This window comes from Cuculus canorus, chromosome 1 (assembly GCF_017976375.1).
Source record: "Cuculus canorus isolate bCucCan1 chromosome 1, bCucCan1.pri, whole genome shotgun sequence".
Taxonomy (NCBI): domain Eukaryota; kingdom Metazoa; phylum Chordata; class Aves; order Cuculiformes; family Cuculidae; genus Cuculus; species Cuculus canorus.
In genome coordinates, this window is record NC_071401.1 from 51,252,236 (window position 1) to 51,828,951 (window position 576,716).

General features: G+C 40.9%; 5 protein-coding genes across 11 annotated transcripts; 2 read left to right on the top strand and 3 right to left on the bottom strand.

Moving 5' to 3' along the window:
* The first annotated feature begins 1,131 nt into the window (after window positions 1-1,131).
* SLC15A1 (solute carrier family 15 member 1) lies at window positions 1,132-28,040 on the top strand. The gene is made up of 23 exons (XM_054078837.1): window positions 1,132-1,185; window positions 4,832-4,860; window positions 8,018-8,102; window positions 8,190-8,331; window positions 11,394-11,513; window positions 11,690-11,789; window positions 12,030-12,120; window positions 13,250-13,333; window positions 14,388-14,470; window positions 15,652-15,738; window positions 16,928-17,017; window positions 18,340-18,384; window positions 18,494-18,526; window positions 18,628-18,716; window positions 19,923-20,004; window positions 21,809-21,934; window positions 22,611-22,760; window positions 23,178-23,227; window positions 23,836-23,943; window positions 24,086-24,182; window positions 24,593-24,739; window positions 25,568-25,675; window positions 26,959-28,040. The coding sequence occupies exons 1-23, from the start codon at window positions 1,182-1,184 to the stop codon at window positions 27,145-27,147; spliced, it is 2,139 nt and encodes a 712-aa protein (XP_053934812.1). The 5' UTR covers window positions 1,132-1,181; the 3' UTR covers window positions 27,148-28,040.
* Window positions 28,041-45,075: 17,035 nt separating this feature from the next.
* On the top strand, window positions 45,076-106,957 carry STK24 (serine/threonine kinase 24). Of its 3 annotated transcripts, XM_054056109.1 has the most exons (13): window positions 48,356-48,468; window positions 58,010-58,177; window positions 58,891-59,121; window positions 71,077-71,214; window positions 82,471-82,527; window positions 85,984-86,092; window positions 86,197-86,354; window positions 90,918-91,103; window positions 92,410-92,555; window positions 94,646-94,769; window positions 96,117-96,185; window positions 97,643-97,779; window positions 100,924-106,957. In XM_054056109.1, the coding sequence occupies exons 5-13, from the start codon at window positions 82,492-82,494 to the stop codon at window positions 100,958-100,960; spliced, it is 1,002 nt and encodes a 333-aa protein (XP_053912084.1). In that variant the 5' UTR covers window positions 48,356-48,468; window positions 58,010-58,177; window positions 58,891-59,121; window positions 71,077-71,214; window positions 82,471-82,491; the 3' UTR covers window positions 100,961-106,957. The 3 variants fall into 3 exon arrangements, with proteins under 3 accessions (XP_053912083.1, XP_053912082.1, XP_053912084.1); XM_054056108.1 differs by lacking the exons at window positions 48,356-48,468; window positions 58,010-58,177; window positions 71,077-71,214 and adding an exon at window positions 45,076-45,314; XM_054056107.1 differs by lacking the exons at window positions 58,010-58,177; window positions 71,077-71,214 and having other exon boundaries at window positions 46,097-48,468.
* Window positions 106,958-106,986: 29 nt separating this feature from the next.
* FARP1 (FERM, ARH/RhoGEF and pleckstrin domain protein 1) lies at window positions 106,987-330,663 on the bottom strand. 5 transcript variants are annotated; one of them, XM_054056106.1, is made up of 27 exons: window positions 330,339-330,663; window positions 289,270-289,465; window positions 180,110-180,214; window positions 175,568-175,610; window positions 174,388-174,466; window positions 171,841-171,938; window positions 167,700-167,814; window positions 166,390-166,537; window positions 163,161-163,256; window positions 162,480-162,643; window positions 160,858-160,926; window positions 160,048-160,123; window positions 157,637-157,877; window positions 143,295-143,485; window positions 141,327-141,416; window positions 139,003-139,136; window positions 127,625-127,706; window positions 124,713-124,950; window positions 122,457-122,587; window positions 118,453-118,521; window positions 116,423-116,512; window positions 115,257-115,339; window positions 114,784-114,896; window positions 112,627-112,763; window positions 111,572-111,679; window positions 110,343-110,494; window positions 106,987-109,300 (listed from the first exon to the last, which is right to left on the bottom strand). In XM_054056106.1, exons 2-27 carry the CDS (start codon window positions 289,438-289,440, stop codon window positions 109,219-109,221), a joined length of 3,105 nt encoding a protein of 1,034 aa, XP_053912081.1. In that variant the 5' UTR covers window positions 289,441-289,465; window positions 330,339-330,663; the 3' UTR covers window positions 106,987-109,218. The 5 variants fall into 5 exon arrangements, with proteins under 5 accessions (XP_053912081.1, XP_053912080.1, XP_053912079.1 ...); XM_054056105.1 differs by lacking the exon at window positions 112,627-112,763 and adding an exon at window positions 114,147-114,310 and having other exon boundaries at window positions 106,988-109,300; window positions 143,295-143,482; window positions 160,060-160,123; window positions 330,339-330,661; XM_054056104.1 differs by lacking the exon at window positions 112,627-112,763 and adding an exon at window positions 114,147-114,310 and having other exon boundaries at window positions 106,988-109,300; window positions 160,060-160,123; window positions 330,339-330,661.
* An 18,161-nt stretch (window positions 330,664-348,824) lies between these two features.
* IPO5 (importin 5) lies at window positions 348,825-393,419 on the bottom strand. The gene is made up of 26 exons (XM_054084559.1): window positions 393,235-393,419; window positions 388,002-388,082; window positions 381,830-382,022; window positions 381,216-381,318; window positions 380,877-380,973; window positions 379,665-379,769; window positions 376,250-376,372; window positions 376,035-376,155; window positions 372,909-372,996; window positions 369,438-369,544; window positions 366,991-367,115; window positions 366,811-366,900; window positions 366,543-366,716; window positions 366,101-366,319; window positions 364,853-364,936; window positions 363,915-364,047; window positions 363,700-363,821; window positions 363,100-363,196; window positions 362,474-362,646; window positions 361,893-362,004; window positions 361,228-361,283; window positions 356,845-356,967; window positions 356,026-356,245; window positions 352,345-352,573; window positions 350,482-350,623; window positions 348,825-348,967 (listed from the first exon to the last, which is right to left on the bottom strand). Exons 1-26 carry the CDS (start codon window positions 393,325-393,327, stop codon window positions 348,881-348,883), a joined length of 3,297 nt encoding a protein of 1,098 aa, XP_053940534.1. The 5' UTR covers window positions 393,328-393,419; the 3' UTR covers window positions 348,825-348,880.
* A 138,917-nt stretch (window positions 393,420-532,336) lies between these two features.
* LOC104057293 (ras-related protein Rap-2a) lies at window positions 532,337-567,280 on the bottom strand. Its single transcript, XM_009558634.2, has 2 exons — window positions 566,918-567,280; window positions 532,337-536,350 (listed from the first exon to the last, which is right to left on the bottom strand). The coding sequence occupies exons 1-2, from the start codon at window positions 567,229-567,231 to the stop codon at window positions 536,113-536,115; spliced, it is 552 nt and encodes a 183-aa protein (XP_009556929.1). The 5' UTR covers window positions 567,232-567,280; the 3' UTR covers window positions 532,337-536,112.
* Between the last annotated feature and the right edge of the window lie 9,436 nt (window positions 567,281-576,716).

The window sequence follows — 576,716 nt, forward strand, 5'->3', positions numbered from 1 at the left end:
TTCCTGTTGGCCTCACACTGCTGTTATTCTCACACTAAACTTCTTATCCGCTCATTCCACAGGTATAGTTGAGTAAGGTGCAAGAACGAAACACGCATCATGCTCTGTTGATCAGTTTTCCTTGTAGTTTGGTGACACTTGTGGCATGTGGGACGATTGCCTGCTGCAAACAGTCCAAAGTGATGAGCAAAGTAGGCTATGGAAACATAGACTTCACAGAATGGGTTGGGTTGGGAGGGACCTTTAGAAATCATCTAGTCCAAACTCCTCTGACTTTGGAGGGGACCTTTAGAAATCACAGAATGGGTTGTGTTGGAAGGGACCTTCAGAAATCATAGAATCATAGATTCGGTTGGGAGGGACCTTTAGAAATCATCTAGTCCAAACTCCTCTGACTTTGGAAGGGACCTTTAGAAATCACAGAATGGGTTGGGTTGGAAGAGACCTTTAGAAATCATCTAGTCCAAACTCCCCTGCCGTGGGCAGGGACATCTTTCACTAGATGAAGTTGCTCAAAGCTTCATCCAACCTGGCCCTGAATGATGGGGCATCCACAACTTCTCTGAGCAACTTCTCGGAAGCACCGGTTCACGGGAGCTGCAGGTCAGTCATCACTAGAAGCCAAGTTTGCCAGCCGGCAAACTTATGTTTCCTCTTGCATTTGGCATCAGCAGTGGGTAAAAGCTTTGTCTCCATGGGTGGGAAGGAGGGAAGGAGGCAGAAAACTGCCCCTCCGTACGGCACGTAGGCTGCTTACTCGCTCGGTGAGTTTTCCATCTCGCTGTTGACATCAAAGGGACAACATGTGGCATTAGCGTTGTGCAATGCTCAGCTGAGCTTATAGCATCGGCTTCGTGCTTTTCCATAGGCACAGCAAGAAAAGGAGCCGGGCAGGAGGTTCCCCTCCTCGTTCGGAAGCCGGCGGGGTCAGAGAGCTGCGGGCAGGGCTGGGACCAGCGCAGAACGCTCCCCGGAGCTTTGAGCCAACCCAGCACGGGCTGAACCCGGCGGGTCAAGGGCAGGTGAGCCCCACAGCAGCTCCCCGGGCGATAAGATCCCCACCACCCGCGTCCCGGCCCCGTCCCCGCCCCCGCCCCGCCGCCCTTAAAGCACAGCCGCCCTCGGCATCCTCCTTCTCTCCCTCCCTCCCTCCCTCCCCGAGCAGGGACCGAGCCGGTGACATGGGTAGGTGCTTGGGAGCGGGATGGGGGACACCCCGGGGGCAGGTCCCCGCCGGGCCCGGGGCGGTGGTGGGACCGCTGGAGGGATGCAGGCACCGGGATGCGCCCCGGGGGATGCTCCAGTCGCATCCCGCAGCCCCGAGTGTCTGTGCTGGGCTGTGAGCAGCTCGCCCAGGGCTCCCGGGACCCGGGGATGGCTCTGCTGCTCGGTGGAGGTCTGAGGGCATCACTTCTTCACCAGCTCCCTCCCTCTGGGGCAACCACCCCGCTGGCAACGCTTGTAGGAACCTGCCTTAAACCCTAGTGAGAGCCAAGCAATGTTGCCTCAGCCTCTGCGAGTTCTTTGAGCTGGACCCCTAACTGGTAAGGTCTATCCTAAACTTTTAAGGCACGCAGAGTCTAAAATCCTAGTGCAAGCTAAATGTGGTGTTTCTTACAGCTGTTAAGTAATGCTTTTTCACAGGAGTGTTTACTTAGGGTTGACCTAATCGCTGTTTTTTAAACACAAGGAAACACAGCTGGAGGATTAGGATAAGGGCAGAGCCCATTTAGCTAGTTAATCCTGAAGATTCATTCCTGTCTGAACTGGAACATGGAGTAGCAAAGGCACAAATGATGCTTTTCCATGGTGTGGCTCTCCATTGCCCTTTGCTGCACCCTTAGTCCCACAGTGTCCGAGCATCCCGGTGTGCCTCTCCTCACAAGCAGCTCCTCAGCTGGGGAAGCCTTGAGCTGTTTAGGAGAGGAGCCTAAGGTTCCCAAAATGTGAGAGAGTACTACTGCAGCTTTGACCAGCAACTCTGCACTCTGGAGACAGAGGACAACGCTGATGAGCAGGCAGAGGTTGGCAGTGCTGCTGCCTAGAGGGACACCAGAGTCCTAATGGCTTGGAGGGCCAGCTGGAAAAATGGTGATAACTCTGGAGAGAGAGAGAAACACAATGCACCTGTGTCTGCTCACATAACATCAGGTTTGCTGTGTCATAGGTTTGCTTTGGTGCCTTCTGTGTCAGGATCTTTCTGGAAGAATGAAGCATGGAGCAGGGACTCCTGGAGTCACTTGTCCCGACGGCAATGGCATCCTTGTGTAGGTGATGCAAGGCTGCTCCAGGGAGCAGAGGCAACAGGCATGGCTGTGCCACGAGTCAGAAAAAAAGGATATCAGAAAAAAATTCTTTACAGAAAGAGTCATTGGGCACTGGAACAGGCTGCCCAGGGAGATGGTCGAGTCGCCTTCCCTGGAGGTGTTTAAGGAACAGGTGGATGAAGTGCTTAGGGGCATGGTTTAGGGAGTGTTAGGAATGGTTGGACTCGATGATCCAGTGGGTCCTTTCCAACCTGGTGATTCTGTGATTCTGAGTCCAGTGGCAAGAGAGCAGGCACACTCTGGAGCCAGGAAAATCCTAGGTGAACAAGTGGTTGTGTGCAGGTTTAGCCTGGCTGCAGACGTGGCTTATTTCAACCAGGTAAAAGTTGCTGCGATGGCCGATGGAGCAAGGCAACCTGCTCCCATCTTGTCCACGGACCATGAGCTGCCAGAGCTGCAACATCCCACAGTATCTCTCTAACTGCTGGTGGGAGGTGCTGGGGAAGGGGTCAGAGCCATAGACTGCCCCCAACCTTGCCTGCAAGCGCTGGAAGGAGAAGAGCGACTCACTGATAAATACCTATTTAGATTCTGTGCCGAAGCTGAGAGCTGGGTGTCTTCTGTTCTTACAGTGTTTAAAAATCTCTTAATAATTTAAGTGTGTAACTTACACACTTAATACAAAGTGTGTAACTGCTTAGAGGTGTATTTTGAAAAATGCCAAGCTCTTCAGTGTTTTGTGAAGAAAATGAGCAGTTCTGCTTGTTCTTCTTTGTGGGGAGATAACGAGAGGATTGTTCAAAAGAGGAACAAGATTGTCAAAAGAGGAACGTACTGCTAGAAAAACTCAGCTTTACCACTGAAATTGATGCAAAGCTCTAGGTTCTCTGTGTTTTTGGAAGTCTAGCCCTGAAGCAGCCTGACAGTGGAGTTCCTCGGATGGTTTAGGTGCCTATGTTGAAATGTTGGCTTTAATGCCATTCGGGGGGGTTACTGATTGCTGCTATAAAAGAAGAGTAGAAGGCTAAGTACAAAATGGTTGAGAAATATTTGTGTCTCTTAATCACTGAAGTTAGTCAATGTTGTCTGGGAAAAAACGCCTCTGCAATATCCTCTGGGTAGGATTTCTTGCAGAGGTGATGCCTTTACCCTCTGGAAAGGAAAAAAACCCAACCAACTGCAAGTTCCTTGATATGTTTTTCCCAAGGCTTAGCTAACAGGCAGGAGTGAACTGCTCAAACTGATGTGATGAAAAACTGGCAGTATGATGCACCAGTGCTGGAAAGGCCAAGAAGTGGAAATAATCAAGAAGTTGTTATGAAGGTAGTCTTATCAGTAATCCCTTGGTATCCTTCAGGATATCTGCTCACGTGACTTGTGTAAGTGACATTACCAATAACTTTAATGGCTTGGGTATCTACCTGTGCCCTGAAGTTGGTGAGTTGGCACTTGCTGGATATTACTTGTCTTCTGGGAAAATATATTCTTGAATTACCTGCTTAGTACTATTGTCTCTGTAATGAAAGTAGTTATTCATGGCAGTGGAGGAAAGAATCAGATTGATTTGTTTTAATAATTCTTGAAGGTGACTTTAATTAGGATTGTGTCAAACACCGTAGTGTTGCTGTCAGCTGTTTTCATCTGTTGTGAACTATAGACTAAATAATGATCTTAGCAAACATTTTTCTTACAGGGATCTATTATGGGCACACTTCATTTGCAAGCAGAGATTTCAAAGTTCACATCTTGTACTTGGTTTTATCTTAATGATAATGAATGTGCCCATGTGGTTTTATAGGGAATGCTGACATTCATCACGTGGGCACAGGGCCTTTGTCTGAACTGGTACAAGCTCACTGACCCCTGAGCCAAGTAAGCCCTGCAGGACACTGCTTGGAGGGCTGCTGGGTTAGTGAACCTGCTGTGTGCAGCTGGAAGTGACTTCAGGGATGCAAGCAGCTGTCTGCTGACCTCAGTGGGACCCCTCCTGGGTCTTCCTGGGTTCATGTCCAGGTTATGGGAATGCCTGATAACGTGGATCATGCCGTTGGGCTATGTATTCAGCCCTCTGTAAGTTTGAGCTGTGGATAGTTTATCCCTTTCACGAACCTGGCTCCCAGCCCAGGCAGAACATCTTTACTCTATTCCTTTCTCTTGCCCTTAAGGTTACATCCTCAAGAGTGAATTAAAACAACATTAATCTTCTGTGACTGGTAGGGTGCGTACCACCACCTTGAATGATATGTGGTGAGCAGTCAAAGTGATGCTTTGTCTCATCAGTACTTTTTCACTTTTCCCTGGGAGAGTACGTGAGTCCATACATAGCCTGAAAAACAAAAGGCTAACGAGTGAAGATTTTGGTAATAACTATCTTGCACCATAAAAAGTTCCCCTTTAAGAAAATGAAGACATATTCATCCTGAACGCACGTGCAGTTTCCTGAAAAATACTGTGTTTGTGTTTCATTATGTGTTTTAACCTGAGCTTTTTCCATGTCTTTCAGTGGTTTTAAAGAAATGTTGCTTAGTACTTTCCATTAACTTGCATTTTTTTCCCCTCCACAGCTGCGAAAACTGAGAGTCAGGGCAAGTCGGTGAGTATTGTTTTCTCTTATAAGGAGTTGTTGTGGTGACTCTTTGGGTTACATCACTTGGGTAACTTTCGCAGGGCACAAAAAAAAAAAATCATCCTATAAACACACTTTAAAACATACTTTTCAAATGAGTATCAAATGAGTTAACAGCCAACACATGCAAAAAAGCCTGGTAGCTCAAGAAATTCCAGCTAAGCATGGGTATGCTCACCACCCCAATAAAACACCTGAAGAGCCTTTGCTGACTGGGCAGACGTCTGGAAAAAGGGTCCCTGGAGCCCATCCTTCATGTGGCTGAGCAGTCATCGTCCATCGACTCTCCCTTAGGACTCTTTTCAGCGTTAACGTTCTTCCTCTTGAATCTTTGGACTGTTAATGACACCTGTCTCAGCAACCCTATCTCTGTCTTTGCTTTCCTTATCTTGCAAGGTTTTACCCTGCAGACTTTCCTCACAGCTTTCTCACAGCTTAGTAGCTTCCTCAGCAGCCAAAGTCAAAGTTGTGCAGTGGGGTGGTGTCAGACCTGTGCTGGGCAATCCCAGGGCAGGGGAATGTTACAGAGAGCATTATAAAACATAACCTTCAGGTTACCTTTTCAGCGGCGGATCCAGTGCTTTCTGGCCAATACGGATCACAACAGAAGATGTTTCAGTAAATGTGTGTATACACATGGATAGTGTACCATAGGTTTAAGAGGACAGAATAGAGCAAAACAAGAACAACGCAGGTCATGTATTACCAAGGTGTAACTGCATAGTCTCTTCTTGCTTTTATAATCTTGGCAACATAGAAGGTCTGTTACCTTGTGAAAGACCCTGCGGCTTTCTCCTGTATGCCCTTGTTCATGCTCAGCCCTGGATGTGGCATGCAAATCCCTGCCAGCTCAGGGGCAGCTGATAACCCAGACCCCTTAGTGGCTTCTGTACCAGCGCATGAATGCAGGACATCTCCACCAGGCATGTAACTGCTAGTGGCTTAAACCAAACCCCCAGCCTTGATGGAAACTCATTACCTCCCCAGTTTGGCACAAAACACCACTTCTACACTAAGGTGTTGGGCACTGTGATGGTGTAGCACTGGGGAAGTTTAAAACCCAAAGAAAGAGAAAAATGGTTTTAGTGTGATTTTTGTGGATTTCTGGTGGGGATGGGTCCCCGCAGCCCCTGGGCCAGGAATTCCTTGTCTCTTTTTTTCCTGCAGACAGTACAGACACAGGGAAGTACATCTCTTGGTTCAGATGGGGACACCATCCCCTCTCTAGCTGAGTTATACCCAACGCCACTGGTAGAAACCAGTCATGCAGAGTAGGTTACTGTTTAGAGCCTCGACCCAACAACAGCCAAAATTAAACCCTTTTGGGTATACCTAAAAGTATACCTTTGGCTGAGCCAAACATTCACAGCGTGGTTCCACATCCACCTCCTCAGGAGCACAAATGGTTGCGAGGCTTAATGATGGTGCACAGTCAGGGCTGGGTGGCTTTCTTCTGTACGAGCTTCAGTCCACCAAAAGTTGTGTCCAAGTTGGGGCAAGACACCTAGAGCTCCTACTATCTTCAGCTGAGGGAAGTAGGCAACTTCGAGTGAACTTTATCTAATTTTGGGATACATGTGATTTGCCTTCCTTTGGCGATACCTCTTTCTGCCCATGGAGGATATGATAAATTGAGTGACAGGTTTCTATTTAGGCCTCTAATTTTGGTTGCTCTAAAGCTAGATGAGACCTGCCAGGCGCTCCCCTCAGCTGAAGTCGGACTCTTTCAGTGAAGCTTGCTTATCAAACCATGGTAACAGGCACACTATGTACTTGGTTCAGTTGATAAAGAAAATCGATGCTATTCAGGCTGCTTGGACATTCCCATGCCCGAGTCATACTAAGTCAGCAATACTCTTGCCACTCTCTCTTATTTTGATTTCTCTTGCACTATTCACAAAAAGCTTATTGTGGCACACAAGTCTCACACAAGTGTCGTGTTATTCATAAAGGCTCTGGCTAAACTTTTGGCTGGAGACACGGTCTCTCTGATTCACTCATGTCAGGAAGGATTTTCGTACATAGAGTTTCTTTCCTTTTGATCTACAGAGTTAACTTTTCTCCGATTTCACGTGAAATATGGGTATACATAGGTTTAGGAATCACACCTATATATATGGGTTTGATTCCTAAACCATCACAACATGAAGACAAATATTCATATTTTTTCCTTCTCAGTGCTTAAGCTTCATAACTGTTTTGCCTTTGGGATGCTCTGAGGTCTATTAAAAATCTCATTTTTGCAACTTGTAGAATTAAACCCATAAAAACAATAAAATGGAGGGCTATGTTCAAATTGCATTTCTAGCAGCTTTAATAGAAATGAGATCATTATTCATTCAATAAGAAAAGTAGGTGATCAGAAGTCAAACTTCCAGTTTTACTGATCGTGCCTGACTTGTACCTGATGTGTGCTTTTCCTCTTTGTTGCAATGGCAAGAGCCACATCACAGACTATGTGCTGATGACCATGGAGATGCCTATCATTGCAAGTGAAGGCACAGTAAATCCAGCAGTTAATGCCATGTCATTTTAGGTTAGGAGTAAAGTCAGTTCTATCAGGGAGTCCGAAGAAATGAAAGATTCTTTATCAAGCAGAGTATTTGTAAGGGTAATGTCCCTCTTCTGAGAGATTTTTTTGAACAAAATGTTTAGATGTTTATGTACCTCACCTGGAGGTAATTAGCAATAACCCTGGGCTACTTACTTTGGTGTGCTGTGGGAGTTGGTGTGGTGGTTTTTGTTAGGTTTGGGGCTTGATTTTTTTGTCATAAAGAGTGGCTTTTCGCATATTCGTGGATGCCAAATAAGATTGCTCTAAGGGCTGGATGCTGAAGACTTCAAATGTAGATGGCATAATTCTTGCAGGGCAAATATAGTGTTATCAACTATTTTCTGCGAAGGGCAGGTGAGAAGTCTGTAGATCTCTGGGGACTAAGGATTTACTTTGGTCCAGGTAAACCAGTGTCTTTCCACAGAAGCCAATACAGCCTCCTAACCCCGGTACCTAACCACTCCTGCTAAGTTTGTATTGAGCTTGCTCAAGTTGTAGGTCACAGTGGGCAACGTTAATCTGTGTTGCATAGCTCTGTCTGGGCTCACGTTGTCTGTGTCTTGCTTCCAGCCCAGCTGCTTTGGCTACCCTTTGAGCATCTTCTTCATCGTCATCAATGAGTTCTGTGAGCGGTTCTCTTACTATGGCATGCGAGGTACGTCCTGTGAGTTCTCATGCCTACCAGTCTTTACCCAGCCCTGACTTCGGTTTGTAATCAGTTGTTTTCTTCTTCTTCCTACAGCGGTGCTCGTTCTGTATTTCAAGTATTTCCTGCACTGGGATGACAACTTGTCTACAGCCATCTACCACACATTTGTTGCTCTGTGCTACCTGACACCAATCCTTGGAGCGCTCATAGCGGACTCTTGGCTGGGGAAGTTTAAGTGAGTGCTTCCTCATAAACCAACCAAAAATCATTGAAGCTCACCCGAGATCAGTGTTACTTGAAATATTTCCTAAAGCAGCATCTCAGAACAACAGCTTCAGAACTGGGGTTGGCTATGCCAGGGTTGTTTTCTTCCCCAGAGCGTGAAGTTTTAATTGATTTAGCTCAAACCTGAAACTGCACTGCAAGTTAACAAATATTATTACAGTTCTGCCAATCACTTAAAGAGCGTAACTTGCTTTCCAAGCATGCTGACTGTTTTTTTCATCTCATTTGTAAGCTAAAGTAAGGAAAGTTTTCATCAAGCTCTGTAAGTACCTGAAGGGGACCTAGGAGAAAGGTGGGGAGGGACTTTTTATAAAGGCAGGTAGTGATAGGACCAGGGGCAATGGATATAAACTGAAGAGGGGCAGATTTAGACTAGACATTAGGAAGAATTTCTTCACTAGGAGAGTGGTGAGGACTGGCACAGGTTGCCCAGGGAAGCAGTCGATGTCCTGTCCCTGGAGGTGTTCAAGGCCAGATTGGATGGGGCCTTGGGCACCCTGATCTAGTGGGATGTCCCTGCCCATCGCAGGGCAGTTGAAACTGGATGATCTTTAAGGTCCCTTCCAACCCAAACCATTCTATGATTCTATGAATATAAATAGATACTGAAGTTTATAATTACATTGGATGGAATCTTTGTTTCAGGTGGTCAATGAAATCAGGGAAATATTGTGTTTCTTGTTATAAACTGAGGATTAGAATACATTCTAAAACCTTCTGTGGTTCAGAATTGATTTGACAGTTCAGTGGGAGGTTTTACCGAGTTGCAAGTCTTTCTCTACATTTTTTTTTTAACCTGTGAGCTAGATGCTCAGAGAAGTAGAACTGAATGAAGTGCTTTGAAATGTAACCAAGTTATTTCCAACAGCTTGGTCTTGCTCTCCTTTGCTGAGGTTGTGCTTCTAATAGTGTTTACCTTGCCAGAAAAAAGCACAATAAAGATTTTATGAAGGGATATGAGTCAGGGATGTTTGCTGACTTGTCAAAGGTCTCGCAGAGATTAGAGATGAAGTTGGCTGTGCAGCTGATTGGCTGTAGGCTGCAATCTTCTTCCGCTGTGTCGACAGCATCTGTGAGACCAGGGCCACAACCCCTGCCAAGCGTGCTCTGTGGATTTAGCCTAATCGGTATAAACGATTGCACATAGCTTGATATCTGGCAGACTGAATATATGTGCACTCCTTCAGTTCATGTGATTTTTAAAATGTTTGTAAATCTACATTGGCTTTTACCTACATTTTCTACATTGGTTTACCAGGTGAAGCTTTGCAGAACTTGCATCCCTTCTCCTCTGGTAGCAGTGTCAGTGCTGCAAGCCACCAGACCCTTAAAAGGAGCTCAGTAGGATGGCTCAGGGCTTAGAATTGAAACTTTAAGCTCGACAAGAAAAAAACATGCTATTGGAAAAAATAAATAATTTGCTGGGGTTTAAAATACAGATGCCCTAAAATGCAGGAAGGTGCCATGAGGAAGATTTAAACAATAATTCTTCCAAAAAATGATGATGAGGAAGAGGAGGTTACCCAAACACTGTTAAAGACTCATATAGGAGAGACTCAAACCTTATGCAGTCTGTGTACTTCATGCAACGTGTGCCGAGGAGCAGCTGGGACCCACTCACATTGTTAGATGTAAAATTCTTGGGGGAAACAGTACAGAAATCACGGTATTTTTTTTTAAATTGGTACCATCTATACCGCACCACCTATGTAAGTGTTGTCTTTGCAACATGCTTATGAGCCTCACAAATAAAAGATAGAAGTTTTTTCCCTGGTCAGCTCAGGTTTAACTTCCGTGGGAAACTTTCTTCCAAGTTGTTAAGCAACTAAAGTAACTATATGGAAGAGCTATTTAAAAAAAAAAAGTTCTATTTTATCTAATAAAACCAGATTCACTGTTGCCCCACTTTGCCTAGTTTTTTTCCCTACTACAGGAAAGAGCGCTTTTAAGTCAGAAAAGCCTTGTTCTACGGTTCAAGAAGAACTTCATCAATGATATGAGTGAAGTTTCCTCTGCTGCTCTTGTATCAGGGTTCTCCAAGCTTGCTATGAGGATCTCTTGCCTTCCTCAAACAGACTTAGGTCGTCCCAGGTCCCTGGTCCTCACTCTCCACTGGGTTTGGGGCTGCTTCCTCTTCAACCTAGAGTTTTAAGTAATTTCACATCATTGCCTCTTATTTCTCCTGCTTTTCTGCCAAACCAGAGACCTTGGTTGCGGCTATTGAATGGAGGCCCAACCAAGGAAGTGGGTCAACCTGAGTTAAACTATAATCATGTCGTTCCAACAAAGTTAAAATGGAATATGTTCCTCCCAACAAGAAAGAGGAAAGGCATGGCTGGGGGCGGGTGGGGGGAAGGGTAGTGATTCTGCAGTATTACCTTCCCAGGCACCTCAGGGCAGAGGAAAGTCAGGCTGAAAGGCTGTGTTCTGTACTCCTCATTGCTGCTCTCACTCCACTCTGAGTTTAAAGATGTTTGTAAACTTGCAGCTGAGAGAGTGGGGTAATAGCGTTGTTTGCGACAGTGTTTCTGAAGGAGTCTGCATGTTTAAAATAGACTTTTTTTATTATCTCCTCGTAGCTAAAATATAAAAGAACATAGAGAATGGTTAAACAATATCGTGATCAGCCTAAATTGCCTATTCAGTGTCGTAGTCTAGTTGAACTTCACTATATGTTAGTGTATATGATAATGGCATTCCCGAGCTGGTTACTCAAAAGGCAACAACTGAAGATATTTGAATATCTCTTGTGGTCTGGCAATATCTGCAGAATCCATTTGTCATCTTGCCTTTCTCAATTAAACAAAGCTAGCTAAAAAAATAATAATGATAACAGAAACACTGTGACAGAGTTGTGTGAACAAATTTTTACCGTAGCTTGTGATAAGCTGTGTCCATAACTTGTCACGTCTGTTAATTATGCTTCTTTACTAAGCACCTTTTAAATGAGCAGAAGTCTGGACTGCTGGTGTGTCAATGTATCTAAACATTTATCTCCTGCCTTTATAACAGGACCATTGTCTCCTTGTCCGTTGTCTATACCATTGGGCAGGCAGTCATGTCTGTGAGCTCCATAAATGACCTAACGGATCACAACCGGGATGGCTCTCCTGATAATGTATCGGTGCACATGTGAGTGGCCTTTTACATGTGTTTTTTTTTCCAGGTTAATGAAGGGTGGGAATACTTACACCCTAAATTTATGCTATCTGAATTTCAACTGTCTCACACTCAGTCTCTTACATACATTTGAAGTCAGAAAGCAATGTGATATTTTTTTTTTTCCTCTTTTTTCTACTTTGTCCCAGTGCTCTCTCCATGATTGGCTTGATCCTCATTGCACTTGGTACTGGTGGGATCAAACCTTGTGTGTCAGCATTTGGTGGAGATCAGTTTGAAGATCATCAGGTAGCAATGTCTTTCAGATTTTAGGTCATACGAATATTCTAACTAATATTTGACTACTGCAGTGCTCTAATTATGTACATATTTAGATGTGTGCCTTACTGTAGCGTTTCCTGAGTATCTGAAGAAAGAGCTGGGTAATTATTTGACTTGAACTGTGCAAACAAAGCTGATGGTTCTATCTAGGCTGATCAACGTGGTTTCGGCTAAACCTTTCTAAACACCTTTCTGTTTTTACTGTAGGAAAAGCAAAGAACTCGATTCTTCTCCATCTTTTATTTGTCTATTAACGCTGGAAGTCTCCTGTCTACTATAATTACACCAATTCTCAGAGGTAAGGCCACACATTTCTTTATAAAATATTTAAATATCAATGAAGAATGAGTGTTGGATTGCAGTCCAGTCAGATTAAATTAAGTTTGGCTCCCTCTGCTCTCTGACACCTTGTGGAGTTATCTGGCAATTGCTTTTCAGGTTTTCTTGTATGTCATCAAACCTTTTGCAGGTGAGGTACTGTCAAAACCAAACCAATATGAGATCTGAATTGCCTTCAGATCTAGTACTTATGATCCTAAACAAACATGCTGAAGCCATCAGCTTTTACGCCTAACAGGTTTTATTTCCATTGAGATACAAAGATGGTGTCTCTTCCAACTCCTTTAAAACCATCACTCAAGAAAGAGTTGTACTCTTTTTGTGGGAAGGGAAGGGGAGAGAAAGAGTTGCCCACTTCTGCAGTGAAGACTGTTTTGAAGGGTGTCCATGCAAAGGATAGAAGTATCTATGCATATGCGAATGCCTTTATCCATGAGATGAAGTAAATAGTGGTTTTATTTGTTGAAGGAGAAAGTTATTTTTTTTCTGCTTATAATGAATAGTGTGATCCTAAACAAAAAGTAAACAGTTCACTGATTCATATGCATGTGGATTTTCATGGCACATTTACACAGATGGTGCTGTAGGGGTCTGCTTGGCAGGAGTTTAAAGAAGGCTGTTTTTCTCAAACAGAAGAAAACTGCATGTGAGTTCTGGAATAACCCTAAGGAATTGGGCTGAAATTCTGGCCTTTGGATTTCTTGACTGGAACAGACTGTGTAGAAGCATTTTAAATGTTTGCTCAATGCAAATTAAGCAAAGGAAATCTAGGGATAGGCTCTTTATCAGGGAGTGCTGTGATAGGACAACAGGTAATTGCTTTAAGCTGAAAGAGGGGAATTCTAGATCAGATACTAGGAAGAATTTTTTTACTATGAGGATTGTGAGGCACTGGCACAGGTTGCCCAGGGAAGTTGTCGATGTCCCATCCCTGGAGGTGTTCAAGGCCACGTTGGATGCAGCTTTGAGCAACCTGATCCAGTGGAAGATGTCCCTGCCTATGACAACATTCAACAAGGAATGCAAAGAACAGAAACCCTATGTAAAATATTGGCAGTGCTGACTGGGACTTTTACTTTGTACTTCAGGTCAAGAGTGTGGCATCCACAGCAAACAGCGATGTTACCCGCTGGCTTTTGGAGTTCCTGCTGCCCTCATGGCTGTTGCTTTGGGTAAGTGGAACAGTTCCCATCTTGCTGCTTCAATTATAGTTCTCATTATATGGTAACGATCTCAGAATAAAGAGAAAGTGGTAGAAATCTCCAGATATCAACCTCTACCGATACCTGATTGTTTCTGTAATTATGACTTAAACTTTTTTCTTGGGCAGCAGGTGGGTGGAATTAACCTGAAGCACTTGGTTTTATAGAAGAGACTGGTTTACCAGTAGAGACTGGTGGTGCTGGGGAGACACACAAATATACCATGGAATTCTGTACATTATGTAATTTACTGTCTGTATTTCTTGAACTACTGAAGTGTATAAGTAAGGTCTTTTGAAGGTAGTGTGAGAACTCTGAGAAAATACACTTTGGAGACTATATGTAGTCCAGGATAGCAAACAGTATGAGGACGAAGACAAGTAGCTGCAGGATATCAGTACGTACAATATACTTGTATATTGGTCCTGGTTCTTCATGGTCCTGATTGGAATCCCACATAGGGTGAGCCTCCAGCTACTGGTGACCCCATCTTACCTGTGCACTCAACTCAGAGCAGATGGAAGCTGCAGTGGTTTGCTGTGTCCTGCCCCACACGTGGCAGGGCGAGGCTTGGGAACGTGCCTGGGTGTGGGAGCTGAGGAAACCTCAGCAAGTCCTGTAGTTCAGGCAGAGCCTCACATGTCCCTGCATGACATAAGTTGCAGCATATTGGATTCCTGAAAAGGAGCCCATAAAGCTTTCTTAATATTAACTTAATATTAATATTAGGCTACAGCAAGGCCAGAGCCAAGGTCCTAAGTGGTCCGTGTTTTGACCATCCCTCAATTAAGCTAACATCCCACTGAAGACTTAGCCTAAAAGTCTCCAGTTTTAGTCCTTTGCCTTAAACAATAGCATTCTGCTGATACTAATTTGATTTCTTTTACTGTATGTTAATGTGCTAATAGGTACATTCATTGCTCCCTTGGGGGCTTTTTCCCACGCTGACTGTTAGGGTTTTCATACCGAATTACTTGCTAAGACTTCAATTAATCCTGAGTTGTCTTCTGTTCGTATGTTGTAGTTGTGTTTGTAATTGGAAGCAGGATGTACAAGAAAGTTCAGCCTCAAGGCAATATAATGGTTCAAGTTTCCAAATGCATTGGGGTAAGTACTTTTTGTATTCCCTAACAGCAATTTTTACAACTGTTACTGGATCAGAAATCTGTCATAAAGTGAGAACCTCTGAAGTTCTTACTTTTTTCCTTGCAGAAGGTTTCTTACTGACACCTTCAGATTTATAGATTGCCTTTTTATTTATCTATCTTGGTTTATATCTGAATTCATACACAAAGTGAAAAAAAAAGGAAGATGTTAATGATGTGTGAAAGCTTATCCCATATTCTGGCAATCATTCCTTCCTTGTTTGTGCACGTTTCTCTTCCTACAGGGCTGCATACAAATGTGCATTGACCTGAGTCCAGCGCAGATCTACTAGTATATTTTATCAGTCTTTTACCAGCAAAAAATTATTGCTTATTAAAAGAAAGTTATTTGCAATGAAGAGGTATTTTGATCCCCACTGTAACAGGGAGGCCATGGGGCTTGCATGTTAGTGCAAGCCTACAAGGAAGGGAGCTAAAGCTACATGAGTAGCAGTGCATGTCACACCTTTGCTGTGCCTCAACTTTGATATTCTTTTTTTTTTTTTTTACTTTTTTTCATTTATGGGCTCCCTAATTCTCCATACAGATCTACCAATTTATTATAGCCCAGACCATTGCTTGTCTTGTAAGCACAAGACCAAATCCAAATCTCTATAGGTGACTTTGGCTATCACTTAAGAGTGCTGCCTCTAGGGCCCAGCTGAGCTTTACATGTTATCCCTTTTTACAGAAAAAGTCTTTACAGAAAGTCTTATGAGTTCTTCAGGACTATATTGGTGTATATTAGGTGTCGAGGTACAAGGAATATCTATGACATGAAATTACATGAATACATTTCACGTGAATAGTGAAATGTACTCCTACATCCATTCAGCTCTGAAAATCTGTGCTTATGATATTCTTCTACTTATTGCTGTACGTGAGTTAGTCTGAGGTAGGCAGACCTTCTTGTTCTTAACAGCAACCCACACTAAGACAGACTACTCTGAGCTCTTTGATTCATGTCATACCAGGTGCCCTCTCCACTGGATATGTAGTGTGAGGCATCATTCCTTTAGACGCCTAGAGCCCTTAACAGGAGTAAGTCACCTGTAGCACTCACTAAAGCAGGAGTGTCATCTTTAATGACAAAATAGCTGATAGCAATGTAATGCCGTTAAACAAAACTCTGTTTCTCCTCAGTTTGCCATCAAAAACCGGTTTCGGCATCGCAGCAAAGAGTTCCCCAAGAGAGAGCACTGGCTGGACTGGGCGAGTGAGAAGTATGATGTAAGTACCGCTTGAGCACCCCTGTGCTGTGATGTCTCCTGACCCTCAGCTTCTCTCTTGTCTGCTCTGATCCATTGCCTAAAGCACCAGGTAAATAGTATTTGGCCTCTCCATTATTTAGAACCTAATGGTCTGGGCAGACCTCGGTGCTCCCTTGGGATTGCAGGTTACCACGTCAGTTCCCATGGGAGAAAGCAGAACTGTCTATGAGTCGACACTCTGTGTTGTCGTTGGTTGCCCAGGGATATTCAAGGGAGTTGAAGAAAAGATTATTTCCCTTGTTGAATGAATACAAACACGTATGAATTTTAGAATTAGTAAAATAACAAGTATTATCCCTGTCAACTTCTTGTTTCTCTAAGTACACCAGCTCCAGAACCAACTTTGAACAAAATTATGCTCATTTAATGATTGCAGAGGGGAAAAAATAGGTATGGCATTGACTATACGGATAATGCCCAGTGACGAAGCACCTGTCTCAAGATCAAACTGCAGAATTATTTTTTACTGTGAGAGTGGTGAGGCACTGGAACAGGTTGCCCAGAGAAGTCATGGATGCTCCGTGTTCTATACCAGGTTGGATGGGTCTTTGAGCACCTGATCTAGTGGAAGCTGTCCATGCCCATGGCAGCAGAGTTGGACCTTTAAGGTCCCTTCCAACCCAAAGCATTCTATGATTCTATGAATTTCAGCTTAAGTGGAAATATATTGCATCCTCCTGGCCTGTTTAGCATAACTCTGGAGGTCTTGTGTCCCACAGTCCCCATCCACGTCCTTTGACTCTTATCCACCCTGCCCTGTTGTCAGCAGTAGCAGCAACCTCAGCCATCCCCCCTTTATTTTTTCATCTGTGAAACGTGTTCCTCAGTCACCTGCTGCTCAAATGCCTCGTTCCAAGAATAATACAGCAGTGTTAAGTGCTGAATCTCCTGCTGCCATCAATATTCATGCCAAGAGGCGCAGACTTCTCTGATATCAACATCACCTTTAACCAGCCGCCCTTCCCACACCCACAAGGCAGACCTTGTGCTTTTGAAGAGAAATCAGTGAAGTACACTTAACATACAAAGTTCAGGACACGGGTAAACATGACATGATGTGTCTTTACCTGTTGCTGGGCTGCAAACAGCAGTCTGCAACTGTCTCTTATTTTGACTAATTCCTCTTGTGTAATTCTTGTTTGCTGCAGAAACGACTGATTGCTCAAACTAAGATGGTGATGAAGGTGCTTTTCCTTTACATCCCTCTTCCCATGTTCTGGGCACTTTTTGACCAGCAGGTAAAGTAGAAATTAGCTTAGTAATTGTGGCTGAACCATGTCACTTTCTGTACTCTGGGATCATCAAATATAAAAGATGCCTATATGAAGGTGGAAACTAATTCTTTGTGATTTTTTTCTAACTGCTTCTAATGCAAAGGGGTAGTTATTGAGTCGTGATAGTACAGGATGTTCTGCAGCCAAAGCAAACACAGTTTATCTGGACATGACTAGGACTGATTCAGTGACTGAGGCCTCTCCAAATCTTGTACCAGTGAAGAACTGGAGCACAAACCAGTCATTTAAAGCTTTTTTTATTTCTAACTCTTCTTCCGCTCTCAGTAGGGAGATACAATGTAGAGTCGTAGAGTCCTAACGTAAATGCTCTGGAGAACTGGGGATGAAGTGAGCTGGGTGACAGCTTGCTTAATCACTCAAACTTGATATAAATACCACATGCTTTCAAGCAGAAGTATAAGCCTGCAATTCCCGTTCAGTTGGTGGACTGAGCATACAGGACCCATGAAAGCAGGCTTTCAGAGTTGGGTGTTGAAGTATGAGTTAAGGAGGGAAGCTGAGAGAACCAAGAGCTGAAAGCTTTATCCACAGGAGAGTGTAGGAAATCTGGTCCAGATTTCCTGGATTGTGCTGTTTTAGTCTAGTGCCAGCGAGCTGTAACTATCAGCGTGACCTGTTACAAACAGGCAATTCTTTGTTGTATAATTCAGAACTCGGTACTTATTGCATGAATAACGACTATCACATCTCACAGTGGCACATCGTGGGTGGTTTAGTACATCTTGGATGATTAAAGGCTCTTGCCACAGACACAGCAGTGCATGTTCCTGTCTAAACCTGGGTTTGGGCTGAAAGTCAGCCCTTCTTGACTCAGCTCTAGGCAGGTTTTCCAGGGCTCAGGCTGGGTCCAGCCCTGGCCTGGCCACCTATTATGGGCTGTGTGATGGAAGGATGGAGGATGGGCACATTAGGGTTGCTGGGCGCTCAGGCCCAGGCAGGCGGCACTAAGGGACTCAGGTGGCTCCTGTGCACTGCACGCAGCAATGCTCTGTGCAGGATGTCCCTGCCATCTCTCCGGCTAATCTCTGCATCTAAATTATTTTTCCACTCTATTTCACTAAACCGGTAAATAAAGTGCAATGGGCTATGAGGATCACTTTGTTCAAAAGTTTACATTGCAAAGTAAACACTCCTGTAGCAAGCTGGCTTTATTTTTTTTTATCCTATTGCATGTCTTCCTCAACACTTCACATATGAAAGCAATTCAAGAGGGACTTTGGAAGATTGATTTAATTTCGCGTTTTTCTTTCTCTTCTTTTGTTAAGGGGTCAAGATGGACACTGCAAGCCACAACAATGGATGGGAATTTTGTAGGTTACTTTTTATTACCTTTTTATTTTTCCTTTATTATCATTTACTTTTCAGATCAGTTTTATTTGTTGTCATAATGTTAAAACCAATTTCTCTTTTCTTCACTAGGGAGCTATTCAGATTCAGCCAGACCAAATGCAGGTACAGTAAACTTCTGTCTGCCAACTCTAAGTACTTCATTTAAAAAAAAGGACTTTGAAAAGTACTTAATTTTCTTCCCTTCTTATGTTCATCTTCAACAGACTGTGAATCCAATCCTGATTATTATAATGGTCCCAGTTGTAGATGGCGTGATTTATCCTTTAATCAAGAAATGCAAGATTAATTTTACGTAAGTTGATGTACTTACTTGACTTCCAAAGAGGCTCACTTTAATGGCTTCTTTAAACTGCTCTTCCAGCCCTAAAGTAACAAGAGCAGTCATTCAGCTAAGCAGAAACTAGTAGATTATTTTAAATGGACTTAATGTCTTTTAAAAACAAAACAGAAAAACATAGGACTCTGGAAGTGGTATGTATGGGCACCACAGACTAGAGGAAGAGATTCTAACAGGAAACTAACAATATTTCTCAATTAAGGGCAAAATCTTTCGACTGAGGAGAGCTGTTCTTTACTGTTTTCCACTTTACTTGTGTCTACTCTCTCTCCTTCCAAAGCATAAGTAGAAATACAATGTACGTCCTTAGCACATGTCGTGTTTTGAGCTTAAAACTATCCAAGACGTGTTCCCTTTTCAGTCCAGGTGATGAGTCTGGCTCACTGGATACATCTAGATGTAGATTCAGAGGGCATCACACATTATTTCTGATGTTGGTAATGAAGTGTTGAGCACTTGCAAGTTGGAGGGGCAGAAGAGAATATAGTCCTTAAGCCAGTTCTTATAGGGCTAAGATGAAACACTGTTTTCCCATGTAGTTATGAGAAATCTGAGGGGGTGTGCTGTGCTGGAAACAGCGTCATTCAACTGTGGATGCACTACAACTGACAAATGATAGCATAAATATAATATCTATGTTAAATTTACCCTTACGTCTTACCTAAATGTTAGTAGCTGTCTCCCAGTTCAACGTATCTCCCTGACTACATTTGTTCAATATTATTTCAATTTAAACATAGCAATATAGTCACAAGTTGTTATGCTTTTTTTTTTTCAGAAGGCATAACTTCTTGCATTTTTGTTGTTTTAAAGCTAACAACTGTACTGGATTGGTTTGGGGTTTTTTTCTTGTATATCAAACTTTTCCAGCTCAAATACAGAAACCTAATCATTTATGTTCAGTCATTGTTTGAGCCCAGCAGAATCAGAGTATCAGGTTATTAAGATGCTGTAGGAAAGATATATTTCCTGCTATTGTAACTATGATTTAAGGCACCCTGTCTAGCAGAACATTTTCTGTAACATCAGCCCTTCAGATGGTGATAATGTGCTGGTTGTGGCCATTTTAGTTTCCCACCATGGAAAGAAAACAAGAAACAGCAGAAGCTTTAAATTAATATTTGTCTTAAGACTCACATATGCATTTTGTTGCTGTACTAGGCCCCTGAGGAAAATCACCGTTGGCATGTTCCTCGCATCTTTGGCTTTTGTTGCTGCTGCCCTTGTGCAAGTGCAAATAGACGTAAGTTCAGCCATGTGCAAGTCTTTACTATTAATATTTAGTTCTTAATACAGAACAAAGTGTACTTAAGAGGAAAATGAGCCAAGACTCTTAAATTTGAAACCAAGTGTATGAGCACAGAAGTAGAGAGAGGGAAAATATTAAAGTATATTACAGTAGTGTGATTAGCATAGTGTAATTAACTAGCTGTGAACACCATCCTGGAAAACATGTCACCTGTCATTAACACAAATCACACATTAAAGGCAACTTCACGCCATTGAACAGACTAGAATCTGAAAACAAGAGATTTGTTTGGCCTGCCAGGGAGCTGCATTGTATCTCTAATCTCTTTTGATATTTAGACTGGAGGTGAAGCGTGACAATCTGGCAAGCATCATCACAGTATGAGCCAAGATGATACCTGTTCAAGGCAGGATTCATATCACATACTTTCTAGATCCGTCAGGTCAGCATTAGATGTAGGTCTCCCCTGTAACTGGGGAGCTGGCAACACCTCTGGAGGAGATCCATTGCATCCCAAGATCTGAATAGCAATCCAGAGGTACCTATCTGTCTTCACGCACTATCAAGGTGGAGTGCTCAACTCTTAGATGCCTTTAGCTAGGAATGAGAAATTACCTTCTTAATATCTGGCTCTGGCAGCAAAACAAGCTTTATGTTCAACACTTCTTCTTGAAGTTTAAAGTCTTCAGCTGATACAGACACATCCAGGCTGTTTCCCCAAATGCCCTGTTCAGAAGGCCAGAGCTGTGCACAGACAAACCTACTGGCACTGGGCAGATGCTTCATCAAAGCTGGTAACTTCCTAAACTGTTGAACAAAAATTCCATGCAGAAAGGCAAAGACAGATAGACCTGATTTTGTTCATGATATGCCTAGAGGTATCAAAGCTGATAAAAGTATGGCAAGAGAGATAAGGTTGAAGCAGAACTCAAATAAAACCAATTCTTGCATCTCTTGATGCCCTGCAAGAGCAGAACCTATTTACTCTTCGATCTAAACAAGTCTTAAGAGGAGTGGCTGAGGGAACTGGGATTGTTTATCCTGGAGAAGAGGAGGCTGAGGGGAGACCTTATTGCTCTCTACAGCCACCTGAAAGGAGGCTGTAGAGAGAAGTGTGCTGGCCTCTTCTCCCAAGTGACAGGGGACAGGACAAGGGGGAATGGCCTCAAGCTGCACCAGGGGAGCTCCAGTCTGGATATCAGGAAAAAATTTTTCACAGAAAGGGTCGTTTGGCACTGGCAGAAGCTGCCCAGGGAGGGGGTTGAGTCCCCAACCCTGGAGGTATTTAAAAGATGGATAGATGAAATGCTCAGGGACAGGGTTTAGTGGCAGATAGGAATGGTTGGACCCCATCCAAGAGGTCTTTTCCAACCAAGTGATTCTATGATTTTATGCTGGGGAGAGGAGTCTTCAGAAGTTCAGTTACTCTTGGCTATCACACCAGGCAGTCCCTACACGTGTTTCTGTCCTGTTCAGCAGTGGCACTGCTCGGGGGTGAATGAGTCAGAACATGGTACAAAGCAACTTGGGAACAGAGGCTGACACAGGGTGTGGGAAATCCCCAATCCCTGAACTGCAGCATAGCCATGGCAGAGGCAGAGTGCTGCAGGATGTGGTCAAAGAACCACCACATCTAGTAGTTATGAAACTCATTAATAAATTTGTGGCCCTCTGACAATCGCAGATAATGAAGGAAATGCTGGTCTTCATCATGAGATAATTAAGATCACAGTAATTATAGTACTTTTTCCATGTGATTTAGGATAGAGCACTGATTTAACTTTTCTCTGCCCTACAGAAAACTATTCCACATTTCCCTACAGCTGGGCAATCCCAAATCAAAATAATAAATCTAGGTGCTGATGCTGCAACGGTTAACTTTGAACCTCAGATTAAGACTGTGAATGTAACATCTAAGGAGTGGGTAAGCAAGGGGTGATGGGAAATAGCAACAAAAAAAAAAAGTCTATTAAGTAAATTGAAGTGGTTCTTAACTAATGGTTAAAAATTAATTTATTATTATAAAATACTTTTTATAATTATATAAAACAAAAGAGTTATCTTAGTACTACATTAGCATGTTTATTAATGTTTTAAGTATTTTATGCTGATTAAATGTACAAGTATTTAGAGTATTTAAAACATGATTTGGTAATAGTCACTCCGGTTATGCTGAATCCATAAAGACGCAGCTTGTATTTGCATCTCTTAGGAGGTGTTGCTATTCAGAAAATAGCATCTTAACTTATGCTAGTGCTGTCTCTGTAGCTAAACAGAATTTTACTTGGTGGTTAGCGCGATTTTTCTGGAGTAACAAATATAGAGGCAAACATAACAGCTATTCCATAATGCTTGTGGGAAGTTCATGTTACTTTGAGGCTTGTGTAATGAAATAAATTAATAAAAAATAATAATCTAATTAAATTAACTCTTGATGTAGAAAACTGGACAGAAATGAAAGTTGGGAGATGCTCATTATCTGTGGTGCTTCAGAATAACCACCCTGTAACTTCTGACCCCCTAAATCCTAACAGTACCTCAAAGCTGTAGACAAATATGCAGTTGCATGGAAATTCATAGCAATTCATTTCTCTTTGTAGACAGACTACATTACATTCGAGAATTCCCAGTTGCAATCATTAAACGTAATCTCCGGAAATAATACTAAAACCCTACTTATCACGTTTCCAGGAGGAAACCGTCACACTCTTGAAATTAAAAATACCACGACGGGCATTTTTGCTGAATTGGTAAGTCTGCTTAATTCCCAAGACATGGGTTAATATCTTAGCAGGTATCTATGTGGAGTGTGTGAAACTGAGAGCACAAGCTCTGGGTAGCTTTTCCTTTGTCTTGTTTTTTGTTTCTCCCCCGTCGGCTGAATCAGTAAGACTGATGAGCTGTAGAGAGCAAGGCAGGATGTTTTAAAAACAAAAGTGCAAAATTACCAACTTAGTACTTAACTTCACAGTTACCCTCCCACCAAGCCTAGGATGTCTGCTCATGCAGCATTTTCTAGTAGACATGTTATCATAGTAGGATCCTAAAAGGAAAGGTCTGGAGTCTTGCTCTGAAGCCTCTGTTAATTCTCACTGCTATGTAATAGTACACATTAAAGCTTTTCACTGATGGCAACGAAGTATCTTGAAAATGGTGTCTTCCACCAGATATTGGACAATGTCACATCAAAACCAGAAGAAGGAAATAATCTCATCAGGTAGAGTTTGTTCTGCTCCTATATTTTGGCAATACTGTGACTTCAATCTCCCTCTCAGGTGGACTCTTCCTACTTAATACAGCTTTCTATACTATAAGGAATCTCCTCTTGCTGGACACTTGACTTGATGTTTAGGCGGTGTAGGATCTTTTGGGCATGATTTACCTAAGCTATCTTGCATGTCTACGTTGGGTACAATTTATCTAAAATTGGGAGTGCATGTTTTGCTTCATGGTTTAGACTTTCTTGTAGACAACTAACACAGATTGCATGTCTAGAACCCCTTTTTAATCTTGGGTAAGAAGTATCTTCCTGCTTCTCTGATTTTCTTCTGCATCTTCCACTTGCAGTTGTATTAGTAACTGGCTGTAGTAAAAGCCTGCTTTTGACATTCTCCTATGTAGGCAGTGAGCTGATGTGGGTCTAGGTTGCTTTTTGTATTAGCCACATTTTAAGAGACTTAAAATGCTTTCAAAAAATGTTAGCAGACAAAAATGAAAGGGGAAGACTTGATCCTTGTTGTACTGCCAGTATATCATTAAAAGTAAACCCTGCATTCTTTGACTTGCACACATTGTTTATTATTTCATCATTCTTGCATTTTAAAGGTTCATAAACAATTTGCCCTATACTGTCAACGTCACTATGGGTGACACTTCTTTTGGAGAACTGACATCTCTTTCTAGCAGTGATTACAATATCTTTCAAGGAGGAAGGTAAGCACTTTTCTTTACCTAACTCTAACCCCTTCAAGAAAAACATACTTGTCCTTGGGAAAAGGACATAGAACACTTTCATTTTATATAATATGCACAATTGTCTATACCTGTGGTCTGAAGTGCATTTTTTCTTTTTCAGAAAATATAATGTTGAAGTTATTAGAAATTCAGTGCCTTGTTCATTTACTTCAAATGCATTAGGATTTGGCAGTGCCTATACAATTGTAATTAATGAGGTGAGTTGCCAATGCTGTTGGATGAACAAGACATATTTACTTATCATGTCTATATTTTCTTTAATTAAAACCAACAAAACCTTGTAGAATTATCCCTCATGCCCTTAGGTGTACATAGGATAAAATTCTTGTATGGTAAATGGAACATAAAACCATTGCTATCTACAAAAACTATATTATTATGATAATAATATAATGCAAGAATTCATGTTCATCACTAAAGGCCTTAAATCTTTAGCCCTAAGATGCGAAGTCTGCTGTAAAATAATCACTAATTTATAACTATGTCTGCAGTGCTTCATTACAGTATTTCTTACTTACCTAGAACTTTGTGTGTACATGATTACACGGATGATATAGAACCTTATAGACTCTTTATCACTGTTCTTAATGTGCTATTTATTTTCCAGTGTTCTGAACAGACTTCTGATGTAACATATTCTGAAGATATCCCACCCAACACAGTCCATATGGCTTGGCAGATCCCTCAGTATTTTATTCTGACTTGTGGAGAGGTAGTTTTCTCTGTCACTGGGCTGGAGTTTTCGTACTCACAGGTAAGTTTTGCCTTTTGGAGCTGTCATTGTATTAAAAGTCCTGACTGCAGTCCTTACTCTGGGACAAATGAAGATTTATGATATATTGGTTTTAAGTGGTGGTTCCTTATTGCTGCTATGTTTGAACAATGTTGTCCTTCAGAGTTCCCTAGTAGGACTATAGGCTGGCACAATTTGGCCTCGTTTCACTAGCATTCAGTGTTTTCCATGAAGATGAAATTATGCTGAATTATATCATTTGAAGATTGGACCACCAGTACTTAAATCTCTTTCTCACATGTGACTTTCTGCTGAAAATAAGTGGAACTGTACTGCTGCTGTAAAACCAAACTGGAAAGCCCTCAAATATAAAATTGACAAGTATGGACACCTTATCTCCACACCAATTTCCTCCATACAGTCTTTAGCAGCAGTACGCTCTTAATTCCTTCGTCTTCTGGCTACCGTTTGTATTATTAACTGTGTGCATTTCTTCCCTTAATTCTGAATCTGTGAACTGGGAAGATTGTAAGATGTGGCTTGCTAGACTATGACGCACTCGATTTCGTCATTTAATATATACCACATGCCACTGAGTCAGATGCAAAGTGTTCCTGTTAGTTAATAAGTGTGTAGAAAGTAGAAGTTTATAGTCAGTGCTCCTCTTGCTCCTTAAAGCCTTCCCTAGGACTGCTCAGTTCTCTAGCAATTTTTAATTAAGAAACCAACCAACAAACCAAGAAATCCTCTTCCCCTACAGAGAACCAATGTCTATTATAATGTAAAGAACAAAGCAAACATCAGAAAATAAAGCGTTTGACTAAAACTTAAGTGCATTTACTTCTACAGGCCCCATCTAATATGAAGTCTGTGCTGCAGGCAGGGTGGCTGCTAACGGTGGCTGTCGGTAACATAATTGTCCTCATTGTAGCTGGAGCATCGAAACTCAGTGAGCAGGTAAGCCCACAAGGAATTGATGTGCTTTCATATTACACTGTGAGAAAGCAGCTGTAATCCCCAACCACAATTTTTGAACATCTGCATTATGGTGAATTTGCATTTATGATTAGAATGTAGGAGGTTGGTGTTAACTCCAAGAGTGTACAAGCCAGTTGTAGAACTAGTTCTTGACTGAATACTAGAAGCACGTAAGTGACAGAGTTATGAATCTTCGTAAACTATCTGGATTGAAACTAGTGTTGAAGGCTGTGAGAACAGGGTGGTAAATTTTCTTCTGGAGCCACTTTTAAAGTTTCTCTTGGTCTTTTGCCCCAACACTTCCTCAATGTGTGTACACGTGTACATTACACAAATTAAACTTTAAACAACTCTAACAAATATTTCTTCAACAAAGGTTTCTTCCTCTTATCTGTTGCTTACCATTCCTGACTCACTCTGCAAGGCTCTTCTCTCACAAGCAGCAGTTTCCAGCATCTCTACGATAAATTGCTTCTCGTGGTGTAGAAATGCTGTGAACTTCTGGCCTGAACTTACAGACTAATGGAATTAAAACTTACCAAAATTGTGTTCACTGCTGCTGATCCTTTACCTGCATTCCTCAGCCTTGTCATATTCCTTCTTCTGGCTCCATTGGTTTCAAGCTCCACTCCTTGGGGCATGAAAGCTGTGGTTTGCTGGGTGAAGAGCACTTGGACAAGACTTTCTTGGACTTCTTGTGGTACTCCCTGATGAATCAAAAGGGATATCTGAGAGAGGGGAGAGTCTATCTTCGAAACAGGTCTGACAGTCCTGGTTTCAGCTAAACTAATGAGAAAGAGCATGAACCAGAGCTGTTGAGGTTTTTCGGGTGGAGATAGCACTTTGAAACCAAAGTTCCTTATCTTGCTCTTTGCCCACATCTGTGGTAAGCAGAAACTTCACTGCTGGCTGAAGTGGAAGTGGGATCACCTGGTTAAAAATGAGTCTACCTGACCAAAAGGAGGGCAAAGTTTTATTTTCAGGCTTTTGGTCTATTCTCCTATCTCTAGTAAGGGGATACTGTAGAACCTTACAACATTCATAGAACTTTAGTCTCTTCATTGAAGACAGAATTGCTAGAAGGGCGTCAATTCTGAGTTGCTTTAGTATGTATTATCTACATCTAATACTTACTTCTTGTTATATGTGCTCCATTTCACATTCTGAATTAACTTCACTTCTTGCAAAGAGTAAAAAGGCGTAATTCTAATAAGGAATGATTATTGATGGATTAATTATTCTTTTTTCTTTTCTTTTTACAGTGGGCAGAGTATGTGCTGTTTGCTGCCTTACTGTTGGTAGTTTGCATCATTTTTGCTGTCATGGCTTATTTTTATACCTATGTTGATCCCAATGAGATTGAAGCCCAACTTGATGAAGAAGAAAAGAAACAAGTCAAAAAGGATGAAAACCTCTGTGACAAGCCAGTTGAAGCTGACTCTCGGATGTAAAAGGTGCAGTCAAGGAGTGTTGATAAATTATGGTATCTTGTTAACTACCACTGCAATAAGAGGAATCGGGGTTTCAGTAACACTTCTGGATAATCTCACAGGAGAGGTTAAGAAAAACTGTTTTAACTTAAAATACAGCCTCTCCTAGGAAGCAAGAGGAAAAGATCAGTCTCTCCTGTACTGAACGTGGTATCTTCAATAAACTTCAGCAGAATTTGCACTCTTAACGTACCTCAAGCTTAAATACCATATCATTTAAATATTGAAAGCACACTTGGCACTACTAGACCCTGTGAAAAGATGTATTTTTATACTACATTTCAATTTTATGTCATGAAAGAAAGAAAAATCGCCAAGAAATAGTAATCGAAGCAACATTGTCTGTGTGACCCCTCCAGCCTCACTGTTACTTGAAAGCAGCAGGTCACATGTGCCTTATTCTTTTGTACTTCCCTACAGGTAATGGAAGCAAAGCTTGGGCATAGCTCAGATTAAAAAGCTGTCTGTGCTCCACATCGCAGTAACTTGGACATGCACTGTAATATAACACCTCATGTGCCTGTAAACTACCCATTTAACCCCTGTTATGTTTATAATTAAATATATTCATGAGATGTCCACTCAGGTAAACAGAAAATAGCAAATGACATTTGGAATAAGTAAATACAGTAAAACATGCACAGTAAAAAATAAAAATAAAAAAATAAATAAATAAGTAAAATAACGGAATTAGTGTAAGAGTATGACTGCAGTTGCATGTTAATAAAACCATCATTTAGAGTATGGAAGAATATATTTGCTGCTTAACAGGATTCCGTAGCCCTCTGTATGATGTTACAGAGTGACAGTGGTCTCTGTATCACTTTGGGAATTCCTGTATTTAGATCCGTGTCCCATACTTTCTCCAGGAGCTGGCTTGGACTCCTTGTTCCCTCCAACAGCTTGACTAAACTCATAGGTGCTTTGATACCTGGCTACACATCCTCTTATCTTATTTTTCAGCTAGTCCAGCTTGGTATTTGCAAGTGATCGCATTCAACCAACATACGCTTTGCTGGTACTACATATGCGTGGAACCCTCTGACTTCTGGTTCCATTTCCAGTTGTTAGACCTCTATGTACGCATGTGCACAGAGAATAGAGTCCCTCACCCACTAAAACAGTTGGAGTTTGGTAAGGCAAGTCCAAAGTGCTCTTCACCTGCATCCCAGTTAGTCCTCTACCCCATAGGCAGAACTGTTGTCCATCTGTAAAGTTGTCCAGGGAGAGGCTTTACCATGGATTCAAGATGCTAGGTGTCCCTCCACAGGGCTTAGGGTCTCCTGGGACAGTCCCAAGAAGAGCTGGCTCCCTGACACTCTGAGGAGCTAGGGGGATTTTTTGCACCAGCTTTGCTTGTGGTAGTCTAGCCAGCTTTTCCTTTGCTATGGTTTTAGTTACAAATGTAACTCAATTCAACAGACTCTATGTTGTTATTAAATTTATGTTATTAGATTTTATCACCTTACTATGCTCATTCTTAATTTGAGTCAAAGCTCTGCATAGATATCTAATGCTCACAGGTGGATAACAAGTCCCAGTCCATGTCCTGGGGAGTCTAACAGCTGATCTGACTGCATGTAGGGGAGAGGAAGAGGAGCAAACATAGGACCTGTACTTTTCAGAGAGCAGCTATGTGCTTACTTGAATTGGTTCGAACCACAGCTGCATTCTGGCACCTACCCTACCAGTTGGAAGTTCTCAGCAGCATCCTGGTGCAATCAGTCTACAGGACAGTGAAGGGGGGCAGTCAGAGAGAAAATCGGACATGGCATGGGAATTGGTTTGTCACATTTTTCGAGAGGAGGGTCTGGGTGTGTGCAGAGCTGGAAGAAGGACTCTTGCAGCAGGGCCTGAGTGAGGTTGAGTGAAAAGTGGGGTGTAGGCAGCACACCTTCATAAGTGAAGCCGATGCTGCAGCAAGCATAGTTCTTCCATGTGTAGCCTTCATAACTGCTTTCTTGTGTAGCACTTCTGCTTTTGAAAAGGGTCATTTCCAGTGGAATGCAGAGCACAAAACCTTCTGGCAATGGTACAGCTCATAGAAACTACATTTTTATTTCTTTTGTACTGACATACAAAACACTGATCTGATGATCTTATAACTGCCACTGACCGCATCCTAAAGGAATCCTAATTATTGCAGAAGCTAATCAGATAGGCTTGTATTTCCAGTAGATGTACTGGAAAGAAAAAGACAGCTTTCCCTGCAATGCCAAAACAGCCATAAGATCTTCTGAAACCACCAAAAAACTGCTTTCTGCAGTGAACGTGGCTCTGCCTCAATAAGAGCATTGCTGTATTTTGGGGGTGAGGGGCTACACAGCTAAATAAAAAATAAATAAAAATGATGCAAGTGCTAGGCATGAAATAGAACAAGGTATTTTCACAGCACTTGCTCTCTAACTGCTGTTGCAACCTCTCATTTGAACCCCTTCTGCTGCTAGTGGTGAATAAAATCCTCATGAGATTAAGATGAAATTTCAACTGTCTGGTTAAGTGACATTGTGTTTGCCCTCCTCCTATGAGATTCAGCTGACTGCAATGTATATCCCCTGTCAGAGCTCCTTTCCATCACAGTCCATATAGAGTTTTTTTACTCCAGATTGAACATGTAGTCATTACAGCTGGGAAAAAATACTTTATTCAAGCGTGATAAGAGTGACAACAACAAAAAAATATCATTACTCCTGGAGCCATGCCATGCTTTAGTAATACAAATTGGAAATATCTTCTACTTAGGTGGGAGTCCTATTTCCTGAAGGTGTTATCTTACAAAAAATGTTTCAAGTAAAGGTTAATTCAATCGGTGCAGCTCCTCTAGGCTGGTCCTTTACATCAGCAGAGTGCCTGAGATCCTTTCTGTAACCACCTAACTGAATTAATGCTGTTGAATGCATTTTTACTGAAACCTGATCACATATATGGGATGGTAGGAGAGCAACATTGGTCCATGAGTTTAGTAAACTTAAAGCCGTGGATGTCACATCCTAGCAAGGCCTGGCTGAGCGCTGAACCTGGGGGAGGGGGCATGGGGATGAGGGAGGCTACACTTGAGAAACTGAACATGGAAATCATGCGGTGAGAGAGAGGACCTCCAGGTTCTCTACATTTGCACTCTGTGGAGTTCTCCTTCTCTACAGGGAGCAGGATTACGAGGCTAACACTCCTGCTATTCTCTGCAGCAACAGGGCAAGGAGTTATGGTTGCAGACCATTACCTCCCCATGTTTGAAACCTGATTTTGGTCATTCACCATCACATTCTTGATTGAGCTATGGAAACCCAAGCTGGGGTTTGGATATTTTTTCGTTTGGTTTTTGGCTCTTTATTTCATGCATTCATTGCAAGTGTTACTCATCATTTCTCCACCAGGTTCAGAGTAGATAGCTGCCCTGGTGCCCAGTGACTCTACACACAGCTGATGAGCTTGTTCCCTCTTCCTAACTCGCTGCCACCCTGGCTGTGGGCAGCAGACCCAAGGCGCTGCTCTGTGCCACCTATTTCCATCTGAGGGAGCCTGGCAGAACCAGGAGGACTCAGAGAAGCCCTGAGCCACCCCCAACCTGCTGTGAAGCAGCTTGCAGAACAGGAGGGAATTATTTGCTTCACCTAGATTCGGCTTTTTGCAATAAAGCACCAATCTGTGACTACAAATTCTAGATAGAATTAATAGGGTTAAGCTATGCTGCTGTCTTCTACCTTTATTTATCTTTTTTTTTTCTCGTCAACTCCAGACTCCTTGCTCAGGCAAAGCTTCTCTAAGCGTGAGCCCTATGTCCCCAACAAATCCCCTTCCACAGAAGGAGCAACGGGTCGATTCCCACCACCAGGTGGCAGAGAAACACACAGCAGAGAGGGATCAAAGCGGGGGAGCTCTGAGAAAACCCCCTCGCATCCTCGCCTTCATGACTTTTCACTCGCAGTTATCACAAGCCTTGGTTTATCCTGTCAAAATACCTCGTGCATAGCTCCGTATCGCTTTTGAAGACCTTCGGGCTACTATGTGTTTAGGAAAATAAAAATATCTGGGTGGATTTAAGCAAGGTTCAACAAAGCTAAGTGTCAGATCCTGCACTTGGGACACAGCAACCCCGTGCAGCGCTACAGGCTTGGGGACGAGTGGCTGGAAAGCTGCCTGGAGGAGAAGGACCTAAGGGTGTTGGTTGACAGCTGACTAAATATGAGCCAGCAGTGTGTCCAGGTGGCCCAGAAGGCCGATGGCATCTTGGCTTGTATCAGAAACAGCATGGCCAGCAGGACCAGGGAAGTCATTCTGCCCCTGTACTCAGCACTGGTGAGGCCACAGCTGGAATACTGTGTTCAGTTTTGTGCCTCTCACTGCAAGAAAGACACTGAGGTCCTGGAGTGTGTCCAGAGAAGAGCAACGAAGCTGGTGAAGGGTCTGGAGGATAAGCCTTATGAGGAGCGGCTGAGGGAACCGGGGTTGTTCAGCCTGGAGAAGAGGAGGCTGATGGGAGACCTTATTGCTCTCTACAACTACCTGAAAGGAGATTGTAGTCAGGTGGGTGTTGGTCTCTTCTCCCAAGTAACAAGTGACAAGATGAGAGGAAACAGCCTCAAATTGTGCTAGGGGAGGTTTAGACTGGATATCAGGGAAAATTTCTTCACCAAAAGGGTTGTCTAGCATTGGCACAGGCTTCCCAGGGATGTGGTTGAGTCACCATCATTGGAATTATTCAAAAGATGCGTAGATGTGGTGCTTAGGGCCATGGTTTAGTGTGGACTTGGCACTGCTAGGTTAAAGGTTGGACTTGGTGCTCTTAAAGATCTTTTCCAACCTAAATGATTTTATGATTAAGAGATAGCCCCTGGCAGCACTGCTGGAAGGCATCTCTCTGTAAAACTTTTAAAAACTTGTTAAAACTGCCAAAATTCCATGTGGTATTATATAAAGAGACTTTGATATTGAAGAATAATGAAGAACAAAAATACAGCTGACTGTTCGGCAACACCCAACACTCTTACTCTAAAAGATGATAAAATCACAGGGTGCAGCTTCGTCTTGCATTTAATCCAATTTAACTGCAGGACTTAAACCCCGGGCATGAAACCCCGCCTTAAGAAGAAAAGCCACAAGCAAGCTTGAGGGAATTTTTGTAACTGATCAAAATGTGAGTCACACAAAGCAAGATTTGCTTCCCTGAGTACAGCAGAGCGATCCCTAGAGAAAATAACACCATGTTAAACACAAGGATGTATAGACACTCCAGCAGAAGATTATTTTGAAGTGGATACAGAATTTGGACTGAATCTACACTTGGTCCTGACAGACTAAGGGTGAACTGATTGCATATTCCTGCCTTCTGGGTGATTTAATCAGTTGTACAAACACTTAGACCAGCCCCTGTCCTTAAAAAGAAAGCCACATTTGGTAGGGAACCCAACCCTCTGAGATGGAAGCTGGCAAGATCATGCCAGTTAGATACAGTCTAACTAAGGGACCTTGCTGGAAGAGTATCTCATTCCTGAATGATAACCAGATTTAGGCCTCTCTTAAACACTGCTCTCATCACACTGAAGTCTTCTCAAGCATATGTATCACAGAATCACAGAATCACAAGGTTGGAAAGGACCCATTGGATCATCGAGTCCAACCATTCCTAACACTCCCTAAACCATGTCCCTAAGTACTTCATCCACCCGTTCCTTAAACACCTCCAGGGAAGGCGACTCGACCACCTCCCTGGGCAGCCTGTTCCAGTACCCAATGACTCTTACTGTGAAGAATTTTTTTCTGATATCCAACCTGAACCTCCCCTGACGGAGCTTCAGGCCATTCCCTCTAGTCCTGTCCCCTGTCACTTGGGAGAAGAGGCCAGCTCCCTCCTCTCCACAACCTCCTTTCAGGTAGTTGTAGAGAGTAATAAGGTCTCCCCTCAGCCTCCTCTTCTCAAGGCTAAACAACCCCAGCTCTCTCAGCCGCTCCTCATAAGACTTGTTCTCCAGCCCCCTCACCAGCCCTGTTGCTCCTCTCTGGACACGCTCCAGAGCCTCAACATCCTTCTTATGGTGAGGGGCCCAGAACTGAACACAGTACTCGAGATGCGGTCTCACCAGTGCTGAGTACAGAGGGAGAATAACCTCCCTGGACCTGCTGGTGACCCCATTTCTGATACAAGCCAAGATGCCGTTGGCCTTCTTGGCCACCTGGGCACACTGCTGGCTCATGTTCAGTCGGCTGTCAACCAGCACCCCCATGTAGAAACAGATCTTTTTTTTAGCCATCCTGTGAACTTCAGGGTCAAACTCGCACATGCTCAGGAAAGAGCTTTGAGTAAAGGGTTGTTAGAATCCTTGGCAGGGCAAAAAGGAGACCCCTTAGCCTGTGGAGCTATGGATGCTGTTGCTGCAAAGGCTAGGAAGATTGTGAATAGAGTCTGCGTGGACCCTCAGACAACCAGCCTTGAGAAGGACTTCCAAGCAGAAAGGATTTGCAGCGATTTGTAACTTGGATGAGAGAGCTTTGAAAGGCAGGGCTGCTAGGAGAAGAGATTTGGAGTACCCTGTCATCACGTGTTACTATAGTTTGGGAAGGGTTGATGTGGGAGTGTTTGGGATGTCAGGTGCCAAACCTTTAGGATAGGAGGAGGAGGAGTTAGGAGAATCACTAAATGACAACTCCCAAGGCACTTCTAACCAGATCTTCAAGTTGTGGCCAAGGACCTGTGTGCAAGGATTGCTGCACACTGATCCTTCTCTCCAGAGCACCTTCTCCCTGCCCTGTCCTCCACGGCATCAGCCCTATGGAAAGCAGAGGAAACTTCAGCTCATGTTTACTTCAGGGAAGAAGTGTGGTTCCCAGCTCAGCTTAAGTGAAAATGAAATTATACCAGTACTGAAGAAGGAGGTGGTCACTGGGAAGGGCAGTCTTTCAGCAGTTAAACCCCTTAATAATGCTGCACCCTTATCCTCACGCGCATTTCTTGGAAGCCTGGAATTTCATTTTAAAGGTGAAGTGAAATGCTTTAATAATAATTTCTACAGAGGATGGTTAAAACCATAAATCATAGAATCATAGAATCATGGAATAATTTGGGTTGGAAGGGACCTTAAAGATCATCTAGTTCCAGCCTCCCTGCCATGGGCAGGGACACCTCCCACTAGATCAGGCTGCCCAAGGTCCCATCCAATCTGGCCTTGAACACCTCCAGGGAGGGGGCATCCATAGCTTCCCTGGGCAACCTGTGCCAGTGCCTCATCACTCTCATCATGAAAAAATGCCTCTTTATGTCTGGTCAAAATCATTAAATATGAACACTTTACATATAGAAACATCATAAAAATGTATACTTTGAAAGTGATTCTTTCTTTATTTAACAGACAGAGCATGAATGCATGATTTTGTGTTTCTACCAGAAAAATGATATAAAAACACATAGTAGGGCTCAGAGCTTTAATAAGGACCAGGTTAGAATTTTTTATTCGACTTCGATAAATACAAATAAATGCTAGCATAGAGCTGCATTACAATGTAAGCCAAGCTTGCTCTCTGAGAAAACTGCTCACAGACATAAGTCAGTGGCTATAGTGTCAATCTCTATACAACTGAGAAACGCAGATAAGGAAGATGTGCTACAGGCTGAGGAGCCTGTCTACTACCTAGAAACAGCAGAAATCAAAAATCCAGTGAAGTGAGAATTTTTCTGTTGATATCAGCATGCTTTGACTGAGTCTCTCAGTGCACATAAAGCTACAGAAGCTTTCAATATCTGATGTGGGTGGGTGGTATGTTGGCACTGGAAAGCCTCTCAAAAGGAAGAGAAGGAGAGAACATGATTAGCACTGAGGGAGTTTGGGAGGAATGTGTCTTTAGGGCAGGATATATATTCTAGTTGCAGGAAGCAAAATGAGCAAAACTGAGAGCAGATCAGCGTAAGACAATCACAGCATTAAGATAAGAAACTAGAACCTGATCCAGGAAGAACAGACCATCTAGGTAAGTTCTACACTGAGTGTAGCAGAAATTTTCAGTTAGCCCAAGTAAGTCTGTATACAAAGCGTCTAACACAGTTGTCTCTGTATTCCTGTATTCAGAAGATAGAGTCAGTACAGATAATTCTTGGGAGCAGATCCAGGGTATAATCTATTTCTCACTTAAACCTCTTCAGAAAACAAGTGTAGATTTATGTCCTCCTGCAGTTCTCTCTGAGCATTTATACAAGCAGTTATGATGCTGAGACAGATACCTCCACCATCAAGAGACAGCGAGTTGGGAAGTCTGTTGGGAAGCAGCTTTACTACACCAATGAAGTGTTAATATGAGCCTATAGCCCATAATTCCCTCTCTAACTTGACGAATACTGGTGCTGATATGGAGCAGTAAAATCTGCTCTTCCTTGCAAGAAAAGCATCAGGTATCCACTATCTTAGCTGGAAGAAATGATATGCCCATCCAAAATTCCCAGGAAACATGCTCTCATGAAAAAAAAATGGGAGGAAAACCAAGCCGGCAACTGTAGATGCCAAAGGAGTGTGAAGCTTTGGGATCTCGCCAAAGGTCTGGTGCAAGTGGGAGGTCGTAGCAGATTTCTGTGAATGAAAGGAGGTCTGCAGGAGGAGGTGAAAGATGGCTGGAACGTGTCAGACCACAGTTCGCTTTACAGGAACTTACTGGGTAACTACATTTAGAAGGCTGTGGGATGGGAACGGTGGGAAGGGATATGCACAGGATTTGCATTTTTGTGGGGGCATGGTTATTACAGGCTGTAACTGGCCCCCACACATACTTAATAGGGATGATGGTAGGTTCAAACGTTAGAAAAGAGCTTACAATGTATAATTTATTTTCCTAATAGAAACTCTCCCTAAATAACAAACTCTCAGTTTTGAGGCTATCTGTGATTTCTGGTTTTTTTTTTTTTTTCACTCTTGGGTGTTAAGTTTTGGGGCTGGAAAAGCTGCAGTTTCTAAGTACTGAGGGTCTCTGATTACCTAGCAAAGAGATTTAGTGGCAACAAAATCATCCCTCCACTGTTTGCTTCTGTACCTTCTCTGCAAAGACTGACCACTGTGGATATGCAGCTCTGGGCTTAAATCACTGGCAGTAGCAGTCATTGCTGCAAGCTGAGAAGGTGGATTTTGTGGTCTGAAAGAGCTAAAGCCACCATCCCACTCTGTACAGGACATTCTAGATGGAGTTTCACCTTCTGCCTCATCTGAGCTAACTACAGGCTACCAGTGAATGGGATGTGCTGGCCTCCCTCCCACAAACACAGTGTTCCTGCTATGTGACACCCAGAGGCTGCTGCTATAGGAGACTAATCCGGCAGGAAGTTGATGCGTTTCCCATGGGATCAGTGAACTGATCCAAATCACCATGCAGGCATGTGATTGCTAATGCAAGGATGGGAGCCAGGGCTGGGAGAAAGGAAGAGCAGGATCAGCATTTTGGCAGCAGACTGTAGTTAAATTGGATTAAGCGTAACATGAAGCAGTACCCTAAAAAAAAATCACATTGCATTGATTTTCATTTCTTACCAATATCCTGGACTGTCAACTGAAACTTGCAGGAATTTGTGTTCTACAGATGAATACAATAAACTTCTGTCAACAAAAACTTCTACGGATAGCTTCTGGTATACTGAGATTAATGAAGGGCAAAAATGACAGAATTCTTGAATGAAAATAGTGAAATAATGCAGCTGATTGTAAGACTGCTACATATCTGTTGTCGATGAGATATAGTGCAACTTTTTCTGCCAGGACAACTGTAGCCTGCAAGCAAACATTTTAGAGCTGTGATGACATGGACTGTCTGGGGACATGGTTACAGGTTAGAGTGTCTCATCATTATTACAGGGTCATCCTTAATGGATCCATTTAGTCCGGTGATTTTGCTAGTCTGCTGTTATATAGATATTAATCTGAGGTAAAAACTGATGTCTCCATTATAAAATGTGAAATATGAGAAGACAGAGAAGCTATGTTTTCTTCTGTTTGCATATGTTTGTTTTGTGTGACAAGGGGATAAGAGAAAGGTTTACAAAAAGCAAGATTTAATGAAATTATGATCTTCAGGGGCAGAGGCACAGTGCAGTATAATCACTCTCATGTTCCTTAATGAGCTCTAGGTCCCCATCTAATTTTAATTGCCTGCCTGGAATACTAAAATACTTTCAGGCACTTATATTCTGCTCATTATTAATAAAGGGCATACAACACTCGAAACATTTCTTCCATTTCCTGCCTCATCCTGGCTCATCCATTATGACTCTCAGTACCGTGAGAAAGTGAATTTTCTCCTATTAATATGAAACTCAAAAACCTGCACTTCTCTATGAATTATATGAAACACACAGGAAGCAATATACATGTATATATAACAACATGCTTTATGCAGACAAAGAAAATACTGGATTTTAATTTGGTGAACATAATTTAATAGCCTTTTTTCTTCCCCTTCAGCATTCACAAGAACTAAAGCAGAATATCACTGTTTGAACTTCAAACTCTGCTTCTGTAATAGGCAAAATCATTTTCTGACAAGATGGCTTGTTGAACCAGAACTTAAACACACAGCTGAATCTAGCTGTAGAAGGCAATCTGTGTGCTTTTGAAGCTACATAGGCTTCGCTTCCTGGCATAAATACGTGCTGCAGGGTTACCTACAGCATGGTGAGAGGAAGAAAGGCTGCATCAAGAACTTTGTAGAACTTTCCACCAAAAACTGAAAAACTGAATTGTTCAAATTTTGGTGGAAAAACAGAAAACCCCAATATTTTGCAGAGGCATGACCCCCACATAGTTTGAAAGCGCACTAGAAGCTAATCCTGTAGAGCAAACACAGTTAAAGGTAGGAAAAATGTCACTCCTGGATAACACAAGGATATCTTTTGTTCTTAACAGGGAAACGTGAACTTCTCCTTCAGCAGAGTAGAATAAGGTCAGAATATGGGTGTTGTAAATATCCTCCTTGAGGCCCTACAGCAAAGAAGCTTCCTGGGCAAACTCTGTAAATATGAAATAACTAAATCAGTGAATGAAAACCCACAAGTATAATTATAGTTCATTTCTGCACACTGAGTCATCCTGACTATGGGTTTTCATTTCAGAACAATGCCTAGTCCTTTCTGCTTTCTTTTCTGAGAGATCTGCTCAAATGGAGACTTATTCTTCCACAGATGAGCCACGGAACTGGACAATGAGGGGAAATAATTTTATTTTTTAAAAAAATTATATTTAGTGCTAAAAAGTGTTTCCAAATAACTGCTAGAGGGTGCAAATTCCTGTTTCTCAAGGCAGTTTTGATTCAGGATCTCATAAACAGTCTCAAGACACAGAAAGTTAGGCAGACCATTTTAAATCTTAATTGTAAAATTCTTGATGGAGAGTGTAGGGACAAAGCTGAACAGCCAATGAGCCATTTATGGAGTGCAAGTAGAAAGATGTGGACAATAGCCTGGGGGATAAGCATCTTATACCTCGTGCAGCTGTAGGGGAGAGATAAGGAGGAGCCTGATCCAGGTACTCTATTACTTAGCTGGTCTCCTAGCTGGTCAAGGCTGCTCAGTTATTGCTGGCTGACCTCCAGATGCTGTTCTGGCAAAAGGTGACTCCCTGGGCCTGTGGAGTTCAGCTGTCTACTTTTGCACAGCTCACCAGTAGACCAAAAGAGCAGATTCTGATAGTTTATTTCTTCTCATTCAGAGAAATTCTGTTCCTGATGTCTATATAAAACTATATTAAAAGGGATGAAACCCATCTGGCCACTTGATTATTTCACTTTTCAAACACTGTATATGAAGCTTAAAGCCTGACTCTCTGTCTTTGATTTTCATTACCCCTTAGTGGGCTCCCTAGAATGTTGTGTTATTTTTTTTATCTTTTAGTACTCTAACCTATCAAAGCTTAATACTCTTTTTAATATTTCTTAGCAAAGGCTACAGATTGACATTGGGAAACTAGGAACAAGCTATTTCTAACATGCTGCTCTTGTACGAACAATTCTTCCATTAAGCTGCCAATTTTTTTACTACATCTCATTGCAGTGAGCTCCATTATTCATTTGTATTATTACCTGACTTCCTCTATTTTAAAATTTCTGTCTGATAGCTCTTGTTATGAGAAAAAGTGTAGAGTCACTCCCTGGTCATCATCTCCAGGCCATTCATGAGGTTACAGAACTCTGCTACCCCAATGAGAAGTCTTTTTCCTAAACTGAGGAGTCATAATATATTTTATTTCCCCACCTAGAGAAAGTTTTCTGAATCTTTGATTATGGTTTTCTTCCTTTCCTGGTATCTTTTGCTACATTACAGTATCATTTGGATACAGACAGTCGATAGGAACAGCATTGATTTATAGTGAGGCACAACAATGTTGTCTCCCTTGTTCTTTATTTTTTTCCCAATATCTCCTAACATGAGAGTTCGGGCTGATTTGAGCTCAGTGGCAGCCAAGATTTCCTTCTTGACTGGTAGGAGCTAAAATATGTGAAGTTGAGCTCTTTTCCCATATAGTTTCTTCATGTACAGTTTTCAGTGCTGAACTCCCATCTGCTGGTATGTCACTCAGCAGTCACTCACTCTGAGATTCTTTTGCAACCCCTTGCACTTCATTTTAGTTTCTACCTCACGATACTTGGCAATGTGAGACTATTTTGTCATTTATCTTTAGTGCCTTTTCAGGTCATTCATGGATGTGTTGAGCAAGATTGGTCCCAGACAGATTCCTGTAAGAATCCGTTGATAACAACATCCACTGTGAAATGCTCTTATTTTCTCTTTTCTCTTTATCATCAGTTACAGACCCATATGAGGACCTCCCTTTTTATCCCAAGAACACATACACTCTTTAAAGTCCATATGTGAAGAACCTTGTTAAAGGTGCTTTGCACTATAAGACACAATCAAGTGTCATACATTTAAAATGTAAGTATTCAAAATGAAACTTTACTGGCAAACCACTGAGAATTTAATTTTGAGTACATAGTCCATCAGGCTATTAGCAGGTTAATTTGAAAAAAGAGTAAGACTGGAAACCTAAGCTACACAATTAAGAGAAGAAATCACACAAATTTATACAGACAAATTATATCACACAAATTATAATTTATACAAATTTATTAATTAGTTTACTAAGAAACTGATCAGTCAAGACCCTGTAGGAACAGGAAACAAGAAAGACAAAAGAGAGTGGATAAGATGACATGGAAGCAAGGAAAAAAATCTAACAACAAGCTAAGCACTGACCAGTAAGGCACTGTGGATCAGTTAATTGTTCTCAGTCGTTCTCTTGGGCCAAGGATGGCAGGATACCCCTGCTGCCACACAAGACAGACAAACTGGGTTCTATCTATGTGGTAGCTTCCATAACACCGTAGCCATAACTTACTGCAAGCAATATTGCCATGCATTCAACCTCCTAGCTCTTCTCTCCTCGCTCTTCTCTCTTACTCAGGTAAATTTGTTCGTGCTACTTATTCACCACCATTATATTTTTCATGTGCTATCTTTTGTAGACAAATGTCCCACCTGTTACAATCCAGGGTGCTTTTTCTGTAGGGTATTTATTTCAAGAGACGGTTGTTTATTTATCTATGTTGTCTTCCAGATTCTAAAAGAGCTAAGTTTCTGGTGCAACTTTCTTCTTAGAAAACATCAATGGTCTTACATCAGTCCTTTGAGAAAAAGTCTTGGTCAGTAAGGAAAATATTTTTTCTTCATAGGTAGTTTACACAGAAGTTCACAGTCACTGCCATTATGATGATATTATTATCTTCTTTCTTTCATAACTCTTTTCTTATACAACCAACAAAAATCTCTGAATAGTCAAAGCATAATTTTAAATTGAAAGTAAATCAGGTGTTGAGAAGTCTACAGATAAAATAAATTGATTGTATCTTTGCGTGTTGCAAATACTTGGTTTCAAACAGATACAACAGGGAACCATCTTAATGAGGAGAACTGTTTATTTTTGAAGTCTGTGTCATTGTACTAGGGTGGCAGGCTATCATAACATGTAATAATTCTGTTTTTAATAAAGATTTCTGCAACAGTGGCCTTTCGTTGTAGTATAATACACAAAACGTTTTGTTTTCAGAAAATGTTGAGAAAAGGATTGTTCCAAGGCTTCTGTTACTTAGTCTGGGGGGGGTAGAGCTGAAATATTAGCATTCACAAAACTAACAGCTAGCAGAAACATGTTAATTATTTTAAGATTACATTCAAAATTATTTTGGTTAAAATTTCTCCAAGTCCAGGGGAGAAATTGGAAGACACAGTGTACAATACGGAAAATAACAGAAATTAGACTTTCTAATACACTTTCTGACTTCAAAAGAACTTAACCAAGACTGGTACCTGGTTTATAACATAGTGTTTATATTTTGAATCTGCTTCTTTGTTTCCCTGCATTTAATAAGTAAATCTGCTTATAGAACTTATTCCACTGGCTCAATCAATCACTTTTCAGGGACAGCCTCTTGTTGAACATGTAATACAGAACCCTGAAGCCATAAGACGAAATAAACCCATGATCTTTACTCAGTGAAGGCACATAGCAAGAAAAAGACCTAACACCGGCCTTAAGCTAGGAGCTTACATGGGGAAAGTTATCTCAGAGCAGGCAGCACATGGTAACTTTTTTGTTCTTATGAGCCTTGAGCTCATAAGAATCTACAAACTGAATGTAGAAAGCGAATTAGCAAGATAAAACTTAAACAACTTTAGCAAATTAAGTATACTGTTCTTATGAAACTTATTTATGTCCCAAAGAGTATACTAGTAGACAGAAAATAATAGCTTTATACCTTTCATAATGTAAAAGATAAAACTTAGTTTTACATCTTTTTTATTTTCCCTCTGCACCGAACGTACCACTGCAGAAAAGGTAAAGCGGCTGACGTCATAATGACTACGTAGAAAAGAAAAAAAGAAAGCTGCACCTGCAATGGTAAACCTGGTATTTTCTCAATAAGGATTTTTAATACTATTTGAGCTAGTGAAAACTCAATGGCATCCATGGAATGAAGGAAAAGGTTTACTTGTAATGCATACACTTTCTCCATAGCAAGCTAAAAAAGACTCTCTGCAATCAGTGGAGCAAACAGAGGGCTGCTAAAGCTCTATTTTTTTTGTTTTGTTTTTAAAAGAATATTGCAAAAATGCTTTATAAAACAATCTAAATAGCAAGTCTTGATACCAATTCTGTAATTTGACTTTTCACTGAGGTAAAACTCCAATGAAAGCTTTCACATTTCTTAGAAAATTACATACCAGTAAACAGTAGAAACACTTCCCTATTTCCTGAAGCTAAAAAACTAATAATTTAAACTCCATTCCAGCATTAAGGAAATGAGCAACTAATGGAACAATTCCAATATGCAATTTCTATCCATCATCCTTTCCATGTTTCACTGTACTCGAGAGCTGGTATATTTAGTCTAATTTCTTACGGAAATCATCAGTTTGTGTGTATGTGTGTGTAAGGCTCTTAGCTAATTTTGAGTTTGACTGAGGGGTAGAAATCTTAGGGGCGGTTATGTTTCTACAAGTTATGTTATGTTTCTACAAGTTTCAAGAAGACAAGATCACCAAAATAGAATCATTAAGGTTTGAAAAGACCTCTAAGATCATAAAGTCAAACTGTCAGCCCAACAACATCATGCCTACTAAACCACGTCCAGAAGTGCATGTCTACATGTTTTCTGAACGTCACACTTGGATGGTCACTCCACCACTTTCCTGGGCAGCCTGTTCTAATGCTTCACCACTCTTTCAGTAAAGAATTTTTTCCTAAAATCCAGTCTAAACCTCCCCTGGCACAGTATCATAACTGCAGGAAAATATATCATATCTACAGGAAAAACTACAGTGGGGGTTTATATCTAACTATGTATCAATAAAAGCATTTTATATTTTGAAGTGTTTCCTGCAGTTATGAGATTTGTACAAACTTTCTAGTAAATTACCTACTGAAAAGTAATGTGTGCTGCAATGGATTCTCATTCCTTTCTTTAATTCAGTTGAAAAGACAGTTAACCACTGTGATGTGGATTCCAGACCCACTAGCAGCCAGGCTTGCATTCTAATACTCATGAAACTGCCTAGCTTTTTTTGTGGGGAAAAAAGGGAAGAATTTTATGGTATTCCATAACATATTGGAAAATTGATAGAGTTGTGGAATCATTTAAATAGGCCAAATAAAGGGAACATAACATTTGTCAAGTTACTATGAGGGTGGTGATGCACTGGAACAGGTTGCCTGGAGTAGTCATCGATGCCCCATCCCTGGTGGTGTTCAAGGCCTGGTTGGATGAGGCTTTGGGCAGCCTGATCTAGTGGGAAGTATCCCTGCCCATGGCAGGGGTTTGGAACTGAGTGAACTTTAAGGTCCCTTCAGACCCAAACCATTCCATTATTCTAAGTTCTTAAAGGTTTTGCTTCGATCTCGTTTTTTTCTTGTGTGTGGGAGACCTGACCCCTGACCATTTAGGAAGCATTGTAAGAACACAGCTGTTGTTTTCGTTCGCTTATTTGCAACTTCTGACAGGAAGTCAACTGCTTCCTGAAACCATGTATGTCAAGTGGGTGATAGCGTGGCTGTGAGCTTTCCTAATGCGTCCAAGTGTAGGGGAGGGGTGGAAAGGACATCCTAGAAAACATCAAGGGTTTCCACCGTCTCCATCTATTGCCTCGCCCCACTTTCCTTATTTTAAGCGAGTAGACTCCAAATGACTTCGCTTGACCTGTTCTGCCTCACGGTCAGCTGGGAAGCCACTCACAGCTGCAGAAGAGAGGAGAACCATAGAACGATTTGAGTTGGAAGGGACCTTAAACATCATCCAGTTCCAACCTCTCTGCCATGGGCAGGGACACCTCCCACCAGACCAGGCTGCTCAAAGCTTCATCCAACCCAGCCTTGAACATCTCCACAGATGGGGCAGCCACAAATCAACAAAACTAATTTAAACAAGACAAATCCAAAGGAATTGTCTTTAAACAAAAGCGCAGCCATATCCCCATAGAAAGTAGCACACCTGATCGCCTACTTTTCTCAGGTAGGTTTAGACTGCATAAACCGGCACCACTACCAAAAGTGATTGTCCCATCTAGTCCTTTTGTTCAAGTATCTAATCATAGAATCATAGAATGGTTTGGGTTGGAAGGGACCTCACCCAGTTCCAACCCCCACTAACATCCCACTAGATCAGGCTGCCCAAGGCCTCATCCAACCTGGCCTTGAACACCTCCAGGGATGGGGCAGCCACAGCTTCCCTGGGCAACCTGTGCCAGTGCCTCATTACTCTCAAGGTGAAGAAATTTTTCCTGATGTCTAGTCTAAATCTGCCCCTCTCCAGTTTATAGCATTCCCCTTCATCCTATCACCACAAGCCTTTGTGAACAGCCCCTCCCCAGCTTTCTTGTAGCCCCTTCAGGTACTGGAAGGTCGCTATAAGGTCTCCTCTGAGCCTTCTCTTCTCCAGGCTGAACAACCCCAACTCTCTCAGCCTGTCCTCGTATGGGATGTTATCCAGCCCCTTTGATCATCTTTGTAGCCCATCTCTGGACCCATTCCAACATTTCCATATCCTTCTTACGTTGAGAACTGGCCACAATACTCCAGAGGAGGTCTTTCCCGGCGACCTCTTCCCCCCCCGTCCCCGTCCCTCCTTCCCGGGGCTCGCAGGGGGCTCAGCCACGGATGCTCGGGCGGCGCTCGGGGATGCTGCGGGGACAGACTCCGGCTTCCCGGATCCTCTCTCCCCTTTCCCGGTTGGCAGCGGGATGGAGAAGGGGAAGGGAAGGGATGGGCACGGCGTGCAGGTACCCGGGGAGGCGGGGCGGCTCCTTCTCCTCCTCCCGTGGCTGTCACCGTGTCGCGGACGGGGGAGGAGGAAGAGGAGGAAGAGGAGGAGGAGGAAGAGGAGGAGGAGGGATGGGGAGGTCGCCGCTGTTACATCCGTGAGCTTGGTTCAGCCCCTTTCCCACCGCCGGTGCGCCGGAAGGGCGAGAAGAAGGAGGAGGAGGATTCTGTGTGTGCGAGAGCGTGGAGATGAGCTAAGCCCGGTCCCTTTGGAGCTACCTAAGGAGACTCATCTCCCTGCCAACCCCCGTCCCCGCCATGGCTCATTCCCCCGTGCAGACAGGTCTGCCCGGGATGCAGGTGAGGACCAGCTGCCCCCCCGAGGGGCCGCCCCGACACCACGGGGATGGGCGCAGAGCGGTGAGCCCTCGCCCTGCCAGCTGGGCTGGGGGGGGTGCGGGTGCGTAAGGGGGATCCCTGGGGTGGAGGGAGAGGGGTAGAACGCCTCCTGGCTCCGGCTCGGCACCGGGGGGCTGGGCTGGGGGGGAGGAGCGGAGCGTAACCCCTGGAAACGAAACGTGCTGCCAGCGCTTCGCGTAATGCCCAGCGAGGTTCCTCCGTCTCGTGAATCCCTTCCTCTCCCCTTTCCTCCCCCCTTCCCTTCTTTCCTTCTCCCACTCCACCTCTTTCCTTCTCCCCTTTCCTCCCCTCCCCTCCTTTCCTCCCCCCTCTTCCTCCCCTCTCCCCTTTCCTTTCCTCCCCCTTGCTCCCCTCTCCTCCCTCTTCCTCCCCTCTCCCCCCTCTTCACCTTCTCCCCTCCCTCTTCCCCCTCTTTCCCCTCTCCCACTGCTCTCTCCCCCTTCTCCTTCCTTCCTTCCTTCCTTCCTTCCTTCCTTCCTTCCTTCCTTCCTTCCTTCCTTCCTTCCTTCCTCCCTCCCTCCCTCCCTCCCTCCCTCCCTCCCTCCCATGCTCCCTCCCTTGCTCCCTCCCTTCTATCCTCCTTCCCTCCCGCCCCAGTGCCCACTGTTTGGCAGAGCAGAGGGGTCTGTGGGTTGTCTCCCTCTCCCCCTCCGCCCATCACCTCAGTGTTTTAGTTCATGAAATGAAGCTTGTATTGCTGTACGATATTCGGTCTTGTTATTTTGACACCATTAGGGAGCTGTGCACAAAAACAGGGCCTGAAAACGTTGACCTTCAGCGCATGCTGCAGTGCCCATCTCTGAGGTGCTGGTGGGAGCGCTGTCTGGAGATTGTGTTTGGCTTTAGGAGTTGTTTAGTTGCTGCTGTGACGTGATGGTATTTGCTGTTTGTGTTGTAACTATATTTTGGAAGTAATTGGTGTGGTTTTCTAGTCACTGAGTTGGCTTTCCCTCCTGTTTTTCTTAGTCTGAATGCAAAATACTGCTGGAAGAACATTAAGGTTGTTGGTATTTGTGTGGTGCTGTTGTAATTTTTCCCACTTCTTATTAGAAACTTTCCTGTCCCAGCCTCTAAAAGAAAAAATTATGAATGGCACATAGTTTTTCTGAATATTGAGGGTTTTGTGCTTCATTTGGTTTAAGTGTTGATTTACTGGCTTTGTTTTTCCGTGCGTCAAGATTCTAAGTCAGTCGTGAATTTTTTCTCTTCGCGTAACCTGAGGATTTTCATTTAAAGTGAATTGTATGCTCAGGCATAGCACTGGATGCCAAATAGAGTACATAGGCCCTCACTTTGAACTGATTAATTTATTGCTCTGTAGGTACTGCTTGTTGAGTGTTCCAAGTTCACCTTCCAAATATGAGCAGTTTGCTGGTTGCCAGAGACAGAGAAGTAAGGGTTTCTGGCTTTGGCTAGGACTGGGTTCATGTTGCATTCTTTTATCATTTTGAAACATGTCAGAACCAAGATGACTATCTACTTACTTTGAAACAGAATCTGTAATATTTTAGAATCAAGAAGTCAGATTTGTTGCTGCTCAGAAGTGAGAGAATGAAGATTATTCCAGCAATGTGCATGTGCTGCTTGTGTGGCTCACTGCATGATTGATCTAAGGACCTGCACTTTTTGTAGACTTGATTTATTTAGTTTGTAATACTGTTAACTGTACTAAATGGGTAGTTATTCAGGGGTTTTGTTAGTCTGCATAATTTGGGAGTTTCCTTCAAATCCCTTTTTATTCAGGACAGTGTTATTTTATTGCATTATGAGAGTTTATCAAGTGTGAACTTTAACAGCATGAAAACCAAACAATAAAGTAAAGACCTGCTGATAGGTCGAGGCCTAACGTCTGTCAGCAGTGCGAATACTACTTGCTGGTTTTCTGCACTCAGTTCAAGAAACCTATATTCATTTCCATTCTGTCAGAGTATACAGCAATCTTATAGTGTTTTTTGATACACAATTGCCTTTAATTTTACTTACAGATAAATATTCAAAGAATAAGGTACATAAAATGTGTGGCATCTACTTAAATAAGGCAAAGTTTATGGCTTGGGTTTTTTTATTATGTAGAAGAGAGAGGAACAGAGCTTAGTTCTTTGGGTTATAATTAAGTCGCCTAAATCACGGGACTGTCTTTTCTTTTTCAGTAGTGCGATCCGTCCTCCCCACCTACCAGCTTCTGCCACAAACGGTGTAAGCAGTATCAGTGACAAGTTATGCAGCTTTCTCCTGCGTTCTTCGCTGCACTTATACAAGAGAGCAGTCAGTATTCTAGTGTGAACATCAGTAACTTCTTGACCTCCAAAAAAATGACACGCAGGGACAAACTCTTCATTAATGCTGTTCAGCATGAGCAGGGTAGTGTGTAAATAGAGTAGAGGAATGAAGGATTAACGTATTCCTCTCTGAACAATATATCTGATCGATGGTTGAAGAGTGATGCATAGAAAGTGAGTGGGTGGAGAGTGAGCCAAAGGAATGAAAAACTGAGGAGGAAATGTAGGATGGTGCTGGAAGGTTGTCAAAACCCGAGATTTGCTGTCTGCTGCAAAGTGGGCATGTTGTAACCAGAATAAAAACAGAGTTGGGTTTTGACCTAAATTTCTATGCATGCAAATAAGTTTGGACTCAAAGTTTATGCTGTCCTTGCTTTAAGGGCTTTATGTAGATATGAATTTGAGTGTATGTGTGGCGAGAAGGTGCATTGTCATTAAATTAAGAGTATGTTCTCTTCCTTCGTTGTGCTTTGTAGAAGTGGCCTGGGGAAAATGCTTGTTTGTAATGCATGAGATTACTGCAAGGCTGGCTTGGAATAAGTGTGTATGACCTTGATTTTCAGGCTGGCCTGCATTTCAAGGCTGTGGTAAGCTTCTATAGCTTCTTTATGGAAGCTGTATTTTAAATAATAAAGTACTGTGTTCATAAATTTATGGTAAGGGTGCTTGGTGAGCTGTATGTATTTTGAAGCGTGTTAGGAATGTTTCCGCTCAGGAAATGTAGGCTGGCGGAGAAAATCTTAAAGGATGAAGCTTCAGAACACCGTACTGCAGTACTTCAAGCTGCTGGGTGTGTGGCAGCAGCCAGTTTTAAGGTACTCTTTAACCATAAAATGCTAAAATGAATAGTGATCAAAAGTCTTTCTCTTCTCTTTCCCCACTTAGAAAGTTTTGGGATTAAGCTGCATCGGATTTGCTTGTATTTGTCTTTGTTTCTGAAGCTGGAGTAACAGAAAAGCAGGTTTTCTTTTACCCTAGCCTTTCTGTGTAATTATATCTGTGTGAAATAACTGTGTAGAACAGATTTTAACTGACTTTAAAATAAACCTTATATTACGTTAATAACAATAAGAATACTTTAAATGCTTTCTGAGGAAAGATAAATGGTTCTGTCAGCTTCAGATCCCACAGAAGTGAGAAAAGCCCATAGGTGGTTTGCCTTTTTGGAGTTATCTGGGTTCAGGCAGTACAGTGCCATTTAGAATGGATTTAGGCATGACTTCTAGTTGTAAATCTAGGTGCTTCCATAGAGAGGTAATGAAAAGTTTGAGGTGAATAGGAGTTTCAAATAAACTTCTGTGCATAATGAACACTGATACTGACAGAGTGACTGATAAGAAATAATTCTGTAACCTCTCTTTCGTGTTTCATTTTCCTAAAGGGGGGAAATATAACCACAAAACCAAACCACACCTTCCCCTAAATACTCTAAAGTCCTGAGCCTTTTTTTTCTCCCCATAAAAATAATTTTGAGAAGTTTTACTTTTATTTTTAGGTGTGTCCATATGTCAGCTTCAGAAAATTCCTGAGGTGCTTTTAAAATTCCATCATCTTTAAGCCAAAGCCTCTTCTGTGTGATAAAAAACTTTATCTTCCTTGCTTTCATTTTTTTTGTAACAATAATAGTGTTTATGCAGTAAGTTATTTTTATTCATTCTTCATTGTTATTTTTAGTACAAGAGCTACAGGTTCTTCATCCAACATGTAAATAAGCACTGACATTCACACTGTCTTGCTTCAAGAAATGTTAAAATTTTAACTAAATTTAAGTGGCATCTTGACAAATGAGCAGAAAAGAAAGGTCAAGTATAAGGGTACCATTTCTGCCTTAGAAACTGTCTGAAGTGTCAGGGTTTTTTTTGGCAATGCTGCTATTTGCTTGTCTGTTTTTGCACTGTTCACAAGATGTTCACTTTTGAATGCTGTAGTGAAGAAGTGTTCTGACCTAGAGGATCCTTTATTCTGATCCAACATGGCGCTTCTTTTATTCTTATAATAGGGAAGACAGTAATAGTTATCGCGTCTAATTTGTTCTCCTTTTACAACAAACTGTTGTAACTACTCCTGAGCTCTAGTTTTGGTAATTGCAAAATATTGGGTTGCTAAATCAAAGGCACTGGAAAGGCCACATGGCCTCTGCTGTCTTCTATTTGCAGCTGCTGTATAAGAGATTAATTTTCCCCAATTGGAGTGTTTTTGTGCTCACTGTTAAGTTATAGTTTGATAAATACTTTGCAGTAACTTACAGCACTTAAATATTTGACAGGTACTTGGAGCATTACTGTCATGGCTAATCTGGTTTAGAATATCCTGGGGATACATGTCATGATTTTGTGGCGCATTACAAGCTCAATCCTTGAGTATGAGGACAGAAGAGTTTTAGTTCATGAAAACAAAGTTGACATCTTCTCACTCTGTAGGTCAAAGGCTGTGTCAAGGCTGTGTAACAGATGTTTGGAGCTGGTTTAGAGAAGTCAGCTCTTATAAGCCATGGAACTATTAACACTGGGATGTCATGTGTAGGAACTTACAATATGTGGTTACTAAGCTGTTTTTTTTCCTCAAACACCTCCAAAATCTTGCTATTAAGCATGTGTGGAGGAGTTGGAGTTGGTTTCCTTTGGACTTGTTACTATGAGTGATTTCTTGGTCTTGTGCTTTACCTAATTTCCTAGGAAGTCATTATTGTAGGAGGAAGCTTCAATTTGGATAAATCAGACTGTGCAGTTAAAATGACTAAGTTCTGCTCTTTTAGTCTTTAAGCTTCTTTGTTCTTTTCTTTCTATGGCCTTTGCTGGTCCTTTTCTGTTAGGTGCAAAATAACTGGTAGTTAACTGTCATCTATAGACTGCTCTGCCTTTGGGGGGTAGTTCGAGGTACTTGGTCCGTTCCTTTTTGGGTTGACCTTATCACTTCGTGAACAGCCAAGGCATTTATTAGGACAGCTTTTTGAAATAAGGATCAGCAATAGTGAATCTTCTATTTTTTTGCAACTCTCTGTGTTACATTATTTCAGCCTTTCTGTGTTTTCGAAGCTAGGCTTTTTAGACTTGCTTTTCTAGAATTCTGTAAGGTAGGGTGTTTATACAGTGGTGAAGGAGGTCAGGCAAGGTATTCTTAATTCCTGAAGGCTGAGCTTACAAAGTCTACTTTTGCTTTGGATATTTGCTGTGGTAGTGATCACTTCTAAGATGGTTGATTGTCCTTGGCAGTTACTGAGTGACGAATGTCAGTGTTCACCTTTCTATCTAAACTATTGTTTCACTATTCGTGTCAACAGCCTCTAAACAGGAAAAATGTTATTTTTGTGAGTGGCCTTCCAGAACAGGTGAATGAACACTGCTTATGGCAACTCTATCTTTTAGGTCTCCTTATTGGCCACGCAGGCCAGTCATACCTCATGGCAAGTTTCGTGTGCCAGTTTCATCTTTGAGCGAAGTCCCATTTTAGCTAACTGCCATCTTTGTTCTCCAGGCATACAAAAGACTGCTGATGTAGCGCATACATTTAAATATTGGGGCTTGTGTTATGAGTGGTGTACAGGGCTTTGATGTCAGCTTTTACATAGTGGCATCTTTAGTGCTTCTGAGATAGAAAATAGATGTGTGTATCTTGGCTATATTTTTAATTTAAAATAAAGAAATGATGTGCAGCAGTGATGTTTCTTTTCAGCAGGAATTAATGTATTTGTACAGTAAATTTAGCTGTAAAAATTGTTGGTGTGCTAGAAATGGTGTATAGAATACAGAATAGCTGAGATTGGGAAGGATCTCTGGAATGCATCCAATGCACCTTCCTGCTCAAAGCAGAATCAGCTAGAGCAGGTTGCTCAGGTCTACATCCAGCCTGGTTTTGGATCCACAACCTGCCAAGGCAACCTATTGCACTGTTGGAGTACTCTTACTTTAAGAAAGGTTGTTTTACTCCTTTGTGTATTTTTTGGGTTTGTTTTGTTTTCTTTCCTCTTCTGAAGTTTATGTGGAGTTTCCCGTATCTCAGTTGATGCCCACTGCATCTTGTTCTTTCACTGGGCACCACTAAGAAGAGCCTGTCTCTGTCTTCTTTACTCTGTTCCATTAGGTATTAACATGTGATAAGATTTCCAACCCCCTAGTGCTTTCTTCTCCAAGCTAAACTTTCCCCTCATGTGCCTGATGATCCAGTCCTTAACCATCTTTATAGCCCTGCACAGCTCTTTCACTCCAGCATGATCACAGCTTGTACTGGGGAGCCCAAAACTGGATGCAGCACTGCAGATGTGTTCTCACCAGTGCTGAGTAGTGGAGTAGGATCTCCTCCCTTGACTTCCTGGCAATGCTTTCCTTTTCCTAATGCAGCCCTGTTGCTGTTCTTTGCCACAGTGGCATGTAGCATCCAGGAGACCATAAGTTAGCAAACAGCTTCTCTTTAAAGCCACTTTCCAGACAGTCAGTCCACAGCCTGTGCTGGTATATGGTACTACTCCTCCACAGGTGTAGGACTTTGCATTTGTCTTCGTTGATTTTCATGAAGTTTCTGTTAACCCATTTCTCCACACTGCCAAGGTCCTACCACATGGCAGCATAAAGAGATAGTGTATCAACACCTCCTGCTATTTCTTATGTCATCGGCAAACTCGTTGAGGGTGTACATTGCTCCGTTGTCCAGTTTATGAGTGAAGATGCTAAACAGTGTTGGCCCCAGTATTGACCCCTAGGTAGTGAACAGCCTCCAGCTGGACTTCATGCTGCTGATTACCTAGCCTCATCCCCTGTACCCTTGGACAATGCCTCTATATTCTTCCTGGGTCAGTTGACCCTGCCTCTGTGTCGTGTATGCTTCCTCTCTATGTCTGAGTTTAGTCAGGAGTTTCTTGTTCACCTATGCAATCTTCCTGCCACCTTTTCTTGCATTCCTGCATGTCAGATGGTTTATTCTTGATCTTGGAAGTGGAAATCCTTGAACATCAACCAGCTCTCCATGGTCGCACTTGTCTCTATGACTCTTTTGCCTGGAATTCTTCCAATCAGATCCCTGATCTGTCCACTCTTCCTTGAGCCCTTCACCAGTAGGATTGATGAGAAAATGACCTGCCCTTCTGTGCTCTTGACTGTTACCCCCAAGGCCATGTAGTCACGCTTGATATGCTCCAGGTCTCTCTAGGCCATTTGAGTGGTGCATGATGTGGAAGAGTATGTCCTAAAATGTCCTAGATTGCAGTCCCTGAAAGCATCAAGCTGTTCTAGACAGCGGGTCAGGCCAGCAGGTTGGAACCTCCATCCCTCACAGGGAGGGAGTCTCTCACTACTACCTCTTGCAGCTTACCCCTGGTGTTGTCATAAAACCAATGGTTTGTACACTCTGTCCCTATGTTCAATGGATTTACCTGTGTAAGTAGTAGAAACGTTTAGAATCATAGAATCATTAGGTTGGAAAAGACCTTTGAGATGATCAACTCCAAACACAGCTGTCCAAGAGCAAGAAGTTGATACACTTTCTTGTAGAGAGTAAAATTTCTATTCCTTAACAAGGCAGGTTGCACGCCTAACCTGAGATATTCAAACTTCTTAGTTCTTTCTGATGAATACATATAAAGTAGTTGGTGTTTTTGTTATGATCTTCTAAAACTGGAACACCAGATAATCATCACATGCATTAATAATGAACAAACTATAATAGTGGTCTCAGAAATTATGTCATGCCTCTTTTTTTCTCCCCCTATTTTTATTTTTTTTTTATCACGTGAAAGAAATCTCAGTGTCTTGTTTAAAATGTGAAAGTGTGCTGGCGTGCAGTTATGGAGCAGAGGAAGAAAACGTGATGACAGTTCCTGAAATGGCAGTGCTCTTAAAGTCTTCCCCTCTGACTTCAAGAATTCTTAATTTTGTTCTATAACTTGCATTGACTGTGCTAAAAAATGTAATTTGCGTTTGAAGCTCTGGCTTGCATGCAAATAATTTGAGAACATATCAGCTGAATGGGGTCAAATCATAGGCCCATCTAGTCATATTTTGTCTTTGATAGTGGTTATTGGAAGATGTCTACAAAAAAAGTGCAAGAAAACAGTAACTTCTCATACTTCTATGGCACACTTCCACAGCTTCTGCTAAATTTTACTGCTTAAGTGTTTCAAGAACCAGAAGTGATTTTCTTGATGGATTTTTTTCCCCCCATTATTTCTCCAGTCCTTAATGATTTTGTTGGGTATACTGTCTGCAACATCATATTACAGTGTGTATCAAGGTTTATCTGCATGCATGTGAACAAGGTTCAAAAGACGTTCTTTTTATCACCAACGATGGTAGCAGACAGCAGTAATCACCAGCAAGCACAAGACAGCTCACCATGTGGTATTTTATTTTTACCAGAAATATCTAAACCTCTTCAGATGATGGTATTTTAGGCTCAGCCTTCATAGAGAATGAGAATTGGGCTGACTAATTGGGAACTGATTTAGTGAAATGGAAAGTATATAAAAGGAGGTGTTGCCAGATGATTGTTTATTTCAAAAGAGCAGGCATACAGAAATTTGAGATCTTCAAATAAAATCAGTTACCCAAACAAACTTGAGAACTTACATATGGAGATGGCTTGTAGTTCTTTTAAGTTAAAGAGAAAAATAGTTTTTGAACCCTTTTCTACAATAACTGTATGAATAACCCTCCATAAAAGGAGGTTAGAAAAAAGGACTGGAACGAGATGCAGAAAAAGACTCTGTTAAAGCTGTATCTTGGGTTGGAATGGCTATGGATAAAGTTTAATCTAAGTAGTTTGAATTTCAGTAACATTTTATGTTGAGCTATAGTGCCAGTCAGTGCAGATGAGAATGATTCGTAAAAATAAATACATTTTAAGATGTGTATAGTCCTGGCTATGAGGAGAGCGCTGGAGAGGTGACGTCAGAGTGGATGATACTGCTGGTTTCTCCGGGATTGTTCTTGACATGAGAAGTGACCTTAGTGTAATGCAAGTCAGCGTGTGCTGATAAAATTTGCTGATGGTACAAAATTGAAAAGCACCTGTTATACTTGAGAGGCCATTACTGAAGAACTACATGACCTTAAGGATTTGAATTACTGAACAAAATGGCATGAAGTGTGAGGTGCCATAGGTATGATTTATAACAAAGCGCCTTTGCAATAGGCTGGGAGTTCATTTGGTGGAAATGCACAGGATTGGGAAGAGCCGAGTGGGTTTAGTCAATCACAGCTGAGTTTGAGCCGTGAGGCCAAAATGGACAAATAGGCTCTGAGAATATATTGGACTATCTTTATTCTCTAGAAGTGGGCAACAGTGATACAAGCACTGAGAAGAGTTAATTTTAAGTGTTCTATGTTTTTCTGGCTGATTAAGGTCAAAAGTAATGAATCCAATGTGGAAGAAGTACAGAGAGGTTACTCAGATTATTGGGTGAGTGGTGGCTCTGCTTGTGGTGAAAAGCAAGCAAGTTGGTTCTGCATGCAAGCTGAAGACTGATGGTTGTGATTGGCATTCAGAAATGTGAGAAACTATTCAAAACAAAACCCAAACTAATTTAAGTGGTTATAGAAATCAGGAATTCTGTAATCATTAGATCTAAATGTTCTAGAATTCATTTCTGTTTTGCCACAATACATATTCTGCGAGACATGGCGACGGGAACATTTGGGTTGTAGAGATCTAGCTCCTTATCAAAGAAGGTGATTAGCTTTATCCTTTTGCAGCAGATATTTTTCTGTTCTGTGGTTTCTGGCAATATTTGGTGTGCTTAGTTACATGAAGGCTCTTTCATCAGTTCCTTTTATTTTAATATTAGCAGGACAGTGATGTATGCTGAGTGAAAACTTGCCAAGAGTAGAATCAGCAAAACTGTTGTCACAGACTTGGTGGAAGATGTTTTCTATAGTCGGTCATACAGAAAAGATATTTATAAAGCTATTTGTTTACTTTGGCTCTGCTGGAACTATTTACAAAAACAAGCAAACAATTGGGTGAGAATCCTTTCCAGATGTGATCTTGGAAAAATTAATGGGAGTTGGCTAGTAATTGCAATTGAAGTTGTTCATTATGTGTCTGGAGGCCTGATCTTTCCATTTATTGAAATAAACCAGGACATTAAAGAGAGACCAACGGGTAGTTTTCCAACAACACAGGTTGTAACTAGGTTAAGGCTCTTACTTCAAACACCTGGTCTCCTGAGAAGAAAATTCAGATCTTTTCACAAAGCAAGAAAGCCTTTTTTTTGTTGTTATTTTTTTTTAAGCTACTACCTCCTCCTCCTCCTCCTGTTGCTCAGAACGAAGTTCGAAAACGGTAACTTTTAAATTTTAAGACTAAGAAATGAATAGGCAGGAGTTCTGATTTGGGAAGGAAAAGGCGTTTTTAGATATAAATGTATAACTAAGAATTTCACAAGGAATTTGGAAAAAGAACTATTATTATATTAATACCAGGTGTTATTGAAAATTGATTTTTCAAAACAACTACATAATTTTGATTATAAAAAAAATCAACCAGGAGCAGTTCTTCCCCGCTTCTTGGAACTTCTAGGAACAGCTGTTGTTCCTACTTTGCTGTGATTATTAACACAAAATGACTGGGAAAATGTTCTTCAGCAGTTGTTTATAAAACTCTCAGCCTGGAACTAGAATCCCAAGTGCTTGACACTATAAAAATGAAGCTGTGAGAGTTTTGCAAGTCTCTGGGAATTGTGGTGCCATGTAGTTACAGGCTTTAATATACAATTGTAATAGATGTGTAAGAGGTTGAGGGGGAAACAAGAGAGTGGGGGGTGAAAACGTATGGCCAGCGGTACCCTTGGAATTTTACCCTGCATGAACAACTGCGGTAGTGTGTGTCTTTGAGTAGTGCTGTCTTTTCAGTCTCTGGAGGTGAAACGCAGAATTTTTTTAGGCAGCTGTGACTGGGATTGGTTTGTGGCTTACCCAGATGCTTTTGTAATGATGTAATGCTTAAATTCCTGTGGCCAGTGAATGGAACTAGAAGGCTTATGGGGATGGATTAGGCGTGCACAGCTCTCTGCAGCGTGTCATCTCAAATTCTAACGCAGTATGTCTGAAAGGATAGATTGATAATTGTCTTGCACAAGGGAAAATATCTGATGCAAGTGTTAAGATTATTTTTATTCCTGAAGAATTCTCAGGGAAGACTGTTTTAAGTATTGACAAAAGAACATTCTGTGGGGCATGAGAACTGCTACAGTACAATTTGATGCCTTGATGTTTTGTGATCTCTTACAAATGATGTCCCTAGAAGTGTTGGTAGGGCCTTCTGTGTAGCTAAAAGATAACTGCACTTGCAGGAGAACATGAAGGGCCCTGTTCTGATTTCTAAGTGGGAGATAAATTAGCATATTATGTAGGTAGTGTTTAATGGTATGTGATAGTGTGTAACTCTCGTTACACTGAAGGTAGAGGAGGAACAAGTTTCTTTTGCTGGAAGGAGCTTGGATCTCTTGCTCTATTCCTTTTAATGGCAAAAAGGTATAAAATCCCATGTCCTTTCGTTTGTTTCTTGAAACTGACTGGATAGAAAAATGGATCAAAAAGATGTAAAAGGGAGGGAGCTTCTTGGGGCTGATGAAGCCTTGCAGTATACTTAGAGTATTTTTTCTCTGGACTCATCTCACCAGTGATCTATTCCTGGAACGATTATCTGAAAACTGTGATGTCTTGTAGCTTCCTTTAAAGTATCAGAAGTAGTAGTGTACTTTCAATTTATGCCACATAATGATAGAATCCCGACTGCTCTGCAAACACACTGCCTGAAGGATTGAGTGGGTTTATCTCTGGGCTCACAGTCAGAGCTACCTAGTCCTCAAAGCACGTAATTCACCTCTGAAATTCAGATACCTCTGGACAAACTGCCATATCCTAGACTACCTTCCTGTTGGGGCTGCATGGGTTAATTATAGAACATTTGAGTTGTGAGAGCAGAAATAAACAGACATATAGGTGGGAGGTGCTGTATGAGCTAAATTTAATTGTTAAAGAGAAAATGTTTGCTCAGTGCTTGTCAATGGTAACTTAGAAACTTTCATTCCTCTCCTTATGCTTCTACAAAGCTCAGCTAAGTATAAACTGTGTGGTTTTATGCTTATTTAGGCATTACTGATTTTTTTCTTGTATGAACCTTTTTTTGTATGAACACTGACTATTCACTTATGAGTTAGCATAAACCTCAACCGTTTAAGAACAATAACAGGTCTTTTGAGTTGTTTGTTTTATTTCTTCAGGGGAAGATAATAACTGACTAATAAACAACAAATAATAAATAGTAAATAATAAATAATCCTATCCTATTTTTCTTCCTTTCATGACTGTTCCCTCTGCCTATGACTTTTGCAGTTTAATTGTAATTTGTCTATGTTTTTGTTAGCTATAATGGCTCCTTGCTGTTAAAATAAGAAGGTACACAATGGAACTTACCATCTGTGCATGGAAAGTGAGAATTCTAAGAGCAGCAGTAGCTAGCTGAGTACTTGACAGTGGAGAAAAAACAAATATGGCAGAGTGGTCCACCTAAGTCTTACAGTCCCATGTTTAGGTGAGCACTCATAGTTTTCATGCGACTGTTCAAATAAAGATAGCTGGGGAGAGGATGTTTTTTAAGAGTGAATGAGTTTACTCAACTGAGAGAAGAAGAAAAAGAAAAAGAAATCCTGAAATCTGGAAAACTTTGGGGTCAGGGATAAGGAGGAAGCATGGCAGGTGTTCCTTAGTAGCAGAAAATTGAAGAGGATTGCTTGCCACATCAAACAAAAGAACACAGTAGTCTGGGCACTGAAGATTGGGAACAAAATCCTTAAGAGAATGAGATATGTGAAAAATTCCAGAGAGTAGGACCCTGGGTTCTGGGAAGGAACTGATTTCAAGAAAAAAAGGTAGACAGAAGGTTCACTTTCATTGGTATTGGTATTTGATCTATTTTGGTTTTAATTGAAACCAAATCTTTGTAAGGATCTTTCATTCTCCGTGCCTGGGTGCAGTTTATTGGGAAAGGAAAACTGAGGTAGCAGCATTATCAAATGCCAGATATCATAAAACCCTGCTACAGGGGCAGTGTTAAATTTGTGCTTTATGTACAGAGAAGCATAGATGTTGAGGTGTGTGCGTATAAGGGGTGTAGGAGGAACTTGTTAATTATGGAGATAGAAAAAGAACAGCTGCATAAACAATCAAAATGTGTTTCTATTTAAAAATACCACATATTGTTTTAATGTTACAAATAGCGAGTAATTTTTCTCTTATCTTTAACAGACTCTGAGGGCAGATCCAGAAGAACTGTTCACAAAACTGGAGAAAATTGGTAAGGGCTCTTTTGGTGAAGTTTTTAAAGGAATTGACAATCGGACTCAGAAAGTGGTTGCTATAAAAATTATCGACCTAGAAGAAGCAGAAGATGAAATAGAAGACATCCAACAAGAAATCACAGTGCTGAGTCAGTGTGACAGTCCATATGTAACTAAATATTATGGATCCTATTTAAAGGTAAGAGGCCCAGAGATGATGGTGATTTAATTTTATAAGTAATTATATCCAGGTTATCCAGTTGTGCCTGTTTTCGTTGAAAAGGTTTCAATTAGACCTCAATTGAAGAAAAATATGTTCTTGTCTTTTCAATTCTAGAAGAACGAGTTACTGTGTTTTGTGAAGTGACGGTACTTAATAGAAAAAAATGTACGTGTCTCTTGCTGTTTCTGTACAAGAGTAGATTAATTTAAATAGGATAAATTTGTTAAGCTCTAAATTATGTGTTTAGATTCCCTTGCTATTAGGAGAATGTAGGTCTGTTTAAATTTAGAAAATATAACCTAAGTCTACATTTGAATTGTCAAAACGTAAAAACCTACATAGTATCAGCTGTTTTGTGAAGCTTCAAAGTTTTTGTCAAGGTTTGATTAGTGGCAAAGCTTAGGTTGCTTTTCAAAGGAGAACAAATCCAGCCTTGATCTTAATGATTTTAAAATTAAAATCTAAAAGTTGATCTATTTGCACATTAGGTGTAAGTGAAGCTAATGGAAGAGGTTTCCATTAACTGCCTTCTGAATCTGTTTCCCTTCCTTCCCCCTGCCATATTAATTAAAGTTAGGGTTCAGTTTTAAGTATGCCAGGTAGAGATGGTTGTAGGGTTTTTTTTTAAATTGGATGGATTTAGTGATTTATTGCCTTTAGAAGGCAGTGAAGATATCTGGAAGCTTTTGGTACTACTTTATTTCTTTGGTCAGACTTTGTCTCCATCTGGATAGCTCTTTCTTTTCTGAAAGCGAGATGGCAATCTAGATAAGAAATTGTTCTTTTGACAGGGGTTTGAAGTTACAAATAGGTAAAAAAGACTTTAAATTTCAGTCTGCTTATGCTTTTGTGGAAATGTTCAGTTTGTCAGCAAAGACATGAAGGTTCTGAAAGGGGAACCCCGTTTTATCTCTGGATATCTGAGCTTACCAGTTAGTTTCCAAGAAAAAAAGGACTATTTCTGAATCCATGAGATGCATTACTGAAAGGATAGACAGTTTTTCCTTTCTTCCTTTGGACTGGGAACCAGTTTGCTTGGGTATCTATCTTATCACTGAACGGTTTCAGGCCTAATAACCTGTCACTGGTGCTGGACTTACAACTTATGTATAGTTTAGATCTCAAAAGCATCGGGAGGCACGTAATTAAGCACAGTAAGTTGGATAAATTTTTTCATTATTGCTTTCATTACTGCTTTTGAAATTTCTCAGTCTAGTTTGGTAGTTAAGCAGAGTATGGCAAAAAGGCAAAAGTATTTCTCTCCTGGACTCTTTCTCTGTTTCAATTTGTTTATTTTGGTGGAGAAGCAGTAAGAGCTTATAGGATAAGTGAAACAACACAAGAAAAATAGTTAGATGGGAATGCCACTTAATAGTTATTAAAATGTATAATGGCAGTGTGGCTGAAAGGGAGAATCTGATGTCCAAATTTGACGTGAGTAAATGTCAACAGTTTGTGAAGGTAGTTTGTCAACGACTGGTTTTCGTAGTGGAAGGAGAGATGAGACTTAATGGGTTTGGCTGGATGTGTCATCAGTGATATTTGCTTACTCTTGTGAGGAGGACCTTCTGAAAATAAACTGTACTCTGCATCACTTCTGTCTGGTGCAGCGGCTTGTGAATTTACCAGCTTGTATCAGTTTTCTAAGATACTACACTAACAATATGCGTTATTATATACTCTTACTTTTGGAGGAGAGTATAGCTCTTTCTGCACCTAGTGGAATGGACAGCTAGTCGTATTTGTTCATTACTTCAGTTCTTTGTGAATGTGGTGTTTTGCAAGACAGTTGGTACTACAGAAATTCTCATCTTCAAGACAGAAAAACTAATTTCTTTATGCTGTTAAAAATGAATATGTGGTAGCTTTTATGTGATGCTGAATTGACAGAATCTTTGCAAAGGAAACATTTTGCAGTTCCACTTGCTTTCTAAAGTAAGTGTCAAGTCTTGTTATTGAATAGTAATAATGTGTCATCACATACACAGATACACGTACACACACGTACACACTTAAAAAGGTTCACGTTTAAATATTGGTTAATATTCTTAGCTAAGAATCTAGGTTTACTTGCTGCAGATCTTTGTTGTGTTTGCAAGCCAGGACTGTCATATATAGTTCTAAGGGTCTGACTGTCTTTTAACTCTGTTTCTGACAACATGATAATCCATCATTGAGAATGTTCAACACATTTATTTTCCACATCTTGAGTGATTAGGAAACATTGCTTCTTCAACAATTTAACAGTTTGGCTCTAATTATGAAAAGAAATATATTAGTGTTTTCTCACACAATGAACAACTTTGAAGCAAGCAAGTGGGAAATGATAGGATCTTAGATTATATTGCCAGCCACTACAGGCGTTATTCTCTAAAGCCTGTGCAATGTGGTGTGTGACCATGTATCTGTTGGGTCCTGGATAGAAAGAGTTACTGTTTATAAAGAACTCTTAAATTGATTTTCTGTAGATTACTTTTGGCAGACAAACAGCAATTCTAATAACAATTTCAGTCTCTCATGTTTTTTCCTTCTTGTTGTAGATCAGTCTTTGTTTCCATAGGTTTCTTGCATATCCTTTTATGAGATGAAGATATGTCTTATTATGTAATAACTTTATTCCTAAATAATCCCTGTCCGTCGTTAAGTAGGACTAAATATGTTTTATGAGAAATTTTTGGTATTTATTTTTTCATAACAAGTTTCAAGATACCGAAACAGTAAAACTTCTACCCCATTTGGAACACAGCAGACCTGATGATTAATGTCCCCTTCTAGGACAAGTTTATGTAATTACAGTATACCTGTTCTGACACCCATTAAAATATTTGACAGATTTTAAGACGCATTCTGTACTTTCAGCACAGGTGGTTGATGGGCATTGCCATGAAGCCTTTTATATTTTTAAAGATTTTCCAGGTAGTCAGAATATTTTGGGGTTGTTACTCTTTTTTTAAAAAAGAAAAATCTGAATCATCTGTCTCTGAGAAATCCTTGTATTGTTCTTTATTCTCTGTTATTCCACAGCTGCTTCATTTGAGCCACATAATTATACATAGCGGTGTGTTAAGGGACCTGTTGCTTGAAGTTTTAGAGGGCTTATATGATACAACTCTACTTGCCTGAGTCCTCTTACTGTCTTCAGATGATGTTTGTGAGAATAGCTTGTCAAGCTTTTGGCGTCTGCTGCATGATCTACATGGAAAGTACAACTTGAAATGAGTATTAGCATTTAATGAGTTAATGGCAGTTACTTTTCCCTAGAAATTTGCATTTAATATATATATGTTAATTTTAGCTACTTTTTAGGGTAGGGAGCTACACTCAAATGTCTTGTTAAATTCACAGAATCACAGAATCACAGAATCACAAGGTTGGAAAGGACCCATTGGATCATCGAGTCCAATTATCTTACTCTAAATTTTTTTTGTATCCCAACTTCATCTTTTCAGACATGTATTTGCGTTTCAGCAATATATGGCATAGTCTCTGGATATGAAAGAAAAATTACTCATCTGAGGTATTACAGCTTCAACACAGTGAGTGTTAAAACCCCCCACCTTATTGCTTGCATAGACCAAGTCTTCTGTTCCTTCTAGGCTTTGTGCTTTGTTGTTGGAGGTTGGTGTATAACTGCTGTGGTCAGAGCTCATTCCAGCAGAGCAGGGAGCGTTAGTGAAGTGGGTACCAGTTTAAAATGTCATTCTGAATATAAATCAATTTGAAGAACATCTGTTTGTCAGAAACCCTAAGATCTTTATAGAAAACAGAAATGCACATACTGCTTTCAGAAACCACGTTTTAAAATATGATGTGTCTTCATGTTCCCATTCTATTTGGATAAAAAGCTTTTGTCTACTGTAGGAGCTAGTAAGTAACTATAGAATATTGTTATCAAAGCATATTGAAGGGGCATGTTTTATATGGATGCATGTATTTCGAGAGGTTCCCATTCCTTATCTGCCATAGGGTGTTAAAAACCTCTATCAACATTCCTTAACGAACCAGGCTTAGCAAAACAGATGGTGATTCTATTGTCTCCCTGCTCTGGGGAACATACCTATCCTTGCTGTCTACCAAATGAACAGTTCATCTGCTCCATCTATTATCTGATTAAATGCTTCATGGATAGAAGAATATTAATTCTTTTTAGATCCCTGTGAAATTCATACAGGAAACTTCTCTGGGTCTGTTTACTTCTTCACATTTTAGGTAACAGCATCCACTGCCTCCTTTGAACTGGAGCAGGGCTTCCTTGTGTTTCTTGTTAGACTTCTTTTTTAATTTTTCTTATAAAATTGCCTAAAGCAGTTTGTCTCTTCTGAGTTTTGCCACACTGTAACTCTTTAGAAGTGTTGCTATGCTATTTATTCTGAAAGATTTTCTGTCTAGGAGTTTGTCATCTCTGCATTTTGCATCTTACTCTGCTTTACATGTTTTTCAAGAGCTTAGATTTGGTTCCAAAGTTGTTTCTTGTGTCTTTTTTAGGCTAGTTTGTTTGGAATCTGTTTTATTTCCAAGATTCAGATGCCTCTCTGATAATGCTTCTTCAGTTCTGTGAATAGTTTTAATTACTGCTTTATTATAACTTAGTAACATTTTCATATTTCTTTGATCTGGGATTATTATTTAGGAATATATAAGAGGAAATTAATTTGTCTTTAAATGGTGGAAGAATAAATTTTTCTTGGCTTTTTTTGCATATATGCATATACATATCACTTTCAAAGCTAAGGTTAATATATGTCTATGGACAAAAGCTGAGGTCGATGTTATATATCTATGTATGCATTAAGAAGTCTTTAAATTCCCTTTCTTAGACTTCTATACATGTGAATATAATTGTAGAGCACGTTCCTAAGGAGTTTCAACGTCCAATATAACTTCGTGCATGTGGTATTCAACTGATATTGAGCTAGTTTTGTTGTACATATTTAAAAAAAATATTGCTGTGTCTAAGCTCATGTTTCTTCATCCTTCAAATGTATCTTTCTAGCACACTTTGTAGCTTTTGCAATACCATCTTTTGAACTGGTTTTGCTTTTTTGACCCAATGGAAATCATACTTCTGCTTAATTTTCTCCCTCCTTTTACGCAGACAGCTTCCCATTCTGTAGAAGGATTTTAGAAATTCTTTTTTTTAAAAAAAAGTTTATAAGAAGAGCTGATCGTGGTAAGTTTCATAAGGGATAGCTGCTGATAATTTTAATTTTAGTCTTTATACCTGTGTGGGTTTTTATTTCATGTCTAGGATGTAGTACACTTACAGGCGTAAGTCAAGCTGGTGTTTATCTAGACTGCAAGAAAACAGAAAATAGCTTCTGGTTAAATTTTATGAATGGCAGATTATACTGTCATGAAAAAATGTGTGCTGCTTCTGTGAAGTTTGATTAAGTGAGCTCTGTAGAATGAGTTCAGGCAACTGAAGTCTAGAAATAAAAATTTATTTTTGAAAAGCAGTGATTCTGAAAGTTGTGTAGCTTATTTTAGGTAATCAGATGAACATGAGGTTGGTAAGCAGTGCTGTGGCTGAGTCAAAATAAATCTTGTATTGACTAGGGCTTTGCCGTACATTGGTGGCATCAGCGAGGCCAATCTCGGAATAACATGGCCACTTTACAGTGTAATGCATTCACTAAGGAGCTTCAGGAACAGTTTGAGGTTTGGAAAACCTGTTTTCCAGAGAAAGACTGAAGTTGAGTCTTGGTTTTGTTTATCCAAGAGAAGGTTTGGAAGTGACTTGATGTGTATATATAAAAGCTTTTCCATGTTTAAGTGCTGATAGTTCAGTATTTTCTAATCTGTTATGCCAAAATATGACAAGATGTAATTGTTTAGTGGCCAGACTAAGCAAATTTCATCTGGTAATGACAAACGCTGTTTTTTTAAAGGGAAGATAGGTAGCTTAAATATTGGAAAAGTTTATATGAGGTAGATTCTGTACCACATGCAGTTATTTTTTTAATCAATATTTGCTGAATTTAAAGAAGCCTAAAGCTTGCACGCCTTAGGAAGCTCAAGGACATTAATGTGGATATGTTGATTATTCTTGCCACAGCATCTAGGTAATGTACCATTGAATGTGAGTGTTTATATCTGGCTTTAATAAGTTTGAAGTTGATGTCCTTTTGCTTTACAGCTATAACTGGTTTATTTAACATTTATGAGTATCTTGGAACTGATGTTACCTTAAATGTATGCTGCGGGTCTGCCTGAAGTTAAAGAACTTGGTGTGTTTTTTCTTCATTTGATGTATTAGATGTCCTGTGGCAGGTTGCATCCTGCTTGTCAGGGTGGGAAAGCAGAGCAGATATTTCCTGCCTAATGTTAGTACTTTAGAACCTACTGCAACAGGGACTGCCACCTCAGCACAGGGAGAAGTGGCACATGTCACTAGTGTTTCGATTGTTCCATCCTTTGCGTTGTGTGCCCAGCCCCAGAGCAGCAGCTGATGCCCTTTTAGGCTCAACTTTTGCAAAACACAGTCACTGAAGTTTGAATAGGGGTTAGGAACACATAACTGAAAAAAAAAAAAAAGGTATCTCACTTTGCCTGCTACAATTCCAGCCATGTTGTCATGACTGCATTTTGTAAGGGGTTGAGGCAATGGAGGGCCTTCTCTGTCCTGTTGACCAAAGCCAAATTCTGTGCGGTAGTCCCTGTTCTAGTCGATGCAACTGGTAACCCCCTCTACTCTCACAAGGCAGCACCAGCCTCCAGATGTGCTGACAGGTGTTGCCTTCCTTTGTCCCAATGAATGTGAAACTTGCATCTGGCTGGACAGCCCTGAGAGGGGTAGCAAGAGTTTCTGTCATGGTTCTGCTGGGCTTTCGCATCTGGTTGGTCTGCTGATTTAAAGAACAAGTTGAAACCTTCCGTTGATGCAGCCCCTAACAGCCATAAATAAGACAGAGGCAAAAGCAAGTGGAAGAACTCATGAATCTGTCGCTTGCACAAGTGGTTTTGCTATGAGGCTGTTTCATATATAAAATAGTTTGGGCTCTTCTTGTTTCAGAGATGGTTGCCTTGCAGCTTGGAACCTTTGTTGTCCGTAGTCTTTACTACTTTTGTCTTCCTCTGTAGCTATTTGCTGTGCTTTTCAGTGAGAAAGAAGTCCGTTGTTTACATTGTCTTTATTCAAAGATAGTTTTGAATGTAAGTTTAGAAACTTTTTATTCCTCTACTTTCCTCTAGCAGTCCAAGGGATTATTATCACTTTCTGGAATCTGCATTGTATTGTCCTATTTTTTGAATCTGGGGAAAACCCTAGCTGGTAAACAATGATTACTTCAAGGATTTTCCTATTTATCAGTATAATCAGTTCCACACTATTGCTTTTTTTTGGCTAAATAATTCTTACTGTAGAAGTGTATCAAGATTGGGAAACATCATTAGTTTATCTCAAAAAAACCTGAGAGTTCATAATGACTATATTTTGTGTTACTTAATGTTTAGGTACTTAACTGTGTCATTTTATTCTGATCTTGTTTCAAATAAAAAAATAGAAAGTTCAGTGTAAAATATCATTTCTTGGAAGTAATATGTTTGTGTTGTGCTGGTTGTGATGGCCTTAAAAGCTGCCTCTGTACTGCTTAGGTTGCTGGCTTCTGTATGATATGAAACACTCTGTGTATGATTCCACTTCTCGGTGAATGCATTTAGGCAGATCTAACAGGGAGCTGCTGCTGAAATAGGTAGCAACAATATCTTGTTCCCCGTCCTGCTTTCATGTTCCTGCCGTTTTACTTGTATTGAATCTGTTGACTGCAGAATGACTTGGTTTACCTTCGCCTGCCCCGTCCAAAAATAACTTGGCTTTTGAAAAGAGCAAACCCCAGACCTTTACAGATTAGCCAGTTCAGATCTGTGGCTTTAAAATTGCAAGGTCAGGTGCAAAAAATATAAATAATGGTGGAGTTGGATAGTCCCGAAACTGGGAGGTCTGGGCAGAAAGAACAGTTTTTGGTAATGGCTTGCTTCTAGCTTAGCTATAATATGAAGCCTTGTATTTGGTTTGGCTGTACAGATCAGGATGACATATCAGTGCTTTCTAACAGTATGTGTAATTGTTTATGTCAAATGTCCTTCTGTATCTTGTGTATTAACTGCTACACTTTCTGCTACTGGCCTGTGAGCTATCTGAACAGGGAGTATTAGTGCGGCATCCAGGTGCCAGCTTTTTTCCACTCCTGCCGAAAAGAGAAGTCCAGCTCTGCCTTGCAACTGGCTGCCTCCTCCGCCTAGCAGCAGGGGCTATTTAAACTTTCAGTGGAGTGATTTGGCTCATTGAGCAAGCGGGGGACTAACTGCATTATTTTTCTCTTCATCTTTTGTGAAGGATGGGGGAAGTTGTATACTGTTGATTCAGCTTAGTCTAAAGATTTATGGGAGCGCATAGCAAAGTCATCATTTATGAAACTACTTTTATCAGTCAACAGTAATACTGAAAAAAGTGTGTGTGTATGTATTTGTGCCCAGGTTTAGCTGGAGTAGTTCCATGGGCTGGTTCCCCATCTTGTTGCCCCAGTAGGCTTTTTTGCACAAGGCTTTGCAGGTAGAATTTGACTAATGGCACTGTCAGGTGGCTGCCAGTCTATTGGTCTGATGTTCTCGTGGACCTTTGAAATATTTGCCATTTTGATTAAAAATGTCTTTCTTTACATACCTCTGTCAGTCTTGTGCTCTTACATAGTTACTATGCTTGTGTCCTATTTTTCATGTGAACATTAGGTATTTTGCATTGCTCAGTTAACTTTCTTTCACTTCAGGATACTTCAGATAACTTTCTTTTACTTCATCAACTTGGGTCAAATGAGTTTTCCTAGGTCTTTTTATGGTCTCTATGGAGATAGTTGTAAAGAATATGACTTTTCTGCTTTTATACTCATGAAGGAATATTATGGCATGTTACAGATCATGTTAATAAGCATATTAAAATGGTTGAATACAGAGTGTTCAGAAATTGTTATTGGAAAAAAGTTAGAGTAAAAAATATTGAACTTCAAAAGGAAAGTTCCACAGTGAATAGATTTATGTACTGTATTAGTGCATCACGTTTCTTGTGTTCAGGAGCTAGTGTTTTCAACCAAATTCTTAAAGTTCTTTCTGTCTACGTTTTTCATTATACTACTAAATGTGTAATCTGTTGCATAACAGTTGGGATAAAAATAATCATTTGGAGCTACTGAGGCTTTCTCTCCTTTCTTCAGCAGTTTCTTGAAACAGCAATTTGTAAGAAGGAAACAAAAACATAGAAAGGCAGAATGGAAGTGATATAAATGGAAGGTGTTTTTAGCAGTAATCAGAGGTCAGGGGAAGAGTCGTAAGGAGAAAAATTGGAAAATAATAAGGAGTTTGCAGAAAAAAATGGTGGTTTTGCACAGATTGGAGTGGTGAACCTGGACTGATACGTAGATACAGTAGGTGTTCTGAAGAAGGGTTGGCCTCTCTATATTCTGTAAAGGAAGCAATGAAATTCAGTAGCAATATGAATGTAAAAGGTGAAAAGAAAAGAACAGTAAAATGATCTTGGAAGTTGTATACACACAAGTGGTCAAAAAAGAATTAAACTGATGGAGGATTGATGTCTGTACAAAGAAGTACCCTTAATTTTGAACTTAATTTTACTGAATGGGTAAACATGAAGAGATGCCAGCATTAGAGCAGTTGTTTTCTGGACAGTGGAGGTGAAGGGGTTCTTGTGCTTCATATTTTCTATTGGAAGTTAGTTTCTGGTCTAGAGAAGAGGCTAATTCATAACCCTCTTGGGTTTTATTAATGTGAACTACTCCAGTGAAATATGTTTAAGAATACAGGTGCAAGTACAGTGACATTTTGTTGAAAAAAAATTATTAATCTCAGTATTTCTTGGATGCAAGGTTTGTTAGTTCTGCTTTTGTTGTAATTAATTTATCTGGGTGAATGAATTCTGTAAACTAATGCTGATTTACTTTTGCTTTCAATTTCCCATTTTGGGACTTCGTATAGTTTATTAATAACCATTGGATGTATCAGTAAAATTCAGTTCCATATGGTGCTTTCATTATGGGTTACATTTTTGTGTTTCTTGCCTTCTTTATAAGAGGTGAATAGACAGATGTTGTGATTGTTGTAAAACCACATAAGTCACTCTTTAATCTTCATGGGCCTCTTTAAATGGAATTCCTGGGAAAAAATCTGCAACAGATTGCAGTTAGCATGTTTTTTTTGCCCCATAAGGTAACGACTCAATAGGCATGATTATGAACTCTTTATTTGCTTGGTGGACAGGGAAGCAGGGAATGACTATTGTCAGCCCCACTAAGTAATAAAAAAGTACATAGAATCATAGAATAGTTTGGGTTGGAAGGGACCTTAAAGATCATCCAGTTCCAACACCCCTGCCATGGGCAGGGTCACCTCCCACTAGATCAGGCTGCCCAAGGCCCCATCCAACCTGACCTTGAACACCTCCAGAGATGGGGCATCCACAACTTCCCTGAGAAACCAGTGCCAGTGCCTCGCCACTCTCATCATGAAGAAATTCTTCCTTATGTCTAGCCTAAATCTGCCTCTCTCCAGTTTATACTTATTCCCCCTCGCCCTATCACTACAAGCCTTTGTGAACAGTCGCTCCCCAGCTTTCCTGTAGCCCCTTCAGGTACTGGAAGGTTGTTATAAGGTGTCCTCGGACCTTCTCTTCTTCAGTCTGAACAACCCCAACTGTCTCGTATGGGAGGTGCTCCAACTCTGTGATCATCTTTGTAGCCCTTCTCTGGACCCGTTCCAACAGCTCCATATCCTTATGTTGAAGATTCCAGAACTGGCCACAATACCCCAGATGAGGTCTCAAAAGGATAGTGATTATAAGGGATGGGATTTTTCACTGTCCTGCCACTGTTTTTTGAAGCAAGAAAAAGGAAAATGACTATAGGCAGATGGGAAGAAGAGTATGGACTTAGGTACACTTAGTGTTCTAAATAAGTGGTTGCACACTCCTTTAGGAAGTGCGATGTGTACAGTTCTTCAGTTGTTGTGTAAGTTTCTTCTGCTTACTAGCTAGGAACTGGTTTTGCAGGCTATACAAGAAGTATTTGTCCATTTGCTTCTACTGTAATATACTTTGGTAGAAGAGTTCTAAACCAAGATTGCCCATTAATTTGAAGCTCTGGGAAATCATAGGCTCAATATGACATGCCTAGGCTTGTGAGAGCTGGACTATAAAGATTCATTTCTATGTGGAAGGGCATGTGCCCAGGAAATATGCCAAAGGGGTTGTGAATTTGAACACTGTTAGAGATGATTCACACTAAAGAAAACACGGAGCTTGTGGCTCTAGCATGTTGGCATGCAAACAGATGAGTCTGCTAAATGTTCTGCAGTAGGAATCTTTTTATCAGTATTGTGACAGAACTTCCATTGTTTTTTTTTCCAAGCAAGAGGCTCTGTGAGCTCTGTTACAACTAGCTTATGGCAAAAATAATGCATTTGAGGATTAATTGTACACTGCAGTGGCAGTTGCAAGAGCTAATTGTTCAAGAATGACTGCTGCACTAGATTGTAGAATACATTGATGAGTATGTGCGGCTAGAAATGAAAATGTGATTTTTTCTCTTGTGCTGTGAAGAAGAGAAGAATTTCATAGTGTTGGAAGATTATTCCAAAGGCAAATAGCTTTTTTTAATACATGTATACACGTGTATAATACTGTACACTGAGGTGGTTCTGCTTAGTCTGAAAAATCATGTTGCCTGTGTTTTTCATGGAGTTAATAGTGCCCAAACTGGAATGAATTATTCTTCACTTTCCTTAGCCTCTGTTCTGCATTGGCTACCCAGCAGATGCGTTTTTATTTTCATTTTTCTTTGTGGTTGAACATGTTAGATGGCTGACAAACCTTGATTAAAGGACATAAATGCGCCACATGCAAAACCACAATGATTTCTTTGATTGCAGGGACCTTTTGGCCAGCTTGCAGTAAGGACTTGTGTTTAGAAGAGAACCTTTGGGCTCATCTGTATCTCCCTCCCCTCAAAGGGATGGCAGCCCGAGGACAGCTAGCATTCATCCTGACGCCAAGAGACTTCAAAGGAGGTAAGCGCCTCAGAAATGCTCCCCAGACAAAGTACTTCTCATCAGTTCTGCACTGCAGCGTGGTGATATTCTTTAGTAGAGCATTACCATGTCCCAAAGGTTTCTGTTCATGGCTCCTTCATGAGGCCTGTAAGGCCTTATCAGCTGATTGCAGCCTCTTAATATTAATGGAGATGCTCATTGCTGTCAGTAATCTTTGTCCAGTTGCTTAAGAATGTGCCCCGGTGTAAGGGAAAAAGACATTTTATACTTCCTGGGTTTGTACTCAGATGTACGCTGCCATCCTTCACTTAATTTGTTTTTTGTATTTTTGGATGAGGTTCAGACTTGACTTTTTCTCAATTCATGGTCCTTAAGGATAGAGTTAGGAAAAACAACCCCAAACCCTAAACTCTGCTTGCTCTGCAAGGTTTTAAAAATCTGAATGATTCCGTAATATCCAGATGATTTCCACCTAATTCTTTGTGTGTTTAAATTTCTTAGTGGGCACTATCCCAGAAAAATTCTATATGATTGCATTTCATTCTCCTGGAGGGAAATACGTCCTTAGAAATTTTTTTCTTAGAGATGCCTCTCAGATGCAGCACAGCTGTTTGTATTCCAAATGCCTGGGGAATTAATATTTAGTAGAAAGAGCAATTTAAAGTAAACTGAAGTTTACCTTGACATCAGGAACTTAAATGCAAAAAACAAATCCCTTTTTTTTTTCCTATAAAAGCAGAATTTTCAGGGGTTATTTTGACCTGTTTCCCACCCACCTTCAGGTCAGTTGTACAAATACTCAGCTATAAATCTTGCTTTTTGTGTTCTTATTCCAGTAAAAGCTATATGGAACCTACTAAGAATATGACTGGAATCATAAGGAAAAATTCCTTGGGTTTTTTGCTTGGCTGTTTTTATTTGTTCTCTTGCTTGTTTTAAATGGCAATATTTGGGAGTGTAGTGGACTGTTAGTAAATGAGTTATGTTTGCTAAAGAGAGGGGTTTTTTTTCTTAAGAATGTGGATTTGGAGAGCATAGTTGGCCCACAGGCCATTTAGTAGGATATGTTTGGTACGAAGTCCTGTATGACTGCAGCTACCATGTTTAACAACTTACTTTGACTTCTTTAAACCCAAGTAAGAGCTTTCTGACTGTAGAGTGCTTTTAGTAACTGCTGTCTATCTAGCCTTCTTATTGGGCTCTACCAAAGAAATACAAAGGCTCTGTAGATTATAACTTAAGTATGTTGAGGTAGTAAAGAAGTGGATCATCCTATGAATAATATTCCACCTAATTCTACACTTAATGTAGCTTTGGAGGAGATTCAGCTATGGATATTGTCAACATCTTGCAGATCCTCCAGACTTAGAATGTTTACAGGTCTTGGTTATGATGATATATCAAATTAGCTTAGGTTTTGCTTGACTGTGTTCAAACGTTTGGTGGTTGTTGTTTTTATGGGTTTGAGGCTTTTTGTTTGGTTGGTTTTGTGTGTGTTTTTTCCAAATGCTGAGGTTTGATTTATGATACTTAACTTCCTTAGTCTAATTGGAAAATTTTCTTTTGTAATAGTCTACATTTCATATGTTGTATATTGTTTTGCTTTAGGAATTTAGAATTTTTTCCCTTCCTATTTAGCCTTTCCACAGTATGTTATTTCTATACCTCTTCTTCTAGTAAAACAGATATTCAGATTCAAAGAAGGGAAATTTCAGAAAACTGCAAATCTCTTTCTGGGCATTGTTCTAACAGTTCTTTTTCTGTGTCTGCAAGGTACTACTGAACATGCCAAAATGAGCGGCAGCACACTGCAGCTTGAGTAGATCTTACTAAGTTCATTCTGTTCCTATAAGACAAGTTAAATCAAAAATATAGTTTATTTTTATTAATGGGTGCCCTCCCCTGTGAGCAGATGAGAAGGAAACACCTTTTATTTACTTCATTTAAGTGGCCTTCTAGAGGCAATGATAGTGGAGGTGGTTTTGTTTGGTTTGGTTTTGTTGGGTATATTTTGTCGCATGCCTAGTTCTCTAGGAATTCAGCAAGAAAGTAGAAACTGGGATGAGAACTGCGAGAGGTTTTTCTAGGCTAAAATGAAGTATCTGTTCATAGACACATTCTGAAAAAAGAGAGACCTAGCTAGAGGTGGGAAGTGTTATATCGTATTTGGAGGCTCTGGAATTTGTAAAATACTTAAATAATTCCATTCAAAGATAATTTGAGTTACTGCTTCATCAGTTTTTCCTGGAGGGAACTGATATTCAAAGGAATATTCTTTCTCTTTGGAGCCTCTCAAATTGATAGTAAAATTCAGTCATTCATTTAAGAAGCAAAATAAATGTTACCCATCCTCTTTAATAGTATACCACATGCTCTACTTTGCCATGGCTAGATTTTTGCTCATACTTTCTTGATGAATGGATTGTCTTAATCTGTATTTCGTAACATGTGTTTTTGTTCCTCTTACGCTCCAAAACCCCAAAGCAGGATATTAATTTGCAAGGTTAAAGATGGCTAATTCCCTGCAGCTGTTGTTGATTCAGTTGTTTTTCACCTTCCTAAGAATGCTGAACAGTACTTGAAGACTGCTTGAAAACATGGACTGTTAGTTATGACAGGATGAAGCACTGGGAAGGGGTAGGGAAAGGATGATTTATCCAGAGAGTATTCTTGATGGCTAAGGCAAACCTGGGTGTTTTTTGCCTTGTTCTCTCATAGAATAATTTCTCTTGTTCTTCAAAGCCAACAGTTGTCTTTCCATGCTATCGGACTTTCAGGTGCTGTGAAAGAAGTGTCTTTAGGAAATACTACAGTTTGGTTTTATGTAATGAAATCTGTAATGACATAATAGCTTCCCCCTTCATACAGAGATATGCCGATCTATACAGCGTTGTGCCATAGTACTAGGTGGAAAAAGATGGAAGCATTAGCAACAGTTTTCATCATTAGCAGATGAATATATTGTCAAGAGAAGTTTGAGTGAAGGATTAACTGCATGATGGAACTCCTGGGAAGTGTTGGAATGATGGTGGCATTCTTTGTTACTTGTTATGAGGCAGAGAGCTTTTTATTCATCAAATATGGAAGAAAAAAGAGTACTTACTGAGATTGCCTTTAAGAACAAACTATGCTGTCTTAAAAAGGTGATGGGAATTGGCACTGAAAGGGTTTTTTTTCTGACTGTCTTCTGTGAAGAGAGTTTCAAAAGCTTGTAAAATCATTATAGCCTTTCTTGGTAGCTGTTAAACAGTCATAGGAACCTAGTTATGGAGTGGTGGAATGTTTTTCTTCTATTTGTAATGGAAAGGGTGGTTACTTACTACTTACGCTAGTATAATTGGATACTCATCATGTTCAAATTTTGGAGAAACTGCAGTGTAAATAGCTTTCTTTTGCAATCAGTGATTCTATCCTTTGTCGCATCTGTTCCATGTGTCAATAGATTTATTATATGACATTGAGCAATCTAGCTGGCATTTGGATAGGCTGCTTGAACTTCAAGGATGCATTGCTTACCCTCTCTGCATTGTGTACTGGAAAGAGTGGAACAAAAGCAGATAGTGATATGCTATTCATTCTGCATTGACAGCACTGGATCTAGTTCTGATTAGGTTTAAATTGAGCCAATAATAAATATAGGTAATATTTATAACTAGTCAAGAAATTCTAAGAATTGAGGCCATCAGGTAGAGCTGTATGTATTCCTTGCCAAAACCATGCAGTAGCTGAATAACAGCTGTAGCTGCCTTGTACTGTTAAACAACTCGGCTTTGGCAAATGGTATCTGTTACCTGTGCAATACTAATCTGTGGGTCTTGAAATTGAAGCGTCAACTAACAACTGTAAAGCTTGCATATCCTGAATTTCAAGGCAATACATCAAGTCACAGATGCCTTCTCTCTAAAGTTTAAAATAATAATTTTCTTGTGTATGTAGTTTTATTATGAAATAAGCTCCAGGGAAAGGACATTTAAAATATTTTGGAAGTCTTTGATACTTTTTGATATGTGTTTTCAGATTTGAGATAATTGGCAACATGTATATTGTTGTGGGAAAAGTTTGAGCTTGTCTAACAGGAGGAGGAAACATAAATATGAAAATGCCAGCCCTGTCACTCCCTCAATGCATCATTTATGGCATCATAGAAAACTTTTTTTTTTCTGCTTGATCTGTATCTTATCTCGGTGTATAAGCTCACAGGTGTCCATGTGAGTTAATAAATAATGAGAACTCAAATGCCAGAATGTGCCTATTCTTCAACCACTGTATCAAGACAGTGACTATTGTGTGACTTGGTGTTTAAAGAAAGTGGTGAATGAATAAACTGATGGCTGAAGATGAACTTGTTGATTGCGAGGAAAGACAAACACTTTAAAGAATTCAGATATATGAGTGATCATATTCCGTAAGGTGTATTTCTCATTTCTGCCTCTTTTTGGGAAGGACGTCAGTGTGATAAATGTTCTCAGATTCATTTTAAACACATGGTCTTCTGCTTCTGTCTTTGGATTGCACAGCTTCTTTTAGGGCTGAACCTTCTTTGCTGAGGGGTGTGGTGAGAGAGCATCTTGGGCATTATCTTATTCTGCCACCTGGTGGCTTTGTAGAGCAGCATGGGCTTTGATACACAGTTAAAAACAGGTGTGAAGAAATCCAGAAAAAGATTCTTCTTTCCTTCCAAAACAGGGCATCAGTGGGCAAGGTTGCTTAAAACAGATAGAGAAGACAAGTTCCATGATCTCTGCTTTTAAGCTGTCAGACTACCCTGGGTGTTCGCATATAAGAAGTTAACAGAAGACGAATCTCTGTGAGGGGTGAATCATAGAATCACCAGGTTGGAAAGGACCCACTGGATCGAGTCCAACCATTCCTAACACTCCCTTAAATCATGTCCCTAAGCACTTCATCCACCCGTTCATTAAACACCTCCAGGGAAGGCGACTCGACCACCTCCCTGGGCAGCCTCTGCCAGTGCCTAATGACTCTTTCTGTGAAGAATTTTTTTCTGATGTCCAGCCTGAACCTCCCCTGCCGGAGTTTCAGGCCATTCCCCCTTGTCCTGTCCTCTGTCACTTGGGAGAAGAGGCCAGCTCCCTCCTCTCCACAACCTCCTTTCAGGTAGTTGTAGAGAGTAATAAGGTCTCCCCTCAGCCTCCTCTTCTCCAGGCTAAACAACCCCAGCTCTCTCAGCCGCTCCTCGTAAGACTTGTTCTCCAGCCCCCTCACCAGCTTTGTTGCTCTTCTCTGGACACGCTCCAGAGCCTCAACATCCTTCTTGTGGTGAGAGGCCCAGAACTGAACACAGTACTCAAGGTGCGGCCTCACCAGTGTCAAGTACAGAGGGAGAATAACCTCCCTGGACCTGCTGGTCACACAGTTTCTGATACAAGCCAAGATGCCATTGGCCTTCTTGGCCACCTGGGCACATTGCTGGCTCATGTTCAGTCGGCTGTCAAACATTACCCCCAGGTCCTTATCCTCCGTGCAGCTCTCCAGCCACTCTTCCCCTAGTCTGTAGCACTGCATAGGGTTGTTGTGCCCCAAGTGCAGGACTCGGCATTTGGCCTTGTTAAACCTCATACCACTGCTCTCAGCTCAGCGGTCCAGCCTGTTCAGATCCCTTTGCAGAGCCTCCCTACTCTCCAGCAGATCCACACTTCCACCCAGCTTAGTGTCATCTGCAAACTTGCTGAGGGTGCACTCAATGCCTTCATCCAGGTCATTGATAAAGACTTGAACAGGGCTGGACCCAGTACCGAGCCCTGGGGAACCCCACTTGTAACTGGCCTCCAACTGGAGTTAACTCCATTGACCACCACTCTCTGGGCCCGGCCATCCAACCAGTTTTCAACCCAGGAGAGTGTGCGGCTGTCCAGGCCAGAGGCTGACAGTTTCTGAAGCAGAATGCTGTGAGAAACTGTGTCAAAGGCTTTACTGAAGTCCAAGAAGACTACATCCACAGCCTTTCCCTCATCCAGTAGTTGAGTCACTTTGTCATAGAAGGCGATCAAGTTAGTTTGGCAAGACCTGCCTTTTGTGAACCCATGTTGACTGGGCCTGATCACCCGGTTCTCTTGCGTGTGCTTCATGATAGCACTCAAGATCACCTGTTCCATGATTTTCCCTGGCACTGAGGTCAGACTGACAGGCCTGTAGTTCCCCGGATCCTCCCTGCAACCCTTCTTGTAGATGGGAGGGGTGGTAACAACCTGTAGCAGGAATGCAACTTAGGTTATCCTGTTGCGTACACTGTATATCTCAAGTTTCTTTTAATCTGGTTTCTTATGCAGGAGAATCAGTATGAACGTGAAGACTGAATTTATACCTGTATTGAAAGATAGATCTCTTTTTTTCTGACCCAGTTACTTTGGCATATATACCAGTTAAACTGAAATATCACATATTGCATTGTGCAATGTGTATCTATTTTGTAACCAGTTTGTCCTTTCCAAATATTAATTGAGGCTCTCTCCAAGGTATTCTGTTTCTGTTTTTCAATACTGTAGCTTTTTCTACTAACCTAGTGATGGTAAAACTTCTATTATATAGATCAACTTATGCTAGGTCTGATTTTGATTAGCTAATCTGTTTTTATTTCAATCAAGTATGTAATTTCTCGCTTGAGATTGATGTAAAATAAAGTGCTTGTCAGAATAGGTTCTGAATGGAATTTGGAGAAGGCTTGTCTCCAGAACTAAACAAGTCTTTTATACTGTTACCCTCTATTCTGCTGCTAATTGCCAGAAAATTAAGGTGGGAAATACCTTTTATCACGGTAAATTTTGTGTGGGAAATTCTCTTTCTTGCAATAGATGGGTTGATTTTATTTCACTTAGAAACAAATGTGCTCACTGTCGTACTACTGTTTTCATGTAGTTTAGTTGACTTCCTTGATTTAAGACTTTCAGTTAAATTCTATATTACCTACAGGTTACTTGGCGCTTTTACTTGCGAGTCGTCTAGTCCTTCTCTTTTGGGCTTTGTGTTACATTATCCTGTGCAACCTCTCCTTTCCTCAAGACAGGTGATTTAGAAACATTTTCATTAATCAAGCCAATGCTGTGGCTTGATTGTTTTAGATCAATCTCTCGTCTCACAGTGCTAAGAAATGTATTAGTATGTTCTTCTTGTAAAAAAAAAAAAGTATATGTATATACGCACAAAGCATCTCTAAAGATAGGCCTCTCCATGTTTGTTCGAATGTTTTATTAACTTCATAAGGTCTTAGAAAGAAACATTTTCATCGTGATTACTTATTCCTGTATATGTCATCTGCACTCCTGATTTTGGTTAAAATGTGCTTCTGAGACTCTAGAGGAGCTTTTTGGTGGATGGCTGTTTTTTGATGTATAGTCCTTGATTGTTACATATTTGAAGTTCTTTACTTCCTGTAACTATACTTGCTTTACAAATACTTTCATGGTATAACAGTGACTTAATGAAGAACACTTTATTAGAGGTAAAGCTGCTGTCATAAAGTTTTTCTGTGGTTCCAGACTTAAAATCAGAAGTCAGTCTTCAAGAAGAGCAAGTTAGTTTGGAAAGGATTTACAGAAACTCTGCCTTTCTGTAACAGATTCTGTTAGATTCCAAAGCTGTTCCTTTCCTCGGTATCATTGCATCAGTGTAAAACCTCTTGTTCCTACTGTGAAAAAGGAAATGTTCCAAGTGCCCTCATTAATGTGCTCATCTATGTTTGTAGAGAAATAATAATCCTAAATTTGGGTTGATGACTCACCATGACTTCACTGTATTTGGAAGAAATTTCAATGCTGTGTTGTGACTGATGCTTAAAAGCAGAAAACTGGTCTTATTTCAGATCTTAAAATGGAGCACTTCATGTTGCTAGTCTCAGTATATAAGTGATTATGTGGAATATTTAATTACTAATCTAAGCCATGGAATAAAATTTAGTGCTTTTGGTGTTATGTTTGAGAGGAAGAAGAATATATACAGAAGAATGTGAGAAGTGCAAGCAAAAAAAAAAAAGAATTTGGGCAGCTTTAAAAAGGAGGGTGACTGTAGGTGTTGGGTAATGTGAAGTATGCCAGAAATACTTGGAAAGGAAGGAAAGAAGGAGGCATGCTGCTCTGTTAATTGACAGTAGTGCTCTGCTATATATAGGTTACTGGATCTAAGGTAGAATATGTATCAAGCAACTCAGTGAAACCTAAAGCATTTCTTTGTCTTTTCTTGTTAAGTAATCTTAAATAAGAAAATAAGCTAAAAAAACTTTCAGCAAGAATTAGTTTAAGGTGGTAGTAAGATTCACTATCACAGTAATTAGATATATTCAGGTACTTCATATGAATGATGAAAACTTAAAAAAAACCCCAAACATCCATGAAGTCAAGTACTATTTTTATGGCAAGGGGGAAGGGGAAACCATAGGGAATTAAGAATGACATTGAATCTAGGGCTACCGATCTTAAAATGCCATAATTGTAATAGATTGCTACTGCTTAGCTTCACACTGGGATACAGATACAGTTATGTGTGTGTTCCCTAACTGCATTTCCATACTTTACTTGTTTTAAAATGTAGCATTACTGAGTTTACTCAGTCCATGCCTTTTATATTGCAGATATAGACATGTGGCCCCAAGCGGCTGATAGTGAAAGTTTCAGGAGAAAAGAATGAGGAAACTAGGAAAAGAATTGAAAAGGAGAAATGATAATCTGAAAAGGCTATGATTTGTTTAATTTGTAGTTGTGTAATTGTGTTATGTGGCTTTGTAATGAGGTAATTAAAATTATATTCTTAATAGATTTTTTTTTTTTAGATATTTTATACTACCTCTAATTTCGAATTTTCACCTGGTGAATTTAGGAGCTAGTTTTATGGAGTGTTTCTCTTCTGGGAAATTGTATTTTGTTTCAAATTGTTACCTCCTTAGATCTGTAAGGTAATTGAGATGATACAAAAGGGAAGATGCGTCTTTTATTGACTTCTTGGTGTTAGAGTGTTGTGTGTGTCTGTGTCCCATTTTTGAGAGGATCAAGGGGTTCATTTGTCCTACCTTGTTCTTTCCCACGCAGGCATCTCTATTGAAATAAATCTTAGTGATAAAGTTGACGTGTATGTGTTTTAAACTACTATTAAAATTAAATGTAAATTTTTCAGGCACATAAAATTTGAATATTCAGGGAGTTTCATGCAGTTTTTTAAAAGGCACATTATCAGGATGAAGTAAAATATGTATGTAAAATTTTAATTGCATTTAAGAAGATTTATGAAGATATAATTACTTACTCTAAGACACCTCTCAGTAGCGTACTTGTTCTGGAGATGTTAGGACCTGAAGCCTTGAAGGGACAGGAAAAACTGAGAAATTCTTAGCAGCAAAAGAAGTATTTCAGTTCTAAGGGACTCTCAAGATCAGTTACAATTCTTGGAATATCTGTGGTGTCTGCAGAAAATAAACATTATCAAAATTCTGTATCTAGGTACTAAGATTATATTTCAAAGTTACTTTTTCTCCCTAAAATATGTGTTCCAGCTCTTTTAAAATATTTTAACAGGATTGTGTTTCTCAAATAATAGTAGTTGATTCCTGAAGAAGGGTATCTAAATTTAGCTGGATCTGTGTTTTAAAGATGATGCATGATGAAGGAACTGTAATCCAGGGTCTTACCTAAAAATAGTACAGTTTGTGGAACTGATGGAGGTAGGTGAGAAGAGCTGTGTGCATTTACCTACAGAAGGTACACTCTGAGACCAGAAAGGGGACAGATGCGGGTGGAGCTACAGCTATAATAATGACTGAAAGGCTTAAGCGATTACAAAGGACTAAAATTTTATAATCTCTTGGGGGATTTAGAGAGAATTTTGTTCTGCAATACATTTATCACTCTTCTAAAAATGTTAATCCGTCTTTATAGATGAGTATCCAGAGTCTTACCTCCTCTGGCTGTGAGCTGTTATTTTTACATCAAGTTTGATTTTGCAGTATGAAGAATATAAATGGTTTTGCTATTTATTGCTCTGAGAGGACTCTATGTTTCTATGCTAGAAGTCCTGTGAATATTTAGTGCATAGTGTTTAAAACTAACAAACCATAGTGTAACTGATAATCGTAAAAGCTAAAACAAAATCCACCATATGCTCCTTACAGCAATTTCCTTTGAATATCTATCGGGTAGATTTGTGGCCTTGCTTTAGAGCATGCTTCAAGGCTGGTGGTACAAGGTAGAGGTGGGCTGACTGCCTCTCTTGGTGCATTTGGGAATAAGATGCTGCAAATAGCAGAAATAAATGTTTGAGTCCAGTCTCTTTCTTAGCATACTGTATTGCATACCTTCTTTTAAACATTCCTATAATATGTATTAAGCTTTCCCTTGAGAATACAATAGCTTGATTTTTTTTTTGTTAGCTGCTTTAACTAGCTAAACTAGCAAATTGCTTTATTACTAGTTTACTTAATCTTTCTTGAACACAGTTGTCCAAAATTCTCTACTGTATAACAGATGCATAAGCATTAATGGAGAAAACTTACTGCTATTCTTCCTAAGGAAAGGAAATATATTTTATGTAATGTAGTTATTATTTGGTATTTTCAGTCTCCATAATCAAGGCTTTAAAATGTAAGTTTATTCTCCTCCATTTTCATTGAATGGCCCCATCTGTCTCTTCCCTGTCTTAGAAGAATACTTCTGCAAACTGTACTAAGGAATGTGATAAGAACATCTAGGTGGGTGGCTTTTGGGAGTTGATATACTGGTGAACTCAGTGGCTCAGAGTAACTCTCCAGTTCTAGTTGGCATAAAGGCAAGAGGTTTTCTTCTGCTACTTGACTCTTTGGTAGGGATTAAAGAGAACTTTCTTCTTTCCTGGATACTGTCTATATTCTAGTAGTACAAGTATAGATACAAAAAAGAGGTACCATGAAATGAGCTTGAGTGTGATTTAAAGGATAAGCGACATTTATTTGGCAGTAATGAACTTCTAACATCTGTGCTCTTACCCACTGGTAAACGTGAAGTAGCTTTCCTCTTGTTAATTTAGAGGAACAGAATTAAACTTTTGTGAACACACGCAATTGTGTAAATACCTTGTGACCAACTAAATAATTCCTTATCAGATGAGGCTAAAAATAATACATGTCAAAGAATAATCCAGAGATATTTTGGAGGTACAGCTAGACTTTAGTGATGTTTCAAAACTGTAGATACTTTCTTCAGTAAAAAGAATGGAACAAGTCCAATCAACTTAATTACTTGTTTATTTTTTTTAAAAAAAAACCTTAATACCTTTTTTGTTGGTTTTGTTTTGCAGGATACGAAATTATGGATAATAATGGAATATCTGGGTGGAGGCTCTGCCCTTGATCTAGTAAGTAAATTACATAGGATTTTTGTTATTTTACCTCATATAATTATTTTCCTATCTTATAATTCTGGAAACTGGAATATGTCATTTGGCTGTGATAGTGTTTGCTTCTAGTCAAGGGGAAAAAATTGTCAATGCCAGGAAAATGTTATTTTCCATGAGGCAAGACTGATTATTTGTATAGATGGAAGGGAGCTAAGCAACATAATATTGGAAGCAGGACATAAACATCTTAGAATGCTAATCTTCAGTCAGCCAGAGAGCACTAATGGCTAAAACCATTCTTTTTCTGTCTCTTAATTCTGCCACCACAAGTTCTCCTAGTGTATACATTTTAACATATCTTTCCCTCCTCCCTCCCCCAAACAAGCAAAAGTTTCTGTGTTTGAAGTCTCACTGACGTCTAGAGACAGAAACACAATTTACACTAGTGTTAGAAAATATATTTCAAAAAAAAAAAAGAGGAGCTGTGGGCTCTGATGACTGTAGAGAGGTCTTAGAGAGATCTGGTTAAACCAGAGAGCTGGTCAATCACCAACTGTATGAAATTTAACAAGAACAAGTGCTGGATTCTCCACCTGGGTCAGGGTAGTTTTGGTTATATGTACAAACTGGGGGATAATAGTCTGGAGAGCAGAACTGTGGAAAGAAATCTGGGAGTTTGGGTTGATGGCAGGTTGAGTATGAGTAAACAGTGTGCCCTGGAAGCCAAAAGGGCCATCTGTGTCCATCAAACACAACATAGCTAGCAGGTAGAGGGAGGCGATTGTTCCACTCTATGCTGGACTGATGTGGCGCTACCTTGAGTACTGTGTACAGTTCTTGGTGCCTGAATACAAGGACAACTATTAGAGTGTGTCCAGAGGAGGGCAACCAAGATGGTGAAAGGTCTCTAGGGCAAGACTGGTGATGAGCCACTGAGGTTACTTGGCATGTTCAGCCTGTAGAAGAGAAGGGTGAGAGTGACCTCATCGCAGGCTACAACTTAACTCATCTAGGGTATTAGAGCAGGGTTGGTGATCTCCTCTTTCTGGTGCCCAGGGATAGGATGTGAGGAAATGGAATGAAGCTATGTCTGGGGAAGTTCAGATTGGACATTAGGAAAAGGTTCTTCATAGAGCGGAATGGTCAGTCAATGGAACAGACTCCTTCTGGAAGTGGTCACAGCACCTGATTCTGTCTGATTCTATGGTGTATTTTCTATTTCTGGATTCCATGCAGAAAAATGAAATAGAACCTTGTAAATTTGTGAACTGTATCTCTTCTGTTTCTCTTCCAGCAAAGATTTTTATTTATTTTTTTTTTAATTCTGCAAGGAGATCTGCTTAATAAAGTATGATTTTTAGGGATAGAGTTCAGGATATTTGAAAGACTAGATTAACCACACTAGATACAGTAATAAAAAATTACCCACTTTTGAATTGTAATTCAAAAGATTCAGTGCGGATTGTTTTCCGTGGTGGGATACTGGCCATTCACTTTACAATGAAAAAAAAATAAAATCAAATACCCTCTTATATTTATTGAGGGCTTTAAAAATACTATATAGAAATAAAAATGGATGATTTAAGTATGTGAAGATAGTCGTATCAATTGAGACCAAATGTCTCTGTAGCATAGTTTGCTATTCTCATCTGGGGCGACTAATAAATGCTTGAGGAAAGAGCAAAAGCTAAAAGCCGTCTGTACAAGGATTCTGCTGGTGACATCCAGAAAACGGGAGGCAGTAATAAATGCAGGCTTCCTGCAGTTATGCTGCCGTATTTTAATTGCAATTACCTTTTAGAATCCATTTATACCTTCAGTTTTCATATCCTGTTAGAAGGAATCCTATGGTTGTGTAGAAATGAAAAAAGATATGCTGAGAAAGTTTTATTTATTGTTGTGGTAGCTTTTTCCTGACAGAAGAGCAATTAAAAACTGGGTTTGTTTTTGTGAATTATTTATTACTTTTATAGCTTGCTGGAGCACAAAAAAAGAACAAAAAGGAAACAGAAGATATGATATTTTCTTGTTGTCTTGTTAATGACTTGTGTGATGACTACATGTTTGTTCCCTAAGTTTGTTGCCTAGAAATAGTACAAAGTCTTTGGTCACATCCTGAAACGTTGTTGAAGAAATCGTGGCTCAGAACTGAAATCATCCTATAAGTGTATATTAAACGTCTTGCTTCATTCATTTTCGGTATATGTTCTGCTGCATGTTTTCCTAGTTCTAACATGAACATTATAGTCCTCAGCTGGAATCTTAGTAGGATTACTGGCCCACTTTGTCACGTTTCTGTACTTGAGGCAAGAGTGAACGGGAATCTTGAATTCCATGTTTGAAGTGTATACATGTCATGTTAGTCTGGTGTTTTCTGTAATTAAATATACACTGACTGTCTTGAAAATGTCACCTCATAAGAGAAAGTACATTTAATGCAATTACATATATGTTGTTGCTCAACTTTGAGTATAACTGAGGTTTGTGGCTGAGGTACAAGTACTGATATTCTCAGCCTTAGTCTGTTTTCATTAACTTCCTCCTTACTAAGGTTCAGCCAACATCTGAAAAGAGAAGCTTTTCCTTATTAGATGTGCTAAATCATGTTGCCAAGTCCTGAACCGGCACTCTCAGCCTCGACAGAGCAAAGCCTTTGAGAAAGTGTTAGTGGATTTTAGGGAGTGACAAAACCGTGTATATTATCAAAGCTAAAGGAAAGCAAAACGATTGTAGGTAGAGCTACAAACGTAAAACAAATGTCATCTGCATTAAATGAAATCCTACCTCCATTCTTACCTATTGGCTGAGGATTTCTGATGTGATATTTTAATTCTTATCTGAGAAGAATTTTTGTCTGAAATGCTTGGTTTCTCACTGAGTGAAGCTTCGGAGAGCTAACTTCTTAATTCTGTTTCAGTAGCTACTGTTGTGGAGTAAACCAGAATACTGGAGTATTTCTATTATTAATTGTTGTCCACAAAGTTTCAGTGTCTCTCCTGAAATGCCGTTATTGATTAAGAAGCCTCTCTGGGCAGTGACCTTTTCCTCTGTCTCTTTAAGAATTAGTGGCATACTCATGTATTAGGTGTAGAGAGGTCTGAGATCTTCTACCACTGCTGTTTCTTTTCTTAAGAATTAAATTACTCGTAAGCTTTATTTCTGACAATTTGCAGATATATACCTTCAGTTTTATATGAAAAAGGTTACCTTTTTTTTTTTTAATATGCAGTTCTCTGTCAGCCTAGCAGTTTGTGTTGCGCTTTAGAGAGCTTCACAAAGTCTCGTGCAGTATATAGCAATAGGATATGTGATTGATATAATACCTTACACACCTTACTTGTGGCAGAAGGAGTTATATATAGTCCTTTTGTAGTCAGTGTTTCCTGTTCTCTCTATTTCTCCTTATATAGATATATATATGTATGCGTACACAGAAACAGGCAAATATATAAAACTACTTCTTGTGTCTCCTAGTTAGAACCTGGCTCACTTGATGAAACCCAGATTGCTACAATATTAAGGGAGATACTCAAAGGACTTGATTACTTGCATTCAGAAAAGAAAATCCACAGAGATATTAAAGGTAAATTGGTTTTATTTGTATTGTAATAATATTAGAAAAGCTCATGCAATATAAATGAACACCCAAACGTCTTAATTTCCGCTATTTCCTCTTCCTTATTCCAGCTGCTAATGTATTGCTGTCTGAACAAGGAGAAGTAAAACTAGCAGATTTTGGAGTAGCAGGGCAACTAACAGATACACAGATAAAGAGGAATACCTTTGTAGGAACACCATTTTGGATGGCACCTGAAGTAATAAAGCAATCAGCATATGATTCAAAGGTAAGGTATTTCAAGACATTAGCTAAAGTCCCTTCCTTTTTTAACTTGGTCTTCAGAATGTAGCTAATAACTTTGGCTGTGTCTAGAGAGGTGTAGGTTTAGATGATACCTAGCAGCTAGAAGCTGTCAGCAAGGAAAGGAGCTTTCCTAATCTGTTTCATGTGGGGCTTTGACTAAGCAGAGTGGTACAGCACTGTACTGAAGTCACAACACAAGCACGATATATCAATTGCAATATACAGTTGGATCACCATAGAAATACGATTCCAGTTACTGGTTTCCATATATTCACCAGCACGGCACTGAGTGTCCAGAGTTGCTGGGAAGGAATATGCGCATTGAAGCCAGCTGAAGCCCATTGCTCTTCTCTGTGTTCATTTTGTTGGTTAGCTGGTTTTCATGCTTCAGTTAGGCTGAGCTACATATGCACTTCCTTGAGCCCCTCGCTTCCCTTTCCTTCATGCTGGTCTGGTAGGCTCAGTGAGACGTGGCTCTATTGATTACATTGGGGAAAGCTATCTGCACAACCCAGTGACACACTGTTGCAGCTGTGTATCTGAAACAAAGGTCATCCGCAAGTCCCACTTGTGTTGCAATAAGATCAGCTTTCTTTATGATAATTAGCAATCATTCCTTAGGTTGTGGATGGTGGGTTTTGTTTTGTTTGTTTAAGGTAGTTGAGTTTTGGCTTCTGGGAAATATTTTCACTTGGACAAATCATAGAATCATAGAGTCACTAGGTTGTAAAAAACCTTTGAGATCATCAACTCCAACCATACCTGTCCACTACTAAATCATATTCCTAAGCACTTCATCTACCTGTCTTTTAAATAACTCCTAGAACGGTGACTCAACCACCTCCCTGGGCAGCCTGTGCCAGTGCTTGATAACCCTTTTGGTGAAGAAGTTTTTCCTGATGTCCAATCTGAACCTCCCTTGGTGCAGCTTGAGGCCATTCCTTCTTGTCCTATCACCTGTCACTTGGGAGAAGAGACCAACAGCCACCTCTCTACAGCCTCCTTTCAGGCAGTTGTAGAAGTGATGAGGTCTCTCCTCAGCCTCCTCTTCTTCAGACTAAACAACCCCAGTTCCCTCAGCCACTCCTCATAAGACATGTGCTCCAGACCCTTCGCCAGCTTTGTTGCTCTCCTCTCGACATGCTCCAGGATCTCAATGTCTTGTAGTGAGGGGCCCAAAAGTGAACACAGGATTCAAGGTGCGGCCCCACCAGTGCTGGCCATGCTGTTTCTGATACAAGCCAAGATGCTATCAGCCTTCTTGGCCACCTAGGCATGCTGCTGGCTCTTACTCAGCTGGCTGTCAATCAACACCCCCAAGTCCTTCTGTGCCAGGCAGCCTCTAGCCGCTCGTCCCCAAGTCTGTACCACTGCATGGGGTGATTGTGTCCCAAATGCAGGACTCTACACTTGGCCTCATTAAACCACATCCCTTGGTTCCAGCTCATCGATCAAGCCTGTTCAGATCTCTCTGTAGAGCCTCCCTACCCTCAAGCAGGTAGACGCTTCCTCACAGTTTAGTGTTATCTGTGAACTTACTGAGAGTACATTCAATCACTTCATCCAGGTCATTGATAAACACATTGAACAGAACTGGACCCAGCACTGAGCCCTGGGGAACACTTGTGACTGGCTTCCGGTTGGATTTAACTCCATTTGCCACCACTCTTTGGGCCCGGCCATCCAGCCAGTTTTTAACCCAGCAGAGGGTGCACCTATCCAGGCTAGTGGAAGCCAGTTTCTCAAGCAGAATACCATGAGAAATGGTTTCAAAGGCTTTACTGAAGTGCAAGAACACTACATCCACATCCAGAAAGCATGACTCAGGCCTAAGGTTTTGAATTCTGCAATAGTTCTTCTCCGTATTTCGATTCCTTTTTTCATGTGAAAGTCAGCATCTTTTCTTATCTGCTTCAGTTTTCCCATATCTAGTTCTCTGTTCTTTATCCTATATAACTTGCAATAGATAAATAAATATTTAATTTAATTTTTTTTTCCTCTTGCACATTGTCTGTTTTCTTTGACTTAAAAGGGCTTCAAATTCAGACTGAAAGTTACTCATTAGAATGGGAGACGAAAGGCAGTAAATAGTAATTACCAGTGATTCGCTGACTCTCAGCTGAACTTGGAGGAATAATTTTTGTTCAAGAACTGAAACTTGAAAAATCATAACTTGGTAAAACTTAGTGGTGCTATTGTGTCATCACTTGTTAAGGTCATGCTTCTCCTGCCCCATTTGGAGGACTGATTTGTGCTTGTCCTGGAATTTCATTGTCACACATAAGCGCATCCTAGAAATGCCTAGTTGGATACATGTGCAGTTGGTACTCACATCCCTGTTTTGACATCCTTCCTTATCAGTGGAAGGAGAAGTTACAATTCCAGAAGAATTTGGGGGTTTCATTCTTGGTACTTCCAACAGGAATGGGCTTCCAAAACCCGTCTTGGACTTTGTAGCATTCAGGGTGCAGCTGTGGTTTGTTGGACCCATCTGTTTATTTTTTGTGGAGGCAGGTCACTGGCAGCAGCAAGTTGTAAATATACAAGAAAAAAATGAATGATTTATATATATCTGTATGCAGATATCTATGCACATGTACACATATAAATATCATTTCTGTACTTATCTATACACATACTCCATCTGTGACTGAAGGTTTGGCAAAAAATCTGCCTGTTTATATGGCTTTGACACATTCCTCTTGAGAAACTGAAATTCAGAATAAATTTGAAATAATAATGCTCGGTTATTAACATGAAAACTTGTCTTTACAGGTTACACTTTTCTTTCATAAACAAGAAAAGCTTTCCTGCTAGAGGGAAGTTACTCATAGTTATATTCAGCGTTGAGATCTTAGCTGTTAGTGCTGTTGTTAAGAGAAATGGAACTTGGAGCTCATACACTTATGTAATCGTCTGCTCAGTGTGAGATGGCAGTTCTGTGACATGGGTTAACAAAACATCATTTCATAAATATGACGGTCTGCTAATTGGCTCAGATTTTTTTTTTCCCATGCTTAACTTGCAAAATTAAGTAACTAAGCTGTTGACAATTGAATACTGTCTGAAAAACGAAGAAGGAGCTTGTCTCTAGACATGCAGTGTAGCTATGATAGTGGGATGCATGGATGCATTGAGACCAGGCTATAGTCCTGTATCAATTAGTCAAAGGTAGCCTAGCACGTTAACTGAGCAGAAACAGATGGATTAGAAGGACACTGAGCAAGAAGAACAGTGATAAATAAAATCTCTACTCTATCCAATACCTGGAAATAGATCTGTTTACAGCATAGCAAAGTTCCAAATGCTCTGTTTGGGAGTAAAACCAGACAGCTCTCTTCAGATCTTTCCCGTTTTTGTGAGAATAAGTCTTGTTCAGCTTTCACTTCAAAAGAAACAGAAAAAACAAAACATAAATATTTTTCATTGATATCTTGTCCTTTGGAACAGACTTTTCTGTGACCTTTTTTCCCTTTCACCTTTCTGAGGGGTTTATTCGTCCATTCTTTTGAATTTTAAGTATGTAATTTAAACAGAACATAGACAATTACGATGCATTACTTCACATTACTTCAGGCAGATTTGGCAATAGGATTTGAATCCAGGAAGACAGTGTTCCCTAGAAAGAGTAGCATATTTCAATGATAAAAACCCATGAAACAAATATATTTAAATAATCTTCCTCAAAAAAGCAATATGGATCTTGTAGCATTCCATAACAATGTGAATCCAGCCCATCAACGAAATTAAATTGTAGCGGATCCAGCACTGATCTCTGCTGCATTACTTGATTTGTCCCTCTAAATTGGCAGTGAACCTTTGGGTGAGCATTCTGCATGGGCGGGGCTTAGAGAAGCTTGATTTAGATTAGGACTTCTTGGCCTACAAGACGCGGCTCACAGGAAGAGGTCTACAAAGGAGATCAGATAGAAGAGTGCTGTCAATATTTTGGAAGCTGCTTGGATCAAATACTTAACTGGTTGAAGTGTAGGGTTGAGAAAGTTGAATAATACTGTTCTAGACTGCATTTCTCTAATCTGTGAATGAGAATGATATGTAAGACAGTGTTAAACCCCAGGAAAATTATATTCTAATGTATTAAATTTCTGATGTTTTTACTAGCTGATGCTCGTTGAGGAAGAATCTTGTGCATGCTACATTTTCCTGTATGCCAATATTTGAGTCTTGCCCCATATTTACATAGTGGGCTTGAATATGGTGGATGAAATACTAGTTTGTAATTACTCTAGCATTACTGTTTAAAAATGTTTGTGTTTCAAGATCACTTATAACTGCTGATATAATAGTGTTGATTTGAAAACTTTTAAAGTTCTAGTAAGTAGAACTGCTTTATGCTCTACAGTAAGAACAACCAAAGAATTCTCTGTACTTTATTTTATGTGCTCTAACCATGTAAACCAGACAATATTAACAAGAAGAATTTACATACAAAATGATTTAGAATAAGGGTTTAAAATCTACCTTTGCAAGCAACATTGTTCTTTCTCTTTCTCCAACATAATCTTACAAGCATTATTTCTTGCAGGCAGATATCTGGTCATTAGGCATAACAGCCATAGAACTTGCAAAAGGAGAGCCACCTCATTCGGAACTACATCCAATGAAGGTTTTGTTTCTCATTCCTAAGAACAATCCACCAACGCTGGAAGGAAACTTCAGTAAATCCCTCAAAGAATTTGTTGAGGCCTGCTTAAACAAGGACCCAAGCTTTGTGAGTTTCATCTGTTTGTCAATATATAGCAGAGAACTTGACTGGTTTACATAAATAATAGGTTGGTTCAAAAATAAGTGCTTATTTTGGATTACCCTTTTATTTAACTGTGCTCATGTAACACACTACTTTAAAGCACAAAATTTGCTCTACTTATTTATGCTAATGATTTTATTTCCACTGTTTATTCGTTTTTATATTACACTATCAAATTAAAGATGGGGGAAAAATGCAACTTTGAGCAATTTTGGTTTATGAGTTCAAAAGGGGAGGTAAAACAACAGAAACTACTAGCAGTGTCAACCAAGCATGTGACCAGGGGACTGTCAACAAATACACAGCTCAACATCGGTCCTAAAAATTCCGTAATGTAAGTGAGAGCCTTGAAGATGAGGAGGGTCACAGATGTCCTTCTGTGATAGACAACATAATTGTTTGACATTTGCACCAAATCAGAAAATCAAAGAAGCTCAGCAAATAGTTGCTGTGTGAGCTGAATGAAAATTAAAAACATTGCTCTGTACTTCTTTTGTGCAACAGAAATGATCCATTTCTTGATCACGTTGTGACATGTGACAAAAAATAAAATCTATTCAATAACTGAAGGCATTCTGCCCAGTGGCTAGACCGAAGTGGAGCACCAAAACACTTCCCCAAACCAAAGCTGCGTCAAAAGAAGGTCACAGTCACTGTTTGATGTCAGCAAGTGGAATCGTCCACTACAACTTCTTCAGTCCTGGCAAAGTCATCACTGCAGAGGAGTAGTGACAGGAAATCGACAAAATGCAGCAAGAACTGAAACATCAACTTAATCATAGAATCACCTAGCTTACTCAGCAGACCTCTCGCCCACTGATTACCAGATTTTCAAGCATCTTGGCAGCTTCCGACAAGAGAAGGGTTTCCACAACCAAGCAGCAGCTCAAAATGCCTTCAAAGCATTCATCAGTGCCAGGACTCCAAAATTCTATGCTACTGGAATAAATAGGCTTGTGTCTTGTTGGCAAAAATTCATGACTTCCAATGATTAATATGATTAATATGTTTTATGCTAAGCTGAGCTATACTGTTTTAAAGTTGATAGTTAAAAATGACAATTATTTTTACAACAACCTAGTACATGAATAAATGTAGTTCAACTTTTTTATTATGGGTTACCATAATCACCAGCATCTTTTTTTTTTTTTAGATACCACATATATTTAAAATCTCATTTATATAGAGACTGAAGTCTAGATTTCTTAATCTTTTTGTAGTAAGTCACTTAACACTCTCAAATGCTGTAAAAAATCTTTTTTCTTTTAAGAGGCCTACTGCAAAAGAGCTCCTAAAACACAAATTTATTTTACGAAACTCAAGGAAAACTTCCTACCTGACTGACCTTATTGATAGACACAAGAGATGGAAGTCTGAACAAAGTCATGATGACTCCAGTTCTGATGACTCAGATACGTAAGCTCGAGTTTGTATGATATCCTTTGTAAATATAAGAGCAGAGTAGTTCTTTTTAGCATGTGTATTCTTGTGTTCTGTTATTTACCGCTTTTCACCTTAGCAGCCTTGGTAAACTAAGGAAATCCTTATTTCGGTGTTGCAAGGGATTTCATGCAGCTAACAGTCACGGAGAAGAATTCTGGCCCATTCTATGCTACCTGCTTCTTTACGTAGAGTCTGAGGTCTTCCCTAGGCATCAGGCCAACTCTTGTCGTAAGAGCAGAAGGTAGGCCTTGCCCTACATGGCCAGGTAGCCATCTGCACATGCACTGCCCTCTGTGTACACATGGCCACCTACGGAGAGGAGTTGTCACCTTGGTGGCAGCTTGTTCCTTGTTTTGGCTACCTGAGTAAACAGGCAGAAACATATCCTTGCATATAAGAGAGGGTTTGTGGACAGTGCTTTCATGATAATTTGGGTTTGGGTTACAAACCACATTTTCTAGGTTGGTTTTTTTTTTTTATGAAAGGTGTGGGTTTTTTTTCTCTACCCTTCCAGGATGGTTAGGCCACGATGGTCATGAAACACCAAATTATTTATTGGTGAAGGAGAGGTTTTGTAAATATTTCCAGATTTCTTTCATTTCCAATTTTGATAATTATGACTCAGTTAAAAAATTAACTTTGTTAGTCTAAAAGTAATAGAAAATAGTGATTGTCATCCGATTACACACTTTTGTGGCGCTCCATTTGATTTACAATTTATTCATAAATTGATTAAATTCCTCATAATAAATAAAACACAACTATTCTCTGCAATTCCAGTCTGTATGCTAATGGCAAGTGTTGGGCTGGTCCTGTGTTGTTAATGGCTTCTTGCCTTCCAGTGATCACAGTTCCAGCCCAAAACCAGGTCTGATATGGAAGGTATGTTACTAGTCCTAAACCGGGTCTCAGATCAGTTAGTAACTGAGCTTTGAGGTTGCAGCTCGTTGGTCCTATGGAATATCAGACCAGCTTTGATAGCTTGGCATAGGAGAGTAGTGGAACTAGAATGGTTGTTGAGTGCTTATTTATGAGACAATTTAATGCTGCGTCTAAGCCTGCTTTTTCCTTGTGTGCTTCCACAGCAGCCCTTGTATTAGATGTGAGTTGATTTGGCATGCTGGAATATTAACTTTCCAAATCCATAATTTTTTTTTTCTGTTGGATTAGCTTGCTAGAGTTAATGTATACGAAGAAGGTAGACCTGCCTCTTTCAGTGACAGCCAGAAGTTCTATGTGACTCAAGCAGAAATCTTGGAGAATTTTCTTGTGCTGTTCATGTGCTTTCTGACTTGGTAGGCTGTGCTAAATACTTTTTATCCAGTGACCTCTAGATGCCCTTTCAGTTGGTAGATTTCTTGCAGATCATTCTTAATTCACAGATCAGAAAGAATGATACTTATGTTAGCGAGAGGAGAAATGTAATGCAGTGCCTAATTAGTCAGCATAAATGTTTTTGTTCTTTTAACTTAGCGGGAATTATAGAGGAAAAATTACTATGTCATCCACAAAAAATGAGGCAGAAGATTGATTTATGATGGTGTAGTTTGTTAAAGCCATGCTGTATCTGTACTTTTTTAGGCAATTTTTTGAAGTGGGCAATTTACCTTGCTAACTGGCTGAGGGTGAAATGTCTCCCTCAAAGGTATTCTAAGCTAGTATCTTAGCTGTTTTTCTAGGCAAAAGAGAGAATTAAATTTTTTAATTTCCCTTTTTCTGTAATGATTTGAGGTAGTCTGCTGTGGCTAGTTTTCAGATAGCAATAAAACACCTCATGTTACTTATTTCTGTAACTTGGGAAAATGTTTACAGTCTTTAACGCCTCTCTTTCTTTTCAAGTTAATTTAACAGTTACTGATTTATCTTGGTGTATTTTTTCCATTTCCCCAGAAGATAAATTACATTACTTTTCCTACTTGTCTTTATACTTACTGGCTTGTACAACAGAATCCCGGTTCTGGTCTTGATTGTAGTTTTTATGTTTATCATGTATATTTAATGAACACGAACAAGAAGGTGTAGGTATAAAACATGCTTCTTCTTTTTTTTTCCTTCCCTTGAAGTGAACCAGATGGCCAGGCTTCAGGTGGGAGCGATTCGGGAGAGTGGATCTTTACAATAAGAGAAAAAGACCCCAAGAATCTAGAGAATGGAGCAGCCCAGCCTTTGGAATTGGAAAGAAATAAGGTGTTCAAAATATTGACTCTGTTATACAAGGAGATAATTCTTGCTTTAATAACTTAATGGGGTGATTTTTTATTTTGTACCTTTAAAAGCATTTAAGTTGTGAAACTTCCAGAACTTTTGCTAAAATGTATATTCTGCATTTGCCGTTCACAAAATGTTTTGAGTAAGTCTTGAAGTTTGGGTGTTCTGTAAGTGTGTCCTTTTTCAATAGTGTGTGAAATATGTACCAAAATATTTTTGTAGTTGGTGAAATATTACCACTGGAGGAAGACCGGGCAATATTTTATTTTTAAAATCTTCTTTCTGCAAAGTGAACTTGAAAGTGCAAACCTAGTAAGGCATTCTGGTCTCTTAGGAAAAAAAGACTGCTGTGTAGAAAAGGATAGAATGTGCACCTCTGCTGTGAGGACAGTCTAAGAGAGTTAGAGTTGTTCAGCCTGGAGAAGAGAAGGCTCCTGGGAGACCTTAGAGTGACCTTCCAGTACCTGAAAGGGAATCTACAGGAAAGTGGTGGTGGTGGGAGATTTTTAGAAGGACACGTACTAATGGGATGAGGGGAAATGACTTGAAATTCAAAGGGAGAAGGGTTAGACTAGACATAAGGAAGAATCTCTTCACAGTGAAGCACTGGAATGGGTTGCCCAGGGAAGTTGTGTTTGCCCCATCCCTGGAGGTGTTCAAGGCCAGGTTGGATGAGGCTTTGAGCAGCCTGATCTAGTGGGAGGTGTCCCTGCCCATGGCAGGGGGGTTGGAACTGGATGATCTTTAAGGTCCCTTCCAACCCAAACCATTGTATGATTAAAAAACCACCAACACTATGATTAAAAAACCAGCAACCCGACCACCAAAACAAACAAAAAAAAGAAAACAAAAAAAACCCTACCCCCAAAGAAACTCCAGTTTAAGGGATGCTTAGGAGCTGCCCCATAGCATTTTCAGCAGCCTGTGTGGCTGAGGCAAGTGGTTGCTGCTCTGGCTCTGGGAATTCTGCGTGTGTGCTCTTACCAGAACTGGAGAAACATAGGAAAAATATTGCGGCGTATGGGAGGAACCTAGTAAATATCAGCATGTCTATGATTTAGTACATGCCAGTAGGATTGTGGTGTTTTTCTGAGCTTGCATATCTTTGAGGTGCTGCAGCCTCAAATTTTAATTCAGCTTCCGTTTTCTTGCAGTGCTTTGGAGTAGTCCGTTGTAGAACACTGAGGTATTTGTATATACACATATGCTGAATTTTCCTAAGGTGTAGCATGTTGGAACTGTTTTTTCTTTAATTAGAAACAGAATATGAAGGTGCTTTTTCTTTTTCCAGAAATAAAATAGATCATAATTTTGTTTTCTTTAAAGGAAAAGGATATGCCAAAGAGGCCTCTATCCCAGTGCCTGGCTACAGTTATATCCCCTTTATTTGCAGAGGTAAGTTACTGCTTTAAAACTTCACAATTCCAGGATTTATGTCTCTGAAAGCCAGAAAAAATATGATGAGTGATCCTAGGTTTTCCACAAGCCATTCTGAATTTAATGTGTTACAGTTGTAGCTTTGCCTTTGTTTTCATGCATGCCTGCTTTAAAGATCTTTATTTTGCTTCTAACAATACTTCATATGCATGGTAGCAACATCAATCACGCTAGCCTAAAGCAATGAACATGAACAACAGAAAGGTATCTAGATGTTGGAATTGCAGCATTCCAGTTTTTGACACTCTATGTCTTTATCTGTCATTTTATCTGTTACAAATTGTAAATTCTTCAGGGTTCCAAGGTAGAGCTGTGGACCAGATCAGCAAGAACTTAACTTTTGAATTTTAGTGTTGAAAACTATTTTGTTCCCATTTTGAGTTTTATAATTTTTATATATATTTTTTCCCCAAATATTTAAAAACGTCTTTAAAAAAAAGGCAGGGAAGCCAGATATTTATGAAGATGTGATTATTTTTTTTAAAAAACAAAAAATGCCCTTTCACCCTAGCTGTGGTATGAAATTTTTGATTTAAATAATGATTCTAGTCATTGTTACAGAAATAAAGCTAGAGAAATTCTTCTGAAAAAGATGTTATCTTAATTTTGTTCTGAGTGAAGTCCTGCTGCAGAGGATTACTACTGAATTTTGCATGCTGCTTGTTAAGAATATTAACTGCAGTAAAGCAATTAGTTTTATTTAAAGGGGATGGCCTCTGTGTTGGTTATTCAGACTCCAGTATTACGTCAGCCTGTCATTCTCCTATGTAAAGTGGAGAAACACTTTAAACAGGGGTTTTTTTTGGCATTTTCCATTGAAGTTCTTTATCTGTTTGCCTGCCTCTGAGAATTTTCTTTCAAGTCCCTACCATTCCATCTCCCAATCATTTTTCTGGTTGTTGTGCATCTCCTTTAGGTCTTCCTTCTCCTTTTCCGATATGGAGCATGATGTAGGTCCTGCATCCACTGTCTTCCATGCTCCATCTTCCATTTTTATCCATTCTTTACTTTTCATTTTCTCCACCACCATGGTCTTTGTTACCTGTGTTCTAGATACCTCTGCTGTGGGTTCTTCTTCCCATGGTTTTGCTAACCAGTTGCTGTGCTATTCCGTGCCTTTTTTGCTTCCTATTTTCATTTTCAAGGTCATTCTTTTAATTAGCGCTTGGTAATCCCTGTTGGTATATAATTCCTGTAGCACTGTTGCAGCAACACAAATATTTATCGCTGCAGTCCTTATTAATGCTGTGTAGTTTCTTCTCTATCGCATGTAGAAGCTACGGAAGACTTTTTCCTCACACACTTGTTTGCTGTATCTTTTCATGCTATGGGAGGAAGACTCTTTGTATGGTATCTGCTGATATTTGATATTTATGAGTGTCTTATTAATACATCTCTTCCTGATCTTCTTTCAGTTGAAAGAGAAGAGTGAAGTGTGTGGTGGTAACACAGATTCCATAGAAGAACTGAGAAAGGCAATTTATTTAGCTGAAGAGGCTTGTCCAGGCATTGCAGATAACATGGTGTCACACCTTGTGCAGAGACTTCGGAGGTAATGAAACTGTTTCACTAAGGATTATGGAAAGTTTCAGAACTGATTCTACAAATACCCAACTCATATTAAATTGAAAGAATTAATTTCTCTGTATAATAGAAGAAAAAGCATTTGTGATTACAGTTCGCACAATTATCTTTGCTTAAGTAGAAAAAACCCTAATTGTATTGGCAGTTCTATTTTCTACCTTCAGGTGATAGCCCATACGTACGTTCATCCTGTTGCTCTGCATATTGTGCGTCAAATGGGACCGGACAGCCTTTTCCTTTTGCAGTTCGTAAAGGGGCTGTTCACACTTTGTTAGTATCTGGGTATATGTTGCAGAGAGTGCCCAGAGAAGTTGTAGCTGCCCCATCCCTGGAAGTTTTCAAGGCCAGGTTGGATGGGGCCTTGAGCAGCCTGATCTAGTGGGAGGTGTCCATACCCATGGCAGGGGGGTTGGAACTGGGTGAGCTTTGAGGTCCCTTCCAACCCAGACTATTCTATGATTTTATGCCCTGTGTCACTCTTCATTTACTCACTTTGATGAACAGACTTTTTAGTTAGATTGTGTTTCTTTAATACATAGTAAGCAGTTCATTGTCCATTCATTAAACATAGTCTGTCTGGCTTTTGGTGGTACCTCCAAAGCCAACTATTACTTCAAAATACTCAATTTCATAAGAGATTTTCTAACGGCCCAGGTTAGGAATATATTGTTAACAAACATGCAATTTTCTGGGTTTTTTTTAAATACTACACAAGAAAAGATTGGGAGTATAAATTTCAGAATTACTGCTTGAAGAGGCTTTAAATGCAACCTTGAATCTAGGAGCCCACAGCCATTGTGGTTGGATTACTTGGTACTAGAAAAAACTTATGGCACTTACTAATCATGGACTGATACCCTGGAAAAGATCACCTTGAGCAGGTGCCTACTGTCTCTAACCACAGCTTGGGAAAGCTTAGGAATACACACCTCTGGAATTAAACCAGAGGATTGCGAGGTGGACACTTTGTCATTCAGTAAAAAGCAGAAGCAAGAAATCTGCAAGCAGTAGTGTTTCTTGCTTTCTGGGCTGTTCAGCGTGAAGTGCAGTCAGCATGTCTAGTGCTAAAAGGTCACTCCTGGATGCCAGATGTCCTGATTCTCCTTTTAGTTGATCCTGGCAGGCTTAGAAGAGTTTCTGGAGCTTTGTTTCCATTAGGAGTTCTGAAACCGACCCCAGTCTTTCATCAGCCCGGTATTTCAGTGTCAAATTTCTATCAGCCTGGTACAGGGCCTTTCTGGAACCAGGAACCTCAAAGTCTTTTGATGCTGCAGTTGAAGCTGAAAATGACCCTGTGGAGACAGACTTTCCACTGAGCACTTCTTTTGTGGATGCTGGAGATGATCTTACTTGTTCTTATCCTGACAGCAACAGTCATATTTTTGTCCTAGGAGATCTGTTTTGGAACCCTTAATATTCCTTTTTAGCTTTCTGTTTTTGTTCTGTTCTACTTCCTTGGACTATTGCTGGTTTTCTTGATCGTAATGTCTTATTTGAACACTGGAGGCAGGCATTTAATTTTCTTTGAAGGAGAGAAAGAAGAAACTAGAGAATGTTTATTGATGAGTCACATCTGGGAGAACTTTCTCTTACTCCAGGGACTAACATTCCTTCTAGAAAGTGAGTGAAAAAAATAACTGGCAGAATCCATCCCCACCTCCCAGAAAAGGAGTTTGAACCATTCTATAGCTTAGTAGCTATCCCTCATGGATACAGCTATTTTTCGGAGCTAGTCAACTTCTGAAAAGGTAAGTTTCTTGTTTGAATTCTACAAGATGTATGCTCCATTACATAATGAAACCACCTATTGTATGCACTTGCAATGTCCTCTCAATTTGATAGCTACCTACTGAAGATGGCTCTTCAATAACATGTTTCTGATGAAACCTTTCATAAGGTTTTATTCGCCTTTTCATAGGTTAAAACTGGATTTCCCAGGTTTGTCTGAATGGATTAGTTGAGACTCTCAGAAGAGCTGCCCAATAACTTGAGTGAATCCATTTACTTTCCACCTCCAGCTTTGATCTCTGATGTTTTATGAAGTTTATTGAAAGATTAACATGGTTAAAATTGTGCTTCTTTCTTCAGAAGATTTAAGAATCTGCTTAGACCAAGAAATGTAGATGTCCTGCCCTGGAATATTTTTGAAAGATTATGTGAATTTCCCAATTAGGAAAGTTGGAATCACAAAATATTGCCCCTAGTATACAGAATTCTTACATAGAATCATAAAATCATAGAATCATAGAATAGTTTGGGTTGGAAGGGACCTTAAAGATCATCTAGTTCCAACCTCCCTGTGATGGGCAGGGACACTTCCCACTAGATAAGGCTGCCCAAGGTCCCATCCAGCCTGGCCTTGCTTGAACACCTCCAGGGATGGGGCAGCCACAACTTCCCTGAGAAACCTGTGCCGGTGCCTCACCACCCTCATGGTGAAGAAATTCCTCCTTATGTCTATTCCAAATCTGCCCCTCTCCAGTTTATACCCATTCTCCCTTGTCCTATCCTCACAAGCCTTTGTGAACAGTCCCTCTCCAGCTTTCCTGTAGTTCCCCTTAAGGTACTGGAAGGTCGCTATAAGATCTCCTCTGAGCCTTTTCTCCAGGCTGAACAACTCCAACTCTCTCAGCCTGTCCTCATATGGGAGGAGCTCCAGCCCATTGGTTATACTTGTAGCCCTCCTCTGGACCCATTCCAACAGCTCCATATCCTTCTTACGTTGAGGATTCCAGAACTGGCCACAATACTCCAGGTGGGATCTAACAAGAGAGGAACAGAGGGGCAGAATCACCTCCCTTGACCTGCTGGCCACGCTTCTTTTGATACAGCCCAGGATATGGTTGGCCATCATTGTATACTTCTCAGGAACACATTTGAGTGTAGGTTGTTTCTATTCATTAGAAAAGCAGTGGTGCTCTAAGAGGGTGTATTTTACAAGTTGTTCAGCTGTTTGGCTTTTGTCTCTAAAATATGGCAGTAGTGTTGGGTGTCATTCTGCAAGGGAAAAGGCTGGAATTTTGTTCCATTTTATGCTATTATCCTTAGTTGCTGCTTGTTGTAGAATGCCTTTCTGAAATTCACAATGGTAACTATTTCTTTTCCTCTTCAGATACTCACTAGCTGGAGGAAGTTCTTCATCCTACTGATGTCCTGGTTTTGACTTTTCTAAGACAACAGGGGTCCCACGGTATCTGCATTGAAGCGATGCACCCTAATGTTGTCCTGCCCTTCAGTAACTGGAATGTCCTTTGGCAGGAGGACATTTCTAAATGTGCAAGAGTGAAAATGAAGTCTGTTGGATGGAGGCGGTCTTTTTCAGCTCTTTAAAGCTATAATTTTTTTAAAATGATAATGCACATATTCCAGGGAGGTGTTTTTTTTGTAAAATCTGAAATGTATATTTAGGTTTGTGATAGAGAAATTGAAGATATTGAGAAACCTCAGGTATCTTGCTTTAAGAATTCCACTGGGAGATGGAGTATGTTTGTTGGAATTGTGTACAGATATGTATATAATGTCTTTTTTTAACTAAAAGCCTTTCAGCGTGCATAAGGAATCACTGTGTACAAACTGGTAAAGTGCTTCTGTAGATAACGCTAGTGGGTAAATATTTGACAGGCCATAACTGAGTATTGCCTTGCCTTTATTACATGTAAATTTTGAATTATGTGATAAGTGAATCTTGGTTTGATTTTTGTATGTGAAGGATTTGCCATTGAAAGAGTTAATCCTGTACTATGGAAACTTCTATTCGTACCTCAGCAAAGACACAGTTTTATTCTATTTCTCCAGTATTTCTTCCTTTTTATCTATATTCTTAGCGTGACTTTCTAATTACGGTACTACTTCTGGTTGTTTTAAATTTAATACACCTTATCTTTCAAAGCTTTAAATTTAAATTATTGGTTTTCCTAAAGAATGAGCTCTTTCATGTTTTCAGTTTTAAATTGTGCCAATGCAAATTCTGAAGCATATGTATTGTTCAATTTTAGTAAAAGATATTTGTGAAGCTTGTAGTGAGATTCAGGTGCAACCTTTTTTTTTTCACCTAAGCTTGTTTGAATGCTCACACAAATAAATCTTTATAACCTACATTTATTCTGAAATATCTCATTAAGGTGTTGGCTCTGAGACAGTGGCAAGAATTACTTCATCGTGCCTGGTTTTATCATTAAAATTAATGTCTTGCAGCATAGAATCTATTATCCATAGATTCACTATTTGGTCTTGCTGCCTAAATCTGTGCATCTCTTTACTGAAGTGATAGATGTCAGACAGAAAGACTGCAAAACTGAGCCCGTGTTGTATACCGTGTCTTATCACTTGTCTCCCCAGAAAAAAAGTTAATTGTTGAAAATTCTAAATCCTGATATTTCCAGTGTTTCTGTGAGCGCTCCTAGATACCTGGCTTAGGGTTTTATAGTTCTTAGAAACTGTAACGTTAGTTACCCACGCCAATGAGGTGGCATTTGTTTTCATAGTGTTACTCTGAGGTTTTACCTTGGTTTCTTTCACCAAGGGGATATTCAGGTGCTTCTTACTCTGGTTGCTAAGAGAGCATTTTTGCCTTGTTTTAATGCAGAAATCAATTTGATGCTTTAGATGACAGTGAGGTAACAGACCTGTTTATTTTTTTTTTACTCTATATATGAGTTTTGAAACAGGAAGGATTAAAATTTTAAAAGTTGAGGCATATCTGCCTGGCTTGATACAGAGAGAACCAGGTTCTCTGACCATTCTGGAAGCTGGTCAGGTTTCCTTGCAGGTCTTCACATCACCATGGTAGCCCTTATTCTATGCATATTAATAGCCTTAAATATTAATTATTAATTTAGCAGTTAGAGGATGCTGTCAGGCTAACAGAGCTATGTAACTTCTGACCAGGCTGAAACACTAGTTGAAAGAAATGGGTGTAAATCCACTCCTTTTAGCCATATTCTTAGGTAACAACACATTTGGCAGCATAAGCAGGTAATGATTTTTCTTCATGGCAGTTGAATTTAAGGTAAATTGAACAATGCATAAGTTTGAACAATGGTTTATAACTCCTCTTTGATGAATATCTTCAAATACGTTGGTTTGTGTGTTCTTAAACGTGAAGGATTGGCTTACCTTTGAGGAAACGAACTCAGCTTTGCTGTTGTGAAATGTGCATCTGAATACAGCGCAGTGGGAAATCTCCCTGTTGACATCTCAGTATTAAAACACTCAGCCATTCAATAAATAAGTGCTGTTACAGCATATGGAAAGAAACAGGTGTGTTTGCATTTGAAACATTCACAGATCAATGGAAGCTTTCCCTCAGTCATCTGTCTTTACTGCAAGGACTTGAAATTAAAGCACACTTCCTTGGAGATGCACAGAACTTGGAGGGTTAGAGGGGGAGTTAAATTTATGGTGCTGGCTGGAATCTCAAGAATTTCACAATCAGGAAACGAAATGAAGTTCTAAGGTACGCAGGTTTTGAACAATCATTTAAAAAATTACTTGCTTTATTTTTTTTTTTTTTGAGTTGCATTTTTAGTTGTGTTCCAGAACTGTATATTGAGGAAATACTTCTCTGAGTAGGTTGTGGCAGAATTTGCTTGGTTAATGTGTCCCTTGGCTTAGGAGCTTAAAATGAGTAAGAGTTAGAATAAGGCCAGTTGGCCAAAAGGCTGGGACATTTAGAAAAAGACAAGACCTCATTTATGGTAGAGATGTGTATTTTTATATGTAATATATAGATTATTTAAACAGAGACTATCTTAAACTGAGATTCACTGAAAAAAACCCATGTGCTGTATCTTGAATGTACAATTACAATCATTTGCTGTTGAAAAGTATTGTTGCTTTACAAATCAGATCTTTATTGGCAAACGGAAGAAGAAGAGCTTTGTTTGAAAGAAGCGTGGCCTCAGTTTCGGAAAGAAAAAGACTTGTATTGATATTTTTGAGAGGCGGTTTCGTGCTAAAAACATGTCCATGTTATAATGTTGCACTGATGATTTTTCTGTGCAGGTAGAATCTTCTTCACTCAGTCTTGAATATACAAAGCGAGATGCTATCCCTATTTATGCAAACATTGAAATTAGTGGAACTGCTTATTTGTCAGGGATTTTGAGATTAGGCAGTAAATAAACTCACTGTTTTAACAAGATAAAATCAGTCATTTGAACTGACAGCTTGCTTTTTATAAGTATCAAGATGTGTAATCTATTTTTTTAACTTAATTTTCCTTGCAGTTGCACTTTGTAGTTGATCCCCAGTTTACGAAAGGATGAGGGCAGGATGGCTGTCGTACAGAACGCTTTTGGTGTAATAACAAAGCAGCTCTTTCTGGGAAGTGTCAAAGGTGGTGCCTTTGCAGCTCCAGCCATTTCATATGTGTCCTTGTGAGTATGGACAGACCAAATAATTCCGACAGAAGGATTGAATTGCGTACAGGAGGGGTGGCTGGATGGGGAAGGTGGGCACTGTTACCGCACTGCAGAGTAGCTGACACCTTGTGAGTCTATGTCCTGCGTCATCCACCGTAACTCCTTCATCCCCCCTGCTTTTACTGTACTGGTGAAACGTCTTGTTCAGCTCTTCCCGCTTTCTGTGGCGTTCCGTAGTATTTTTTTAAACAACACGGTACCGGTTTGTAATAGTTTTACATTAGCCTTACTTTTAAGGAAGCGTATTTTTGCCTTCAAGAACGTCACCATCAGAAGATGATCAGAAGTGCTGATGAGCACGGGTGTAACGCAAGGACAGTACAAATTATTTTTGTAAGTTGCTGGGGAGGAGCTTAAAGTATAGCACAAATCTGCAATCTTGCTCTTTTAAACTGTTTTGCAGATGTGCTGGTAATTGCACTGAGTGTATGCAGTAGACAAATAGTATGTAACGGTTTTCTGCCTTCTTTTAAAGCATGATTACAGAGGACAATTCAATTGTATCTCTTGTTTTCTGTAACATCGCTGCCTGTTTGCAATTGTGTATTTCAATTTTACTTTTGTCACTCTACACCAACATAATAAAACTCCTTGTAAACTACATGACCTAGAAATAAAGAAGGAAAAGTTTAATGCAACTTTGCCATCTGAGTGGTCAGTAAGATGAAGTTTGGGGTTCTCCTTGTAGAAGGGGGTGATCTGGAAGAGGTTTCTCGCTCGGTTACCGCAGACCTGTCAGGAATAGTAAGCAGAAAGTTTATTGATTGGTGTTTAGTTTATCTCAGAATTGGTACATGAGAGAGCTTTTCTTGAAACTCGACACTATCCGAGCAAGAATGTTGAGAATAGTTTATTTTCTCTTGGGGAACTTGTATCTCACAGGTGGCTCAACCATGTGGGAAGTTTAGTTCTTCTCTTGATTGAGACTTTTCTGTCTACAGATCCAAGTGATTGCTAGTGCACTGTTTTGGTTAAATATGTGCGGTTCTGTATTAATAAGACAATGTGCCAATTCCCAGATGGCAGTGATTTCAGGCTGCTTTATAGTCCAGTGAATCTGATGAAGTGCTCACAAGTGGCATTAGCTTAACCCCAACCATCGCAGCCATGATTACCCCCACGGCTGAGTGACAAACTGTGTGACAGCCCAGCTTCTGTAATTGTATTTCATTACTAGTTTCTCCTGGTAAAAAACATCCGTGTGCCACATTGCCAGTTTTTTCCCCTGGGGGTTGGGAATCTGTGTGCTCTGGCAACTGGACAGCTGCTTATCCATAATTATGTTTTCTTTTGAGGGATAAGAGCATGTGATTAGTTATGTGTTAAAAGGAAAAATGGACAAAATGGGGCTTTTCAGGTCCTGCTTGTTTCTCTGTGTTGTTTTTCGCCAGTGGAATGGTGGGATATTGCCCCTGGTTTTTCTCTCTATAACAAGTTTTCCTTGATAGACCTCTTTTCACCGGTCCGAGACCTTTATCGAGATTTCTCCAATCACAGCATGTTTTTGCTCTATCTGCTAACTTGTCTTCCAGGCTGTCATTTTTGGCTGCTTTCAGCTGAATTTACAAAGACATCGAGGTCTCAACAGCTTTTAATTAAAATTTTGTGAAAACTCGTAGGCGTATCAGTAACTGCTCTCATCTTCATGAAAGCTAAGTCAGGCAGCAGAGAAATGATGGAGATGCTTAGTCTCGTGGAAAAAACCACTCACAGGAGGCCGGGCTTTGCTGATCCCATTGCATGTGGTGCAACTTCCAATGGGAATAAAGTTCCTGGTTTGCTTTGATTTGTTCATTATTTGAAGCCACCAACTGGTTATTCATGGTGAATAATAACAACGGTGAGAGTAAATTGCTCGGAGAGACCAGTTTGAGGTTTTCCCACTGCTGAAACACGAGAAGGATGTATTTAGCACTGAGTCCTCACCTGGCCCGTCATGGCCCCATGCGTCTCCACACCTCAGCTGGTTGGAGGCACAGCAGCATGCTGAGAATCGGGGCTAAAAGTAAATGGTATGTATTAGAGCTTTCTAGCAAACTATGAGTTTTTTTCACACATGGGCTTCAGCTGATATGACCATCAAGGCAATCGCTTTTATTCTTACCATTATTTCAGTTTTGGGTTAACGTTAGGAATGAAGAATTAGGAAAATGCTGACAAAGGACAGCAGTTCAACTGGCTTAAAAATTAAAAATCACACTGGTAAAGAAGTGGAGAAAAAAAAAATCTTATTTTAAACATCTTTTTGGTAGAAATATATAATACAAAAAGGTGAAAAAGCTCAACAATGAATCACGTGGATACTCTGACAATGCATCCACAGCGCAACCAGGTCTCAGCTGTCACAATAAACAGAGCTGTATCTTGATCTTTGCCTTAGAGGTTACGGAAAAATGATTTTCCAGACTTACATTATAAGAAACTTATCTAGAAAAGGTGTTATCTGATTTCAGGAATGAAAATAAAAGCCTTTCTTTGCAGAGCTCAGAATAAAGTACTGCAGCAGAGAGCAGTAATAAAGATTGCATCCCACAAGCCCCAGCGGACTAAAATAAAACTCAATTTTAGACGATTTAAGGGTATGGCCCTCAGTATTCAGTTTCCATTTAAAATCACAAAGTCTTTTCGCTATTATTGATAACAAAAATAAAGGACAGACATAGGAACCTGGCCTTTAAGGCTTTGCAGATGTTATCTAGTCAGAATAAGATCTGCAGCCTTCTATTGTACATCACGCACTGTTGCTTCTTCACCTTTGTTTTTCCAGGCCTGTGGGCTGCTGCTGAGTTGTTAAACTACGCCATGTTAGTCCCTTTTTCACCTCTATGATAATCATCATTCACGTTCCTGGTGAGGCTTGAAGCACTGGAGTTCCTGCACTGGTTCACCGAGGTGGCTAAATTCATGCACTTTGGCCCAACGGGAAGGGTCAGAGGCTTGGAATCCACAAGCCGGGGGGGACGGGGAGGACCTGCAACTGGGAAAAAGTTCTTTGGATTTTCCTACAAACTTTCTGCTTTTGCCCTTCATCAGGTCAGAAAATGACAGAGGCAATGCTGTAGGGTAGATGTGATTATTATATCCCTACTGTTACGCAGGGGATGTAGCTAATCATAAAATAGTTTGGGTTGGAAGGAAACTTAAAGATCATCCAGTTCCAACCCCTCTGCCATGGGCAGGGACATGTCCCACTAGATCAGGCTGCCCAAGGCCCCATCCAACCTGGCCTTGAACACCTCCAGGGATGGGGCAAAGGAAAAGACAAGGTACCTGTCCGGGAGTTTGAACGTTTCCACACAGCAGATAGAAGTGTACTGAAATACTTGTTTCTCTTTGTCAGAGTGGCTCAGGGTGGAACTGGTGCTTGGCACAAAGGGTTAGGAGCCCATCCTCTTCTTGGATGGAGATCAATATATATCTTTGTTGGGGCCGGGGCAGGGGATAGAAAGAAAGCTTTACTGTCTTGAAACAGGAATATATATGGTAGTATTGTGAGGTATTTTATTCCCTTTTGTTGTGAGCAAAGCTGTAAGCAATTTATACATCGCACGTAAGTAAGCCATTAACAAAGTGAATAGCTAGACGAAGAACAAGCAGGGGTGGAATTGTCTCAGCTTCATGTCCCGTATCTATATTCAGGCCCCCTCTGCCTAACACTCAAAAGGCCTGTGATGGTGACAGATGTGTTTCCAGCACAGTGAACTTCGGTTAATGGGAGCCTTACACCATCCTCATGATGAAGTGTTTCTTTAAACGTAAGGAAAATTATCTAAGCATTACAGGCTTAGTGCTGCCGGCCTTCTGAGGGGGCCGAGTTTATCCAAAGTATGGAGTTAGCTAAGGTTAAAGCCAGGCATATGGAACGGGTAATTTCACTGCTAGTTGTGTCTGGTGCTCTCCATATACTGAGCACCAGGGGCGGGGAAGAGGGAGAGACTGAAATTCCAACAACAAACTAAAAGTCGCGCTAGGATGTGCAGTGAGCAGGATGAAAACGTGAGGCTTCAGCAGCAGCCCCAGCTTACAGCAACTTAGTTACCGAAACGCTCTACAAATCGGTCACGAATAGCTGCGGTTCTCCTAGCGTACAGGTTTTCTTTCACGTTTGTAAAACAAACAGCAGAACGTCACCACAGCCTTTAATTTCTTCTTGTACATAACCATTCACAGTACATCAACAGCCCAAATAATATTGCACTGGATTATGTTAAAAATTTTTCATCTTGCAAGTAGTATTCACTTTTCAAAGCCAACAAATGAACAATTTGGTCAACTTGCACCAAGAAAAATGGTTAGATAAGAATCCTATACTTTATTTATACCACATGGATTTGTAACCCCAAAGGGAAATGAGAACAAACTGTAAACTGCTTCCTTGTTAAAGATAGAAAATTAGTAACTCCTTGCTGATTAAATGTAGAAAGACGGGGAAAAAAATGAAATCTGAAAGTTATCTCATTTCTGTTAGACTGCTTCCTGTATATATAATTATATTCTATACTGTGAGAGTCCATCTACATTTAAAAATCCAGCAGTCTACAGGTTAACATGGTAAAAAAAAATAATATACTTTTATGAAAAGAGAAGAAATAGCGTTTGCCTCACAGGAGAAAGTTTTCAGATTGTGACTTTTTTTGTTTTAGGTGCAATCTTTGAGGCAACAAAATGTCTTTTGGCATTTGGCACTCTAATAAGGACAATAGTTTAATACTGGCACAAGCTAAAAACAGCACAGAATGACAAAATACAAGACATGAAACGAACGGCAGCCACTGGGATGATGGTAAGCTCTAGTTTGACCATACGGCGAACTTAAACAGTTTTGCTGAGGAATTGTGAAAGTTTCTGCAAAACCATACTTATTCCATTTCTTTTCTTTTACCAAATTCTAAGTTTTACTAAACTTGGAGGGAGAAAAGAGTTTCAAATGTCCTCTAGAAAATCAGCAGCTGCTGGACAATCAACAGAGCGGCTTCTTCAAGCCGTCAATAGGCGTGAGGCTCTTTATGACTCAGAGCCCGAGTGCGTGAGGCAGAGCTGGTTGCACTTCGGATCACTTCCATCCATCTGTGAGGAGGCACAAACAAAAGAACAGTCAATTCCTAAGGAAAGATTTCTTCAAAGATGCAGTCTACGCTATTAGTGGGGGACAGTTTTATTTTCAGTGCCTATGGGAGCATCTTGCTGCTTTACTCCTAAGTCTATCCAACATCAAGAGGCTGCCAAACACATACATGAAAGGAGCCTTAGGAGGGATAAACAGGGCAGATGGGATCCAAAATTAATGAGCTTAGTAGCAGTTTTAGTTGTTCCGCAGACACCAAATTTCTGTTTTTCCTGGATAGTCCAAGTGATGAGCAGCTCAGACCAACCATTTTCAATTCTAGAGTGAAAAAATATAACTTGGGCGCAGTTGCTACTTCTTTTTCCTAGAATTGAGAAAGGACTTTTGTGTTTCTTCCTCTTCTACTCATTAACTTAAACACCTTTCCCACAATTTGCCTTATTTGTAGTTTTAGATTGACACGGCTAAAACTGAATAATAGATTTTTTGATTTGTTAATGCTTCAAATAGAAGAGCTAAATTAGTTCCCACTATGAACCACCTCAAACCACAATTTAGGAGGAGTAGTGCCTGTTTCCTGGCTCTCCATGAATCTGAAATTCAGTGGGTGGTGTAAAAATTACATGCCGAAGCGGCAGAAATACATTGTAAGAACAGCCCCTTCTGTGATTTTATTGCAGGTGTGGATTTTCCATCCAGTTGTACCAGAGAGAGGGAAATTATTTTGCATAGCTACTGTAAAGTCCTGTGAGCTGCTTACATGCACCTGAAGTTGGAGACAGAGAGCTACTCATGCAGCCGGCCTGATCTATTTTGACTGTATAATTCCTGCACATAACACAGGATTTGTAGTGATTACTATTATGGCTATCACATTAAAAAGAAACAACATTTGTTTCCAGCATTATCAGGTTTAAATTTTTTTTTTAAATGTCGAAGTGTTCATTTTCTGGTTGTGCTGAACAGCTTCAGTATTACTGAATCAATTTACTAAACTGTCCATCTTTGTTTTACAAAATTCCCTCTCATCAAAGACCACCTTACCTTTCAAATGTGTATTCGCTTTCAGCCCTGAAGTAGTACATGTGGGATTTGAAATGTAGCTTGAATACATAATCTTTGTGAATGTTTTCAGATTCGGAAGGGATGGTAAGTGAATATCCCAACAAAGGAAGGCTGGCTAAGGGATGATTGTCCTGGAAAGAAATGATGGAAAACATTCTGAGAACAAATGCCCTTAAGTAAAAAGAGCCCGTAAGTAAAATGGAAGACAGAGACACACTCATTTAAAGGACACCATTGCTCTTCCATAGGTGTGTGGAAAAAAATACCAGCTTTATACAATTGCAAGAATGTAATTGTCTTGTAGTTTCTTTTTGCCCATCTTTACAGACACTTCTCATAAGGATCTTCTTCAGGCAGATCCTGCCAGTATTTCCTCATAAGAAAGTTGACTGAAATCTTGGACTTTCACTATTTTCAAGTTGATAAACATAAAGCTGCATCATTTGGCATCTGCAGAGGACAATGCATGTTGACCCCAGGCTTGCAAATGCCTACTGCTTTAGGAATGGAATGGCCACCATGCAGCGCTCATTGCTGAAGTCCTTTTAGTTCATGCACGGCATGTACAAACGAATCATTTCTTTATCCTGATTACATGTAGAATATCCTAAAATTCATTCGTTTTAAGTGCAAAAACTCCAGCGTTAAAGCTTTCTATAGTAATGGAAGTACCATGTAGCAACTGGAATTGTTTTGTGCTTACAGCCTGCTTGAATGCAGAGATTCAAAGTTCCAACAGATTCCAGACAGAAACCATCTAGTTTTGCAGTGGGAGGTTTGTTCAGATGGACTGGCTGCTGTTAACTCTTTTTTTGACTTGTGTCAGTGATGATCAATGAAGTTTCTAAGTTAGTATTAATTTTTAAATCGTAATAATCTCAGATTTTAATAATTTGTAGAAGGGAAAACTCGTTTAAACTTGCACTACAACTTCTGAGCAGTAGTGATACGTGTCATATAATACTTCTAGGAATGACATGTACTGTGACCATTGAAAGTTTCAAGGAACAAGCACACGTTCTTCAATCGACAAGCGAGCAGATTATGGACATTCCAAGTCCAGCCGTGTTAAATGTTGCATAGCCCTGACCAGTGCACCTGCTTCTCTCGCCTACAGCATCCCTGACTGATGTCCAATTTTCTCTCTGCTATCACTTTTAAAAGCCAAAATATCTTTTCCGGTCACACACAGTCATGCAATTGGTTACCTGGTGCGATTTATAGAAGAACATACAGAAGTTGGTGAACACCACCCAAAGCTTCTGCCACCCGTTGCTGTTTTTGAATTTTCTTAGCAGATTTCCAGACAGTTGATTCTGAAACAGATCCAAAAGAGCAAAATAAAACAGTGAAAGGTACCTGCAGTTTAATTATCGTGAAAAAAAATTATCTGCTTTTATCTAGTGGTATGTGACATTGTTGTATGTGAAAATGTTTTGGGTGAATTGATGTACTTTTCTTCTGCATTTTTCTACTACCAAGTAGTACAGAATGTAACACAATTTTTTGTTTGTAGCTGAAACTACAACAGCTTCTAAATCCAGAAACTTCATGCTACTACACTTATTGTTTGTTTTTTTTCTTTCAACTGAGGTGCCTTTGAGTAACATATGTAAAACATCAGTGTTGTAACCCTGGTCTGTCTTTGTTCTTTTCAAATGATACTTAAATAGAATAATGGAAACAGAAAGTCTGACATGAATTTATGAGGAAAGGAAAGTTATGATGTACTTTAGAACTGAAGACAGGGATTGGAGTCTCAGTACCCAATGAGTTCCCATGGTAACTTTTAAAGAATTTCAAAAGCAAGGCCTGTTAACTTTATTCTTAGCTGGATTTTGGATATTTTGACAAAAAGGAGGGGAATGCTGTAACCACACACAAGCATTTAATGCCCGGCTAAAGAAACTGCTCTTCACAGAGTGAAGATGTGAAGTCCAGCATCACTGTGCCTTGCAAATGAAGGGGAATTCTCAGTGAACGACTTATTACTTCCCATTCCTTGTTGACTGTAAGGGGTCTCACCTGGGTCAAAACAGCTGTTTATATCATTCTCATTATATAACGCAGAAGGGAATAATTTAATCTGTAGAGCTTAACAGTCAATGTCTGGTGGTCCTGATGTATCTACTACAAATGAAATACTGAAAACATTCTGTTGGATCTACATTTAATCCTTTGCTTTAAATTATCCCATTCTCTGATATCTGGACTGCTGCCTCCTTGCCCTAAGTTACAGGTGTACTCCTTAATTTTCTGTTACCTCATTACTCTGGAGGATATCATAAAAGGACAGGCTTTGCATTCGGTACCAGCAGACATATGAAATGGAAACGGGCCGCTGATCACTGATCAGTCCAGCAGGTAGGGAAGTACAGTCACTGACAGAGAGAGGATCTTCTACCACGAGAGAGACAGAAAGGAGGGAGAGACACAAAGAAAATAAACGATAATGCTGAAGTGAAAGCCACCAACAGAATGACGTGAGCATGAGCGTAACCTGCCACGCATGGAACGGCAGTGGAGCTGAAGATGTTTTCACAGAACAACGTATGTCTCCGGGATGCGTTTGGTCTTCACTGCTTTGTTTGCATTCGAGGCACGGGGAGGAATAAAAATAAGGAGCATTGAGCACTATCTCAGATCTAAAGATTTGCCTAACTAAATGTTTCAATTGCCAGAATTAGTCACTGATATAAGTTCTATATCTATTTATAATAAACCCTCTGCTTTAGGGAAAAATATGAGACCTTGTTCTATGCTGAACTATTCCTCCCTTATATAAGGCTATAAAAAGCAGAAAATCCACCTGCATGGGATCAAAATGTGGCTCTACAGTCAGCACTTTCTAGTACAGAATAATTTTCATTGTTATATTCCAGCAAGCAACTCGCCTTCTGTTTAAAACCAGAAGCAGTTACACAAACTCTGAATACAGTCTGTCCTCGCAGTTCTGTGTTCTGCATCATTGTGTCTTCTCTAAAGCAATGGTTGCCTGACGTCTGAGGGCTGTTCTGTGAGCACAAGTCCATTTAGCTTTAAGATTCCTTTTACCATGTTCATTGAGCACAAATTTCCATTTGATGAGGACTGTGATTAAGTACTCAGAGCTCCGCGGAGCCTCTCTTGGGTGAAGGAAGAACACCTAAGCAGGCTTACCACCTCACCCTAAAACCTACAATGAGCTAGGAGTCTTTCATTTTAATCTTTGAAAAGTCAATGTCTGCACCTCACCTACTGAGTACAGAATTAATAAACGTGTATCAAATTGGCTCAGCTGTGATTGGGGACAAAAAAGGGTTTTTATTTTGAGGTGGAAAATGCAAATAAAGAAAAAGCAGATGAGACTGAGCAATGAGACAAGGTTCCAGAAAAGATGGCTAGGTAAAGAAAGTAAGTTAGTAATACACATAATTAAAACTCTGGCTGCAGCAGCTAAAGACAATATCCTTTCAGCTCGAGCAATGACTTAATGCCTCTGTAACCGAAAGCATTAAGACAGTTTGACCTGCTTTAGATTTTAAAGAGCATCAGCATTTTTTGGACAGTTACTTATATGAAAATTGCTGCTCTAAGTGATTTTAAAAAGATGCACTAAGGGAGTAGATACGTGTGTCTTGTCTGATGGTTTATGGCATCATTTGGAGCTACTTAAATAGGTGTGCCTGAAACTTCCCCAGGAGGAGACAATGGAATAGTGCACTTATTAAGGAGGAGCAAAAAGGAAATTGTCATTCGAGAGCGAGGTTGGAGCTGCAGTTGAGATTGTTCTGAGGCAGATACCTCCACAGCAATACTAAAGTCGATCATTGAAACACTGGTATTTCTGTGCCAGCAGACGTGCACCGTAGTGTTGCCACGGTGTGGTGACTGACGTTCGAGTGAGGTGCGGGATGCACTGAGGTCGTCCTCAGATTCCTGGTCTACAGTAGTTTCATCAGGAGACTCTATGAAATGCAGGGAAAAAGCATCTTTCTTCCTCTATGCAATAACATATATAATTGGAAAAATTAAACAAATCAATCCTGTCCACAGTATTGTGAACTAATTTTAAAACACACTTTGAGAAAGAATTTTGTGCAGATGTTAATTAGATTTAATTTTTTTAAGTGTTTCTCCAAGTGTTAGAATCAAATACTAACTACTGTGCTATGTTGGTGCTTTTAATACCTTCCAAGGGCAGGCACTGCCCAAATCTTGTTAAATAGTTCCTGGAATCATTATGCTTAAGTCACTTCTCTATTGAAGTGAAACTTTCTGCTAACATCAACAAGAACATTAAAACAGCACATATATCAAAATACATACATAAAAAAGTCAACCTCAAATGTATCAGTTTGATCTGTGGTCAGCATTGTGGAAGCAATCAACAATCATACCGACTAAAGTGAATAAAACCTACTCTCTGGCATTTACTTACTGTTGTCAGGTGGGCTGCTAGCCAGTAATTCTGGGGCTGGGCCAGTGCTTTTCTCTGCCAAGTCTATGGCCATCTGAACGTCCTCAGTCCATTTGTCCATTTCAGCACGGGTACTAACAGGGGAAATCCAAGGTTTATTCACTTTCATACAGGCTGAGAATAAATTCTAAGAAATAGTCACAAGCTGAGCTTACCTTTAATTTAAATAAATAAATTCAGACACAAGATGCTAGGGTTTTTTTTTTTTTTCCTAGTAACTTAGTTTTGGTTCTGACTTGCACAACTGCCACTCTATGTCGTCCCATTTCCCTCTTTGTTTTGTTAACACGCGGCTTTCACAAAAGAATATACCTTTGAAATTGTTTTAGGAGCATATCCAAAGAAAATGACTCCTCTGCTTTTCTATCTGTCCCACTGTGAAAGCTGCAGAGAAATGCAGTTTACATGTGTATGCTGTGTCTCCACTGATTTACCTTGCAGCAACAACGATGGATTGGTGTTGACCTCGTAGTGTTAGACAATGAGGAACCCCCCATTCTTCTTCGCTTTCTTCAATCTGAGAGATAAAAGCCCAAATGCAGTCAGATTGCAGGCAGTACATATTTCCTAGGGTGAAACAGTGAACTGAACAAGCTCTTACCAGTGGGGAAAAGAAAACTAAGAGAAATGTTCACAAACAGCATTTCAAGCTAGATATTGGGAAAAGAAATGGTGGCTTGCAAGTTGGAAAACCAATAAGCAAAATCTGTAATAGCCTCTTAAACTAAAAGCATGGCTTTGTCTGCTTTGTGTAAAAAAAAAGGGAGGGAAAACAGTCGTATTTTATTAGGAGATCGTGTCTTCATACCAAAGGATATGTTTGGCTGAGAGTGCTCTGGACACTGCAATATAACGAAGTTCTGTTGTAAACAAGTCCACACCAAATGGAACTGACAATTGAGAAGACTCCTAGATAAAACTTGGAGCCTCAGAGGTATTTAGAGGAATTCAGTTACTGTGGTACTGATTATCTAACTCAATTCTCAGGAAAACAGTAATGAATAAATATAAACTAATGAGCAGTTCTAATACAAATAATGGGGGGAATGAAAGTGTTTTGAAACTAGCAAAAATATTTGTGAAATCACACAAGAAGAGGTAATTAGGTGCTATTGGCTCAAATTGGCTGTTTTCCAGAAGAACCGCAACAAGAACTCTAAATGACATATTGCTGCCAGTTTCCCACTACTTTAAGATGACCAGAAAACATGAGGAAACATTTTTTTGTAGCAATTAGATTGTCACTACTGTTTATCTGCCTTGCACAATGTGTCTACAAGCAATTGGTGATGAATTGCTTTCAAGAATCATGGTTAAATTTATGGATTAAAAAAAATAAAGAACTCATTTCACAAGAGGTTTGCATTATGAGGCAAAATGCCTTCCTCCCCAACTTTTTGCTATATAATCAACTTTGTGTGCAAGGCTGCACGAACATATGCTGAACCCAACGCAGCCTCATCAGGCACTGCAGAATGTAACCACAGATTCCCTGAATCAGAGAACAGCCCTCTGCTGCTGCAGAAATTAATCAAGCAATTAAGATGGAACCACTAATGGCCATTGAAGCATGAATCCCATAAGTTCTCACAATACTTACTGTCATGCCATACAGTGGAAGATGCCCATGGACTTTAAACTGATTTGATGCTGTCAGGCCTCTACTTGTATACAATAAAATATCGTTGAACTAAAAAGCAAGAATAAGCATTATTAGAATGATGTTGGGATGGCTATATGTGGAAAAATAAAGAGAATGGTAAATAGGGGAAAGCTATCCTCTACTGGCTGACTTATTTATATGGCAGTCCTAATGCACGAATCCATAATGGCTTCCAAAATATTCCCATACCTAGTATTAGCACCTGTTATTTTCCCTTCTTTCCCAGCTAGTTTCAGAGATATTCCCACAATTTTCCATTGGATATCTTCTGAGGCCTCCTAATATTTCCTTTGTGGTCAGAGCTAACAAGCCACGACATCAGTGAAACCAAGTAGTGTGCTTCACACTGCCACATTTGAAGCTATGGAACGTGTTTCACCAATATCTTCTTCCGATTAGCGTGGAGAGATAAGCAAGTGTGGCCCAGAGAGGTGTGTCTGACTTAACTCTTACAGTGTAAATGGCTATCTATTATTCCACATAGTCAGAAGGAGGCTGTAAGACCTGGTTTAGATTAGAAACACCAAGGTGAAGTGACCAAATACCTCAGTTTGCGGAGCTTTCTGCATGTAACAGCAATTGTCAAAAGCAGGTCAAATGCCCACTTGCATTTTGCTGCCATAACATCAAAGGTGTATTTTCACTGTGCCATCTGGGTCAAAGCATGTTTTTCTCAAACCAGACAGTTGCATCAGGAAGATTCATACTCTGGCACGAAACAGAGCTCTCCCAACGACATCTACAACCCGACAGCAGTAGTTCATGAAGCTACATGGATCAGCCACTAGAGGGGGATTTAATTTTGCCAATGATTACGCATGTATTCAGTGTCCCAGAACCCTGACTCCGGATTTTATCTCCAATAGAATTCTGGTGCTTGAGACAGACCAAAGACTTCTGTGACAACACCAGCAACTGATAAAACTGACTTGAGAGTCTTGTCTCAATTTTTAAAATGTTTTATACAAGTATAATGTCAAGGCATCAGCTGCTAAGAATTGTGATATGCAAGAAAATACATACCATATTCTTTAGGCTTCCTCTTTAGTGCCTTTAAAGGCAGAGGATAATCCCACCCAGCTAGATATTAGCAGTTATATCTTTGGTTTGTTTGAAAGATTGTCAAACATCTTGTAAAACCTATCATACAATGCTTTTCTATACACCCACTGTCTTCACCTGTTGCATACAAGAAGCCAAGGAAGTATTTTCCTGTCATACCGCACAGACTCTTTACTGTTTTGCCCTGTAACGCTGGACTAAAAAAATCTATGCACCCTGCTGGGTATCCCAGTGCCCCAACACCAAAGGCTTAGCAGCAGAGGGATGAGGGACTTGGGAGCAAGTCAGCTGGCCAGGAAGAACAGAGAGGAGGAACCATTTGGTCAGCTCTTGTGGATCAGAGATCCATCTGGATCACTGTAACCTGAAAATGCTGCAAGTAATGGCAGGAGGAGAGAACCTAATGCAAAGGCCACAACATGTATCTCCAGGTAAAGGCAGGTCCATCAACATGCTGGGCGCTTCTGGGCTGAAGCTGGATATTTTGTGGAGAAACTTGATTCTGTAATGTGTCTTGAGAGCATTACATAGATCATCATTCGTATCACCAGGAGTGTATCTTCTTTTCTGGTTATGACCTCTAACCCTGGTGCCCCTTTTCATTTTATAATGACTCTGCTTTTATTTGACACAATGTTGCTAGAAGGTGTTATTTTATTGTGATTTTCAGTGTCATATGAAAAAAAAATAAAAGAGGTTTTATCTTTGTAGGAAGCAGTTACATAGAGAATATTGGATTTGGACAGAAACATAAGTTCTAAACAACCAGCTATATAGGCAATGTATTATGTTAACTTAAATAAGACTGTTAAAAAGTAGTTACTGTAATTCATGTCTAATAGTTCATCTAATAATTACTTATAGTTTCATTTCATTACATAAAGACAAACTGTATTCTTGCTTACCAGGAAGAACATCCGTTGCTGTAAACCTTTTCCAGACAACTTACTAAGACTGCCCAGTCTAATGAACTCCTGTGAGAAACAAATGCAGAACAAATATGTACCTTTTGCATGAGGATGACTTTTTATTATGCAAAAATAAATATGAGTGCTTGAACATAGGACGGACCTGACTATAAGTCACCAGGACTTTTTACTTTCTTTATTAAATATGTTCAAAATACTATTAATATTTATAGAACAATAAACTAACTCTCTTTAGGATAAACTCTTTCATAGCCTTTCATTCATTTTAAGAAAACTCCGCTAAGCAAAATTTTCTCTACCTAACACTGATTCCTTCAGACAACTCCCTCCTTCATTGGCTTTTGAATGTGTATTTTTCATGTTACAAATGATGTAAAAACGGATGATGAATTGGCCTGTCCGTTATTGGCTTGCTACTGGTAAGCTTCTCTTGTGCGTATGGCATACATAGCTCTTCACAGAGCATCCCAGCCACCATCAGCAACAGAAAAGCAGGGACATTTGTCTGGCAGTGTGAGTTATCCTACTTACCATCCATGTCGTATAATACAGTACATTAATTTTAGATCGAACCGTTCAAGAATGTTTAGGAATGGAATTATAGGAAAGGTGGCACAGCTGAAACTTTCAAAATGCTGGATTTTCTGGGCTTGCTATGAACTGTACTGTAACTGGCAGACAAAGACCTGGGTGTGTTGGTCGACAGCTGACTGAATATGAGCCAGCAGTGTGGTCAGGTGGCCAAGAAGGCCAATAGCATCTTGGCTTGTATCAAAAACGGTGTGGTCAGCAGGACCAGGGAAGTGATTCTTCCCCTGTACTCAGCATTGGTGAGGCTGCACCTTGAGTACTGTGTTCAGTTTTGGGTCCTGGGACATGTTCAGAGAAGGGGAACGAAGCTGGAGAGCAAGTCTTACGAGGAGTGGCTGAGGGAACTGGGGCTGTTTAGCCTCGAGAAGAGGAGGATGAGAGGAGACGTTATTGCTCTTTACAACTATCTAAAAGGAGGTTGTAGAGAGGTGGATGTTGGTCTCTTCTCCCAAGTGACAGGTGACAGGACAAGAGGGAATGGCCTCCAGCTGCATCAGCGGAAGTTTAGATTGGACATTAGGAAAAATTTCTTCACAGAAAGGGTTACCAAGCACTATCAGAGGCTGCCCAGGGAGGTGGTTGAGTCACCATCCCTGGAGGTGTTTAAAAGGCAGGTAGATGAGGTGCTTGGGGACATGATGTAGTAGTGGGTAGGTACGGTGGAGTTGATGATCTCTAAGGTCTTTTCAAACCTAATGATTCTATGAACTCACCTTTCTACTTAACTGAAACCCATGAAAATACAATTTTTCAGTCACTTGCTCTAGCTTCTGTCAAGAGGTCTATATCTATTTCAGTCTTTCGAAGGTCATTCTACTCATAATTGTGCATATAAGGGGCATATAAAGCACCTGAATCACCGGCAGCTTAACCATAAACTGGCTGTCGAAGATTAATCTCTTCAGAAAGAGGCTATGGTTGCCTTAAGGTTGCTGTGAGGTGTCCAGTACCTCTACCTGCATTGCATAGGGACTAAGGGGTGGAAAAAGTGGCTAGAGGTGGTTATCCCTGTATCACCGTAAGCTCATGTCAGCAGAGGTGCCACTGGAAACTGTTGTCAGCTATCAAAGAATATTAATCATAATTACTATTTATACAGTAGCCCATAACGATCACTAGCAGTCTTAGCACGACCACGGCAAGCACCGTGCAAACACACAAATCAAGAGGTGCAGGTCATTGCAATCTGCAAGCGCAACGGACCATGGGAGGCTTTGATGTCCAATATAGGAACATGTTCAGCAGCAGCATACACCCCAGACTGGGATAACATGAACAGGATGGTTACCTATAGCTGCCTTTAAGACGGCTGAATCACCAGCCTGTCACGAGCCTTCTCCTCTGAGACATGGAGTTCAGCCACCTTCAGGCAAACTGAGAGAGAGGGGGGATAGGGACCTCAGCTGGAGCCAGAAGTGCGTCAAAAGAGCTGGAAAGCCGAACACCCTGGGCATGTGCCAGAGCATAGTGGTGAAAGCTTCTTGCCTTGGCAGGCAAACAAGCTCTGCCTCCCATCTGGCTTTTTCTTGAACTTCCTAGGAGAGGAAGACTGCTCTGTTTTTAAATAGAATAGGGAAGCAGAAGCAACAGATGACAGCATTTAATTCCATGCGATAGAGAGATGCACAGGCTGTGAAATGTCCTGAGGGGCTTGCCATGCAAGTGAATGTGGATCACTAGAAGGATGCACAAGCTGTAGCGGCAGCTTGGGATCCAGGGAAGAGGCAAAGTGAGGGACTGAAGAACAGCCACAAATCTAGAAACACCTGGGCTGGGTGCTGCCTTCCCCATGGCACATCAACTTCAAACTACTTTTTCTAAATGTTTAAATCTTTAAATGAACTAGACTCTAGAAAGCTCAACAAGTTGCCTCTCTGTCATGACCCTGCTGCAGCACTGGACATAGACATGGCAAGGCAAGCAGATCCCAGGCTGTGGCTCTCGCTGAGCAGCAGTCCAGCCACCCTACAAGAGCACATCAGGGATGGACAGGTGGGCTACAGGGAAAGTTCAAGTGCTGCCCTATGAAAAGGATATAAAGATACTGCAGAGTGTCCAGTGGAGGGCCACAAAGTTGGCGAAGGCTTTAGAGGGGAAGCCATATGAGGAGCAGCTAAAGTCACTTGGTCTGTTCAGCCTGAAGGAGACTGAACATTGAACCTCATTGCAGTCTACAGCTTCCTCACAAGGGGAGGAGAATGAGCAGGCACTGACCTCTTCACTCTGGTTACCAATGACAAGAACTAAGGGAATGGCAGGAAGATGTGCCAGGGGAGATTTAGGTTGGATATTAGGAAAAGGTTCTTCACCTAAAGAGTGGTGGAGTACTGGAACAGCTCCCCAGGGAAGCAGTAGTGGTGCCAAGCCTGACAATATTCAAGAAGCATTCAGGCAATGCCCTCAGACATATGGTGTAAATGTTGGGGTTTCCTATTGTTGGGGTTGTCCTATGCAGAGACAAGAGTTGGATTGGATGGTCCTTGTGGGTCCCTTCCAACCCAGAACATTCTATGATTTGGGGTTCAATGCAAACCTCATCTTTTTTTTCCAAGCTGTTTCCCAGAAACGCATAACAGGTGAGAACAGTTTAGCATTTTCCTTGGCATTGCAGTTGCTGCAAATACTGTTTTGGGGTATTGCACACAAAAGCCAGGGAAATGGTGGGGATGAAATTGCTTGAACAACAGACAACTCTCAAGTTTGCACGCAGAGACAAATGAACACAGAGAAGTAAAAGAGGCTACAAATACTACACTGAGGTTCATTTATTCTGAAATAAGCCTCCGCTTTTTGAAAAAGCATGACAAGTAAGAAAGAGATGTTGGTATTTTGTAACATAATTAAAAGTATTTACTTAAGGCAAGACTGTCTCAAAAATTATTGCCTAACATTACATGTACACTCTAGAGACTGCTTGTCCCCAGGGCCAAGAGTTTCAAAGCTAGACAATGAGGAAGGACTGAAGGTTCTCCAGCACAAATATCTTTCCTTTAATCTGCTTTGCTCTAGCATCAAGGGTTGAATTAAAAAAAATTAGGGCAGCAAGAAATGAGGAAATGCACAACTGCTTAAGCTCTGAATGCTGTGCTAAATATAATATTTTTACCACCCCTGTAATAGATGTTTGGAATTGCCTACAACAGTCCAAATCCATACTAAGATAAACCTAATAAAATCAGTGAAAAGGTAATAAAGACAATTGCCTCTTCTGATTTTAAAGGCTGCTATTTTCTATGCTATTATTATGTTTACATTTGATAGGTTTTGGTGAGAGAAAAATGTTCATATGAGGAAAAGCAATTTCACAGCGGCTTCTAATAAACAGGTGTCTAAAGCACACCTAACGCTTTGAAATTGTATCAGAAATAGATCACAAATCTGCTACTTACCCTTCCCGGGATCACCAGATTGTCTATGCCTATCAAGTCTTTCTTGAGTTCATGCAGCTTCTGGAAATTCTCCATCTTTATCATATTGCCATGGAGCTGAGCCACCATTTCAGAAATCTCAGCCAAAGCAGCTAGATGGATAAAACCATAAAATGCTTATTACAAATTTACAGGAACATTCAAAAAAGATAGATGGCTTTTGTCTGCACTACTTAGCTCATGAACATCACCCTTCTTGGGTTACCCCTCTCCTTCACACTGTAAAGCTACTCAGGCAGACCTAAAAAAACACACAAACTCTGGACATCATCTTATGGAACGGAGGGGAGAGAGTGGAGTGTTGTAACAAAGAGACAACCAGAAGTTTGCTCTATTTTAGTCAGAGGAATTTTGTAGGAATAACTGAGTCAATTGAGAGCACAAATTAATAGGTTGTCCTAAAGGATTTAATTTCTTACATCCCCAATTAATCTAGAGATCGTCTCTAGGCTTGAAAAAAAAAAAAGCATTCTCCCCCCCTGCCTGCAGCACACTGGGTCTATATTGAAAACGCTAGGAAATGGGAGTGTCATTTATTGTATCAATTCAGATGCTAAACACAGTAATATTGGGGTTTGTCCTCAGTCCCAGCAATGAGAGCAACTAAAAAGGATTCACGTTGCCAAGCAGCATCACAGCCTTATCTCATTCTCTCCAAAGACAATAAGTGACCTAACACCTGGGAGTGATTCTTCCTAAGGAACGCCTCCATTGTTGAAGGGGACATTCGCTGCATGAAGAAGGATCAGGTAGGATACCGGAGGAAGCAGACACTACAAAGTCCCACTCTTGTGGCAGCAGAAGCCAAATCAAGTCAGGTTGTTGCCAAGCTGCTTCCCGTATCTTGTTTTTTTGCTCTGCCAACAAGGTAGTAACTCAACTCAGGGAACTGAAGAGAAAATCAATCCACCCTTTGATGTCTTCTCGGGGACCAGTACACAGACTAGCTCCCTGTGTCATCATGTATGTGACGGCCAACCAACCCTGATACACCTGAACATATGGGCAGTCTCTGAGTGGGCTGAACACACTAATTGACTGACTTCAGTACTAGAAGATCAGTTACAACCACTTGTGTTAAGAAAACATATAGCCAAGGGAACAGTAACAGTGGTTCTTCCTTCTTATATCATTGCATAGTGGACAGTTCATCCACCGGTTAGCAGGAAACTGTGCTCTCCTCTGGATTCACATCCACATCTCCCTTTTTTATGCTTTCTTTACACTCTGACCTTTAATAAAAATCTGCAGACCCCTTAGTGAAAGACTGATCCCAGAATGATGTTGTCCTCGAGTCACGCTGTCCTTCTCACGCTCTCTTATTTTCATCCCTGAATCCTGTGTTTGCATCCATTTCAGAAGTGGAGCAGGAATCAAACCCTGATGGCTGCTGCACACTCTGGCGAGGTGGGAATGGACACGTCATACCCATCATCTAGCCTTGGCTAGAAGAAACAAAGCCACTACCCTCTGTCTTTTTTTCAGATCATTCAGGCAGTAGCTACATTTAGGCAAATATCTGTGTCATGCAGCACTTCAGTGCCACAGATCTCTGTGGCGTTTCGTATTGCTACAGGTCAAATTACCTCCCCATTTTGTGCCTTGTCTGCTGTGGACGTCATTGCATGGCACGTAAGGGAATTTAGCCAGCTAACTCAGCTAACATCTTATGGCTGAGAGCAGTCATGCAGTCACTGCTCCCTGCCCAAGTGCTTCTGTGCTCTATAGATGGTAACAGAACAAACTGTGTGTCTGGAAAAGTAACAAGTAAAGTTAAATAATACTTGAAAACGTAATTAACAGCAGCCACTTTTGGTCAGACCAAGGGTTCACTTGGACCAATATTCTGTGTTCCTAGCAGATCTCTAGGGAAAGCTAGGAACAAGACAAACACACACGGCATGTTCCCCGCGCTCTCTCCCTACTTCTCAACTGTTTTAATTTCAATCGACTTCCTAAACTTCATGTCATTTCTATGTGTTAAAGAACCCCCCCGCAGATTTCTCTTCTGAGTACTTGTCCAAACTGTGGCATGTGTATACAAGAGCCACCTTAATCCTGCCATTTCTGGTCTTCTGAGTGCTGTATTTTGCAAATCAATCCTCTTTCAATGCAGGTTTAAAAAAAAGATTTATTTGTTTTGTCCAGTCATGCATCTCTAATGAATTTGGATGCCATTCCCCAGCTCCAGAAATTGGTGTCTTTTCTCTCACTTACCTCTTGAATCCCTGAAGTCCATGTGACTTGGTGGGTAGTGTTTGCAAAGCCTCTCCATTATCTGTTTGTAATGCATAAGTCTGTGTAAAGGTCTGAGAAGGAAGGTATTGAGAGGCAAGTAGCAGACTTTCTGTAGCTCAAAATCCCTGCAAAAGTTCTCCAGCTTGCGAGAGTTCTTGATCCCATTCTCCAACTCCATTAAAATCTCATTGTGCTTCCACAGGTGAATTGTCAGTTGCTTTACATGCACAAAGAAAAGAGCATATGGTAGAGCTATTAGCAGTCATTCTGAGACATGAGTCAGCCCAAACCTATTCCAATAAAAAAATACATCTAACACAGCAGTTGGGATTTTGCAAACCAAATCACTGCACAACACAATGGTCCTGATATTCACTTGAAAAGGAGAAATGTCATTGCTCGTTTGAAGTACAAAGCCCCTCCCCTTCTGCATTTCCTGTAAAACAAGAGTACATGAGTAAACAAAGCTAAGTCTCATGTCAGTGAGAAATCCAAAGGCAAGGAGATGACACAAACACAGCTTCTGCAAGTGTAGGGAGAGGGTTAGACAATACAAATGCAGAGCTAGGAAAGAAAATGGGATTTTTCTAGGAGAACGAAGGAATTTGGTTGTCCTAGTTCCCTTAGGTGCTTTTGGGGAACTGAGATGCAGGCAAACACACTTCTAGCTTCTGCTTCCCTATTATTAATGAGAAGTTGCATCTCCTGGGAATGCACACAAACACAAAACAGAGGAGTCACTTCACAGAAATCAGTATGTTAAGAGTTCTTCATCTTTGGATTAACTCCTCCTTAGTGCAGTCTCCTGGCAACAGGGGAGTTGTGCACCAGCAAGTGAATAAAGTTTGCATGACATATGTAACCTCATTAAGGTTTTGTTACCACAGTCATTCACAAGTCCCATTTAAAACAATTAATCAGTACTTTTTTTAATAATTAACACATGGGCTTCATTTGTGTTTTGCAAAAGGTAAACTGGTTCTTCAGGATGTGCACAGCTTCTCTGAGCCGCAAAAAAGTCTCCCAATACCTGGTAGAACATCAGTCAGCAACAAAAAGAAATGGAATGCGTATGTTGAATGGACTTGAAAAGACAGTTTGGCTTATTCTAAAGTTCATGCTTTTTGACTTATTTCCAATCAGCTCCCCTTTCCCGTAATTTGTGACATCCTCACCAGAAACATAATTTCCCCACAGCCAAGCTGCTTCCTCCATACACTGCATATTCATTTTACAAGGCTGTAACTCAAGCAAAGACACAGCAGACCCTCTGGACTACTAGAGAGGCTGCCCATTAATTACTTGCTTTTAACTTCTTTCCTATGTTAATTAAACAAGGAGTGTCAGCTTTTGGGTCTTTCAATAGATCCCATGATAATAACGTGGAGTTTTAAATAACTTCATAATATGCTGTCCAGTTCTTTAAGTCAATTCGGGTTTTACCTCTTTCCTCCACAAATCTGTGCTTATCAGGAGTGCTGGTTCTCAAAGCAAAGGGAACAAAATCCTCTAACGGGAAAAGAATGGCAAAGGTGAAAGCACAGTGACAGGTTTAAGTTACAGTCAGGATTCTACACTGCCATTAAACTCGTGCCACAGAAGGATCTGCAGGCAGTGAAGAACAGACAGTTTAATGTTGCAAGGTACCAAGAGCAGAAGCAGAGTCTGTCAGAAGCTGAGATTCAAAAAACTGTTTGTGAAAAGGTGTGTACTGATGACAGCAGGGATGGAAGTAGAAAAATGCCCCCTGTGATTCTTTCAATGCCTCCAAACTGTGTCTTGAGGGGAAAAAGCAGTTCCTGCTAAGTACACTGCAGAAAGAGAAAGGCCGCCTTACTGGCGATAGAGCTGCCTGTGTTGGGGACTGTAAATCAAGATTTCTACGTTCCCTTTTCCTAATTTGCTGTATAATCACTTGCACATCACTTAACCTCTCTTCATCTCTTCTGTCCTTCTGAAAGATAACCCTAGTACTAACTAACATCTCAGGAGAGCTGTAAAGATTAAACTGTCCTTTCCTCCAGTCAAGGACTCAAGGCTGCTCCATCTACTACCTTCGAAATGCCAAAGTGGCAAACACTAAAGAAAGATTTATTGGAGAGTTTTGAAAGCACTCCGAGAGCCACATGCTGAAGGTGCAGTGCCATGTTTTGCCCCACACTGACCTGGATGCACAACTGCATTAATAAAGTCAGCTGTGTGTTATCCATCTATACTGTAAAAGCTTGTAGGGTTTTCACAGGCTCCCGTGCCCTCCTTCCAAGCTGCCTGTTCAGTAACACGGAGCATAAAAAATGCTACTCTGGCCAAACGAAGAACAGATGCAAAGTCTGCTGAACTTTACACCTAGATTTACACTTCATACACGTACTTTTGCTTCTAGCTTTAGAGAGATCAAAGGCAATTATTTGTATTTATTCAAAACCCTTTCATCTAACTTGGCACTGTAGTGCACAAATATGTGTTTCCTAAATCACATCAATATACAGGTTACATTCACTACTCCTGCAATACCTTAACACTTACATTTGCACGCACAATTAAGTGTATTCTGTGTCTGAATAGTGTATTCAACCACACAAATTCTTACGTTTTGCCCTCTTATTTGAAAGGAAAAAGAGCTGGATATGAAATGTTCATGAACTTCCGTGTTTGTTGTTCTATATTCAGACAGGAGATTGAGAAAAGGGGCAGGACAATTCAAAATCAGCTAGCAATTCTGAAATATCAGTGCTCACCAAACACTTGATACTTCATCAAAGGAAATTTTTACAGTATAAGCTTTGATTACAATTGGCAAAAACCAGCACAAGAGGCAACATCATAAGAAAATTAAAAGCTCAATAATTCTATTCCATGTCAAAGCTTAATAGTTATAGGATCATTCCTACCTTCATACTCTGAATGTTCTTTAGCATAACATCTCCAATTCTTTGGTAATCTCCTTTAATATGAGCATTAGAGCGGCCTTCCCTGTCAACGACAGAAATATCACACACTTCGGTCATGCAATAAAACCACACAATCACTTTTAATCACAGAAAAGAACTCAATAGCTCATTTCTTTTAAATTCCTGACCCCCATGCTCCCTCACTCAGGAGCGTTCGAGGAATCTTCCTAATGAACATGTAATTCCCAGGTATGGTACACCCTTCACCCAGCCTGGCTTGCACTGCTAACAATAGGGAGGGCAAGCACTTAACACAAGGGTTAGACCTTTAAAAAAAATTGCTGGCCTTTTTAAACACACCAAAGAATGCTGGAAATGGCTTGAGAAAAAGACAGACACCAAAATTCCATCACAATAAGTAGCTTAGAACAGAAGAATAATTCTGCTCAGGAACAAGGATTGCACCCTGACACAGGACCCACAGGTGTTCCTCCTTTGAAAAGCTTTCTACTTATGCAAGGGACAGTGGGGCAAAAAAGAAATTAATCCATTCAGCATCTGGGTTTGACTCAGAAGTGTAACAAATTGGCAGGGAACTTTCTCTCAGCATGTCACTTTTGGTATTAAAAATGCAAACTGCTCCCTCCCACCCATTCAGCTGCACTTCGGTGGGTGCTCCATTTGGAAGAACCCCCGCTCCTGATGAAAAAGATATTCCTGCTTCTAAACCCACGTGTGAGACAGACAGGGACACCATGCTCTGACTGGATCCAAACCCATCTTTTTGAAAACACAGGAGGAAAAATAATTAATATAAGAACCTAACTGTTACAGAGCTGTTCCAATCAAGTTTGGTTTTCAAAAGAAAATTGCTAAAGGGGTGTAGGGCAAAGCCCTGTCCTCCTCCCGTTTCCAACTTCTAATACTGCATCCAAGTTTCCCACAGCATGTTTTTTTTATATACTGTCCTCATTTTTTTAAATTCAGTTTAATTCCCACATCTAACAATTGCGAGACAGACAGAGTCCTGTTGTTAGCAACAGCAGTTTAGCCAAAGAAATGCATTACCTTGGAAGAGGACAGAAATATAACCACGCTGTAAATGAACCCAGTGATAATGGGCCCTTGGTTTTGTGTTGCTGCTAAACGGATATGTTGTTTTTCACCCCCTCGCAGTGGTTCAGACTTTTAAGACAACCAGATGGTAAATCTCTGCATTCCTTATTACTGGCAATTTAGCCAGAGAGGTCCCACACTTACCAAATCATAGAGGATGCAACTGTTGGTAGGAATAGAAGGAATATACTTTCAGTGGTAAGACATGTAGAATTTTTTTTTTTAAGTCCATATTATTACATCAATAGATGCATATTCAGCTGTATTCTTTGTTTTGTAAAGTTAAATACAGTTATGTTCACACTGGATAATCTCTCTGCATGCCTTTCTAATTGGGAAAGGTGGAGGGCACAGCTTACGAATACTACACAGGAACATTTCCTATTTTATCCTTCAGTAAAGAGACTCAGCTGATAAACCAGGGATTGTTCCATGTTCATTTGAACAATATCCCATTTCATTGGCTATCTTTAATTATTTCCTGTTGTGTTAACTCTCCCAGGTACTCACATGCCTATTTAAGCAAGAAAAATACAGTTCTCAAAAAGATTTGCTGTTTTTTTCTGAACTTAAAGGTTACACTGGAGTAGGAAGTTGGGTTGTGTCACTGGTAACTTTAATCAGCATTGCCAATTTTGCAAAAGCACATTACGGACTGGATGACCTTCATGGTCCCTTCCAATCCAAACCATTCCATGATTCTATGATTCTATAGATACTGCCAGAGTCAAAACATGACCAAGAAATGGTCTATAGTGCAAGAACAGCAGAGGTTTGCATGGACATTACAGGACTACAGTTTCCACGTTTACCTGAAGATAAAAGTCCAATATCCAATTTCTCCCTTCAGGAAGCCTCTGTCTGTCAAGTCATCTCCCATTTATGTTCTTCCCTGCCTTCCCCCTCCCCCATGTCTTATCCATCCAGCAGGTCTCCCCTCTGAGATTTCTTCTGAGAAGTTGTAAATAAAACTTTCCAGCCATTAAAGCCCTGCTCAAAGTGGTGCATATCAAAGTGCCCCGACTTAAAACCACAACCATTTGAAGTCCAAGGCAGTAGCACTGCACTAGCAGGAAGCAACAGAAAGCCGCCCTCCACCTGCGCAGCCAGCATGCAGCATCCCATCTGAAATGGTTCCCACTGTGCCTCTGCGCACAATCCCAGAAATGCTGAAGCCAGATGAATTTGTGCTGCTGCCAGTAACAACGTGGTGTTCGGTAATTATCTCTAGAAGAATTCTTGCTTTATGTGTTATTCTTTCACTCTCTGGCATTGCCTGGATCCTGTTTAATGTCTCGACACTTGAGTTAATCTAATGGACTTCAGCAGTTTGGTACTCTTCTGATTTACTGCCAAGATAAACATTAAGCAGATTATTCCAGACTGCTATATCTAAATAGAAGTTGCTTTTCTGACCTCAGGGCTACATAAAGGTTGGCTGGAATACTTGTTGCACATTTCTTGCCTACTAGCTAGCTACTCGAAGGCCGACCTCAAGCCAGAGGGACTGCTTCCAGTAACTTTGTGAACTTCAGCTAATATTTAGTGCTGTTGTTCATTGAACAGTCAGGTCCTTATTTCCTAAAAGTTGACCCCTGGCCCCTACTCAGCACTGCCAGCACTGACTGCTTGCACAGCATCTCATCACATCAGTCACGTGAAAGCATCAGGACCACTCCCCTTGATTTGCTTTGGCCACAGACTGGTCCAAGGCTTTTTTTTTAAACAGCCTGAGAGCTTTCAAATCCTACCCTGCGTCTTGGCAGAGTGACAAGGAGGGAGAGAAGGGTGTTGCCCCAAAATCCAGCTTCTTGCTGAACAGTGTAGAGTTGAATCATACCAGAGCCCTCTGCCCAGGCCAACAGAGGTAACCTGTGCTGCAGGCAGATAGATGTACACTGCTGGAAGGAACAGAACCCTAAAAAAATCCAGAAATGTGATGGCTGAGTATTGCTCCTTGTTCCAACCGTTCTTCTTGCTTTGGTTATTTGTTTCTATGCAAATGCTGCATTTTGCAACAGAGAGAATTTTCCCACTGGGGATGGTGCATACGCATGTAGGCTGTGATGTAGAGCAAAGGGGCAGGGAAAGGTAAAGCCAGTCATGGGAGAACATGACGGCTTCACATCTGCCTCCATCCTCCGATCCAGCCAGCTCTCTGACTGGACTCCACAAAGTAACCCCTATGCTACACTCTGCTCTTCCCCAGGGCTTCAATGTGCAAATCCTAAGTAAACAAGAAGAAAAGAAACCCTAAGAAAACAGCATCCAAATACACGGAATATGAAAATAAGAACGAAACAGCCAACCCGTCAGATGGTGTCTTACTGCTTCAACAGTCCAAAGCAGAGCAGCAGTGAAGAGAGCTCTCCCTGTGGTGTATGTTTTGATTAACAACACTCAGCTTGCTGGGGGGGAGGAAGAAGCTGCTCATTCGTTGTGCATCGATGGCTAAATTGTTCTTCTTACTCCTTATTTTCACGGGTCACTGTTTGAACACAGTATCTATCTGCCAGTGACAGGGGTCTGAGCCGAGGGACTAAGTTCTTACAAATTTCCATCAGGAGGTGATTTATGACCCTCAGCTCCAAAGACTATGTAGGAGCTGTTTTCCCCACACATAATGTGCCCCCACTCCACTGACATTGTGTGGGGAGGTCTAAAGCCACTGAAAATCATGCAGAACCCAGTTTTCACCAAATAGGCCCTTCCTTTTTACAGGAATGCAAGAGTACAATTGCAAGCAAGGAGAAGGAGACCAATTTTTATACCTGATAAGAAACTCGGGCATTACTTTATAAGTATTACTAAAATGGCCATGAGTTTGACTTACAGTGGCTGCACAAGCAGCTATGCTAGATTTTCAAATTACATAAGCTTCTCAGCATACGTCACTGAAAAATGAATGGAGAAAAAAATAGCAAGATGGCCTACTCTAACCTCAATCATCTAGGAATGCTAGAAGGAACAGAAATTCAACGGCGATGGTGGGAAGGCAAGGAAGGGCAAAGGGAGGTGGTTGAGTCACCATTCCTGGAGATATTTAAAAGGTGGGTAGATTAAATGTGCAAGGATGTGGTTTAGTAGCAGACAAGCATGGTTGGACTCGATGATCTCCAAGGTCTTTTCCAACCAAGTAACACTATGATTCTATGATTGATTCTGTGATTGAAGGAGAGATATCTCAACATATTTTATTTTTTCCCAGGTGAACACAAAAAAACTTTGATTGCAGCCCTTCAACTGCAGAACAAAACCCCTCACAATTGCTGTAAATTACATTTACAGTGTGTGCCCTTCCATTACTTACTCAGGACCAGCATCTTCCTCCTCCTGGATACTATAGCTTATCTTTGAGCACTTACACACTTCTGACTGTTTAATGAGTCTTACTAACTAAAGTTCTAAAACTATGAAATAACTCGAACATTCTCCATCATAACTGCCTTGTGAACAGGAGGAACATTTTGTAACTGGAAAAGAAGAGTCAAAAAAAGCAAAGCATTCTCTTCCCTGCTCACACCGTGCTATTACACAGTGTCTCTTATTTCCCTGCCTTTTCCAGATGATGCTGCAGCTGTCCTTTCAATAGTAAGTGGTGCATGAAACACTGCTCAGAGTCTAAGAAATGTACTGAAGCCACTAGAGCTTCCTAGAGTCCCACCAAGCCTTCGGAGAGTGTGCACACGTACGCATCATTAATGCTTGTAAACGGTAAGAAATCAAAGCAAGTTACACCATCACAGGGAAATATACTGAAAACACAACAACATTTCATACCTTGCTGTGGTACCTGCTTCATACCTTGTCAGAGGCGATCGTGGCTGTATCCTGCCAGGGAGAGCTGCAGAGATGAATGCGATGTAGCTCTGGGTGTGACTAATAGATTGTAGATAAACTATTTCTCTCCCATCATTTCAAATTCATTTGGATGTAGCATGGCTGTAATCCCCAGAAGCACCCAAAACAGACATCAGCCATGCAAGCTGCCCTCTCGAGAGTGAGTGCAATGCACTGGCAACGAGCTCCTCTTAATGTCTTTGTCTCAGGAATCTGCACTGCGTGACTCTGAGATTTATACTACAAATACATACTTCATATCCATACACAGGACAAAGACACTTTTGAAACTGTTCTCTTCATCTCTCTTCACCAGGCACGCAGAACCTGCTGAACAGTCAGCACTTGTGCATTTAAGGCATATAAGGACTGCTGTCTTGTTTATATAAACTGTTCATCAGGCTGTTCTTTGCAAGTACTACTTCCCAAACAAAAAATGGTTAATAAATCAACATTTATCTCATCTTCTTACACCTCCTCAAGTGCTTTTTATTACAGGTTTTCAAACTGGCTTCCCTGAATCCTGATTGAGCCTCTTCCTTTCATATGCTAAGATCTAAGAGCTTTTTTTTTTTTCCAAATTACCACCAGCCACACATTTCTCAGACACAACTGGTAACACTGAGTAGCAGCTTTCCTCGGAATTGCTTGTGAGCTGGGAGTCAAATTACTGCCTTCCCTGGCAGAAGGTAAGGCTGCCTGCATTTCTGGAAATTACTAGTACTTTTTCTTCCTAGCACACGGATAATGCCCAAAATGCAGATTCACACTACCTGATAAGCCTTCCTAGAGCAGAAAAGGCTATCTTGGCATGTGCTAGCATTGCTCTCTGCAGTGCTTAGCAGTCAACCGAGGGGGAAATTTATGATCTTCCATTTGCCACCTTTCCTCAGAATTTACAGAAACGTTTGGAAACTTGTAATAAAGACATTTAAAGGGGTGTGGGAAGATGAGCTCAATTTTTTTGGCTGGAAAATGATGTTTGTGGCCCAAACGAATAGCCTGTGAAACAGCTTAGATAAATGAAGGACAAATACCTAACTGGCTTCTCAGTTTCAACTGGCCAGATGTTAACAAAGCATGTCATGCTCTGCCTCCACTGCCCACATCTCCTCCTCCTTGACATAAAATCTCTCAGGCCCTGGGAAATGGGAGCCAGCTTTAAGTCACTGAGATACGTATCCTACATTTCCTCCCAGCAAAAAGCATTGGAAACTCCTGGCCTTGCACCTAAAGCCTTGCTGAGGCTGGAAGAGCCCTGGTAGGCAGAAGCTGGGTGCTCAGGTGCTCCATGCACCTCTCCTGGCCCTGATAGCACTGTTCCCTCTCCCATCTCTTGCAGCTTCCTGCTCTTCTTTTCTCCTCCTCCCTCACTGTGGGAGGGGGCAGAGCTCCATGCCTGCCTGGTGCCAAAGGTCATCCTTCCTCTCCTCAAACCACAGAGCCTCTAGTGGGATATTTTCACTTGGTTCCAGGAACATGGTCAGTCTCGTGAACAAAGGGCTCAGCACAGTTGGGGCAACTGATAGGGTTCATGGGCTACTTCACTGACCCAGCAACAGCACAGGCAGGGCAGAGACACTCACCAGACCATGGTATGACTGATCTTAGGATGCTGGGCAACAAAACCACCAGGAATCTGTTCAGTTTCATGGCCAGCAACAAACTCTGGCCTTGAAAAACTCAGCAACTTCCTATTTTCTGCAGTTGGCTATCTGTGTCAGCATCAATTCATGTCTTGTTAAAAACTTTCTCACTGTGCACTAGACACGAGATCTGCTGCTCTGAGGAAATGCAGTACTAAAGTGAAAAAGGGGTGGATTGTGTAAAGAAACAAATCAGACCTGCCAGAATCTATAACTGAATCAAAAGAACACCAGCCCCTAAGATGTTCAGTAGGAAACCGTCTGCCTTTGACAGCAGATTCAAATGGTTCAGGAGCCTTCCAGCAAGCCAGCGATGCTTTTAATAATGTACATAACCTGAACTTCTTTGAGTCAAATACTTGAAGTCTATAGATGTTTTAACAAATTAAAAGCCCAGAACCATCTAACAATCATTAGGTGCAATCCTCCCCTGGCCTTGCTCTCCTCATTTGTAGGGCATCAGCTTCAATGTGATCCAGGTCCTAAGAGACCAGGGAATGGCTTCCTGTAAGAGCTTTCAACACACAGCACAAAGGTTTGAAACAAATCTTAGGCAAGCACACTAATGATGTCTAGGCAGAGCGAGCAGGCTGAACTGCATATTAAGCTGATACAACCCAGCATCCTGCTCACTGGGGGATCACAGATGAGTGCTTGTGGAAAGCCCTTCCTCTCAGACAAGCTCCCGCAACACACACCTCGTAGCTAGGGGCTTCCAGTAGTTTGAAAAAGTCCTCAATCCCTTCATTGAAAGGCCCACCCTCTGACAAATGCAGAGCATGCTCATGTCTCAGGACAAGGTCCCATCTTCCTCCATTCTCCACCTGCCTGGAAATTTAAAAAGAGCTGACATAGAAGACTCAGATTTAAATGCGTTGGCTTGAATCCTGCCTCCACCTGCCTGCGGCAGTGCCACCACCTCAGCCAGGCCTGTGAGGAGCTACATAGCTGATGCAGAGGCTCTGGCAGTGGTGGTGAATAGAGACCCGCTGGTTAAAAACCACCTGGGGTTGAAGACAGAGGTACAATCATGATGGTACAGGCATTGAGTTAAGTGACCTTGAGCACACTGCTGGAAATACCCTACCACGTTGCCACCAGCTCCTTCTACACGTTGAGGGGCTGTTTATTTTTGTCACTCAGTGCTTAATTAAACAGTAGTCTCTATAGGATAGTTTATTGCGTGCAGCTTATTTCAGCATCTGTCACGTAATATAAAAACACCAACACCTCCAAAATAACACCTGCTAGCAAATCCGTCTCCCTTACTAAGGCACGTGTTCAAATCTTCCAGAACTTGAAAAGCAAGTAGTATCTACAATGGTGGCATTACTTAGGTAAATCCATGCTGTCGGTTGCAAACTGGACACAGAGCAGGGGCAAGAAGGTGACTGCATTTCTGCCAAATGAATCAGAGCAGCTGACAGACAATTCCCAATGGCTTTACGCTAACTGGAAGGACACGCAATAGCTGAGCTGGCAAAGTCAGAAGGAGATGCCCAGCTGGGACACAGTTACCTCAGCAGAATATTTTTTAACAAATTTGGATTGCAGAGTAACTTTGTAGCAGGTCAGCACTTCATATCATAAGGTAGTTGCAGTTTAAATATTATATCAGGAGCCTTAAGCTGATGTTTACAGTTCTGTGAAACCACAGCATTGCATACTGGCTTTGACTGGGACAGTTAATTCTCTTCATTATAGTTTGTATGGGGTTGTGTTTTGTATTTGTGCTGAAAACAGTGCTAAGTCAGGGATGTACTATCAGTAATCTAGAGGAAGAGATTGAGTGCTCCCTCGGTAAATTTGCTGACGCTAAGTTTGGCAGGAGTGTTGAACTGCTAGAGGAAAGGCAGGCTCAACAGAGGGACCTGGACAGGCTGGATTGATGGGCTGAGGTCAGTTATATGGGGCTCAACAAGGCCAAGTGCCAGGTCCTGCACTGGGATCACAACAATCCCATGCAGCTCTACGGGCTTGGGAAGAGTTGCTGGAAAGCTGCCTGGTGGAAAAGGACCTGGCAGTGCTGGTCAACAGCTGGCTGAGTATGAGACAACCATGTGCCCAAGTGGCCAAGAAGGCCAATGGCATCTTGGCTTGTATCAAGAATGGTGTGGCCAGCAGGACCGGTGAAGTGATTGTGGCCCTGTACTTGGCACTGGTGAGGCTGCACCTCAAATACCCTGTTCAGTTTTGGGCCCCTCAGTGCAAGAAGTACATTGAGATGCTGGAGTGTGTCCAGACAAGGGTGAGGAAGCTGGTGAAGGGTTTGGAGCACAAGTCTTACAAGGAGTGACTGAAGGAACTGGGGCTGTTTAATGCGGAGAAAAGGAGGCTGAGGGGAGACCTTGTCATCCTCTAAAACTACCTGAAAGGAGGCTGTGTTGAGGCCGGTGTTGGTCTCTTCTCCCAAGTAACAAGTTACAAGATGAGAGAAAATGGCCTCAAGCTGCATCAGAGGAGGTTTAGGTTAGATGTTATGAAATATTATTACAATGAGAGGGTTGTCAAGCAGTGGAATAGGCTGTCCAGGGAAGTGCTGGAGTCACCATCCCTGGAGGTATTTAGAAGATGTATGGATGTGGCACTTAGAGACTCGGTTTAGTGGCAGACTTGGCAGTATTTGGTTTATGGGTGGACTTGATGATCTTAAAGGTCTTTTCCAACCCAATCAAGTTGGTGATTCTATGTTTTAGTCACTGCTGAGCAGTGCTTACACAGAGTCAAGGCCTTTTCTCCCTCTCATACCACTCCACCAGTGAGCAGGCTGGAGGTGCACAAGAAGTTGGGGGCATGCGGCTAGGACAGCTGACTCCAGCTGACCAAAGGGTATTCCACAGCATATGATATCATGGTCAACAATAAAAGGCTGGGAGAAGAAAAGGGAAGGGGTGAGGCATTTGGAGTGATGGCGTTTGTCTTGTCAAGTAACTGTTAACTGTGACGGAGCCTTGCTTTCCTGGAGATGGTTAAACACCTGCCTGCCGATGGGAAGCAGTGAATGAATTTCTTGTTTGGTTTTGCTTGTGTGCATTAGTTTTGCTTTACCTATTGAACTGTTTTTATCTTAACCCACAAGTTTTCTCACTTTTACCCTTGCAATTCTCTCCCCTACCCCACCGAGAAGGGGTGAGCAAGTGGTTGTGTTGCTGGCTTGTGTCCCAGGGAGACACAACAAAAAGCTACTAAACAAAAGGTTTACTCAGCTCTAAGAAAAGGAACTTGGACAAACAAAATAAAATCATGGAAAGTCTAAAAGCCTAAACATTTTTTTTTTCTTTTAACATACATTCCCCCACTTACTACAATGCCGTCTTTCAACAGCAGGCTGTTAGTGCAGCATCAAACAAGTTTTGAAAAACATCACACCCAAACACGAATCTGGCATCCACCTGTAATGCCCCCAGCAACAAGGAGGATTCAGGGGGAATCTCTTTCAACATGTGCCCTAGGAATCAGCAACCATCAAACTCACTAGATAAGATTGGTTTCCTAAGAGAACAGAACTTGTCCCTTTATTAACCGTATAAATTTTCCTTTGGTCACCACGTAACCTTAACCTCAGCTATTTAGGGATTAACCACAACTACCAATAAACCTATACAACGGTTGGAGAAACAATCACTATTTTATAACATTAGCAAGAGCCTTCTTGAGGTACCTGCAACAAATGTTCCTTACTGGAAAGTAACTAACACCAGTAAGAATCCTGAATGGATTAAAATCATGGGCAGAGTTGCTGTGTCGCACATGCTTTAGGAGTAACCTTACTGCAAGCTTCAACCAGAGTCCCGGGTGAGGACATCAGCTCTGTGAGGCAGTGTCACATTCCCCTCTTTCCAGAAAATTCCTGCTAATTCTGGAACAGTGCAGGGTGGGTTTGGATAGCACTAGTCCGCAATGTGTTGTGCTCTCAACCAATGACCTTGCTCATCACATCAGAATAGTCAAAGTTACACGCTCTAAGATTGCATTTTGCTTTTGTTTTGATTAATTAGTTTGATTAATTAATTAGCACTCACCAGGCCTGATCTGCTTTCACACAATTTCTCATTGTCACTTTTCTAACTCAGAAAGAGAAGTTGGACTCCCAGCACCAAAAATAAACTACCAAAAAATGCCTACACAGAGCAAGACAATCTAGTCAGGTCTAATGGCAGCAAGGAGAAGGCTTCTAGAAGTGTGCTGCCTCTGCTCAGATATCAGTGGTCAAATGAGGTGCATTAAGAGTCTTGCCAGAGAACAATTAGTCACTTCATAGCTATTTCACTAAAATGCCATGTTTTACAGCCACTATTATGCTAAGGATAGATAATTTTTTCATCTGGTGTCCTCTTCTAACACTCTGTCTCTGTGTAAAGTGCACTCTAGACCCTGAGAGTGTCAAAGCCGTAGTACTGCAGAATAGGAAGCTGCTGTCTGAAACCCCCATAGCCTACACCTATTTGATGGAAACAGAACTTGGTCCTTCGCCGCGCTCTCTGCAAGCCTTGCTTGCAACACGTTTTTCAGAAAAGCCACCATAGAGGAACACTGACATTTGGCAAGAGAAAGCTTCATCCAGAATTATCATCTCATTTGCATACCTGACTGAGGTACCCTAACAACTGAGTTTGTCAAGTAAACACAAACAAAGAATGATTCAACATACCCAGTCTGTTAATAACCAACATCTGTGACTTTCACAAATGAATCACTATAGTGATCACAGAGAGTTAGGGAATGCAAAAATGCTAAACAGCATGAAATAACAAAGCTAAATAAAAAACATCTTACCACAGAGCAAGTCTCTGCTCAATTTCCTTTAGAAAACCCGTGTGAAATTTGTGCAAAGGTTCGAAGTTGGAGAAAATAAGATTTTTCAGTGTTTCAGGCATGCAATCTTCTTTACTCACTGCACTCTGAAACCACTACAAAGAAAAAAGAAGCAAAATTATCAGTAGGGTGGAATGCAGCAGGCATGATTGTTTGCTGTCTTTATACACCTAACCCAGTAAGGACCTTATTTAGCTGGCACTAGGAATACAACCCAGGCTACTCCTGACACTCCTACAGGCTGAAGTGGTGCTCTTATCAGTGGTCAGGACCCGCATAGTTAAAAAAAAAACAACTCCCTTTTCCTTTGCCATCAATGATCGAATCTTCAAAATTCTTTTCAACCCAAACTGATTGGTCAATACAAACTGATTTGCAAATGCTGCAACAGAAAGAGTATTGCAACATTCGCAACACTTGCAACCATTCCAGTAAAAATAAAAATATGCTCTGCATTTCCTTTTGCTGAGTTCTGTCTCGAATCCCTTTGACAGCGAGCTGGTACAGTGAGCACTCAAACCCACTTTGTTGTGTGTGGACACAGAACATTATGCACTTTGCAAAGTGAACAAGTAGAAGGTAATTTGCACTTCCAAGGCAGGATGCTAACAGCAGAAAATAGGAGAGTCAGCATCAAGCACTGTTAAGACTGCAATAGGCTTCTGCTCGGTTTTGCTCCCCCTTCTGCTTATTTCACTCTAGTAGACACAAGAGTGATGTAAAGCCATAGGACTTGGGGGCTCACCAAAGTGCCACAGACTATTATATTCCTTGTGCTAACACTACTACCCCTCCTCACTCACTGGGGGGGTTCCAGCTATGCCTAAAATGCTGTTGGGACCATAGAAGGCTGTTACAGAAGTCTTCATTGACACTGCATCAGTTGGAGCTGACCCAGACCTGGGATAAAGAAAGAACTCTCCCAAGCCTCCCTCTTCCCAGCTTTATCTCTGCAGTGAGCAAAGCTAAGGCTGAAGAACTGCACACCTACCAAATCTCAAAATCCATGCAGAACACTAGTTTCTTCCGTCTTTTCCAATGATACTGGCTTCTTGTTTACTTCCAGTGGCCTCCTGGGCCAGACACCTGTGAGGCACAGCTGGTGGGCCTGATAAGTAAGTAGCTCAGAGCCAGTTGTATGCCTTCAGGTGACATAGTAAATTCAAATTTGCCTAACACAAGAATAAAGCCCAGGGTGGGAACTGGGATTTAGCTCTGAAGAGCTAAAACTTTCTGTTTCTGCAGTCACTGGGTGAAACAGAAGATGAAGACAGCATACCTGCTGTTGAGACTCCAGTGATGAGCACCACCCCATGGAACCTGACCTCTCCCCTCATCGGCCTGGCTTCCCTAGAAAGCCATGGTAAGTAGGCAGTGGAGCCACAGCTATCTTGCTGCTTGTAACAACCATGCTGCTCCAGCCTACATTGGTTATGTCTAAGCTGGCATCAGATCAGCTGTGTCTGTCATGTGGGCTCCTGGGACAGATGAGAAGCTGGGGAGAAGTCTCTTCCTGTTTCCCAGCTGGTATCAGCAGACTCTCCCCTGCAGCATGTCCTCATTACCACAACACTCAATGCAGAAGGTGGCAATGCACCTCACAGAGTTTCACACAATGAGTGATTGAAGAGCTGGGAGGTCTGGAGCTGACAGCCCTGCTGAAATACCATGAGAGGTTTTGGATCCAGTGGCCTTCTATAGACAACTGTTATTTAAGGCCAAACCTTGTGCACATTACTCTTGGAAGTTAAACAAGACTATTGGTGTGTGTGTATTTGCCTTGGTGATTTTAATAATCACACTCCTCTGATCAAATCAATGACTCATTTAACAGACAGTTTCACTTACTGAAAAATCAGAATCATTCAAACAGGTACTCCATAATATTTCATATTCAATGGAGGGCATTTGATCCAGGAGAAAATGTTTGTATGTCTCCCTAGGGAGCTACTTCAGTTAGAAGAGAAGTCACTGAAAACCCACAGGCATTTTTAGTAATTACAACCACAAAGTATGAGAGCAAGAAAAAATAACTGAACTGTGTCCCAAGTTCCTCAACCTGATACAGTTTCATAGTGCATGTTACTAACCACAGTGCAAACCTCTACTTTCCGCTTTTTCTGTTATTTCCTCCCCAGAGCTGTACTCTTGTGTACTGTGGAGAATACCTACAGTGCAGAATATAAAAGTAGCATGGAACAGCTAAGATGTTAAATGGAGCAGATGAAATACTAGTGCTGACTAGAGCTTCACATGCTTCATGAGTAATGCTCAAGTAAACATACCGATGTGATGACTTCAAGGTCCTTCAGGTATGTTCGTTCTGTGGTCGCTACTTCTTTAGCAATGAAGTAAGCTTTCTCAGTCGGGAATCTCTGAAAATTGCAAACACATTAGGTTTTCATCTGCTTTTATGGAGCTGCTTTCTGTAGGAAAAAACTGCGGACAACAATCACCAAGACAGTTACAAACCAATGACCCTTGCTTGTGGTTTCTGTGACTCATGCTTGAGTGTTTCTAAGCCCTGAAGCCCTGTAAACAATCCTTCCTTGCAAACACAAGAGAATAAGCACTTTCTACAGATTCTTGAGAGACCTTTTTTCCGCTAAGGTGTTTTCTGTGGCTTTGGTGTGCTGATGTTCCTTTCATCTCATTCCACATATCTAGAGCAGGACGTATTCTGAAGTTCGCAAAGAAATCCTTTGCAGGCTAGATAATCATTTGAATCAAATTTGGCAAATGTCAGACTTGACAAAATGACAAAAAAAATAGTGCCCGATTATTATGTTTCATTATCAGGGTAAGAATCCACACTAAAATTTCTCTAAAAAAACAACAAAAAAGAAATCCTTAAGAGTTCCCCAGTGCAGCTGGACAACCTAACAGTAGCAGATGGGAAAAATTTTAGGGTAAGCAACAAATTTCAAATTTTGGGAAAAAGGTCCCAAATCCTCCTGTGTTATCCAGGAGCCAAAAGTGGTTTTGATCTCCTAATTCTGCAGAGCGGAAGGATTCGAATTGATCTTGCCCTGTGTTGCTCAGGAAACAAAAAGGAAGAGCAAAACATCCATAGATCTTTTGCTTCTACGTATCCTCCCTGAACACCAAAGAAGCAGAGAACGCACTAGAAAAGGGTGCAAGGGAAGACTGTATGGACATTTGCTAGTCAGTATACAACTCCAGAGGAACCATCATACCCTGGTATAACTTACAGCTGTCCCTGGCTGCTGTAACCTGGACTGACACAGAGAATCATGAGTCTTTTAACTGATTCTTAGTTTCTCAAATTTCTCTCACATATCTTGCGAAGTATGCACTGTGGTAAAAGAGATCTTCCTTACACATGCTCTCACTTTCCAGTAAAGCCACCTGAGTTCCTGCCTTCTACCCCTGGAGATGCTCCAAGCTCAGGAGAAAAAGCAGGCAACAGAGGGACAAAATCAACACCCTCTCACCCTGCAGCACAGGAGGTAGGAGTCAGCAGACACTGAGAACACTCTGGCTGTGACAGTCTCACTTCTGTCTTCAAAAAGCAGTTTTGGATGCTCCCTTATGGCTGTGCTGCAATGATGGGGCTGAGCCAACACTCACAGATGAATGCTGAAGGCTGTGGCTCAAAGACAGCACTTTCTACTCCCCAAACCAAATGGTCCCAGTGGTGCTCCCAGGGGAGACAGACTGGAGAGCTAGGCACAGGCTCCTGCACAGGCTCAATGCTGTTCCTTTTCCTTTTGTCACCTGGAAATTTTCCCTCCAATGATACATCAGAGTTGACTGTTTTGTTACAACAAACTACCAAACTCCACTCCTTAAGAACAAGCTAGATTTCGAGGAGATCCCGTCGAAACCAGCTCTTAAAGGTTGCAACAAACAGGACTGGCCCAGATTTATCTAACATTAACCTTAGGGACACAGAGCTACCCATCTTCTCTCTGCTACTTAAAGAGGAGCTGGGGTCCCTAACCTCTGCACGTCTGTTGAGGAGTATGAATGCAGGGCACTGAGCCCTCAGCCACAGCAGTTCTATGTTTCTGGCCAGATCCGCTCCAAATTGTTGAGTTTGGCCTCAAGAGCACAGGGATGCTCTTGGACACACTATGACTGAGGACAGCAGATACCAAGTAAACCGACTCAAGTTATTTGTGTGGATCTATGATAAGGAATCTACAGGGGATCTAGATATTAGACACTTTAACAAACAGCAGTAGAGACAAGACAAACAAAAAAGCCAAGGCCAACTGCTTCCACCTTACCTTTTTCTTGACCTCTTCCTCATCATCAGTCCTGATGCATGATGGGTCATTCAGCAAAGGGCTGATCAAGGGAGATGACTGCTTGGCATCAGGGCTCAAGTTGGGAGACAAAGACATATTTGCCACTGATGGTCCTCCTTGGGAATTGATGGAAAGCTCTGAAAGGTGAGGGCTGCCAGTCAGAGAACCTGCTAAAAGAAATGGTAAAAGAGAAATCAGTTAGGACAAGCTTCCCCTAGAAAGTACAAAAAAAAAAAAGAGTATCTTAAGTTGCAGCATGTGAAATTACCCTACAAGACACAGCCTTTGGGTCCTCAAACTAGTCTAAATGGACCTGCATCCACTTGCATTAACCAAGGGACTGGAGCATCCTTTTAGCTGATGAAACTGGCTCAAATTAGTGTCTCTGTAGGGAAGGGATCCAGGCATACATGACTGAGCTGCAATATTTACTGCTAAACATCAAATTAATACCAAATTTTTCACCACTGCAATCTACTCTACGAAAGAGAATAAATACAACAATAAGGGAGTCACCCTAGGAGTGCCATTCTTTCTAGAAAAGTAGAAATTCAAAGACTGAAATCAGTACTTCATAGGGAGCTACAGGACAGCAGTTAGGACAAATTTATCTAGTGGAAGTCTAGAGAAAAAGAAACAATGACTTTCTACAGCAGTGTTGCTGCTAAGATCAGTTGGATCTAACATGAAAGGAGAAAACTACCAGTCCCCCAATTTCTACACACAACACAAGTATGTATATTATACCTTGTAGGTCTTCGCATGCTCCTCTGATTGTTTGGGATGGAAATGCTAGCATTACATTTACATAAGAAAAGCAACACTTTTAGCGCACAAAGCATGACAACTTCAGGTAATCACAGATATAAAGTCCCATTTAATTTTGGATTAAAAATATTAAAGAATTAGACAATTAATGACACTTCCATGGATTCATATTCACTACATCAAATATTACTGAAATTAGAATTTTGTCTTCTGGGAGGCAGCCAGAGTACTGACTGCACAAAGGAATTGCCAAAAAATGCCCAGTGTTCTCGCAGTTATCCCCTCCTCCAAACCTCTGAAAATCTAAACCTGTTTTAGAAGATGGATCTGTTATGTGGAAGAACATTTACAGTCTGTACTGTTTTGGCATCATACATTCAAAACCAACCAAAAGAATGTGACAAGCTCCCTATTACCAGAGCTAATAGGCTGTCTAGGATCACATGTAAGACACATACATCACTGTATATAATTAAAGTCAAATACAATTTACTATCATCTCTTTATGTCCTCCCTAGATCATGATAGGTAAGTGTTCCTACTGCTACAACACAGCTGAGATACTCCAGTAAACAAAGGCACCAATAAAGATAATTAGGCTAGTAGTAAAACCTATTTATTTCCTGTAAGAATTCAAGATTTATTGCTAGAACATGAATATTTCCCAATTCCAAACCAGTTCAGGTTTATATGTCATTCCTTTGAAAAGAGAAGGAAAAAAAGAATACATTGATCAGTTTATGTGATCATGACAGTTATATAACCTATTATAAATCAAAGTTAAAGCAGTATTTGTCTGAAATAAAGGTCTGTATTATTGCAGCTAGCAAGAAAGGATTTATCAACAGTTTCACACTAAATCAATGTTCAGTGAAATTGGAGAAAATGCCACAGCTTGTTCCACAAATGTCAATTTTATTGACACTAGCACACAACTGTATACAGTGTTTTCAAAAGAAATGGAATTCATCATTAGGAAATATTGAAACAGATTAATAGCAAGGTTGTAAGGTTAAAAGTACTTAACTCTACATTACAAAAGACATAAGAAAAGTGATATCACCTCAAACATGGAAACAAAGAAATTCTGGCACTATGCCTGTCATACGACAGCAAAGAAATGATTTGCACCTCTGTGAGAAGTTCACAGGCATTACAGTCTAGAAGTTAAATAGCACCTATCTGTAATAGATAGATATAGATATATTGACATATCTACCTACCTATTTATAATCTTAGATCTAACTTCTGATGTACTGGAATTTTTACCAGTACAACTCAAGTATTTAGAACTATAAAATACCAAATGCACAATGAATTAAAAAGACTTCCTAATCTACCCTTGGAAGACACAACTTGGGAAAAGTATTATGGAAAGTATCACCACAAAATGTGCCTGGTGGCTCACAGCATTGAGTATACACTGCATTGATTAAAGACTTGCACATCAACACATCACTGACATTCTCAAAGTTGTTTTGCAGCAAGCTGAAATGCTACATCCTCCTTTTTGGTATCAATGTGGACATAAGCAGTGACAAAATCCAACCACCACCACGACCTACAAGCAAAAGCTCAGTTAGACCCCATCCACCAATATGCTGAACAAGTGAAAAATAAAGCGAGGTCTAAGAAAGTGGCTATATTACAAAAGGGACTCAAAACGTTGTTATATTTGTACATTCTGGAGCCTAATTACAACCAATACAGCCATAAAGATCAACACATTGGATGTTGCTCTGGTAAAAGCAGGAAACAAACTCATTCTGTTGTGAGAAAGTCAGTAAATCATGAAGAAATGAAAATGAAAGTTTGTTTCTCCCCCATAGCCAATCAATCAGGACATGTGTCATGCTGATGGGTCACTGCAGTGTTGCAACTTTTTCTTTTTCATGGAGGAATAAATAACCTGCATTAACCAAATGGTCTTTTCTCATTGTTTCATCTGACCTCCTGCCATAGACAAGTAGGTTCAGACAGGCTCTACTCGTGAACTACATACTGCAGAATATAAACAGAAGCAGAAGAGAGAAGAACAACCTTATTTACACCTTTTACCCTGAAGGCTTCATTGACTGACAGGCAATTATTAACACGTCAGTTGCCAGATATCAAATGGTCCTGCACAGCACTTCAGAGGCCTAAATCTTTGCGACTGATAACATGGAATTGTCTTTACTTGTACTTCAAGTGATTTATTTAGATTCAGACTTGGGCCATCTTTCAAATATAATGGAGCCAACTATATACATACAAACAAGAGGATGTCTATCTAAGGATTGCTTGAGCATATATTAAAATTATATCCTTGGTTGAGAGGGCAGGAACTAAGTATGTGCTTCAATTCTTTTCCGAGTCTAGTGTTTAGGAAGAGAAACAAACACAAGTTGATGGCAGTGGCAAATAATGAGAATGCACTTTATCACTGTATGCCAGATTAGCCCAATGATGCCAAAATACCTGGAGTGGTTCTTGGCTCCACTGATCTAGTTTACTCTCTAGATATTGAGGAAAGTGCTGCAGTAGGGACGGTAATGGAAAAGGTAAACCTTGATTGAAAGCTAACGTGAAAAAAAAAATCTAAAAACCAAAAATGGTGTTTTACACAACCACAGGACATGAAACTATGGGTTATCATCCTAGCTTCACACATATCTCAAATCACTCCTCATCAACATACATGTTCCATGTGCTAAATTAAATGAAGCCAGTGGTTAAAATCAAATACGTAATAGCTATAATTCTGTCAAAACACCCATCATAGTTGCCTGCTGTAATTTGGTGGCAGGTATTCTTGGGAATGCTGGCAAGCTGTGGGTGACCAGCCAGAGAGGGATAGACTGGGCTTTTTGCTTGGCTGGCCAGCCATGATCCATCCCACCAGCAGTACCTGCTTTACTCTAGGCTCCTGTCGTGCACAGATGTTAACCCATAGAGACTGGTGCTGAGGTCGGTGCCTATGGAGACTTGGGCTGGCTGAGCTATACTGCTTTAAAACATGTCCACTACCAGGGATAAAACAGTTCAAATTATCACTTTTCTGCTGATGAAGAAACTCCTTCCCAGAGGTCAATTCAAATGATAGAGAGCTGAACTGCCTGCTGCCTCTTTCTTTGTTGACTACATAGACAGCAGAAGATGACCTAAAATCCCTAGAGACTTCAACCTAACACAGGGGGGCTCCCTTCTCTGTGAGGAAGACAAACGGGACTCAACATATTCTCCACTACTCCTTTTCTACTGAAACTGTTCAGTAACAAACTCACACCATTTAGTGTTCTGCATCTGCTTCAAAAGAAAAAATTCCCATCGCTGTACTCTGTGTTTTAACAGTAAGGAAGAGTACAGTAATGTCAAGATGCTTCTGGGCATGTTCCTCCTCTGTGGAGTACCAAGAAGTGACGATTCAATTATGGAAACTGAGAGGAAACATCAACTATTACTGAGGGCGACTGAAATTCTGCTGGAAAATTTCATGTACAGCTACAGCTCTCACTCTAACTCAGTTGTTAAGGGCTATATTGTTCTCAAGGTTTATAGGTTTATTATTGGAAATTAAAATGTCTTAGGAGCCAGAAAAAACACATCTTTTTCAATATTTGGAACATTATAGGGCTTATTCTCTCTTAGGCCTCCTCCACAGATGGCTCTGCCACCAGGGGAACCTTGTGACATCCAGAACCCAGTTACTCTGCTTTGAGGGCAGATGTATTTGAGATGATATTTTTCTAAACTCTAGGCTGGTAGATGAAACCTAAGCTGCTGCCCCTTTGCTCTTTGCATTACTGAGCGTACCACCTAAGAAGGCTCTTTAATAAGAAAGTATCTGACAGAGCTGTTGCTGCTGTGACCACACAGATAAGTCTAGCATAATTTTCCATAGTCACAGTGGTTGCACACCTCTAACCACTACCTAAAAGCTCTGGTCAGACAAAAACTCAATACAAAAAGACATGGGGACAGACAGCACCAGATGAAGTGGCAGAAGTTTTCTTATTCGCTTCACTGATGATTGAAGTACCTTAGATTGGAGAAAAGTTTAATAAGGCTCTCCATCCCTTCCCTCCCCAGCTGTGAACCAGGCACACTCATGCTTCCGAACTAAAAGAGATGGGATGGAAATTCTGTTCTGCTCCCCCTCAGCACAAGAACAAGCCCCCACTGCCTTCCATGAAAGCTCCAGGGGGACCAGTTCATCAGATTGCACTCCTTTTCCTCACTAAACAAAACAAGCTGGAGTGCTGGAAATGGTTTGTTAGATTTAAAGATCCTGAAAAGCAGTTATACATTAATCATAAATCTATGTACAAACATCCCTGAATGCAGTACCAAAGAATTTGAGGAGAAACAGGAATAAAAAGCAACCCAGGAAGAGATCTGATGTCACACACAACCAATAACTCTTCCTGGCTTGAAGAGGAATGTGACAGGGAGAAAGGTTCGTTTTGACTTCACAGCTTCAAAATGTGTGCCTAGGGCAGGAGTGCCAGGGAGTGGCAGGTATTTGGGACAATGGTGCACTTTCTCAATGAACCAATTTCCTCATATTTAGGAAAAAGCATCAGTCAGCAAATGGACAGAACAATTAAACCAGTGACAGTTTTACAGCAAAATACCAATTAGAATGAGTAAAAGCCTTCAGTACAGTTAAAACTAAAAATAATAATAAAAAAAATTAATTCCATGCATACACAGTTAAATGGCTTGACATGCTTATAGTCTCATCAAGCTTAGTGTTGGTTTAGTAGTCGGCAACCTCTCCAGTTTGTAAAGGTCCATGCTCTATCGGTATACTGCAGTATTAGACAGCGGTGAGTGTGAAATCAGACAGTAACTGCTGTTGGCGTACATCAGGGTATACTCGCATCTTAAGAACAAAGAGTGAACATTACAGCCTGGGAAGAATACAAGGTCACTGGGCATCACTCCTTTGTCTAGCCTTGATCTTTCCAGACAGAAATAGAGCAATGTATAGAAGGATTCCCTGCTGTACTCAGGGTTAGGCTTGGTTTGCTTTTGTTTGTTTGCCTTTAAGCCAACATGAGACAATACTACAATGGAATTGAAAATGTTCAGCCCCCACATAAGCTTATGCCACAGATACTGTCCATTTCAACAAGACATCTCCCCAGGACTGCAGTGATCCTGTTTATGAGCTATGGCAGGCAGACTTGATCCTCGTTAGGTGCAGCCTTCATTAGGAAATGAAGGGTAATTCAATTGTGCTCAATGGAGCCCAAATGCCCCAGAAAACAGACCTTCTTCCCCCCTCCCCTCACTTTTCCACACGGCGTGGTTCCTCAACTTGAGACTTACAACCTGGTGCAGAGTTTCTCCAATTCTGAACTGAGGAGTGCTCTATGAGACAGGATCACTGTAATAAGAGGAATTAGGTACTCCCAATACAAATAGGTATTTCTGCAGTAAAAGGACATTGAGACAGTGCTCTGAACAATGCAAGGAACAGAAGATACACCATGCTTTGAGGATAGACAGAACATTGAAAAGGCTTTTTCTCCTAGAGAGGTACATGCTGACAAAACAGTGCATACAATGAAACAAAAAATGTTTCTCTTTAAACAGTATTAAACAAATGACAAAAATGAGAATGAAGTCCCCAGCATTTTCAATTTAAAAATTAATTTTGACTATTGAGATTTATTAAAAAAAATCTATGCATGTGCACACACAGAAATCAGAAAAGGGCTGGATAGGTGAAACACTGCCAAGCTTATGAACTTTTGTTAGTGGGTCCAGGTGAGGTTTTTAGCAGAAAAGGGGAAAAATAAGGATTCAGCTAATCAGAGATTTTTAACTGCCTCGTGGAAAAGCAACAGGCACGAGCTGTAATATTCACTGGACTAAACAGAGAGAACTACCTCTGATCTTGCTATAAACCATCAAAGGCAAAAACCTGTTTTCTTCTCAAAACAAAATTCACAGTATTTTAAAGAAAGCATCTAATCTAATTTTTAACAAGCATGAAAACTCTTAAATCAGAAAATATATATTTTCCTTCAATCTTCCATGTCCAGTCAGTGACAGCTGTCTCATTACTGGCTTTAGAATTAATTTCTATCAGTATGATCTGTGGACTTTTATGGTTCTCAGGGCCAAAACTCTACATAAAAAAAAAAATCATCAATAACAATGACACCTTAAAACTCTAATAATATTAGAGCAAACTAAGTATTTACCATCGTGTCATATTAATTCATGATCCTAAGGTCTTTACCCCCTTTACTGTAATACACCACCATTATTTACACTCATACTGGTGAAAAACATGCCTGTGAGTGTACAGTTCAGCCAGGCACACAGGCTTTCCAGATCTCATGACATTTACAAGAAAGTGCTCACTGCTTTTAATAACAAACAACATAAACCAAGCTTACTCTACACACTCTTTATAGATCACGGAATTAGAACAGAAGATAAAATATTCTAAAGAACTGCTCCATGTCACCCAAACTAGGCTTTTTATTCATACGATGCCTCTGATTTTTAAGTAGAAGTTCTGTATTTTAAAGTATCAATGGCACCACACAGCCTAACCGTAGGGAGAAACGCAGAAGATGCCTTTGTTCAGGATCCACCTGTTGCACAAGAATTAATTTCCCTTATAAATAAGTAAACATTAAGTTTAAGGAAATAAGTAAAGATGTGTGCCCTTGTCTAGGTATATTTCAGTAACTATAGAAATTACTGATACAAAAAAAGAAAAGATTTGGTTAATTTTAATTTCCTAGAGTTTATATTTCCTTCCTTGCCAGAACCTGACAGCATGGGCAAAAATCTTTCCTTACGTAGCATCACTGAAACCAGAGCCTCCTGCTACCCACATTTGAGAAAAGTTACACATCTGTCTAATCTTTGGGACCTCCTGATGTCCGCTGTGCATCAGCCTCTTAAAATCATAAACCCCTAAATTACCATCAAGCAGGAGACATCAATAAGCAGTTGGCAAAAGGGCTGTTCTCCTACCACTCATGTCTGACAGCAGCTAACAAAAGGAAGGGTATATACTAAAAATTGTTCCTGAAGATTCAATTTTCCTCCTGTCTTTACGGTCTTTCTTATTTGGTGTGGAGAAAAGGATTGAGCCCCTAAACAAAAAGAAGAGAGATGTACTAAATTGCACAGAAGCTGCCTTAAACTACACCATTCAGAGTGAAAAGAGTTCTTGGAAGACTAAAAGAAACTTTGGCTTCCTTCACTTTTACGTGCCTTCTGAACACAGAAACTCTTTCCTTTATACCTTCACACCCACTGTCCTTTCCAGTAACAATCACGCTGCTGAATGAGGTGGATCCTTGTGCACACAGGTAAGTGACACCCAGCTCCTTCACATGTGTGAAAGTTGGGAAAAACTTGGATCGTTCATTTGTTTTTCATCATTAGAAGTTAAATTGCAGCAATTAAAATTTCATTCTAAGGACAACTCCGACAGCAGTCTAATGCCTCATTACGACAAACGAGACTAGTTAAACAAAATGTGGTATTTGACACGATTTATAGGTCAGACACCCTTTCTTCTGTTGAAGAACTCTTCTAGAAATAGCCACAATTCATGCTAATTGCACACCAATCATACTGATGAGATATGAATCACTGATCTATTCAAAATCAGGTCTACTTCATCAGTTCAACTGATCAACAAAATTCTTATTCTCCAAGTAACCTAAGAAAATACTGGGGCTTTATACTCTCAGGAAAAGAGCAGAAAGCACACCATGCCAAAGGGGCCTGTAAATAAATACGTCTGGATATTTTTAGTGTGCATATGGTATTTCCTATTCTCTTTTTCTTCCCAACCCTAAAGCCCTGCCTGAAGAAATCTCTAGTTGACTATGGAGACTCTGCATGGGTGCATGTTTATTGTGCGACAGACGGCAGAATTCAAAATATCTCCACTTGTTAGTGAAGAAAAGGAGGAGCTATAAACAGGTTTAAATCTGTCTAACTCATTTTCCATTTGACTTTCTCCAGTCATCACCAAGTAATTGCATGTAAAGACAGAGAGACCAGAGAGGAACTTCTGGCATGAATACTACTACTTCATAATGAATACAGCCACTTCAACTAATAAAAGCTGCTCCACAAACATCTGTGCAAACAGAAACCAGCCCTACATATATTCAAGGGAAAAAAAACAGGTCCTAAAGCATTCCGGTCTAGTAATACCAGTGCCATTTAGCAAACTAGTTCACAAACCAATGTTTTTTCACCCTTTGTTAGGTTCTAATGATAACATTCAGCATGGCCAATGCTGCTCTGTCGAGAAAAGTCTGTCAAACTTTGCAAGCCCTTTAGCCTTGAAGCAAACTGGTAGATTGATTTGATTTTTTGCATTATTAACATGCAACTCTTATTATGCTCACCTGTCTACCTTGTAACTGATCTCAGCTCCATATAGCTCACATGATGTATATTCAAGTACAACAAATCTAAAATCTTTCAGTTACATATTGACTTTTTTCAGCTACAGAAATTTCTCTTCCAGTTTGTCTTTTAGAAAATTTGTCTTTAGCGTTCAATAAAATGGTTAATGGGGTGGGTACCATTTATGCAGGCCTTTGAGATATGAGTGATTTGAAACAATGGAAGCACTAACAATGGAAGCACTAAGTGCAAACCACCTTCAGAGAACATCCCTCTTGGTCATGCACAAGGAATATCTTAGCTAGGGGACACAGACTTAAACCAAACCAATGCAGTCTAGGCCATTCAGACATCCGTTAGCCAAAGCTCCACACCTGCAACATCCTACACAGGTCCTACCTCCTACTTCAACTTGCCACTGTCCATGTCTCCTTCATCCAGGCAAATTTATTCCCAAATTTTATATCCCAGCTCACTGAGGAAAACCAAATTCTAGGAAATGCTGATATGAAAAAAACCCCACAAAACTCCAAGAAATCCCAACAGGACATAGTACATTTGAGCTGCTGGTGAAAATGTAGAATTTCATTCACTGTAGCATATGATTGAACATGATTGAGTCCATGGAACAGCAAAGAAAGAATCAGAGTTCCTTTTATTTATAGACTAAGTTGCTAACCACATCTGCACATTATTTTGGGACAAACCTCTAAACTGCTTTTGCAACTACACTCCACATTTATCCAACTACGTGGACAGAATTGGTTCAGCACAGTGATAAGCCATCTGGACAGTCCAGTAAGAGGCTTCTCTCCGTGTCCTCTGGAAGGACAGAAGATCGGTGCCTCAAGACTACTCATTCAGAGTAGATGTAGCTACTTGATCTTGCTGGGATTCAGCTCCCTCATTTATAGCAACTGCCAAAGGACATGTGGGCACTTCAAGATATGGGATTTAAGAGTAAATTCCTGTAAATAAAAATTTTAGAATGGTGAATGTGAAGTACCATCAGTCATACCCCAAAAACTATGGGAGTTAGTGGCAGAATAAAAGCTTTTTGTTGGCCTATAGCTACGTCTGTTAGACTTGAGACACAGGTATGCCAAGACCACTGCTGTTGACCAGGGTATGCAGATTAATGAATGCTTACAATGACTAACTTGAACCGACAGGCTCCTCTTACTCTGTATACTTTGTGAACTAGAACAAGAATTTCCCTATCTCATTTCATCCGCAGCCTTACCCAAAGGTTTCTGTTCTTTCCTCTGAGGCCTTTCTGTATTTGTCCCACAGAAACAAACTCCCAAATGAATTCTGAGGAACCTGATACTATGTGAAATCATCAATTTAAAACTGCTCTCTCACTTGCCATTCTTGGCAAGCACCCAGATAAGAACCACAAGTCTTGTGGAGGAATTTGTTCCACAGACTGTTTTTAATTAAATGCTTGTCTACTGATATTAAACTGAACTTCAGTGGCACAAGAATGTTGCAAAAATGATTAATCCTCAATGAAACTCTTCCTATGTAATATACAAAGTTTATTTCTTCAAACTGAAAGAATGACATGTCTTAAAATGACAGTCTCTTAAATATTTGAAGTTGAAAAAATGCCAAATGATAGAAAACAGTCGGAGAGAAATCCTCGTATTTCATTTTTGAGAATAATATTCAAAAGGAAAAAAAAAGCTATTGAGATACTTCACAAGGAACTAAGCTAACTCCAGCTACCAGCAGGTCTGTTCCTGCAAAATTATAAATCCATTATCATTGTAGGCATGTGAGAGAAGAAATCAGGCCTGAAAACGGCATTTGAAAGGATGCAAAATAGTAAACACCACTTATAACATTTTATATTCACTTAAATCCAAACAATGTGAAATCTATCCACTTTTCTTAAGTAGCAGACATAACTGCAAATCCTCTTGTTGAAAATCCATTACTTGAACTCTAATTATACTGTCTAACAAAGCAAATAATTCATCTGTTCAGATTGCTATTACTTTACTGTATAGTATAACTACTGGTATTTTTGCTGGCTGCATAGGCAGCAAACAATGAAAAGGAGACTCATGCACCCACTCCTCATGCTCACACTATCTGCTAATACAGGCTTCAACCAGCTATATTTCATCTTAAATATTGTTAAGTTCAAGGCAATTATTTTATAGCTATTCTAAATCCAAAACACAAACCGCCTTTTCAGAATAATATACAAGCAAGCTTTTCCCTAACTATCAACCTTGCTGTTTCTAGATTCATGCTTTAAACTACAGGAACAAACGAGAGCATTCCTTGCCACCAAAATATCACTGCCTAAACAGATGATTTAAATCATTCCTGGTAAAAAATGAGGTCTCTAATCTTTAAGAAAACAAACACACTAAAGAAGATGAGCAGGTTAAAACTTATATTTACACAAAGATATATTTTACTGCAAAAAAAGTAAAGTATATAACAAGACATGCCTAAATACTATAGGTATCTTCTTAAATATCCTTTGCTCAGATTAAGCTCTTAAAATGTGCATAGACCAAGGCATTAGAAAAATTTAAAAGACTTCTTAATTAATTATTCTTCTAAAAACAATCTTGAAAATTTTCTATTGTCTAGATTTACAAAGTCTCGTAACTTGTTCATTAGTACTTATGTGGGTAAATTCATCATTGCTGTATGCATCTACTGCATGATGCAGGTCACTGTAAATGACCTGCAGTTCAGTCAATGCTCTTGTTCATCACTTAAAATCCTCAAATTTAGTTCCCTTCCCCCACAAAATATATAAAAGTTAAAATTAAGGCCAGTGTCAGAAAGCACATCTTGTCTCCCAGCTCTAGTAACTGCAAGACACTTTCCATACAGGAGACCTTTCATGTGGATTTTCTTAATTAACTTGGAGAAACTAGAATCACATTTTATTATTATACAGCCTTAATTTTCAATACTTTTAGCCTGTGAAAAGGAAGTTTAAAAAGAATTAGTCTCTATCCTTCTGCACATGTGCCAAAATCTCGCTATTCTACGTATGGTACAGAAGACAATCAGCCTGGACCCATCATTCTCTGTGTCAGAGGATAAAAAATTTATGAGGTGGCACTCTTAAAAAAAAAAGCCTACAACAGCCTAATTGGATCCTGTACAGATGAAGATTTTTCACGATCAAAGCAAAAAATAAAATCAAAGAGCCACCATCTCCACCCCCTCCCAAAAAATCACCCACAACAGAACTTTGATGTCTCTGTGAATAATTCCACTGAAAGAATGAGGAAAAAAAAATCTCTTGCAATTAATCTTTACACCACACTGATAAAGGATAGAAAAGATTGCTTTGCAAGTAATACACAAACCACTCTTCATTAGAGCTGTTTCAATCTAAGTTCTTTTTGCTTGAATTCCATCTTTCATCTTGTTCTCTTTCTTGCCCAAGGAAAAGTTTGGAGTTTCAAAATCTCCATCACCAAAATCAGCCTGTTGAACCCACCGAAGCAGAACATAGTACTGGCATTACTCCTATATACATACCTAATTAGTAACCTCAGTTCATCAATTCAGATTACAAAATGGGTTATGAAGATGAGTAGACCAAACACATTCTTGCTATGAAAAGATTTTCCAGCATATTTCAAGATTTCAGCAAGTCTTGGTCTTGAATGTCAAGCTGCCTGCATTTGGCCATAAGTTTAAATTTTTCCCTAACTCTGTTGAGGCACTCATAAGTTTCTCTCCTTCTACAGGAGAGAAGAAAATTGTCATAGACATATAAAATACCAAAGCGTACCTACTTAATTTCAATTTTTCCTTCTTTTGTCAAAAGAACTACTTAAGTGTTAAAGAAGCTACAATATATACCTAAAATATGACTTCACACAAAGAACAGGTAGGTATAAAGTCTTACAAAGGTACCTAAATCAGTAATAATTTTCCTCTCCTCCTGCCTTTCAGAGGAGATGCATTGCTGTTAAGCTTCACTGAGATTTATCCTTATTATTGTACTTCTAGCATCCTTTCCCTCTGGCTGGTCAGTACAACAATAACATTTGCAACAGCGCACATCCTTAAGCGATTACCAGCCACTCTTCACAAGTCCCAGAAGATGCAAGCACTCTAACACGCAATCACAGTATCCGCTAGTCTAATATGTCCTGGTCCCTAGCAGCTGAAGACCTGCACACCATCTTCATCACTGAGGCCAACAGACACATCCTCCTCTACCTCCTCATCAAGCTGAAGGCTTCCAAAGGAGTACTTATTTCTAGGCATGGGAGAGGAACTCAACACAATGGGATTTCCAAACACCAGAGGGTGACTGAAGGGGTTAATGACTTCTGAGTCTGAATCGCTAGATTCTGTCCCACTGCTGGTGGAGCCCTCCATCATCTGGACTGCAGACATGTGATCCATCATGCCCCTGGCATGCAATGACTGCATGACTGGGCTCTGTTTCAGCTGTGCCCCAGCTGGCATACCATTGGCCATCGTTTTGCTTTCTGGAGAAGACATCTTAGCCGCCCCACCTCCTTTACAATACCTCTCTGATCTGTACTCCTGCCCAGGGGTTGACGATATCTGGCTCAGGATAAGTGGATCTGTAACTGATTTATTGCAGAGATTTGGGACTTTTTGTGCATGAGGCTGTTGAGAACCTGGAGAATATCTGCCATACCCATGGCAGCTACTGGCATGGCTATCCTCCTCCCCAGCCCTCACCCTGTAGTCATGCCCATTTTCTGACACATAACCCTGAGAGCCAGTTCTACTCAGACTCATGTTAGGGCTTGACCCTTTGCTACTGGGAGGCAACGGAGTGGCCAGTGGACTACGGCTTCCTGGCCCTCTAAATATTTCATCAACTAGTGAGCTGTGCCGTGGCATCCTGGGACTTCCCCCAGTGTAGAAGGAGAGATTAGCTGAGTTATCATCAAGGTACTCTTCAGAGAGATACTGGGAAGACTTCATAGAGGCTGAGGAATCCCTGTATCTAGTTCTATTGCGATTTTCATCTCTATAGTGAATATAGGCACCACTGGTCAAATCACCCTCATAATTGTCATTTGTTTGGGAATATGACCGGGTTATTTGTCCTCTGAGGAGATCATACTCGCTATCTACATCACTGCAGTCAATGAAAGGAATGGAGGTGCTGCTGCCATGAGCAGCCCTGGAAGCTGGACCTGTGCTTGGTTGCTGTGACTGAGGTCTGTTCTGCTGCATCCTGTCCTTAGCAGCCTCCTCTTCTTCCTCCACTGTTGACACCACTGCTCCATCCACCTTTCTGCCTTCCTTTGGGCTCTTCTTCAGGGACGGGCTCTTGTGCTGTCCTACGTCTTCTGTTGAAACCTTCAATTCCTTTCCTTGTCGGCAGCTCTGCACTGCTGCAGCATCGTTGTCGTCTCCATAGGCAAAGCTAGAGCTCTGGAAAGATAAAGGAGGCAAGGCAAGGGGGAGACAAAGGGGAAGGGAGGGGTAAGAAGGGAGAGGTTTGGGAGGGAAGGAGCCAGAGGGAAAAGGCTATGTGTAATTACATGGTAGAATTTTGCACTGCATCTTGTAGCAACATAAGAATCTTTGAAAGCGGAAGAGGTAACCTAAGCTTCAAAATTAATTAGAATTAAAAAAAAAAGGAGTCTCTGATCTTAAAAACAGAAAATATATATTGAAACTAAGCAAGGGAAGAGAAAGCAGACAGAATGCAGAGTTAGGTAAAAGGGGGTATTTGAGGTGTTTCAGTGCCCTAAAGCATCCATCCACACTAAGAACATCAACCTGTTTGCACTACTCTGAGAAGCTGGAGGGACAAAAAAGACAAACACGTAAGACAAACTTCACACAACCTGCTTATTCTAAAAAATCCGTGTGTTGGCCTTTGAACACCCCACATTCAATCCCTGGACCATACCTGCCACTAATTCCTGGGCTGCATCTTCTAGACATAGAAATACAGAGCATCTGCCCAGTAGCCATGCTCCATTCTACCTGAGCTTGTCTTAGCAATATTAAAATGCTAAAAGATACTTGGTATTTGGGCTGCATTTATAGCAGAATTCTCTGAAGTTCTTAGACTCGCAGGAATGAGAGAGCCTGTGGATATTAAAAGGAAGCGATGTAAGGAAGGTGAAGGTGCATGTAGCATCCTTAAATGCATTAACCTAGTAGCTTGCTCCTGCCATTTAAGCTCTACCTAATGTAAGGCTAGATGATTACAGGTTCACCTCCACAAACAGAGATGAGTACAGAGAAATCCTGGCATGTGGGACAACCCTAATAACCTAGTCAGGGAAATGGAACTCCCTGACCTGGCTCCTCTAGAGGCTGTCCCTGTGAAGCCATCAGCCCATGGCCTGGGTGTGTCTGGATGGCAGCAACTGGAGAGACCAGAGCATGTGCATATTTATTGGGTGGGCAGGTCAATGTGCAGTTGCTAGCAAACATTACACTGGACTAGTTGGACGAGTAGGACAAGAGAGTTGGCAGCCAAGTGCTGGAGCAGCCATAAGTCAGACCACACACTAGAAAGACCATGGGGGCCAATTACTGGTAGTGTCATAAATCTGGACCAGCTATTGGAGAGACACCTTTGATCCACAAGCGTCTGAGCATGAGTTAACTGGGAATCAGGGTACACAGCTGTCAGATACTAGAGGAACCCATAATATGTGCATGTGCTAGATCTGAGTACAGACAACTGGAGTGTGGCTGTGAGCCCTGGGGGCTTTTATGTCCAGGTACCAGCCACTGGGAGAGCTGAGTATCTAGGGGCCACCTACTGGATAGACTGAGTATCTAAGAACGAGCCATCCATATTGTATATTTGTATAATAACTTTCCACTAATGAACTTCCACTCCAATCAGCCAAGAAGTAGAACAGAGCGAGGCCACCGGCACTGCTTGTGCTTGTGGGAGTGCTGTTTTCTGTTTGTGTTTACCTGTGTGGCTGGCTGTGTGTATATGTGTATATATATCTTATATGTGCATTTATGCAGGTGCCTATTGTGAATACATACTCAGCTTTAGTACTAGCTGGACCCGGGAACGTGCAGCTGCTGCAACCGTGCGGCTACTTGGCTACTGGATTTACAAACTCCTAACACATAACAGCTATTAACATAAGACAAATATATTAGGTATCTATCAGAGAGAGTAGCTTAGAAGTCCAGAGCTGTAATTGTTCTGAGGGAATAACTCTTCTCCTAACTGCTTAATACAACAAAACGCTTTGTCATGAGCAACCAAGACTCACCAGTGAAGGAAAAGAATTAAATTTTTCCCAGATGCAATAACCAGCTACAACCTAGGACCCCAAAAGTAACACTGTGGATTGCAGTTTTTCAGACGGTCATTAGTACAGGTCAGATAAGCTCATTGTTTATATTTGTGTGGTTGTCTAGAAGCAACTCTGTTCCACAGTGAAAAAGAACCTAATCTACTTCTAGAATCTAAAACTTAGATCACCCAGGGGTCCCAGTTAAATGCAAAGGGAAGAGAAAACCACGATCCTGGAGTTTCAAAACAGCAACCAGTGGAGAGTAATGCAATGAGAAATGTTTAAAAGGCATGGTCCAGGGTTTCATCAACATCACTGACTTGTTTTGGCACCTCTGTATGCTGTTCTGAAGTCTGTGCAGTCAAACTCCTGATGGAATGAATCTTGCTGTGTTTCCTGGAGATAAAAGGAAAATCACAGTAAGAAGCCATTTCAGGTTTTTCTACAAATAGGAATCAAGAGATATGCCTCCTTTGAAACAAAGACTTTGAATAGCAGCTTTCATAAAAATTTGCTCCGAAACAGATTAACATCCCTCCTTTCTGTAAAATTTAAAATAAGCTGTGTTGCAAACATACCATTGTAAGAAAACGGAGAGATACTGAAGCAAAAAAAGTCTGTCATCAGAACAGGAGTTGTAAACAAAGAACTGTTGTCATGGTCCTTGTGGCATTTTGGCCATTACTTTCAGCTTCTCAGGAGCAAGATGAGTTCAGACAGAACGGACCCTCACAAGTCGGAAGCCTTTCCCAAGACCACTCCCTTGAGTTTGGCTATAGGTATTGTTGTTACTTTCAGTTTTATTCTGAGGTGAATATGTCTTTTCACATACATTAACCACATCCCACTGAAAAGGGCATGGATCAGTATGGCAGAAAGTTACCTGTGATGGTAGGACACTCACTGATGAAAAAAAGATTGAAGACTATTGATTTTAAGTAAACCACTATGTTTACTTCTACCAAATCATTCAGAACCAAGGGGATATTAAACAAGTGACACACTGTGAAACCAGCAAAGAAGGAATTTTTCACTTGGACTGGCACAAGGATCTTAGAATATAACTAACGGAAAATCAGTACTTTTCTTGGATTAAAACATTTTGGGATAGCTCATTTATTTCCTCTCACCTTTCAAACTGCACTTTTTTGTGCCCTCCTTCTTTAACGTAGTCAAGAACTTGCTTCTGAGTCCGACCACTGGAAGAAACCCACAGTTAAAATATCAATCTGAGATACTGAATTTACTGCATTTAATACAATATACCACCTGGTCATCAGAAACACCTATGTGTCCTGCATATGAAGTCACAGCAACTAAGAAAGAATTTGTCACTATCAGCAGAAACTTGTAAGCGACTGTAAGTGAACCTGGTCAGATACATGCAGATTTTTATCATTTTGCCTCTCACTCACCTCTATTTTTTTGCTGCAGAGCTACCTTTTGATGACATTTCAGAACTGCTTAAATTCAGTTGTGTGCCCTTTATAGGGGACCGAGAAGTAACCAGAATAGAAAGTTAAGTAAGGGTTAAGTTTTCATCTCATGAGCAAAGAACACTCCTGATACCCTCTGAGAGTCAAATACCAGCCTTGCCAGTATCAGTAATCCCTGGAACCAAGATGAAAACCACTGAGATGCATTTCTTGACTCAGGTGCTAATATGAGACACATCAACTAAACATACATAGATTTTCTGCAAAGACTTAGGCTGAAGATCAGTCTCTCTCTTTATGCTACAGGTCATGAAAAAGTACTGAGAAAGCCCAGCACTTCCTGTTGTGCAATGACATAAACTCCAAAGGGAGTTTGAGAGCAGTAAAGGAAACCCACACCTCAAGAATGTTCAATAGTGATTCAAATCCTTCCTATTCATTACTGGCTTTAAACTAACTGAATTACCAGAAAGCATGGACAAACCTATTGAATGTATGCAGCACAGCTCACAGTGAACGGATGATGTAGCCGAAACCTGCTCTCCAAACCAAGAGGTAAGTTGAATGCACGCACAGTCTTCCATTTACTTAGGCAGAAACTTCACAATTATAGCTTGCTTACCCTAACACCAGTCTTTCCATCTTTATTAATTTACTTTGCAGGCAAGAAACAAAGTCAACAAAGTGGGAAGGGAGAACAGTCATATCTACTCTGTCCTTGTGCAAGGCAACTAGAGTGTACAGTTTATCTCAGCAAAGAGAGTTTCTGGCTGTCTAGCTTATATCAGCTTTGCAAACCAAATAAACCATATGAATAAAAGGATTGCTCCCCCGGCATACGCAACATGACCTCTACAATGAGGCTTCTGCCAGTGTAAGAAAAAAAACCCAAAAAAAACCCCAAACCAACTATTAAAAACCTCTCTAAAAGACATGAAATGAAAATACAAATCTCTACTCTCACACACAGGAAAGATCCCATCCTAGAAACAGAGGATCCAAACAGTGCCCAAAAGTTGCCAGCTAGTGTTGCTTAGGACACAAGTGCATTTTCTTATGTGAAACCAGCCGGAAGCTATATACTTTATATCTCACCTCCAGAAAGCTACTTTGCAACAGGTGCTACAAAATAAATGCAGGCTTTTTCCTAGTGTTCTTTGCACTATTCTGGAAGAGAAGATGCAGTGGACAATATAAAGGAGCAGATTACAATCCAAAAAATGGATCTGAAAATAATAGGTTTAATCCTAGATCATTATGCATATTATTTTGAAATGGGGAAGCAAAAAAGGCAGAAAGAAGAATGCAGGTCTTACCTGAACCTAAACGATGAACCTCTAGAAAAAAGAACGGGCTTAGGTTTTGGTTTAGGTTCCTCAAAAAGCCTGAAAAAGGCATGATGCTCCACACAGATCTTCCAGAAAGACTTGCAAAAATCTCGACTGGCCATAAGAAACTCCAGGGTGTCCTGGAATGAACTCTGAAAATTGAGATAGCATTTACAATGTAAGCAAACACACATAACAGAGAGGCATGGACAAAGCAGGAGGTATGCTACAAAAAAAGGAGCTTTTTCCCAACTCATTGGCTTTCAGGCTTATCAAGCCCTATCCTTTCCACTGTGAGACATCATCAATCTGCCAAGCAGTATCACAGCTGCTGCTCAAACTTCCTTTCATTGACAAATATGACTGAGAGAAAGCAGTAGTCTTAACATTAATCAGAAAAGGTGGCTTACATGCTATAACTTAAGAATTGACAACATAGTACCAGAGTCATAGCCTAAAGACAAATCCATGCCCTTGTTTTCATCTCCTTTGCAGGGACTGCTAAACTGAGATGCCAGGTTGATGTGCGCAGTACCAGCAGTGGAATTAAGCAATTAATTAAAAAAAGAAAAATTTTTCTTGATGTGATAAAAACATGTGTTTGATTAGTGACTAGAAATTTACCAGATAACCTTTTGTCAACTTCATTGATTCCTGATAAAGACTTACATTCACATCAGGCCGTAGTTTGATAAGAAAACGTTTCCTCTTGAAGCTCAGCTTTCGAACCTTAGCCCAGTTGAAGGCATTGATCTTGGTGTGACCCTACAGAGAACAAAGCCAGGAGAGTTTAAGCATTCCATATCTGAACAGAGAAATCTAAACCACAAAAGAAAGCCTTATGCAAATTAATCATCCATTCACCTCACTCAAAATTATGATATTCCTTATCATTAGTCCTCTGATAATGCAAACCATAAGCATGTTGCACTGTGACTGAAGGCAAGTTATGGTTAAACTCTTGCTATGACCAGGTATACACTAGGGATGTGAAAATATTTGACACAGTATCACTGCACAAAACAGGGTGGCCCAGCTTTTGCCCAGATTATGTTATCTTGTTCCACTACTCAGCCTCAGGTTTTCAGTGGACTGTCACCTTTCAGAGGTGCTCCTTCCCTTTCTACAAGCTACAGAGGACTCAAGGAATCTGGACACCCAAAATGGCCACCTCATAGAATCATAAAGTGGTTTGGGTTGGAAGGGACCTTAAAGATCATCTAATTCCAATCCCCCTGCCACGGGCAGGGACACCTTCCACTAGATCAGGTTTCTCAAAGCCTCACGGCCTTGAACAGCTCCAGTGATGGGGCCTCCACTACCTCTCTGGGCAACCGGTTCCAGTGACTCACCACCCTTACAGTACAAAATTTCTTCCTAATACCTAATCTAAATCTACCCTCTTGCAGCCTCTTTTTCAAATGTTACCCCTAGTCCTATCTCTGCACCCCTTGATAAAGGGCCCCTCCTCAGTTTTCCTGTAGGCCCCCTTTAAGTAGTGGAAGGCTGCTATAAAGTCTACCCAGAGCCTTCTTTTCTCTAGGCTAAACAAGCCCAACTCTCTCAGCTTGTCATGGCTCACTTTGATGGAGTAGATTTCTTCACTCTTTGTCTGGGTACAGGGCAAAATAAACACCTCTTTAAATATCTCTTAACTAAGGGGAAAAAAAAAACAGTAACCGAAAGTTCTGTATTAGAAGTGCAAAATACTCTGAGCATTTTGACCTTTCATACTCTCAGTATTTTTGACCTCAGAGGGAGCAAGAGAAGTGAAAGGAATCTAAATAAAATATTTCTCTGAAGAGTCACAAAATGCTTTTCCTCCAAAAAAGCAACTAAAAACCAGAAGCAAACAGGAAGTCTGAGAGAAATGATCTACAAAGTACTGTAATCCCCAGCGACTGCATCACTAGCCCCCTACTCCAAGGCAGTCTTAACCTCTGTTAGCAGGTGTTGGAGGTATCATTTTAAAATATTCGTTACAGTGGTTTGTTCAGCAAAGACCTCGACACAAACATGCCTACTGTACAGACCAGAAACTTCAGTGAGCTACTACAGAATTGCTAAATGCAGAAACCCACGACGATTTGGGCACCATTACCAGACAGACGTAGGAGTAATGACAGTGTGATGATTTTTGCTAAGTCAACCTGCTGTCTAAGAATCACACAATTACCCTCTCTTGGAATATTCCATAGCATTGACACTGATTTCTGAATAAATAGACAGACCTATTTTAAAAACTGCCAAGTACTGCTTCTGCTATTTGGAGTGAAACTTTTCTTCTCAAGGTCATTCTAATGAGGTCCTCATATTTTAATTTCTCTCAGTTACATCCAAAATAAAAAGAACTTAAGACTCTTGCCCTATGAAATGCCTGAAGGAAGCCCTAAGTCTACAGTCAGATGCCAATTGCTGGGCAGACTCAACAGCTCAGAACATGACTTCCTTTTCCGCATTCAGTCTCGGAGCTTGGTCCAGCAAAATTTCCAAGTCTTTCTGAAAATTAAAAAAAACCCACACCTGATCTGAAAGTCCCAAACACACTGGGACAAGAAGAGATGATTGAGTTTTAGAGCTTTAGAAATCAGGCCTTGGGCCTTTGACCAGCAGCTACATCTTCACAGAAGGATCTCGGCTTTCTGCTCGGACACAGTAAGGTCCATGCTGGTTTTTGTGGACTCATACTTCAAGCTACAAAACAGTCTTAACTTACAAGGATTTGCAATTCATTAATTCAGCTGATGGAAATACTGTGGGGGAGAATGTGAAGGGCGTGAACATACAGTTATTTGAGTTATGTGCATTTCTAACTGGTCCATTCTCACCCTTCAAGCTACGCTTCCATTTTGGGGTTTTACTAGTAACCCATTTAGTCGAGCAGCAATGTGGCGTTTTTGTTCGTTCAAAGCTTTTTTGGGTGTTCTGGGTTTTTTTTTGTTTTGTTTCATTTTTTGCTCTTTTTTTAATTTAGACCTCAGAGCATTTGGGTGAGACATATTTCTAAGTTTCTTTGTTGCTGTTGTTTTTCTCTATAGAAGGACTCAGAGTACTTTATAATGTTGGAAACACTAGTATTTTAACTGAAGCTGAACAGTTAAAATTAATGGTCTTTTTTTGACAACTATAAAAATTGAAAATTTAAAGAACAGGTCATTTACTGTTTTTAACAGACAGTGAGGTAAGAAGTGTTTTGGATGCTAGCAGACATAAGTCAATCTGAAGTGAAAGCAGTTTATGCCAGCTGACTATTTGTACCTTCATGTACAAGCCCAATTTGTTATTTACCTAAGCGAACTGCAGAACAGGAACTTAATAAATTTACTAACAGTGCTTTTAATAATTTACTAGGCTGACTGGGGTAGCAGAGAAAAGAAATGGAAGGAGAATACTTCGGATCCATTAGGGAAAGAAGTAAGATTCATGGGTTTAGCAAAAGTAGAATGGCCAAGGCTGGTTAAGTAAATTGTAAAAGCTCTGACAAAGTAACACTATCGAGAGTTTACACTCACTTCCTACATCCTTGTTCGTGTACTCCATTTGACTGCTTTATTTGTCCCTGCTTCACACCCACGCCTGCAAGACCTACTAGCTCCTAAATGTAGCAGGTATCAACATGACCAGCTTGCAAATTGTGAGCTCTGGGTTAGTTTGCAACTTGAACAGCACATTGTGGGTGCTGATGGAATTCTACCCTGTGCATGCAAAGGTAAGAGTCCCTGGAAGTGAAGGACCCAATGGAGCTATTAAACATTTGAGGTCATTGTTAGAAAAAATTCAGAAGTTTCTGAATTTTCCCAACCAAATTCTTTTAGACATGGTTGAGGTCCTGAATTCTTACTGCTGTAAGGAATTTCTGTTTTATCAAGTACAAAGTCATGTCCTGAGCAGCTCTAACCTGAAATACCAGTATGCCTGTGTTGGCAACGGCCAGGTTGATTTTTGTCCCTTCCCTGTCCTTGGCTGGATGCAAGCGTATTCCATACATCTCCAGCCGACGGGCAATCTCCAAAAGCTGGAAGTCAGACTCTGCTGGTGTCTGGCCCCTTGAGAAAGAAAACAGAGAAGATGTAGAAATCCTTCACACCTTTTAATAGAGATCAACAGGTCCACCAGAGAACAAAGAGACATTTCATCAAAGAGATTGAAACTTGTCAGAGGTGTAATATTCATATGTTTTTTCTGTGTCCTCAGATACATATATCACCTAGAACAACAACTTTATCTTATTCAAAACCAATACCAAATAGTAAAAAGATTTTACAGTCTATCAGAAATTTTGACATTCCAATTTTGAAACACTCAATACAGCTAGATTTTGAATCACTAACTTTAGTGACTTTTCATATTTTCCACTGGAAAAAGATGCTATATTCCTTAACAAAAAAAACCCAGAAGTGTGTAAGAATATTGTTAATTGTAAAAGTAAATGTAATATCAAAATGAAGTAAAACAGAAGACACAAAACCATTAAAATAAGTGTTGGGAATCCATAAGCACTAAAATAACCATGATGTATTTATGCAAAAGTTTCGATTATTACTGCTATAGAACTCCCTAGCACTCACATCTAATTCAATGTAGCTAAAAATTAAATTCTTCAAGTCTTGAAGTGTTCTTGGCAGAAAAAAAAAAATAAATGATCTTACCAGGCCTTATTTGTAATTCTCTTAACCATCTTCTCACTGCTAGTCTTTTCTTCAAGCCTTAGGTTACCAATTTCCATCATCATGTTGAATTCTATTCCCCCAATTCCCTAATCTTGCAAGGATTTTTTGCTTTTCCTAAAACTATCACTAAACCCCTTCTTCATCCATTGCTAAATACAGCATGGAAAGGTGAAAAAGCAACATTTCATGTCCTTGAGACCAAAAGGACGGCTGTCAGAAGTGCCCAACTGATCAGTCATCATTTGCAATCATACAGGCATGCAGAAAAACAGCAGTGAAGCATTTTGTATGAAATAGACTGTAAAATAATGGCATGCTTGAATGAACATAAAAATCAATTGCTCTTTAAACATCTTGTTATGATGACAGAAGAAAGGCAGGAGTAACCTTCAGGAAATTAATTGAACTTTTTTTGAGTTGGAGCCTTCAAGAAACTCAAAGGTTCAAATCTCTTTTGTACTTATGACCTAGCATACGCTTACAGTCAGAACTAGTCTGAAGGAAAAGGAGGCCAATAACAAGAACAAAAAATTCTTACATGTGATTACGGTGAAATTCCATAATTTTGTCTTCTAGTGCTTCTTGCTGAGGTATATACTTGTTCTTCGCTAAGTGTTCACGATCTATGGTTTCATCAAAATCTCCAATCTCAGCTACGGAGAATTTTTTAAGAAAAGTCTATTAAAACGTTGTATTAAATCTGAATTACTCAGACAATCGAAAAGGTGCAGACAGCTGGGAAGAGGGCAGAGAACCAAATATAGTTTCTTGCAAGCTGTGTCATGGTTTTATGATTCAGATTCCTACTATGTTATCTTCCACACATTCCTCCTTTCTCTCTGTTAGTATCTGATATGTGAGAAGTGCAAGGATTCCTCCCATCCACCACAACCAAGAAAGTAGCTGTTGGATATTAACTGAACCAAAGAAGCCACCACAGTGGCCACCACAAGTGCTGCCTTGACTTGTGTGCAGGATAAGGTGGGGGGAGGTGACAGGGAGGGCAGCACTCGTTCAGCTGAACTCGTGCATCTCTCTCACATGCACGTTGGTGCTCAGGCACCTTTCCCCGGAGCAGCCAAGCACAAGCTTCCTCCCCAGACCAATGCCCCACGCTGTAATCTTCAGGGGAAAATCTGAAGAGAGATGGTTTTGTTTGCTTTTCTGAACAAAGACATGTATTCTACCTCATAAGGTTATGAAACATTTGTCTTCCTCTAATTTCACAGCAGTTTGAGACACATTCTGTCTCCCTCCTCCTCAAAGTTGCTCCCATCTGCTGCAGTTATTCCTACAAGAGTGTGTCACACCCACCTCCCATTTTGCAGCCCATTCAGTGAGATTTCCTTTTTGGGGGGGGGGAGGAGAAGGGGCAGGCAGTCTATATGTGGGTGCCAGAATACTATCTTGTTGTCGGCTATTCTTGGAATGCCTCTGAAAATCTTGCTGTTAGCTTTTTCACTGAACAGCACAGCAGCCTCTGCCTGCAAATCCACTGGAATAATAGCATCAATGCTACAACAAAAGCTGCTACCTTAATAATGTCAGCAAAATTAAAATGCAGCACCCTCAAATTAAATCCATGTTGCAGTCAGACGTTGTTGTACAATTGACCTCGGATGTCACAGACCCAAACTCAGATCCTTGCCTCATCCTCACCTTGGTTCTGCCCATGTAAATGATCCCTTAATTCAGTTCTTTCCAAAATAAGCCAGTTTAGAAAAAGGAAATTTTTGGATGATGTTTAAAACACTGCGATGACAAAACACTTCTGACAAAAGTTTGCCTGGGATCAGAGGTACCTGCAAATGCAGAGAGGAAATAATAACCTTGCGTAGGCAGGGAAGTTGAGGACCAAAGTGTCTGTGAAGGACAGAGCAGTAACTTTTCAACCCAAACCGTCTGCAGCCTCACAATGACTTCTTACTTTGGAGGTCAGAGGTGGAAAGGAGTTGATAACTGAGACTGTCTGATTTCCACCCCCTCCCTCTTCCCATCTGCTCTGAATCAGTCTTTGAGACAGCAGAAATACTACAGAATCCTTTAGAATTTTCCTTTGTAAAATGCCCTTTTGTCCCCATCTCAGCTCCCTGAGAAGCAGCTCCTTCCCTCCAGTTTTACCCGCCCCAGTGTCACAAACCTTTAGGGTCTGTTTTTAACCCTAATTCAAATGAAAGGCAAGTTTCTCTTCCTTGATGAAGCCATAAGCCCACACCTCAAATAACACAGGTCTCGATCCTTTACAATGCAGTTTGTACCCTGTATGTCCTTGTACACAGATGGACCACCTTCTGCAGGGCTTTCTTGAGAGCCAAGATTACAGAAGACTCATTTCACCTTTAGGTGATTTCTATAATGTTGTCTGCATTTGTCAACTGCAAATCCATTATCAAAATTGTCCTCGTTGCTTTCAAGTTACTTCTGAATTCGTTCTTTCTGACCTTGTAGTCAACAGCTTTTCCTTCTCTCCTTAGCCCTCCTTTTCCACCTTAAATGCCTTTCTAGCAGCCTCCTGTCTAGAGAGAGGGTGTTATACCTTGAATAGTCACTGTCACATAAAACTCTCCTTTAAAATTGTCTCATGTCTTTCAGTCAGACTGATTTCCACTGATGCTCCCTTTTTTCTTACCTTGCATGTGCACTGCACCACACTGTATTCTGTCTGCATTAGCACTTCTGATATCTCTAATGCTTTGTATTTCAGTTCCTTTCTTTTAATCAGTCCACCTTCTTACTTCACACATTCACTTTCTTGCATCATTTGCAGTATCAAAGTGTCCTCTCACTAACGCTTTCTACAATGCTCTTAAGGCATTTTTAATAGAATGTTTCAAATATAAATTTCATCCTGTAACATACATGTTAATTTAAGAAAACTATTTGCTGTCATATTATGTTTTAATATAAATATCAGTCTATAACATTGACGTAAGCTTGTATACAAATACAAGGGCCTCTGCAATCAGATATCCCCCACAGAAACTGCTCATACGAACAGCATCAATAAGACATACAATACCTAACCTCCTGCATTCTCAATCTTTTCCCTTTGATATCATTACTCTTATCAGCTGCCTAGTTTTATTTTTGTTGCAGACAAATAAGTAATATTCTTTTGCTACTGAATAATAAGCTAAGGAAAAAAGAAATACAAAAGACAGCCATGAGGGTAAGACATAAGGGTAAGACACAGCTATAGACTCTTATTAGAGAAAATTTTCACGGGAAAACGTTCATGAGACACAAGATGGATAAATGACATGGTCACAAACTTTGAGCAGAGGTTTGAGCAAACAGTTACACAAAAAAAGGGAAAGGGGAAAAATCCTAAACAGCAACAAAGGCCCAGCCTGCAGTCAGGAGAAGGCAGGGGAAGCAGCACTGCAGGTGTACCATGAGGCACAACATCTTTCTGCCAAAAATGGAAGTTCTGATTCTGTGAATACTCTCTCACTTCTGCATGATGAACCTCCCACCTGTCTCTTTCTGCCACAACAGTAAAACCTCCATTTTTCAGTACAGAAGTATCTTACCTTACTCTCCCCATAAGCACAGAACTACTTGATTTCTAAAATCCCAGTTCAGAATCACTCAGCACCTCAAGTTCACAGGTAAAGGGAACAAAGAGCTTTAAAAATTTCAAATGCATCATGATCATTTCCAGCAACTGAGGAAAATTACTTAATCCAACAGTATAATGCATCTCAGCAGTATAAGAGCAATGGTGGTGATTTTCCAATTAGTGTACATTTTGAAATGAAAGTTTCTTGCTGGCTTGCATAGGTGTTTGAGGGGGAATAGCCAGGTGTAGAATGCAGGAATTCTGAAAAAAACACTGAATTAAATTTGAGTTTGACTGTGGGAAAAGGAAAGTGACCTTGTAAAGGTGAAAGAACACTGTATTTTATTTTCTTACAATGTTGCTTCAGGAAAACAAGCTAGTTGCTACACTCTGAGCAGCTGAGGCACCAGAGCTGTATTTCAGTGAAGAACTTAACTCAGTAACCAATAAGAGATGAGTAAGACATGAAATAGGATCCAAGTAAAAATCAGAAGGAAAATAAGTAAATAAGTATCCATAAAGCCTTGAAATGGAAAACAGACATTGCCTTTCAAGGGATCTGGAAGCTAAAAGAAGCTTTAATGTGATGAACAAAGTTAATGTACGATTTTACTGAACCGTCCCATTGTGCATACTTTGTAATTTTTTTAAAAGAAGTTTAAAATCCGTTGTTGTTTTTTTCTTCCCTATCAGTTTTCTCCTAGCACTGTGATTTAGTCTGGCATTCCAAGCATGCTTACTTACTACATTCTCTAGACAGCATACAGCTCTCCAGGAATTTGAATGCTCTGCTGACATGATATAATGTATAATAAGACAAGAATTCAGGAGAAGAATTCTACCTGTTTACTACTGTCTGCAAAGTTTGCTTTTTAAAAGATCCCAGGCAGACCATCAAATGCAGCGGTTTAAAAGTGTAAATCCTGTGTCCAGCAGCTCTTCTTTATTTGAAAGAGTAAATTAGCTGTCTTTGACTGTCATTAAACAGAAATCAAAAAAAATTGTTCATATGGCTTAAACCTGTCCGGATGGCAGCTATTAGCAGTTAACCCAGGAAAGCATGTCCAACCAATCACCCTGTTTATCCTCCTTGGAAAGAAGAAAAAAGGGAACTTACACTGTACTATGTGCGAGATTAAGAGGGCAGTGCTGGTATCATTACACGTTAGCCTTCCCTGTGCCAGGTCTTGCTTCACTTGCAATGCAAATAGGTACCTGCAAAACAAAAGTGAACAGAGAGTTACACAAAGCTTGAAGGAAAGAGGAGAAAGCATTTCAACACCAGCCTCAGTTTTGGCTGCATGTTCCTTTTCCTTTTTGGAATCTACAAAAGTGATCTGAATTTCCTAGGTTTAAAGGCTAAAAAAAGCACAACAGGTACAGTATTACCACCATGAGTCTTACATGGTGGCTGCTTTGCAGAACCGAGATAATTTTCTCTTTCTCGTCCCCTCCCTCTCTTAGAGACAGAGCAAAGAGATCTGGAAACGATATGACAGTGGAAGCAAAAGTGACAGCTATTAAGTACTCAGCAACCGCAGAGCAAGCAGCACTAGATAATGGAGGTGCTTGTAACGATGACGACATTCCAGATAAACCAGTGGTTTAGAGTTATCTGCTGCTTCTTGCAGAACACAAGGAGAACTCTAAATTTCCACCTTGGCACTAACCTAGGAATGAGGAGCAAGATCTCAATCACACAAATCTAGCTAACTTTGATGCTTTTGTGGCCCTGTTATCTGTACCACCAGTGTACCAGCCATTCTTAAGATACTCACTTCCAAATGATCTCAGCCAGGTAAGGCAACTCTACATAGAGGGTTTAAGTGCACGACACTATTTCAACATTTACATTTCTTCTAGCTCCAACAGGAATTTAAATTGCTTAGTTCTACTCAGCACCAAATTCTTCCCTAGAAAAAAATGACCTTGAACTAAGCGTTTCTCCTACACTTTGTATGAAACCTAAAGTGGTTAGACACCTTAACATGCCTTCCAAAAAACTGTATTCCCTCTGGAAAACTCATGCTAGGATCTCAATAGTTTTTACTAAAACTAGATTTGAATAGGTTCAGTGAAAAGCCCTCACTTCGGCAGTGAGTTTCTGAACAAGGAGATGCAGGTAAATTAAATGAAAAGGGCAAACTGATTTGAGGAGTACAGAAACATACACAGTACATGAAATAATATAGCAGCTATAAATAATGTCCTTTTGAAACCTCCAGACATCTGCCTACCCATACAAAATCCACTCTAGTAGAAGGATATAGCACAGAAGTGTTGCATTCTCTGCTCCTTCAATGATTAAGCTGTTCCCTGTGGATATGCTTTCACATCCTACACACTGCTGTGTACATATATTAAAGTTTCCTAGCACACACATTTAATATCTAACCAAAAATAGCCATTAGGATTCAGAGACACGTCTTCAGGTGCAGAAAGGGACCACCAAAAAAATCAATTTATAGTTCACATACCAAGCAACCAATATGCAGAATATCTACTCAGAAACAAAATTGTTTCATTAGTAACATCACATTGTGAGTTTTCATGCACGCTTTTATTGTTTTCACTTAGTCTTTCAAGTAAATACTCCTTGTTCCTACCCTATTTTTCTACTTTTCTCTGTCCAGACATATCAGCAAGACATATCAATAATTTCTTTTTTCTGCTCCATTGTTTTATTATGAAAATATGACAGAGATAAACACAGAACACTACAAAGCTGAACTTGTTCTTTATAAAGCGGGTCATAAGGACACAAGAGGTCTTTGTAAAGGAGTTCCTCACATTGTGGGAAGATTGAAAGAAAAAAATAATAGTGAAAATACTGAATCAGAATAGAAAAAAGTAATTAAAGAACAATAATATTGTATATTAGAAAAAGAGTTGAAAAGTTTCAGTGAGGAAATACTGCAACAAAACAATGTTTCATAAAGGAAGGAACTGCTAATGAGGAAGAATCTTAATAGGTAGCTCATATACATATTTACTCACAGAGAAATATGACTGTTTATGCCAATGCAGTGTGAAATTTAGAGCTCAAATCAGATTTTTGAAATGCACTGAAAATAAACACACCTTTAGGGTACCTGTTCTGCATGTATGTGTATTGTTCTCTACCTTCCTCTTAATTTTTTATTTTATTCCTTCTCCTTTCCATTTCCCCATCTCTGAAGTCACACCTCAACCCATGCAGACCTTTGTCCCTTGCACTGGCTATATGAACAGGGTCCCCTAGCTGCTGAAACTCGGCAATTCATGCAAAAAAAGCTCTTTCCCAAACATTAGTGTGGAGTTTCACACGTACCTCAGCTGAGGAGCATCCTAAGGCACCAATATATGCCCTAGTCAGGTCCCTTCCAACACCACTGCCAAGGGGGCTTGGAGAACGCTGTTGCCAGACTGCCTTCTCCTGGGTTGAGCAAAGCTCTGCCATGGCCTCACAACCAAGAAGGCAAAGGACTCCTGCAGAACCTCTCAGCACAGAGTGCAACAGAATCTTAGGGTCTATTTTTCAAGTGCATTCGAGGTTGGAGCAAACAAAATCAAGCTAATACTAAGAGGCAGGCATTGATCCTCACCCAGTCATCTCAAATTCGCTGTTCTCCCCTCTGTCCATCAATCATTTAATTAAAAAAGAAATAGTCATGCAGCTACTAACCTTGTCAGTTCCTCCTGCAGCTGAGCATGGTCAGGTGGGAAGAATTTCACCACAAATTTTACAACAACGTGCTTTGGTCCTAGGGAAAATGACAAAGGAAGTTAGTGAACAGCAGTAACATGCTGGTCAAATTTTATTAAGCAAAATGATGTGAAAGGGTTGATTCATGGAACCTGCAGCGTACATATACACCCTAACCTCCAGACCTTTGTAGTCTATGGGTTATTTAGAGATTGCACAATAAAATTTACACACAATAAAAAAGAACAGTAACTTGTTGGAGGGATACTCTGCCAAAACCGATTCTGTTTTTAGTTATTACATCAACTGAGCAAATAAAAAATACTGAAGTGGTCTATTTTCCTTGCTTCAGAACAGGAGGGAGCTAAAATACACTCTATTTTTCAAGTCCACTAGCAAATTACTATGTCTGTTTTAACAGCAGCACATTTGTTCTGACTCTTACAAGTACAACCTGTGACAAAAGGAGCAATGCATCTCTCTCGTGAGAGATGCCAGAGCATACACTCAGAGTAACACAATTAGAGAGGCTCCTAGGAAAAATTAATCTCAATAGTAAAGCTAAATAAATGAAGAACAAAGAAAGAAACTCACCCAAACCTTACCTGTTCTCTTCCATTCTTCATAGAGCTGATGGCTATTTACATTTATATTTTGGTTTCTGCCATTCTCCATAACTTTCCCTGATTTCCCTAACCCAACTGTTTCCTCCTCTTGGTCTCAGACAGTTTCCAAGTTCTGCAGCAATGTCCCAGAGAACTATAACATATTTGCTAGCTCTTTCCTAGCAATAATGTCATCCTGTTCTTTTTCTTTTATCCTGATTACTGTTACTTTTTTGGCAAGGTGTGCTTCCCTTAATCCTTCTTTTACAGCATATTTTTTCCCTCTACAAAATGGTTTCCTCCATTGCCACAACCGCCTCATCCAGTGACTGACTAAACCTCTGTCCCCTACTGGGTCAGCCCTTTCCTATGTTCGTGTGACATAATTTCATGGCACACACAGTACATCTTTTAAGGACAGACCAAAAATAAAAAATAATCCAAACAAAATTCAGTGAAGTAAGTTGAGAAAGTAAAGATCTCAATTGACAGAGTCCTCATTTGTTCAAGTACTCTCAGACTGACAATGTAAACGACAGCAAGGAAGTACTTACTTCTAATCTGTTTTATAACAGGCTTCAAAAGATCAAGCCACACCTGAAATCAAGAGAAGGTTGTGTTATCATCTCTGAACAAAATGAAAATTAAATGTTCACAAATCAGCATTTTTCATTTCACTACTTAGAACATCAGTTATTTATTTTTTCCATTGTGGTCATCATGTTCTCTCTAATTATATGTAGTGGGTTCTCTCCCTAAAACTCTGGAAGATGCTCAAGAAAAAACACTGTTAATGCGCTGTCACCATGACATAGTTTTTGAAGCAGTACAGATCCAGAGGCCTGGGAAACAGTGAGGAAATCTCCCCCTCAGTTATCTCAGATAATAATAATTACAGCATATTTGGTCAGGAACCATTTATTTAGGGGAAAGAACAACTGAAATAAGGAGTTCAGAAAAAGACAGTCCTATGCTGTCATTGTCGTCCTCGCCCTAACTAATCTCCAGAAAGGCAAGTGAAAGAGGCTTGGTGTTGCCTTTGAGCTGCGAACAGTGGGCAAATGGAGAAATGAGAAGGTGGCTTTGGGGGCCCAACAGGAGACCCACTGTGAGGTAGAAACGTGGAGCTCCAGAGATAAGGGAGTCTCACCACGGCCTTGGAGAGGAACGTCCTTCAGGGTCAAGGGGGTGAGGCAGACACAACACAAAGCAGAGGTTGGAGGAAGCTTACTTTATAGCCATGTAATATTGTCTATTTTCTATAGACCTGGGAACTTCAGGTCCAAGCTTTCTTAACTGGGGCCGGTGTACCTTCTGCACAGTTTACTTTCATCTGCTTTTTAACAGCCCATTTTTCAGGACAGTATGTGGGTCTTTCCTTCAGCTTTCAAAGGAGAAGTAGTGTACGGAAATACAGTTTTCAGAGCCTAAGCCCCTCTTCTGCAGTCTCAGTGAGAAAGGCCCAGGTAAAATGTTATGGAAAGCCTAGGAGGAATCATGCAGAATGTAAAAGCCAAACAACTTGCAGGGCCTGGAGAAGCGTGACAGCCCACTGTCCTTAGCCAGTAACTAATTATGCCCAAGATTTTTATTTTGTTATCTCACTGAATTGCATGGAGCCTCCCCTGGAGATGTCTGGAATTTGTGCAGGAACATCCTACAACCATCACAAAGGTTAAAGCCATTAAAAACTGAATTAACCGAGTCTTCCTCTGGAAAAAGACTATATATCAAAACGAATACACCTTTGACCTTTAATAATTTTAGATTAGAGACTGAAACAAAACATCCGTTTTAGAAAATCACCTGAGAAGCCACCAGGAACAGGGCTGCATCATTGCTATCCCTGCTCCAATGCTGGTTGCTATTTTCATCATTACTAGTACAAGTGCTTCCAGTAATCAAAGACCTCACATTCCTGCCCTTTCACACTCACTGATGTTTCTCAATGGAATTCTTTTTAGTTTTGGCTTTGGTTTGTTTTTTTTTTCTTTTTCAGAAAAGGGCTAAAGAAACTGGTTTATCTAAGAATAGGAACACAGTGTTTAGCACACCATAAATGGCTTCTGACACTTTTTGGCATTTCAGTAACTTAAAACTGTTTCGTTTCAGAAAGTTGGCATGTGCATAATCTGCAACAAAGGTCAGGGACTTTGCCAAGTTCAGTGGGAAAAAAAAGTAACCTTGAATATGAAACAGCCAGTTTACAAGAATACAGGAGTAATGTACTTTACTTAACACAAAGAAAACCCAATCTTCTCCTTCCAGAGAGAGTTTATCATACAGCATGAGCACACAAGTGCATCATTCCTTTCTCCATTCTCCCAGTCATCAAGTTAAAACATTCTTGACCAGATTGCTTGATATTAGAAATGCGTATACTGTGTATGAAGAAAGGTGGAGCAAAACAAAGACCTCACCACTGTCACCAAACTCAAGCAATCGAAACTTATGCATCATGCAGCTCCCACACAGTATCTAAACACAGCCAATCTGGGACTGGTTTATAAACTGGAAATGAAAAATAGTGTCAGGATTCAATTAAGATTCATGTTTTCAACTTTCTCCAGAACTTCAAAGGCTAGCTTTTTTTTTTTTTTTAAACAAAGTCTGGCATTCCATGATAGTGACCAGATTTCAGCAGTTGGAAAATTGGGGTAGACGTTGAGTGTGATGAAACTCTATGAAACCCCAACCTTGGCAACAGTGCCTTATTTCTCCTTGTTCCAACAGGAAGCGCAGCCTCAGACCCTCCATGTCCATCTTCCATGCAGGTCTTGTCTGTTACATGTACGGCATGTTTGAATGTATACAGCTGCCAGGCATCCCGATGTACAATTTTCAGTATGTCAGATATGAGGTCTGGAGCCTCACTCATTGAAACAAACACAGCTGAACTGTGAATAATCATGTACACATGATTACATCCAAACAAATATGTTCTAAACATTTATTTTACCTTTCACATTGCACTCTACATTGGAAAAGCAACTCATTCTCTTTCAGATGCTCCAAATGTAAAATCTGCACGTGTGTTTTATTTCTTAGACACATTAACTGCAATAATTTTTATTTCCACAACGCTTGGCTTCTACATTACAGACATTATGAAACTCTGAAAGTTTTAAAACCCACAGGAACATTCACCTCAACTGCATCATATAAACTGGTTACTATAATTTAAATGTAAATATTACTCAGGAGTGCTGCTCCACATCGAAACAAGTATTCATAAGCAAATCTCCTGCTTTAGAGTTTCTGTGGTCAAAGGCATTACTTCAACTTAGTCTCAACATTTTTAAGGCATTTTAAGGATGTAAGCAAGATTTGGGGATCTCCTTTTTAAGAAGGAAAGATTGGAACAACCAGCAGCAACACAGACCAGCACTCTCAGATACCTGGCTGATATTTCCTTTTGCAAGGGAAGTGGGCCAGGTGAGCTACCACGCTTGATGCACAGAAGCATCTTCCTTCAGGTCGAACTGGCAATAGCCTTAAGTGGTTTTCTCCACTTTTCTCTTCATCTGAGCCCTGGCTCTCCTACTGTGATTGTCTGGACACTATTCCAACCAGTCAATTTCTGCCACTGTGAGGGCCTCAGGCACGGGCAGCACCTCAATCTCTCCTATGTTCTGCCTCAAGCAAATAAACCATTTTGCTTTCACAAGACTGAAAACTGTTAGTTTACTTCAGGTCTCTGAGCAAAGCACAGAGGATCATCTATTTGAAACTTAATGACCTGTGAAGTAGAAAAGATCGATCAAACAACATTCTCTATTTTCTAGAAAAGTGAAAAGCAACTGTATATACACAAGACATTGAGATTTGTTTCAGCTTTACATACATTCATAAGGAATGTCAGTATGTCATGATTAACATGGCTACATAGACCCTCTGTTCTGCACAGTTGCACTGTTTTGAAGATTTATGTTTAGCTCTCAAGTTACCTAAACCATTAGCCAAGGATATTGGGCAGAATTTGAAACACTCTAGTAAACTGTGTTTCATGTAAATCCAGGAGCAAACTATGAAGTGGATCACTTTTAAAAAATAGACACTGATCTTTAAACTCCCTCTTTAATTATAGTTAGCTTAAAATATTATGACCACCACTGTACAGTTTTAGTGTCCATGTAAGCCTGCACTAAGTCATGACAACAGATTATTACAGCAGCAGATAAATCCTGTTTTGTTTCTCTTGTTAAAGAAATATTGCTCTTTACAGAAATTGTATAAAAATGGACAGAAAATAGATTATTTTCTAATTGCTCAAAGTCATCTCCTTTAGGTCAGCTAGGATACTAATTCACAATTCATTGAACAGCCAAGAAATCCAGTATACACCAGAATGTACTGGTCAAACAATCTAGGTAACCAGCACACATGCCAGTAGGTCACACACTAAAAAGTAAAACAAACTTCTGAAAGAATGTCATTAGACACTGAGAAGCCATTAGCCTTTGCCTTTCTCTGCTACATGATACTGTTTCTACCCTAGAAGTATTAGTACAATGCCTCAACGTTGCTAGTAGCTGTTCTCTAAGTCCAAAGTGCCCAGACCAGGACACTGGCCTGTGCCACAGAGCTCCCTAGACAGGACTTTCATCAGTTTATTAGGTTTTTTTTTGCTCTTGATTCAGTTTTAATTAACCCCATTATATTTTATCTATCAATTTCCTTCCCTCATGACGTTTTCCATGGAACTATGTCAATCATTGAATCTCCTCTATCTGTGGAGAAAGATTTTACTATTCTAGCCCTCCATATTAAACAGCACTGTAAAATCAGAGTTGAGACTCTGCAATAGTCCAGCTTTTGCCTCTTGGCTTCACTACTGCAACTGATAAAGATAAAATGGTTTTCCAACCTGTGTCTGACTTGGCTGCTAGTTTAAACACAGATGAAATCTGACAGGAGTAATCAGGTTTTTAAAACATTTCTTCAACTCCAGCAGGCAAGAACTTTTTTTTTAAAAAGAGTCCTTTTTTTCTTTCGGAGACTGAGGATCAAACATACCTTATAAGTAAAGAGCAGGAGGAGAGAATAACACTGTGTACTTAGATGAAAATCAGCTGAAAAATAATCCTTTTACATACCATCATCTTTTTATGATCTGGAAACTCAAGGCCAAAATAGTCGCCCTCAACAAGGTTCAGGTGGTTGCAAACAGCATCATGCAGAACTTTCCCTGGAGCTCTTTGCTGTGCAAGAAAAGAAAACCTAGGGTTACAAAGATGCTTTTAATTAGTGGCAGAAAAATTATGACACTAAAAAACCGTCCAGCAAACACCACTGTCAAAACAGTTTACCAGATCAGCGGATATTCCAACCATATCCACAGGGCAGTTGACAATAATCACATCAGTTTTAAAGCTACAGAAACTACGTATCCACCCCTGGATGGCAGCTCAGAATCCATCTTTAGTGCTTTTTTATTTTTGAGGGGAAAATACCACGAAATAGAAGAGGCAGAAGTGGGGGAACTTGGTATATAGTTTTCTTATGCCTGCCAAGGCTGATTCCTGCTGTGAATTTTGCAAGGTAGCTATTTCAACCCCATGACCCTTCAAGCCACGTCAGGTGGTGCTATGTACATCTGTGTACAACATACTGCAACCAAAACATTCACTGTCAGACCTATCATACAAAACACAAGGGGCCAAGGATTTGTTGATCAAAGCTGGTTAAGCAACTGGCTCAGGTCCTGGGTTCTGACTCCATATGGGCTTATCCTGAGCCTCCTGCTTGGTGAGGCACCAAGACTGGTCACGGCCCATCTGTCCTACCCTAACAGAGTTGTCATGCAATTCAGGAGTCAAAAGCAAACATTTCCTTCCACGCACTGAAAGTCTTCCCTCTATAAAGACCAGATGTTCTAGCCCAATATTAGCTTCCAGAGGCACAGCTTTGCTGATTGTAACAATTCTTCTCATCAGTACATCAGTTAAATCCACACCTGCAGCAAATACTGTAAATTACAGCTCACCAGCGAGTCTTCAGCAAAAACCCCACTGTTTCTGTATAAAAAGGCCAATCACCAAAATCAAATATTTTTGTTCCTTGGACAAATGCACCTATTTTAACTCAAGAGGCCCTGCAATACAGATCTCCATACACTTCAGAACAAATAATAACCCAGTAAAATGCACAAACTCCACCATCACAAGAGACCCATCACACCCCAGTCCTCGCACTCAACATACAGATTGGCTCTTTCCCTGTCTCCCCAGTAAACGATTAGTAGAGCAAAATAAACCAGCAGTAACTGAGTGAAGAAAAGAAAATCACTAGAGGCGGGCAGTCTGGCTGACCTGGCTCAAACCTCACCACGAGCCCAAGCCCTGGCATCTCCAGGCAGTGCCCGAATCAATAGGCTGGCAGGCAGCTGCTCAATCCCACCTCCTCCCAGATGTGTCACTGTGGAGTTTGGTCTCTGTTTGACTGGAATACCAAAGATCAAATCCTCACGATTTTTCCACACAGCACAATACCTGGTTTCCAGCCACAACCCTAAGTACAAAGCATCTTTCAAAGGGTAATTTATCTAACATTGTTTAATATGAATTCTGAAAAGTAAATACCCCGTAGCGGGAGGCTTGCACCAGAGAAATTGAAAGGATGATGTTTTTCTAGGGAAGGCACAGGATATATGTGCCACCACAGAGGCGCTGTCACCTCAGTGATGCAGGACATGATGACCAAACCCTTCAACGTCAGCTGCTTTTGAAAGCTGGAAGGGAAAAGTCAAGCTCACCTCCCCAAGAACTGGCTAAACAGGTTTTTGCCCGACATACTCCCAGTGCCTCTAACAACCCTATGCCACCAGGAAAGAATGTTCACTTAGGTTATTTTATTAACTGTTTGTTAATGTTAGCTGTAGCAAACATCACCCTTATGAATACCGGCCAGAAGACACATCAAGAACAAGTGCAGATAGGAGTACTAATTTCTTTAAGCATTCATCATAGCCAGCCTTGCAGTAACTAAAATAATTCATTCCAAAATGCAAAATAAGAGGATACAGAGAGGGCAAGGGGAAAAAGACAGCTATTTTTCTAGAAAGAGCACTTTTCATTCTACATAATGCCATCCAAAATAAACCTCAAGTGCAAATATAGCTTAGTACACTCACTTCATGTTCTCCAACTTCATTAAATCCAAAGTACCCCCAGTGAATACCACCCAGCCCATGTCAGCCTCGTGCGTCAATTCTACAGAAAGCTTCCCACATTTTCCACTCCATCTAACGCTGTATGTAGGCACATTCAAGTGTTCATCATCTCTTAATGAAAGAGCTTCCCAGTAAGTGCATTTTGTTAGAGGCAATAATAGGACTTTAGGTCTAGCATAATAACAATATTAGTTTACTGCTCTGAAAATACATCTAGAAATGATTTAGAAACTTCAGGCAAATGCTCCAGCTTTCAGACTAGTCTTAGTCTCCTGAGTTTGACTGAGGCAGCTAGAGAGTGGAAAGATGTGTTTAATAGCACAACAAGAGGCAGAGGATACTTTAGAGGAGGGCCACGAAGATGATCAGAGGGCTGGAGCACCGCTGCTATCAGGACAGGCTGAGAGAGTTGGGGTTGTTCAGTCTGGAGAAGAGAAGGCTCCGAGGAGACCTTATAGTGACCTTCCAGTACTTAAAGGGGGCCTACAAGAAAGCTGGGGAGGGACTTCTTACAAGGGCATGTGGTGATAGGACAAGGGAGGGTGGCTTTAAATTGGAAGGGAGACGATTCAGATTATACATTAGGAAGAAATTCTTCAGGCTGAGGGTGGTGAGGCACTGGCACAGGTTGCCCAGGGAAGCTATGGCTGCCCCCTCCCTGGAGGTGTTCAAGGCCAGGTTGAATGGGATCTTGAATAGCCTTGTCTAGTGGGAAGTGTCTCTGCCCACGGCAGGGGGATTGGAACTGGATGATCTTTGAAGTCCTTTACAACCCAAACCATTGTATGATTCTGTATTTGCCTTCATCCTCAAGCACAACCAGAAAAATGGAAACAAGCCTGTGCGTATAAATGTATATGCCATAATAAAGTACCCGATGGACTTCTGTGTGACAAAAACCAAACCTCATCCTTCCTGCCAGTAAAAAATGGTGCCTCTGGGAGCACGGAGATTTTTGAATGACAAGAAAAAAGACGGAGATCCACCCTGCGTTACCACACCCTGCCCAAGGTTGGCTGAGGAAAGCAAGCCTCTCTGATCTCAGACCATGAGTAAAAGCATCTGATTAAAACCTGCTGAGTGTTTTTATGAAGTTTTCTTCTCATACACATTTAGACAACAGAACAGCATTCTTGTAGCATTTATGTCACTAGGCATTTTCTCTGGAGTGTGCCTCTGTAACATGAAATGCTTCTTGCTCAAGTATTTGTAAATAAGATTATTATTCTAAACCCATCTTAGCTTTGATCAGTCTACCTCAAAATGAAATCCGACAGTTTATTCAAGGGAAACACTGTGCATATAAAATCTGCTGAGATTTAGAGCCTGACGACATTTTGGTCTTGCAGGACCAGAAGGAGAAGTAAAACATCCTCAAAAGCAGGAACTCTCCATTCTCACAGACACGTTGATTCAGTGCAGTTCCATGACATCTCTACTAAAAAATTTAAACACAATAAATTAAAATCTCAGTCTGCTGGGTATGGAAGCAAACCAGCAGTCACTCAGGTCACAGCAAACACGAGCTGACAGAAGCAGCTTCCAGGAATGAGTGCACCACACCGATGACATCATCTGTAACCAACACTCCCGTTTGACTTGAATGTGGTTGGTTACAAGGCCTATGGGACAACACAAGATTTCCTCAGAACTTGGAAGACATTTTCCAACCATTAAGTGTGGCCCGGCTGTCATTCCTTGGACAGCAAACACAAGGCAAGCTTCATTACTCCTGCTCCACGTCCCACAAGCCACAGCCTGGACACTTTCCCTGCTCCAGGCTGGCATGACTCTGACCATGGGGGCCCATGAGCCCCCCAAAATAGCTAAGCATGCATGTAACGTTGCAGAGTGAGGAAAGGTTGCGATACAGCCTACACTGTAGGAGGGCCCATTACATCACTATCATGAAAGCCTCATACACTGGGATGAGGGAAGGTCATCAGTGTGGCCAAATGTGAAAAAGGAAGGCCAGAAGACCTGTCTCCTGCTCTCCTTGAACATCATCAAGTGACAGCTCACATCAGGGAGGATGAAAACGGACCTGAATGTGAAGATGAAAGGAGGAGGACAAGGCATACAAGTGGGACACTGACATGGAAGCTGCCATGATAAAGGCTGCTGGCAAGACTGTACCTCCAGATCATTTACTACCACAGATGCCACACGGTAAAGTAGTGAGGGAAAGGAAATAGGAGGGTACGTTATACTGCTGGAATACACCTTGGGGAAGGTCACATCCAACACCCAGAAGCTGGGAAGCAGTGTGTGGCAGTCCCCAGCTCCTGTTTGTGTTGACCACCAGACTTCTGTATAATCAATGAAGAAACTGCAGCTCCAGAGAGCAATTCTCCCTACCTCAAACCAGCTATCGAGTACATGGGTAACGAACTTTTCCTTAGCAATACAGTTGTGCTATTTTACTCTTGATGACAAAGAGCACAGACACTTGTGTTACACGATTGATTTTTAGATGAGATAAATCCCAGCCACACCAACAACAGGGAATTGCTATTATTCTCTTGAGGTGGTATTTAGTTACACTAAAATAACTTCATAAATTTATTGCAGTGAAAAGAAGCTCACTGATTTCCAGCTACACATCCTTATTGCTTAATGAATTTTGAACTGGCCTTTCATTTAGCTCTGCAAAATCACATTTTAAAAGTCACTTTACATTTTCAGGGAACGTCAGGCCACTAAATTCTAAATTATGAATAATGTGCATCACCACATTTAGCTGCAAGCTATGAAGGTACCCAGTCAAAGTAGCCTGCTTTACGCACTGCGCATCCAACATTTGCTGTCTGCTCATTATTTCAGCCTTACTTCACCAACCCTCTACTCCCACCAAGATCCAAAACAGTATGTTGCTTATGATCTTCCAGTGGTGAATATTTTAATAGGTTCAACAATTCTTTAATGTTCTAGTGATCGCCAATGATTACAAAAATATCTCTACACACTTGTTTAGACTATTTTTTGGCGCAGACTGCAATACAGATTTTTTTTTTGAAAAAAGAAAGTGCATAGCAGTACCTGGAAGAAATCCAGGACTTTGAAGGAATGGGTTTGGACACATTCCCCCATGCCCCAGTTAATTTAGCAATTATTTCACTAACCATCTACCCAAAAAAGTGTCTGGTTTAGGATCAAATAGTGATTTTACCTTTTTTTTTAATCTGTCTAGCCAGCTGTTCTCAGATCTCGGATTGAACAGCTCTTTAATTTTAATTCAATTTAACTAGTTTTTGTTTGCTTGCTTTTATATTACTAAGCAGTAATACCAGGGTAAAAAACAAAATCAAATAAGCATTTTCTTTGGAGCACCTGAAAAATATAAGTCCCATCAGTGTTCTGGTCAAAGACAGCTCCACATAGGAGTACAGATCGTTTTTCTCATCGTTCTCAAAACTGCTACAAATGGATCAGGAAAGAAAGTTTGTGGGTTTGTTCTGTTTTTTTTAAAATTACACTTACTTGTGCATTAGTAACAGCTGAGAAGGAGAGAAAATAGCTTCTTTATATTAGCCTAAAAGAAAAAGCTACAATCATCATTCACAGCTGCCACAGTATAAAGGCAGACATGCCTCCCACTAAATGTCTTGTTTCTGCCACATTTTGAGTGCTCAAAAATGATAAGTGATAAATTGGTCAAGCTAAATATTTCACAAATATTTAAATATTATACTGCACAAAGTTTAAATGCAAAGTTTAAAATTGTATTTGTTCTTTTGCAGGCAATCACCTTGAAAGCCCCTTGTACTTCAGATAATTCTGACTCCCAAATAATGTTTACTCTGCAGTTTAACACTATGATTTCAACACAGCTGAAAACTTCACCTAGTGTATTCAGGACTATTTCTAAAGTCATATACAGTCATAATCAATACTGAAAATAACAACCTCACATTCTTAACAGCATGAATTTTCTGTTATTCAAATCTGTTAAAAATTATGCATTTATCTGCAGCTCTGACAGGGAAGAAAACCCACAAGTGTTCGTGATAAGCAAATTGTATAAAAATAACCTAAAAGATGAGACTGAACAAGAGAATTCTTAAACCCTGCCAGAAATCTACACTTCAAAGGAGGCTTGAAGACTACTCACAGGAGAACAATACTGTTATCATCCAAAGACAAATTTCATATTTTAAATAGTTCTCCTTTCTGGCGTAAAATGAAACACATAATTCATATTTAGCAAAAGCCTATTGCTTGAAGGGTGGGATTAAAAGCAGTAAGCATTAGTCTGAACATTATTGCTCTGGACCTAACAGTACCAAGACACTTGGATATCCTCTGCCCTTTTCCTCCTCTCCTCCCTTTCAAAGTGTAGGTGTAATCCTACAGGAAGGATTATGAGACTACATAAATAGCTTTAGATCATAAAGGTAGCTCTTATACCTGGGCTTACTAGTTTCTACTTTGCTGTTCAGCTTAGGCTGGACAGTTAGAAAAATTAAGGTTGGAAAAGACCTTCAAGATCATCAAGTCCAACAATTTTGGGGGAGTTGGAAGAAGTGTGATTCATCACCCCTACACATCAAGTCAAAGCAAAGTGACACCTTTAAAGAGAGCAGCCACAGACTCCCACCACTACTTAGAATCATAGACTGTCCTGAGTTGGAAGGGACTCACAAGCACCATCATGTCCAACTCCTGTCCTTGCATAGGACAACCCCAACAATCACATGTCCCTCAGGGTGTTGTCCAAACGTTTCTTGAATATTATCAGGCTTGGTGCTATGACTGCTTCCCTGTGGAGCCTGTTCCAGTGCTCCACCGCTTCACCACCCTCTGAGTGAAGAACTTTTTCCAAATATCCAACCTAAACCTTCACTGGCATATCTTCCTGCTGTTCCCTCGGGTCCTATCATTGGTCACCAGAGTGATTAGTGCCTGCTCCTCCACCTGCCCTTGTGAGGAAGCAGTTGACTGCAATGAGGTCTCCCCTCTGCCTCCTCTTCTGCACTCAGTCTCTTCTTCTCCAAATTGAAAGGATCAAGTGACTTTAGCTGCTCCTCATACGGCTTCCCCTCTAAACCCTTCACCAACTTTGTGGCCTCCTCTAGACACTCATCAGTAGCTTTACCTCCTTTTTATACTGTGGTGTCCAAACCTGTACACAGTACTCAAGGTGGGGCTGCACTAGTGTGGAATAGAGTGAGACAATCTCCTCTCTCAACCGGCTAGCAACGCCGTGCCTGTACCCCAGGACATGGTTGGTCCTCCTGGCTGCCAGGGCACACTGTTGGCTCATGTTCAACTTGCTGTCGATCAGAACCCCCAGATCTATTTCTGCAGGTCTGCTCTCCAGCCTCGTGCTCCCCAGTCTGTATGTACATCCAGGGTTGCCATGTCTCTGGTGCAAAATCCAGCACTTGTTCTTATTAAACTTCATGTGGTTGGCAATTACTCAGCTTTCCAATTTGTCTAGATCCCTCTGCAGGGCCTCTCTGCCCTTAAGAGAGTCAACACCTCCCCCCGTTTCATGTCATCCACAGACTTAGTCCTGCATCCAGGTCCATCAAGTCCTGCATCCAGGTCATTTATGAAGACATTAAAGAGTACTGGCCCTAAGACGGATCCCTGCAGAACCCTGCTAGTGACTGGTTGCCAGCCCAACATAACCCCATTTACTGTGACCGTTTGAGCCTGGCCCATCAGCCAATTGCTCACCCATCGTATTATGTATTTACCCAGATATATGCTGGACATTTTGTTCAGGAGGCTACTGTTAGAGACAGTATCAAAGTCTTTACTGAAATCCAGGAAGATTACATCAACTGGCTTCTAAATATGCAGAAGCCCACTCTGTACCTACCAGCAGCAGCTATCCACCCCATTTGAGGAAGAGTGTAGAAGAGGCAAATTTTCATGGTAACCTAAAGGCATCTCATCCCTTTTAAGATATTTTCCATTTGAATGTTGCTGAAGGCTCCACTCCTGGCACGTATCCCACACGCTTTTGGACAGACTGCACACATGCCATCAAAGGCAACAGTGAAGCCAAATGCAGTCACAGAATAAGTCTCTTATACTCCCCTAAAAACAGGCAACTGATCATCTGCTGTGTGTGTACAATAAGTCTATTTAGCGTCTGTTCTTTCAAGATTTTAGTGGACTGCTTTCCCACTTCACACTCACCACATAAGCTGTATTGCCTTTAATGCCATGCTTGTCTTCCATAGCTTCTGATGTACAGTTTTGCTTTTCAGTCAGTTTTGCTGGTGCTGGCATAATTTTAAACAGCGTAATTTTAAGATACAATGCTTTTTACTTCAGATGTGGTTTACTCCAAATATTTACCCGTAAAAAAAAAAAGTGTAGCAGCAAGGTTACACTTTCTTCCCCCACCTATCAGCTATGACTAACGAGATTACTTCAAAAATGGCTACTTTGGGTATCTGCATGCTAACCAAAAATCAACACAGCAAGCAAGCAACACAGCAAACAACTTCTTGTCCTTACAAGACAGACATGGAGGTGCTGGAGTGTGCACAGAGAAGGGCAATGAAACTGGTGAAGGGTCTGGAGCACAATCCTATGGGAACTGGGGTTGTTTAGTCAGAAGAAGAGGAGTCTGAGAGGAGACCTTATCGCTCTCTACAACTACCTGAAAGGAGGCTATAGCAAGCTGGCTACTGGTCTCTTCTCCCAAGAAACCAGTGATAGGACAAGAGGAAATATCCTCAAGTTGTACTAGGGGAGGTTTACATTGAATATTAGAAAAAAAACCTTTACTGAAAATTGGTGAAGCATTGGAACAGGCTGCCCACGGAGGTGGTTGGGTCTTCTTTCCTGGAGGTGTTCAAAAAAACATGTAGATGTGGCATTTTGGGACATGGTTTAGTAGGTACAGTGGTGTCGGTCTGACAATCGGACTGGATGATCCTAGAGGTCTTTTCCAACCTCAATGATTCTATGGTACTGTGATTCAATTATAGAGGCAAAAATCCAAAGAGAAGGACTTCAATAACTATCTCTTTCACTTGCATTCCTAGCACCTTCTCCAAAAGAAACTCACAATTTTCTGCATTTGAACATACCTAGATTTCTTATTGCAAGCATGCTCTTGGATTTCTTATGATGACAAACTGGTTTGTGTCAAAATATTTTCTAAAATAGGCAAAAGCAGAAGGATTGCTCTGACTAGACTTTAAAGTCTCTTCCAATGCCCAAAATCAACTTCAGTAGAAATAGTCAACAGTAAAATTCAGGTGAAAATTGAATACTTACCAGGAAAAGAAATTAAATACTTATCAGGAAAAGAAATAACTAAATAATCCTCTTTAATAGTTAAATAGTGTGGAAGGAAAAAGAAGATTATCTATGTAAAGTATTATGAAGAAGTTGTTTTGAGTAGTGCTTGGTTAAACTTTTTCTTACAGCAGAGTCAGACTAATAAAAAATTCAGCTACAGTAAATCCTCAGGTAACTGTACATCTCCATAATTACAGTACAGTAAATAGTGGAATTGGAGGCTCTGCTTGGTCTCTTTTCACTTGGCTCATACAATCATAGCTTTATAACTTAATGGGCAAATACCACCCACACTGTATTATATATGTCATTTCCATGTGCAAGTGAGGAAATAAAAAAGAAGGCTGGGTACCTTCAGAACTGAATTTTTCACTCCACAGACCAACCAGTCATCTTCAGGTGTAATGATCCAATCATTTAATCTCTTTGCAATTCTTACAAATTCTTACAAATGCAAACTGATATTAATACTGATTTTATTTCCCACCTTTAAATTACTCTAATTTCTACTTGACAGGAGTTTGCTACTGTAGACCCAGCAGCAACCACCACAAAAGCTAGTGAAGCCCTTTGTAAAGAAGAAAGAAAGGCAGATTCCAGTAGCCCAGAGAATTTCCTCCTCTTGGCAGCTGTCGGAACAAAGTCCTAGAGGAGAATTTATTTTGCACATCCATCCCACTGTCATCAGTGCCAAAAGAAATCTGGAAATCGTCATTAGATAAACACCATGAACCCTATAGACCAAAACAATTCAGCCTTTGGTCACTGCAGTCAAAGTACACATCTGTTTATTACAAGGCGTTATTCATAGTGAAAACCACTTAAAAAAAACACTTCATGATTAGTTTCCCAGCTCATTGGTTCCTTTAGGTATATTTACAGCATTTCAACTGGCTGACATGTAACTTTCAGTTAGAAAGTACAACAATGCTTGCTTTAACTTTTCTGTACTGATCTAAAAAAACAATATTTGACACATATGCACCTAAAAATCACTTTATCAACATAAAAGGGACGCTCTGATCACCTCTGCTAATGAATTCAGCTGAAAAATTTCATTGTTGTCTGCCTAAGAACCCTCTAAGTCACTGTCCTGATGGGGACAGTGGATGCCTTCACAAGAAATGTGAATGCTGATCTCGGTAACTCCCCAAAACCCTTAACCCCCACAAAACCACCCAACTGCAACAACAGGTCTCTGCACAGGTCCTCCAGAAAAAAAACCACAAACCTTATTTCTTGCAGCACAACTATCACTGCTAACTTCTTCAGACAGGTGTGAAATATTTGTCGGAAATCAGAAGTGGCAGAGTAAGTCTTTCCAGTAACTGTTTAAGGATGAAATATTCCACACACCAACCATTCAGCTCTTGGAGACTTCTCGCAGGAGACTCTTGCCTGAACCATTGCTACTAAACCAGAATAAGTTTCCCTGGATATCATTTCAAATGCATGGCACAGACAAGAAAAATGAGGCGTTAAAAGAACGATGAAAAAACTTATTACTAATATGTCATCTTACTCCCTAACTTAGCTCTTGCAAATGCTGAGTCATCTCTGCCTAATTTTCCCAGTAAAACTCAAACGTGTTTTGTGGCTGTTCTTTATCTGATGCAAATATCCACCGCTGGAAGAGACCAATTCCTTTCTTAAGAGTACCATCAGCATCACATAGTCCAGCTTAAAACAGGGCTTTCCTCATGACCTGATACAAACTACTTTGCAAATCAGCATGCAAGACAAAAAAGAAAGCAACAATACTTTTGTGCTATATGGCTTTTCTAAAACCAGGTGCACACTAAAAATGCTTCTCTAAAAAGCTATGTCTTGCTGAGAGATGTGAGGAGAGAAGAAGTCACCCAAAGCCAACACAACTATGAAACCAAAACCCTTAATGGAAACGCAGGGATGCTATCAAGCACCTCTTTGACACACATTACCTCTAAATTAGCTATGTTTAATTGACATTAAGGAGGTCTAAATGGGAAAATGTCGAAAATGTCCCCATCTGGCATAAACTGCATCTTCACTATGAGCCTCTGCCCAGGAAGGTGTGCCTGATGGTTTTGGATACAGCATCCTGCAGTGCAGGGAAGCCCACAGCACAAGATCAGTGCGTGCACAGGGGACACTGGCTCTGGAAAACACACAAGACTGATTTTCAGAAACTAGATCGGAGTTTGATGTGAAGATAGAACCTCATTTTTCAGAATATTTCTTTATGAAAAGCTGGTTTACTGAAGCTCAACTCTGGAGGCAAGTATATACCTGTCAAATAAATGTTGATGTTACTTTCCTGCCCTGTGACCAAAAAACTGAATGAGTTTAACCCTCGGCCTTGGTGCTATTTAGCAGCACACTGTGCCCCTTGTTTCTTGGGAAGAGCTGCAACTGAGGCTCAGAACACTCATTAAAAATACCTCAGTTTGAATTTCATAGCCCACGACTTTTGAAAAGGAATATAATAGCACCATTCAGTGCTGTCAGTGTAATTCAGCAGCGTAGCAGCCAGTGTGTAATTGGGGATGGAAACCCCAATCTCTGTGCCACCCCCCACTCTTTGCCTCTCACTTCTCTACTCCTCTCTGTTTCATGGCAAAAACCACCTAACCACCTTCTCATGTTTTCTTTTTTTAACACTAAGTAGTACTTGAGAAGAAAATAAAATCATTCTATTATTCAGACCACTTTCTCCTCTGGTGTTTTCTTTGCCTGCTCATTTTTCCTCATTTTGTTTAGCCATAAGCAAACACTTTACTAGAATGAAGGAGGAGGCAATTCTAAAGTCATCAAATGTGAAAACAGAACCCTTAGATGCAGACTAGAAACATGAGAATATGGAGTGTTAGGACTATATGGGAGTTATTAACTACAAAATCAGACTGAGATGCAAAGTGGTTATTTACTATTTTTATTCGGATATGCTTTAGTTCAGCCATGATTCTAGCAAAACTCTTTGAAGAAAAGAAGTAATTTAAATGCGAGTACTCTAAGGCCCAGAAAGAACAAAAAATAAGAGATGTTCAGGCAAAATATTAAATTCTAAATCTAAAGCAAAATCAACTGCAACTGGAAAAAGCTTTTTGATAACCCCTGCTCAGCCCTGCATTAGTGTCAATATGACTACTAATCTGAGCAAGAGCTGACACCAGCCAGGACTGTACATATTTTACTTTACTAGGGGAAGGAAAGCAAATTTTAACAATAGGATTCAGAACTTTTCATGACCGGATTGCTAACTTGAAAGGACACCCTTAGACGAAGCCTTCAGTTTGTGGTGGCTGCTATCCAATAACGTGTTCATGTTACACCCTAAGTCTTCAGCCAGGCCACTGCTCCAGTGCTCCTATAGCCAAAACACAAGGCAGGGTAAGGAAGGCAACCTTGCATGAAATTTAAAAGAATTAAGAGCTTCTGTGGGATCCGCTTGGTACCAGTCTGTCTTGCAAAACCAAAGTGGTCTGCCTACGGAAAGGCTTGGCTGCAGCATCCTACAATTACTCCAGACTGGATGTGGAGTAATCCTGTATTTTATGTGTGAAACTGAAACAGGCATAGTTCTGACTTTATTCCTCATGAGTAAAATTCATACCCACAAAAAGTTTTTGAGGAAACAAAACCTCATAAGTGCAAAACATAAGTCTCAAAAGCTATGTCATCTTTAGGTATGTGAAAGACAGAATTATTGGGTTGGATTTTTGCCAGTCAAGTTCCCAATACACAAGAGTTTCTTGTCTGGTCATGCAAGATCTGTCACCAACCTGACAGACTCAAACAGCTTGGTAACCTTTGTAACACGCATGTAGAGAAAATGTATTCAACATCTCTCTAAGCAGCCTCAAAAAACCTTAAGAGTGAATACTGGGAGTCTGAACTGTCTTTTAAACATACAATGAAAGACACAGGAGAAAAAGTGAGAACTGTCCTTGTACTTATGGGATTTGCAAGGGAAAGCAGAAGCTTTATGTTTTGTGCATTACTGTAAAGCACTGCCTTTGATGGAACACAAACTGTAGTGGAAAGAATTAAGGGGAGTTGGTGGAGTAGGCGTTACAATAAAGACTGCTTCCACCAATAAGTTTCAGAGGCATCTCACAATCATGTAGTCAAGTCACAGTTTCAAGGAAAGATAAAAAGTAACCGCCTCCCTTTTTAATACAGCTAGACAGTTTTTCAGAATGATCCTCAGGAGCTTTTCTGCTCATTCTTTGCAGCCTGTGTGCAACTCGCTGTGGCTCCTAATTTTTGAAAATCTACTCATGAGTCATCCCAGGTCTCTGAAAGATAAAACTGGCTCTGGATTGTAAAAGTCTCATGAATGGTTGTATTAGCAAACCTACATAACTGTAGCAATCACCAGGGAGCACAAACAGAGAAGCAGTACCGGTGGCACTGGAGAAAGAGAGACTTAGCCTCCCATCACTTCAAAATCCAAAGCTGCTGAGATCAACCCATATGTTGAATCTAGCATTAAATAGTAAAGCAGTGCAGACAGGCAGAGATCTGCTTATACATCTGTAGCAAACCAGGGAAAGAAGAGATTTGTGCTTGTATCTTCAGGGCAAGGGGAGGCGGAGGGGGAAGAAAGGCCAGCAGGACTTCTAAGCTGCACATCATGTTGTCTGTTAATAGCATATGGTCTGAGCTGGGCAAAAAGCCTCTCCTCAGTCTTCACAGCGTTTCCTCCTGACTATGAACAAGGTTTTACTCTTACCTGCACTGAACTTAGGACATTCAACTTTCACGTTATTTCCCACCCCTTTTCTTCTGCATGTGTGTACCTTACAGAATCGCCTGTGCCTGCAGTAAGCGTGCAATACTTCAGAGGGAAATAACTTACACCCTTCTGCGTCATTGCTCATCTAACCATACAAAACGTTCAAGCTAAGGAGATTCCTAAGAGATCTGTTTTCTGTCACTCAGACAGAGGCCTCAAATATCAAAGGAAAGCAACACCATGTTATTATCACAAGTACATTAGTACAGCCTCTGAAACACAACTTTTATGGCTTCTATTTCGTTTTAACATGCAATACTGTTTTCTTTTATGCTCTGTTTAAAAACATGTGTTGTACAGACTTAGTTATTTGTGATCTGAGGTTTGGACAGAATTGTTACAATAAATCTTTAGGCACTGCAAATTTACAAAGGCAAATGAGCCACTCAACTGTTTTTTTCTTAAGGCCAGAGTACAGCACTGCCGTATTAGATACCACTTTGATACAGATGAGCTTTATCAGCAGCAACAGGCTTCGTGGGAAACAAGCGTCCCCTATTCAGGATACGTCAAAGAGAAGTCTTTGGGGATGTGCTATCAGAAGGCAAACATCAGGCTGACACAATGCGACTTTTTTGACCACATTTTCAGTCTTAGGTTGAATTCCTCCAGAGAGAGTATTTTAATTCATTTAACCTTGAGCATAATGTGTGTAACTGGAAAATGGATTTGATTTTATCTCATTTGTGTTTTTTTCTTAGGGCTGAAAACTAAGGCCTTCTGTGCTTAAAGGTGGCATACATCTCATTTCAAATTTACATTTACAAATATGCTTTATTCAGCGTTAGTATTCAAGTAATTTCCAGTTTCCTGGGGTATGCAAGAGTGAGACTTTTATTTACAACACAACAACACAATTGGATGCTACAAGTGATTATCACCGAGATGTCATTTGAGTGTATCAATAAAGATTGCCATGGATTTATTATATGTCAGAGTTTAAGAAACTTGTCAGAAATGAACTTCTCCATCTTCTGCTTTTTATTTTAAGGGTGAGGCTAAACTGATCCCACCTAACTCTAAGCGCTTCACTGAGGTGCCTAAGGCAGAAGAGTGATTTTCCCAGCTTCCTGTCCAACCACCAAAAGGGAAATAAGTGCATTCAGACTACTAGTCAGTCAACCTAAAATCTGAATCATCTGCGAGGTGGCCCTTCTTACTCCACTTTTTTGTAAACTAGAGTACAGCTGGCATAAATGTCTTATTGAAAGACAATTTTAAAATTCTGTAAGTATTTAAAGAATACATTCTTTAAAATACCTAATTAAAAAAAAAGAATTGAGAAACCATTACAACATAAAAAGGGTTAGGTTTATTTAAAATAGAATTTTGGCTTCTACAAGACGACATTTCAGATGAACAAAATAAAAGCAGCGTTCCCACTCCTTCCTTATACAGGCTTCGAAACTCCCCAGCAGAAAGCAAAGGGAACCAAAACTGAGCACATCAACATGCAAAGAGAGCACACTGCTTGCTGAAGGTGCCTCCACATGGAGACTGAATCAGCGGAAGGATGGCTGCACCAGTAACAGCCACATTCAATACCATCAGTTATTGTTTACCTGAGAACAATTATTCTCTCCCAGTCAGGTCCTTAAGCAGAAAAGGCCACGGGCTTCTACAAAGCAGGGAGGGCCTGCCAGCCTAGCACTGTACTGGTGAGATCAGATTTGCCAAAGTACTGAAAAGGATGATGTTATTTTCTAGGAATGGTTTTAACAGGATAGAGAAACCTTATGATAAACTTCAGCTATTAACAGCCACTTCAGTTAAATGTTAATTGTTTAAAAGGCCATGAACATCTGAAGACAAAAGCCACCACAGCATTACTTAGAATTTACTGATCATCTATTACATTAATTGGTTCATCAGAAAGTTGCTCCAGATTTCTTTCATTCCAAACTGAAAAATCCTTTTGTATCTATTATAAGACTTAATATAATACCCTTCATCCTTGCCTATTTACAAAGTGTTTAGGTTATTCATAAAACCATAGAATCACAGAATCAGTAGGTTGGAAAAGACCTCTTGGATCATTGAGTCCAATCATTCCTGTCTGCCAGTAAACCATGTCCCTGAACACCTCATCTACCCATCTTTTAAACACCTCCAGGGATGGGGACTCAACCCTCTCCCTGGGCAGCCTGTGCCAGCGCCCAATGACCGTTTCTGTGAAATTTTTCTTCCTGATATCCAGTCTAACCCTCCCTTGGCGCAGCTTGAGGCCATTCCCCCTTGCCATTGCCCTGTCACTTGGGAGAAGAGGCCAGCACCCCCCTCTCTACACCTCCCTTTCAGATAGTTGTAGAGAGCAATAAGGTCTCCCCTCAGCCTCCTCTTCTCAAGGCTAAACAACTCCAGTACCCTCAGCCGCTCCTCTTAAGACTTGTTTTCACCAACCTCCAGGGGAAGTTCTGGGCCAGCATACACCTATACTTCTGTCACATCCACTGAAACAGTCTTGCAACCAGCTTAGAAATTATCTTTCTTCACCTTAAGTTACTTAGAGAAGTACTTTGAGAGTACTCTCTCAGACTCTATCAGAATAAATCTCAATAGGGAAAGAACATCTGCATACAGAAGACCACAATGACACTGGATCACGATTACTGTTTGCGCACCCCTTGCAGTGGCCTTTCACTAATTTTCAATCACAAATCTCACAATGCTTGACAAAGCACAGCATGTGACTAAACCAGGGAGAGTTGTAACCCCGATTCAGCACTAAGGAGCCACTGCTATCAGCTCTTGCCTTTTTAGACTGTAAATATTTAGTAAATTGGGGGCTAAAATTACTCAGTACTAAACAGCTTGAGACACCCTGTCTCCTCCTGCACATCAAACAAGGCTGTGCCCAGGACAATGGCAGAGGCTTTGCAGGATAGAAAAGATATGTGGAGCCATGTGTCACTGGCACCCTGCTGGCTTTTTAATTCTTACCAGCTCTCTAATAAGCCTCAGCAGGTTCATACAAATTGAGTAAAGGCAAGGCAGTGACAGCTGAGTTGCAATGGGAGACTCTGGCAGGACATACACTGGAGGAGCTGAGGAGGTTGGCCACCATGTCCCAGGTAAGTTTAAGACCTCGTGACCACACTAGTGCTGCAGTTCTGCTTCTAGCCTTCCAGAAATCACACCAAGAAAAAAGTCTTCATGTTTGTAGTAAAATAGCAAGTTTAAAACCATGCTGAGGAGGTGCAAAGATCAGCAGATGCAGAGGTTTCTCATCACTGGAATTTACATCCCACCACATTTGCTGGTATCAAATATCTTAAAAAATCATCAATATGTATTACGGGTACTTAAAGCACAGACAATTTGCTCCATGAACAAAGTGAGGTTTACTCAGTGACAATATGATATAGAGATTAGTCCAATGATGGATTTAATGTGTGGCTCTCACTATCATACCTGGACAAAGTGTTTGCGTCAGGCAGGACTAGTACCAGCTGTTAAGAAATCAGCAAATGCCAACAGCCAATACCGCCTGTTGCTTCCCCGTGCTGGCACATGCCCACACCACAAGCTGCCCACATCTTCTCTCTGTAGCCTACAGGGAAAACGGAGGGGGCTGAAAAGCAGGATGCAATTCAAAACAGGAATTCGATCTCCTCCAGATAATTCCTCCCATCCAACATATCACAATTATGAGCAGACTGTGAACAATTAAGGTGAAGAAAAAGTGAATTATGATCATCACTGTGAGAAACACACATCTCCTTGTCAAGTACGAAGTAACATGACTCCCTGACACTGAATCAGGGTGTTTTCAGCCTCTAGTTATATGCTAACCAGGAGACATGTTTACATGTTAACTAGGATGGATATTTTTCCTTGTGACCCTCAGAGCCTTGTTTCAGTTGAGATTTATCCTTTTTAACTGTAATTAAGCACTTAGTTGCTCTGGACTTTCTTCACAGCAAAAGGAAAGAAAGAGTACTTCCATAGAAACACTGGGACCAGCCAAAACGGACAAGACAAACTTGGCCTTCATCTCATTGCTACTTTGCTTCTCCCTCTGGATTACGCACTCTTTAACATGGTAGTATGCCTATTTATTGTTATCATTAACATGCATGAGGTGTTTTGTCTCCTGTGCTGTTAGGAAACAGATAACTGCTAACACAAAAGTTATTACGCATATTAGATGACATCATCAGCATATTTTAAATAGTCTCCAGAAACTGAACTCAAATGACCAAACTACTGAAGACAAACATTTCCCAATAAAAAATGTAATTCATACCCATTAAGCAGCTCTCACCACCAGCTATTTCAGGATATCCTGACATTAAATCAAATATTTAAAGGAAGGGCTTATGTTTCTTTTTGAGTGATGCTGAATATATCTGGATACGTGCCCTTGCTGGAGATTTGTAATTAGGGTTAGCATTACACTGAGTAATTTTAAAAGCTTGAGAAATCACAAGATCCATTGAGGTCATTTCTCTGACATCACATGTGGATCCAATACCAAACATAAAAATTCCACAGACCATATGTTTGCCAATGTGCAAAAAGCCATTCATCCTGAGAGCAGCTGAGACATCAACTTACCCCATCAACTGCACTTCAGCAAAAGCACAGCCAACTCTCTTCCACTTTCGATAATTACAATCAAGAGAGGACACTACTAAAATCCATTTCAGTCCTCATAACTACTGACAACAGTGTCCCCATAATGTTACTAAATATGCTTTTAACTATAGGGACAAGTGCAGTAAAAGCAACAGATTTCTGTCAGGGCTGTGCTATGGGGTGAGGTGCAGAGCACTCACACAGCTGCACAAGTGGCCACAGTGGAATCCAACTTACCCAACTTTGGCTGTTTGTAAGTTATGTGTTTAGTCTAGGCTCATCGTCTGGTCTGCAGTCAGGCAAGAGAGAAGTACTGTGAGAGAAAATTCATCCCATCTGGAGACAGATGTATGACACACCCAAAGTGAATTACCCACAGGGGCACCTCTCATTCCACTGATACATGGGAGACCATTTCCTGCTCCCTGTGAGTCTGATGTTCAAACTTTCCTGCTCCCTGTGAGTCTGATGTTCAAAGAATGAAAATCAGGTGAGATAAATCTTACTCCAAAACTTTAGCACACGTAAGATTTGATGGTCTGGCATGCTTTTTGCTTGCAATTTCCCCACATGCCCAAGATAAGATACACATGGCACTTTCTTTTGGAGGAAGAGGAGTAAATAGAAGAAAGATACATTCTTATCACAGAATCACAGAATGGTAGGAAATGGAAGGGAGCTCTGGAGGTCATCTAGTCCAAACCCCCTGTTAAAGCAGGTTCACCTACAGCAGGCTGCACAGGAATGTGTCCACACAGGTTTTAAATATCTCCAGAGAAGGAGACTCCACAGCCTTCCCGGGAAGCCTGTTCCAGTGCTCTGTCACCCTCCCAGTAAAGAAATTTCTCCTCATGTTCGGGTGGAACTTCCTGTGTTCCAGTTTGTGCCCACTGCCCCTTGCTTTGTCAGAGGGCACCACTGAGAACGTGGCCTCATCCTCTTGACATCCACGCTTCAGATATTTATAAGGATAGTCTCAGCCTTCTCTTTTGCAGGGTAAGACCAAGTTCATTCAGCCTCTCCTCATAACAGAAATGCTCCAGTGCCCTAATCATCTTTGTGGCCCTCTGCTGGACTCTCCAGCAGTTCCTTGTCTCTCTCGAGCTTTGGAGCCCAGAACTAGACACAGTACTCCAGTCAGGACCTCACTAGAGCAGAGCAGAGGAGCAGGATAACTTCACTCAATCTGCTGGTCACACTCTTAATTCACCCCAGGATACCCCTGGCTATCTTGGCCATGAGGGCACATTGCCAGCTTACGATTAGCTTGTTGTCCACTGCAGGTCCTCCTTTGCAGAGCTTCTCTCCAGCAGGTCAACCTCTACCTGACTTAGAGCAGGGGGTTATTCCGAGATGCAGAACCCTACACATGCCTTTGCTGAACTTCTTCAGGTTCCTCTCTACCCAAACTTCCAGCCTGTCCAGGTCTCACTGAATGGCAGCACAACCTTCTGATGTGTCAGCCACTCCTCCCAGTTTTGTATCATCAACAAATTTCCTGAGGGTAAGCTCTGTTCTCATGTATTTGTTTTAAGTGAGACAGTGGTCTTGAAGGAGCTTAAAAAGACAACAACAGACTAAAGCAGAAATAAAGAAGGTAGCATTGAGAACGTGTAACAAGTTGGACAACTCCCAAAAGCAGAACTACGGCATAGGCTATGAGTAACAGAAAGACCCTCTACTTCCTAACTGTGTTGGCCAACACTTATTAATAAGAATTACCAGCAAAATGTAAGTCCTATGTCTTCTCACAGTAATAATAATGTGGCCTATACTGAAAATGAGCTGCAGAAATCTGTTACCTGAACACCAACACTGAGCAGTTTTCTCCACCTCAAGCACCTATGAAAGGGAACTCAAGACTAACCAACACAACATTCAGTACCACTTCCATCTTCTTTTTGACCTCAAGTGATGGCTTAAAGCAGCCTACTGAATAAGGATGTAATTTTGACTTAGCAGACCCATTCTGGAAGGTGCTGAGCACCTGTGCTGAGTGACCCTGTGGCACTGCACTTCAGGAACTGAACAGCTTGCAAGGCCAGCTGGCAGGAATGGCTCACAGTATTTCCCAGACCATACAGCCTCACAGGCAAAATTTTGCTAGCAGAAAATTGCTCAGCAACTGTCTTCAAGAACAATGAAGAAATTCAAACAGGAAGAAATGTAAATAAAGTGCTTTATGTGTAGGCTGCTGATTAAGGTCTTAAAATAGATGCCAAATAATGCAACAATATGTCTGTCTAATAGCTATACTTTTCTAGTTATGAAGAACTGGCACCATCAATTAAAAGAAACAGTCAAGTAACTGATATACTCAGTCTCTGATTACAGTATCTCCACACTGATAGACCAATAAACGGTCTGGAAAAATATACCTTCTAAAAACCTACAGATAGCTATATATTTATATAGTTAGATTGAAAATATGTGTATGCATGTTTTTTTCTTCACCACTTAGAGTAGCAGACTGAAAAATACCCATGGCACACACAATGCATGTAGTTATACAAGGGGCAATTTATAGCCCCGTTTTAATGACTGAGTTTGCCAAAGGCAAAAATCTGCTTACTGTTATTTCTAGCAATAGTACACTTTACTAAACAGTCAGCATAAAACTTACACCAATCTTTTATGTTGCTGCTAAGTGGTTTGTGAAATCCAGTTTTGTGATTACATTTAAGATGTTTTGTGCAGTCACTATTAGCTGAGTATCCTACACGGGGACAGGAGGGACCTCTAAAGGATTCACAACAGGCTTGAAATGCTACACTGTAAATCACAGCTCCAAGCATCACAGAAGCCCATACAGCATAAATAGATATTTAAATAAAATCAAGCAAACAAAACAAGGCTTTGCTTTCTTTGTTGAGAATGTCTGAAGCTGCCCAAAATTGACAACAAAAATAGCTTTAATATCCAGATCCCTACAATAGTAGGTCGATAAAAAACTTATACCTCTAGCCTCTAAATATCCATAGAAATAATAACATAATAACACAGTCGCATGCTAGGATACCAAGAACCATGCTTTGGAAAGAAAAATATTACTCACTAAGTGAGTGTCATAAATGAGAGACTTAATCCTGCAGTTAGGGCAATCAATGTAGTACTGCACATACATGATGCACTAAAATCTCAATGACTTTTATGTGGAAACAATGAGCACTATTCATATAGAACCACAAGACACGGCTACATCACCAAGTATTATATTTTCAAACTGTCAATCATCTATACAAACACTAATGGAAAAATTCAACCAAAATTTTGTGCTCAAACTCACTTTTCAATACTTAATATTCTGCTTGGCTTTTCTGAGGAGTTTCACTTTTTATTAAAAAAATGTAGAACTACAGGCGTTGGTCCCTTACAACCACATATCCTGAACCAGAAACTCTTAACGTCTTCACAATATCTCCTAACTCAAGAGCATCACTATGTCTGAGTTACTTTGTGAGTACTGTTTTCACTAAATGGTAGACTTCTCACACTGAGCCACATTCTCCTCTCTTTCTTTTTCACAGAATTAGAAGAATGGTTTGGGTTGGAAGAGACCTTAAAGATCATCCAGTTCCATCCCCCCTGCCATGGGCAGGGACACCTCCCACCAGACTAGGCTGCTCAAAGGCCCCATCCAACCTGTCCTTGAACTTCCAGGGAGGGGGCATCCACAACTTCCCTGGGTAACCTGTTCCAGCATTTCACCATGTCTAATCTAAACCCCTTCTAGTTTAAAGTCATTCCCCCTTGTCCTATCACTACATGACCTTGTAAGAACACTCTCCCCAGCTTTCTTGTATATCCCATTTAAGTACTGGAAGGCCGCTATAAAGTCTCCCACGAGCCTTCTCTCCTCCAGGCTGAAAAACCCCAACTCTCTCAGTCTGTCCTCGTATTGGAGGGGCTGCAGTTCTCTGATCTTTGTAGCCCTTCTCTGTATCCATTCCAACAGCTCCATATCCTTCTTATGTTGGGGATTCCAGAACTGGACACCGCACTCCAGGTAGGGTCTCAAGAAAGCGGAGTAGAGGAGGAGAATCACCTCCCTTGACCTGCTGGTCACGCTTCTTGTGATGCAGCCCAGGATATGGTTGGCTTTCTGGGCTGTGAGTGCACATTACTGGCTCACGTTGAGCTTCTCATCAACCAGCATCCTCAGGTCCTTCTCTGCAGGGCTGCTCTCAATCACATCATTCCCCATCCTCTACTGAAATCGGGGATTGCCCCATCCCAGGTGTAGGACCTTGCACTTGGTCTTGTTGAACCTCATGAGGTTCACACAGGCCCACTTCTTCAGCTTGTCCAGGTCTCTCTGGACGACATCTTGTCCTTCTTCTGTGACAACTGCACCACTCAGATTGGTGTCACCTGCAAACTTGCTGAAGGTGCACTCAATCTCGTTGTTGATATCATTGATAAAGATATTGAACAGCACTGGTCCCCGTATGGACCCCTGAGGGACACCACTTGTCATGGATCTCTATCTGGACTTTGAGCCATTGACCACTACTCTCTGAATGCAACCACTCAACCAGCTCCTTATCCACTGAACAGTCCACCCATCAAATCCATATCTCTCCAATTTAGGGAGAAGAATGTTGTGGGGGACCATGTCAAGGCTTTACAGAAATCTAGATAGATTCCATCCATTGCTTCTCCAGTGTCCACTGATGTGGTTTTTGGTTTTTAAGCTTTGCAATGACTGTGGTGGACACCACACAGCTGGTTTTAGATGGATTGTTTCTGGTCACAAAGGCAAGAGGTCACTCTGTCTATAAGTGGAAGGCTAATCCACAGTATCTGTTGCAACCCCAACTCCTGCTCTTCCAACACGTGGGCACCCAAAGAGGCAGCACATGCTTGTACAGCTCAGCAGTCGAGCTGGGGAGATAATACCCCTGGCATCAACTATGTAGGGAGCACCTTCACAGAAAAATTCTGCCCACAAATTACTCAGTGCTACTGTAAAACCTGTCTGTATACTTAAAGCAAGAACAAGCACAGGGGAGGCCAGAGGATTCCTAAAATCCACTAGGACTTGCTGGCAGCACTCTTTTAGGTAATCCCCCCTGCACTCTCACAAGAACAGGGAAAAGGCCAAAACACATTTGAAAATGGTTGTTCTGCTTCCTTTCTGACATGCACATTTGTATGTTTTACCTGTAGTCAGTCTTGTTACAGAAAGACATGCAGTATTGCAGCCTAATACATTTCAAAATCACACAGAAATAAAGCGTCTTCTGTAATCTTATAACCCTTTATACATGGTTAAAAGTTAATGTGCAGTAGAGTAAAAATTAATCTCCGATGATGTTAGAACTGAAATGATAAATACTACATTTCCTCAGCCTGGAAAGAATAACTTCTTGCTTTCTTGACATTTGTTTATATGATTAAAGTAAGCAAACAAACAAAAAAACCCCAAACCCAGCCTTTTAGCCAATTACAATAACAGAGAGAACAGCTAAAGCAACAGCAGCTCTGAGTTTGCGTAGTGTTTTCAACTCAAAAGTTTGAACACCTGCAACAACAAAAGTAAAGCAGCTTGCTGTAGGTTCCCTGAGAGGTGAACAGAAACCCAAGCAGCATTCTGATGAGGAACATGAGCTAATTTACAGTGGTAAGATTCTGAGCTACCTGCATTTTTTTTCATCTCACAAAAAGACAAAGTCTAAAACCAGCGCCTGCCACAGAAGGGGCAATAAAATTCCTAACTAATCTCAGTGCAGGGGCTTACGTTGGTGATAAAGTTCTTCAGGTGCTGCTGGATTTGAAATGGATGTCACCTTGCCATCTTTTCCCACCAGGGCTGGCAAGGCTCAACAGCAGAAGCACCAAAACTTTCCCTACAAGGTCTAGTGACTCATACGTGACCACAGCAGTGCGAAAGGATGGCACTCCTTCAACTGAAGGTGGAGCAGAGAGGAGAAAGTGTAAGTGCGTTTCAGAGAAGACCTGTGCTGAACAAGAGTAGAGAGCTGAACACCAAATAAACTCTATATAGGGTGAGAGGCAAACAGAATAAAACAAAAACAAGCACACAGGATATATTTTAATATTCCCTAGTTTGCCACTTTTTCTTTAAAGCAGTAAGTCATTTCTCAATGAGTCTGGTGCATAAAGAAAAACCCCAAACCCTTATGTCTTTTTGAACAAAATTTCTAGACTATTACCATTCCCTTTGCACAAGTCAAAACAGAAGTAATCCCTCCTAGAAGCAAAACAATAGAGAAATAATTCATAGAACGGTTCAGGTTGGAAGGAACCTTAGAGGTCATATATTCAAAATATGGTAGCCAGTGAGACCAAAATATCCCAAGTGAACATGTTTTGATGAAGACAACAGTAGTCTTCCAGAAATACAGGTAAAATCCAGCATGTCTGATCATATACCACTGTTCCTACACACAGTGATACTTACCCAGACAAACAAAAATAACCCCTGCACCACTATTACTACAGTTCACGCTTTTTGTAAAAACAGCAAATCACTTCTAGAAAATCTGGTACTGTGAACCATCATGCGATTAACCAAAGTATACAAGACTGGTGAGCATGGAATAACATTCATTTATATATTTAAATGATGAATTATCTGCAGAAGAGATGACTCTTAAAGACCTTCTGATCACCATTTAGGAAAGCGGTAACACAAGGAGCAAACAGTCAACTCCCTTCATTTTGCTATTCCAATCTCATGTCTTGAAAGTCTGTTTCTGCGGACATCTTACCTGCCAACCGCTAGCAATTGTGACCCTTTAAGAACCAGATTATCAAAAGATATTTTATTAGCAGACAACAAATAGCCATGGAAAAGGTACCTCACTTTCAGATATCACCTTCCTTGACCAAAACCGAATTTGAGACATGCAGGTTAAAGTCTGAGATGGAGGTAAAAGCCTCCATAGAGCTGATCTATCGGAAACCTAACTGCAAAGGAACTGACACAATGTCCCATGTGTTCACAGACGTTGCTTTAACTGCATGAAACAAGCCCAGCCTCGTTTCAAATGAAATCTTTCAGGCAACTGAGGTGCAGATCTTAATCAGCATTCAAATCACCACTGAAAGCCCCAAAAGTTAACTTAATTTTCTTCTTTTTAGTATTCAAGTTTGAAATGTGTGTTCTCAAAGTAAGACTTAAATGTGAGGTAATATAATCTGCAATGATTAGCTGGTACAGTCTCCAGAGAATGCCTGTTCTGCCTGAGTGTTTACATCATTTCCACTACAACCTTCCATACATCACCAGTCAAACTAGTTACACACTAGGCTAGACTATGCCACCTGGGAGGCAAGCAGCATACCTTTCCCTCCTTGATCTCATACTGCCATTGAATCACTTCACATATTAACTTAAACTTAATGTTTAGGATGAACTGCTAATCAAGAGCACATGCATACTTCTGATCACTCTGCTTTCTAAGGGCAGTATAACCTTATCTTGTTGTAGACTACATTAACGTTATTGAAACTAATGAGTCAATATCTGACCATGTGCGAAATCCCTACAATTGACTCACATCACAGATGTGAAAGAAAGACAGGCCACTGTGTTCTGGGGATGGTTTACAAGCTTAAGACCGCTGGAGCCTATACTGATTTAGTGCAAATTTTCTCCTAGTTCACAATGATGATGATGGATATTAGGAAAAAAATCTTTTGGTACCAAAAGAGTGGTGAAGCATTGGAACAGGCTGCCCAGGGAAGTGGTGGAGTCACCATCCCTGGAGGTGCTCATGTAGATGTGGCACCTCGGGACATGGTTTAGCAGGCACAGTGGTGTTGGCACAGTGATATTTGGACTGGATGATCTTAGAGTTTTTTTCCAACCTTAATGATTCTGTGATTCTATGAAAAGCTAGGTGTCAGGAAAGATAATAAAAGCAGAAATAAAATTCAACAAACATTATACACTCATAGCAGCTGAAGCATGATATTAATGCAAGAACAAATGGGTATTACCCTGGCTATGAATATGTTTAGACTAGAAATTAGAAGAAATTTTAGAACTGGTTAATTAGGAAGATTCTGGAAGAGATTTCTATACTGAATATACACAGCAGTAAATGTATGTTCATTAGACCGAGTCAAAATAAATTTTGGGTGGGATTATATGTAGGGATGAAGTCAAGAAGGCCAAGGCGCAGCTGGAGCTGAACTTGGCAAGGGAAGTAAAGACCAACAAGAAGGGCTTTCACAGGTACATCAATCAAAAGAGGAAGATCAAAGAGAATGTATCCCCATTCATGACTGGAAATGGGGATCATGTATCAACAGATGAGGAAAAGGCTGAGGTACTCAACACATTTTTTGCCTCAGTCTTCACCAATAACTGCTCGCATCGCCCCTCCTGGGTCATGGGACAGCAAGATGGTAAGCAGGGGGGTAGACCCCCTCCGACAGTAGAGGAGGATCATGTTTGTGAACACCTGAGGAACCTGAACATATATAAATACATGGGACCTGATGAGATGCATCCCAGAGCCCTGAGAGAAGTGGCAGATGTAGTTGCCAAGCCACTCTCCATGATATTTGAAAAGTCATGGCAGTCAGGAGAAGTCTCTGGTGACTGGAAGAAGGGTAACATTGTGCCCATTTTTAAAAAGTGCAGAAAAGACGACCCTGAGAACTACCGACCTGGCAGCCTCACCTCTGTACCTGGGAAGATGATGGAACAGATCCTCCCAGAAGCTATGCTGAAGCACATGGAGGACAGGGAGGTGATTAATGGCAGCCAGCATGGCTTCAACAGGGGCAAATCCTGTCTGACCAACTTAGTGGCTTTCTATGATGGGGTAACTGCAGCAGTGGACATGGGTAAATCAACAGATGTGATCTACCCAGACTTCTGTAAAGCCTTTGACACAGTCCCACACAACGTCCTACTCTCTAAATTGGAGAGATACTGATTTCATGGTTTGACGGTATGGTGGATAAGAAACTGGTTGGATGGTCGTATTCAAAGAGTAGTGGTCAATGGCTCAAAGTCCAGATGGAGATCCGTGACAAGTGGTGTCCCTCAGGGGTCCATACTGGGACCAGTGCTGTTCAATATCTTTATCAATGATATCAACAGTGAGATTGAGTGCACCCTCAGCAAGTTTGTGGATGACACCAAGCTGAGTGGTGTCACCGGAAGGACGGGATGTCAACCGTATTCTGGGCTGCATCAAAAGAAGCGTGGCCAGCAGGTCGAGGCAAGTGATTCTGCTCCTCTGTTCCTCTCTTGTGAGATCTCATCTGGAATACTGTGTCCAGTTCTGGAATCCTCAATGTTAGAAGGATATGGAGCTGTTGGAACGGGTCCAGAGGAGGGCTACAAAGATGATGGGAGGGCTGGAGCACCTTCCCTACAAGGACAGGATGAGAGAGTTGGGCTTGTTCAGCCTGGAGAAGAGAAGGCTCCAAGAAGGTCTTATAGTGACCTTCCAGTACCTGAAGGGGGCCTACAGGAAAGCTGGAGAGGGGCTATTCATAAAGGCTTGCAGGGATAGGACCAGGGGGAATGGGTATGAACTGGAGAGGAGCAGATTTAGACTGGACATTAGGAAGAATTTCTTCACTGTGAGAGTGGTGAGATGCTGGAACAGGTTGCCCAGGGAGGTTGTGGATGTCCCATCCTTGGAGGTGTTCAAGGCCAGGCTGGATGGGGCCTTGGACAGCCTGATTTAGTGGGAAGTGTCCCTGCCCATGGCAGGGGGGTTGGAACTAAATGACCTTTAAGGTCCTTTCCAACCCTAACTATACTATGACATAAAATGCTGCTTGCAATAAGAGAGGACTGTGCTCACCAACCCAGAAAATCAAATCCCATCCTATATTCCCAAAAAAACCTAAAGGAAACAAGCAACACCAACTCATGATTTTGTCATAAGCAGGGAATTTTTCTTTAAGCCCTCATTACTGAGACTGATGGGAGAATCTGTTTTAAATTTAAGGAGTGAATAAATAAAGTGTTAGCCTGGGGTTCAAGAAGAAACACTTTAAAAATATGAACTCTGCAAACTCGAAAAAAACAGAAGGCAAATAAAAAGAACAAAACATCTGTTACTTCTTAAAGTCTCATGGTTCCTAAGCCACTGGGGGCAGAGAGAAGCTGATTCATGATTTCTGAATGCTTAGGTTGACAATTCAAAGCACTAATGTGAAGAAGTCCAAAACTTAGCACACAAAAGCACTAGGATGCCTAAAAATGGAAGAGTCTAGATGCCTAATTTAAACATCCAACTTTCAAATTAGACTTCTTGAACTTTGCTGCTGCTGCTTTTGAGTAGCAAGCAGCTGCGAGCTTTGACCACAGCTCTCTGGTTGCTCAAGAGCTCTCTTTCAGCCTGTTGTCCTGGCCACAATGTTTTTTGTTTTTCAGCGGCTTTGAGGTCTTGTCTCTTGGTTTTGTCCCGATTCATTGCCAGGACACAGTTTCTCCTCCTCTGGAGGTTCATAATTTCTGAGTAAAAGTCAATGGTCCTATTAAGAAAAACTGCGCAAAATTATGTTGATATGTGAAGCAAATCACAGACTCAATCCTGTTAACAATGGACTCATAAAATCCCACTCATTTTAAAAACTCCAGTGATTTTCAGGTTTAGGATTGCTTCTTCATCTCAGTTTTTCAGAGACAACTTACCTCTCAAATGTTTGCTCACATTCTTTCTGCAGATCTGCATTCAAATCATACCAATGTATATGTAATATTAAAAATAATCATGTTACATTTTTAAAATCGCAGAATCACAGAATAGTTTGAGTTGGAAGGGAGCTTGAAGATCATCTAGTTCCAACCCCCCTGCCATGGGCACGGACACCTCCGACTAGATCAGGTCTGGGTTGCTGGGTCTCTCTGGTCTCATCCATTCACACTTCCCTGATATTTTTCCAGCTTTGATTGCTTTGTTTCTTTACAACATCTGCAATCTTTGAAATGACACAGCAGAGAAGCTTCCTAGGGTACAACATCAGGACTCTGTAAGATGTTACCACCACTCTGATAGCCTGAACAAAGTGCAGCTACAAGGGAAAAAAAATACCCAATAAAAACCAGCCATGCACTTTGCTACACTAACAGCAACAAGCCCTGCATTATTTACAGAGCAATAGTGCTTCAACAATTGGTCAGATTCTTGAAGGGAAGATTAAACCTCCAAATCTCTCACTCTTTCTTGTGACAAAAAATGGCATTTTGGTTTGAAGTTCATGCAATACAGGTGCCACACTGTAGGCTTTGCACTCATATTATATTTGATGAGTTTGAAGGCAATTTTTACTCATATTACAGTGGGTAAGCAGGCATTCCATTACTATCCAAAGAGAATATCTGTTTAAATAAAAAAAGCACATTGGGTACTGACACCAAGCATGGGAACACAATCCTATATAGTCCAAAAAGAAAGTTTGAGGAAGATATTTGAGGCAGCTTTGACAAACAGGGGGGATTAGAAAATTCCTTTAAAAAATGAGCTACATTAAAGATAACACTTCAGAGTGTTAGTAACAAAACAACAAGCTCTTGTTTTACATGTGTTTTCTATTTAGAGCTGCCAAGTCATACCCAAACTCTTCCACCTTTTCCACCTTTACTTGACTTTATGTTAACAGGCAATAAGAGTCTGGAGGTAACAAATATCGATTTCTACACCCCTTCACAAAGACACTCCACCCAGGCACAGACCTGAGCTTTGGTCTTCTCCACCCCACCACCAAGTACACTTCTTAACAAATTAAAGTTTAGTGAGAAAACACATCCAAGACCTATGGAGCGGAGAGGTGAGCTCATGATTGGAGGTGAGCTCATGATTGGGAGTGAAGCATTTTCATCAGCAAGGTTCCAAGCCAAGCACCCTCAGCCTGCTCCCCTTGAGGCCACAAAACCACTGATGAGCATCTAAAGCTCTCTTGGCTTTTCCTGCTGGCTGGGTTCAGGGTCCCCTCTCAGCGCAAGAAATGACACTTAGCTAAAGCACTCTGCTCTTGCTGGTCAACATTTCACATGAATAACTGAGTATTTATCCCTCTCCAGGTCCATAACACCCAGCAGAGAAAGCCAAAGCTTCTCACTGAATCTGTAAAGCAAAGTCGTTACCTAAAGAACCAGTAATCATCAGTTTCACATCCATGAAGAGAAATATTTATAGATTTATTTTCACCTTTCCAGCTCTCCTCTGTATTTTGGAAGATCGTTAGAAAAACAGAAAACAGGACTATTCTTAAAATTCTTCTTAGTTGATATTTTTCTGCTTACTACTTGTACATTAGCAAGAAGTAGCCATTAAGACACAGTCCAAGCCATCCATTTCCCTCAAGCACTGTGGCTGCTACAGCAGAATTGCTGCTTTGGACCTTGAAAGCAGTTGCTGACCTTGAATTTGCATGAAAAAGTTAAATATATTAGTGGTAAAAAAACCCAACTGTTCTATGAGTAATAGTTTTATATTATCCCAAGGGCTATGATTTTGTTTATAATTACTCAGAAATAACTTTTTCATAACATAAACTCTCTTACTTGAGCACATCTCTACAGCTGCATTAGCCTGTTGTGCCTGCAATCCAGAAGATAACTCAAATCTCATTTCATATTTTTTTAAACATTGTTTCTGAATGCACAGTTGGGAGAAAATTACACAAGATAACCCTGTCTCTCCTCCTTTCAGTCCAAAAAGCAAACTGCAATACAGCTAGCAGAAGAAAAATCTGCTAACATCTCCAAGAAGTCCTTAATCTACAATTAATGCCAACAGCCTTTAACGTCTGTAATTTTTGCATCTCACATTCATATTTTAAAGCTACAGGAGTTCTGAGATGTGCTGGGTATGGCGACATTTTAAAAATTAATGAAATAGCATTACATTTGACAGAAAGCAACACAAATAACGTTTTTCTTGAGGTAGGAACTAATTTTTTCTTTACAATTAGGAAAAAAAATTGTTAAGCACCACTTGTTAAAGTTACAATCTCAAACCTTTTCATTTTACTTTGTCTGCTCATCTATGATCATAATAGTTTGCATGCTAGTGCTCCTCAACCCACCACAGGCATTGGATGATGCTGTGAATTAATTTTTCTCCATCAAACCTAATATCCAGCAAGGCAATGTGCTGTGAATTTTTAAAGACATACAATAGCCTTCTCAGTCATCTTTAAAGAGATGCAGCACATTTAAAAAGCAACTAGTTAAGAGCATGTCAAGAGATATTCAAGTCACCATTGACCACTCTTTCTGCAAATAGTGCCCACAGCTCATGAAACTGTTGCTTCTGCAACAAAATCATTGCTCTTTCTCCACCTCTCTGTCTTTCTCCTGAACTTTGCTTACTTAGAATTATGTTGCATATGTAAAGTCTCTGCATCTCAAAAGCTTGTCAATAAAATAACCATTTTCCTCCCATTTGAATCTGTCTGCTTCTAACGAATGTACCCAGATTCACTCCCAATGCTTTCAGGACTCAAGTCCTTAACAAGAATAACCTACCACTGAGCACAGGACTCTTTTGCCCTCAGTTAAGACAGGGCATCAACTTCAGCTATGCTCTGCATAGAGATACTCAAATCCCAGAAAAATATAGCTTCCTCACTTGGTTAAGACACACAAAAGGAAAGCACTATATTCAACAAAAGAAGTATCAATATTGTTGTAGCATTTGTTGTTGAACCATCAGTACTGGAAAAATCAACTGGATATGGCCAGAAGCAGAAAGATTTTTCAGTCCTTAAAACATTCCATTAACAAAAATTTGAAGATAGCAACTCTAGGTAGCCACTACCACTGAAGGAGATCGGAGACAGATGACAGTAGTTGAGTGGTAGTATTTCAGTTTGGATTCAGTTTGTATGCAAAGATGCTTGCAAGCAAAGACACAACTGGCAGATATACAAGCCACAAAGCCTCAAAACGTTCCTACATTTATTTGGATAGCTTAGTTTAAGCAGACAGCACATGAAAAATATGCTACATGCCATAGAACTAGGTAGTACCATCTACAGTTGGGTTTGTCAGGCACTTTTCGTTATTAAATACTGTTTCCAGTATTTTAAATTTTAAAACTTTGTTTGTTCACGTTCCACACTAAGCGGATTTTCTTAGGAAAGTCTCAACCACAGCAATTTAGGCAAACTACTGAAAATGGGAAAAGAAAAACATCCACCGTTTCCTCATTTTAACCAGTCTTGCAAGTATTTCCTTGCAAAGGTTCAGTTGGTATCACACTTCTGAGAAAGGGCTCAAAATCTGGACAAGGATAATAGCCTAAGGTCAGAACCGCTCCAGGAAGAATTACACTGTTTTGAGAAAGTCTGATTTATGGCATAAGACACTTGTATCAGAGCTTGGAACAGGGCTACAGCCTTAATCCTACAATGTGCTTACATCTGAAGGCTCAAGTTTACAATGAGAACTTTCTTTTAGATATTTTCATTCAACTATTTCAGGTTTATTTTGTTAAAAATCACTTTTGTGAAAGCCAACCCAGTGAACCAAAATGCTTCACAATATAAGAATCTATGCGCACACATCTCATCCACCAGAAAACATCCAAAAGACTGATCGATACCTGAAGACAGTGAACAGAGCAAAAATTATTATCATATGATTGTTTTCCCTCTGACTCCAACATTGTCTTCTGGAAAGACTTACTGATTTCAGCTTCTTATAGTTATACATAGTTATATATAACTAATACAGTTACAGTTATAACTTGTAGTTATATATAACTAATGTAGGATTTATCTTTATGACAGTGGAATCTACTGCAGCATCAGATGTTTTGGTAGTAGAAAGGACCACATACTGAAATTATTTTGAAGCTGTCATTTGCATATACCCAGGCAAGCATGCAAAATCAAACTGATATATTGTTCAAAATCCCCTAGGAGATCCCCACACTTCAAGCTCTCTTTCCCCCATGACAACACTGCTGTGTCCCATTAAAAGTCATCTCAATCACTGAGAAACTTGTATTAGCAATTCCCAACAAGGACTGCAGTTTGTTCGTGTATTATCTCTCGAATGGCTAGGAAAGCTGTGCTGGGATGTCCAACATCTGAACATCCCTTCACCTCTGACAACTGAAGATCTTTGCGTGTGAAGGACACTCTGAAATTCCCCCTAAACCCAGAAAAGGGTGAGAGCTGAGAACTTCCTTACACATTCTGAACACAGAAAGAGTGTAGTGACAATAATTTCTTTAGCAATATGGGAACAGGAGACCAAAATTAACATTAGTTGCACTGCAGATCAGAACCAGGAGGTTTTCCCTCTATCTGTATCCCCCTGCTCTGAAGGCACATGCCTTGCCATCTCCTAGGCTAGCTCGAAGTCCTCAGGTTTGCCTACTCTAGCGACAGCACATTTTATATTAAAAAAAAAAAAAAAAAAAAAGTCTTTCTGGGCGTTCACCTTCAGTCAAATCTTCCCAAATCTTATGCTTCTCAGAAGGACAGCAAGAGTACTAATTAAAATGTCATTTTCCTGATAGATTACATCTTGCCCTCAGTGAACTTGTAGAAATGTTAATGCTCTTTGGGCAGGATTAAACCGTCTAGTCACTTCAGAAGTAAACTGAACAAGATAGTGTCTGCCTGCTGCTTAACCAAGAACAAACAACCTGTCAGGAGGAAAATGCTCCTTTCACTTTGGCAGAATGATGTTCAGATCTGAAGGTGAAGACTTTTTCTGTGCTGAAACAGATCTCAAACATTGGCACTTTACAAGTGTAGTCTATTAAAGCAAATGAAGAGCATTACTGTATGCAGTTCACTGCTAGCTCTTCTTTGAGAGTAAGCGACAAACCTAACTTGCAATAAAAATAAGAGTCAGAAACCATGATCCCTAGCACTGGCCTTTGGAGGAAATCACGGCACATAAAATTTGGTAGAACCAAAGAGAGGCAACAAAAAAGGAACAGCTTCTGAAAGTGGCCTCAAGGTCTGCCCTGTTCTTGCACCCATGCTGGTGGCAGCATCTCTGAGGAACAGATGGATTTGTGACCACTACCATGCCCAAGCTTCTGCTCCAGGCTGCCTCCACGCACAGTGCCTATCCCTAGTGCACCCGAGTGGGTTTGCTGGACGTGGATGCTGCTTGTAACAACTGCGCTTTCTTGATGTGAGTTGGCTCTTTCAAACATATCATACCCATTTCTTTCTGCTGAATTTTCTGCCTTGTGGTGGGGTGACCCCAGCTGGCAGGTAAACTCCCACCTCTATATTCTCACCCGAAGAGAAGAAGAGATATCATCTTTCCCTTCTTAGGCTGGTACTTAAGGGTTAAAAATATATAGTGGTGACATGCAGAGTTAAATGACTGGTTTATGTGTAAAACTCCCCCTGCCTTTTGGAGCAAAGAACAATCTCCAGAAATCTGTGGTATCTTTTGTTTGCTGGAAACACAGATCCTTATTTCTCTTACGTCAACACTTTTAAGCATAAGCAAGGCACAGGCCTGTTAAGTCTCATACTCAAAGGATGAAACCTGCAGTTGTCCTTCCACAGCTCTCCAAGCCATGCTTTTTACACACCAGCAAAACTATTGTTTCCCTTCTGCTCTCCATGCTGACATTTGAGCTGTGGCCCCTTGGGAAGGCTTTCACTGGAAGAGATGCTTTCTGAGCAGCTTACTCTCTGTTGCCAAGATGAGCTTCTCTTCTGTGATCCTAGTATGCCAAACACCATCCCTGCCTCACTATATGACACTCTCACCTAGTTTCTCTCAAACTCAATTTTAGGCAAGTTCATCAGCCCAAAGAGACACTCGAGGAGCCCCAAAAATAATTACAAACATCCACTTACACTTCAGCTGTGTTTGAAGCACTGCTTCTGAAGTACAGCATCATGATTTTTATCATAGAAAACTAATAACTTATTCACCCATGAAAATTCATAACACTTTTGCAGCATTACATGCTACTTCACTGAAGTACATATATATTTTCCTATAAAGACCTTACTTTATTTGGGGTCACAAGTAAATTTTCCTCCCTTCCCTACCATTTAAAATAAAAATAAATAGGAAAAAAAAAAAGTCTGCAAGATCTTCCATCAATATTAATTCTGCTGATCGGGACTGTAAATTGCTAATTAATCTGAAGACTGCATCTTCTTTTCCTATTGTACAGCAACCACGAGCAGCATAGCATCTGCTTGCACTTCTATTAATTCATCAAGAGAGCTACCACAGACGAAAAACAAAATGCCTGCGTTGAATAGCTTTGTCATTCTTATTCCACAACTACAGGAGGAAAACTAGCGGAGAGCCACATGTTATGATTAAGCCCTTAATCACATGTTATGATTAAGCCCTTGAGTGTGCACTAGCAAACTTTGCAATATTCAGAACTGCCATCAAGGAAGTAGTTATGGATTTATTTTCCTTTCCCTTTCGAGCATTCATAGGGTCCTACCATGCCAAGGAAAGACTCAGGCACAAGAAGAAACATCTTAAATTCATCTTAGCAATACCAAATGAATCTTCCTAATGATGGATTTAACATCATGAATGCAATAAATGTCTTATCCCTCACTCAGCTGTGAAGAGAAAAAAACTACAGTTACTGTCAGGTGCCTTACTAAGATGTATGGAGATCACTCTGGTATGGTGCAGAGAAGCTAATATGCCATATTAGGCAAGCAACAATGACGAAGATTGATTTGCAACATTTCTGAGCCTGAATTATTCTGGACTTTTCTTCTCCATACAAGTACTTATCATAGAATCACAGAATCACCAGGCTGGAAAAGACCTCTTGGATCATTGAGTCCAACCACTCCTATCAACCAGTAAACCATGTCCTTGAGCACCTCATCTACCCATCTTTTAAATACCTCCAGGGATGGGGACTCAACCACCTCCCTGGGCAGCCTGTGCCAGTGCCCCATGACCCTTTCCGTGAAAAAATTTTTCCTGATATCCAGTCTGAACCTTCCCTGGTGCATCTTGAGGCCATTCCCCCTTGTCCTGTCCTCTGTCACTTGGGAGAAGAGGCCAGCTCCCTCCTCTCTACAACCTCCTTTCAGGTAGTTGTAGAGAGCAATAAGGTCTCCTCTCAGCCTCCTCTTCTCAAGGCTAAACAACCCCAATTCCCTCAGCACAGCATGCTGAGTGGCAGACTAAAACATGCATAAATACTTCACATTAATTTTGTGAATGACACGTCAGGAACACTGATATCTGATATCTCACCTTCCTTTTTCCTATCAAAAAAGGAAACAAGTAACACGTTCTACAAAGCCACCTGAGTTTATTTCCTTTTAATCTACCCCAGGAAAATAAATGGATTCTGCTACATGAAATACCAAATTCAGAGTTCAGACATACCCAGATTAACCATTTTTTTTTCTGTGCTGTTTGAAAAAAATATATCAAAATGCACTATTTCTTCATTTTAGGAATGCATTGCCAGACACCCCTGCTGCTGGCACCCTGATTCTCCCTTTTTTCTCATCACTTGGTCTCACCAGAGCTCTTTAGAGAACCTTTCTCCGGGTTTCTTTGTGGAGGCTGGGAAGAGAAACATGAACACAAATACAAGGAAATTCTCCTTTATTATGGACTAAACATGCTTAGGATTGTTTAAGGGGTTGTTTTGAAACCTACACAATAAAAATCAGATTAAAGTAAGAATTTAAAGAGAGTATTTTTAGCAGATGTAGATCTACACTTTTCACAATTTAAAGCAGACAAGGCTTTCTCAGGTATGCTCCGGGGACAAAAAGGAAAGCAAATTTCTTGTACGTGCTGAAAATACTTTCCCTCTCTGATTAGTTTCTCAGCCCCCGTTGCCACCTAGCAACTACCACTTTTTAACCATTAATCAAGCCATCAGGAGGCAGCTGCCAAGCCCAGTTCCACCTCCCCAGTTGAAGGCAGGCACTGCCATTCTCCAGATCACTTTTCTCTGGGCGTATGCGCCCTCTGAAAGGGAAAAACAACATACATATACACAGAATCACAGGTTAAGGTTGGAAAAGACCTCTAAGATCATCAAGTCCAGTTGTCAGCTCAACACTACAATGCCTACTAAACCATGCCCCAAAGTGCCACATCTACACGTATATTTGAGCACCTCCAGGGATGGAGACCCCACCTTCCCTGGGCAGCATGTTCCAATGCTTCGCCACTCTTTCAGTAAAGAAAGCTTTCCTAATATCCAATCTAAAACTTGCCTGCTGCAACTTGAGGCCATTTCCCCTCATCATATCAGCTGTTACTTGGGAGAAGAGACCAACACTCACCTAGCTACAACCTCCTTTCAGGTAGTTGTGGAGGGTGATAAGGTCCCTCCTTCAGCCTCCTCCAGGCTAACAACCCCTGTTCCCTCAACAAACCCCAATTCCCTCAACACCAGCTTTGCACCCAACGTTGGGGTCTTTTTCTGCTGGGTTCTGCTCTGTTCTTTCAAAACAGGCAAATCAGCATTTTCTTCAGCTCCTTGACACCTTTAGCTCTTCTGAAGTAGCAGAGACAAGGCACCAGATCTTCTGCCCTAGCTGAAACTTTTGCATCCCCCTTTGGTAAAGCGTACCCATGAATTTCCCTTTTACTCTCAGCTGGCTGGAGCAAAGGCAGCACAGTCCCAGCTAAATAAACACTGTACTTGTGTGCTGCGAACAGCATGCAGCAGCTCCAGCTCAAGGACAAGTTACACTTCTCACAACAGCAAGTTAGTGGAGATCAAAAGGGATGATAAAAATCTTAACTTTGCCATGCTAGTGCTTGCTCACTAAAGCTCATAAGAAGTTACTGAATTATTTATTTAAGAACAAAATAAAAACCTTCACATTTGAGGGTAGCAAATGGCCTCATTTCCAATGCTGTTAATTCAACAACTCTAATCAGTATCTCAGAGAAATGTTTTTATTAACCATAAAACGAGGTTTCACAAATTCTACTTTCTCAGCTGGGTATTATTCCTATGGGATGTTAAATGTATGTAACGCTATTATCCTTTTTTTTTTCCCACCCTGAAAGCAATTCATTAAACTCCTTATAATTTAAATTTAAAGCATAGTATCTCTTAATTTTGTTGCATCTTTTTTCCTTACTGGTTGTACTGCATTTTCTTTCCAGCTTCTCTATTACATTTCTGAATGGCTTTGCATTTTGCGTTACTCCTTTACTCCTCTGATGCTACCTGTTTTCCCACAGGCTATGCATTCCTACCTACACTGCATTTTCCGCCCCTTTCTACGTGTTCCCTGTAAGAGGGTTCCCTGAGCAGATCCATGAGGTGAGACTCTATCATCTCTCCTCATTCCCTCACATCTCAGCAGACATGAGCCTGATCCTTTCACACTTGCACAGAAGCAATAGTCAGAGACTGCAGACAACCTAATGGTTATTCCTGGCAGCTGCCAGACAGGATGTTTACCTCTCTCAAAAGCAGCTCCGTGCACATTCCCAGATCATGTGGGTGTCTGGAGGAGGAAAGGGAAGGTAGCAAAGTACAGCACTGATAAGCATGGGATGAAGCTTCTGGAAAAACCTGAGATGAAGGATGAGGCAGAACCAGGACAACCAATGGACTGCAGCTTCTGAGCAAGGGCATCATATGGCAACAGAAAGATGTGATAAAGGCAAGCCATGACACACCACAAATCATTGACCACTTGGCTGTGACCATCATGGACCTTTCCATGTGAATCCTTTTGGGTTCACAACAGCTCTACCTGCTCGGCCACCAACAACTCACTCAACATCACCTCAGCCCTTCAAACATCTTCTCTAGCTGTCTGAAGAATGTTAAAATCAAGGGCCTGATGGCAACCCAGAACCATAGAATCGCTTGGTTGGATAAGACCTTTGAGATCATTTAGCCCAACCATACCTGTCCACTACCAAACCAGATCCCAGAGCACTTCATCTCCCCATCTTTTAAATACCTCAACTATGTCCCTGGGCTACCCTGGAGTGCCCAATAACCTAGGTCAGGAGGGCTCTAAGGAAAGGGAGCATTCTTGGCAGCAATCTCCTCCACTTTTCTCCTCCTGGCTTCTTCTAATACATTCATACCCAGGCAAATAGGAACACACACAGTCTTCCTCATGCCGTAGTTCCACTTCTTGAAAAATACCAGGACATCTGTGAAAACAGGGGAGTAAATTCATATTTATCCACTGTCCAAGACAGTAATAAAGGAAGGAATTCAAGCCTTTCCTCCTCAGTTACAGGAATCACTACAGGGATCCTATAGTGATTCCTACTCTGCCAACTCTCATCCTTTTAAACATGTGTTCTGGTGATTTCCCTAAAACTTCAGAAAATGGAATCATGTCCAATACACTAATATTTCATTCAGAAAAAGAACGGAGTCTAGCTTTCATGGTTTCATGTAAAAGATTAAAAGACCAATCCATGCAAAAATAAAATCCTCCAAAAAAACATAAATAAAAGGAAAATGACTTTTCTCACTTTTTACATTTTTAAAGCTTATTTTCTGATGTTTGAATATACCAATATTGTGTCCATGAACACACCATGGGGACTCTGTCTTGCATGGCCTATGACTTGCACATAGCTGCTCAGAAGTTTCTCTCCGCTACTGCTCAATCACCCCATGTTCCCCACAGGCTCTCTAAAGAAAGAAAGGTCACTCCTTCCACGTTTGCCTTAATTCACTCTAGATTTGTCTTCTGATGGAGAAAAGAGTAATAAAGCATGACATACCAGGCTCTTTCCTACACTCCCTCCACCCCACTCACTGACTTTCTTGTTCTTCATCAGTAAACAGATGCCTCTTTTTTTTCCACTCTGGGTAGAATCTCAGGTTTTGATAAGAGGGAACAGGTTAGCTACCACACGGTGAAGCCGAAAAGAATTTCTTCCCTAGCCCTTCTTAAACACTGTCTGAACTTAGATGTTTTAGAACTTCCCCTGATTGCTATTCCCCATACAATATAAGTCAGATGCAGGTCAGCAGACTGGGAATAGTCGTGCAGGATGGGAGATTACTGGCCATCCTACACAAACTGCACCATCCTGAAACCTACTGACACAATTCAAGCTGAACTGAGCCTGTAGATTAAAATCAGTTTCATTGTGTCCTCTAGCACCTGACCAAGAGTTATGCAGAGGCAGAGCAGGATGACATCTCTCACTAGATTCAAATGTTGATGAACCCTGTTTACTTGAGCTGGGCTTAAGAAGCCCAGAAGCTGTGCAGTGCAGCTGAGACACAATAGCATTATAGCATATTGTAGTTCTTCAGCTCCTGCCCACACTTTATACAGCAGCCATTTGATTAATCTTTTCATTTCACAAAGGAATTTTAAAATATAAGTGCTGGACATGCACAGTAATCTATCACCTATCACCATTAATGGTTCAAAAAAGATATCACCTAATACAACGTTATGAATCTCCATTATCTGTAATGGCAAAGTTCCTGCACCAACTCACTGAGTAGATGCTGATCTTGATCCAACAAGGAAAAGAAGTTAAATAGCCAGGCCAAAGAAAAACTGAGAAGCCTAAACAACACATCATAAAATCAACAATTACCCAGTCAAACACCCATTGTCAAGAAAAGGCTGGGAGGGGAGGGAGGGTGGCAGGGTTCTTTTCTTCATTTTCTTTTTTTTTTAGAAGACAAGAAAAGAGAAAAAAAAAACTGCTTAGAAAACTGACACCTACATGCAAGCGCTGATTCAAAGCTTTCAGCACAATCTTCCAGGGCAGAACAATAGCAGCTCTGTGCTCATAACCAGCTCAGGCTGTTCCAGGCAGAAAGAGGGTGCCCTCACCTTTTACAGCAAATGGATTTCTCTCTGGTCTGTGAAACCTGGCTCAACCTCTTGAAAATTCACAGCCTCCGAAGCAGGACAATGGGCAGTCAGTAGGCACTCCAGTGATAGAGGCTGTGGTTATATGCTTTTAGCAACATGTGCCTACCCGTGTCCTGCTCAGTTTCTGCACAGTACCCAGGCTGGAAAAGAGGTAGAACCACAGTCAGAGACAAGGCTAAATTTCAAAGCACCCCTTGTTCCTCCAATGTTCTTACAGTGTCTGCAGGCGAGTAAAAGGATAACTGTGTGCAACAGTTATTCTTTATCTTGCTTAACAAGAGGAAAGCATGGATTTAGCATAAGAACTGTCTACCTATTAAAAAAAAATAAAAATCGTCTGTCTGCCATCAGATCTATTAAAAGAAAACCCTAAAGTAGGCCAGTTACAGAGAATTGGCTTATTCTGTTCAGGGAGTTGGGCTGTGTTATAGCTGCCATAGGATCTAATGTGCTGCTCTCCACAGGTTGCCCCAAGGAGGCCTGACCTAAATAATAATTTATCAGATGGTCCAAAATCAGCATTGATCCATTCAGGACTTTAAACCTCACTCTTGAGCTCTGGGCTCATCTCAGCAACAGCAGTTAAAATTATCAAACGTTCTTCTATGAAACCCAGTTTCTCTTAACCAGGAAAATAAAGACAGCAGGGACAACAGTTACAGCAAAGAGTTGAAAGCATTTTTTGTGGTGAGCCAGGCTAGCTGCTGTGGCTTCTGACCATTTTTATGGCATGACTGGAAATGTGCTTGTTGCCTGACCTGCATGTCATCATCCCTATCACACATCATCAAACTCATGCAACCATTGCTGCTGTACCGCTTGGTAAATATTGTCCCACCTCAGGATTTCTGGTGGAAAAAGGCCAGGGAGAAGACTACAGGAGTCCATAGCACCATAGTTCCATCCCTGCACATGTCTGAGCAGTCATGAGAAGAAGGCAGAGGAAAGCAAACCATCAGCTGGATGAAGTCTTCTAGCAGAAAGGCGCTTGGCACTACATATTTAGTCTGGTGTGCATATTTAGTCTGTAACATGTATAAAAGTTCTCCACATGACTATTTCAATCAAAAGCATCATTTATGTTCTCACCCAGAGAAATACCTTCTTTCTATATATCCCCTCCACACCTAGAATGATTAACTGCTTGCAGAAAGTGCCTAGGCTTTAATCCTTGTTTTTTTAAAAGATGCCTGGTAACCTTCTGCAGTCTTAGAAAGCACAGTAAGGTTCTTCCATTTCTTAAAGAGAATTGTAGAAAAACAATGCAACAAAGCTGCTTACATCAGTTGAAGCACTTCCATACAACTATGCTGTTTGCTAGGCTCTTGAACTCTCAGAATCTCACTGTGGCTGAAGTGCCACATCCTACTGGAAGTGCACCTTTCTCTAAACAAACTCATGCAAGTTCTTTTCCCCAGAGTGACAGATAATTTCAGTGCTGTAAAGACTTCCAGGGCTGTTTCTATACTGCAATGTAAAGAGAACTGATGAAAGAGATGCACATTTACAAGATTTTAATGCAAGTTTTGCAGTACCATACATGTAAAAGAACTATTGATGGAGTTGACCCATCAGGGTCCATGACTTGCATTTTAAAATAGAAAAACTTGCTGACAGGACAAAAACATAATCCAAATCCTTCCTCCCAAACCTAAAACCTTCAGGAGAATGGAAGATGTATGTCAAGTAAGTTATTCTACACACGTACTTCTACATCTTGCAATGCAAGTGGAGATTATGGTGTGATATTGCCTATAGTAAGTACTCCATAAGCAATAGAAATTTTGACTATCATTTACAGAAAGTGTAAATAATACCAAAATAACCCAAAGGAAATAAGTAAATAAAAAAAAAAGCAACAACAAAGAAGAAATAATGGTTTCCACAAAGGTTCTGAAGTTACGTCTTTTTCAAAAATCTTGAAATCTTACATTAGTGTAAAGGTAATAGAATCCACTGAATGTAAAACATTCATTTTAAATGATTTACACTCCTGACTTACACTCATGCTGGCTGCTCTCCATGGGGATGTTCCTTGCCTCCATATTAGAGAAAGAGCAACTGGAACAAAAGGAAGCAATTCAGTTAAAAAAAAAATAAAAAAGCCCTACAGGTTGGGCTTTCCGCCAAATGCCCAGGCTTCTCAGGACAACTAAGCAAACAGCCTTATTTCTGTTAGGACACCTGCAACAGTAGAAATGTCATCAAATCCATAAACAGTTACTGACCCGCCAGAACAAATGTCATAAAACGAAATTAAGGCCCATCATCCTGTTGAAACGATTGCTGAGTGTGATTTACGATGGCAATCTATACCCGCCTACCAGAGGCAGTGTGTGATTAGCAGCACTCTATCACAGCTCATGGGGCATCTTACAGCCCTCATGGTACCTTGGGATTCACGGGGAGGAGAGCACACATTCCATGGGGTGAACAACCTGCACTCCTGTTAATAAATACTCACTCCTATTCTAAACTCCAACTTCAAAGCGCTGCTTAAGACTCCTTGGAAAGAAAAGCTGAGTGACTTCCCTTTGACTGTGCTCGTCTGCAGCAAATTTCAGTGTCAGTAAGTCAACGTGTAATTATAACTATCCATCCATAAAAGATGGAGGATGGAAAGAGAAAAAGGGACATGTTATTTCTCAGGCATTAATGAGAGAATCGGGGATTTTCCAAGCATCCAGAAACTGGGAAACAAGAGCAACTGAAAACTTCTCGCTGTCTTTTCTTCTGATATGTATCTGGATCCACACACATATATACACGTGATTGGTATACCACAGCTTGAAATGATAACAGGGAATTACCAGCTCAAGATAACCTTTGCTTCTGAACATGATGGTGCTCACACCACCAGAGGCATCTCAAATGATGCAGTCTGTACTCGGCTCCATTTCTTGGTCTATTCACCCAAGCAAGATCAGCTACTGGATAAACATCACAGAGATGGTTGTCGCAGAGGCTCGAATACCTCACTGCTTTGATGGAAGATCAGTGGCTTGAAAATGCCAGTGGTTTAGGAAGGAGAATTTCCCTGGGTTTAAGAGAACCATATCATTAGCAAACAGCAACCCCTTGCCGAAGGCTGCTATCTCTTATTTAGCCAGCCCAGAAGCCTCTAAACGAAACCACAAGGAGCTAGCAATTAGCTCAGCAGTGTCCAAAAACCCCAAAGGCTACAGCCCAGAGAAGATTTTCAGAGGAAGTGATTACCCAGACATTAACAAGACCTGCAGTCTGCCTTCACAGCAAAAGCTGAAAAATAAAGGCTATAAGGCTGAAGTGAAGGAAATTAAAATAAATGAAAATACTTTAGAGCAGAAGGGCTATAAAAAATGTGAGATACAAGTTGGCCAAGTATTAATATTTTCAAGGTGATAAAGATAATCTTGGAAGTTTATCAACAGAGAATAAAATCATCGTATTTCAAAAAGTCTTTTCTCTCAGCACAAAAAAAAAATTACCCATCAAGTAGACACTGAGTTTACAGAGATTTCTCCAGACTGACTGGAAAACTAGGTGTCTGTTAGGGGATAATCTGTACAAAACTTGAAATTCAAGTGCATTGATTTGATCCTCTGCTGATTTAGACAAAAAGAAGGGAAAAGCCAAACCAGGAAGCTGAAAACACCTTTATCTTGAATTGAAGAAGCAATTCAATCTAAGCATCATGGCAAAACCAAAATAAATATGATTACCAATACAGAGGGTTTTGTTATCTCATAGTGACAACAAATGCAAACGAACTCTTTAAAAGCAGATTATTTTAACAGTTCTTCCATGTTAACTTCCCTAGCATCAGGGGCGAAGGAAGGAGAATATATGCATCAATCAAATTTCCCCTTAGACTATCACTCAAATCAGAACTTTTCTAGGAGAGAATGCAGAAGTGTCAGTAAAGCAGAAAGGTCTGTGGCACTGGCAGAGATGCAGGCAGAACGAAAAAAACAAATCTTGGAGGCAGACAACAAGCAGTGATTGTAAATGGGTGGCATTCTCACCACCACCTCATCTGAAATGTCCGCTCACAATTCAGTAATACCCAAAAAACATTAGTCGGAGAGGTGCTATAGGGTCCCATCCATATTCACCACTTCCTTGACATCTCATACATCCAATCTACCCTGTGTACAAATTAAGAAGGTGTTTTGGCTGCTGATCTGGGAAAAGCCGTGTGGTCTTGCAGACAGAGTTCTTTTTTGCCCCTGTGCAGCACAGCCAACAATAACAGTATTTTTTTTAAATTGAGATTTATATAGACTCTGCAAAGTGCTTAGCCCTTTGAAGAACAAAGTTCACCCACCAAGCCAGACTGACTAAGAAAAATAAGAAGCAGCTTAAGAGAAGGTGAACTTGCAATTTTTAGTAACGCTTGCTGAAGCTGCCATAGGACAGCCCTTCCAGCACTGCAGTTGGAATTTATGTATGCAAAGCTACACAACTTTAACAGGAGACAAACCTCCAGGTGTCAAATAGCATCCTATCTCAACTTCCCAACTTTATTTCCTAACGTGGAGTCCAGAAAGGACCAAGCAAAACATTCTTGAAAAAGAACACAGAAATTTGGTTCTTATCAAAGAGCTGAGATATCTGAGAGATCAAAAGGAAATCTCTCAGCGTAAAACATGACTTGTAGACCGTGTCACCAAGGTATATTTAAGTAATTACTTCTTCTTCACAGCTTAAATACACAGAACAAGAACCTCTCATCAAAAAAATGTTCCATAGTAACTACACACACAAACTCCTTTACAAAACACAAGCTGAAAGGCGAGGGGGAGGAAAGGGAACAACTTCAAAACAGAAGTGGAAGAGGTGGTGAGATTCTTTGCTTCCCTCCAAAAGAAACAAAGGTAGCTGTAGTAAAGGGGTGGGGTGGGAGGGATATAAAACCAAGGTACACAGTGCTAGGAAAAGGTGAAAAAAATCACTGCTGATTTAAGCCAGGCACTTTGCAAAGGGCACGCAGCTCTTTTCTTCTACCACAACCATCTGAAGCAGTTACACTATGACGAGAATGTTTTCCACATCCCATTCCTGTTCTCACAAGCTCTGGGCAATTCGGCAAACACTCACTTGCTCCAGGTAAATATAAAACTGATAAAGAGTTCACTTGTTTTTTGCTCTGACACAAGCAGCATGAATTATTAGTTAAGTGCTAAAATATTGCGGCCACCTCCGTTTACTTTTCTATGTTAATGAGCAGTAGAAATCTTTCATTAAGGACATAAAACCATGTGATCTGACCCACTGTGGATGTAGTTACCCATATGCCTTTGCTGCTGACAAAAATCAATCTCTTTCCTCACACGCTTGCATGGCCCATCACCATCCTCTCCAGGTCTCCTCTCACAAAGATCTCCAGATCTGCTCTCTGGAGAGAGCAGATCAAAGCCCATCCTTATGTCCTGTGGAAAGAAGCGAGCTCATCCCAGCTCCCATGCCACTGGCATCTGCACCCACAAACCTGTTCAGTGCTCCTTTTGCCAGCCTACCCAAAAGGGACCTCAGGGCAGGAAAGGCAGACAGGAATGAGGCTTTAGCCCACCCAATCAATTCTCTGATCAATAGGAACAGCAACCTATTTACAGAATAACCACACTGGTAACTGGTCTGTGTAAATTAAGGGGAGAAAGAAAACTCAGAAGGGAATAAAAGCATGGCCAGGGGGTTGGAACTGGATGATCTTCCAACCCAAACCTTTCTGTGGTCCTATGAAACAGGCTGTGGCAACAAATGACCCATAAACTGCAAGCATCCATCAGTTGCTTGAACATAAGGCAAGCTTTCATCCTGAGCCATGATCTGCAGGAGTAAGAAGAGGTATGATTTTTTGAATTAGATCAAGGAATACAGTTGAGGAGGACAAGGGGACAAGAAGCTATGGCTCACCCCTCAGTGGGGTGGCTGAAACAGCCAGAGCTGAGGGCAAGCCTGGGTTGGAGGAAACACCAGGGGACCTGCAAACTCAGTCAGTACTGATGGGCACAACAAAGCAGACCTTTGTTCAAGTAAAGGCCTCAGATGTAGTGGAAGGTGTCCCTGACCATCGCAGGGGTTTGGATCTAGATGATCTTTAAGAACCCTTTCAACCCAAATCATTCTGTGATTTTACCTCAAACTAAAAAAGTCCTTTTTACATGATCTTTTTGCAGACCACCATTAGCATGCTGTTTTGGTTTCAAAATAACAGTTTAGCCCATGTGCAACAGGACAAGGTACCAGGGTTGTGTGCTGTTGAAAGGCACCAAAGCCCAGGAAATCTGTGTCTGGGACTGTACACACATCAGCTTTTGGAAACTCAAGGCTGCAAGTGTTAAAAATGCCAGCTATTCTAAGGCATGACTCACCCACCAGGAATTCAAGGAGCTGCCGCTCATTTGGCCTCCTGATCTCCCAGGGAGGGGGTCCTGGCACATGGCAGCAACCTTTCCTCTCTGCTCTCAAGGTCAGGGCTAGCACGACAAATTAAGTTGCACATCTGAAACTATGCAGTTTCAGGGCCCGCTTTTCCAGTCCCTAGAACAGCAGGTATTTTCACCTGGCCATGCAAATCTCCACATGCCCTGCAGCCCAGGAGGCATGTGGACTCCCTTACCTCCTGCCTGGGCAGGGATCTCATCACATAAGCTACCCTAGGTGCCTGTTTTCTCAAGCACACCCCTCTACTAGGCTGAAAATTCATTCTTGCAAATATAATCACCCAGCCTACCAGCAACAAGAGAGAAGCTTTCAAACTTAAAAGGCTTATCAGCCACACTTAACACTCCAACCGCTGCAGTCTGTGAGGCTCTGTGGCGGTGATGCTGTGCAACAGCAAAGCAGTTTTGGAAGGTTTGAAGCAAGTACAGAACAGGGGTAGCCTTCCTAAACCCCAGTGAGATGTCAACATGAGAAAGGAAAGTGATTTTCTCCTGTTGTACTGACTGCCGTTAATCCAGTGGGACCAAACATATTAGATGGAGAGAGAAGATTTATATAATTCTTACAACACATACACATACATAGCACATCTTGAGTCTTCCAGCAAGACTGCAAATCAAAAGAGTAACTTGTCTGGTATATTTTAAACTTACCAGGCAACTACTGCACTGGGGGATGGTAACAATATGAATCATTTTCCACCTAATGACCATGAGACAAATAGACTTGCATATTATCGTTAATCAGTGGAGCCTTCATTAGGACTTTGGACAATTTTTAGCAGCAGAGGAATCCAGAAACTAAACAATCAATTTGGATCCACATTGATGTGCCAGCTTACTGCTGTTACTTTTACAGTATTACTAAGATGTAGCCTACTTCACTGTTGTTAATTTACAGTCATATATTAGTCTTTGATAGAATAATCTTTAGATTTATTCTAAGCACATTTTATTTGTGACTGAAAGTAAGTTGAGGGAGCAGAAAATATATCAGACCAACTGTATGAACTGATCCAGTAGCTGAGTTCAAATGAAAGCTCTGCCTTCCACTTTAAACCATGTAAGAGAAGGCTAAAAATCACGTGTATATATGCAGCAGAGCAGAAATTATCTAAATGCCAGCTACGTGAGATGACCTGTACTACTCGCAGTTATTTTCTGCTGAACAGTGTTTCCAGGATCAGTTTTTACTGCTGTAGATCACGCTGGCATTGCTCTAGCAAAACCCACTCAAGATGCATGGAAATTCAACTAATCAGGAACATCAGAGAGGCTCTGTGTGCTGTGTGTGCAGACTTAATATACTCATTTCTACAGAACCTAGAATTTCTCCAGACGTCTCATAGCTGTAAAAATACCTTCAGAAATATTCAACCAAGTGTATACCAATGCAACGCCGTATTCCAGAGTCTGAGGTAAACTGAATGCTCTAAGGCTTATTTTTGTTAAGGAGCCACAGTATAGAATTATCAAAACTCCAAGTAGCACAGCTGCTGCTACACTTACTGGCCATTTGGTCAAAAACAATTGGGAGTTATGTCCACTTAACACTGATAGTTAAGTTGTGCCAGTGGAGGTTTAAATTGGATATTAGGAAAACTTCTTTAGTGAAAAAGTGGAGAAGCATTGGAACAGGCTGACCAGCGAAGTGGTGAAGTCTTCATCCCTAGAGGTGTTCGAAAAGCCATGTAGATGTAGTATTCAGGGACATGGTTTAGTAGGCATGGTGTTGTTGGACTGATGGGTGGACTTGGTGATCATCCGAGAGGTCTTTTCCAGCCTTAACGATTCTATGATAGCTGTGTGGCTGAAGTAAGAGCAGCCACATAGATGGCAAGATGCCGCTATAGGGCGGAGGACCTAATAGGCAAGTGAGAAGAAAACTGTCCTGTGAGAAGAAAAAAGTCCTGTTGGGCCCTTCAACAATAAGAAACAGAGACAGAACAGCAGCTAGAGGGGAGCAGAGCTTCAAATTTACCAGAAACCTTCTAGAAGAGAAGGAAGATGGCTTTTCACCAAAATCTATCAAAATTTAACAATTCCACTCTATGAAACTCTGTAAATCTGAATTGCTGTTTTACAGTATGTTAAGTATGTCTATTGTGGCATTAGAGCTGTTTCACTAAACACAATTTACAGAAGGGTGGTGAGTCTTTTTGAAACCATCAGGTCATTGGGTTGTGATACAGGAGTTGAGCATAAGCAGGTGTTTGACATCAAGTACTGTGCTTTTGGCATGTTCAGCAATATGTTTAAAAGGAAGACAACCTGCATTCATGGCAATACAGCATTACTTTTAATGAATCAAGTAATTAGCAACTCTATAAAAAGAAGGGTATCCCTCAGTGTCCTACATCAAGAGCACTACACTAATTCGCAATTAAAAGGCCAGAATCAGCAAGATCCTGTACGCTCTCTGATCCTATCTGGAGTCAATGGAAATCAATGGTACATAATATCTTTCAGGGTCAGATCCAAAGGACAAAACATTTGTCTGACTTATGTTACCATTTCACTTGGAAAATTCTTAAACTTCAGCAATGACAGAAGCAAACCCAACACTGAATTCATGCAGAACTCCTCATTTTCAGGAACAGCGTTCTGGGAACACAGAGCTAAGTGCCATAAAAAAACCTCCTCTATTTCCAACACACCGCTCTAAACTGCAAGCTTTTGTGGAAATCAATGGAAATCTTGAAAGATCTTTAAAACCTGTGAAGATTCTCTGCTGAAGCTCCTCTGGGTCAAACAAATTACATACCTTATTACTGATACATGTCCATTATTAATTGTATCCGCAACATCCCATATGCTCATTTCTCTCAACTTCTGCTTTACTGTTTTCACTCTTCTCCACACAGACAGTGCCTGCCTTGCCTAAGTCTTTGGAATGACCATTTTTACCACAATATCCATACAAAAAGAGAGTCAAAGATAATGTATTTTTTATTTCTTAATAAGCTAAAAATTTATGTGAGCAAGCCAGGGCCCCTCCTCTCAGTTCTGAGTACAAGTTTCATATCTGACCTACTTTAACTATGGCTAAAATCAGACTACAAAATCTTACATGCCCTTATCTGTTTTAGGAGGTGCTTGGTACACCTTTCTGCACTACAAAAGGCAACAAAAAAGTGTATGAGTGTGTTGTGTATCAACTCAGATCCTAATGTTTTAGAAAACCAGCACGAATACTTCTTCAACTACCTTAGCAAGTAGATACGGTCAGAGAAAAACTCAAAACTAGCAAAGCAATGATGCAGTCTCTGTGCAAACTCATGCAACAGCAAAAAGAAGGAGCCGGGATGGTGCAGGTCAGTAGGTTCTCCATTACACCTCTCCAAACTCCAGGGAGGAACAAACCAGACAGCAGGAATTCTATTTTAGAAAAGTTTTCCTGACTATTAGGCTATGTTGTGTATTCCAAAAGGAAAGGGTTAAGCTTTTCAAAGAGTGAAATTGCCAGAAACAGAACCCAATAACACCTCTACACTGAAGAGATTTGTCCTGTTCCCATAGTTAGTATTCCACCCCTTTCTTCAAAGACCTCAGAGACGACAGAACAACTTGTGACGCTTGCAGCCTGCCACTGAACTGCTAGGTTTGGATTCATGCCTTAGAGGCTCAGGACTGCCGTAGCTGAATCTTCAGATTTATATTTAGCTGTACATCGAAATTCAGTTGCAAACCTGGAACGTGAAGTAACCTATGCAGAGTGTTCAGATCTCTCATTCCTTATAATTGTCACCTTTACAGCAGTGGTTATTGTTTACAGGGAGAACAGCAGTAATGAGAACAAAAAACTTATAGAACAAGCCAGCAACATCAATAATCTCTATTATTGACAGAATATCTGTCCCCTCTCCCTCTTGCCAGTTTTGAAGCCAATTAAACTGGCTTTCTAGGGCACATCAGGTTGCCTGTCAGAGTGAAGAAAAAAACCCATAACTTATCTCCCATTGTGAAAACATTAGTGATTCCCCTCTGCTTCTCATAAGGACATCTGGAAAGCAGCACCATCCAAGAGGATTGCTTGAGGGTAGGAGGGCATGAGAAGGGAAAAATCCTTCTGAGTATTTTTGCTATATTTAAACTCCAAACCAAAGCTTACACTTGGAGCGAATGTGCCTCTGATGTAGGAATGCAAAATTCCAAGCACTGAACAAGGATGTGCTAAGCTTTTCACAACATGCCCCTAAGCAATGGCATTACTGCACACTTGTAAAAATGGAAAGTACAGTGCCTCTACCTCCTATTGCAATTGCTGCAGGGACAGAAAACAGAGAGCAAAAGGAAATTTCAACAGTGCATTGTGGAAAAAAAAAAATCTCAATTTTCAGCACAGAAAGTTAATCTGTTTTGCAGAAATACCTTCTACAAAGAAGGTGCAAGTGGAGCAGAGAGGCTGCAGTAGAATCAGAGCAACTCAGACAAAATTTCAGAAGAAGGTGTCTTAGTTTGGAATTCCAAATTCATATAAAATCGGAGCAATATCAGAATCAGTTGAGAGCTACAGATGCTTAACTAAGTTGGGGAAAGAACACCCAGGTCACGCAGTTAAATTCATTTTACTGTTTAGGTCAATAAATCTAGACAACCAGCTTTTGAAAAAAAACCCAGGTTCATTTTCTTAGTACCATCTGACCTGAACATGTTATTTGTGCAAGGTCCTGTTTCGTTGCCCCAGCTTAGGAGGAGAAAAGGTATTGTTCATGCTCTGAACAGAGTGGTACATGGAAAAGCTCAAGGCAGATACAGGAGGACTGCACAGAAAGCTAGCTTTTTGGGGAAGCGTATTTCCAAGATGAGTAGTTCATGTAGTCAAAATCCTTGTGGGGACCAGTCACCACATATAAATTCATTAATATAAAAACTAAGTCACTATCAAAAGAACAAAGAGATTCTTAGTTTGAACCGTCAGTCCTACACACAGCATTTGAGACTAAAAGTGGCATGTTCACATAAAGATAGAAGTTGATGCTGTTTATTACCTGAACTAAACAGGTGGCAGCTACATTGACTCTCAGGATTAGGAACACTGTAGGAGTCAAACAGTAAACTACCAATGGAGTTAATTGCCATTTTATTTTCCTGTATGATTGGGAGGCAGTGACTTTAGTCATTGCCAATTCAAGACAAAGATATGTAAGGCAGCATCTATGTGATTCCTCAGCTAACTAGGGTACCAGAGAGATGTACTAGTGGGAACACAGAGGTGTGGGCTGATGTATGCCACTGAGGAGGATAAATCCTTTTACACAGAGTTCCTTACTACCACAGTCACAGTGCTACTGCTATTTTCACATCCTACTAGGCTACACTACATATTGGATACAGCACAGACATGCTCTTGTTCGTATCAAGATGACTATCCTCACAGTAACACAAAAAGTATTAAAGAGTGACAGACATCCGACATGCACCAGAACTCACACTGTGGAAAGTGAAAACAGCAGATTCTTTTGTTTTCTTTTGCTTCTGTGTTTTTCCAGTGTCTCAAGTGGTGGCTAATGTGTAGCACTGAGGTCAGAGGGTTTAATGAGCAAGTTCATAAGTAAAGGCAATGTTTCTGAAATGTACAACAGCTAACAGATGAATTCCAGGATAAAGCTGTATGGTTTAAAACATGACAGTTTCTTCTTTATTTGCTACTTTTTACATCAGCAGACAATCATTACAAAACTATGGTTACATCTTACACTTGCTGGATACTATTTACGGCCCATTATGATTGATAATTTAAAATTTCATTCTCTTCCTAATTTACAGGACTTTACTTTTATTCAAACTTGTAAACACCTGCTTACCTTTCAAATCTAAAGCCTGGTTGCCATAATGTGCCTACTAGGGTCTACAAAGGCACTCATACGCTTCCTTCTGTTGGATGTAAGTTTGTCTGTTTCTACCGAAAATAGAAAAAGGAGACAGTAGGAAAGTGATTTTGGCAGGTATTCTGGTCAAGGCAGAAAGCTTTTACAGAACAGATAGGTTAGGCCTCATGCTAAGTTTGTGGGGCTTAGAGCAGCGTTCAGGAATTTGTTTTTGAGTGAGCTCTACAAGTTTGCTCAGCATAAGACACAAACCATCATGAAAGATACACCCTGCCAGCTTAATTCACTTCTACAGCCGGTTGAGTGGTTATAAGACTGCAGTTTTCCAATGTATAAAACGCTGGCTACGTGGTTGCTCTTCCTAGTCACTAGGTGCACTGCACACACAAACAGTATTTTTCACCTCACTTCCACTTATACTGGCACATAAATGTTCATCGATGCACAGAGCTTGTACAAACGTATCTAAGTTCCACCTGAGCTTTTTCAGTGAACCACGTTTTTCAGAGCATTCCTCAGTGAGGCTGTGTTCCTTTCTGCTGTATTTGTTTTCACATGAATTCTCTTATGGGCCACACACTAAACTATTAGTAGTATAAGTATTCCTGGTGTAGAAGGAAGAGTTTCAATTAAAACCAGCCTTTCTTCTCCTCTCTCCATCAATGTACATGCAGTGCAAAATCCAGTAATGACAAATGACAAACCCTTCCTTAAACATCTTAAAAGAGGCCTAAGGAAAGCTGTGGAGGAGCTCTTTGTGAGAGAATGCAGTGATAGGACGATAGGTAATGTCTGAAAAAGTGGCTGAAAGAGGGGAAATTTAGATTGGATATTAACTTGTACACTGTGAGGGTGGTGAGGCACTGGAACAGGCTGCCTAGAGAAGCTGGGAATGCCCCATTCATGGAGGTGTTCAAGGCCAGGCTGTTTGAGTCTTTGAGCAACCTGATCTAGCAGATGGTGTCCCTGCCTATGGCAGAGTGGCTGGAACTAGATGATCTTTACAGTCTTTTCTGACCCAAAACTTTCTATGATTCTATGACTCCGTTAGTTTCTTGTATATAACAGTGAGAGAGAAACCACAATTGCTATTCACGATTACTTCAATAACCGTATGCAACGAATCAAGTTGGTTGTATTTTGTTCATTCTTAAAAAGTCACACCATTGCCCAACTTATCACAAGGATAACTAAATTTATTAACTAATAACATTTATTACCATATTTAGTAACACAAGTAGTGGAACATACTATGCCATTCATAGTTGGATTTTATGAAACTCAGAAGTTTAAGGAAAGGACTCATATATACATGGAAGGTTAGTTTGCATTAAGATTGGCCTGAGTTTAAAGCACATTAGTTATGAGTAATGAGTCCAAAAAAGCAGAAAAGTCATAGAAACCACAAAAAAAAAATATAAGATTTAAGATAAGATCTGTTATTTTATTAGACTAAAAGTTTTCCTCTAGAGTTAACTTTTCCTGATTCAGAGAGGTTTATGAATGATGAAGGTGAACATGCCCCTGAAATCCTCCTTGATCATAGCTTTAAAAACAATGTACCAGAGTGGAGGCATCCCATTCTGCTTCAGCCGTGCTTTTAACTCAGACCTTTGCACTGATAGCATAACTCATTTACATCTCAGACAGTGGAAGAAATATATGTGTAACTCATAAAATGTTTCTGTTGCAAAATCACAGGGGAGACACCAATAAAATTCAACCTTCTTTCTACCTCCCCTATCAACACAGACAAAGATAAACAAAGCAAAAATGTCAGCAATTTAATGTCAAGCAATTTGGAAACCACCTGAATCAGAAAGAAAGACATCCAGAATGGTTGCACCAAAACATTTGCTTCCTCTCACTCTTAGACTTAAGCGCCCTTATTGCTTTATGCAAATTTTTGTCATTAAAAAGATGCATGGGCCTTAGAGACTGCCATGACACCAAAAAAGTTGTAGCAAGGGATGATTTGACAGTATGCTGATATGCATACTGTACTGCAAGTAGGAGACAGCAGTTTGCCAAATCATTTTTTGATGACAAAAATAACTTGGCCACCAAGAGAGTCCTCCAAAACCAACAGCCAGAAGCAGATTTCTGAGGGACAATCACCATCTGCTTCCAGACAATATGGCCAACAATAATTTATATCACTCTGTAAACCGTGTATATTCAACTACTTTTACAGTATTCTGACCTTCCATAAAAATGATGGATTTTTGCTTATTTTGCTCCTCCAGTTTATCTTCTCTGAAATGTTCAAAGTCTGACAAAAAAGGGCTGGTAGAAAGGTCCTACATACATGGGAAAATGGACATGAGAAGACATACCACCGAGTAAGCTTCAGCTGCCAATATTCTTCTTCAGCTGCCAATAGTTCTTTCCTTTATTTTTCCTTTGCATGGCAAGCAGATGGATTCACACTTCAGTATCGGGTGATATCACAAATTTGTGAATCTCAGCTTGACTGAAGTCTTGGAAGCAAGATACAAATTAATTATTTTAAACTTGCAGAAGCCAGACAACCCAGAGGACTTCTGCCAAGCAAAGATGGAATAGAGTTTATGGATGTAATCGTGAACTTCTGATACACTGACACTGTTTGGGAAAATGGTTTGGTTTGTTTCAGAGGGATGGGAACAGGTATATGGAAAAATTGTGATGGTTGGCTGGAATAACATCCAATTCCAGCTTCCTCCTATAGGTGTCCAAAATCCTCATTTTTATGTCTGATCTTGCTGTTGAGTAACCCCTGTGCAACCTGCTGCTTGTACTTCAGCTGCACGACAGCACCTTCTCTCCTTCGCTGTGGTATAATACTTCACACCGGGTTCTTTCCTCTGTTACCACTACTGAAACATCACGTCAAGCTTTATCTCCTAAATGACCTCCTGTTTTCCACAGTGAGCCTTTTTTTTTTTCTCTTCCCCTCATCTACTCTTGCGGCCCATTTCTGAAATGTCTGAAAAATAACCAACTATCTTCTTCAATGCTGCACACCAAAACCAGCCGCAACATCCCAGTGGTATTTCTCTAATGCCAAATGCAGATGTAATTCAACCTTGCAAGACCTGCTTGATATATTTTCCCAGTGATGGATCCATGGAGCACAACAGGTATCATGACGGAAGAACCACAAATGCAGCTTTTGCTCATCTGACTATCAACCACGACTCTGCATCATCTCGTTCATACTGGCTTTTCATTTTCTACAGACTGTAACAGTGAGGGCAACTTAGCATGGAAGCAACACAGCAGTAAGAAGCCTGCAGGATGCCTGCAAGCAGGGTGTTTTCCCAAGTATTTGTCTGAGGCATACTAAAGTAGGGTTGACTAAGTAAACAGATTCTCAAGTAGAACAATGAACTGTCCTCTCTTTCCGTTCTGCCACTACAGAGTTACACATACAGTCTCATACTGCACTCATTTAAAAATACATTTACTGACCCTCCTGCTTAAGCACTACATGGCAGACATCCATGGAATGAGGTAGCTGATGGCTGCAATACATTTGGCCAACCACTTCACATTTTCAGTGCGAAAGTAGGGATGACTGACCAGCTGGTAGACAAAGCTAAAGATAAACCTGGTTTGATTATTTACAGATTCCAAAACACAAATCTGATAAGAGCCCATAATGATTTACAGCCAGCTGCTGGACAGAATCACAGCAGTCTATAGTTTTTGAGGACAGAAGATGCGGTGCTTCTACTATGGAAGATCAGAGCAAAGAATACAACTACTCCATGGTCAGCTTCCAGCGAGTAGTGCAGAGGCAGAATCATAGAATCACTAGGTTGGAAAGGACCCACTGGATCATTGAGTCCAACTATTCCTAACAATCCCTAAACCATGCCCCTCAGCACCTCATCCACCTGTCCCTTAAACACCTCCAGGGAAGGTGACTCCTTCCCTGATTTTTTCCTGATGTCCAGCCTGAACCTCCCCTGGTGGAGCTTGAGGCCATTCCCTTTTGTTCTGTCCTCTGTCACTTGGGAGAAGAGGCCAGCTCCCTCCTCTCCACAACCTCCTTTCAGGTAGTTGTAGAGAGCAATAAGGTCTCCCCTCAGCCTCCTCTTTTCCAGGCTAAACAACCCCAGCTCTCTCAGCCACTCCTCATAAGACTTGTTCTCCAGTCCCCTCACCAGCTTCGTTGCTCTTCTAAGTCCTCCCTCAGCAGAGCTGGTTAATTACCATTTGTTTCTACTACCTGTGCTTTTGCAGTCCTTGACTCTACCCCACCAAAGAGATTGATTTGCCAACATCAAGGGTCTAAAATGCCCTTTTCTAACTTTGCCACCACTTCATTTCATTCTATTGTTTACTGGCTTCCCCTCTATCAAAGTCAAGAAATACAAAAGGGTCTCGCAAAGAAAAAGCAAGCAGACTGAACAATAATTTCTTGATGCAATTCTAGCATCAGTAAACTAAAAGTTCCCTGAACTCCTGTTTATAGATTTCAAATGTTTTCTGTGGGAAAGTTCTTCCAGAGATTTCTTATGCACCTTCTCAACAGGTGACAGTTTTAACTAATACTTGTATTAAGTGTGCTGTCGAGTAAAATTCCCATACAGATGGCCCCGAACATTACTATGTCTCATCTGGAGCTGTTTAATGATGCTGCTTCTCATGGGGAAGACATCAAAGGAGAGGTTTCACATTTTGCAGGTGCAAATTTCATACTTGTCACCAAAGCAGCTATTTTGAAGACCTATTCTTACAAGCAACAACCCACTTGCAAGTTTATGCAGCTTACACAGAGACAAGATACATGAAATTCCACTCATTAACAGAATGAAAGAGCAGCTTCACAGCAGTCACTATTTACAGGTCCTAACAGATATAATTCCCATAAAAAGTAAGAACATCAATATTACAGAGGTTTGTTTCTCCCTCTATATTAACAGTATACATCATGGGTTTGCTGCAACGCTATTTTAAAATGTTTAAATCCAATTGCCAATTTGTTTCTCTGTCTAGCAGTTCAGTCCAGGAAGAAAAACTAAAACATCTCAGCTTGCTTTATGCGGAAATAAAAATATTTTTCTGTAAGCTATTTATAATACTGATTTGTGCCTGTGGACAATGCCTATAACCCCATACTGCAGAATCATAGTATGGTTTAGGTTGGAAGGGACCTTAAACATGACCCAGTTCCAACCCCTTCACCATAGGCAGGGACAACTTCCACTGGATGAGGTTGCTCAAAGCCCCATCCGACCTGGCCTTGAACATCTCCATGGATGGGGCATCCACAACTTCTCCAGGGCACCTGTTCCAGTAGAACACCACCCTCACAGTGTACAATTTCTTCCTAATATCTAATCTAAATCTCCCCTCTTTTGGTTTGAAGTCATCACCCCTTGTCCTATCACTACATGCCCTTGTAAAAAGTCCCTCTCCAGCTTTTGTGTTGGCCTCCTTTAGGTCCTGGAAAGCTGCCATAACATACCACAACTCTGTATGTCTAATCGTGGTGCTGGTTTGCTGTACAAACTGTTCCCCTGACAAGATGAAAGTCCATATTAAATGGTGGTATAGCACAGTTCCTGAAGAACCCTAGTACGGATGCCCTCTTTATATGGCAAAGTTAATGGGAAGAAGCACTGAAAAATAAACTATATTGGAATAGTTCCACTCTCCCTGCAGACATGCTGATCTGAAATAAAAGTCACTTTATTCTGAAAATAATTATTTCCCTCACAAAGCTCAGTGGTAAGTCTGGCCTTGAAAGAACTGACTTTCTTTTCAGCTCATAACACAAAGAAGCACAGAATATGAACTTCGTGCAAATAAATTGCTCAAAGAAAACTAAAAAGTTGATTGCCTTGATAGACAGGCAAAACATAAAAGTCTGGGTTTTATCAAAACGTTAACCCAGACTGCAATTTGTCTTTTTACAACTACTGAGCAACTCAACCCTTTCAAGACTGATGTTGATGTGGGTTTCTAATTAAGAGTTGTAAGTAGCCCCTTTCTGCTTCTTGCTGGAACACGAGCATGTGGAGGACCAAGCCCCCGTTTCTTTCTCCTAAGGCAGGTATCAGAGAACAGCTAAGGTTTAGAACTGAACAAGTATTGGAAAAAAAAAGCTAAGAAGAAGCAGTTTACTGGAAACAAATAACTAAAAACCTTGAAAAAAATGAGTAAATTATGGCTCCCTAAGCATAGTTCATTCCTTGGGAGTCTTGTGAGGTTGCTCAGCAACATATCACAATTACTCTGGGTCAAGTCCTTGGGACATAATCTAGCCTATTGACTTTAATTCAACCACCTCTGGCATAAGGTACTGCCAACTGAGAGCAAGAAGAAAACAGAAGTAATGCAGACTGGAGAGCTTTCAGAACTTGTTGGGAGGAAGTTTCACACAATTTCCAAATGTTTTATCCAAACTGTTCTGCTCAATTCAAAAGCTGTGTTCTATGGTCATTCTTTGAAAGAAATAATTCTGAAACAGATTTCAATTTCAGTTTTATAGGAAATCAAGAACCAAAGTCCACTGATGCATTGAGACAGTTATGAGTTCAAACCATTTTCCAGTACTCAGACTCCTGCTACAGATCCTCTCTCAGAAAAAAAACATTTACTCTTGCTGAAGAATCCTTAATAAAAATACTTTCCAGTCTATCAATCATAGCTGTTCATGACAAGCTTGACCAAAAAGCTACCCTTCCCTCTCGTGGATACCTCAACCCTTCCAAAACCCATTCAGCTTATACATTACTGAGAAACTTCAGTCTAAATCACAGTTGAATATATTACCCATGACTCTCCAACCTTTCAGAAGGACAGAGCTGCTTTGAGAAGTATAGATATGCTTTACTTGGGGAAGGACAGCTATAAAGAGAAGACGAGACCTTGGGATGGCATAAAGTTCCACTGAGTCTTTGGGTTTTGTATGTAAAACACACAGAGCAGCTTTCTGACCCAGGCTGCAGCATGCACAGCACAAGCATCAACACAGTACAAGCATCTTTCTGCACAAGCACTCCTGGCAGAGTCCTGAAAATATTAGCTTTATTATAAAAGGGGGAGACCATACAGATTAGAGAAAAAGAGATTTCTTCAGGAAACATTTTCTCTCTCACAGAAACTACAGTATGACTCTTAAGCCCAGGCTTATAAGGCATATTAGTCCACCCACTGAAATCTAAGTATTCTTGGGGGCTGGGGTGGCGAGTGCTCCCTCTCAATTTAAAGCCTATCATTTTTATTACTAATTCACTTTCAAATACTTATGCAAATTTTGCTAAAATACCTTCTTTTGAGGTGAAATTTTGGTTTGAAGTTCTCTATTTAAACCACTGATAAGAACAATGACCACAGGGAAAACAAACCCACTACCTTATCGCATTAAACAAACAATGTACTTGTGGATTTGGGGTTTTTATGGATATAGGTTTAAAACTGATGGCCTAAATGACTGAATAATCCTGGACCTTGCTATTTTACACAGACATATATAATAAAGATGCTCAACACACTCCCTTGGACTTGGTAGTTCATGGGCATTGCACCTTCGGCTGGTCATCAACAACAGCATGCTGCCATATGGCTGCAATCTACCAAATCTCAGTTAATTACCAAATGACATTCAGTTTCCTTAATGGAGATGTTTTCAGAAAAAACCAGCAGGAGCTGTACAGAAAACTTTGAGTATAAACTCACAGGGAAAAGCACAGACACATAACTGAAAACGCACACATGGACAATTGTAAACACGCACCTACTTCGACCTTGGCCCATAGGGTAGAACGACAAACATGTACAATTCGAGCTTTGAAGCACAGATCAAGTGAAAAAAGCAGCATTTTGTTTGTGTCATTACTAATACAGGCTTCCAAATAACTAAACGAGTTTCTCTGAGGGGCTAGCTTGCAGTTTGAAACATGCTCCTTTCAAACTGTATTTGTGGTCTTCCTGTGAAGGCTAATGATAATTTTATCTCTTCTGAGCCTTGCAGTAATACATGTTGACAGCCCCAGATGCCAGGTCCTTGGTGAGAGCATCTGTTTGTTTATTCAGGATTAAGTTAAACTACTTAGCCGCCATTACGGTAAATCCACCTCTCCCACAGACCTTCTTAAAAGTCCTGAAGAAAATAATGAAAACCCACATACTGTCGTGAGATCAATCACATTCAGAAGGCAGAAACAATTTATTCTTGGTGTGGAAGGGTGAGGAATAGATCGTACCAAACATCAACTGCTGCCTGAGCAACACAGAATCCTCCAAAAAAGAAATTAAAAAGGCAGCATGAGCTGTTCTTTGTCTTGATTTCATCACATCACACCTTAATACTGCAGCAGACTTTCAACAAGGGGCTGCACAGCTTGATCCTGCAGTCTTTGTCCAACAAGGAATGGGTTTAGTTATCTAAGCAATTATGCTCAGTTATATGAAAAAAGGACTGGATGTCTTTTTTTTTTCCTATGGCAATTCACAGTAGACGTTTGCCATCTTTCAATATTTGAAATGTAAAGACTTTCAGATTTAATTTCCTCTTCATTGATGACCTGAAGGAATGCTGTGCTCTTCCTGACAGAAACGCAATTTGAGACTCCAAATTACCAGACCTGTAACACAGATGCCATTGCAAAATATCCTCATGTATCATATAAAGATCTAAAGCTGTCAGTGTATCAACATGCAGAAGGACTACAGGATACACATTAAGCAGTCAAACAGCAAAGAACATATTTGGAAAGGGGATTTTCAAGGTATGTTGCAATTCAATCTATTTAACTAAAAAAAAAAACCCAAAACTGAAAATGGCAGAGTTTGCTTCCATTTTGCCATTTAAGGCAGCTGTAAGATTAGCCTTTAATTACTAGACAATGGTGTGAAAGCATGAGACAGCTTCTGCTCACCAGTTGTTTCTGCAGCACAAGCAGAAACTGTCTCTGGCTGCACCTCAGAGTATCGGGGGGGTAGGCAAGAATATCTGCATATTCTGGGTTGGAGTGATTTTAATTGTACCAATAGAATTTGGAGTCTTTTACTCTCATGAATAGGCAATGGATGTTTTATAGGTACAGTAGCATGGGCTGCAGGATTAAAAGAATTTGAGTTTGATAAGACTGTAGCCTAGAACCTGGTTGAGATCCCCAGAGACCCCGTACCACACGGGTACCTCTCTGGATTACTGTCCTTGTTCTTCCCTGCCTTGTGTCACCAGTGTTTCTCCACCCTGAGCTGGAGCTGATGTGGGAGGGGTGGCCAGCTGGCTCCCAGCAGCTCCGTGTAATGTCAAACACCCAGCTAGGGGTGGGCGGCAAGATCACTGGAGGCTGCATCTCTTTGGTTGGGAACTCATCCTCAGCTCTCCACATCAAAGGAAAGAAGCCGCTACACTAATGCCAGTTGGCAAACAGCTTCTAAAACCCTCCAGGGCTGCACAGAGACTGAAGCAGACTTTGTGCATTCCAAGGCAGAAGCTGTATCAGCCCAGTGTGATCGGTCCCCAGAGAAAGGGCTCTGCAGTGGGAAAAGCCATAGGAAGTGGGCTGAGGACAGGCTGCCAGGAGACGCTGCGAGGTCAGAGCGGAGAACAAGCTTCCTCTCCACAAGATGCTGCATAGCACTTCCGCCACAAGTTCACGGAGCAAAAGAAGAACGCAGGCAGGAAAAATATATGACATTTAGTAATATAAATTGACAAGTTCTTAATAGGAATGAAACTATTTTTTCTACGTTGTTTCTTTGTATAAACAGTATTTTATTTCTAATGTGCAAAAGACTGACAGTGCACAAAGCATAAAACAGATAGCAATCTCCGTAAACCAGGATGGCTGTTATCAGATTGGCAACATACACGGCCATTGTTTGAGCTAAAATTACCTCCTAGGTCTCGTGATACGTTCCACCAAAGGACACTGTGTCCCACTACAAAGACACACTGCCTACACAGACACCCACCACAAGGGCTAGGTGACAAAGGTCTGCGAGAAGTAGAGACTGGACCACTCACCAGGTTTACAGAGCGAGGTTGACTCATTCTCCTTAGGCTGGATTTGCACTCCAAACATTCAAGAGACAGCAAGAGAAGTACTGAATACTTCTGGATTTGACTTTACTCATGGAGCTCAGGTTGTTGACACTCTATGTTATTTAAAAAAGACAGCATTTTGTTTATCAAAACCAAGTATGCGCCTGAAAGCTTGAAGCACCTGAAAGCCCTTATTCCAACTGGTAAATGAGCATCAGTGAAGATAACACCCACTAACGTTCTGATTTTCACAGCACTACCCATTTTTCTACTCAGTTAGAAACCTGAAGGTCAAGGAAGCTGGTTTTGCACTCCCTGCATACAGAGGTCAGTCAATTCTACAGTCATCTTTTCCTGCAGCACCATTCATGACTTTTCCTGTAGGCTCCAGAAAACTGTTTCTTTGGTACTTGTTTCATATACAAATGTTTTTGAATGTCACGTATCTTCCTTGATGCTTTCATTGTCAGAATAACTTGACACACACTCACTAACAGGAATCTGGTGTACTCAAGTTCTAATACACAGGGTCTACAACTTCAGGAAAGAAACAAAAACTTAACTTTCTTTTGGTGAGTTTGCCTTTGAAGGAAGAACACTGGAAATTATTTAGAACTTTCTGTTTTCAAATTACATCTTAAAAGCACATAATATATTTGAAAGAAATCTAACCTGGCCTGAAAACAACTTGCAAAAAACTTATGACTTCTCAAGTATAACCAGAAAAAATATTCTGCTTTTCCCATGCATTGATAGCTGAGCCTTGGGAGCAGTAGAAAAGGCACCAAGGAAAAACATTTCAAATACGGTTTGTAATACAGTACTGGTAAACTGCACACCACGCACCTCTAGGCTGAGAGCCAGCAGTGGGCAGCGGACAGAGCACAGGTAGTATCACTCATAGGAGGGGAAATCAACGATGAGATGGAAAGAACAGTATAAGCTGAAGAAACCTGGAAATCTGAGCTTGCTGCTAAAGGGATGCTGCTGCCACAGGCCTGTGAAGATGGGGGTGAGGGACTGCCGTGGGAAAGGCAGCTATGGCTCACACAGCTTAAAGATTACAATCATTAATAACAGAAGGATTCTAGGCATGGTTAAAATTTACTACACAAATTTTGTGCACAACAAAGTATATGTTCCTTATGTAGGGCTCTTATGCATGCATTATGCCCTACTGGGAGGCATAAGCCAGACAACAACATACAGAGGGTCTTTTCTCATGACAATTTAATGGGTAAGCACATTATTTGCAGCAAAATGGTCATTCTCCCTATTCCCATAGTCTGAACAATGAGGAAGACAGAAAGGTTTGCAATGAGATGGTCACTCATTGCACCTCTTGTTCATTATTACTTGTATTGGCTTACACCACACCACAATAATTAAAGATACAGTATTGTGGCACATGTTCTGGCTTTTGTTACACAGAATGCATGGAGTTTTGGCAACAGAAAACTGAAGAACGAATACGAATAAGTAGTTTATTGACAATACGAGAGCCTTGTCATTTAGGAAGTAATTTGTTTAATGAGCACAGTCAGAGTTTCTTCTAAAATAACAGCTTTGATTAGCAACACAACATAGTGCTCATAGAAGTCACTGATTTCTTTAAATTTGCTTATTTGAGCTCTGTGCGACATTAATTTTTCCACACATGAAATCCAAGTTTTTATTCACCAATGTTTAATTCTGCTATCAATGATTTCTGTATTTACTGTAGCACATCTTCAGTAATTAAGTCTCTTAAACATCTTGTTGTTCTGCTAGAGATGGAAAGCCAGTGAATGAATTTTCATTTAGAGGGTGTGGGGGCAGTTAGTAGTAGAGAAAGACAACTTTTTCGTGAAGGTTAGGGGGGAGGATTAAACAGATATGGCTCATGAGAAAGTCAGACATTGACTCAGAGTAATTGAAGGAAGCCAGAGTGGGGTCCTCACACTGAAAGCACTGTGTGACAACGGAAAACAACCTCAATTCCACCTACTCTCACCTTGCATTTAAAAGGAAAATTATAACAGCTCCTTCACCAGTGCCTGAGAGATCTAGCAGTGATCTCTCACTCATTACAGAGGCTGCAGAACGCACACCAAAGACCAGCCAGCACCACCATCCCTTGTTTGCCTGCAAGCTGAGGGCAAGCCTTGGCAAGGGCACGAAGCAGAAGAGCAGGGTGTACCCCTAGGCTTTGGGCTGTGTTTTGCTTATGAAATCCTTCTTGCTCTACTGGCTGCAATAAACATGAACAGTCTGATTTGAAGACGACTTGTGGTCTCACAGCACCAAGCAGCAGCACTGCCCAGGGTCTCCCTGTGGTTTGAGGCACCAGATGCAGTGTGGGCACCCCATGGGATGGCAGAGCAAGGTTTGGCAGCCAGGGCCCACCCCACCATCCCAGACAGTAGCAGGGCAGCCAGCGGCACCAGGACAGCATCCCAGCCAAGGCTGGGCTGGAACATGGTCCTGGAGAAGCTGTGGTGAGTAGAAGACAAGCTGTGTTGGGGCATCACTGGAGCAGGCACTGATAGCCTGGCAGTGCCTTTGGAGTCCTGGCAGAAAGCAGGCAATGAGAGCCAGGGCTACAAGGGTGAAAGGGCACAGGGGCTGAGCCCTGGCGGTGGGGAAGAGCTACAAGTTGCTTCCCAGCACCAAGAACATGGATGAGGCTTGAGATGCCACTTGGGCTCACACAGGCCAGAGACAGCTACTCCTGTAACACACAGCAAACCAAGCCAGATATTCGTCCCATCTGCACTGAAACAATAGAGCAACAAGATTGTATTTTTAAAAATAAAGACATTCATAGAATCATAGAATGGTTTGGGTTGGAAGGTACCTTAAAGATCTTCCAGTTCCAACCCCTCTGCCAGGGGCTGAGACACCTTCCACTGGATCAGGTTGCTCAAAGCCTCTTCCAAGCCAGCCCTGAATACTCACAGATGGGGCATCTATGACTTCTCTGGGCAATCTGTTCCAGTGTCTCATCACCCTCACAGGAAATGTTTCTTCCTAATATCTAACCTAAGTCTCCCCTCTTTCAGCATAAAACCATTACCCCTCATCCTATCCCTGCACTCCGTGACAAAGAGTCCCTTCACAGCTTTCCCGTAGACTCACTTTGCTTCCTTAATTACTGGAAGGACACTATAAGGTCTCCTCGGAGCCTTCTCTTCTCCAGGCTGAACAATCCCAACTCTTTCAGCCAGTCCTCATATGGGAGGTGCTCCACCCCTCTGATCATCTTTGTGGCCCTCCTCTGGACTCGCTCGAACAGATCCATGTCCCTCCTGTGCTGAGGACTCCAGAACAGAACACAGTACTCCATGTGACGTCTCACAAGTGTGCATTAGAGGTGCAGAACCACCTCCCTCGACCTGCTGGTCACACAGACAGCCTGCACTCCGGGCCTTGATAAACATGGCCATGTTTATGCACACACATTAGCATATGCAGCACCCCAGCATTTAAGAAAGTCTGTGACACCACACAGACTTTAAATAATAATTTAAATAATTATTTAAATATATAGTAAGATAGGTCTTGCACATGCAAAGAAACTGTAGATGAAATAATGCCTCTTTCCTGCCACAGGTAACAATTTTCAATTTACGATAACACTTTTAAAAGATGCAGTTTGCTGCATTAACGGAGCGTATTGCATGGTCAATTCAATTTTTAACTGTTCAACATCTTTTCTCAGTTAACAGCAAGTTGAAGGACAAACTTCCCTGATTGTTAATGATGAGGAAAAACTAACAACCACTGTCCTGTCTCAAGACATCCACTCCTCCAGCTGGCCACGAACCAAGAGGAAATTCCAGATGGGGAGGCAATTATTTATATATCTGTCTCCTTCTACTCCTGCTGCCGTCCCCCCTGCCCCTGAAATTTGCTTCTGACTAAGTGGGAATTAATCCTCTTTGGAACACTTTAGACACGACTTTACCTTTACACTAAAATCAAGATCAGTTTTTGCTTCAACCAGCCTTGTGAGATTTTTGTCCGCATTATGAGCAAATTTAATTTTATTGTGCTTGAAAGAAAACAATTCTGCAGTTTTGGGGTGTGTTTTTTTAAGCACACCATCACACTCGAGACAGCAGTCACATTTCTGCCTACTACAACCTGCTGTTGCAAGTTTAATTAAAATTCTGTCATACTTAAAAAGACATTTTTGTAACTAACTGTTGAAAAAAAAAAAAACAAATTCACAAGCACAGGCAAATGCCATTTTTACTTTAGGCTGCAGCTCAGTTATCCAAGAGAGAAGGATCTCACCAGCAACTATTCACTATTACATTTTTCCCCTCAAGTCTTTTCATGGATGAACAACAAAACTCACATAATCTACTGACTACATCTTATACTTTTGGACTGAAATAAAGGCTCCTTCTTGTATACTGGATTATGAGATACTGAAAAAAAACCCCACCATTCTCCTCTTAATTCATTTGCCTTGTTGATGCAGAACAATTCTTCATTTCATGCAGAAAATGCTCCTCCAAGTGATCCAACTTCAGATCAGAACAAAGTATCATCTTTTCATAGGGCTCTTGAGAAAGCCTTCAGTATGTGCAGTAACATTTGTAACAAATTATACTTATCCAACAGTGGGTAGGTTCCAATATGGGTTTTAAAAAATGTAATTTGGAGTTTTAATTTTAAAAGAACTCCTTTTGCCTGGTGCTTTTGCAAAAGAGAAATGTCTCTTAAACCTGTAAACATCAGGCATTCAAATGCAATTAAGTGATCTATACATAACATCAGGATGCTGTAAGTCACTGCTGTAACACCTATTGCAGTTGTGTCTCTGAGGAGCTATAACACACAACGTGCAGACAAGAGAGACCTCTTATAAAGCGTGCAGTATATCTCACTTGCATTGAGCAGAGCTTCCAGAGGAATCCACAAGCGGAGAGACGAAGCCACAGCTCAGTCAGGCAGCCATTAACTGAATCTAAATAATCGAAAGCTGTGATGTGAGCGGTGGAGAACAGGTGAGCTGTGCCACACTGTTCTGAATTAACATTTTTCGAAGGATGGGCTACAGAGGATGAAAGTTGCCCCTTGTGCTCAGCTCAGCAAAGCAGTGTGAATGCGTATAGGGCAAACAGACATAAGTGACTGATTTCTTGAGGCTGTACTATCAAGTTGGAGAAGATGAGGCCCATCAACAAGAGAACTTGCCTGAAGGACACCAAGTGTCAGACCTGGCAGTAGCTGCAGGGAGCTGGGAGAAGATGGATATGAAGCAGGAGCCAAGAGAGACACAAACTTCAAAATACTGCCATCTGATAAGGAAGCTCCCAGAGACACAAGGGACAGAACACATTTCACGGCTACCCAGTGACACCACTCACCTCAAATAACATTATTTCTGTGAAAAAAGATGGGTAGATTTGGGGGATTTTTTAATTATCCAAGATAAACACATGGGTAGAGTCATACATTTCAGACAACCTGCAGACTGTGACAACTGTCATTTTCCCATGTTTCTAAATGCTTTCATCACAGTGCAGGCCCCACAAGCAGATTCCCTCACTTTTGCAGACCAGAGCTTTGCTCTAATAAATGCAGAAGTGTCACTGCAAACTTCAGCCTCCTCCTTGAAACCACCCATCCTAGTGGGCACGATCTGTACCTCATTTACCGTGTCTGCAGCTGGTAAATCTATTCAACCAACCCTACTTGCTAGAGCAATTATCATGGTAACCCAAACAGCTTTGTCTTGTGGAGCCCATTGCCGTTCTCTTTTCTTCGGAGGGCAATAACTCAGCTACACTCCCATTTGCCTCCATCATGCTTCAGTGTTCAGCTGTCAGTTTACGTACGCTAACAACACGTGCAAAGGTCTTCCAGTATTTGAAGATGGGATCTACTGTCCTAGAATATGTCAAACCCTAAAGCTAGAAAAAGAAGTATAAAGAATTTAATGCAAATGGAACAAATTTGCAATACACGCCATTTGAAGATTTGCTTTCAATGAGTCAAGAGACATTTAAATATAGACAGAATAAGGGCCCTGCAGAGAGACTGCAATGTGCATATGAGTGTTGAGTGGAATGGAAAAAAAGCTAATAAATGGAGAGGAATAAGGAAAACAATGAGAATGAAACTAAAGAAAGCCTGCAAGGAGATTTGAGGAAAAAAGGATGATAAACAGGTAACAGAACCTGCTTATTCTATTTTTGCCTAATCTCTGAAAATTCAGTGTTCTGTATGAGAAGGCAGCAGCAGAAAAGCAGCAGATAGACAGACAAAGGCAGCAGATAGAGAAAGGAGGTACTGATGACTTGCTCTTTCTCATCTACACTGTTAATATTTGGTTCTCCTAAAAACAAACAAACAAAAAAAACCCCTCACTCTAACACAAGCATTTAGGACAAGAGATGTCTTTTCCCTTGTCAGGAATGAGTTGTAATCCCCTTAGAAACCTGACCTTTATACACTCCCTGACTGAGAGCAATTTGCTCAGTTTTGTCACCCTGTCCTCCAGTAAAATAAGTCACATGCAAACAAGAACATAATGCTGAGTAATCAAAGCATTTAGGGTTGTTGTGCGCAATCTGTTCTTTTCCGTGATAACCTATGGGTTTTGATTTTATCTCTATATCCTGTTTATTTCTGTATCACTTCCTGATATGCTATAGCCTACCTTTTGCTCTTTTTTTTGTGACTAGGTATAACAAAAGCAACTGCTAGCAGCCTGTTATCTCATTATCCTGTTAGATCCTGCAAGGACTGTGGTGCTCATGTAAGCAGATCACACATGCTTTGGCCTCTTGAATTGCTATTTCTTATTTAGCACACAAAACATTCTCTAAATGTGCTGAGAGTATTTAAGTGAGTTGTCAGAAAAGCCTTTTATTTGTGACTCTCATCACTCAGGTTCTTTTCAGTCAGAACTATCTCCCATTTTAGCACAAGATGTAAGGTTAGAGTGCCTCACCAGATCAGGGCTTAGAACGCGGCCCAATATCTCAGCAAGTCTTCCAGGTGATGGTGGCCACTGACAACACTGGGATGAAATCCCCAGTTCCCAGGGTTGGAGTTGACAAGGCACGTCCATTTCTACTGGTGGTCGCTCAGAATCATAGAATAGTTTGAGTTGGAAGGGACCTTAAAGACCATCCAGTTCCAACCCTCCTGTGAGGTCAGGGAAACCTCCCACTAGATCAGGTTGCTCAAAGCCTCATCCAACGCAGCCTTGAACAGCTCCAGGAACGGGGTATCCACAACATCTCTGGGCAACCTGTTCCATTGCCTCACCACTCTCACAGTAAAAATTTCCTAATATCTAATCTAAATCTCCCCTCTTCCAGCTTAAAACTGTTAGCCCTCATTCTGTCACTGCACTCTGTGATAAACTGTCCCTCCTCAGCTTTCCTGTAGGCCTCTTTTAAGTACTGGAAGGCTGCTATAAGGTCTTCTTGGAGTCTGCTCTTCTCTAGACTGAACAATCCCAACTCCGTCAGCCTGTCCTCATACGGGAGGTGTTCCAGCCCTCTGATCATCTTTGTGGCCCTCCTCTGGACTCATTTTTCTCTCTTTAGCTTAGGTTCTTCCTCTGAGCCTCAAGAGTCCGAATACATCTGGATCACCATGAAATTACTTTGGATTATTGACTATTTTTAAAAGCACATCTGAATTTGGTCACTGAACATCTACAAGACAACAGAAGATTTATAAGGTACAGGAGAACTGCACTCAGCACATGGTGGCATGCATGGACAGAAAACAGAAAAGCACTTCATATGGCAAAGTTGTCATTCATAAAGAACTTAGAGTCATCACAGGGAGCTCTACCTCTGAAATACTGAACAACACAGGCAGCACAAATATAACAGTCTTGTTCAAAATCTCAGGGTCATTACCACATCAGCCTGCTCTCCCATTGCCCTGCTAACTCCATCTTGCTTTGCCATGTCAATACCCTTTGAATTACTGAGCAAGATGAAGATGACCAACAATGTAAGGTAGTTGAAAGAAATAACATCTATCATCTCTAAACCCCAATAAAATGTCAGGCCCTGGATTTTTTTGAAAGCAAATCCAAAAATAGTTTGAAATAGTGTGAATGTGTTCTATCAGCTCTTTTAAAGCTCTCATCAGCAATTTATATTCTCTCCAGGAGGAAGAACTAAGAGACAGCAAGGTTTTTTTTCAGAAAACAACACAATGTGCTATTATTTTCTCCCTTCCATGTACCTCATTTACCACCCAATGCAAAATAATAAGCTTTGAATACTTAAATTATACATTAAAAAAAATCAACAACATTCACATTTATGTTGATTCTATTCTTCATTTTGAGACATAATTGGAAAATACTTGTGAAACATCTCAGTACAAAATCTGAATTAATTATCCTTGTTGCAGATAACAATAAAACCAACACTTTCTGACAGTACTTCTCATGAAATACAGGCTATTTTTAACTATTGTACTATATATAAGCTAACCTATATTTCAATACAGCCTTTGTGTCCAGTCTGCCTGCTTGTAACCGGCTAGAACAGAAGCGCACAGTCGAAAGCATGATCAAGTATGGCAAATCCTATCAGCAGTCAATCCATTTCAGCACCCTGCCTCTGATGTGATCCTGCAGAGAAGAGCAGACTCTTTAGTCACCTCCCAGCTTGTTATGACCTACCAAGCTTGGGGTCTGAGAGAATACAGGTTTCTCACCCTCCTTAACACAACTAGTATATGTCTTGGTTTACTTTGATTAAAATTTGAATTTATTACAATTACCTTAGCACACATAGCTATTGATATGGTAAAAAATTATTTAGTTCTTTAAAAATGAGCAGAAATACTTGATTCTTTATCTTCCTATGGCAGGAATTGTTGTAATAGAAAAGATACAGTTAATTTTGCAAGCTGAGCTTTTGATTATCTAAAGGATTTTTTATAGCCTAGAAGGGAGGGTAAGATTTGAATAATGACATCAAATGTAAGCAGTGGTTATTGACAGCTTCAAAACTTCTTGCTTATACTGCACTTCTAACTGACTCTCCAGCTTCAGAGCAGCAGAAACCAGTATGAAAGAACTGCAAAAGTGTAAGATATATAAGATGCATTTGATGAAGAAACGCAATTCACTTCTAGGTTTTGGGCAGTTGCAAGGGGGTGGGGTGGTGGTGTTAGGGTTTTTGTTGTTGTTGTTGCATTTTTTTTCAGCTTTCAGGATCTCTGTGGTCTTCAGATATGAGTTTTGGGCCAAATTACAGTTTAGGTAAATGTATCAACAGGAACTCAGTGCAATGGATTTGATGCATAACAAAGATAAGAATTATATAAACCCCTTTACTTTGTAAGCAAAGCACAGATGGAATGCCGAGACACTTAACTAGCAAAGAGATGTCAAACCAAGACCACTAAACTTTCATACTTGTCATCCTTGTTTCTGCTCATTTTTGTGTTGAATGCTAATGTTTACAGCCCATATACATTGCTAACATGACATCAAGCCTTGTGGCAAATGCACTGCTACTATCAGTAACAAGCTTAGCACTTGGTTCTCAGCATGTCTTTAAATACCATTTTCTGCCCATGCACCAAGTCACTACACACATCTATTATTAGATGGAACTGTCAATGGATTTGCTCATAACTGTATTTATCCTCTTGCAGCAATATTTATCTGGCAAAAATGTAAAAAATGTTTTTGTAAGTTCTATGTATATAATCAAACAACCCAGGAAATACCAGTACGTTCAGCACATTCAATTTCCTTTAAAAAATAAAACTGGTACACTAGTAATTTGACCAACAAACTCTCAAGCAGTCATTTAAATTTGAATTAACTGAGTTTTCACGAGTAAATGATGGGAGAAATTTCATTATTACTCTAATAGGGAGTTTTTTAATACCTGTTGGTAGGGAATTTGTTTTGAAAGTTGCACAAGGAAAATGCATGAAGCCCAGAATCACCCCTTGAGGCTATGGTATTTTATCCATTGAAAAAGCTATTTCAATGGAGCAGGAGTACATCTCACACAGGTACACACAAACCAACAGTTTTCACATAGGACATTCTAATTTAACACTTTGTTTCATCTTTCCTTGCCTTCCCTTTCTTCCACAGTATGCCTTCTTTCCTCCCTGGTGTCCTCATTCCTTTTACTGCATTCAGTACCTTCAGGAATTGCCATGTGGTTGTACCTGAAAATAACTGTTAGGAAAAAGTTTCACGGTAAGGAATGGGTTTCTCTGGGCTTAAAGTCATGAACAAGACAGAATTGAAAGCACAGCATACTGTATTTTTAAGATAGGAGAAAGAGAGAAAGAACAAAAAACAGTAAGAAAGCAATAAGTAACATTTTCTACTCTTCTCCTTACTCCATTCAACCGCTGAGTTCTTCGTCCACACAAGCAACAAAGATCTCAGCCTCGGCCACCTGCCCTTCATCTCCACTGGTTTCTGCCAACCTACGGACTACAGCAGAACAGGGGGCTGAGGACCACAGCACACGGACACAGAAGTGCTGCTCTATCCAAAGCACAGCGCTACAACAGCTGCTTGACCCTGTAACACCCCAAGCACAACCCCACTCCAAACTGCTGTTCAGCGCCTATGTTTTCCTTCCTTTCCTCAGGAAAAGCAGGCAGCCACCTTCAGGGCAGGCAGCTGCTTCTCTGCCACCCAAAGCTCTTCAAGCTTAACCCCACACCTCTCTCCTTTCAGCTCTTGCCACTCTCCCAGGCAGGACAATAACAACTCCTAGGCCCATCAGAAGGACAGCTAGATGTTCTCCTGGAGAAGACAGAAAGACAATGAGGAGAGACTTTAGAAGCAGAGCTATCTCCCAGCAATACTTCACTCAACAAGTCGGGCTACGCGATGACAGAACAAACTCTCAGCGCTGAAAGCACAGGCAGTCAAACCCACATCTTCTAGGCTCTTGGAGTGCACTCTCACTAATTCTCAAGTTCCAGCATTGTAGATTAGCCTCACCAACTTCACATAAGTGGCTGAAATTCTGTCTGGCAAAACAATGCAGGAAACTGATTCACCTAAAACAAAAGACTGGCAAAAAAAAAAAAATCCAAAAACCCAATATCCACCCATTCCCCTCTCCCCTCTGCCCCACATCCTACCCCCCAAAAAAGCCCAGGAAAGGAAAAGCAAAAAAAAAAAGAAGGGGCATCATTACTGGTCTGGATTAAATCCTCATTTTCTTCACTATTCAAGCAGCTTTGCTGGCATAACGGAATAGGCAGCAACTGTAGGAATTGGCACATCAAAAACATGGCTCCTAATATATTGTCACTACCAAAAATGAGAAGTTTTTCCACAAGACAAGCTGGCAAGGGACAGATCTGTACAGCAGACTGATTTGTAAATGTTTTATAGAATCTGTGTTTGTGCATTAGGTACATGTAAAGGTCAACCAGGGTAAATATCCCAAAGGTGACTGCAGAAATAAGCAATAAAATAAAAGGATTACAAAAACTCCAAATGCTTGAAACTGTACGTGCTTTGTATTTTACTCATGCATTACAGTGATAGAACAGGGCAATGCAGAATCACTGTGGGTCAAAAAACATGACCTCATTTTCTGTATTCCAGATGACTACTGCGTGATCTCTAAGTTTCTGTTACAAATTATCCATCCCGTCTTCAAGTTGAATGGATATACAAGCCGACTTAAGGCTTATGAGTAGGGGTTTTGATTTGTATTCTGAGAATTGAAGAGGTAATCAGCTTTAAAGAAAACAAACTGAAACCTAGTTTTGTTTTGGTTTTCTAGCTCGTTGTAATCAAAACCTTTTTAAGTCCCTTGAGAAATGAATTCTGTAAAGGAAAACAAAATTTACCAAACCAAACTGAAACACAGAGTGTCTACCTGTTGCGGAAGTCTCTCTACAAGCTTATCTGTAATTACACAGATAAAGGCATACCTGCTTTATACAAGAGAAAGAGATGTAAAAATGCAATATAACATTCCAGTCTTGTATCATGATTTGTTTATAAGCACTCATATAGCTAGAAGGCAGTGCAAAGCCCAAAAAAGTCTCAAAGAGATTTAGAGCTGAACAGATTTTGCTGGTAACACAGTTTATGAAACAGTATCACAGCTGACAGGCATTTCAACAAAGCTCACATCCTATATTTTATGATGAGCACAATTGCAGAGGCCATGTGATGATTCTTAGCGCTAATCCTCCCTTCACAGAACCACGTGGAACTTATTTAATTTGGTTTTCCATGTAGAGGAAATGTTCTTTCTTTAACAAGTATTACAGCTATTGATTATCCAAACACTGAGCCTCTCAAGAAGTGTGTGAATATAAAAGAAAGGAAGGTAAAGTCCTTTTGAAAAATTAAAATCTCTGCTTTACTTCAGTACATAAATACTTTTAAGTTTTGTTGCTGAAACTAGAGAATTATCTTCTGGCAGTGCATTCTTCTGGCACAACCTTTGGTAGGAAGCTTCTTTACAAATCATTGCTAGGCGTGGTGTCTTCGAAAGCTGACTTTATGAGCTCAGCTCAGAGGTTTTTTTCCACAATCACGTTACCATTCACAAATTTTGCCATGGTCAAAATTCTGGGTCTTATTTCTTTCCTTGTTCCCAGTTTCCCAAAGAGAAATAAATCTTAACTTCATTTAGAGGGGCTCAGGAGAAACAAAGCGTAACTTGTTTCTAAAGGATTTTGAGATAAATTCTTTTGTTAAGTGCAAATTCTCCATATAAAAGCCTGCGTACCATGTCTAAGAGACCTCTCCCAACATGAAGAATAAGCTATACGTTTTGCAGGCTTCCAGGAATACAAATAGTGTCCATACAATAGCTGTCTTTGTTAAAGGCAAGCAGTTTTCAGAGCAATAAAACTGATGCCCTACAGATTTCTTGCTACATACTCACACATTTGCCTCACCACAGGAATACGGGGTTCTTGTCCATATTCTCCACTCATTTCCTCCAAGCTGTGATAACCCATAGCCCATGTTTCACAACCTAAATACTCCCAGTTCCACCACCAGGTGCAGCAACCTCAGCTCTTGCTCATGTTCTTTCACTACCCAGTGAGCGACAAGCAGCACCAAGTTGTAGCTCAACTGGTTTCCCACCAAATCATACTTAACACAACTGTTGAGCTTACCTTACACCTTTTCCTTTAGACGGGGCAGCCATGTGTGTGCCTCTCCTCTACCAAACCAAGGGTATTAATGACAGTTGCCTGAGCTTAAAAGCATTGAGACTTCGCTGTAGCCACCAAATTTGGAGAGTTGATCATTGGCTTCAAAAAGTTCAGTGGAAGGCAGATGCATAGATATAACTATAACCTTCAGTTCCTCAAGAAACCAGGCTACAAAACAGCTGATCTCAAAAACTCAGGAAACAAAATGAACTCAAATTAACATAAATACCAAATGGAATGTTAAAAAACATGTTGACTCTTCAATACTAACTTTTAAAAAAATGGTGTCTCAAAGGGTCAAAATTAAAGTAATATTTATAAATAGCAACAGAAGAGCAGTAATGGACTTACAAGGTCTACAACAAGAACAGGTTACAGCCTAGTGTGACATCAGTGCAGATGAATGTAGGATGCAATAGACCACATGACTGAGCGGGGATGTTTAGCATGTCTCCTGCTCATTCCACAGATCATTAGCTTGTCATTGTGGGTACAGAAAACATCCAGACTTCAATTCTCCTTAAACAAAAGTGAGTACTTTCTTGGGTTCTATCACTTGCTTCCCAGATTTCTGAAAGGTTTTAAAATTTCTTTCAATCCAAAATATTAGACTTTATTAGCTTCAACTGTAATAAATTTTGACCCAAATCCTTCAGAAAGTTATGCACAAGGCTGGATTTATATTAAAGCAAAACCTTTCACAGGCAAAGATAATCTCTGAGTTAATATTTGCCAAACATGGGACCCAGTCTTCTTATTGACAGTGGATGACTCCAAATAACCCCTGAGATTCACAGTGTGGGAAATACCCAACATACCTGATGTAAACTGATGTTTCTTCATGGTAACATCTCATGGCAAAAATAGAATCTATTGCTTCCCAAACATCAGTGTTCCATTTCCTCTACTAGGATCATTTCAGACAAAGTATATCTAAAATCCACATGCTGAAATTTTCTTTCCTTCTCTTACCTCAAAAATAAAATACAGCAAACCTTTGCCTAGTCCTTACAATCCCCTCCCTCCAGACACCTCAGGAATTTTGATGTTATTTCCCATCAAACCAAAATAATAAGCAAATTGGTCTAAGTCAAACGAAACACTGAAACACTAATAATCCTAACTTTCTACCAAGATCAATAGGAAATTGGGACCTCAAATACTCCTTTTTATCCAGCCCTCAGGCAGACCAATACAAATTCACAGTATCAGCAGCTATCCTAATCTAGACTGGCTAAGAGTTTGTCAGACTCAAGGTGCTCTGGATTAAAACAAACAGCTCCACTTCGGTTCTGACTCAACAAATGTAGCATTTCCCAAAAGTTTTCCTTGTAACACTCTCAATCCACTCAAACTTCCAGATAAACAAGAGTGAGACAAAAATCTAATACTACCTGTTAAGACTTCACAGATTCAGAGAACAATAATGTTATGGAGGACTGAGAAGAATTCTATTTCACATTGAAAGGAGGCTTCCCTAGGAATAAATACGCCTTTTCTCATCTTTTTCAGACTTAAGTCACCTGAATGTCAATTTATCATCTAGAATTCATCTTCATGGGCTAGATGCTGAAAGTGAGATCAACCCAACCCCATGGAGGGAGGGGAGAAAAAAAGTTGCAAAGAAGAACATTTGTAGTTCTGCTCTACTCCATTAAAGTTAAGTCACAACAAATACTGAAGAAAGCTTGGTTTGCATCATATTCGGCAAAGGAAGCACTGCAATACCATGTACCTGATAAAAAGGAAGTGCAATAATAATTCAGGTGATTGCATCCTGGAGAACTGCAACGCTGAATTCTTCAAAAAGAACAACTTACAGGGAAAAAAGAGAAAAAGACCACCGTCCATGAGAAAGGAAGAATGACTTGGAACAATATTTGGCACAGCCTAAACAACAGAAAGCAGCAAAGAAACTGTGCAACGCTGAAGACGACACTAGAGTGAACTGTACATTTTTAGTCTAAATACATTCAACACGTGGGAAAATCTTTATTAACTCTAAGCCACAGAAACATGTGTTTTGATTTAGTTTGTTTTGCAGCACACAAACATGAAAGACCATTGCCTGTATTTCCCCCTGGGGCTTTTTTGGGGGAAAGGAGTTCTGTTTATAAGATTTCTGCTACAATCAGAAAATTACAAAATAACTTATGCTGGATGTAAACTCTGAAGATTATCTGGTTCAGCCCCCTCATACCCTATCAAAGCAAGGCCAACTTCAAACTCAGATTGAGTTTCAAAGTTTAGTCAGGTTCCTTAGGGCCTCTTCAATTAAAGCTTTCAATAGGTCCTTCAAGGATGGAGACACCACAGGCTATGTAATGTGTTCTAGCGTTTGACCAGCTTCACGGGTAAAAAGCTTTTTCTTCATCACAGTGATGTACTGCTAGCTCATGTTCAACTTGTTGTCCACCGGAATCCCCAAGGCCTTTTCTGCAAAACTGCTTCCCAGTCAGTCTGTCCCCAGCTTGTACTGGTGTACAGGTTTATTCCTGCCAGGGACAGAGCTTTGCCTTTGCTGAACTTCATGAAGTTCTCACTGACCCATTCTTCAGCCTGTCAAGGTCCACCTAAACGGCAGGACATGCAACTGCTGTATTAACCCCTACTCTCAATTTTGCATCAGCTGCAAACTTTTCAAGGGTGCATTCCACCCCAGTTTAAAACCACTGTCCCTTATCCTATTGCAACAGGCCTTTGCTAAAAATTCTGTCCCTATCTTTTTCATAAGTCCCCTTTAAGTACTGAACGGCCTCTTTAAGGTCTTCCTGGAGCCTTCTCCAGGCTGAACAACCCCAACTCTCTGAGCCTTTCCTCGTTTGGAAGGTGTTCCATCCCTATGACCATTTTTTGTGGCCCTCCTCTGGACCCATTCCAACTGGTCCCCGTCTTTTCCATGCTGAGGACTCCAGAGCTGGACACAAAATCACCTCCCTTAACCTGCTGGTCACTCTTTTTTGATGCAGCCTAGGACATAATTGGCTTCCTGGGCCAACAAGCACACATTGCCAGCTTATGTGCAATTTTTCCATTCATCAGTATCCAAAAGTCATTCTTGGCAGGACTGCTCCCAATCCCTTCATCCCCACAGCCTGTACTGATAATGGGTGTTGCCCTGACCCAGGTGCAGGACCTTGCACTTGCTGTTGTTGAACCTTGTGAGGTTCACAGAGGACCACTTCTCGAGCCTGTCCAGGTCCTAATACAGACACGTGAAGGACACAACTTGTCACTGATGTCCATCTGGACCATTACACTCTGGATGTAACCTTCCAAGAGATTCTTAATCTACCAAACAGTCCACCCATCAAACCATTTCTCTCCAATTTAGAGAAGGATATTGTGAGTAACAATATCAAAGGCCTTACAGAAATCCAGATAGACAACAGCTCTTCTTTTGTCGACTGATGTAGTCACTCCATGCTTGTGGCTGTGGGCTCTCATATGGTTCTCCATCCATAAAGAAGGTAGAATAACAACCCCTCGTACCACTTAGGTGACATAAGGATGCATTAGCTAGTGCTTCTGAAACAGCAGAGTCAAAACAACTAATTTGTGACATCAACCCTTCATCAAAAATGCGTGCCCTGCAATCACAAATTTCCAGACCCTCTTCTCTGGAGCATTGTGACATTGGGAGCTTTCAGAAAAAAAGGTTAACAGGAACAGCAAAGCTGTGCTAAACAAAGCTTTTTTTTTCTAGCTCACAACTCAGAACCAGTATCTCAACACAACCAAAAAAATAAGAGAATAAAATGTGTTAGTTTAAAATTCAGTGAAGCCTCTGTATTTACATTCCATTTGTTAAGATCTAGGAAAATGAACAAGAACATGATTAAGATGATGCACAGCACCTCATAACTTAATTGAATTTCTGCGACTTCATGAACTTTTTTTTTTAAATTCAGAGATTAATTCAGGGTGAAGCAAATGCCCTTAATGCAAAGCACTGTGCATATTTTAAAATCCCAGTACTCTAACAAGTGAATTAAAATGGTATCGTTGTGTGAAAATACCATGAAACTTCAAGAACAGGTGGGACAAACTTCTCACTTGTACTACTGTAGATCATCACTCTATGCAGGCGTTCTTTTTTATGTAAAAATTTATCTTCTTCACTCTAGTTTACATCACTCAGCAAGGGACTGATGAAAAAATCCAACCCCTGGCACAACGCAATAGGACCGTGATCTACTTGCCTAACAGGTATAGGTGTAAAGCGTTCCTGTGTAATCGGGATAGCTTTCCCATGCTGACCACTTTCACAGTACACCCAATCCTCAACTTGGTAGCAGTAACATGAACTACTTCCTATCACGTGGGAGAAGAGTCAGCCCAGTAACAACTACTCCTTCCACAGGGAAGAAAGATGCCATCACTTTGGGGACCCTGAACAAGGTGGAGAAAGCATCTGAGAAAGGTGCACAATCTTCCTGTGAATATTCAGCATGCACTGCAAGCTGAGTTTTCCAATTTGTAACTGTCAGACATGCATTGCCAGGAAGGTCAGAGAAAGTTTAAAAGCTTGAAAAAGAGATTTTTATGAACATAAGAACTAGCAACATGATTCTTAAGTCTTTCCAACTGGATGTTTAAACTCCTGGGCTTGGCAAATCTGGGAATATTTCTGCAAATGCTTTTTATTTTAACTTGTAAGTTGAAGAAGCAACAACAAACTGCACATCTTTCTAATTATTGTGGTTTCCCTTTCTCTTTTCCTGTTTCCTCTTGCATATGATTTTAATATTTGAATGTTTTTAATGACTCTTCAGTCCCAAACCCGCAAGCTGTTCTGTGAGTAGCCATGTAGAATCCCACTGGCATCTGCCTGGCCAGACCAGCTGCAGAATTTGATCTGTGCTTAAATGATACTCAGATGTATTTCCTTAGAGGGAAGTTCCTCAGGTGGTTAAAACACACGTAACAGATTAACAGTTCTTAGGGTTTTCTTTTTTTCTCATTTTAAGCAGTGCAACACACGTGAACCTCTGGAATAATAGACTGTGCTGACACAAATCAAGGCAAATGGGGAAACTAAACCCTTCAAAGGGTATGGCAAGGGAAAGTGATGAAAGACTATACTGCTGATGTCTCCACAATAAGTGTTTATTACTCTAATCAGAAAAGTCTTACAAACAAAAACTAAGCTTCATTGCTCTTGATTATTCAAAGTTAATTGTTAAGAGTTGGAAGTTCTAAACGTGGCCTAAAATTTATACTAAACTCAGAAGAAAAATAATCACTAGGTAGGGTTTGTGTTGCTTAAATAGCAGCCTTCTACTTTGCTAAGCTCACTGCCCGGCTTGGGCTGGCATTGTTCTGCTGCTCTCATAAAACTTTCAGAACCTACTAGTTGGCAGGCAGTTTCAAAAACACACAAAAAGCAGGTACTGTATGATTGTAGTTGCAGTTTACTTAGGGTTGCATATGTAAAAGTTTCTGTTCCTACGGCATTTAGTTGGCAGACTCAGCAAACAAGAACTCCAATATGCTACTGAGTTGCTGCTTTACCAATAAGGTGTTTAGTACAGACAGCTCACTGAAAGGTTGGCAAGCCTCTGTACAAGAACTGTGTTAGCCTTGAGTCCGGCTCATGGTGAAACCAGAGACATACAAGCCTTTACGCTGTCTTTCTGAATAGTAATTGAAATCCTTCTGCTTCATGGACTATAAGATACTGATTATTAGCTGGTATTTTCTACAGAGCTTTGACTCCAAGATGAATTTACTTGTCTCTCTTGCTGATGGCCATTCAAATCACACTACATGTACCAACTGCTGGGTTCATAAGACAAATCACTTTGAACATCCATTACAATACAATGGTAAAGATGCAGAATTTCACTAAGAAGTACTACTTTCTCCACGCACTTGAGAGAGTGCATAGTGGAGGAACACTGGTAACTGAATATACAGTAACAGTTACAACACATCCACTCTCAATAACTTCTTTCATTTTGTTTTCTTTTCTTTATAAGTCAGTAATCTAAATTTTTTAATCTCTTTTCTTCAGGGCTGGGAAAATAAAAGCCTTATACAGCAGAAAAATAATCCATCACCAGGTACCGTCTTTCAGTAACTTGATGTAGTATTGTTTTGCCCAAACACTGGCTACACTGGCCGGCTGAAGACCTCGTATCTAATGTGGCAGAAAGGGAAATACAACAAAATCAACCACAAATATCTAAGTAGAATATTCAGACAAGTTTGTATCCAGTAGGATAAAGATTATTTGTGTAATCTTCTGATTACGCCCTTTCTGATGCCAAACTGAGACTTCTCCAATTTAGTCTGTATTTTTAAAGCAAATTTTATGGGAAATGACATTCTGGCCTTCAGGCACTACACTGAGTTCAGCTAATTAATAGCCTAAATTGATTTTTCTTCTTAAAGGATGCTTGATTTGATTGATTTGTAAGAAAAAAAAAGTGACATTGCTGGTAGCATTAGTAGGGTGAGATTTTAACTTCAGGAGAGAAACACAACACAGCGGTGTCCTGGAAAGAGCAGAGTTTTTTATTGCTATGTTGAATGCTTTTTTACTTAGATGGTACATCTGCTAAACATTCATCTGAAGTTAAAAGCTATTCTAAATCACAGTGGTAGCAGGAAAAAAACCCAACTCCAACCACAAGGCAAGGATTCAGAACTGTTCCATTCATGTGTTGTTTCCTAGATAGGTGCATCGAAATGAAATGTTTACGGAACAGTCACTGAAAAAAAAAAAATCAGAAAAGCCCTTTCTGCCTTGATATTTAGTTTCCTGATTAGAAACAAAATTAATCTTAGCTAATAAGAAGTTGGCCATTTAGCTTTCAATTGGTGTGCAAACAATTAATGCCTTTTACACAGAGCTGCCTAGGGTTATTCCTCAGTTTCACGAACAAGTATTTTTTCCCAGCCTGTTCTTCCTTTCTAAAGTAGATGGATTAGCTAGAAAATTCTAAGAATATAGAAGCTTTCATAGATACTCATTTTCACAGATGTCTATTAGAGAATATTTGTATTTGCTTTTTTAACTTACAGAGCTGTATTTGCATTTGAAGGCTAACAACCTACTGTGAGAGCCTTCCCCTGCCTGACTCCCAATCCATATTTTATAAGTTGGGAGAAAACACAAACTGCTCAAATAACCTAATTTTGTTCTGTGCATATTCTACATTGTACCGCATTTCCAGGCTGTGGTTTAGTATTCCCTGCATACACTCTTTCATGCATGAAATGGGAGGATAGAACCTAGTGGCATTCCTCCAGAGACCAGAAAAATGAAAGAGAATCTCAGGAATTACTGAGAACTTATTTATTTAAACTCTTACATATAGACTCTGAGAAGTCATTGCAATAAATATGACAGCAGAAAGAGAATGTGGCTACAGAACCACTTAAGGCAGTATATAACTTCACAGAACTTGCTGTTCAACTTTTAGCCAGGAGTGATGCTGCAGCTTTGCAAGGGGCAGGGAAAGGAAGGTCTGGACACAAGTGAGGACCTCCTTACTTGTAACCACTCCACTGAATCAGTGGGGCATGCCAGGAGCACACTTCCCATTCAATACTCTTGATCTCCCCGAGGATCAAAGCTAAAGCCCTTGGTCAGACAATGTGCTGTAGTATCCTCCGTTCCCAACCCAAAACAGCTTTCTGACTTTTCCCTGTCCCTTCTACCCTACATTAGCCTGAGCTTTGGTCTCACTACAGGTACTGGAACTAATACAGCTTTCCTGACTGTGGCCCTTCAGGTGATGCCAGGAAAACACAAAGAACAACTCCCCTCTATGCCCTTTGGCATCTCACAGTTTTCAGGGCTACTGTCAGCAGTAGTTGCACTACAGCCATGGTAAAGGGCTGAGGGATGCCAACTAAGGCTTGTGCCTCTTGATTTCACAATTTCTGTGGAAGGACCGTCCGTATCCTGGCAGCTACCCTCTGCACCTGTGGTCCCACTGAGGGGAGCTAAGCCTCAGCCAGGGCAGGGAGCTGCTCTTCATGGAGAGAAACCTCAGGGAGGCCCACCATGAGCATAAGTGTGACTCACTGGAGTTTGGTTGCTCCCTGAAGCACAAATAAATTAAACCTCCAAACGAACAATCTCTCTGTCAGTTGTATTTCTCTTCATTGCCACAATATATAGAGAGGCATTTATTACAGAAATAACAGAGTTAATCTTAATTTTAAAAGTTTATTCCAGCACACTTTCACTGTTCAATCTTATTTGCCATGGTATAAGGAACTAGACTAGACATAAAGAAGAATTTCTTAACCATGAGAGTGGTGAGGCACAGGCACAGGTTGCCCAGGAAATTCTGGGTTTCCCCAGAAATTCTGGAAATTCCCCATCCCTGGAGGTATTCAAGGCCAGGTTGGATGGGGTTTTGAGCAGCCCAATCTAGTGGGACATGTCCCTGCCCATCACAGGGGAGTTCGAACTGGATGATCTTTAAGGTCCCTTCCAACCTAAACTATTCAAACTATTCTATGATTCTATAAACAAGCACCAACATCATTCCCAAACTGCTCCTATGGGAATGATTCAATTCAAGAAAGAAACAGGCGTGGGTGAATGACTAACTGATTGCACTCAAACACAGCAATTTGCAGAAGGAAAACCAGAATACGTTGTAATGTCCTCTAAATCAAAGTTTAGAGGACAAAGACGCCTCAAGTTTTCTGTGAGATTACAGTGAGTCTGAAGTACTCTCAAAATCATTTGTACAGCTTTATCAACATGTATCTTATACATATATGGCAGGAAAAAAGTCATCCTAGTGCTTCCACATCAAAACAACCACATAGCTTCCTTTCTCTTTACCACTTACAAAATAAAACTGTATGAGTTTTCCTCTTTGTACATTGACTCAAAATAGAAGGGAATATTCTGATTGAAACTGATATGGAAAACACACTTCAACAGCGATGCTGCCCCTTAGGCACAAGGGATTACAAAAATATTCCTCTTGCATATATCAGTCAATAGATAAAAAGAATTTGTAAAATCAATATAGCAAAAAAAGAAACCAACAGAACACTTTTTAAAACAGATATTTTCTAATCCTCTGGCGATGCATACTCATTAAAAATGCTGAAATATCTGCATGCATTCAAATTCACTGCCTGCACAATTCTTTGCAAACCAACTATGCAATTATTTACCAACACTTCAGAAACTTTTGATCCCAGGCATGTTGCCATCTTGAAAAAAGACAAGCTGTGCTTAAAGACTGCTACTAAAAGTAATACATCATAAACAATGAATTCCCAGTACAAGTCTTCATGAGGAGAACAAGACTAGATTTCAGTGCAACCCCTGGAAAAACAAAGCCCGGTGTATCTACCATGTTAAATTCCTTCTTGTCCAAAGATCAGAAACTGCTCGATGTTAGGAAGCACATCACATGTGTCCTACTAAAACCAACCTCTGGAGCAGGTAATTCTTATGGCAGAGAGGAAAAGATTTCAGGAGTCACTACTGCCCGACTACATGCAGTTGCTGTTTAGTAACAGCAAGAATGACAAGAGTATTACAGCTAAGACCAACATCATGGGGACACGCTTAACTGGAGCTTATTATAATCCTGAAGAATTTGCCAGTGGAGTTTTTACTTGCTTTTACAATCTTCCAAGTTTGTCACTTTCTCTAGTTTTTGCTACGCAATTCTCTCAGACAGTACAAAAACAAATCAAGGATCGAGATAAAATTCCCTTCAAATTTTCACTTCCCTTTAGCTTTCAATTTTAGTGAAACAGAGTAGAGGTGATAATCACAGACAGAAGTTGCATTTTAAGTGAACTTCCGCTTTTGAAGAAAATCAGTTGAGTAGTTTAAAATGCTTAATATCTAACAAAAGTAAACTTAAAGATTTTTAATTTCTCTGCTCCATGTAAATCAGTTCAGAACTAAGCCCATTTCTTTCTTTCTTTCTTGAACCAACAATTTTGAATATTCATTGGAGAAAATAGACATAAAAAGCACAACTCTGCTGAGTACGAATTTGCAGCTTGGTAACAGGCTTTAAAAATTATCTAAGAAGTCTCTACTCTCCTTCAAAAGAGGCTAAGATGTCCGGATACTTTCCAACTTTTCATTGTTGGTGAAAAGGATAAAATAGTAAAACATTATTATATTTCCGTCTTCAGCAAAATTTTAAAATTAGTCAGATCTAAAAACTGTATATCATATGCCTTACTTGGATGCTCTAGTTACAATATACTGTACAATTGTATCCCTTGATTCTGGTTAGGCCTGAGATTAGGGACAGAAATAAAAGAAATACGAGCTGAGTTTTCAACCATACAATGCTGCATTTCCCAACTGCATTTACTGAGTTTTCCCATCCTGCAGTTGCATTCTGCTGGCTTTTCACATCCAATGGATAATAAAATATGTAACCACAACCACCTGGTTATGTATTCAAATTAATTCAATCCAGATATAAATAGTCTCAATGTAAAAACATGAATTCACAAACTCTGAGAATTCAGCATCTTAGTTCACTGCTGGGATTAATTTCTTTTCAACAGACTGGTTGTCTAGAGAATACCCGTAATGCAGTAAATGAAAACATGTGTGTTACTGCCAGCAGTGAGAATTCATGAAATTCTAACTGATGGATATTCAAAAACCAGAACCATGGTGGGAAACCAGTGGTTTGGCAGTCACTGAAACAAGAATGATAAACCTAAAGATTCCTGTTTACAGTTGTATTTTCCTCACTTAAAAATGAAATAAACATTGTCTCATATGGAACTTAATCAGTGGGATATTTGCAGATAGAAACACTTCAAAGCCAGAAGATTCAGATATTTTCCCAGTTGCAGAAAATTAGCAGTGGATAAACTATTAAGACTTGTCTGTCCTTTTAATATAAAGAAAAAGTATTTACCTCTGTTTAGAGCATAAATATTTTTGAGCACTTTTAAATGACAGTCTGAGTAATTTATATTACCCTGTTCTACAAATACCTCAAAACAATTTATGTTTGAACTTTCTTAACAATTTAAACAGTAAATTTAAACAGGTAGAGGGACACAGGATGCTTTATAAACACTTAACTTTGAATAACGTGTCTGACAGAAGCTTACAACAGCTGCCAATAGTATCAAGTTATACAGATAATTTGTCTCGGCTTTGCATTTTGGGTTCTCTTCCCTTGTAAAGTATTTAAGTCTGATCTCCATTTTGTACATGCATATTTTTGACTGTCACAGTGCACCTGCTAGTTAAGAATTCAGGTCTGTAAATGTCAGCAGGTACCAAAATGAAACAGAAGAGTAATACTACAGAGAAAGAATGCAAAGCAGCGTAATAGCTGCTGATGGCAGCTATAGTTCTGCTTGCATTCAAAACAGCAACTACTGCCTGGTTTAGTAGTTCAAGGTTAATGTGACAAAAATAATCAATGAAGTTAGTAACCCAGCGTTTCTGACATACAAAAAACATTATTCAGAGAGTTTGCAACAAAAAACTCTTGGACCTGGGCTACTTGGGCCTCTTGGAGAAGAATTTCTGTGGTGAAGGGGCACTTAAGTCCCTACAATCCCTACATGGCTGTATGTTCTTGCTAGCTGGAAAAAAATGCAACTAAACAAAAGCATAAAGGCACATTAAAGAGCGTAGATCTGAGTAAATGTTATGATTAATCAGAGACAGTTTATTGAATAAAAGCATCCCAAACAAATGGCACATGAGATAAACCCAAGCTTAGTATGGCTCTAGGGGACAAAGTCCTTCCAAAGCCTAAATATCTATTTATCAAATGGTTTTGCAGCTTATAAAGCCTCATCCCATGGGATTACCCTAGTGCTTCCAGATATCTTTAACCGTTAGAAATTAATGTAAATGTTAATTTTTGGCAAGGAACTCTGCTAAAATAATAATTTTCTTTAATATAAGAAAATACAGTTAATTTATTACTGTACTTACGCCCAAGAAACTACTTTTTTTCACAGTTCTGGTACAAAACACCCCTCAAATCACATCCCTTAATCTCTCTTCTTTTGCAAGGGATGAACAGAAGTAGAGAGATAACAATTCTCTCTTCTCTGTATGGATTACAAATCTGAAGATTAAGCGGGTACTTTCTACCCCTCCTTGTAGCTACTATGTCCAACACCATAAATTAGTACTGGTATTCCACAGGCTGTATGATATGTTATTGATTAACTCCAAAATGCAAACAATAATTTTCAGTGCTCGCACATAAGTGTTACAAGACATTTTGTAAAACCTATCTTTTATAATAGCAGGAACATTGAAAGCTGTGCTAGTTGAATCATTAACTTTTCTTCCAAGCAGTTCAAAATTCCAAAAATCTAACATTAATTTCTCCAATGACTTACATCAATTCTTGAAACAAAATCACCACTCAAAAGCAAAAAACAAGAGGCACCTCTAAGATATGTAAGTCTTTGAAGACTTCTGTTAGCAATTCTGCTTTGTTTCAAAACACGTGCATGGCCTCCAGTCCATGTAGTTCCACACAGGAACTGGCTCGTGAGTCAAAGGTTTCTATACAGTTGACAATCGGTGCCTTTGAAGCCTTCCTGATAAGAGACCTTAAAACTTTATGTTCTCCATGTGGCAGGAGTTCAAGTGCAGTTTCATCCCTTAACTCCTGGCACATGAAAGTGGATTGTCCACTGCTGAGAATTCACCAGCTAAACGGTAAAAGTAACCTAATGCATTCAATGAGGTTTCCTTGTCAATGCCACAGCCCTTGTGCCCCAAAACAACAAGTGTATATGTGGGGCCCTGCAGAGCGACTGTCAGTACAGCCATCAATGATCTAGAAATTGTGAGGGTGACTGAGCATTGGCACAGTTTGCCCAGAGAGGTTGCAGAGTCTCCATTCTTGGAGGTTTTCAAAAGCTGTCTGGACATGGTCCTGGGCAACCATCCCTGGGTGGCCCTGCTTTGAGCACGGCAGTTGGACCAGATGACCTACTGAGGTCCTTTCCAACCTCAGACAGTCTGCGATGCTGTACTGTCATATACTACAACCACATACTCTCCCACTTTCTCTTTAAATAGTGTATTAATACAATACTACTGTTTGACATAAAGACCTAAGTTTTTCAGCTCGATGATATGGAATTTGAAACAGATTACCTAACTGTAGGAAAGAAACAAGACATTTTAATAATCATGAGGTTTATTTTGCCTACTAACTGTATTGTTTTAATGCAACCCACAGAGCTAGATTTGCTGCAGAAGTATAAGCAGAGCTATCACCCCCTCAAACTTTTAGCTTCTGTACCCAATAGCAAGTGCTTCTTCTGGTTTGTGAGTTCCTCTGTCTTGGTGCAAAAGGAGACAATACAGATTTAAGGCCAAGATTTTTCTCTCTGCACTTGAGCTTTTCCCATGTGGCCAGCAAGAGTTTGAGACAAACTGGCAACACATTCCTGCTCAGCTTCAAGTAGCTGCCCTGTTGTGAGAAAGTGCTGTTGTACAAAAGAACAGACGGAACTGGGATTCCAGCTTAATTTCCTTTCTCAGCTGAAGACATTAGAAGTCTGACAACACACACAGTTAAAAACAGGGGAGACATTTAAGTGCTCTCAGCACCTAAAGTAAAAATAATCAACTAAAGCTTCCTATTTTCTTCCCCCAAATGAAACTAGACTTTGTTGTTTTTTTTTAAAAAAAAAAAAGTTAACTTCTATCCTTATATCCAGTTCTTCAATATATGGCAAATTCTTTAAAATGTTCTCCTTATCATAATTCCATACAGATTGCTCAGTAACAAAACTGCTGGTCAAATTTTCTTGGAAGTAAAACGGAAAATTAGCTGCAGATTGAATATACAATCAATGTCAGGATGTCTGAATGGGATACCAAGGTCTTTATAATGTTTCATTACCTGTTTCTGAGAGCTCAAATGCATGTATTTTGAGTATTGTCTCTGCTACTGCAGATGTTTTCTTACAGCTGGGTTTCAACCCTTACGTTTATCTTAACATGAGATTACCACTGTTATGTATTCCTCCTTCTCTCTTGTCCTCTCTTTGACACATGCATGGCGTTGAAGCCTCAAGCAGTTGCAAGTCTACAAACATGGACTGAAATTCCTTCGGCTTGCTAAGAGAAACCTGAGCTGTATCTTTTCCTCCTTCTCTGAACAACTGAAAAAGCACAATAAATTCCTAGTCCTCCTCTCAACTTTTACCAATGGAGCTCTATCAGCGGCTGAAGCAGTTCTGCAAGCTGCAAAATAAATTTGCAAGCAAAGAATACACAGTATGCTTGACCAAGAATCAAAGTTACTTACTAGGTACGTCTACATTATACACATAAAGTATTCCCATATTTTTTAATTACTTCCAGTGTGACCGTGCTTGCTGCTAATCAAAGTTAAGGAGAAACAAACTTCAGACAGCTGCACAACACAGCTCACCCACCTCTGTATGGTTCTGCTATTTTGAGGCAGATTGGGTATTTGCATCAAATGGTGCTGGACAATCTTTAATCTTGTGAAGTGGACGAACAGTGACTAAGACAGCACTAAAATCAGCACCTATTATAACAACCTGTAATCTTAAAGCTGAGCCATAACCACTTCATTTAGGTGTCAAAAGCATATTTTTAATTAACACATCTGATTCACTGCAAATTAGCACAAAAGTATTGGAGCTTATTTTAATTTCACTAGTTTGGGAGAGTAAACTGATACCAGCATTTAAGTTTTTCTTCCCAACTCTATCCAAGAGGTCAAAAAAAATAAACAACCTTAAGGGAAAGCAATCCACAACAATATTTCCTGCCTTTTGAAAGGTCAATCCAGACCACATGGATATTTATTTATCTTTATACATGGTGACCTGCATCTTGGACACAGAGGCTCGGCATGACTATGTATTCAAGGAACTATATTATCTGAATACCTATTTGTAATGGTTAAAGCTCTATGATATGTTTGTTTCAAATACCTTTGGAGTACAAAAAACTCCATCACCAAAAATCCACATAGGCCTCCACGCTTATTGTAAATATCATCTTTATCTTCAGTACTCACGAAAAAACAGAGAAACGGTTCCAAAATACAGCAGAGGTCACTGAACAGTATCTACAAACACAGAATCCAGATCTGATTTGTTCTCTGGGTCTGTTTAAACCAGCAGGATTCCTTCATTACCTTACTAAAAACATCTCCTGGACCACCAATTTCAGTGCTTAAATGAGGAGCTTCACTTTGTCAGTCAATGGAGCATCAACACAGCATTTCTTATGGAAGTTTCTTCAAGGACACATACAGGGAAGAATAAACTGTAAATTAAAGATCTGAGGCTTGGTTTGTTTCAAATATTTGTCCCTCAGCGATCTGGTCATCCACCCCGAAAATACACAGCCATTTCTGTACTAATTGGTTGAGCCTTAAAGCTGTTTCCATGTGCTTGCTGTTTAGAAATGGATGACAGACTGGGTAGTATCTTGTGTTGTTTCAAAACTTGGCATAATTAAATGGTGAGCACTGCTCTAGTGCTCCCTCTTTTCCAAACATGCCAATTATAACGTGAACACCTTTCTTTTCAATTATTTTTCTTGGTAACGTACACCGACAACTTGACTTGAACTGTACTTGTTAGTACAAGAAAAGACAAAAAAATAATTTCCAAACTCCAGACTTTGTAGCACTGCCATATCACTATTTAAACCAGTGAGACACCATTGCTTTGCATGCTGTTTCAAGCAGGAGAAATACTAGTGTAGTTATTTTACTTGTTTGTAACACCTAAGCAAGCAGCTTCTTAAGCTACCCAAACCATGGAGACTCTTTGGTGGTAATTACACATATCAGCCAGGCCTCTACCATTTTCCAGTTGGTGGCCTGGGCAGACTTGAAATGTGTGCTTTCTGTTTTATGTTTTTCAGTTAACGGCCCACCTAGTTAAAACACTGCAATAGTCTGTGCCTTCCCTCTTCCCCATCAAGCTCAACAGGCACTCTGCCAACTTCTGCTTTTCGGTTGTGAGGGAGAACAAGAACATCCTGCTGCAGCAGCCAGCTGGCTACCTTCTCCTGTCAAGGACTTAATATACTTCCATAAAGTATTCAGCTGTTGCTGGATGAGAGACAGAGTGCTCTATAGTGCCTTCTTCAAACAGTACTCCTCCTTGACTAGCACAGATTGAATGGATGAAAGAACCACATGCAAAGAACGGGAATGAGGGTACAAACACAGCTTTCATTCTCTGGATAATCAAAAGTCACCTAATTCATCTTAACCTTCATCCTAAACATTTTGTCTCCAGGACAAAGGCTCACAGGACAAAAGTTCAGGCAAACCTGAAAAAACATCAAGCTCCTTAAAAGTTTTATTGACTTATCATACGTAGCTTGAGCTTGACTCAATAAAAGCTTTCTTGTACCAAGGATGAAAATGTTTCCACTCTCTTAAAAAGAACGCAAGAAAACTAAACAATTCCAATTTGATTTTAAACATGAATATCCTCTTTTAGTGGGTCTATCTCAAACACTGAGAAAATAGTAAGAAATTGAAAATGAAAGTGCAGAAGAATAAGCTAGACTAGCCTTGCCAGTTTCTACCTTACTTTTTCCATGAATCACAGATTCAATCAGGACTGGAACTTCTGTTACCATGGCAGCAAGCCCAACTTTCCAGTAATTTGGAACTACCTTGTTGGTCATTTCAGCTGCTTATACCACACTTCCCTGCCCTTCTGGAGAAGTCAGCGTGTCCCACAACAGTCAGAGTGCACCGTCCTCTGTCTCCTTCCAAAGGGTCAGCACTCACATGGCAAGCAACGCTTAGCATCCTATGGTAAATCTTCCCTGGGGAGCTGGTAACAGGGTGAAATAGGGGCAGGAGTCTAGGACATGAGAAACTGGAATAAGCACAGAGGACTAGGAGAACCACACGGCTCCTGCTCTGGTACAAAGATGCGGGCAGCAGACAGATGCAGTGAGCAGATAGAAAACAAGTAGGAGATGCACTCCCTCAAGCAGCCGGGGGAGGAGTTTCCTGGAGGGGATCAAAATCCCCCAGTCTTTCTACATTCTGAGAACTCAAAATATTAAACCACCTCTCAGATAAACAGGTTAAAAAATCAACCCCAAATCATAGCTCTTTTCTCTATCACTTGCATTTCCAGAAACCTGGATTTGTTTTTAAACTGCTGCAGCTTGCAATGTTCAAAAGTGTGGAGTTGACATAAGCTGATTTGCACTACTTCCATTTTAAGCATACCACTTAGGATCTGTTTTGGAAGTCAAAATCCCATTGTTTTGGGATATCTGAAATGGTCATTTCTGATTTGGTTATTTGTGGCATTTTTACAGAAGGTAGTTTCTTCACTTGAATATTTTAGACAAATGTAATTTGGATAAAAATGTATTATTTAAAAGTTCATTCTCCTGACACCTGTATTGATACTACCAAAAATAAAATTAACAGAATCAGTCCCCTTCTGCCATTACTATTGTGCTTCACTTAACAACATCCAGCCTAAATGGGAGTTTCCATAGAGATGTAAACAGCACGGAGTATGTGAAGAAATAAGGTCACTGTAACAGTCTCTTGAAAGTGCTCTTATAGACGCCTTCTTTTTATTTGATGCAGCCCCCGAACAACAGCAGTCAGCTTCTACAAGCGCGCCCAAGAAATAAAGGAAGGTAATATACCTGGAGACCAAGGTAAAAGTGATAAAGCAGCACGAGGAAGGAAAAAGTGTTACTAAAATTGGCCATAATCTAGGTTTGGCACATTTAACAAGAAAGGAAATTGGGTAGTGCAATACGGTGCAGTACTGTATTAAATTTATATCAATTATTTTGAAGGTATCCTCTATTGTGATGGCATTGAGTCTTAAAACCACCCCTCTGCCTCACTTCACAAGACAAGAGAAGGCAGAAAACTTCAGCTTGATGATGCATTTGGTAAGTACTATACATTACAGCAGTATTATTATTACAGTGTTAATGTTGTTATGAATGTACTCTTATGACTTTATTACAATAATTATTAATTTATGTGAGGTATGTATTATGCTAATGTTAGGTTAGGTCACTTGAGGTTAGGTTAGCTTAGGACAGGTTACCTCAGGTCAGGTGTATACGTCAACTTGCTTAACAACAAAATCGGCTAACGATGTTCTGGTCAGAACCGTTGTTAGGCAAGGCACGACAGTACAGAACACAGAGAGGAAGGAACAAGCAGGTATTCTATGGCTGCACATACAACTCTACATCTCTATAAGCAACTGTACCTTAGCAGTATCCTAGCTACAGCTTTTAGTTCAAATTAATCATACTAATGTAACAGACTTGCAATTTGCAGTGCTCTTTTAAGAGCTACATCATTAACACTCTGTTACATGCAAGCATCTTATAGGAAGCACTTAATCAGAGGAGTAAGTCAGAGATTCTGCTTCCAATTCTGACACCAACTGCACTGTGCCGCCACTGCTACCTTCTAGTGCTCTTCCTTTACGTGACTGCTTCATGCTGTGATGTTTAAGACACAAATACATCAGACCACCAGCGTTGCAAGCATAGCCCCCTCAAAACAAAAATTAATTCAGGAAAGTTACAGATTTATACAAGTCCAAAACAATTCCTTCCCCCTTCTCTTAATATGTTTTCTTATACATTTGCATCTTCAGGTGCCCTTTTTTCCCCCATGTATCTCACCCTTTTTCCATCGTGCTCTTCCCTGTGTTTTATCTGTCACCAAAGTAGATTTGCCCTCCTCTAAACAGACCCATCTTCTTTTCACCTTCCACTCTGCTTGTCAGTCAATAACCAAAGAGATTATTTTTCACTAAAATCTTATCCTCCCCACTAATAACAATTGACCCATTTTTGTCACACAGTTTAAATGGAATAGTTCTACCCTTACAAAGCAGAGATGACTGGAACATTTGATGAAACTAATACATCAATTTAGAGGGGGTAAAAGGAGCTTCTTTAAATAAGCAGCAGTAAACCAGTAGAACTTTCTTCCACAGAAGAAGAAAATGAAGCCAGCAAGAAGAGGATAAGGGAGCAACCCAGACTGACAAGGCTAGAAATGCATAAAGTGACTTCCAAGTCTCGATAAGTCCTCACTCAAAGCCAGACTTACCTCAGAGAGATCTCCTTGGAACAGCCTAAAACACAGCCAGAAATCCAGCTGAAAGCTAAGAAATGTGGAAAATTTTGGGCCTAGCACTCCAGCTTACTCTCTGGTCCTCTAAGTTACCAGTATAGAAACGCAAAAGAAGCCTACTCCTGGACTGAAGCCTGAGAGAAAAGGCAAACGCATTTCCATTACAGAGAGGGCTCCACTTGTTGCTGAAGTGCTCTTTGGGGCCAGAATACCATGCAGAATTGTGACCGATGAAGAAGAGTAAAAAATAGCTTATCTACAGAAGTAACAGTTCTATATATGTACCCAAGCATTTTATGTCCCATTGCAGTGGTTTTTAGCCCATAGCAACAAGCACCCAAGAATCTGTGGACCATTTCTCCACGAAGTATGTTCATTGCTATGATATCGCCTTCCATATCCATGACCTTTTCAAAGGAATTTGCTATCACTAGACAGTCTTTGCAGGCCTTCAAATGCCCCCAGCTGAAAACAGCAATTACAGGTAACATCCGTTCACCTGGGAAAACAGGTAACATCCGTTCACCTGGGAAATATCAATGTGAAGACCTGATGCCTAAGGATGACAAATGTATTAACTGGCAATGGTGCTGCAATGACTATGAGAAGAGGACAAGTTACTTACTTTCAGGAAAAAAATCACAATTCACTTAATTCAAATTAGCTAAGTATCTCTGGTTAAATGAGCATCTCTTATTGAAATGTCTTGCTGATTTCAAACAGAAAATTTAAATGTTAACACCTAAGCTGTCAAGACATCATAAGAATTGGCTTGTGTTAATTATTTTAGTTACTTAATCCTTTCATGCTACTTTATTGTCAGGTGAACAAGTTTCATTTTGTCAGAAGATTCAATTTTCAAGTAATTATTTAACAGGCAGTGGCTAGTGAATTCATTCTGAGAACATGGAAGGAGTAAACTTTCATTTTAACTCTCAGTAAAATATTAGCACAGAGGCTGAGGACTTGAGTTTTTTGTTGGGGGGGGGGGGGGGGAGGGAGTTTCCTTCACTCCCAGCATCCTAAATAGAAGAAGCTCAAAGGGAAAAAATTCCCTGCCAAATCAAAAATACATATAATCATTTACCGCACAGTTCTACCAATATGGGAAATCAGTCATTTCAGTGCAACTAGGAACAATAGTGTTAAGTGACCCCTCAAAGATTTTGTCCCTCAGCCCAAGAAAATGCTGAACTGTTTCCTCAGTTACCTTTTGTCACTTCTTCTGGCTAAGTTGTGTGTATGTGATCTTCCCCCTAATGAAACCCAAGCAGTACAGATCGGAAATGCTCTACAGAGAAGTGACCTTTCCACTGAAAGGAGAATATCTGTTCAAAGTTATTTGTTTCATGGAACAGATACAAAAAGAAATAGCAATGGCTAGACTCAGCTTATGTCAGTGAAACAAAAAATTAGCCGCTCCCAATTCTATTTCTCTAACGAGTTTGGCCGGCTCTTGACCAAACTCTTCCACAGCTGCTGTGAATCCAGAAGGTTTTAATGAGATTTTTTGGGGGTGGGGGTGTTGAATTTCCTTACGCAATTATAGTTACAAGTCTCTCCTGCTCACAAAGCCTGATCTCCTGCAGCATATTTCTACCTTGTTCTTCCTGAGAATGCCAAAATCTCAGAGTTGAATGTGTTGTGACACAATCAGCCATTTGAAGCATCTGCTTTCCACTTGAATTTTATTTTTAGAGTCTTCCATAGTATTTCAAAGCACACCAAAGTTATCCTTCGACATGAAGTGAAAAGCTAAGAAGAAAATCTGAAGGATTTGATGAACTTTAAAAGATAAGCAAGCTTATGACATCTGTCATTCATAAAATTACTACTGTCTTATTTCTTTAGTAAGTGCACAGATATGGCTGCAAACGCCCATTTGCCACAGAAGCTTGAAGCTTTCTACCTCAGAGATGTCAGTCACTGGCTTAAAAGTGGTAGATCTTAAACTGGTAACGCTGAACTTCAACTAATGCTTGTAAAGGAAAATGATCTTAAAACACAGCAGTCTGAAATCTTGCAGTTAGTGTTTCTTAGGGACCTTGAGCAACCTGCTCAGTGCTGGACCTGCCTTGAGTGATGAGTTGGACCAGACGATCTCGCGAGGGCCCTTCCAATCTATATCATGCTATGAGTGAGTATTGAAGTGCTTTTGTGAAAAGTGTTTTATTTCGCCAGCCACCAGTGTTTGTACCTAAGTGCAGAGATGATTATAAATTATTTGAGAACATCTAAGAAGATAAAACACCAGGCTACATTTATTTCCCATTGCAGCATGAATCTGTGTGAATTCAACACTAGAACCTACTTGGTAAGATCTTTTTATAATTCCTGTAATACATCTTTTGTTTGACAAAGCATTCTCTTTCACATCAGTTTATAAGCATTAACTTACTTAATTCCACAAAATCCCTTCTATTTAAATCCTGTTCAACAAAATTGTGGTATTTGACATCAATTTCAATAAGCAACACTGTCAAAGGAGACCTCTAGATCAACATCACTGCGTAATGTAAACTAGCTTATTTCCAGTAACTCCAGTCAACCTAAGACAATGCACAGTGGTTGAGGATTCGGCTTATCCCTGACAGTGATCAGAAAGGGACGGTGTTCCCCTAACGTACAGTCACTCCAGATCCAGTATCAGCTGCTCTGCCCAAATGTGCTCCTGGTAAAAGACCAGAAAAAGAACTCTTAACAAGATATTATGAGGAGTGATATAACTTGTCCATACAGAGGATACAAAAATGGATGCTCCCTAAGAAAAGACAAAACTGAGATGTTAGATAGGGGTAAGGTGACAGAAGGGACTAGAACTAAGCATCTGCACCAGATAATGAAGCAATGAAACATGAAAAGTCATTTAAGAGCAAAGGATGTCCCCCTCTATGCATGAAGAACTGGCCTCTGAATACTAAGCAACACCTACAGACAAATAATGTCCACTACCTGCTAAATGGAGGTCATCACAAAAAAATCAGCAAGACCATGTGAAGATATTGTGGCAGAGAAACAGGACCAGAACTATAAAAGCAAGGCAAACTGGAGAAAAAAAGAAGAAAGGATTCCAAGCTCAATCAGAAAACCAGGTGAGAAAGGAACGGTGATAAAAATGAGAAGAATAACTGCCTGCTGCTGTGTGCTGCATGAATATTTACATCTGCCAGGCCATCAAAAAGCAAATTGACACTAAGTCACAACTCACCATTTGCTATTTATATTCTGGCAGCATTATGTTTATGTAATTTCTATCAGTCCGAGCCTCCTTTTTGGGGATGAGGATAAGAAAAGGAGATATGGTAATCAATTCTGCTACTGCTGTTTGTATTCACTGAGTTCTCTGGTGCTTAATGTGTGCCTTATGCATCAATTTTTATTAAAAAATGGACGTAGTTATTCCAGAATGATTTTAACTCACTAGCCTTATTCAAATATGTGCAAAGGCTTTCGCAGACATTTTCATTTTATGGGATTTAGGCATTAGCATGTAAGAGGCAATATTTAATGGTATGCGTATGCTGTAATCACAGCCTTGTCAAGGTACCTCACTGGAGAAGTGGAGACAAGTCTTACAGGTAGGCAGCCTATTACTAATTCTTTCTGAAGGCTTTTAAACCTGGGAACTGGTGGAGCCCTTTTAGACTGTACCAAGATTAGACAAAGGCTAATATTGCTTTAATCACCTCATCCTAGTTGTAGGGGCTTTAGTTTATTTTAAGCTGGTCAAATTTCACTTTAAAACCACAGATTATCTTAGATAAAATTTGAACACATCACCCCACTTGCAGAGTTTGGGTATGGATGAGAACTCAACTATGTCACTGCAGAAAACGTCTCTAGTTCTGCAGTGTAGATACAGCCTTTAAAAGTGATGAGCGCTTTCTCCCTTATACAGTGCAACATGTGGCTTGTAACACAAAGACCTGACATTGTGCTGAGGGAGGAGATCATCATCAGTATGAAGTTGGCTGAAGACCCAGGAGATACAACCAGGACTCCCACATACTTCTGCACTGACAGCTCCTGTTTGTTTGGAGAATACCAAAAGCAAGAAATGAAACCAGCAGCTGCAAAGGAACTGTGGAGAGGGAGAGAGGACAACGAGGATTAGCAATATAACGCAGCATGTTCTAGAGCCAAGTAAGGAAGCAACAAGATATACCAACAAGAAAACCAGTGAAGTGCTAAAATATGAACGGACGTAAGTGTTAGGACCTCCTGCAACCTTTAAAATGCATAAGAATATGACTTTATTTTCCATTCCACCTCTGCAGCTGTGGACTTCCATAGCAGCTTCACCGAAGTCTGAACAGCTGCTAAAATGGACTTGGCCCCTTCCTTCTCCTCTGTTACACTGACGTTGGTATCTATCTGATTTTGTAGCAAGCTCCTGGTTGCAACAAAACTAGTGAAAACCAAAGCTTTTTATGCAGGGTTGCCCTGATAGGCTGCCTTACCACAGAGACAGACAACCATCCTTGCCAGTGCAGCAGAGCAGGTGGGAACACCACCTCCAGCAGCTGCTAAGGCTGTGGCTCCACTGGCTCCACCAGTTCAGCAAAGCAGGCACCATGCAAAAGCAGGGAGGAAGGGCAGGCTTACGGCACACTGAAAGTCTGAGGAAACAAAAATCACAGATGATGAACTCTGACAAACACACAGAGGAGAATCTTGGTGCAAAATGAAAACAATTAACACCCCAAACTAAAAGGCAAAACAAGGTTGGACGCAGAGCAAGGAACCCATGATAGGCAAACAGAATCAAAGAATCAGAATAGTTTGGGTTGGAAGGGACTTTTAAAGATCATCTAGTCCAACCCCCCTACAATGAGCAGGGACATCTTCAATCAGACCAGGTTACTCAGAGCTCTGTCCAACCTGACCTTTAATATTTCCAGAGGTGAGGCAACTACTACCTTTCTGGGAAACCTGTTCCAGTGTTTCACCATCCTAATCATAAAAAATACTTCCTATATCTAGTCTAAAACTACTCTCTTTCAGTTTAAATCCATTACCCTTGTCCTACCATAACAGGCTCTACTGAAACATTTATTCCCACCTGTCTTATAAGTCCTGAAAGGCTGCAATAAGGTCTCCTTGGAGCCTGCTCTTCTCCAAGATGAACCACCCCAGCCCTCTCAGCCTTTCTTCATAAGAGAGGTGTTTCATCCCTATGATCATTTTTGGACTTGCTCCTACAGTTCCGTGTCTTTCCTGTGCCGAGAGCTGGATGCAGTACTGCAGGTGTGGCCTTGCCAGAAAAACCTGGTGAGAGGCATTTCAACCGCCTGTGTTATCACCAGGCAAAAAATGTTAATACATGACCATATTCAAATGAGAATGAACTAAAAGGGAAACGAATGGACAATTTATAACATCTTGCTATTCTTTTATCCTGTACTGCTTAAGCCTTTGCTTACATGGATAGCTCTCCATTCTGCTCAAAATAATGAAGAAAAGAACTGCACAGGGATTCCACAACAGCGGTTCCTTCATCTCTCAAAGAGGTGAGAGGACAAGTTACAGGGAGATATGCTTTTAAGTTACTGAAATTCACTGTACTCTGAATGGCCACTCAGCATGCTGTGCAATATAATCACATACCAGCAGTGCTTTACATCTCAGCTCAAGTCTTCTGATCTTTTGCTCAGCGCAGGACTATAAAGCTTGGTGTGCTTTGAAATGCCTGAAGCCTAACATGAAATTGTGCTCTTGGCAAAGCATCATGCTTATCCTGCATTTCTTTAGCTATGCACAACACACACTTATTTAATTCAGGAAAGGAGGAAGGCAGCTATTTTCTCCCAGAAGCTTATCCTACTCATTTATTATGACCCTCCAGAGCATATGGCCAGAAGCAAAGACAACTGTTTTTCACATAGAGCTTAAGGAAAGTAACTTAAGCTTGACTGCCTTGTGCTGACAAAGAATGGACTTTAAGTAAATCATGGCATGTATGCACACCACTGCAGCACAGCACCAAAGCACAGTGTGTTTTATTTTGCAGCTTCTGTTACAACTAGAACAGAGAAAAGCAGCACTACAGCAGGTGTAATTCACCCACCACAGCATATCTGAGCTAGACAGCACTGCCGGCCAGCTACAGGGTGTAGAGAAGACTCACATATCACTTTGGCCTGGGTGGGAACTAAAAGGAAACAAAGAAATTTCTATGGAACAAGTTAGGTGCCTAGATGACAAATGAAGTCTAAGCTATCACCCTCTGGTCTCCTTACAGGGGTATACAAGCACCTCCAGAGAGCAATTAATCTCATCCTAAAACACATGTTTGAGACAGGCATGATGAATGGCCTGTTGAAGGTACCACATTTTCACCCTAACTATGAAGGAAAGAATGATTACCTGCGGCTTTGACATCTAGTTTAAAATTCCTAAAGCCAGAAGAGACAAACCTCAATTACAGGGGGGAGGAAGGAAGCGCATAACAGGCAGTTCAGCTCCTCCTTCCTCTGACCAGAGGCAGAACATCCCTCTCATCGCCCTTGCAACAGAAAAACATAGTCCTTATTACATCAGACTCCACTTCTGCCACTAGCTACCCACTCACCCATACACGTACACTTTGAAGAGGGGAGATGGCAAGCACCTCTCACTATTCCTTGGACAACTGCCACCTTCAAACAGGATGGCTGGGAGCAACAACCTGTAGCTGGGGAGGGAGCCCATGGTCCCCCATGGAGTACCAATCCAGCCTTACCAGTACCATGTGAACCAACTTACAGACACAGACCTGGTTACCAAAATTAACAGCATGATTTCACTGACCCCAGGGCAGCACTATTCAGAAATGCTCACGCACTGCCTCTTCATCCATGGCTGCTCTTCCCGGTGCCAGCTCTGTCCCCTGCTTTGTGCCGGCTCACTCATTGGTGCATGACATGGTGAGTCAGTTGAACTGGGACAAGTTAAAAGACATTAATTTGAGAAGCCTTCCCTGATTACAAGTCAGGCTAATTCATTCAACAAAATTACATTCATTTCCTAGTTATCTTCAAATACATCAATCCAGTCTGAAAATGGTCTGGATCCGTTGGCATTTACAATTATATTCCCACTTCTGTTCATTACACAGAATAGCGTGACAAAGAAATCAGCAGTTTAAACAGCCTGCTGCCTCAGGTTACAGAAGTTTCCTTGTGGATTATTTTCTCTTCCATTTTGAAAAGCACATAAATTATTAACGCAAGTCACTAAAATTCCCTGTCTTTCAACAAGGACATTCTAATCATACGTCAACAAAAATCAGAGTTTACTGGGTATCAACTAACAATCATCTGCTGAGAAAAATGCAACTGATGTGTTTCAGAATTATAGGAAAAAATAGATTTTCTTCTTGTAATTTCAGAAGATACAGCAGGGTTGCTGTGACAATTAGTGAATATTTAAGTGCTTGATATTCATCGGAAATAGTCTGACAGCGATGGCCAAATAATTTCAGGCATGAGAAGAAAAGAAAGTCTCAGACTGATGAATAACTGACATTTGACCTGCTGTTCACTTCCTAAGCTGGAAAAAAAATGCAATTCATAGAGAATTGAACTTGAAGCTGGCTAAGAAAGCATAAAACAGTGTTTCATGTTTCTGCATTGCCTTACTGTCTAATGCTCTTTTATAAAACTGTTTTATTCAGTGTTTATAAGATGCATATTGAAGAGAGAAGTAAATGTCTAGGACAAAGCAATTACCGTACCCCATAAATGTTACAGAAAATAATTTAAACATTTATAAAACTGTGGCTGAAATTTCAAATTTAATAGAGTAACACAATGCTTCTGCAAATTTATAACAAAGCAGATGTAATCTTTGTTGTTAAGTATTGAGACTTTCTAATATCAAGCTTCTTCTGGCACACTTACACTGGTCTGAAGTTGGTGGGGTGTATATTCAAAAGAAGGCATTTTCGCTACAAAGGGAATATGAACAATCGTCATATGGCTGCATGAAAAAAGGAAAGAGCCAAACAAAAAACCACACCCAGAACATTAAGCCTTAAGACACAGAGCCCTGGCAGGATTATGAAGTCCTCTCTGAAAATTTGGGACTCGAGGCACAGAAATTCCCCTCCAGAGCCCTGCAAACAAACTCCAGTGGAAGATAAATCGTTGTAGACCAAGACCATTCCGTCTTTATTCTCAGATAATCCAAAGATGAAGAAGCTTTTCTCTTCTGAGAAAAACACAAATTGAAATGAAATGTTTACAATCGATGTTTACTAAGGATTATACCCTGACCCTGCTTTCTATTAAGAGACTCCTCTTGCTTAAGAAACCAGGTGTTAATCCCTCAAAGCGGATGACATTTTCCAACCCTGCATATTTCACAAAGCTTGAACACATTCAGAGGGAAAGAAAGTTTACATAAGACAAAACAGATGTTCAATAAACTTGGGTAATCTGACAGACAAGTATGTTTTGGCCTTTCCAAAAGAGAGCCACAAAAAGGCAACAACTATTTTCTTCCAGACACAGTAAAAAGGACTTTGGTTTGGTTTTAATTAAAAAGACTGGATCCTAACCAAAAGAAGAATCCCTACCTCCTGTGCTATACTTTGATCTCACCTTTGATGTAACGGGAAAAAAACAACTCTGACTTTCTACTTAGCATCCATAGTATTGCTCCTGCCACATCAATGTCGTTCACTCAGAGAGTAGGATTTGATCAGAGACAGGCCTCATGTCAGGCAGGGTTAAACCTGGACTGAGTCACCAAATCATCTCAGCACTCTACATTAGAATCAGTCATGTCTTCAGCATTACCTAGAAAGGAACAACACTGACTCTTTCTGCTGAGGAGTAGCTTTAAAGCAGATTACTTCTGGCACTGAAACAACTACAAAAGTAAATACATAAGTGGCACAGTCATTAAAGGATTTGCTTCCCCAGAATTATCTACAGTAGATGCTACTATTAACCGTTTTTACTGTTCCTTAAAAACTCTATTTCTTTTTTACTTAAACTGGTTTGAACCTACACAGGAGACCATATTAAAACAAACAGAAGAAAATCCTTAAATTTTACTATGGTTCTATGGAATCAATTCCACTCTCTTCTACCTAAACTTAGATGAGACTGGTAGAAATGAAATAAGAGTGAAATCAAGCAGAACTGTACGCTTCTACCCTCTCTTGTATAATACACAATTTCTATTTGGCAGCGTTGAGTTTCACAAGTTTTACAGTAGAAGTGTCAACCTTCCAGAATTCCCAAGATTTATCTTTAAATGATTATCATCATGTGTACAAGGGTGAAAAAAAATGTTCTTGCTCCTTCATATTACTCAGTTTAGTTAAAGCTGTTGTCCTCTTACTTAGCAGAAATGGACTGTGTTTGCTCATTCTGTCACATAGTCAGAACTCAGCCAAACATGAGCTAAAACACATTGGGGTATTTTGGACCTCTGCAGTCTTCAGTTAGCATATCTAACTAAATTTTCAGTAAATACAGCCAAACTGGAAATTAGAAACAAAAAGCAAGAGACAAAAATCTATTCCACACTTCATGCAAGCCCTCCATAAAGCTAACTGCATAACTACCAGCTGCAAGTGCTGAGTGATCATGAACTTTCAACTCACGGCCTGATTTTTAGGCTTGAAGCACTTACAACTGCAGGCGAAGCCAGCATTTGTCTAAGAGTTCATGACAGACTCAAACTAAAGGTACAGAAATTCAGTCATTAAAACTTAAAAGGGGGAAAGATATTCTAGATAATTTCTCTTCTCAGAGCAGAATAAGCAAAAAATGTGCTCAAAAAGGAAGCTGATGAATTTTATACTTTCCTTTTAAGTTAAAGGCAATAAATACGAAGTGAAAGTAATATCATCTCTTTGTTTGAAAGCAGCAGTGCTTACTTTTGCCCCACATTCCCCAAGCATCTGTACTTACTTGAAAAGAGTCGTGCCACCAGCTAACTAGATGTGTATGAAAGATCCAGGATTATCTATTCAACCTTTCACTGGATTTTTGGAATATAGGAATGTTTGGAAACTCTGCAATGAAATATTGCTTGTTAACATCAAGCAGCATGTACAATTCTTCTTATGTACCTTTCCTTTTATAATAGAGCATTTGCAAAAATTGGTGAAAGGGCCTTCATTGTGGCTTCTGTTTTCAAGCCTCCCATAAAACTCCCTATATACATACCTCATGTTTTTTTCCTGGCAAAAAATATTGTTTACAAGCCCATTTTAAGCTATGTGGGTCTCGCTTTCCTTTCTTTTTTTGGCTTGTGAGAAGCTAATATAACGAGCCAGGCATACTATGATTATATAGCACCAAAACACTAACACCAAAAGTTGGTCAATAAAAAATTAGTTTTCCTTTAGAAGCATAAAAGATGCTGGAGTTAGCTCACTTTTAAATAGCCTAATCAGCAGCACTGGAGGAGAAAGGAATTAGGTCATGCTTTTCTCCTGTTTCGTTATATACAGAACGGACATAGCAATCTAAAGGGTTTTGCTCTAATAAAAACAAGTCATTTGCATACAATAGGAGAAAAGGGATTGCCTAAGTACAAGAGCATTGAATCTTGCCTCCTGGAAGATAATTTAAAACCAAACAAAACTTAACAAAACAGAAAACCACAAAAACCACCCCAAACATAACCACCTCAAAGTCATACAAGAACAAATCGAAGAAAAACACCACAGTGATAAGATCTTTTTCCGAGTTTAGCTAATGGAGGGAGGTGCACCTGTAACAAAAGAAATTATAGGAGTAGCAAGGAAGGAGGAGGAGACAGATACTCCAAACTACTTCACTACTTCCCCCAAATTCAGGAAGAAGTAGCACCAGTACCTGTTTCTATTTTTACACAGACTTCACAAGCAGATATTAAACTGACATGACTTAAACTCCATACTGTCCTGCAAGACACATTACAAGCATCAATAAAGCCACTCAAAGTTTCGCCCATTCACCGACAGAGAAAAGGTTATCCAACAAAATTCCTGAAAGTGTAGGAAACACAAAACCTTCTCGGTTTATATTTGTATCATGTTTGGAAGGTTATTTTCATAACTATGGCAGCTCAAGTTTTGGAAAGAATAGTTCAGACCTTCAACCACACAAAAAGCCTTTAATTCTCCACAGAGGAGCAAACCCACAGATGTGCTTAGGCATATATGTTTAACATCCTCTGCTCACAGCCACATTTGCTGCTCCTAAAATATTTTGTTGAAATGGTATCACTTTCTTTTTCTGTATATACTGCACCAATCTGGCTAAAAACAGCAAGCTTTTCCAGCAAGCAAGTTCCCAGTAAATGGGAACATGGGTTTGCCAACATGAATAAACATCTCAGTTTAGAGGTATTAAAAGTTTTTTGGTTTCGTGAGATGGGACTAAAAATTCAACACTTTGTAGAGCAGACTGAAAACTATGTGTATTGCTTCATTTGACTATGCATATCATAAAGACAAAAAGCTTTAGGAATCTGCTCTAAAAGACTTTATAATCTAAGTATCCTACAGATTTCACCACAAGATTTGACTTTAAAACTGACTGGGCTTTCCTTGAATAGAGGTGGTTACAAAATAAAAGCCACAATCATACTGAAGTGATCCAAACAGACAGTTGTTTAAAAATCCAGGTCTTCCAGGTGTTGCTGAAGTTTAGAAACAGAAAAATAATGTTGATGCCTTTTAATAATGAAGACTGAAAGAAATACTGCTTTCTCAAATTCCCAGAAGCAAAGCTGGAGTTATACGGGTGCGTTGCATTCACTCATTACTTACATTTGCTCCTAAACAATTTAATGAAAGGAATCTGATCTCAAAAATGTTTATACTAAGTGTTTGTTAAATGGAATTACTAATGCTTATAAATTGCACGTCATTTCCAATGTATGATTAAGAGGCAGCTGGGAGGGGCGGAGGTTGTCTCTAGGATAACAGGGATATTTGTACCATGTAAGATAAGCAGCACAATTTCATCAGCCTTCAATAATTTAAACTGGAGCTAAACTTTTGAACAGCAACAATTAACTAAGACTACTAATTTTAGTCTGTTTGCTATAGATATTTGATAAGCATCCTGAAGGGCTCAAAAGCATAATAAGTTGCTCCATACAGGAGCATTTCACTTGGTGGCGGTTCAGTTCACACGTACCTGCCTGTGCAGAGAACTTACAAACAGGTAAAAACCCATATTTTTTTTCAAATGAAGATTTTCCTAATCAGAATTCCTTTATCTTTAACAAAGGGTTAAGACTGTTTCAGTGACCACCAGCACTTTCACAGAGCACTATACTTGGAAGATACATGTATTTCACTGGTACCCCCCAATTTCATGGTAGGGAAAACTGAGGCAATGAAGGCATGGAAGTTACCATAGCTACATAAAATGCAAGTAACAGAGGATGAAATTTGAACTCAGGTGTCCAGTTTCCTATTCACAGAACCCTGAGGACTTGGAAAAATATACATTCCAGTACACTTTCATAACAGCGACAGTGTTCCAACAACCTTACATTAATTATCTAAGAATGGAATATTAAAATCATTAGTGGTTACTAACAGCTAGAAAATGTAAAACAGAATTGGTCTTTGATTCAAAACTAATTCAAGCTAATTCTTCTGATCATGCACACACAAAAGCAATAGTAACTCTGCTTTCCTGGCAAGTACAAGCCTAGATTAATTTCAGTGGGGTACAGAGTAACTTTAGATGAGATTGATCTGATTCTATCCTTGCACTCAATGTGTGTGAGCACTTTCTGTCTTTAAGAGGTACAAATCAGGGAAAACTTTGATGATTTCAAGTTACTATCCTAAGGACTTGCAAGAGGGAAAGAAAAAACAACCTATATAGATGTATGGTTTATTGAATCAAGAGAAAACACCATCAAGGAAATAAAACAACTACTCAGGAAGTAGTGGAAACCACCGATGGTTCAAAGAAAAAGAAACAACAACGGACTTTCACCTCTTCTGGAGCTGTTCAAACAGAAACAGAATAATAGCTGTAATTTACAGTTCACTCTTTAATGTTATGCTATTGCACCATCATCTATTTAATGTTGATATAACAGCCATTTTCTCCGCAACATGAACTCATTAGCCAAAGAATCACAGCTGAAATAAAGAGAAAAGTAGTTTGAAAACATGTGTTTTTAGAAATGCCTGAATAGTCTTTAGCCATCTCAACCTCCACACCCTTACCGGAACATCAAAAGTTTCCTGTGTGTCATCCAGCATCTGAATTTTGATGGAGATGAGTTTTCCTGGAGGTGTCACAGGTGGTTTCTGTCCATGCTCCAAGGTACTGATCCCAGCATTTTCCTGAGCTCCTAACCGGGATCCTGCTGTTGGTCTCTGCTCTGTTTCACCCATGTTTAGAGAAACACGTTTCTTCTATCTGATAAGAGAAAAAGGGCAAAGAAGACCACACAATTTATAAATAAGAGTTGTTCCATGTAAGCATTATGGTATATATACTTAGAGCTAATAAACCATATCACCATTAACACAAAGTAATAACCATTATGATTTTTTTTTAATGTCTCATATGAAGACAAGAAAAGCAGGTAAACTTCATGGTTTTTGAAATACACATGGTAATCAGCTCCTGGGGGTAAGGCTGATAGAGTGGCTGGAGTACTGTACAATGGGAAAATACCCCTTTTCTCCATGGAAAAGGAAACAAAACCACACTGGAGTATGACTGAACCAGATTTCAAGGAATTATGTTAATTTTCGTGTATTTATGAATCAGGCTGTTAACAACCACGGCTCCCAGAGAAGGGAGGATGATGAGGAAAGGTGAGACAACTCAGCACTTGACTATTGCCCCCTCTTGGCCATATCAGCACTTCCTCCCTTTGGTCCCTCCAGCCTTCTCTGACCCTTTTGAAGCTGCCACCTTGCTTAAGAGGCTTCAAAGCAGGAAAGCCAAAGGGGCACAAGATGACCCCAATTATGTGGCCTAAATATATTTTTTCTTATGGGGAGCAGAATTGCTCTAGAATCTGGAGACCAGCCTAATCCCACTGATGGGCCAAAGACTATGAGGATGAGCTACCGAGAAGTTCAGAAGAAGCCAGAGGAAAAACAACAGTTGTAAAAAGCAAGGCAAATCTGATCTTCCTTTAGAGCAGGAGGGGAACACCACAGAAAGAACTTTCCTTGCTGTGTTATGGGAGCCTCCACCAACTGCTGAATGCGGATGTCTGCTTCATATCCATGGAAAGTAACCTCAGAAACTGGCTCATTAATTTTTTTTCCATGCAGCTTTCATATATTACTCAGCACATTTCTGCTAAATAATTATTCTATCCTAAAAAGGCAGCAGACCTACAACACTGATTCAGTGTAGGTTTTCATTAACCAGCACAACTTCAAACCTGCTTTTTTAACTCAAGGACCATTAGTTTTACTTGTCAAATGTCACACATCCTACTACAATTTTATTTCGCTTTCTCTCCCCCCTCCTTTAGACATAGACACTCTAGTTGGGTTTCTGATGAAATTCATTGCATCGGTCTATTTATCTTTCTTGGTAATTGCATTTCCATTCTGCATGACTTTTATATGCTGATCAATGACCATTAAAAAAACATCTGTAACTTTCCCACTGAACAGAGGTGGAAGACAACTACTGCCAGTCATTGTCTGGCTTTTACTCTGAGGTTACAAATAGCAAGAAATCTACGGGAAAGCTAGGAAGTACTTGATAGCCCATGTAGTAGTGAATGCATCACTAGATCTGTGATATACTATAAGAACAGTGCCATTAAATAATATACTAGTACCACACGGAGAGAAAAAAACAGTCCTGTCTTTGGCAGGGTATACTCTTTACCACACATTTCTCTTCTGTGTCCTGACTAATTTGTTCCCACCTATTTCTTTCTTCTGCATTCCTGACTAATTTGGTTTTTTTTACACAGCAGTGGCTTGGAGTAAAAATTTTTACAAGAGCACTTGGAGTAAAATTAAAAAAAAAGTGTTAGCTGAGAGGGAAGTGAATGAAAAATTAGGGATCGCACACTTCTACACATCAGCTGAATGGGCACAAGTGAAAAAGAATGAAAAACTGCAGGCCAGCTTCAGCAATGAGCCAGTGCTATCCTACCCAACAGGGTTGGAGGCACCAGTGAAGCCTACTCAAGTGCACGCCCATTACTGCTGAGGCAAATTTTTCCTCAGTTGGCACTGTAATCTGAAATGTAAGAGGAATATTTTAAGTAAAATCAATTTAATTGAATTAAATTAAAACCTTTTTACAAGACAAGAAGTGCCAACAAGAAAGCCACAGCTGGAGGCAGAAATTCCAAAACAAAAGCCACCGAACTCTGAGGAGGGACTGTTCATAAAGACTTGTAGTGACAGGACAAGGCGGAATGGGTGTAAACTGGAGAGAGTCAGATTTAGGCTAGACATAAGGAAGAACTTCTTCACAACTGGAGTGGTGAGGCACTGGCACAGGTTGCCCAAGGAAGCTATAGATGCCCCATCCCTGGAGGTGTTCAAGGCCAGATTGGATGGGTTCTTGGGCAGCCTGATCTGGTGGGAGGTGTCCCTGCCCATGGCAGGAGGGTTGGAACCGGATGATCTTTAAGGTCCCTTCCAACCCTAACTATTCTATGAGTCTATGATTCTATATAGCAAGACTCCAGGCCTACTTAAAAATAAGCCTGGTTTTCATGCATGTGAAGTACATAGGGACATAACGGTATTAAACACACTCTGTCTGGAAGTGTCACTGCACACAAAGATACTAGTCCATGTCTTTATTAATTCAAAAGCAGTTTTAAGAGCTCTTCTGAAGTCACCATATAATACAGCCAGCACTCAGAGCACAAAGGACCTCTACAATTGCTGTGTTAGTGTGGTGGACTTTGGCTAAGTACAGATATTTAAAGCAGATGAAGAAGAAATCTACTCTTTCCATTAAATCCTAAACATAGGAATCAATCCAGTCAGTTCAAGTGATATCATTAAATAATTAATGCAAGGAAATATTACAGAGCTTGAACCTTTCTATAAATGTTCTGCTGACTAGACGATTTAGTGGCCTGCACACACATACAGACAAGCCAAGAAACTTAGTGAACCAAGGCAAAAAGACCTAAAATCTAGGAACCATAAAAAATAATGGAGGAGGCTGAACAATCCTAATTCTTTCAGCGTTTCCTTGTATGGGAGGTGCTCCAGCCCTCTGATCTGTTTTAACTTCCAAAATTGTGGTTTTTTGGAAGAAATCCTATTAGTTTTACTTAGATGAATAGCTTAAATTTTTGTCATTACCACCTTTGCTTTGTGCAAGTTTGTTATGTTCTTGCAGAAATTAACTGGGTTAATGTTTCACAAAAGATAAAAAATTGAGCTCCATTGCTTCTTTGTCTGCTCCCCATCATTACAGACTAAATTTGGTTTATTGATTAGATACTAGAGGACATTTTTTACTATGAGGGTGGTGAGGCACTAGAACAGGTTGCCCAGGGAAGTTGTGGATGCCCCATCCCTGGAGGTGTTCAAGGCCAGGTTGGATGGTGCTTGGAGCAACCAGAGCCGTCTGGGAGGCGTCTCTGTCCCTAGCGGGGGACTGGAACTGGATGGGCTTTAAGGTCCCTTCCAACTCAAACCATTACATGATTCTATGAAAGAAGCCACCCTCAAGACTTGCTCAGCAGAGTCCCTATGTCTACCAAGTGCAACAGTGGTGAAAGTCGACCCACAAGGCAGCAGAGACACACAGCTAACCATCGCAGCAACAAACGGCTCATTTTCAAGCCATGCTATATGAAGTGACTGCATCAGCCCCATTTCAGGCAACAACAACCAAAATTCATTTCTTGAGCAGAAGTCATCACGTGGATCAGCTGTGTGGGAATACCTAGAGGTGGCAGATTTATCCTTTTCACAAATACCTTCTGTAAGAAGTCTGCAGTAGAGAAGGGGGAACTTTCTGGAAAGCTTCAAAGTCACAATCATCTTACGATTCTTCAGTAGTTTCTCTTGGAAGAATATTGAAGATTTCTTGGAAAATCTTTTCTTCATATTCTGATTTTCTTAAGAAATTACCACCAACAGCTGCTTCACTAACACAACATTTGTGTTTCACGTTATTCCACATAGAACCTCAAACACCCTTGAAATTATACAAAGATCCTTGCAAAGAAAGGCAATGGATCAGAATTTTTGTGGAAGCAAAGAAATGTGACACCAAAAGCCCTTAATAGAAAAACAGCTCGACCTTGAAGTACAACCAGGGGAGCTGGGTGGCATCTTCTCTGCAAGAGAAGGTGGTTTCTGGGGTCCTGTTCAGACTCCTTTCTGCTCACATCCACAATGCTGAGCTAGAGAAGGAAGTATTACAAAATGCCTATTCTTCTGTAGCATGTTCTGGAATTAAAAAAAAAAAAAAAAGGAAATGTAAACGATTGCTTTGTGAAGTCAGAAGTAGGGAGGCTCTAGGTGAGGTATGGTCAAGAAGATCTGCATTAGAGGCTCATTTCTAGTCCTCTGTACAGTCAGTGGAGGACAGGACGAAGGGGGAGCTCTTTAACTGGGCTTAATTTCTAGACACAAATTTCTTTTTTCTGTCCTTAAAAACACAGAAAATTAACTTCTTAAAACCTGCCTCCCCTAGAAAATACCACCACGGCTGTCCAATTTTTTTGGAAGTCTCAGGACTGGATACTTCAGCATTCAGCAGACCTCCTAAAATTTTCAGCAGTAAGAAATGCCCTCAATTAAGGCAGAGAGCATCCATAACAGAATAAAATTAATCACCTGCCACAAAAATGAAGATAGCCCACAAAGTTTCCCATCTTGATCAGATTCTGAAAACCTCTAAATCATGCTCCCTTATCCCTTGACCTAGTTTCAATGGTATTGCCACGTAGATGAACCAGCAAAGTACTCAGATTTGTTGAACAGTACAGCACACTGATACCAAACTAGCTAGAACATGAAACCGAAGTTAAGTTCAGGGACCTAAGCAGCTGAGTAACACAAAGCCTCACAAACTCAACTACTCAGTGCATTGATAATACAGCCTGCAATGCAGAATAGTGAACATCTATATAAGTCCAGGACAAAAAATCCCCGTCTCTTGCAAGCCGATCAGCACAGCATTCAGAGTGCCCGCATTCATTACTGATTCTACCTTTAGGGCCATTCAGCTTCCAACTGGAGCTCATTTATCTTCATTGCATTCAGGTCCTAAAGCTGTTTGCAATTTTGCGATGCTAGCAGCTGTCCCAGATTCCAAGTCTTCTGCCAGATGTCAGCAAAGAGCAGTCCCATCCTGCACAAATCTGATGTATGCTATCTTTTTTCCTCAACCACACACCTGTCAGTAGATCTATCAACAAGTGGACTAACAGATTTCTGTATGCTTCTGCAATTGCCTCTGTGAAAAACCCTTAAACCTTGCACAAAAATAGATTGTTTTTCAAATCAAGGGACTCTAGTCTATAAATCTTTTTTTTAAACCCACAAAACTAAAACTAGTTTTGATGACTGTCAATGACATTAAACAAGACAGTAAACACATTGATTTGCTGTGTGCTATATTTTCTGGACGACATTGCTTTAGAAACTCATTGCAAGCAAAGAACACCTCTTTTTCTTCCCTGCATCTCACACGAGTAAACAAAGCTATCGTGTGTGTATATATATATGTGAGCAATTAAGTAAGCAAAGCCTTCATATGCTCACCTTTGGAAAGGAACCCCTCAGGAGCCTCCATACAAGTCACTCTTGGGACTCATTGCGACCACTTCCCAAACACTATTTATTCTTTACTACCTCTTCATGGGACCCTTGCACCATGAGCAACACTACTTACTTAAATCAGGAATGCCAATATCCTAGTCAAACCAACACAAACAATTTTAAAGCTTTTTCTCAGGTTTTAAATCAGCCAACTTGAAGCCACTGTACAGATAAATACACTGGCTATTCCTGGAAGGAAAATTAGTGTCTCATCTGCTAAGCCAAGGGGATGATTAGCTCCAATTGCTTAGTTAGTGACTCTTCCCCAGCAACTGTGCTTTCCCTTCAAATCCAAAGGCACAGTCTGAGTAAATTGGGGAGCTCCTGGAGCCATGAATCCCTTAACAGCGCAGAGGGAGATACTTCTACACAAACACTTTGTTTATTATTAGGCATATTAAAATTTGAATTAAATACTGCCCACTTGCCTTACATTTATTGTATCACTATTTAACTACCGTGTTTTTATAACTTGCTCGTGCATGAAGTTCAACACAGTGTTTTTCTCTGAAAATACTTCCCTGTCACTTTACTTTCCTAATTGAACAGACAAAATCTTTTCTACAAAATCTCTGCTTTATCTCGGGGGGGGGGGGGGGGGGTTGGGGAGGAAGATATTTATTCTTTACCGTGAAACTCACAACCTGCTTTCTGAGATGTTTTTTAACCTGCTGTCAAAACTGACTGCATAAGAAATGATGCTTAGGAAGAAGTTGCAAGCTACTGGCATCATATACGTGTATTCAATGTCATTGACACCCCTTCCATTCTGCACAACCTATTTGTGTCAATTCCATCACTAACACCTATGAAAGAGGAAAACTTAACATGCTTGTACAAGTGACAAAATGCAATTAAAACTCAAAAATTCTTGGGGAAAAAAAGAATTGCGAGCGAAGAGTGCATGAAACACATGTTGAAATCATCCTGCTAGCCCTTTACTGATCATAAAATGGGTTGTAGAAGTGACAAAGTACATATTCAAATTTCACAGAGACCTAAACCATTTTAAAGTTGAGATGTTAAAAGCATCGTCATGTGGGGAAAAAAGCTATTTCACATTATGGTCAGAAAGACTGTGGAAGCTTTATTGTTACATGGTAAATGCTAGGACATATGAAGACAGTTTAAGAAAACCTCTCTTTCTTGTGTTTCCAACCAGCACAGTTTCTTGCACAACTGGGTCTCACTTGAGCCTACAGTTTGTCAACAGAAAACACAAGCAAAGTGGGTAAGGACTTAAAGCACTTCGTTGGTTCAATGGTAGTACAAATCGCTCCGGAAGTCATTAAAAACATTTTCTAAAACCTTTTCATGCCATCACTCTGGATAAATAAAGCTGTTGCACCAGCTGGAGTGCTCTGGGCTCATTCACCCATACAACACCTCATGTGAAAGCCAAGCCGAATGAGCTTATAGTAGAAGAAAGTAATGTGATTTACTTCCAGATTTAACAGAATTCTGAAAGGGATCCAGCAACTCATACCCAGCCTCAAGCATAACATAGAAGTTCTTCATGAAATAAAAACATGTCAAAAGAATAAATAACACACTATGTTAATACTACTGTTCAGCAGTTGGTAGAAAAACAGATACAGTCTTGGTTTTGAGAAATAAAACAGTAAAAGGAAAATACTATTTATCTGAAACAAGTATGAGTATACATTAGAGGTATTTGCACTGCCTAAATGCAGGCTGGCTCCTCCAGAGAGCTGTCAGGCACTATAGCCTAAGTCGAGTGTTCCATAGCCTACAGGAAAGCTGGAGAGGGGATCTTTATCAGGAGGTGCAGGGATAGGACGAGGGGGAATGGTTTTAAACTGAAAGAGGAGAGATTTGGATTAGATATTAGGAAGGAATTGTTTAATGTGAGGGTGTTAAGACACACTGGAACATGTTACCCAGAGAAGTCGTGGGTGCCCCATCCCTGGAGGTGTTCAACCCCACCTTGGATGCAGCTTTGAGCAACCCAACCTAGTGAAAGGTGTCCCAGCCCATGGCAGGACACGTAGAACTGGATGATCTTTAAGGTTCCTTCCAACTCAAACCGTTCTATGATTCTCCCTCCACTGAGTACAAAATGCAGCAGTCAGCATGCCAAGACCCCCTTCTCTCTCCTGTTGAGAGAGATCAGTTATAATTTGATGCATTTATGCTGTGTTGCATGAGTACAAAGCAGAAGCTCATGAGCTTGCCACCAGCATGCTGCGCTGCATGGAAGGGGTATTCTTATGGCCCAGTGGCTCGAAACCGCAGAGGACAACAACATCAGTGTTCAGCATTATGCACCCGGGGAAAAAGGCCTAACCAAACATGCTAAATCGAAGCCATAATGGCCTTGCAGAGTTTCCTTTTTGCCCAAAGCCTGTGATCAGACTCCCACAAAACTATTACATAGGTCTTCCACCAGGAAAAACATATTTATGGTCACAGTTGTATGCTCAGTATACAACCCACTATAAAAACAGAAAAAAAATCCTGGTGGCTTTAAATATTTAAACCTCTGTTCCCAAAGGAGATTTTTTATTGAGCAGTTTTACAAACTTACAATTGAATATATAATGATTTTTTTAACTATGACTTTCGCCAGAAGCCTTTATTATTGACCAAGGAAATGCCACACTTAGTAATGATACAGTTTCCAGTAAAAAATGCGCATACCATGGAGAAATCAAAATTTCTTTATGTACTCCTGTTTAGCAAACAACTTCATAGATTCTTTGGCATCCTGATGGATATAACAGATCATGAGGCATGACTGTGTAGTATTCAGATTAAAATATTCTACAGTGCTTTAAATCATAGAATCAATCATAGAACCATAGAACAGTTTGGGTTAGAAGAGACCTTAAAGATCATCTAGTTCCAACCCCCTCCTCTAGGTTCCAACCTTCAAATTTATGTCTTTATTCTTCCTTCAAAAATAAGGTTTAAAATTCTAGTAAAACTTAGAAACCTAAGTAAGTTTGAATCTCTTTTCAATTTGTGTGAATACCTGAACCACTAAAAGATCCCTGGAGAAACTCTACCTGTGCTGAGCAGCATGAGGTCTAGACACTGTCTGCCCCTACTTGTCTGATGACAGCTCAACTAATCTCTCAAGATACTGAACCCATCTGTCTTTAGATAACTGATAATACTGCTTTTATTCTGTGAACAGCTACCAGAGGCATTGTGAGACAGAGATACAAATAATATTGCTGCCATAGGTAAGTCTTCATTTTATGTCTGGCTAAAATTTAAGTATTAGACACGCTGCATAAAGACAGACTAGGGTTGATTTTCATATGAGACAGATTTAGACCAAAAAAGCAATATTGGCTGCCTTTGTGTCGGCAGAATAAACTGCTTTTTCCATCATAACTTACTTCACAATGAAAACTGGCCTAAGTTACTCTGAAGTACAGCACCATCCCTGCAAGTTTTAAAAGCCCTAGCTAGAAAAGGGTCTGTTCAACCACCTCATGACTCCTTTGTCAACAAATCTGTTTCAGTGCAGATTCCATCCCTGTACATTTCAAAACTACTCCCCTGTTTAGAAGTGTGAAAAAGCATTATTTTGGATGAGGCTTTGAGCAACCTGATCTAGTGGAAGGTGTCCCTTCCCATAGCAGGGGGGTTGGAACTGGGTGATCTTTAAGGTCCTTTTCAAACCAAACCACTCTGTGATTCCATGATTATCTGCGGAATCTGTACTTTTTGCTATTGAAGGGGACAGTGGAAAGCATCAGTTCTCTGGTTCTGTTCTCTTCCTTGCAGCATTTGCAGAAATGCTGACAAGGCACCCCACCTGTCTGCACTGATCTCCTCAAAACACCATCTGGAATAATACTGTGAAATAGCTTTCACAATCCAATCAGGACGAAAAGGAATAAGACTCAGATCCTTCTGTAAAATTAAGACATCAAGTGGTCGAAGTTGTCAGTGAAAGATCAAGCAGGAAGAGGGACAAGGTAAATAATACATTATAATACAATGGAACATATCAAATCATTCAAAGTGAATCCTGCTGGAAAGACTTTGATGGCTCCTCTCACTAAATACAAGTCTCCCAATGAAGCAGCACGGCACACCACACTGCTGTGTCAAGCAAACAGGAAGACGGTGGGGTATTAGATTGCTCTTCCGTTGGAGAACATTCTATATTCCTCATATTCCTTTCTCGGCTCCCGAGTCTCAAGTAACTTTAGATTATGCTGAACATGGAAAGTCGCTTTTATAATCATATCCGATAGTAGTATATAGCATACCCATGGCAGGCCAAGACCTCTAAAGAGTAAATAACTACTATCTCCCAGGAGTTTTTCCTTGCTGAGCATGCTTGAAGTTCACATTCTTTCATAGAATCATAGCATAGTTTGGGTTAGAAGGCACCTTAAAGACCATCTAGTTCCAAACCCCCTGCCATGGGCAGGGACACCTCCCACTAGATCAGGCTGCCCAAAGTCCCATCCAATCTGGCCTTGAACAGCTTCAGGGATGGGGCAGCCACAGCTTCCCTGGGCAACCTGTGCCAGTGCCTTACCACTCTCATAGTGAAGAAATTCTTCCTTATATCAAGCCTAAATCTGCCCTCTCCAGTTTATACCCATTCCCCCTCACCCTATCACCACAAGCCTTTATGAAGAGTCCCTCTCCAGCTTTCCTGTAGCCCCTGCAGGTACTGGAAGGTCACTATAAGATCTCCTTGGAGCCTTCTCTTCTCCAGGCTGAACAAGCCCAACTCTCTCAGCCTGTCCTCGTATGGGAGGTGCTCCAGCCCTCTGATGATCTTTGTAGCCCTCTTCTGGACCCGTTCCAACAGCTCCATATCCTTCTTATGTTGAGGATTCCAGAACTGGACAGAGTACTCCAGATGAGGTCTCACAACAGAGGAATAGAGGGGCAGAATCACGTCCCTCGACCTGCTGGCCATGCTTCTTTTGATGCATCCCAGGATAAGGCTGGCCTTTTGGCTGCGAGCGCACATTGCTCTTTCCTAATGGCAACCAAATGTCTTCCCACAAAGCAGTCAAGCACACACCAGTCTGAGAACAGAGGAGCCCAAGACACCTTTCATTTCCATGGCTGCTCAAACTGGAGCAGATCCTGGCCCTGGAGAGAACAGGAGGAAGCTCATCTTTCCTGTACTGGCCATGGCAGGGCTGCCAGCACCCAGGCAGTGAGACAGTAGAAGGCTTCGTGGTGTCCAGTAGGGATGGGTGCCAGATCCCAGGGAGACAGAGGAGCAGACTGGGACAAGGGCCCTGAAATATGAGGGTGAGAGTGAAACAGCCGGGGAAGGGAGCCAGGGATCCCAAGGCAGTGCACAAAACAAGGCAGGAAAAGGGAATAAAGTGACTGCATGTGAGTGAAAAGCTGGACAAGGACAAGGAAGGAAGGCCAGGATAGGCATGATGTCTCGTCTCTTATAGTGAGTATGGAGGGGAGGAGGAGAAACCGTAGATGAAAGATAAGAGAATAAGAAGACAAGAACCGCACACAGGCCCCCAAAAGTACAAAAGGCTTGTCAGGAAGGGCAAGACAAATGAGAGGGAGGGAAAAAAGTGCTCTGTGACAGAGGACCAAGTCCATTTCCTTCCAAAACTGGGACAGCTGGAAGTCAAGTCCTGTCCTGCACATACGCAGCAACTCAGGGGCCACACTCTCTCATCGCAGAGAGCTGCACAGAGAGGCACAACTGATGGGCTGCTGCTGCTTGCATCACTCCCTCCAGTGCCAGAAATCTCCAGTGAGAGTGTAAATTTTACAGCTCTATGGGAGCTTTCATTTTCAAAGAGAACAGATTTTCAGTTTTTCTTTAAATTAGAGAAAACTGAACGCCTTACAGGAAGAGTTAAGAACTAGGAATTGTTTGTGTTAAAGCATATGATCAGACTGCAAAGTTAAGCCTTCCCATTCTTGCACATCCTAATACTTACTATTTACCCCCTTGGCCCTGCCAAAGACCACTCTGCCTCTTTCACAGCCTGAGGGAACACAGTCAGTTACAGGGAAGTCACTCAGGACTCAGGATTTATTTTTTCCTCCCTGTTCTATCCTTAAGGTTACTAACTACTTGTATGTAATCTACTGTTAAGACAGAATTGACAACTATCTTTCTGTGCTGTCTGTATAGCAGGCTGATCAGCACTCTCAAAAAAGTCCTTACTCTCACTTTACTGTTCCCTAGTGAGAGGAGCAGGAGGCATCACGTTATCCGTACTTCCTCTATGGGGAATTACGGACAGAAAACCCAGGTCCTCAAGACACAGACGTACGGGCTCCAATGAGGACTCGGACTCTAAATCTGTTTATTGATCAAACGGACTGAAGTCCAAAGCAAATCCTCTGACTTTCTTTTCCTAAACTGAGACTCTTACAGCCAAACAATTCAAGTATTTCACACTCCGCAGCTTTCTTTACACATGATTATAGATCCTTTTACTACAGGCTGCATCCAGGAGCATGAGGCTTTCTGAAAAATCAGCTCATCATTTTTCAGAAAAAATCACCTTTCTGAAAGATCGGCTCCATGAGCTGATCAAGTTTTATCAAGAGTTTTACCATTTTCTGGGTCTTTAAGTTAATATCTAACAATGCAGGAACTCTGTTATGAATTGAATCTAGTTCCTTAAAAGCAAGAGGCTATTGGCTCTCTTCAGCCACCTTCCATCTGCCACATCTGCAAAAGGTGAGTAATGAGAACTTTTCTCACAGACAATGCAATACACAACAGTGTGTTGCAGGAGAACTACCATACCCAACAAACAAGAGATCGCGAGAGGGAGAAAAGTGTAACTGAGTAATTAAAGATTATGTCATAATGCACAAAAAAGGGAGAATTACAGCTTTTCACTATGAAATTTTGCTTTGCAACACTAATCATGATTTAAGCAGAAATCCAATACATGATTACATTTGAAATATTAAGATGCTTTGACTTCTTGGATGAACATTAAAGAAAGCAAATAATATGACTGACTACATCGAAAGTCCAGAAAACAGCACCCATAATTTTCACCTCCTCCTTATGACTACTCCGAGCCCCACAAGGTCTACAAATGAAGCATCTGCCTTCAAATAACACCTCCTTATCCAGACAAAACAAACAGCGTACAATTCAATGCTTCTGGCATTGCTTTCACCTCGCCCCCAACTTCTCTGTTCCTGTAGATGCAACACAAAGACCTGCGAGCTCCTCCATACATACGCCCCTTATCTCTGCTTCCAGCCATCCACCACCCCCAGATTCACACACACCCCCTCCAGTCTCTGCTTCTTTCAACAGACGAGATGAGCACTCACGCAAAGCTCTGGGCATATTCCAGGAGCGTGCACACACAAAAGCACTCCCACATAGTGCATTCTGGTGCACAATGAGCTGAGCAAGGAAGTGGCTGGGAGAGTTGGATGGAACAAAAAATGGATGTAAAATGACAGCTTTTGAAGCACAAGTGTTGGATAGATGGGAGGGGAAAGAGATAATCACCTGCTGTGCACTGTTATGACATTATGCACACTGGTTTATTTTATGTAAATTCATACATCGAATATTTCCAGGAATTTAAATGATTACAGCAGAAGGAAGGTCATGTATTTTGTGGAAATCCCAGTGTGCATCCTTCCAAAGGGTGGTGAACTCACTTCCACTGCAAGAAGAACAGGGCAGTTCTTCAGAATGACAAAACAGCCATTACAACCTGCCCATGCTCCTGTCCCAAATGCTCTGCCCTATACTGGTGATGAACAGGCCAAGGCACTTCCCTGCCTCTGCGGAAGGCTGAGAAGGCACTGAGGTTTCCCTCACCTGTACTTGAAGGCTGCTTCTCTCCTGCTCTCCAGCTGCCCCAGTCAGGCACGTAAATACTGCAGAATATCACACAGAGGAGCAGGAAAGCATAGGCACATGTTGCAGCTACCAAATGCAATGCAGCACACAAGCAACAGAAAAGACTTCATAGCAAAACATCAAAAATTCTACTACCAGGCAGTATCTGACCCTTCTCTTCCTACGTACACACACAAGCTCCTGGATGAGGTTTAATCTCTTCCGAATAGCAGTCCTCCCTTAAGTCGTCCTATCCACAGTCCTATGTATCCTGTACCATCTTCTTCCTAAACACATTATGTATATAGAAAAAGAAGCCTCAACTCTGATCAGTTCAGAAACATGGGAAAATTTGAAAGTACTTACAACCCATAAATAAGCCAAAATGTGAAGGAACTAGCAATACTCTGCAGCCATTCACTAACATATTTGCACCCTGACATCACATCAGGCATTCTAAATTCAGTCCCCGCAGAGAACGGTTAGGGCACCCTGACCACAAAAGCAGCAACAAGAAGAAAGAAAATGCCTGGTACCAGCAGCAACACATACAAATCAATAAACTTACTGCAGCTTCTCATGGGCAGTCAAAGCCTCGGATATGAAAAATGGATCAGCAGAACAGACACCTTATTTGCCACTCAATCTGCTAAGAGACCACAAGGGATTTTTCCCCACCTTCGCAACCAACCTGGAACACTTTTCCTTTGCTCCAAAACCTGTCACTAAAAGATACCAGTTGGTAAGCGTGCTGTGGAGCTATTTACTCACTTTCCAACATAAACAGGCATGCTGAATACAGGCCTTGTAACACAGTATCTCCTCTCTCAGCTTTTGGCGCATCAATCCAACCGGAAGCAATGCAGGAAATCCAAGGCATCGGTGTGATTCCAATCCATGCCCTTCCTGTCTGGGGAGAGAGATCCAAAAGCAAACGGAACTCCTGATAACAGAAACGGTCAACACCTGTGTTGAAGGCAGAAGGAGAGGGAAATCCAACCACCCAACCCACGGCTAAACATAGTTTAGCCAGTACACATCAAAAGAGACCATATTAACTGCCAAGCAGCATAACGCCTCCATTTTTCCCATGTATGCAAACAAACAACACTGCAATTAGGAAGCAGCGAAGCCATGACCAAGCAAGTTTTAAGAAAGCCAGCCAAGGCTGTGTAGCTGTCGTGCTGCTTGAGCAAGGATACCAAGAAGAGGATGCAGCAGTCACCCAGTTTGTCTTCCCCAGCTCCTTGCTGCTGCAGCCTAGGCACTGTGATACGCAAAGCGAGAGTTTAAAACCTATCCTGCTAGCTAAAACTGCAATCCTTAATCTCTTTGCAACACTCTGTTTGAGGAGTTGCAGAACACAGAGTAAAGCAGCCAGCCTGACTCTGGAAGAGAAGCCTATTCAGGCAGCAGCACAGGCAGCTAATGGCACACTATCACGTACTCTGTATTACAGTTTCCTCTGCTGAGCGCAAGGCAAGTCAGGGTTATACTCTTCAAAGGTACCCCCAGGATGGTCCCTTACACAGCTTGGACTACTGCACCAGCTTGTGACAAGCTACAGTCCGGCAGAGCAGCGCTACTCAAGTGTAAGAGACATGAGCCAGAGGTAATAGCCTTGGCACACAACCAGGGAAGTCACTCCCCAATGTATTGGATACTGGGATGAACTTTCCTCTTTCAAACAAAACATCAAAACAAATCTGCCTGACCTGTCAGTCAGTAAATCCATAACAACAAAAATGTGCAAATAAAAAAAGGAAATTCCAATTAGTTAGACAGCTGGGGGAGGGAGAGAAAGGAAGAGAATATTCTTTCCTATATCTATTTTTAGGCTATGTAAGGCTGTCTGAAACCATGGCAATGAACCTGCTATAAATCCCCTCACCAGCTTGATGTTTTGCTTCCTTATAGACAAGGATAAATGAGTGCGTACTACAAATTACACGGTCTCAATCAGAAATGAATCAACTAGCAGGTACGAGAAATATATTTGTCAATCACAAAAACTACTGGTTAAGAGAGGCAGGAGTAGCCGATCAGAAAGACTAACCATTCAACGATCCGATACCTAGGAAGAAATCCTTTATAGCTCGGATAAACAGCACTGAAGAAAGGCCAACCCCCTAACAGCATGTCTCCACCACTACCACCATCTGCTTCTGTGTGTATTTTGACATTTAACTGTTTTACCCTCAGCACCCAGATTCATTCTTCTTGCTGAGCCCTCATGACCTGGCCATGGAGATCCATGGCCCCAGCTCAGACATCACCTTTTCTCTGTGCTGGAGGCAGAGCTGTTTGCCAGGTTGCTCTCTAAGATGGTTCTGCGCCGGGGTCTGGGCTCAAAGGAACATATGACCTGGCAGCACCGACACAGTGGGTACCAGGCACCTGAAAGCTGTGATCACTCACCCAATTGCTTTGGCTAACTGTACCCAAAGTTTCCAAGATGTTTGCAAACCTTTCAACACCAAAGGAGAGTTTCTGTAAAAGAACAGTGGGCTTGCGTTTACTGAAGCAAAAACATTACTGCATGAAATGTGCAGGAAAAAAAAAAAAAGTCTGATGAAGTTTTCACACCTGCTCTACAGCCACATTCAACATAACTGCCATCAGATGTCAGGGTCCACAACTCCTTCAAGAGTTACAAGGAACACTCCCTAATGTAAGAAAGAACTTGGGTTTGCGTTCTGGTTTAAAAGGGGAAAATACCACCTTCACATTTATCCTATCCCATGAGTTACACGTGGGGCTATCCCATGCTCTCTGATATTCTGTGAAGGATAAGAATAGCCACCTGGCAAAACTGTGGCTCAAAGATATTAAATTCACCTATAGGTAATTTTTTCTGGTGTTTCTTATTAAAAAGATAAGAGAGAGAAGGAAACTAGCAGGTTGGGGATTGTTTGGCTTTTTTTTTTTAATGTATATACCCATGGCTTTGGAAAAAAACAACAAAAAAGTAAGTGGGAAAAATACTTCAGTTCTTTTGCCATTTAAATGAGACTGAAATCTATCCACAGCTGAAAATTTAGAAATTCCACTGTAGGCATGAACAATTTTAAATAAATATTTCAGAGCTAATAACTTTCATTAACATCTTTACATCTGCTGCTTAAATAACTCATTCTGTATTCTTACATGGCTGAAGGCATCAAATTCATCCTGGTTTTTAATCCTCTGCCATGCCTACTAGATTGGCTGCCAGTCTGTGCTGCGTTGGAGGACTGAAACTTCCTACAAAGCTCATCTCTGCCTTCACGACAGCTTTGCTTGGTGTGTGGAGGAGGAAGACAGAAAACATACCTATGAAGTTTTTTACACTTGCATAAATCAGGAAGAAGGGGGAAGGAACATCTCTAAGTCTACAAAACTGTTACTCAGCAACATCAGAGAGGAAAAAAAACCCAAACGCATAAAGTCAAGAGCGCTGAAAACATTAGAAAATGCAAGATTTCCACTCTGCATGGGCCACAGAGGACACGTAGTCTCTTTTGCTCAGTGCGGTTACAGCTCACACATCACCCAGGTGTATCAGCTTCCTGGCATTGCCAAGCAACGCCACGCCACATTACCTCAATTGATTTGAGGGAGGGAAGTTGACTCAGAAGCCATTGAAAAAGGCAGAAACTAGATAAGAATGGTTGCGCAAACCTCACACACACAAGCCAGGATTCTGCACAGTCAGAGCAAAAAGCAATTAAGGGGACACACACACAAACTGAAGCAGAATAAAAAATATCCACATAAAGACAGAAGAAAGGGGGAAATGAAGCAGGTAAGGAAGAAAACAGCATTGCTATCTCACCATAGGTATTCTGAGATTAGAACGATGAATTCCATCTTTCTTCCCAGGGAGTAAAAACCAGAAAAACCAGCCAGAAAGCCATTAAAGATAAGGCAGCATAAGTCTGATCCACGCTGAAAACAGAGCTTGCACACAATTTAGGATTTTTGTTACAACTATTGAAGATCAATGGCCAGGAATTAATATGAAACGCTGTATTTTGAACTGCTTCAAAATCAAAATGTGCATTAACTCTTCTGAACCATGAACATCTTCCCCTTCACTCTGATCCTAAATTCTAGGAATGCCTCACACATTTGAAGAGTTGCATTAAAAGCCTGCCATGAATGTAATCCAAATCAGAACAGTACAGATTAATATACTACATTAATCCAGCATCTATGCAAAAACTTTAAAAGCTCATATACATATAAATTTATTTCAGTTGAAAATGAGATTGGTTCTGAGCAATAAGGACTGGAAACAACTACATTCAAATACACCTTCCATGCAAATAATTCATGCAATAAAAGCCAATTTATATTATATATATTTATTGCTATGGCTTCTGGATCTGCTTAAGCCAGACTAAACCGGGACTGAGGCAGAAAGAGGTGCTCCCCCATGGCCACAATTCCTGCCTTCCAGCAGCCACCTCCTTTCCAGCTCCTGTTTCAGGCATAGAAAGCACTCAGGGCAGCAACACAGCAGAAGGAAATGTCTGCCTGCCTGCTCAGCAGAGCCAAGGGATAAAGGAGACAAACTGTCCAATGCTCTCCTGAAACTCAGGAAAACGCAAGGCGCGTATGTAAGCAAGATGACTGTCAAAACCAAAGGGTCATTAGATCAGGCTCTAGGACCAACAGCAGGCTACCAGAATTAGATGCTATGCACCCAGGAATTTTAAAGGCTCTCCAACATACACAACCACTGAACCATTAACCATGCTGCCCAGCTTTCCTCCAAGACAAATCTAACAAGCAAGCTATAAAAAAGCTGAGGATGTGCTGCCAATGTCAATAAAAGGGCTCCAGGGAACTACAGGCTGGCAGCTATAGGCTCTGCCCTACACTTAGAAAACTGATAATAATTTTAAGAACAGAATTAACAGGTATGCAAATAAATATCCTGGTCGAGTGTCATAATGGCATGGACTCTTTTACCAAGCTTCCCCTGACATACACGGATAAGTGTGGTATGCATGATACATTGTGTGTGCTTTGATATCTAACAAACCTTTGACAATGTCTCTCACCACAGGCTTTTAAAGAAATTTAACTGTCGTGTAAGATGGAAGGTCCTGCAAATTAACAACTGGATAGATGAGAAGAAACAGCACAGAAATAAACAGCCAGTTTTCACAACCGCTCTGGTTTTGCATTTGTGTTACTCAATATATTCATTATTTATGTGGAAAACTGAGCAAGCAGCAAGGTAATGAAGTTTGTTGGCAATTATAGAAGCAAGAGAACTAACTGTGAGGAGCTGCAGATAGATTTGTACACACACAACACAAAATAATAGCCAGTATAGCAAATCGAAACCCTGGAGCCATGGCAGTTTAATTAAAGTGAGGAACCACTCACCCAGAGATGGCAAAGCTCAGTGCCGGTTGGGAGAGCAAAGGGAACGCCAGGAGAAGGTCATGGATACCCAACGCAACAGGGAATACCACTGTGCCACTGCAAATCCTTAGTGCAGCCTAGAGCTGTGGCTCTCAGAAACCCTCCTTGGAGCAGGATATAGCAGAATCAGAAAAGGTTCAAAGAAGGGTGACCACGATGGGGTTTGAAGCATCTTTAACTTAAGAGAACCAAGCTAATAAGAAGGGAGATGGATGAGATGATAGAAATAAAACTATGAATGGTATTACAGAGGAAGCAAATAGGAAAATCTCTCTTTAAATAAATTAATTAGGCAGTAAAAGAAAAAAAAATTATCAGGCAGCTTGTTTAAAAACAAGAGGAAAAGGAGGTACTTCTTCCATACTACAATTAATTGCAGATCCCGTTGTCACAAGATGTTGTGAAGGCAAAAATTTTAAACAGATTAATGCATGATTAGATGAATTCATAAAATCTGCCAAGGACTGTTAAACAAAGCTGCAGACATGACCTTCTTGATCAAAGTCCTTGAACTGCAGCCTTCCAAAAGCTGGGAGGGATCACTGTCTTTCCTAACACATTTTCGCCTAAGCATTAGTACTGGCTGTTATTAGAGGTAGGGTGCTGGACTAAACCAGACCTCTGGTTAGAAACATCGGGGGCTAAACCCTGTGTTACAGGCCCAGGAATGTTCAACAAGATGTGCAGTGCTAAAAAGCCCCATCTTTTGATGTCCATTTCCTAAAGCATTACTCCTCCTCCTCTCCTCTTGAGGGTTCCTTCCAGGCAGTGCAGGAACATCCATACACAGCACCTGCCAAAGCCACAAGACAGAAATGATTTGCTTCCTATGGGAAAGCTGCACTCAATTAAGCATGTCCCTGTTACATGAACACAGCTGTGCTACATGCCTCTAGACTGGGTTAGGTGTGGCCAACCAGTAATTCTGCCTACATTAAACAATCGGATTTCATAGAACCAGAGAATAGTTTGGGTTGGAAAGAACCTTAAAGATCGTCTAGTTCCAACCCCTCTTTCATGGGCAGGGACACCTCCCACTACATTAGGCTGCCCACAGCCCCATCCAATCTGGCCTTGAACACCTCCAGGGATGGGGCAGCCACAGCTTCCCTGTGCCAGTGCCTCACCACCCTCATAGTGAAGAAATTCTTCCTTATGTCTACTCTAAATCTGCCCCCCTCCAATTTATAGCCATTCCCCCCAGTCTTATCACTACAAGCCTTTGTAAAAAGTCCCTCCCCAGCTTCCCTGTATTCCCTTCAGGTACTGGAAGGTCGCTATAAGGTCTCATCAGAGCCTTCTCTTCTCCAGGCTGAATTTACCTACTTTTCTTTTGTGTCCTGGTACCAAAAACCTCCTCAGAGCCAAGTTACACAAAAGCAACTCCTATCCCCTGCTTTAGATGGCTGAGCTCAATTATCATGCAGTGCTAGTGAATTTGAAAGTCATTTGTGAAGTTGCAGTTTCTCAAATGCAGTAGCAGAAGGGGATGAGGAAGATGAAGGAGGAAGAAGAAAGAGGCCACTCTGCTTTTGCGGGAATTCAGAAGTTGATCAGCAAGGGAAGGCAATACAGACAGCATTAAAGCTTGTTCTGCCTTCAAGTCCCCTGCCACTCACACGGCTTTCCTCCCGTGAACCTCCTGAAATGGCTGGCAGACAAACTATGAATCTGGGAGATGTCAGGAAAATGGCCTCTTGATGAGATTTATGAGGCACTAACAGATTTATGCAGCCACTCATAAGGTGAGACAGACCCCCGCTTGCACAGCCTTACCACCACATTATAAACACCATTATCTTTTGTGCCCAGCAGCTCACCTGTTGGATTTCTCACCTATTGTTAAAAACATGCTTAAAGGGCCTTAAAGAAAGTATCTAAATTGTTTCCCTTTCAGCAATACTGAGTTTCCACTGAAAAGTGAATTTGCATTTGTCAGTATCAGTCATTTTTAGCTCAAGTACCTAGAAAATATTTAAAGCTTAGGTATGTTATTTCTCTTGGGAGAAACCGATAAAGCTGAAACCCAGAGAAAATCCTTCCCCTGGGAAGTAGGATTCAGTCATGCATAAACTTTTGCAACTTGAAATCGATTTCTAGATAGCAGCCTGCTCAACAAGATCTCTCATCTCACGCACTCTCTCTCTGCTTCCACACACTATCTCTTACACTCTCCTATTGTGTTCTGCACACAGGCACACACAACTTCACCAAAAAAAATCCAAGTCACCCCAAATCTAAACAACAATCTGATCTGTTCTAACACTGTATTGGGCTCAGCTGCCATTTCAGCTGCCACATGATTTCTAGAGTGACTTTCCTGTTCTGCACAAGTTGCTGAAAGCCACAGAGGCTGGAGGAGATCACCCTCATCCACTGTCCACGCTCTTGGCTGTGCAGTGCTGACCACACGAACCTCCACATAAAACCACAATTGGTTCCTACTGGCTCTGATGACAGACTTGCAATGAAACAGTTGCCCACATTTTCCTTCCTGCGCCAAAGATAACACTAATTCTTAGCATAATATGAAATACAGCAGAGCAGCTTGTTAAACAACAAAGCTCAGCCACTGACATGCCTTATGCTGTTGTGTGAAGAGGTCAACTCTTACTTGAGATGTTAGCACCACTTGTCAGATGGCAGCAAGTCTGCTAGTGCTTATTTTACCATGTTCTTGGGCCTACTTGTCTCAGCTCACTGAATATCTTACGAATTTCAATACTGGCACTAAGATGACTGATCCAGTGACTTGCCTTTGCTTCTCAACTGTGATTTCAAAACAGCATCGCTTATATCACCAAAAAGCAACTCCAATCAGAGCATTAACTTCACGTAACCTGCTGCCCTGGCTCTTGTGATAATGCCGTGTTCCCATAACACTCTGCCTTAGCTGCAATTTCTGCAAAAGCATTTGGACTACAGTTCTAGTCAAGTTCTTGGTATCTCACTTCTCTTTGCACTCTGAGTTCTCTGAGCACTCAGTAATTCCAAGACAATTTCTTAAATAAAAGCACTACTGTTTTGTTTTCAGATAGACAGAACAAGATATGTCTCACTGGTACTACTCTGTAACTTACCAAGGCTGGATACAGATCAGAATATATGCCTCCAGATCATTTAAGAGTAGGTCATTTATTATTCTGGGGCCACTTTTAGCCAACCAGTCCAACAGGACAGATATTGCCCATTGGAAGTCCTGACCTTTACTTTCATATGAACACCCAGAATTGTGCTGACTCAGCCACAGGATGCACCAACAAGCACTTTTACATCAAGTATAACAGATTTAGGAAAACCAGACCTCATTAGCATGGTCAACTGTTTAGTTCTAATAGAAGATATTTGAAAACTCTCTTACAAAAGGAAGAGGAGGCCAGTTTTCCCCTCTCAGGCCAGAACTCAGTATTACCTTGTTCCGCACTCTCTTACTTTCAGCACTAATTCTTCCCCTTTTGTACTAAACATATAGTAAAAAAAAAAAAAAAAATCATCCTTAATAACTTCCTCTGTATTACAGCCCCTTTGAAGTTAACTTCAAGATATATTTGTCAGTCCTGGTTTTTTTTTCATCTCCTGAAATTCCTTTCGTGTTTCCAATTTCAGCAGCTTATGATCCTGGTATTTTTCAAATAAACCTTATGAAGGAATGGTAACGACACTGCACCAGGCTTCACAGCTTTCTGTATGACTCTCACCAGTAGGAAACTTTGCCATAATGGTTCACACTTTGCCCAATATCAGACATGTTCTGGACAAGTTGGTTTTAATGTACCACTGCCTGGAGGGGTATTTTAGGGGTACTGCATGTCCTGCCCCTATTTGTTTCTATATACAGTCTCTAGACTTTGCTCCTCTAAATTGCTAGGTGCTCCACACATCTTATCTACAAGGTGCCTCTCGAATGACTAAGCCTTTCCTGTAGCCTGGTTCAATTTGCACTCCAAACTGCTATGGCAAAGAACGTTTTCCAGGGAAATCTGATAAATCCTTTCAGTAACAGTGATACAACATTCACTGTCATAAAAAGACATGATTTTTACTACGCTTCTTTGTGGTGTTCAGGAATCATTCAGAGCCAAGGAGTCAGAGGATGAAATCAACCACAAGCAGTGCTCTAACTGCTCAGCACAAGCCTCTGTGTTAGTTCTAAATACCACTGTTAAGGGAAAAAAAAGAAATCTTTCCGAGACTACTGTCTCACCTCAACAAAAAGGTATTTAACTGCTCCCACATTTAATCCAAATAGAAAGCTGTTGTCATTCCAGTTGTCTTTGGGAGGGTCCCTGACTACCTATAAATCAAAGATGAATATTCTGGGAACCACTGCCACTACTATGACTATCCCTTCTAGATCCCACTGCAGAAAGAGAAAGTGCTTAAGCTTTCATATTGTTACAGGTCAGCAGATATATCTATTTCTCGTATCGAGTAATATCCATGTAGTATCCAATAAAAACCTAAAAAAGTCTCAATAATGCAAAGTTAAGGCTTGGATGTAACCACAAGAGGAGCAGCTATGGGAAGGGAGGAGAAGGACATGAAAAAAGACTGCAAAGCCCTATCACATCAACAAAACCACTTTTTTATCCTCCAATTTCAGTAAGATATGAAAATAAAACACCTTTGGACTACAAATAAAATGGAGCCTGAAGACTGGACTGAGCTCCTGACTACTCTGAAAAAAGGAAGCTCAGGTATAGCCCTCTTCAGTTTCTTTAAGCATAGATGAGATTGTTTGATTTTGAATTTGTTTTCAGCCTTGCCTCTGCTGAAGGAGTTTCTCTGACCTTACAGGATAACATAGCTCTAGACTGAAGGCATCGTTTTGTTAGACTCACAGAAAAAGTTTCCCTTGTTTCTGCAAAGGAAAACAGGGGTTCAGTAGCACGAAGGGATCTGCTGTGGCTTATGTAAATGATATTTTGCTATAATAGGTTTTTAAATAAACTGTCTGCTCCCTTCCTCAAAAAGTTGAGGTTGTCACAGCAAGGAGGCAAGTAGAAAATAAACATGCCCACGACAGTATACAGTTTCCAGGAATTGTGCTTGGGAGGATCTCCTTGTAGGTTATTTCATTCTTCCCCCAACATGTGAAATGGCAGGAAATTCAAGTTCACATGTGCAGGGGACAGAAATCTCATTGAAATACACTACCAGCCATCTACAAAGTAGTCTGCAGAGGAAAATGAGGTGAAGGTTTTCAAATATTGAGAAACACACTGAAAGTATGTCTAAGGCTCATACATCTCATAATAATTGTAGGTCCCTTCCAACTGAAAATATTTTACTCTAGTCTATTCTACTCTACTCTAGTCCTCCTAGACTAGGACCAGTAGCAGTAGTATCACAGGGAAAGAACTGGTTATTTTTCTGTAGCAAAGCACAAGTAATAACAAAACCTCCCACCTTTCTATGCACCTGGCCATCAACATTTAAGAAAAATGAAGTTGTGTTGTAGTCTGCATCCTGGCACTGTTCCTTTTGACTTGCCTCTGTGGCTGACTACGTGCTCTACAAGTACGTGAAACTTGGGGGAGGAGGAAAAAAAAAAAAAAAATACAAGATAGCACTAAGTACTGAACTATTTTAGATAAATTTTATGGTCCAAATGACAGAAAGATAAAACAGATGTCTTAGCTCATTATTGGAAAGTAAACACATTAGTAAGTACAGAACCTTACATTCATATTGGTTTTGTCATCTTCCTCTAGCAGTTCATTTCTACCAGCTGAAACGTCTCAGGTTCAACTGCAATTAAATATAGTCTTTAAATTTACTTTGGTACCTCTTTTTCCATAACCCGTAGGTTAAACAATATTTACATGCTTTTCTAAGTGTTATCTAGTCTTGTTTACATTTATTGCTTTTACACCTTTTATCTTAGAAATCAGTAGTGGATTTTTTTATACTGAGATACCGCTTTACGTATGGCTTTTGATGCACTGCATTTGGAAGGAACTAAACTTATACCACTAAAATGTCTTAAAAGTCCCTAAAAATGTATCATACAATCATTAGGTTGGAAAAGACCTTAGGGATCATCAATAGTACCTGTCCACTATTAAATCATGTCCTCAAACACCTCATCTACTCACCTTTTAAACACCTCCAGGGATGGTGACTCAACCACCTCCCTGGGCAGCCTCTGCCAGTGCTTGATAATGCTTTCTGTGAAGAAATTTTACCCAATGTCCAATCTAAACTTCCCCTGACGCAGCTTGAGGCCATTCCGTCTTGTCCTATCACTTGGGAGAAGAGACCACCAGAAAATTTTAATAATTACCACTTACGAGTCCTATTTAAACCACGCTGAGTTATTATAGAATGGAGAGATTAAGATTTGGTGACCATAATTAATTTTTCAATTCACTATTAGTCAAATCTACTGAAATATCAAGACAACCTATTAGGTATCTAAAGACCACTAGGCCTGTAAGATACCCAATTTGCATGATGCCTTCAGTTAGATACCCAGAGTTCTTTGTGCGCTTCAAGCTCTAATGCACATAATACTAATCTGTTTCCATCTGATTATTCTGTTCATAGATTAAAAGGGACAAAGAAAGAAGAAAAAGCCTTCTTACTTCCTAAGCTCCCAAATGAGTTCTCAATCATGAGTTTATTCAAAAAGAAAATATTCTCTTTACATTTGGTAGCTAAATTGAAAGCAAATACATAACAGAAAAGCTTTTCTGCTTCTCAAAAATAGAGAAGTACTTATAATGAGAAAAATGCAAAAAGCAGAACTTTATCCAGACTAATGTGTCCTGGGTTCGGCTGGGACAGAGTTAATGTTTTTCACCTTCTCATACTGGCATGCCAAAGAGAGGGCAAGGAGTGCACAGGAAGCTGGGAGGGGTCACGGCCAGGACAGCTGATCCACACTGGCCATGGGGATATTCTATACCATATGTCACACTCCGTATATAAACTGGAGGAGTTGGTACCAAAGAGGAGATAACTACTACGGTACCAACTGCAAGTTTTAACTGACCACCTAACTGACACTTCATAGGACGTGTGAGCAATCCCTAGAATGCGTGCAAGAGGCCCAGTTGCACACATCAACTCATATGTAGAATAAAAGGTTGACACGAGAAAGGATCTGATGTCCTTACTACTCTAAAATAAGCTAACTATAAACCAGTCTATTTCCTAGCCTTTCAATAATTTTTGATAAATTCAACTCGCCGTTTCAGATTACAGAAATAGAACTCATTTTGCTCAGTAACTCAACACAATCTTTGCAGTAAGGGACTGGGGGCAGGGAGTAGTTAAGAAAAAGGCCACATGCAACACTAAATACTAGTGTCTAGCAAGCCCTCATTTTCCCCTTCTCCCAGTAAGATTACTCCAGATCACCTCCAGCATGCTTGGGAAAACCACACTATTCTTAGCCTACACAACACAGCAAGGTCAGCAGAAGCATCCCATGGACAGAGGATAAACTGTTCTTGCCCTTCAGCTGTCAGCTCTGTTCAATGCCAAACCCTGCAGTTTCACCACTCACTGTATTTCCTGGGTTTGTTCTGATGGATCTTTGGTTTCGTCCTCATCTACCAAACCTACAGAGTTTTTCCTGTATCGTTGCCTCAGAAAGTTCAGTCTCTAGGTGAATTGCACTTCTTTGTTCACAGAGGCAAGTTTAACTAAAACTGCGAGAAAAAACACTGAGGTTGTTACTAAGCAAAGCAGACACACAGTCAGGAACAGGATATTTTCACCCTTCTTGCAACAAAGTATGAGTCTTCCAATTACTAGGACTGGTTAGTAGTCAGCTAGGGAATACTATGTGTAAAACTTGGGAGGCTTATGGCTTGGTTCTTACCTGTCTGAAGCCCCCATCGTGGTAAAACAGACAAGCAACATCTACCTATGAAGCTCTTAGGTCTTGTAAGTTAAGGAAGAAAATGGATTTTTTATTTTAAGGGAAGACAAGGTAACGAAAAGCAAAAAGTATGGGTATGCTTAATTAATCTTTGAATTTTTTTTTCCCGCCAGTTAGTGACTCCTATGCATGAAGAACCAACTGAACAGCAAATGCAATTATTGCTTTAAGGGAAATAAATCATATGTTACCACAGCCCTCAACTTGCAAAGTGACTCTGGCTTTCTGCATGTTCTGCAAAAATACGATCTCCTCTAGGCACCTCTCTTAATGGATTCATTCAGTGATGAGCCTTCAAAGTTGCACTCATCTAACAGAAAAAAAAACCAAACCAACAACTAGTGGTTGTGTCAGTCAGTGAGGAATATGTACTACCAGGCAGCAGAGAAACACTGTTCATGGATGCAAGGCATAGTGGCACCTTACTGACCTCCTGTAGCAAAGTCAGGCTTGCTTGAAGGGTCTTAGAATGACCAGAAGTAGATAAGTGAACTCCTTAAAAACAAGGGGGACATTTTAAAACCTTCAGAGTCCAACATGTTTCTAGCATCTTATGCAACATAATCCATGCTCCACTAACATTTGTAATACATTACTCCCTTTTTTTTGTCTCTATCATGCCCAAGAAATTTCAAGATACGCTGCTATCATCCTTCAGCTCAAAACCCAGACATAATAACCAAAATAGGTCATCATGCCTTGCTAACACAGATAAAATGACTAAGCATATGGTAACAAAAGGGAACCTTGAGGTTATTAATCAAGAACCACTTTAGCTCAGCATAAAAATAATGAGTAATGACATTTCAAGAAAACAAATGCATACAATATTTTATATAATACAGAAGGGAGCCGTTTGAGAAGAATTATTAAAATTCAGAAGCAGAGAGACTGACAGATCTACTGGTCCAGTAATCAAGCTACACATGCTTGTTCTGGAAAGCCAACTGCCTTGAACACAAACCCCTGCACAGTGAGCCCTCCTGAAGGGCTCCGTCCCACATGTAACTCTCTCTACTACAACGGGATGACCCGGAGCAGAACAAAAGCTTCTCAGGGAACCAAGGAGACTGCCACAGCAGAGCAGCAAGGGAACAAACTTTCGGGATAATAAAGTATAGGAGCATGTAAGGGATGTGGTCTGCAAGTTGAGTGAGATATTTAAAGATTTAGGAAGAATTAGAGCAGTTTTACCCAGGGCGATTTACCAGCAGGAAAAATCCCCAACAGTAAGGTTCTAAACTGAGGTGTGGATGATTTTTTTTCTTTTAATGGAAGCAGTGGTAGTTTAGACACTTGAAAGAAGCCTGAACAAAAACATCAGTCCTCACAGGGAGCATACTTGAATCAGATCATGGATACAGAAAAGATACAACCAACTGCTCAAGCTTGTAGTTACCTGAAACTTCTCCTTCAGTCAACAACTGAAAATACAGCTCCACAGTCAATAGAAACAACAGGAACCTCATCCTACAGATCACTGAACAAAAACTGAAGGAGGTAATATCAAGGGTATTTATCAGTCAGACCAGACGGTCCTGTCCATTACAGAGTAAAACATACATGTTTGCTGTTCAGGGTGACCAATTTCTGAAGTGATAGAAAAAGACAGAGACTTGTAAATCCATGCACCAAAAAGTATATACGTATATAAAGATAAATTCCTCTTGGTGGAAAAAAATGACTGAATAGAATAAATACGTGAATAAACCGGGGACATCAACAGTTGATAACTGTCTCAAAATCAGTGCACGTTTCTTGAAGGTTTTCTTTCTTAATCACATGGTACAGAACAAAGTGTATACAATAGTCTCATGACAAAGTACAGAATTTAAAAACCGTTTTAAATTTGAATCTCGTGACGATGAGAAAGAAAATCTTTAGCTGACTGTATTCTGCCACAGGGGAGAAGGGAAAAAAAGCCTCTGACAAATCCATCAAGATAACTGTCCAATATAGTGCTTGCCGTTTGCAGTCTTTGTAAATCACACCAATCATATACAAGAGCTGTTGCAGCATTTAAAGGCTTCATGCCAAAAAAAATTTAGTTTTATTGGGCCATCAAAACCCCAGATGAGCCTCTAAAGATTTGCATTCCTTCCTTACTGTTAAGAAAGCTGGGGGACTAATGGAAAAAGAATATTACTCAAAAACTACGTACTTAACACTTTTGTTGAAGAGATAAACAAAACAGCTAACAAGTTCTGGGACTCTATACCAGGAATAGTTTTGGCTATAAGCTTACTGAAAATTTACAAAGCATAAACAGTGCGTCCTTCCTTTACATTTACCGTATTGAGGAAAGAGATTAATACAAATATGATGCATAAATACTACAGAATGCTGTCATGGATAGTAATTGCATTAAAAAGGGGGATGGGAAATAAAAGCATGCATAGAATTCAAGAAGGAAAAAACAAGGAAATATTGTACAAATAATCAATACAGCGAGGTTTAGAGAACACCAAATAATTCCTACTACCTGAACATCCAGTAAAAGGAATTATTCAGATTGCAGACTCTTTCCCCTTTATTTCAAGAAGTCATATGTTCATTCATTTCTAGTGATTAAATACATTTCCCTAATCTCAGCCTAGCAACAGTGTTGTTGGATTCATTTTTTTCTCACAAACTGTCCTCAAAACTAAGAGGAATGGTTCTTCCCAGAACTGCCAACAGCAGCACACATGACGTGCAGAAATAGAATCACAGAACCTCAATTTACATGTTTTTCTTTCACCCTGAAAGAAATTCAGCCTTATTGGTGAATCAGAAAAAAAACATACACACTGCTAAAACACTGAAAGCATATCCATATGGGAATTTCGAGAAGGATATGGGAGATAAAGGGTAGATATCTAGATGATCTTTAAGGTCTCCTCCAACTCAAACTACTCTATGATTCTAAAAGAAACGGACATAAAGAAATGGGTTACTGTTCTTCCCTCTAGCATGAGGTAATTGCATATTGGGTAAGGATAATTCCCCATGATGCTCCATGCATTCAAAGGTCAGGATTTCTGCTTTTCAACTGTCTCTACCAAATCTTATTCCCTGAAGAAAATAGCCTGAAGCTGCCCCATTGTGCGCTCCTAAACTTGGGGGTTAAGTATTCTAGCTCTGCACAGTGTTGCACTGCATCAGGCACCAACACAGTCTTCTGAAAAAAGCAGAGTCACAGCACACTTAAACAAGAAATAGAAACAACACGCAAGGAGCCAAGAGGTCCTAGAGGCTATCCCGTCTATTCCAAAATAGCAGGGACATGTTTATTAACACAATTATAACCACTGTATTAACACTCAAAGGACTCATTTCACCTACGCTGCTGTGTGATCTAATTTAAAAGCAGAGCTCCTCTCTCTTGGTGCTTTAAGAGCATTGATGGGGGCCAACCCTGGCCCCACTGAAAGCACCCAGCTAGGAGGCAGACCCACACACCCAGTTACAGAGAAACCACTACAGCTGCTGCACCAGGTATTACAAATCTTTCATTCCCAAGCACAGAACTACATATACATAAGGTACAGTCCTCAAAAGAAGTACCTGGATCGTTGATATTCCTCCCTGCAATCCCTCACAGCATGAGAAACTTGATTAAACTTCCTCAACAGGAGAGCACTAAATAAACACTGTAAATTAAACAAAACTATGCTGATGATCTAGTTGCAATTACTTCCAATTGATTTGAGTCTTTATTGTCCCCTCAAGCTTTAAACTTCATAGATAAAAAAGGATCTGACCTTACTGGAGGAATACCAAAGAAGGAGTTATGAAACTTTCCTTAAACACATTCAAAAGCAACCAGACTAGCTTGTCCTCCTGACAAGATTCCAATCAAATTTAGCCTGGAAGTCTAATGAAAAAAATAGGCTATTCCAGGATTTCTCATAAACAAGAAAGTTAATGCTTAGAATAAATTCAGTCGCTGGTTAATAGACACACAAACAAACTATAAATTGCTGCAGCATATTTTATTTCGCAAAAGTCAGATGCTGCCAAAAGAGTTTAGGAAACTTTTATCCAGCTGATACTGTACAATCCAGCTCTCGGGCATTTCAGCCTTTTCCAAGTCGAGCCAAACTGTCACTTGATTGCAAGAGGAAACATATGCACATGAGCGTCGTGCAGTTGCTTACTGCAATTCAAATATCCTACAGGAAAACAAAAGCAGGTATTCTTATTCCACTCCTGGGAACTCTTCTGCAGAAAAATCCTGGAGTTACTTGCAGATTTTCAAACATCCTCTTAGGCCCTGTCACAGATTTTCAAGTAGGGTTTATAATTCATTTTCATATATTAATTTCATTAGGCTCAATCTACTTGCAATGGCCAGACCTATTATTCCAATTAATTTTCTCTTACACGCCTCCAAATCATATTTTCCTTGCCAAGCCGGAACCGTTCTCAGATCACCATTGTCTCAAATTCATTCTGCTCCAAGGTTAGCCCAGAACTGCCACAGATACAATGCTTTAAAACTTGAAGAAGCATTTTATATTTACATAGCTACCATTTTCCCCTCATAGCACACACCCAAGCTTCAGATCCAATCTCAGGGTGTTTCTAAGTGAAAAGAACTTTAGTCAGGTTGGAAAGGGCATTTGGTTTTGACAAAAGCAGGCAGAACAGTAAAACAGGCTCTTTCTCAGGATTTTTTCTACTGAATTAACATCGACACTAAAATGAAAATTCTTTGAGCTTTCTTGAAGGACAGACATCATCTAATCCTGCAGCTATAAATATCGTCATAGCACACTGATTTTGCAGACAATCCAAATTCAGAGATGAAAGAGTACACCTAGGTCTCCCTGTTATTTTCTTTACATGACACTGGGAGGAAAAACTTTGTTCTGTTACTTACATCCATCTATTACAGTACACTCAAAAAGCTCACCATCTCTACAGCTCACTACTTCAGCTTTAATCAGGTTATTCTTTGTCTGTTAGCTGTTCTCATCACAGCACCTATTTTCCGCTTTTAAGTATTTTAAATAACACAAATTATGCATTTTCAAACATTACTCTCACTTTTAAGGAAAGGAAATTTGAAGGAAAACTTGATAGTTTATCTACTGCCTGAAAAAAAATTACCAACAGACCTAAGGGAGTCAAATCCTAGTAAAGATTTGATAAGGACCAATACTGTGTTCTGTTTTAATGCTTTCACATAAATGTCTGCATTTTCTTGAATACACAGACTGTTGGCTTTGGGTTTTATATTTTTTTTTGTTGTTTGGCTAGTTTTTTAAATCAGAGGAAAATTAAGTCTACAACTCTGTTCCAGAAAAAGAAAATGCTTCTGAAGTCCATCTTCTCATCCTATGTACAAGCACATACACACACATTACTCCATCACAATGGTGATCTAATTTTTCAGTCATACACTTGTAGCAGTATTAGTCCCTAGCTCTCCTCCATCATGTCTTTTCTCTTCATTCAGGAGGACAGGGATGACTCTCCTTGTGTCGGATTTTCTCAAGTGTCATTTGCTTGCCCATTGCCTCAAATGATCCTTGAAGCGTTATTACAACTAGAAACTGCCCCAATGACTTCTCTGGTGCCTTAGTGTGCAACCACTGTGCACAAAATTAAGGGTTAATGGTCACGTCTGACTTATTGATAGTTTCTTAGTTCAGAATCTGAAATAGACCTTGATTTGCACTTTAAAAGCTAGACAACTGGAGGTAAAGTTCACACAGATATCCTGTTCATCCCCTTGCTACTTCATTGGATAAAAGCACACTACTTCACAGCTAAGGGAAGCATTTCCAGATAACTGTGGGAAATTGGTAACTTGGTGTCAATGTGGCCAATGTTTTTGATAAAGATTTCACTTTCGGGACAGGCTTCATTAGTGCTAGGTTTGTTTTCTTCCCACTAAGAACCACTATGTAAACACACTCATGCCCAGTAACCAACAGAGCTAATAAAAATGGTTTCCACCCAACTGATAATCTTCCCTCAGCCCTTGCACACCTAAAAGCCAGCTGCTGCACGGCTCACGCCACCACACTCCTCCTGCCCTGCCAGCCTCCCTGTGACCCCTCTCTTGACAGTGTCCTATTTACTCACTGCTAATGAGATGGCACGAGGCTGCTGTTGCTTTTGAGTGGTACCCGTGTGACTGCCCAGCCAACACATGTGCCGACCAGGCAGCTGACCAGCCACACAGATGACCTCCAACAGGAGCTGCAGTGATTTGTGCCACTTCTCCATCTAACATTTAATTTTTAATTAAGCTTCATTGTTTTTCTAATACGGTTGAAGTTGCCCAACAGAGGTACAGACACTGAATAGTGAGAAACAGAGGCAGCATATTCAAGCCTTAATTGTAAATATTATGAAAAAAAAATTGAGATGGAAAACCCTGCCCCACAAAATTACCATCAACAACTTGTCTCCTGCAGGTCTATTTAGATATTCTTCTCTTGGAAGTTCACTTGCAACTCACTTGTTTCAGGCAAATGGATCCTATATTCTTGAAATTGTGCCATTTGTGACCCATCTCAAAATTAAAATACTGCTAGTAAATGCAAAGCTGTGAGCAGCACTTAATTAGAACGACTTTTAAAACCTTTTTTATATTCAAATGGCAGAGTCACTGCCCTTCTCTCCAGTGCAAGACTATCACACCATCTGCTTTGTCTGTGTTATTTATTTATTTGCTATTGAGGCACTTTAAGGACATTTTCTGCTAGCTTCAGGTTCAATATTTATTGACTATACATTCTAGGTATCTTTTCCTTTTTGCTTGCTTTCTATTTCTTTTCACAGTTTCTAGTATTTTATTTTTCATAGTACTGAAAACTAGCTCGACATTTCAAAGGACGCAGAGGGAAAAGTGGCGTTCTGCACCAAAACATTAAACAAGTTTATTTTCCACATTACACCAGTTAGTTTGGCTAAGCTGTATAAAATGACTAATGAACAACATGGGTTACGACAGCACAGCTGTGCAGTTGATCTTCCTCCACGCACATACTGATGCCTCTGTTTAAAAAGCCATAAAACTATTGGATGTTTAATAAGTGAAAGGTAAACATTAATCATTTCAGGTCTTACAAACACACTACTAAACACAGATCTCAGGAGTTTCCACAAAGATAAGATAGGTGTTGAGATCTTCAAATAAAAAGACTGAAAATTGCCTCCAAGGAGGCTAATCTTATGGGTTCACACAAAAAAAAGTATAACTTCTGTAAAGGAAAATAGGAAACTCCTGAGAAAGAGCACAACAACTGCAGATTCTTACTTTACAAGAGCCTTACCTTCCTTTTTAACCTTGATTATTGAGTAAACTCTGGGACAAACTAAACAAATCATACTCCTTAATCTGAAAAAGCTGCTCCTATTATACATCACACCAAGAGCTGGCCAGAGCCTACTCAGTTGTACTCACTGTTATTGCAATCATAAGACCGCAGTGAATTAACAAAATAAAAACAAATCAAATTCATTTCACTTTGATGGTAAGCAAACTCCAGGATAATTTGAGAAATGAGAGAGACGAATGGAAGAATGGCAAAAAAACATTCAACCACTGAAAGATACAGCACCTTCCCTCCCCATATTTGCAGGAGGGTAGCCAGAAAAATGCTCCATGTTCATCTGATACCTGCTGTGTTTCCAGAGCCTCTGAATGATGGAAAGCCCTGTTTCAGTCAGTGATATCATCCCATCCTCTCTTTTTCTCTTTAAGTAGGTTTACTTTTATTTCGCTTATTTACTAATGCAAAGGAAAACACCTCCTACATAAGTAGCGTGAAATTCTGCTCAGCATTCCTGCCTCTTTGTGCAAGACTATGTTTTAAACGTACCTCATAATGGAAAAGGCAATTACCAAAGACACACTTGCCATTTCATACAATTTAACAGTAACCTTCCTCTCCGCTGAACTTTTAGGCCAAAATCAATGCTATACAAACCTGCCGAACAGGAAGCCTAATTATTCTAACATGTGCAACCAAAGTGATAGGGAGTTTCACAGTAAAACTGATAAGGAGAGACATAAAAGACTAATGAGCAGCCTACCGGCGCTCCATTGCTGGGCTAGCAAAGGTCCCTGCAGAACACCTTTGGTATTGTTCAGGGAGGAGACAGAGGCTGGGCCGTGTCCAAAAATAACAGTCAGAAATGGAAGAAATGAACACACAATGTCTGCAGCTGAAGTGCTTAAGCCAGGCACAGAAAAAAATTATTTGAGAGCGAGCAACCAACAGAAAAAAGCAGGATGCGGAGCAGAAAGAGCCAATTAAATGTACACAGGTTACTGAGCAGCTAAAGCCTTTGCGCCATAGTCGCTACTTCACTAAATTGACAAATGTCTTCTTGACCTGTGCCTCTGGTGCGGGTGACTGAAAATAAGGATCTTTGATTAAGGAGATGCAGTCGTCCGTATTATTAGTGACCAGCAATCAAACAACTGGGCCTGCAATAATCAGGTGGGAAAGACGTAGAAAGGCCAGCAGAAGCCCCACACCGAGAAAAGAAGCAGCCAACAAGATCGACTCTCAACAATTACTGCTAGGTTTTCCAGTTTACTTCCAGTCATCTTTTGACCTATAGAAATGTGTGCTCTTCCCTACCAATGTTTTGTACGAGACAGTTCAAGTACCCAAGTGGCTTGTCCCCAAGGCCGTGATCCCACTGCCTCTACGGATACAGAGCGTGCTACCTGCACTCAAAAGTAGTTGTTCCGAGCAGGGATGGCTAAGAGCTCTGTTCAGAAAGCCACAGCTTTTCCTCAGACGAAACTATCCATGTGACACAGCTCCAGCTGCAGAATTTCTATAACACTTTGTGTATTATACACCTAAATACCTAGTGTATTATAGAAATAGATGCTCCAGGGAGACCTATGCTGAGGAGGAGGAGGGGAAGGTGCATTTTAGTTACCTGACTTAACTCCTTTCACTTCTGTGTTAACAAACCCAATGAGGGGGAGAGCTTGAAATGGCAATTTAAAGAGCCTTGCAAAACAGCAGAATTGCACATCAAACAGGACTGCAACAGTCTCTTAATGTACTTTCCTTATGGCAAATTCAGTCACTGCAAGGTCCAAATCATTACTTTGTCACCTCAAGTCAGAAAGCTTAGAAGCAAACTAGGATTGAAATAATTGTTAACATTACTACTCATTTGAGAAATCTTGTACCACAGGACAGTAACCTCCAGCACCGATGCCAAGGTAGCAAAAACCTCAATTTTAATGGCAAGTAGCAGAGCAGTGCATAGGCGAGGCACCACCAGTAAGGTGTAACACCACTTCAGAGACACCATCTCCCACCTCTCAGTGGGCTTTGCCACTACACTCGCTTTAAAACCTAGGAAACAACAGTCTGGAAACACCATCCCTGCCTTATACTAAAATATAACCCAGCCCCTTGGAAGTATTCCTCATAACTAATAACAAACATGTATTGTACAGAAACTTTCTACTCTAAACCTCCAGATTTCATGGCTTGATAAAGTCCTTTCCTCCATTTTATAAAGTGACACAAAACCAGATTTTACTGTACAGACTTTACTGTGTAACATTCAAGGGCACGATACAAAAACCACAGTTCCCTCTGAGATCAACAGAAACCAGAACTTTAGCACCTCTGTGAACTTCACCAACAAAGCTTCATTTTATTTGAGAACCAACTAACAAAGCCACCATTCTTTTTTCCTTTAAGTCCTTTTGACAACCAAACATTAAAAATTATTTCCCTCATTTATCTTTCCAGACTAAAAAAAATTAGTTGCATACCCCATTTCTTAAATCCCCCAGAAGGCACATCATATTTTAATTTCTCACAATATTTAATCAAGTCCACTTCATTACAGACAAGGCTAAAAGCTCATCATGCTGCAATTGATTACAAACAAGACAGTGCCCACATCTGATACAGACTGACCTAATTGTCTGATTCGCCAACATTTCTGCAGGCCAAATTTACTGACATTTTGCACAAATTTGAAGCTGACTGAGCCTGATGACCTTTTATACCTCTGTGCCTTTACAACTAGAAAAGCAAGTTGCCCCTTTGCTAATTCAGCAGTCCACTATAAACTTCACTGCCTATTTAGCACCTACCAGTTAGAGAAGCATATGGAAAAAAAAAAAAAAAAAGAATTAAAAGGAAAATACACAAGTGGCAACCTTTCAAAGTCATTAAATTAAGACCGGAAGGGCCCTTTTAAGAAAAACATGCCAGTTTCTAAAAGGAGAAACAGAAAAAGCAGGACAAGTTGGTGGACCTAAATGCAATAAACAGCATTTTTATCATGCTTTTCTAAAAAAGACAATATAAAACAAGGACACTGGCACAGAAAAGCACCACGAAAAAAAAAACAAAAAAAAAGCCAAACCAGAAACCAAAGCCAGTAAATTCAGTCCCTATCACTAACATCACCACACAGTATGAAAAGCAGAATGCAAATACATTGATTCTGCGCTACAGTGTAACCAAGATTAATAACAGAGAGGTTTAACTGCATAAAACATCCACTAGAACTTCATTATGTATAATACATAATCAGGTTTTGCAACCCAATCTTGCAGTTGCAAAAAATATTTCCTAATTATGGACATAAACTCAAAAAGATGAGTCCAGTCAGTTCTACTGAAGTGAAGATCCGGATCTGGATCTTCGCTGCTATGTTTCAGCAAGACACAGATCTGCATTTCCCCAAGCAAAGCAGAGGGGAGGGCAAGGTCAGAGCACTGGCCTGCACTTCAAATTCCACTCTTGGGAAAGAAGAACAGACAATGGTTAACAACCAGCAAAGATGCAACATCATTCTCTGGACAGTTTTCTACCGTGCAAAACCTGAGAGGACACGCTCAGCCTGCGAGGTGCACACAATTCTTTAGGCCAATGGCACCACCAAACCATGCTAACCCACTGCCCACTAGCTAACTTTTCACTACAAACACTGGGAAAACAATAAGTTCCCATGGACCGTCTTCCTCAGCTCCCCACACTAAAAGATCCCAATCTGGGAGTCACTGCACCAGTCAGTTCCATGTGGAAATCTGTGCTCAAGAGCAAGCCAAAGACTTAATGCAAAGATATCTCATACCAGAGAAGCGCAGCTCCATCATGAAGCATGCATAATCTAAAAAGCTGCCAGCACTGGCAGCCTCATATTCATCAGTGTCAAGAATTTTTATATTTTTTTTAAGAGAGGCTAATTTTCATCATATATTAATTTCTTAAGTGGAAGTTCAGATTTTTTCCTAAGTCAAATTATTCTAAAATCAGCAGGGAAAAATTACTGAATAGCTATATAAATTCAGAAATCATCTGAATGTTAATGCAGAAATACATCTCCTAAAGCAAGGCTTTCCCTTTTCTTTTTCAAACCATCCTTTAAGTGGCATTTTCCCTTTGGTCATTTATCATCCGCAATTTTCTTTCAAAAAGTCTGGTTACAAGTAGCATGTTTTAAGATATTGATTACACAATGACTGATGAACTGTGTCAACCTGGAGGGAAAAAAAAAAAAAAAAAAAAGTATTTCCAATTTGAAGTCCAGCCAGTAAATTAAAGTAAGGCTTTAATATTACACATTCAATCTCTTGCCAACTTCTGACATTCTGAAGTCTCATGTGACAGTGTGTTAAACATTCTGCCTACTTTCCTAGTTTATTTTGTTTGTTCAAGAAAAAGGAGTGCAGAAGAAAAAAAATAATTGGCTATAGACAAGATATAACAAAAAATGAGCAGAGAAATACAGCTTTCTAACCTTTTCCTGTAATTATGAGATATGGCCCTACTGCCAACGATCCCTTCAACACCTATGTTTGAACTTAAGTCTGTGGGGACTAAAGAACTTACAGTGAGTTTGGGCCGATACAGCGATGTCTAAGGTTTCAAAAATAGCCATCATAATTCAGTGTATTACATATAACCCCTCATCTTTGCCATTTACAGTGGAAAGAAAAGTGACTCTATCCAATCCCTAAGCAAAACCATACCTAAACTCTGAATTAGAAAGCAAAAACCTGAAGTGGGGTCCTCAAGCCACTCAGTACTGGACAATTCTGACATGAGGAAAGGCCAGGGCCAGGGAGGAATCATAGAATCAGGATCATAGAATGTCCTGAGTTGCAAGGATCCCACAAGGATCATTGAGTTCAACTCCTGTCCCTGCACAGAACCCCAGCATTCACACCATATGTCTGCAGGCGTTGTCCAAATGCTTCTGGAACATTGTCAGGCTTGGTGGCGTACTTCCCTGGGAAACCTGTTCCAGTGCTCCAGCACCTTCTTCTGAGTGAAGAATCTTCTCCTAATATCCAACCTAAACCTTCCTGTTATTCTTTTGGGTCCTATCATTGGAGAAGAGATCAGCGCCTGCTCCTCTTCCCCTTGTGGGGAAGCTGTAGACCATGATGAGTTCTCCCCTCAGTCTCCTTCAGGTTGAACAGACCAAGTAACTTCAGCTGCTCCTCATACGGCTTCCCCTCTAGACCCTTCACCAATTTTGTGGCCCTTCTCTGGACACTCTCCGGTAGCTTTATAACCTTTTTCATACTGTGACGCCCAAAACCACACACAGTACCTGAGGTGAGGCAGCACCAGTGCGGAGCAGAGCAGGACAATCACCTTACCAGCTTGGTCCCTACACACATGGAGCTTCCCAGTGAGGTGCACATCAGGGTAACTACAATCCCCAGGCTGCAACGCGGCAGGCACAGCACACACAGCTCCTGTCCCGTTTTGTCCGCCCGCGCACAGTGTCCAGACCCCGGCAGGTCGGACACGTGAGGCACAGCTAAGAGGATTTTGTACTTTCTTGGTACACGGGACCATTTCTAAAAGGCTCAGATACACTAATTAGCTAGATATCACAATGTTCCCATGAACATCTGTAGGCAGGGGAAGGGGATATCTTGATGTAGGAGAATAGTTGGGGATTTTCATAACCGGACTCCTTCACAATTTTGTTTTTGTTGGCTGGATTCCAACATCAGCCTTGCTGTGAGTACACATTGGAAGCGATACAAGGAGCAAGAGTCAAAGTATCTGAGAGATACAAATAAAACAGCTGAGCGATACCGTTCTTTTAGAGTAATCATATCTTCCCGCTCTCCAGGGACAAATCTCTTTGAAGGAAACCCTGGTAAAGAAGGCTGTGACCGAAAAAAAAGATACGCTACACGTTTCATTTCTTTCATGCCAGCAATCAAGCAAATCCGTCAGCTTTAAAAAACAAACTCCAAGGAGTTTGTGTGTGCTTTTAAAAAGGAAAAGAACACTGAATCACAAAAGATAGGGTCTACAACCCATGAGCTCCCGCTCCAAACATAAACTTGTGTTTACTCAAAATGTTCATGCCCGTTTGAGGCTGATGGCACTAAAGAGCAGGAGAGAACTTTCCAGCCTGGGCATGGGTGAGGCGATGGCAGAGGCGTCGAGGGAGCCAGGCAGGGGCCAAGCTCTGCGTGTAAAGGCAACGGGGGGAGAACCATGGGGTGTCACAGCAGTCATGGGAGGCCAGGGAAGGGGTGGCAATGCACCCCGGGAACGGGGAGACAGCATCCAGCCCAGGATACTTCATCCTCCCTGATAAAGCATTTAGGTGTTTTTTTTGTTTTAAAGTTTTAAATTATAGAATGACAGAACAGAATGACAGACTAGAATGGCAGAATCACAGAACAGAATCACAGAATACTTTGGGTTTGAACGGACCTTAAAGACCACCCAGTTCCAACCGCCCTGTGATGGGTACAACGAAATGAAATGAAATGAAACACAACTGTTATTTGTCAGCTGAAAAGTACTTATTAGGTGTTTACACCAGATGACAATAAGACCCCAAACAAAAAGATGCTCCCTGGTCCCGAATATATAAGTTTACCTTGGGTACACCTGAATGCTTTTTAAACTAGAGAGTAAGCAGGAACGGGACAGGAGGAATGGAGCTCCTCAGAAGGAAGGACTGTCCCAAACCTCTCCTCCTCCCTTTTAGAACCAAAAATAACCCGTTCTGCTCCTCCGCGGCGGTGCCGCAGGTTCCCAAGCGGCGCTGCCCTCGTACCTCCCGTCCCCTCCCACCGGGGACACCCGTTTCCCTCCAGCTCCGCCCGGCCCCCAGCGGCCCCTCGGGGCTCCCGACTTCCCCCCCAGCCCCCGGCGGTGCCGAAGAGGGGAAGGTGGGTGCGAAACAAAAGGCACCAAGTTGAGCGGCCGCCGCCGCCCGGAGCAGGGGAAGGAGGGAAGGCGGCGCCTCTGCCTCGGATTTACCCACGGGGATGGGGTTAAAGCCGGGCTGAGCCGCACCCGCGGGGTGCCCGGCGGTTGTCGCCGCCCCGGGGCGATGGGGACAGGCACCCGCCGTCCCCGCATCCCTCCCCTTGTGTCGGTGCCCCCCGCCCCCATTGTTCGCCCTTACCGTGCTGGGGCGGGGGCTGCGCTGCCTCCCGCGGGCTCTCGGGGCTGCGGCTGGGCGGTCGCGCTCCTCCGAGCCATTAAAAGCTCCGCGGGGAGGAGAAGGAGGAGGCGGCGGCGGTGGGAGGAGGAGGAGGAGGAGGACAGCGAGGGGCTCGCACAAGGCTCGCCATGTCCGGCTTAGCAGCAAGGAGAAAGGGGAAAGCCCCACGGGGCTGGGCGAGGGGGTGAGAAAGAAGGGGCAGGAGGAGATGGGGAGAGGGAAAGGAATCCCTGCTGCCGCTCGCAGCCCGGGCGAGCGGGAACTGGCAGCGGCTGCACCTCCCCTAACCCTGCCCCCTCCCGGAGGGGGAGCCGGGGGAGGCGGCCGAGAGCCCCCCCCAGCGTTCGCGGGCGGCAGCGGCGCCCCCGGGGCTCCGCGGCTCCTCCGGGCACGGGCAGCGCGATGCCCGCCCTCGGCGGTGCCGCTGGGACACTGGCAGCCCGTCCCAGGAGGGAAGGAGGGGCAGCGAGCGCCGCCCCGAGCCGCTGCGGATGAGATGCCCTCCTCCTCCTTCTTCTTCACCCTGCCGGGTAGCAGAAGGAGCGAGCGGCGCTCAGGTGGGCGCGGCGGGAGGAAAGGGTTAAGTCGGCCGCGCCCCCGGCGGCTCCGAGGGGGCTGCGATCTATTGAAACCTCCATTGACATGCACAGAGGCTTGTAGGGACTGGAGTAGGGGGTTGGTACCAGGACAGAAAAAGAAAGTAGGTAAATTCAGCCTGGAGAAGAGAAGGCTTTGAGGAGACCTTATAGCGACCTTCCAGTACCTGAAGGACCTACAGGAAAGCTGGAGAGGGGCTGTTCACAAAGGGTTGTGAGGATAGGACAAGGGAGAATGGCTACAAACTGGAGAGGGGTAAATTTAGACCAGACATAAGGAGGAATTTCTTCACTGATAGTGGTGAGGCACTGGCACAGGTTGCTCAGGGAAGTTGTGGTTGCCCTATCCCAGGAGGTGTTCAAGGCCAGGTTGGATGGAGCCTTGAGCAGTCTGATCTGGTGGGAGGTGTCCCTGCCCATGGCAGAGGGGTTGGAACTGGATGATCTTTAAGGTCCCTTCCAACCTAAACTGTTCTATGATCCTATGATTCCCATGGGGAACGGAGCCCCTGCACGATCACTGCCCCTTCCTGTGGATTTTGGGGGGCCACTTCACAGACAGCCCACAGGACGGTTGTCCCCTACTGTCCCCTGATGCCAGAGAGATCAAAGCATGAGGAGTATGGGCCGTGCAAGCGCATTTATGGTTGCTAATTACTTAACCTGTATTTTCTCACTTGGAGTACTGCATTAGGTTCTGGAGTTCTCAGCACAGGAGGGACATGGATCTGTTGGAGCAAGACCAGAAGGAGCCACAAAGGTGATCAGACGGCTGGAGAACCTCTCTTAGGAGGAAAGGCTGAGAATTGGCCTTGTTCAGCCAAGTGGGACCTTGTAGCAGCCTTCCAGTACTGAAAGGGGCCTACAGGAAAGCTGGGGAGGCTCCTTTATCAGAGAGTGCAAGGATAGGATCAGAGGCAATGGGTTTAAGCTGAAAGAGGGGAGATTTTGATTAGTTATTAGGAAGAAGTGTTTTACTGTGAGGGTCATGGGGCACTAGAACAGGTTGTCCTAGGAAGTTGTGGATGCTGGTGGTGTTCTAAACCATGTGGCATAAGGCTATGAGCAACCTGATCCAGTAGAAGGTATCCCTGCCCATGGAAGGGGGGTTGGAACTGGATGGTCTTTAAAGTCCCTTCCAACCAAACTCGTTCTGTAATTCTTCCTTGATAGACAAGAACAGATCATAGCACTGTAAAATTTAACAAGTTGTAGCAACCTTATCGCTTTCTACAGCTGCCTGAAGGGAGGTTGTAGTGACGTGGTTGTTGGTTTCTTCTCCCAAGTGACAAGTGAGGATGAAAGGAAATGGCCTCAAGTTGTGCCAGGGGAGGTCTAGGTTGGATACTAGAAAAAAAATCTTTACTGAAAGAGTGATGAAGCACTGGAACAGGCTGCCGGGGAAAGTGATGGAATCACCATCCCTGGAAGAGTTAAAAAAACTTGTAGGTGTGGCACTTTGGGACATGGTTTAGTAAGCATGGTAGTGTTGGGCTGATGGCTGAACTCGATGATCTTAGAGATCTTTTCCAATCTCAATGATTCTATGATTCTGTGATTCTAATGTGGGCTTCAAGGGCTGTCTCCCAAAAGAGACTTTGCTCCAGTATATGAGTAGAAAGGAGACCACCAGGCAAAGCCGAGGCTGGGAGTGTGCTGTTTCCAGAAACCCTGTACCTTCCCTCAGAGAAGAAGCAGTAAACCATATCCTGGGCTGCATCAAAAGAAGCATGGCCAGCAGGTCAAGAGAAGTGATTCTGTCCCCCTATTCCTTTCTTGTGAGACCTCATCTGGAATACTGTGTCCAGTTCTGGAATACTCAACATAAGAAAGATGGAACTGTTGGAATGGGTCCAGAGGAGGGTTACAAAGATGATAGGAGGGCTGTAGCACCTCCCATATGAGGACAGGCTGAGAGAGTTGGGGCTGTTCAGCCTGGAGAAGAGAAGGCTCAGAGGAGACCTTATAGCGACCTTCCAGCACCTGAAAGGGGTCTACCAGAAAGCTGGAGAGGGACTATTCATAAAGGCTTGTAGTGGTAGGATGAGGGAGAATGGGTATAAACTGGAGAGGGGCAGATTTAGACTAGACATCAGGAAGAGTTTCTTCACCGTGAGAGTGGTGAGACACTGGAACAGGTTGCTCAGAGAAGACGTGGCTGCCCTATCCCTGGAGGTGGTCATAGCCAGGTTAGATTGGGCCTTGGGCAGCCTGATCTAGTGGGATGTCCTTGCCCATGGCAGGAGGGTTGGAACTAGATGATCTTTCAGGTCCCTTCCAACCCTAACTATTCTATGATTCTAAAATGCAGAAGAAGATCAAGAAGAAAGATTATGTTTTCATTCTGACAATATAGAATAGAATGTAATGGAGTAAAATATTTCAGTTGAAGGGAATCTACAGCAACCATCAAGTCCACCTGCCTGACCGTATTACCTGTGATTAAAAACACTGACATAATAAAAAAAAAGATTCCCTTTTCACAAATACTTATTTTGTAAGCAGCTTTAAATGAGGTGCCATTAGGGAAAGAGCCGCACTGTAAGGGTTAGTTATAGCACTTAGAATTTCCTGGTGCTTTTTTACGTACACTGCCAGATCACTAATACCTCCTTCACATCTAACAAAAGAGTTGTTGTAATCTACTTCAAATGAGTTAATTCATTTTCAATGCCTTCCAAGTTTGAGCGACTTTGAAACATTTCTCAGTACTGTACAGAAGTAACAAGTTGCCCTGCAGCTACTGATTATTTATTACTGACCTCCAAAAAGCAACAATGAAATACTATCTTGAATGGCATACTTCCTGAAGCCTCAAAGATGGTAAAATGATGGTCATTTCTCAAGGACCCAGAGACAATCTTGTATGGGTTTATTTAGTTAATGTTTGATTCTTGAATCTTCTGAAGGTATCAAGCACAACTAGGGATTGACATCTAAAAAGACTTCTTTACTATTTCTTGATGTCTATCTAGTCGGTCATGAAGTCATCTTTCACCCATCCATTCACATTGATGCTCTCTACAACTCCTAAGCAGCTATTTTTCTCTAAAACACATTTCTCTCTTGTAAATTACACATGGCAGCAACTTGCACTCTTCTGATGTGATTGCTAAGAAAAGCACTCATTGCTGCTGTTTGTTTCCTGTAGTGTGTAGGCTTAAGTTTCTTCCCTGTTGAATGAGATGTGGAATTTGTTGGGACATAAATAAACAGGAGAATTTGAGAGAAATAAAACTAGTTTTTGAGAAGTTGCTAAAATTAGGAAGATGGTTCTGGTTAGTTCTTGTTTCTGGAAGTAGATAAGCTTTGTCCACATCCACTGACAAAGAAGGGAAGAGCTGGAACTGAATTTCAAATTAAGCAAGACCAAGCTGGAAAGATTCTTCATTTCTGCCTTACCTGATAAAACAGAACCCAAGAAGGGAAGAAGAGAAATACAATACGTTAAAAGGATTCTGTCATCTTGAAAGGCTGCCTCTGCACTTCTGCCTTTTTCCTTGATAGGAAATAAATAGCAGCAGCTGTGATAGAATGTAAATATGGATCTCTGGAAAGCCTTCACTTTTTACAACTCTTGTATGCTGAGATGACTTGCTGTTATTTTCTCATTGATGTTTTCTCATATTCGTTGTGAGGTTCTAGAAGGTATTCATGTATGCAGACAGTCATGGCAGAGTACCTGCAAATTCACATTTTCACCTGCCATGTTGTAGCTTGTTTGCCTATCTGTGTGCTTCATCAAACTAAATTATTGGACTCAAAACCCAGTTATGCAGATTAAGTTCTTTGGACTGTTTTACAGTAAGGTCAGACTAGATTCTTTAGTGGTCCTTCTGGCGTTAAAATCTATGCCTCTTTTGTAAATCACTTTAAAATATATGTTGAGTTCAAATGTTCTTCTGCATTTTGTTCAGGCAAAATGCTAAGATGCTGCCTTAATTGAAATCTCTTTATTTCGGCTGTATCTTTTGTCTAGTAACTCTTTTTCATAAAGTATTCCACAGATGTTTTCCCTGGAGCCTGAAATTTTGTTTCAAAGACCCTTTCAGCAAATACTTCCATGCTAGATCTATCAGTGTGTTCTTGTATAAATGTGGTTTGGAGCTTAATCTTGTAAATCTGTGGTATTTGATTAGTCGGTTTTAGGTGCTCTCTCATACATCTTTATCTTAACTTGTGTTAACTCATCTGGTTTTGCTAATTTCATTGCAAGAGCATGACAGAATTATCCATCCAGTTCTTTCAGGATCATTTCAGCCTTATTTTTAGCACATGTTTCATAGAATAGATCCTTCCCACCATTTAAGTGGCTTTTGTTTGTAATGTATTTTTATCCATGTCTTCTCAAAATACTATTACAGTCATCAGTTGTTAAGATTATCATGCCATGATCTCTTCTGGTAAGGTTACTATTGTTGAAGTAATATCTCTGTCTTGCTTCTACATCAGAACACATCAAACTAAAGCTAGAAACAGTGTTAATTAACAATTTTCATAATAGTATATAATACTAGCAGTAGACCATGTCTTAACTCTTGAGGGAAAAAAACCAAATAAATATTTAGCCAGTTAGCAAAGAAGTCCATTTCCATTCTCAAACTTCAGGATTTCCATGGGAAAGAAATAATCAAAGAAGCCACTTAAGCACTTAGAGCCAGCTAATTAACAGATTTTATTCACTGCCAACTCAAGGTGTATAACACATTGGCATACAAGAGAGCCTTTTAAAGCTATAGGCAAATGTTTCCCAAGTCCTTAAGAATTTCTATAAAGAGAGTGTTTGCATATTGAGCTGTTGTAACAAGACCTAACCTCTGTCTTAATGCCATGCAACATCACCTCTGTCATGCGTCATCGTATTTACCTTGTATTGTGCAACGTATTTGCCTGTTTCAGGATTCGTGCATTCGTTACGATAGCTGCATATCTGCACTGAGATGATCACCGGCACAAGTTCATAGATGAATAGTCCCTGAAGCTTCAGAGCTAAAAAGTTCACTTGAAATTTATAAACAACTTATTCTCCTAAAAAACGATGTAGATTGCATCGGCTTATACTTGCTTCACGTTTGCTTTCTCTTTTCTGCAAATATAAGGAGAAAAAAAAGGCTCAGTTTTTAAATGACAATGAGGATTCCAAAGTATTCATTGATGAACAAAATTGTCAATTACTGCAATATAAATAAAAACATTAATAGTAATTTATTATAGATATCTAGAAAATAATAATTGATTGAATTACAAATGTCAGAACCTTCAGGAAAATAGAAGCCAAGGAAAAATAGAGGTTTGTATTAAATAACACAACTAAACATCATTTTGCTATTCAGGTTTCTTCTACAATCCATTCTCACCTTTTTCCCAAAAGAAGGGAAAAACAACACTAGGTCTAAGGGCAAAAGTGTATATTCCATGTCAGTATTTCTGTCAGAAACAGTGTACCTCTTCTGTCATAGTGAAGAGAGAGAAGAGATAATGGAAAGAGAAAATATTTGCAGATACAAAATTATTTCACATGTTGAGTAGCAAATAAAAACAGTGCTAAAGAAGAGCTGCTTTCTTCATCGAGTGCCATCGAGCCTGCCATGCAAGATGCAGTGTGTCAGGCAGGAATGAAAGCTCATAATCTCCCTGTTGAATGTGGTTTTTAGAAAACAACCAACCAACCACATTAATCTTTCAATACTACTTTTGAGAAGAAAACCAGATGTGGTGTTTGAAATAAGAATGTGTCCTTAGAATTCAGAGTTTAGTGTAGTACTCCCAGTATTCTTTTCCGGCGTTTTTGTCATTTTGGACAGAGAAAAGTGCTTGTCTGTTTAAGAAAAAAAAAATTATAGAAGGACTGTGCAAATAATTTATTAAATGATTTTGAGACCATTTAAAACTGGTGAAGAATAATTGTTTAAGTACCTGGACTAATACAAACAAATATCGCTCTAAAACAGAGAAGTGTTTCTGCAGCCCTGTAGAATTCATACCATGAGTATACACAGCTGAAAAGAGTCCCCTTGCAAATATAAAAATCAGAATATAGAAAATTAAACATGGCTTTTGGTTTAATCAGACTTAAAGATTCCCATGAAAACAATAACCCTCTTGCTCCCCCTCCCCCCCAGCTCCCTGCCAATATTTTTGCTGTACTCTTCTGCAAGGGAATACATCTGGAACATATCAGTGTGTGTGAATAAATCCTTCTGGGATAATCTGCACTTTAAAGTGGTGATGGGGGAACCTTATCTGGTGCTCGGTCACATTCAGGATCTCCCATGGGTCCTTCCTAACTTGGTGCTAGGTGACAGACATTTTACTTTTACAATGGCTCGTTACAACAGGTGGCTTCATCGCCATCTTCTGCATTTCGTGTTCTTCTGTTTTTGTTCTCAGAACATCTAAATCTGGTTGGAGGGAGCAATGGCAAAAGCTATCAAAGCAAACATCAATTCAGCATATTATTTTGCTATTTCTAAATGCAGCCTTGGAAATTAGCCCATTCCTAAACATTGGACCAAAAACTGGATCTTCTAAGGGTGGCAATTTATTTGTTTCCCATATGAGAAGCACAGCAGAGTGAAGAGAATGAGTCCATCTATTTTCTGTCTGGGTTTAGGATCATTAATAAAATTCCTTCTTCAAAAGGGATCTGTGAATCTTTATGTTCAGAAAGTGAAAGGTATTAAATAATTTACAAAAGTAATATTTCACTGTAGAAAGCTTAGCAAGATCTACATAATTTCCATTTAATAAAACCAAACAATCAAATTATTAGGAACTTGGCAAGCATTTATTTTGCTGCTTGTTTTTCTCAGAAATAAAACTCCAATGAATGAAAACAAAACAACTGCTCTTAAAAAGTAGAATTTAGGCTAAAAGAATATGAAGCATCCTTTCCATCTTACCGAGGAAAAAAATAATCTACAATGATACAGACTACTTTCTACTATAATCCACTTCCAAATCAGGAAGAAAAATTTTCCTTAAAGGTCAGGTAGATTAAGTCTATATTTTTTCTCCCATCAGCTCCCATCAACTTGCCGATGATGATACACAGAACTGTTGTTCATGTTCTTCCCTGTGTAAATGTCTTAGCTGGTCTATCACTGTCAAAGATCCTATTCAGCCTGTTCCACATCTGTAGCAACTTGGACTTTGCCTGTGAGATTTGAGTCATTTATGCTGTCCTGTTTCCCTGGTTCTGACGCTGAAAGATAAACGGGGAACAGTTTTTTGTTAGTCTCCTAATATTCTGATACGCAGAGAACACGCAAAGGTGATTTGAGTTCTTCCCATGACCGGGTTTTTCTACCTAGTATAGAATCATAAATAGTTTGGGTTGGAAGGGACCTTTAGAGGAGATCTAGTTCAACCTGCACCTGCAATAAGCAGGGACATCTTCAATTCTGTCAGGTTGCTCAGAGCCCCATCCAACCTGACCTTGAATATTTCCAGTGACAGGGCATAATCATTCATAATTCATTACCTCTGCTTCCAATTAGATAATTTTCCCATTCCACTTAAGAAAAAAAAAATCCTTTATGTCTGTCATTACTAGTGCTTTTTTCTGCTTCTTCAGTTAGTGATCTGCCTGTCTGCATTCCCTTCACTATGGAAGGTATTCCATAGTCTTTCTGTTTATTGTACAGTTTTCTACTTTATATGTATATTAAATGAGAGATTCACTGTTTGTTCTGACAATGAAACAGAGAAAGCAATCATTTTTGGTTTTGCAGTAATCTCTAGGACACATTTGTCCTCTAAAAATAATGTAATTTTCTCTAACTGAAAAGAAAAATAATCTTATTTTTTAAATATTAGATTTCAAAATGAACATGAACTTAATATGTAAGTGGATTGAATTAACTCTGCTGAAATAGGACAGGCTTAACCAGAATAGTTCCCAGGAAAAGTTTTAAAGCACTGGGAATTTTAATAATAGTCTCTACTAAATTTAACCAGTTCTTTATAATAAAGATCCCTATCATCTCATGCTTTTAAATTCTGATATATATTCTTTCTTTGATATTTCCAACTGCTTCAGCACCACTGCTTAGTTTGCTCCTTCCCCAGTTTCTCTGCCATTGTTGACCTTATTGGGTACTGTACATCTCTACTGTGCCCTGTCTCCCTCTGGCACTGGAGAGGAAATCTTAATCCCTATTTCCTGCTGTAATCTCTCCTCCTAAAGAGTCAGATCAGCAACAAAGGAGCTGCAGTTCTCATAAAACCACCTGAATATTAAAATGGTTTAATCTTCTACTGGGGAAACTAGAGAATATGATGTGTGCCTTATATTCTACCACATTTTGATCCTTTGTGTAAATGACTAAAATTCAGCATTTCAGATTTGCTACCTTTGAATACCTGAAAAATCCATTGATTCCTTCAGAACAGTACACAGAAAAAAAGGACAGAATATTTTATTATGATTTTATTTGATTGTGTATTTCTCCATTGTCTTTTGTGAAGAATTCGCATAACACTCAATAGCATCAAGATAAGAAAACATTTTTTCCTTCTCAGGCCCCAGAGCAAGTGTCTATGCAAATATTAGAGCTGAGATAGAATCATAGAATCATTAGGTTGGAAAAGACATCTTAGATCATCGAGTCCAACCATTCTTATTTGCCAGTAAACCATTTCCCTGATCACCTCATCTACCCATCTTTTAAATACCTCCAGGGATGACAACTCAACCCCCTCCCTGGGCAGCCTCTGCCAGTGCCCGGTGAACCTTTCTGTGAAATTTTTTTTCCTGATATCCAGTCTGAACCTCCCTTGGTGGAGCTTGAGGCCATTCCCCCTTGTTCTGTCCCCTGTCACTTGGGAGAAGAGGCCAGCTCCCTCCTCTCCACAACCTCCTTTCAGGGAGTTGTAGAGAGCAATAAGGTCTCCCCTCAGCCTCCTCTTCTCCAGGCTAAACAACCCCAGTTCCTTCAGCCGTTCCTCTTAAGACTTGTTCTCCAGCCCCATCACCAGCTTCGTTGCTCTTCTCTGGACACGCTCCAGAGCCTCAACATCCTTCTTGTGGTGAGGGGCCCAGAACTGAACACGGTATTGGAGGTGCAGCCTCACCAATGCCAAGTACAGGGACAGAATAACCTCCCTGGACCTGCTGGACATACCGTGTCTGATACAAGCCAAGATGCCCTTGGCCTTCTTGGCCACCTGGGCACACTGCTGGCTCATGTTCAGTCTCTGCCAATCAACACCCCCAGGTCCTTCTCCTCCAGGCAGTTTTCCAGCCACTCTTCCCCCAGTCTGCAGCACTGCACAGGGTTGTTGTGCCCCAAGTGCAGGACCCAGCAGATATGTTTTGTATGAGATGATTCCTGTTCTAGTTGATCCTATATGACCTGGGCAATGAAGTATTCATATCTCACAAAGCTCATGTGAAGACAGTAAAGAGATTCTGATCCATATAAGCAAAACCAGGGTGGGGGTAAAGTGAGGAGAAGAATGCAGTAATGAAGGATGTGTACAAACAGCCACACGAAGCCTGATCAGAGAACCGGATGTCTAATAGGACATGCAGTGAGGGAGCCTGAGGGAAAGAATACAAGAACTAGAACAAATGTAGAGTGATCCTTTCCCTACCCAACTATCCCAGCTGCTGCCAGCCAATGCTTTATGGGATTCTTGAGCAAGAAGTTTCTGCAGGAGCACCTTGCTTGTTAACCATTCACAAACCTACCCTTAAAGAATTGGCCTGATTCTTTTTTCAGACTTCCAGATACATCCATAAGAAATTAATTCCCTGCTTTAATTGCGGTGTATGAAAAAATATTTCTTGATGGTTTTAAACATCTAATACTTTATTTGGGTAGCATTTGATCTTGGGGTGAATATTCACCTCTTCACCCTTACATTTATAACTGTGTAGATATCTATTCTACTTTACTTTCTTTTAGAGTTATCAACTTTTCTCAGTCTGAAAAGTCCTAACCTCTTCAGTTTCACCTCAGCTGCACCACTTATTTCTTAAACTTCTCAAACTTCTCATCTCTTCCTCAACCTTTCCAGTTCTGCTCCCCTTTTCCCATATCAGGACTGTGTGCAAAGTCAAGGCAGAAGTACATAGATACTTATTTACACAGAGCAACCCTGGCAGTGGCAACGGCAGTACCTGCTGTTCAACTCACTCCTTAGGAAGGAAGAGAAATTCATATAAGAAAAATCAGCCTGAAGTTGTTCATCATCACCTTTTTTTCCAACGAAAGCAATTGTTCCCTTGCCCTGGAGTTGCAGCGTGAGCAGAGAAATTTAGGATTTCAATGAAAATGAATTATTATTCTTCTTTAGATGATCCACTAAAAGCTTGCTTACATTTTGAAGTTAGAGATGGTATTTCAGTATAAGGGCAAGGGGAAAATATTTAGGGTGTCCACACCTCTTATTTCAGACACAAAATCCGCGTGATTTGTTGTCAAGAAGTTAATGTTTTAAATTGGTTTGAATTTACAGTACGCTTTTCATTAAGAAAAACATTGGCGGCTTTGTCAAACGAGAAATAGACCTACAAAATGCGCCAGCTGAAACCAGACATTTTTTCCATAGGACTAGCAAGGGACTCTAATTCCAGCAAGCCAAACACTATGGGCAACATGGCTTAAAAACGAGGCAGGGCAAAAATTATTGACTGCACTTTTTATTAGGACCTGTAAAACATTAATAAATGTTTATTGAGAAAATAGAAGTTACACTAGGTGACTTCTCAGAGTTCTGCTTTATGCTTAGGCATAGGAGTGATGACAGGAGTTGAATTCCCGGTGACTTAGTGGTTGGTGATTTTATATGTAGTTTGTTAAATTTTTGTCCCCAAGGGTAATGAATATTATGTGAAAAGATTTTAATAGCAACGAGGGCAAATGAAGACTCCATCATCTCAGATTTCATATCCTTTTTCCCCCCCAGTTATCGCTTTTCCACTTTCCAATTGCCATCTGAAATGTATTTTCTTATCATACTCTGCTACCTCCAGCGATGTCTTTAAGCTTTGACTCATTTCAAGGACAGGAATCCACACTTTTTTTATGTTACTATGGAGCCTCAGGAGCTCATCCACACAGCAGCCATTCCTCTTCACTTGCTCCCAGAGACCAACAGGCAACCTCGAATGAAACTCATTTCCTCCTTACCCTGCGGATGAGGATAAGCAGCAGGTTCCAAAGACAGAGTTTGTCTTCATAGCAGCAAGGAGAAAGTTCTACGATAAGTCTTTTATTTACAGGCATGTACTTTATTTGGGCTCTTTAATGATGGGAGAAACAGGGATAGAGAGAAGACCTGGTTACTTAACACTTCCCCCTTTCTCTCTTTTCTTTCTCTGAGGTTGCAATAGGCAGTTCTTCAGACAAACGAGTGCACGCATTTCCAGTAAACAGAAGTTACAGTTTAACACTCTCTATATAAAATTATCTTATTAAGAAACACCTTCCCAAAATCTAGGGACTGCAAACTATCAAACTTCCCTAATACAAGCACAGAGCCTTCGAATATTCCATTGTATCATCTCCATCTACTGGCCAGAAGAAACTTTAGCTGGAGCACAGAACTGGTGAAGTATAACCACTGCATCCACACATTTCTTCCTGCTAACCATCGTCAAAGCCACATTTTAGGAGTTTTTAGGGGGTTAGTACTTTTTTGAGTTTGGATTTTCTTTCCTTCTGCCTCCCTCAGGGAAATACCAACCCCTCAACAGACAAAACTCCGCAGTAAAAATGTCTCTTGGTATTTTATTCTCAGATATGTAAAAACAGTGACATTGCACAGTTTTATGTCAAGTAATTCAGGCAATGTTAACTTCCTCAATTCAAGATATTGTGTTATGATCATATTTTTCATGAGTTTGACTACAAAATGTGAGTTTTATTCCAAGTGGTTTTGGTTGGAAAATTAGCAGTAGTTCTTAAGATCCTATATGAACTGAACATGAAGCCTTTTAATTAATTTACATTGAAACTCATCACCTGAAGATAGGACCGTGCAGTTATTAAAGAACAATGTTTTGTTAACAGCACATATTGCATGAAAAAAAGGTACTTTGGATATATTTAAAAATATAACTTTCTGTTGCTACTTAGGAAAACAGCAGTCACACATTTAATTTCTTCAGCTTCCTATATCTGCATATCCCTTTTCTTTTTTCCTCCTTCCCCACACCACACCACCAGCCATCCCTATAAGGTACCAGTGGTAATGGTGTGGGCAAAATCAGAGACAAGTAACGATCATCTGAGCAAAACTGACTGAAGCTAAACTAATTCCCTTCAGTCACTGCTGACTCAGGAATATGTCACCTGTGGGTAATGGTCTCCCAGGGAGTGTCTGCAATGTGAATCCTTCCCACTTCTCTGAAAGAGAATGCAAAAATTCCATTTCAGCAACCTAGTGTCTTGGGAGAGCTTGGAACCTCCTCTGCTAGGAGCAACACATGACTAAGCATCCTCAGAAAGAACCAAACCCCTTAAGGCGTTCATAGAATCATCATAGAACCAGAGAACAGTTTGAATTGGAAGGGACCTTAAAGACTATCCAGTTCCAACCCCCCTGACATTGGCAGGGACATTCCACTAGATCAGGCTGCCCAAGGCCCCATTCAACCTGGCCTTGAACACCTCCAGGGATGGGGCATCATTAAGGCTTCCCGTTAAGTTTCCAGTATCTATTGCTAAGTAAGTGAAACTCCACTCCTAACACTTGTGTGCATCTAGTGTCACATTAGTTTAAGTTATTCTTAAACCAAGAGTGATACCAATACCAAACTCAGAAGGCATTTTGATTTCATGGCTCAGCAGCCACAAAAATCCTCTGCACTTGAAGTGAGCTCATGAAACCTCTTGAGTGAGAAAGCTAAATCATAAGTATCAAAACTGACTCAAACATAATAGGTTCCTACCTTACCTTCTTGAAAAGATATGGAGAAAGTTAAGTCATGGTCTGAACTGGAATGACAGGAACAGATCTGACAAAGATTGTAGAAACAACCTCCTCAGAGCAGGAATGAACATTTCTAAACCAAAGAGGCAAATTTCACACTAACTCCAGTCTCACAGGAGCGCCTACAGATCATCATCCCAGGCTGATTTTCTAAATAGACTCAGAATAGCTGAAAGGCTACTTGGTTTCTTCTCTATCAGGTAATTAGAAAGACCAGAGTAAATTCTGCAAGCAAAATCTGTGAACGTGTAACAAATACAAAGACCAAACGTTCGGACCTTATAGATCATGAAGGAACAAGACGTCACCTTTGAAAAGCAAACTCTCAGGTACGAAAAAGTTCTAATACAAAGTAGAGAAAGCCTAGATTCCTACTGGAATAACTATACTGTTACCGAGCTTAGCATTTTGTATTAAAAGGATAGGAAACATACAGCTTTCTCATATCCCAAATGGGTCTCAGTTCCTCGTATCACTTCAGAGTCAGAAAAGATGCTGTAGAAACCTTTTCTGAATCAAGAACAAAACAACTTTATGGTTTCTAGGGTTACAGCAGCAAGTAATGAATCCTGCATGAGGCTCCAATGAAAGACGAAAATGAGCTCAGTAGCAGCAGAGAAGCACAAACCTGGTGTTCTACCTCTTGACAGTTAGCGTGTTAATAGTGTGTTAGTCTGAGGCAAACATAAATCAGAGAGAAATCTAACTAATTTGATGACAAAAGGACATATTGATGGAGGTAGCTAATAGTCTTTGGAAATAAAGGCATCTTCTGAATTGTACCTCTGAGTGGGGATTAAATAGCAGTTAATTTACCTGTCAATGCGAAACACGTCTAGTCAGTGCCATCCCCTTCAGAACTGACCCAGTGGGGCAGCAGGGCGCCTGGCTGACTTTTAGAGAAAGGTTGGTTTTCTAATTGGTTGATTCTAAGAGTAGGAACAAAGTAGATTCCAGGAAATCAAAGCGTTTCCAAGTAGCTGCATTACAGCACAACTAGTTAGGCTGTTCAGTGAGCCACTGAACTACCAATAATAAAGACCATCCCAAGGACCACCTGAGATACTAACGATTTCTCATTTATCCGCACCAACTCAGATGGTCTCTGGTTTTTCCTTATGACAAAATCTATCACCACCTAGACACACCTGTTTTACTTCGCCAAACAGGACTGCAGACAATTATTTATGTACAAACTTTGTTACAGATATTCAGTATCAGGCGAGGTGGATCCTGTGACTTTTATCCAATACTAAGCCCATGCCTCTGAAATCTCGACTGACATTGAGCTCTCCTGTGAGATGTTCTTTCTTGAAGCAGTACAAACATCTTCATGATAATCAAAAAAGGAAAAGGACCTATCCTAGATAAACTTGGATCCTGTTTATTGCTTCTTGGAAGACAACAAATGCCTTTCTTAGAACTGAAGAGACCATCAAGGCCCACACAAGTAAGTACAATTGGCTAAGGTAGCAAAATAAGAGTGGGCTAAAAGATGAAATAGCAAAGGCTAAGGCGGCTCCTCAAAGGTGTATAGTAGGTAACAAGGTGAAAAAAAAATAGGCTGGCAAATACTTGACTTTTGTATTCTTCTTAATAGTGCCCTCATTGTATTTGGAAGACTCAGTGTATGTGTGCGCCCCTGCAGATACCACTAAGGCAAAAAATAAAGCTCAAGAGCCCAAGCAGCTGCATCCCCAGTACATACAGGCATACACAGAGTCATTAGGAAATTCACCTTCCTTCTTTATTTCATCAAAAATTCCAATTGCGCAACACATCTTACTCTCACGCACGTACTCCATACATGAGACTGAAAGATCTAGATGTGTAGAGAACAACAGACAACATTTGGCTTAACAACTGCTCCGTGCTGGGGAATATCAGCCCTTGCGCTCAGCACTACTTTGAAGTCTCTGCAGAGAAAAGGCAACGCCAGGATATCACAGCAGTACACAAACCCCGTGTTGAAAACATGAAGTCTACAAGTCACTTTCTTACAAAGATTTTGCACAGGATTCTCAGGAAGATCTTGTGGACAAAGCCAGGCATGGGAGACTTGACATTTATCTGCATCAATACCTTTCATGAACAACCTCGAGCTGCAAACAAAAGGCAAGTAGCTTCACCTTCAGAAGAACAGGCGAGAGTTTAGATGGGAACTCACCTCAACTTCAGGAGATGAGCACTGCTTTCAAAATTAGCTCATGAACACTCGTTATCATTAATATGCTTAAAGCTAATGAAACTACAATATTTTGGAACACTGTGTGTCGAGTTTTCTAGTTCATTGTTGTCAGCAAGTACCACTTAAAACACTTTTGCTTGGGTTTCGAGGGTGGATTTGGTACCTCTTTGTTCTGCCAAAGCAGAGTCCTGCTATAGTTTGTGGCGCTCTTTATGCTACATTAGGTCTCCTCTTACCAAATGCAATGGCTGAGCATTTTGATAAAGCGTGATGGGAGTCATACTCAGGAGTTGAAATAAAACCATGACCCTTCCCAGATCAGTACCACACATTCTTTCAGCTCCTTTCTAAGGTTGACCTTCTCGGTTTTTGCTAGTTGTAGATGTTCTACTCTACATTGTTCGGGCAACAATATTTCAGGGCTGTGGAAGATCAAAAATGGTTGATGGCTTAAAAATTCTGTACTCCAAGCATCAATTGAGGAACCTGAAAAGCTAAAATGAGTGACTTGGACAGCTTTTAAATAAGTGGAAAGGGAGTGTAGCTTTTAAAGCTTGTACAAATTGAGAAAATGCTACAGAAACTTCTGGATTAACCCTGACAAGGTCAGTGGGGACAAGGAAGACAACCTCCAGGTACTCCCTGGAACAGACCTACCTGTAATGCTGGCAGTGACTCACTCAGTGACTCTGTTTCCTAGACAAAATGATTGTTAAAAAGGTGAAAACAACTGCATAAAGTTGTCTGTGGCACCTCTGACACACAGAGCAACCCCATCTCCTGGTACTATTTGTTCTCATTTACTTGGGGCTGAAAGGAAGATGATTTGAGTTGGTCATCAGGAGAGCAACTCGGATGCTGCTCTCTAACAGTGCAGCAAGCTAAAGTCAGTGCTGTTCCAGGGAATACCAGATGTAACCATGTTTTTCTCCACATAGTGGTAATTCAAAGAAGGAGAAAGAAAACCACTCTAAGGCTGAAGCTTTGAGGAAGTGTAGAAAAAGCAAGCTGTGGGGAAAACCGTGTTTTAGACTGAGAGGAAATGCAAACAAAAAAAAGTAAACAGGAAAGATGAAAGATATGAAATACCCTGACTTTTGCAGTCACGACCAGTGCCTGAGATAACTGACCGAACTTAGTAGTTCTCTCACAGTGTAGTACTGATATCCAATCCTGAACAATTCATTTCCCAGATGTACGAGCGCTTGAATTTTTGCAAATACAAGGTTAACAATATTTAACAGCAGAAACTGGACCAGTAAAAGTGCTTTTAGTTTCAGTTGCCTCCAGAGACTACACCATCAATCCACATGGTTGAGGCAGTTTGTGTCACGAGCATTCAGATAGAATGGTCCCAGGCAGTTTTCAGTACATCTCATTTTGTATTGGCGCTTGTTTGAAACGTTTTCAAAGGCAAAACTAAGTTTATGCTTTACTCAGAGTTTATTACATGTAAATTTCTGCCTTGTCTTGTTGTAAAGAAACAAAACTTATACCCACTTTGAAAAGATCTGTATGTTTTAAGGGACTCTTGAAACTGAATCAAAGAACGCTTCAGTAAATAGCTAAAGTTTTAAAGCTCAATGCATACACCAATGTCTTCAAAACGATAGAGTGCAAAAGCTTCACTCACCTTTGTTAGAAGTCAGTCTCTCAACGTTTACATTTGCTGCTGTGAGCTGGCAAATGACGTATTGCTTTTGCAGTAACCAAAAAGACCTGGAATTTTGACTCTTTCAGGTCAGGCTACCAACTGTCTGATGGTTTGAAACAAGACACAGACTGCTCTCAGTACCGCTGGCTGCCAGGTCATGTTGTACATTTGCAGCTAGAACAACACTACATTTTCTACGTTATGAAATGCAATCGCAACTGAACATGAAAAACATTTTTAAGTCAAGGTATGTAAATTTACTGTCATAAAAGGAATTAATTCAATTTCCATTCTACACACTCGTGTGAAAAATTTGTTAAAAAGTCAAGAAAAATTGCATAAAATCTCTACTAGGCAACAATATACAAAGTTTCAAATATAAAATCACCACTTCTATAGTTTGTTCCTTGCCTCTTTTCAAAGGAGGAAATGAAAAGAACCACACATCACTGAACTTGTACACAAGCTTCTTGTGTTTCAATGTCATTTATTGAGGAGTGAATGAGATACTGTCAGACATGCCAAAGAGACTTCACATTCAAGGGCTGGAAGCTGAACAGCTTTCCTCATTGAGTCACCGTACAAGTTGGTTTTGGGAATCTCAAAGTGCGGTCAATGAGGTCTTCGTGCTCGATGTTTGTCTTCAGTTTTTCGTCTTTTGATCTACTAACTTGTTGGGCAGAAGGACACTTTCTACCCTACAGACTCATACTCCAATTAATACAATTAACACTAGATGTAGAGAAACGTTTATCTGTTATAACGTACATCTACTGCTGAATACAAGGTCTTAAAGCTGTTTCTTAATTCATTATGTCTAATGAGAAAATTCAACTTGTTTCCCTTTCACCATCGTATGGATGGCTTATACCGTTAGAAAAATACTCTTCAGTGCTATTGTAGGGTTTACAGGAAACTTCTTCCATGTTGTGGGATAGAAACCGATTTAAACACCGTTCTGAAAGAATGCTTCTTCCTGCTGCAACTGCCTGTAGGTTGCAGAAGAATGGCCTACACGCACTACAGTTCTGGTTTTACTCAAAAAAGAAACAAAAAGAAACCTAAACAATAGGGTAAACGTTTATTTGGAGTTAGTTTTCTTGCAGATGAGAATTAAGGCCCTTCAAGCAGAGTTCAGGAGCTCCTGTATGGCTGCCTGTTGATCTGCATTGAGCTGTGATATGCATTCTGTCCACAGTCCTCCAGATGTCTAGAAAACAAACAAGAAGTCATCTTTATGTAGGCTGACAAGTACTAAGGCACATGCTAAACTTTCATAATGTTTACAAAGCTCAACATTCACTGGGCTTATTCGTGTAATATATATGCCAAAGAGAACAGTATGAAATCCTCAGTTGTATGCAGTCCTATACAGGTTCAACTAGAGATGCTCTGAAACGCTGAACAGAGGCAAGCTCTGGTTAAATAGCACCACAGTAACTGATCCAAAACTCCTGGGAATGCCCTACAACTAAGTGGGTCAAACGACAATTGACTCTAAGCGAACCACAGCCTACATCGTTTGCTTCATTTTAAATTGATATTAAACGATTCAACCAAAACTGAACCATACCTAACTTCGAGAGTATCTCTGGGGCACTGCTACACCCGTAACATATTCAGAGGAGGGAGCACTGCGATTACAGTATGAGATGCTACACAGATGATTTGTGTATGTGCCACATTCTGCTGCCAACACATGGCATTACTCTTTAGTGAAAGGAATGGTATATTACTTCCCAGAGAGAACGTAGATAGTATTTGTCTGGGTAAATGTAAATGCCACACTTTCCTGCCTCAGTATACTTGTGTGTTAGCACAGCCCGCGGCTGAGACACTGGCTTTTAAAGTCACATAAAACACAGAGGCTGATGCACTTATCCAAGTGAATCCTTTCCAAAATCAGTTCCTAAAATTCTTGAGTCTGAGTTTTGCCAAACCATGCCAGGTAGAACAGACAATAGTCGAACAGCTAGATGCTCCAAATCTATGCATTTTTATAAGCTACATGCTTGCCAGGCATACTACTTTCTACCATTATGGGCTGCAACTGTCAGGAAAGTCCACTTAATATTGTGTGGCCCAAAATCAGATCTGCCACAATCACTTAAAAGGCTGTAGAGAGGTGCAGCTTAAATACTTGGACATCCTCAAACCCCAGCACCGTAGGTGATATAAAGGAAGTGAACCTTGAGGCAGTTCCTCAAAGGTAGGGAAAACATTGAACAGCCACCAGTATTTGCACGAGATTACTAGATTAAAACCACATTACTTGTGGTTTGTACTCACTCTCCAGAGGATCCCAAGCCTTTACTATATTACTACTTCACCACAGCATGCTGGAAGCCTTTACAGGAAGCACATGTTGGATCACATCCTGCAGTAACATTCACTGATACAAAGACAGGCAGATTTCTCTCTAGATTTTAACTTCTGGCTCAGGGGGAAAAAACCAAACACCCAAGCCACAAACAACTAACATCAACCTAGCCTTTTAACCATCTAGGTGTATCTATCTTAAAACTTCTTTTTTTTAAAAGAAACTCATATTCAAGTGAAACTGTTACCAAGTTCTATCATTAATATAGTTCAAGAAATGTCCGAGGATCTCCAAGATCAGTGGTCTCTTAGGAGACAAGGCTCTCAAAATTGGTTTAACAGTTTGGTTGCTTCTGAAAGTAGATTCTAAATGTTCCCTTTATAGGTTAGCAAACATTTATTTACCTGCACTTGGCGAACAACATTGGCCAACCGCTTGGTACATGGATCTTCATGTTTAATAGCTTCATGAATTTCACCATCCGCAATTATACCAAATATTCTGGGAAGGTTAGAGTTGTTGGGACCGAGGACAACTGGGTTGTTGCTGTTAGAATCAAAACAAATATTACAAATTAATTAAAGTTTAACTAAAAAAAAATAAAATAATGTAAGCATTTTACACGTCAGTTGAGCTATTTTGAAGCATCTTATTCTAAAACTGCTTATTTATATCAAAGTTTCACTCAGCTAACAAGTACGCGTGGCTTTGTTGCCTGCTGACAGAACGTTCCTTCTCCTGTTAATATTTAACCAGTGGATTATTTAATCAGCCTACACTGTATGAGGAAGAAGTTACTTTACAGAATGGTTGAGTTTCATGCAGATGGAACTGTTAACAGCGTGCCAGAAATACCCTGCCCAAAAGGGCTTGTTCCTCCCTCTCTCAGTGCTGCCAGGGGGAGGAGGTTACTGGCACCAGAGAGCAGCGGTGACTTCAGCTCTCTGCCAGCACTCACTGACGCAGCAAGTAAGCAGTTCTGCTCCCTCTTTCCCAGCCAAGTGCTGGCAACCAGGGATCTGGCTGGAAAACATGATCTACTTCCAGCTCTACCACCTACCCCTGCTGAAATGCAGAGGCTGTGAATGCAGGACTGACATAGCTCCAGAAGTACAAAGTAAGGCTGAGCCATCTGCACAGAGCTTGTGCTAGTACTGTAACTTTCAATTTCTACGGGTGTGTGTACATGCATACATGTCAGTGTGATCATGGTGGCTCTACACAACCATGCTATTATCAGTACAGAGACCTCAGTTGCCATCCCCATTTTGAGACCTGGCCTCACTAAAGCACCATGAGATACGAGGTATCACATAATAGAAAAGACCATAGGAAAGCTATTTCCTTTCTGCTTTTCCACTAAGATATAACAGTGTCAGCCAGCACATGGCTATTACATGACGATTCACAAGAAGCTGAGATTTCTCCACTCAATTATGAAGTGCAACTTGCTCCCGCACTTGACTATTTCTTTCTTCCATCAATCCATATTCTTCTGGTCAACAGGAAAAAACTTTTCACATAAAGGGTCATCGGGCACTGGCAGAGGCTGCCCAGGGAGGTGGTTGAGTCATCGTCCCGGCAGGTATTTAAAGGACGGGCAGACGAGGTACTCAAAGACATGGTTTAGTGCCAGACAGGAATGGTTGGACTCGATCTAAGAGGTCTTTCCCAACCTAGTGATTCTATGAATCTACAGGAGGGAGCACAACTCTGAAGAATGATCCGTGGGACAAGATGCCTTTGATAATAATGGAATTTATTATTAAAAAATTATTAAGGAGACAGCACTGTACCGTGAATTTATCTGCATGATTTCTCTGCTTTCATACTTTGTTTTGTTGATACTCAAGCTTTCACAAAGCAAAAAGGTGCAAAGCTACACTAAGAGGTTATGAAAAGAAGGCATGTGAGCTGCTCTTAAGTAAAAAGACCTGACTAGTTATTAATGCTGACACGTAAACAAGAGCATCAAAAGTTTTCCTGACATTTTCTGTAGAAGTTCCCAGTTGATGCTTTCCCACCATATATCTAATAAGGAAGCCAGGAATGTTTCCAAGTCATATAGACATTAGTCAGGATGAGAACACTGACTGTTTAAAAAAAACAGCAGTAGCATCACGGAAGCTCAGTTCTGACATTCCAAATTATCTTCTCTACAGCATATGCAGATTAGCCTGCCAGTTTCTCCGTTTTGGAAAACAAATGCAAGGCAAGAACCAGCAAACAGGCTTACTTTCTACATTCATGTCATGACTTTGTCTTACCTCTCAATTAAGTCACACAGATAATTGAAAGTATGAACAGCTTCTTCTTTATCTTCATGAAGCGGAAGCCATGATAACCAGTGTGGCAGGACTTCTTCAACATTTACACAGTCAGGTTTGAACTTCATTATTTTTCCTACAGCTGAAATGCAGTTCTCTGTTGCATTGACATTCTCTTTGGTTTTGGCATCTGGTGACTGAATGACTCTCACCAGCAATGGAAGCGCTTCTAATGATAAACAACACAAGAATAAAGTTTAACTTAACGCACAATGAAGTTATATTTTACTAACATTATCAATTTTATATGAGACTATTGCACCTGTTAAAAACAGGATTTTTTTGGCCAAAGCACCAACATCCAGTCATTCCAATGTCCCACTAATTCTAGACCCTTCCCTGCTTAATAATTATTATATAAAAAACAGATAAAGCTATACAAGGAAACACAAGAAAACAGCTATTGCAAAAGTTTGGATTTGCTTTCTAACTTCAGAAGAAAAAATAATTAAGATCTTCCTGTATTTTTTCAGTTGGAGTTCTGCAATCTAGGTGTAGTGATAGGATGGTGGGAATGGCTTTAAATTGGTGGGGGGAAGACTTAGATTAGGCATTACGAAGAAATTCTGTACAATGAAAGAGGTGAGGCACTGGAAGAGGCTGCCCAGAGAAGCTGTGGATGCCTCATCCCTGGAGATGTTTGAGGCCAGGTTGGATGAGGCTTTGAGCAACATGATTCAGTGGAAGGTGTCCCTGTGCCCATGGCACGAGGGTTGGAACTGGATGATCTTTAAGGTCCCTCCCAACCCAAAACATTCTATGATTCTATGATTGTAATTTACAGAAAAAAGATGACAAGCATTACCTTTTTAATCTAACAGGTTCTATGAACACAGGATGATGAGAAGTACTGATACTGTGACATTAATTTGTACGTAATGCATGCCCACAGTGTATACCTGCTGTACATCTATTGCTTGTATACGCATATATATATATATAAATGTATATGTACATACACACCTCCCATCACTAAAAGGTGCACTAGGAAAAGCTCATCGGAGTAATCTGAAGTGGCAAATCCACCTAGCACGGTTTAGATGGCAAAAATCAAACAAAGGGAAAATGCCAATTTTCTTGCTAGGTTAATAGCATTTTTTTTAAACAGTTATGTGGGTAACTACATGCACACTTTTAAAAGAAGATAAATGTCACATTTTTAGTTACTAGTGTCCCTGCAGACTTCAGAGCACTCTACGTGCATACAGGAACAATTGTCCTTGTTTTGTTCTGCTAAAAATATATTGCTAAAGTTATAAATGACTTTATCGGCACAGAAAGCAGGTTGTGGAATTGTGCAGAAAGCACGCTTCAAAATAACTCCAATTAGTGAAGAAAAGTGAGATCTCACACTACTTCATTTTGATGAGTAAGTAGCAGCTTTGCAGTGGAATACACAATGATGCTTGGTTGAATCCCTTCACTGAATTAGGTTTCTGAAGAATTTGGCAACTACTGAAAAGTATAATTAACCCTAAGTTAGAGGAGAATACTTTTATAGTATAAATAGCTGAATACAGTTTATATATGTAATAAACATTAAGGAACTGCAGAAACATTGGTCATCAGACCCACTGGCTTGTGTACTGAATGCAGGATAATGAAGGTGGACTTTTCTGCCAAGCAGAGTTTGTTTCATACAGCCTACAATGCCCAGGCAAACTGAATCTGTATTTTGCACCTCAAGTTTTCATGACTGTTAAAGCTAAATCTCACCTGTGTTTCCTCATACTTCTTATTACTAATGGATGACTCTGTAGGTATGAATGTCTTTGCAGCCATGATACTCAAAGGGCATCAAAATGAATCAGCATAGTCACCTCCCTATAGCTTAGCACACAAGTTTTCTTCTTGTCTAGAAAACAGATCTATTCTCACATAGATGTTGTAGAAGATAATCCCTAAAAAACCCTTTTGACTATAAAAGGCCATCTTCAATAATAATAGCTTTTTGCCAAGGACTGACTGCTCTGACATCTTGCACCACCAAAAGCTGAGGCTACCAATATGATTTACAAAGAAACACATGCAATTGATTAACACAATATTCACAAGAGAATAGCTGATTATATTCTCCTGTGAACATAAATAGAAGCAATGCTGACAGTCACATAAATTACAACTTTGTAACCCCATTTAGAAGTTACTTGATTCGCTCTCTACATTCTGCTACAAACTCGCAATAGGACAAAATGCCAGTGCTGAATATTAACCAGTAAAGAAATTAAACAATAAATAAAAGCTCAAAACCACAATGCTTTCAGAGAAGACCTAACCTATGGGATAGAAAGCTTCTAGTGGCATGGATTTACTTTGTTTCTAATCTCAGCAAACCTTCATTTATTAAAATACATCACAAAGTTTTCATATACACACAAAAGTATTTTAAATACTTTAAATATTTAAATATTTTAAATACTTTTGAGGTGCTTGCTAATAAGCTGTATGCTGTAAAGTAAAAAGGTTATTTTATCTAAACATCCAACTACAGGAGAAGCCAAGCGTCTGGGTTTAACGGAAGATTATTTGTCCAAACACAAAGAAAAGGACCAAAGTTGTTACAAAGTTTAAGCAGGCCAAGGTACACCCTTATGAATAAGTAATAAGATTAGACTAATAGATGTGATTCAAAATCACTGTCTAGACCTCAGTCTTTACTCCTCTAGTCTTGGGACAAGACATAAAAATCTAATGGAAAAGTTCATTAAAAAAAAAAATCCTTTTAAGTATTTTTTTAGACAATTTTCAATTTCAATGCTCTTAGTGTTTAAAGACACAGGGTGTGTGCGACTTGCTTTAAAACAAAAAGATCGACAGTCACCATGTGACAGTTACATTAACCGCGAACATTACAAAGGTAAGACTTGTGTTAAAGCTCTAATTTATCCCTGTCACATGGTTCTTATTTTCTTACATCATCTAATTGAGCTTTTTGTTTCAGATTCATGCAGAATACGTATTTGAAATAGCTGACTAAGTATTTTAAAAAAAATTTTAGTGTGCAAAATTAACTTTGTTGACTGGCAAGAATGCCAGCAGACAATCGCTCCTTGAAATTCAAGACAAATTTGAAGTTTTAGAGAATCCTGAGATATTCAGAAAGCAAGCAGACAAAGTGTTTCTAATAGACATTACCATTGTCTTATCAGAAATCAGGCTCCTTTCTATACAACAGGAAAACAGAGAGACACAGTAGTTGCATTCTAGGCTACGGGTTATTGTAGATCATTTGTTTCATTTTTCCAGACATTCAAATGGATTTTGCGTTCATATGTAACCACATTATTATTGCTAAAAAGTAACTATTGAGACAAGTGTGTACCAGAAAGCTATGTTTTTATGGAACAAACATTTGCATGTCAAGCTATATGTTTTAAACAGATATGTAAATAAAGTTTTCTGAGTGGTAAATGCTGCAACAGAATTGCTATGAAGCAGCATGGCATTAAAAGTCCAAGGAATGCAGGAACTTTACTCATCATCACCAGTCTGCCACACAGGTCATACCGGCAAGCTATTTCCCCTCTAAAGGGAAGACACTAATCTTCAGGACTTCTTTTTTTTTTTTTACCCAGAATCACACGTTCAAATGGTTTTATCAGGTGAATGCTTTGCACATACCTGTGCAAAAAGGACGATAGCTGTCCCCACCAAATTGTGCCATCACTCCAACACCGTAGGCGGCTGCTTGTCTCACCTCTGGGCTGTTGTCACATATCGACTGCAGCATTGGCCTCAGGAAGTATTCGGCATATTTGAACGAGGAAGGGCTGCAGTGCTCTACAATGTCATCAAACATGCACAGCCCCCACTGCCTGTCTGGCCATGGCCTATGGGGACACTGCATCAAAAACAGGTAACATTTAAGCCACCTTAAAGTTTTTAATTTTGTACAGTTAATTATTATATCAACAACGCAGTAATAGTAATATGGTCTAGTATTTTTATTAAAATCTTCCTGGATTAAATTTAATTCTACAAACACACAATTTCCTGTAGTAATACTTGCAGCAATACATAAACAAAACAAAATCCAGGTGAATATCTGAGCTAATTAAAAGAATAATGATTTTAGGCTAATTCCTTTACTTCCTTCACACTCCGTTACCTATTTCAGTATCAATTTTCCCCACTTTTTTGGCCCTCTTCTTGAAATCCCTTTTAGAAAGTATCAGACACTCCAGGCAAATTAAATTTCTCAAAATAGCTGTGATTCTGGGTCTTGCAACACAGAAATCAAGTAGGACAGCAGCACAGCTGTTCAAAAAGCATAGAGGAACAACTTCATACTTGATCCAGAATAAACCTTTAACTGCCTCTATTTTGTAAAATAATGATTGCTATGTTCTATCTACCAAGTTCTCCAAGATTCTAGCAAGAAGGCCTATTAACACATGAAAAAATAGTCAAAGTAAAATGAAAAGAAAGCAAGGTACTTACAATTAGGTTGACAATTAGTGGAAGTAGCCTTTCAAACCATGGCAGCACCTTCTCCTTGTAACTGCTGAATATTGAGTGCAAAATGTCCGATACTTTAGTCAAAATGTAAACGTCACTGTCATCCTGAGAGGAAAAGGACACAAGTCACATCAAGACTAATGATCTTTAAAATAGTGGATGTCATATGAAATGCTATCATCTCTAAACTAATGGTATAAAGTCATTTAATAATTTATTTTCTTTGTAAAATCAGTCTTTTTAAGCTCACTATTTTTTAGTTCTTGGTCTAATCACAGAATGATAGAATCATATAATGGTTTGGGTTGGAAGAGGTTTTGAAAGATCATCCAGCTTCAACCTCCCTGCCATGGGCAGCAACATGTGCCACTAAGACCAGGTCGCTGAAAGCCTCATCCAACCCAGCCTTGAATGCTTTAAAAGATGTGACATCCACAACTTTTTGGGGCAATCCATTCAAGTGCCTCACCACCTCACCTCATTGTAAAAAAGTTCTTCCTTACACTCAATCTGAACTTACTCTCTTTTAATTTGAAACCTGTCTCTTGGCCTGTCACTACAGGCCCTGGTAAAAAGTCTCTCTCAATCTTTCATGTAAGCCCTCTTTATATACTGAATGGCTGCAATGATGTCTCCCCTAGAGACTTCTCTTCTCCAGGCTGAACAACCCCAACTCTCTCAGACTTTCCTCACAGGAGAGGTGCTCCATCTCTCTGATCATTTTTATGATACCCCTCTGGACTTGCTCCAGCAGGTCCGTATCTGTCTTGTGCTGAGGGATCCAGAGCTGGACACAGCACTGCAGGTGGGGTCTCACCAGAGCACAGAGGAAGAATTACCTCCCTTGACCTGCTGGCCATGTTTCTTTTCATAGAATCACTAGGTTGGAAAGGACCCACTGGATCATAGAGTCCAACCATCCCTAACAATCCCTAAACCATGCCCCTCAGCACCTCACCCACCCGTCCTTTAAACACCTCCAGGGAAGGTGACTCAACCACCTCCCTGGGCACCCTGTTCCAGTGCCCAATGACCCTTTCCGTGAAAAAATTTTTCCTGAATGCCCAGCCTGAACCTCCCCTGAAGGAGCTTGAGGCCATTGCCCCTTGTCCTGTCCCCTGTCACTTGGGAGAAGAGGCCAGCTCCCTCCTCTCCACAACCTCCTTTCAGGGAGTTGTAGAGAGCAATAAGGTCTCCTCTCAGCCTCCTCTTCTCCAGACTAAACAACCTCAGCTCTCTCAGCTGCTCCTCGTAAGACTTGGTTCTCCAGCCCTCTCACCAGCTTCGTTGCTCTTCTCTGGACACGCTCCAGAGCCTCAATATCCTTCTTGTGGTGAGGGGCCCAGAACTGAACATAGTATTCACAGTGCGGTCTCACCAGTGCCAATGCAGCCCTGTATACTGTTGGCTTTCTGGGCTGCAAGCACACATTGCTGGCTCATGTCTGACTTCTCATCTACTAGTAACCCCACAAGGTCATCCTCTACAAGGGGTGCTCTCAGTTCCTTCATACCCCAGCCTGTTATTGGACGTTGTTGCAATTCGGATGCAGGACCTTGCAGCTGGACTTGTTGAACCTCATGAGGTTCACGTGGGCTCATCTCTCCAGCCTGTCTAGTTCTCCCTGTGTGCCATCCCTTCTCTCAAGTGCATCAACTGCACCACTCAGCTTGTTGTCATTTGCAAACTTGCTCAGGGTGCACTCAATCCCACCACCTGTGTTGCTAATAATGATATTGAACAGTTCTGGTCCCAATACAGACCCCTGACGGACACCCTTTGCTACTGATCTCCAGTGGCCCAATGTCCAAATGAATACAACACTTTGGACACTGCTATCCAGCCAGTTCCTTATCCTCATAACAGTCCATCCAGCAAATCCACCTCTCTCCTATTTCGTGATGAAAATATTGTGTGGGACCATGTCAAAGGCCTTAGAGAAGTCAAGACAGATGACATCAGTTGCTCTTCCTTAATCTACCAATACAGTCACTCCAACACAGAAGCCACCAGAGTAGTCAGGCATGACTTGTCCTTTGAGAGGCCACATCAGCGGTCTCTAGTTACCCTCCTGTCATCCACATGCCTTGACACGGCTTCGAAGAAAATCTATACCATGATCTTAACCGGCACAGAGTGAGACTGACTGGTTGATAGTTCCCAAAATCATTCTTTTAAACCTTTAAAATAGAAGTCAATTGCTAGTGCTCAACTACCTAGAACTTGAAGATCATTTCAAGGACAGGAAAATTTTATCAAGACAAACAGTCTTGTGTAAATTTACTGCTTCAATGGATTCCCTGTACAGAAAACAGAGTGCCCTCTTCCTCCTCTGTACCTTACAAATACCGTAAAAAGCTTTTATTGAAAAGTACATAGATAACTGCCTTTGTGACCAAAGATTACAGCAAAAATATTAATCCTTTCCTCTTACTGCTGAACTTAATTTTTCCAGTTTGCCCAATTAAATGCATTAAACCGGTGAAGTAGAGATCATTAGCTCAGATTCAGCTATCAATACATGTTGTGTCTGCAAGCAAGGATTGCTCCCTGGACACACTTATGCTGGGAAAATCCTTTAACTTCGTTTTAAACTAAGTTCTGCGGTATTCACTATGGTTCCTTTAATCGGTTTATACTTTAACAGGCAGGGAAAACAGAATACAACTAGCTTCAGGTCCCTTGTGAGAAAAAACCCAAGTATTTCTCATCCAACAGGCAGCTTCTTACAACTGGATATTTAAACCCTTCCTGGTTAGACAACTCCTGCATTGCCAAAGTGTAATTCAAGCAATACCTCTGGAACAATGACACAAATGAAAACAGAAGTAGAGAAGTAGAACAGAAGAGAACTGCTGCATCACACCACAAGGTCCACTTGGCCTGGTGCTGTCTGTTTGCAAACAGCTGATAACATGCTCGGGGGGACCACAACACTTGCTTAGTGTTTGTCTTCTCGCACCCTCTATCAAATCAGCAGTTTAGTTATTGCCTAAGCTAGGGCAGTACCTGGATATCTGAAACTACTGTTTGAATTACCTTAGCTTCTATATCCTCTAATAGTTAATCCCGCTGCTTTGAGGTAAGGTCTACAAAAACATACTCTGGGACCAAAGGTGCATATCCTAATGTTACTCATTATCATACAGTAATTCTGCCCACATGGCAAGTAACATTCTAGTCCCACTCCTGTTTTCACAAGGTAGACAAATCTTCCTTGCAGTCTTTAAAAAAATCAGCAAGGTCAAACATAAATTAAAACATCTTTAAAATGCCTTGCAACTCTGTTGCAGATCATTAATTCAGCTTTCCCAAAAAGCTGCTTGCTAGCATTTTCTGTCATTATCAATACCGAGTGACACCAGAAAAAATATAACAATCCGCCTAATTTACTGTCTACAAGAATGAACAGTAAACACTGAAAATATGAAAGGGATAAAAATAAAAGTCTAAGCCAAAAGCCTTTCCTCAGTTTTGTCATTTTTTGATCCCAAGTACTATGTAGGCACCAGAAATTTATTCTTTTGAATGCTGGCCTAATGCCCTCAAAGGACAGGGACTCAAAAACTCCACTGTTATTCATGAAAATATTTACATATACGTGCACTATCTGTTAAGATTTATTCTGGAGTCTGCATACAGGTTAAACTCATGTAAACAAGCTTAACAATTCAACTTTACACCTTCATTGTGTAGCAGAAATAATTTCTTAGTTCTTAAATTTACTAAGTATCTTCTATGTCTCATGTTATAAGTGACTTTATTATTACTCTCTCCATACCACTAATGACTTAAAAGAATCTACCACAGTCACCTCCACTTCTAACTAAGCAGTCAGTTTGGTATTCCCTCGTAAGTGAACACATTGTGCCAGCTCTTTATCCCGCTGACCTCCTTTGAGACTATTTTAAGTCTATTCTTTTTGAGCCAGGCTCCTGACCTGGTATGTTAGAGGTGTAGGTATCAGAGGTACAGTCAAGGATAAAAGCCACCTAGGTCATAAGGCACAAAGAAAAAGCAAGTCAGCAGGGCTAGTCTTTAGATTATCATTGACAGAGCATTTGACAGCAGACTATACAAAGTCACCTAAAAACTGTTTGAGAGGGTGAAGAAAAGGAAGAGCCATATCCTGAACTTCTTCCTGCAGTATATCAGGCAAGAAAACCTTTCGCATTTTGTAATTCATACACGTAGTTTGATCCGTTTCTTACTGGAAGTTTCGAAGGAATATGTTAACAGAACATTCCTCCAGGAAGGAATAATTCTGAGAACACACTATGCTTTAACTGAGTAGCACAGCATATCCATGCATTGTATTTCCATCTTGGTGCTTTATGGGTAGAAAAACTCCCCAAACCAACTTACTTCATCTTGTAATGACTCTTCAACTTGTTCATCATAGTCTTCATCTTGTCTTTTCACTAAATTAAAAAACAAACATTAAATCATTACATTTCTACAAGTACATAAGAAGCCTGTGAAAGTGAAAAAATGATACAGAAACAAATTCAGAAATTATGAAACAGTAGCTGAAGATGCAACAGGAATTTTCTGTCTTTAAGAAACTTCTAAGAGTTTTCACAGAAAAACAAGTACAACAAGGCAGCTCAGTTTAAGAATATGTAAGAGTGCATGAAATAAAAATCAACACACCAGTTTGCCCACAAGGGCAAGAAAAGTACAAAGAATTAAGAAACTGCTGCTGCTTTAAGAAAACTGCAGAGACTTCAGAAGAAAAAACACCAAAATGACACTACTGCAGACACGTGTACTGTCTTCAAGTAAATCTGCCCATCCACTTTTGATTAAGCTACACTATTTCTGCAAATGATGCCATCATCTTCATCCCCCAAGAGCATACAAACACAATTCATGGATTCTGTTGTTTCATAGCCCAGTTACCTTGTATAAGTATGCAAATTAAAGAATTCTGAACTGGGCTCTTTTCTTGTGTGTGTTCAGAAATTATTAGGGATTCTGCTTACAAAACAGCCATCATCACACATTAACAGCAATCTGTGTTAACTTACCCTGTCTTAGTTCTTGGTTTTTAAAGTGCTCTTCTAGTTTTCCTTTCAATATTCCTCCAAGTTCTTCAAAATGTTCATTGTTAAGGCATCCGTCTCCCATTACCTCAATACACTAGCGAAATAAAATGATAGTTTTTCAGCTTTATGTTACATGAATAATCTCAATGAAATCTAAGAACACAGAATACAAATACATGCTCTGCTTTAAATGATCACTAGCAGAAGTAATACCAACAGAACATTCATACTGTAATCAATACTCAAATTATACAGTAAGGCATAATAGCACTGAACATTTCATGCACATAACTTCAGTTTATGGTTTGTGGTTAAAAAAAATGAGCAAATCTGTTAAATATTTTAGGTTAACACTTTGGTATTTCTGTTCTTGGGGAAAAAAAAAAAAAAGCAAACCTAAGTTTTCCTATCAGCTACAACAACATTCATAGTCAAACCAAAATTCATGTAGGAGGAAACCTTGCATTTCTTCAGCCATTTAAGTGAATATCAAACACACGTCCATTCTCACTATAAAAAGCTACAAACAGTAATGCCACAAAATTTGTAAGGAAGAAAGTTACCTTTGCAAAAGAATGCATTATTTCTGAGAGAACATCTGAATCTGGTTCTGTCCCAATGGCTTTGATGAGAGCATCACACATGAAGTGCCACATCTGTGTCAGATACTCTGGCCCACGAACTCTGGCACATTCAAGAAGGAGAGGCATCGACTCTGCTGCTGCCACTCGAACACGTTTCATTATTAAGGAAATAACGCAACGAATACCAACAAACTTCTCCTCAGCCTCCCTGATGCTGCACAGCCTTATCACAGCCTCCTGCAGCTCAGTCACCCCCCACAGGAGCTCCTCCTGGGCATACCTTTTGCAGGCAGCTCTGCCACCTGCCCTTGCCACAACAGAGAGGTCCACACACTTCCTGCAGCCTGAGGTTTGCACCAACCTCAGACTATAAATAATCATTACAGACATGCTTATTTAAAAAGAAACTAGGGGAAACATAGGATACATCACCTAAAAAAAGTGTGTAAATAATGTGTTAATAGTTCTCGGAAACAATTTCTGCTATAAAGTAACGGAATATTTTAACACTAACCCTTTGAATTAATTTTGGAAAACAGCATGCATTATTCTGATTCTTCCAAACTAAGTTTCCATTTTCACAATAGAATTCATGAATAGGATATCATCATGGAAATAGAACTTCAACAAGGGAACCATCAGCTTTACAACTTGCTCTGTGTACTCCACAAATCCTTCTTTTAGCTCTTTTGCATAGCAAACCTGAAACACAAAGCATGGAAGTGCCAATTTAAGGGAAAAATATCGTTACAAATATTTTTCAACTGTATAGTGGTGAGACAGATTGTTTAAAGTTTTTAAATAAATAAATAAATAAATAAATTTACATATCACCTCCACTGTGGTATTTTAAGGAACCCCAATAGCAGCATTAGTCCTCACTCAGTACCTGCTTGTATGTTTTAAACCACATTAGGAAGTATCAATATTTGCAAAAGAGAACTACATTTTAACATCTCCAATTCCTTAAAAGTTGTTTTGCTAACAAAGAAAATCTCTTCATCTTAAAAACTGAAGTTCCAACCTAAAGAAACTATTTTTATGTAAGTAAACACAGTGTCTGAAATCCAAACTTAACACTATCAACCCTACGAAAACCAGAACTAGTTTATTTGATATCATAAACAATATTTTCATTACACATTTTGGCTTCAGACTCAATTGTCCAGCAAATTACAGGTGATGAAAACTGTCCTATTACTCACCAGCATCTGACATGCAGTTGCTTTTTCTTCAAGGCCTGCAGTTTTAATTCCAAAACTTTGCTGATCTCCTAGGTTTACAAATTCCCAACCATCATCATCACTCATATTTTCCATATCTTGTGCTATTATACACAGGGGAAAAAAAAAAAAAACTAAGAGTGCTACAAAATAATTTATTTCAGTATTTTTTCAGCAAAACATTATCTTAAACCTACTGTCTAAGAGAGCTACTTCAGGCTTGATGGAGGCAGTCTTCATTAAAGGTCCCATGACAACAGGAAGGTATTGCTGAAATTCCTTTCCAAGAATTTTACACATTCTTGCCCATGCCGAGATCATGTAAGAAATCTGTGAATGAGAATAAAGTCAGAATTTTTATTTTATTTTAATGCATACTTAAACAGGAAGTGTAAAGGAATAACATTATACAACAGAACTTAAAAAGAATTTGTCAGCAGCGCATAAAACTTACTTCAAAGAGAACTTATCCAATATGTAATCCATGTAAATATGCACCTTCAAGACCTGTCCCAAGACTGTATTTGTAACAATGCACTGATATCTCCTCTTACCAAAGTTGCTATACATGTAAAACTGTGACAGTATAATATGTACTTGTAACGTAATCATGACTGCCTTGAAAAGCAAATTTCTTTCTGAAACAAATAATTTCCTGAATTGAAATGATACTACCGAGCCAAATTCCTGAAAATAGCAAATAGAGCAAAAAATACAGTGCAGTACTGTATTTTCACAGGAGTATTTGTTTTCAGATGCATGAGTCAAAATAGCTCTTCAGTCATTAGAGCAGCTGTCTAACAAATCTTGCTGTACTATTTATAAGAAGGTGATAACAAGGGCATAGGTCAATGCCAAACAAAGCAGTTACTATCAGAGAAGTAACAATTACCGGTTTAGTGAAATTTCTTCAGCAAACATAGGTCCTCTAAGTCTCACTTCCTAAACATGCTCCTGTGGAAGATTCTAAGGCCATCTTAGGGCTATCAATCTCAATTTTTGTCAGGTATGTTGAACAACTAGTCTGAAGGTGTAGTCACGTGGAGGGGGGGGGAAGAAAAATGTCACACGTACAAAGAGCATTCTTAATACTAATGAATGAGCTATGCACTATAAAGAGGCAAATTTAACATACCTGTGGATCATCATCTTCTAGATCACTGAAGTCTGTCTGTGTCTTCAATAACAGCTGCATGACATCTGATGCATCCTGCATAAACTAGGTGTAGGAAACAACTATGTTTTTAAAGGCATATCAAAAGGGTATGTTTGAGACTTAACACCAAACAATTTAAGTGAGCATTTATGTCCAATACACTATCAAGACACAAGCTAGAGCTGGAAATAGACTGAAATATGGATAAACATGAACACACATGTTCTTCTGGAAGCATCACCAAGTCATTCTTGTCTTAAGCTTCACTGTACCTCTACTCATATGCTTGAAAGCAGAGGACTATTTAAATAAAACACAACATAAATACTAATACAAAAAATAATCTGACAATTCTAACTTCCCCGGATATCCTCCTTGCTATTTTGACTCCTTTATGGAACTGGGATAAAAGCTGGCAGCATGAGCTACTTACTCACAAGCTAGTAATATTTTAGGTCACATCAGACGCCCCAGTGATGATACATCTACCCTCTTTCCACACCTCACTTTCCAAGCTGTCCTCCAAGAATCATTTACTGTGTGAATGTAAGTCCACTGGCCTAAGTCAAAGAAAAGTGCTATTCATTTCTTTGGGGGGCTATGACGACGGGGGACACTTTTTAGTATTTTTGTATTGTGTATATCACATTAATTTACTTTGAAGTGTGATTTTCTGCTTTTTTCACTCAATAAAATGAAAATCTGTAAGCCATAATGCAAACTTGATATGGAATATCTCTTATACAACAGCTCATACACAGCCATTCACTATTGTTTCCTGGTACTTTTACAGAGACATAATTTAATCAACAAAAAACCTTTACTAAATACATCAAGCTTCACGACAAACAAGTACTTCAAGATCTATTATGAGCACATTTGAACTTTCTCAGGCATCCACATATAAAAAACGATGCTAAGTTTCCTTTTAACTACGTATATTTTACCTCCTGTTCTGTCACTGCCTAAATGAGATGCTCCAGTATTTCAATTAAGGCAAAAAAAACCCAACCCAGGAAGGAAGAAAAAAAGCCTGCTTGATTTCGACATTGTTCAATATGACAAGAATAACTTAAGCTGCAATATTTTCTCAAGATTCTATTCTGAATTTGTGAATCTAAACAGCAACAGTTACCTCAGAAAGGAAAACATGAAGACAAACAGAAATCAGCAACAAGATCGCTATGTTTAACAAGTGAATATATTAACTCAACCTTAACAGCTTACCTTTTCTTTACCAACAGCAAGACCGATTAGACTGATGCATTCAATAGTCTTCCCTCGTAAAAGTCTTAATTCCTTCTGAACAGCATTCTCAACAATGTGTTTTAAAGAGGGCATAAATAAGTCATAGTAGGGAACAAACTTCTCCTCTGCTGTATCTGCAACTGATGCAATTGAAGTCACAACTTGCTCCAAAACTAGCTTAGTGCCTTTCTGTATTAACTTGGAAAGAGGAAGAACAAAGTGTTATATTTCTAAAGCACATATTTTACTTAAAAGCATGCCAAATCTAAAAAACTCTTGTATGTATCCTAATTCTCATCAGTTTATACCAACATCAGCAGCTACATCTGCCAGCTCATTTCAGACATCTTAGTTCAGCTACACCTTATCTGCGTATGTGACAGATTACCCTCCATGAAGCAATTTGTTCAGCATATTATACCTCTTGTAACTTTATCACCATAGTGGAATGAAGATGTTTCACTAGGTTATCCAAATATGGGATAAGCAGTGACTTGGGACAATCTTCAGTGAAGTTTATGAGTGCTGAAGCTGCATGGGCTTGAACACGGGGGTTGCCTTGATCCTCCATGGTTTGCAGAAGAGCTGCTATCACCTGAAACAGCAGTGTTTATTTTCAGAAAAACAAATTTCTGAAAGGCACATAGTTTTACCACTTTTTTTTTTTTATTAACTATTCTAGTACTTGCCTTCTCATGGAATTTCTTTTGAAAACCAGGTGCGAAGTCAGTTGCCATTTGTCCAATAGCATTACAAGCGGCGTATCGTACTCTTGGATGCTGGAAAAGTATTACCCTCAAATAGTTAACAAGCTAGTCACGAGAACACAAATCAAAACATATTGAAATAATTAATTGAATTTGACTCACAGGATCCTGAAGGAACAGCAAAACGAAATTAACTATCTCATTTAAAATTCCCTCCATCTGTTGGTGGCAACCTTCTCCAATGACCGAGAGTGCCATCAAGCCAGCATGCCTGTATTTCCAATCAGCTACAAATGAATAAAAGAAAATACAAATTAAACATTTTGGGAACTACAACACACCACAAAGTCAAATCGCCCTTTTTGGGGAGATGGGGCAGGAGGAGGAAGAGTGAAGAACAGGAGAAAGAAGGGAATTTGATGCCTCTACGTGATTCATTAAATACTTTACACTATTCCTTATACATACTTCCAAAGGTGTCCAAAAATTTGAGTATCTAATTCAGGCCAAATCCAGACCTAGAAAAATGAATTCTAAACTGCTGATACAAGTTATGTAGTTACGTACATGGAACTAAAACTTGGGAACTGCATTTTCATTAAATAAGCTAATCAGGGAAACATCAAGACAGTATTTCCTTCTCCTCCCCCCCTCCTTCTTCTAAAATTATATCAAAACAGCCTATACCTTCATCTTTAGGCTAGAAAGGAAAAAAAAAGTCTAGCGAACCAAACAATGCCTAGATGTAAAGCAAATAAATAATCAGAATGAAACTTTTCAGTTTTCCCAGGACCATTTAAGAACAGCAACATTCTGTTTCGGGATGTAAAGCTTCACTCTGCCTCCAAGTCTCATAGATTATTTTCAGGCTAGTGGGTTTTGTGGAATGGATCGCTGACAAACCTCTCCTTTTTCTTTAGGGAAAACATACGAGAAACTCTTTGCATCTTTTATTAATTTCATTTCACGAAAATCTTTCTCTGTGCTGGAAACCAGCGGGATTGCAGAAAAGAAAACCAGAAGAATGAACAAGTTTATCATACAACTGGTGGGAAAGGCATGTAACAGAACTTCTTTCCCAAAACAGTGCAAGATTTCATTGTTGCTGGTAACATATTAAATTCCTGAGATGGAGAACACCACAGTTCAGAGCACTGGAATCCTGACAAACCTCTGCTTGATAAAGATGAAATTAAATATCATCTTGACAGATGTCACAGCGAAGAAGCAGTTCATTTTGCTGCTATTTAGTTTCATTGGATGTTCCTAGTTAAGCTTGCACTACTTGTATTAATATTTGCATGAATTCCAGACTTGAAATTTTAGTTATACTAAAAAATGAAACGCAATCATGTTTGGACCATCTGGCTAGTTAATTGAAAACCAGAAATTTTAAATTATTTCAATAAACATTTGTGATAAAAGCGGTGGGGATAGAAGAAAGAAAAATTTAATTTCCCATAGTGTCAATAACATTGTAATCTAAAATGTCTTCATCTTTCCCCCAACTCCCTACCAGTTAAAGCCTCCAAACCAAAGAACATCTAATCGCATTTCCCCTTCCAAAAAGTACCAATGGTTATGGAAAGCTCTAACCCAGTAGAAAAAAAAGCATTAGGCACCAACTGCATGATTTCTCCCCTCCAAGGGAGTTGGGTCATACAGCCAATAAACTCCACACCTTTCTGTGGGTCCTACCAAACTAGGTGTCTGCTAGCCTTGAAGCTATTAATACTGGAAAAGTCAGGTTAATCTGTTTCCAAAATAAAACTTTCTTTGCCAAAAAAGTTGAAATGGACTTTATAAGTGTTTGCACTCCGTAGGTGTCACCTTGAGTAGCTCTATATTCCATATCCAGTATGATGACCGTGTTTTTTGGATGGGGTTTTAAATCATTAGATAGGAAAGGTAACCAGAAATTTTGCATCATCTTGTACTTCAAAGGCTCAAAATGTACAACAATCAAAATTGTACGCAGCAAATATACCGTATTTTTCAAACGATTGCCCAAGCAAGCACTGCAGGTATTTTAAGAGGAAAAGAAGCATATAAAGCAAGTGCTAAAAATATATGGATTCACCTCATGAAACAAATACAAAACACAGCCAGCCTAGCACTGACTTCTGTATTTTGGTCCACCAAATTCGAGGGAAAAAAAAAAAGAATTTTCCTTTATGAACTGTCATGTATTAAAATTTCACCTAAATACAGCACTTTTAAGGAAAGAAAAAACATGAACTACAGAATAACAGGTGGCAGTTTACGCACTTTAAGATACTGTGTATTGATTTCAAGAGAATGATACAAAGAAAGAATAAATCTTCCCTTATTTATATTTAACTCACAGACTGAGTTAAAAAAAATAATGTAGTTTTGTTTTTAAAACCTCTATGCATCTGCCCATTGTCCAGCAAACAGTTGTAATGCACTGTAGATAAGTTTAATAAACCTCAATTTATGAAAAGGTATAAACTTCCAAATTCATAGCATTTACCAGTTTTGTTGCTGAAATCAAAAGTGGGAGCGTATAAAATATAACAGGTAGCCTAACAGAAAGATTTAAGAGGAATCCAAGTTCCCAGAAAGAACAGAATTGTAAAATTACTTACGATTCTGAAGCATTTGCATAATATGTTCTTTAATCACAGGTAAAACAAGTTTTCCTCCAAGGCCACATGTCATCCTGTCCAGCGCACTCTCACCAGCAACTGCATTGCTAAATATCAGTTACAGAAATGTTAATGGTTTGATACCTACAAACCTAAAAGCACACACATCAGGGATGCTTTGATCACAAAATTATTTAACCTCAACCTAAATATTTTTATTCTGTAGCCCAATGAATAAGTCTTGTAGCGGAGAAACTTGGGCCTTACTTGCACTGAAGATATGGACTGAATTTTGCAACTATTACATATACCTACATAGTAAACTAAATTTGCAATGAACTGAATGACGATACTGGCCAGTGTTACACGGTCATGAGAACACCAACAAGTTCAGGTTTGCTATAAGTCAGGTAAACCAGCAGCAGAATTCAAGCTTTAGCACATAAGAGACCTTCCCTGCATGGCTGTGATACCACTAATGTAGTAGCACGGTCTCTTGCCAATGACTTGGGCAGGAAAAAGCCAGTCCAAGTGAGGAATTTGTGACACTCAGCCAGTTTCAGAACTAAGAATTGCAAAACATAATCTGTGTAAGGTGACTTGCTTCACCCAATAGAATTAGTTCCATGGAAAAGTGAAAAAGTTTCTGGACGCAGATAACTACTGTTACAGTTTGATCATAGCTAGGAACCAGATGCTCATGCTGATGGAAACACTGAGTTCAGAAAGGGATGATCCACCCTCTTCTTTCAAGTATCTGTCAGCTGGGTCAGAAATAGAGGTCTTCAAACTATTATCGTTGAATCATCTGGCCTCATTACAAACCATAACCTATCCAGAAACCCATATTCCGTGAGCAAAGGTATCTGCCCAAACATATTGGCAGTGTTGTATTTGTCTTTCAAATTAGTCATGTTGAAACAAGCAAAAGAATCACCAGCAGGACAACAGAGCACGGGCATTCAGGTTTAGATTTGAGCAAACTCACTGAAGTTAACGGCAATTTTTATCTCAAATTACATTCCTTGAGGTCCTTCCTTCCACTATTAATCCACACATTCAATTTGAGGAAATAAAGACAGCGTATCTTACAAAAGTGACCACATGCTTCCCCAGCAATGTTTGCAAAGCTTTTGCCAGGGAAGGAGGAAGCTGGATTGACCTTTTCCTCCTTTAGAATTTCACTGTTCAATGAAGTCAGAGCAACAAAAAACTGGCAATGCTAAAATATTCCCTGACACTTTTGTGTAGGCTGACTCACATCCCCCTTAGTCAGATCAGAACACACCCTAACTAGGCTACAGACTGATGATTATTAGCTTGTTTCTTGGACTGCACAGTCGTCTTTCGTAGCTATAAAACACTCAAGCACCGGAAGAGGTTAGCATGCATATCAGCTTATCAGCAACTCTCCACAAAGGTGAACTTCAGTGGTGGGAAATGCATAGTAACAAGAATGAACCTGCTAAAAGAAAGAACTACCACCACACGCACACACAATCAACAGACACCAGCTAATGTCCAGTATTTTGTGTCTAACACTCAAGCTCTCCTATTACTCAGATGGCCAAAGGAGTTATGTTTCTCCTTCAGGCTAAGGCACCTGAGCACATCTTGTTTTCTCATCTTTGCTTGCAACTTGTAACAAAAAAAGGAAAATTTCCACCCTAAAATCCACAGGCAGCTGATTTATGTTCAGAAAAGCAAAGTTACTCTGCTGACAATAATGAGAAATTGGCATGCCTCAAGGGGATGATTCAGAATACTTACTAAGCTGCCTAAAGGAGGACATCTGAATAAACTTCCACACCCTGAAAGGCTTGATGACGATTTGAACTTTAATATTCTATTTCCACATGAAATTTATCTGAATGAAAAGATTCAACTACTTGACAAACATGAAAGGAATTGTCTGACAGTTCTATCTGTGTGGCAAAATTCCAAAGCTGAGGAAATTAAACAGGTTCAAATGGGCTGGTCTATCACATGAGAGGGGAAAGAAAGGACAGCTTACTTTCAATTCCATAATCAAGGTGAACAAAAAAAAATAATTGGTTTTGCAAGTGTCTTTACATGCCCAGTATCAAGTAGAAGTTCAATTTCAGATTAATTTCTCTGCTATTGCCTATCTTCCTACAATGATCTGTGTTCTATGACAAATTATTTCAAAATAAGTCTTACAAGGAGCAGCTAGGGGAACTGAGGTTGTTCAGCCTCAACAAAAGGAGGCTGAGGGGAGACCTTATCACTGTCTACAACTATCTGAAAGGAGGTTGTAGCGAAGTAGGTGTTGGTCTCTTCTCCCAAGAGATACATGATAGGATGAGAGGGAACGGCCTCAAGTTATGCCAAGGGAGGTTCAGACTGGATATCACAATAAATTTTTTTCCCCACAAGGGTTATTAAGCACTGGAACAGGCTGCTCAGGGTGGCAGTTGAGTCATCATCTATGGAGGTATTTAAAAGATAGGTAGATGAAGTGCTTAGGGATATGATTTAGTAGTGGACACGTACAGTTGGGCTTGATGATCTGAAAGGACTTTTCCAGCCTAGGGGTTCTATGATTCTAAAACACTAATTATATCTGAGTCTTGAAGAAGACACCAGATGTGGCAGAAAGTGTCTAGACTGGTAAATGAACACCTGCGTCTTCTTTACAGAAGTGTGGAGATAGTTATCTCCAACACATAACAGGTGCTTTCTTCTACTTAATTTTAAGTATATTTGGACAAGCGCAGATATAATAGGATGCTGTAGACATACCATTGTCATTCTAGTGAAACGTTGGAGAAAGCTAAAAAGCACACAGGTATAAGTAAATCAGAAAGACTATGCACCCTCAATAGACCTTACATGCCAAAGACATACCAAGATAGTAATAACAAGGGATTTAAAATACTAACAAAATCATAATATTTTTGAGCTAGAAGAAATCCAGCAAGGAATTACACTCTGCAAATTTGATGTCCTTTCAAAGGTAGGCAGATTTTTTTCAACACCACCTTTTCAAGGGCATAAATACAGAAAAATATGAAGAGATTGGTTGTAGATGATTTAACAGGTCAGCATACTTCAGCTTCAGTACCACCAGCTTCAGGATAAGCCCTCAATTTAAAGGGTTAGATAGCACCGACTTCTGAACTGAGTAGCAGAAATGACAGAAAGAAAAGAAGTTTGAAAAGTTAAATCAGTGGAAAACAGGAAACCAGGACATGCAACTTCTAGAAGTAAATTGCAGTAATACACAAATACTGAAAAAATTTACTTAGTCACTGAACAGCAGCTAAATAACCTATATATAAACTGTCTGATAAGTCATATATGCAGCGGATGACCAAGGGAACAAAATTAGAAGAGTTGCTTGGGTAAAGAAAAAGTGACGCACCGCAGTCATTTTCATTCTGCGTTTAAAATCTGCCCTTTAGCCAGACAGTCTTGATAATATATTGAAACAACTAATTTCATAATTACCTATCAAAATCGTCATCTTCAATCTCATCTGCATTCGCCCATTCTTCATCATCTTCCAAGTCAACCATCATTGCTAGCATTTGAGGAACTGAAAAAAGAGAAGTTTTCAACTCAAGTTGCTTTATTAAAATAGATTCTGAAATAGCAAGTATAAATTTAAAGTTATCTCCTTTCAAAAAACAATTGAAGAAAAATAACTCTTTGTCCAGTAGCAGATATTCTGTCTGCTTTTCTCAGTGTAAGTTCTAATAGAGACTATTACAAAATCTTTATCATACCGTTCACCTGCTATGCAATAAGCAACACCTGTTCTTCTGAGTTGTTCTCACAGGAAGGAGTGGAGTGATTTGTCTGTTGTGAACTTGCTTGTTCTTGTGCACTTCAGAAGCCCAAAGGGTGAAAAGTATACCATGCACTTCAGAGCAAAGTGAGGTGCTCTTAAGCAATCATTACTTCATATTACACTAACCGCTCAAAGCAGTCATTTGAATTCAACACGATTTATGCAAAAAAAGCTTCACTTTGCCCTGTAAACAAAGTTTTCAGATAAACATTCAACCTCTGAGCTTCCAGGATCTTTTTAGGACAGTCTAGTTAACTGTCCTTCACAAGAACCTACCTCAAAAAACTAATAGGTATAAAGTAGTCCACATTGCTGACGAGATTTTACTGCAGATAACTAGGTATACTGTGACTGGTGAAATTCATAATATACTTATGCTACTGTAATCTACCACAGAGGCACAAACCTAAGCAAACTCACCTCACCATACATCTAGACTGATGAGAAGCTTATAGTCAGCTGGTGATGGAAGAAAATATTGCTCACTGATAGCATTGTGCAGCAAGTATCAAGAAAAGATCAAATTATGGGTTGGTTTGATGTGCCTACATATCTTCAGAAAGAGATTATACCACAGGTGCAAAAACCTTCACAGAGCTTTTATATACATATTAAGATTACTGAATGGACACTAGGAATTCTCTAGAATTATGCCCACATGTCAGAATTCTACATACTTACTAGAAACTGAAAAGAGTTTTCTTAAAAAAAGTATAGCCCAGAAGCTTTTCAGATACAGATATTCATAAGCACACACATGAAAAGGATTTATCACCACACCTCTGAAATATGGAAGTCAACTATCACCTGCCACAGATGTTACGCAGTTCCAAAAACTGATGTCATAGTGTTCGTTGCTACTAACAAGCAAGGCTGAGAAGAAATCCTCATCCAAAGCTGTCTGGCCATCATTACATTCAGAACCCGCAAAAGCTTGTAAATATGTCGTTTCTTCTTGATGTTTAATGTGAATGTAGTTGCCAATAAATGCAGTTTCACAAAGAATTTTTTTTAATGTAGAGCTGTGAATTTTCAACACTGCCCCAACAAGCCCCCAAAATGTAGCTATTGCAAATATACAGACTGTTTACAAACAAGTTAAGGATGTGCTCACTAGGCCTGCTTCTTGTCAGACCATGCCACGGCTGCACGTTTTCTGGAGACCGAAAAAAACTACAGCCAAAGATAAGCTGTGCTCCAACTTCTAGGGAATGAGCAATGAAACACTGCTATCTTGAGCCATACAGAGCTCAAGGAGGGAAATCTGAATGCCAATGGAATTCCTGAGCAGAATACTGCTACACAGGACACAGAATTACTCCTAGATCAACATTATGCCTAGTAAAACCAGCACAAGACGACAGTTTTGCCTAAGACCCAGTTCTCACTGCAAGGACCAAGTGATCTAGCAACTTTTTAGCTGAATGGAAACACTAAGTCTTTTATACTTAGGCACAAAACCAAGACAAAACCAATCCTTTTTGTCTACCTTCTATCATTCTCTGAATACAAATGCTTTACTGGCTCTGCCAACTAAATGCCTCCTACCTGGTGATTCATTAACACCAGGTACAATTCTACAATGGGTTGCAAACCAAAAGCATTTTATTCCCACACGCTGCCTTATCTTAATACAATATCTTAACACAAATACTCCATTCCTAAACAGCAACTAGCAAGCCAATATAAAAGTAATACATTCTAAAGAGATAAGAGGTACTTCTCCACTCCGCCTGACCAGATAAGAAGCTTATAATGATTTGCGGGAGAGCATGTGTCAAGCATTAATACTCCCAACAAGCTGACTAGCATGCTAAACATTTTCAAATTCCAAAATATATTCTGAAAGAATCTGTTCTTTATAAAACTATTCTACAAGTAAAAAAAATCTTCTCTTCAATAGTTTAAACACTTAAGCCAAGCAGATCCAGTTTACATTTTCCAGAATAATTTCCATTTATGATTATTTTAGTGACACGTATACATGCAACTTTTCTCAGCCTGAGAGCATGAGTGAAAAAAGATGCCTTTTATATGACCACCTTCATGCAAGTTTCAGGAAACAAGCAAGAATCTAGACAGACACAAGTGAGACAGGGAGGAAAAAGAATCCTTCAAAAAAAGCAGGCTACACTGCTGTGTCAGTGCCGTGTTCTATTCACAAGAAGGGTTTAAAAGGCAGAGAAATACCAGTACGTACACTATTGCTGCTGAGGCTGTCCAGAAGATTGTAATTTTTAGTATCTCAAATAATAATGCATGATTAAAAAAGTGCCTCTCCAAAGAATTTACAATCGGCATGTTAACAGACTAATTAGACTATCTCTAAGTATTTATATAAGGATCTGATTTTTGATTCACAGCTTTAACTCAACACTGAAGCTCTACATCAACATGCATCATGAATTCCTTCAGTCTTTAGTTGCCAGCACCACTGAGTATCTGGCCTACACACCAAACTTCAAATGCAGAACTCTTTTTACAGTATAAATTTTCAAAGCCAGCAGAGAAGCACTGAAGTAGTATTTGCCTTGGAAACACTAGCTGAAGAATCTACTATACTTTTATGCAAATTGTTGGTGGCTCCATAAGCACGGGTTAATTTACGATGAGTCATAATAAGAAGGGGTTTTCTCCATGCAAAAATTCAATTCAGTGTCACCTAAAGTTACAAACACCAGCAAATTCCAAGTTAGGCATGGCTTTGCCACTGATCACCTACAAGGCAATATTGTGAAGGAAAAAAAATTTGTTTCAACAAAGAAAATGAGTAAAATACTCACTGGCTTGTGCAACAATGTTTGTGTGCCTCCTTAGCATAGCAGCAGCCGTTTCTGACAAGGTCACGATTACTTCAAGTGCCAAATGACGCTGCATGTTACTGAGATTGGCATCTGCACACAACTACAATCCAGAAGATTAGAGCAAGTTAATAGAGCAGAAGTTTTGGGGTGGACAGAATGATTTTCTTTTAACTAAAAAAAAAGCCTAGCTTTACCTTCAGACTTAGTTGCAATGTAGGTTCTAAATGTGGTCGCAAATACTTGGGAACAGAATCTGCCATTTCTACAAGGGACTTCAGGACAGAATCATCGTTTCGGTAGCAGGCTTCATTTACAACCTATAAAGAGACGAGATGAAGACAAGAGTCAATAAAACCAAGAAAAATACTATGAATGGGACCACTGTTATAGAAGACATTTGATTAACTACAGCCTTGTCTCTCTGAATAGTTTCATTTAGCATTTAGTGGCTTAGCCTTAGCAGCTAAAGTAGTTTGAGCCTTAGGCCACAATAACTGACAGAGTAAAAAGCTAATGCTGCTAACAAAGAACTAGCAGAATCTGGCAAATACGAGCAGGATGAAGATGATAAGGACCAAAGAAACAATTCCAAGAGAATGAAGTAACTCTGGAAGGCCAGCCCTGCCACAGTGAAAACCAGTAACAAATCAAGAGACCACTGACCAGAATTAAGTGACGGGACTTGGACTTCAAGGACAGGGTGACAGGTGGTACAGGTATGATTGAGAGGTGTGAAATGGGATAGGTCTTCCTCTCTGGGGGCACCCAGCTAGAGCATTAATCTGAGGACTAATACAAGACTAATTGGAAACCTTCACTCGTGTTGTATTTTCAGCAGGATCCCGGGACTGGACCCCACTGCAGTGGCCAGTGTGCATATATCCATAACTGCAAAGACATCATATGCAGGGTCCGAAACTACAATATTTCTACAAGTGAGTTATAGCTCATAGTGTTATATGCAATCAATTTTGACCATTATTCATTTAAATCCAACACAGCAGACAGACACTCAAAGAGACTTATGGCCACACAGACGTGTCAACATGCAAAACCATACATGCTATGTTTTGACAAGTAAAACTTCAAAATGCATTTTAAGTAAAGGAAAACTCCTCAAAGTAACTCTGCCCAAAAGAAAGAACATGAGCCTAACTCCTTTTTTCCCTGTTACGCAAGAACAGCTTTGAATAGTTTACGCTTATAAACACCGGGAATCTTAAGATTAAATTATTTCTTTCCAGACAGCTCTGGAGAGTCACTAAATAAAGCAAACCTTTCAGTCCTCTGTCACAGGATACAGGAAAGACAAAGAGAAATCAAGGTTCTTGCAAGTATCTTTACTAACCAATAGCAACATTCTGAAAAGTCATTTAAAACTTACTTTTAACTGACCGGTTTGATACTCTAGTACCAAAAGAGCACGCAGCTGTTCAATGTTATTAAAATTCTTCTAGAATTAAAACAGGAAAATCTAAACGTCAAAAAGCCCACAGTCTTCTAATGCACTTTTGGCAGTTCAAAAGAAACTTTCACTAGCGAAATATTTCATGTCTTCCTAATGTAGAAACGTTTTTTAAAGTGAATAGTTAGATGTGCTTTAATAGTTTAGTCTAGAATCCAACACTTTGCATAATGCCACTCAAACAGTCCACACTTTTGAAACAGAGGCAGCATCTTCTAGCATCAGAAACATTCTGGGGAAAAAGTCATCTTCCATGGTTAACGCCTTTTGTCCTAATAGTTACCACTCATCCTTCGAATCTGGCAAAGGATAGTGTAATATTTACTGGAAGTTTCTGCAATACTCTCTACTTTATACTCATTGCAACTGACAGTTTCTAGTCTTATGTTAAGACTAGGCTTCTGAAGAAAGAAGTTCAAAAGGCATGGTGAGTCCTAAAAGGAAGAGGCACTTTTCAGTAGTATCAAACACTACCAGGTGCAGAAGTCAGTTCAAGTTCAAGCTGCTTTCACCTCCACTGCAACACATATCTCTTAGACACAAATTTCAACTACTAGTTCTGAAACATCAACTTCCAGCATAACCATATAGAAATTTCACTTAAAGGACTGAATTGCTAAATCAGAATTTTATTTTTAGGGTTTTTTACCATGCCAATATTTCAACAAAGCCAACTTCAAAAGCAACAGAAAAAGCATCCAACTGTCTCCAAAGGTCACTCACCACTATTCTAACACATCCCATCTCCTATTTATACACTCAGATTTTCATATCCATCTTGTGTTACAGCCAGAAATACAGACCTTCTCCCAATTAAGTACTTCATAAAGAGATTTCCTCGCATAGTTCTGTGCAATATATTTGCAAACTAAAGTTTGAAAATGCAAGTCAAGTGTGTGTGCTTTTACAGCCTAGAATAGGAGCAATGAAACTTATCACAAAAAGTGGGCTATTAGCCTGACGTCTAAAAACAGCATAATATTTAACTGCCAAAACCCAAGTTGAATGGCATGCTCACCCCAAATCCTGCCTCACTTCCCCTCATACAGTACTCGGTAGCCAAGATCCTCTCAGTAAGTTACAATTCTTTGAACAATACAATTGTTATTGCTAAAGTCACAGACTGGGATCAACTACCAAACAGCAACCTCAACACAAAAATGCTTATCTTGTACACACTAGAGCTCTTTTCAAGTTCAGTTGATTTTAACAAATTCCTTTTTCCATTTAAGATCAAGCAGAACACCATCCGTTGCATAAAACAGTAAACTTCACAAGATCTTTCTTAAGCTTCCCACAAAGCACACACAAGCAAAGGTAGTGGATTACACTATCAACAGGAACTTGCTGTACTGACTGTAGCAAGAAGTCAGTATTTAACCTAAATTTAGCCTAATTTAAAATCACAAAAAGTCCACTAGCACTGTTATCACAGGAGCTTACTTCCACTTTTTTCTTAGCATAGAAAGGGTACTGTGAAATTGTCATGCTTCAGAGCACAAAATATTTCTTTCTCTGGTTTGGTTTAAAATAGATTTTCTCCCAAAAGTAAACAGCTTTATATTAGAATGCCAACTTTTGCCTAAATTCATCCATCCCAAAAGAGATCTAATCCAACCTCAGAAATTATGTGAAGCTTAAAAAGACATTTTGTTTGCAAATTCCTAATCTGTCAGTAAAGATCATTTGCCTGGACTATTGCTGTTACTCTGAGAATCTCTGTTCAGAGTAATTCTATGCTTTCCTCTAATCTGAAGAGATACAGGATATAGCGGCTCAATGAATCTCCCAACCATCAATTGCTTGAAATCTCAGGGGAGCGCATATTTAAAGCTTATATCAATATCTTGGTTAATTTAAAAGCTGTATGATTTTGAGTTAAGTACCCTACGAAGTATTTATCTGAGTACCACTGAATAAATTAATCAGCATTGAACAATTTTCCTTAAAACACTATCAATTAGCTTTAAAAAAATCCTCATCAGTTTCCACTGTATCTTGCTGGTAACTGACGTCAGGCTAACTAAGATCCAGGTCTCAGCATAAATTCATATGCTACAGAAATCTGCAGACCAATAATTTATATTTGGATACAGTCAATACAGACAGTAATGGCACTAAGTGTTACTTGTGTGGTTTCTTACCTGCAAGATGCCAGGTAGCAAATCTGCAAAATGTTTAAGAAGGGGAAGATTGTGCTCATTAGCAAGCACAAATGCTGCTGCGGCTCTAGCAGACAGAGACCTGATCTAGAAGACAGACAGGATTGGAGAAAGAAACATGAAGAACTGGTAATGAAACATGCCTTTGTTTTCTTCTAACATTAGGTCTATTATGAGACTACATATTATAGAATCATTTCCCTTTTACATTTTCCTAGTAGCTATAACAATTAGTTTTTAACATGGGCTTTTACATGTTACTTCAAACTAATGTAAAGTATAGTGAAGGTTTTTAGCACTACAACAAAAAAGTTTACTACATTATGAAATGGCAAAGAATTCTTCAGTCTTGGTTTGTTTGTTTTTTGTTTTGGGCTCCTTTTTTTTAACAAACAAAAAGAACAAAACTATTTTCAAATTCCATTCCAATTTCAAATGCAGATGCAAGTGACAAAGTCCCATTTTTCAAAAAGTACAGTCTAAGTGTTTAAAAAATGTTTCTTTAAAGGCATGACTTGTGGTACTTTAGAAAATGTTACTCAGTTGACTTTCAAAGGTCAGAAAAAGTAATCCATGGGGGAACAGCAAACTGAACCCAGATACCACAGCAGGGTTCCCTATCCTTGCCCAGCATTTTCCACAACAAAAGCATCATTTTCAAAGTACAATTCTCTGCACAAATCAATAAATCTGAAGTCTTGCAGAGAAAGAAGGCTAGCTAACATGCTCGTAACAGCAAAGCGTGCAACAACAGTTCAAGCAGCTGTCATATATCCAGAGTTTTGAGACATGCTGTGTACAGATACCATGTATCTATACTGTTAAAACATAGGAGCCAGAAAGGGAGCCTAAGGAGGAGGTTTTGACTCCTCATGCTGCTGGCTAAAACCTGTGGCTCTGCTTTGGGCCACTACAACTAGGTTTCTTCAAGTATAACTGTTAGGCAAGATTCTGAGCCTAAGAAGCACAGATGTGAGCCAACCAGTCAGCTGTAGGGCCATGCAATGATTTGACCCTTTTGTTTTGCAGTAGGAATAGTCAAGTCTCCAGATGCACATCAGTTCCAGCTAAAGCAATTCCCCAGTTGCAATCTATGGTATAAGCTTTCTTTACATTTGAAAATACTATGCTAAGTTTCAATATGTCCTGAGCATAGAAGCAAAACAAAAAACCCAACAACCATAAAAGTCTTACTGATGGATGCTCCTGATCTTGCATACACTGAGCCAGCATTCTTTTAATGACCTCCAAATAGTGTTGCTGCTGATTCCCGAAGATCCCGGGAAAATTCCTAAGGATAAGGAGAGTTAATATTTAATAGTTAAGGTTCAACTGTCTGAATTTCTGTTATCTTACACCTACCCATTGTTCAAGCTATAGATTGCAACAATACATGCAAGAGTCAAGTACAGCACACTAAAACAGATTAAACACATATGACTGCTTGTTAATTAAGTTGTGACAGTGTTTCTAACATTTTTATAGATATGATTTGTCTAACCTTGAAAAGCGTACCAAAGTCTGAAATCTTACCAGAAAATATGCAGAGCGGCCTCACGCAGTCCCACGTTCTGAGAGCTGACAGAGTCAAATAAGAATTTCAGAACTTCCGGCCACTGGTTGTTGCCATCTTCATCTAGATAAAGCATCAAGCTTTAGGATAAGCAAACTTAAGAGTGGCTGGATCTCAACTGTGCAGAGCAGTCAGTCATCATTATTAAAATTAATTAAAAAAAAAAATGGATCTAAAGAAGCGTCCAAGTCACAGTGTAAAATATGGTTGAAATATTAAATCTAAAGGCACTCCGAAGATGATCTCTATTTATTGTTATGTAACAGCACTCAAAGAAAGTATCCAATGTTCAGCTTAATATCCATGATAATTTAAACAAAATTGTATTTCTAAACCGTAATACAATCTCACATAAACTCAAGCAATTTAAAAAGCAAAGTTAAGGAATCTTATTTTTATCTGATCAAAGATAATGTAAACAAATCAAGAGGTTTTATTTTAAACTATGGGATCAGTAGGTACATCATGTGAAGAAGTCTATACAAGACCAGAGAAAAGATAAAAATACAACTATTATCAAGACAAACTATCAAGAGATAAATATTTTACCACAATATCAGCTTCTATAAAGTACCTATTAAGTTCCTGGTCAATTCAGCAACGATGTCACAGACTTTTTTCCTCATAGTGGACTGTGTTTCCAACTGAATAATCATCAGTAATCCACTTTTGATAGAGGTCTGATCATCGGGTGAAAGAGCTGGATAAACTTCTTCAAAAGCAGAAGACAAAAGACGCCGTAGAAGAACAGCTGCCATTTGTCTAGCCTATTGAATACGAAAGTATGTATGTTAAAAGTGTTTCGATATCATAAGAATGCTCTTATGAGGAAAGGCTGACACCATGCCTGCAAATGATCAGTTTTCACTGCATGTAGACTTGTTTGGTGAATGGAATACTTCTCAAATAACAGATTACAATTACAATAGTATGTAAAAACATAGTAAAGAAACGTCAGCTTATGACCATGTTTCTAAACAATTACAGCTCTTCAAATAAATGATCATGAAATCCAGAGGCATTAGGTTTTTTTTCTAGAGATGAACCCTGGACTACCTTGTCACAAGTTAAGGACTTAGCCGCATCACCAAAAAGTTTAAAGTATGTCTTCTTTCCAACTTAAAATGGCCCACAGAGATAATTATAACTCAGATGGGTTTTTTTGGAGGAACAAGTGACTGTCATGGGCCAACTCTGTCAGACAATCTGCAAAACCTCCTTCTCAAACAAATAAACTTCACACAGAAGTGTCAACCTAGTGTTAAATTTTGGCAAATAAAACTCTACCCTGGAGAAAAAAAAAAAAAAACCCACAACCCAAAGCTTTCAACCTTTTCCAGACCTATGACTCTACTGTATCTGGTCACTTACTATTACTTCAGGAAAGGAATGAATCTAATGAGTTCAGTCATTATCAGACATCAGAGTATGCAGAGAAACACAATGAGTATGGGAAGACATTGCATCAGAGTTTGTTTCTTGTTTAGTACCAGCAAACTTGCTTCTCAGTCAAGGCTTCTCCTATCCAAGTTCACCACAATAAGAAGAGAAATTTAGTCTTTCACAATGTTGGTGCGTTTAGGGATGGGAGAAGAAACGATACTGTTATATTGTGGTACCATTAAAGTTTTTTTGACATGGTGACCAGATACAGAGTTTGTTTTCATAAAGTATGTAGTCTCAAAGAATTTCCACCTCTGAAGAACTTAATTTAAAATACTAGAAGACTAACAAACAAAGCAAAGAATGACAAAGAAGCAACTGACTTGTAATAATAAATGGTAGATTTTCCTCAGCAAATGTCCACCTATAGATGAAAATTACCATTGCGAATTTAACTATGAAGAACATGACTGGATTAATGGCACCTCTCGAGGTGTTTATCCTGCTTTATGGAATAAAGTGTGTATTTTCCACACACACCAAAGGCTCTTCTATATTGAGGAACTACAAGATATGCACCCTAACAAGCATTCCTATTCCTGCAACTTAGCAGCTATAGCTTTTAATGAGAACGGGAACAGTGTAAGCATACATCCCCAAAGTAGAAGCATAAAAAAGCAGAATTCTCTCCTAGCACTGAATTCTTCTCTATATCTAAATTACAGAAGTGCTCACATACGACTGGAACATCAAAGGTATTTAAAAAATAGCCATAATACTCAAGTTTCAATATACCACTTCTTATTGATAGAATTTACAGTGCCTTAAAAACGTTCTGGAATTTTGCAGATAACGGAACCATGGCACAAGAAAAAAAAAGCAGCTTGCTGAGCAGGGCAGCAACAGCATTATGAAGAGAAATCTGGGATACCATGTTGTCCACTGGCATTCGAAATGTCCAGGTAATCCTACACGTTTTGTTAAAAAAGAATAAATACTGATCATCTCATGCAGCACAGGCACAGTAATTTTTACTTTGTTTTACTTTTTCTTTTAAGTCCCCAAAGAGGAAAATATGCATGGATGGAAGCAATCAATATTTAGGACACAGTCCAAAGATGGACTTGCACAACGTCGTTTGGGGATCCGTCCTATGGAGAATTCAAAGCACGCAGTGCTAACTCAAAAGCAGAACTATGGTGCATCAGGAGTCCTTCCCATCTAAATGCTGAACAGGAAACTGTCCCCAGCAGTAGTTTTTATACTAAAAAATGCAACTCCTTTATGTGACAATATGGAAAGAGGAAAGGGAAAGGTCAGAGCGCTGTAAGAGGGCTGTAAGTACCATAGAAACAGTTTTACACAGAATTATTATATTTCACAGGGCTCTAAATTAGCCACCTGTAAACACAACTGAAACCTGCCGATCTAGAGTTAACCAGGAAGAAAACAAATGCAGGAGAAAATGCAGAACTTCGGTTCTTCTCAAAGATTTAGGTGGTAAATCAAAATTGCAAAGGAGTAGCCTGTAACACTTCAGTCACATCCTGAGAATAAAAATGGTCAAATAAACTTTGAATATATACCACCTTTCTGTTCAATCCTTTAAAATGTGTTTGCCTAGGAAGAAGCAGAGTACTAGCTTCATAACAGTGAGAAGACACTTTCAGGAAGTTAGGGACCTGGGTTCAAGCCTCTCCTCAGCTGAGATATACAAAATCGCATATCACCTGGCATGGAAGTCTTCTAACTGCTAAGCTAGCTGTTTCCCTCCACTTCTTGAGTGGTGTAGTTGCCACACCGGAAGGACAGGATGTAATCCAGAGGGACCTGGACAGGCTGGAGAAACGGGCCTCTGAGAATCTCATGATGTTCAACAAGCCCAAATGTAAGGTCCTGCACCTGGGACAGGGCAATCCCCATTTTCAGTACATGGTGGGGGATGATGTCCTTGAGAGCTGCCCTGCAGAGGACTGGGGAGTGCTGGTCGATGAGAAGCTCGACATGAGCCGGCAATGTGCGCTCACAGCCCAGAAGGCCAACCGTATTCTGGGCTGCACCAAAAGAAGTGTGGCCATCAGGTCAAGGGAAGTGATTCTGCCCCTCTATTCCTCCCTTGTGAGAGCTCATCTGGAATACTGTGTCCAGTTCTGGAATACTCAAGGTAAGAAGGATATGGAATTGTTGGAACGGGTCCAGAGGAGGGCTACAAAGATGATGGGAGGTCTAGAGCACCTTCCCTATGAGAACAGGCTGAGAGAGTTTGGCCTGTTCAGCCTGGAGAAGAGAAGGCTCAGAGGAGATCTTATAGTGACCTTCCAGTACCTGAAGGTGGCCCACAGGAAAGATGGAGAGCGGCTATTCATAAACGCTTGTGGGGATAGGACCGGGGGAATGAGTATAAGCTGAAGAGAGGCAGATTTAGACTAGACATTAGGAAGAATTTCTTCACTATGAGAGTGGTGAGACACTGGAACAGGTTGCCCAGGGAGGTTGTGGATGCCCCATCCCTGGAGGCATTCAAGGCCAGGTTGGATGGGGCCTTAGGCAGCCTGATTTTGTGGGAAGTGTCCCTGCCCAGGCAGTGGGGTTGGAAGTATATGATCTTTAAGGTCCCTTCCAACCCTACCTATTCTGTGATTCTGTGACAAGTGTTCTTCTGTCAGGGAAGTATGAAGTGAGAATAGAGGAAAAAGGTGATTATCTCCACAATTTAGGGATTTGGTTAGGAGAAAACCTGTCATTCATTCAGTTTTCAGGAGAGTTATTTCTGATCTGTCTTAATGTTTTTTTTTTTTCCATGTCAAACACACGGGCTCTTGGGAGCAAGATCTAAATCCCTGTTTCTCCATTTAAATGCCAAAATTACTAGGTTACAGAGTCAGGATTCCCCCATCTGCTGTACAAATAGTGCTATGATTCTTGTATTCTCTAGAACACAGCAGCCCGGCTCCTGTAGAGAGGATGAAGTATTTTCTTTAGCCTAGTTTTCCTGGGAGGGGGGTAATGCAATAGAGAAGCTTCAGAGTGAAGAGAGATCTTAATCCAGCTTTCCCATAGCCTGGGCAAGGGATCTCTAAAATTCTTGGGCTTCTTCCAGCAGCCTGTGTTCAGTGGTGCTGGTATATCCAGTGTGCTCAGAGGACACATGCAAAGCCCAAAGCCCTGCCCACTGGTGACACATGAACTATTCTGCCCAACATTTCGATCGATGTAAAACACAGGCAGACACAAAATGCCTAGCTGTTGATACCAGCACCATACTGGATATGCACAGAATGCTTCTTTATATTCAATGTTTAGATCAAGCATAGGGATGACTTCACTTAGGCTAATTACGCTACTAGTATTTGGATTTACAGGGAAGAGAGGTTGTTCACAGGTTTTAGTAACCAGGATTTCTTGAGTCCAGCACCTAATGTCCACTGAAATCATGAGCCAACGTTTAAACCTCTCTTTGATTTATCCATCAGTGGACTTAACAGTCAAGTTATTGTACAAATGCTAACCTCTGATGCCTTTGGTAAGAGTGATTTCGACAGGTGAAAAGCTTCTTTGCACTTGAGTAAGTTGGAAGCCAACTCATTGTTAAGATTTGAAACAAGTTTTAGACAGGGCTAGTTCATTAGCTGATGTAAAAGGAATAAAATCAGTAAACAGATAGAGCAAGTATTTATTTGCACAAGCATGACTTTGTAGCTGTCGACTCAGACTTATCAAATATATTCAAAACAAAGGCATGTGCAATGCAGCTCTGACTTCCAGGGCACATCATCTGATTATTCTGATCATTATCTATGATAAGACAGAAGAAGGACATAGACCTGTTGGAGCGAGTGCAGAGGAGGTCCACAAAGACGATCAGATGGAATATTTCTCCTATGAAGATAGACTGTGAGTGGGGCTTGTTCAGCCCAGAGAAGAGAAGACTGAGGAGACCTTATAGCGGCCTTCCAGTACTTAAAAGGGGCTTACAGGAAAGCTGGGGAGTAGCTCTTTACCAGGAAGTGCAGTGACAGGACAAAGGGTAATGGTTTTAAACTGAAACAGGGGAGATTTTTAGAGTAGACATAAGGAAGAAAGTCTTTCCCATGAAGGTGGTGAGGCACTGAAAAAGGTTGCCCAGAGAAGGTATGGATGCCCCATTCCTGGAGGTGTTCAAGGCCAGGTTGGATGGTATTTTGAGCAGCCTCGTCTGGTGAAAGGCATTCCTGCTTATGGCAAGAAGGTCCCTCCCAACTCAAACTATTACATGATTCTGATGGAAAAGGGGCTCAGCATATTTAAATATAGGAGATACTGCTTCACAGCTTTCTATCATTTGAAACATCTCAGAGGTACAGGATGGAAAAGTACACAGTTTTTATGCAATCAGTTGCCAGTGTAATACTGAAGAATTCTATCAGAAGAACACTGCTTTGTAGGTAGATAAGCATCAGTATTAGTAAGCTGATACTTACTGAGCACCAAAAAAGCACAAATAGCATCTACTTCTAAACTGAATAGAATCTACCAGAAGAGATCATTATCCAGAGACAGCACTCTTATAACCTCCTTATAATATTGTTCAGAAATTCTACATGCTTCCATTGTTCAGTAAAACTCCAGATTTGAAAAAAGGATTCAAACATTTTTAAGTGACTCTGAAGTTTGTAGTATCTTAAAAGCTTAATATTTCTTCACTTTTCATATCTAAGTGAATAATAGTTTTACCAGTAAGAACTGTACCTGAATGCTAAAGTGTGTGAGCCTTTACAAAATTAAGGAATAAACAAAATGCACACTTTCTCTATGCTCCCCGAAAAACTTACATAGTGCTTAGACAGCTCTGCTTTCACTCTATCAAACTGCTCGATGATTTAAAGAACATACCATCCCCAAACAGGAGAAAAATCAAAAGCCATCTGAATAAAATATGCAAAACAACTGCTACCTTACATTTCCTCCAATTCTGACTTGAGGAGCACAAGAAGTTACAGATAAGTTTAATACATTTACGCACTGGACCCCAAAAATGAAAGCATTTCTCACCTGTAATTTGAAGGAACATCACAGTAACAGTCATATATTAGACACACATTTTAAGGAAAGAACTAATTCATTAAGCAACACACACACACAGAGAAAAAAATGTAATCTAAGCTGTTACTTATGGAAGGGCACCTCTGAAACTAAACATCCTACATGGAGAAGTCTCAGCTTGTGAACCTGACATGCAACAAAAGAAGCAAGTAGACCCTCTATAAATCTGCAGTAAATTAAGATGACTCAGTTAAAGCCCAACTTGTTCATTTATACCAAACAGGTGGACATTGATTTCTTCCCTTGAAAATCTGCAGAATTCAAAGATTATTGAGACATACCTCCTCAGCAGCAGCTGTATTCCTGATTGCTTGTAGGAGGAATGTGATCTTAGACTGACCTGGAATATTTTCATAGGTCTCCTGTATAAAAAAAAAAAAAAAAAAAAAAAATGCAGCTTATTGTAAGCAATTAATAGAAAGCATGTGTTAAGTATTAATATGAATTGACTTTCTTTTTAAAATAACTTCAGCATCCATCCAGTTAATACAAAATACAGGAAAAAAACCCCAAACAACTACCAAAACAAAAATTTCTGACCTATTTTAAAATCATGAGTAAAGGCTTAGTTACCTAATAAGTCGTTCCATATTGGAGTGATCTACATATGCATTACTGGCCACTTAGGAGACGAGTTAAGTAATTCAACATAAATGAAAGACATGTCCTCCTACAAAAACAACATATACAGAGCACATATCCTCCTGTGAGTCCATCAGAGCTTCTATCAGATCAAAGGATTAAAAGCTTTGGAAGCCTGAGACTGAACTATGACCAACAGGTTAATAACCATTGACAAATGTATACTCCAAAACTACATTTTTTTGTTTGTTTGTTTGGAAACTTTTTTATGACATTTATAATGTTGTGTGGCAGTCACATATCTCAACTACACATTCTGAATAAGAACCTTTCATGTTAAAGTCCTGCCTGAATTTCAGACAGAGACTATTTAGTCCGCCCCCCTCAGGGAAACCCTCTTAATAAAATAAAATAAATAATTTTATTAATAAAATGGAAAGTTTAATAAGAAGTTCAGTTCCACTGTCTTACACACTTCTGGGGAGTTCATTCTCTACGGCTTTTTAAATTAGATTCTTACTTAGAAGCTAGAGTGAGCACAGAGACAACTAACTTTTACTATCCAAAACATGGAATACATGGGCATTTAAAAACAATAAATGCTTGTTTCTAACATATTAAACCTATGTTGATAAGAAACAGCGAATTACAAGCTGGAGAGCAATCTCTTTAAACAGTTGAAAATAGTTCTGTACTTACTACCTCTGAAAGAGTTACTTTTTGTGGACAAAATTTTGAAGATAAATTACTCCACTCTTTCCAAATATTCACTATCCCATCCTGAACTCAAGCCTACTACACAAAGCCCAAGTTCATTTCAATCAATTCCCTGCCTGCCTACTTACCATTCCTACCATTGCAGCAGCTCTTTCTAATATTCTAGCACATTTATACACATTGACCATACACCTGCTGTTTCCAATGAAGTAGTTGCCCCATCACACACTTAATACTAGATATCATCTTCCTCCACTTTCTAGACCGTTTTCCTGGTAGGCCCTGTTCATAGAGTCAGTTTTTACTTCATACTCTCTCTAGCCGCTAATATACACTCACAGTCAATGAGAATCAATCCCCAGTGAATCCCTGCATTTAATCTAATCATTTCATGGAGACTGCAAAATTAAATGAGGTTTAGGGTCAGAACAGAAAGTCTTCTCAGATTAACTATTTCCATTAATGTATCCATTTCTGTTGCACTATTATCTACAAATACAAAGACATTCAGAATCAAGAAGTTTCCCTAAATACAGGCGCAGCACAGACCTGAAGCTATGCCTTCATGGACAGCTGAAGCACTGTAAAAGCTGGCTTCCCTCATGACAGTTCTGATAATAATGAAATTCTCTTTTGAGTTGTCTAAACTTACCAGAAACGGCAGCAACCTATTCAGTTGTTCAGCGGAGTAACTCTGTCAACCTGGTAAATGGGATTCAGAGGATGCCAAAGAGCACCAGGGCAAAGCAGGCAAGAGGAACATATGGCCAAAACCAGAACTTTGTTGCTGTGCTAGTGGAGGACTACTTTCCTGGATAACTATGTACCCTGATCCTGCTACATCTTCACTGCATTCTTTTAGTTCACAATTAGTTCCACAACTACCTTATCCAGAGGTAAAGTTTCTCACACAGCATGACCAACTTTCAGAATATATGCAAGCAAATGTCTATTACCTACACTTAGTACTCGTGTTTTTCAAATCTTATAAATATATTCCTAAAAAGAGCATAAAATCACCAAGACAAAGTAAACAAAAGTTTCTCTATTAGAAGATGGACACACAAATAAGATAGGCCTTTACAATCACCAGATGACACTGCAGTAAGTTTTAATGGAAAAATAAAATGAATGAACCAGTTTTCAGCAAACTGGTCAGAAAGAGTTACAAGTGTGCTAGCACATACATAGATCCATACACATAAATACTTATACAGAAACATGTTTCAGGTGATTTGACTTCCCTCCCAGCTCTTCTGGTTTTTTACAGCTCTCACTACACCCCACCCAAACTCTACATCTCCATCAAGCCGTTTTCACATCTATTAGAAATAACCCATATCTATCTCCTTCGGTTCCCTTTCTAGCCACTCCTCACATTCACCCATTTTCACTAGACACAAATGAAAACGTACAATTCAATTTACTTGCAGTTATTTGAATCCCTACAGTATTTAATACCACCCTCAACAGTAAGTACACTTTAAAAAACTGACTGGACTATGCAGATGTTTAAGATCAAATATGAGTCCTGTATGATTTTAGTAAGAATATCTTCTGAAGGCTATGCAATACTTTCACTCAAAGAACTCTTACTTCAAGAAAGAGAGACAACTTGGAAAAAAAAAAACACGGTCCGTCTACCTACGCTGTAGAGAAACAGATTTGTATTTCTAGGTGCAAGATCATTAAACTGCCATGAAGATGACTGAGCTAGGTTCTTCACAGCTGTACATGGTGGATGAATGAGAATAGGCATAAATTGAAAAAAGGAGGTTCAGGATGTATAGAGGTTCAGACCTCTTTGCGCTAATGAGGACAGTCAAGGCAGGAGCGGGTTGCTCTGAGAGCCTGTGCAGTCTCCATTCTTGGAGGTTTTCAAGTCTCAATAGGACCAAGCCCCAAGTGACCTGGTCTGACCCGACAGCTGACACTGCTTTCAACAAAAGACTGCACTACAGACCTCCCAAGGATCCTTCCACTCTCAATGATCCCAAACCATAAGAATACCTGCACTACCCCTTTGAAATATGCAGAAACCAATGCCAGACTCAGTGCAGTTAAATAAGTAAAAATTGGACTACTTGCTTTTATTTGTACATGAAACTATGGACGTGAAAAGCTTGGTAATCTATCATGACAACTACGGCTTCTTATTCCGACCGACCATAGTACATATGTATCTATGAAGATTAAAAACCTCCAGCTTGTCTCCAAGCAAGTTTCTGACTGAATATGCCAGTTGTAAGAATCTTAAGTTTTAGACTTCTTTTCCAAGAACGTTTTGTTTCATAGGCATTATGACACAGCTGTCCAATAAAATCTTCTTTGTTACAGTTTTATTAAAGGTCAAAAAGTTCTGACAAATGTTCCTATGTTACATTCAGGCAGCTGAGAAGAGAAAAATTCATCACCCAGGGAAAGGCCTTCCATTCCAATGTGGGACTAATTGTCTCAGCTTCTTCAGGAAGCATTTGAGGTAATCAATACTGAACTTTGCTAGCTTTCTAAAAATGCATGTCCTCCCTCCTTCTCACTCCCAAATTATATTTTAGGAATTTTCACTATGGTATCAGGAACAATAATACTTTTTTATTCTGCACCAAACAATGTGCTGAACTCTGCTGACCGCTTAAGTGATGAGAGTGATAAAAGACCCGATGCAGCCATGCAGTGGGAATTCACACTAAACCTAGACGCTAGTATTTAATTCAATGGGAGAGATTCCCCACTAGGCTTGACAATGGAGTCTTAGGCATGACAGAGAGAAAGAATTAACGTGGCTTAACCATCACAAAGAACTTTTGCTGAAATCACACATCTGAAAAGTTTCTGCTGATAACAGAGAAACTCAGCACATTGAAAACGCTTCTTGTAGTGAAATATTTCTTAGCTGACAAAACACTTGAATATACGGCCCATTCCGAAGTTAAAAACCAAACTGTGTAGAGAGAGAGGAGGTCCGCAGCGGGAGGAAGGGGGGTGGCGTCCTCAGCCCCACTCCTGCCCCAGCGCGGGCGGCAGCGCCGGGACACCGACCCTCGGCGGCGAGGGTCGCTCTGGGGAGTGGAGGCACTGGCACAGGTTGCCCAGAGAAGTCGTGGCTGCCCCATCCCTGGAGGCGTTCAACGCCAGGCTGGATGGGGCTTTGAGCTACCTGATGTAGTGCAAGGCGTCCCTGCCCATGGCAGAGGGACTGAAACTGTGAAACGCGGCCGCAAGCGCAGCCACCCCCGGGTGCCTTGATCACGCCTCTCCGAGTCACCCACTCGCCCTGACTTCGTTTGGCCCCCGAGCCTGGGAGGCAGGGATCGGCCCCACCACCTCCCGCCGGCCCTGCCCTCCCCTCCCACCGAAGCCGCGCTCAGTCACGCCGGCCGCCTCGGGCGGAGCCAGCCCAAGGCTCGTCTCGCCTCGGGCGCCGTGGAGAAGCAGCAGCCCTCAGGGTGGCGGAGAGAAAAAGCCACCGGGGTTCTGGGGGTGTGGAAACAGAAGCCACCCCGGGTGCTGGTGGACGTAGAAGCCTTCCCCCCAATCACCACCCCGGGGGAGGTGGGTGCTGGTGGAAGCAGAAGCCCCCCCCCCCCATTTGGGGTGGGTGGTGGAAGCAGAAGCCCCGACGGGTTCGGGGTGGTGAAAGCAAAAGCCCCCATGGTTTAGGTGTGGTAAAAGCAGAAGCCCCCCGCCCCGGGTCGGGGGTGGTGGGAGCAGAAGCCCCCTGCGAAGAGGAAGCGGGAAGCAGAAGTCCTCCCGGAGAGGGTGGTGGTGGAAGCAGAAGCCCCACCAGAAGGGAAAAGGTGGGAAGCAGAAGCCCCCACGGGTTGGGGAGTGGTGTTGGAAGCAGAAGCCCCCGAGCGGGAGGAAAAGCAACAGCCTCCCCGGGAGCTGCACAGCCAGAGGGAGGGGCCGAGGGCCGAGCGGTGCCGGACACGCGGGGCAGCCGCGAAGAGGGGGGGGGGAGGCAGTGCGCGACCCACGCCAACCGCCCGCCGCCCTCGCCAACGCCCGCCGCGTTCTCCCCGTCACCGGCGCAAACCGCCACAACCGCCCGGCTGCCCCTCGACACTGAGGGGGGGATCGCGGCGGGGCCGGGCCCGGTGCCGCCCCAGCACAGCCGGTGCCGCCGCGCACACGTGGGGCTCGGTCGGCGCCTCCCCCCCGCCCTCCCGGCCCGGTCCGTGAGCGCTGACAGGGCCGCGGCGCAGGGCCCGTTACCTCGGCCTGCTTGCGAACCGCGTTATCCGGGCTGAGCAGGTTGCCCAGCAGAAGATAGAATTGCTCCTGCTCCACCGCCGCCGCCGCCGCCATTGCTGCGAAAGGGAAAAGACAGGGAGAGAGGGAGGGGAGGAGGCGGGAACGGGGCAGCGCCGGCCTCGCCGCCAGCCGCGCGGGGGGAAGGGGCGGGGCCGCCCGCGCGAGCCGCGCTCTCGAGAGCTCCCATTGGCTGTGGCGCTCGCGGCCTCGCTCCCCATTGGCCGCCCGGCTTGGTGACGCCACGCTGTCTCGCGGCAAAGGGGGGGAGAACGAGGAGAGACTGATCAAGCGTCCTCGAGCGGGGGGGGAGGGGGTGTCTGTCTCCTCTCGTGTCATTGGTGCGCCCGCTGGCCCGGGGCGGGGAAACGCCCCGAGAGGCGGCTCTGATTGGCGGGAGGCCGCAGCGGTCTCGGTGCGATTGGTCAAAGGCGCGGTCGGGTTGGGTGGGGAGGGAGGGGCCGCGCCGGGACGCGGAGCCGGGGCAGGGCGAGGGGGAGGGAAAGCGCGGGAGATTGTGAGGCGGCTCCCGCTGCTGCTGCCGGGCACGGGGAGCGACTCGAGCGGGGCTCGGCGGCTGAGCGGCTGCTGCGGGACACGCACCTGTGTGTGCGTGCACACGTGGACATACAGGGATGCACGTACACACATATGTACACACACATGCGTATACATCCATATACACACGCACGTATGGACGCAGATATATACATATACATATACATATACATGCATACATACACACATAGAATCATAGAATCACCAGGTTGGAAAAGACCACTTGGATCATCGAGTCCAATCATTCCTGTCTGCCACTAAACCGTGTCCTTGAGCACCTCGTCTGCTCGTCTTTTAAATACCTCCAGGGATGGGGACTCAACCCCCTCCCTGGGCAGCCTCTGCCAGCACCCAATGACCCTTTCTGTGAAAATTTTTTTTCCTGATATCCAGTCTGAACCTCCCTCTTGTCCTGTCCCCTGTCACTTGGGAGAAGAGGCCAGCACCCACCTCTCTACAACCTCCTTTCAGGTAGTTGTAGAGAGCAATAAGGTATCCCCTCATCCTCCTCCCGGCTAAACAACCCCAGTTCCCTCAGCCGTTCCTTGTTCTCCAGCCCCTCTACCAGTTTCGTTGCTCTTCTCTGGGCACTGCAGAGCCTCAACATCCTTCTTGGAGTGAGGGGCCCAGAACTGAACACAGTATTTGAGGTGCAGTCTCACCAGTGCCGAGTACAGGGCATCATAGAACCATAGTATCATAGAATAGTTTGTGTCGGAAGGGACCTTAAAGATCATCCAGTTCCAACCCCCCCCCCGCCATGGGCAGGGACACCTCCCACCAGATCAGGCTGCCCAAGGCCCCATCCAACCTGACCTTGAACACCTCAGGGGTGGGGCATTCACAACTTTCCTGGGCAACTTGTGCCACTCTCATGATGAAGAAATTCCTCCTTATGTCTAGCCTAAATCTGCCCCTCCCGGGTTTTTAGCTGTCAACCCTAGTCCTATCAGTACAAGCCTTTGTGAACAGTCCCACCCCAGCTTTCCTGCAGGCCCTTCAGGTACTGGAAAGTCGCTGTAAGATCTCATTGGAGCCTTCTCTTCTCCAGGCTGAATAACCCCAACTCTCTCAGCCTGTCCTCACACATATGCACACATAAACATACACACATATACATACACACATGTATATACACATATACATATATACATACACACACATGTATGTACACCTGTATACACACATATGCACATGCATGCACGCACACAAATACATACACATATACATGCACATATAGATACACATGCCACATACACGCACATACGCACACATGCACATACACACATGCACACGCATGCACATACATGAACATACACACACAAACATGGAAGTGTTCAAGGCCAGGTTGGATGGGGCCTTGGATAGCCTGATCTAGTGGGATGTCCTTGCCATGGCAGGAGGGTTGGAACTAGATGATCTTTAAGATCCCTTCCAACTCAAACTCTTCTATGAGTCTATATGGACACATATGCACATACACACATATACATGCACACCTATACATACACACATGCACATACATGCATATACACACATATACGTACACATGCATATACACACATGCACATACGTGCATGCACACAGATACTCATACACATACACGGTTAGGTGAAGCTTTCAGCAACCTGATCCAGTAGAAGTTGTCTCTGCGCATGGCAGGGACGACGGAACTGGATGATCTTTAATATTCCTTCCAACTCAAGCTGTTCTATGTTAAGAGTTATCACAGATACATTGATATGGCAGGTTGTGCACACAGGTCTGAGGCTTAGAGGTGTAGGACTCAAGGCATTACCCTGCTTTGTATAAGTTTACAGGCGTCCTCGTCTAGCCCTGCTCCAAAAGAGTCCAGAATCTCTCACATACCCCTACATTTATTTTTCTGTTCAGATGACTTGGTCAAAGCTATGATAGATCTCAAACAAGAGTCCATAGTATGCTACATTAACAAATTCCAACTATATGATTGAATAAAAGTCACTTATTATTCCCTGTGGTCACATGGAATATGGTGTTCACAACAGGTATGCTGATAGGCTTTGAACATTTCCCCACTTGCTTGTGGAGGGCTTTCAGCCTCAAGGTTCTCTAACAAACCCTTTGGGGTTCAGCCATGAGGCAGTGGCTGGCTGAATCTGGTCCCGTCTGAGCAGGTAAAACTGTGCCCATGGGATGCAAGTGCTTTAAAAGCAAAAGGGAGCAAACCCATGAGCTTGTGGAAAAAAGACAGAAACATCTTGCTGACTGAATTAAGGGAGAATTGCAAGTAGAACTGGAGAATGATTTTAAGCTAACTCAAAGCTCAGAAGGACCAAAAGTGAAGACGAATTATGAAAGCAAGCATGCTTTCTAGTGTAAAGTACTCTCTGCAAATGTCCTCCGCCCCCAACTATGTGGATTAGGTGTTTACAGCTTGTCACAGATTCTGGCAGACCCTTTGGATTTAATCTTGAAACGAGCAGGATTTTTCTGCCTTTTTGTTACCTGTGGGTTGTATGAACTTCAGTAACATTGCTCTCCGCTTTCCATGTGTAAATTAATAAATGCATTTGCCTTCATCTTAACTTGTCTTAATGGTGATTTCAGCATAAATTTTTGGGAGGATTGTTAGCTGAAGAATGTGGTGTCTGACAGGGTTTGAGGAGAGAATGTAAATTGCACAACATGTAAGATTATTTTCTTGTCCGTGCTGTTTTTTCTGTCTGTAGATGCAGGGAGTGGGTTGTAACATAAAGACTGTCTAGTTGTCTTTGAGAAACAGCTGGGCAAACAAAGTGAGTAATTTGCTTAAGACTTAAAAAACAGTTGCCAAATCATCTTTGGAGTACTAATGCTGAAAGTCAGAGTCAGTTAGAGTTCTCTTGGAAGAGGAAGGCAGGAACAATCTGATGCTATTTGTTAGAGCAAGTCTAGCAAGAGACTTTGTGTGTGTGCGTGTGTATTTCCATTCAAGTATGTACAATGATGATTAAACACGGGTACTATGATTTAGGAATGCATTTTGCCCTGGTATTCAAAGTGTACAAGGCAGGATCTGCAGTGGGTTGAGAAGAACCCAGTATATCAATGCTGTTCTGCTTCAAATCCTAAGCAGATTAAAAACTCCACTTATGTAAAAAATAGTTGAAGTATCGGGAAGAGTCCCAAAGAGTTAAAAATGTCACTAATGCAATGCAATCAGAGTCTGCCACATCAGGTGCTTGTTCTCACCTGAGACAAGTTTGAAGCCAAAGCATGAGAAGCAGCCAGAAACTATGCTGAAGAAGTAGATATCAGCACCGAAGTAGATATCAGCAACAAGTACCTGAGGAGAGCTCAAATAGACGCAGCCGCAAAGCACTCAGTAGCAATGCTCTTATTGCTGGATATTGCCCAGCTTCTGAAGTTTGTCTCAATCAAAAAAAAAGACAGTACAAAGTACAGAAAACTATTCCATATGTTTTGAAAGAAAGGAAAGCGTTCATTAAGTAGCGGAAATCAAAAGGACCTCCTTGACCTCTTCTAGCAGTCTAGACCCAAGGAGTGTGTTGAACTCTATCCAAAGAAACTTTTATTGACATTTTAAAACTCTGACCAATTGAGAAATTGGAAATTCAGATCTTCAAAAACCATAAACTTTACTGAAGTACCTATTTAAGCTCACATCTCTGCTAATGAATGAATTATAAAGGAAGAGAGAGCTGGGAGACAATGTTTTATATCTGAGGAATGCTGTATGGTTCCTGCCACTGTGATAGAAGATATGGGATAACAGAAAAAGCGAGGAGAAGTATTTCAGACTCTTGTAAAGTACTTTCTGATCCTGTCTTACAAGTGAGGGGTTTGACATGGATGTATTACAAACTTCAGAAGCAAATAATGAGGTGAAGGGAGGAAAAAAAATATAGAAAAAAGAAGATAAAGCAAAATAAATCAAAACCTAGTTACTAAGCATAGTAGCAGGCTGTGTCCAGAGTCCTTAAGATGTCAGCTCTACCATATGAGACCTACCACACATTTAAAGCATCTGTTGATAGCCCATATGTATTCCATACTCTCTACGTATCACAAAACCACATCCATGATAGACTGAGGGGCCAGAGAAGAGTTTTAAAAGTGCAGGAAGGCAGATTTCCAGCAAAAGTCAACAAAACGGAGTAAACTGATGTCAGCCACAAGCTGTACTCTAGCAAGGGCTGGCTGAAGCTGGCTTGGCAGAGCAAGTGATTTGCTGTGAGGACATGTGTGAGAATTGTCCTGGCCAAAACGTGGACTAAGGCAAAGGATTACAAGCTTTTCAGTAATGAGCATTGGTAGTAGATTACAGTCCTCACAAATCCTTAATTCATCTCTTTCTTGTACTCAGAGCCCAAGAAGCAGTCAGTTCCCATGCCCAATAAAGGGTACTGACAGAGATGCTGCTCTTTCAACTCTATTCCAAGAAGCCTTGACCTGAGGATTCCTATTGGGTTTTTTTATCAGGAAGATACAGCTAAGCTTGATGGAGGTGATAGAACTGTGCCTAGCCAGGAGTACCAGGGTGTCAAGAGTGCTGGGAGTTTGGAGAATTGCCATCAATCACTAATGATATCCCAGATTATTGGGTGAGAAATTTGGGAAGCCACTGAAATGGTTAATGAGCTTAATGAAGTGGCAGGGAGGCTTCACAAGCAGGTTATTCTGCAAACCTACATACTAAGATTTGAAAAGCTACTGAAACTATGAAGAAACTTTGAACATTATGTAGAGCGAGGAAGAAGCATCACAGACTTCCCTTCCTGGTGGGTTTACTCACTGGAAGTCAGATATCCCCTAGAGGACATCAGACTGAGGGAATTTTGCTCCTCCCGGAAGGGAGAACTCATAGGGACTTCTCTGTATCTGGTAGTATTTTCTGACAGACCAGCTGTAACCAATAAAGAGTTTTCTATACTGAGGCCATGTCCGCTGTATCATAAGACAAGACGGATAATTTACTGAGCAGCCTGAGCAGTACAAAATGCTGCAACCAGCTGAAGTCCATGAAGCTGCACTTGCAAATCTCACTGGAAAAATAGTGGTTTGTATTCATCATGAACGTAGACCTTTCAGTTCCAGACAAGGCCATTTGATTTTGTTAATTTAGGAGGCAACTTTCCTAAACTTAATAACCAGGGGTTTATAGGACTGTGTGATTTGATGTATTAACAATATAGAGGTTGGGAAGAACAGAAAAAGTCATGGGGGTTGCATTGAACGAAATGGATAAAGTATGAAAATATAATTCAGTTTTAGCTGATAACAGCAAGAAGTGGTAAGGAGAAATGTAATTACTCTCTAAGAGACTAAGATAAAAACACGGGATTAACCAAAACCAAACAAAAAATCGGTCATTCATAAAATTCCTTTCTTGGAATTGAATTTGACATTATAAATACAGTTATTACTGAAGACTTCTTGATCACTTCAGTGGCATGGTTGCTTTTATTAGCACAGCTTGTCTAAAGCTTTGGTCTGACAAATTTTTCTGAACGGAGTCTCATCACAGAGGCTTTGAGCAGTGTAAAGAAACTTTCTGACCCTCTCTGTGTTAGCCTAGATTACAGCATAACACTTCAATGACCTGCTAGTGCTTTGGTTGCAGGTCTATCAATAATGATTTTCCTGACATGGAAAAGGAGCATTGCTTTTAAAAGCAAGATATGAACATGAATAGAATTACTCTAAAACTAGTACATTGCGCTTATGTGGGCTATCATAGGAAATGCCATTTCCTTAATCACAAATTCAGGGTGCCCAGGGAGGGAGTAACAGTGAGGTTTTTGTCAATGTCTCATAGAAGTTTTGTCCTCTAGAGGACAAAACTTGACAACTTTAAAATGAATTCAGTATGAAAGAATGTAGTTTTGAATGAGGGAATGTTGGCAGGTATGATGACATATTTAGTTCTTTGGCAAGCCTCTGCACTCAAAGCATCTTGCCAGGCTGCACGGGAATGAGGAAATTCACAACCACTTTCACACATTTCTATTAATTGCTTGCTGTGCTTTTTATTTTATACCATCTTTTGAAAGTACACATAATGAAAGTACAGTAATATATTTTCGGAGGCAACAAACAAGATACAGTGAAATACCTGTTGGGATCCTGCCAAAAATTTTGCTTTTCCTATTTAAAAAGTTGAAAGTTGCCTTCTGTAACAGGATGGTAACTTATCAGTCTCCTTGCTGCCAACCGTACTTTGGGTCTGACATTTCATCAGGTATTGCTGAGAAATAATGTAAAGTCATGAAAACCATTGTGGAAATGCAGTACCACTATATTTAGATTGGCTTGCCAGAAGTCAAGATTCAGCTGTGGTTCCTGCTCCTCTGTGCTGGTTTTGGAAGAGGTAAAGTTAATTTTCTGCACAGTAGCTGACATGGGCCTGTGGTTTAAATTTGTGCTGGAAAGAGTGCTGGCAACATGGGAATGTTTTAGTCACTGCTGAGTGGTGCTTATCGCATCCAGGACCTTTTCTGCCTCTCACCCCGCCCCACCAGTGAGCTGGCTGGGCGTACACAAGAAGATGGAAGGGGGCACAGCTGGGACAGCTGACCCCAACTGACCAAAGGGATAGTCCATACCATGTGACATTGTGCTGAGCAAATAACACTGGGAGAAGAAGAAGAAGGAAAGGCAGGAACATTTGGAGTGATGGTGTTTGTCTTCTCAAGTAACCATTACACATGATGGACCCTTGATTTCCTGGATACCTGCCTATCAATGGGAAGCAGTGAATGAACCCCTTGTTTTTTTTTTGCTGACATGAGCAGCTTTTGCTTTACTTATTAAACTGACTTTATCTCAACCCATGAGCTTTTGTCGCTTTCAGTCTTCTGTTTTTCTCCCCCATCTCACCAGGGAGGAAGGTAAGTGAGCTGTGTGGGTTTTAGCTGCTGGCTGAGGTTAAACCACAGCATTCCCTCAGAACTGATTCTGCCTTACTGTTGCACAACTTCATTTCTCCTTCCAGCTTCCCTATGCATGGGAGAAAAGAGATTGCTAAACAGTCAAAATTCAACCCATTTTCCTATTTAGATAGAAAAAGAGACCTTTCAGCAACAATCAAATTTGCAATTGTTTGTGCATTAGATAGAGCATGAATTGGTTTGGCATATTAGTTGGCATAAGATTGGAAAATTTATTGGAAGGAAGCATATTCTGTGAGCGCATAATTATAATACAGCACGTTTCCAAATTACGAAGATTTCTGTGCCCTAAACATGTGTTGAATGTCAAATTTTATTTATTCCATGGTTCCAAAATCACTTGTCAATATTTTGCATATAATTTATTGCATTTGTCACACCTTTATAATAAAGTTTTGTTACTGTTAACCTGTTTCATCACACTTCTGAAGGAACATTTTCAGATCTTCAGATGAAAGAAAATGTTAATTGCAAATTCAAAAGGGACAATATTAATCAGATTAAGAAGAATGTGAAAATGTGATTAATTGTAAAGAAACTAATAAATAATACTATAGGAAGAAAAAGACCTGAAATTCAATCAGTTAGTCAAAATCCTTGGTGAGCAAATGGAAGGACATATGGACACAAGTCAGGCAGAAAATTATGTATGGTTTGGTCAAGTGGTGGAGTGGTGAAACCAGCAGTGTACTTTTGGGTTGCTCTGACAGAAGTGTGGCTGCCTGGGCTGAAGAGGCTGTTGTTGCAGCGAAAGCATCAACTCATAAGATGAGAGGAAAGTAGCAAAAGCAAGTGCAGATTACAAGTTGTCTGTGTGGCATTTCCATTCCCTTTGATGAAAATTGAATGTGCTTATCACAGTAAACTAACCTAGAATTAGGGGGCTGAGAGGATGCGTTTAAAAGGAAAAGCTAGAAGAGATCATCAGCAATTACCACGATAGACATTACAAACACAAATTACGCTATTGAGTATTATATGAAGTATTACTTATCTTTACACATGAGCTAACTTAAAGGAAAAAATAATCCTTTGGCGGTATTTTTTTAAAAATTCCCCATGACTTTTGATTGTATGAGGTCATGTATGTAACCATACAGTAATACTGCTAAAAGATCTGTAATGTATTTGCACAGGAAAATTTAATTTTAGTATTTTCCAAATCCTGAGTGCTTTACTTTATAAACGTAAATATTTTTCTAAATTGTTATTAAAAAAAATAGATCTGTCATATGAATTTAAGACAAAAAGTCGTTAAGGTATGGTCTTCTCTCTGGTTTGGCTTTCCAGTCAGTGAGTGTTTGAATCTCTCTCTCTCTTCTCTCAGGTACTACAGATTGGGGATCAAGCTATTAACCTGTGCAAAGCCAGCTCAGATGTGCTCTTGCAGAGTGAAAATAAAGCTCAACAGTGGGCTATGGCATTCTCACTCTGTCACAGATGGAATAATGCATTTCTCTCATAAGAGAGAAGCAGCAATATGTTTATTGATATAAACCAGTGACTTAACAAAGTTTTATAGTAAATGTGACAGTGGTTTAACAAGATTTGGTAGCAGGTTGCACTTGATTATTTACTGCATAGAGGAAAGGGTCAGACAAACCTATCAGGGAGACCCTCTGGTTGAGTCATGAGGTTCAGAAAGCACCTCGTTGATTTCTGAATTCCTCAGAGCAGAGTCTAGGTGTGGCTGGATCCAGTCCTAGTCCCATACCTGGTCAATGGTTTATGTCTGAAGTATTATATACGAGCAATCAATCCTTTATCACTTAGCTAAGGTTTCAAAGTTTCAGTGCACTGAAACCCAATTCGCTTACTGACTATCTGATGTGTTAAGGAGTCTCTCAGCCTTGAGGAGTAACCTTGAGAGGCATCGCTGCTCAAGGGGAGAACCTGGCGTGCAGCCTGCTGCCATGCGGGAGTGTTCAAAGGGCTCTTGGGCTGCTCAGTGTTTATGGAATAAGGTGATTGACTCAGCCATATTTGCATGTGGACTGCAGATGCCAATTTCTTCCAAATTTGGCTTAAGCTGAACACTGTCCAGCACTGTGGCCAGGTGGGTGCATTACCATAGATCAGCTCTTGGCTGTTCTGTTGTTATCTGTCTCCCTCAAATCCACTTTGACCCAGATGCAGCCGTCGGATCAGATGCATCCATCACGACCACCACTGGTGGTTATCGCTTGATCAGGGGCCATGTTGGGGAGTAAGGGAAAACACACTCCACCCCCTGACTACAGTCAATTCATCTTACCTTCACACAGTGGAGGTACTGTCAGCTCTTATCTCTCTGCCATAAGATCAATACTGTATTGATAATTTATTTGCTTACAGATCCAGGGCAAGTAGATAGTGAAGTGTTGCTATTTGCAATATTATTAGTAATATTAATTACATTAGTTATATTTGTTCTTTTAATATTATTAGTTTGCATATTTTGGGAGAATGAATTTGGATTATTTATTTCATCATGTGCCAAACCTTTATCTATAAGCAATAGACATATTATAAGCAATAGACATATTAAAGTTAGTAAAATCACAGCTAGGTGAAGCACAAAATTAAAAACTCCCCTTGCTGTCAGTGACCATCCAAAAAGCGTTTCCCACCAATGATGTTCTTCATCTTTCTTCATTGTTTCCAAGACATAGTGTATCTCTTCTGTATCATGGTGAATGTTGATTAGAGTTTTGTGTCCACTGTTTTGAATGCATTCTAGTAGCTGACAAGGGTCATTTTGCTGTAGTAGCTTCTTCGTCAATGTAAGATTCATTCCAATGGCAGTAAAACATGACTCAATTTATAAGTATGTAACAATTTACAAGATGTAACAGGAGCTGAATAATTAAAGTTTCATCCCATAATTTTAGTAAAGTTACAAACACAAACATTTGCGTGAATACTTGTATCAATGGTAATGTTGTCTATAAATACAAAATCACAAAGGGTTCTTCTACAAACGCATCTTTTTCCTATGCATACAAGTACAGTTTCAAGGGTTTCATTGGGATGTATTGCAAAATGACAAATGTATTGTTCAGTGTCAAGACAAATGTCTTGGGATCTGATGGTGCTACTCTCACTAGCAAATCCTTGTTGTTTCCAGACAATGCATACATTAACATCAGCACTTTGCTATTTGTTTACATTTTGTGTGGCCTGTACTCTGTGTCCTGATGGATGGAGTACAGCTCCATTGTGATTTAATCCTAACACAAGGATTTGGTATACAGTGTACAGCGAAGCATTGCATAATGTTAATACAAAAGCCGTGGCCTTATTTTTGATAGGGTCATAAGTAAAATTGACTAAATAGCACCAAGATTGGAATTCCTTTTCAAGTGCAGTTGCATTATCTCAAATTATTATTCGATTTTCAGTAGTTAAGGTGCCCTCTTCACCTTGTTTTATAATTGCTGCTACCATAGATTGCATCCACAGTTGTGCTTGGATACAACTAAGAGCTAGACAAACATTATTTTGGGCTGCACCAAGTGCATCCGCAATCAGTTGGTGGTCCCTTTAATTAATTCTTTCCCACTGAGGCAGTATATCAGATAAGAGCCATTAGTTAGTCCCCAATGCTAACAGCGAGGCAGCATTGTTAGGGTTTGGAATAGTAACATGAAAACATTTCTCTTTGCTCTCCTGTGGAGTGCTGTTAGAGAAAATAGAGACTTTTTATTTTGGTGGGAAGACTCCAAACAACTTATTCCATCAAAAAGAAGGAAAAACCCATCGTGCACTAATCCCATATTTTGTACCACTGCTATCAGTAACTTCGCAGGTTTAGTCATAGGCACAGTACCAATGGTTGGCATTGACTATCACAGGCTGTCCTGCTTGCAATATTTTTGGATATTCTCTTTTCTCAGCAAGTGTGGAACTAAGCTCCATTTTTACAAAGAATATTTGCCTTGCAGGGCTTCCAGTAGGCCTGTATTGATTATTTAATCAGGAAGAATTTGTTCATGTGGCCAAATCATATACTGTCCTTTAGTCCTGTTCTTGGAAATACCTAGCTGTTCTGCATGACATCAAAATAGAAGTGGTTGATAGGAACATGGATAATTTTGGTACATGTTGTAGAGATTGGCAAAATGTAAAAAGTTTTGGGTTGTCAGCTGAGTTTGTATCATGCTTTAATTACCTTTTGATTTATAAGGTATGTAGTTGTGTCATCTCATATAATTCTGTCGTCTTCCATCCATTAAATACCACTTTCGCCTGTGACTCGTAGGGTCTATTAGACATTGGGTATGAAGTGGCATTTGTTCCACTCACTTGTTTTATATTATCTCTTAGAAACTGAAAGTTGTCCCCAAAGAAGAATGAAGGTCAAATTTTTTAATTAAAAGAAGATTTGATCTTTTTTTAAGAAACAGGGATGGAGACAAAGATCTGCAAGACATACTGAGCTCCACAGTTTCAGTTTAATCTAGTTTAAATTTAATCTAGTTGTAATTGCCCTGAATATCAAACTTCTCTTACAAGTCTAGAAAGTACTTTATTTTATTTCTCATCTCTTTTAGCTTCCTAACACTACGTTTTTCTAGTTCTCTTTCACCAAACAAATCTCACATGAGCTATCTGTAGTTCAGGTATCTGAATTCTTTGTGCTGCCATTAAATTTATTTGTTTGGAGTCTGTGATTCTTTTTTATGCCAAAGATAGGGCACAATACTTGTCACTCCAGTCAAACTGAAAAGATAACATTAGAAGTTGAACCATATATTGTTGGATCATGTACGATATTTGGGAAGGAATATACAGTATCTCTCCTCCATGTGGTAATGGTTATTTCTTTGCTTTACAACAACTTCTCCTCCTCCAACTCTACATGGAAAATTTTTTTATTGTATTTTTTTAAGAAAAATATTTTAAATATCTCTTTGTTGTGCCTTACACCATAATTAGCCTAAAATGTCAAGGTGCCAAGATGTTAGTTTGCATTTCTATTGCTTCTTAATAGTGTAGCAGGAAAAATCAAGCTCAATTTCTACAGCAGCAGGAAGGTGTTATTAGTATTCTCTTGTTGAATGGTTCTAACATTGATTTTAATATAAAATGTAAATAAGTGTAGATAGTACAAAGTTTTGGGTTTTTTTCCTAACCAATATGTTGAAGAATTGTATACCTGAAAAAACATGTTGGACTTTTTTTCATATGGTTCAGTAAAATACACTACCTTTTGCTTGCCTTCTTTCTGTGGGGAAGATTGAAAAGGATAATGCAAATGGTAAAAAGCTTGCAAAATATCATCCATTTCAAGTGCTGATGTGTCAATGGTAGCTTGCCGTGAAGCTTTTTGGTAAGAAGAAGGTGAAAGACAGAGAGATGTTTGATGAAACAGTTAATGAAAAAGAATGATTCTTGGAATAGTTGATGAAACAACTGCCAAAGGAGCATGTCCTATTGATGGATGGTTTATCTCTTTCAAGTAAGCTATACTGCAGGTATTAAATACCAGAAAACAGTTAACGACTGTCTAAAAAGTTTCAGAAATCGCCATACTTCTGGTTAAACTTAACAGAAAAATATTTGCTTGATTTTGACAGAATCTCATTACAGGTAAATAAACATTTTTCATGGAAGATCACGTTTATCTAACAAAAATTTTTTTGTGCGACAGAGTATTTAAATTCTGATAGTTTTGGTAAATTAAGTCAAATTGATTTCTTTCCCAGCATTTCTACTGCTCCTGAAATCCAACCATAGCAATGGTCAAATAAAATTATTGGGAAAAAATAGATGAACATGTTTTTTCTAAGATTAACGAAGGAAAATGGAATAAAAATCACCTGCAGGAAAACATGATAAATTTATAGAAAAGTCTCCTAAGGAGGAGTTCATTTTTCCCCCTTTTTCTCAGATTACCTTTTTTTTACTTGTTGATAAAAATACTTCAAAAATGTAGGGACAGATGCATTTTGTTGATCTTAAAAATTCTCAAAGGAAATCAATGACACACTGGACCAGCAAAAAACGCTGTCCCAGATTTTTCCCCTTAGGCATATAGTGTAATATAAAGAGGAAATCTATGAGAAAAGTGGGTGTGTGATGTTTTACCTCCATTTTTTCTGTGCTCATTATTTGGATCCTGGGCATGTTTCAGTGGCTGGTTTTGTCTGCTATGGTCCAAGTTTCAGGTCCTGCATGTGTTATAACTGTAGGAGTCTTCCTATGCAATCCATGATTATCTTGGAAAGTGGGTTGTTTGGAAGAAGGGACAGAAAGAACCATTTTCATTATTCCTGCTATATTTGTCTGCCTTTGGTACCACAGTCATAGTAAATGTGCTTTCCTTGGCAGGATGTAATTCTGTTTCAGAAAATAACAACAAATATCCAGAAGAAAAATATAATAATGGAGTACCCCTGGAAAAATTCAGTGATGGTGGTGGCAAGTGAAACCATAGAATAATACTAGGGTTGCTCCTTTAAGTCTGAAGTTCCTTTCTCCTGCCTTCTTCCTTGCATGCTTTGCTCCTGTGTCTCCTTACACTGGGCACATCATCCTCTACTATCAAGCATCTGCCACATGCCCATCTTGGAATATCTACCAATGGGTGATGACAAAGCATCTGAGACGTTAAACTGGAGGCATTAGGGCAGATACCTTTCTCCAGCCATTAAAAATAGAAGTATGTAAGTTCCTCCCAACCTTCTGATTTCCCATGAAACATCTGGGTTGGCTTCCCGTTACAGAGAGAATGCCAGGTTAGAAGGATTCTAAGCTGGGCTTAATATGGCAGCTTTTGTTCTTAATGGGAAAATTGTGAACACAATGAGTGGGTTGTTTATCAGTTACAGAAAATATCACCTGCAGGGTATTCTGAAGTTATTTCCCAGAAGGAAACACTCTTTCCCCAAAATAGATTATGAATTCAAATAGACCTCTGGTTAATGGTAATGTTAGACAAGGAACTAGCATGCTGACGCAACAGCATCCTGCTTAGTATATAACGTTCTCCAGGCCCCCATCAGCTCTGCCTTAGTTACATTGAGTAGTGCTCCCACATGTCACAGAAGTTGTTTACATTCTGCAGTGCAAGTGAATTGTCCAATGAAAGCATCTGCTTGTGAAGTGTGTGTTTCAAGAACTTTTACAATGGTTAGATCTAGAAAAGTGTGAGGAGCCAATGAGAAGAAAATTATTTTCCTGCTGAATCAAGGACTGCAAGATTTTTGTGGCAGATAATAGTTTAATTTCCCAGGTAAAACAGAATCTAATTTCTGTGACAGCAGTAAGCAGCTTTGAAGACACGACAGACAACGTGTGATTTCTTTGACTAAGAGCACTTGTCTTGATGATTTATGTGAGAAAATGCTTCGTTGTGATTCATCTTGAGTATTATTCCATTTTAAGAAATGTGCACAGCCTCTGGAACCACCACCCATCTGGCTTCAGATGATCAGGCTCTGAGAGCCATCAGCTCAGTTGCCTCTTGCATGCATGCAGCATGTGCAGCAGGAGTAGCTTCTGTATTATGGCTTGGTTGATCTCTGCTTCTAGACATCTTATGCTTTGTGAGATTTATTTCCGTGCTAAAGCCCCACAGAGTCCATACTGCTGGTTTGCTCTTCTCTCCAGCAATGTTGCCACCTTACTCCAAGTGCCTGTGGCTGTCAGCACTCTGCCCACTAGTTGTTTGTAGTGCATGGCTAATCTGATGACGACTGGCCTCCTTCAAGCTCAGCAGCAGGCTTGTGGGGCTCATGCATAGAAATTCTGCATCATCCTGGAAGCTTTTGCCCACAGAGTCCATGATTCCATGTTTGGAGATACCATATCTTGCACAGCTAGAGCTGCAAGCACAAATAGCTCCTGCCCAAGGGTCTCCATGGTGAGGAGGGCCATCCTTCCTGTGAAAAGGAAAAAGGCAATAACAAGGCTCTGGAAAAAGGGACCTTCAGTGAGGAGGCATTGCACAGGAGAAATAAAGCCACAGATGAACTGGACCACAAACACTTCCTGGCCAGGGTAAGTTGTGCAGCAGAGTGGAGGTATGGTGAACAGAGAAGAAGATTGCCCACGAGTGATGTTCTCAGCACATACTCAGGATGTTAAGGCAGTGTCCACTTTCTTCACCCAACTGGCAGATGCCTGGGTACTCCCAGAAGAGAGAAATAGCACAAATAGGTTTGGAGAAGAATCAGAAAAAGCGTTTTCTTATTAAAGTGAGACAGATTACTTGGTTGCTTAATTTGGCTTCTAAATTATGAACGAACATGGCTAAATAATTTTTGTTATAACAGTTCTCTACCGAAAAAGAGCCTTTACCTCAAGGACTACTTTTGAACTTAGACAAATTTTCCAAGGGAACCTCTCTGAAGTCAGAGGTAATTTTTTTTTTTTTCCTATGGAATGAATTCCCCCAAAATGATTTTGCACAACTATAAAGTCTTCCATTAAAACACTATAGTCTATGCACATATCCTTGCCACACGTGAAAGCTGCACTGAGCAATTACCAGTGTGCTTCTTAATGTGCACACTTTAATGTGCTTCTTTGAGATTAACCAAATAGCAGAATATATGTGTGTGGGTCTCTTCAGGGGTGGGTGTGGTGGATAACTGACAGTGTGGTGAGTGTTTAAAACTCCTGGAGTGAGAATGGTTACTCTTCATAAATATTCTGTGCCAGACCGACTTTATATGTTGCATTGACTGATGGTTGATTTATTTGCCAAATCAAGTATCAGTTTTACTTACCAAATATAATACATGAATATCTCTGTTTGGCATCATCAGTTTATTTGGCATGGCTTTACTGACTTGTGCTGGTTGCTTTTGGCTTCATTATCCTTGAAGAAAACTTTTGAGTATGGATACCACTTATTTCTTCACAATTAAGCAGAAAACAGCTAAAGGTTAAGTAAACAGCGTCATTAAACACATGCATTTACAGTAGCACAAATTTAGTATCAATGAACTGGAGGTTGGTGGTTCTTTACAGAAAGGAAATTAGCTGTCATAATTATCAAAATGCTATCTGAAAAATAAAAGTAAAAACAAATGCAGGCAACTGTAAGAGTGAGAATAGAATAGAATAGAATAGAATAGAATAGAGTAGAGTAGAATAGAATAGAATAGAATAGAATAGAATAGAATAGAATAGAATAGAATAGAATAGAATAGAATAGAATAGAATAGAATATTTAAGTTGGAAGGGACCTACAATGATCATCTAGTCCAACTGCTTGACCAGTTCAGTGCTGACCAACACGTAAAGCATGTTATTAAGGGCATTGTCCAAATGCCTCTTAAACTCTAGCAGGCTTGAGACATCAACCACCTCTCTAGGAAGCCTGTTCGAGTGCTTGATTAACCTCTCAGTAAAAAAAAAAAAAGGTTCCTAATGTCCAGTCTAAACCTCTCTTGATGCAGCTTTGAAGTGTACACATCCTATCACTGGATACCAGGGAGAAAACATCAGCACCTCCTTCTCCACTTCCCCTTCTCAGAAAGCTGTAGAGAGCAATGAGGTCACCCCTCAGCCTAAAGTCTAAAGTCCTTATCTGTTCCTCATAGGACATGCCTTCCAGCCCTTTCACCAGCTTTGTTCCCCTCCTCTGGACATATTCAAGGACCTTTACATATCCGCTGCCTGCAGTACCTGCTTTGCTACTCTTTCTTTTTAATCCCCTTCTATACTTATCATGGCAGATCTCCCCATAAGGCATCTGTTTGGTGTTCAGTTACTGCAGACTTCCTATTCATTCAAAGAATAGCAGTAGCTGCTGCCCAAGGGCAGTTCACCTGGCTCTGGGATTATCCCAGGGAGTTCCTTTCTTACTCTTTCTGTTGATGAAGCCCTGGATAGTTGGGATTTCCAGTATAGGCACACCATTTATTGGGCAGAGTCTGTCACTGGTGCTTGTCTCCACATGAAATCCCTCAGTGGAGCCTGTTTAAGCATCAGTGTGAGAAGTAGTCTAGTAAAGTTGGCTCTCTTGAAATTACCAATTTAAATGCTAAGATCTCTGTTTGCACAACAGTGTTCATCGTCTTTTCCTAGAAAGAAAGATATATTGCTGAACACGCTTTTCTGGATTCTCTGTGGACTGAGGTGCAGTAATTGTGGTTGCATGCTAAGGACCTTTTGCTAAAGACTCCTTTCCCCTCTTCTTCCTGTGAAGCTGGTTGCCTTCTTCCTGTGAAACGTCTCCTGGAAGAAGCACATGATGGAAGCTAATGAGTTTGGAGTCTAGAACATGTCTGGGCAAAGGATAAGAGAAAGAGAGGTCATTAATAAATCAGCTTTGTCCTTACCCTTTCTATATATCTGCATGAAATGAAAGGCTCTGAGTCATAAAGATACTTCCTTCTGCAGCATCAAGCTATGAAAAACGGGAGAAGATGCTTTTTCAGTTTTCTGGGGTCATAGAGCCACTTTCAGTGGTGGAAAAAAACACGACAATCTTCAAAAGCTTTCTTAAATCCTGTGAGAAAGAAGCAGCAACACAGAGGACATCACATGAGGTATCAACTTGCTGCTATATCAGCAACAGCTAACCAGAATAAAGAGCTCTCAGCAGGTAAGGCTTGTTCATGGTGGGGTGTGCTTACTTTAGACTCTATACGGGCAGATCTCGCAGACGAATGAACAGGACCTGGTATACATCAATTTCTGACAAAAGGTATGTATCATTTACATATATCAGCCATGCCATGCTGTCTTGTTCTGCCAATGTGTTGTTATTGTATGAGCTGACCTGAGAGGTAGATTTCCTTCTTCTCTCACCTAGCTCCGTCTGTAACCCTGTGGGTGTGTACACCCATTCTTTCAGGTGTCTGAGTGTAAGAGCTTATCTTTTCTATTTAGAAGAATGGTATTAACTCAAGTATAGTATTAATCATATTAACTCAAAACTGCCTTCTTGTTGGCAGCTTTGAAAAGTACCCGTGCAGAAAGTAGCAAGGAGAGGTATTTATGAAATACCTCTCCTTGTGTGTATTTATGAAATACATTAAATCTTATAATATTCCTTATAATTTTCTAGTGGCAATGTTAGAAATTTTTACCTTCACAAACATTTGTATTGGGTTTGCATGGCATGGTTTTGGTAGCAAGGGTGCTATAGGGGTGGCTTTGGTGAGAATTTGCCAGGAGCTTCTTCCATGTCCAATAGAGCCAGCGTGAGCCTGCTCCAAGATGGACCCACTGCTGCCCAACGCCAAACCCATCAGTGATGGTGGTAATGCCTCTGTGGTAACATACTATATTTACAAAGGGGGAAGAAAAAACTTGCACAGCAGAAGCCAGAAGGGAGGACTGAAAATGCAAAAGAGAAACAACTCTGCAGACACCAGGATCAGGGAAGAAGGTGGGAGAAGAGGCGCTCCAGGCGCTGGAGCAGAGATTCCCCTGCAGTCCATGGTGAAGACCATGGTAAAGCAGGCTGTCCCCCTGCAGCCCATGGAGGTTGATGGTGGAGCAGATATCTACCTGCAAATGGTGGAACTGGAGCAGGTGGATGCACCCAAAAGGAGGCTGTGACCCTGTTGGAAGCCCTCGCCAGAGCAGCCTCCTGACAAGATTTGTGGATCCATGGAGAGGAGTGGATATTGCAGCAGGTTTGCTGGCAGAACTTGTGACCCCATGAGGGACCCATGGTGGAGTAGTCTGTTCCCGAAGAATTGCACCCCATAGAAAGGACCCACACTGGAGCAGTTCCTGAAGAATTGTAGCCTGTGGGAAGGACCCATGTTGGACAAGTTCGTGGAGGACTGTTCATGTTGGACAAGTTCGTGGACTGCCATGGAAAGGACTGCACGCTGGAGCTGGAAAAGAGTGTGAGGAGTTCCCCCCCCCCAGGAGGAAGGAGCAGCTGAGATGTGCGATGAACTGACACCAACACCCATTCCCCGTGCCCCTGCACTGCTCATGTGGAGGTCAGAGAAAACCTAGAGTGAAGTTAAGCCCAGGAAGAAGGGGGGAAGATGTGGTTTATTTCTCATTGCCCCACTCTGATTTGATTGCTGATAAATTAATTTCCCTGAGTCTGTTTTGTCTGCAATGGTACTTGTTGAGTGATCTCTTTGTCCTTACCTCAGCACATGAGCCTTTTGTTGTCTTTTCTTTCCCCTGTTCAGCTGAGGAGCCGAGTGATAGGTTGGCTTTGGCGGGCACCTGGCATCCAGCCAGTGTCAACCCATCACAATGCTTAGTCTTTTTCCTCAGGTTAAACCGGTATTTAGTTAGTGTGTCATGCAGGAGTCCCATCGAAGTCACAGGAGACCAGTGAGGTGCAATCTGTCGCAGGATCAGTTGCACATTTTTCCCTGCTCTGAAATTAAATACATACTGTTATCCTCAACAGTGCTTTAAAGGTAATATGAACATAGAGTGAAATTAGCAGGTCCTTCCAACAGGCTTTTAGATCAGCCATTTCCACTGGGATTTACATTATTAACATCAAGGAAAGTTCTCTTTTGTTGTGTTCTGTTGTAAAAACCTCTTCTGTAATGAAAAAATGAAATTCCTACGTCTGCAAAGTTCATGTAAACCCATTTGCTCTGCTTATCGTAGTTTGGTTCTTGTGTACACTTTTTTAATGAATGAAAATATAATTTAAAGTGTTCTTTATAGAATATTTCTGCTTGTTGTCATAACTGAAATTCTCAAAGTGCCTAGTCACCAGAAGAACCTCTGGTTTGAATAGTTTTTAAGTAATAAGGCTTTGAAGCTTTTCTCTGCAGAGCTGTTTCAAAACATCCAGAGAAAAGTTATTCTATCACTTCAACTATAGCAGTCACTATCTCACATAGAAAATACAGTTCAATTTCCTTGTCATTTTGATAATTTGATTGGATATATTTTGCAATTTTCCTTTTAATTGGAATTTCTGCTTATTTTTCATGAGAATTACCATCCACCCAACCCTGTACTTGTCAAACTTATAGGTATCAGTATTTTGTTGGGTAGTGTAATGGTATTGAAAATCCTTTGAGTTCTTCCTTTAATGGTAGCTGAATCACCAGAGGCTTTTCCTCTGAGTGCAAAGATGGAATTACTAACCAAATTGAGTAAAGTTCAAAAAAATGTAATAGTGTAAAAATGAATGATGTCTCACTGCATAAAAATCATACCCATACATACAATATTTTAGCGGTTCATTAAGATTCTTTTCTTCTTTGCCTGCTGTTCATTTGAAGCAGCTGAGAGTATCTGTGAGACGAAGTGCAGTTCAGGTTACTCTCAGCTGTTAAAAAAGGAAGATAGGTCAAATGAGAGGCAGCCGTGATCCCTCCGGAGATGACAGCCACTGATACTGCCCTTTGGCCCAAATTAGACAGGCCCAGCTGGGATAACTACTAGGGAGTGATCTGGGATGTCAAAGAATATGGGCTGGTGAAACACCTAAAGCGTGCTTTGTGACTGCTTGGTGCTACATTTGTCGTTTATACAGAATGCAAGTGCAAAATGAATATTAAAAGTGAACTGGTCAACTATGATAGCACTTCCTAACTATTTAAAATATCAAATCACAAAATAATTCAGAGGGTGAAAGATCTCTGGAGTCCATCTAGTTCAAAGCAAGATGGACATCCAAATTAAACCAGGTGGCTGCTATGTGGGCAAATGTGTATAAACACAAGTCAATGGACAACAGGTCTGGCCTAGAAAAAAGCCCAGATTTTATAAACTCACATGACCACTTACAGCTTTTACAGTAAAAATTACCTTTTCTTCATGAAGGTCTACAAGCCTGTTCAACAAAAACAAGGCCTGGTCTTTTTGATACCACCATAATGCTACCTCCCCTAATGAAACACATCCTCGATGAAGAAGCTTCCTCTGGGATTGTGCCAGCATACACTGCATACTCCGTCCTACTAACTGTCCTCCACGGTCCCCAGGCACATCGTGTCTCTGTCAATCACCCTCATTATAATTTTGAACTCTGCTGCACAAAAGTTACGATGTCCCAGAAGGGGCTGTTCCTGCTCTTAAAAACTGCTAATTACGGAAGTGTCCCTTTTCCCATTAGCTCACAGCTGCAAGCAGAAAGCACAAAAATTAGGCTAAAATGTAAAGCAGAGGAGGGGATGCTGGATCATTCTTTGGAAAAAGGATGGGTGGGTGGGAAAGAAAAGAAATGAGAAACCAGCATCACTTGAGGGGATAGAGGGAAAGTGTGTGGAGGGTCCCAAGCCACCTATGTAGCCTGGACCATATGCAGTGAACCTGGAGATGGAGTATTCCAGGTCACTTGGACTGACTGCTAAAGCATGAGCTCACAAGTGTACCAAATGTATCACTTGATGCTTGAAAACTTTTCTTCTTCTGATTTCATTGAAATTTGCTGCATTTTTTCTCCAAATTTTTAATAGTCAAAATGTTATGTAGGGGACTGGATGTCCTCAGAGCACAGAGAAGATATTTTAGCAGCTTCGCTTCAGACTCCATGAACTCAGTGTAAACAATTTCCTAATGTAAACAAAATCTTGATGTTAAGGGCTCAGACTGTTTCAATGACATCCTGCTAGTGATTCCTGGTCAAAACGGAAACTGGTTTTGCACTGTGGGCAATTCTGTGGCAACAAATTTTGTGCAGCTGTTAGAGCCTGATGGAAGCAAAACCATGAGGAAATTGTTACAGAAGGATTTCCTTATCGGAAAGACATTCCACATAGCAACGATGAGCTTCTGTACCACAATGAGACTCCCCTTTTGACATGGAGCTGGCAGAGCAGCTTTGTATTCCCTTGTCACAGGCTTGCTGTCATGGGTGTGCAGTCAGTGAGGCGAGGAGCAGCAGGGTATGCGTCATCCCTACTATTTTTGACTGCACCACTGACTGCCACTACTGGCCCAGGGTCGCTAAATTTATGTTAGGACGACTCGGAGATGTCAGGACCACTGCTGCATTGTTTAACCTTGTGTTGAGCCCCATCCCTGGGGATTTGGCCATCCAGGACCCTGCTTGGATAATGCTCCCACTGAAATTGCCGAGCTGCAAGTAAAATCATGTAACACAAGAAAGGCAAAATTACAGATGGACGTAGGGCTGTTCAGAGTAACTCAGGGGCAAAAAAGAGTAGCATGGAAAAGTATAAAATTGTAAAGGAAAACTGTAGCAAGGAGGTGGTAGGTGAGCAGAACAGAGCAGCAAGGCTGACCCTTCCCCACATTCCTGATGCCTGCTGGGCCAGCAAAGACTCCTTATGGTTCTTATCAGGGTGAGGAGCACACTAATGCCTGGTGACTTATTAAATTTCAGTTACCTTTTTTTTGTGTATTCACCAAGAAACAGCTCCTTGGTGGCTGCTCAGTTAAGCTGCGTGTACCTTGCTAGCAGAGCCTCACTTGGTAAGAGCTGGCTGCGTAAGGTGACCTAGAGGGAGCTGGCTGTACCCTGAAGAATGACACAAAGAGTCAACAAATATGCATGACACCAGATATGCTCTTGCATGCCTGCAGCTCACTCTAAAGATTAATGTATGCTGAGATACAAATCTGTCCTGCCAGACAGTCACTAGACTCGGTCAACCGTGGAGGAAAGCACTGGTGTCATCTTCTACAGTGGCACCATGCCTCCTTCATGCCACTGGAGAGCTAGCCTCTAAGCAGGACTCAAGCAAGAACTGAGGTGCTCTTAAAGACAAAGTGGAAAAGCATAAGAAATGGAGCAAATACACCCCTTCGTCTTGTACTATTTCTACATGAAGATACTACAGTTTTCTTTCCATCTTAACGATTGCTTTTAATACTGATGAACACTTAAATAAAAAGACATTCAGAAACCTGACAGATTTATCCTTCTAGAACTTGTTATGAGAAATTATCATTTTTTCAGTTTGTTGTATTTTGACTTCATTGCAATCATTAACACTATGTTGTGTGGTTTAACTGCATGTTGCATGAAAATTTGCTTCCTCTCATTTGTTTAAACCGGCTCTTTGCTAACTTCACTGGAAACTCTTGCACCAAGAGAGGCAATGCAAAATCTTTTCGTCTTCACCTCCCTTAGACCACTCATAATGTTAGAAACCTCCAGTATATTCCTCCTAACATATGCTTTAAGTTTGCATTTTTCTAAGAATTAGTAAAAATACCTTTAAAATCATTATTTTTTTTCTTTCACTTTCTAAAGAAGAAAGAAAGGATTGCAACACATGATTGTGGTTCTTTCTTTCTTTGATGATCCATCTGCAGTCTAATATAACTACTGGTAACTATTAACAACAGTCTAAGATATTGCACTTAAAATAAAAAGGATACTTGTTTCAAGTCAGATACAAACATGTGCAGAAGAATTGTTGGGCAAAAGTTGTTTTATTGTAAAACTTTACAACCTGGAGGCTTTCAAAAGTGTTCCTAAGTGCCACTGATCATGAAAAAACACAAGTGGGCCTTGTGTGATAAGAAGTGCATGATTTCTAGGTTTATACAAATTATTGTGAAATGTATCTGAAGAATATTTATGTAGATACATGGTGTTCTCAACATCAACAAGAGATGCAGCATTAACAATAGGCGATAGGGTTGAACAATATACTGCTCAAGGCATCTCCTTGAAAATGCCTAAGGTGGGTACATAAGTTTCAGAAGAAGTAGTCTTCCAGTTCTTAATGCTGACTGAAAAACAAATACAAAATGTTGCATTCTGTTTCAGAATCAAAGTGTTTTCTTATGAATTATCAGTACTAACTTAACTACAAATTCAGTGTTGCTCCCATAGCTTGTAGCTGTGGACACCTGTGAATTGCTGAAGTAATACTCTATTGACAGAATGATTCTTCTTTAGTTGCCAGCTGAGAAAATACACTTTGCCTTTCACTTTCTCTACTGATACTTCTTAAAGATTAACTAGAAGATTATGTTCCACTCCCACCTAGTGGTAAATGAAACATGCATGGTATAATCTTAATAGGATAAGACTGTAAGGTAACAGCTCATGTACATAAAAAAAGTAAGTAGCAATTTGTTTGGCTTTAAAATAGTCCTCATGGAGTGAATGCACCAGCAGCACTTAGCAGGACACCAAACTGACTGGAGCTGCCAGGAGCTACTTAGGTTCTTGCTCGGTAGTCAAGTCCAGCTCAGGCAGTGGGTCTGGGAACAGGGGTTACCAAATACCACAGGACCAAATTCAGCCACTGGGGCTTGCACAGCCCTGAAGACATCATGGATGGGATCTTAGTTAATGTCTCCACACAGGAGTCTACAATCTTGCCACTTGCCTGTAGAGTTGTCATAGACTGGTGCTGCGGAGTTAGCTCTCATTAAAGACTATTCTTAGCACTGTGGTTGCAAAGCAAATCTACTGGAGCTGTTTTCCTAGAAATAGACTGATGCAACTCTAAGACTGGAATTAAGATGTATAAAAACATGTTAATTACCTTTTTGGATTAGCTACGTTATCTTGGAAGCACAGAATCATAAAATTATATGACTGGGAGAGGCTCCAAGAGGTCATGTTGTCTATTTCTGTGCCAAAAACCAATAACTCCTCTATCAGAAACACTCCTTGATGAACAGTAATACAACCTAGTCTTTAACATAACAATAATTGTATCTTCCACATTCGTGCCACAGCTTATTCCACGCTTCTGTATCCTTGGTGTTAGAATTTTTTTCTAATATCCAATCTGAATATTCTTTGTTACAGCTGAAACCCCTTCATTCCTTTATTTCATGTCCCCAGTTTGGGATTTTCTTGAGATTGTCTTCTCTGACAAGCCTCTCTTCATTCAATCTTTCCTCACAGGTCATGTTTGCTAGATCTCTGATCAATCTGATTTCTGTCCTTTGTACTTTCTTGGAACTAACCAGAGTGGCTAGGCCAGATGTGTCATTTAATATGTTTATGAGTTATACTCCTGTTGTTACAACCCACTAGGATATAAAAGCTTTGACAACAACACAACATCATTGACTTCTCTTCTGCTTACGATCCCCTGAAATACCAGATCTTTCTTTGCAGATCCGCTGTCTAGTCCAGTCATGCAACTCATTATTCCTGCTTAGGTGAGAACTTTTGTATTTTTCTTTGCTGAATTGTATATTATTTTAGGAAAAGTTTCTTCAGTTTAACAATTACTTTGAATCATAACTCTGTCCTAAAGCTTATTTGGATCTTATTTTTTTCCTTTAATTTGCTGGTTTGACAGGAATATTTGCTTTTCCATCAGCTGGTAATGTCTAAAACAGCCCTGTAGAACCATGTTTTCATTCAATTTCATTGTGGGTCCATGATAGTTTCTTCTTGAATAGTTTTCCAGCTACTTTTGCTCTTCTCCTATAGTAATTTCACCTGTAGTCTACTTACGAGTATTCCCTTTTCCAAGCCTAGCTGCATGACACCTGCTATTTCTCCTCCACCCACAGAAGGACACTGTTTTAGATTGATATCTGTCCTTGACAGATCCACATTGGCTGTTAATTATGTCCTTGTTTTAAGGATGCTTAAAGGTACAGGGTTGTTTTTTTCAGTGGTTTGGGTGAACTGAAGACAACAAGCTATCCTTCTGTAGTTACTCATGGTTTTGTCTCCTTTTAAATCTAAGTGCCACAGTGTCCCTTTCAAGTTTTGCAATAACTGATCTGTCCTCCTAAGTTTGCTAAGGTCGTATTTTTAATATTTTTAGGATAGTGTACATGAGGCCTGATGGATTTGAAAAAAATACACTTTTCTTATTTAAATACTTTCTAACCTGTCTGTTTCTCTATTTTAAGCAGTGATTTGTCACTCTTTCTGTTTCACTAGCTAATTGATTTCTGACTTTGTGTGAAGACAAACACAGAAAGGTGTTTGGTCTTCCCTGGTGTCATCTGCCAATAGATTGTCTTTCCAATCAAGCAACAGATTGACATTTTTCTTGGTTATCTTCTTGCTACTTGATATCCCTACAAATTGATTTCTTGTTACCTTTGAAATCCCTTGTCTGCTTGCATTTCCTTTTATTTTTTCATGTCTGGGCATTTTCAGTTTTCCCCCTAATTGCTTATGCTATTATTTTATACACACCCCAACCAATCTGACCTAGTTCCTGTGGCTGTGTGCTTATTTCCTGCATTTATCTTCAGAAAGACCGTAAGATAGCTAAACTGATTTCTCAGTGCAGCTTCTGTCATTCGTCTGCACTGGGAAAACTGTCACTTGCAAAGCAGCTCTGTACCCTGAGAAGATTTCCAAGTTTTTTTCCTTTCTATTTGAGACCTGTGAGATTTCACTTGTGAATTCTCTGTGCTTATTGAAGTCTGCCTTCCTGAAATCCTTGTTTTATTGCCTGCTTCTGCTTCTTCCCTTCTTAGGGAATGTGAGTGGTACCTTTAAACAAATAGTCTTGTGTTCTCAATCACTTTCTGGCTCATTTAAGGATAAAATCCAGAAAAGCCTTCTTTATCTGTTTCTTGTACCCTTTCAAAAAGATTAAGAGCTTCTGAAGAGCTACATGCATCTGTGTTCTTTTTCTAACAAGGAAAGGACAAGGACAGGACAAGAAGTAATTCTTTTACACTAAGGGAAGATAGGTTTAGACTGGAAATAAGGAAGACATTTTTTACAATGAGGGTGGTGAAGCACTGGAACAGGTTGCCCAATGAGGTAGTGGAGGCTCCATTCCTGGAAGCATTCAAGGTCAGGTTGGATGGGGTTCTGAGTGACCTGATCTGGTTAAACACGTCCCTGCCCCTGCAGGGGTGGGACTAGATGACCTGTAAAGGTCCCTTCCAACCCAAGGCATTCTATGATTCTGTGAATTTTGGATTAATTGAACACCCTCACTAGCGCTGCCTTCTGAATAGTTGCAAACAATCCTGGCTTGCATTGGCCTCATCTACTTTTGTGACCAAAAGCCACTAAACTCCCAGTGCTAGCAAACACATTCTTCCATCTGTTTTCACTGAAGTTTATTACAAAAGCCTTTCTCCCTTGGCATTTTGGACCTGTGAGCACCACTGATACACACAGCAACGCTTTGTCTCTTTAATCCAGAACAAACTTATATTAACACTTGATTTTTTCCATAAGTCTAGTCATGAGTGGTAATATTGGAATAACCCACAACAGCAGATAATTGCAGTAATATAAATGTTCTGTTAATTAATGGGGTTTAATTCTCTTCTCTTGTGAGAGGCATTATGTAGTGGTGTGACCTTTCCATGCTAGTGAGGCCGAGCCACTCTAAGTTTGTGGTCGTGACTCGAGGTATGAAAAGCTGGTGTGTTTATGATGGCTATGCTTCCTTCATAAGATTTTTAAAGCATCATAAATGCAGCTTAACCAATTTCCATACATTTAGTATTATATCAACGATTCTGCAGCACAGTGATTGAAGTTTTAAAGACACCTTCTCATTAGCTGAAATTAATATTAAGGATAAATTAAATTAAATGAGGAGGCCTGTAGCTACATTGGTGATTGATGCACTATATTCATCCAAAGCCTCTATTCTTCTCTTCATTGAACTCAGAAGAGTCTCAGATCTCTTTCACCCCACTACCGAGAGTCCAGGTGCTTTGATGTACGGCTTACAATGATTTTGCCACAGAGTACACAGATATTGATTTTAATTTATTTTTCCAGCTTATTTTCCTGATATGTGATTCTTCAAGGCATTACAATACAGGTAGAACTATTCAAATTATCAACATCCTTGAAGATAAGATGCTCAGCTTATAAAATTGTGTTCCATTCCTTTTCCAAAATGTTACACTAAAGTTTTACTTTTAAGTTTTTGGTTGATGAGGTGAGAGGGAAACGTGTTATAGATAGAAATTCTTAGCTTTCCCAAAATTAAAATAATTTATTTTCTCTGATGATGTTTATATTATTCAGAATATTTGAAGATTAAGTTCAATTCAGATATAGACTCTCAGAAAAGACAATGCAAAGGATTTCTAAATCTTCATTTGGTTATGCAGATAGATGTGGAGTCAGTGCAATTGAGAAGAACATCTAAGTTTTGGCTTCAAGGCATAGTATTTTAATAGGCAAGTTGTTTAGTAAACAGAACAGAGCTCTATAATTCCTCAAGAAATCTTTGGTGGGATTTAAGTCCTCTCATTATTTAATACTTCTCATTATGCAGGTGTGTAGTGATGTTCTTGCTTTTTAGATTCTTGAAAATATGAAAGCCAGCTATCTGATATTTAACATGCTATTCCTTTCCAGAGAGCATTCCTCCTATGAAATTCTGTTCTTCTTGACACCATGCTTATCTATAGTGAATAATGATATCACATATGAGGCATTACAGTCTATTTCATCAAGAGAAAAAGATAAAGCAGGTGAATTTTTGTGTCCAAATATCCAATTTTCTCCAAATAACCAAAGAAAAGGAGAAATAAAAAACAAGACAAAAAGGAAAACCAGACAAATTTTCTTCAAAAGATTGACAGTATTGTGTCAGTAGGACAGTCTCCACCCATGCGTTGAGTGAAATTATCAATAAGGTGAAATGAAAAGTCAATCCAAAAAAAAAAAAAAAAAAAAAAAAAAAAGACATTTCAGACACTACCAGTACTCCTCTAGCAATTTACTTCAAGTAGCAGGATTTTCAGCAGCATCGTTCTCTACATCCTTTCCTAAGCTTGAGTATTTGACCTAGTGTGCAGGTTTCATGTGAGGAATCTTCCATACCATGGGTTATCATGTTTCAGAGCCATGAGGTGTTTTCTATATTTGAGATCTTTCATTAGGTTTATTGTTGGATCTTGGGAGGTCATCTTCAGCCATTCTTTTTTAGTCTTGGATTTGAGCTCTGGTGAAAACTGTTGTCCTTCTGCATTGTGGTAGCAGAGTACCTTGGCTTTGGGCATAGGGGTCCATGTGTGGTGTGGAAATCTTCAAACATCCTTCTGGAGTCCCGGGAAGCGAAACCGGACATTAACTTTGTTTTGTCTGAAACTTCTGATTTAGAAAAAGGCCAAGAATTTATCTGCAACTGAAGAGGTACCAAAGTTTATCCTAAAAAGGAAACCAGCAGCAGCACCTGGCTTCCTGGCTTCATGTGTCTGCTTTAAGAATTGCTGTTTTTAAAACAACATGTAAGAGAATAAGTTAAGTGAACTCTATTACATGCTTTTTGTTGTGCTGAGCGGAAAGAATATTAAATGACGAGAAACAGGTGTGGAATATGTTCTGTGAATACAGTGGAGACATGTCTTGACTTGAAAATGAGATCTATTGTCATTTCTTAGAAGAAAAAAAAAATTCAGCTCTTGATAATTAAATTAAATAGTTTGTTTTGCGCATTCCCAATGTTGTATCAATTGTGAGAGGTTGTTAAAGTCATAATTTTATTAAGAAATGATACTGAGGTCTTGAAAAAAATCATGTTCTTGTGATGTTTTCATGTAAAAGGGAATGACATAGAATACTGCCACAGGCCCTGGGAGATGACCACTCTCACTGCAGAGGATTTTCTGGTGGATATGTGGATTTTGAGGTAGATAAAGGAACTTGCTTTTCTGAAAAATATTTGAATCCAGGATTCAGAAAGAAAAAAAAAAATAATGAAGGTTGATGAAGAAAGCTAGGCTTCCAGGAGGCAAATTAAGATGAAAAATACAGTTAGGTCATGCTCAGCTTCTTATAAATAACCCCCCCAAATGGCAATGCTTCATTTTAGATGCTAATTGAGAGACACTTAAATCAGATATTTTTGGGTATTTCCAGGTCTCCCTAATAGTAATAATACCTTTCTGATTTCTAGCTTTGGTCAGCATTGAAATGGAAATAGAGAATTCTGCAATAATAAATTATGTAAGAATATAAATAAATATTTTCAGTTGACACTGTGCTTGGGCATAAGACCTCCTAAGTGCTTAGGTGACCATTTGGTCTCAAGGATGGGAAAGAAATGCTGTGTTGTTTCTGTCTCCACATCAGTCAAATGCAGCGCGGCCAAAAAGAAGAACATAAATAGTTTCCATCAGAAGAAAACATTTTTTTTTTCCAATAGAATTATTTGGGATGAGGGTACATTGTGTTGCAGAGGTATCTGGACTGGTATTGCCTTACCCAACTCTGGCCTTGCTAATGGGTGAGATTTGCTGAGATTAGTGGCAGATAATACATATCAGGCTGCAAATGAGATTCTGATCCAAGAATGAGAAATTCCAGTGGGTTTATTCCATCAGATGCTTATTGAATAAAGGGCACTTGTTGGAGGGGGTTTTCCAAGAGAAATCTAGAGGAATCGAAAATCTCAGTGAGTGTGGTTCAGATGATGCCATTATTTCTAAGCAACTGGATCCATGGCTATGGTTCTACCAGTACTTTGTACAGAACTTGTGTTGTTGTTATTATTGTTGGTTTTGCTGTCAATGTTATAAACAAAAATTCGTGACAATCTAGTGAGATGAGACTGTGAAATATGAAATGAAGGTCACAACCACTTCAGAGTCAGTAAGCAAAAGCCATAGTTCAACATAGAAAATTATTACTTAACACTGATGAAATTATTTTTTAAAGTTGCGTACAAAACAGTTGCATAGAAGATGGTAAAAGGCTGTGTTTAAAAATGAAAAAGGAAGGGAGTTAATCAGTATTTTAAATATCTGTAGCAAGCAAACAAAATTTTCTGCTTATAGAAAAGCATTCTGCACACAGAAGAGAACTAGAATAGCCAATCTTTTATAGGTTAACAAACGTGGCTTCCCCAGTTGCTTCCCAAACAGCACAGGAAAAGAGATGAAGTGGAACAGCACAGGACATTTACAAAACAGAAATTCGTGTTACAGGTCACTACAAGCTCTGAATGGGTCAGCTGGAAATGGTGGAACTGTGCAAAAACTTTCTGTATTAGTTGATTGCAGGTTGTGTATGAGGGCGATGTGGGAGTGGGGAGACAGTGAAGATGAAAATGTGATCTTGGATACTGTCAAAGAAAATATTTCCGGTAGTGACGAAATAGACTGTGCCAGTGATGGTATACCTGTGGCACCCCTCTAGGTGGGTTCAAGGTAGTTTTGAGTTACCCACACTCTATAAAGATGAGTGGAAATTGCTATTTGGACGGTTATCTCCTACGTCGTAAGAAGAAATTGAGAAAGCTTTGCTTGCCTAGTCTGCTTAAACAACCTGAGAGAGAATAGGAACAAAACTGTTACAAAAAATCATTTTTGGAGAATGTTATCTCTGTTACACTGCCAGCATAGAAGGGACAGTGTTGAGGGCTCAACAGCATCTGTCCTTGGAGCATTTTGACTCTGTCCTTTTACTAATGACTCGGATGAGGAAATAAGATATGCTTATCAAACATGCCAGTGACCGAAGCCTGAGACAAATCAGCAGGCTGGCAACTGGAGGAACAATTTGAAAACCAGGCAATCCATGGAGTTGTGGATTTGTTTCCCATGTCTGGTTGGCATGTTATGCGAGTATGCCTTTCCCCTCACCCCCTCTGCCCTCCCTGTAAGGTGCTGTTTTGCTGTGCCATGGATTATTTTCCAGCTCCACTCTGCCCTGGGGCTACTTTGTTCTTGTGGTCCCTGGATCTGAGCTGGGTGAGGGACAGTGGGTGACAGAGATAGCTCTGAGCTCACCCAGGCAGAGGGGCTAGCTGGCAGGCTAGGCAAAATAAATGCCTAGTGAGCTTGCACTGCAGCCTGGCCCTCTGCAGGGGTTGTTATTTCTTTCTTTTCCCTCTATTCAGTCATCGATTTTCACACAACTTGAAGAAACATAATACTTGCGCAGCTTTTCAATGAAATCTGATGAAGGGGCAAATGAGTTCCCAGAAAATTGAGGGAAAGAGCAAAAAAAGTATCAGGTAAACAGATAAAACAGCTGCCTAAATGTATACACATATGTTCTGTTTTCTCAGCACTCAGGTGGAAAATAGGATGCAGTTTGATTTGCACTAACTCTGTAAGATAGGGAATAATTGCCATATAGCAGCTCTTTAGAAAATGATATGGGAGATAAAGTGGATCTCAACATGGAATCATAGAATCATAGAATCATAGAATAGTTTGGGTTGGAAGGGACCTTAAAGATCATCTAGTTCCAACCCCCCCCCCCTCCCCAATTGTCATTCAAACATTCAGACGTTCTATTAGTATGCATATGAAAAGAAAGAGAATGTTTCAAACTTCTCAGCATGGAAAGGTCTTGATTGCAGTGCTGCATCTGTTCTTGGATACCACAGCTTATAGCGAAGTGGATCAACTGGAAGCAGCCCAGAATGGCAAGATGTCTCAAAAGTGTGATTTGGAAGAAAAGGTTGAAATAATTTGTATGTTTTACTCTATAAAAAAAAAAGAAGGAACCATACTAACAGTTTTCAAAAACTACTTGTGAAAAAAAGGAAGTTTTCCATACAGGTTTCCATGTCTGTAGTTTATGAGACAAGAAGAAACAGATTGAATTTTTCAGGAAGGGAAGATGCAGATTAGATATTAAGAAAAAAATATCTCCTCATAGAGTCTGGTTTAGGGTGCCTGAATATTATTTGGATTCACGATTACTGAAGGCCTTAAATTGCTGATAAGAAAAGTATGTATGATATAGGTACATACTGATAATCTCACCTTGGGGCAGGGAAATGGCTTAAATTGTTTCTTTAATTTCTTTCAGCTTTATTGTTCTAAGACTCCATGTTTGATCTCTGTAAATGCCTACGAAAGAATAAGAAGTATTTATATTAAAGAACAATATTGACAAAAAGGCCTGTGAATTCTGGCTATATATCAATTATTCTGGAAATTAAAAGAAAGATTCTAACCATCCAGCGACATTTTGCCATATAAAATGCAAAGCTATCTGGCTTCAAGAAGGAATATGATCAGTTTTAGGAGGATATGCTGCATGTTTCCTTCCGACTCCAGGGGACTTGGCTCAAAGATCTAGAAAGACTCCTCTGGTAATCTTACATATGCATGATCTTTGCTTCCCAAAAGAAGGTGACTGAATGCTTTAAGCCCACGGGAGTCTTGCTATGGCATTCAACTTGTGAATAAGGCAAGTGAATCTGACTCACAATGTGCAAACTCACCTCTCCTTTTAATGTGCTTCTTGGTACATTCTTTTCCAAAGCTTTATTTTATCAGCTTTTACTCTCTTCTGATGTTCCTGTTCAATATCTAGGGTTTAATAATCATTACAAAGACAGTGAAGCATCATGAACACTGGATGGTGGCATTGCAGAATGAATCAGGCATGCAAAACAAGCAGCTTCTATTTATATATACACATATCCCAGTAATCAAGGAAAAGATTTACAGAGTAAAATGTGTTGTAAAACACTTTTTACATAACTTGTTTTTTGGAAAAAGAGCTGAAACTATCACGTAAGCTCACCCGGTAGTTCAGATTTTCTCTTAAACATGAATGATTCAGAAATAAAATGCAGAATAATTTGTGGTATTTGTTCTCACAGAATAATTCTTGATTACTTAGCTTTAAGAATACAGCCTACGCAACAAACAGCATAGAGCAGACAGAGGTTTTATAAGGGAGTTAATCCTGCAAAGAGGAAAGGCAAAAATATATTCATTGCAGGCTTCTTTCATTTTGATTGTATTGTTGCAGTTTCTGTTTTACTTAAGCTCTGCAAGGGTGAGAAGAAATATGGGTTCCTAGATGTTCAGATGGGGTACCCATCCTCTACGGCTTCATTTCAGTTTAGGAGATAGCAAGATAACAGCAAATTAGGGGCAAATGGTATATATGGATGTTCTTTCAAAGACTCTCTGATGTGATAAAACATTTTCTACCGTTTTTGGTGAAAAAAAGCGCAAAAGTCCTTTACTGTGGAACCAGAGTCAAAGCTGGCAACAGCTGCCAGATTTTAATTTGTATTGTCTATTTTGCATTTATGAGTAGACTTTCAGGTGGTCCTTTGTAGCTGGATAGATCAGAGGCACCTGTTGATGCACATAGAAGTTCTTATTCTCTCAATATCAAATTCGGAGCTCACTCCTAGGAAACCAATCCTCTGTGGAACAAGACCCAAGAAGTGCTGATTCAGGCTGACCTTCTATCATAGAGCCAAAAGGCAGTATGGAGCTGGTCATGCCAGTTCTTGCCATTTCTGCTGGAGGACGCTATTCTCCAGTACTGCCCCTGAGCTTTGGCTGCCACTACTCAGCACTCCTATGTACCCCTCTGCCATGCCCCAGGGTGTGCAGCACTCCTCCTCAAATTCATGCTATGAGAACTCCAGTCTGGAGGGTGTCACCCTGTCCTCCTGTTATCTGAGCTACTTTGAGACGAAAACAATGCAAGACTGTACCATTCTTACTTGTGACATGATAGGAGGATAGCTCTGACCCTGTGATGAGATCCAGGGCCAAGAGTGGCACTGGATGGATCTAGCCCTTCAGCTTTTAAGGGGGTGAGGACTGCGCACAGTAGACATAATCCCTCTGCTCCACCTGACCTGGCCTTTGTGTTGGTGGACATAGCACTGCGGATACGCCTACGGGGTAGAGTCAGGTGCTGAGTGGATTTTCAGAGCTCTGTTTTGTGGGGTTTTTTTTTGCCAAAGGCATCCACAGAAGCAGTTAGGCTGGATTTAAGCTTTTAAGTCCTCTTCTAGGTCCAGCTCTACTATCTATTTTATTAGTTTTGAAACTGTCTCTTTTCCCTTTCTGGGATAACAAACGACTAAATTGCTTCCCACTTGAAATGAGATTAAGACCCTGGGAACAGAAATTTATTAGTAATATGCCAAACCACATTTTAAGTCCCATCTTTTAAAAAAAGTGAATCATTATTGCTTAGAATGACTTTAAAGTGTTTAATCCAGAGGAAACAACAGATCCAACTCTATAACACCTCTGTCTTGAACCAAGTTCAGCCTAAGATCTTGGACGAAGACGGTGTAGAGGGACGAAGGGAGAGAGAAGACATAAGTCCTGGCTTACTTAAACTTCCCTGAAATGAAAATGGCACGTTTTGAAGGTCTTCTGCTTTGAGCTAAAGCAGAATGAACTCTTCAACTTTTCAGCCAAACTTCTTCTAAGCCACTTAATTTTCTGGAAGTTAACAACATGATTTTCAGACTGTGCGTACCTCTAGAAGACCATTTTTTTGTCTGTCAATGAGAAATTAGGCATTAAATGCATCATTTGAGTGATTTCTCCTTTTAATTTCAGATGCTGCTCAGAGACACTAGATGGCACCTTTTGTTTGCTAGGAGAGTAGGGCCAGAAATAGGGCCCTTCTAAACGCTGGTGAAAGCTGACAATTATTTTTGAAGCAACTGGTGCATCCATATGGATCCTTGCTGACGAAGGAGACAAAAATATCTCGGTGCTCCATATCCAGAAAAACGGGAAGGACAGAGCACCTATTAACTACCTTGTTTCTTCCTTTCATATCTATCTCCTCTGCGCTCTAGCTGGTAGAGCATTGAAACGCCCAATTTAGTTAAAGAACAGGCTGGGAATGTTTGTGTTCATGATGCATTTTTAGGAAACGGTTTGGGGGAAAGCCAGACATGGTACACGCAATTAGAGTGGGATTCAGGACAATAAAGTATAACGTACCACAGTGTGAAAGTGCAGCGTATGGACATTTGTTGGAACAAGTCCAGAGGAGGGCTACAAAGATGATCAGAGGGCTACAAAGATGATCGGAGGGCCACAAAGATGATCGGAGGGCTGGAGCACCTTCCCTAGAAGGACAGGCTGAGAGAGTTGTGGTTGTTCAACCTGGAGAAGAGGAGACTCAGAGGAAATCTTATAGTGACCTTCCAGTACCTGAAGGGAGCCTACAGGAAAGATGGAGAGAGGCTTTTTGTAAAGGCTTGTGGGGACAGGACCAGGGGAACTGGTATAAACTGGAGAGGGGCAGATTTAGAGAAGACATTAGGAAGAATTTCTTCACTATGAGAGTGGTGAGACACTGGAACAGGTTGCCCAGGGAGGTTGTGGATGCCTCATCCCTGGTGCTGTTCAAGGCCAGGTTGCATGGGGCTTTGAGCAGTCTGGTCTGGTGGGATGTCCCTGCTCATGGCAGGGGGTTTGGAAGTAGATGATTTTTAAGGTCTCTTCCAACCCTAACTATTCTATGTGAGTCTGTAGCACTGTTCAGCTGCCTCATCACAAGTATCTGGTGTCATTCAGAGTGCCATAAAGGATTCTACATGAAGTCCAGTCACTGCTCAGCCTCTCAGTCTGCGTCTGGATTGCCCCTTCACCCGGTGGGTGACTGCACCGAGCTCCCATCATGGGTGATGGAGACTTGGTGAATCAAGGCAGGGGAGGTGCTCACCTTATGTGAGCACAGACACCTGTCAGCCCAAACTTTCCTCACTCTGCATTGGCTGTACTGGCTAGGTCACTGTTGACCAGACACCCAAACCCTAGGTAGATGCCTGAATTTGGATGACTGCAAATGGAGATGACACCCCCTCTAGTGAGTAAGTGCACTCTATTTCTCTCCTGTTGATCTTAGACTCATGTAAGTTGGTAACCACACATGGTAAGCAGAAAGTATGGGAAGCATAGCCTCATGACTCCAGCAAGGGATCATGAGGAACCGGCCAGTGATCACCAGCGCTGTTTGCCAGTGACATGTATGAACATAAAAGTAACATTGCAATGGCACCCTCATAGGGAGAAATTTTGGTCCAAGACAAAGCTATTTTTTATTAATTCAATGCTGAGAAGTTTCTGACTGTTCTCCCTAGTGAGTTTCTACAGGTATGTATTTTTTAAAAAATAATTTTACTAAGTAGTAGTTTTGGAAATATCTCCCCTAAGCTAATTGTGCAGTTTCTGCTCTGTGTTTGTCATGGTGCAATCTTTGATGCTCATCTTCCACAAGCAGGGGGATTATGACTGTGTTGTTTGATAGGACTTCTCAGGCACAGACCATGAGGACTGTCCAAATCATCAGTCCAGTGCCCTGACATTGAAAGCCTACATCAGGTTAATGTTTAATCCATAAGGATCTGCAGAATCCCTGCTCCCCACATAGCAGATACCACAATCCATGAAACATCTTTGCCCATTGCAAATGAACCTTACTTTTAGTACAAAAACTGACGTACTAGAAATTCAGTGGAAGGTCACAGAAAAGAGCCAGGGAAGAACTAGGTCTAGAGCAAATGACTTGGACTGCTACCATGGGAGCTGATTTGTAAGGAATAAAGTCTCAGAAGATGCTGGGAATTGGACTATGTCAATGTTACAGAGAAAAGCAATGATCCTCTCCCCGAGGGGTCCCGTCACTTTGACCTGGGAGGAAATTCCTCCTTACTCCTGAATCTGTTGATCTGTGTAAGACTGAGTTGATCATCAAGACACATAAACTAGCTTGCCGGAGATTTTCAGTACTGTCAGTGTACTCTGACTGTCATCTTATTTCTGAAGCTATACCATATCTCCTGTATTTAAGGGAGGTGGGAAAAAAACCCTAAAAAGCCAGGCTATATATTAGCAAAAGAAAAAAAAAAACCCCAACTTCCTGCCCTTTACAAGCAGAGTGTAGAAACCCTGAAATAAGCATCTAATTCAAACAGGGTCAAAATTTTTGTGCAACTTTACCCTGACAGAAACCAGCCATTCAGTCTCTTTTTAGAGTGCTTGCAATTTCTGTATTCACTCCCACAATCTCCATCTGACATGCATTAAACCTAAATAAAATAAATCTACTACACTACCTTTATCTAAGAAGCTGGTTATTTTTCAGGAGAAAAATACAATTCAATCTACAAAATTAAAAGTAAAAATCAGATGTTTCTCATTAAGAGAGAGACACAGACATCTCCATATAGTTGTCTACCGTACATATGTCTACATGTGAACTAGGAGTGTAACTTCCAATTATACTCCACCAAGAGCTAGAGCTGGACTCAGCTGCCTGCCTGTTGGCTTCTGGAAGCATTTGGGTTGCCCTTTAGTATCTGAGATGTCCGATTTGGACTGACAGATACATCACAGGATCTGTTCCTTTACAGAGGACAGCATTTGGTGGCCATTCAGGATGCCTAAAATGGCACTGGATGCTATCTTTTGGCAACTCTGACAAGTCTTTAGTCAGTACAAGGGAAGCCGGAGAGCTGTTAAACTCACCCTAATATCACCAGTATTTGCTTAGCTTGAAAGCTCTCCAGGCTCCACTGACTGTGTTGTTGAGAAGAGCAACAAAGCTGGTGAAGGGGCTGGAGAACAAGTCTTATGAGGAGCAGCTGAGAGAGCTGGGGTTGTTTAGCCTGGAGAAGAGGAGGCTGAGGGGAGACCTTATTGCTCTCTACAACTCCCTGAAAGGAGGTTGTGGAGAGGAGGGAGCTGGGCTCTTCTCCCAGGTGACAGGGGACAGGACAAGGGGGAATGGCCTCAAGCTCCGCCAGGGGAGGTTCAGGCTGGTTATCAGAAAAAAATTCTTCACGGAAAGAGTCATCGGGCACTGGCAGAGGCTGCCCAGGGAGGTGGTTGAGTCGCCTTCCCTAGAGGTGTTTAAGGGACAGGTGGATGAGGTGCTGAGGGGCATGGTTTAGGGATTGTTAGGAATGGTTGGACTCTATGATCCAGTGGATCCTTTCCAACCTGGTGATTCTATGATTCTATGACTATAACAGGTCTGTGAACACCTAACTCACATGTAGGTGCCTACACACTACCCCTAGCTGGCATGCCTTTGCTGGATCAGATCATAAGAAGGCTTAAAGCCTGTAGATTGTTTTGCCCAAGTGCAGGGGAGAGACCGGCCTTTCCTTTTCTTCACTGTGGTTAGAACACAAGCCCATCTGTGATCCGTGGTTAGAATTAAGGCTATACTTAAGGAAAGAAAAAAAGACATATCCTTAATGTATTGTAGGTCTGAGACACATGCTAATGATTGTGCATCAGTACAAATTGAGGTTGACTGGTAAGATTTCCCAAGCCAGATGACTTGTGTTTGTGAAACTCAGTGAGACAGATATAAATGGTTAATAGTCGTTTGCCTTGCTGAAGCAGGCGCCTGTGCATCCTCTGTTGCAGACAGGACTAATCTACTGTTGCACACAGAAAATGTAGAACAAGTGATACTTCAAACACTGTATTTTGGATTGTAACTTTGATTATATAGGAACAAATTTACTCCCTTACTGTCTTGTGATCCTGTCTCTCTTCACAGAATCTTTTAAATCTCTTCTATTCACACATCCATACATCACATTTTACACTTTTTTGCTGTATTTTAATCTTTGTTACCTCTTCTATTGTGTACAGACAGAAGACATGGAGCAAAATGTGCTGCTGCGTAAAGAAGTGAATATGTAGAAATCTTGCAGCAGGGCTCTTGTTGTTCCCATCTATTAGAAAGATAACCAGGATTACCATTTCCAGACCCAGAATCCCCCCTTTATGGTTTGGTAGCTGAGTGGAAGTGGCTGAAAACAGAGGACCACACATAGGGAATGTATTCCCTAATACAGCTCAATTTAACCAGTGGTTTTGGTGTAGGAAAACGTGTAAACAATGGGAGCAATGGGCAGGGAGACCTGCACATAGGACACGGGATTCCTTGCTAATGGCAAGCTGAAATGGCTCAGCTTTGACCCTGCACATCTTCACAGAGACTTCTAAACTGTTTGGACTAACCTGGCTGTGGCCTTCTGGACATATTCTAATTTAAATCAAATGCTGCCGTGTGCAGGGCAGCCCGCTCCCCATTAGGGGCTTACAGAGGCTGCACAGTGCCAGAGCTGTAGGATGTGCCTTTATCCACTCAGGTACAAATTTAATTAAACACTGAAACTGTGATAAAATCTTTCATTTAGGGCAACAAAATGTGGGTGAAAGGCATTTTGTTGCTGAATGTTTGGTGTTAAGGGACAAATTCCTTCTACATAGGACTCCTGTTAACTTTTTTTATTGTGGTATTTCATGAGGAATGTTTCACTAACAGCCTACCATTAATTGCTTGGTGGCTGGTCTTTTATTTCTTTTTGATCTCAGATATTGCTACATACATAAACAAAAAAAACAGAATATTTTTCCTGACCAAGGCATGGTCACAGTATTTGTCTGCAATGAAGTAACACATGCAGCAGTTTTATGGCTTGAGCATGACGATTTCAGAGCACAAGGCAAGTTGTTAATTATTTATCAGCCGTGATGTAAAACCAGTAGCTTTAACTATAGAAAAGAAATTTCATTAAGCTAAAAAGGTGAATTTTTACTGCTGTACTTTTCTGCTAAGGTAAGACATATACATCAGTATTTTACTTTTTATTCCATACAAATGCATCAGGTAGAAACACCCCTTGGCCACAGCCTCCTCTCCTGCTCTCCTCTGTAGACACACTTGAGCAAGCCCTCGGTTTCTTGACCATTTGAACCGATTTCTTGATCGTTTGAACCACAGTGCTGGAAGCATTTCTCTTGGTATCCTCTCTGTAGTAAGTAAATGTGGCTGAAGAGTCCCCTGTATAATTTATCGTGTTTTCAGAACCTCACTAGCCAGGTCAATTAATATTTAGTGAAAATCATATTCCTTACTTTGAAAGGCAGGAGATTAATGGCTGTGGTCAGAGAGGACCACAGTTCTCTTACAGGTGCTTAACCGACAGGTCAGCATGAGAAGGCTGGACATTCCAGGGGCTCACACAGATAAGGAGCTACTTGTGGTAGGCATTCAGACAAGCACTAAAGGCCAGACCCCTGTGGCATACTTGGGTGGGTCTCCAGACTGAGCGAGTGAGACCCAGGGTGTGCTGCAGGACATTTGCACAGCAAAAGTGGGACGAATGCAACCTCCATCTCCAACAAGAGCAGCTGCTCTATCTTACACACCTGTTTCCCTTTTTCTTGGTAAAAAAACCCAAAAAAGGATGAAATACGAGCAGAGAATTTACACCTGAGGAGGAAGACAATGGTCCCAAATATATCTGCAGTGCTTACTCCGGCCTTTGGATTCTGGGAGCCTTCTCATGACCCTACTTTCAATGGCGGTGCTTCCCTTCAGTTTCTTATTTCTATCCTTGCTTCTCATTTTAAATTTTATGTTGAAATACGTGTACCTGCCTGAGAGACTAAAATCTGTGTTTCAAGTAGATGATAAATCAGCAGAATTGGGTTGAATTACACTTTAATATTATTTTGATTAGTCAAGTTGCAGTCAGTAGATGAACCAAGTGAAGAGCACCAGAATAATATCTTGATGAGATATCCAAGACTGGCCTAGAATTACCTCTTCTTTTCCCAATACTCTCAGGCTTCCACTGTTGAAAATTGTAATAATAGCTTTTGTAATCATGTGTCATACCTCTAGAAAAGCAAGCATTAGGAAAAGATATTAAAAAGGAGGTATTAAGGGAAAGACACAATCCACCAGTTTCTGCAATGGGAAATTTTGTCTGACTAATCTATTAGAGTTTTTGAATCTGTCAGCAATGCAATGTAAAAATGTTAAGCAGTGTAAAATAAAATAAAAATAATGTATTCAAATTTTCAAAAGGTGAGCAAAAAGGTTCCTTAGAAGAAAGTGTAAAAACATCACTTGCTTCTGTTCAGAGAAGTGAGAAATTGGGAGCAAAACCCAAGAAATAGGAAATAAAGAATCAGATTAGTCCATTTCCAAGAAAAGCAAAAGATTAAGAGTAGAGTACTCAAGCACAGATCTCTTGAATCTTGGAGTCTGTCAGGGGTGGAAAAGGTTGGTCGGAGCTCCAGAGAACTGAATAAGGGTGAATGAAATGAGCTCAGTGTTAACAAATTCAAAATAATATTAATTGGAGAGGAAAACATGGTTTACTCATTAACCTCACACCATTCTGCCTCTATCAGGTTAGGAAAGGGACTTGAATACGGTGGTGGACAGCTGCATATAGCCACAGTCCAAAGGACATAAAAAATTCATAGGTGGTAAATGTATGGAGAAAGAAAGCAGAACTTTTCTGTGGTTGGCAGTTTGACTCTGTGGAGAAGACCATGTGTAGGACTGGGTGCTCACACTCCCAATCAATAATGCAGATCTATGTCAGCTTCAGCACAGGGTGACGAGAATGCTTGGGAGCGTGTAAAAATATTCAGCACAAACCATGTTTTAAAAGATCGAGATCATTTGCCTTTGAAACAAGGAGAAGTGGGAGTATGATAGCAATATATAAAACAGCAGATGATCTGGAGAAGTGAGCTTGGGAACACAAGACCAAGGGGAAAAAATCAATTGTTTAGACAAAGGCAAACACAGCTGATTGGAGTTAGTTCATTTTTGATTTGGATAACGCAGTGTGTATCTGGCTTTCACTGTCCCAACCTGGGACACCAAACATCTGGGCTTACTCAGTTTTTCAGTCAATGAGTCTCACAGAGAGAAAATTACAAAGTGATAGAAGGGAATCTTGTTTCCACAGAAAAAATAATTAGACCGTAAAAATCATTAACCCAGAGTTGTGTTTACAGTTAATACTCTATCAAATGTTGATTGTGTGACTAAACTGCAAAGTAAAAGAGCAGCCATAACCATCACCCAACAATATAAACAAGGTCATCATTGCTGTGAAAGAAAACATGAACTAGATGAAAACAGTCCAAAAGGTACTTTCATCTATAAAGTGGTGAAATAGAGCAGTTTTTTTAGACTTAAATAATTGAATAGCTTTTTTGAATTTTCTCTTACAAAAATTATTTCAAGAAATTAGCTTATTTTAAAAAAGCTATTCACAGAGAGAAACATGCCAAAGATTCAGAAGCTGCTTGTGCGTAATTTGAACTCACCTCAATACATTTTGGAAACACCAGCATTTGGCTTGGTATGAACATGCCTACTGAGTACATCCAAGTGAAATATCTGCTTTCTGCTACGCAGTAGTGTCCATTCAACTTTCTTCATTGTTGTCATGGCAATAAGACTGTTTTTGACACTGCCATTAATGAACTCTGAGGGTGAGAAAGGTCTTTCTCCAACAAGGAGTGACACCACCACAAAGCAAATTAAATTGCTCTGACAACATATCTATCGAGAGTGAGTTCACATGTCACCGGAGCTTTTAGGATCTTATTGATGACTTTGTGCCTGCCAAAAGTCATAAAGTACTGCTGTTGTAACAGGTTTATGTCTACAGACGGTATTTGCCTGCATTGTTTGATCACCCTAATGCTGATATATTCTGTCATTTTACCTTGGCAGTTGTATTTGCTATTACTCCTCTGTCAGTCAATTAATGAAGGTATGTGTGTCAGTAATCATTTCTTATCTCCAAAATGGTATAATGTATATGCTATAAACACATAACTTGGTGACAACTGATTACTCTAAAGTTAAATGATAAAGGCAGTTGACAGGAGTAGCTGGTGACCATAAAATAGGCATAGGCAAGCACATTCTTCTGGCTGATAAAAGCTGGAGTAAAGATGGCCCAAACCACATGTGGGTAGGGCCTTTTACAGTCATTTTGCTGCTTGTTCACAAAGTATCCACCACTTGCAGAAGTTCTAAAAGATATAGAGACGTCTTCTTTTAAATACTGTACGTTAATGTGCTTTACATCAAAAGAAGATTACCACTCTGGCACAAGGGGCTCATTGATTCAGAAAACCTGGAGACACTGTCTCTAAATCTGTAGCACTGTCAGCTCAGAAGTTCTCAGCTTCAGAGAAATATGTGAATTTTACTTCCCTCATATTAAGGGGCTGAAAACAGTCTGTAGCTTTATTACTTCTTGAAAACAGAGGGCATGAGGTGAGCTGTGACAGACAGCCTGACTTACCACAGTTGCTCCTGATAATGTAACAAGGGGATGAAGGTGATGGATGCTGTAGGTTTGGATGAGGGGTCCTCCTCCTGTCCCAAGAGGATGCAGCAAGAGGCTGCAGGAGAGATTTGCTCTCCAGAACACTATGTAGTTTTTCTTATACTGTGTAGGTAGCTGCATCTATCTGTTTTTACTGTATAGGCAGGTGGATCTCTGGTACTCTTCTGTCTTAAGCAACTGTGAGCCTCTGGTCAGGGCCAGTCTGTCTTGAAGGCAGTCACCTTTGCTAGAGGTGATTCTCCTGTATCTACAAATCAAAAAAGAGAAACCTTATCCTGCCTTAGCAGAGCACACAAGGACTGTCTGTGCATTAAGTACTGTAGAACAAGAGCTTCAGGCCTTTGTGCCTATGAATCTTCTCTGGTATAACCTAGCTTGTTCAAAAACATCACCATGCAAAACTTTTTTCACAGCCATAACAAACATTTAGACAGTGCCCTTAAACAACTAGCTTTAACTTTTGTTCAGACCTGAAGTGGTCAGGTTCGTTTTGGGTCCCTTCAAACTGAAATAGTTCAGTCCGTTCCACTCTATTACATTATGTTTAGTTTTGTTACATTTGGTTCTATTCTATTCTGTTCTAGCCCGGCATGATCTTTCTTCCATGGAGGGAAAACAAATGCTAGAGCTAAGCTAAAACGCACTCTTACATCTTAGACATTTCTGAGCATTTTGATGGGGCAAAAGGGAGAAGCCTCTGCTACTGCTCTCCAGGCTTCAACACCACTGCAAGTAGTAGAGCCATGAGTGTGGTACATGCTGAGGTGTTAGAGAAGCCAAAAGGGCTGTGGAGGCACTTGAGAGACACGTGAATAATTTGGTTAGTTGTCTATGATAAATAATGTGAACTGCTTGGCTACTTAACCATCTACCTATTGCTGTGCAGTGTAGACAAGAAGCATCCACCATGGATTAACTTGAGAGACATCACAAATGTTGAAGAGTCCATCACCAGCAACTGAACTTTTCCATTCTCTTTTCAAGCACGTTTCTGCTTTCATACCATCTTCTCCCAAACAACAAAGATCCATTCAGAGTCCTCACTATTTTTCTGATGGGAACCACCTCACCCAGCCACGGGTTGTAGAGGAAAGGTCAGATGTGTAGGTGTTCTACTGTTTCATGCCTTTTCGGTTGTCTTGTGCAGAGCCTCCAGAAGTTTCCATGTTCTGTCTTAAAGCAGCTTCATGATATTGCGAATAGTGCTGGAAAAAAAATAAAAACAATTGAGCCATGGATTCAAGGTGCTATTCAATCAAGAGCAACGCTCTTAGCTTTACTGAGCTTCCCTCAGCTTAGATAAAAATCTGGATAGAAAGCAACGCTGCACTGATAACTGGATATTGCACCTGAAAATTCATTTTATTAGAATATCTAATGCAGTGTAGAATCATAGAACAGCACCATGGAATGGTTTGGGTTGGGAGGGGCCTTAAATATCATCCAGCTCCCACCTCCCTGCCATGTACCTTATGTAGGCTTTTGGATGGATCTCCAATTAAAGGAATTTAAGTGCCCTTCAGTGTATTTCTAGAAGTTTATCTTTACAAAAAAAGATGCAGATAAAGACTGCACAGTATCTAACTAAATAATATCATTGCAGACATCAAGAATATATTCTCATTGTTAAAGAAATATCATGATTCATAAGTAGAGTTACTTTTCATTATTTGCTTAAGGGCTAGAGAGCACAAAACATATTCATGACACACTTCAAATTTGTGTTGCTTATTCATTTTATTTTTGATTGAACACACCAACCTCAGAAAAACCATGCTAATCTTTTCCACTGGAACTGATCTGCCCTCAGTCTTTGTGTGCGTCTGACACTGCTGGTAACCCCCATTTCAAAAAATAAACACATTATCAGCACACAAGGGAGTAGACATCTGAAAGCTCATCTTTGTCTTTATGTTTGGTCTTCCAGTCAGACTGCTTTACTCATACAGAGACTCACTCATTTTAATGTCCTTTCAGGAACAAGCTAAAACGTGCTTCTTATGTAAGTAAGGCTACATTTAATAGCTTCGTTCCACCCTGAGTGCAAATGGTGAAATTCAGCATGAAAAATGGTTATAGAATGGTTATAGAAGACAAAACACATTCTGTCGTTCTGGTAGCAAAACGTGGATTTGCTATGTGGGTCCATTGTATCAGCAAGCCCACCCTTATGCTAATTTGCTGTTTCTTTGGCATTTCAGTTTGAACTGAAAAGTAAATAATAAACCCAGAGCCTGTATTTTGGTTTCATGGGGACTACATTTGTTCTTTATGACAAAAATGGCTTTTTGTAGACCAAATTTATACTTCTGAATTCAAGTTCAGAAGAATGGAGAAAAAATTAAAAAGAAAGAACATGAAAGAAAACATGAATTTGTTTCTCGAAGTCTCAGGTATTATACAAGCTTGTATTTTAATAAAATGATGAAATAAAATCAAATGAGATCCTTCTATTACCTATCATCAGGACTTCAGCAGTGAAGGTTAAAGTGAGTGACAATATAGGTTAACAATTCTACAGGAAAACATTTATGCCTGCTGGAGATAACAAGCTGGAAGTTAGCTGACAATGTACTGCAGCTAAATGGCAAATATCCTACCCAAATATCTAAACAGGAGCATAGCCTGCAAGATGTGTGAAATGATCCCCTTCTCAAGACTGAAAAGGCCTCAGAGATGCCCAGTTTATGAGATACATGAGACATCTGGGAGCCACATGTCTAGAAGGATTGTGGTCTCACAAGGACCCGGTGTATGCTCTGCAGAGGAGAGGGACAGGTATGGTCAGGATTTCAGAAAACATGCAAAGTTCTTCTTCAGCCCAGAGCCAAAAAGGCTGCGGGGACATATGATGGACGCTTGAACTATCTCAAAGGGTATGGCACAAAAAAAAGAAGGAGTCCTTGACTCAGGACAGATTTGGAGCACATCCTCTCCCTAGAGCTGAAGGAACCAAGGAAGAAGCCTCTGTGGCTTGAAGCCTTCTCTGTCTGGGGAATTGCTTTGTTTTCTGTCATGCAGACATCTAGGCATTTAAACTATGGAAAGTGTCAGAGAGAGCAACAGCAGAGGCCTGATGTAAGAACAATGATAATCTGCTTGGTCTTCCAAGGTGCATCATGCCTCTGTCCAATTCTTCCTCCTCCACAACCCGTCACAAACAAGCTGTCTCCTTGACTCAAGCCTTCAAAATCTTGACATCAACCTAAAAATCCCAAGTTCTTTGAAATAATGTTTTTAAGTTCCTTGCATTTTGATTTTCAAGTGTCATGGACAATGTCTGCACTGTCAGCTCAGAGCACGTAAGCCCAGTGCAGATATGTCCTCATTTAACCTGAGTATACCAATATTTCTAACTTTTATCCATTGTCATGAGAAACTTGCTTGATCAATTTTCTTTATTTTTAAAGGCAATCATTATTCAGTGGCTAGGTCTGATGAAGACCTCAAGTGTCCAGTATCACGACTTGGGAATTATGCATCTGAAGTCCCCAGGAGTTGTATCCTGCACACTTCATGCAACACATTCTGCCACCAAATCCGATCTGAATGGTACCATTCCTTGACTCAGCGAACAGGACGCTCATGAGCCCAAGTTTGTTCTTATTCAATAAGTCTCATCCTACACTAAGCTACATCCAGTGCTTGAGAGCTTTGTTGAACACAAAGAAATTTTGGGACCAACCCCTTTTCAGAAACAGTCTCCTGGCTACAGAGAAACAAATTGCTTTGTATGTTGACTGTATTTTTATCTCTCTCGTTTAAACTCCAATTTATTTCTTTGTCTGCCCTTAGGTTTGAGCCTTTCAGAGTAGACATCATCTTTGATGGGGGATGTCTTGCACAGAGCTACTAAAGGTGCAGAACAGAGCAACAGCAACAGCAACAATAGCTTTAATAGCAATGGAAGGACTTTTTATCCTGATTTAAAAACATGTCTTAGAAATAGAAAAGAATGAGAGACTGACCGATTAATGAGAAAGGGCAAACCATTAATCATATCCTCAAAATTATTTTAATACTTTAAGAAAAATCTGTCTTGAATAAGAAAATTTGCATATGAGCAGTTAAGAAGTAATGTAAATCTCTAAGACCTAGTTTGAAAAAAAACCAGGTATGATATGAGTCAGAAAGATTTAATTTATGCAAATCTGCAAGACCAGATTTGAGCATCCTAAATTGTAAATGGAAGCTTAATGAGTTTATTGAATCCTTAAATTATTTCTGAGCTGTTCTGGTAAGTTTAGAAGGTAATGAACACCGGGCAAGAAAGTGGGAGTTGCTTACATTCATTTGTATCTGTGAGGCAGAGGCTGTTGTGCTGTTGGTGCTAATTTCTTTGAAGTTTATCTTCTTTAAGTAGTGTCTTGTCTCCCCAGATACAGGGAAAAAGTCAGTGGGGGACACTGAAGCTGGAATTCTTTAAGAAGAGAATCTGAAGCTCTTAAGACCCAAACATCTGAGGAGATGTGAGAAAGTTGGTTAGAGCTGTGCTCCTGTGGTTCTCCAGGGGGATTGGTGCACACAAAACAAAAGGGTTTGCTGACACGATTGGGCCACTGAGAGTTGTGAAAAAGCCCTCTTGAAACCCTGCCCCAAACCAACATGGCAATGCAACAGAAAGCTGATTTGTTGGTTTGTGAGAAAACACATCGCACCTCATGTTGCCTTGTACTGTCTGCCATCAGCACAGGCTTTGTAGGGTGGAGAGGACACAGGCACAATCTGTTTTTAAAAAAAACCTTTTGTGGTAAGTTTTAAGGGCAGAAGCTCTTGGAGAACGCCAGTTGCCTTGATAAAACTCTTCTAGAGGCAGGGCAATGAGAGAGAAAGCAAAGCTCTTCTCCCCATCACAGCAGTGAATGTCGCTTTTTAAGCTGGCATGTTCTTTATTGCCACAGTCTGTGCTCACGGAGGCTGACTCTATAATGATACGTTTGTGTTTCATTATATAAGTGGTGGTGACTAATGTCATTTTGCATATCATCAGGGGATTAAATACCATCCACTTAATGCACACAAGAAATTCCACTATAAAATTGTATTTGCGATTGTTGCTGATGACAAATTTTGGCTTCTAGTGTCAGACAAATCTGAGGGCTTCCTGGAGGCCTGCCTATTGCCTTGAAATACCCAATTAATTAACATTTTGCCTACAATAAGCTGTTCACAAAAGTAAGTCTCAGACAGACATTACTGTCTGTGTTAAATAAATTACTGTTCCTCCTTTGTACCTCATTGTGTTATGAAAATAAATCTGTACTCTCCTCTTTTCAGTACTAAGACTTTCTCAACTCTTTTAGTGTGAAAGTTCCTAAAACCGAGAAGTAAGTTAATCAGAAGTGTGGGTGCCGAACACAGCAAAATGCACCAGCGGTTTCTGAGTGATGTGTACATTCTGGTATTGATTGATGTCAAAGGACTGGAGCCCTCAGGGAGATTTGTTGTTCTTTTGGATTAAGCATTTTTCCCCCCTGAAATATTGGCTTTTCCCCCTCCTTGAAATTTACAGAATTACCACTTGATTTTGGTTCTATTGCAGCACAAATAAGTTTTGGGGTAGGTCTGCCATTACCAGGGTATGGAGCGGTTCCTGGGGTCCAGCATGGAGCCCAAGTGGGACTGCCCTCCCTTATCTACTGCTTCTCTGCCACTGAAGAAGTAGTAACTATTTCTGGATTTCATGCAGATGTCCACTCCAAATAGAGGACCTGCCTTTCCCACCATAATAGAGCTGGTCTGAAGGAACATTTCGCTCAAGAGGGGATCGGACCAAAAGCCTTTTGGGAAGAAATGTGACTTTGCTGCTCGTAATAAAGTGTGCCTGCTGTGGAAGGGTTGGAAGAAGAGCTGCACTGGGCAACAGGAGACGACTGATGAAACACCAGATAGTATCTGATAAATTTGTTTCCTGTCAAAGAAAATAAGTCTTTAGCCAGAACTCTTAAAAGTACAAGCAAGTAATGAAAAAAAAAAAAGCAGAGCATACTCAATATTCATCAATGTACGACAGGTTTAGAAAAGCTTAACATGAAAATCAATGCTAACTCTTATTTGGGTTTCTGAGAGGGAAATGTTTACTTCCCAGAGAAGTGTGTGGCCAAGGGAGATGTTCTCTAGTCCAGTTCCTGCCATCCTCCGTTTAAGAGCAGGGAAGAGTCCCAGTGAGCTCCTGGAAGGCTCTTGAGAAAAGAGGACCCCATCCTGCTCTTGAACCAACTATCGCTGAGTGTCAGGGTTTGTGCAAACAGTGATTTCAATTCAGAAAATAAAGTGACTCACAAAGCAAGCACTCTGTGGACTGTGTTTCTTTGGTAAATGCAGACAAAGCTTTGCCTATTCTGTTTCCAGCTACTAGGTCCCAGTGAAAGGAAAGAGCTCTTTCCAGATGTGCACTGAGAGATGTCTAGGAATCAGACACCTCAATCCACAAGCTAATGATCTGCCCTAATTCCGAAGAGGATAAACAGACTGTGTTAAATGGGAAATCTGACCAGATAGCTATGATCAGACTGTTCTTCCCTTCATTATTCTCCGTATTCATTATTTTGAATGAGTGAATGATTGTATATGATTTGTATATTCATTTGCTCATCATAAATCATTTAAGCCAAGGCATTAAATCTGTCTATTTTTTTTTGATGAAAGCAAACCCAATGCAGAAATTAATATTTTGCATTTCAGAATCCCCATGCAGCCTACCCCTTTTGATTTATTAAAAACCTATTTTCTCTTGATATTTGTAAATGCCTTTTTTATTTCCCTTTACTTCTTTCGGCAGAGTGAATCGGGCCTTTTTTGGCTCTTGTACCCTGACTCTGCACATTCTAGATGTGTTGCTTTCCCCCCACCACTCCATTTCCACTACTGTTTTTTCCTTTAAGCTAGTGGTTTAAAGGTAACCTCTGGGAAGCTACCTGCATTGCACATTAACGAATTTCTGTCCTTTAGCAGGGGTACTGTAGGGCCAAGCTCGAGCATGGCTCCTCATTTTAAAACTCCTATTTTGCATTCTCGTTCTGTTCTTCTCTATCACTAGGAGCGTTAGTTGCAAGACGGCTTTTGTTCAAGCCTGGGCAGCTGCCTTCTGGCAGGGGGAGTTTGGAGCGGCTGACCTGCTTGTGCTCGTTGCTTGGTTAAAACCCTCCATTTTCATATGGGTGGAACCAGGGGGAAAACAACTTTAGCTTCAACAGCATCCTCAAAGGGCTCATCCTGGTCATAAAACACAGCAAAACTATGGAAAAGTTTTCTCAGATGCGAATCCTGTACTACTCTGTAACCAGACACAGCCAGCGTATTGTTCTTGCTCAGATAAAAGGCTCTCATGGTACACTTACTGAGTGCAGCTGATGAGACTCTGGAGAGGACTGTCTTCCCTTGCATCCTGGGGAGGAGTGGACACCTTGACCATCTGCGCTTGAGTCTTAACATTACACCAGTGTGTTATCTCAAAATGATATCCAACAACCCAGAACAGATAAAAAAGTGTCGCTGTAGTGCAATAAAAACCCCACCTTGTCCTCTGTAGTTCTGTATATTGTGTGCATGCTTGGTTTCCTTGGAGCCCAGAAATCTGATGTTAAAAAGACGTCACATAGGCATGTGCGTGCTTCTGTTTCAAACCACTTATTCACATCGGAAAGAAAATGTGCTTTGGAAAGATTTATTCTTATTAAAAGAAATAGGTTTTATCGGGGGAAAAAATTGTGTTTGGCAGCCTGCAACATTTGATTGCTCTAATGGTAGTGACGGCAGTAATCTATTTTTTTGCCTTGCTGGTAAATGGAAGTATCCAGCAAAGATAAAAGGTTACCAGCTGGGATAACTATCCTCCAATTAGTACTGCAGATTTTTAGGGGAATTTGGAAATAATGTGATGCAGCCTCTTAAATTTATTATAAATAAGAGCAAATAGGAGCAAGCAAAGTACTCGACATATGAACTGCAGCACCAAATGTGAGAGGGCCGATCAGCCATTCGGAGTAAAATGCAATTAGGCTTCATTGTGCTGGGAAGACAAGAAGCTTGTTCTGAGAGCCACCATTCACAAAAATCAATCCAGTCTTGAGCTTCCTACTTTCAATTCATTCTTCTGAACCGGTTGGTGAGGGTACCTGGCCTGTATAGTCATAGGGTGCAGAGGTACCAGAGCTAATTTTCGCTTAGGTAACTCAAGGACTGGTAATTGATTAGGTACAGGAGGACAGAGAACCAACAGTCCTCATTAATTCTCCCAAATGTTGCTTAATTTGATCAAGAGTTTTACTCGGAAACTATAAATTACTAAGTATAAGGAAGAAGAAGAATTCCCACAGGGGAGCATCACTACTCTAGGAGAGATGATAAGAAAAAATGAAGCAGTTAAACTTAACTGTGTACTGAAAAGTGTGGCAGCTCAGCAGTTGTGCGTAAGCAAATCAGATGCCTCTGCCTCAGGGGAGGAAAGTCCAGGAATGGGTCAGCGACAGTTACAATGGTCTGATTTCAGTGCCTGTGAGAGCCCACCCTGGCTATTGATGTTAATAAATCACTCAGTCACCTCAGCCCATGTCCCCTGTGAGCCGTTGCCAATATTTTGTTAACGAATGCCTACAACTTTCCCAATGCAGTCTGCTGGTGACAACAGCTGAGAGCCCAAGGGTAACTGTTCCCAGAAAGGAGGCATAGGACAATGGGGGCAGTTTTTGCACTGTCACTAAGCAGCTTGGCTGGACAAACACTCTTAAATGTCTGGGAAACCTAACAGACATATTACCTGGACTAGCAGAGATGCAGTGCTGACAAGAAAGACCAGGGTTTTGGAAGGGTCTGCACTCATCCCTTTCATTATTAATCTTTTCCTTTGTCCTCACGTTTCTTTCTAAAGAGATGTGCTTGCAATTGAGGACAGTTTGGTGCATTTGCCATCAGCAAAATCTTCTGAAGGACTCGAAAAGTCACTACTGGGCAGTTGAGTGACGTTCAGGGTAGGGTGAACTGCCCAAGCATCATTTCTAGCCTGGACAGCATCCTCATACATTCGGGGATCAATGGGTGCAATTCATGTGTTTGCAGGACAGCTGCAGCCCAAAAAGCTTGCGAGTGCCCTCCTATTGCATCAGCTCAAAGCCAGCAAAGGCCATGCAGGAGCCACACAGGGTGACAGACCTCAAAGGTCATGGAGAGGCTGCAACCAGGGCTTGGTTGCCTCCTTGCATGCTGATAAAACCATGGAGAACAAGACTTGCAACTGCTGGATAGTTATTATTCTTCACTCATACTTGAGGAGCAAAGATCAGTCTGGACCGCTCTGCAAAGAAACCTTGAGGCTGCTTGTCATCAGATCATACCCCTGAGTGCTAATCAGAGCATCCTCTTTTTAAGTGCCTTAGTCGAGTATTTCTAGGCTATAAGTAAGGTGAAAAAGATTTTGGTCAGCCTCTTAAAAACCAGTGTGGAAGAGAAGGGGATTCTTGATGTCTTGTTCAGGTTGGCAGTTCTCCAAAGTTTTGTCCAATGCAAGCTCCTTAGCAAGGGAACAGCAGATATCATGGGAGCCATGATATTAAATATAGTGGGCCTTGGGAGAGGTAGATATTCCATTTATGGTGTTTTGCAATGGACCTAACAGCAATATTTTACCACCCACACTTAAATTTCTATGTCCCTCATGTCCTCAGGTGGATCAGGTGGCCTCACAACTCCAGCAGCTCCATCTCCTTTCTCCTATTTGTCACCTCTGCTCTTCAGGGAGTGATGAACACTGGTGCAGATGTAGCAAACATACAGAATTATCCAATCAGCAGTGGCCAATATCCACCCCACCACTTTTGAAATGCCATTTAACCAAATAAATAAATTAAATTCTCAGGAAACCCAGGAGATCCAAACACACCAGGGGATGTGGGGAAGCTGAGGTAGAAAATGTGGTGGAGCATTTCAAAGCCTGTGAGTGATCTCCAAGCGGAGTACTAGGCCAGCCCTCCTCAAGAGACCTGGTTTAGGTTTCTTTTTGTGTCAGCGGTGTTATGTGCACTGAAACCTGAACAGATTTAAAACTCTGATCTCTAGTACTGTGTGGATGGACCAATTCTGTGACTGAGACCTGTAAATCAATCCAAGAATTTAATGACACATAGACCATACTGCATAAGAACAGACCAATGTGGTTTCTGCCTACTGTGCTATTTACTGATGAGACATTGGCTTTATGCACATTTCTGGAGCAGTGTCAGCACGAATACAACCTTTATGGAGAATGTGTGATCGTCCCCAGATGAACGGTTGGGTTCGAGTTGTCTTTGTCTGAAACTAGCTGGAATATCCACTGAGAAATTACTAGTTCTTGGCTACTTCTGCAGCAGAAATGGTCAAACTCGTGTTGTGCTGATCAGCAATATCAGTTGCTAGATAAGAATCCACTACAGCAGTACTTTTTCCAGATAGCTGTATTGCACAGAAGGGCTTTGCTCAGCTTCTGGACTTCAACCACTTCAAAGCATAGCTGCCTAATACACTCCAAACTGTTCTTGCTGGTGTTCGTGCAACAGGGCTTTCATGCATTTAGGAGAAAAAGGGGAACATCATGAGGAGCCATCACCACCCACTCTTGCAGAGTTGGAGACTTTTGTGGCCATTTTCCTGGAGCAGGAGGAACTGGTCTCACATTAAGTTCACAGTGCAAATCTGGAATGGATCTTCCTGATGCTGTAGGAGACACTTGCTGCTTCTCCAGCAAGTAAGGGCCTTACTTCTCCCAGTAAGGAGTTTCATTGTTCCTTTTTGGCATAAAAAAAAGGAGAACACGTTATTTATGACTCAAAACAGGACACCCTGGCTGTCACTGTGATTAAATGCAGTGGAGGATCCAACCCTATTTTTGGAAAGGACTTTTTCAGTCTAAACTATGAAATAGCCAAGACTTTACTTTTGATAAATTTTAAATAATAGATCAATCATAATAAGTAGGTATTGTGACTTCCCACTTCAAAATAATATACAGAGAACATCAATCCACCCTGGCACAATTGTTTCTCACTTGGAACCACAGAAATAAGCTCAACTTGACAGGCAAACTTCTGCTATTGGTGTCTCTAGCAAGAAGGACCTTCAGGTACCAAATTTAGCAAAGCAGATGCTATCTGCTGTTAAGACTTTCTGCACTGCAAGTTTTCTAAGTTTATCCTCATGCTAGGAGCTCCATCCAGACCTTAGACAAATCCTTGCCTTACAGTCCAGTTTGTTCTGGCTCTTACATGGGTCAGGTTACTGCCATCATTCTAAATATGCTGCCCTTGTTTAAAGTTATGCACGTATGTGTAATTTTAATCATACACCGCTACATTTATTTATGCAACTCATTGGAACAATAGTTTGACTGATGCATAGGATATTTTGGAACTTGGTATTTAGAACTGAAAATAAACAAGTTGAGAGCAGTCACCAGGAAAGAGAAGTGCTTTTCTTTTTTTAAAAAAGAAAATCTGTTTTGACTTGGGCATCTTTTGTTATTAACCATTCTAGAAAAGTAAAAATTTACTCCTTCTCCTATTATTGTCTGTATTAAATTGATTATCATAATATTTATGGTGTCTCAGTTACAGTGTCACCATTGAAAGATACTGTGTCCAACACATCACCTGCACAAATTTAAAAATTCTAGGCAAAAGGAGTACTACCATTACCATAGCTTAATGGAACGGTTAACTTGGTGCCCAGGGTGCAAAATTAAACCTCAGTAGTCTATATTTAGAAAAAGAAAATTGGAATTCTAGCCACTTCAATTTTGATTTCTTCTCATCTTTTGCTATTGATCAGAATGAATTTGAAAATCTGTACTTTGGACTAGACTTCAAGCAAGTGCACTGTTCAGATTCCTAAGGTTTGGAGATACCTTTGGCAGTGTTCCAACTAGTTTTCCATGTTAATTTTTACCTATGAGTCTGCTCTGCTAACCGCACACTAAGGAAATACAAAACTATGTATTTTGCATTTCTCTCTGTACTCTTGATTATTGTATATTTTTCTTTATTATGCCTTCATATCTTACTTGTTTTGTCCTTCATCATGTATACTAAAATGTCACACAAGCCACACATTTTATTCTTTTAATGTAATGTGTTTCTCATTAACTGCAAATAAGGACTTGCTTGTCTGTTCAGAATCAATTCTTACCTGATTGATAGGAGATCAATCAATATTAAATGTTTGTTTCACCATTGAAAGAGACATCTATGATCTAGTTTTTTACTATAATTTTTTAGATTGACGTGATGATTTTAAATGACAGATAGGTGATTCTCCTTCCCAGGATTTTCAGTATAAACACTAAGCCTTGTTTCCCAGTTTTGTTTAGACATTAAGCAGAGAGCATGAAGTTTTATTTCTTGCTAGGGTTCCCCTAGAAAAGAAGGTAAAGAAGTAAAGAAGGTAAAAATAGAGGATTTTAAAATGGTGTAATATTTGTATAATAGAGGAAGGAGTTGCAGGTGCCTGCCAAAATCCTCTGTGCACAGGTGGACATTTCCATACACATACATACTGGTGCCCAAACTCTCTCAAGCAGCGTGCAGTAATACAGCTTCTGCGTCACAAACAAATAGGAGGCACGGTATGACTGCCAGGTTGCTGTAGATACTTTTGGCATGTCCACTTTGTGCGATTTGCTTTGGTTTTGCTGCTATTTTTAATGCAACGCACTTGTGTGTAGTAGCACCTTTTACACGGTAAAGCCCAAGAGCTCATCGCATCGTTATACAGAAAGGAAAGATGCGAATTGCTGGGATGCAGCCAGCTCTCAAGTCAAGATTAGCATCCTGGAAACAGCAAACATTGGCAGCTGCGTAGTCCTGAAAGCAGTAGCTCTGTACAAAGCTGGTGGTGTGCTCTCAGGCTCTGCTCAGACCACTGAACAAAGCAGAGCAGGCCCATATGTCCTCCCCGAAGTTAAATGTCATGTCTGACTGCATGTCTGTGCTACAAATAGATAGCTTCCATAGTGTGTACCCTCTCCTGAGCCATGCTTGGGCATCATCTGGGAGACTGCTGGTTTGCAGAGGCTGAAGTAAAGTCTGGAAAGGGCATTAGGAAGCAGCCCAGAGAATGGGAAGTCTATGCCCTCCTTTGCTGGCATAGGTGCAACCAGGGAAAAACAGCACTAAGAGTTATTGGATTTGATCTACTGCAGCCCAGCTTGAGGCTGAGGTGATGGGTTTCTCACCATAAAATGGGCTTCAGATTTATCTTCTAAGGTTCATATAGCCTTTGTAGCTCCTGGGGCAGTATTTTGTTGCAGGTCTCCCACCTGCGAAAGAATGTAATACACACATCGTCTCCGTCTGGGTGAAGAAGGACCTCCACATGAGGGAATGCTGCAGTAGAAACATCTGCCCTGGCTTAGTGTGTGTGCCAGAGGGATGCAGATCTGGTTTGTGTGGAGGCATCCTGCTATTTCCCACTCCTGGGAAACCACAGGCTGAGAGAAGGTGAAAACACCAGCAGTGAGAAGCTCTGTTATGTGAGATGCTGAGTTGATACCCCAAGCATGGCCCTCACCGAGAGTCTTAGCCACCTAGTAGAATCGTAGACATAGTTTATTCTGAGTTGGAAGAGACCCGCAAGGATCATCAAGCCCAACTTCTGTCCCTGCATAGGACAACTCCAACCTTCACACCATGTGTCTCAGGGCATTGCCCAAATGCCTCTTGAGTATTGTTGGCCTTGGCATCATGACTAATTCCCTGGGGAGCCATTCCCTCTGGTCCTATGTGTTGCAGAAGTGAATAATAAGCTTGGGAAACAATGTAAAGAAGAGTAAGGATAAAGGCTGTCTTCAGAGCAAGAGAAAATATCTGCTGATAGGGGGTCATTGTCAAATTAAACACTCCTTAACAAAGGCCTATGTATTACACTTTCTCCTGTGTATAATACTCAGGCTGCATTGTCAAATGTGCTTAGTTGCATATATTTTATCTGCCCAAACTTGAGCCAGTATTCTGAAAATTTCACATTCATACTTACTGACTTTACCAGCTGAACACTGATTGCACTTCTCCGAACTTACTTAGAGGATATATAATGCATGGAGTTTGCAATCGATCAGCAGATCTACAATCATAGAATCATTAAGTCTTGAAAAGACCTCCAAGATCATCCAGTCCAACCATCATCCCAAACCACCTTGTCTATTAAGCCATGTCCCAAAGCACCACACCTACATATTTTCTGAACACCTCCAGGGTTGGTGACCGCTTCACTGGGCACCATGTTCCAATATTTCACTACTCTTTCAGTAAAGAAATTTTTCCTAATATCCAATCTAAACCTCCCCGGCACAACTTGAGACCATTTCCTCTCCTCTTATCACTTCTTACTTGGGAGAAGGTGGCTGCTAACTTTTATAAAGCCTCGCTATGGCAAAATGAAGGCCAAGTCTGAAATAAGAGCAAGGTGTACAGGGATGCCAGGAATGGGCAGGACTCCTTTCTGAACACTATGCATTTCTTCTTCATAAGAACCTATGGACAAAAAGGGAAAATGGGTGGGACTGATGGGCACTGAGAGCTCCCAGCAATAGCTTTAGGGCTGACCCAACCTTGGCCAACAAACAGCACAGAGAACGTGGAGAAGTTGCTTCTTAAAAAAAAACCAACCAAAACCAGAAAAGCATACATGAAAGTCTCCACTGGAGAAGGTTTACGTGATGTTTCTCAAAACCCAGGAACACATTAGCTTTCACTCAAAGACTCTGAACACAATGAAAATGATTCTGTTTTCTTGACTCATCTGCACTCTCCTCTGCAGGAGAATGAAGATTCCAGCAGGAAAAAGCAAAACCCAATTTATAAAATGCCAGCTTATTAAATGCTGTTGCCTGTAAAAAAGGCTTTTACCTTTTCAGCTTTACACTTTACAAAGCCTAACATTTGTATTGAAAGAGAGTCGCTGAACCCATACAAATGCATCATATGGTAAAACTTGTTATAAATCCCAGTTCAACAACTGGAGAAAACAAACTGGCAGCATCTTTCTAGACTATTTCTGAACATAACTTAGATACTGTAAATAGCCTATTGTCAAAAAAGTATTTTATTGTAAAAGCTACTATATAATTCTATCAGCCAAATAGCAGAACAAAAGTTATGAATATTCATCAACACAGCAAAGAGATAAAATTTAACACCATTTTCACCCTATGTGAAATTTAAACGAGTCCACCTATTTACAGAATTAGGCTCTTATGTTTTCAAAACAGATTTCCAAAACACCACAAGAGAACCTGTGCTTTCATCCATATAGGGAAAAAAAAAGAAAAATCATCTTTATGTATGTGACAGCACTGTTTTCTGGATGGCTGGTGACAGTTGTGCTTAGAAATGTCTGCCTAAGCCAACTCAGAGCTACTCTGTAACCTTGTGTGAATATGTAACTGCATTAGTATGCCTAGATTATTCTCAATTTTGGTTACAGTTCACTAATAATACTAAATTACTCTTTCCCAAAAAGGGAAGATATTGTCTGAAATAAAAGAAACAGCACAGACAATTCCATGACTAAAAGTCTCATTGAAAAGTCATTTATGTCTACGTCGCTGTTTCAAACCTGATTCAAGCTGACAGTAAAACCCTTTGCTCCTGATTGTGATGGCAACTCAGGAGAAGAGGCTTCAGCTTGTATCTTCAGCCTGGTCAGCAAGAAGGGGATAAGGTGACTAGCAGCTACCTACCATCACAGGAGTCATGGTGTCCACCTCTGCCTCCTGATGAGCAAGTGCTCTGCTTTTGCTTCTAACTAGTGTGTCAACGTGTGGTTTTGCAAAGTTTCAAATAAGATATTTCCCCTGTTTCAATCCTGGCAAAATCCCACAGGCACTTAAAAGAAGAGTGAGACAAAAGGGAGTTGTCATTGATTCATGTGCTAGGAAAATCAGAATAATGTAAATTTGAAAACTAGAAACTCTGCTATCAAAGGCTATAATTTAAAACATTATTAAATTCATTGATGTGACTTTTTCAGTAGAAAATTGCAGTCTGGTTTATATCAGATTAGAAATTTAATACATCTGTCATTAAGTATCTAGAAAGCATTGCATAACTTTCATCCATAAAGAACAGAGCTGAAGTAAAAGCACTAGAAGATGAAGGAAAACCTGTGACAGTGGTGTTGCATGGCAACTGAAAGCATGGCTCTGCCAATCGGTGGCAGTTCTTTGTACTTTAAACTCTATGGTAGGGAAATTAGTCATTAAAGAGGATTTCAGATGGATAACTCTTAATTTCTGAAATACGGTTGAAGCGCTACTGTATACAAAAGCTTGCTTATGAAAATATCTCTTTTTGAATACAAGCACACTTAGTGAAGAGCTGGAGTTAAAAGAAAAGAAATGTCTGGTGCACCTTAGTCAGAGAAGGCCTATTAGCCTTTTTTCCTAACCACAAATGTTGAACATGCAGTCCTGTTCAGACCTCACACAACATTCAATCTGTCCTTAATTTTAGAGAAACAATACTTCTGCTGTTTGGAAAACAAAATATACCAAATAACGTTACTTGGCCTCAAAATGATGGAGGTTTTTTTCGCTTCTTCTGGAAATCAGCCGGTCCCAAGGAAGATTAAAGATTAGTTACATATGTAATTACTCAGTTTTTCCACAAAGTTGCATAGACTGCAATCTGCCAAAGTTTGCTTGTAAACATCTTTTCCAGTGGCTGATCTGTATTCACAAAAGGAATATATGAGCAAGTGAGAAAGGCCTCACTCCTTCTGCTACTAACAGACAAAGTGTAGGAGCCACATTATATTTTCCATGCGCTCCATGGCTGGTGGCTGCGATTGTAGGAAAGCTGGCATCTGCCAGGTCTGTGGGCAGCCGTTCTTCTCCTGCATGGTGGGAATTTGGGCAGATCCCCACTGGGAGGAAGTTGTGCAGAGATGGCTGGATCTCAGGTCCTTTTCTAGGATTTGAACATGTTTTTCATAGAACAGCGAAGAGTATTAGAAGGAAGACTAAGTCACAGTCACTACTGTGCAGAAGACAACAACAATTTTGTCCTTTCTCTGGCTTTTATTATGGATTTAATGATGTTTGCTGCTTGTTTTCAACATTGATCTTCTGGAATCCTGTGATTTGTGAAAATTGTATTTATGTTAATTGGTCACTGCACGTATTCAGAGGCAAATATGTGTTTACCTAAAGAATGGAGGTGGTGGTGTTGGGCAAGTGTTGGGCTCTGCTTTAGTCATAGACACTGCACAGATGTTGCTGCAGACATGTGGTCTTTTATACTTTAATTACAAAAGCTTTAATTTGCTGAATTCCTGAAGCTGAAGTTGGTAGCAAGAGCTAAAGATGAAACAGTATGTTCAGACAGGGGCCTGGGGAGGTGGCATGGGGAGTTTTGCCGCGGGTAGGCAGGGAGGTGGTGGCAGAGAGCTTAGGAGAACATGGGACACTATGGTGTGAATATAGTGAAAGCAGGAAAAAAAAGCTGTAAACCAATTAAATTTGATTTACTCTTTAAGCCACTTGTAAGTTGAAATGTTTATAAATGTTCGTTTTGTATCCTCTTAAATTTCAGATGTGGCAGACCTGTGGCTGCCTTTTCAGTTTGTTTCCTAGCACCTTCTAAAATTTCACATTTCACTGAGAAACAACCTTGCTCTTACAAATCTCCGGTGAAAAATGATCACATATGCTGTAGAAAGAGAGAGACAGGGTTACACCAACACGCTTACCAGGAGAAAGCCATGCATTTGTGCAAAAAAAATGGCAGGCAAGTGCATCTCCTTTGCTTAGGAAGGCCGAGAAGTTAAGCCCAGCAGTGCGGGGGCTGCTTTAGTGATCCTTTATCCATGAGGTTAAGCACTGAAGTCACCGAGATGCCTTTGAGACTGCTTCTTTAGGATGCTTAGATATTAGTGTAGGAAACCAGCTTGGTTTGCAGCATGACTGCCTTTCTGATATAAAATGATCTGCATTGATTTAGCAGACTGAAATAAGTCTATGCAGGTTTTGTTTCCCATCACTTCACATGAAACTGCATTCTTGGTAAGTTTTTGTCACTAAAAATTGTTTTAAAATTAAACAGCCTCTGGTCCCGCAGATGTTTAACTTTCATGCCAAGTTTAGTACCACTGAACTCAGAGAGCATATTCTCCAGCTAAAGATAGTGCATATTACTCAATCATGCTTCTACCAGTAGCTATTTTCTCACATTAAGATGTACCTGATCAGCAATAGTGTTGTTTTAAATTCTTTTGGATTCATTTTTTAATTAAATTTTAATTAAATTATTATGAATTTGAAAGAGCGTAAGTTTGTTTTTAATCACATATTTGATTTGAAGTAAATAGTTCCAATCTGGCATTTGCAAAACCCTGAGAGCAGCTTTACCAGTGGAAATATTTCATGTAATTTTTTTTTTTTGGCAGATTTTCATGGATTTAAGAGGCAAGTAATTCCCCGAGCAGGAGAATTTCCTACAGACTTGTGTCCTTTCTCTGTTTAAGCTATCCTGCTGCAAAAATACAACTCTATCTCATGTCTCCTTCATTGCTCCAGCTCAACAGAAGACAGCAAACACTGTAACCACCTATGAGGGATGTGCTGGTGGCTTGGGCTGCCAGCTGCTGCTAGATGATGTATAATGTGTGAATTTGGATCACTTTCCTGACAGCGGGAGAAATAATTTGGGTCCCCTTTTTAGCTTGGCTGTGGGTGTCCTCAGAACCTGTCAGAACTCAGTCATCCTTGGCTCCTTCACACTCGGTTGAAAAGGTAAATGGGTGAAGTGTTAGAAAAAACTAGCAGAATTTTAACGTGACTGCCTAAAACTCACTTTGTTAAGACAGGAAGCTAACAAAGATCTAGTGGTTTAAGTCGTCTCTTTGCAAGCAGGGAGTAAAAAAGAGCATGAAATAAGGTTACAATTTATAGCTTGCAGTGTCACTTAATTTGCCTAGAAAGAAGAGGAGAAAAATTAGGTGATAGGTGGAAATCGAGTAAACTTGAAGGACTGAGGATATGGGGGAGTGAACTAGGTGCAGCTGAAACGGTAAAAGGTTGATGATAACAAATAGTGAATGGGAAAGGAAGAAATCCTGAACAGAAGTACATTGGAAGGGTTTGGTTGCTTATCCATCATCTCTTCGGGCTTCTCCCTCTTGACATTCAGAGAAACTTTTCAGGTCTTCCTGACCAGGGAGGAAAGCTGAGGATACGGTATGGACAGAAAAAAAAAGGATTGTTATCACCATCTGGGCAATGTTAGTTTGGGCAAGGCTGCTTTGATGGGTACCCATGGGCTTCCCAATCCCACTGATTTGCCTCTTTTTCTCTTTTCCCCTACCCCCTCCAAAATAAACAAGCCACTGCTGTTTACTCTTTCGCCACTGGCCCTGGCTTTGATGATTTTAGACTATTGTTTATTACTGCTGGTCATAAGTCAGTGACCCTTAGCAGTGGTCCTGGTAAGCCTGGAAATCTTTTCTGTTCTCACTGTCTTCTGATGTCCATCATCCAAGAAGAGTTCCCAGTACATCCCTTTCCCTGTATGTGATATCTGGCAGTTTTTCCTGTTGTTTTATTTGTTTACCTCCAGGATGGGTCTGTTCAGCCTGTTTTGCCCTTCCATTGCTCTCAGTATCTGGCAGTTTCTCATTTTGCTATTATATTATCATATTACTGGAGCGTGTGGCATCCAGAAGGGTAGGGGGATCTAACTTCTCCCCTTTGCTACTGGGAGGGGAGCTGTAGAGAGGATGGAGCCCAGGTCTTCTGAGAGGTGCACAGTGAAAGGTAAACAAGCAACAGTAATGAGTGACACCAGAGGAAATGCTGGCTGGAGACGGAAAAAATCCTTCCAAAAGGATGATCAAGCACAGAAACAGGCTGCCTGGAGCAGTGGTGGACCTTCCCTCCCTGGAGGTATTCAACAATTGAAGGGACAAGACCATAAGCAACCTGATTTAATTTTTAAGTGGCTTTAGCCACTGGCTTCTTTGCTAGCCAGCCAGGCAGGCTACTCAGGCCACCACAGTATCCTCCTCTGGACTTGCAGTAAGCAGATTTGCTTGTCTTCTGTAATTAAGATTTGAAAAGCAGTTTTACCTCAGGCAGTATGATAGCAGTCGTTACGTAGACAAGTGTGTTGTCTAAAACAGAAATCCACATAAAGAGATAATCACCAACTTTTTAGAGCCCTGTACTGGGACTTTTCATAGGTCAAGTTCACTCTCAGAACACAAAAGGCAGATCACCGCCAATTTACAAAGCAGTTTTTCATCAGGCACATGTAGAATAAGTGTCAAACCTCCTAACACCCAGAGCATCAAACAGAACCCATAATCTGGACCCCAAGGGGCCTCACAACTTGTCATACATGCCAAGAACATCAGGCAGGTGAGGGCTTGGGATTCAGCTGAGCGGTGAACTGGGTGAGAAAAAGGCTTATCTCATGAATGAGAGAGTTGATTAGAGAATGAATCACTTAGGGAGAAAGTTGTACAATTAAACTGATAAATTTGACAGCAAAACAAAAAGCAGAAAGAGAGAATGAAAGCAACAATCAATAAAGTAGTGAATCAATTGTCTAGTTAATAAGATAGTTAATTATGCAGAACAGAGCAGGCAAGGCAGCGTACTTGGTCATTCGGCTCTAACAAATCTCAGTGTGTTTCAGTTACTCCACCACTTAATTTGGCTTATTTTTATTAGTATAAGTCCCAAGGGTTTGCTCTGTGACTTAGTATTCTCCTTCCAGAAGTAATCTTTAAAAACTGTAGCTGTTTCTAGACTGTTACTTTCTGTTTCTTTATATTGTTTCAGAAAGGCAATACTTAGCTTAGATCTGAGAAAACTAATATTCTCCTCCATATGAAAAAGCAGTACTTAACTATAACATATTCTTATCTCTATTATTTCAATGTTTTATAATTTCAGTGTTTTATAATCTATTTTATTATTTCATGTTAGAGAAGGCGTATGTTCTGTTTTATGTTCATTTATAGCATGCATATATCTTCACACTGTCAAAACAAATGTGCGAAGTGCTTTCCAAGCTAAAATATACAAACTTTTCCTCAAAATAACTTCTATTCTGAAAATATATGCTTTCAGAACATTTTGTTACGTTGTTGAAACATTGTGCTCTGTTTTCTCCCCATTGTTCAACATAGAAACTTAGATAAAGAACTGATGATTCAGTGTCCTTGCATTCTAAAGTAATACAATACAGTGTAATGCAGAAGGAAAAGAAATACATGATTCAGTCATGTTGTAGAAGATAAAGGTGATGAATTTTCAGAAGTTGTATGAAGCTGGGGCCACACCCACATAGATAACATCTTAATCTAGGATCTGTCTGCATTATTTGTCAGGAACATTTTTATTGTAGCGTTATGATTAGCTTCCACATAGTAATTCTGCAAGACTGGGCAGTTCTGGACAAGACGCAATAACTGTCTCCATGCCTTGCATGTGAGTTTATTTAGTCTTCATTGTTGAAGCTGGACATCAGTAAGCCTGATGTTGCCCCATGAGCAACTTAGTTTTTTTCTTCTGATGTTCCCAAGGCCTCTTTAGCTGTTCCTTTGGCCATGTCCCTATCTGCCCATCACTGGAAAGAGATAAGCTGCTTTATACTCATCTCACACCTGAGCCTGAAAGAGGTTCCCTGTCAAAGTCAACAGAGGTCCTGATCCCAAACCAGTTACTCACCCCGGAATCCAGGTCTGCAGAAAATACAATTCAGGTGGTTGTTCTCTCTGTTCAGATTAGCAGATATGGTGTTGCCCATCTGCATCCAACAACTGTAAAATACAGAAATAATCTTGTCAGTAAGATTCTGAGGAAGAATTAACCAGTATATGAAGCGTTGTAAAACCAGTACTGTCCTTGATTCTACATCTTTTAATATGCAGTTGAGATTTGAATAGTAGTTTTCTGGTGTTGTTTTTTTCTGATAGAGTTCTGAAAATATTCCTTAAGGGTGAAGATGGAGAGGTTGAAGCTGAGATGGCTATCTCATGAAACACTGCTATTGGCAGCTGCATAGTGCTGTTCTTGTGTATGTACATTCAGTCTGTTTTGCAGGGCTTGTTTGGCTTCATTCACATAGTTTTCTAGTACATTTGATGGCACAAGTTTATATTCTGAGAGGTACATACCAAGGGGCCTTTATTTACTGGTGTTTCTGAAATCGTATTAGAGAGTTTTACATTTTCTGGACTGGCGCGTTATTTCTCTATCCAGGAAAACTAGATCTATTTGCCTTTGCCTTGTTAATATCACAGACACAGAACTACCTTGTTGCAAAGTTTCAGCTGACTTCTGGTCTGTTTAGGAGGTAAAAATGGTTGTCTCTTCCCAAAACTTGAGACAGTTGTTAATGGTTAGTGATCTATTCCTTATTTCTAGCTGTCCATCAGCTGTAAATGGAAATAATTTTGAGCAGCTCACCTTGCAGTTTCACTAAAGATTTCTTTTTGCCTTTTTACATTATCTGATTTTTTTTGATGGAAACACCTTATCTGGGGGCATTAACTTTGGGGAAGATCATGGGGCAGAACATGGTACAGAAACCCATATAACGTTCTCTGATGCTTTAATTCTTTCTAACTTAGTTGGCTCCTGTTCAAGAGGTCTCATTGCTGAAATGTCAAACATTTTGAAATTATTAAGCAGATATTAAGACTTCCATAAAAATTCCAGGGACTGTACTTGAATCCTTACAGTATTGTATGTGACAGGTTGGAGCCTGCCTACAGCACACTGTCAGAGGCTTACACATGTGGAACATGCTGGGTAATTGTTTTGTGTCTCCTTCCACGAGCTGATCTACCCAAAGGGAAATGTGTTTTTACTCCTAGCAGACAGGACATTCACTTTTTCTAGCTCAGGAAATCAGTGTTTGGGGCTTTGAGATTTTCTTGTGGTTAATTCATGCTAGATGTATTTTAAGCACTGAAGGACTTGTAGGATTTGCAAACACAGCCAAAAGACCAAATTTGTCACGCATAGTATAAACACTGTAAAGAGGAACTTGAAGAAGCCAACAAATAAGTTACATAGAAGAACAAGGAGCATTATGGCCTTTATCTGGGCTGTATACAATATCCTCCTCAGTCACAGTCCCTTTTCAGAAGTATATAAAAACATGCAGAAGTATAAAATAGTGAAAAAGCACACTTGCAGCTTAATCAGAACAAGCATTATTACAGTAGAGTGCCAATCTATAAAGACCTGCTTGGTAATATCAGTTTCCTGTTAATCCTGTAACAATCAGCCAATGGTGAAATGTTGATTTATTCACTAATTTACGCATAGCTAGATTGAAATAATGGAGTAAAATGAGCCCATTTAGACTGGTTCTTAAATTGAATGCTCCTAATTGCTTTTGAAAGAATAGACCATAATGCATTTGAGTATCCCATTGACCCCTCTAATCTATGCAATTAGTTAACTACTTTGGAAAGGAGATTACCTTACAAGTAGTTTGATCTTAAAAACTAGAATATATTTTTCATACATTCTATACATGATTCTGTACTAAAGTCATTGTCCATATAAAATCTTCAGTTTTACTCCAATACTGATACATCTTCACGGATGGGGCATCCCTTACTTCTCTGGGCAACCTGTTCCAGTGCCTCATCACCTTCATGGTAAAAAAATTTCTTTCTAATATTAAATCTAAATCTATCCTCTTTCAGCTTAAAATAGAATGTGTGACACCTGTATGCTTAAAAGAGCTTTTAAAATTAGCTTTATGAACTTTCTATGTCGATAATTTTTGTTTCTTTCCCAAATGGTGTATATGTTTTAAAGTCAGGAGTGAACTGTTATAACAACAGAATCCTACACCTTACTTACAGTTTTGAAGCCTTTTAAGAAAATCTCCTGGGAAAGGAGTAATAAATGGTTTACCAGTGCAGGAAATACTTCTTGAAGAAACTGTAGGAAGGATGCAAAGAGGTCTGTAAAGCTAGTGACACCATAACTGCTGCTAATTTTTCCTCTTGAGCTTTTGGCATCTGTGATAAAGAAGTACACGATTAGATGTTGGATGAGGGAGTAAAGTGACTGGATGCATCTCTCCAGTTCTAGGATTATGCCGTATTTTTCTCTGCTAAGTGCAGAAGAGGAAGGCATTTGCTGTGGGAGTGTATGTTAGCGTAATCTCCTAGGAACAGTAAGGACAACGGGTGAAATAGTATCTGCTGCACTGATTAGATTGAGAAATGTTCAGGTTCATCAGCTTTTGTCAGTGGAGATATCCAGGTATAAAAAAAAGAGAGGGGTTACTAGAATTTGAAGCACCACCAACAGTAGAAGGGAAACTGCCTCACCCACAACAGCCACTATCTGCCTGAGGGGCTCAACTAGGGATAAAGGGTGTTATGATCAAGCACTATGAGGGATCTTATGAGGATATGAAAGACATAATAGTTAGAATGTCCTCCATTTAAGGATCTTATGACCCAATCTGATGTCCTGAGAGGTATGCTCTTTGTCAGGAATCCAAACCCAAAGTTCTCATTGTTAAACCTCGAACTCTTCACTGAGGATGCATATAAAAATTTATTAAGAAAATCACAGAATGGCTGAGCTTGGAAGGGACTCCTGGAGGTCATCTGGTTCAACCTTCTTGCTCAAGTAGAGCCACCTAGAGCTGATTGCCCAGGGCCTTGTCCAGATGGCTTTTGAATACATCCAAGGATGGAGACTCTACAACATCCCTGGCAATGCTCAGTCACCCTCATAGTGAAAAAGTATTTCCTGATATTCAGAGGGAACCTCCTGTACTTCGGCTTGTGATCATTGCCTCTGGTCCTGTTACTGGGCACCACTCAGAAGAGACCGGCTCCCTCCTCATACCACACTTTTTCCAGGTACTTAGAAACATTGAAGAGATCACCTAGAGCCTTCTCCAGGCTTTCTCACCCTTTCCTTACAGGACAGATGCTCCAGTGCCTTAATCATCTTAGTGGCCCTTTGCTAGACTCTCCAGTATGTCCTTGCCTGTTGTACTGGGGAGCCCAGAACAAACACAGGACTCTAAATGAGGCCTCACCAGTGCTGATTAGAGATGATCACCTCCCTCAACCTGCTGGCAGCACTCCTAATGCAGCCCAGAATACCATTTGCCTTTTTTGCCACAAGGGTGCATTGCTGACTCATGTTCAACTTAGTGTCCACTGGGACCCCCAAGTCCTTTTCTGCGAAGCCGCTTTCCAGCCAGTTGACTTCCAGTGTGTGCTGGTGCCTGGGGTTGTTCTTCTGTAGCTGCAGGACTTCACAGTTCTCCTTGTTGAACTTGACGATGTTCCTGTTGGCCCATTTCTCCAGCTTGTTGAGATCCTTCTGGATAGATCAGTATATCAAGGACTCCTCCCAGTTTTGTAACCTCAGCAAACTTGCTGAGAGAGCACTCTACCCCATCATCCAGGTCATTAATAAAGTTGTTGAATAGAATTGGATCCAGTATTGATTCCTGGGGTATACTCCTAGTTAAAGGCTTCTAACTAGACTTGGTACAACTGATTACAGCCCTCTGGGCCTGTTAATCCAGTGCCCAACCCACTTCATTCTTCGTCTAGCTCATACTTCCATAGCTTGTCTATGTGGATGTTATTGGAGACAGTGACAAAAGCCTTACTGAGAAAAAGGCAGACAATATTGACTACTCTCTCCTCATCTACCAAGCCAGTCATTTCATCATAGGTTATCGAGTTTGTCAAGGATGACTTGCATTTATGAATTCATTATGGCTACTCCTAATCTTCTTCTTGTCGTTAACGTACCTGGAAATTACTTCCAGCATTACTTGTTCCATCACCTTACCAGAGAAAGAGGTGAGGCCCCAAGGCCTGTAGTTCCCTGGGTCCTCCTTTTGCTCTTTTTGAAGAATGGAGAGACAAATGGACAGAGAATGTGTACATAAGATAGACAGTTCCAAGTTTCTGGTATCTGATGAATTTTACCATAGTGTATTTAGAGACCACCAGCAGTTCGGGACCTGTTGGTGGTATAGTTGAGAGCTTCTGAAAAATATATGAGGCCCTAGAGAATCAGGAATGGGCAAATTTTGTACTTAATTTTTAAAATAAAAATATGGAACGGGTCTGTTTAACCTCAATGCCCCAAAACTATTGGAAGAAATACTAAAACTTTTGTTGGGTACCTGGAAGGTATAACTAAGGCAAAATTGTCAAGAGCAACTCATGTGGAACCAATCTAATCTTTTCTGACAGGGTTGGCTGATAGGAAAGAATAGGTACCTGTCATCTCTTGACTTTTGTGGAACTATTACACTTGACATCCTCGTATAGACGCTAGAAAACTCAGTTCTGGAAAAAGCTGTAGCAGAGAAATGTACAAAAATGCATTGCTTTAAGAATAGATACAAATAGTTTGCTGTAGCTACCGGTAATGGCTAGCTGAAGTACTTCAGAACCTCCTCCCCATTGCAGACTTTCTTTCCCTGTCCAAACTGAGTTATCAGGCTATTTCTTTCTTACATTCCCATGGATGCCCAGCTATTTGATCAAGATCAAGAAGGCCAGAGACTTCCTTATGTGCTTCAACACTGTGGAAAATGCAACTAAATTGCTTGCAGGCTCCTATCCTGAGTTCTGATTTCAACCATATTCCAGAGCTTTCCAAGTAAGGTACCTGCAATCTAGTCATTCTGTTTATCTAACTCATCGAAAATATTTGGCCAGACACTTCTCAGAATTACTGCTCATGTTGATACCTGAATCACCACCTCTCTGGCTTTGACAAATAGAAGTGTCTTATCCTTCAGGTATTAATTTAAAATGGTTTTGCAAAGATAATTTCACAGAATCTCAAAATGATTGAGGTTGGAAGGGACCTCTAGAGCTCGTCTGATCCAACCCCTCTGCTCAAGAAGGGCCTCCTATAGCCAGTTGCCCAGGACATATCCAGACAATGTTGTCTATGGTTTCACTGTGTCTCATAAAGAAGAAAGTAACTTTTTTTTTAAGGCCCTTCAAGGTCTATCCTGACTTGACATATCTCTCATACACTATCAACTCCTGTTGGCCTACAGCTCAAGCTTCAATCTTCAACCTTGAATATTTTAAAGAAAAACATCTTTGTGGACCTTGTGGGTAGATATCTCTCAGATTAGGAAAAATTCCCTGCAGATATATACTAAATCCCTGGGGCTTGCTCTTGGAGAAAGAGGAGATAATTAGGCAATGATCTTGCTGATAGGCAGAAAAATATGTCAAAAAAGAAGGCTTCCATGGGATAAGAGTGAGTTTGCTGGCATGTGACTCTATGGAGGCATGAGTGGGAAAGGAGAGTGGTGTCCCATCTGAAAACATGATCTGAGGCCCCCTGTGGTTCATTTGAGCTCCTCACTCCTTCTTTGTCAATTTACTTTCTTAACTTGTTTTTCTGCCTCAAAATTGAGGTCTACTCCCCAAATGCACACGGAAAGATGAAATTCAGAACAAGCTTTTTAATCACATCACACCTTCCCAGTTTGCTGTCATCTTCCCCTTATGCTGCTGCTGAAAATATTTGTAGTGAGCTTGCTAGTGTGGTGAAACCACTGCCTGTCAGGCACATCAATATCCACGGCACTGAAAAGCAGATACAAGCTAAATTTTTGGACAATTGTCTTGAGATTTCATAGAGGCAAAATTAAATATATCTTGTCACATGGCCTATTTGAGCCAAGGGTAAGAGTACGGAAGAGATCATGATTTTTATATAGGACAGTAAGCACCGGGAATAACAGCACTACTGCATATTGTCAAAACTTTCCCTTCCAAAAAGAAGAACCTTTAGAATAACATATAGCTAGATGAAGGCTATGACAGAAAATTCCTACTGGGCACCAATAGCCGAGGGCATGGGGATTTTCCTGCCTTTGCAGCGCTCTGCCAGCATTATCCATGGCCTGAGCCTCCATAACAGGCTTAGGTGTGGATGACTGTGACCCATGTAAACACCTTGTCTCGTTTGCTCCATGGGAAAACTTCCAGTAATGAGGCTAAGCTTCCTCTTGTGTCAGCTTTCCAAGGATACATGAGCTCCTCTCAACAGCTTCTTCTTCCTAACAACAAGGCATCCCTCAGACTGCCCTTAGCTCCCTGTTGTCCCACTACACTGCACTCCTACTGCCCCCTCAGTACCTCCAGTCCAGGATTGCCTTGCTGAACCCTTGCTGCCTCTGTGCCCCATTATACTCAGTGTCTTTTCCCAAACCAAGACCAGCACTCAGCTCAGCTGTAGCCAAATTTCTTGCTGGGAAGCAGAATGGCTGTCCCTTCACTTGATGTTGGTTGTAGTCTACCATAGGCCTTCTTCCAGTCCCCAGCATGCCAGGAACACCTACAGTCTTGCCCCTTGCTTTCTGGACAAAGGCCTCAAAATTTGTGTGGTCTAATTCTCCAGCCCTTGCTTCGCTTTCAGCAAAGTTGCCATGAGACCACAGACTTTCACAAGGCACAGTGATTGCATACAGTGGCACATAACGGCTTTGTCCATGGGGTTGTGCATGCCTAAAAGCGACCCTGGGGTCAATTTCCAAGGACATCCTTCTGTCCTTCAAGAACCCTCCTTGCTGAGCCTTACCTCAAAGCCCTACGTATCTAAGCCCTGGGAACTCTGCTCTATTTCACCCCTCCTCAGGAAACAGCTTTTGATCATGTATCTAGAAACCTCGCGGCTCTTCTTGCTTCCTTTGGGATGTGGTTCTTTGGAATACTCTTCCTGCCCTCCAGAGCTTTTCTGTTCCTCAAGTCTAGCTCTGAGCATAGCCAGAGTTTTCTCCGCATCACTCACTGGAGAACTATAGACAGCCTGGGTTTCTGCCCAGAAACCTTGTACTTGCTCTGCAGAGGTCCCTGGGATATTGGAAAGTGGACCTCAGTGACAGGGAACCAGTATAGACATTTGGTACCATAAAAAGGGTTTTGGGAGGGTTTTTCCCCAATATGATGGCTGAGTCAAGTGGAATATCTCTCCTCTTCAGCACAAGAGAGTCCTTTACCTCCTGACTGACCCTAAGGTTCGGGCCTTTCCTTATCTAACCAAGTAATGAACATGAAGCAGAAGTTATGAACAAACTTCAAGGATACCACTGGGAAACAGAAACAGAGTTAGCATAGTGGCCACTCAGTTTCTCAGTAAGGAAATGGGGAACGACATGGAAAAACTTGTAGAGCATAACCTGACTGTAGAGTTTCTTCACGTGTAAGGTAGAGGGTGAGAGTAATTGTGCTTTTGGGAAAGCTTTCCCAAAATCCAGCTTTCTGCAGTAAAGGTAGAACTCTCCTTTGTGTGTATTTCTGACTTAAACTTATCACTGTCACAGCCCAGACCTGAGTAACACCTACTGCTTGGGGGCAGAAAGGCTCTGCAAAGGATCCTGAACAGGCTGGATCAATGGCTCAAGGCCAATTGTATGAGGTTCACCAAGACCAAGTGCCAGGTTCTGCACTTTGGTCCCAAGAGCCCCATCGATTCTACAGTCTTGGGGAAGAGTGGCAGGAAAGATGTCCAGCAGAAAAAGACCTGAGGGGTGCTGGTCAACAGCCAGCTGAACATGAGCCAGCAGTGTGCCCATCGGGCCAAGAAGGCCAGCAACATCCTGGCTTGTATCAGATATAGTGTGGCCAGCAGGAGTAGGGAAGTGATTCTGCCCCTGTACTCAGCACTGGTGAGGCCACACCTGGAATACTATGTTCAGTTTTGGGCTCCTCAGTACAAGAAATATATTGAGCTGTTGGAATGTGTCCAGAGGAGGGTAATGAGGCTGGTGAAGGGTCTGGAGCACAAGCATTATAAGAAGCAGCTGAGTGAATTGGGATTCTTGAGCTTGGAGAAGAGGAGGCTGAGGGGTGACCTTATCACTCTGTACAACTACCTAAAAAGAGTTTGTAATGAGGTGGGTGTTGTCTCTTCTCCCAAGCAGAAAGCAATAGGATGAGGAGAAATGGCCTCAGGTTGTGGCAGGGGAGGCTTAGATTGGATATTAGGAAATATTTCTCTGCTGGAAGAGTGGTAAAGCTTTGGAACAAGCCTCCCAGGGAAGTGATGGAGTCTCCAGACATGTAGGTGTTCAAAAAATGTGTAGATGTGGCACTTCAGGACATGATTTAGTAGGCATGGTGGTGTTGGTCTGATGGCTGGACTGGATGATCTTAGAGGTTATTTCCAACCTTAATGATTCTACGATTCCACACTCTAGCCAACTGCGTTCAGTCCCCCAGCCCTTGCTGAGCTAGTTGCCTTTAGTGTAATAATAAATAACAGCAGTGTTTGTTGGAGCAAGATATCGCTGTCTGCTGGTAATGTCATATCCAGTTTATACAAATCTGCTAGAGAAGCATGGAAGCTGCTAGGAGCTCTCCTGATGTAAATTCATTGTCTGTACTTCCACAGCTGTGTGCCAGATAGGGAAGTCTTGTCCCTGAGCCTTATATCTGGTAGCTCAGGGAAGAGACAAGAGGCCTCCAAATAGTTTATTGCCTGTAAAGGTTCCTTTATCCAAAGCAAGAGGATTCCAACTTGTTTACACCCTGTAGAAGTCCTTTTGTCCTTCCTGTTCTTGATCTCGAGTGATTTGATTATTTTTTTCCATGTTGTTTTGGTGTTACCAAAAAAAATTTTCCTCTTGGAGTCAGACATGGTGCTGTGGGGTTCCGCCACAATTCCCACAGAAGTGGGATTTGTCCAGAGGACACAGGCATTCTCATGCTGGGGCTAGGATACTAGGCTACAGCAAGTGTGAGCTATGCAGCAGGAAACCTTTAATGGTAGATATGGGGTGAGCTGACAGTTTTGTATGTTGTGTGTCACAGGAGATGTATAGCTGCCTTTGGGAATCACTCCTCTGCAACATCCTGCTGCTCTCATGCCTTAAGGTCTTTCTTGACCTTGTCTGGTCTTAAAGACAGTCTCTTCTCTGTTGCTTCTATGGGCTGGAGGACCCATTGGGGATGAGGAAAAAAATGTTATTTTTTTGCTTTAGAGCAAACATCTCCACAAAGCTTTCTGCAGATCATCACTGCCTGTCTAATGCCAATGAATTATTAATCTGTTTAGAGCTGTAGGTATGTGTGGGTAACATATTTAAATGCAGGAATTTGGATGGGCTCTATTTTTAAGCAGATCTGCACAGAGCAAGTGAATGACATCCTTCAAAATCTTCACCCTTGCTGTTCTCTCAGGGTCAGGGAGTGGGTCACTGCCTGCACCCTGGCTGCAAGCACAGCTCAGGCTCTTATAAAGGCTTGAGGAGTTTTTTAGTCCAGCCCCTTGATGAATACCTAACCTAACATGAATTATTTAAACTGAGTTGTCCTTTCTGAAGAGGAGGTCAAAATGGGTGAGGATGGCTTTCCTGCAGAGGTGCTGCTGAAACCTCTGCTTGGGGACACGGTGCGCATGAACCTGTGTAGCAGAAAGAGCCAAGTAACGACTGGAAAAATAAAGAGTAGCAGAGAGGAGGAGGGCAAATGAGGGGAGGACTTAGATGGCCAAAACTCCAGTCCTTTTCTTACCTGAACGGCACCTGTTGGTGATTATTTTAACCAGGACCTTCAGGCAGCAACTGCCATGTGTGAATTCTTTTTCTTACATGTTTAATTAAATTGAAAATTAAAAATGGACCAGCTCTGGCACTTGATTGGAGTTTTATTGCCAATGTTCAAAAAGGAAACAGCAGCTTAAGGACAAATAGGTTTCTCAGCTATTCGATAGTTCTGAGAGTCGTGTCACCAGCTGGGAGAAGAAGTGGCACTGTATGATATAAAGTGTTGAGAAAGTCCTGAGGAATCACAGTCTCGATAAAGATCCAATTATGTTTAGGATGGTCTCCAGAGTCTAGGGCTGAGATGTGTTATTCTATCATACCACAGCAAATTACAGACTTACCTAATAATGAAATACCAATGAAAAAAAAATCCGATTTCCGTCATACCAAGGCAATCCAGAAGGAAAGAAAGTGTCTGGGAACAGCATGTTATAGGGAGTTCATGTCTGTAAGGAGCCACGCTAATGATTTCCCAGTGGGCGGAACTGGAGAGGAAGTCTTATCTCCAGACTCCTCAGAGATAGTCGGTGGGAAACCACCATCTCCAAAGCTTATTTTTGTGACTGACTAATAGAAGTGCAGAAGTCACAGATATGGTATGTGTTATGTGTCAAAGTTAAAGCAGTTTGCACCAAGACTGAATTGTAACTGTATTAAGTCAGGCAGAAAACCTTGTAGGGAATGCAAGGATAATGACAACAATAATAGGAAGAGAAATAAAAGATGCAATCCAAGGAGCCACCCAACCATCCGAAATCCTGCTATATTTAATTTGCTTCTGAGAGAAGCGCTCTGTCATGGCAGACAGACAAGGATACATCATTGGCTGAAGCAAATAAGCATGGCTCTTCTGAAGCCAGCAAGGCTCTATCGATTTACATTACTTGATGGTCTCTGCTTGAAAATTCATCATTATAACAGATACTATAAAACTTCAGGTTTGTCATTGGAGAAGAGCCTGTAGGGATGACAGAAAGGAATCATCTTTCCTGCTTGAACAAAAAGATGACTCAAATGGGAAATCATCCCACACCAGTCTTCCTTCAGGATATGATGCCACAGTGTTATGAGGGACAGCAGTATCGGCAGCAATCCTGGAACACAGCTGAGCTGCCAAAATCCAGGAACGCCTGGCAGCTGGAGATGTTAAACAGGAAAGGATGGCAAAAAAAAGAGGGTTTGTAAACAGGACAAGTGTATGAGTGTTCTACTGCCTGTATACTCACTGCCAAGGAATTACATGGATGGATGTTTACCACAGGTCTAGCAAAAGGAAGCTGGAAATTCTTTACAGAGTCTGTATGAGGAGCATGGTGGAGCCCCAGACTCACCTGGAGAAGGGCTTTCTTTAAGCTCTGTTATAGGCTAGAGGAGGAAGGTTGATTGGATATTTGAGCTTTTTAGGAACAAAGAGTTGACTTTAGTTTGTGGCCTATTTTTAGAGGTAACACACTTTCAGGGAATGGACTGCATATGGGTTTGGGAATGCTACGTGCCTGGCCGCAGCAGGGGCTTGCTGCTCTCCAGAGTCTTGCAAGTTATCAGCAATCTAGTAAATGTGTTGTCATATGAACCCTGTTCCTATTAATAATGCCTTTCTTCTTGCCAACGGGGTTCAATTCTTCCTTTATCTCATTGTCTGAATGGGGACTGTTAGTAAATGTCGTCTTTATACATTTACTATGTGCCACAGGAGGGTGCTTTATACTATTGTACAATTGTACACAATGGAAGGAGTAGAGAAGCTAAACAAACAAAATCATATAGGAATCTACAGAGCTTATCTTTGCTGTGGTAAACACAAGCAAGCTCATAATCAACATTATTTATTATTCAAAACACCTCCCAAGCCACTTCCATAAGCTATATGATGTTGGGGAGGAGAATCTGCTCTCATCTTCCAAGACATAGCAGATGCCTCATGTTTTATGAATGGAGAAGACAGCACATGTACCTATACATATACACACACATCAACACATGGGCACGTGCCCAGGTTTAAGTGGTACGTGTCTTAGTCCAATGCGCTGTTGCATCATGTGGTTTTCAACAGGGTATTTGCTTTGGTTTCTCTTCTCAAACCTTGGCAAGGTGTTCTTCCCATCTCTCTCTTTCTTGTGTTGTGGTAGTAGCAATCTCACACTGTTTACCTAACAGGTTTCCTTCTGAAATACACCAGTTTATCCCTGCTCAATCTAAATTGCCCATACTCTCCTCCTTTTTTATGTGCCTGTAGGAATTTCTTTCCCTCTTTTAAAGCAGAAAAGAAATTATAGCCTGTGATCTAATAAAGACACTGCAGCAATCCTGACTTTTGACGCAGACGGCCTTTATTTTCCCACCTGCAAAATTCAGATTCAGAATTTCCATTGCTTTTCTGCAAGGCCTGATTTCCCAACCTTGATTAAGTCCTTGGAATAGGAGAGAACTGTGAAGTGCACAGAGAGGTAAATTAGCCTGGGCAGAAGAAGTATGCTTTAATGTGGCAAGACTGATTGAAGTAGTAGAGATTGCACAAGTATTTTGAGACAGTGCTGGGCTTTGCTGCCAGGCCCTTCATTCTATGGGATTCCCCTTGTAAGTGTGGAATGTCAGGAGATTATCTGCCCAGCTGGAGGACTACAAGACTTAACTGAACACACACTTCATTTTACTTGTCTTTGGTGCAACAATTACTTTACTAAATGCAGAAATACAACGATATTAGAAAATACTATGCACCCGCACCAGCAGAATTCTTGCCTGTCATTAAATAAGCAAACATGGAGACTTCTTACACACATATTTTTTTTAACAGCACTGTTGTAATATAGATCATGTATTCAAGACTGCAAATGAAGCTGGAATCCTTGGAGAGCCTCAGAGTGACTCAGCCAGTGTAAAGGACTTGTCCTGTCATCCTGAGGATATGACAGTAATTTATACTGATATGGGTGTGATGACACTGAGCCACATCCCGCAGACCCTACTGAGACAATACACCCCTTTTGCCAAAGGAGCTCTGCGAGAGAGATAGTGCTAGTCCTAGCATCTGAATCTGGAGCAAGTTGGCACAAGCCCAAAACAAATCTGTAGATGCTTCCTCTAAAAATCCATGTATCAAATTGAATCTGAGGCTGGAAGAGAACAGGGGCCTGGATTGCGATCCAAAAGATATGACTGTGGTTGGATACAGGAACCGTCTTGAACATTGCCTCACAGGGTAACTGCATGTGGAAGGCATCTCATTGCCTCTGGGGCCCTTCCCATTGGGCATCTCACACAGGGCATGGCAGATCCCTGCCTTCAGCTGGAAGTGCCTCTAGTGACTGCTGCTCTGCAACATGGCTGGTGGTCAGACCCTTCGAAGGCTCACTCTGGCAGCCAGCTCACATTTTTCTCCAAATTTTCCTGAGTTTCAACATATTTAACCTTTTACAGAAATGTCCAAAACAGCAGGGAGCTTTTCTCCTCACCAGCTTACTTTCCAATTCTGTTCTTTTTGTGAGGGTTTCTCCCTGGACCTCCCCAGCAAGACTGCAGAAAACTCCCAAATAGTTTATTTAAATGATTTCTCATCCACTGACCTCAAAATATGCTGAGCATTCACTTATACAGCAATAAGGCCATGGCTTCTCAAAAGGACTTTGCCATCAGCCATAAGGATTAACATAATTGGTAATCCCATCTCTGCCACTGAACTATTTATAACCCTACAGTTTGTGTATATATATATATATATGCACATATGTGTGTATATATGCACGTGTATATATAGAATCATAGAATAGTTAGGGTTGGAAGGCACCTTAAAGATCATCCAGTTCCAACCCCCTTGACATGGGCAGGGACATTCCACTAGATCAGGCTGCCCAAGGCCCCATCCAACCTGGCCTTGAATACCTCCAGGGATGGGGTGGCCACAGCTTCCCTGGGCAACCTGTGCCAGTGCCTCTCATGGTGAAGAAATTCTTCCGAACATCTAGTCTAAATTTGCCCCTTTCGAGTTTATACTCATTGCCTCTCCTCCTAGCACCACAAGCCTTTGTGAACAGTCCCTCTGCAGCTTTCTTGTAGCCCCTTTCAGGTACTGGAAGGTCACTATAACATCTCCTTGAAGCCTTCTCTCCTCCAGGCTGAACAAGCTCAACTCTCTCAGCCTGTCCTCATAGGGAAGGTGCTCCAGACCTCTGATCATCCCTGTAGCCCTCCTCTGGACCCATTCCAAAAGGTCCATATCCTTCTTACATTAAGGATTCCAGGATTGGACACAATACTCCAGATGAGGTCTCACAAGAGAGGAACAGAGGGGCAGAATCACCTCCCTCAACCTGCTGGCCATATATTTGGGCACATGTTTGTATATTTATACAGAGTATGCAGAACGTATTGAGTGGTTCTAAAACATAGGAACGAAAGTTTGGACCCCGAAATTGCTTTCTTGACTTTATATTTTGTAATTTAATTTAAGGTACAAATTAATCCTGAATAACTTGGGGGTATGATGACAGGATGCACTCAGCTGAATGCTTTTGAGTACTAAAAGCCTCAAGAGATATCAATCAAGCTTTCCTAGTGACCTTCCACTTACATCAAACTTCCATATTTTTGAACATACTCAGATTCACTGTGTTTGTAAACAGAAAAGTTGCAGAGTACAATGGTATCTCAAATAAAATATGCCTCCAGTTGCAATTAACAGCTGGAGAATTTACATAAACTTCATATCAATGTGTGCTTGTGTGTGTAGCATTTAAACCCAGAGTACACAGAAAAATTTGGGCATCACCAGAAGGAAAGAAAAGGAAGCCATCCACTGTTCCAGAGACCTCTTTGTAGAGTATAGGTGGAAGAGATAGTGGGATTTAATCCAAGTTTGTTGAAGGTGCTGGTGTTCATTATCTAGACAAGTGACGTATTATCTCTTTCTCCACATTTTTGACTCTAGCAGAAAGTTTATTTACTGTATATTATTAAATGCAATACCCTGAGTTCTGCTGTGTGAGTGAGACCTCTGCCATCCCTACAAGCTCAGCTAGTTTTGAGGAGTGCTTACTTTCCCAAATTTCTTTAATTTAGATTCCTATCTGAGGCTTGGGTAGCCGTGTCAAGATTTAGCCTCCTCCACTGGCATAGCTCTCAGGGTCACTGAAATACATAAGCTTTCCCACCACTTCTAGATGCTCTCCCTTCGAAAGTATCATCCTACGTATGCATATGTATATGTGAATATATAGTATGCACATATAAAACTTGGGAACTCTGAAAAGACAAGGGCCTCCGTGACCTTACAGGCACAGGGCACGTGATGTAAATGGGAACTTTCCCTAAAAAATCACTGCAAGATTTGTCCCATGTGGATTACATGCCATGATTATATGCAGTAAAGTGTTCAGAGTTTAAAATACACTCCAGATGCTTCTTCCTGCCCTTTCCTCCCACTCAGCTTGACTTTTCCCTAGTTGATTGATTCTCATAGTTTATATTCAGAGATTCAGTGTTTTGCTTACTTACCAGATCAGCCTATTTGGGCACACCAAAAGCTGCCCTGTAGGCCTGGGGGAATGCAGTATCATGTGTTGAGAAACTGTGGTGTAGCAGAAAGGGAAGAGCAATCAGAGTGTGAGTGTTCAGCTGCACTCAGCAGCAGACGAGCTCTGTCTTTTGTGAAATCAGCAGGAGTTTTCCTAACCATCCTAAAGGTTCAGAATAGGGCCAGTTTTGGGGAGCAATGACAGATGCAATCTAACAAAGAACTAGAATCATTCCTCCTGTTATGATTTTGACTTTTTATTTTTTTTCTTTTTTTTGCGTGCTTCCTAAAGCATGAAAATTTTAGGCTGCTTTTGGTCCCAGGTCACTTGCTTGATCTTAGGAAGAAACTTCTTACTGTGAGGGTGGTGAAGCACTGGAACAGGTTGCCCAGAGAAGTTGTGGAATCTGCATGCCTGGAGGTGTTCCAGGCTGGTTGGATGAGGCTTTGAGCAACATAATCCAGTGGAAGGTGTCCCTGTCCATGGCAGAGGGGTTGGAACTCGGTGATCTTTAACGTCCCTACCAGCCCAAACCATTCTATGATTCTATGATCTGCCTTTTAATTCTCCATTTCCCTGACTGCTAAGTGATAGGTAAACATCAGAAAGATCCAAAGGTAAATCCACCATTTTTTTGCCATCTATCTTTGCACTCCTGCTTACACCTCTCCTGCTCCTCTTCTTCTACAGAGAAGAGCTCACAAAGATTAGTCTCTACATACCAGTTTTGCATACAGTGTGTAAATATGAAAAGAAGATGAAAACAAACCTGGGATGAGTCCCAAAGAGGGGCAACAGTTAGAACAAACTTAGATACAGAACAAACTGCAATCCCATAAGTTACAGTGTTTTGGTTTCCTCCCACAGTAGCTTTCTGTGCTGATGAGATTCCAAGCAAGTCTTGGGATCTCTAGGTCCCCTTTACCTTTGGGAGCAAAAACTCTGGGCAATTTTATGGGATCTGCTTCACACGTACAGGACAGAGAAAGAAAGCAATGCACCAACACATTCGAGAAGGTATGCAGGGAAATGCTGATATGAAGAAGGAGGAGAGTTGACAGACAGATCCTTTTTCAGGGTGATTACAAGAAAAACTATACAGCCTCCACTTTTGTCTGATTCATTCAAATAGTTCTTCCTATATCTAGTTATTTACATATTAAGAGGAATAATATTATTCATGCTAGCGATGTGCATGGAGGTACTAAGATAAAAGAGTGTTTCTTCTGGTGCTTTAAAATAAGAAATATATATATATATTTCTAGCCTTAAACATAGTTGGTTGTAGATACCACATATAATGCATCATTTCTCAAGGACTGGAGCACATTAGAGAGCTGGATTTGCTTGCCTTTTACTGCCTTGCCGTGCCTTTCCTGGCCTTTCATCAGCCAGCAGTAACCATCCCTCTAAGTTTTGCTGCGACACTTGCCGCTGGTGTTGATGCTCCAGAGCCCTGTAAGGAAAGGAGTCTGTTTACTGCTGCACAGGATCACTGGTCATATCACAACTTAAAATCCCCTGAGGTCCTCTAAGGACCTCAATTTGTACCTCTTGCTGGCTCGCTCATGAGATTTCTTTCGTGTTGTCAGTTATTTTTTCTATTAGTGTGAAAGAACTGTTCAGATTGCTTATGGGCCAGAAGAAGCAGCACTACTGCACTGAACATGTGCAACTCCTTGGCACAGTAGACCAATATAAATACAATATGCAGTGCATAAGACAAAGGTAACTCCAAAATCATGGAGCCTGATCTTCACCTATCAGAAGTCCCGTGCTTTTCCTTGACACTTTAGGCCCACTTGTTATTGCAGCAATATTATTCTTCTGCTTTCTGTCTCAATTCTTTGCTTCTGCACAGAGAGTATATTCCCCCCTCCCCAGCTTTGTCTTCCTTAAGCTCATAAAAACATGGAATTAACTTCTCTACTTATACTATATTCTTAATACATATATATTCATAATATATGCTTTCTATATAACCTTCCCAACAGTCTTTCTCTTTTTCAGCTTACTTTCATCTTTCTTGAAGTTGTGTCTCCTACTATACACGGTAGTACAGATGATATCTCACTGATTCCTAATGCAGTGGCATTAATACTTCTCCATTTCTGCTAGACATACTAATGTTTAAGGATTGCATTTGCATTTTTTGCAGCCTCATCAAATTGGTAACCTATCATAATAAAAAAGATAGCTAATACTATCAGGTTCTTTTCCTCCCTTGTCCTTTCTACACAGTAACCCTGGTTTATAGCAGAAAAACTTGTTATTTGCTTGGACATACATTATTCCTGCCTTTCAAGCTTTTGCATGTAATCCCGTTTTTATTATTGAAGTCTGCAATTTCATTCTTTTTTTCCCTTTATAATGTTTAAACCCTTGTACCCAAGTGTCTTTATGACATTTCAATAACACACTCTTGCTTTGCACTGTATTTGTTTGTGAAAACACTAAATAATAATAATCTCGAGACTGAACCTTGAAAAATTCTGTTCATAACCTCCCTCCAACCAGCCGTTCTTTTTTCACTAGCTTCATATTCTGTTTATCTGCTTTCTTCTACCTTACATTTCCTAAGCCAATGTGGATCTTCACTAATGGTTTCCAATGCAACAAAGTACCATAGACTTTATAGAACGAGTATCTCCTTTATCTGAAAAATCAATCCCCTTAAGAGAAGCTATTGCGTATAATATAGCTTTAATAAACCTGGGGGAGAAGGGTGTCACTATTTTTTTTGTTCCTGTCCATTTTTTTAAATTGTTCTTAGCATTACAATCTATTCTAAAGCTTTGTCTGCCAAAGACCATAACAATTATCCACCAGAGTTGCTGAGATCAGAGCGGTGATCCACCATAACACAGACTATATTCCCTTTTTCTTAGAAAAGGTGGCTCGAAAGGCCCCATTTTCTACTCTCTATTCATAGAATCATACACTATCTTGAGTTGGAAGGGACCTTCAAGGATCATTGAGTGCAAGTCTTGTCCCTGCATAGGACAAACAAAACATTCATACCATGTGTCTGACAGTGTGGTCCAAATGTTTCTTGAATACTGTCAGGTTTGGCACCATGACTGCTTCCCTAGGAATCCTGTTACAGTGCTCCCCTGACATCTTGGTGAAGAACCTTATCCTCATACCCAGCATAAGCCTCCCTGGCACTTTTCCTGCCATTCCCTTGGGTTCTAACTTTGGTCGCTAGAGAGAAGAGATGAGTGCCTTCTCCTCCTCCTTCCCTTGTGAGGAAGCAGTAAACTGTACCCCCTCAGTCTCCTCTTCTCCAGGCTTGACAGAACAAGTGATTTCAGCCATTTCTCACACAGTTTCCCCTTTAAGCCGTTTACCAACTTTGTGGCCTCTGGACACTCTTCAGCGGTTTGATACCACTTTTATACTGTAGTGCTCGAAACTGCACACAGTACTCAAGGTTAGGCCACATCAGTGTGGAGTAGAGTGGAACAATCGCCTCTCTTGATCGGCTAGCAACGCTGTTCTTGATGCACTCCAGGACACAGTTGACCATCTTGGCTGCCTGGGCACACTTTTGGTTCATGTTCAATTTCCCGTTGACCAGAATCCTCAGATTCCTTTCCACAGGGCTGCTCTCCAGCCTCTCGCTCCCCAGTCTGTATGTACACCCAGGGATGTCACATCTCTAGTGGTAAATCCAGCACTTGCTCTTGTTAAACTTTATGCAGTTTCATATCGCAATAACACCATCTCCAAATGTGAAAATTTCCTAAAGTAGTCCAACTACTGGGTCTGCAGCTGCACGTCCGTATTCTTTCTGGACAATGGGCTCTAGCCTAGGTGGTCTGTTCTTCTTGACCTGAGCACCTTCAGTTCTCTGAATTTTGTTTTTCTTATCCTTGTTGCAATACCCTCAGTGTAATTGGTGCTGCTGCCTTTGCCTTCTTGTTTTACATCAATCTTCCTATTGAAGGCACATTGAATACAACCACTGAGTTAGCACACGGTGTCAACAGTGTCATAGACTCATACTCATTGCCTCCCCTTCCAGATGAATAGTTATCATCTGGATGTCCCTCATCAACTCACTTTGTGGGACTTGGATTCCTGGGTGTCCAGACCACATTACTTGAAAGATCACTAACTCTTGAGGCTTTTTTCCATTTTTCTGATATATTCATAATCTTGCACTGAGTCATGGACCGTCTGTAGTTCTTATAGAAACACTCCAGCTCACAGATAAAGAGTTAAATTCTCCACAGAGGCTGTCAGATTGCCCCAGACATGAGTCTTAATGAAGAAGAAAGTCTCTTCTCAGATGAATTGTGTGCTTTTCCCCCCATTTTACACATCTATACAATAGCTCCCATCTCTCTTTAAACTGTGAGAGAAGTTGACCTGAAAAGTCCTGACTTCCTGATTCCAGCTGGCAGAATCAGTACCAGGCTGGGCATGGGCATCTTTGAACACTTCAATTTAAGTAGCAAAATGTTAGTGCCTGTACCTTATTGTAAGTAATGGAGATCTAATAATACAGCAAATTAAGTTCAGAGGTCTCTTCAGCTCCTCTCAATGACAATGCTTAGGGCACAACTGAATTGCCTTGACACAGGTCTCTAGTGACATTTCATAGGGCCTCTAACTACCAGTCCAGCAGTAAATAGTACTGAACTACGATAGACGTTGCACAATTCAACAGAAAAACAGGAGGAGAAAGTAGTAAACAGAGTATAAGTATCCAAATATTGGAATTTATATAAGGTTTTACTACTAACAAATAAAATTAAATTTATGCCTTTTTTTCTTCAGAATAAATTTTTTTTTTCACCAGCCCACAAGCAATTATTCCTGTAGCTGGTCTGGTCTCTCAGGATTTCTCGGGGTGTTACAGGGAATATGGATGGTTTGTGGTGCTTTCACACAGTTGTGCTGCAATAGGCGTACATGCTCACTTCTCTTACTGAGAAGCAACTGTCCGGAACACTACAAATTTTACCACTAATGCTTAGAGTCACTACTTCATATGTACTTATATCTCCCATCCATACAGCACAGGGAGCAACGAAATAAAGTTTCTGAAATGCAGCTAGAAGAGCATCACTGTGTTTCCTTACCTTCCACAATTAGTAATTAATTTCCTTTTTTGGGGGGGTGGGTGTAATTTATTCTTATCCCGGACTTTTTACACAGGTCTGTGCATTGCTCTTTTTGACCACTTCAGAAAAACTGAGAGTTGTGGAAGTAAAATGATAGAATGCTGACTAAAAATCTGCCACATGTTGACAGATACATATTCTAGTTCGAAAATCAAGGATCTGCTCTACCAGAACTTTGGTAATAAACTGTGGTAGCACATCCTACTCCCTTCCCAAGGAAAGCAGCGGCTTTTTGAGTCTGGTGGCAGGGTTGTCGATGTATGTTTGCAGGGGCCATTATCTGTTAGAGCTGAAGGCAGAAAAGCAGGTCAGGAAGAGTTTTGTAACTACAGAAGAAATAATGGGATATGGAGAAAGTAGTAAGGTCTATCATGCCATAAAGGATATTTCTGCTTTTATGGTTTCAGAGCAAGTCTTGAGCTGGCCAGAGGTCAAACCAGAGTGATTACTCTGTATCTGAAACCAGTCTGTTCTGGACCTCCACTGTAAATGTAGAGTATTCAGTAACTGAAAATGCAAAGGGCTTCTTCCCTCTACCAACTGTGAAGACAGCCGAGTGCTAACTCTGCCCTCACAGCACTTAATATGTTGATTAAAGATTATTATGGCATGAGGACAGATCTGAGGAAATAAAGTAGGCCTATCTAGTTGCAAAACAGGGATAGGATTGCGATGTTCTTGCATTTTACCCAGAAAACGGCAAGATTTCCTTTCAGATGACATGCACTTTTCACTCTAGAGATAAATATGTGTTAAAGTTAGTGATGAAGAGAAACAGAAAACAATACTGAGGTAACTTTTTTTAGGTTGATGTCATACGTTATATCAGGGTGTTGAGTATTCTATCTGCCAGCCTTGAATTCCCTATACCCTCAGACTATCACAGCTGCAAGAGCATCATCTCTAATGAACTCATTCATCTACACAGTTTTTTGAGGATTTCTTTTCTCTGTATTTTCTAGGTGGGAAAAAGAGGGATCTTCTTTAGCTTCAGTTTGGAGGAAATTTGCAACAACTGAGATCCCATACCAGAATTCTGGGTTTTTTTTCTTTTTTTTTCTTTTGGTGTATGATTAAAATAGAGTAAATTTTCTTAGTAGTATTTTGATATCTTTTCAAGTTGGAAACCATGTTATTTCTGATTAATTCATATTGCCATATGAGTCCTAGAGCTATGCAGATAAGCTGAATGCACCACAGTACAATATCTGCATTGTAAACCTAAGGGTATTCATGGGCTTTTCAAGTGAATGCACATTCATACGTGAAGTAGGCAACACACAGTGAATGAGCGACATTATGTGAATGTGCTCAACAGCTGAAAAATGAACTATGTCATGGATTTCAGCTTCATGGAGTGAGCAGCTGAATTTGATGGTGACACTGAAAGATTGTTCTTCTGTGTGACTCAGTTCGATTCACTGGCCTGACAACGCCTTCTTCTTTGTGAATCCTCCACACCTGTAGACGCACAAGTCTAACAAAGGTCTGGTTCTGGCAGTGAGCAAAATCCAAACTATTAGCATACAGAAGTAAGTGCAGCAGTTTTTCTGAGGTCGCTATTGTTTGTAACAGTCATTATATGTTGAAGAATGGCATTACACTGATGCATTCTTTGAAAGTTCAGTTCCAAGATTTTATGCCAGAAAAATATTCATGTTGACTTTGATAGACTCTCAAGAAAATTATAGAAAACTTACCATTCCTAGGCTGTAGCACTGCCAACTAGAAACCAAATAGACTGGTAACTGTTTTCGCCCTTAGGCCACCTTGTACTAAATTCCTTGCAAGACAAATAACAGCAAGACACTAAATAAATAGTTCAGATTTCTCAGGAAATCTAAGGTAACATTTGTAAGTCAACCACAGGAAGTCCCTAAGGACTTTAACTATAGATTTTCTAATTGATACAATCCCAAATAAATATTAAAACTAAACCCACAAATTACATTCTCCTTGCTGCTTGAGATCTACATTGAGCTGTCAGAATATTAAAGCAGTCTGTACCTGGGTTGTTTATAAAGAGAACAGTGGCTGTCACTGAGCTAAAGGAAAAAGGAAATAACTGTCTGCCTGAAAGCACGAGGCTTGCTTCTTACTAACCAACTATTACTGCAATCCCTAGTTTAACTGTAAATCAAGGTTTCAAAAGGAAAAGGGAAATAAATCATCCTACATGACAGAAAAACTATCCCAAGTTTATATTGCAATAGAAATCCCAACACCTTCTTGGAACTCATTTTTAGCAACAATTACACATGAAAATGCCACTGAGAAATGATAAATCTTCAAACCTTCCTGCGTATCCCCAGAAATATGCAAGAATTACTTGAAAGCCTCTAGACGTCATACACGAAGTAGGGGGCCAAAACACAGACTCAAAAGAGATGCTGAAGCACATTGCTGATTCTATAGTAATAATAAATGTGTTGTATGTTGTTGTTTGGGATTCAACTGTGTAGTTCAAACACACACAAGAAAATAGAGACATGCTGGATTCAGGGTACAGGAGTTATCTCAAGTAGTGACCTGGCCTGGAATCTAGGCTGTTGAATTCCTCTCTATATGATCCACAACAAAATCAAAGACCCAAAATGTCAACTGAAATAACACATGATTCAGAAAGACTTCCAGAAAGGCCCAGCCAAAAAGAGCAGAGAACTGTAAGAGGCCATGCAAGGACAAAAGAGAAGGGAAGAGAGTTTTGTTTCAGACTGCTGCCTGTTCAGGCAAACCCAAGTTTAAGGACCGAGTGTTTCTTGAAGTAGTGTGGATTTTTTTTTTTTTTAAATGAACATTTTACTTTAAGCACACAAATTCATAGAGAAAAAGTATTGGCTAAATCAAGTGCCTTGAATGGATTGTGCTCTTGTTGCCCATTTAGATAGGTCATGGAAGGAGACTTGATTTCAGCAGTGGTGCTAAAGTACATACCTGAAGAGGCATTTCATTTAGGAGACGTGGTTTGTGAGTTACTAACATTTTAAATGCTCATGCTAGCTGGCAGGCACACCATCCCTGCTGAGCTGGACATATCGAAAGGGCAGCATAGAACTGGGAACAACCTTCTCTGTGCAAATCTTATTCCCGTTTCTTCAGCTATGCTATTGGACTACAGGCTGAGGAACATACCTGTGGAACACCTCTCCTCCACTTTCAGAATTCACCTTAAGGCAATATACTTATTTCTCTCTTCAAACTGCTAAGTTTGAGTTTAAAATATACCTCCTCAGGGATACAAACACGTGGAAATCATTGTGACAGCTTTTAAAGCTGTCTGAAGGATGAGATTTGCTGCCATTTTTCTCTTTCCACCTTTAAATGTCAGTTACCAAGTGGAACTCTTTATTTGGTAAAGGCGTATCTGCACTAAGTTTGAAAAGATTTTGAACTAAAATTAGTGGGAATATAAGCAAGAACGGCCCAGCAATGTAATTTACTTAATATAAATTGAGTCATGTTATATTTTAAAATCTGTGACCAGGGCAATTCATAATGTCATAAACCAAACACAAAATGCAGCACAAACCTAAAGTTCAGTGTCCTAAAAATTGCAACTGTATGAGTCCATTCGTTATGCGGTAGTGGATAAAGAAGAAGAGGGAGAGGAAGGTATGAAGGATTGTCATTGGAAGCATAAGAAGTCATCATTAACATGAATCTTAAAACATTAGTTTTGTAATTCCTAGAAGGAGGCTGCAGACATCTGAAAGGTGGATTCAGACAGAGGCATGGTGAAAAGGTTTTGAAACACCTGAGGCTCCACTCAGGTTAGTGGTTCTGTCCTAAGTAAGGCATAAGTGGGAAGGCATAAGTGCCAGAGGTTTGCAGCCCTCCCTCTCCATCCATCTGAGGAGGAACATGAGAGTAAACTTACTCAGTAAGACCTTTGCTAAGCACCTTCTCTATTACACCAGTTCAGAGCACCAAGCCAGCTGTGGCTCACAGAAGTCCGAGCTGTTAAAACCGAAGATGAAAAGGACTGCTGAGTCCCAGGCAAGCACAGGATGACACCAGACCTGCTAGGAAAAGCTCATGGTGGCAAGGGCATGCACAGGTCAGAGATGTGGTCACACTGGCAGTACCTTGCCCTATGAGGGATGCCAGTGAATCTCATGAAAAAAGGACTCCTTCAGGTATTTGGGAACATGATGCCATTCGCAGTGAGATGACAACATGAGCTGACTTCCTTGTACAAAAAACTGCACAGAAGTCCTTCTTGCAATTTGAATAAAAAATGACTTCTCATGATTTATTCCTGCAGTGTTGAAGGAGAGAGAAAGAAACAAACAGTAAGCAAGGAGAGAGGCAAGGGGAGAAGACTGGATCTTGTTAGAGACACAAAAAGAAGAGCAGGAATTACAAGACCACAAAGAAGCAAACCCTCCAGCAGTCTCAGCCAAATATATTATAACTTCTAGCGTTCCTGGACTAAGGGCCTCATAGGATGGATTTGTGTAATATTGATCCTGGTTCAACTTTCACCAGGGTACTAGGGAACCAAGCATCTAAACCTGACCACATCACTGAGCTGCACAGCATGTCAGAGGAACTGTGGCTGCTCCTCTGGGTCTGTGCAACTCCACTCTGTGTCTCCTGCCCTTTTGGCCTGAAAATTTTCAGGATAGCCCCCACCCCGGACCCCATGTTTGTGCAAGGTGTGAGGCGTGACAGGCACCCCTGTTTCAGTCTCACCTCCTCCTCTCGTCTGGGTGCTGCTGCAGTAATGTAAGACAAGATGGGTATGAGCATAGCAGCAGACCAGCAAAAACCACAGGAGAGCATTACGGTGGCCCAACACATTTAAATGCTATGAATCTTAGAAACATGGAATGCTTTGGGTTGGAGGAGACCTTTAAAGATCATCTAATCCACCCCACCTCCAGGAGGAGGGGCATCTTTAACTCCATGATGTTGCTCAGAGCCCTATCCAACCAGAACAAGAATGTTTCCAGGGATGGAGCCTCCAGTACCTCCCTACGCAACCTGTTTCAGTGTTTCACCACCCTCATTGTAAAACATTTCTTCCTTATACCCAGTCTAAATCTACCCTGCCTCGGTTTAAAACCATTATTTCTTGTCCCATCACAACAGGCCTTGCTGAAAACCCTGTCCCCATCTTTCCCGTAGGCCTCCTTTAATTACTGGAAGGCTTCAGTAAGGTCTTCCTAGAGCCTTCTCTTCTCCAGGCTAAGCAACCCCAACTCTCTCAGCCTGTCATCTTCAAGTACATTATATATCCAACTTATTGTTGGTTTTATGGTCAGGAACCAGTTTTGCCTTAATGAAAATAAAGGCAACTGCTGAAGTTCAGAGGCTATGCAAATGGAGATTAATATACACTTTAAAAAGGGTTATTTAACATTTTTACTGCTGTAAAACTGTAACACTTTTTGATTTTGAACATTTTCAGGATTATTAGCTTTTCTCAAATTTAATACAAGAAATCTATATGTATGGAATGGAAAGACAAGCATGAAAAATTATTGCATGAAGTGCATTGCAGAGTGAGAACTCTGTACAGACCCTGAAAGACTTCATATATCTAAATACAGTAATTTTGGGGATACGACTGACTCATCATCACATACTGCATGTCTGTATGTATCAAAATTAGAGTAATAAATGTAGTCATAAGGCAGATCTGTTACCAAGTAATGAAGAAGCTGAAGAGCTAATAGCTGGAATAACGATAGATGGCGGGGGTTGCTTGTTATGATAATATGCGGTTTGCTTAATGAGGAATGGGACCAATAAAAGAGTCAAGACATTGTTTATTATAAACCAAGAGACGAAGGAAAGATGGTCAAGGATGGCAGGCAGGCAGACTTCAAATAACTTATGGTATATACCCAGTGCATCACAGAGAAGCAAGTTAGAGCTAACAAGGTGAGAGGATATCCTTCTTACTGGAGTGTTAGCATCTGTGGCTTCTGCAAAGCTTGGCTGCACACTTCATCTTCAGCACAGGAAAGGGAAATGGGCCTTGGCACATCACACTTGAGAAGCTGCTGGTGACTGTCACAAGCTGCTGGTGGGACAAAGACAAGTTGTCTTGTTCAAGGTAAAAAGGATAAGTGACCCTGCGATGTGACTGTTGGTGTTCCTGCTCCAAGAGAGAGTGAGAGGCAAACAACAAGTTTCCTAGGCACAAAATGGTTTTGGAAAGGTTGTACCTCATTTGCAGTCATTTCAGTAAGAGCTTTGCCATCAACTTCAGGGCATGAAGTATTTCTTATAGAAATGTTTATGAAGCAAAAATGCTATAATATTGTGCAATGGTTTAGCATGAATATCATCATATAGCAATTGTGAAACAAATTTTCTGCCTCAGACTCCTCAATTAGCAAAAGTGACAGCCCATGCTGCAAGTTCATTGGTTATTTTCCCTACATAGAGAAATAATTTCCTCCTAGATGTCAGAGAAGTCTTTATTTTGGACCTGTGATAAGTGTCATGATGACGTAGTGATTTTTTCTTCAGTTGGATATATTAATAACTGAAATATTAGTTATTGCTGAAAGTATTATAATCAACGTGAAATGCATAAGAATTCCTCAGTATCAATCGCCCATAGCAGATTATCACTATCCGTTAGTTATCACTCCAGTGACAAAAGTGACTAGCAAAGAACATTAATGCTTGGGAATAATGATCTTGTCCAAGACGAATACTGCTAGTTTCCTACACTGTGCAAGTCAAATGTATTGGAGATCAGTTTTATTATTGCTGGACTGTTCACAGGGCCATTGTTTCTGGAGGGTCAAATCATGGAGGAGCTCATTATCTGCACTGAGTTCCCTTTAACATTTCTCAAACAGGGACTAAGTTAGTAATTGAGAGCTGTTGTAGGGAGCTGGTGCCCGCATCCCCCTCTGTTTGTCCTCCATCTGCTCTCTCTCGCAGCTTTGAATGGATAATCACACCCAAGAGCCTGGTTCTGTGGGCGCTTACGCCGAACTACGTACCTTTTGGTTGTTGTTGTGTTTACTTGAACTGGGCTGTTAATGAAACTGAAGACTTGCTGAGGTATCTGCAGGGCTGGGTGCCTAATGAACAGAATTCTTAATGGGCCATAAATCCAATCAAGATTTTCATACCATGTAAGCAAGCAGTGCAGTTTGTGGAAAACAAGTGCCTCCCTGAAAGCTACTGTTATGCAAATATCATCACACTTGGGGCATACATTAAAGCAGCCCTCTGACTGCAGCCTTTTGGTTTTAGGCAGGAAATAAAATGAGATCAAAACAGGAGGGAATAATAGTGGTCGATTTGCAAGATAAAGATTACTAAAAGAACTCATTGCATGCTTTACACAGAAATTTTATGGTTACCTTGCCATAAATTTTTTTAAAAGACCTTTTTTTTTAACTTTTTGTGCCAGAACTATGATTCATTCACACAAAAAAGGTTATATGAGATGTACAATTTTTAGTTCATTCAGACTCCTCTATTCAAAGGAGTGAAGCTTTTGCAAGATCCGCTGTTGTTTGGACAGGGAATTAGTTGTATTAGCAGTGTGTCATTCACAATGTGCCTTACACATCTACCAGCTTCCTCATTTCATTATTTTTTTCCAATTTGTTAGCTCTGGTGTTGTTTGGGGTTGTTGTTATGAATAAAACCCATTGTATGCTTCCTACACTCTCACCCCAGGGTGGTATTTCCTTCTGACCAAAGACATAGGAGTCCTAAAAAAGAAAAAAAGGGAGCACAAAAAAGAAAAGTGACACCGTACTTCCAGGATGTCAGTGTTATCATCCGATTTAACCACAAAAGTCTTCCTGCCTCGTCCTTTCCTGTATTTTTACATGTTTTTCTTTGCACTGAACTAGCTCAAGAGCTTTTCCTGGACCTTTTGTCTTCTTTGCTAAAAGCTGCATGCATGTTGCTAAAATTAATTCTCTCATTTGGGAGAACATCGAGGCTGTTCGCTACAAAGCGAACTTTTATTATTCACAAATCCTGGTAGGATCACATGAGGCGTGGGGTGTATCCCTGGTCCCTAGCAAGCAGACAGAAGCAGGCTCAGCCAGCCTGCTTTGTTCTAGCTTCCAGACAGCTGGAATGGGAGGACAACAGATCCATGTTTCCTCACAAAAGATGCTGCCCTTATATCACTGGTGCCCAAAATGTACTGTAAACACAATTCAGGTATCTCAGTTTAAGCAAACAAACAAGCCGGCCCTGCTGTAGCTGCTACAAATCCATCAGGGGTATGACTATATCAGTGGTTACATATAGAATAGAATCATAGAATCATAGAATCATAGAATCATAGATTCATAGAACCATAGAATGGTTTGGGTTGGAAGGGACCATGAAGATCATCCAGTTCCAACCCTGCTGCCATGGGCAACAACACCTTCCACTGGATCAGGATGCTCAAAGCTTCTTCCAATATGGTCTTGAACATCTTCAGGGAAAGGGCATTCACAACTTCTCCAGGCAACCTGTTCCAGTGTCTCATCACCCTCACAGGGAAAAATTCTTCCTAATAGCTAAGCTAAATCTACCCTCTTTCAGCTTGAAACCATTACCCCTTTGTCCTATCACTGCACTCCCAGACAGAGTGACAGAGTGACAGAGTTCTGTATTGTATCAAATACGTATCAAGAATGTGTAATAATTTGGGTTTTATTCTCACAAGTCCATGGGAAACTACTAGTGACCAGCTCTCAGATTGTCTGCATATGGCAGATCATAAGTTTTCTTCAATTAATTGGAGCAATCTGTTCTAGAAAAAAATCAATTTATTTCAAAAATCCTAGTACTGTAGCAACCAACAAACTAAGCAGACTGGGAGAATGCACATAATTAATGATTTGTGCCCCGTTTCTCCACTGAAGTTTTCTACTTTCCACACCAGGCCACTGCCTGCTTTTGTGCTTTTCTTCGAAGAATAAAGAGCCTTCGAACTACTGTTGCATAAATCAGTAGTTATAGACTGTGATCTTTTTCTTTCTCCTGCTTGAGTAAGTCTTATGAAGTTCCTGGATCATTTAATTGTTCAGCATCTTTTCCCTATCACTTTGGTACTGGGCTTTTTTCTGAACTCTCTTCATGTTCTCAATGTCCTGCCTAACCAGGGTGCAGGTGATGGATAATGCACTTTGGTGATGGTCATGCATGATGTGGGGCTGATGGACGCACCCTCCTCCTCAGTATTTTCCTGCTCCTTCTCCTGGATCCTGTCCTGGTTCTACAGTCTCCAGTCACAGCTTGTTCAGACCTGCTGTTGCAGTGGAGGCTTTGGAGCATCAGCTGGAGTATTTTATGATGCTCAGGTCTTTTTCAAGGTCTCAGCTTACCTTCACAATCGAGTTCTGAAAATGGGGCCTGTGATCTGACATTAAAGGTTATCAATTTCATATTTGGTTGTGTTAAAATGCCTGCTGGTTTCTTGCGTGCATGCATGATTTTTTTGCTACTTTGAATTTTCTCAGTCATGGTTTCATTTTTTTCTTCCTTTTTTTTCTTTCCCCGCCTTCAAATCACTGATTAAAATGTTCACTAGAAAAAGAGTCAGGAATTGATCTCTGTGGGACCTTCTTAGAAACCAATCCACTCCTGAATTTACACACACCCCTTGAGAACAGACAAATAGGTTTTAATTCATACCGCTAAGAGAATAGCATTAATTTTGACACCATTCCTGCCATAATGGAAAGGAGCACATTCCGGGACTGCTGTATTGGACCAGAACAAAGTTAAATCTGCAACTGTACTTGAGTTTTTATGGGACTCAAATAGCAGACAGCTGGCTGGCCATCTCAGCCTGTTCCAGCTTGGTATTTCCATGGTTTTTTGAAAAAGAAAGACAGACCTCTGTGGTGACATGTTGCCAACATTTTAAGTCAAAGGTCCCATAAAATGTTCCCAGCTTGGTGCGATAAATCTAAATAACATTTGTAAAAAAGAGAGAAAAAGGGCTATGGAATCTTTTAATATATTTTAACTCTTTTTGTGCTTTCCTGTAGTACAAGACAAGGATAGCATGGCAAAAAAATTTCTTAGTTAGATATAATGCGAACATTTATAGTCCTTTTCTGGTAAATGTGCAGAGGGTATTTGCAGAGCCCAGTTTGTGCACAGCTAGATGGAGATTTGAGGAGAAAAGCTGCCAAATAGTCTCTGCAGAGATGTTCTGCTTTCAGTCTGCCAGGCCTTTGGACCCTTTGTACACCCCAAGTCATTCCAGGGACAAACTCTCCGCCCTCTAGAAGTGACTTGGATGCACTTCAGAAACCATCCTGGGCAGCAAAGAGCTATATATATTCCCAAACTGGAACACAGGAACGCTATATATCTCCCAAAGCCTCCCTTGCGTTTGAGGCAAGGTGTGAGCATCTCAGGGTGCTGCTTCCCTCTACGAAAATGGGCAGTGGGAAAGAGGCAGGTGGAGGGGCAAGGGGAGATGTTTCTAGGCGTGGCTCAGGCTGGGGCAGAGGGGTTGTGCCCTGGGTACCACTCAGCTCTTCCAGTGCCAGCTCTTTCTTAGCACTGGGAGAAAGCAGCTGTGCGATAGTTTTTTGGTGGTGTCAGATATGTCCTGGAATGTGTCACTGGGTTAACCACAACCACAGTCAGGGAAAGATGCTTGGCATGAAAAAAAATGGTTCTCACAGGCTTTTCAGCCTGTAAATATTGTGACTGAGGCTGTGTTGGCTAAAACAAGCAAATGGATCTTTTGATGTGGGAGATAGCGCTAGAAGATAGAAGCAGTATGTAGGTCTGCAAACCCAGCCTAAGGGTCCTATGCTTAACTGAGCAACTCCAAATTGAGTGGAAGAAGGTGGTTTTCTTGGACTAAGATAGTCTAGTTGTCATTTATGAGAGTTATTCCTACCTTCAAGCACAGTAATCCATGAACTGTTTATATACGATCCCCCTGATTTTCTCTGAGGATGGAGGATACAGACACACTGTAAACTTGTTTAAAAGAAGCAAACAAAACCGCAAGGCATGCTAAAGTCAGCATCTAGACTTAAGATGAGTGAGATGAGCAGGCCTTTCCTTTCTCACCTAAGTAACCACTTGGAATCATCTGTCTTGATTTTATGATTGTAAGCCTGACAGCTACTAACCTGGGCACGCGGGAATCATTATGTAAGGGGAAAATTAATCCCCTCCAACTTTGTGGGAAGTAAGGAAGGAAGTTTGCTATCAAAGGTCCGCTTTCCAGGAGTGGCATGAAATGGAGTGGCCCAACCTGACTCATTTTTCTTGGTCTTTCTGAAAAAGAAGAATATCCTTGCTCTTTCCTGTAAGAACTCAGTCTGATTTATTTGTGAAACAAATTACTATGCAATTGCAGCTACAAGAAAAAAATAATTATTTAAAAATTTCTTATTGCTCGCCTATAATGGACAAAATTGCTCTTTGCAATTTGGCACATCACTCACTTGTACAACGTTTTTCTGCTGCTTGCCTATCCCACGCACTGGATACATGTGTGTCAGTTGTTCTTGCATCATCTTTAAAAGCCTTAATGACTGACTCATTTTTGCACGGCATGCAGTGAATGTAGGCTGGACTTCTGCAGGCTTTTGGAGCCAGACAACAGGATGAAGCAGCAGTGAAAGAATGGCTGCACGGAAGGCATATGAGGAGGGTGACAGAGTGGACAAGATCCACTTCATCCAGCTCTGCTTCTTGCTTTCCTCTCTTATTTTGGCTGCTCTGTGCAACTAGTTTGCAGCCAAGCATTTGTTTCACAAACAGATGAGCCGACAGAAACCATGCTACTTCCAGCTGAATGCTATGATTTCTCCAAAGGAAGTTACCATCTCCTCATGCTTCTGCCAGCAAAAGGGATGGCAAAAGCATATCTTTAGAGACTTCAGGAGACCTCTGCAGTTGCTTATCCTGGCTGGTTGTGCCAAAGCTGAGGCAAAGGGAGCATGTGCAGAGGAGATAACCATAGCTGTTGTAGCCACATCTGCAGGACGACATTGGTTTGTGTCACCATTCTCTAATATTATACACATGGAAAGTTGCTTGGCTGTTTTGGGGTATCTAGTGTCAACCATCATTCAGTTTCCCAAGAGGAGCAGTGTCATTATGCCTGTCCCAGTCCTGTATAGTATCATCATCATTTCAACAGCTGGTAGCAGTCAAGACAATTACTTGTACTCTGAAGTCTTCATCAAGTTGGACAAGTTGTGCCCGAGTCAATACCTCATAAAGCCAACCTGATTCTTACAAAATTGATTACTAGGAGGAGCAGGGAGCTACGACAGCAATGCCTAGCTGGGAGCGTAAAATCAGACAGAACCAACCTCTTCATTTACATTGCTTTGAAACAGCAACATAAACTAGTTGGCTTGCCCATGATCAACTCCAATGAAATCAACAAAAGGTACCAACTTTATGACTCTTCCATGTATCTGTTGTGCATCTGCTGTGGCATTGCTGTGTGGTTACTTTGCTTTGGTGGCCAGAGAGCATCTTCCATGGGACTGGCATTCTCCATGCTGCCACACAGCAGTCACCATCTGGGCAGAGACTGAACATGGCTCTTTCTCACCTTGTTGCTAACACACCTCAGGACATGTCACAAGAAGCTCATTTTTCAGGAAGAGGAGACAGACTGCCCTGCTTGGTTTCTGGCTTCTCTCCAACAGCAGCTATGATATCCATTAATATCAGCAAAGATGCCAGTTCATTAGCGATGGTAGGCTGGAGGACACCGACACCTTTCCTTTGTATGTCATCTTGGGAACAGATTAATCCCAGGTGGGTCAACCAACTGTGTGGCAGATGGCTGCAGCTTTCCCTGCTGCTCAGCTTGGTGGGAGCTGACCTACTGCTCGGCACTGCCCACCCTGGTGTCCAGCACCACCTTCCCAGTCCATCATTCAGCTGCACAGAATTGGGGCGAGAGGTTCATTTATCAGCTTATTTTTGGAGACGTAGAAAGCAATCATAAATGCTTATGTTTCACCTATATTTTGCCAAAAACACAGTCTGCCAGGGAGTAAATTCTTTCAAGTAAAATTTCTAAACAGTTGAATAGATGAGCTTAAAGCCACTATATACTGCTACTGCTGCAATAACCTCTGTGCTGTTCTGCTTTATTATACTCAAATATTATTTCAAATAAAGCTATGCTAGCCCGTCAGTCTTCTGTATTGATTACATGATTAATGCACTAAATGCAGTCTGGGAATCCCTCAGGTCAACTCCAAGCTTCACTATGGACTCTGCCATGCCAATGTCTTCACACATTCGTCTTATCTCTAGCCTTAGAGATCTTCTACTCAAAGTTAGTTGTATTGGCCCCTTCTAAGCTGCCAGAGAGGGTAATGCCTATATCCTTGCTCAGGTGAGCAGACACTTATGAATCACAGAATCACAGAGTGGTCAGGGTTGGAAGGGACCTTTGGAGATCATCTACTCAAACTCTCCTGCTAAAGCAGGTTCACCTACAGCAGGTTGCACAGAATGTGTCCAGGTGGGTTTTGAATATCTCCAGAGAAGGACACTCCACAGCATACCTGGGCAGCCTGTTCCAGTGCTCCAACAATCTCATAGTAAAGAAGTTTTTCTCATGTTGAGGTAGAACTCCCTTTGTTCCAGTTTGTACCCATTGCCTTTGTCCTTTTGCTGGGCACTGTTGGAAAGAGTCTGGCCCCATCATCTTGACCCTTGCCCTTTAGATATTTATAAGCATTAATAAGGTCCCCTCTCAGTCTTCTCTCTTTCAGGCTAAACAGACTGAGGTCACTCAGCCTCTCCTCATAAGAGAGATGCTTCAGTCCCCTATCCATCTGGAGAGAAAAAATTGCCCTGTCATAGCTCTATGAGAGGTCCCTCTACTTGCTGTTTCTCTTTTCTTCCAGGATTTGTACCCTTTACCTTTTTAGAGTATACATTCTTGATGGTGACACATGGGACATAGACAGATGTTGCACAGCAGAGCTCTGCTCCTCTTGAGCCACTCCCTACCTCTTTTTGGCAGAAGAAAGGATCAAGCTGCTTTGAAGTGTGCCACACAACTGTTGGTGAAATATGTTGTCTGAAATTAGCTACAGCTTCTTTCCATAGATTTTTTTTTACTATAAATTACAAGCAGCCAGTTAGAGAAAAAAACTCTGTTCCTCGCCGGATGTAGCAGTGTCAATAGCAAACAGCCAGGTTGCTCTGGTCACAGTGCAGGCGCCATCACCAATGGGTCAGTGGACTCAGTGGAAACTGAGCAAAGCCTGACACTAGCTGCACCTTCCTACCACATCATGACCAAACATGGCTGTATGAAGAATGGTGATCTCATCCTTCAGCTGCTTTGAAACTTCCAGAGCCTAACAAACTTCAACTGCTGCAACTCTACTTCTCAGAACAAGAAATCAAGAACCTTCTTTTATTTGTGTCTCCAAGAGCAAGGATTTATTATAATGCAGAACTTCTATATTTTCATAATAGCTCTCCACCCATCTTTCCCACAGATGAGGGTTATATTTTTGTGGGTTTTGTTGCTCCATTTTGCTTGAAAAGAGGCTTGACTGTTGGGGCACAGGTGGGTGCTGTGGGGGCGCAACACTTTCCAGCTGGGGCCGGCATGTGGATCTCACCAGGGTGGTGGCTTTCATGGCTCTAAAAATCTAAAAGGAAGAGAAACACAGCTAATCACATGCTAGAAACACAGGCTTAAGAGTCTGACTTGCTTGTTAATTCAGGTTCTCAGAGCAAAGTCCTTTTATCTGGATAAGCTATACTTAACTGCTCCACTTCATCAAACTGGGAGCCAAGAAGCTAACCCCGCTGGCAAGGCACCAGTGCAGCGTCACTGGCTTTCATGTGCTCCAGACCATCTTTCATCTATTCTCACTGGGTTGGTCTGAGCTTCCTGCTCCACGTGAGGGCCAAGAGTAACGCAAGCATCTGACAGTCTGCTTCCCACACGGTGAGGCTACATCTCTTTCTCCAGGCTTGCCTCTTCAAAGGTGCAAAGACATCAGAGCAGTAAAGCTGAAATGAAATGGACACCATTGAAACTTTCCTTTCCTTTGCCTTCCTTTTCCAATGTGCCCAGATTTTCCAGTTAAGAATAACCTCTTGAAAAAGAAGTCCAGCCTTCAAAGATGAAAGTCTTTTGCTCGCTGCTTTCTGCAGTGATTAACCAAATGTGAAGGATGTTTGTGTGGTGATAACATCACAAAAATTTAGGAGCAGGAACTTGAGACAGGTTTAAAATGGTCAGGAAGAAACTGCAATTGTTCAAACAGAGCTGTTCTGCCTCAGTGCAGGAGGTGGGAGAGCTTTGCTTTTCACTCATATTTGAGTGTGATGAAAGCAGGAATCATGTGCCAGTCATGAACAGCAAATATTTTTGAAAATGACTGTGTAAGTCTGCATCAAAACACTTCTCTCTGTCCCAAGGCCTCATAATTACAAAATTTTTTCTGTGGCTGGAAAGCTGATGCAGGTGAACGGCTGCTGAGTGGATAATGGCAGATGTACTTGCCTCTAAGCTACTGGCAGCCAAACTATCACTTGACCCAAAGTACCTGAAAAGATCATGCCAAGTTTTCTCCTTACTTGCATATGGATGCAACTGCTTGGTTGCAGAAAATATTAATCAATGAAGGCATCAGCAGCACAAAATGTGCCACGTGAGATGAGATTCATTTGCTGTCAGGATGGGAGAGGCTGTTGCAATCACTGCTTTTACGATGTTGTGGCTACACCAAATGCAAATTTTCATTTTGGATCCACCTCTAATCAAAATATTTCTAATTTCTGGACAAATATAAAGGACTTCTCAAATAAAATTAAATATTGTCTTCAACTCCTAATCTTTTTTTTTAAATGCATTTTTTTTGTCAGAACAATGGTCTGGGCTTGCAACACTAGGATTGGGTGATGGAGTGTCATATTCGGCAGTATGTTGGAAATGGTAGGAGGATGCAGACAGACCAAGGTTCTGACCTAGGGTAAAAAATAAGTAAAAGAAGGAAACTGAAGTCATGTCGCATCTCAGAAGCATGTTTTAGCCTCCAAGGGTGTCTCCCTGTCCTGTGTGTTTTTCTGAATGCAGTTAAGCATAGTTTCTCAAGTTTTCTCTCAAGCAGCAAATATTTCCCAAAATTCACAGATAATTCAGTCTAACTTAAATGGAATTTTTCATTGCCAAAATCTTGTTCAAGGCAATGTCATAATGCAGAAGTGGTACCAGGTATGAAGCAGAAGTCTGCCTAATGTTACCATACAGAGGTAAAACAGCCCATAAAATAACCTCAGGGGGATATGACTTGTGCTTTCCTCCAGCCCTTGGATGTCATTAACCATTGTCAGTTCTATAGTGTATTCCTTTTGGAACTGCAGAACCTCTTTGTAACAAAGACAAATGTTTATCGTATTTCTCCAACTAAAAAGAGATGGAGCTGGCAATTTATAATGTTGAACTGCAGCTTCAGCCAAGTTTGGTGGTTAATCCTCTTTATTTAAAGTTTTATTTAGTGTTGCTGCTTCATTCTGAGCAAATTTTCCAAACGACCCTCAGAGATGGGGAATAATTTTCAGCCTTTAACAGATTTGATCTCTTATCATGTTTGAACTAAGGCTTTGGAGATATAACTATTGTAATGCTTTTTGATTCAAAAATTAAACTTGTATTTATTTTATCAGTAAAAAGTCTAATGAGTTCCTCAGAGGGAAAGTTCTGCAACGAAATAACAGAAGCGTACAGTAAGAACACAGCCTTAGAGCTGATTTGGGAGGAGCTGTCTTTGAGCCAACTCTAAGATCAAGATTGTTGCCGTGTTCATTTTTGGAAGCCTCCTCCATTGATTTTTCATTTGTGTACTCATTAGACTGAAAGCCCACAAAGTGCAGCTGTTAATTACCATCAATGGTCTGGTTTTGAATTCTTTTATTTTTCAGACTAAGTTGATAATTCAGCTAAGTAGCTGAATGGCTGAGGCTGTTTAATACCAGCCTGCTGCATTGCCTTTCATTTCTTCTCTTGAAGGCCTTTGTGAAGTGAAGCAAGGGCACACGCGCAGATTATCCCCAGGTTTTCTTGGTAGTGAGATGCCAGCTTCCCCTTTGATGTCTACCGTATTTTTGCCATGGGACATTTGGGCACAACAGAGTTGTTCTAACAGGAATTAACAATCTTACATTTTACACCAAAACAGATTTAAAATCGTTGATTAAGGCAGCAGTTTGAAATGGTCTTTCCTGCCTGGGGTTTAGACAAGATTTCTACTGTTTGGAATTCAGGGACAGGGATGAGGCTCTGTTATGAGGGTGTGCATTCTTCAAAAGATGTAGCATGACACGAGGCCTTCCCCTGCAAAAAGACGGTGAAAGCCGATACTAAGTTATTTTACTGTCATGGCTTGTGGGTTTTTAATCACTGTAGAATGGCAGTAATAGCCTGTGCTGTGGGTTATCTTTTTTCTTTTTTTTTTTTTTTAATAAAAAGGTAGTAAGCCCAAAATGTGTAACTAAGCACTTTGTGGCAGAAGAAGCAACATGAAGAGAACCAGTTCTTCTCCTCCAGCCCCCAAGAAAAGACTTCACAAAGAAGGGCTGAAAGTGAATAAGATCGAACGCAGTGCTGTACTCAAACAGAAACAGCTGTGGCTGCTCTCCAGGCACATCTCGAAGACAACTGTCCCTCGATTTTCATCGAAGTAAAGGCCATAGAGGCTGAAGTCTCTGCCTCGGCTCCATGGCTCCAGCACACCCAAAACTGGAGCTTTGACTGCTGGAGATGCTCAGTCTCCACAGCTCACAATGGTTACAGCCACCTTACATGGCATTCTACAAGGTGACACAACACCTTCATTCCCTGGTCATGCTCCTGTTCAAGACCTCATGTTTTGGCTGGAGGTCACTAATCTTCCTTTTTTTTTTCTTCTCCTCCCCCTCCAAAATGCTCCAGGTTCAACTTCCAAGATGTAACTGGGTTTTCATCTTCTCCCTGCCCTGGTGGCTATTTTATGAGGGTGGAGGACACTCCTGGTTGAGGCACGTGATAAGCCTGCTGTTAGTGCACTTTGCCATGTAATTACCCATATTTGGTATTTTTTAAATGACTAGTTGAAAGTTTCACGAAATTGAAATAAAATTGTCTTGCTAATGAAAATCAGAAAGATGTGAGAACTGTGAACTTGATAAAATTTTCCATATTTAAACCTATCTGGTACAGTATATCTAAGCCTAGTTGCAAGGAATGCCTAGGAAAAGGCACTAAGGAACTGCCAGGCATAAGTAACCAAATAAACCAACTTTTTGTTATTTAGTGCTTATGTAGCCCACAACATCCAGAGATCAAGGAACAACTTGAACTTCAGAGTACCCTTGTTCCATGGATAAGAAAAGAAAGCTGATGGTCCTCCAGTAAAGTGCTAAAAATTAGTGAAAGCATTTCTTTTGTATTATTTTATCATGCTTTAAATATCTATGTTGGGATTTTTGCCAACAATATGATAATTTAGGTAGATTTCTATACTGGCAGCCACAACACAAAAAGTGTGGAGGCATTTGTGATACATCTTTTGTATCCGTGCCTGAACATGTCACTGGTTATTTTCAGTGTCTCAGCTCTGACACAGCACTCGTTGAAAGATGACTCCTGGAGTGCGTTCCGCACCCATGCTCCTTCCCCCTCTCCTTGTCTGCAGGTGCCAGCGGAGGTGATATGGGTGTCAATGGAAGTGTGGGTGCCAGTGGAGGTGGTGTGGGTGCTGATGAAGATGGTGTGGGTGCCACAGCAGCCAGTCTCAGGTGCACCCACGAGACCTCCTGTCTCCTCAGCTGCCCCCACCCCTGTGTTGCAGCCCCAATGGAGTTTGGGACAGTCTATCAGAGCAGGTTGCCCTGCGGTCAGTCACAGCAGGTTACAAGATTGCGCCTTCGGACTTACAGCATTATCTAGGTTTGCTAGCATATAATTACAAGAGTTTCGGGGTTGTGTTGCTGTGCACATTATAAACAGATCTTTTTTCTTTTTTTTTTTCTCTGAATAGAAATAAAATCTCATAAAACACTGTATTTTGCTAGTCTGGTTATTCTGCCAGCACGGGTCATTACCAAATCACTGCATCGCTGTCAACACGCCTGAAATATTTCGCTTGCTTCAGTTACATTTCTCTTGAGCCCTGACTGGCTGTGTATGCCAGATAACCAAAGATGTGCCTGAAGCTCTGCTTTAAGAGCAGAGTTAAGTCATATTGTGTAGGTTGAGGTGTTCTAGCTTCTGCATGCTATTGCTCATGCCTTACAGTCCTTGGAGTCACCTTGCTGCCTTACTCTACAGATTTTTTTTTAAGTGCTGCAGTGCTGTTTGTTACTAAGTGGAGAACAAGACTGAAGACTGCTTTAAGGAGGAGATTGGTTTAGCTCTGGAGGGGCAGCTTCCAGACCCTATTTAGATTTTTCTCCTAGTCTCGTCTGTGACTGTAGTTATGCAGAGAGGAGCTGTTTACTTATTTTACATGGCTCCCCAATGTCATTTAAGGATTATTAACGAGAGGGCTACTACCTCCCAAATTTCTAATTAAGTTCTTCCCTTTTGTCTATTAGCAGTGTTTTTGTAGACATATTCTTTAATTAGTTCTGACTTTCTGACTCCAGTGCAAAGTAGTTTTTAACTACTGTCTGCAATGCCCACGAGTAGTGAGTCAACCTATTAAAAATTAAAAATCAATTTCAGTTTCACCATATAGAAGTTCACCAAATGAACCGAGTGCTATTTCATCTTCTTTTCATTATTACAGCATCTGAGAATCTAGGTGGTGGTGAGAACTTTAAAAACGGAGAGCAAAGACAGCCACCTTACCAGGCCCCAGGCCAGGGAAGGGATTTCGCCTCCATGGCCCTGTCAGAGCCTCGTTTGAAGCCAAGAAGGTGATGTGTAGTGGGAGGAGATGCAAGTTGGGCATCAGACACTTGGTAGCATGGGAGTGCTGAAGGTCACGGGTTTTGATGTTTACCCAGAGGCAGGTGCCAACCTGGACCCACCTGCCCACAGCTGTGCCTGAAGGACACCCCACAGATGCTTCCCCTCCCTTCATCCAGTTATGCATCCCATTTGTTCACGGCCCTGATAAAGACATGTCATGGAAATGGCAGGCAGCAAAACCCTCAATATAACGTCTCACTCTAAGTTCAAGCCATGTTTAACTGTGTCCATAACTACCTTTTGAGAACACACCTATACCCTCAGAGCCTGGACATCCAACCTGAGTCTACTGCATGGTATAGTTCCTACTCTGGGTGCAACAAGATTGCAGAGTTACACTAAATCACATCCCAGCTAATGACGACCAGCCACCAAAAGCCATTCTCACTCTGCCCTCCATCTCCTGCTGATGCCTTTGCACCCTTTCAGGGATCTAAATTGGTAGAAAATTCCCCTTGTGCTGGCTGGAGATTGTGGAAGGGTCAAGGCTGAGCCTGGGCCAGGGTGAGAAGCAGAAGCTGGGGCTGTGGAGAAACATCATCATCCCTTGCAGTAGGATTTCCCAGATGTGGTGTTGAGCAATACATGGACATCAGATTGTCTAGAGTGTCTGGAGAGGCAAGGACATGCACCTGGGACACAGAAGAGGATGGCTTCCCTGGCACATAGGTGGAGGTTCACATCTACATTTCCAGCCCTCAGAGTAGGAAAATGTTGAGACACAAAGCTGTGGCTGGGCCCTTCATTCATGTCACCATGACTGGCTGCACACCACAGGAATCTGCTCAAAGCCACTTGGAGGATCAAGGTCTTTCTTTGTAGCCTGTTTGGACCAAAGGCAGTCTCTTTATATAAAATGCTTTACATCCCTGTAGCTGTTGCAGTCAGGGAAAATGATTGCAGCCCACTGAAAGACTCATGTGACATTTTTGTTGCATCAGTCTAGGTGTTCGCCTTTGTGCTCAGGCTTGATTTTCTATGTATGTTCATAATTATTGATATATCCATTAAGAGTATATTCGCACAGTGTCAAAGCAAAACAACAACTCTAAATAGACATCAGAACAGAGGGTCAATCAAACCAATATGCATAAAAGGTGCAAAAATATCCATAAAGAACAGGTCAAGAGGAGCCTAATTATGGGGTACATTCTGAAAGAAATCCATTTATAATTTTGGGGATATATATTTAGATTAAGAAAACCCCAAAGATCTTATTGATTCTGTGTAAATTAGGACTAAGGATAAGTTAAGACTTCATAGTTTAAAATATAAGGATTGTGTTGTGCAAATCATTTAAAACTTGTCAGGTGGTCTTTGAAAATGGTTAAGTTATGCAGAAATACTGACACAGTGTATCAAAATTTTGTACCTGACCAGACAGTCTGCTGCAAGTAGGAAAAAAAGTATGGACTAACTCATTTTCTGCACTATGACAATATTCTCCAAGAATTTTTGCTTTTAACAAGTAGCATCTGAGTGGTAAAAACTATGCAGTACCAAGTTACGAAGTACTGGGAAAGAAGGTTTAATTCCAGGGCCTTTACTGTAATTTTGGTTGAATGCTTTCAGCTCTAGGATCAGGGCCAACAAGGAAGGAGGACTCTCAGAGCTCAATTAATGGATTAGAAGATAATATAAAAAGGAAGAGTTTAAATGTATCTGACATTGGAGAACCTTTTGGGTGAAAAAGCCTGAGGCTGGGGCTGACTGGGTGTAAGGGAAAAATACATCCTGTGAGGATAATTAGATAATGGGACAGGTTTCCCTGCCAGGATGTGCAGTCTTCAACTACAAAGATTTTCAACACCCAAAGGACAAAGCAACCGGATCTGAAGTCAGTGCTGACATTGTTCTGAGCAGGAGATTGGACTAGAGACCTCCTGAGGTCGCTTCTCACCTGAATGGCTTAGCTCTTTAGTCTGAATGGGTTTGCCACAGTCTAAACTGGAAGTGACCTTATAGCGAAACAATATATTCTAAACACCTAGCAGAGTTTGCTAAGACCAGCTGCCTCAGAATCACTTGGAGCTCTCAGCCAGGCCAGAGGAGCTTCATCACTCACCAAGTCAGGTTCTGTGCATGACAAGAGGAGCAGAAGTTACCTCTCTGCAGTATCTATGAGCTCCATCACTACTGCCTCCCTCCATAAAATGGGTCCGACTGTAGAGGTGACTTGGTAACCAAAAGGGTTGATCATGAAGAAGGCCATTTCCTTCCCACCACCCGTAGAGAAGAGCCTCCAGGAGAGAGAGAGAAAAAGAGGATAGGGCTTACAGGGCTGTCCTGACGCCTGTACCTCTCTGGGAGCCACCTTCCTTGGACAGAGGATCCAGCCGTGGGCTTGGAGCCTCTCATCCTGGCTCCAGCTCTTTATTTTGCCTTAATTTGCTTTTATGGTCCAGTACTTCTGGGGTTTTCCCTAAGATTTATTGGCACAGAGGAGCTCATGCAGCAGATGCCAAGCTGGATGGATTTCTGGTTGGATGCCCAAGGCCCTCTGTCTTTCTCACCCCAAAGGGATGGTGTCTTCATGTGCTGGCACGCAAATGCAAAGACATATCCATGGTTTGGAGTTGCCTGAAATCATCCAGTCAGAGGGAGGTCATTCAGGGACCACTGCCTGCTTCCATCTCAGTGTCCTGAGGTAGCTGCTGGGGATGAGGCTCTGTACAGCAATTCTTCTCTTTGATACTGATGAAAAACCACAGGGCACAAGGGGCATCCAGACTCAAAGGCACCATGCTGCTGGGTCCATAAGTGGGATGACCAACGACACCAACACTGATGCAGCCAGACTAGGCTCAGTACACACTAAACAATTCCCTCATCAACAAAGGGGAAAACCTCACCTACAGCCTATCCTGCTGCCTGTCAAACACTCAGCTCAGGGCTGTAGCTGCTTACCCAAGCATGGCTCCTGGGGAGGTTTTAATTGCATCTCAAAAGAGAAAGTCTAATTTCCTCTCATCTCCAGCGGAACACCACCCATTTTGCAGGTGCTCTGGTGGTACTGGTCATGCACGACATCTGCCTTTCTAGATCTCCCTTCACACTTGGTAACTAGGAGAAAAAAATATGCCATGATAGAAACAGTTTCTGTTTCTAAATCACAAACATCAGAATTGTGTTATACTAACAGCTATCATCTTTGGGTTTAGGTCATTTAATCAATTTGGATGCTTTCAGAAAAATTTTAGTCAGACCAGCTTGCTCTAACTTACCTCCCAATTCTCGTTGCCATGGCATAACAATGATTTCTCTTTTAGCTAAAAATAAACCCTCAGCAACAAATGTATTAGCCACATACAAAAAAAAAAAGAAAACAGAAAAAAATGAAAACCAAACTAAAACCAAACTAAAACCATTGTGAAAAGAAAACACTTTCTTATTCACATTTTCATCTTACTCCAGACTGCTGCTGCCTGAGCATCATTGCAAAAGGCCCTGGAGAGATGTTCCACCCCCCTCCATCCCTTCCTATTTATGTACCTTTATATTCTGGCTAATAAAAGGCAGCCAAATGCCTAAAATGTTGCAAATATTTTTTAAATGGCAGTAAAATCAAGTACCTTAAGACAGGACTGTCATCCTCAAATTCTGTGCAGCTTCCAGGCTTTGCCTGCAGGTATCATTTATTTTTTTTTATATGAACCCAAGCATGAGAGAACCTCCTCTCCTCCCTAGAGAAGTTGAGAAAGCCAGGGCACAGGATGTCCCTTCCCCAAGGCAGAGGTTAGCCTCAGCCCCAGGTGTGCACAGTGTCATCTTGGAAGGATGGCAGGGGAGAGGGAAAGTCCAATGGCAGCTGGGTAAAAGGCACTTCTCTGCTGGGGAAGAAATTTCCTCCTTTGCAGCTATGTGTTTTGCTCAAAAATAATGTGGTATGCAGCATATTTAACAATAAAATTATATGAGTTGAAACTGAAAGAGGAATGGAGTCATCCATGACTGATTGACTAGATGACTGGACATAAGGAAGAATTTCTTTACGATGAGAGTGGTGAGACACTGAACAGATTAACCAGGGAAGCTGTGGATGCCCCATCCCTGGAAGTGTTCAAGGCCAGTTTGGATGGGGCCTTGGGCAGCCTGGTCTGGTGGAATGTCCCTGCTCATATCAGGGGGCTGGAACTGGGTGATCTTTAAGGTCACTTCCAACCCAAACTATTCTATGATTCTATGAGCATCTCCACATGATTTGTAAGTGTTAATTTAGAGGTGTAGCAGGCTACAGCAATGCTCAGCTCTTGAAAAATGTTGGTAGATTCATGGAGGTGTTTTCTTTCACTTTTGGTTACAAAATCCCCTTTCTTTTCCTTACAGTCTCAATGTGGGCACTTTGCAACAGGAAGAGGGGCAAGTCTGGCCAGGTTTGTCCTGCCCTGCTCCAGTGCCTCTCAGCCCGAATGAGTTGGTAAACCTTCCTGCAGAACGCTGGAAAGAAATGCTTCAGCCACACAAATCCTAGCACACCTAAGCAAGGGTTGTCAGTCAGCCCCAGTGAACACAGGACAAAGTGATAATGCCGGCATTTCTGAAGTTCAGTTACAGGAATGAGACTGAAGCAAAGAAACAACTTCTCTCCATGTGTTTGTGGAAAATGACCGGCTCTCACACAAGCTGTTGGCATTTGCTGAGCCTCTGCATTTGCTGGTTCTTATGCCCCTATTTTCAACAGTCCATGAGGCTGATCCTTGCAGGGATCCTTACCTGGTTTTGTAAACAGTCTCTAAAAAAAAGGAGAGAGAGGAGAGAATCCTGCCTGCAAGGGTTGCTGGGACTGCTTGGCTTCCCTCCACGCAGCAAAGCTCCCTGGCCTTGTATCTCTGTGATGATCCCATCATTAGCACCTTGTACATATATATATATACACACACACACACACACACACACCCTATAGTGTTGCAGTCCTCTTTTGTAGCTGCTTTAGTAGTAGAAAAGTTAGTGGCTTTGTGACTGCTCACTTGCAAACCCGCTGCCTCAGCTCCCGTGGTGACAGCCAGCAGGTTGATGCAGATGATCCCATGGTTAAAGCCAGTCAGGTTTGGGAAAAGGAAAGCTCTATCCTCTAAGGCATGTTGAGGTTGGGAAACTCAGCAGGTGTTTCCCAGCCTGCAGCAGAGGCATATGCTTGCTACATGTTTGCCATGGGTGCCCAGTCCCCCTTAGATAAAAACAGATGGAGCATGGGATTTTTCAGTAATCGGCAGCTCTTTTAATCTGAGAGGTGCCCTGGGGCTCACCACTGATGTGAGATACTAGCACAGTGGCTCACCCAGTGAACTGTCCCAGTGGACTCACCAGCTGAACTCCTTGTTTTTCCTGTTGCTAATGTCAGCATTTGAATTAAAAAAAGAAAAGATCCCTACCTGTGAGGAGAATGAAGTACTGCCAGAATAGAACTGCCCTGAGATCACATCCCAAATTTGTACCTTGTGTCCATGCAAGCCAGACCCTCATTCTTCTTCTGTTCTTCCCAAAACATGGCCCTCAGGCTTGGAGCTTGTATTCAGGTAAGAAGTAAGGCATTTAGGCAGCCATCTAATTTCTGCAGCCTTTGGGCATCTGCTACTGCCACTCTCACCCAAGTCTTCTTTGAGAGAACCAGGCTGTGCTTTGTAAATGGATGGATGGATGGATCAGCCGACACTGTCACTCATCACACCATGCCTGGAAGAGCATCACCAGTTGTGACTTGGGAAACCTGCAGGCTTGGAAAGGCTCTCCAGAGACAAACTCACTGCTCCTTCCTCCCCCAGCCCTTGGGTTTTTGATGAACATACAAGGTTAATACCGTCTCATGGCCTCACTACTGGCAGCATCAACTGCAAAGAAACCATCCTCGTTACTATTACCGATGGGCTTTATGAAGATTTCTCTTCCATAGCTACCCTGTCCAGAATCCTCCTTCTCATATTTTACCATCAGAGGTTCAGCAGAAGGAATGGAAGAGTGCAGCAGATTCTTTCCACATCTGTTGTGCTGCTGAGCTTGCAGTGGAGGGACTCACGAGCTAAGTGAGCATGATGGAGCAAGTACGGTGCTTGAGCAGCCTTTCAGCATTTCTTGTGCCAGACCCATGAGAATGCCACCATCCCTTGGAGGGACAAGCCCCGCCCTGCAGCCATCTCCTCTAGGGTGCCAGAAGGGTGAGAAGGTGGTGGATTTGTCTACAGGTGTCAGGAGGTGGCAGAGAGGCTGTGGATCCATGGCCAGCTCCTCCACAAAGGCCTTGCTCCTAAGGAGAGTGGGCAGCAACCCAGCTGCAGGGAAATTTCTGGCAGGGCTAGTTAATCTTGAAATTACTTTTAGGAAAGACAATGAAAAAATGTAGATCAAATTTCTGCCAATACTCAGAAAAACTCTGTGCTCGGCTTATGGAAACGTTCCTCTGCCACTCCAATGCAGCTGCTGTTTTCCTTTAGAGCTTACATTTTTTTCCCCTTTTGCTTCATGAGGTCAGCCTGCAGTTTAACAAGAGCTTTAAAATTCCCATTGTGATATTTAATGGTTTACCCAGGGCATCTTCCCTGTCTTTTATTCCAGTCCTCCCTTTGCTCATCATATCCATATTTTTTTTCCAGAGTATCTGTCTCCCATCCATTACAGGAGCCCCTTCCCCCCTGAATTATTTATCCCTAGTTCTTGGAAACCAACTGTTTTCCAGATCTGATTTTAATCGATGACATCATTTCTCTTCACAGCATCCCAAACCTGAGTTTCTGAGAACAAAAATCCTTCTGTTGATTATCAGCATTTTAACCATTTGGGCTTTATTGTTATTATTTCTTTCTACCTTTCCCCACAAAGAGAAGCTAAACCCGCTCTGATGCACTGCCTGTCACTGTTGTCAACTATCTGGCACTGTCACTAGTTTCACTGAAGCCAAAGGGATTCCTCTGCATTCAGCTAAATGCAAGTGTGTGTTTTTGCAACATACGAACAATATGACAATATCTGGAAATTCTTGATAATTTATGGGTATAGACTTATACTTCACTAATATAATCCCTGTGGAGGGTGAAACAAATTGCCACTGGTCTGAAATGGAATCAGGCAAGATGAAATAGTCAAATTCTCCCTCACTCCAACTGTCTTCTGACCAGCGGAGCTAAAATAGCAAGGGTGCCTCAAAGCGCAGCACATTCATGGGCAAAAGAGCCCTCTGAGCTGTTTAGCAAATACAGAGACAATAAGGGGTTAAAACCCAAAGAAACATTTTTGTTTGAGTGTATCTAAAAACCCCCATCCCAGTTGCTTCTTCAGGAAATGTGGCAGTGCATACAAAAAACGCCATAGGCTGGTGCACACTTGGAGCTCCCTCTTCACCAGCGATAAGTACATTACAAGCATATTATTTTAAGGTCAAAGAGACAGTAAACCTGTGCAAGAGTCTCTCCTTGGCCTCACCAGGTTTAAAAATCACAAGGTTTTAATGACTTCCTCCTCCCGTGAGCCACTCGCTTAGTCACTAAATTGTTTTCCTGCTCCTCGAACTTCATCCAGGAGTGAAAGAGAAATGCCCAAAGACTGTGCTGGTCCCCTTTTAAATGGGCATCACGTTCCGCTGCCATCTCTGCAAGGGAAGAAGCACATCCAGATGACAGGCAAGTGTTTTAACATCACCGTCAAGGTTGAGAGCCCAGCTTGCTCCTGGGCGCATTAAACATCTGCACAGCTGTGCCTTTTGGCGTCTGGCTGCAGGAATCACTGAACCACGCCTGTGTCGGCTCACTGCACAGCACTGCTGCCAAATTGCCACCCAGGGGATACGTGGCAGCTGGGGGAGGGAAAGGTGAAGGCTCTTATGTAGGGGTTTTCTGTCAGGACTACATGTTCACAGGATGACATTGCACCCTTGGATAGTGTTGAGACAGCTGGGTGCCGAGGATGCTGCTTGGATGAGCTGGACTTCACCTCAGGGCAGTCAGAGGCTGCTGGGCAGGCACCGTACCTGTATGATCAAAATTTGGGCTATTTGTCTGGAAATACTCACCAAGTATTATCTGGTTCCTTGCGCTACTCTTCTTCCTCTGGTTTCATTCAGAATCCTGTATTTCTGATCAACACCGTAAGGAAGATGCTTTCTTTATCTTAGCACCGTCGTTTGCAAAATCATATAGAGAATCGGTATTAAACAAGGTCAGGTGAAATACAAATGTATTCACGTGCCTTGAAGCCTATGACTCACCCTCATCAGTCATGATACAGCCCTTGCTAAGGATGTGGCTGTGCTTAAAACTACAGGTACCATGCATTTTTTCTATCCAAAGGCACATAAAAGCTAGCATGTTCATGTATATGCCTGCGTGTTTGTGTATATGCACAGATATAAAAAAAGATTGTAAATCTGTATTTACATAAAATAAATATATTCAGAACTAAAACAAATATATATGAAGTTGGAATTTGATAGCACCACAGACAAACAGATTATAGCTTAGCTGCAAAAGTACACGTTGCTGTCTGCTGGCATTGTGAATAGTCTGGCTATTTGCTAGACCTTTTTGTGTGTATATATAGTTGTCAAATTAAGAAAATTGGTGCTTTCCTTGCATAAAAATATAAGCAAAAAATACACAATGGGAATGCTCTAACGATCTTGCACAGGAGATCTGATACCCAGGGCATCTGTCTCAGCCAGATTCCGTCTCCTTCAGTGAAAACTGTCATTTCTGAAGGACTGACCATCTGCCGGGAGAACTTAGGTCTGCTTGCTTGTCTCCCTTGGGGTCAGGGAGGTGGCAAAAATGGAAGGAGACAGCACTCTCCAGCAAAGACTAAGGTTGTGTGGTGGGAAAGGGAGACAGGAGACCTCAAGCAACTTAGAAGTCTCAGCTAGAGCATCTAGCAGGTTAAGGGGGGCTGTTGGCCTCAGGAGATGGTGGTTGCCACAGGTCCCACAGTACTGATGCTGGGGGCTGGTTTTCAGCTTTTTCTGAATCTCATAGGGTGAGGGAATCTGCTGTGGGCCAGAGCAACTCTTTCACCCAGCCTGGTCATAGGACAAAAAAGTCTCCATACTCTTCTGGTGGGAGTCCAAATTTCCACCTTGTGACAGATTCCAAGATTTTGGACGTTGTTTTCATTCCAGATTAAAGAGAGCCTGAAGTTTTCCCATAGACTACATTCCTGTGGAGAAAGAATCTCTTCAGGGTCAGAAAAAAATAAATGATCTTACTTTAGATCTGGGATCTATTTCATCGGAAAAATATTTTGGAATATTGATTTAGAAAATACATATCAGAAAATATCTGTTTCTCTACACATCCTTATATGAAAAGAAAATAAGTTAGGAGGTAACATCTCAATATGTTCAAAATATTTGGTTGGGGTTTTCTTCGGTTTTTAAAAGAAAAATAGAATAAAAATCAGTGTATTCTAACAGGATATTCTGGATTCATCAAAATACTTTCAGGCATTAAATACCCAACTGGAATGACCCTCAGCTTCCTGTATGGAAAGGGGCTCCAAGAAAGCTGGGAATGGGCTTTCGATCAGGGATTGCAGGGAGAGGATGAGGGGAAAGTTTTTGAGCTGAAAGAGGGGAGATTGAGGTGAGATCTTACGGAGAAATATTCTCCTGTGAGGGTGAGGAGGCCCTGGCCCAGGTTGCCCAGAGAAGTGGTGGCTACCCCACCCTTGGTGGTATTCAAGGTCAGGTTGTATGGGGCTTGGAGCCCCAGATCCAGTGGGAAGTTTCAGTTCCTAACGGCCTCCTTAGGTGCTTGCTCCCACGGGACACCCCCAGTCACCCCTGTGGCAGCCAGCACCATCCCCTCCTGCAGCTCTGGGCAGAGCGGGCGGCTGCAGGAGCATCAGCAAGGAAGAAGTGACTGCAGCCTCTCTGCCAAATGCCACCTCAAGCCATGTCTGCTCTTGCTGCTGCTGCAGAGGACGCAAGTGCTCGCCTTGCTGGTCTCTGGGATGCTGATAGGTATGGGGCTGGAAGACAGCCTTTGCAGGTCAAAAGCTAATAGAAATGTCCTTTATACTACAGGCACCTTGACAAGCACACACCCACTCTCACAAGGAACTTGAGCTTGGATGTAACAAGAGCTCTGCTGTTAAATCAAAGCAGCAAAAGCACAAAAGGCCTTGAAGGAGGAGGGCAGTGAGCCTGAGAAACCAACATCTGGAGCAAGGAAAGGAAGTGAGGGGATACAGGAAAGTAATCCCTTTGAGACTCTCCTTCCAGCTGTCCAGATGTATGTAAGGAACTGTTATGTGTGTTTATGGAGATGTCTGCACTGGGTTGGGTGGCTTTTTTTTTGTTCTGTGATCATAGACCAGTTCAGAAAAAGAGGGTGTGGGGAAACAGCCACAGCAATACTTTCTAGTTTCTTCTACTTCTTTTTCCTTGATCTTGCTCTAATTTGTCCTTATTAGTAGAATTAATGGAGGACTAAACCCTTATTTCTCTGCATGCCTATTGGCTACAGTACTGCTGTCCATGAGGGAATTATGGCAGGGCGAGAAGGGAGCCATGGAGCTCAAAAATAATTCACTAACATAGCAGTGGAAGATTGCACAGTTCATTTTGGTCTGCACTTTGTTGAATGAGGGTTTCAGCAGTGTTTCCGAAGTGTTTCAGCAGTAATGCGTAATAAGATGAGGGACAGCCAGGAGGATCAGCCCCATAGCAGTGTTGTGACATACCGATAGTTTCCGTGCACCTGCAGGTTGTAAATACTATTTTCAGAGAAGATTTTCTTCTGAAGAGTTATAAGACTTGGAAAATCTTCCATTTATACTGAACCTGTCTTGGGCAATGACAAAAAAAAACAACAAAATGCCTCCTGGCACTCAGCACAGTGGGATGTGGGAGCCGGGGGTCTGGGCAGAGGGCACCTCACAGGGACAGTGCAGTCTGACAACACTTCTCATCCTCCCCTCCTCTTGTCAGTCCTGCCTGCCACCTCCCAGCACTGACGTCTGGCCTTGCAATGCCATCAGTCTCACAGGAGATCAACCAAGAGAAGCACCTGTAAAGCTACAAAAGTTGAGTTAAGCAAAATTTCCATGTTAGAACAATATGTCTCCTTAGATGTTGCCTGCCAGTGGCCTCTAAAACAGAAAAAAGAAAAATCACTCTTTACAGTGGAAAGAGTTGCTAAAATTTATGCTAGGCTTGCGAATAAAATCTATAGATTCTTCATGCTGTTAAACATCAAGACTCAGTATATCAACAAGTCTTCAAAGTTGAGATATTGAGCACCAAAGAAAAAAAACGGTCAGTCCCTGACTGTAGAGCAGGGCCCAGACCTTCCTCCATGATCTTGAGACTGTACAGCTGCTTATTTGCTACAAATAGGGCTGCAGGTTTTGGGTAGCTTTGCTCTTTAAAAAAAAACAAATTACTTTTGAGACTGGTGTTTTTACAAAGTTTGAAGTAGTGCCTTTGCCTTCACCCACTAGTTCAAAATACCCTTTGGCTTCCTCACCAATTTACTTCATTTATTTTGGATGCTGTTTTCTCCAAGCCCAGATCTACTTGAGCATGGGTGGTGCTCATTTGCACAAGTAATATATTTGAACCACAGTAACGGTGGTCAAAGTGGACTCGGTCCTGCCCCTCAGTTACTAATCTCCAGCAATGTTGGGCTGGTTCCCTAGAGCAAAATGTGTGCCATCACTGCCCTCCTGCCTTGGCACTAAGGTTTAGGACTCCAGGGGCAGGTAGCAAGTTAGACACCACATTTACAACAAGTAACTTGTAATTAGTACACAGGTCTATGGACACTAGGCCAATAAGACTGTCATCTGGCTGACCTGTGGTTGGCCTATGTCACATTTTAGCCTCACTTTCTGCCATATCTTCAATTATTCGTTAACTCAAAATTTGTTTTACAGGCTTGTAAACTATTAAGATCGTATTAATGAGTGTGTAAACAGCTTGGATCACTCCCTCCCTCACATTTCTCACACTAGCTGGATTACCATGTTATGTTATCTATCTAATTTGATAGATCAGAAATCCTTACTATCAGACTGGCAATTTCATGGGCCAGTTCCCTCAGCACTGGGGATGGAGATTATCTGGTCTTTCTCACTGGAATATATTAAACTCTGAGTTTAGCTTCAATCTGTAGTGGGGTAATTTCCATTTCTCTGAACATTTCCATTAGTCATCCTGGCTCTGACCCTGCAGTCTGGATAATTATTCTTATTGAATTGCAGAGAAAAGCTAGTCTCTTATTTTTTAAGACCTAAATAAATTGTTACTCCTTTTAACTTGAGCAGGAAACTGAATGTCAGGATCTCACAGATAATTTCATTTAGGAGGGTAAATCAACAGAAGGAATCCCATGGCTCTGAAGCAGGTTTATCTGCTTGCTTGCAGGGACGTATGAAGTCCAGAATGAAAGCCTCTGATGGGTTCCCAACTTCCTGGTCCAGGCCCAGATGGACAGTCCTGGAGCTGCCAGACCCAGACAGGTCTTGCCACGGAGCCAGGGGGCACTGTCACTGTGGCCACCCAACCCCATCAGCAGCCAGCGGCAATGAGTCTGGTCCCAGGCACTCAAGCTCCCACTTGATTTTGTCTATCTATGAGAAAATTTGCTTATCAGCATCTTCTTTCAAGTCCCTTACTTGGAAGGGTAAACTGCTAATTTCAATGCAGTTAAGCAATTAGATAACCTTAGTTTTTCTCTGATCCCTCCAATTGTATGCAGCATTTTCACATTCTTAAACACTTCCAGGAAGATGCAATGACTTCAGAGGTCTCTGCTATTTCTTTTTGTTTCTTTGCAAGTTCTAACCAGACTCGACTAGGGTTTTTTCTCACAGTAGTCATAGACAGTGTGACTTCAAATGTGTAGTTTCTTTCTTTTCCCTTTCCTTTTTCCTTTCTTGGCCTCAATGCAAGAGGCCAAGAGCATTTATGGACAGTTATGATGCCTGGAGTCTTTTCATGCCCCTTTCCATCCCTGTCTAGGATAACATCTCCTGGTGGCCTCTGGAGGGTTGGCCAGAATGGAGCATAGAGGGACAGAAGTGGTGGCAGTGATGCCTTCCCCAGCCACCGTATGCCATTTCTCAACCTCTTCTGCCTGCCACAGCTGACCCAATCTCAGCAGCCTCTCAGCTTCTTCTGAGCACTCTTCTTCACCATGATGTATCCCTGGTCCATAGATCTATCTGTCTGCCTGTCTACCTACCTATCTATTCAGCTATTATCTTCTATCTACCTGTCGTAGATGCTGCTGTTGCTCCAGCAGCACAGTATCCACATTTTCTTCTCTCTGCTCACTCGCTGACCAGTCCCCTAACGAGTGTGCAAATGCTGCAGTTGTGTCTTCCTGATCTTGTCAGCTTTCTACCTGTAGCAGGTCCAGTCCTTTACCCTCTGCATTCCTGTCTGTGCAAAACCTTTTTGACTTCCCCTCTATCCTTCCTTTTCTCATGCTGTTGTCCATGGATACCTCTGCTTTTAAATTACTTCTCTCTGTCTCCATAGTAAAACCAAGCACATGGCTTCCATAATCTCACATAACCTCCTCCTCTGATTTTTTTTTTTAAACACTTCTGTTTCTAGGCCAGCGTTTATCGCACCAGACGGATAGCTTAGGCAGGGAGGTGAAGTCCCTTTGGCAAGAGGAGTTCTGTTTCTGGAAATATCTACTACGTAAGAAAGAATGTGGTGATGTTCTGTTCATGCCTCGCTGCCATGAGGAATGACCCATGAGTTTTCTCTGCCCTGGATCCCTGAGGAAGTGCAACTTTTCATTTTCAGCATTACTACCAATAACTTCTAAGAATTTGCCGATTATTTGATGTAAGATAATGAAGCTGAAAAGTAGATTAATTGCATTAAATCACTTTCATTTAGCTTTTATTGGAGTTTAATTCTCCAGCAGTTATCTGCTGAGTTTGATAATTGCTTACTTTATCCTGAGAGCAAACCACTGTGTATTATCCACCACTGTAGGTGCCCGTGTTTTTTCTGGTTTAAGGCTACCAAGGTAGGTGTAGATGTACAAAACACAGCATATTAATTCATCTGCCCTTGCCCCTAGCTGTTGCTGGAAGTGTTGAGATAGCAGTGCCATTGGCTCTTGTTGGGATTGCATGGACAGTTGCATCTCTTGGGTTGGCCAGAAATAACCTTGGCAGGAAAGAAGCCATCCGAGGAAAAGAGGAAAAACCCCAACTGGTACGATGATGTGAAAACAAGCCTTCAGGCCAAAAGGCTTTTACAGACATCGATTGGCCTAGTTGAATAGTCTTAGCCCCCAGTAGCTGATTCTCCTGCTTGCTGGGTTGCCACCATGGTGATGAGAATCCACCAGGGCAGTGAGACTCCACCATTAGGCAAGTGAACTTTCACCATCTCTCTGTGGCATTCCTTCATTACACTAAAATCCCTGGGGACATTGCACTGAATGGGAGTGGGTGTGGTCACACAATCCTTTACGAGGGTGCCTGTGTGGTTGCCCATCAGAGGGCTATAATGAACATCTGGACAGGGATTCCACCTCAAAAGTGGCCACCTAAATATGCACACCTAAATATAGGTGGTGAAAAACAAAACAGCTGTCTAGATCCCACCACGGTTGATGGAGCATGAAGAATCATTCAGATCACCAGATTTAGGTGCCCACTGGAAGACGAGAGGAATAAATTTAGGAGCCCAATTACTTGTTACTTGTGCTGTTCAGTGTTAGAGGAAAGAGCATGTGTTGAGTTGGGGATGGAATCTGTATAAATATATTGTCTTGTCCGTCCCTCTGTTACCAGGGTAGGGTGGTTTAGTGCTGCTTCTCCTTTTGTCCAGTTAAACCACAAAGGATGTGCATTTTCCTTGCCATTACTGCCACCTCTGAACTCTGTTTCAGAACCACCTTTTCGAAACTTGAGAGGAAAAACAGTTCCCTCCCTTCTGAGCACAGGTAGGTTTTGCTTGTTGAGGCAAAAGGTTGCAGTGCCTGTCTCACTGCAGAGCTGGCAAATATGTCTCACAGAAACATCTATTTTTTCCAAGTTATGAACACAGAGGCTTTTCTTCCCACAACTTAACATGTTTAACCTTGTTTGTCTACTAACAAATCCAATTTAAGTGCTGTTCTTTTTTATTGTGGTTGCTGTCACACAGGAAAAAAAGTTAATCAGAAGAAAAGGCTTTCTGCTTGTGCCAGAGCTTACTGAAGAAAAATAGGTTTGGGGGTTGGATGTTGTCTTTTTCATTACAAAGAGGCCCAATCCAGCCACGGAGCTCCTCATTTCTGTCACTGAGCCTGCAGATGATGCCCTCCAGGTAATGGTGAGAGCTTCCCATGACGGATGCAAACCATCCATTTCCTGACACACCTGGCTGCGATGCAGCAGCACAACCAGTGAAGGACAGCGGTGGAAAGCAGGTTGGTGTCCTTGGGCACATTCATCCAGCCAGTAGATTGTCCTGAGGTCGTGTGGGGACGAGGATAGTCAGGAGTGGCCTGTGTACTGGGCAGTTCACGCTGCTCTGCTGGGTGCTGACGAGGGACACATGCCATGCATCCCCATGGGAGGCATCCATCCCAAGGGGAAATATGTGACTGGCATGTTACCATTTTCATGTGTATGTTAAACAGCGCTGATTGCAAATTAACAATTTTTTAGCCTGCATTAGAATATTGCCATTGAATAACTGAGCACAGCTTGAAAATTGCTGTTGATGGCAGGGTAATTTAAGGATGAAAATAAGTGCCCTTTGAAGCGGGATGTGCACAACTGCATCTTCTGCAAGCTGATTGCTTTCCTGGGGTAGCCAAACCTGCGCAAGTAACCTCGCCAAGCAAACGTAAGTCAAAATGTTTTGGGCAGATGCTGGGGAAACAAAGAAATGCTCAGGGTTGTTTAACTGAGCACAGACACTTGGTGTGGTCCAAGCACTTGCAAAGCTGGTCCCAGAGCTGTACCACAGAAAGACAGAGTGCCCTGATGGCAGGAGCCAGGATTTGCCCCTGGGTGATGGAAACAGCCACATAAATCACAGTGCTTTGGCCAGCTCTGTGCCATGAAAACACTCCGGGTGCCTGAGCTTACACTCCTGGAGGGCTGTGATGGGCTGGGACCAAGGGCTGGTCCCTGCCCCTTGTGGACAACAAGTATTCCAGTAAGACCCATGGCTCCATGGAGAGCACTTTAGGCAAAGGGATTTGGGTGCAGTATGTCCCTCAGAGCACTCATCATGCTCATGCAAGAGAAAAAAAAAAGAGGGGGCTTTGAGGTGGGGACAGTGGTAGGAGAGAATGGAAACAGCTGCTTTGCAAATGAAAAGATTTGCCAGGCTCCCATGGTTAGATTTAATAGCTGGGTGCTACAAGCCCAGGAGAAGAATGTAATTTATGTCATTACTGCTGAAAGGCTGGTTTGATGGTGAGGGCTTCATTTGAGTTGCCTAAAACGTTTAACAAAGGGGAAAGTGAAAACAAACATGAACATTGTAATAAAAATGATGAGGATTTTGGGGAGACTGCCAGGCACATTTTTCCAGTGGTACAAAGCTCTCTCTTGAAAAGCAGCTCATTTTGTCCATTTTAACTCTAAAACGTGAAGCTGGCGTTAGAGGTAGAAGAAAATAATTAGGTTTTTCTTTAACTACACAAGTTGCTGGAACAGTGGTTAAGTCACCCTGTTGTGCTTGAATAGCAGAAGCAATAGTATGCTTTTTTTCATTCAGAATTAATTTCCTCTTCTTGAAAAATGACTTCTTAAGTATATTTTTAAAGTATTTCAGGGATCAGAAGGAGACAGAATGGATCCAAAGGAAGGAGGTCAGGGTGTTTGAGCTAAACCTAGCTTTTCTACAAGTACACTGAATATGACAATTCTGTCCTTGCAGGAGCAAAAGCAATGTGTGCAGCTAACCCTGCTGTTTTGCCCGTTTTTGTACACAGTGCTATTTTTAATGTATCATCTCGTCCAGCATTGAGTGGAACGTGGTGGCAACTCGAGTTAAAAAAATGCAGGCAGCAAAGCTGCTGCTTCATGATGGCACTGCCATGCTACCTCCTCTTCATTCCGGCTTGTATGAGGCCGTATGGTGCTGGGTACAGCCAGTCCTCTCCCCATGGCTCAGCAAATGCCACGGTACGCAGCAGGGGGAAGCAGTAAATCCACAGGTTATTTTGGTGACATGTTGAAGTTGAGTCAGGGTGCCTTCCTTGACCGCCTGCTCATCCTCTGCCAGCAAAACACACTGAAGGACTCACACAGCCTCATGGTGAACATGGAGGCAGTATCAGCTCCTGATTCACCCTTTGGGCTGAAGTACTTCTCTGGAATGTTTTTGTCCCGATCAGCCATTCAGTGCTGGCTGCCATCCTACCCAGTATCCTCCTGTAGCATCACTTAGGGTGGCGGTGCTTAAATTACCGATATCAGGAATTCACCACGAAGCTCCCCATCCTGCGGGGAGGGCTGTGCCTGCTTACATTTGCACTTGGGCACTGGAACAAGCTGCCCAGGGAGGTAGTTGACTCATCATCCCTGGAAGTATTTAAAAGACAGGCAGATGAGGTGCTCAAGGACATCGTTTAGTGGCAGACAGGAATAGTTGGACTCGATGATCCACGAGGTCTTTTCCAACCTGGTGATTCTATGATTCGCCCACCATTTGGTGCCGGTGGGACCACTGGGAACAGGTCAGCCGCTGCCAACTCCTTCCCTGCAAAGACACGTGCTCCTCACACCTCTCATCGCTCCCACCACAAAACCTTTCTCCCTTGCACAGCCATGGGCAACCATCCAGGGGGACTTTCGAGATGATGCTCAGCCCAGCTCCATCCAGCAAGGCTGATGTTTACCCACTGTTAATAGCAGCCAACTGGGTAGCAATGATTTTGCTATAGAACTGCTACCAGGCCGTTCAGATTATTTGCTCCAGTGCTTTGAGAGACAGCTGGTAAAACAAATAGCAACAATCCAGAGAAATTATCTTTATTTGCCCGTAAGCACAGCATTGTAACTCAAGGCTCCAATAAGCCTCTTTTTTTGGCACACAAGGTCAGCATTGCCTTTTGCATACGGCATATGTTAGAATAAGTCTCAGCCAGGCACAGCATCTCTTTACCAATAAGATGCATTTAAACCTTAGGTGCATTTTGCTGCTGTTATCAGAAATTAGCTTACCGAACAGCCTGGCAGTGAGTTTTCCAGTTTCACGTGTGCAAGTACTTAAATATTTCTAGATGAATTTTAAGATGATATTGTTTTACTTTTTTTGCTCTAAGACTTGTTGCACACAGGAGAGGGTCACTAATTTCCCATCAGCTTTAACAGTTCATGATGGGGGATATGCACCCTAGAATAAACCAACCAGATTTTCGTGATGCCGTACATGCCATTCCCTCTCCCTTCTCCCCTTATACAGCTAAGGTTACATAGAAGTTTCTTATAGTGAAAAATACCACTTTTGTTGAGTAAGCAAGACCCATGGCCTCTAAAATCTCTATAATTTAAGGGTTTGCCACTGGCTTTCTGTACCTTTCTTTGCATGGGTGTGTCCTGCGCTGTCCTATTTTCCTTTGAGTGACACCCAGGGAAACACGGCAGCAGGAGGGAGGTGCTGCACGCAGGACACGCAGGCAGCGATGCAGCTGCCAGGGCACAAATGTCTCGGGCCTTTTGTGATGCACCGTTACACAAGACTTCCCTTGGAGTGGGGCGTTTGTATCACGGGTGCCCATGAAACCTCTGCCTTCCGGCTCAGCTGCTGCTGCCTGTGGGCCCCACCTGAGCATCACCAATGGCACTGCCTGGCTGTGAGGGCTGTGCGATGACAGGCACGGTGCACGCAGCCAGCACTGCACCAACCTGCTTGTGAGAAACTTCTCTTTTAGTCAGCAGACCTGCAGTTTGTCCTCTGGCTGGCTCCTCAGTGGAGGTTTCCAACAAGGAGATGGCTTTGGTGCTGGAGCCAGCTCAGAGGAGATGCTGAACGGATCTGACTCAGACACGCAGGTTGCCAGATACCCACCAGCTGGCAGAGTATTTTGATCATTAATAATAGGAGGATTAAATGTAAAGCAGCAACTGTGTTTCCAGAATGAGCTGGGGTCTCAGCCTTACTGCTGAAAACAAGTTGGTTTCCCTTAAAGAATCCAGATACAGCACGCTTAGCACTCCTGGAAGGACTTTAGATCTCCTTCAGGTTCTGTTCATCATGTTCGTGCCACACCTGTGCTGTCGTTGTCACTGGGGTAGGAGGTCACCAGAAAGGGTCAGGTGCTGTTCCTGGCATCAACATATAAATTACTTCAGACTGATTCCATTGGACCATCCCACCAGAGGCAGAGCATCTGACATATCTTTTCTTATCCCTTGTTTCCAGCAGTGGCTTCTGCAATCTCAAGACATTGGTTTGGGCAGCTCTGGAGTTTTATTCCTCTCCATCACTATCCATTTAAGTGTTGTGTTCATTTAATGCAATCAATTTCTTGATCGTGCAATAAACTCCTCTGCCTTGTATTTACGCTGTTTTCAGATGTTTTCCCTTTTGGTGTTGCTATGAGAAGGTGCATGGACTCTGTTGGGTCTACATTTGCTGTATGACTCACCGATTGTCACGTCTTCACCTCATCATATTAGTTTAATCTCTAACTCAAACAATTCTCATCTTTTCAGTGCTGACTGCAGAAGTTTTGTGTAATCTTTCTCATTCTAGCCTCTGGCTCACTTTTCTGTTTCTGATGTACGCTGTGAAATGGCATGTGAGTAACACTCTGCAGTATTTCAAGCGGGGACACAATAAATTTATAAAGAAGCTCAATAGTTTCACAGTTTTCAGATTTGCAGCCTTTTTTTGAGTCAAGTAATTAAACATAATAAAGTGCAAAGTAACTTGAATTACTCCAGGACATACAGTCTGCATGTGACAAAAACTTTTAAACCATTCCTTTCCACTTGATCTCAAAAAGGATTTCCACCCAATGTTGTGTTCTGTACTTAGTTTTCCCAGTTAGCACCAGCCCCCACGCCCCGTCTTCCCCGGTATTTACGAAGCTAGCTATATATTTTGTGACCAGTCAGTTCTGCCACTGCACTGCAATTCCAGGTCATTAACACTCTATTAATCACTGTTGTCAGTTTAGAAGGAAAGCATACCCAATTCCTCACCTCTCGGTGCATTAAAGTGAATAACTTCTCCCTCCTGCTTTGTCTCTTGCCTGTTTCAGTTGATAATTAGAAACATCTTTTGCCCGCTCTTGCCATTTCAGTGCCTTGAGTGCCTTTATTGAGAAAATGGGAATGACAACTTCAACAGCGCCAGCAAGCTCTTCTACCAGGTGTTTTTTTGCTGACCAAGTCCCAGAGTTGTTAGCGCTGAGGAGGGCCCAGCCGAGCACAGCGCCTGGCTCTGATCAGAGTGGGGAGTAGTGCAAAAATAAACTCCTTAGCAGGTTTCTGTGGTGTAAGTAGGATGGCATTTCATTGGAGCACTTGAATGTATTCCCCATTCAGCACTAGCTGTACTATTTTCCGTGCTGACAGACAGTCAAACAGTCCAACAGCCAGCCTTGAAGGCTCAGCACTCACTTGATCTGTGTTCATGAATATCCAGGGTAGCTCCAGGTGGGAGAAGCTTGATATTTCCCATCCTGTGGCCACGGAAGAGGCTTGCAGAGAGGAAGGCAGCCTGCAAAGGCATATGGTACATTTGCTACCGAGAAAGACAACCAGCAGGAGGGTTCACAAAACAGTGGATTTCAAACGCCTACAGAACAGGCACTAGAAGCGAATTTCAAATTCATGTCAAGTGCTGGCAAAAGGAAGTTTCTTCCAAAAGCCATGCTCAATCGGGGAATAGATACACCCTGCGACCTTGCATCCCATCAACACTGCCTCAGTGTTGTGAATCTTAATTAGCACCGGCAATGCTCACAGCAAACATTAAACGAACATCTTCTGAGCTGGAAAGATTCGTTCAAATGGTGTTGACTGGGGAAAGGATACAGCACATTGTCACTAAAACTTATCACTCATCTAAAAGGGAGAAAGAGCAGGGTCTGCGAGTGCTTTAATGAAAGCTGCTTTTAGCTTAAGTATACATAAGGAGAAAGCACAACAAAATAGAAAGCCCAGCTTCTGTCACCCACTTAAGGACACTCCTGCTGATCCTGTTTGGAGGAGGTCAAATAGGGAGGTCATGCTGTGCTGCTTCTAGTTTTTAATAATTATTGCCTGTGTGATAGTTGGTGAGTCTAGGTTTTACATTTGGCCTCAGCGGAGCTCGTACCCACTCTCTCCCCTATGAAAAGCAAAGGTCCCTCTTTAGCAAAGAAGAAGAAAGCGAGGATATACCAGCACACTTTGCAAAATGTCCAAGGTCCTCTTGCTCAGGCTGAAGGCACAAGAGCCTCTCTGACCACAACCTTCACTTAATAAGTAACAAACAAAACTATAATACGTTTGGCATGCAAGGCTTTCATCACAAGGTGGCACATCAGAGTGCATCTCATGACAGGGAAACGTACTGGTACAGACAGAATACCAGAGCCCTGACAGCTGATGGTTTTCCACCAGCAGGGAGAACAAGCTCCTACAGTTATTGCCCAGTGAGTGGGCATCCTCCAGGAGGAGCCTCTTGGAGACCTCCATACTCACAGTGGCCAGCCTGGACCTTGTAGCTCCTCTGGTGTTTCCTCCTCTTTATTTTCTCTGTTCAGGCTAGGGTCAAACCTTTCCTTGGCTCAAGGAGGGTCTTGAGAACAAGACCTTCTCAAGGTCTGGCTTGAGAACATCCAAATTCTTTCATAGCCTCATCTGCGAAGATAATTCTGCATGTGCCTTCTTCCTCCTTACCCGATTCAAAGGTGCATGAGTCTGGAACAAGGTTAAGCTTCTTTTATCTGTTTTTTTTTTTTCTCTTGAAGGCCATTTCGGGCAACTCATTCAGCTGGCCTCAGCCTGAAAATGTTTGTTTTTTTCTTTTTTAAAAAAAATTGTTTCTAGTAGCTGTAAGAAAGCGTTTCCCTACAGGTACAAACCCATGGAAACTGTCTGATTGCGGGTAAGAACTGGTATTTCAGCTATTGCTTTTTCTTTCTTCCTTAGGAAACAAAAAGCATTTAGAGGCCCTTTTTTTTGTGTATTTCATTGGATTGCCATCATTTCTGTGGGGAAAGTTCACACACTGACTTCTCTCCTACAGCCATTTTCTTGTTGCTCCCTCTCCAGCTGCAAATTTCTCCATGAGTAAACGCAGTTACTATTACTAAAAACTTTTTTTTTTCATATTTCTGCATGACAACCAAAACCTCTCTGTGGAATCACTCTTTCCTCAGTCCATTCAGGCTACCCCTTGCACTCATAAGCTGAAGTGCACCATGCTTGTCACTTAAATAACTGGCTGTAGGAAGATCTGCCTCCCTGGCTAAGGGCTGGAGAGTCTCCAGAGGGGTTCATTATTCATCACCATACTCCCAAACAGACTAGTGAGCTTGCTTTTATGTATGTAGCCTCCAAGATCAGGTTCACAAAGGATTGCTGTTTTTTCCTTCTCCCCCACTACTTAAGGATCAGGAAAAACACTCAGCATGTAGATCCAAGATGCGTGCCAGAGACTAGCTCCCTCCTTTCTTTCTCCTCTCCCATCTATCCAGCCTCTCCCTCCCCCAAAAGCATCTTATATTCCCTCTAATCACTACAGTTGTGAGCAGAAATGTACAGTTACACAGAAATGCACCCTTTGCAGTTTATAACAGTCCTTTAAAAATAATTCTAGCCAATTTACTAAGCCTGAGCTCCTGTTTCCCTGGCATCACAAAGGCCAGCTCTATTCAGGCTGTCCCTTTCCAGGAGATTCCCCATTTGAGTGCTTGAAATGCTTTTTGTCTCTTTTGCCACACACAGCACTAAAAGGGCTGGAGCGGAGTTTATATTTACCCAGCCTATTTTTATAAGTACGAGACTTACAGAGCTACTTCTTACTTCATTGGGATTTTTCAAGCAAGAGAAGAAGAAATATGGAAGCCCTGAGTTTTTATAACAAACAAAAATAATATAATCATTCTTCCCTCCCCCATTGCCTTACATTCTGAATGCGTACATTCTGATACACTTAAAAGCAGAGTAGTTCCAAACTCAATGGTTTTTCAAGTTTCTTTAGTTTCAGAGTTTAATCCTTTATTGTCATTTACTGTTATGACAGGAGGGAATTTCACTCAAAAACATGAGTTTGTGGATCCATTTCCCCATGGAGACCTCCTTCAAGTGAATAACTGTCTCTATGACTTCCTTTCGATAAGTGTGAAATGAGGATGTAACACATCCATTTTACTTCAGATTTTAAAGATCACTGCTTGAGAGGATGATATAAATATGAACTATAGACTATAAACTCAACAAAGAGAAGCCAAAAAAAATGGCTTATTTAAATAAATTTCACCACATGATCTTGTTAGCCCATTAAAACAAGAGGCTGATGATAAAGGTTACAAGCTCGACCAGAAAAGGGTCTGTTAAGTATCAGCAGAAGAAAATATTTCTTATTTTCAGACTTGAACATGACACATGCCCAAAGGTGTGTCGCTGCTGCAACAGGAAAAAGCTGAGAAGGACAAGTCACTTGAGATCCTTTGCCACCAGAGTCCCAAAGTTTAACTCGCCTTTAAAGCACTCAGCTGACAGAAAAGCAAGTGCCCACCTTTTCCAAAGCCTTTTTATAACAATTGTACAGAAGAAAGAAGTCAGAAAAATTGTCTTATCTGGAAACTAACTTTGCTTTAACCGAGGATCAACTATTAACTTCTTAGAAACATTCAAGTGATGACACCAAGCTGAGTGGTGTAGTAGTCACACTAGAAGGATGGGATGTCATTCAGAGGGACCTGGACAGACTGGAGAATTGGGCCTGAGAACCTCATGAGGTTCAACAAGGCCAAGTGCAAGGTCCTACACCTGGCATGGGGCAATCCCCAATTTCAGTACATGGGGGATGACGTGCTTGAGAGCAGCCCTGCAGAGAAGATTTGGGGGTGCTGGTCGATGAGAAGCTCAACATGAGCCGGCAATGTGCCCTCACAGCCCAGAAGGCCAAACGTATCCTGGGCTGCATCAAAAGAGGCGTGGCCAGCAGGTCAAGGGAGGTGATTCTGCCCCTCTGTTCCTCTCTTGTGAGACTTCATCTGGAGTACTGTGTCCAGTTTTGGAATCCTCAACATAAGAAGGATATGGAGCTGTTGGAATGGGTTCAGAGAAGGGCTACAAAGATGATCAGAGGGCTGGAGCACCTCCCATACAAGGACAGGCTGAGAGAGTTGGGATTGTTCAGTCTGGAGAAGGCTCTGAGGAGATCCTATAGCAACCTTCCAGTACCTGAAGGGGCTACAAGAAAGCTGGGGAGGAACTGTTTACAAAGGCTTGTAGTGGATAGGACTAGGGGCAATGGCTATAAACAGGAGAGAGGCAGATTTAGGCTAGACATAAAGAAGAATTTCTTCACTATGAGAGTGGTGAGGCACTGGCACAGGTTGCCGAGGGAAGTTGTGGATGCCCCATCCCTGGAGGTGTTCAAGGCCAGGTTGGATGGGGCCTTGGGCAGCCTGATCTAGCGGGAGGTGTCCCTGCCCATGGCAGGGGGGTTGGAACTGGATGATCTTTAAGGTACCTTCCACTCCAAACTATTCTGTGATTCTATGATTCTATATTACCAGGATATTTTATTTTTACAGCCTTCTAAGACAGGCCTTCAAAAGCCTGCTTGTACCATCAGCAGATGACTGGTCCTGGCAGAACATTTTAAATGCTGTTGTACTGTAATCACTAGATGAGGAGCCTTGCCAAGTTTCACTAGATTTTAATTTGGCTCTCCGGTAGGAGCTTCAGAAATCCTCTGGTCTCCATGACTGTTCAGTTAACTACAGGAAAAACTCTTGCCCGTCTTCTCAGCTAGTTGCTTCAGTCATTATTAGAATAGCCAATACTGAGTGTTTTGCCAGTGACAGCAGTAAGTTGTGCCTATTGAGAGATGGGCAGGTGAGAAATAACCTGTCCTTCCAAAAGCCTCAGATGTGCTGGTAGAAACATTCAAAGAGAGAGAAAACATCCTATGTGCTACCCTGATGCATGGTGTCCTATCACCTCCTGCACCTTCAGAGACTTGCAGGGGGCCAAGTCCTTTTTGCATGCCCTGAACATCTCTGAATAGAGAACTAACACCTGCATGTCATAGAATCATAGAATCAGATGGATCTCTAAGTTGGAAAAAACTTAGAGATCATGAAGTCCAACCCTGTCTGTACAGTATTAAACCATATCCCTAAGCACTTCATTTACCTCTCTTTTAAATACCTCCAGGGATGGTGACTCAACCAGCTCCCTGGGCAGCCTGTGCCAGTGCTTGATAACCCTTTCAGTAAAGAAATTTTTCCTAATGTTTAATACAAACCTCCCCTGGTGCTACTTGAGGACATTCCCTCTCATCCTATCGCCTATTACCTGAGAGAAGAGACTAACACCCACCTCTCTACAACCTCCTTTCAGGCAGTTGTAGACAGTGATAAAGTCTTCCCTCAGCCAAACAGCCCCAGTACCCTCAGCCGCTCCTCACAAGACTTGTGCTCCAGAACCGTTACCACTTTTGTTGCCCTTCTCTGGACACGCTCTAGCACCTCAATGTCTTTCTTATAGTAAGGGCCCCAAAACGGAACACAGTATTGAGGTGTGGCCTCACCAGTGCAGAGTACATGGGCAGAATCACTCCCTTGGTCCTGCTGGCCACCCTGTTTCTGATACAAGCCAAGATGCCATTGGCCTTCTTGGCCATCTGGGCAGACTGCTGACTCATGTTCAGCTGTCTATTCACCAACACCCCCAGGTCCTTCTCTGCCGGGCGGCTTTCCAGCCACTGTTCCTGAACCTTGTTGCATGCAGTTGTTGTATCCCAAGTGCAGGACTTGGCACTTGGCCTTGTTAAATCTCATCCCACTGGTCTCAGCCCATCAATCCAGTCTGTCCAGATCCTTTGTAGAGCTTCCCTACCCTCCAGCAAACCCATACTTCCTCCCAGCTTAGTGTCATCCACGAATGTACTAAGGTTATGTTCAATTCCTTCATCCAGATCACTGATAAAGATATTAAACAGAACTGGACCCAGCACTGAGGCCGGGGACACCATTTGTGACCGGCCTCCAACTGGATTTAACTCCATTTACCACCACTCTTTGGCCCAGCCATCCAGCCGGTCTTTTGCCCAGCAGAGGGTGTGCCTGTCCAGGTTAGTGGTAGCCAGTTTCTCAAGCCAAACCCTGTGAGAAATGTTGTCAAAGACTTTACTGAAGTCCAGGTGCACTGTATCCACAGCCTTTCCCTCATACATTAAGCAGACCGCCTTGTCATAGATGGAGATCAGGTTAGTTTGGCAGGACCTGCCTCTCATAAGCCCATATCGACTGGGGCCGATCACCTGGTTGTCTTGTGTGTGCTGTGTGATAGGGTCTCGCTTGATGTGTCTCTCTGGAGAGGTCCCTCAGAACTGCAACAATCCATTTCCAGCACCAGGACACCTTAGTCTTGGCTTAGAGGCGGGGCAGGCTCAGAGCCCGAGAGCAGGCAAGGACCAGAGCCTGAGCCACCTTGCCAAGTGTCATGTTCTGCAGCTCGATCTTAGGTAGCAGCACACGGGTTTTGTTGAGGTTGTTGTCAGGGTGGTGTGCAGGAGGCACATCCTGGAGAAAGCCAGCTAGAAATGAGCCCACAGTACAGCACTGCAGGCATTACATAGCACTAGAGACCAACACAAATAGGCCATCAAGGCACTTAGCTCTTGGTGCAACGCATTGAAATGAATGCATCCAAGCTTCCTAACAAATCTGACAGCAGGGATGCTGAATTACCCCACCAGTACACCTTTGGCAGCATGTTTATCTCTGCCGGTACGCAGTTGGCTTCATCAATCAGTCAATGGCCAGAGCTTTAATGGAATCTGTCCACACAAAGCCAGGGCAATGGCAGGTCTGCTCTGAGGGGATTAAAGGGGATCGCTGCTTAATTAGTCTAAGAGGACTGATCTCAAAGGTTATTTCTTATACAGAGCAAAAAGAGCTACCAAGTGATCTTTGGGTCAGTCAATTACTGCACTTATCAGGCGATGTGACAGAAAACAGTACCTGTTAAGACTTTCAGTCCAGAAGAAATCCAGTAGCAGAGATATTTGGGACCATACCAACAGGCAGCTAGTCAGGAGGAGGAGCATGTCATGCCCCTCTCAGAGTAGCAGAGAAGCAACCTCTAAAATTGGTTATTATCTGGAAACATCCTCTGTGACGGCTTCTCAAGGCAGAGCAAGTATTCAGTGTGCTCTGGTTGTGCAGCTCCCAACCAATACCTTGAAGAGAAGGATGGCACCTTCATCCTTCCTCTGTGATGGACAGAATCAACCTGAAGGCTGTTTGTTTTTTTTTTTTTTTAAAGAAAATGTAAGTTTAGAAGTAATTAAATGATAGTCTGCGTGTTTCTAAACACACCAAGTCCCAGCTGTGGTCTGCAGGGAAGCTTTGCTAAAGAAGGTGAATCTAGCAGCTGCTGCAATGCTAATCCAGCTTTCTCAGTGTCCAAGCACCATTGCTGCTCATCACCCAGCAAGCGTACAATGCAGAAGACACTTACGTGAGCACTTCCCTACAGTGAGACTTATGGCATGGTGAACTTCCATTTGCCTTGGACTTTTATTATTATTACTACCATCAAACCCAGAACGATCACCTTGCCTTTATAGGTTTCTGGACACATATAGGTATGAAATAGTAGCTAAGACATTTTTTCATTGGAAAAGATGAGGAAACCCACATTGGGCTTGGATTGTTTTCTACCTTGTTTGGTTGATTTTTTACTGTTTATTTGTTTGGGTTTTTTACACTTTAGACAAACATGCCAAAACTTGGAACAAGTGAAAAATGTGAATGACAGGGCAGTATTAAAAACTTTCAAAAAATGTGGCCCTCAATTTCTTGAAAACTTTGCCATTTATAAACAAGCAAACTAAGCTTATCATTTTTGTCATACGAAGGCTCTCTGTACATTTCTGAGTCAGAACATGTCCCAGGAACAGGGGATAAGTGGCTTCTGCCATGACCTATTAATTCAAGAACACTGAGCGGCCAAGACAAGATTTTTAAAAAGGAAAAAATAAGGGGGGAATATTTTCCTACATGAAACAAGGTGTTTTCCATGTTGAAAAAAGCTGAACATAAGAATGGGATGCTCACCCGCTGGCAGAGGGGACTCGTCTAGGGTGAGAATCCATGTACCATCATGAGCATTAAGCCTTCCCCATCACTACACTTCCTCCATACTGACAAACATCAAGTTTTTACCAATATATGTTTCTGGACAAACCAAAGACCTCTGAAACTCGGGCTGCCTTCTCCTGATTGAAAGTAAACAATGTTTATTGCTCTTTAGATTTCTTGTAACAGTGAAAAATGCACTTATTTTTATGTCCCAAGCAGAAACCAGAGCCACCTCCCCACTGTCATCTCATACAACTTGTCTCCAGGTGAAGGTTGTCTTCCTAGATTAACGATGTCCATCTGACAGGTTGACTCTCACTTCAAATGCAGAGATTAGGGATTATTTGACTAAACTACCAAGCACTTCACACATGGCATTCCCCTGTTGAGAACGAGAACCAGGATACAACACGCTGTAAACACACACCCACACTTCATGGTCTCTGACTGTTTGAGTAAGGACATTCCCAGAAATAACCACAAATACCACCTTCATCAAGAAAAGGTGCTTGAGTTCACTTAATAAAGAGGTGCCAAGCTACTTCTGGAAAGCCTTGAATTTTCACAGCTGTATTTTCCCCTGTAAAATTAGGCAGAAGTCGGAGGGTTTTTTTAATCATCTCCTCCATCTTAAAATACAAAGCTAAATATGAAATCAATACTGCATTTGACCCTCTTTCAAGGGTTGCCTTCCCCAAACCAAATTCACAACAGAGAAATTTAAACTTTAAACTTTAAATAGAGAAATTTAAACTTTAGCTAAAAAGCAGTTAAAGAAAAACAGCTTTGGAAAAAATCCTATCCTGTAACAGCAGCACCAGATACATCTCTTGTGGCTTCAAACAGAATTTGAGAAGCGCATTACCGCACATTGCATTGAGAGTGCTCACAAGTTTTTACTTTCTATCAACAGGACACTTACATGTCAGCCATTCTGTTTTTCAGAATTCCATCTTCTTTGGATTAATCAATTACTTGTGTTCCTGTAATTAAAACCGGACACAGCAAATACTGTAAAGGTTAACTTACTATTGCCCTACTTAAAGGCACCAAGACTTGAAAGTAAAATTATGTTAACACTTTTGGAAAGCTTTTCCTACATCACTGTTGGTCATAAACCATCAGTCAGGTTGTGATGTTCATGCATTCAGACTAGCCTTCTACCACTGGTGTTTATGAAATCTGCCTCTGAATCTGCTCCTAAATGACTTCACCATCAGCAAAGCTGACTTCTATTTCTTGAACAAGATGCATTAAGGTCTAAAGTTGGAAAGCCTCCCTTCTGAACAGTCTCGTCCTACTCTTTCCCAATCTGTTTCTCAGCTCCTACCCAGTGTGTACACGTGTATATATATATATATTTTCACACACACACATATGCACAAGGACTGTGCCTTGTACCCAGCAGTTACTACATATCAGCTAAAAAGGGCTGAAAGCATAGCCAGTGGCCACTGAAGAGTTTGGACGCAGACTTCTATCCCTCTTTGAACAAGGTAAACCATTTGTTTCAGAGGCTTGTAACTGGGCCAAGTTTTGACCCATGTCCTGAGACAGTGTTTTTTTAAGGGCAATTTCTCAATGGTTCAAACGAGAAAAGTGCCAGCTCTTAACAGAATGGATTCAATAATTTAGCATATGTCAAATGATGCATTTTCCCTTTTTTTTTTAATGGTTCAGCTGTTTCTAAGGATAAAACAAAAACAACAATCAACCACCCCCAAATCTAGGACAGATAGATCACCCTGAGAAAACTGGAGATCTACTAGATAGTTCGGAAAGCAATAAAAAACCCTGATCATCTTGTCTCATATTGAAAAGTGCAGACAAACCTTATTCAGTTTGATTATCTATTCTCTCTGCAAGAATGGAGAGTGAATAGTACAAAGAAAGCAATGTAATAAGCAAAAGAGTTGTAATCTAGGAGTATATTTTCAGCTGTAGGATGAAAGCATGTTTTGTTTTCCTAAACTATGTTGTACAACTGCAAAGCTAAGGTGCCACATCTCAAATATGCAGGGATGACATTTGGGGATAACATCTTTTGCATATTATCTGTACGAGGATTCTGAATGAAGAAAAGACACCAAGTATTCAGAATCTTTCCCTTCAACGTCTCAAGAAGCAGCTTTATACTACTTTCAACTAAAATAAATGTCTTGTAGAAAGCTGCTCTTAAGATTCAGTTCTCTGATTTACCTGCCTTCAGCTAATAAGCATTTTTGTGTAGGAATACTCTTGGTCTGTGATAAAATGCTGTATTTCTCCCACTCAACAGAACAGTCGCAGTCTACCTACATATTTTTCTTGAACAATCTTTCAGCTTTCTATTTTCACCTCTTCACCTAGATCCATCCCTATCCCCCCTTACTCCTGCCAGCTAACCACATCACTTTCCCATTCTTCAGTGAGATTCCTACATGGCTGCTTGACCTTGCAAACAGTTTTAAGAGCAGTAGGTAGGCAAGTTATCCAGTTGCCTTTGCATATGGTCACTGCACCACAAAAAATCTGAAATAAATTCTCAATATTCCCCAAACTATTTCATATTCAAGTCAACCCCAAATGTGTGAGCTTTCAAGTAGGCAGAAGAACAGTTCCACAGCAGAGTGGGATGAAGATTTGCTGTTAGCAATTCCACTATCACGTGGTGCCTGGTTCACAGCAACGTTGCTTGTCCTTCTACCCACTTGCAATCCAGCCTGTAATTGCAGCCCACTGTCTGAACGTTGGTGTGGGCTCAGAGAAAGAGCTAGAGCAATGCCAATTCCTGCTTCCAAGCTGGGTTGGGCTTCCTAGGCAAATAGGCATAAAATCTAGTAAGGCTCGCACAGATACAACTCTGAGTACAGTGAAGTAGCCCAACCAACAAGACAGTGTTTTTATGGCCACCTTTCAAGTAAAGGTGCCAAAGTATCGCAGGACCACATGATCAGTGCAATTGCAGAAGCTGAGGCAAAAAAGAGAAAGTAAGAAAGGTAAGAAGGTGAGAAGAGAAGAAAACATTGTGTCAACCATCGGGGAAATAAAGCCCAAATACATCAGAACCAGACTCAAAATCCAGACGTTTTCATGCAGGCATTAACTGACCTCCCCATGAAGAAAGAAAACTTACAGCTCAAAGCATCTACATATTCAGCGACTGCAACTAGCATGGATAAACAGAAGAGGTCTTTCTGCAGATTTTATGGCAAAATGGGAATTATGTATAAAGAGACAACTGACTAGGGTCCTAGGGAAGGGCCAGTGGAAACTGGAAATTTATGTTTGTTAAGAGAATGATGAAGTTGGTGCCTGCAAAAGGAAGACATGACTACAGAGTACACTCATGTAAGCCAGACAGACCAACAAAAACAGCTGTCAGTGATTCCACAGTAATTCTTCCTGCTCTTGGAAAAAAGATGCTGTGTCAATGGAGGAGAAAACACAAGGCACCAGACAAACAGCAAAGCACAGAACGTTACTGCAGGTAACTCAGGATAGTGACTCTCTGGTCAAGCAACATAAGGAGTGACCAAAGACTGGTGATCCAGTAAGACCGATACCTGTGGAAGATGGATAACAAGACATTTATTTCCAACCAAAATATTTTACAAAGCTTTCTCAGAAAGTTAACAGGTTTCCTACAGTAGCTACAAAACACTGCCAAACAAACAAACAAGGGCCTAGAGAAAGCATTAGTTAAGAGTAAGGTATTCAAAGTTATCTAGTTGTTTGAAAACAGCACATTGCATACCGGCATTTTCGTTGAACTGTTCAGAGCAGCCCAAAGAACTCCTGTTTTCCCTGTATAGGTATCTGCACTAGTGAAACAAGGGAATATAACTAAATTAATGGGACTGCAATAACACAGCAGCAAAAGTTCCCCTGGAACTGTTTTACAGAATGAATGGGCAAATCAAAACCATAAAATCAGCAGTATGTGTCAACCTTCTGTATTATCCACAGAATTAAGAGTTTTTAAGACATGCCGGCCTTGGGCTTTTTTGTTCCTTATGGCATGCATGACATGTAAGCAAGAGACCACCAAGCACCCATCATTACTGAGAACAGAGTATTTTAGTGATACTGGCATGACTAAAATGTAACTGCTGATCAGTGCCAATTAGCTAGAATAATCCTGTTAGCATTAGCTCGTCTGTTCATTTATAAATCTCTGCAACCATAACTGTATTTGAAGTTCTTTCTAACACTAACGCCTTTTGTATAGTGCTGAAAGCCTGCAAAACACTCATCAATTGAACAGCTGATATAACAAACAATCCTTTTTTACCCTTTGCAACCCCAATGTTAAAGAACTACTCCTGCACATTAACTATCATATATTGACCAAGTTCACACAATTTTATTATATTTCAAAGTAATCCTTATTCTCTTGCCTAGCAAAGAATCTTATCAAATACAGAGTCTTACACCCATAAAAATGAAAGTATATTTGCTTTTTACTTATTGCTATTTAATTTGTACCAGAAGAGTATTTTGGCAAGAAATGCTGAGCTGGAAGTAGTTGACAGTGTTGTTTGAAATTGCTGGGTAGCTGTCATCAGCTTTGGATGAATTTTTTGATGAAATCAAAATGGACAACACAAGAAATGCAAGGGAGGTTTCATTAAATAAATTTATTTGTTAAAATAATTTAACTCCAAATACAACTGCTGAGTTTGCATTGAGTTCTATGTACAATTCTTGTTTTATTTGAAACATCAAGGTTTAAACAACTGACACTGTTACAAAACAAACTGTTGCCCCTTTTTAAGTTGCCAGTTGTATTAGAGCTCAACAATTAACTGTGAAATACATTAATTCACCCTAGGAAACTCCAAATCAACAGCATTAAGCCCGATTCCAGAACCCACTTCAGTCTCTCTTCAAACCCTGATCAAGAATTAACAGATGCACACAACAATGCAGATAAAAGCCTCCTGCAGTTGTCAAACATTTGCTTTTGTTGTGGAGTTTCACAATTAAAGCCTAACCAGTGCTTTGATGGCACACTGGTAAAAAAAATGAAAATAAAAACCAAACATGCACAAAACCCCCCAACCAAATGGTTGACATCTTTAGGCAACATTCTATACAGGAAAGCAAATACCAGTAGTTTTCCCACAGAAAAGTAATGGCAACTGTAGCACTGGGGTTAGGGAGAGGCTAGAACCAGAACAGAAAATGTCACCCAAAATTTTCGTTGATGCTCTGAAGGGGCGGACACAATAGAATAAAAACAAAACCAAAACAAAACCCAACGCAGTTACGTTTAATACTCTGATATTATCTGATTCTGGCTTGTTTGCCTTGACTAGCTTTCGTGTGTATTTTTATGGGAAAGAGGAAACAGTTGCTCTCACTATCATAGCTTAAAAGAATAAAAGTTGCAACATTTAAAAAAACCCCAAAAAACAACAAAATTGGAGAAATGCTGTCTTTGTAGAAAAATATAAAACTCTACAAGAACAGCCAAAGCAAATGTGGGTCTTTGGAACAAATAATATTTTAAGGCATGTTATAAGAAACTTTCAAATACTATATAACTGGTAATTTTATCGGGATAGAAATGAAACAGTGACCCAAGACCAAGGATTCCCACAGGACGGCCACACAGGCTTTGTGAGGCTCACTCGCCTCCCTTTCAGCTACTCCTAGAATTTGAAAAAATCTGTCGAGTGCAACTGTCATTGATTCAAGCTCCACTACCTTCACATTAGTGGAAATACAAATAGTGCATAACTACTTCCTCAGACCTATACAATGAAAAACAACACTTACGCTTTCCCCCCACCACATTGTGTGGTAGCTTACTTATGGCCTCAGTTTTTGAAAATGTAAGAATGTAATGAAGAAACAAAACTGGGAGATACTTCCATAAATATTTTGTGTTAAAAATTTTACTGTGCATTTCTTCCCTACATTAAAAGCCTGTTTTATATTATGAACTTCATGTTAGGCAGTTCATATTGTACTCGTATGCCATTTTCTTGGTCGATAAACGATCTGTGAGGTAAGATTTTAATATCTCTGTAAATAACATTGCATAAAATATAATTCCAACTGAGTTTCAGATTTGGGTTGTTTCTTTGAGCACTTAGGCAGTGGATTTCACACTGAAAACTGAGCACTACAACCTGTCTGGAAATGGTTTATTGTATTAACAATTTAGATATTTTAACATTGAAATATCATTAACCTGACATCTCACATCTTACCTAAGCATGGCGGCTAACACAACGTGCAGGCGGGGGGAAGAGAACATTCATACCATCTAGTTTAGGCATATAAGTTCTGTGACTTAGAGGACCAAAGTTAAAAGCCTAAGTTTGCTATATAGTCAATGGAAAGAGGTAGGTGCCTCTAGGAGGGCAAGTCAGAGCACCCAAAATGGGCATTCAGATGCCAGAAATAAAGAGTGTGCCTATCTCCCTAAGAGAATAAAGTACAGTAATGAAAGCTCTGCAAGGTAGATGGGAAATGGGCTACATATATGTTCTAGTAAGGCTTAATGTTTTGCGACATCTAATGCCCTTTGATACATTGGTTGTGGAAAGATCTTGAAAGATTAAGGGCAGAGATGGCCAGTTCTCTTCCATTATTAGGATTTCCTTTAGTTATCATCCACTGAAGCATAATTCAAAACGTTAAGGATATTTACGTATGAAAATCCGCAAAGCATTTTGTACTCAAGTTTCCTTTGTAGCAGATGAGTGCATTTTTAGGAAGTTCTGCAGATGGAGGCAAAACTCTCAAACATAACTCCAATTACAGCATTTCTAAGGGCCATATACACACACACACACTCTCAACACACACACACATCCCAGCACCCCAGTTTTCACTCATTTAAACACAAGGAACTACACTGTTACTACACAAGATTGAAAAACTAATAAACACATGGTGTTATTTAGACCACAGGCTCAGTGACTCTGTATTCTTATGGCCAATTTTACCTATAAAAGATCCAGCTCAAGACAATCTCTTCAGCATTTAAAATCTAAACATTGTGATTGAAAACTTTTCTATACTTTGATTGTAAGACTTCGGAATAGGTATTTCTGTGCCATTAGTCATGCAAATGATAAATACTTCACTGCTATGAAACTAGCAAGGCAGAGCTCGAGCATCCTTTCAAAATAAAACATTGGCTCCCACCATTTAGCACTCCAATAATTGGGGCAACCTTCAAATAGTGTGTCAGGCAATTAAAGAGCCATTTCCACATTCACCTAAGGAATTACAACCATAACTATTTCACCTCTGAACTAAATGATTTCATGTTATTCAATTTAAGTTTTCAACATTAAAGCTATCAAATAGCAAACTTGATTTTTCAAAGGTTAGTTAGGGATCACACCAGAGAACGTAGCCCTTAAAGGCAAGAAAAACTGTTGTCTTTAACAAACTTAAAAATGCAGGATGTTCATACTGTCCCACGAGGTTTCTGCAGAAGGGAACATACGGACGCAACATGGCTTAATTTTCCTTACAAGATGGTACTAGTTAATCTATTAAAGTGTTCCTTGTTAGTAAGGCTCAGCAAATTTTTTTCATCACAGTTGCTTCCTCCTGGTTCAGTAAAGTGATAAATAAAGATGCTTCCTGCTTTGTAAACAGAGGGTTTGTTTGGCTTTTTGCAGACCAAAACCTGAAGTGATCCTCCATTTTTGAGCAGCAAAATGAAAGATTTAAAACATTCCAATGCCAACTATTTCTTCACCTGCCATTTGTTTTCAGATCTTGCCTCTCATTTCACACGCCGATTCAATCTTTTCCTTTTCAAGATGTGGGATTAAGTGTAGAAATAAAAGCATCAATTTTGAAAATAAATCCAAACTATATATGTCTCTGGTAGCCTCTTCCTCTAACACTGCCAGAAGTTCTGGTGAAATCAACATATTTGACTGAACAAACTTGGCCACGAGTGATAGCGCACATCCTGAAGCATGGTAATTAGACACTGAAAGCCTTGGCTCTCTTTTTGCATTTATGCTAGTAGTGAATGGTCTTCAGAGATATTCTCTCCACTGCTTTTGTTTCCCATTTCCAAAAGTTTTTCAGCTTCTTCAGAAATAGTTGCTGTTGTTGCTGTCTCACATGACAACACAAGTATGCTTGACTGGAATGACCCTGTAGATCAACTGGCTATGCCATAAAATTGCAGGTGCTCAAAGGGAAAAAACAGGTGAGATGTGGTCATTTAACCCAATTATATTCAGAGTCAGTGATTGACTTTCAATGCTCAGCTCTGAGTTAATGTTGCTACTTCACTACAGATGTATTTCAAGTGACCGACAAACCAGGAAGTGAAGTAGACAGTTTTACCACCTTACAAAATGTCTGCAAATGAAGTCCAGGTTAGGTAATTTTTAATGCTATTGTATATTACACGCAGAACAGCATGGATCATCTTTGTCTGGCTGTGCTGCATAGTTCATTTGTCTAACAATTTCCGCAAAGAGCTCATCCACCATTGTTTTACTTTTCGCAGAGGTCTCCATAAAGGGGCAGCCCCATTCTTCAGCTAAGGCTCTGCCTTCACTCAATGATACTTCTCTCTCACTTTCCAGGTCCACTTTATTACCGACCAGAATTACTGGCACCTTCTCATACCTACAGTTTAAAACAAAAATAACAGCATTAATTATGTTTTAAAACAGACAACATTCTAAATGTAAACATCTATTTGCAAAAATTACAGACCCAACAGGATCATCTAGGACATTTGGATGGTCTTAAAATTTTATGCTGAAAAAATACTTTGTGTATCTTGCATTCTAGCAATCTGTTGCATATCTCTTTCCTCCCAGAGATTTCTTGGAGTCCTAGGGAATGTTTCATCCTCTGAAATTTCTTTCCACCAGGAAATCTGCCAAGAACACTTTCATGCTACAAAAACTAGGAATATAATATTTTCCTATGTGGACAGTCTCAGTTAAGGTGCAAGAACAGGATGTATGTCCAGCCCTCCCTTCAGCATTGTCCCCTTTCTCCCTAAACAGGAGAGGAGGCATAGAGTCAGGAATCCTGTTGTATTCCCTGCTTATGATAAAGAGGATGCATCCCCCTCCCTTTCAAAGATACATTTACCTACCTTTGGGTAATATATATAGAATCCTTGGATTAACAATAAAACTGAGAAAAATCAAAGTGCCAGTAAATTAATTTGAAATTTCAGGAACTGCAGCCCACTTCAAGTACTGTACACACAAAGCACCATTACATAAGAACACGTATTAGCCAATACACAATATATAACTGTCCCTTACAGTATTCAAATCATTATGCCTGTTAAACAAGCTGAAAAGAAAAAAGTTCTAGGCAATACTATCACAGTCTTGTTTCATAATCAACTTGGACAGCACAATAGATCATATAAGCTCTGAAGGAATTTATTATTTTGCACCTCCTTGCAAGGGGAGCCTTGCCAAATTCTTTTTACATTAAAATGCCTGCATTACTTTTTTTTTTTCCTTCCATCCTCACATGCATAAACCCCTTCTTCAGACATGGAACTAAACAAGTGTTCAGTCAGGTTTTAAATTTACATATTTGCCGTAACAGAGAAAAAACCCCACTGGGCCTATTTCCAAAACGCTCTTAACACTGGTGAAAAACTGATTATGGCTTTTAGATCTTCATCTGGTTTAAAAGCTAAGAGAAACAAGATGGGTCCCTCAATTTAAACCTGATTTTCTACTTTGTATTAGCTTAGTAGTACTACTTCAAGGTAAATCACCTGAGTAAGACTGAGATGTGGACAGACAAGTCACAGCTGACACCTGCAAGAGTTGAAGACGTCACTGTCCTTAAGCCATCTATTACTCCTCCATACCTCCTGCTCACCTTCCCAGGCAGGGCAGCAGAGCAGAGCTAGTCCACATGCCTCAGCTGGTTAAGAGAAACCTCCAGCAGCTCAGTCTAACCTACCAGACATGATGAAGCTCAGCTGTCAAGAGTCTGGACCAGAACAGGGAACCTATGCACTCCTGTCAGCTCTACTGCAGGGATGGTGGGCTCATACAGAGTCAGAAAAGATACAGGGCAGTAATTTCTCAGACCACCTCAACAACTCTCACATCACCACAGTAGTATCAAAAGTTGGTCCAAGATAAAGATGAAATTCTAAACTTTGTCTCTTATCTAACTACTGGAATGTCATTTAATCCAGAGTCTAAGGCAGTGGTCAATAATTGTAGAGAATTTCCATGATTTATCCTATCCCTGTTTACCATCTGAAGAGACACAATCCATTTCTCACTCTGTGGATGTATTTAGCACAACGATACCTTTGAAACTCTTGCAAGAGCTAGGTTGCCATTAATTAAGTACCAAAATGCACCCAAGCATCTTGAAATCTGTCCTCCCGCATTTAAGCACATGATAGTATAGTCTTTAATTACATAAGATGGATGACACTCAACAGATAAAAGAGCAATTCAACATTACTTTTTACCTTTATTGCTCAGATGCACATCTTATTGTATTTGCCATACAGCATTAAAAACCCTTCAATGAAAGTGGAATCGGGGATACCTTCACTGCACTACTTGATATCTGAGGGCCCCAAACCTACCCCCTACCCGAGCTCCTTCAGGTATTTTGTATCTTCTCAATTTTAGCAGTGGGAAAACCTGAGAAATTCAAAGAAGCCACTTGAGAAGTATTCAGTAAAGTAGATGAGCCAGAACACAAGAACACCTCTCGTTCTGTAAGATCACTGCAATTTGTTGAGAAACATATGAGGAACCTCCCCACATACTTGTTGCAGATCTATAGCCAGTTCCACTGTAATATTTCAGTGCTTAGAAAATGTTTAACAACCTTGGAAAAACTAGGCAACTAAGTATCTGGAAACCTCTTTACTATGAGTACTCAGCACCTGGGAAATGGAACGGTCAAAATACTAGTTTCATACTAGAGAACAAAAAGTGGAACTGAGGAACTGACAGGATAGATGTGAAAAGTCTAATTTAATTTATTTGCACAGGACCATCTATGATCTATCAGGTAGAAGAGACAGAAGCACTTTTCTGTATTGATTTTTCCTGCTTTTGCCTCTTGCATTAGTCCTATTCAGCACCTACCTTTACCACTTAAAATGAGATAAGAATCCTGCAGTCAATGGCCTTATTCACTTTATAATTCAGATTCATCCAACAGTCACATCACAGCATTAAATTAGGTAAGAAAATGTTCCTACAAAACTCTCATTAAGTCATCAAATACCTCCTCAGAGGGCAAAAATAAAGATGCTTTTGCAAAATACATCCCTGTATTACCTAATTTTTGAGTAATCAACTTTACAGAGAAAATACTTTCTATATGCATACTCTGTATGACTACATATACTTTGTATTTAGAGAGATATAAATACACTCGCGCCAGTCTGTAATACATATAAAAGCTGTCTATAATATTCATACACACGTATATAGTCACACAATTTGTCCTTCCATGTAGAAAACTCAACATCCATTATCTAGAAAAATGGAGGCTGGAAGATGGCAAATAATGGGAAAACAGACCATGGATATTGAGCAGAAGACTGGCTCAGGTATGGGCTTATGAGCTCCAGTTCAGTATCAGTCCAGTCAATTCCAGGCCGAATATGGGTGAGCCAGACCAGATGTGTACATACCAAGATGATGATGGATTGACTGTGTGTTGGATAGTGCCATACATGAACTAATAGGTCTTTACAGAAACTATGTGGCTTCACATCAACTCCTGCTTGTCTTTATTCAGAGTCCCTAAGGGTCTCCACACTGTACTTTCCAGCTTACAGATTCTGAAAACACATAATGGAAATCCTGGCTCTTGATTAAATCAAGCTTTACAGGCTCCGAAGTTCAGGCTGGCTTTCCACCCATTACCTCACAATCCTGCCAGAATTTCCTGCCCTATTTAGTATCCCGGGCAAATTTCTTTCTGATGAGTATGGGGGAGATTGCTGGTTCAATGCTCTCCTTACCACAGCTGCTGATCTTCCTGGAAGCAACTTCTGCCTGCCCCTGGAAGCACCACTCACTATTTGCAGAGCTTTGGACTTGGCCAGATGTTGGCACACCCATCACCGAGGTGGTATGTGGCAGCACAGGCCCACAAGCAGGAAAAGGTAATTTCTCAGATGTAGTGGAATTACACAATTCTAATAATCTTATGGGAAGAAGAACATCTCTTCCCTCCAGGGGTTTTCACCCTGTTGAATTTCAGTGACCCAATAAAAAACCAGTTTCTTTACCAAGGGGAAAAAAAAACTAACAAAAAAAAAATGCCTGGCCCAAGCAGCAATGCAGAACCCCTTCCATCAAACCCAGGAATCCACAAATTCTTCCAAAAGCTCCAAGTAAGATCTAACCTACTCACAAATACTTCTGGAGAGCAAAAAAGGCAAAAGCCCCATCACCTATACCAGAGCCCTGACGTGCTGGGCTTCTGCTGCCATCGCAGGATGTGTGCTGGGCAGGATGGAAGCTGGGCAGAGGTCTTGCCTTTCAGCGCAGCCCCATCTTCCCCTGCCTATCCCTTAGCACTACAGAAGCAGCACATTCCTGGAGCAGGAAAATCCCATTTTCTCAGGACTGCTGCAAAGCTTGAGCAGCACTAATCATTCCTAATGAAAAGCATGAGGGTCACCTGAAAATGAGAACTGTTGCCAGCTTCCTCTGTATTAGTGAAGCACAAACATCATAGCAGAGCATGTCAGAAATATACTCAAATGCAGCACATGAAAGCTCGACTTTTCAAGGCCTCTTCAGGAAGAAATTTTTGCAAGACCAACTACAGGTGCCTGCAGAACACGTTTAAAGAACAAGGTACTTCATCCTGTTTAAGTGATCTCACTACCTTAAGCTCTGGCACAACAGATACTGAGCAGTGGCAACTCCTGAATAACACAATGGGAGTCATTTGTAGCCTCATGAAAGATGCTGGTGCAGAGACAAACATCATCATATTTAAGATTATCACTAATGGCAAGATATAGTCGTTGCTCCATAAAAAGACAACCAGCATGTATTTCCAACACCCAGATAATTATTCCACCCCAAACCCTACCCTGTTGTCCATATTTAATGAGCTTCTGGGACCAACAGGCCACAGTAAATCCCTTGGTTTTCCGGAAGAGGGACACCATAGCCACATGGAATAAATAAATACACAGACTTTAAATGTTTTATGTGGCTCAGCTATGCACCACTGACCACACAGCCTTACATGTCACACAGCAATTAACAGTTGTCACATTTTACCTCACACAGCACATACATCATCCACATTTCTGTTTAAACTAATACGCATCCTTTGAAAAATAGCTGCAAACATTCAGAAAGCCTCAAGATGAATGTCACGTAAATGATCTTCAGAGATTTTTACCTCCTATGTTTTCTACATTTAATCTTACTCAGAAAAAAAAACATGGGCAGTACCTGACATCCCATTTGAATCTCCTTTACAAGGTAGCTTTCAGATTTCTTGTTAGAGCTGTCATTAGGTAAAGATAAAAACAAAGACGACAGGCAGTGAAAATATAGTAAAATGAAGAAAAAAAAAAGAAGAATTTAAAAAAATATGTACACAAAGGCTAATAAAACTGATTGATTGCCTTAACCTATGCTAGAGATTGCCAAGTACCCCTAAACTGTGGATAAGGGGAGTACCAGTACAGGAGAATACATTATAATTTCAAACAGGTTCCCGATTTCAAATTTCACATTCTGGGACTGTTGCATATTTTCTAGGATTTTTGCTTGAACTTCATCAGAGGCAAATATGCTCAACACAAACTTTCTTTAAAATAAAAACAAATTAAGAGGAAAAATCATGTATTCTTAAAGACCATTTCTTATAAATGGGCTTAAGTCCTATTGATGTTTATGGAAAGACGTATGATTTTTAGTTTTACACATTAAACACTGGAACCACTAATCATCAAAAGGAGTCTCCAATATTAAAACAGCTTTATTACCTTCTACATACAGGGCGTCTTCCCCTCTGTGTTTTTCATAGTCATTTTGGGGGGGGGGGTGTGTGTGTGTGTTGTTTTTTTTAATGTATTTCTGACATTTTTGCTAGTATTTCAAAAAAGGAAAGTAATGTAAGGGATAAAGATATTAGGGACAATGATGCAAATAATATCAGAAGGTCAGTAAAAATAGACTTAAAAAATATTTGTAGTAAGAATCCTGCCAAAATACACAGGAAAAGAATTCTGGGTAATATGAAATAAAGGACAATTAAATAACAGTTAAATCTAATAGATTGTTTACCAATTCATACATAGATATTACTAAACAATGTTTCAAAACATAACTTTCAAACTTTGATTGCCTTCAGTAAAGCCTGTCATAGCTTCAAGTTTCCTCATTTAGAGAAAGAGCATATCCCAAATGTAACCATCAAGAACTTCTCTTATCCCTTTCACACAAGGTTCAATGCAGAATCTTCAATCGTCAAAACTTACATCAACTTCAGAGGATAAGACAAGACATCCAATGTTTCCTAGTCTGACTCCTGGCGTCTCAGACACCAGGATGAGAGGAAGCAAGACCACAGAATTGTCAAGGGAAAAAACCCACAATCTAAGCCCTTTGTTGAAAGCTTCCCATTCTTGAACTAAAGCAGCAGAAAAGATACATACATACTTCTAAAGCAACTACTACCTTGTCTTAAGGCATTCAGGCAGAGAGGACATAGCACTTTTTCCCAATCCCAAATTCCTTGTATTTTGGTAGCTTTAAAAACATTAAACATTATGAGTTTCAACAAAACTCAACAGCAGGGACTCTGGCTGCAGAGCTACTACATCTTTTTCTATGAAGTCCTGCAAATACACACCAGTGAAGATGTGCCTATACCTGTACTCATGAACAGAATGTGCCAGGAGATAGACAAGAAGATCTAAAGAGAAGTAGGTTTCTGCATAGCTTGAGCACGCTGCTCTCTTATAACTATCACAGCTTCTCGGGCAAATCCATACAGAACAGCTGTAAAACCCCACCATTCATATACAAACAAATTATTCCAGTTTACCTATTAACTGCATTTACTCTTCAGCTTTGTAAGCTATATTGTGTAAGGATTTAATTACTTAAGCAACAACTCCAAACTGAAAAAAAAAAAGTCTTCAAATCCCTTTTATATATGAGTAGATGTTAAAGAGTTTTTGGACATCCCACTGCCATTAGGTAGCCAAGTCATGAATTATTTTGCTATAAAGAACGGTGTATGCCCTAATTGCAGGACTGCGGATCTAACATTTTATTCTAGGCTTGGACATAGACTTCTTATGCAGCCCTTGGGAAACAAACTCTTCAGATGGGTAGGGCTGAGGCATACAAAGTCAGGGTAATTGTACTTAGTCATCAGACAGCAAATTAAATAATAACTATAAAACAACATGAAGAATAATATTAGAATAATAAACCACACCATATCACTTCCGAGGAGGTTTCAGAAACTTAGTTCTCGTACACAAAATTTGCTGGAAATAATCAGCTCAACTTAAATAAAATACTTCAAAAGCAATTCAGTTCTGTGGTTATAGTCAGCTTAAATTTCCCAGTTTGGTTTCAGGGTCTAGGAAAAGTCTCAACCAGCACCAGTTTGGTAGGCTCATCCTTGGTACTGTGCTTGTAAGTAATTAGAAGAAACAGTCCTCTTCCAAGCAAAAGCCCAAGAAGCAACAACAACAAAACCCAATGTAATGAAGCTCTCCATATATTTGTTTCCCAACTGCTCCTATAAGCACTTTTCAGCCAGAGCACTTGAACACATTATTTCCAGGCAGCTTACAGCTGAGAACATCCAAGGGACAAGAACGGTGGATGGTACTATCTGAAACATACTCAAAAGCTATCTGTTAAACCCACATTCCTTTGCTGCAACAGAGGGAAAAGCATGATGCATGTCATTTCTGCATGAAGGACATGAAAGAAGTTTCCAGGCTATTTCCAATCACTTCAGAGACAAATTCTCATCTTTAGAGGATTTTCCACATCTAAGACCTCATGGGGCAACTAAATAGAATAACAGAATAACTAAACTCCTTCCACATGTTCAGCCTGGTTCTGCAAGTCACTGCAGACAAAAAGCCTATCTTCAGCTCTGTCACCTGGATAAATGGTAAAACAGCAAGTATACCTGAAAATTCAACGGCCTGCCAACATGCCTTATGGGAGAAAGAGTTCACTATTGGGAAGTCCTAAAGAAAAATCTCTGATCATCAAGATCTTAGGCAGGCCTTTTCTCAGCACATTTGCAGAACTCCATAAATGTTTAAGCTATGTCCAATGACATTATTGGTTCCTCTCAAAGTAAGGCTTTGGAATAGGAAGTGAGAGGCAAACGGCATTTTGAGCACAGGGGATGACAACAAGGAGCCTATGACAAGAGTAGCAAAAGTTCTCAACATTGCTGTTTCAGATGCTTGAAAGCCTTCGCAAACAAGAGGTTAGATTTCACCTTAAACAGGACACCTCTCCCTAGTTTATATCATTGCTATTCATATCTAGCACTGAAGTCTATCAAGACTGAAAAGACTAAGCAATACATAGCATCTCTCTGCATAGCAGAAGGTTTGCTGTTAGGCTAGCCAAACAATATTTTAATCCTTGAGTTCCCTCTCTATGTCAATCAAAATTCTCATCTTATACAATCAAGCATCAACACCATCCTGCTGAAATTCTGAAGTTGTGGCCACACTTAGCTATTTAGAAACACTAGAATTTACAAATAAGAACTTTCTATTCCTTGTTACAGTTTAAGAATCAATTATCTCAAGTTCCAATTCTATATAAAATGCAAGGCGTTATGCCTTACTTTCTCTATACCAGCCAATTCTCTTGTTTCTAAAAGCAACAGGAAAATCAGAATGTTTTACAAATCTGAGATTCTCAGAAGTGCATTGATTTCATTCATTTGTTGTCTCTATACTCTATTTGCATTGAAGAAAGTCTAGCTATCCAGAAAATTATGAATGGATTATGAGGTGCAGTATGGTTAAGTTCAAAATTCTTCCTCAAGATTTCCAGATGCTGAATTTAAGCATCTAATTTTTTTTGAAAATTGCTGCTAGCAGATGTAGGAATGGCTCAGCATACTGAAAACTAGGCCTCATATTTAAGTATTTCAACTTTGTGTCTATAACTGAAAATTATTCTTAAAAATTAGTTTTTCTGTCTTCGATATTTTTAAGCCATATGCCATACTAATACATTAATGTCTATTCCAATATAATGAGCATGACTGGATATGTCAAGTTTTTCAGCACCTACTGAAAGTACAACATATGGAAGATACTAATATTAGAGACTACCATTTATCTTTTATTTGTATTTTGAAGTCACAAAAAAAAAAAGTCATTAAAATGACCTTCTCCCCCTCCAGATTTAACCACTTCAAATTTATCCTCTGATACTTTGCAGAAAACACATTAAACAAAGTGAGAAGAAAGCTAAAAAATAATTAGAGCTATGTGGGTTCAATTCCATATTCTGCTACAGACTTCCTTCATGATTTCAATCCAGTACCTTGAATTCTGAACATCTGTTCTCCATCAGAAGAAAATGAGTCATTAGATTTAACGCTTCTGAGATCTTCCTTAAGATCTTCCATTAGATCTTCCATAAGATCTCAGTAAGGTAAGATGTTCTCCAGGTACTCAGCCTCCTGAGCCAGAAGACGGGGGGTGGGGGTGGAGCAGAACAAAGCTCCCACGATGCAAGAGAGACCTTGCTTGAGACCTGCTTGGCCAATTAGACATTCACAAGTCTATGCGGATGGATAGATTCCATCCAAGGGTATTAAGGGAGCTGCAGAGGTGCTTGCCAAACCCCTTTCCATCATCTACCAGCAGTCCTGGCTGGGGAAATTCCAGTTGACTGGAGGTTGGAAAACATTATGCTCATTTACTAGAAGCGCTGGAGGGAGGATCCAGGGAACTACAGGCCTGTCAGTCTGACCTCAGGGCCAGGGGAGGTCATGGAGCAGGTCATCTTAAGTGCTACCACACAGCACATGCAAGAAAACCAGGTGATCAGGTTCAGTCGACATGGGCTTATGAAAGGCAAGTCCTGCCAAACTAACCTGATCTCCATCTATAACAAGGCTACATGCTTAATGTATAAGGGAAAGCTGTGGATATCTGGACTGTACCTGGACACACCTGTCCTGTGTGTACCTGGACTTTAGGAAAGTCTTTGACATACTTTCTCAGAGGATTCAGCTTGAGAAACTGGCTACCACTGACAGGGACAGGTGCATTCTCTGCTGGGTAAAAGACTGGTTGGATGGCTGGGCCCAAAGAGTTAAATGGAGTTAAATTCAGTTGAAGGCCGGTCACAAGTGGTGTCCCCCAGAGCTCAGTGCTGGGTTGAGTTCTGTTCAATATTGTTATTAATGAACTGGATGGAGGGATTGAACATACCCTTCATAAGTTCATGGATGACACTAAGCTGAGAGGAAGTGGGAAGGGTAGGGTAGGGTAAGCTGGAGGGTAGGGAGGCTCTGCAGAGGGATCTGAACAGGCTGGATCGATGAGCTTAGACCAGCAGGATGAAGTTTAACAAGGCCAAGTCCTGCATTTGGGACACAACAACCCTGTGCAGCGCTACAGGCTTAGGGAAGAGTAGCTGGAAAGCTGCCCCGCAGAGAAGGACCTGGGGGCGTTGGTTGACAGCCGACTGAATATGAGCCAGCAGCGTGCTCAGGTGGCCAAGAAGGCCAATGGAATCTTGGCTTGTATCAGAAACTGGGTGGCCAGCAGGACCAAGGTAGCGATTCTGCCCCTGTACTCAGCACTGGTGAGGTTGCACCTCAAATACTGTGATCAGTTTGGGGCCCTTACTACAAGAAAGGCATTGATGTCCTGGAGGGTGTCCAGAGAAGAGCTGTGAAGCTGGTGAAGAGACTGGAGAAAAAGTCTTATGAAGAGCAGCTGAAGGAACCTGGTTTGTTTATCCTAGAGAAAAGGATGCTGAGGGGAGACCTCATCACTCTCTACAACTGCCTGAAAGGAGGTTGTAGAGAGGTGGGTGCTGGTCTGTTCTCCCAAGTGATAGAAGATAGGATGACAGGGAATATCCTCAAGTTGCACCAGGAGATTCCGATTAGACATCAGGAAAAATTTCTTCATTGAAAGGGCTACTGGGCAATGGAACAGGCTGCCCAAGAAGTTGGTTGAGTCACCGTCTCTGAAGGTATTTAAAAGACAGGTAGATGAAGTGCTTAGGGATACGATTCAATAGTGGACAGGTAGGGTTGGGCTTGATGATCTCAAAGTTTTTTTTCCAACCTAATAACTCTATGATCCTTAGTGATGGAGGCAACCTGGACACCCTGAAAGACACATGAGCAGTTTGGCTCGCTCTTGAAAAGAAGATCATCATGCATTCCAGTTACTCTCAGCAGTAGGCTACATAACACCACAGATCTTCAGGTTTTCTTTATAAGTATTGAGAAAGGATATGTTAGGCCAGATTCTGCGCTAATATTGAGTTTGCCAGCAGAAACAATACAGCTTTTGGATTAGGCGTGACTCAGACCAGGAGCAACAACACCAGCATGGGGGACAAAGCCAAGGTTGTTACCTCACTTCAACTCCACCAGCTTGAGAAGAAACTGCAAGGGCTTAAAACATACGCTGAAACTAAGAGATTTCTCCTACTCCTTTCCTCTCCATATAAAACTTCTACAAGGTCAAAATGCCTGCTTTGTCTGACGATGCAGAATTGAACAGGTCCCTTTGTAAAGGCAATGAAAAATGCAGATACCTATTAAATGCAATATAACTCTCTTGCACATCATTCAGCAAATCTACAGATTCTAATTGTTTTATATTTTTAATTTATTACATTTCTGTGTTCAAAGAACTTGACACTGACCCCAACATGCATTAAACACGTGCTTTGTCACCAGGAAGTTCTCTCAGAAGGATCTCTCTTGACATGCAAGCCTTTAGATGATTTACTGTAATATTTTAAAACATCCTGGAAGCCTACTGCACAAGGAAACATTAACAAAGATGGAAGAGAAGAAGGGAAGTGACAAAACAGATTAGTACCAATTCAGATGCAAAGTTCATGCCTGTAGCTGCATTAAAGAAAAATCTTTGAGACAAATGCATTGTTAATATTCCATTTGGAAAAACTAAAGAAACATCCATACCTTCTATAAAGCACAGGAACCTGGCAAGTAATTTAAGAGGACAACAGCAGGTCTAGTTTCTTACAGAATTGGTCAGTATTGATATCTAAAGCTTCTGCTTATAGCTCTTGCCCTCACCATTCTCCGGTCCATAATTAGGATTGAGCGCATGCCACAGTGTTTTCTACAACTACAGCAGTGGCAGGGTCTCTTTCTGAACAAGAATTCAGATAGAACTTAATCATTATTTAGGTTTCTAACTCATTCCAGACTTCGAACCACAAAACCACTGGGGAGGTCTGTAGTCTAACACCCTGCTCAGAACAAGGTCAGCCAGGAGTTCTCAACCAGATTGCTCAGGGCTATGTGTAGTTCAGTCCTGAAAACCCCAAAGGACACATTTTCCACAACCTCTTTGGGAACTTGTCCCACCGCGTAATTTAGTTTAGCTCTGCCACAGAATTCAAAAATTACTTGCAGGCAATGGAGGAAGAGAAGCAGAAAGCTGAGTTGCATGTGGCTTGTTTTGACAGAAAATGGGCTGAGAAACAAATGCCAAAGCTATACAAATATTTACAGGTATTTGCTTATGTAAAGGAACTGATAATTATACTTACAGGTCTCAAGATAGACATATATCCTAGCATTATGAAAGCAAACTGAACTAACCAGATTTTATGGAATTAACTAAAGCTCAAACATAAGTAAATGACAACTTCAATCTCTTTATCCTTGTTTATTTAAACTAAATAAAGCAAAACTTTACTACACAAAGTAAAAACTTTGGCTAGCAAAAATAGTCAAATGCATATGCATTTTAAAAGTTCTAAAAGACTATAGCCCTCTAAAGAATTATTTCACTCTTCAAAGTGTACACCATCTTACATTCCTTTAACCAATATATAATCACTGATAAAAATCCCCCTCCATACTTAAACTATTCTAATAGGATTTTCTCCAGCTCATTAAAATTATACTTTTACAGTCTTCAAGAACAGGTCTAACAATTAATTCAAAACCTTCTTAGCAGCATCACCTGCTTCCACAGGATTAGAGTCCAAGAATGATCGTGTTATGCTGTCCAGTCGGAACTACATAAAAAGCAACAGCTTCTCTATGTCAAGAAAAGAGCCTTCTTACCCCAAGAAGCCAGAGCTGCTAACTTTCAGCATTTTTAGCCTCTGAAAACATGCAAGCCAAGATCACAAAATTCACCTCTGACAACTTGATTGCCACTGTCTGGTCTGTAGAATCAGTGTATTACATATGGATACGAACTGCATTTCCATAGTGGCTTTTATTTCTTTCTTTCTAAAAGAATTTGACCTTTTGCACTGAGCACACCTTCACGTCACATAAAACTTAGGTAAAATAAAAATAAGGGAGTTAAGAAACAAACAACCTGGCATAAATTTCTGCTCAATCATAGATACCAGAGTTTATGATATTGCACAACCTGAAAAGATTTTGTGTCTAATATGAAGCAAAGACTCCTCTGTTGCCCTAGTAACCAAAGAAGAATACAGCTTGATGTCCTTCAAGCTAATAAAAATACCTTACAATGCTTATAAGAAAACTTTGCAAAAAAAAAATGCTCTGTTGAGACAGATTTTCCTCGCAACAGTACAATGAGATTACGATTCTGGGTACTTTTCAGAAGATAGACCATTTTGCACAAACTCTAAGCCAGTGGCCACGCTTCTAGAGAGAACCAATTTAGGAAAAAAACAGTGCAAGTTCTATAATTTTCTGCTTTTACTTCAGCAGCAGAATTATGACTTCATATTCTTTTGACTATAGTCAAACTACAACTGGTTACCAACAAAGAAAAAAAACGGATATCAAACTGAAAGCCTCAACTAGTTTCATTAGCAGATGCTCTGAAAGCCTCTCCGGTCCTGCTGAATTTCTATCAGAGCATTTGACCCCCAACTTGGGAATGAAAAACATGCTGCCATGACTTCAGAAAGTTGGTGGTGCTTCTCCTACCATGTAATTTATCTAATTACCATAAGCCTGGCTTAGATAATTGGAATGTTTGATTGAACAGAGCACCAAGAAATCTTTCTTCAGTTTTCAGAAGTGACCTCCATCTTCAACAACTCAATTTTCTAACTCTAGAAATTTGATCCAAACAGAGCATATCGGCTAGTTAAGTGAAACTGCTCCCATATCTAAACACGAATAAGTATAAAATAATGCCTCCCCGCATACTTTCCCTATGAGGCGAATATAAAATATGATTTACTGATAATCTCTCTTCTACGCTGAGTAAAACTTCAGAAATATTTTTCCTAGCAAAATTTTTCATTCTTTTTGCAATAAGACAGGTACCAATTACAGGAAAAAAAATATCCAACAGACTATTTCATTCCAAATCAGCATCCTGAATATATCGGAAGACTTGAAACTAAAGCTTACACGTTCTGGTATCTAGAACTTTCCTACTAAGAACTTGTTTATAAAATGACATCAGATACAGGATATCTAGTGCACTAAACAGTGAAGTCTAAACATTTTATTCTTCCTTGTGTGTACGTAGATCTCAAATCTAATATTTGAATAGCTATTAAAATTAATCCAGCTGGAATGAGGAGGTCAGACCTACTCATCACAGATGTTGAGCTATTTGTATTTTAACTACTGTATCACTGTTAATTTCTTTGGGTCTACTCCTGGCTTAAAAAAACCTCCCTCCTCCCAGCAGAGTTTTACTAACCTGTCTGACAGCCTTTTTATTGTCTATGAAGATATTTTGTGGCACTCAGTCACCTCGAAGACCTTTTCACCTTGCACATATTAACCCTATCAGCTATTAGGCTGTGTCTGCACAAGCAAGGATAGCCTCTGGGAGTCTGTCACCATGCAGCTGCCCATGCCATCGCATCTCTGGGGCTTTAGGCACCTGGCTGCTTCAGCCAATGCCAAAGTTGCGTCAGCAGTGGAGCGAGTGTATCGCGGTCAGAGCCCAAGGCTCTCGGCTGTCAGCATCCTTAGGGCACTAGAGCACCTCTGTGCTGGCATTTTGTCGGTGTCTGTACGCTGGCTGATGACCTGTGTCAGCCAAAGAGACTTATTTAACTGAACTGATGGAAAGGATGGCCTTTGCTAGCTAGCAGAGAAAGCAACACATGGATGTGTATCAGGGAGGGAAGGAGGGAGAGATAAAAAGGTATAAAATCTTCATTAACAACAGACCCTTACTGACTTTTTCTCCCAAAGGGAATGAAAAAAAACTAGCCAGGCCAACCTAAACTTCTTAAACAATGTTGCAAATTCCCCTATAGACACCAATTTTTCAATATTGTGGCTTTATACTGGTTTAACCAAACTTTTCAGAATGTAATATAGTGACAAAATTTTCATATGTGGACAGAGCCTATTTAAAACCATTTTGAGTAGAAAACAATTGCAGAACCTGGTGAAATCCACGTTTTGTTTTTTGTCCTGGCTCCTGACCCTACAGGCTAGAATACAAAAACCCCCCTATATGTACATTCTAGCTGTCTCTTTCCAAGTAAACTTATTTTTAAAGTTAGTAGCATTTAGGTGGGCAACAGTTTGTGAAAGATGCTAAGCTATAAGACACTTTGTTTTATTCTAAGAAACAAAATACTATCCCAATATTTAAATGTTTGTCACAGTCTAGCTACAAAAACGATCATTTGTATATTTAACCCTCAAAAGTGACAGTAATAATGGTAAGAAAAATACTTGAGAAAGTTGGATTTCTTTTAAGAAACAGCTTATACTTAAAAGTACTACACACCTTTGTGTCCATTACACTTTCAGTGAATCACTAATTAGTAACTAGAATTTCCTGAAAATAGTCCACTAATTATTTTTTCTACATTAAGTTGTTCTATGCAGAAAGGCCATCTCAATTAACAGGAAGGTTAGTGCAGGGGTGTGAAGCCTAGACTGTTCCCAGTCCTTTTAATCTAACCACATTTCTTGCTGACAGACAAAAAGTCTTTCAAAGGAAGGTGTTTTGATCAACTCTGGGAGAAGAATGCAGACTTCAATTACCACTCCAATTATCCCAGCTAGGAAGGCAATACAATTGCTTAATTTTAGAGTAATAAGGAACTTTCAAGGTGTGTCTTCTCAGCTTTCATCCAAGACTGAGCTTTCCATTGTCCCTCTCTGACAGATGAGGCTACCATGACAGTAGTCACTATTTCTGAATAAAAACCACATGGAGAAGAATTCAATATATTCAAAGTTCAGTGATATCACACCTTTAAGTGGTTTCCCTTTTTTCTTGAACACTCATCTCAACTTAAGAGTATGCTTTTTTGTATATTTAAGCTCAATACAGTTTGAGAGTTAGAATGAGATATAGAAAATAAAAGCAATGTCCTGCAATAAAGAGCAAATCACACTGAATGGCCGAGTTCTTGAGAATCCATGGAAAGAATACAGGGTGAACTTTGTTCACTTTCAAAATCCCACTTTCATAGAATCATTTGGTTGGAAAGGACTTTTGAGATAGAGTACAACCACACTTGTCCACTATTAAACCACATCTCTGAGCACCTCACCTACCCATCTTTTAAATACCTCCAGGGATGATGACTCAACCATCTCCCTGGGCAGCCAATTCCAGTGACTGATAACACTTTTGATGAAAAAAACTTTTCTAATATCTAATCTAAACCTCGCCTGGTGCAACTTGAGGCCATTTCCTCTCATACCGTCACTTCTTACTCGGGAGAAGAGATTAACGCCCAGCCTACAACAACCTCCTTTCAGGTAGTTGCAGACAGCAATAAGGTCTCCTCTCAGCCTTCTCTTCTCCAGGCTAAAGAACCCCAGTTCCCTCAGCCACTCCTCATAAGGCTTGTTCTCCAGACCCTTCACCAGTTTCGTTGCTCTTCTCTGGACACACTCCAGCACCTCGATGTCTTTCTTGCAGTGGGCCCAAAACTGAACACAGTATTTGAGGTGCAGCCTCACCAATGCCAGGTACAGGGGCAAAATCACTTCCCTGGACCTGCTGGCCACCCTGTTTCTGATACAAGCCAAGATGCCATTGGCTTTCTTGGCCACCTGGGCACACTGCTGGCTCATGTTCAGCCAGCTGTTGACCAACACACCCAGGTCCTTCTCTGCCAGGCAGCTTTCCAGCTACTCTTCCCCAAGCCTGTAGAGCTGCACAGGGTTGTTGTGTCCCAAATGCAGGACTCAGCACTTGGCCTTGTTAAACCTCATCCCGTTGTTCTAAGCCCATCAATCCAGCCTGTTCAGATCCCTCTGCAGAGCTCCTCTACTCTCCAGCAGATTGACACTTCCTCTCAGCTTACTGTCATCCCAAACTTACTAACAGCAAGTTACTTTCCTATGTTGAGTCTACAAGGTAGCATTTCTTCCCAACAGCTAAAACTTTGTAACCACAGTATTTTTCCTCAGTGTGTCCCTATCAGGCCTATAGGTATATCAGAAAACTGCAACACATAGTATGCACGTCACCTCCTTCTCTCTTCCTTATGTTATAGAGTAATCTGGACCCTTTACCTTTAATTACCCTGACCCAAGGTATCCATATACTTTATTTTCCTTTTCAGAACACAGTTATATCAAACTCTGGTATGTAAAACCTGAATTAAGGGGATTTGTTTAAACTAAAGAGCACAAAAGTAGTGAGAGGCAGCAGTCAGGAGAAACCACCTTTCCATCATCAGATCAGTCTACCATGATGTTTATCTTGAGCCTCTTGTGATATAATTTTTAGACAGATAATGGTATTTTGAACATACCCACTATATGTTTGTAGTATGACTGAGGGTTCATACTGTCTACAGTATGACAGTGCCAGTCGCTTCCCTTGAGAAAGGCCCCTGCTTTTAGTCAAACATTCACATTATGTGTCCTGTCTATAAACCATTACAGCTGCCCAGTAGTTGAACTCTGGGCAATTACAAATGTAAATGACAGCGTAAATCAACAAGATTAAAAGAACAGCAGCTCTGCTCCATCAGGAGGCTGTCCAAGGACTGCATTTCCTTATGACGGTTCCTGAAAACCACCTTTGCACCGATGCGGAGCAAGGCCATCAATCTTCAAATTACATGGTCAGTGCAGAACCTGAGGCACAGGGTCTGGTGGCAGCAGCACCATTTCCACAATAACGTCAGACCTTTAAGTGAAAACTGGTACTTGGAGTGGTAATAGGAAGAGCATTCCTTGCCAACAGTTGCTGACAGACTGATCATCTGATGGATAGCAAGCATCTGACTTTGGTTGCTATGAAATCTGATTACAGAGAATACTAGAAACAAAAGGTTACAAGAGGTTTGACTAAATGCTGCTAGATGGTAAACAGACTCATCAGATATTGCAGCAACCACACTATAAAACAGTGATACTTTAGTAAGCAACAGAGGCTACATAATCCCAGACAGAACAACTTTAGTGTATATAGTGCCAGACTAGAGGCAAGGCCATTGGATATCTATTCACACAGGTCAGGCAAAATTATCATCCGATCCATAGTGTTATCTTTAAAGGCAGCAAAGGGTTCTTTAAACCTAATTCCATCAAAACGTTGATGCTCATTCACCACATGAACAGGCAGTTTCTCCAGAATTTGAATCAAATATGGGAATATTTGGATTGAGTGAAATTCCAGAACAAGCTGTCAGGCCTAAATTTCATGCAACACTGAAGATCAAGAAGCAGAAGGCTATCAATTCTCACAAAGCCAACCTAAAACAACTACCAGAGAAGCAGATTATATTAAGCTAACCTGCTGAGCATCCGCAGCTTTCAATGTTAAGTGATGCTGCAGTTCCAAACTGCAGAAGAGAGGTCTGAGAAGAGTGATTAATCAAGTTTCTCCACATTTGATAGTTAACATTAGAAGTCTGTGGACTCTTGACAGGCTATCACCTGCTTCTGCATTTTCTTCCTAGGAAAGAGTCTATCATCCCCCAGACAATTATTTGTATGAAGATAGCCACCTAAGCAGATTCTGCTTCAAATTCAATGCTCATTCAGCTATATAATATAACTTCTGCATAGAGCTTCTTTTTTAGAGAAGGAAGGCATCTGAAGTACAAGAAGTGTCAAGGCCACGCTGTGGATGATACGATCATCAAGCTTGTGCACTACCTAATATTCTATACTAACAAGATCCATACGGAGGCATTCAGGAATCCACTTTTTAAAACATAAATGACACGGATGTGAACAAAGCAGGAGGTCAAGAGAGGAAAACATTCTGATGGCAATTATTTCTGGGCTTGAACGCAAAATCGAGGTAAGCAAATATACTGGGACTCCAGAAGAATTTAGAGAACTGTGCCCAGGAGACTGTTCCACAAAATTTCTGCCTACTCATTTAATCTCTTGACAGGCCACATCCATCTGATGTTTTTGCCAAAATGAAGTAGCTGCCTGAAGGCCTACAGCTATGCAAGTCCAGCTGAGTCATACATTGGAACCAGAACATGGTCACACATTAAAGCTTTCTTGGGATTTACAGATGAGGCATGCAAGCAACCAAGCCCCTCCACAGGCCTGTTTCACTGAACACACTGTGAATCTAGTAATGCACCAACAGCAAGATACCCAACAAAAATCCCAACACACACCACTTCCACAGAAAGCCATGAGAAGGCCTCTCATTTAATGTAGTAGTACAGTGACTGCAGCACTGATCAGGAGGTGAAAGACCTGCACCATAGATCTCCTTCCGTCACAGCAGTTTCACATCCGCCTTCCCAGAAGACCCCTCCAGTGATGGCAATTCCATTACTTCCCTGGTCAGCCCATTCCAATGCTTGACAACCCTCTATTTTCCTAATATCCAGTTTAAATAAATCCTGAGACTACAACAGAAAATGATGAGGTGTACAAGCTGAAGTGAGATATTAAACTGAAACCCAGGGATTTCTCAGGACTCCTATTCACTATAGATTAAGAAGTCAATGCAAAAATGTGAGGTCAATATCCCATACAGTGAATGATCACCAGAAGACTCCCCTAGTCCACGTGACTGCAATATTTCAGGAAAGGTCAGTTGCAGCTCCACGATGACAGTGGCTTCCACTTTTCTCCCAAACTTTCCAGAATTTAAGTGCTTTGACCAGTGAGGGTACCTGCCTCTGAAAAGGAGAGATTCTATAAACATAAGGAGATAATTTATGTGGTTTGCTGCAACGGGACTACACACCTCAGAGCAAAGCACATTCCTAAAAGACTGACACAGAAAAGAAACACTAAGTTACTTTGCAAGACCCATTTCTCATTTATTTCTCATTGAAATACAAGAAGAGAGAAGGTTGACACTGGAGACAGAAATGATAAATAATTTCCCCAATGCACTGCATGTTCAGATCAATGCCAGGATTCTCTGCAACCATTCTGCTTTGGACAGCATCATGTACACATTTGGTACAAAATGAAACCAATCCCTCCCACCCTCAAAACTCCCACTGTAGACAGAGGAGGTTATCTGCTAAAGAACCCAAGCAGATCAAACAGGTTTAAGCAGTATTACACTGAGCCCCCTCACCACCCCTCCTCGTCAAAACCTAACACCACACCCAAATTGGCAAAAGCATTCCAAATTACCATTTGGAGTTTGATTGTGGACTGCAGCATTTTAAAACAGCAGAAGGTGACTCATGCTTCTCTCTTCCAGGCATTGTAGGGAGTAACCTGCATGTCAGCTACCATGAATCTAACTGCTTCTGAGCCTAGCAGAGCAGATGCCTTCTTTAAGAAGCGAGGTGAAAAGCCTGGATTTGACTGGAGAGTGAGAAGCACTCAGACTAGTTAGATTGTTTTGGGGAGGGGTTGGGGTCATTTATGAGACGCATCTCATAAAATGCTCCAGAGGAAATAGTTCAAGGCAATCATCTTCAGCCCTTCAAATTATTTTCAAAAAGAAACTGAATTCCTAAATTATAAAAACAAAAACTAAACCACAGAAACCCAAACCACCGTTTGACTGGTTTTCAGCAGAAGTATTACAGCCAAAGAGGGATATATTTTGAACCTGGAGATAGAAGATTACTCTTAGGAAAATGCTTTACACAACATCAAATCCTTTTGGCTGTAGACAGTAAGCCACAGATTGAAAAAATACCTTTCTAAGAAGTGTACAAATAGCAGGACTGCTATCATGTAGTTAAAAAAATTCACATTTGGGATTCTGCATCATGGCTAAATACAATTAAATACAGATGTGTGTAAAAAAAAACCAACACTTTTTTCCCCTCACTCATTTATAACTTTTGGGAAAAATGGTATAGAACTCCAACACTTCATAGTCATTGTTTTGTTTGGACAAAACCAACAAGCTTTTAATTTAATTTGGGAATTAAATTGAAATCATGGTAAGGAAACTAAGTTTTTGAGGAAAGATTTAATTTATACATTTCTAGATAGGTCTTCTAAAGTTCACTGCTTTTTCAAACAAAAAGCATTCCAATTATTTACAAAATGTTTCAACTAAGACTTGGTACAAGAATTAAAATGATATTATAGCAATGTGGGAAACTGCAACCAGATCTAATCAGATAAAGTAGGTTGATCACTCCTAGCTTATCCTCTGTACAGTAAAACATAGTAGGAGTAAGAGGGCAAACAGTACAAACATGCTCCTACTACAACTTGCTCATCACAGCAAGTGCACACATACAGCCTGGTGGCGATCTATGCAGCTACTTCTTAAAACCATCTTTTCTTGCAATTCATCAGAAAGCCAGGACCAAAGCTCTTCTTCACAACGTTTGCAGTGCTTCAAGTTCAGCACCCTAATCCAATTCATTTCCAGTTCCAATTAGACTGCAGTTGAGTTGATACTCACATGGGAATCTCAAACACTATTAATGTTTTAGTTAAGGTGACTACCTCTTAACTAGAACAATAACAGGAAGTCAAATTATTCTACAAAGCAAGACATATTTTATTTTACCCCAGACCACTACCCTAAGCTATTACATTCTAGGATTTTAAAATGCTTTAGTGTCTGCCTCATTACCCTGACTTATTGCAGAAGACAGAGACTCAATGTCTTTCAAAATATTATCTACATGGCGCAAGAGATGTTTCAAAACAGGCTAATCAACTCTAAAAACATTTGCTCTTTTTTTTGGTCCTTCACTTGATCTTTCACTTAGTTTAGGTTGAATCAAGACAAGAATTAAAATATTGTCACAACTGCTTTTGTTTTTTTATTTAAAGAGTACAGCATCAACTAATTGAGCTAGCCCCATGACATTAATGTTGAGAAAGGATAACATGCTCATAGCACACCTTTAATTCTCTTGTCTAGACTAGGATTTAAGACAACACAGCTGCTAAAATGCAAACCATTGACAAAGAAAACGTTTGAGTTGCACTCATCATTGTAAACTGTGCCTACACTATATTGTTTGCCTTAGTGCAGCAAAAACTAAATACTAGTCCTGTATTGGAAACCTCTGGGAAACGCTAAACAAACAAAAAACAGACCAGCAGGAAGCTAATGAAGAGAACACGAAGAAGCACATAGCTATAGTTCTTGTTACCTTAACAATCACATAAACCTTTGTACAAGTCTCTACGTGCCAGGATAATTTAGCACTGCATTCCCCAATCGCTTCCCTATTATCTCTCAAAATGTTATCATCACGTACCACCTACACAATTTACAAGGAGTAAAAGAAAATAGCAGGGAAAGAGATATTTGAGCAAAACTTGCAATATTTCAGAAATGAAATAACCAGTAAGCCCAGGTTTGTTCTTAGGTGCCAAAAATGAAAACCAGAATTAAAGGGGAAAACTAAAAGAGGAATTGATTTAATGATTTTTGAGAGCCGCCCACTCAGACATTTCAAATTTTATTCATTAAAAAATACTTTTAATCTCCAAAAAAAGTCTATTTTTGAAATTTCAGTCCAAAAAGTATGCCTGCTAACATAACAGGCTACCTAAACATACTGTTACCCAGAATGTCTTATGTATGGCCAAACAACAAAATTTGTTTCTATCTGCACACTACCCAACTAAAGTGTAGAGAATCGTGGTTATTTTGAAAGAAAAGATGCAAGTTACTGCCAACTGTGTTGGCTATAAAAAACAGTATTTAAAGAATTATTGTCCTCTAGGCAAAACAAATTCAAAGGCAAAAGAAATTCTAATGAGCAATGGTTTTTATTGGACAAATTTTTCCAAATATTCATGGCAAAAATCTGTGTCAAAGCAGCTTAATGAATAGCAAGATAGAAAACATTCAACCCCAAGCATTAATGCTGTAGTATTGTACGAAACTATGGAAGCCATTAAAGTCACTTGCTCTTGGTCTTTTACACACTGAATAGTATTTTTACAAAACAAACATGATCAAGCAACACCACACAACTGAAAATAAATTTAAGAAGTCTCGCCATATACTATTCTACTATTTGACAATTGTAGCTATTCAGATTTACTCACACACCTCTAAAACAACATCAACTACCACAGCAATTAAGACCTGAAAAGAGAGAACGATGCCAAGTGATACAGGCATCATAAAAAAAAGAGATGCTATACTCTAACTAGCACAATCTAAACTAAACATGCATACAAAAGGAGCTTGCCTACCTGGCTTTTTCAATAAAAGTCCAAAGAACACCTAAAAAGCAGGAGGGGATAAAAAGATTTATTTTCAGTGCCCAACATGTCACTTTGCCTTACAGAGAAAAATACATAAGTCTTAGAAAGGAACATCTATACAATTAGTTTGGGGGTGGGGTGTGAGGGCAGCAGCCAAAAAAAGAAAAAAAAAAACTATTAAAAGACTCTGGTTACAAGCATTGTCTCAAATTCTTAGTTTCCACACGAAGTAACTTAAAGTAGCCTGAATATCTCAGATTATCAAGAAAGTGAGAATGAGGGGGGAAAAAAAAAAAAAAAAAAAGAGTCCAGAGAGCTCTGCAAGTATGGAATTTAAATCAAAAGCTTCTACATGAAAACATTAAAGGTAATAAGTTCCGAAGATGCACGAGCACCTTCAAAGACCCAAGTTGAAGACTAAGCAAAGCAACTTCAAAATAATCTTCTACAGCTTAAAACTGCACACCGTCAGAGACACTTTTTAGAGTATTGTCTAGGTATGCATTCCCTTGTTAAACCAAGAAGCCTATAATTTTGTCTGACAAAATTAATTCATTAATTTCACATTAAAATCTAAACTCTATAAAGCCAGAAAGAAGCAATGTTAATTTATTTTAAAAGCATGAAAGCACAAAGAGAAACTAAAAATCCGAGTTTAAAGCTAAATAAATTTCACAGTGTCTTGTATCCTGCAAACTTGAACTCTTTCTATTATAGTCGCTTTCTAAGGGATGGTTTATGTATTGGTTCTGCAATAAGACACAAGAGAGCCACACAGTTAACGCTCTGATGATATATACAGCATCAATTTGATATAACTGACTACTTATGTTTACCGCTTCTGTAGAGCTCTACTCATGCTTAAAATGTTGGCATTTTCTTCTAGTAAAGCGATAAGGTTTTCACCCAAGTAACAGCTACACATAGGTGTACCTTAAAAAAAAAAGTAAAAAAAAAACCCACCACCACCCCAAAAAAAAACCCCAAAATCCCAAGCGAGGCCAGTACAGCTCTTCTGTTGTACTTAATTATTTTAATGCAACACTTGATGTCTGCACCATGTCAGAATCTCGTTCAACTTCCCACGTTTTCTCAGAAACACGTACAAGTGTTTGACAGGATTTAAAATCTATTAAACTGCTCTTGCAATGAAGTGCTAAGTTTCATGTGATGGGTGCACAAGAGTGGCTGGCAGCTTAGCCAGGCATCCTACAGAGAATGGGGGCCATGGTTGTTACCTGCCTGCCTTTTTTCTGAAAGATGAGTACATTAGTTGAGATTATTACAAGAAAAAAAAAAATCGAAACCACTCTTGCTAAAAAAGATATCAGGATTTCAGTCTCTTCTTATTTCTAACATCTCTACAGAGCTAGCACCTATGAAGGTCCCTAGGCATTTGTCAATCTTGCGTATACAGTACTTCAGAAGGAATAGTATTTTCCAAGTTTCACTTCCAAACGCTTAGAATCATAGAATAGTTGGGTTGGAAGGGACCTTAAAGATCATCTAGTCCCACCCCGCCTGCCATGGGCAGGGACATCCCACTAGATCAGGCTGCCCAAGGCCCCATCCAACCTGGCCTTGAACACCTCCAGGGATGGGGCATCCAAACTTCCCTGGGCAATCTGTTCAAGTGTCTCAACACTCTCATGGTGAAGAAGTTAGGCATTTCTTCCTGGAAGGCTAGAACCGTGTTTATAGTTGAATGTGTCATAGCACTGTGTATGATGAATTCTCTAAATAGTTCTCAAAATCAGAAAAACATTTCTTTAACATAAAAAATACATATAATTTCAGAAAACTGGTGAAGTCAAACTTGCTTAAAGGGTACTCATTACAGAGAGGAGATAAAGATCTAACTAAACTAATTCAACTCTTTAAAAACTATTACTGAAAGTCATTTGTACAATCATATTATCTTGTTTTAATCAGGATCTGGAGCCAATGTGGTAAACGAATAAAAACCATACTTAGTTTTCACAGTACTTAGAAAGCAACATTTTCAAACTACACATTTGAGTAATTTGTAATTTCAAGCACAGTTTTTCAGACTTAATCACCACTAATTCACTAAATACATCAATTGACTCAAGATGCTGATTTCACAATTAATAAATGTCAATAGTTACCTCTCTTGTATTTTTATATCACCACACATGATCCCTAGACTAGGAGGCAGACTTCCATCCTCATGATAATCACCACCACAAAGAACATATTCAACTCAGAGGCACACTTCTATGATATTTCATAGCAATATACCTATAACATTTAGTGTGCATTTTTAGACATCTAAATTAATATTTTTCTAGCCTTTGCTTCCTAGAGAAAAAGCAACAGATTAATGATAAACTTTATATTTTTATACACTACTTGAGATAAAGCATTTCTAAAAAATACTGCTTTAAGTATTTCTGTTACATTCTGCAAAACATGAACAGAACAGTCCTGTCTTTAAAGTACTGGTCAGATGTCTAGAGAAACTATAACAAAGAATTGTGAATTAACTTTGTGAGTTATTTACTTCTGTGCATTAATTTTCTGCTTGAATGAAAATAATACTTTTCTATGTCATAGGCCTCTACTAAATATATATATGTTAAGCTTGAAGGATAGATTGAGAAATTATTTTACTAAAGACTGCAAAAGCAGCTAGGATACATACCTAACCAGGTTTAAACACACTTTCATGAGAGAAAGATATTGTCAAAGTAATATTCAAAATTATACTGTATACTGTAAATATCAGCAGATTCTCCTCAAAGAGTTTTGTAATCACGCAAGATAAACACAATAGTGTTAGAAGTTACCTAACCGATTTTTCCACAAAACAAGTTAAATTTCTTAATCTGCACAGTCACTCCTCCTTTCTAAACCTCAATATCTAACTGAGGTGAACCACTTCAATCCATTTCATTTGATGGCTTCTGTTCTTACTTCACTGCCAACCTTCACTGGCATGGACCCACTCGTCCAGTTCAGCCTTGCTCTCAACAAATAAAAGGTTTCTCCAGAAAACGGACCATTCTGCAACTACAGTGAGTTTTGTGTGCAACATAAATAGACAGTTCTTTGCTGCCAAGCCTGCAAATCCATTTTGGAGAGAAAGACAGTTCCAGAGTTGCAGCACTTCCAAATGCACAGATAGCATATTTTGTGTTAATATCTCATCAGGAGGCAGTAAAGCAGCAATTGGATACCTTTATCCCTCTTGTATACACAAAGTATGGAGTAACCTTCAAAGCTACCATATAAAAACATTACGCTTATGTACAGTCTGCCTTCATAACAGTACAAACCCTCAGGAAAATGGACGTATTTGGCATAAGAGGGATTCAAGAATGGGTACTAGATGCCTGAAAGACTGTGAGGCTGGAACAACGCATTTCAGGCAAACAGTGACTAGGAGCTTCTAAACTGTTTACTTAGCTATTATCATCAGTGATAACAGCTTGAAACAAGTATGGAGGCACTCACAAGTTCCTAAACCCAGAGACCAACCCTATACCTTTGGCCTGATTCTTTACAACCCACTCCCCCAACTACAATCCCTCGTCCTCCTACCTTCTAATTAACTTCCTTATCCAGCAAAACAAGGTGTCCACAGCTTCACTCACCTACAACACATTCTCTTTTCACCAGTTTCCTTACACCCCTACCTGTATAAACAAATTATTTATTTATTTTATTTACTTTGAAAAAAATGAGAAGTTTTACATTTAAACCATTTCCCAGGAAAGAGCATTAATTACCTCTTCAAAGACTATAGAGGCATCCTCTAGTCTCATTAAAGGTATGCACCATGCCCGATAGGGATGCAAGGCTCCTACGATACACAGTACACAAGGAAGCTTGACTTTATAATATGGCCATTAGAAGACTTCTCTGCAAACTGGGAGACCTGGATTTCAGTCTTGTTTCTAAGCCTATTAATGGCTATTTAATATTAAAAATGCATAAAATGAGAGCAGAAACTATACTGGCAAGAGCAATCTCAACCTCTTCTAACCACAAGCTTCAGAGTTAGAAAAGAGTTTCCTCTCTTTCATTCGTGAACACGCCCTTGATGCCTATTAAGTAACTCAGCTTCATCAAGTGGAGTGAGGGACTCCCTTTGCTTAGTTTGGCCTGGTACCTGGCGGTTAAACCAGGGAATCAGAAGACTCAAGTGTGCATCTCACCTCAAGAGGGAATTTCACATGGCTTTTCTATTTCTTGGGACAGTAATTAAAATTACTCTCTAATTATGTAATAACACAGGGATTCTTTCATTCAGAAAAAAATTAGCAAGGACAACATGTAAAATGCAGAGATACCTACCAGTTAGAGACCCGGCCAATGGTTTTCCAGGTACAATGGAAGTTCAGACATTTTTAGACCATGGTTTTGTACTAACAAAAGCATAAAGTTGCAATTTTCAAGTACATTTCATACAAAATCCTAAAGTAAACAGGACCATGATTATTTGTCTCTCAACAATAAATGTTTCTGTGCAACTGTAAATTATATGTATCTGTACAAGGACTTCTAAATTACTGTATCTGTAAATACGCATTGTTCCAGTTTAACTGGTAAAAAGAATGCAAGATTAAGTCAATGGCACATTAGGTCTTACATTGCTTGAGAACATAAGTTCCAAAACATAACACTAAAACCCACAAATCTAAGATGAGAAAAGTTGACAAGGATCTGGTACACTTGCTGAAACTACATCTTTAATATTACAAGTCAAAAGAATATCTCTTTCAACTACAACTCAATTCACATTTTCAGGACTTCATAAAGTTTTCAGGATTTCATCTGCTTTTAGATTTTGTAGAAGCAAAATTCAGGATTAAAAACATTGTGAAAAATGTCTTTCACAAAGTACCTAACCAAATGCTAAAAGCTGAAGTTTTGAAGTAAAAGAGATGGCAGAAGAAAAATAAGAGCAGCATTTAGACCCTCTCTGAGCAATGCTGAGTCAATGTAACTATGGAAGTAGAAGTTGCTCCCTATTCTGCTTCACCTATCCACAGCTTGTCAACTGGGGTCTGAAGGCAGATGCTCCACTGCAAGGCACAACGCAAGCTGCAAACCCACAGCTAGGCATCCAGAGACTAAATGAATTTCCCACTGACTACATACAGGAAAACCAAAAGCATTTATTAATGAATAAAGCCTACCTAACAACATATAGATGAACATTTTTTTCCCTCAGTAATGTGTGAACAATAAACATCACGAGGATATAGAAAATGCATTTTCCATTATGGAGTCAAAGTAACTTAATTACATTGGTCTTTAGAAATCCCTAGCAAAAAAGTTCAGACATATATTAAGAAACACCTACTATGAGAAAGTTGCAAGTTTCCAAAACCATCAGCACTTTGACTCCTCTTTTCCCCCTGGTTCACCCTCCTCCCCCAGTTTCAAGACACATCTTCCCCAGGCCTTGGTCTGGAATGGCAGTATCTGTGAACAGACTATACCCAACCTTATGATTAGCCATTATCACCTTTTAGGTTCCACTCTACATTAAGATGCAAACCCAGCCACTGTGGTCCAACTAAGTCATTTTACAAGGGTTTCCCTTTCAGCTGTCCAAGCCAAAGCTACAACCAGTTCTGCGACATAATTACCACCTCTCTCCACGGGCAATAACAGATCTCTGCCTGTGATGGTCTGGCCAGCAGCATTTTCTCATCCACGCTATGGTTCAAAAACGGTCGCTATGATTTCAGGTGGTGCATCTACCCTTAATTTCAGCATGACTGGCTGCATTTCAGCTGCTGACATCTGATTGACGCAGATCTAAACAACCTAGTGGTTATAAAAACAAACCAGCAGTATACACCAGTGTTTCACCACTGTGGATCCACTCGTGATAGATGGGCTGGCAATGCAACCGTGGGAAATTCAAGAGAAATGCTAGCAAATATAAGGCCTAATGCTCACAGCCATCACTTCTTTACCAAGAAAGAAGCTTTGCCTTCTGCACTTTTAAGAAAGGCGAGAAGTTTGCAGAAATACCTATACAGGTATCTGAAAAGGCAGATCTCTATCTGCCTCTGAAGGTGTGTGCGCTGCACAAAAACACAGAGGTGCTTCCCTCCCACCAGCTTACGGCACCTCCATTGGGAAAGTGCACTCGAGGACCGACCCTATATAACATTCGGGAACCGCTTTTCCACCTCCAGTAACAGCCATGGCGAAGAGTGCCACCACCCCAAATTTACCGCCTCGCAAAGGCAAACGGGGCATGGCGGTGGGAAGGTGAGCAGGGGGAATTGCTGGAGCCCCGGGCCCCGCCACCCACGGCACGAGGGGGTTATGGAAGGGGAGGAAGGAGGCTGCAGGGAAGGCACCTAAGTGGGCAGGGCGTGGGCAGCCCCTGGGGCCGGCGATCCGGGCACGGCGGGGGAGGAGGGGAGGGATGGAGGAGGAGAAGGGGAGCGGGGGAGGAGGGACCGGCGGAGGGGGCAGAAGAGAAACAGGGGACCGAGGTGGGGGGCAGAAGGAGGGGACGCAGGGGACAGAAGACACGGAGGAGGGGGTGATCGGAAGGAGAAGGGACCGAGGGAATGGAGTGGGGGGTGATGGGACTGAGGAGGCAGGAGGAGGAAGCGAAGGAGGGAGAAGCGGACAGAGGGGGAGTGATGGGACTGAGGAAGGGGCGAAAGGGGAAGAAGGAAGGGAGCAGAAGGAGGGGGTGGAAGAGGCAGAAGGGAAGGGGGTTTGATGGAACAGAGAAAGAGGCAGAAGGGAAGGGGGGAATGGGAGTGATGGGACAGAGGAAGGGGCAGAAGGGGTAGAAGGAAGGGGACAGGAGGAGGAGATGGAGGTAGGGTGGGAGTGATGGGACAGAGGAAGGGCGGAAGGGGCAGAAGGAAGGTGGGGGAGGATGGGAGCGATGGGACTTGGGGGGGTCATGGGACGGAGTAAGGGGCAGAGGGGAACGGGGAGGATGGGAGGTGATAGGACAGAGGAAGGGGCAGACGGAAGGGGGCAGGAGGACAGGGCTAAAAGGGCAGGAGGAGGCGATAGAGGGGGAGAAAGGAACAAGGGGGATGGGGGCGATGAGACTGGGGACGATGGGACGGAGGAGGGGGCAGAAGGGAACGGGGGAGGGGATGGGAGTGATAGGAGAGAGAGGGGGTGGTGGGACGTAGGAAGGGGCAAAAGGAAGGAGGCAGGAGGAGGGGGGAGAAGGGAACGGGGGGGATGGGAGAGATGGGACAGAGAAAGGGGCGGAAGGGGCACAAGGAAAGGGACAGGAAGAAGCGATACAGGGGGGAGAAGGGAAAGGGGGATGGGAGCGATCGGACAGACAAGGGTGATAGGACGGAGAAGGGGGCGGAAGGGGCAGAAGGAAGGGGCAGGAGAGGATGGAAGGGGCAGGAGGAGGGGAGGCAGAGGCGGCCGGCCCGCAGGTGGGCGTCGGGCGCGGCCCGGCGGGCAAGTCACCTCTTGACGCGGATGATCTGGTCTCGCATGGGTCGGATGTCCTGGAAGCTCTGCTGGTTGACCAGGCTGTAGACGAGGATGAAGCCCTGCCCGTTCTTGATGTAGAGGTCCCGCATGGAGGCGAACTGCTCGGTGCCCGCCGTGTCCAGGATTTCCAGGACGGACGGCGAGGCGTCCACCTCGATCTCCTTGCGGTAGAAGTCCTCGATGGTGGGGTCGTACTTCTCGATGAAGGTGCCGGTCACAAACTGCACCGTGAGCGCCGATTTCCCCACCCCGCCCGAGCCCAGCACCACCACCTTGTACTCGCGCATCCTCCCGCCGCCGCCAGCGCGGAGCAGCCCGCCCTATCGCCCCGCTCCCGCCCCCGCCATGGGCTCCCGCCCCCGCTGCGCCGCGCTCCCGCCCGGCGGATGCTGCCGGCCGCGGCGGGGCCGCGCTCACGGGCTGCGGCGGCGCCGCTGCCGGGGTGGGGCGCCGGCCCCGCCCCCTCCTTCCCCCGTGTCGCCACAGCAACAGCCAACCGGGGCCGTCGAGGAAGGAAGAAAGGAGCGGAGAGGGAACGGCGGGCGGCGCCTCGTCACGTGGCGCCTACCCGCCTTTTGCCTCCCCCCCGCGCTTCCTCCTTCATTCATTCCCTCCCTCCCTGCCAAACAGCCAATCAGCGGGAGCGGCGGCATCACGTGACGCAACCGGCTGCATGCGATTGGGCGGGGACTCCGCCCGTTCCTACCGGTCTCTAGCTCGGCGCTGTCGCCCTGGAGACAAGCGGCCCCGCCCCTTATACCCTATCTTCGGAACGCGACGCTTTCCCCGCAAGGAGCCCAACCAACCAACCAATCAGCGGCGATGGGGCGGGCGCGCGCGGGGCGGTGTGAGCCAATGGGAAGCGCCGGCAGAGGAGGGACGGGGCGGGGTGAGCCAATGGGGAGCACTGGGAGAGGAGGCGGGCACGCGCCGGGTGGTGTGAGCCAATGGGGAACGCGCGGCGGCAGCGCGGCCGGAAGCGCCTGTCAAGGGCCCGCCATGGCGGCGGTGTGTGGGGTTCGATGCTGGGCGCTCGGTGCTGATGTTGGGGGGGTGTGGGCTCGGTGCCGGATGTTCCGTGCCGATGCTGGGAGCTCGGTGCCAAGGTAGCCCCGAGGAGGCCGGCGGTGGCGGCACTGGGCTCTCCCAGGCCGCGCGAGCGACCTGTGCCCCCAGAGGGAGTTGGCCTCGGCGTGCGGTCGGGGGTCCGGGGCGGTTGAGTGAGGCGACAGCTGCTCACTTGTCTTCCCCCCCATCGTCCCAATAGGTGGGCAGGAGTGAGGAGGGAAGAGGCCTTCCCGAGGTTCCACTCCCCGGTGTGCTTGGGGAGGGAGTTCCGGCTTGGTAAGTTCTTAGTGCTTTAGTCCTGGCAGAAGATTGTGAGGAGGGCCCGAGATCACTGTCTTAATCCCGTTCTTGTATACAAAGGGATTAATAAAATTTAGCGCACCAATCCTGTCATAGTTCCCTTTGGATGCACTGTGATCGTCGTGCTGGCCTGTGGTTGCAAGGGGTGCTATTAGGTATTTGTTAGCAGTGAGCATCACCAGCTTATCCACTTCTGATGGCAGCTAAGCGCCAGGAAAGATGGTACAGTTTGAGTAAAAATACAACAAATGAATAGTAGCAAGAATCAAGGTGGTTGATGAAGAGATATAAAAAACTTATTATGGCAAACGGTATCACTCCGGAAAGATGCTCACATTTCTGTGCTTGTCTTTCAACTAGGAGAGAGACCTTAACCCTTCTTAGTTTTTTTCCACAAACACCCTTGATTGGAATGATTGGAAGAAAAGACTTTATTTACATTAGAGACCTAAGGTTCAGCTAGAGCCATTGATCTGCTATTTGGATGCTTCCTGAAAGCTGTCAAAAAAGGAGCTGGCTCCTGGGTTGCATTCTTACTGTGCTGTTCTTCCCTTTGCGTTTTCACGTCTTCATCTTGGGTAAGGGCTAAAGTGTCAGCCCGCTTTCTGGGCAAGTCCAGTTCTGCTTCTTTGTGGGCCTGTTTTCATGTTTCTGAACCTAACCTGGAATTTTTGAGTGGGAGTTGTATTTCTGGCATTTTGGAGCATATTTGTTCTCTGAATCTTTTGGTTAAATGGTTCCCATGTGCAGTGCTTTGAGCTTTCTGGTGTTTTGCTTGGGCCTTCTGTTATATTTTGGCTTTTCTCCTGTGTTTTGGGAGTACTTGGGGAGTTGTTTTGAACTATAAAGCTTCAAAACAAGTTTGTTATAGTGGGATGTCCATAGCTTTGGCCTGTCTAGAAGCAGGAACATTGTTTGCTGGCTTCTTATAATGCCCACAAAGTCAAAAACCACCAAAGCAAAACAACCCCCACCCCTCCCACATTTGTGCAATGTAAATACATTCAATACCAAAGAGATATACCGAATTTTTTACAGGACTGTCAGAATCCACTTGTAAATGTCGCAAAGCCTGGTCAGTCTAGTCAGTGATGAGTAATAATTCCAATGAATAGTCTCATTTCTCTTGGTGAGTTGAAACCTTCGAGCAATAAGAATGAGCCTACAAGAACATGTAGCAGCACAAAATGCAAGATACTGCATGTATGGATTAATAACTATTTGTTGTATAAATCCAGGAACCCTCTGGCAGAGGAATGGGAAAATACCTGGGTGTATTAGTTGACAATGAAAGGAAGCTGCCAGTTTACCACAGTTGTGAAAAAACAAATGTGACTGATGTGCACACAGTTCTGGGTGACGAGTGAAATGGTTCTGATAAGCCATGTCCAGGAAAGAGGAACTTGCGCACAAAGACACCCAGGAGAGTTACTGGAAAAGAATAAAAGCTTATCTGCAAGAGTACACTAATAATATTTGTCTGATTAACCTAGGAAAGGCAGATGCAGAGGAGGGTTGCGAGTAAATGACAAGCTGGGGTAGAGTCAAGCGCAAGCAAGTAGGCATTTAAGCTGATGAACAATACTGATAGGAGAGCATAGCTCTACTGATTATTATCTAATTAGAAAACTAAGAGCTATCTCAGAGGACTGAGGGTTTTGCCTTCCGTTAAGAACAGCTAAAGATGAACATGTCTAACGGGCTTTAATGTGTTTTGTTTTTCAGAACAGGAAGATGGTGTACAATAATTCAGAATAGATTTAAGTGATCTGTATTGAAAGGAGGAGATTTTGGCTTCCTTTCTTACTCATCCTGAGACTGGAAGAGTTTCCTGGTGTTTAGTACTTCTCAGAAAGAAGCTGTCAGCTGCCAATTTATGATGAGGATGATGATTAGAGTGAGAAGGCAATGGTTCAGAAGAAGGTAACAGGAATGTTCCCACTGGAAAGATTTACACCAGGTGTTCAAGCCTCATAGAATGCCCGATTTAATGGGTAGCAAAGCATTTTTTCCACTTAATTTTAATGGGGTGGTGTGTGCAGGGACTGAAGAAACGTGTACCAAACTGAAATGTAGAGGGATAGTATATATACCATGGAGGATAGAGGGAAAAGGTGGGATGGTCAACTGGAGGAGATGCTGGATCCCATGAATGGATAGATGACTGTTCCCTAGGATCTCAGCCACTTCATTGGTGAGGCTGAACACCTTACTACTGCTCTATTTTTCTAGCCTTCACCCTTGGTTGATTTTCATTGATCTGGGGAAAAGGACAACATTGGAAATTCAGCTGATACATGCTGGAGGTTTGGCCCTAAAAACAAATACAGTGGAAGAGAAACTTTTTGCCACAAAAGATTGAACTAGGGAAGGCTTGCCATGCAGATACCTCAGCCCATAGCTTGCCTTCCTAGCATGACTTCCTTTGCAGCTTCTCACAGGACATCTGGGAGTCACCTCATCCCTCTGTGCTGTAAAGTTTCTGCTGGCTTCCTAGGATTCAGAAAATTCAGTGGTACTGCTCATTTCTCACGTCTTTTTATGTCTTATATCAAGTTGTCTTATTTCAAACTTCAGAAGCCTGCAGCTAACCACACTGTCTTGAGATAAGCTGGAGTTTCTCAATAAATACTGAATTTTTATCTTACACAGAAACCAACATACTGTTTCCTAAGTTTTTTGCTAGCCGTTATAGCCTCTGACTACACAGCAGAGTATGTATGTGAAAGAGGAACAAGCCTTCTAAGATCTATTTTCATTTCAAAACCAAGGTCTGCTAATTTCTCAGTAGTAACGGTATCAGTAGCAAGATGTAAACTGAAGCAATATGAAAAATAGGAAAATCCATAGCCCTCTCCCTCTGAAAGCTGATGATGATCTCCTGACACCAGAACACAAGAGAATGTATGAAATAGGTTCTGTCTACTCTTGTAGTATCTATTTGTCCTCTATAGTAAAGAGCTCTTTTAAGTGCATATTAGTAGAAGAACAGTGATTTCCTGTCTTTGCTTACTGTCATCTTTTTAAATCCAGGCTGGCAGTGCAATTCTGTCATCACATGGGCTGCTCCTGACCATGTGTCATGATGGTATTTTCGGAAGTGCAGCCAGCGTTAGGGATTGAGATTATATTTAGTCTTTAATATTTCTTGCTAAATTAATTGTCTTATTTGAATTGTCTATGAAGTTGTTACCAAATTCAGGGTGCAACTGGCTTTAGTGAAAGGTGGCTGACTTTTCTTATGCTGCCCTTAGCATTTTCAGGTGATCAATGCTGTTACTAGCCCTTTTACCCAGCAGTGATATTCTGCCTTTTTTTTTTTTTTACTGACTGCAAAATTGTAAGTGTTTGACATCTTTGTTCATGAAAATAGCTGCTTCCTAGAGGAGAGCAGGAACCACCAGAGTGCACTTGTAAAGGGAAAGGAGGTTGGACCTCTCTGTCCTGTTTGGCAGCAGTTGCGTTGCAGCGCTAATTGCCCAAGAGCCCAACTGGTGACAGCAAGCACCATCTCTAGCCTGGTGGAGGGTGTGGAATGGGATTTAACTTCCTGCACTGGAAGAGCACGTTATGGAAGCTAGGTTTCATTAATTTCATTGCTTGCAGACCACTTTGGGTTTGTCAGGTTTTTTGTTTTGTTCTTAGGGAAATCTAAGCACTTGATTTTGAATGTATAGTAGGTGTGCTTTTGTTTTGTAGTTGTAAAGCCTAATGTAAGCACTGAGGTGACTTTTGTGTCTGTATTAAGCCCTACTGAAGTCGGGGGTGCTCTGTGCAAAGAGGAGATAGCAGCTCTGCATAGATCTCATTGTAAGAGTTCAAATTTGCAGCTTTGAATTGCAGTTATCAGTGTCTGCATTGATTGGGGCTAGCAGTCATCCAGGCACAAGGAGTTGCCTGTGTACTGCCTTGAGCTTAGCACCCGAAGCTGGTAAGGTAGGGTGCATGGAGACTGAAGCTCAGCTGGTCCACTGAGTGTAGGTGATCAGCATTGCCGTGGTATAGTTCTGGTCCCTGGTTTAGGGAAGATGATTCACAAAGCTGAGGATTCACAAAGTGCTGCAAAATTCTTGGCAGAATTGAGATCTTGGCACTTGGATTCGCAGTAGTCAAGCGTGCTGAGCAGGGAGATCTTAAACTAGCTGATCAGAAACGTTGCGTGGGCAGCTTTTTTCTCCTCAATTTAAATTACTTATAGCCTTCATTTAATCACGTTTAGAGTCGGGGAGCCAAAATCTGTATTGATCTCTTGCATTTTCTGCAACTCTGTAGAGGTGTAAGCAGACCCTGCCTGCTTGCTGTGTTAGCTTCCCAGCTCTGACTGGCCCCACACGGCCTTTCTCCCTCTTGTACCTGTTCTGGGCTATTTCAGCTCACTGAACTTGTAGAAACTGAATCCAGACTAGAAATGCAAATTGTTTTATAATTGTTAGCTGCAAAGTACTCAACCATGAAAGAGGAACAGAGTTAGTGTCATCCTCAGCTTGAAACAGTTTAAATCCCCCCACCTATTGCTTCCCAAGAGACTGTTTTGTGTGGTGAAGGAAAACAAACTAGATTATATTCCAGCAGAATGAGATTCAATTAATGTGTTTTACTTTACAAGTAGAGAGGACAGCAAGTGTGAACACAATTACTCTGGCTCCACTGATAGATACTCATTAAGTTGCCATACCTGCCACTTTAAATTGTGTGCTCCAGTCCCCAGGGTTTGGGTTTTTTTGTTTTTGACAGTTTGAAAGAGATGGAGACGATAAGAGTAGGCATACTAGTGTCTTCTCTCAGTTGTAATTTAATTTTCTAGCCAGAAAGGAGCATTAAGGCTTCAGTCTCGTGGGTTTATTTCAGAGGATGGCCAGTTTGGTAGCTCTGCAAACCAGGACAGCTTTCTGTTGTTATCATCTCATTGATGTTCATTCCTGACATTGCAAATTAACTGTTCAAAGGAAGGGGATCACTTGTTGAAGGGTTGGGCTGATGGGTTTTTAGCTACTTTATATAGTCAGATAGCCATACCTGTCATGTTGTAACGTCATCATGTTTAATTGAAGATGGTGTTAAATTTAGTAAGAATAATTGCTCCTTGCCCCTCTTTTTATTAAGAGTAATAATTTGATTGAGCCATTCCCCTAAGCACCAAGAAATCTAAGTGAAAATGTTACAGTTTAGCTTGTGACTGGATTTTTATTGTTTTTAGTGGAATTTTGGTGGACTTCTGTTGATGTCTTATGGCATTTCACAACAAAGTTGTCTTTGCTTCCCATGAAAGCAAACAGGAAACTCTAGTGGTATTAATTTTAATGAAAAGCTTCCTTTGCATGTCTAACTTTTGTAAGAAATACACATCTGCCAATAAAGTTGTGTTAAATAGCTGTCATTCAGATGTAGGTTCAAAACAAGGGAAGTCAGTTTCAGGATATAAAAAAACACAGTAAAATAAACTAAGAACAGCTAATTTATTATTCCATTTGACTCTTTGTTTCTCCTTATGATGTTCAAAAATAAATCAATTCAATCGCAAGACTTAAGAGAAAGTGAAGATAATAATAGTCTTTTTTATTAAAGTACAAAAGTCTTGCAATATCTGTCACAAGTCACACAACCATTTTTTTTCTGAGTCAGACTTGAAAGGAAATAAGTTTAACTCCTCCTTTTTAATAACCAGAGCACAAGCATCAGGGACTCGTCATTTGATTTCATAGGTGTCAACACAAATTTAATATTGCAGTTAAAATAATGTTTTCTTTTTACATGGTTATTTTGAACTGAGTTAAAGTTATTTCAGAACTGAATTAAATCATAAGATGCCTTAATTGCCGAATTACACTGTAAATTAAAATAAGATTTCCAATACACCTTTCACATATTTATTTCTTACATATGTCCCTTCTTTAAAAGGGACAGCATTAATTCCTCACCTCATATTCTCAAATCATAACTTATATCAGTTCTATTCAGTACATGCCCAAAAAACAAGTAGGGCATTTTGGTGCACATCCTAATAGATGTGTTTGGCTTGGATGTTTAGATTTGCTTCATCTGTTCTAGGCAGTGAAGCTGGTTGCTCTGCAGAGCATCCAGATAAAACAGTGAAAGACCCCTGAAAGGTCCCTAAGGAAGGTAGGTTTTAAGGTGGCCAACCACTGCCTGAGGACGTGAGATCTCCTGAAAAAGACTCAGGAGCTGCTTTGTCAGTAAATGCTGACCCCATCTCCATACACAAATAGTGGGACAGATGTGACCAGCACAGGTGTGGGCCCAAACTCCCTCCCTCAGCGAATGCACTGATGTATGTAGGAGGTGATTTTTGGATATGGGTGTGGGGAGGCAGTTCTCGCCTGTAGAGTAACTTGTCTCTTTCTACCTGAAGGTCTTCTGGAGTTCTCACTTCTTGGAGCTTGTTCAGCCCAGCCTCTAATTAGCAGAAGAGGAAGTTTTAACTAACTGCTTTAGAATCATGAGTTTTCATGTATGATCTTTATCAGCATAGGAGTTGCTAGCTGATGGCCTTCAAAGATAGACATTAAAGGCCTGAAAATCATAAGGGTTTGCGTCCCAACACTGACTGTTGGATTTGCCTTTTAGTCTTTAGATATTGTTGCTTCTTTTCACTGCTTCCTTATGTGTTAAATGTCTGGTTTGTTTTTTTTTTAACAGAAGCCAGGAGTGTCCTGTTCTTGATTCCAGTAGATGGTGCTTTAAGAAGACGCGATATCATAAATTTGTGATAAAATCAGAAGTTTAGGCAACATTGACTATAGACGGAGTAAAAGTAGCTCAGTAATCATTCACAGAATCACAGAATCACACAAGGTTGGAAAGGACCCATTGGATCATCGAGTCCAACCGTTCCTAACACTCCCTAAACCATGTCCCTAAGTACTTCATCCACCCGTTCCTTAAACACCTCCAGGGAAGGCGACTCGACCACCTCCCTGGGCAGCCTGTTCCAGTACCCAATGACTCTTACTGTGAAGAATTTTTTTCTGATATCCAACCTGAACCTCCCCTGACGGAGCTTCAGGCCATTCCCTCTAGTCCTGTCCCCTGTCACTTGGGAGAAGAGGCCAGCTCCCTCCTCTCCACAACCTCCTTTCAGGTAGTTGTAGAGAGTAATAAGGTCTCCCCTCAGCCTCCTCTTCTCAAGGCTAAACAACCCCAGCTCTCTCAGCCGCTCCTCATAAGACTTGTTCTCCAGCCCCCTCACCAGCTTTGTTGCTCTTCTCTGGACACGCTCCAGAGCCTCAACATCCTTCTTGTGGTGAGGGGCCCAGAACTGAACACAGTATTCGAGGTGCGGTCTCACCAGTGCCGAGTACAGAGGGAGAATAACCTCCCTGGACCTGCTGGTGACCCCATTTCTGATCCAAGCCAAGATGCCATTGGCCTTCTTGGCCACCTGGGCACACTGCTGGCTCATGTTCAGTCGGCTGTCAACCAGCACCCCCAGGTCCTTCTCTTCTGTGCAGCTCTCCAGCCATTCTTCCCCCAGTCTGTAGCGCTGCATAGGGTTGTTGTGCCCCAAGTGCAGGACCCGGCATTTGGTCTTGTTAAACCTCATCCCATTGGTCTCGGCCCAGCAGTCCAGCCTGTTCAGATCCCTTTGCAGAGCCTCCCTACCCTCCAGCAGGTCGACACTTCCTCCCAGCTTAGTGTCATCTGCAAACTTGCTGAGGGTGCACTCAATGCCTTCATCCAGGTCATTGATAAAGACATTGAACAGAGCTGGACCCAGTACTGAGCCCTGAGGAACTCCACTTGTGACTGGCCTCCAGCTGGAGTTAACTCCATTGACCACCACTCTCTGGGCCCGGCCATCCAACCAGTTTTCAACCCAGGAGAGTGTGCGCCTGTCCAGGCCAGAGGCTGACAGTTTCTGAAGCAGAATGCTGTGAGAAACTGTGTCAAAGGCTTTACTGAAGTCCAAGAAGACTACATCCACAGCCTTTCCCCCATCCAGTAGTTGAGTGATTTTGTCATAGAAGGTGATCAGGTTAGTTTGGCAAGATCTGCCTTTTGTAAACCCATGTTGACTGGGCCTGATCACCCGGTTCTCTTGCGTGTGCTTCATGATAGCACTCAAGATTACCTGTTCCATGACTTTCCCTGGCACTGAGGTGAGACTGACAGGCCTGTAGTTCCCCGGATCCTCTCTGCAACCCTTCTTGTATATGGGCACAACATCAGCCAGCCTCCAGTCTAGTGGAACTTCCCCAGTCAGCCAGGACCTCTGGAAGATGATGGATAGGGGCTTGGAAAGGACATCCGCCAGTTCCTTCAATACTCTTGGGTGGATCCCATCCGGCCCCATAGACTTGTGGACGTCTAGCTGGGCAAGCAAGTCTCTAACCGCCTCCTCTTGGATCACGGGAGCCTCAATCTGCCCCTCTAACTCTTGGATTTG

Coding starts and splice junctions, on each gene's coding strand:
- STK24 (XM_054056107.1), top strand. CDS start 48,355: ATGTTTCCGCTCAGGAAATGTAGGCTGGCGGAGAAAATCTTAAAGGAT. Junction 86,093..86,196: donor AATCCACAGAGATATTAAAG/GTAAATTGGTTT, acceptor TCCTTATTCCAG/CTGCTAATGTATTGCTGTCT. Junction 91,104..92,409: donor TAAACAAGGACCCAAGCTTT/GTGAGTTTCATC, acceptor TTTTCTTTTAAG/AGGCCTACTGCAAAAGAGCT.
- FARP1 (XM_054056101.1), bottom strand. CDS start 289,440: ATGGGTGAAACAGAGCAGAGACCAACAGCAGGATCCCGGTTAGGAGCT. Junction 174,467..175,567: donor TGTTATAAAACAGATTAGAA/GTAAGTACTTCC, acceptor CATTTTCCCTAG/GACCAAAGCACGTTGTTGTA. Junction 114,897..115,256: donor TCCATCGTTGTTGCTGCAAG/GTAAATCAGTGG, acceptor TTCCCCTGTTAG/TACCCGTGCTGAAATGGACA.
- SLC15A1 (XM_054078837.1), top strand. Junction 8,332..11,393: donor TCTTGGCTGGGGAAGTTTAA/GTGAGTGCTTCC, acceptor CCTTTATAACAG/GACCATTGTCTCCTTGTCCG. Junction 11,514..11,689: donor GATAATGTATCGGTGCACAT/GTGAGTGGCCTT, acceptor ACTTTGTCCCAG/TGCTCTCTCCATGATTGGCT.
- IPO5 (XM_054084559.1), bottom strand. CDS start 393,327: ATGGCGGCGGCGGCGGCGGTGGAGCAGGAGCAATTCTATCTTCTGCTG. Junction 366,320..366,542: donor TGGTGATAAAGTTACAAGAG/GTATAATATGCT, acceptor CCTCTTTCCAAG/TTAATACAGAAAGGCACTAA. Junction 364,937..366,100: donor TTGCTGTTGGTAAAGAAAAG/GTAAGCTGTTAA, acceptor TCCTACACCTAG/TTTATGCAGGATGCATCAGA.
- LOC104057293 (XM_009558634.2), bottom strand. CDS start 567,231: ATGCGCGAGTACAAGGTGGTGGTGCTGGGCTCGGGCGGGGTGGGGAAA. Junction 536,351..566,917: donor CAGATCATCCGCGTCAAGAG/GTGACTTGCCCG, acceptor TTTAAACTGTAG/GTATGAGAAGGTGCCAGTAA.